The sequence below is a fragment of the Falco cherrug genome, chromosome 2, assembly GCF_023634085.1.
Source record: "Falco cherrug isolate bFalChe1 chromosome 2, bFalChe1.pri, whole genome shotgun sequence".
In the NCBI taxonomy this organism is placed as follows: Eukaryota; Metazoa; Chordata; class Aves; order Falconiformes; family Falconidae; genus Falco; species Falco cherrug.
Window position 1 is genome coordinate 62,480,779 of NC_073698.1, and position 576,716 is coordinate 63,057,494.

The 576,716-nt window shown below is 38.5% G+C and overlaps 1 protein-coding gene across 3 annotated transcripts; it reads left to right on the forward strand.

Moving 5' to 3' along the window:
* Positions 1 to 234: 234 nt before the first annotated feature.
* On the forward strand, positions 235 to 412,478 carry MYO16 (myosin XVI). Of its 3 annotated transcripts, XM_055702545.1 has the most exons (35): positions 235 to 402; positions 104,773 to 105,036; positions 130,227 to 130,297; positions 134,240 to 134,383; positions 171,947 to 172,055; positions 186,242 to 186,366; positions 190,175 to 190,300; positions 205,871 to 205,946; positions 207,293 to 207,446; positions 215,695 to 215,845; positions 224,747 to 224,857; positions 227,036 to 227,101; positions 230,470 to 230,597; positions 242,700 to 242,805; positions 246,396 to 246,513; positions 253,713 to 253,860; positions 281,974 to 282,085; positions 285,694 to 285,811; positions 286,585 to 286,656; positions 287,284 to 287,425; positions 295,924 to 295,996; positions 305,599 to 305,751; positions 306,377 to 306,577; positions 316,309 to 316,384; positions 319,046 to 319,221; positions 323,765 to 323,845; positions 324,093 to 324,298; positions 344,329 to 344,428; positions 355,163 to 355,259; positions 360,232 to 360,478; positions 362,325 to 362,632; positions 364,464 to 365,666; positions 386,284 to 386,442; positions 391,705 to 391,796; positions 407,560 to 412,478. In XM_055702545.1, exons 2-35 carry the CDS (start codon positions 104,811 to 104,813, stop codon positions 407,791 to 407,793), a joined length of 5,709 nt encoding a protein of 1,902 aa, XP_055558520.1. In that variant the 5' UTR covers positions 235 to 402; positions 104,773 to 104,810; the 3' UTR covers positions 407,794 to 412,478. The 3 variants fall into 3 exon arrangements, with proteins under 3 accessions (XP_055558520.1, XP_055558517.1, XP_055558519.1); XM_055702542.1 differs by lacking the exon at positions 306,377 to 306,577 and having other exon boundaries at positions 279 to 402; XM_055702544.1 differs by lacking the exon at positions 391,705 to 391,796 and having other exon boundaries at positions 279 to 402; positions 407,560 to 407,722.
* Positions 412,479 to 576,716: the final 164,238 nt, after the last annotated feature.

Genomic DNA, 576,716 nt, shown 5'->3' on the forward strand with positions numbered 1-576,716 from the left:
GCCGGGGGAGCCCCGAGCGCGGCGGGGGGCGGCGGGCAACGAGCGGGGCCCGGGGGGCTGCGGGGGGCGGCCGGGCGCTCGGGGCCGCGGAGCCCCCGCGGGCCCGCCCGGCAGGTACCGGGGCGGGGCGGTGCAGGGGGAGGCGCCCCCCGGCCGCCCCGGCACGGCCGGCAGCTGGGCACCGCACCGCGGGGAGGCGGCCGCGGGAGGAGGCGGGCAGGGCGGAGTGCCGGGGGAGGCAGGCAGGGGCGGCGCGGCGGGGCTGGGCCGGGCCGGGCGCACCGTGCCGCGAAGAAAGACCCCCGGAGAAAGTGGAAGTGCGGCGCGGCGCCGGGCCCCGCCGCCGCCCCCGCCCCGCGGCCGGCCGGCACGGCGGAGAGGCGGCTGCCCCGTCCCCCCGAGGTGAGTGCCGCCCGCGGGCCGGCTGCGCGGGGGGCTGCCCCGCCGCGCTCGGCGTCGGCAGCGTGCTGGTGAGGAGGCTCGTGTTGCGGAGGGGTTTCGTGGTTTCGGGGTGTGTGTGTTAAATTTTTAAATTATTATTTTTTTTGTTAATTTTTTTTCTCTTCTGTTTGTCCGTGCCCTGGTGAGGCGCTGCCCGTGCGGCAGCTGCCCGTGCTGCGGGTGGGGTGCAAACGGGGCAGGCAGGGAGGGAGGGAGATCCAGTGGGTCACTGAGGTGCTCGCCTCGGTCCGCTCTTATTGTGTGCGGAGGTGAGAAAACTAACTTAGGCTCTGCCAGATTTGCATTTTCCCTTAAAACAGCCTTTTCACGGGCATGCTATTGCCCTTCCCGAGCCCCCCGGTCGGGCGCAGAGGCTGATGCAAGCCTGCCACCCCACCGGTGTAAATCGGTGCTGACGAGCAACTGGAGGGGCATCTCTGATTGAACGTTTTCTTTCACCGGCGGCGTCAGTCGGTTCTATCCCGATGTCTAGGGGAAGCGTGCCTACGGAACGGATGCTAGAAGGGTGTCGCAGCCCGGCGCTGTGCCGTGCTGGCTACCAGCAGCCCTGCTCAGGTGGCCGCGGAGCCCGCGCCGGGCTGGGGGGCTCCCCGCGCCGTCCTTTCGCAACACCCCGTGGGGAGCTGGTCGGGTATGTGTGAGGCTGGGTGCCAGAAACCCTGGCTTGCGAGGGCTGGGGTTGCTGGCGTCGGGAGCCTGCTGGCCTTGCAATCTCTTTCTCCAGAAAGAATTACTTTTCCCTTCTTCCCTCCGGGAAGACACCGAGTAGCATGCCAGGATAATCCCGTTTGTTTCAGGAAGGGGGGGGGCACATTAATTTAGGTGTTTGCCCGGTGAGTTTATGAACTTTCTGGAGGAAACTTTTAAACTTGGAATTGTTGTTCCAACGGGAAGAGTGGGAACATTGGCCCTGCACAAGAGAAGTGCCAGCCCTGGAGCAGCGCGGGGGTCTTCTGACGTGGGTTGTTTCTGGGCACAGTCTCGGGCAGGTTGTGGTTCCTTGTCTGCTGTTCCCACATCTCTGTAAGAGAGCATTCTCCTGTCGAGCTGTGTGTTCTCCATGTATTCTGCTCATAGAGCCCTGGCTAGACTCGCTATTTTAAGTAGGTTATACCCAAAACAAGGAAGCAGTGCTGAAGTAGTAGCTTTTTAGGTGGTGTGTTGCTTTGGGGGTGATTTTTAGGTGGTGTGTTGCTTTGGGGGTGATTTTTAGGTGGTGTGTTGCTTTGGGGGTGATTTTTAGGTGGTGTGTTGCTTTGGGGGTGATTTTTAGGTGGTGTGTTGCTTTGGGGGTGATTTTGCAGGTGTAAAACCATTCCTGTTTGCTGAGACTAGAACACACTTAGACTTCATTGTCAGCATTGGAGATGTGACCTGAGGGGCGGGGGGGGGGGGGAAGCATGTTATGTACATATATATATGTGTGTGTACAGTACATTCAACATGAATGGACAAGTTCTCTTGACTGGACTATTGTTATGGAACAGCAGGGATGCCATTAAAAGTACCAGTAAAGACTGGGATTGGGCTGATTGGTAGAGCAGAGCTCTGAACCGTTGCAGTGATTTTATGTTGTAGCAGTATTCAGAAATCCCAGCTGTAAATCACATTATATAAAGAGAAAGCCAGTCCTTGGCCTCAAGGGGTGACACAGGTACAGCAGGCAATTTGTAAGAGGAAGGAACAGAGGGGAAGCCATTTGTCTAATGTTACATAGGTTAGGCCAGAACTGAAAGTTTCCAGACTGAAGCTGACTTTATATATTCTGTCTCTGTCATAATAGGCTTTCATTATGAACCGAATCTTTCCTGACTATTAATTTTGCAAGTACTAGTGAAAATGTTTGATGTATAGTATGCAGAATGTGTACTTAATGTGGAGAAAAGTAACTGTTGAAAATCTTCTAACTGGGAGGTCAAAATGCTTCCAACTGGAAGTGTGCAAAATTTTTTGAATAAATCTACCTACGGTATAATATATTCTGTAATTGTACAGTAGGAATTAAATGGACCTTGAGTTGCTCGGTATTTGTAGTGCTGGTTGAGGCAACTGACCATCACGAAACAGTGGTTTATTGCGCTGCTTTGGAATAGCTCTTACATTTTATGCTAGCATGAACTACTTTTAAGTATATCATTATTTCAAACCAGCATAATGAGGTGAAAGGCATTTAGTATGCAGTCCTGTGAAACAATGTTTTAGTGCTAAATTCAGATTGAATTTACCTTGCTTGAAAGTATCTAAAATACCATGCTTATGTAGGGTATCATACCAAGAAAAATAGCCATCTAGGTTAAAGCTGTCTTAAAACATTTTTGTCATGAAATGACAGTCAGAATGGCAGTTTCAACCACATTTTTCCTCTTTTGAAGGGGAGTGGTTTCTTAGCTTAGACATGGAAACTCTGACAAAGTGATCATGAGGTAAGTGGCCGTAATAAACGGGATGCTTTAATGAGATGAATTACAGATTTGAACATAAACCTCTTGTCTCACCTGATTGTCCTAACCAACAGGTTATTTCAGAGTGACTTCTGTGTGTTTGTTTCACAAAAGGATGTGCTCAAATATGCAGTTTGAATATGTGTACATACACAGAATGTGCTCTTCTTCAATTGTGAGATACAACAAAAAAATATTATTCCTATCTGAATAATGCTTTTATCCAGATTTTCATTAACATGATTTCTATTTTTTTTTTTTTTTGTCCAATTCTAAAAAAGTGACAAAATAGCCAATTTCTCACCTGCCTTAAAAAAAAAAACACTCAAAACCCCGAAGAGGCAGTATGGTCCAAAGCTGCTTTGTACAGCCAGTCAGTACTCTATCTCAAATTAAGCCTGCATATTGAATTGTTATTGTCTTTCTGATCGTAGCCCAGCAAACCTCACTTGCATACTCTGTGTTTTTGCCACTTCATCTTTTTTCTGCTACTGTTATTAAGATAATTGTAGCTAATGAACATAGGAAAACGTTGTAATCCTGTATAAAATCAGCAATAATTGGGGATGCAGCTGATGATGCCTGGGAATATCATGTTGTCACGTGTTGTCAGCAACAACAGCTGCTGGAAATACTTGCCATTTTGTGGGCCAGATCCACTGGCTTAAGGCTCTGCCAAGTTCATGTGAAATACAGTTTGTTGCATCTTTCTCAAAAAGACAACACATATTTTTTTGGCTCAATAAGATGTAAGAACCTTCCTGGCAAGTAGCTAACTCTAACCTTTGCACTTAGGTTTGTTAATTTTCCCTAAGGTGTGTGTTTCATGTGGTGCCAAGCCTAGCTATTAATTTATTTAGCTTCTCAAAGACATGGCACAGCAGTCAAATAAGCATCAGCGTGTGTGTATTTATGTATGTAGCTATTTGCACAGCCTTTTTGTGGACTAGTTGTTAATATACCGTGTTCTGATTGATGCCTGTAAGTGTTTATATTCCTGGACTGTCTTATTACGTATGCAAAGAGGAGGGTTGGATTATGGATATTGGTTTTTGTTCCTTCTTTCTACATGTTTCACTTTACCACTCTCCATAATTCTGGGAACTGTTATGCAAACATTACATCTGTTTGGTCAGATTTTTTTTTTTTCTTCCCTAAAATATCTGGGATCATGAAAGTAAGGTGTGCAACCTGAAGTGTGGGACCAGGTTTCAAATCTTGATTATGATGATGCTAGGTATTGGCTACTGGGTAATACAGCTGAGATCATAGGATCTTAGAATCACTTAGGTTGGAAAAGAGCTTTAAGATCATAAAGTCCAACCGTTAACCCAGACTGCCAAGTCCGCACTAAACCATGTCACTAAGCACCACATCTATGTGTTTTTTAAACTCCTCCAGGGATGGTGATTCCACCACCTCCCTGCACAGCCTGTTCCAATGCTTGACCACCCTTTCAGTGAAGACATTTTTCCTAATATCCAACCTAAACCTCCCCTGGTGTAACTTGAGGCTGTTTCCTCTCATGATGTTGTTTGTTATCTGGGAGACTGACCCCCACCTCACTACAACCTCCTTTCAGGTAGTTGTAGAGAGCGATAAGGTCCTCCCTAAATCTCCTCCTCTCCAGGCTAAACAACCCCAGTTCCCTCAGCCTGCGGTCATTGTGGTTTTCCCCAAAATTACGTCCTTGATTTGCAATACCATTTAGAGAAAGGCTTCTGTTTCAGCAAAACTTGCTCTTACTTGACAGAACACCCAACCTGGTTTTAGTCAGAACATCTCTGGTTATCTCCTGTATGAATGAATATTTGAATACAGAGGGTTGGGTGTATCCACTGGAAAAGAGTTGAGGTTATTGTAAGATGCAGTAGGAGAAAAACAGTATTAAAAAAATAGTTTGTTGGGTTGTGCTGTAGGAAGAGTATGACTGAAGCTTTTGTTTTTTTATGGATGTAGCAAATATGTATGTTATTGCTGGGCTAGGTGCTGTGGTATTACACAAAAAGGGTCATTAAAGGGTAGACTAAAAGTAAGTTAATCCCAACAATGAGGCTGTGCAGGTAAATGGCTTCAGGGCGGCTGAAATAACTGATTTTGGCATCATATGTAGAAAAGTAGCTGGTTATTTCCAGATGTGCTAAAAATAGCCTGTTCCTCTCTGGAATGAATGTGTGTTTGGGGTCAGGTATCAAATGTTAACTTCAGTGGCCTCAAAACGATGGAAGAGCGCAATGCATCCCCAGCAGTGCAAGGCTAACAACACCTGTGTTGACTCCAGAGATACAGCCACTATGGTAATGAAGATAATTTTTCTGGTGCTTTTAGGCATAAGTGCTTTCATCTGATCTGGTGGCAGAAGGAGTAAGTTCTAGAGAGATATGCGTTTGTCCAAAATGCAATGTTTCTTTTAGCAGCTGAATGGTATTTGAAGTTACCCTCTGAGTCACTTAAAGCTTTTTTTTTTATCCCCCTCCCTCAGTGAAAATGGCTAAGATGGCACAGCTGGGTTTGTCAAGTGAATAAGTCTGGCAACAAGGGGCTGCTGCTCAAAGATTTGTCTGAAGGTAACTGGACAATGTGATTTCAGTCCATAGTGAGATGCTGGCAGCTAGCTCTGTCCCAGAGGTGTGCATGTTAAGTATTCCTTGTAGGCATCTGAGGTACATTGCAACTGCTGCACAAGCATGTAACAGGACTGCTTCATGTAGTAAAATCCAGGTGACTGAGAGCTACTTATTGTGGTTCAGAAGGCATAATTAGTTTTTGTGATGGTTCGTGTCAAAGGGAGTGAAGTGCTCCATACAAATAGAAAGTCTTTTGTCACATGAAGCACTATTCAGTGGACTTGAAATAACTGATGAAAAGCTTTTTTTAAAAAAATTTTTTTTTTCATTTGATACCTAAAGATCTGTGCATCTGCTTTTCTGATATCATGGATGATTTTGAGATTAGAATAAGATACAAAATGTTTGGAAAGACTGTCTGCAGGATGCATGCAATGTCAATGTAGTTGTGGGGTTTTTTTTGAAGCAGTTAAGTACCTTTTGGGTAAGCAGGCCATAAAGGAATTGTAACTGTTGATGTTTGTATTGTAGCGGTTTACTGTGGATCAATTCTCAATTGAGATGACTTTGTGTCAGGTGCTGTTTTATTAGGTGTGATAAAACAAAAGCATCTATCCAGCTGCATTTATCTTAGAGTCTGAGGAAAACCATGTAGGAGGAGGGAAGACCTAACAAGACAGATAGTGTTGACAGTTTTATATTTTTACAGTATCAGCAGTTAAATCCAATCACAGAAGCATAATCTGAGCTAGTGCCTAGGCTCCCTATGTAATCAGAAGAGAGAGATGAATGACCTTCTGGTGGCAGGTATCTACATCTATGGCCATGGTTCTCTCTGCTATGCCTGTCCACTTTGAGGTCAAAGTGGATCGGCATAGGAGTCCTTGCCTGTAGCTGCACAAGGCAAACGAGGGCTCCTTCCTGACGAGAGAGAGTACTGTGGGTGCTTCACATTTCCTGGCGGTGTCCGGAATGTCAGCTAGAAAGGGAAAGCTTGGGCAGTTTGTCAGATCTAGCTTGTAGATAAATGTGCAGTGTGTCCTAATTAGGAGTTTTATTTAAGGAACATTAGTGATTTAACACCCTGATCTAATTACTCGTAAGCTTCTTGCTAATTTTGTAAATAACACTGGAGCAAGACTTTTTATGGAATATACACCCTTACGGAAGTCAGAACCACTAACTTCCAGTGCTTATAGAGAGCTTTATTTCTATGACAATGTTCTGTAGACAACGTCTGTAAGGTAATATTACTCTTTGTTCTATGTTTACATGATGGCAAAGATAGATAATGTGCCGAGTGTTTACAAAAACCTGTTGCAGTCAGTTGCCGCAACCCAAATGACTCTGGCTTTAGAACATGCATCTATAGGATCAGATTCTGCTCAGTTGTTACCTAGTGGAGAAGGCATGCTTGAATCAGTTTATACCACAGTTATCTTTGGCCTTCAGGGGGTGAGGAGGGGAACTCTGGGTGTAACCAGGGGGTACTGGCTGCATGCTTTTGCGGTTTATGAGCAGCCAAGGCAGCTTTGTATAAATATAGATGGTAAGGTGCAACTTGGAGCAGCCATAAGCCTGCTCGAAAATGTAACGTTACCTTGGATAAAGCTGTTCTGGTAGCTTGTTTTCAGGTAATCTATGTGGTATGTTTCAGTTGGACAGAGAACCTGGCCCATCAAGCAGGTGGTCATGGAGTTTTTGTTCTCAGAGAAGGTCTCCCAAGTGGTCTCTTAATTTTGATAGAGCAGGCTTGCTTTTTCCAAAGATTGATAAATTTGACTAAGCCTTAGTTCTGGAGGGAAGTTCATGCTTTGCAGAATTAAAACCTAATAATTTGCTCTCTTTAAATGCTAGTGTTTTAACGTTTTGGAAGGTGGGGAGCTTTGTAGCCAGACTAGAATAATATAATATAAAAAAGGTCTGTAGGGAGAGATCTGTTTATTAGTTTGATAGATCTAGCTGGGAAAGAAACAAACTAGCTGTTAGGCTCAGAGTACCTTATTGCCTTATTGGACTGATGAAGCAATTAAGCCTAAAAGCTTGTCACTTGTTATTATTGCGCAACAGTTGTAGTAAGCTTTTAAACTAATCTTTTGCTTGTTTGTCTTTGTAAAAGAAAATGGTTCACCTGTAGGCAGAGAGCTGCTGTGTGCATGGGGAGCACTGAGCATGGGCATGTGTGTTTAATGCAAAAATGGAGTGGCTTCAGCATGCAAGATCGTGCCCTGGGCTCACGATTCCTCAGTCCTGTCACATCTCTTCTTTTCCCAGCAGGACATGCTCGTCTACATCCCAGCGTGCCAACACAGCCATATAAAGGAAAGGCTACAAAAACACTGCAAGCTGCTCTGCTCTGCTTCCACTTCCTACCACAGATACTGTTTTTGATGTTAAGTGTCCCAGTACTTCCTTGACCCCTTTCACTGTTTTTCGCTGAATGTATTTTAGTGTCAAATAATTTGGCTCTCGATTTAGTCCCAGGTACAAGTCTCCTGATTTTTCACATTGCATATATGCTAATTAATTCAGTATCCCTAGCAGAGATAGAGAAGTAGTTCCTTCTGAAGAGGAGGGGGGTGGGGGTGGGGGGGTGGAAAAAGACATTGTTGGCTGGCTAATTTGCTTCAAGGTCTGCTCTGGACAAACAGTATGCGTACAGACCCTGCCAAGTTTGGCTTCCTCTGCCTGGGACGTTTCTCTAGCACTCTCCCAGGAGGTCTTCTGCCCTTAACTGCCCCCTCATGCCTGTGATAGAAAGAGCTTGGAAGCACTCCTGAGTGTCAGATCTAGCTGGGTTTTAATATGAGCACTGCCAGTGAGGAGACCTTAGCCCTGATGGTGGCTGTACCTTACTATGCAGAGGAGTAAGTGGATGGTGACAGCTTCATTGGTTTTACTCAAATTCCATATCCAGTGAAATTTTGGTATTTAATCATCTTTTCTATGCTTACAGACATATTCTTTATCCTCCTGTGAAAGGAAATGGAAATGTGGGCACAAACTACGCGCAGGAGCTGCAGGGTACTCTATTAGACAGCCAGTGTCTTGAGACCAAAACCATTCATCAGGGTGGGGAATCTTATTTCAGTGAGTAAAGGCAGAGAAAGCCAAGCTGTTTCATGGTAACTTTCACCAACAGAGACTTTATAGCTTCACAATCTAAGCAATTTTTATTTGTATGGTTTGTCTGTTGGTGTAAGTACTAGCCAGGCTTTTGGAATTTATGCTTGTGTTAATATGTCTTTGTTGCACCTATTGCCTTCCGGAATGCTAAGGAGCTTTTTTTTTGTTTCCTCCAAAAATGTGAAATTTTATTCCTTGGTATAGGATTGGTAGCTTTTGCACTGGTGGTTTTTCTCCCCCTCCCCTGTCATACTCCCTCAACTTTTAGTTGAACACAGGGTGTTTGAGGGTGATCCTATATGTCCCTTACAAAGCATTAATAAAAGGTGCTGAATTGGGGTAACTGTGCGGTTGTTAGAGAAAGAGGAATCCTGACATGCAGACGGAGAGCCTACAGCAACTGTGCAGTGTTGTGCTGGCTGCGGCGGCCGCTGCTGCGGAAGAAGTCCATGGGCTGCAGTCATGCCTGTGTTTCTCTCCATGATGGAAGTCATATTTCAGTAGACCTGAATGCCTGATCAGTAACTAATCTAGTTACCAACAACGTGAGGTGGTTCTACTAAGTTCTTTATATAGTTTTCTGAGAATGGAAAATACCACTTTCAAACTTTGTCCTCGTTATTAGTTTTAGATATAGCTACTGCAAGTCGTGTCTGCTAGGAAAAGCAGTCAAATGTCCTCATTATTTGATGAGGATGTTGAAATGCAGTAGCATTTTCAAAGCCTTCGGGCTTTGGTGGCCTAGGTCCTGTGCAGACATATAATGAATGACAGTCCTTGCTCCCAAAAATCTTTCTGTCTATCAGATGAGAGAAGAGCAAGGGGAAATTAGGTAGTGTCCACAGGGACAAATGAATTAGCAAATATAATTTAAGTCAGAGGAGTTTCATTAGGCAAGAATGCATTCCATTTCTGTTATTCTGCTGTATATAGTAAGCCATTATTAGACTAGCTAGATCTTAATATTTTAAGGACCATGTTTTAATACATAGGATTTTTAAAAAGTCAGTTCAGTGCCAGTGAGTAGGATGGAATTTCTCAGCCATCCAAGAGAAAGAGCCACAGAACATGCGTCCTGGGAGCAGAGGAGTGAGGGGTAATGTTGGTCTGCTTTTAAGGGACAAAGCTAATTATTCTGTTCAGGTTGTCTGCAGATCTGTCAAGTCATGCATGGCCATACCCTTTAAGGAAATAGTGACCTGCATGGCAGGTAAATTTTTCCTCCCTGGTTTATGATGCACAATGAGGGTGATGGGCTACAGTAGCGTGCTGTAGCTGTTTGCACCAGTTTGTCATGTCTAGAAATCAAGGAAATGTGCACACAGCCAAAGACAAGCACTGTGGACCTGTTTGTCACCTACCCTTGGCTCTTGATTCAATGCAGTGTCTTCAAATATGAGGATATTTGAGAGGCCAGTGTGAGGTGGTGGAGTGCTGTGGCTTTGAGAGGCTGGCTGTGCACATTCCAAAAGGGTTGTTTGTGCCGATAAAGAAGCTGGCATTTTGGAATGGCTAAGGGTGGACCTGGGTGTCTTTCTATATCCATGCCTGAATGTTAGCTGATCTTCTCAAAAAGGAAGGACAGCAGTGTTGCGGCTGCTGTTGCAGCACGTTTGCTGAACTCACAGTTGTGGAGGAAGCAGTTTATTTTTTTTTTTTTTCTTTTTTATCCTGCTTGTGGGCTGGGTCCAAGTATGTGAATTCCTTCTCAATTCAAACACACACATGGTTCTCACATGAAGCTTAGAAGTGGCAAACCTAGTTCACAGAAGAGACACAGTTTTGGATATAAAACTTGAAGTTGGACCCAAAGCCCCATGTTGATGTAGTTCTGCTGCTTTTGTACATCTTCCTTGTATGGTTTTTGCGTTTTTGGCTGTATTCATTGTTGTAAGACATTGACGATTCATGGATAACACTTGTAAGAGTAAGTAAGTGATGACTAGTATTAAGTCTCATTTTATTATGATGTCTACTTTCACAAAAACCTCACAATCAGAGAGAAAAAAGATGAGGGAATTGTAACAGGGAGTGGATCAAGCATAATACAGAATGCCCTTTTGCTTTGGTGTTTAAGAGCAGAACGTGAGTGGGAGTTCTGCTAACCCAGGAACAAGTGAGACTGAACAACTTGCAATACTTTATGTATAATAACAGACTTCAAAATGCTTTCAAACCCCTTAATTTGTTCTTGCTAGTTTTAAAAAAAAAAGCTACAGATTTGCAGATCATTTCATACTGGCACTTGTTAAATTTCAGCCAGCGTCTGACAGCTGAAAACTACAAGTGCTGTTTCCAGCTCACAGCTGGTGCTGCCACTGGCTACTGGTGACCTTTCCTCTTCTCTTCCACAGACACAATGGTTCAGGAGTGAGATAAGATGTATTAAAGAAAAACAGAAAGAAAACCAATCCCAGCCAATGTCACCCATTCTTCATTTTGCGACTCCACTGGCTGTTTTTGTGAAAATGTGGGGAGTGACGGATTGTGGTTCTTCTGTTTCAAAATGTATTTAAATTTCTTTTCAAAACTGTACTTTTAAAGTGCTATCATGACTACTGAAAATGACGACATGAATGAAGAACAAAGTGCCTATCAAGACATCAAAAATACATAATTGTAACTGAGATAAGTGGTTAAACTTATTCCACGTTAATTGTTATTTCTAGTTTCATTTTTATTCTTATCCCAGTAATTAACCTGGGATCAAAGATTTCCTTAGATGAGTATGTTATGACCTGTCTTTCCCCTTCCTCCCACCCCCTTAAATGGTGTGGCTTCTTCCTACAAGGTCTTGATGATAAGTCATCTAAAGTCAATTTGTTAGTGTCCTAAACAGTGCTGAGCAGACTATAGCTGTTCTCATTAGCTTTCTTATTACCGAAGTGTCAGCACAAAGCTCTTGAGGACCCGTTTGTAACATGAGTATGTCTTGATTTGTTTAATAAACATTTTTATCCAATTGTGGAGATAGTGTTTAACTGTGCTCTGGCTTTCAAATCCTTTGTGAATTAGTCTTAAGTGACCAAAATCAATTGAAAATGTCTAAAGGCTTTTGTGTGATTGATGGACACGGTCCTGTTTACAGAGTGACTAGTTTTGAAGAGTTCAAGGTTTGCTTAAACAGCAGGCTACAGGGTTATTTACTTCTAAGGAAAAAAATTCTGGTAGCTGTTCTCTATCAGCACATGTCTGCTTGTGAAGCGTACTCTTTTTTTATTTTTTATTTGTGGAGTTAAAGCTACTGTCACAGCAGTGCAGAGCACCTTATGTGATGCAATATTAATACTATATCATTCTCTGATGCAACTTTGGTAGCTGATTTTTTTTCTGGATTTTGTTTCAAAAGGGTTCACATGCTGACAGCTTATACTGAGATACTACCTGCTTGGAATGGTCATGCTGGAAGATGCTGGAAACTGCTTTGATTTTTTTTTTTTTTTTTTTTTTTTTAGTGTGTGTGTAGTCATGGGCATTGAAATTTGCTAGATATTTCTCGTAATTCTCAAAGAATCAGGACTTAAGCACACTAATTTCCTTGGACTAGGTATTCTTGGGGAAAAGGAACATAATTCAAGGAATGAGAATCCCTAAAAAGGACTGGCAGTCTTTGTTCAAAATACTACTTCTTTATCTGCTTTTTGTCCCTACAAGGGGGAATTAGGTTCTGTTGTTGAAAGTAAGTTTCAAGGAGTTAATAAAAAATCAAGGGGGTGAAAATTTGGATTAATATCCTGATGTTATCTAAGGTATTGTTTGAGCATGTAATAATCAAAGATTGCCTTAAATATTTCTGTCAAGGTAGCACTGGTAGTTTCACTGTGAATTGTGTATGTCGTGGGAAGATGAGAGGACTGTGTATTGATACATTCACTGAAACATGCTTAGTTAACGCACTGAGGCTCCATCGGAGTCAAAGATATGTTCAGACTATATTTTACTATATATATATTTTACTATAAATAGAAATATTTATAGTATTGATATGACTAATGTACTCTAGGATGCAGTTTGTAGTCTTCTCTCAATTATACATTATGGCATGGGAAGAGAGCAGGTGAAAAATATGTGTATGTGACTTTTGTTGTTTTGTTTAAATCATAACATAGACCAACGGCAGTTTGAGCCAGAAAATGAGAGCATAAGCAGTCTCCGTACCTGTGACATGACAAATGGGGCCATCATTTCAATCTTCCAGAGCATGCTAATAACACAGCTCAGTCAATGATGAAGTGCTCATACACCATGACAAAAGTTAAAATATTTACTGGTTTTGGATACAGCTTCCCCCAGTGCTGCCCAGCCTATTGCCAGTTGGTAATTGTGACAATGTGGTTATGTGTTTATCATCCTCAAACACTGAGAGGCCACAAAAGCCTGCATATAATTCTCAAATGTAGCAATATTTATTTTAATGTATGTATCTGTGTGTATAAATATATGTGTATGTATGTTTCTGCTTGGTATTTCCCAAGAAGCTGGAAGCCATCCTATTACACAAATAAGTTTTCTGCTTAATTTTAGGGAGCAGGTGGTTCTTAACCCTTAGCAAGAGTACCTTCTGCTGTTGAACTTTCTAAAGTCTGCATTTTCCGGCAAACTCACATTCTTTAGGTAAAAGTACTTGTTAATGCAGTCTAGAAGGTGAAGCGACCACTTTGCATAAACGTTATTAGCTTGTATCCAAAGCTGCAGCATAAAGTTAAACAAGTTGCTTTAAAAAACTAAAAAGAAAAAAATCCTGTGCATGTACTTTAGCAATTTGTCATTGCTTTTCAGGCTTATTAACTCATTAAGTAGCATTTAATGAGGATAACCACAAAGTAATTAATTTATACAGTATGTTTATTGCTTCCCTAATGAATTTATGTATTAAATTTAGAGTTCCTTGATGACTATGTTAATCTATTTTTATACTTTGTGTACATTTTGTTCTCTAAATAAATAAAAACGTTTCTTCAAGGTCTTTATTCCAGTCTATGGATTGCCTGTAAGAACACAACCTGGTTTAACCATGGTGCAGAGTTGTCTTAGAATGGGCCTCGCCAACATCAAAGCTTGTGAGGCTCTTTTTCTTGTTTTAAGTGTTTGGAAAGGGAAAAGCTGTCCTCAATTACACTGGAACTCAGTTTGTTTTTCCTAGTAAATGGTAGCTGTTTGACATTAAGCTCTTGCTCTGGGACTGAGGAATTGGATACTCTGGTATAGTATATAGAAACAACCTATTTGTTGGTAAATAATTGTATTGGGTGTAAGTATCTAGGTGATGGGGCTGCAGACATCACCTCTATGGGAAGAAACATGGGGCTGCCCCATGCTGAACGCAGCCAGTTCCAGCTGACTCCTGTGGACCTGCTGCACCCGCAGCCGAGCCCCTCAGCCAAGCTGGTAGCGCCTCTATGAAGATGTATTTAAGAAAGGGCAACAACGCTGCACAACAGAGTGAGGGGGGGAAAAAGTGTGAGAAACAACCCTGCCAACACCCAGGTTGGAGGAGGAGGAGAAGGAGGAGTGCAGTGCCAAAGCAGACATTTCCCTGCAGCCTGTGGGAGGGATGATGGTGAAGCAGGTGTTTCCCTGCAGCCCACGTAGAACCATGCCAGGGCAGATACCCACACTGCAGCTATGGAGGACCAGATGCCACATTGGAGCAGGTGGACACGGGCTCAAGGAACTGCAGCCCGTGGATGGCCCACACAGAGGCAGGTTTATCCTAAAGGACTTCAGCCTGTGAGAAGGACACGTGTTGGCACAGTTTGTGAAGGACCCACACTGGAGCGGGCAAAAAAATTAGGAGGAAGGAGCCACACGGAGGTATTGCTGTGGACCAGCCACAATAACAGAAGAGTCGTAATGAAGGAGTGAAATGGAGACTGGGAAGAAGGGATAGAGGGAGGTGTTTTAGGTTTTTTGTCTTTGTTTCTCACCATTCTACTCTAATGGACAAAGAATTAAATTAATTTTCCCTAAGTCAAATCTATTTTGCCCATGTTGGCAATTGGTAAGTGATGTCCCTGTCCTTATTGGGATCCGTGGCCTTTTCTATCTTATTTTTCTCCCCCTGACCTGTTGAGGGCAGAAGATGAGAGAGCAGCTGGGTGGGTTCCTGGCAGCTGGTTGACATCAACCTTCAACAATAATCTATACCATAATTTGCATATAAACTACCAAATCATAAATATAAAACCCAGTAATCTAAAACTGAACTGTCACATTTTGAATCATTATTAAATCCTATGGTTCATGATTTACAATATTTAAGAAAATAGTAAACTGAAATGAATACAGGTTTGTTCTTTTTCTCATTTTCACAGACTTTAATATTAAAGTACTGGACCAATGCCAGTATGTAATTATTCAGTGCTTGTACTTACCTTTTAAAGGATTAATTGTACTAATTTGTGATTATAAGTGACATGTTTAGTTCCAAAAGGAATAAATTTATTTTAAGAATGTAGAGTACAGTAAAACTAAATGCATTTGGCATATGATCATGTGACAAAAATGACTGTTTTAGTGCTTGAGAAGAAAAAAATGTATCAATTGGCAACAGAAACTGATTAATGTCTGTTTTTGCAATTAAGACAATCCTGAATCTTGCCTCCAATTTGCAACCTCTGCAGGCAAAGCAGAAGCTGTAGTCTCTAGTAGCAGAGATGGCACAGCTGAAATACTCTTGCATCTTCATGGACATATGTGTTTAATGCATGTTTTTCCCTTGAAGGAATGTGTTACTACATATACAAACTGTGTGCGAAATTGATGTGCAGCATTAAAACATTGTTCTGGAAAAAGATACATTTTGCTTGGTGTAGGCTGAGTTTTGGGGCATTATCTGTAATGGGTTCAGAATATATGGGAACCTCGGCTATGTGCTCAGCGAGAAATATTCTGCAACCCTGTGTTTTGGTACATATGGCAGCTAAGATTTAATTATTCATCCTTTGAGGGACATCATACTGATCTTGATTTAGTCTATTATGTTGTCTGTGAGTATCTGATATTGAGTCCATCTAAAGAGCACATTAACTAGTATAATTTATTCAGTATCTTCTTAACAAAGAAAATTGTATTTATTTAAAATCATTCAAAAGAATTAAAGACTTCCCTCATTAAATTAGATATCTGCAAAATCTTGGTTCTCTAAGCACACAGAAGAGTATAGTTTATCATTTAATACCTTATTTTGTAGCAGTGTGGAAATACTGCCTTTTTAATTGCAACCACTGTAACACAATAAATGCTGTTAATTTTTGCAAAAGGACTATATGAACTGTTTTATAAACTACTATAGGATAGAAAATAGCAAGCAAAATCCATTAACAGTAGGATCAGCTGCAGAATTAAATTCTGTGGCAAAACCTCTTCATTTGAGGGGAAAGTGTATCCCTTTTCATGTAGGTATTAATATTCTAGAATGCAGATATTAACATTTTAATCACCAAATCGCTCCCTCTTCCTGTTTTTCCTCCATGCAAAAAATTCCCCTCTATTGCATCATGTCTACTAAAACAAGCAGAGTTGACAAAAATTTAGGAGAACAGTTGCAAACACCATAGACGCAACCGGCTTTCACAACATTATGGCTTTGGCTCTTAGTGATGGCAGTCTCCATTTTGACTGGGTTTTGTGGCCAATACAGCAAGTTGTACAGGTTTATGTTCATGATTTTCTTTTTATGCTAGCGATGGGATTAAGCCATTCATTCTCATTTTGGATGCAAGGTAAATACAATTGGTATCAGCTCAGAATCTAGAGTGAATTTTGCTCTTCCTGGTGTAATTAGGTTTAGTTCCAGTGTAAATCAATGCTGTTGTACCAGTTCATAGAAGCAAAAGCATGATCTCAAAAGTGCATTTACTGTAATACTATTTATGTAATAAATAGTAATAATTATTAGTCATAAATGTAGTATAAATATAGTAATACTCTATAGTCAGAAATCTTGTGAGTGTACTATGTTTGACTAAATGTTTTCTTACTATAGACTTTCAAAGCTGGTGTTCGGTTTAAAAGTATAAAGATCCATTTATGAGCAGAAGAAGCTGTCTTATGCATGCAGAACAAAGATGGGTTTCTTCCTTCTGCATCCCAAGTAACTCACCATACTTTTACATAATTCACATTTAGAGCATTGAATGGGAAAATTATTAGTCAATGCATAGAGACCTGTCTCTTGTTTTTGTGATATGTTTTGGGGGGAAAAGAGGATAGACACCTTAACTTAAGATGGGTTTCGGGTAAGAGTGGCAAAGTACTCTTAGTACTGAAGCAGGAGGAATTGGATTTGTAGATATCTGATCACTACCAAAGCTGTCATACCAGAAGTCCTCAAAAACAGCAATTTGGTCATACTCTTTTTGTAGGTGAGAAATTTTATCCTCAGAAATAGGGGGAAAATAAATCTCTTAAAATACTCTAATGGGTTTGCGTGGCAAGATTCTGGTAGCGGGGAGGCTACAGGGGCGGCTTCTGTGAGAAGCCGCTAGAAGCTTCCCTGGTGTCTGACAAAGCCAGTGCCAGCCAGCTCCCAGATGGACCCACTGCTGGCCCAGGCTGAGCCCATCAGCGGGGATGGCACCAGCTCAGGGGCAATGTATTTAAGGTGGGGTGGGGGGAGCCTGCTGCAGAAGAGCAGCCAGGGAGGGGAGCGAGAACATGTGAGAGCAGCACCCTGCAGCCCCCCAGGCCGGGGCAGGAGGGGCAGGGGGGCTCCAGGCGCCCAGCAGAGATGCCCCGGCAGCCCCTGGTGAGGAAGGCTGTGTCCCCGGCCCACGGCGGTGAACGGGGGAGCAGTTTCGCCCCCACATAAACTCCACTGAGAGTGGATCAGTTGCACCTCCTTAAAAACAAAGTGTACGAAAGAAGAACCGTGTCTATTCATTTGGTCTCTGCTTTGTTTCATAAGTAACTATTTCTTCAAATTTCCTTCGTGTATACTTAAAATAGAAAATAGTGAAGTTACTAGGATTTGTATATTTGAGAATAAATAAATAAATACACTCCGTCAAAGTGTGGAAAAGATTTTGTATCTCTGGAACAGACCTCTTAACAATCACTTACCAGTCTTCTACATGCATGTATGCTCCAGTCATTGAATTAATTTGTTATTCACAGTTATTAGCAATAAGTATTTGAAGCCTGATGTAAGTACTAGCCAAAAAGACAACCTTGTACTTCCACCATGATGACTTTATCTGCCTAATGAAGGCAGGGTTGAATCTCAGCATGTATTTTAGCAGTATTGCTACCTCAGCATTTCAAAATGCTAGTCGTTTAATCATCATATGTTGAGTCTTGCAGTCAGTCCCTAAATTAATAATTTGAAATACTGAAGGACGCTTCTGTGTATATACATGTGATATACATATATATAAAAACATGTATGTGTATATATAACTGCTCAGTTTGATTGCAAAATACGTTTCACAGAAACTTTCAAAAAATAATTCCTTTTTAGCTACGAATTTTTTGAGGACTGCTTGAGTATTTTTCCCAGGGGTACTTGCCGTCTGTCTTTTGACAAAACACGTGTTGACCTTGGATTCCATACTGGAGGGAAGGTAGGGCTAGATTGTATTAATGTTACTGGTGTATCACATGGTAAATCAAAAATAACACGCCCACAGCTGTTGCACTATGTTGTACATGCTTGTGTTCATATTGTAATATGCAATAGATTCCTTGCCAAACATTTCTAGAAAAGTATTTTTTCCATTTTGCATGCACTGCAAGAGACTGAAAAAAATGGAAAAAAGGAAAAGGAGCATTCTTCAGCTAAGCGGTCATTTTTTGTAGTGCCAAATAATAAATTGCAAAGTCTATTGCAATTCTCTTGTTTATGGGCTTCTTTTGTGTACCCACTGGTTTATGAAAATGGTAATGGGAGATTTAAAGGTGGAGCTGTGCATTTTGAGCTTCTACATGGAAAGAGAGATAGCATTTGCAGGCTGATGAAATACATTTCTATGGACGGCCTAAGTGATGTGACCTGTCAAGGTAATGAATGAGGGATTGTACTTAGGCAGGAATATTACAATGGCTACTGTATGCAGAGATGATGTTTCCTAAATTGAAAAACAGGTTTATTAATGGTGTCCTTATACAGACAGGACTAATCTGGGATTCTGCTACCGTATTTAATTAACAAGTCAACCATTAACGATCCATGCAGTTCAGCTTGCGAAGTGAGTGATGATCAATTTTGCTGCGCTATGTTCATAGCTATGAAAAGGTGGTTGCAAACCTCAGAAAGTGAATTCAGAAACATAGATCAATATTTCATTCTGTCTTTTGCTAGTGTTAATTTAGTAGAAAGAAGTGTTCACATATTCCTAACCTTGTTTATGATTTTAAGTTTCCTGCTTATTTATTTCTTCAAGAATATTACTCTTTGACAAAAAGACAGTTTAATCTGATAGTTTTGTATCAGCGGGAATTTCTTGGGAGTAAACAGGCCATTCAAAATACAACATGTTTTGCCTCTCAAGTCTTGAAGTCTGTGATTCATAAATTACACAGTATGAACCAAAGGATGGGTCTCCCTCTTTCCTGAGGAGAAGGGCAGGGCATCCGTAGTGCTGGGAGCCAAGCTGCCTGCCCCCCATTTAGGTGACTGGAATCTGTCCCCGCAGCTGTATTCGTGAAGGCAGACAGAAGCATTGGGCTGTGACAATCACAGCAGCAGACGCAAGTGGCTGGAGTGTGGCGTGTGACCCGTGTGGTATTGTCTTGAGACATGTAGTACTGCAGCAGCCAGCACAGATGGCAGGAGCATGGAAGGGAAACCCAACGGGAAGTCTGATTTATCCGCAATTGCCTGCTCTCCTTTTGTTGTGTTGTTAGTGGTATACTGAGGAAACGGGACAATAAAGACACACTTTGGGAGGATATAATGGTTCAGCAGTGAAAAATGTTAATTAAGTGTTGAAAAAAAAGCTTTTGGAGTGGAGTGCTCGCATATCAATATGTTGCCTTTTTAATGGCAAATGTTCCCTAACATTAATGGGCCTGGACATGATTTAATGCAAAAGGTGCTGTTTTCTAGCTCTGAACAGGCAGAAAGTGGGAAGGGAAATGAGAAGAAAAACATGCAGTTCTCTTGTATTTAAAGTAAACATTAGGAGACTTTATGAGCTGTGAATGTAGTGGACAAAAGGAGGGTGCATGAAGTGATATAAAAACAGATCCTGAGAGATCAATTTAGTGTTTAAAGCCTAGGCAAAAAGCCCTTTAAACTTGCATAGATTGCAACATTTCCAGTCAAGTGACAGAGAGAAAATAGGAAGAAATGTTTGGAGGACTGCATGAAGCCTGGTTTGTGCTGGAGCTGTTGCACAAGGCTGGTGCCTGGCCAGCTTTAGTCAAAGCAGACTAAAAGCTCTGATATTTGGCCAGAGTTCATTGTTGGATATAGCTGAGATTATCTGAACTGCTTTATCACTCGTTAGCTGATCCAATGAGCTGCTTTAGCATCCTAAATATTGTCGTAGCCTCTCAAAGGTCATGCTTTCCACTAGGCTGGTTACCCATAGTAGTAGCTTAATATGGTAGACACAGTTTCTTCTGCAAGGAAGGTAAGAGAGACTTCAAGCCCGTTTGGTTAGCTGGTACCTTCTTCTGTTCTCCTGCATGTCTGTCTGCGCTGTCTTCCCCTACAAAACTAACCTTATATACAACATTGATATCTCACTTTACTGGACCATATACACAAGGACAATGTATGATGACACAGCAGAGATAAGTCACTACATGCCCTGAAGTTACATATTTTACTTCAGTCTCCCTGTTCATTTGTGATGGCATATGAGTAGAAATTAGTTAGAGGGATTTTCCACAATAGTGGCTGTTTCCCTTCAGTATACATTAAATTATTCTGGCAATCAGACACAGTTCTTATTTGGTTCCCTCATATATTAGTAGGAACTTTCTTTTTTATTTTAAGTGCTACATCATTGCGTGGTTATACCAATAGCTAAGAGCAAAACCATACAGTTTGCTTGGGGAAGGGATCTGTAGCTGCCTTGCATCTTTCTCTTTTCCATTATACACCATATTAAAGAGTTGGTACCATTCAGTCTCTATTCTCTTGGTGTACGGGGCAGTATGTGCAAATATCTGTGAATGGAGATGAGACTGTACCCCAGAGTAGATATCTCAGCCACATAAATCCTTATGCTGCACAGAGGTGTCTAATACTTCAGAACTCAGCTGATGGAGCAAGCAGGCTGTGTGTTGTTTATTGTAGGAGATAATGGGCTATAGCAGCAAAGGGGAAAATACTTGCTACATGGTGCATTCAAATGTAATCTTCTTTTTATTGTCATTCTGAGCATTGAATAGTTCAGCTAAGCATATGGAATTTGCAATGAAATGGCACCCAAAATAGTCTATAAATATTTTATGGTGCCTAGGCTGGTAAGGGGTAAGAAATCTTTAAAGCACAACATGCTGCCTTGTCTGTGCCTCCTGGCCAGCCGTCAGACAAACAGAGATGGGCGCAGCTGCAGCAGCCTATATTCTTATGGCTGTGAAGTGCTCAGATGCAAATTCAATCCAGAGTAAAGCTGTTCCAGAGCAAGGTGCCACATAGAGTAACACAGTGTATGTGTATTAATTAGGCTTCAGTCAAACCACAGCAGCTCTTCATGCTGGAAAATGGTATGACTAATAGTTTTAAAAGTCATTTTGCACAAGCTAATTGACCATCACTGACCTCAGCTCTAAATATCAACCTGTTTCTTAGGTTAGACCTGCCTTGTGAAAGGCAGTGTTTTGTTCGCTGACTGGTTGCTTCCTTCCAGGACTGATTATGAGTGACTGGGGAGAAGTACAAGGGTGCTGAGTCCTAACTTTCATTTCCGAATCTCTCAGACATGGAATAATAGAGAAATAAGGCTGGAAAACCCGGAGAACTTAAGTAGTTTATCCCAAAGGAAAAATCATCTCTTCCTATTTTTTGTCAGCCAATATTTATCCAATTGTGCAGAGGCTGTGAACCCCAGAGGCAGGACTTCTAGGAGCAGAAGTTCACTGAACCAAACTGCAAATGTAGGCGGATGTGACTACATGTGGTGCTTTGGAAAAATGGACCAAGGGAAACCAATGGGGCCACTAAGGGACCCCTGGGGGAGCTCAGTGTGCTGGTTTTGGCTGGGGTAGAGTTACTATACTTCATAATAGCTAGTGTGGGACTGTGTTCTGGATTGGTGCTGGTAACAATGTTGATAATGCCGAGATGTTTTTGTTATTGCTGAGCAGTGCTTACACAGAGCCAAGGCCTTTTCTGCTCCTCACCCCACCCCACCGGCGAGGAGGCTGGAGGGGCACAAGGAGCTGGCAGAGGACACAGCCAGGACAGCTGGCCCCAACTGACCCAAGGGATATTCCATACCATACAATGCCATGCTCAGCAATAAACTAGGTGGGAGATTGGCTTGGGGGGCCTGCTGCTCAGGGACTGGCTGGGCATCAGTTGGTTGTTGGTGGTGGTGAGAAACTGTTTTCATTTGCATTACTTGTCTTTCTTGGTTTTTTTTTCCCCCCCTCTCTTTGTTATTTTCCTTTTCCTTTTCATTATAATAATATAATAATCATCATCATCATCATCATCACCATCTGTTCTTATCCCAACCCATGAATTTTCTTACTTTTACTTTTCCAATTATCTTCCTACTGTCTCGCTATGTGGGGAGTGAGTGAGCAGCTGTGTGGTGCTTAGTTGCCAGCCGGGGTTAAACCACAGCACTCAAGGACTGAACTTTGGTCCTTGCCCTGCTCTCTGTCAGCATGATTAGGGGCCACCCGAGTTGTAGATCCAGCCAAAAGTCGTCCTATCATGAAAGCTTCACCTGCTTACACTGTTGATCTTTTGATAGCTAGTCTGAACCTTTTTGCTTATAGTTTAAGAAACAAAAAAATGCAGTAGACTTAGTTGTCTTGCATAATAGATAAGCCAGCAAGCTGCTGTGAAGAAGCTACGAAGGGAAGGATGTAGCTGTGAAGCTGTTAACTTCTTGTTAACGCTTGTTAAGTAAACAGCAGCAAGAATGGTGTAAAGTTAGCAGCAGGTCTAGTGCAGAAATGTGATAGATAATGCTGTGGATTAGTTTTCAAACTGGTGCTCTGACTCACTGTTAGCATTTGTTGTGTGGGAGGTTCCTGTGTAAAGTTTTCAGGTGTCTCTAGCAATGGGCTTAGAGTTAGCATCAACAGCAGTTGCCATCAGCTTGGTGTCAGACTGTATGTACATCTGTGACTGTCTCCATCCCTAGGTAAAAGTCTCCCACAGGATAAGTGATGCTATCCCTCTCTTGCCTCTTACCCCCAGCCTCCCTCAAATAGGGAAGGAGCCCATACATCTGCTTTGCCTCACCTTGCCTTACCTGTGGCCCCATGCCAGAACTGTGAGTTCTGCTTTGGTTGGGTTCATGCATGAGGTTCTGTGTGTGGGATGACCTCGAGAACCTGAAATTTTGGGGTTTGGGAATTACCAATGCAAAATCAGCACATCAGCTCATCATCAGTAGTTCTGAAGGCGTCTCTTCTGCTGCTTAGTTAAGTATCTCCATGTATTCAGAGGGAAAAGTTACTGTAGTTGCATGCTGTTTTTTGAGTGAATTAATTTCCTTCCAGTTCTGTGACTGCTACATCTCAGAATATGAAGAATTATATTAATTTAGGATATTTTTTTTGCTTTTCCAATCTCTTATGGTAGACAGTATTTGACTATGGGGTCCTGTGCCATTTGCATTTTAAAATTTATGCTCTCTTGGATCATCAAGAATTATTTATTGTTTGAATACCAAATCCTTTTTGTTGTTTCCGGTATATATGTTCACATAACTGAACTTACACATATTGGTGCCAAAGCAGGTGCTACTAATACACTAATATTATGGTTACATTTGTCTTCTTTTCCATTCCAAGATGCTTGTTTTTAACACTGAGAAATTTGCCTCCTGCCCTTTCAATGTGTTGCTCTTACCTTAAAGTTTCTGGATAAGGAGGAAAAGTGGAAAAATGAGTTTCAAGTGGTTCTGCCATAAAGAAATTTTGAAAAGCAGAAGAGCAAAAAGAACTCTTGTGTATTTTTTGGTCACTCCAGTGGTGCACAAAGGTGTACAAAGCCAGAAAAGAGGGCAGGAACAGACAGGAGACGCCCTCATGAGAATTGTAATATATAGTCCTGTTTCACTGTAGTGTCTGTATTACAAAGCTTTTTCTCATAGGGCTGTAAATCTTATGAGGTGATGAACTGAACTTAGTGCTAGGTAATCTTTTAAGGAAATGATGATGATGTTAAGCACCTTTCAGCATTCTTCCTCACAACACCTTTTACATGGTGTGGAGGCGGCAAGGTAGGACAGCTCATATTTCCTGGCATAATGCTTCTCTAATCTACCTACCACCATATTTACCATATGGGAACCTCCTGACCCCCGCCACCCTCCCCCAGATTTACCAACTTTGGCCATTCTTCTTTGCTTAATGACTGCTCTAGGTTTATACTTGAGCTCTGGTTTTAAGTATCTCACTGATCTCTTACAGGATCTTGATCTGATTTTATGCTATTATTTTAGAATAAGCTCTTTCTTCCATCTTCTTCACAGATCTCAAAACACCATACTGTCAGCTAGCTTCCTTTCTTAATGCATTGCAATGATACATTTGTTGCCAGAAACAGAGCAGCTTTGCGTTCTCACCTAACTGAACTAAAAAACATCTTTCCATGAAGATCTTACTGTGCTTTCAGAGTTATACAGAGCCTCGTGACAGGTCTAAGTTCATATGCTCTTAGCCTGAGGAAATCCTATAAAGTCAATGTTAAATCTCCTACTGGTTTCAGCACTACCAGGATAAACTGATGTGCTGAAAAATAAAGAATGAAAACGCACAAACATACTCACAGTGTTCTGTTTGATCAACTTAATAACCTACTAGTGAATGGTTTGCAGATTTGTCTTATTCCGAAAGGTCATATATCATAGCTGATTTACACTCAAAGCGATAAATGTTTATCAAAAACCTCACCATTGTCTGCCTTTTTCTTAAAAGCAGATTTATTCCACTTTTGCAAGTATTTTCAATTAAGTAAGTTTGCCTTCATGCAGATTTAAAATTGTAATAATCTTAGATGGACTTGGAACTGGCTTTTTCTTCGACTACTATGCAGCATTTACAGTAATGTTGTCATATTGGTGTGAGTTCTACACTAACTTCTTGACAAATACATTTGTCTTTTCTGTGCCGAATCTATCAACTGTACTTGTCTGTACTGCTATATTTTATAACCAAGAATAATGTGTTTACACATAATCAAAGTTTTTCTCTGTATTAAGATCCCTTGTTCAAGACATCCTTGGTAATAAAGTGCCTTGAACTTGGTTCACGTGTGCAGAAAGGACAGGTGAATGGAGATTAGGAAGGCTTACAGAGCAAGTATCCTACCTGGGCTGGTAGTGACCTTTTTCCTAGCTCAGTTCTGGAGCCTTTCACTTGGCACCTGGGCAGCAGAAAGGTCTGCAAGCAGCACTGTTAGCCCTCTCTTGAGGGCACTCTTCCCTTTGGTGGCCTGGATTTCTTCTGCACACCTTCTTTCTTCTTCAAAGGAAGCAAGCAGTCCTTGCTGTTGAGGTGTGTGGGCGCAGCTCTTGCACCGCTTGTACCCTGAAGTCAAGCACCTAGGAGAGCACTTTGCTTATCCTGCTTCCAGTGCCTCATGTTCTTTCCTTTTTCAGCCTTTTTAGTAATCTTGAACAACTGCTTCAGGTCCATTAGTATGAAGCATCAATATGCGGCTGTTGTACACTACAGCATTATACACATTGTTAATAGGAGTCTGCTGGGCGCTGCCTGCCTGCAGGGTCTCTGCCGGAGTCTTGAGCTATAGTATGTAGGGCCAGACTGAGCAAACTTCCCAGGTTTTTGTGTGGCCTGAGGCTGGCCAGGCTGTCTTTTCAGGTACTGGATGCTTTAGCAAGATAAAAGTTCAGCTACATAGTGCTTAAAGAAAAAGTGCAAACACTGGGATCAAAGTCTTCGCTTCAGCTAAGTTAATGAAAACCAGAAAGTATGACCGGAGATCAGCAGTACTAACAATTTATGAGGAGACTGGCAGAAAAGCTTGGGAACAAGCTGTAGAAGGTACAACAAGAGTCTAATGTGGACAAGTGTCTCTAGAATTAGCATTAACTTATACGCTGCATAACTAAACCAAATTTGATCTGTCAGGATAAAGTTATGGCAGCCTAGTGATTTGTGCTACATAGCCGTTATGCTGTTGATGCAGTGTTTGGACTGTAAAACCAGGAGTTGCTTTGCTGTGGTCTTCAGAGATCTGAGTTCAGCTTTGGTTGTATCCCAGGGGGTCTATTGACACTATCTGTAAGCTCTTGATTTTTCCCTTTATTCTTTGAATCAGTGATGTTACTGGCTTCAAGAAGGTAGGACCTGGGTAACAGAAAGCCATATATAGGTAGAACAGGGTTAAGGGAAACCCGGAAGACATGGAGCTGTTTCTGCAATTCATTCTACCTGCAATAGTCATATGCTTGGTCTTTAACTTAAAAGAAGGTGATCCTTCAGCACACCCTGTTACAAGATTCCTTGAAAGAACAGAGTAGCTTATTCATCCAAAATGAAATTTTAATAGTGAGATCTAGATAATGATGAGCTGCATGGGTTGCCTTGGTAACCTACTGCCTCAAAGGTGTTATGCATAGCTTTAAGACTTAAGGAACAACAACAAAAAAAAAAACCAAAAAAAAAAGAAATGGAAAAATAATCAGTATGCAGAGAACTGTCCATGCTTGTCAAAGGGACAGAACTTGCAGAGAACTTGTAGTATCATCAAATTCCAGGAGGGTTGTTTTTGTTTTTGTCACTGAAGTGTGTGATAAAAACTATGGTGATGCTGGATCTAGCTCATTTGGAGTGAGGTGCTTTTTTTTTTCTTTCAGACAAAAACAAAATCTGTCCCTAATTAGAACAAAAAAATACAGCAAAAATATGATCTCTTTTGTTACCGTATAAGGGCCAGATCAAGACTCAAGATCTAGTGTTTCTTCTCTGTAGATGAGGTGCAGAAAGGAGTATCAGTAGCTCTACTGTATCTTCTTTCTCTTATGAGGAGCCCTGTGTGTTTAAAGCACAAGAATCAGTGGTTCACCAATGGCAAAAAATCCTAGGATTTTGTAGGACATTAAATCACTAATTTGTGATGACCATCTGTATGCTCTAATTTAGCAGCATTCCATGGGCACTTTTCCTGGGAGAGTTTGTGTGCATGGATTCCTGAAAAAGCTTTTCATTGGTGATGGGTTGTTAGGAAGACAGATAGAAACACAAGGCTTTTATAGAGATTTCTCTGTCTTCTAGAGAAGCCTAGTAATTCAAAAAGTTAAGAAGCTGGCTTCAAAACTGGTATTTCTCCCCTTCCTTTCCTGTAAATAATTATGTATTAAGGATCTGCTTTTGTGTTAGGTTGTGGAGTGTAACATTAAAAACTTTTTTAAAAGGTTTATTCCTGTCATAAGGTTGGAATAGAAAGAGTTGGCTGGAGCTAACAGCAGGCTAGGGTTTCTGGATAAATGAAACTATACACAAAAAGGAAAGAAATGAATTAAATCCAAGTTTGCACTTTAAATTAGAGTTGTACAGTTGTGGCAGTATGAATTTTGTTTCTTTTTTCAACATTCCCTTCTTGGTATTAGAAGATAAGGAAACAATCGGAAAAATAAAAGTGTTCACTTATATGGAAAATAGAGGTAAGACAACAGAGGAAAATTTCTTCCTTAATTAATGCCATGTAAATAAGATACACCAGTTGACAACCACATCTCAGTGACTGTACAAATTGCAACCAATTCACTGTGTTGTGAATATGATATGCTGTTTAATGCTTCTACGCAGCACCTGGCATTTCAGTAAAAGCAGCCAGATTCTTTTGCTGGTCTTCAGGAAGGACTTGAATCAATCTACCTAATCAATTTTAGGTATTTTTAGGAATCAGTTAAAGAAGGCTGGTATCAGTGAGATGCTAAAAACTGTATGAGTGCAAGGAATCAGGCCTGGTAAGTCTTCCCGACTCCGGTGTTGGGGTCTTCCTGCTGTATGGAAAACAAAAAAAGCTGTGTATGTTAAATAAAGAGCTAAACAAGATTTAAGTCGCTCATGTGAGTTGCAATGGAGTCACAAAGTTACTGTTGGACCCTATTGTCAAAACCCCCTGCTGTCAAAATCAAACTGTAATGAAAACAGTGCATATGCAAATGTGTCCTATTGCTTTTGTTCTTTTTTCTCTGTTAGGAAAGAATTTGTATTGTACCATAGTAGAAGCCAATTATAGTGATATCTTATTTATTGACATCTCACTCAAACAGCTAGCAAAGCAGAGAATTGGTATATAACTGCTCATATATTACAATGTCTCTGTTTTTATTAATGGATCTATAGCTTCACTTCTGCAGAGAGGATAATAACTTTTGAGTCAGGAATTAATCTGATATAATTTGATTGCTTGGAACTCTTATCAGTCCCTCCAATTGCTCAGCTGCTACTGCATATATAACAATCGCTTCCTAGCCCATGTCCCTTATTCATCTTGTGGTTTCTCTGCCTGGCTTCAGTTGTCCTCTATCTTTCAGCTGTTTGCTGCCACAAGGGCTAAATAGGTCTGTTATGAAGTATGAATAAGAATTTGCTCATCTCCCTAAAGCAACTGCAAAGAATATCCGTTTTCAGTGGTGGTATAGCTATTTCCAAACCATGAGTATGTATTAGTAGAATCTTCTTTATGTGCTAAATTTGTCTGTGGAGTAAAGTTGAGTTCTACTCTTGCCCGTATTGGGTAGGCACTCTACAAATTCCTTATTTTTTACAGTAGTGCTCAGAGCAGATCTGTTGCTTGAAATCAGAGGCAGTGTGAGATGTGGTGATTTTTGCAAATTGATTTGAGTAATACTTTTAGCATATTTCATCTGTAGATATTAATTAAGCCCTGGGTGGGTTAAAGAGATGCTGGTCATACTCAGCATGTTATGAGATGCAATCAAAATCCTTACGTTTAGCATGGTGAATCGAATCATTAACTTTGCCATAGCAAAACTGGATGAGTTCATTTCAGTGTATTGGAATTGAGGTAACAACTTTACTACCTCAAGGTAACGACTTTGCTACATCAAAGCACAAATAAAAATGTATATTTGATAAGAGACACTACTAAATAGAGCCATTGACAGAAACACAAGGAATAAAGCTATAGAGAAAACCAGTAACAACACAAACCAGAGATACTATTACATTATCTGTTTCATTATCTTGTTGAATGCCATGTATTAAGGCTTCTGAAGAAGATTAAGCTTGATTGTGATAGCTTTTGGTTTTCATAAACATCTTCATAATTGTAGTAGCAGCTGATAACTGTGTTTAGTCAGCACTAGATGCAAAATGTACTCATATGATGATTCCTGTCACGTTCAAATATATGATGTGTATTTTCTCAGACTCATTTTACATTAATTTGGCATATAAATAAATTTTACAAATTTATTTTAGGAAAAAGTAGTCTATAATTTTAAAGGCCTATTTAATGTGAATTGCTAGACATAAATGTGAAACAGTACTTGCTTTTCTTTAGGTATTTTGTTAATAGCACTATCCTACTACCAGCATGCACAGGGAAGGGAATAAAGACATGAAAGTTTTGAAGGACCTAATCTGGCAAGGAATGATGAGCATGACTTTACATAGTAATATCTAAAACTAATATGATTGTAATTTGAAATACGGAAGTAAGCAGTGTGCACTCAAATTCAAATTTGTTAACCTGCTCATACAGATACATAACTATTTTGACTGTGTCCCACACAAGCTGTTCTTGATGATGACAATGATGATGTAACTGGCTAAATGTGTGTAATGTGCTCATTAACACTAACAATGTGATGAGTATAGGACCCTCCTAATCTGAAGAAGCTAAAGGTGCTAAAACCCTTGTAAGGGATGTTGGCATTTTGATTAATTGACCTTTATTAATAGTTGTCATTAGAAGTCTGTGTAAGGCTCAGTTCAGCAAAATGCTAACAACTCTTACAAAGGTAAGAATGCACCTTCTCTAATGGAAGTCTTTCTTCCCTCTGATTTAAGTTTGCATTAACAGACTACATTAAAAAACCAAAGTTATTAGATGTTAAAAAAAGACCACATTATGCAGTGATGGTAATCTTTGATGATATCATAAATACCTGTTTGCCATTAAAGAAAGTCCGTTGTATATCTGTGTTGGTTCATCTTGATGAACAGAGAAGGGTGCAATCAATCAAAAATAATATCATATCATCTCAAGACATGTCAAGACTAAAATAGCAACTCTGATAAAGATCTCTAAATACAAATAAAGATAGCACCAGCTGTTTTACTGGGTAGGGACTGACTTGCAGTCCCTTCATTTTCTGCTTGCACAGCTTGCCTGGTGTGACTTGGTGATTGCTTATGTTGGCATCAATTTATTTGCTGACAACTCAGTTTGTCTGTTGAAGCACCCATTTTAGCAAGTTAATTTTCTGTTGTTGCAATATTGTCTACTGATTAAAAAAAAACAAACAAAACTTTGCTCAAAATATGAGTGCTTTTCATCCAGGATGTTTTAAAAGTCTCCAGGTATATTTGCTGGTTATATATATATATGTTTGCTGGAGACTAAACTCCTGAGAGTTCAGCAAGTCAAAATTCTGTTTGTACAGAGCTGCACCTCTGCTGGGAGAATATGAAGGTGCCCATGGGTGTGTTTTAAAGGAATTCTATAATTCTATATAGGGATTGGAATCTTTATGTAAAGTCAGAGCTGTCAATCCTCTCATTTGTTCTAAATTAACAAATAACTGAAATTGAAACCAATTTCATGATCTTTTCTTTTAATTCAGAACAGTCTGATTGGCAGCCCATGTGGCAGATATGACTGGATATAAAATGCTTTTTGAGACATGGCCTTGCTCAGACGATGGAGATAAAGAAAAATGATTCCTGGCACTGCACGAAGCCCAAAGCTGTCAAACCATCCTTGTGTGACTGTGTAGGCCTTGACACAAAGGTCTCTGATACACACTGTATCTGTGGGTTTCTGGCCCTGGGGAATGCCAAGTCTGGAGAGGAGCCCATGATAGTTCTGCTAAGGTGACATCTCACCCGTAGCAAAAGCAAGGCTATGCTGCTGCAGTTCAGTAACTGTGTGTCTTGGCTCTGTGACTTGAAGTGTCACAGTCTGATAAGTAACTAAAATATTGCTTTTATTCTAGCAGTTGCATTGGTTTTGCATGGCAAGATTCTGGTAGCGGGGAGGCTACGGGGGCGGCTTCTGTGAGAAGCCGCTAGAAGCTTCCCTGGTGTCCGACAAAGCCAGTGCCAGCCAGCTCCCAGATGGACCCACTGCTGGCCCAGGCTGAGCCCATCAGCGGGGATGGCACCAGCTCAGGGGCAATGTATTTAAGGTGGGGTGGGGGGAGCCTGCTGCAGAAGAGCAGCCAGGGAGGGGAGCGAGAACATGTGAGAGCAGCACCCTGCAGCCCCCCCGGCCGGGGCAGGGGGGCTCCAGGCGCCCAGCAGAGATGCCCCTGCAGCCCCTGGTGAAGCCCCCACTGGGGCAGGCTGTGCCCCCAGCCCATGGGGGTGAATGTTTGAGCAGTTTCGCCCCCGCAGCCCGTGGGTGACCCCACGTCGGGGAGGGGGGCCCAGGCTGGAGCCAGCAGTGCCTGAAGGATTGCACCGTGTTGTCATGACTTAACCCCAGTCAGCAACCAAGTACTACGCAACTGCTCACTCACAAACCCCGAGTGATGCACAGTCCAACTGCTCACCACCCGCTGACCGATGCCCAGCCAGCCCACAAGCAGCAACCAGCGGCTCCCGGCCAGCTCCCCCCAGCTTATATATACTCAGCATGATGTTCTGTGGTGTGGAGTATCCCTTTGGCTGGTTCGGGTCAGCTCTGCTCCCTCCCAGCTCCCTGTGCCCCCACTCACGGGCAGAGCATGGGAATCCTGAAAAGTCCTTGACTTAGGGTAAGCACTACTTAGCAACAGCTAAAACATCGGTGTGTTATCAACATTATTCTCATACTAAATGCAAAACACAGCACTCTGCCAGCTACTAAGAAGGAGATTTAACTCTATCCTGCACTTATAGAAAGGACCCACACTGGAGCAGCTTGTGAAATACTGCAGCCCATGGGACGGACTCCAAGCTGGAGCAAGGGAAAAAGTGAAAGAAGGAAGAAGCGGCAGAGACAAAGTGTTAGGAACTGATCCCAACCCCTATTCCCCATCCCTCTGTACCGCTCAGGTAGAGGAGGTAGAGAAAACAGGAGTGAAAGTAATTTGCCCATGAGCCAGCAGTGTGCCCTTGTGGCCAAGAAGGCCAAGGGGATCCCGGGGTGCATCAGGGGGAGCATGGCCAGCAGGTGGAGGGAGGTGATCCTGCCTCTCTGCTCTGCCCTGGTGAGGCCCCACCTGGAGTGCTGGGTCCAGTTCTGGGCTCCCCAGTTGAAGAGAGGCAGGGGACTACTGGAGAAGGTGCAGCGGAGGGCTTGCGAAGGTATGAGGGAACTGGAGCATCTCCCTTGTGAGGAAAGGCTGAGAGAGCTGAGCCTGTTTAGCCTGGACAAGACTGAGAGGGGATCTTATCAAAGTCTACAAGTATCTCAAGGGTGAGCATCAAGAGGATGGGGCCAGGCTCTTTTCAGTGGTGCCCAGAGACAGGACAAGGGGCAATGGGCACCAACTGCAACACAAGAAGTTCCACCTGAATATGAGGAAGACCTTCTTTACCTTGAGGGTGACAGAGCCCTGGGACAGGCTGCGCGGAGAAGCTGTGGAGACTCCTTCTGTGGAGACATTCAGAACCCACCTGGATACATTCCTGTGTCTAGATGAACCTGCTCTAGCAGGGGGTTGGACTAGATGATCTCCAGAGGTCCCTTCCAACCCCAACAGTTCTGTGATTCTTTGAAGTTGAGCCTGGGAAGAAGGGAGGGGTGCAATTAAGGTATTTAAAGATTTGGGTTTATCTCTCATTACCCTGCTCTGATTTGAGTGGCAATAAATTGAACTAATTTCCCTGAGCTGAATCTGTTTTGCCCATGCTGGTAGTTGGTTAGTGATCTCCCCCTGTCCTTATCTCAATCCACAAGCCTTCCATTCCATTTTCTGTCCCTTGTCCAGCTGAGAAGGGGAGTGATAGATCAGCTTTGGTGGACACCTGGTGTCCGGCCAGGGTCAACCCACCACACAGTCTTACAATTTTTTTAAGACCTGCATAAGAAATCCGGGTGGTAGCAGAGGAGGAATGGAAAGCACATCTTCACAAAAGATAATACGAAGGCTGCAAATCTAAGGATGAAAGAGCTGGTGAGTGTCAAAGTTAGTGGGGCCTTATGCAAACTGAAGTTGGACCTTAGTTCATGTGACTGCAACTTTGATGGTTATCAAGATTTTTTTTTGTCCCAGTTTCTATCCTGCTGAAATGAGGACTGCTTTGAACCTGTAAGGAAATTATGGTATAATTCAGTTGCATTTTCCTTGTTTGACTTTCATAATAATACTTAGGAGTGAAATAATGCTTATGTTTGATTTGCTCAGGAATTCAGTTTGTGCAGTTGCTGAGATCTGATGAGCACAATGGAAATGCGGGTGGTATTTCAGTGTCCTTTCGGAACCTTCATGTAGATTTAGGTTAGGCTGCTAGTGATGTTTAGATTTGATTGTTGTTGAGTTGGATTTTATTTTGTTTGCAGATTCATAATTTTGGGATTATTTAAAGGTTAAGTATTCATGTGGAAACTGTACTACTACTGTGCTATTCCTTGTTTTCCAGAATGTGTCCATAGGACACATACCTATTGGAACAATTGCTCAGTATCTTCATGTATTCATTCTCCATTTTTGGCCATGAGTTCATAGCCTGTGTATGCACAGATAGCTCCCATCTGGCCCCTACTTGAAGTCCTTCAGATGAAAGCAGATAATTGCATTGGGGTTTGAAGATTCCAATCCTTTACTGAGCGGCTGAAGGGGATGGCAGACAGTGGAGCAGTTGCTACTGTCTAATTTTGCTCAGATGCCTTTGCAGTGTACTAACTGTAAGAGTTCCAGCAAATGTTACTATAAATTGAGTGTGAATTCAAGTGAAATAACCTCTTGCATTAGGCAGAATGTAATTTTTAACTTGCTTTTTAAAGCTCCTTATTTTTCAAAGAGAAAACTAAATATGTTAAGAGAATTAATATTGCAAATTTCCTAGAAGTATAGAGCCATCACGAATTTTGCTAAAAGAAGAGAACAATCATGTAGCTTTTTACACTACTGTAAGAGTTGTCAATAAGCAAAAAGGCATGATTCCCTAGTAGTGTGTGCAGAAGATAGGAATTGTTTTCTTCTTTGGTACTCCCCTACCCCCTGCCATCTGCCCTATTTCCCTTGCCCCCCACCCCCCAAAAGAAAACCCAAACAACAAGCTGGCCTCTTGGTGCACTGAGTGGAAACAACTATTGTAGGATCATTATTGAGTCTAGATTAGTTATATCTCCTGGAGTCTGCGATAACTTTTATTGATTGAGAACAAATCAAAGCCAAGTTATAGGAAAGTGTAATAGAAACCCCTTTGCCCATTCTGTACGGTTAATGCTGCTGTTGCTGTGCTGGAGCACAGTGGAATTTGCTTTTTAACAGTTTCATAACTCTTGTGCTTGCTTGTTGGAGAGCATAATCAGGAATTGAGACAAGTTTTACTCAAAAATACTTTCTCCATCTCCCCTCGGCTCCATAACTTTTCCATAAAATAATCTAAAGAAATCCCAGGCCCAAGTGCTGGTTTCAGCTCTGCTGGGGAAAGAAATGAAAACCCTTGCTTGCTAGTCCATGCAGAGATGTTTTTGTGGTACATCTCAGATCACAAACCTTAGTGTGTTACGGCAACGTGGCAGTAACTTGAATTTCGACTATGAAGCTCATACAGCCTCACAGATGTGTTTTACACTTAATCTAAGGCAAACAGTAGCATTTAACCTTTGAGCTTAAGCATAGTGTGGTCTAAAACAGTGGTGATGCTATTGAGTAGGTAAAAGAAGGTAATGAGTACGTTACCTCATTGAGAGATTGTTCAGTCCTAAAGCATCACTGGTCTCCATTCTGCTCTTCTGTATAACATGTGATCAGGTCCTCTGTGCTTTATGGGACTTTTCCAAGCGTGTCCGAGGGCAAATAAACTGCTTTTCTTAAAACCCGTTTGGGTTAAGCCCTGGTGCAACCTGGTTCAAAATTAAGGATGTTTCCACTGTGAGTAAGCACAGTTGTGAAACAGTTGCCAACTTGCGAACATAAGACTCAGTCAATGAGACAGTTTCAGCTCCCACTCATACTATTGCCCTGGATGATTGCCTAGTCTCCTTGCTCTGATCCAAATCTGTGTTTGGGGATGCCCTGATTTGCATAGAATTGATGTGATAGACTTTGTAGCTTTAAAAGCCTCTGTGCTTGCTGCAGCGGAGATCCTACTTTTGTTCTGACATGTTTTGTTTCAGGTTTCATTTTGTACAAACGGAGGAGATACTGCCTCCAGTTAGTAATTCAGAGAGTGCTGCCAGCCCCCACTGTTTGTGGGGAGGTTGTGGGAGCAAAAGCTGCTGGAGCATCCCTCCCTGCCATCCAATGGGCTGAGCCATCCCTGCATCCCTTCTGAGGACAAAGCATCATCCCTCTCTCTTACCGGCCCCCAGCCAGTTTGCTGGTGGGTTCCTGGGGAGGCATGCTGGGGGGTAGAGGGTCTCCACTTCCTCCAGGCCATATGCTCCGATGGGAAAGCATCTTAAATTGAGCATGTATGTGCTCCCATGCTAGTACACTCTGATCTTTGATTTGCATATGTTTGCTTGCATGGGGTAAAAATGCAAGAATGCTGGAGAAGCCCTGAATTTTTGGGGTGGGAGTAGTGCTGTTTGTTTTTCTGGTTCTTAAAAACATGTCCAAATGCATTAGTTGGAAGTTATAATCAAAATATATCCTGGTTTAAAATTTGAGGTAGTAGCAAATTTTTATAATAAAGCCAAGACCACTACAGATTAGATACTGTGAAGGTCATGATGGAAGATTGTTGAATAGAGTTAAAAACGGTGATGTTAAACTGGTAGCTTAATAGTAGGAAGCAGAGATCAATATACACAAAATATTATGCTATATGTACCAGGCAGCTATTCGCCCTATACTGGGAGGTGAGCAGCACTGCTTGGCTAACATGTTACCATGTTGCAGAGTTGCTATGGCAATATCAAACCAATGAATAAACCACATCACACAGACAGGGAGGTGAGTAAGTGTGAAATTGATTCAGTGGAACACAAGAATATGTGGGAGCCAAATTGGTCAAGATAAAATTTCTGGTAGGAAAATATATTTTTTTTCTCAACACTTTCAGTATTTTATTATAATTACTTTTTTAAAAATTGAAATCTTAAAATATTTTTTCACCATAAACTCTTATGTTTTTTTCATCTGCTGCTGTGTGTGTTTCAACATTTAAAGCATTTAAGAAATGTATCCATGCATAATATATATAACTAAATACAAAAAAGTACATTTTAAAAAAAATAATTGGTAGTCATATAAAATCTAGGTAAGATAAATTAACTTGAGTATAAGTTCTGTTATCAGCTGTAAGCTAATATTGTAGAAGTTGTATTTGAAAGCATGTTTTAAAATACATCAGGCTTAAACTTGTTGTTTATTTCTAAATTTGCAGTATAGTGATAGAATCCACAGAAATGTCCTAGAAACAGTGTATGTTTTGGATAGCACATTGATATAACAAAAGACAGATATCTGTGCTTATAAATGGATTGCACAAACATTGATCATGCTTCATTGCCCTATTTTGTGATTTATGTGACCAGTATTTAGAATGTCTTATTGCTTTTTTCCCCATTACTTTAAAACACTCTGTGAAAAGAAGAATTATACTAAAATTTGTTATCAACAGTATATTTCTGTTATCTAGGGAAAAGAAAATATATATCAGGCATGTTTTTAATTAGGATTTCTGTTCTACTGATTCATCTCAGTTCAGTAGATGATCTAATAATGATAAAGGTTTTTGTCCTGGGAAAGGTCCTGTTGCAGAGGACAAGAAGGTTATTTTGTTCTGTGTGAGTTATAAATGTTACAAATTTATATTTGTTTTTGTAAGACATAAAGAAATCTATTTTGAGAATATTTTTTAGGCTGTCTGCTAGTTTTGGGCAGGAGGTGTGCTTCTGTGAGGTCCGATGCTTGTAGTCTGTATGCAATTCATTTGATCTAAACTTGCTGTTCATTTATAGCTTAAAAAAAATGTCTTGCATATGCTTTTCTGTTTCACCTCCATCTCCCCCTGTGAGTGTGTTTTTATGTCCAAGCTCTTTTTATTTTATTTGTTTGTGAAGAAAAAAGTGGATAACAATGCTAAATTAAACAGCAATATGTTAAATTTTATTTTATTTTTTAACATGCCAGAATGGCCTTATCAAGTACAATCAGCAAAATGAAGAATGTAGTTTGTCTAAAGTACTACTGTCACATAAAAGCCACTATGCTGCTGCTTCAGTTTCTTTAGTTCAAAGCAGAACTGAATAGCTCAATTTATTTACAGAACAGAAACCAGTATTTGTTCGCATTGACCCTTTTGGCTTAGATTTTAGAGAACAGCATTTGCCAAATTATTGGCAAAGAAGTGGCTGACATTGTTTTTACGTTGGGATGGAACGATAGGGTGAAGACAAACATAGGGCGAGTGTTGGCTGAACACTGAAGCTTTTGTGATTTGGAGTTTTAAAGACAGGAATAAAGCTCTTCTGTGACCCAATAACATCTTGAAGTCCTTCAGTTACACATTTTCCTGCATTTCCCTGCAAGTGTTAAGCTTTGACTAAATCATGTTCCTTAAACTCAGTTCATGTGATGGTGAGCAGCTGCATCTCAAGAGGTTGTTCATTCCTGTTGTTTGCAGATGTAAACAGATTCCCCAAATTAACTGAGCCAACCTAGATAGGTCAAGCCTAAACGGATGCAAGAAAGAAATAATTTAGGCCAGGAGCTAGTTTGCGTTGTACACCATGTAAGTGTGAAGAGTCTCTCTTCATTTGCCGCTGACCATTGTAGCTGTACACAGCCTATGAGCCGGGCGGCACAGAGGCAAAGTTGTCAGCGTTGAAGCTTCTGCCCCCGGTGTGGGCCACCCCACCGGTGTGCCGTCCTTGTGCTACGCCGGCCATGGGGCTGGCCTGGATGAGATTGGGCGTGCACCTCAAGTAGTGGAAGTGTTCTCTCTGAGGGAAAGGCACGTTCAGAAGAGGCTTGGTTTTCCACCTACTGCTTTGACTTTCTCACTTTTTGTGCATCTGGTGCCGAATGTGCAGGTTTGGTGCTGGTTTGAAAGCAAAGGAACGTCTGTTCCGAGGGGTGTGTGTTTGAAAGCCTGCTTGCTAGCAGGGCTTGGTAAGTAGCCCAGTGTGTGTGCAGCTGCTGTGCCACTGGAGACAGTGGTTCACTTCCAAAATCCTTGGAAGCAGTTTTTAAAGTCCAAATTCTCAGCAGGACAGACATGGCTAAGAAACAAGTCTTTGGGGCAGGGGAGGAAGAAGTATCTCTTCAGCAGACCAGAAGCACCCCCCAAATCAAGTGGGCTTCTTTTCTCAGCAATGCACACTGCTTAACCTTCAGCTTTTTATTTCGGCTTTTATCTCCTGTAAAATGAAATTACTTAGGTTAGCTACCCTGACTGGGCAAGTTAAGATAGTTTTCTATCCCCACCCTTGAGTGGAAAAAACTGTATCAAACTTGTGGTACCTCCTTTTCCTGCCCTCTGAAGCAGCTGGTGGCAAGGGTTCATTTTGGCAGAAGTGTGTATCCAGTCTTGTATCCTCCTTGTAAGTGCTGCCTAAAGTGATGAGTGCTCTATGCAGCTCGCACCATCACAGCCCGGTGCTCAGAGGTGTGCCTGTAGCAGTACACACTGAAACAAAAGGATTAGGTTAAGAGAAATGCATACCGACATTCACTCTAGGTAGGCAGTGGAGCTACACATCATAAGGCACTGGGAATTTTCTTCTCTCTGGACCGCTTTCAGGTGTGTGATGCCCTGCACTGTGCAACTTCTCTTCATGCCAGGCCTCCCAATAAAACTCCCAGGTATGGACATAATGAATGTATGGAAGAAAATGCTGTCTTTACCTCAGTAGCTAACTAGTATACAATCCAGAAAATCCTGACCTGTACACCTTGCAAGATTGAACAGGATGGAAGTGGCATTTTGAGTAAATTTCTATTTACTTTGTTTTATACAGAATGCAGTACTGATGTAGTCTTGTCTTGGTCTCTTTTTCTTATCCACGCTGTGTTTGAGGATGGTCTCATCTTTCTCCACACAATCCCATGTGCCAGCAAGAGGGCCCTGGGACCAGCAGGGAGAGCCAGACGCTGCCGCAGCATCCATGGCTTCCCTCAGTCCAGGAATGATAAAAGGTGCAAGCACATTCAGTACAGGCAGAGTGTTACAGAGCTAATTCCACTGAATAATATGGCTGTAGAAGCCAAAATATTTTCAAAAAGTTGTGACCTCACTGCATATGTAGACCTGTGTAATACCAAAACACTTTATTCTATGTCATAGGGCAACATCACATTTGCTAGAAGTCCTTTCTTATGTACAAGTCATTGTTTCTTATACATTTAGTCCATGTATTTTCCATTTTATTTTTTGGTATACAAAGAAGGGAGGCAAAGACAGAGTCTGTCCATGAGATTTTTTTCTTAGGAGTACCATCTCAACCTTTGATTTCAGCCTGTTGATTTCTAGAATTGTAACAGTGTGCTGTCACTTTGTATTTATGCTGAGTTACCAACTTCTGTCATCATGTGGGTGTTTTTTTCATATTTCTTCTTCAGTTTTGGGTCAGCAGTTTCTTATTAAATTCTCAGACTTTGTTTCTCTCCCTTTTTTGTCTTTTTTGGTTTTTTTTTCCAGTCTGGTATACTGCTTCTGTGCATTTGATACATAGTTTCCTACAATAACTGCCAGTGCTCAGATATGCCAATATCCTTTGAATTAGTTTCGATGAGACACTGACTTGCTGCTGCTTGAGTTTCTGAAGTAAATTATCCTTGTTCTTTGGTTTCACTTCCTCCTTTCTTAGGAATGTGAATTAATCTCTTTAGGAATATTTTAATACAAATTATCTTATATGAGCATCTCAGCTAACTTGTTGGTGTTATAAAGTCTCAAGAGCAGATTTTGGGATTAAAGAAGACACTTAGGTGAAGGCAATTTTCAATTTACTCCTAAGCACAGGATGAGGCAGGCAGCTGGAACCATGGATAAGAACTGCACCTGTGTCACAGTCTCCATCATTCTTTTTCTTGGATCTGCCTAGTCACTCGTGATCTGGTCAGAGCTTTCTGGTGTGGGCAAGGGGCACAAAGGGAGTCGTCTGAGAAGCTTTTTGGCTTTACCTGGGGAATGCGTTTTCTGGTATCCATTGAGCAGTTCTGGGAGAGTCTTTAGTCACTAATGCCCTTTGTATCTTCTTTGGGGTTAGTGACAGTCTCTTCACAGCCCTTTTGGGACATATGGCTCTTCCTTAAGCATAGAAGTTGCCTTGGCAGCCTCTGTAGGTTTCAGGAACATAAGCTATCCATTTGGTAAATCACTCGTTGCAGCCCTAGGTGCCAGCCACCACTCTTTCCTGCACAATTGCCAGTGGTTTCTATGGTCTAGCGTCAGTCCGGTTTGAGACAGCTGGTTTCCTCCATCATTCTTCCATGCAACTGTTTGGTTAAGGCTATATTTTCATAAGTTTTTCAGACAAGCTGCGTTGCCTGCAGTTAATGCTTGTTTCTCAATGGATCACATCAGCAGTTGATTTAATTAATTGATATAACTGTATTCCGAAAGCTTTCGTGCCAATATGTGCCACAAATCTATTAGTCAAATACTGTCTTTTTGTACTGTACTGCTGTACAATGAATAAAGCAGAAGAGTGGCCCATGATAGATTAGGTGGTGGAGATGAAAGCGCAGATATAACAATGAATTTGCTCCTCCCTGGCAGTTTAAAGAGAGTCAAAGCACAGAATCACTGCTCTTGTGACTGAATCACAGTTGTGACACTACTTGGTCGTTCTCCCTACAGTCCCTGGTGCTCCATGTTGCATCCTGCAGTCCTGGTTCCCTACCTGTTGAGACCAGAGGGGACACAGGAGATATTTGCTCCTAGTTTCTGGTCTTGTCTTTTACGAATCAGGTGACCTGAAGATTGTCAGCTCACCTGCTGATAGTTTGTGAATTTATCTGTATTAGTAATGGCTCAAATGCATAAGTTCCCAAAGGGGCACCGATTTTCTGACCTTTGAGTACCTACATTTGTAGTACGCACCAGATTTTTTTTTTGTTTTCCTATGGAGGGAACATTGTGTATGGCAAACATGAAGGGGGATGGACTCCAGTGGATCAAAAAGCAGGAGATAAATGAATTGGTCCCTATGTTCAGTGTTACAATAACTTTGATTCTTTGATTTAAAAAAACTACAAACATTAAACCAACTTTTCTCCTTTAGGGGTATTTTCTTATGCATTTACAATGCCTATAGTTAGCAGTGAAGCTGAGGTTTTAACCTTTCCACTTTACATAAACAGTCAGCTCCTGGTTATCTGTGGGAGAGTCAGTTTCCTTTCAAGGCTGGTGAGAGTAGATGCCACAACACCTTTCCCAAGCGTGCACCAAGATCTGGGTGGAAAGGTCCTAGAGAGTGCTTCAGCAGAGCAGAAGCTAGTGTATGACCTGATTTTCCAGCTTTCCTGACTCTTCACTGAACTGAACATTACAGGATTCTGTGTTTCGGTGAATGGTGGGGTAGGTGTGACCTGGATTACTTGGCATTAGAAGAATTGCAGGACATGCTTTTGCCAAATCAGGACTCTTGACTCTAATCCTGTGTGAACTTCAACTGCTTTGAGTACCTGCTGATTACATTTTCCCTTTATTATTTCCATTAACTATAACAGAGTTCACTTCTTGTTTGTAAAGTGCTGTGAGATATTGTTGTTACTCTTAAAACCCTGCCGTGTTTCACATAATTGCTTGGCTGAATCTCTTGCACCCTCTAGTAAAAATCACACAGGACTCAAAGACTTACATGCAAATTAAGTGTTTGTATGTGGGCAAAGTTTTTCTAAGAGAGTCAGAGTGTCATATATAGGCCTTAATATTTACAAACATTACACACACCAGGCTGTGAACACAGCTGTGTCAGCTGAAATGTATTCTATTCAATAGAATTGCTTGTAGTGTAGGTCATTGGTGAGAAGTTGCTGTCACCACAGAATATGTATATACTTCTCAGAGGCATGTACTAATGAGTAAGTCAGAATTTCTTTTTATTTTGATTAGGTAGTTTTCTTTGTGATATTGAGCAGAATTGCTAGGGTTATTTCCCTCTAACAAAGGAACTTCTGGTTGCTTTCTGTCTACTATAACTTCTGAGCTTACAACTTATACATGAAGTCTTATCCAATTAAATATCTTTTAAGTGAGCTGTAAATCTCTGGAAGATAAAGCTTCACAGTAAACTTCTTCTATTGACTGTTTCACTGTAGCATCTAATATTGCAATTAAACCTTAGGTTAACTGAGATGTCCATAGATGTTCATTGTCATATGCACTTGACTGCAGGGACAGAATGTTGTGGCTGCTTTGAGCATTTTAATTCTGAGTATGCTGTAATACTTTCAGACGCAGCTGGGCAATATAGTCCCTTCCTTGCACACCTAAATAGGATTTGAAAACACACAATCATTTCATAGAGAAGTATTTATGGATTTTTTTTGTTGCTGCTGTTTCTAAAACTGCACAAACTTTTCCAAATTCTATGCATTCTTCCTACCATTTTGGACATGAGCCAGCAATGTGCACTTGCAGCCCAGATAGCCTGTTTTATCCTGGGCTGCATCAAAAGAAGTATGGCCAGCACACTGAGGGAGGTGATTCTCCCCCTCTACTCCTCTCTTGTGAGAGCCCCCTCGGAGCACTGCATCCAGCTGTGGGGTCCCCAGTACAAGGCAGACATGAACACATTTGAGTGGGTCTAGAGGAGGGCCACAAAAATGATCAGAGGAATGGAACACCTCTCCTATGAAGAAAGGCTGAGAGAGTTGGGATTGTTTAGCCTGGAGTAGAGAAGGCTCCAGCAGACTTTATTGTGGCCTTTCAATATATAAAGGGGGCTTATAAGCCAGATGGAGAGAGACTATTTACCAAGGCCTGTAGTGACAGGACAAGGGGCAATGGTTTCAAACTGAAACAGGATAGTTTTGGTTTGGATAGAAGAAGGGCATTTGTTATGACGACAGTGGTGAGATCCTAGAACAGATTGCTCAGAGAGGTTGTGGACATCCTATCCCTAGACCTGTTCAAGGCCAGGCTGGATGGGGCTTTGAACAACATGACCTAGCGAAAGATGCCCCTGCCCATGGCAGGGGGTTTGCTTTAGATGGTTTTTAAAGGTCCCTTCCAACCCAAACTGTTCCATAATTCTGTGATTCTGTGACCCTTGGTCCTGATTATTTTAACTATAGATAAAGCAAATAAGTTACTTCTGTCTATTGTGGAAGATATTCAGAGTGTAGTTCAGAAATTGGGACAGCTGAATCAGCTACCATGTAAATTGGTCAGTGCATCTGAGGGGGAAATGCCTCTCTGAGGAAGGGGCAATACCACATCAGGGCAGCTGCAGAGATCAACTACCTACTGAGTTTATTCATTAGTACTTTATGTTGATCTGTACGTATGAGAGAGATAAAGTTACTTTGTAAGATACCTTTTTGTCATTGCTGCTGCTGAAGAATAATACTAGTTTCTTCTGTAAAACACTCTTTTTATATGTGCATTTTTTACTTATCCCTTGTCCTTTTATTTTCTTAGGACGTTGAGTTTATTTTTTCTGCACAAACTATCTGTAGATACTGTGAAAAATCAAAGGATAGGTATTTATAAAGAAGATGGGCAATCTAGTTCTGAAGCTGAAATACTGTAGTAGAACACAACCTTTTTATTTTTATTTCAAAATAGACAATTCAATGCCAATTTTCCTCTCTCAAGATTGAATGGCAAAACATTCAGGAGACTTCTTCCTCCATCTTCCATCTCCCTCCACTAAAAAATGCTCCCTGTGAACCCCTCCAGATCTTATGTCCTGGGAGACCTAGTTCAAATAGGAAACTTCAATCAGAACTTAATAAAATTTAAGATCCTAATCACATTTCCCTACAGCCTTTCCTCTAACCCTGGGGACAGTAAGCTTGTGCCTTCTTAAAATGAGAGGATTAATATTCCTCTTTCACAGAGATGCTGTCATGAGAAATCTGTTGTGACTTAGAAGTATAGGCTGGCAGCCTGCCCTCTGAGAAAAGAAGGCATGGCACCATGCCCAGACTCTCTCAGGGCTTCAGCTTTCTTTCACATGGCTGTGCAAAACCAGTCAATACTTTCTCCTAACCTTGGTTCTCCTGCTGAAGACCCATCTGTACTATCTAGAGGTTTCTATTCTGTTCTTTTCAACTTAGAATTCACTCCTGCTCCTCATTGTCAGCTTTCTTCCTGTAGCCGATGCCCCTTAGCATCTTAACCTTCTTACACAGACCAACTTTCGTAATTTCAGCTTAGCTGTTGGATGGCTTTTCCAACCTCATAGTACTTTTTGGTGAGCCTCAAGAAGGGGGTAGCTAATCCTCCAATAATTGCTGGAACAATGATCTGACTCACCTTGTAATAAAATTCAGCACTATTCTGGAAAAAGTTAAATAGTTTGATGCTTTGGTAATACATGCTATATAAATACCTTGAATCAGATTTTTTAGATGGGTTCAGTTTGCTATTAAGTGCTTGGATTGTCAAAAGTTTTCTTTGTGCTATAAACAGTGACCTTTCAAAAACATGATTTTTTTTTTAATTTAATAAAAGGAATTAGGCTTTGTTGAGATTCTGTTCAAAATAATGAAAAAAGACTAACAGCAAGCAAGGAGGTAACACTAAATAGTGTGTAAGGAAGGGAGAATACTACGTTATTGGGATTTTATAATGGTCCAATGTGAGTATACTCAGTCAGCCTGACAGACAATCAGAAGACAGATCTTTTAAACATAACTGCTTAAGTTTTATTAATTTCATTTTCAAAATAAAACACTGAAAAGATTTTGCAATATTGAAATTTGAAATAGTATTATATCCTAAATCTCTACAGATCGTAGCTTTAAAACTAGTAAAATATATACTATGTGATATATTACTATATGAGTTGTGCTCAGTAATTCAAAAATGAAAATGTGCAGAAAGCTGATGCCAGTTAATGAAAGGTCTATCATAGATTCTTAAGCCTGCATCATCAAGACCTGCCAGTCCTGAAGTATTTTGTTTTATCTTTTTGTAATTTTTGTATCGTGCATCTTTCTAATTTTAGGCAGGACACAAAAGCAGGTGGCACTGCAGCAACTTCCATGATAACATTAATGCATCAGGTGTCTTATTTTCATTTGAATTTGTTCATCTGATGAGGGAAACTGGAGCCAAAGAGAATGCAATTCCATTTTCATACTACTACAGACACAAACTATCTGTTATGCATGTCACCCTGGGAGAGTTCAACATGAATTTTGCCATGGCTCCATTAGTACAGGTCTTGGAGTCACAGAATCATAGAACTATTTAGGTTGGAAAAGACCTTTAAGATCATTGAATCTAACTGTTAACCTAGCACTGTGAAGTCCACTGCTACGCCATGGCCTATCAGCAGCAGTTCCTGGATATCATCAGCTTAGTGTGTAGCAGCATCAGCAAAAAAAAAAAAAAAGGTCATCATCAGGAAGGGTACTGAGAACAAGACAGAGAATATCTGCTTTGTATTTTGCTGTGGTGTACAACTTTGGTGTGCCCAAATCTTGAAAGCTGTGTGCAGATCCTTTTTCCACACCCCAGTAAGAATAGCAGAGGAACAGAGAGGAGCTGCTGAATTGATGAAGGGGAAGCAGCTGCCTTTGAGGACCAGCATCACAGGGATTACTCATTTTGAGCAGAAGACTACTGGATGAGTAAAATTTTAACATCATAAGGGCAAAGCTGTTGTTCACCAAATCTTGTAGTACTGGAACTGTGTGACATTTGAACTCAGGAGAAGGCTGGATTAAAACTTTCTAACAGAGTTACAAATTTGGATTTTTTTGCTATAAAAGCTTGTGAACGGAGATACTATCAAACTTTAAAAAAAAAAAAACCAAAACCAAAAATAAAAAACAAACAACAGAGAAATTCACGGGCAATAGGCCCATTAGATACTAAAGGGAATAGACAAAAGCACACTCTGGCATCCCTGGTTCTGTGATGGTCAAATGCAGGGAATTATTCAGGGAATAAACTGAAGCAGGTGGGAGAAGGGGAGGCAGGAAGCATTGGCTCATGCTCTCTCCCTGAGTAGCTCCTCCAGTTGTCAGGGACAGAGACAAAATGTTGTGCTAGGCACTTTAGAGGTCTGAACCATTTTGAGTTGGGTTTTTTTAATTTTTTATTTTTATTTTTTTTTACGTTGGCTCACAGTGATCACAAGAGTTTTCTGATAAACTTATCTGGATGAAAAGAAAAGGCTTGAAATGTAAATGCCGCTGGGAGAATATTGTAAGACAAAGCGATCTCCTTTTGGCTGCCTAGGAAGATGCCAAGCCCAAGTCTAGGTGCTTCCTGTGCTGCTAACCTGCTTCAGTGGTTGATGAAGATGATGAAGAGACTTTGTAAATTCAGAACTTCCTAATTGCTGTAGAGGGCTAACATTCATTACAGGCATTTGGGAAGCTTTCACAGGCATCACGAGCATTTGACATTCCACTTATCCTTAGGGAATCTCAACCTAAAACCTTTCAGTTTGACTCACACTCTTTACTGATTCACACAACCAAATCATGAGCAACTGATACCACTCTTGGCCAAAACAGCCATTACCTTTTGTAGTGCAACATTGTGCTTTTGCTTGGAAATATACCGTATTGCAGACACTGAAGAAACTCACCTTAGATTCACAGCTGTAGCCTACATAACTACATAATATCAAACCTTCCATTCCAGAGCAAGTTCACAGGGAGCAAGTTAGACAAAGAAAAATGTATTTATCTTCTAGAAGTTAAGGGAGCATGTAGTCTGAAAAGATTGAATTGCTGTAGTATAAAAAGACACTATCAGCCAAAATAACTGTATGTGATTGTAGGCTCTCTAAAAGCAAGTCAAAATGCAGTGGAAGTCAGTGTGAAAGGGTAACACCTTGCACATACAGTTAACTGGGTGACAGGCATCAGGTTATAGTACTTTATTTAACTTTATTTAACAATTTTGATCACATGTTAATGCCAGAATATGCTAGGGTTCTTTGCCCTACCTGATATGACAGTCATTTGCTTGGTTGAATCAGTGTTATTGGCATCCTATTATTGATAAAAATATTTCATAAATGGAGGACAATTGTCTGAAACTAAATACACTGTTGTTTTGGGTGGGAGGAAAAAAAGGAGTTTTGCAGCATTTGCATTCATGGTATATTCCTTCATGTGGAAGATGTATCTCCAGAAATATGACTGAGTATGGATGGCTGAAGTATATGCCTTCATTACAATAAGCTGTTAGAAATGTCTCAGGCCAGCACCTACCCTCTCTGGTTCACAGAGACTTCTGCAACCATCTTAGGATATTCATACTAAGGTTGCTTTTTGTTTTGGTCTCAGGCCATCCAAGAGACTGAGCCTTTAGGGTGAAGATGATAGCTGTGGGTATCTACTGTATAACATAATGTGGTTCAATGAATTTGAAATCTGGTGTCAATAAAGCTTATCTGTATGGAAGACAAAGCTTGTTGGGTGATGTGAAGAACCCAGGGATCTGAGTCATCACAAACTGGGGATCATCTTTCTCCATCCATGTTTGTGAGCTTCTGTACAGCATAAAATGTGGAGTAAAGAACCAACCTCCTCTTCATTCACTTAAAAAGAAGCCGTTTTCTTTGTATCACTAAGGAAATTTCTTTATTACTGCCTCCTTTTTATGTTCTTCTTGCACACACAGAGTAAGTTCCATTATGACATCATAGTTGTATGCAATATCTGGATATTTTCCCAATGTGATCATTTGAGTCTAGTGAGATCTCATTTTTACTTCTGAATTTTTATGAAAGACAATAAATATACCTTTAAAAACCTAAATAAATACCAATTTTACTTGTGGGACACAGAACTGTAATTCTGTTCCTCACAATTTCATTTTGCTTGCTCTTTTGGGACCTGTTTCAAGATATTAACCATCCACCTGGGTTGCATACACAGTAAAAGAATATAATCTCTAGTATCCACTGAACAATGAGATTATAACTTTACCTACCTGCTTTAAACCATGTGAAAACAGAGCTAATTTTGATGCTGATGCCATTCACTTACTGCATTGATATCTCATTACAGAAAGACTAATGAGATGTAAGGGTCTCTGCTTGCTTTCGTGGAGATTTGTATAATATGATTGTTTTCTAACTTTCCCTTGTCTTTAAATATTCATGAATAAATTATTACTTTGCTGCTGTAGGCAGACAGAATCCCCATTTGTGATTTGAAAAGGACCATTTTAAAATCATGCTTCTTTCTGTATCTGTGTTGGTTTCTGTTTAACTTGTTTAAAATAAAAGAAAGTACAGGAGGAAAGCCATGAATTATGTAAGAACAAAACTGAAAGCATGCAATGTTCATGTGAAGAAAGAGCTGAAAACTAAACCAGATTGTCACTTAAGAAAAGGCTACTTTTGAACATTGCGGTTGCTGTGCCAAACAGCAGGGCGTAGTTAGTACATGGCAGTGGTCTGCGACTGCAGTTCTCATGGGAAACTGTGAAAAGGAGAGATGTGTAAAACTAGTAAGCTGCTGTTTTCAGTAAGGACTACATAAATGTAACTGAGGGGGAAATAAAGCTCATTTCAGTATAGCATGAGTAGTTTTCACCACCGTCGACTTCCAGTTATATTCCGATATCACCACTATGCATGTATCTCAGCTGGGAGAAGGAGGAGGTCCTAGTGTCCCATGTGCTTGAAAGGGGAGGATGGTTTTTTATGAGACTGTAGGGAAAAGCTGTGGACCAAGACTGACTTAGGGCTTATGGCTGTGTTTTTCTCCTGACTTTGCCCCTTCATGCTAAATGAACTTTACCACAAAGCAAGTTTTCCAAGGTCGGGGTCAAGCTGCTGGCCAAAGGAAGCGCTGGACGCTTGGCAGCCCCTGTCTCCGGGTCTCGGTCCCCCCCTGCCCCAGCTTGCCCAGGCTGCACGCAGCTGGTGGTGTTCCCTGCATATGTGCACCTTGCTGAAGCTCTGTGCCATTGTTCCTCCTTTTGCCTTTCACCTGCGTAAAATCTCTTTGCTGTGTGTCCTGGAGGTGGATTTTATCCTTCAGAATAGGGAAATGACTGCATGCGCTCCTGCCGTTCATACAGTTTGGGACATTGCTTTCCCAGCTGCACCAGCCAGTGCTCGCTGCCAAAGTGCCAGCCGACAGGCACGTAGCCAGTTTGCTGAAGTCTGTCAAGGTGATCTAGACCAGTTTTGTGACTTTTCCTCAAAATCTTTATAGAACTGCTTCACTCTGACAGACTTGGAATGAGGGGCAACGACCAGAGGGTGTAACAATGAACATCTGGGAGAGCAGCAGCCCCTTGAATCTGGGAAAGCATCAGTGGAAGCTGGGGGGGGGGAATGCTCACACTGTCCAGCAAGGGTACCAGCAGAATAAATTCCATGTTTTCTATGAGCAGATTGTCATACTATACTGATCATATAGTATCCCGCTGTTTCCCAACCACCTATTAACTTGTTTTATTTACTTTGTGCCGACAAAGAATGGCCAAATTCTTTTAGACAGCTGTGTGCATCTCTTGTGCTACGCAAGTAATGGAAGTCATAACTACCTCGCCGCAGAGCCTTCAGCTGAGCTATGCAATTTCGTATAAAGTTCGGGAGAATACTTGGTGTGTGTTAGGATTGGAATTTAAATATTTATCACCTGTTTTCTGCCTAACATGAAATCGCAAAAGCAGCCAATACTGTTTTGTAAATATTAGTTACAGACAAAGAGTTATCTTTCCTTTGTCTATCCTCTGTCTTTCTGAAGGAGGACCTGTATAAACGTATTTAGCATAAATGATGTAGGCTAAAAAGGAAAGGAATTTTTCAAAATCTGTGTGTTTATTGTTCTTCATCTCTTATCAACTTAGTGACTTTAAGTTAGAAACAACATGCAGCTGCAGCACTGTTACTGGGGGAGGGACAGTGAAGGTTTTGTGAATTATTTTTTTGTTTTGTTTTAGGCCTCTTCCTGCACTTCCAGAAATTGATATGAAATTTGTTGGTCATAGGTTTCGGTGCTTGCAAGGTGGCCACATCCTTGCACTGTGATTTAGCATAGCATAATCCTCGTCATAAGAAGATGAATCGAATTTCTTCATCAAGCAGGAGCCTTAAATTCATAGAATTACTAGAATTACAGTATAAAATTCCATGTAGGTCAAGTGATCTGACTTGCCTGTTATTCTGTTTCAAACCTCTGAATTCCTTGCTTCAGTTATATCAAAATGGAAATTTCTTAAACGAGATTTCTTTCATTCTTTTTTTTTATGTGGTTCATCTGAATTTCTAGTTTCTGTCTTGCAGAAATAACTGATATTTGGAGGAAAACATGGTTAAATGTGACATAGATTTACTGGAGAAAATTATCACTGTGACTCAAATGATCCAGAGTACCTCACCCTGCAAAAATCTTTCAATTCTGAACAATGCAATATACATATGTTTTTAAAGTAGGAGCTCAGCATGGCACTTAATTGCAAATCATATAGTCCTTGAGTTTATCATCTTTATTGAGATGAGAGTTTCAGTTGGTAACAGTTCCAAGGATTCATTAAATCTTTTTGATATGAATGTTGTTGTATCAAGTTATTTTGGAATTGAAAAGGTTATGAGATTATATTGAATAGCTGCATAGTTTCATGTTGTTCAATTTTTCAGGTGCACTGTAGGTTTCCTAGCTTTTTATTGGCCTGTGCTTACTCATGGTATTTAACACATACATGTAACTTTTCTGAAAAGAAAGCACCAATTTTGAAAATACTTATTTTTTATCAGGAAATTTTAATATACATATCCAACAGAGTTTGTGTGTGTGTCCACATGTGTGGAAGAACTGCCGTGTGGAATACAGAATAAGACTTTCTAAGCACTGCTCCTATCTCCAGCAGTGGTATGAAGCTGATGCTTAGGAAGGGAATAAAAACCAGGGCATGTGTACAGTGATTATTTTTCTTTTCTAGGGCTCCATCCAGGTCATAGTACCTAGATACCTAAAATTCATAGACTTATTTCTTTAATTCTATTTACTTTTAGCATGCACAAAATCATTCTGTCAAGAAGTACCAAAATTTAATGATGTTCCATGGAAACAATGCAGTTTTACTGTGAAATTCCTGCCTGATACTTAAGGTCACTCCTTTCTTCTTTTTATATATTATGATACACAATAAAAGATATTTTCCTATTTACTACTATTACCATATTCACTGTGTCTTTCTCAAAATAAGCATCTTATCCTATTTTATTGTCACTTGAAGTTGCATTGAGCTTGGACTCTACATACCTTTTCTTTACCATCTGTAGTAATGCTATGTTTTGTGGTTGAAGTGACCCAAACCGCATAGAGTATACAAGGTGTGAACATATTCTGGATTTGTGGAGTGTGTACTAATAAACCCCACAATTTTAACAGAATGACTTAAATGGAAGTACAGAATATTAAGTTAAAATATTAGCATAAAATATAATGACTTAGGTACAAGAGCCTAAACAGGTATGAGTAAAGCTGCAGTCTGTGATTATGCCCACACAGTCTCCCCAAGAAGGCCTTTGAGGTTCTCAATCAGTGGATGGCAGAAGCTGGACGCAATTACTCTAGCAAACAAAGTGAGTTATGGCTTTTGAATCTGTTTATATAGCTAAGTCTGGGCAAATCTAAGAGTAGGCTTACAGAGAAATATAGTAGTCTCGGATTTGATATGTTTGTGTGGGTCTATTTCAAAATGAACTAGCATATTGCATTAGGTGTATAATTCATGTTAGGTTGCTTATGCATTAGATTTTTTATAAGTATGCATTAGAAACCAGGTTTCCCAAGCAACTGTGGCCACCTTGTGGATTCTGCAAAAGTAAATTGTACTTCATAGTATAGAAAAGTAGCTAGGACAGTTTTGATATTTGATAGTTAAAAACAATTCTCATTGTGGTGTTGTTCCTGATTAATAACTTCCAACCAACACTTCTTTTTTGTTACAAAAGTATTATTGTTAGTAGCTGTAGTAGTACTACTACTGGTACTACTCCTACTACTAGAACTGTAAAATATCTGTTTTCCATTATAAAGTTACTATTTTTTCATCAAAAGAATCTTGAAATTGGTAAAGTTTTGCTGGGAAGGGGGAGGAAATAATCATTTCGGTGATGCTGTAGGTCTTTCTTGGCATTGCAATTCTTTAATATCTCCTTAAAAAATAGATTTCTGGGAAAGAACACAATGAAGGTGTGGTGAGTTGACCTTGTATGGCTGCCAGTTGCCCACCCAGCTGCTCTTTCTCTTGCCTTTTTCAACAGAAGAGGGAGAAAATGAGAAAATAAGACAAAAATCTTGTGCATCCAGATAAGGACAGGGAGATCACTTACCAATTACAATCATGGGCAAAACAGACCATGGTGCCACCCTGGCAGCCTACCCTGCTGCCAGCACCTTGCTGTGCAAAGCTAATAAAGAAGGCAGAAGGAGTCTTTAAAATAAGGCATAAAGCTGACATGAGAACAAATAGATGGCAATTACCCATTAACATATAAAGGCCTGAAATTAAAGATTTCCAGACTGAGGTCGTTGAAAGCTGATATTGTCAGCCTGTGAAAAAAACTCTAATTTTGCGAAAAACTGATTGTATTCTAGACAGACTATACAAAATAAATACACATTTCTGTCACCCCGGTTCTAATTTGGAAATGCTGGTATGCAGAGGTTTGGTTTATTTTGAAAGCACACACCCTACTGAGATTCCATGTGGTTGCAATCTTTTTTCCCATAGCCACTGCTCAGGATAAAAGCACCTCTGGAGGGGCTCTGCTCTGTGCCCCACTTCCGAGCCAAGGAGCATGGTGGGGCCCTAAGCAGAGACTCTCCCCTCAGAAACCAGAATGTGTGTCAGAAATGATATGGGTATTTTAGAAGAGCAGTTCTGTGGGAAAATGAAACACAAATGGTAGCTTTTAACAACTCATTTTAAAAAGCCTGGATGAAGTCCTGCCCTGGAAGTAGGGAGAAGAAAGTCCAGAAGACAGGCAGAGGGCAGATCCTGTAGCAGAGAACATAATTAACCTGAACGGGCAGGAGGGGACTGCTGTGTGCAAAGGAGGACAGAAGCTTTGTGTTGTTGCTGACCAGAGTGTTTCCCTGTTGAGTCCTGACATCTGCTTGACTGGATGTGGGAGGTTGCTTACTGAGTCAGTTCAACTCACCGAACTGACCGGGTCCTAGCCCCCTGCCCTCAAGACAAAACCACAACAGCTTTCTGTGGTATAAGGATAACGGATAACGTGTCAAATCAGTGAGAGGTCAGTAAGGATCTGAGCTGGTGCAAGAGGAGAGGTGATGTTACTTTACTGGGATAGGGCACAGGGAGTGTGAAAAGCAGGGGTAAATGAGGCAAAGCAGGATATCCCCCTTCCAGTATGAGCCACCTTGGCAGGACTGCTCTGTCGCAGCATTTAACCCTACACTGAGAATGGCACCAATGCCTGTGAAACCTGTTTGCCTGGTTAATGGAGCCTCAAGTGGCTCAGACTGTGCAGCCAGAACAGGTTCCTCTCCACCTGTGGGGCTCCCTGAGCTGTCAAGCCTCTGGACACCACAGTCAAGATAATTAAAAGCTTCAGGATCCATGGCACTGGTACAGGATGTGTAGCTGGGGTGTCCAAACTCCCTGCTCGTGGCTAGCTACCTGAACTTCAGAGATGTTGGTACTCCAGGCTTTTAGCCACCTACTGAGAAGTCAGGTAAAGTTTCACTTCAGTTCTTTGAAAGCTAAATCTGAGGTCGCTTGTTAAATCAGATTGGATTTAGCTGATGGTTGTTTCCAGTGTGACTCTTGCTTTGCCGGAGAATTTCTAAGTGGCTCCATTTCTAACCATAAAAAGTGAGTATTCATAGAGCCACTCTGAAATGGCTGTCAAACTGGAATTGTGGGAGCAAAAAATAGTTTGAAGATGTAATCTGAAATTATATAAAGCCCGTTATCCAACAGAAATTGGACAAGGTGATGCAGGTATCACATATCTTATTTCCCTGTCATGTATTTCTCTCAAGGTTGCACCATGGCAATGGGCTGTTACCCTATGACACTGTAGTAATGGACAGCTGTGTCTTGGTAAGGCCAGACAGATACAAAGCAGCTCATCAGCAACTCAAATACATTAGGCATATATCAGAAAAAGATATTCAGGATTTGGGTAGGGGTTTTTTCCTTTGTCCTTTTTTTTTCAAAAAAACCAAACCAAAACAAAACAAAACATGCAGTGTACTGTAAATTGAAAGTAAAACCCAACCCCAACCATTTTTTGTTCATATGCTCCTTTTAGCATTTTCTGCAGTCTTGTGTTGTGAACCCTGTATATTTTTGCTGTTTCTTCATTTTATTTCTGTATGTCCTACTCTTATTAATTTTCATGATTCCTAATTTCAAATTCACTTGTGATCTAGAGGCTTTTTAATATCTGCAAAGCTACTTTTTTTTTAAAACAGAAAAATATTTTTCCCCTACATTTCCCTCATGCGCTCATCAGCCATAGCTGCTTCACATTGTATTACAACTCTCCTATAAAGTGGTTTTAGTGGTTTTCAGATCTCTGAGATTCTTCACCTTAGCTGACATGTTAAAAAGAGTTCTTACTTGGTGATGCTTTAATAAGTTATTTTATTATGCATTATTATACTTGATAGACCTTTTTTTCCTCTTCCTAGGTTTTGCTTCCTGAATTCTGTTTGACTGAATAAAATGGCTTATTTTTCTTTATATTTCCATTAAATTAGTTCAATTATGAAATACAAATCAGACTTACATATTTTTCTTGAGTCCCATTTCCAAGGAAGAGCTCAAGATACAGTATGATGGCTCAGAGAGTGTATTTGTGTCGTTCTCACACTAGAAAGAGAACTCATATATCAAATCGACAACATAAAGAAAGCAGTTTTCCATGGAAATGCCTTTCTTAAGACTTCTTGAATTTCAGTAAGAAGTTTAAGAAATAAAAACAGAGCTGGGTAAGAAAACAGGTTGAAAAGTTAACCATACGGACAGACTGAGATACAGACCCTGCTGGATCCAGGATCATTTGCCTTAGGTTAACTGAGTTTAAATATATATATAATAAAAACAACATTATCAGTAGTAACTCATGTGGTGGATTGCTCTTAATTGGTACCTTCCTTCTGGTAGGTCAGAGGCGTATGTGAAGCATTTAACACATACACAAACTTCCATTAATACTGAGAAAGTTTTCTGGTACAATTTGACCTTTAAAAAAGTTTGTTATAAATGCAGCGGCAAGCAGCAAGCAGCATTAGGAAGATCATTTAAAGAATGGTGTGACATAGTAATTATAAATAATACTGCAATCGGCTTCACAAGCGATCTGTCATTTGTCTATATGTGTTTGTTCCCAGTGTTTAATGCTGTGGGCATTTTTTCTGTTGGTTGTTCATTTTACTTTAATATTATGCCAAATTTTCTTTCTTAGTAGTGGTGGTGTGTTTCTAATGACCTACCATGGTTTTAACTACAGCGTTATTGTCTTTTATTGAGGAGCTTTTGGGACCAAGACTGGGTACTTGTGGCTTGATTTTTATCTCTAGAGAACTACAGACAGGACCATAACATGTTGGCTATTACATGGAAGAGCTCTGAACAGTCTGCTGAGACAGGACGTGTGCTAGTACAATGCATTTGGAATCACTTTGGGGTGGGTAGGGGAGGTAAAGGGAGTATATATCCTTTCCATCTTTGCATTATGTGAGTTCAAAGGGAGACTGACCAAGTGCTCTGAAGAGGAATCCATTAGGTACTAACCAGTAGAGAGACCATATAAGGCTTGGGAAATGCTATGAAAATAGCTGAAGACTAGGTAAGTAACAAGGGGAAGAATAGATATTTAGCCAGATGAGGGGCTAAATAGCTCAGTGCAGTGACAGTGACATACCTGCATGTCCCCAAAAAAGGCAAGGACAATTACAAGAGGGTAGGGGATAATGATGCTTCTCTTCTCGTTCCATAAGGCACGCTTTGTCTTATGTGGGTTGTTCAAAATGCAGATTTTTGACGAAAATTATCCATCCATCTATCTAGTGAAGTTATTCTTCACTAGAACTTTCTCAGAAACATTATTAGAATAATCTCTGCAACTCTGTCTGCCTCTGAGCACTTCACTCTGAGCTTCCCCTGCATGTATAACTCATACATAACAGTCTTGTGTAATTATTTCAATTTTGTGAAAGACAACTGAGGCACAGTGAAAACACTTATCTGCACTCGTGCTGGAAGTCTGTAACAGAGTGAAAGAATTAGGGTATTTAGGAGTATATAAACTAGCTGGAAGTCACGTTGTGTGTGTGGTGTGTGCTTCTGCTGCACGTTGCTGGTAGATGCTGGCTAAAGCATACTTCTGGAAAGGAACCCTGATGAATAAAGCAAAGATGTCCAGTTTAGTCTCGGGCAAAACAGGAATTGCAAGTAACAGATTTAGACCTTTAGACGAGGTTTTCTGAAAAAGCAAGCAGTGTGGAAAATACACCCTGATCCTGAACTTACTTTAAAGAGGAGGTCTCAAACAAATAGGACTTCATTTAAAAGCACCAAGATGGCAATTCCTAAGAGACTGTCTAGAGTGACTGACCTTAAAGGATGCATTCAAATGTATAGGAGTGCAAAAACGTCCTTTTTATTTTTTCTTCTTATACTAATTTTGAGAGCTCCTTTGAGAAGTCTTTTGCTGAAAGATGTAAGTGTACGGTCCTTCCTCCAGAAATACATGCTTGTTGGGTATAAGACAAATATCAGCCTGGAAGCAAAGTAATGTTCTATAAAATTGTCAGTGGAGACGTAAAAGAATGTAATATTTTATACATAAACTACTTTAATTCCTGCCCACTGAAATGTGGCTTAAGATGAGACATGAAGCAGTTTGGAAGCTCAGGTGTACTTGTATCACTTCAGATTCTTACTCTTTGCAACAGAATCGTTCGGTGGAAAACAGCATGACAATAATAAGGGTCTCAGACTGTGGAGTCAAATGTTGATCCATATTTATCATTGTTAAATAACAGAATGGAAGCAGTGAAGCACAAATTCTCAGCTGATTACATCTTTTTTGACAGCTGAAGACAAAGATGCCTGTGCCATTAGAAATTGATGCTGCAGTCCCTAGAAAATTGGTGGGGGTTTTTTTGGTTGTTTTTTTTTTTTTTGTGAAAAGCAGAGAAAGGAAAAATAAAACGTGGCTGTGGCTTGGAATCCCAGACATTGACACCAGATAATCAAAATGATGCTATGCATAATTACAAAACTGGGACCGTTTTATGAGATGCCATTAAGTCATCTTGGTCTCAGTACTCTACCTTTGTCTCACCTGGATGCTCCTACATACCTTTGGACATAGCTATCTGCACAAACATTTTGGCAGTGAGGAAGGCTTGGGTGGAAGGGTACAGAGGTTTAATGAGGCATGGCTTGTCAAACTGTTGATATTTTGCTTGACAGAATAATCTTGTGTTGTGGCATTCCCACAGTCCTGCTCTCTTAATTGTTTAGGTTAGTGACCTGGCCAGAATGCACTGTCATTCCCTTGTAGGCAATGTCCTTGAGTTTATTCCTCAGGGGAAGGGTTATTGCACACTCAAGTTTTATTCCATTGCACAATAAGGATGTAGCAGAATTGCTTACCCAGACCAAAGTGCCTGGACATGCTCCTATATTCTGCAGTTCTGACATAATCTCTCTATTTACCTTAATAAATGAGTCACTAATTAATATATGAATCTTGTCTATTGGCTATGATTAAGAAAGGAACAGTAAATGGTAACTGTGGAACAGAGGCACAGACAGTAAGACACTTGTTCCTTCACTGGGTTCCTTCTCCAGAGCAGTTGTGAGAAAGTTTTTCTTTGGAGTTTTGGACAATTGCACAGTAGAAACTAATGGGGGGGCAAGGGGTGAGTTACACTGTGTACTGCTAAAACAAAGTGGAAACTCTCAGGCAGGAGGACCTTTAAGTTGCTCCCTCCAACTTTCTTTTTAGCGAGCCTGTCAAAGTGCTAGGCTGTTTCCTTGCTCATCGAGCTAGGTTATATTCCAGGTCATCAACTTTACATAAGCTTTTCTGTGTCGCCAACATTCATGTGCCTGTTCTTCTGGCTAGCTAAACATTTAATCAACTATGCTTAATCAGTTTAATGATACCTTGGTTTCACTATTACTGTTTTGCAATCATTTTATCAAAATGTCTGGGACTAAGTAATTTTGAAAGCCAGACCATGTGTCACCACCCAAAAAGCAGTCAAACTTTATACCCCATTTTCTAATTACACAAGGTCAACCTCTATTTTCCCAATTAAGACAAAGCTGGTTTATACTATTGGGATAGAAAGTAAATTATTTGTCTTGTAATTAATTTGTTTCAAGTGTTCATATTCTCTTCTGTTTGCCCAAAGGTCAAAAGAGGGCTATGAAGAGCTGTGCCTTTAAAGAGGCTTTTATTAGAGCTAATTAGGATATGCTATTGTATTGTACAGAGGCTTTTGAGTGCAGGTCAGTTGTAATCCAGGCACTGCATGAAGTTAAGCTCCATCAGGATTGCTGTCTTAGAACAACTATTGGCAAAGAAAAAATGATAGTAAATACTTTTTCTGTCACATGTAGTTTTAAGCACCTGTAGTAAATATTACAAAATGCAGGTTAAAGCTGTCCATGTATTATTTTCCTGCCGTTTTATATCTTTTTTAGCTAAGCAGGACTATATCCTTTCATTTTCCCTTTGCTTGTGACAAATGAATACCACTGTCATGAATTTTTCTCAAAGATATACTAGGATTCTTTCCATCTTTGCTTGGAGCCAACAGGGAGTGTTTCACTCCTAAATGTAGTGCTTAGGCTTATACTTTAGAAAGAGGAAAAACAGATTTAAAGATGCTTCCCATAAGCTTGCCTGCTGCCATTTTCCATGGCAATTCATTAGCTGCTAGGAAAATGTAAATGGGCCCTTTGGAGCTATTATTTTGACAGCCTTATGCTGGAATTTTGTCTTAAAAATGCTACACAATGCAAAGTTATCTTACATAGATGCAGTTTGACATATTTCAAGGTTTTGCATTTGCTTTCTGTGTCAATAGTACTTCTAGTGAAATAGCAAAGAAAATAGCCATTTGTCACATCTTTGGAAAACACTTCCTTCCCTTTTCTTTGCCTTAGCAAGCTAAAAAACTTCGTTTGTTACTTTGGCTTATGATGTTCACTCAGTCATTGCTATTTAATAAAGTTGCATCTAGATGATTATTTTTGTATATAACCAGATTTTTAAGCTCACAAAAGAGTATTCTTGGTATTTGTGAAACTGTGAACCAGTGATACAGTACATGTGATTTTTATGGGTATATAATCGGAAGAGCTTTGGAGAAATACTGTTTCTGCAGAAGTATTTGTAATGAGGGAGGGAATTTGGGGTCTTTTCCTAAATCAAAACTCTTTTTCCTGTTCTGTTGTTTTATCTTTCTGTGATGGCACTTCTCAAAGAAAATATGAGGGTTTATGTATTTCAGTTACCTTAGAGAGTCAGTTCATCTGGTTCAATGTGACTTAGTTATTTTTTGAGAAATACAGGTATAATTGCGTTAGCAGTATTATTTGTGCTAAAGCTCACTCTTTAGAACTCACAGCAGTGTTTTCAAAGCCAAAACTGCTTTTTCTTCTTTTGTCATGATTGAACAGAAAATAGTTTCTCTTTGTTAATGAGAAGTGTTAGAAATGTGCCACAGAGTGACTGTAGAATGCTATGAAACTGTCACTGGGGTAGTCTGTGGGTCAGGGTGGGTTTCTGTGCTTTGTTTTTGTTCCGTTTTAATTCTTTTTTCTTTTGAGTACTCTTTGACTTTGGCATATTGTATTTTTTTTAAACAAGATCCAGGCACGAGACTCTTCCAAGCCAAGCCAGGAAAGTGGTTCCCAATGGGAATATTTGTGTTCTGTTTAAACCTACTCACCCAGAACACAGTAAGTGGGTCACTTCTAGTCCAGTATTTCTTTCAGAATGCTGAGAAGTTCATAGTAGGCTCATACCAGTTCTTCAACATTGCCTTCAAAAAAAACAAAATAAAATTTTTAAAACCCACAAAACCATAATATATTTTTAAGGGCATGAGCATTTGTTAGAGAATGGGGAACTATTGAAGCTCGCCATGCTCAAACAGCCCCATTCTGATAAGAGTTGTACCTTGCTGCTGAAATTATATTTAAGAAGAAATCTCTTACCTTGGTTGCTTAGCTTAGGTGTTTTCTTCCTGCCAAGTACTTCTGCAACACTTGATTTATAAGCTGTTAATTCAGTATGGCCTTCCCTTTCACATTTGGTGTTGTCAGGATAGAATTTTGCTAATTTGGGGAGTATCCCATAGTGAGAAAAAAACAAAGCACTGATTATTATTTTTTTTCCTCACCTTTTCCACTCATTGCCCTTCACTGTTGCTAATTGCTGTCCATGATTGCAGGAAAATTTAGTAGGGTTGAAAGATATTCCTGGACTTTGAAGCACAGTGGATATTTTTTTTTCTACTTCATCTCCAGAGTAACCATTCAGACCTTTAGGACTGTTGGTCAGTCCCCAGGGTCTGCTTTCCCAGTGAGGGAAATGATGCGGCACGGGGTGAGGGAAGTGCTTCAGGGTTTTTTTTGAAGTGGGTGCTGGAAGAGCATGAGCTGTGCAAGGTTTGCTCCTGGGGGAGGGGTGGACAGCAGTGATAACACTGCAGGTGCCAAGGCAGCTGAAGATGTAGTGGGCAGCTAAAGCCCCCTTAGCAATCTTCTTGCACCCATACGTAGTCAGGCAGAAAACATTTGGATGAGTCTCACAAAAAATATGAGCCCTGAGAGGCCTGAAATTATTTTTACATGCATCTGGGTATTTCTGCCATCAAATTTGGAATTGGTTGGCATAAGTATGAACCCAATTCTTCCCTCTATTGGTTTGTGTCACTGTCATGTTTTCTGCTTGGTCCACCTGCGCAGGAGGCCAAGTCTTGGCATTTACACTGTTAAGGAATAAAAAGAGCGGAACAAATTCACTCTACCTTTTTATTTGTAAAAATCTAGACTAAGTGAAGCTAGAAGTATTTGGTGAAGTGAATTGAAGTTTACGGTTACATTACACCGTGATCCCCTGATGGTTGAGATAATTGGAGGACTTTTTCCCAAGAAGTGAGGATTGTAGGGTTTATTTCTGTGCTACTATAGTGTTCCCCAGGTGCCCTTGAGGCTAGTCACCTGTGTATGTAAACTGCCTCCTAGGAACTGAGCTTAAGGAAATTATTTACCAAGTCTCAGGGAAAATTTTCAGTGCACCTCTAATTTACAGCACCTTGCAGAGGACACTTGGCAGAGGAATTAACAGAGTTGGTGTTTCCTGCAGCATTCATTTATCTGATGTGTCGGGACAGGGATGGTGGTGATGATAGGGAAAAGAAACCACTTGCAGTCTTTTGTTTTGGGGTTGTTACTGTACAGGCTGTAATGCCTTTTGCGCCAGGGGATTAGGGGTTGGTAAGAGTGGCATAGTAAGAGTTGTATGATCACTGGGTACTAAGTGAACATATTATTACTAGACACTGCTGTGAAATAAGTAGTAGTCTCAAGAGCACTTTAGAAGTAAATATGAAGCACGGCATACTAGGAATATTTTCATAAGGTAATCCCATTGGGTTTTCTCCTGCTTGAGATATTTTGCAGAGGGGAACCAAAGGAGGCTGTTCCTAAGCATCCTAGATATGTTGAACAGAACTTACCTGCTGTGAAGGCAAATATTCAATATATGCCATAATGATCCTTAATTTGAGTGTGATGACTATAATACTGATGGCGGCTTAAGCAGGTAACCCAAGGGAACCTCTGGAAAGATTTCATCATGATTAACTCATTTGTCATTAACTGTGGTATAGTATTAATGTGGATTGAGAATTGCATTGCAATTTACCAAAATACAAGATGGAAAGCATCTGACAAGGAAGATCTATCACTGCATGAGAATTAAAATCAGCAAAGCAAATGACATGACTTGATATAGCTGCTGACCTAATGTTCCTTCAAGCATCTGAGAAGCATGATAATTCCACCGCAAACACAAGTGTATGTGTGTGTCTATGTTATGTATAGTTTTAAGTCACTCCTCCCACATTTTAAAAATGCTTGAATAGTTAACTCACTGGCAGCAGAGTTTTGAACACTGCCATGACAGCTGTTTGGAAACTGGCTGTGTGGCAGGGATGAAACAGCCGGCTTCTGGCAGGTTGGCAGCAGGTCCTGGCAGCGAAAATGAGCTAACAAGGCGGAATGACCATGTCAGCTTGGAGGATCCCGTGTGCTAAACTCTCATAGCTGTGTGGTCGTTAGCATTTGGTGCTGCATTGTCTGCTAGCTGAAGAATGTGGAAAATGCAGGTTAAATTTTAGGAACAGGCAAAGGCCCAAAGTTGATTGGATTTGGACACTTAGCAGTTGTAAGCAGCTGGTCTGCTGAGGTCGAAGCTTAGTATGTTCAGTTTAGTCATGCTGACATTGTGCCTTTTTTTGTTTGATTTCATTAGGATGTGCAGCCCACTGTCTGTCTTTGGACACTTAGACTCGCAGCACCCTGGGGCAAAGACTGCTCTCTCCTTGGTGCCTACAGTCCCCGACAGAGTGAGGCTTTGATCACCTCTTGAGGCCCTGTTTAAAATGGATACAATTAATGTTGTTTAATAATAACCAGCTTCTGCAGTGCTGAAGTATATGTGTCTCATTCGCCTGCCGCTTTGTGTTTGTCCTGTATGACTATTCTTTCACTGGAAGCAGTAGGATCTTTCTGTAACCTACAACGTACTGTTGGAGGCTCACAGGTATAAGGAAATAATTACCAGGCAAAAATCAAACTTTAATGGATATGCAAACAGACTGCAAGCTTAAGCATCTGGTGGGATACAGTGGGGGAAAAAAGCCTCAGGCAGCTTGCAAACAGGACATGTGCATGCTCCCGGGTTTCCATTAAACCCTACCTCCAATTTTGCAGATTTTCATTTGAATGTGTTATTTCACTTGACCCTGAAAGTGATATAAATCAGAAAATAAGCATGTCATCTTCCAGTTTGAACAGACTTTTATATTGTGTGAGAGAATGCCGTAGGCTTTCGCACCCCGATAATCCTGCTCAGGAAGTGAGGAAGAGCAGGAAAAATCAGCAGCCTGGAGAGAATTTGTAAGAGCAGAGACTACTGCAGCTTTTCATTTCCTTAATAAACATGAAAGCTAAAAAGCTGGGCCTGGGATGCTTTAGGAAAAACTATGACTAGATTAAAAAAAAAAAAAAAAAGAGAAACCCAAGCCACACTAATGTGGAAACTGTCCCTTCTGCAGCCATCCTGCAGAAACTGCTCCCAGGAAAAGAGCCTTTGACTGTAAAGAATGGTGGTAGCATTCATAGGCTGTAGTGAACTCCGGTGAAAACTAGGCACTTGTCTGGCAAACAGTTTTCTAAAATGTACTTTTTCTTGATCTTGGCATAATTTCCTATTGTTACATTGCATGAGGAGCAGAATATTCATGCAAATAAAATGTCCTTGGCTGTCTGTCATCATCCCCATTTTTTTCACAATGATACTGGAAGTGCTATAATAGAGATGGCTAACGTAATATTTACCTTGTTTCAGATCTAATTAAAAGAATCCATTGGGATTCCTATTTTGCAGGAAATTCTTCTAAAAAAGGTACATCTTTCAGAAGCAAGTACTCCACAGAACAGAGAAAATTATTTAGGAATAAAATATTTTTTTCAATTTCTGAAGAAAGCTGAAAACTCAAGACTAAGGTTCTTGGCTCAGCCCTTGTCTCCTGATTCTCCCAGGCCACTTGCTCACTGTCATCTCTAGCAGGAGTCAAGCAGTCTTGGGAGCCAGGACCTCCAGCACAGGGAACTTCTTGAGACAGTGACCTGCAAGATGCCTCTGTGGCAGGGCTTTCCTGGAACTGCAGTCCCTAGAGACCTCAGGATTCATGATGTGGAGGCAGTCCAGATGGCAGGACTGCCTGGAGACACTGCAAGCTTTGTTCCCTTTCAGGTCACCAGCCAAGCTGGCAGGAAACCTGGCAGGCTTTTGGTAGGACATGCTCCTCTTGCAGCCAAGTCATATATTGATCAGTGTGCTGTTGTCTGTTCTGTTGTTTTGCTGTATTTTGACCAGAAATTCTATTTTAGGACCTGAAAACCTTTCCAAAGAGAGGTTCACTTAAATATGGAAGTTTCCACAAAAATTTCTGATTTCAATGAATCATCGTTGTGCCCAAATCCCTACCCGTCTCCTTCCTATCCTATTCCTAGCATGGGCTGCTGACAGCTACAGTTCTCCACAGGGAAATGCCAGTTCCAAAAAATCACTTTTGATATATTTGGAAATTAATCAGGAGATAAAAGCTGGGTCTTATGCTCTCTGTACAGTCTTATATCTGTGTGACATCAAAATTCTGGCCCTTCACGGTAAGGCAGAGGCATGGCTTCTTTCTTACTCTACCTTAAGTTTTCATACAAAAACTAACCCTCAGTTTTCCTCATTTAACTTTCATATCTACTTTTCCCCCTCTTCTCTGTATTTATGGAGTTACCCTTCCCCTTTTCTTTTATTTTTAAAACATGAAACTACTTCCTTTTAAAGTTAGAGGTCAGACCTCTACTTGTATAATCAGGCTTCAAGGCACGGATTTCAGGAAACTCATGGATTTGTTTTTTTGTTTATTTTCATGAATGCTAATAAATTTTTAAAGGTGGTATAGTAGTCTAGCAACTTTGGGTTTTGTCCAAAGAAATATGAGGGTGCCAGCGAATGGTAGTTTCCTTTTGTGAAATTGTCTTTATAGAGGTGGCTTCTAGTCCAAAAGCAAACCATTTATGATGCTCTAGTGGTGCTGGGATGGTTTGCCAGAATGGATGTTGGAAACGGATTTTGTTGATTGATGGGTGGAAAAAATACCCAACTGACATTTGACTAAAACTTGTGCTGCAAAAAATGGTGATTGGCAACATGTTTTAAACAAACTTCAGAAAGATGACATCAGGGATGAATATTTGACAAAGAAAATGATTGTTTCTCTGAGTAAGTATGTGATTCTTTAGTCTTTGCTATGCCAGAGTGATTAATGTTAAGACATTTTAATTATCATTTGTTGTAGCAGCTATAAAATCTATTGTTACTTGCTTCTTAATCTTACCTTATATATACTTTGCAATGAGACATCGAGTATGTTTTGTTACTTTATTTAGAGAATATGGGATATACTAAGGGTATAAACACAGGTCTTGTTTCTGTCTTGACTTCTATATTCCCTTGAAATCATTGCTTGTTATCCTTTAAACCACACGCAGACCTTACCAGGATCAATAATCACTTTCTTGCCAACATGGCCAGGAAAAATTTGAATGTGCGGTTTTGTAAACTAGTTTATAAACTGTCTTGAAATTGGGCAGATGAACCTTATTGTTCCACCCTTATATACTTATATTTAATTTTTTTTTTTTTTCCAGTAGTTTGTTTGAGTGTGTTCTAAAATCTCTGTAGTGCTTCTTTAACTGTGACTGAACATGTTCCTCTTAGGTTTGGGTTTGGTTTTTTTTTTTCTTTAAATTGTACGCTTTCTGTGCAGTGCAGTAAGATAAAAAAGCTTTGCTGCAGCTTCTCCTGTCAGACTTAAGGAAACACATCTGACATGCTCCTTGGAAAAATGACCACATGGTGTAAGTTTCTTCCCATACTGTTTTTATTCATATCCTTCGTGCCCTGGGACTCAAGGGTGTGTGATCCCACCTGCCAGCAGCTTCAGTCTGCTAAGACAGTCTTGGGCTGCCTCAGGAATGCTGAAGTAACCTTCAGAGCACCCTGCGATGTGCCCAGAAATACTTAAACCTCCTGCAGCAGCTCTTTACTGATTTGGCAAGTCTCCTGCTTTGAAGAGAAGAGTCACATTCCTAGTCCCCGGTCCATCTTCCTTCCTGCGACGCCTACATTTCAGATTTCAGCAGCATCATAGTGTCCCTCCTGTCCTAGGAATGGGTTTCCTCTACCAGAGTTTGCTGATGCTGTTCGATTTACCAGATTTGCCTGGTGCACAGGATCCCAGAGCTGAGAAGAGGCTATGATTTAGGGCAGATGCCACCAGGTAGAACACATTAAGTGTGTCACTGCTACCTTAGCCCTTCCATGACTGATCTCCATGGGGTCCCAGGGCACATATCTTCATTTACTTGGAAAGATGAAGAGTTTGGTCTTCCCTCCAAGGTTACACCACCTTTAGCAACACATTTTGTGTCATTTAGCATGATCATTTCTATCTCCATCAATGAGCCAATGTTACTGGTCAAGAAAGGTGATAGTAGAAGGACTTGGAGGGAGGAGGAGGTACTAAATGCCACCAGAAGGTTCTGCAAAATAACATCCAGACCATAGCCAAGCCAGCTCCTCCTGATCTGTCTTGTGTTTCCATATTCTCAGACCAAGGCTAATAGGTTCTCCATCTCATAAACCTTATATTTACCTACTTTGACCCCAATTTCCCAATCCAAGGGATGTCGTTCCCCGTAATTTGTAGTCCTCCTATTCTGTGTTAGTTCTCAGCACCTTGGTCTTAACATAACTTTTTGTATATTCTTAATGACATTGTGCTTACTAGGTTTGAATAACATATTATGAATGGAACTATCTTCAATAAGCCTTTTGAGAAACCTTGCACTGGACCTACCGGTCAGTGTTCCCACTAGTCAGTGGAAACATTTTCATGGCACTTCAGCTGGCACTGAATTAGGCTTTTAGTAATTATTTTTTAAAATTAAATGTCTATTTGAAAATGCAAAAAGCCACAAGGTTATATTGTAGGAGTTGCTGTTTGTTTTACCACAAAGTTAAGTAACTTTCCCACTTCAACACCAATTATCTAATATAACTTGTACAAAGCATAGCTGGTGTCCTGATGGTATCTCTGCCCCTTTGGTTACGCAGCCTGACCTTGCTGTCCTCACACACAGATCTCCTATTATATCTGTGGGAATTTCACACAAGAGACCTCATAAAATAAGGGCATTCTTGAATATACATTTCATTCTAATACTTTGGTTATAAAAAAGCTTTGATTTAAAAAGCAATTTTATAAATATAAATCTGATTTTATAAGAGCAAACACTGAGGATTAATTTCATCTGTAAAAAAACTGCACAATATCTTATATATAATACAAGTTCTACCTAATCCCCTCAGTAGTACACGTTAGCATTCTTGACATGTTTGCTGATATGACTTACTGGGTTTAATGTTATCCTAACACTAGTCTACTGTATCTAATACTTCCAAGTATGCTTTCCAAGATAATATACTCTAATGAAATAATTGTCCATGTATTTTCAGTGTATTAGATTTCCCTTTCTTTAAAATTATGATCGTTATTATTATATGATCTAATGTCAAGGTTGTCTTACACAGAACAACCTAAAAATAACTTCTTCCATTTTACAAAAATGGCATCCTAAAGAGTCTGAATTTGATCACCTGAGGTACAAATTTTTTTCCCAGCACTCGTACACGCTGTAGACAGGATTACTCAAAAGCCTTTTACTTTCCTGAAGGTCTCTTTCTAGTCTTTGCTTTCTTTCTCTTTAATGGTCTGATCTTGCAATTCTGATGCAGTGTGTTGAAGACTACTTCTCTCTCATATGCTTTTTTCTCCTTTACTCTCATGTTTTTCCATGTCTCTCCTAATGTTTTCTGAGCATCACTGATGATGCTTATCAAAGACTGTGAATAATTTTCTAGTCAGGGAGAAAATTGTTTCTCTGAAATCATTGCCCTGTGCCTTAGGTTATGAAACTTTCCTTTGTTCATGTAGTAGTGACTTCTATCCCATCAGATAAAACATTCTTTCTTAACACTGTAAACAACAATAATTCATGAAAACTAATTAAATTATGCAGGTTTAAAGTTATCAGCATTGTCAGCCAGGAGGTGAAAAGACATGAAATGCAAATGTTATTGGTTTATATAGTGTTTTGTATTTTTCTCCCAGTCTTTGTGAGCTGAAGAGAGCTAAGCATCTGAGAGAGAAGCAGACAGTCCTGAATGGAAGAGCGGTGTTTCTTAAAATAGGTGGCTTCAGCTCTTAGTGTTAAGAGCATATGAAGCAGGCTGAGGACACTTGGAGGACGGAGCTGAAAGTGTCAAACTGAAAGCAAAATTGCTTCTGTTACAAATAGAAGTCACACCTAGTGCTTCCTCTATAGATAGAGCATGCCAAATAATGTGTATTCTGTACTTTTAACATTGTTTAATTTTTCCAGTAACAGAGAAAACATAACTAGTATTTTAGATGGGTAGCAAATAAGCGACTGTAGTAATCCACTGTCAGAGCTGTTCATATATTTTGTAGGACAGAACATAAGTTGGACTCATAAAATTACTTTGGAACAGGTAATGGTTTTTTTCTTCATTTGAAAAAAGAAGAAAAAATAAAGCTAGAAACTCAAGTTTTTAGTTGAAAAGAAACAATTTACAGGTGTTTTCTTTTGTTTTACACATAAGATTTTTTGCTTAAGAACCCTTGGATGTTAAAGCAGCCTGTAAGTTTTCAGGAAATTAAAACTTCTCCAGATCTGTTCAAGTTGTTCAGAGATTTAAAGATACTGTTGAAGCTGATCAGCACCCCATTTTCTTCAAATGTACAGGTAATGTCCTTGTGCTTATGATTTTCATGTTTTGTGCTAAGGTTACTGTGGAATCGGAGAGGTATATTCCCATTGATGACACTTCTCATTTTGCAGTAAGTGTTCACGGCTGCAGCAAGAGAAGCTATACCCAGTTCGCAGCAGTTTTCTCTATGCAGAAACTTATAATAATTAACTTTTAGGTCTGTATGCTTCCTTCATGGTCAAAGAAATGAAAGGACTGTAAAATGCATGCATCTGGTGCCTCATACTCATGCATAGATGGATGTATGTCTCAGGTAACTTTACATATGGCCTTTTCCAGCCTGAAATGTGTGGGACAAGTTGGGCTGGTTAGTGGGGTGGCTGCTTTGTTGACCTGTTGCAGTCATAGCACCTACGTGCAGAATCAAAGGGAAGGTTGTGGTGCTGTGTTTTAGGGCAGAAATGTGCTATCTGATGTGGCTCTGAATTTAGCAGGCTCTTGGGGCACCAGGATGGGACAGGTTGCAGCATTAAGTCATGCTTTAAAAAACAGCAGCTTGAGAGCTCTGCTAAAGCTCTGTCAACATGGCAGCATAACGCATTCTTCCTTGCTCTTCAGATGCTGCACGTACTCGACTGCACATGTACAACTGTATTGGTGTCAGGGCAAGGTAGAAGGATGTAGTGGGACAGTACCCACTACAGTCTCCCCAGGTGCTCAGTACAATTCCCCCAGCCATTTGCATTGTGTTTCTTAAGGGAAGAAAGGATAGAAATCCACAAATTTCATCATAAATTTCATGGAAGATGTGCACCCTCATAGAGAGGTGTATGCTTCAGAGCAAGAGCTAGGAAGATGATACTATCGAGTGTTTCAAGCCCAGTATGCTTTTCCTGTGGATCAGATCATGTCCATGAAATGGAAAATACCCATCATGGTAAAGCAGGCAAATAATAATTTACAATTCCACTTCAGTTCTGAATAGATTTATAATACCATTTTTTTCCCCAGTCACGTGCCTGCTTTAGGAGGGAAGTTCTTAGTTGATTAGCAGCATCACATTTTTTGCACGCTTTTCCATAATTATGATATATGTATTAATTTCTGTGATTATGTATACTAAGTCTGCCAGAAGTAGCTCCCTATTCATTTCTTGCTTTCAGCTTCTTGAAAATAATGTCATGTTGCTAGTATATGTTCTCTGTATAATGTGATGTTAACTCTTCAGTATTCTTCTTGACATCTCCATGTGAACATACACCTTCACACTATTTTCATGTGATACTTTGGTGTCATTTATTTGTCTAGTTTACTGCCAACCCTTGATATGTAAATCTGACTTGTGAAACATCTGTCCTTTGTCTCTCAGCAGCAGTTAAATAACATGAATCATCTGAAATAAGTAAGCTTTCCTTATCTAGTTTATCAGCAAAGAGCTGCAACACCATAGAGAGTTAGACAGTCTTTGTGCTGCCTTTCAAAACTTCAGCATTAACATTGTTAAATTGTCTTTCTTGATGGGTTATTATTCCTTTCAGATGTAGATCTGAACAGAAACTGGAAGGAATATAGTCTAGTTCTCACACTGATTTTTCTTCTTGAATACTTCATACTCTATAAAAACGAACACTGATGTTCTTTGTGGTGTTCCTACAAGGGGACAAGTACAATTGGGTCATCCAAGAGCAGTAGATGGACCATGACATTACCTATTCAAACAGTAGCCTCTGTCTGTTTGCCAGCAAATCCTCTCTGTGCACAACAAACCTACTGTTTTAGCAAGTTACACAAGAGATTTTGTTCTCAGATTTTGTTGAAAAGTTTCCTTGAGGAAATTAATTTATTTGTATGAATATTTATAAAAAGGCCCAGAGAGATACAGGAAATCATCTGTGGAGATGCTCATCGTTAGAAGAGTGTGTTATTAACTTAACGTACTAATCAGCAAGAATATTCCACAAGTGCCCTTCTTGGTACACAACCACTCAGTAAGAGGCCAAAATAACTAAGCAGAAGGGCTATGTTCCTTACCAAGAAGGAGCTGTCTCCTTCTCTTGACTAAGAGGTATAGTAGGTTGTGAATTAAAATACAACTCAGAGGCACCAAACCAGTAAAAGATCAGAGTGGAGCCATTGTGGTCAGGGATTCTGGAAGATTTTTAAGAGATGTGTTAGAAAATTAAGTGTGGACAAGAAAAAGCACATTTCCATGTGTAAAAGAGTATCATGCAAATAGTCAAAGTGGAGGCTTAGTCTCAGGCTAATGCATGCCAAGGCAGCATTACCTTCACCTCAGTGCTATCAAACCTCTGGTCTCCTCCCTGCCAGAATTTCACTGGAGAAAACAAAAAGTTTTTCAACCAGGATAGACACTGCTGCTGCAGCTCCCCGGCTGTAGCACTCTTGTCTTGCTCCGATCTCATTTCAGCCAGGCACAGCTCTCTGCCCCTCCTTACCCACCAAGATTTTTCATGGTCGCTCGGTCTTGCCTTCTATGCTCCAGCTTGCCATTGCCCTAGGAGGTGTCTGATAATGAGTAAGAGGATTGCATCTGTGTCTTACAGCAAGATTTCCATCAAACGTCATCGCAGGGACTGATAAGCCATCACCTGCCTACAATACACTGAGCAGGACTGTGAGCCCAGGGCTTGCAGATCTCTGCTTTACCTCTCTGCCTGCCCTTGTTACGCTGCTGCTGTGTTGAGAAACACTGCCTGTGGGCTGAATCAACACCTGGGGGCTGCTGTCCTCAGCTCTGCTCTCCCTGGAGCAGCTGCCCCAGTCTATGAGTTGCGGAGAGGTGACCAACTGGAGCTGGACTGATGGATGTGCTTGTGAGGGCCCTACAGCTGTCAACCAGCCATTCACCCTTCTCTCTGGCTTCTCTACCCTTGATATGTTTGGAGCAGCTGGTGAACAGCTGCAGATTTGCCTTTCTCTTCCATCGTGACCAGCTCAGGGTGTATTCATCAGAGCAGAACTGGAGCAGTACACCTTGAGTGCGCTCGCTGTTGCCTTCACTCCTCTGATACTGTCATCCTCACCGATGACAGTGTTCTTCTCCAGCACCGTTTCTTGTCATCCTGCTGATAAAACAGGGGAAAAAAAAAGTACCATGAAATCTCTAGGACAAGATCATATTGTGAAGGGGAGCCATAAGAGTACAATACAAATTGCCTCAGATCAGAGAGCAACTAAAACCCCAAACATTTGTTGTTTAAAACCTGGACTTTTAAAAGCTGCTTTTGAGGAGCAAGGCATTTCTTTGTCCACTGTGTACCTTGGCGAGTATGGGAAAGAATCAAGGGAAAGGAAAAGGTCTGTGAATAGGGTGGTAGCTTCCAACTGTTTATATCTGGCAGTGGGCTATTGATTATTTTTTACAGAAGAGTAGCTCGTAACTCTGCTTTTAATAGCTGAGATAATCTGAGTGCAACTTGCTCCCTTCACGTAACTGTTTCAAGGACAGTATTTTTTAACTATTCAGTCTGTTTTCCACTCAATGTCATTGTTTGCAGCATCTCAGAGAGCATCTTGGTGAGCTGCAGGGCTCCCAGTTTACAGGTGGAGGATCGCCGGGGAGCCAGAGGCTGCCAGCTCATCTGAAAAATAACGTGAGGTAGCTATCAGACAGCTATGGCTTGTAGTAGTATGTTCGCTTATGCTGGTAACCTAGATGCTCACTACAGAGTCCTTTTACCTCCTCTGTTAAGATCATAATTGTTTTTACTAATGTAAAATGCTTTGATGTTGGCTAACTACCTTGAAATCACTTGTAGTTTAAGATAATTGTAAACAAAAATATTTATTTACTACATACAAAATAGGTTACAGTTTAAAATATTTATGTAAAAGAAGGAAACAACAAGAAAGAACAACAGCACAAGCAAGAATAGCTATTCATCTGTTGCTAAAAAGCTGAAATCTGAAAAACATCCTTCGTCTATCCAGCTGACTTGCTACAGAAGATTTCCTGAGCTACATGGTCGAGGGCACTGCTTTTTGGCCTTATGTCTCAGATTGCATTCATTAGATTGCACCCTTCTTGGTGAGGAATACCACCATATGACCTTTTAGTACCCTTATATTTTTTCTTTCGTTCTTCCCCCCCCCCCTTTTTTTTTTTTTTTTTTAGGTCTGCAGGGGTCGCAGTCACATTTGTACCTCTTTGGAATATATTAATATGTCACTTATTCAGGATGTAGGTCTTGAACCCTCCAGAGACAGTGTCTCTTTGGCACATCAGGAGCTGTCCACTTTACTCCATAGGTCTATTATCAACAGCTTAACTCAGTGGGGAAAATCTTGCCAGCCTTGTCATCCCAAGTCTCACTGTGAAATGTCTGCATCTACTGAATCATATCTGTGACCTTTTAAATTGCTGAACACATTACATGCCAACATTTAAGTGGGATTTTTGCATGCAGCTGATTACCAGGTGTTGACTGAGACCAGGTACAAAGATGTTTAACCACTCAGAGAAGAGAATACCTACAGGTTAACCAGTCTCCTAAGCTAGCCTTTGAAGGACCCTGTTTACTCACTTACACACCCAGAAAACCACCTATAACTTGTCTTCTGTACTACCTATGGTACCCTGATCAAAATGAGAAAAAAGCGTGCGCGCACACACACACAGACACACAGACACAGACACAAATTCTTAATATCACAGTGTTTGGACCTTTCCATGTTATTATTATTGATATGTCTGTGTGCTAAGCCTTTATAGCTTTTTTCATACGTTTAAAATCCATATTTGAAATTCGCTTTTGGTGATTAAATGCATCCTAATATGAAACTGTCTTTAGCAAATGCTCGAAATATGTGTTAGTTTCAGGCACTATAATTAGGTTCAGCAAATGCCAACATTTTTTAGCAGATGTGATTATTTTTTTCCTTAAAACATAAGGAACTGAACTTAGTAAACCCATTTAACGCAACATTGATTTACATAGATGGAAGACCCAGAAGAACTGCTAATAAAATGTGCGGAGCCCCATTCACTCTTGACTTCAGCTAAGGCCATAAGATTAAGCCTAGAGTTGGTGAAAAAAACCCTCTAATTTCTCTAGTCAAATCAGCGTTAACTACTGCTATGTTGTCCTTGAATCTGACAAAAATGTGTTGGCAATGATAAGAAAAAAGTGCTTTTGAAATGACAAATACATTGAGAAATGAATAAATGCAGTCTCCAGTTAACACCAGTTTCAACAGGAGCATTTGAAAGATGTTATGCAGATTAGTCTTGGTGTGCTATACTTGCTAATGCTTTTTTCCAAGATAGCTCATTTATGTCATTTTTCGATAATCTTAGGTCATTCACGTTAAAGGGTTTAGCTTTGCTGCCTGTGAAGGAAATGAAAAAAAAACCCTACTGATTTTGAGGTTAAAATCTAAGAATTCTGAAATAATGGTTTATAGTCAGCACCAACTTGTGTGGCTTTCTCTTCTAAGAATTTACAATGTTGAGTGGCAAACCTTGGAGATTTCAACGTAATGTGTTTTGGCTGAATGGGGAAGGAAATAATTTCTCATACAGTTTGCCCTCTGCCAGGATGGTAAGGTGCTGAATACTTCCTTTCTTTCTCAAGGAAAACTCTGCTATAAATGAGAGCAAACAAAGCCTTATAAATTGGTTGGAGTGACGTGATTTACCCCACTGGATAATTCTTCTTTATAGACTTGTTTTACCCCATTATGTTTGTGCATTTCTTTTTTGTTACTGTCTCAGGTGTCCCTTGCTATTTGAAATAAAAGGTAATTACTATTGTATTTCAAAGGAAAGAATATTAGAATAGTAACTATGTTTATAATACAGTGTTTGATTGAAAGAAGTATTCATTTGAGAGCAAAGGAATGAATCTTCTATTTGTTACTAACAGCCAGCCATTCCAGTAAGAAAAGAAATGCATTATTCTGAAAGAATAGGTTCCACAGGTTTTCAGATCATTGGGGAATGAAATATAACATGAAGCATACTATTATAAAATAGAAAATCTGGGTTCCAGCTATCTGAAATTTCAACTAAATTTAGATAGTGTGCTGACATTTATTACTGCTCTAGTGGTATTGTGTAGTAACTGTACAAAGCTGCCTTACTCTTTGCTTGTTCATGTGTAAATCAGCTGCTCACTGAGTTGAGGAAATTTGTCTTTATTTTTGATGTTCTTACAAAACAGGAATCTGACCTGAATATTTAAGTTCTTTCTGTTTGGAGGAACTGACTATCGAGGCATCTTACATATATTGATTAATCCTCAGCACTCTCCACACCATTCTGTCTGTGTTTGGGGAATCCTGCCTTTTTCTGTTTTTACTGCCATCTCAGCTGTGACATGTCCACTGCCCACATGGGAGAAATTCTTTTCCATCATCTTTCTGACTGCCTTTGTTTATACCCTCACTGACTGCCCTTAATTTGACCTCAAATCATTTTATTAAAATCATATTGGTTTACTGCTTTCTCAGTGTTGCCTGGGCATTCCTATAAATTGGTGCCTTTATTAGCCATCTTACCATGCCTTTATTTCTTAGCTTCTCTCTCATTCCCCCTGTCCTTCCCCTAACAGCTGCCTAATTCTTGTCAGGTCCTAATTTATTCTCTGCTAATTTGAGAATGAGATGTAATTCTACCGTGTTCATGCGGAGGGCAGTAAATTGTGCATCTCACTCGATTGCTGGGTTTATCTACTTGTCCATATCATCTTCAAGTAGTATCGTAATATCTTATATAATTTCAAAAGTTCTTATCATCATAAACCTTGCTTTGATTATCATTCTCATCAATTCAGACTCTCACCTAGTCTCTGTGGTCAGAATGACAAATTCCTTAAGCGCTGATGCAAAGTGAAAATAGGAAATAAATAAATAAATATGACCATCAGAGACTAGAGAAGGTGCAAAGTCAGTGTGACCACCCCAGCTGCTGCACTGTGCACATCTGGCAGCATTGTAGATGTATTAAAAGTGACATTTATTTTTCCACCCCTTGTACCCCTCCCTAAGTCCCATTTCTGCTCTGTACTTCATTCATAAATAAAAACTGGGAGCCATGTGTGCATTAACAAGTTGTACTGAGTTACATGAAGAATGGAATGCAGAAAGGCTCTGAAAAAGAAGCAACACTGTATTTAGGATGAGATGAAAGGGACAGTAGAAACATCAGAAAATTAAATAGGTCTCACGTAGACCTTTATGCCTAACTTTAGGCTTTGCTTTTCAGATTGTCTTTTGTATAATTTGATAATATTCTATTTTGATTATAGTGTTTATATTGAAACTATTATGTATATCACAGTTGTCACTACAATAAAAGCTGTCCAGTATTCATTCTGTGTCTACAGAACTCCCCACAGTATCTTGTAATTTCAATTAAAACTTAGATCTAATATTTATTCTGTTCTTGGTCTATAGCGCTTCCATATGGTGCAAGTTTTTTGGTTTTGATTTTTTTTTTTTGGATGTCGTGATTGGCTAATTTAAAAAACTGTCACTTCACCACCTCTTACAAATCTTCAACATCAAATCTTTTTTTCTTTTTTTTTTCTTTGAATACCTAGTATTAGAGTTATCTCTGAGATTACCAATTGCCCCACCATCCTCTGTGCTGTTTTACAGTCCCACAAGTCAGATTCTGTCACTTCCTTCTTCAGCTTTTTCAGCTGTCCAAATTATTTTTTCATAAATTAAGAACACTTTCTATCTTAACTCCTTCTGCAGTCCTTTCAAGTTATCTCTACTTATACTTCAAGACTGATGTTGTAGTAACATTTGTCCTGATAAAGGATACACAGATTCCTCAGTTCTACTTTTGGCTTTTCTTCCATCCTTCACTGTGGTCATTATTTGTCTCCTGGTTTTAAAATGGTTAAACCAATTCAAAAAGAAAAAGAAGTGAAGTTACAATACAGTGAGTCATGGCATTTGGACTGAATTCTTATCTTTGTCTGTTTCTTTCCTGAATATTGTAAACTTTTTAAAAAATCTGTCTGAACCTATAACTCCTTACATGGAAATTCATAGGGTTTTTTTTCATTTTTTCTTGTGTCTGGTCATTCTGATGGCTGTCATGTTTTTCTGCTTATAATTTTAACATGTGTCTTGATAGCTTCTTTTCAGTCTCATAAGGGACTTTCTATATAAAAATTATGCAGCTCCTCTCTGTAACATCCTTACATCAAACCTTGTAAGAAATCTAGTTCTAAAAACTGTATACACAGATTGTAATGAAGAAATTCATTATCAAGCCACCACCAGTGCCAAAGATAGAACTAACTATATATGCCACTAATGGGATTTCTTTCTCGTATTTGGCTTTGTTATTACCCTGCTCTGGGCTGTACCACCACAAGTGATAGCTTCTTCATCTTGTCCAGTTAAGGATCTGCTAGAGAGGTCTACACACATCCTAAAAATGATAATTTTAGGTGTGGGCGGAAGCAAGCAGTACTCTCAAATGGCACATAACTTCTACTGGTAATTTTGCAAACCCCATCAGTACTGGGTAATAATGACCTGTGATTTTAATCTACTATTTCCAAGCCATTAAAAAATAATTATGGATTAGTCCACCCATGGTGCATTCAGTTATAACAGTAAATGGGGAAGAAGAAAAAGGATTTTTTTGTTTTTATTGTTCTGTAAGGGTTTGATCCAGTTGTAGAAGAATGGGAGGAAAATCATCTACTTCCTGAAAAATCAAGGTATTCTCAGTGAAGTGGGAAAGGAGGGAAGTGTGCAAAGGTTGGAGGAAGAAAAGAGGAAAAGTGAACTGGTTCTCCAGGGGTCAACCACACCTTCAGTGATTGACTGAGTTATGAGATTTGGGCTGTTGCTGCTAGCTATGGAGCAAACCTGGCATCCATCTCACAGGCCAGTTAATCTGAAAATTTGTTTGAAAAAACTGCTGTGTTTAGTTCTGTTGTGCTGCATATAGAGAAAATTAGTATAGAGTCCTTCATACTAAGCGTCCAGATCTGCTATGGCTCATTCCTAGCTTCTTGAGCATACAACTACCAGATGTTATCTGAAGAGTGGCTCATTGGCAGCTGGATAGCATGGCCAGGGATTGATTGCTAAGTATCACTTATCAAAATATATGAGCAATGTGAATGTTACTCTGCATTCCATTTTTTTGTGTCTGAAGGCTTAAACCTGTAAGTAATGCAATGAAATTGTAACATATGAAGGAATATAGCAAGTTTTGTTGCACTGAATGAAAATACCATAAAAAGGGAGCGTCTGTCATGTTTTTAAACCCAGTAGTTATGACGTTTTTCTCATTATTCAAATTGCTTTCAGATAGTGCATTCCTTTATCAAATCTTACAGTTATATATAAATTACAATATACTAAGAGGATGAAAATATTAATGTTCCGTTGTTTGTGATACCAGAAGACACTGGAAAAGTAACAAAATATTTACATGATATGAATACAATACAGCATATAATTTCTTGCCAGCAAGACCTTATTTTAAACAGTGTTTTTGTTTCCTAAGTTACTGTAGAAAACAATTCATAGGTGCTTTTTCTAAGACACACTTTGAGCCTTGGGAATTGAGATGCAGAAGCAGTGTCTACACTGAGATGACGATTTCTAATTGTGTGTTCATCTTAAAACAAAGAGCTATCCTAGTGATGGCAGACCAGTTCCAAAATTTATAAAAAATCTGTAATTTCATTGAATACTGGATTCATACATAGCATGAAAGTGGCTGTTTTCCTTTTATAGGGAGAGGTGGCAAGGAATTTTTCTAGAAGGGCTAAATCTATCTTGTTTTCTGACCTAGATTCTTTTTTACCTCTATTTCTGTTAAGCTGGACAAAATCAAATACATTAATGTTAAATGTTTTGTCACCAGGTTTAATACCAGCTCAGTCTTTAACCCCAGTCCAAGTACACTTGTGCCTCTTCTAAGACTTAAAGGCTGGCATAGTCTTCTTGGAATCAGTGGGGCTGTGAGTGAAAATGTACCTGTGTTCCCTAGTGTTCAGAGAAAGCAGTTTTACAATGCACTTAGAGCTTGCCCAGGTATACTTCCATAATTGACATGGTTGGATTTTAAATGCTGTTTATATATTTTGGGGTTTTTTTCTTCAGAATTCCTTTTTTATTGCTGGAGTTCAGTCAGGGGAAAAAACCTAACATGACTAATACCACTTTTCTTGTGAATAAGCAAATTGTACAATTTATTTTGTAAAAGCAGTGACAACAAAATATTCCCTCCTTTGGGCTCATCTGAGAAATCTAAGTCTATCATCTTGTTCTCACACTTAAAATCTTTGTTTATCACATGGATGTCTACTAGCATGGGCACTGCAATTTGTTCTCTCTTTGTTCTTTCTCTACTTTCCAGCTTGGCAAAAGGTTGCAGTAGAAATCATGTGTCTTCCCAACAGGTGGGCCAGATTTGTTCCCTTTCAGTATTCCTGTTCTGGCTTCCTTTTGCCTCAAGTTTAACTGCCACTTCTCCTAAAGGTTCATCCTGTCTCTGCACTCTGTTATCCCTTGTTCTCATTTCTCCTCATCCTCAATTTCATGCCACTTACTCTGGCTAATGTTTTCATGCTACCATTTCTCTAGGACCTTTCCTCCCTCCTCATTTTTGTGCTGCTTTAGTGCTGCCCTTCAGCATGTGTCACAGCTTCCTGCTGACAGCAATATACAACGCTGTTTTCTTTCCATTTAAATTTCCACTTCTTTTGCAAAGCTCACTAATGATAATTACCCATGTTATAAAACTAAAAAATTATTGTTATTATTTTTTTAAAAAGTACATGTGATATTCTAAAATGAAAGGCCTTTTGGAGTAGCCATCTGCCAGGTATCACTTCTTGAAAAGTTGGTGTCTTTCTTTAATTCACCTGCAGGCTGTCATTCCTGCTTGGGCAGCTGACCACACATTTTTTGGTACCCGGGCTCCTGGAGAAAGGGAGAGGGCACAGTGCCCTGCTGTATGTGCACATATGCCACCCCACGGACTTGCACAGTCCACATATCCAGCTGGAAGGCACGATCCCCAGCTACTGTGTAGCACTGCAGACCCTCAAAGAACCCCACATGTTTCCCTGCTTGTGTGAACTAGTGCATGTTAGAAGAGATCAGAGTCATGCTGGCCGTACAGACAGCAGCTATGTTCCCAGTTAGTCTGATGTAAATACAAAGTCAACAGATTGCAGCATTCAAGAGTCTGTCCTGTACCTTAATACTCTTTGTAACGGACCATAGATTCATGGGAGTAGTTTGGGTTGGAAGGGACCCATAAAGGTCATGTAGTCCAACTCCCCTACAGTGAGCAGGGACGTCTTCAACTAGATCAGGTTGCTCAGAGACCTGTCTAACCTGACTTCAAACGTTTCCATGGATAAGGCATCTACCAACTCACTGGGCAACCTGTTCCAGTGTCTCACCACCCTCGTAAAAAATTTCTTCCTTATACCTAGCCTAAATGTATCCTGTTTTAGTTTAAAACCATTAATTAGTTTAAAACCATTATAAGCCCACTTTAAGTATAGAAGGGCCTCAATAAGGTCTCCGCGGAGCCTTCTCTACTTCAAGCCAAACGACCCCAACTCTCTCAGCCTTTCCTCATAGGAGGGGTGTTCCAGCCTTCTCATCATCTTTCTGGCCCTCCTCTAGACCTGCTCCCACAGGTCCATGTCTTTCTTGAGGACTCCAGAGCTGAATGCAGTACTCCAGGTAAAGGTCTCACCGGAGTGGAGCAGAAGGCAGAATCACTTCCCTTGGCCTGCTGGTCACAGTTTTTTCATGCAGCCCAGGATCTGATTGCCTTTCTGGACTGAGAGTGCACATGGCCTGCTCATGTCCAGTTTTTCATCCACTGGTACCCCCAAGTCCTTCTCTGCAGGGCTGCTTTCAACCCCTTCGTCCCCCAGCCTGTATTGATACTGGGGGTTGTACTTGGACTTTTTAAATTCTCTTTCATTTTTGCAGGATGGATTATGCAGTCTAGCCTTTCATATAAATGCTACCAATTTCCATCATCCTAAAAATTCACTATATCAATTCAGTAGATAAACATATATTATGATCTGAAATGAGGCAGATCCAAATACTTTTTCTCCACATTTTGTTCAAGCCAAAATCAGAAATGCTTCCTCTTCCTTTTATCTCTGCCTTCAGCAAAGCATCCTTTGTCCATTGCTCCCATTCACCAGCGTTTACTGAGAGTCCTTCTGGTTTAAACCAGTGTGGGTTGGTGGAAGTGTGATGTTATTAGACACGGCAGTCTGTCTGCCTGACAGTACCACCAGAGATGAACCTGTCAGGTATGTCTCCACCAAAAAGTATTGCTCAAAGGGCTTTTTGTCAGATTACTTGACACTTGCTCATGAACTATGACTAACATTGCCTCCTAAAACACTCTCTATGTTTATTTTATAAGCCATATGGCCCAAAATGGCCTAGTGTTGTATAGGTGTGAAAGAAAGTCTGGATAGATTTAATTACTTTGGACTTCTGAGCTTTACAGCAGAAAGTTTCCATGGTAATGTAATTACTGTATTGTGTTTTATATAATTTATCCCTATTTCCCCTGTTTTTTTCTAAATATTTTTTTTTTCATTTTCTTTTGAAAAATCATGTTTTCAGGGGAAAAAAAAAACCCACCTAAATAATTAGTTCTGCAAAACTGTTGTTGTGCATATTATTCCTAAAACCAGATTTTAAATATGTGGCTGTTAGGAGCTGAGCGATTTCACCTAAGGGTTTTGTTAATGGATGACTGGAAGCCTGTGAATATATATCTTTCTGCTCTTGTGGGAACTTTGCAGAACAGTTAATAGAATCTGAATCAGTAATCCTCACTAATGAGTTAGACCCTTTTCCCTTTGTAGTCCCTTTAACACTTTGTAGCTGTTAAAAATGATGTGTATACAAAATAGTAGGTAAGAACCTTTCAGATGAATAAAAGATTTAAACATGGCTGGACTATCAGTTTCCCTTTACAACAGCTCTTATTCAGTGAAGTGATGACTGTGGTAAGCATGACACATGGTAAGCAAATAGACATCTTCTCTGAGCACAGTTTTCTTAAATTATTTTTTGATTTTATAAGAATACTTTATTATAGTTCTGCTGCAGGTTTCTCAAAGAAGTAGTAACCAAATTCCTGGGTTACTGTTCTTGGAAAAGTAATGCAGGAATTGTGCTCAGAGGATGATGCAGCCTGGGTGTTTAAAATACAATGCAGGTCTGCCTTTTGTGTGCCCTTAATCTGAAAGCGGGCAATGCGTCAGTATACATTGACTTGTTATTCTGCGGTCTGATAAATAATTGTATGGACTTGTTCTTAGTGATGCCTTTTCTTAGGCTTTTTGTCTCACCATCAATGATTAAAATACCATTAGATAAAATGCACATAATCATGATATAAACCATGCAGAGCTTGCAGGTTTTGTCTTCTGACATAATTATTCCATGTGTGGAAAAGATGCAGTGTAATACAAAGAAATGACAAAACAAGAACATATTGAGGAATGCACATATAAGCATGTTTCTTAGCTCAAATTAAATGAACCCATGCATAAACCAGGGAGTCTGAAGATGGCTGTGAGCTCTATCCTGATTTTTACCTTACAGCATACTGAAAAATGATCTGAGATGCTAAAAGGTGGTTATTTTTGGCAACCTATATCAATATCCTATTCACACAGCAACTGGTGGGAACTAAAAATAATCCTGTTTCAGTACTAGCTAAGAATCTGGTCACATTTGGCACACGAACAATGTGCACAAATAAAATTTAAGATCCCTTGTTCTGCTGTTTCATTCGAGCCCACTCATCAAGCTTAGTTTGCTGCCATTTGAAAGCTATTGAAAAGCCATTAACTGGCAGGACTGTGAGAGCCGCAGTGCAGCAGCACACCTCAGTGCTGGAAGAATGTGGCTGCAAGTGCACACCAATTAAATCTTTCTATTCCTGGGGATGTGGGATTAGGAGCGGTGTCAATCAATTGTGCTACAATAGCACGTGCAGTAGTCATGGTTCAAGACGCACAGAGGTTTATCGTAACTCCAGCAGTCGGGTGAGGATGACTCGGAAGCCTCTGCAAGATCCTGGAACAGAAACTACATTAAATAATGTATTCTGAGGTATACTGGATACCTGGGGAAGGGCTCTAAATAATGCATTTTCTGGGCATGACAGTTGTAGCAGAAGAGAATGCTGAAACCTGTAGCAAGAGTACAGCCTGAGATGAAAGAATGTCTCATTACCATTTTATCAAGTGCTGTAAGTAACAAAATGGTTATTTTGTTTTTAAAGCTGTATTTTTATTTTCAGAGGTGTGTCTTTTCAATGCATATGCAAAAAGTCGAAGGCAGATGCTGCATGATGTCAACGTGGTAGTCGGGAAGGGGAGTTGTTACTTTGCATGTGAATATGCAGGCAGAGCACAGTGTTCTTTTCCTCTGTTCAGAGGCAACTTCATTGTGTGTGTGATAAAGCTCTCATTCTGAAGTTCGTACTGATCAGCTTCTAAAACTTTTGTTTAAATTAATCAAGATAATAATATCCAAAAAGAAGTAACATGTCATTCACAGCATTATGTTAAAGACGCCTGTAAGGACAACCTCAGACATGGCTCTTAGACTTTACAAGGGTAATACATAAATGAGAATAGCTTCATAATTACAAACACATCTCATCATCTATTGTAGATCAAAGGCTTGTATCCCCTCCTTATCACAATATTTAGCTATTTGGTGTGACAGACTTGAAAAATACTAATGAACTTTTAACCTTGAATCATGCAGGGTACCTTCTTAAAGACTGAAATAAGGTTCTATGCTAAATGTATTGATTCAATGCAGAGCAAATTCCTAGCAGCATTTTTTTTTTTTTACTCTGCTTATCAAGGCTGCTTGTCTTCCTAGCTGCACATTTTTCGAGCTTTTTGGGTTTGCCTTTTAAAGCACCCAGGGTCTGAGTGGAAATTGCTGGTTTTACATCAGATAAATGAATTATTGTTTAAGTACTTGTTTTGGACAGGCAGTAGTAGTATGTTAGCCTTGGATATTTTTTACTGCAGGACTTGGAAAACTTCAGACTTCTCGTGATTATGTCACCGTTTTTACATGACAAATAGCAGATTGCTGTAAAAGGGTTTCTCTCCAGATTGTGGTCTTTGATGGCTTTAAGTGTACCAAGGACATTTCTGAAACTATTTTTAAAATACTGTATTACAGTTAAGAAACAAGTGGTGTGGTTCTTTGATGTTTTAATATGAAATACAAGTGCCCTGGAAGTATTTTAGTAATTCAAGGGAATATTATTTATGAGGATTTCCTCTTGTCTGGGTTCAATGGGACCTGTGTATGGAACTGCTTTTAACGCTGGTGGAAGTTACAAGCCTAAATTCCCTGCTCATGCAGAGAGGTACAGGTTAGTTTTACTGCATAGTTTTAAAAGTGCATTCCAAGAATAAGTCCTTGAGCTTGTCATGAGATTTGATAAATGCAGATGAGGAATTGTGGCATAATAACTATTTTGAAGATGTCAGAAAGGTATTGTTCAGTCTGTATTCACTTTGGAATTACTTTCTTAAAGTGAAACTATAGTGCATGTATATGGGCATATGTGTGTTCAATAGCATTATAAATATGTAACTCTACAATAAAAATACAGGTTTCTTAATTGGAAAGAGATGAGGATGACTGTGAGGTTCTCCCATTTAAAAGAAGCAAAGGATGACTACTTGGGGTGTTCATTGCATTGCGTAGAGGGCAGGCATGAAAGACTAAAACACAGCAGAGGGGAAGGTGAACGTACAGCATTAGTTTGGGCAATATTATTTGTTCCTTCTTTGCCAAATCTGAAATGTTGTAATTAGTGATTTCTCACTAAATCAGGGTATTTCACCACATAGCACTTTTCTTTCCAAATAGTGTGCTTCAGAAGGCAATGGGTGCTGGCTGGAGCCTGCCAGAAGGGCTTTTTACTGCCTGCGCTTGGAGAAGTGCAGGCAAAGTGCTTCCATCTCCACCTGTAATTTCTGAAGGAGAAACACTGTCTCTGTGATCTGATTATCTGAGGACGTTCCCCTGAGCGTTGCCATTTGACTGAACATGCCAATAGTGTTGCTGACGTTTGTGTTTGGCAGGCAGCTGGGATCAAATATGGGCCAGGCCTACGTGCAGGGTGGCGGCACCACCAGTGTTCTGAGATCTGCTGAGAGCAGCTGAACCTCACAGAGGTTGGGATGTGACTCTTCAGATCCCACTTCGGTTTTAATCCATTTCACTGATGGTTTCTGTATGGGAAAGAAAATACATTGAGCCAGAGGAAGCATGCTTGCAGAGCACTGTCTCTTAGTATGCTTTGGGGAGAGGGGAAGTATCTACAAGATGTAAATTAATGGCACTTTAAAGTGAGTATTTTATGAACTGTAGTGCTACGTGCCTGGCTATTGCATGTGTTTGCACTTTTTTTTTTTAATCTCTGCAGGGATTAAGTATGGCGATGTGAGCTGAGAAGGACTATAGCTGTTCTCCTATGGCATTAGTACAATTTTACTTATATTCTTTCATTTTCTCAGTGCACTGCTCCCATTAGGAGGCTGTGAAAATGAGACCTACCATCACTATCTTGTCATAGGATCTTTCAGGTTGGAAAAATCCAACCTTTGGAGGTCTCCAGTCCATCGTCCTGCTCTAAGCAGAGGCAGCTGCACGGTCAGACCAGGTTGTCTGGGGCTGTGCCCAGTGAGGTCTTTATCCTAGTAATACTCTGGAATAAGGACTTCTGCAGCCATCGTGTTGTCTTCAGCTGGCACCTGCAGCGTTTAAAACACAAGCTGTAGGCGTGTCTGCCTGTTTGAGCAGCTCATGTTGTCACAACTAGTGCCCATCTCCTTTTTGCAGCCAAGTACCTTGGCTGCCGAGAGCTGTCCCTGTCTTTGCTAGTAGCTTCTCCTTGGCCATCAGCTAGCATAAGCTGTTTAGAAGAGAGAACAGTGGTACATAGGAGAGTACCATGTTATTTGCCAGCTGCTGGGTACCATTTTGTCTCAGTGTTTGGTGTGATAGTCTGTACAAATGAATGTGATTTTGCAAATTATGCAGCACTTTGCTGCTATCTTCTTTCCCTTGTATATCTGGTTATGACATAAATAACATCATTTACATGTTATGACTGTGGTTTCGCACCTATGCTCTAGACCTCCTCTGAGGGATCTGCAAAGGTAACTAAGAAAAACAGTACTTTAGTAAGGGGGCTTAAATTCAGTACTCGAGAATCTGATTTCTGCTGCAAATTCTGTAGAGGTGCATAAATGCAGAATTAAAACCTTGCTAAGGAGTTGTAATCATGCCAGCTGAAAGCCTAAACCAAGTGAATTTATCCAAATATTAAGATCATCAAATCTGAATATCAGAGTCTACTTCCATTCTTTCTGGATTATCTGTTTCCTATTCCTTTATCTCCTTCGTATGAGTTATGAAACACTGAATTGTGCTTTGTTACAAACCAATGCTTACAGAGATCTGGGATGGACATACTAATTAGATGTTTATTGGTGAATTTGATTCATGATTTGAAACAAGATATAAAAGAAACATAATTCTCTGCAATAGCTAGGCCTTATTACCTTCAGCATCTGAATACATGGCACAGCTTGTCCACAATGAAAATTAATTAGAGTAGAAGATGCACTGAAGATTTGGCCTTTAAATTTTGCTACATCCTCTTCAGATATCTTGTAGTCTGTACTGATTTATTCCTTCTTTTTACTGCCTCCTAATCATTGTATTTCAAAAAAACATTTACTACAGGGGTTCTTCCTTACATTAAAAACATTTAGTCTTGACTTTAGTCTGCAATGCCAGAGACCTTAATCATATACATTGTCTTGAAAGGCCAAAGCCAGCAGTAATGTACTTAAAAATGTCATCTTGAGTATTTTTCACACTAATTCACAGATTTGATAACAGACTTACTGTCAGTTATGAATGAAAGAAAAGTAAATTTGGTGGGTTATTGTTATGATTTCCATTTTATTTAATTTTACCTCACTTTTCCATAGCTTGCCATTTCAATGAACTTTCTGTTTCAGTAATATTATTAACCGCTGCAACTCTCAACATACTTGGATGAGTGTTTCACCTGTGGTGGTGCCTGTCCCTTTTCACCAGGGTTATGGGACAGATTGCATTAGCACGTTCTAGGATACTTTGGAGGCAAGAAGCGTATCATCCCAGACTCTCATTTAGCACTTTAAATTCAGTCTGTGCACTTTTCCTAAGGGATTCAGCCATTCCCAGATCACCCAGAGTCTCCTGAGGCTCCAGACATGTGCCAAGCGACAGCTCCACCTGAACCTTATGCAGCTTGGAAGGGGTAGCAGAAGATGTTATATGATACATTAGTTTTAGTTTACAGAGGATGGGGACTTGAACTAGAATCTTCCATGGATGAAGAGGCAATACTGTGGGTGAAACATATGATACCTTTGTGTCAGCTTTCTTACTGTAACAGCCTGTGAAAATTTCATCTGTGTTTCAATAGGGTGAGTTGCTGTAGCTTAGACTGAATAAGAAGAGAAAAGGAGCCTGAAAAGAAAAATTGGAGACTCCTAGTTGGTCTGTGGTAGATGAACCTTTTACCTCTATAGTGGCTTGTGCAGGATGTGTGGTAACCCAAGTAACAGTGACACATAGGTGCTCTGTCATGCTGGGCAGTTAGTGATGTGAGAGAACTAGCAAAGTCTTCAGTGTGTTTTCTTCTTCCAATGAACAGGATTTCTTCTATTCCAGGGTTGGGCAGAAGGTGGTATTTATTTAGTCCATTTTATGGTGTCCCAGAGAATTCCCATGTCGTCCTGGACGTGTCCTCTGCTACCAATGAGCCAGAACTCAAGGCACAAAACCTGTAAAATTATGCAGGTGGTAGGAAGGAGAGCTGTCAACAGAAGAAGGACGTTTGTACCAGTCCTTATTCAACAGCCGTCCCTTTAGTTTAGGTTGATATTTCATGATGGTGTCAGCTAACTTGTGTGTCATGGTTTATTTCTGCAATAAGGAGAGCTAAGTACAACACGGCTGCAGGGGAAACTTCTTTTTCCTTGTACATGCTTATGACACTGTGACCTGTGGCATAAGGTTATTACTGAAATGAGATGCCTAGCATGACTGAGAGACCCTGCCTGCTGAAAATGGGGCTGGGAGGAAGAGGCAGGAGTCGTCTTTCCCAGTAGTCCTGATACAGCAAGAGGAGCAGCTCTGTGTGACGAGCCACTACTTGGGAGTGTTCTTCACATCTTGTGAAGATGCATAAAGCAATTCTGGGGGAATAAAGAGATTTTGATGAAAGGTATTTTTTTGAGAGATTTCTACCCTGAAATACAGAAAAGGAAATAAAATATACTGTGCTTCTTATTCCATTTTGACAGACTGAATCTGAATCTGATGCATCAGTGATATACAATGCAGACTTTCTTTAAAAAAGTTTAGTCAGTATGATAATTTGGATGTCAAGAAGGGTATCTGAAAAATTAGGTAAAACTGCTCTTTAATTCTGAAGTCAAGAACAAATGATTTTTAGCTTACAAACCTTGATATGAGTAGAGCCACAGGTAGAATATTTTTACTTCCGTTTTGTCTCTGTCTCTTTCAATGTAATAACAGGATCGGTGCAGGATAAGAGAAAAAAAAGGAAATTTTTTATAACCTATTAACACTAGCACTTCTGTCCCAGCTTATAGTACTAGATATATTTATTTATTTTTATTCTCCAGTTCCTGGGGTCATGTGACAATGAGAGAAACTCAATGTTTGGGGTTGGTTTTTTTTTTTCATTTGAACTAATTTTCTACCTTTCCTAAATATCAATAATCATTACATTGGATGCCAGGAAAGACGTAAAAACAACCTTTAATTTAATATCTGTATTTAGACATACAAAGCAATATTTAGAAAAATATATTTTGAGCTGGCAGTAACCCAATTATCTTTGCGCTTTTGTAATACTGATCATCTAATAATTTGTCGAGTGTGTCTCCAAGTAAATAGAACTTTCCTAATAGTAACAACAGATGACAACTTTCCTAACAATAGCAAGTGCTTATAATAGCATTTGGAAATTATATTAAGATGAGGATTTGTATTAAATTGGTATTTGGAAAAATACATTTTGACATAACAACAGGAGGAGCAATATTAACTTGGACAATTGAAGGCTATAAGATTTCCAACTTTGTATTCAACTAAAAATAGCTTCTATTCATAATGTTTTTGAGGGAAATTACAGTCATCCCAAAAATAATTTTTATGTCAACATTTTGTTTCCCACTGTGAAAAATCAGTCATGAGAAAGAAGGATCAACAGTTTCTGTGGAAAACTTTACTGTGAACTTTTAAGGAAATTATAAAGAAATTGCTTAAAATTTTGACATTTGAAGTGCTTTTTTCTTCTAATACAGTGATTCTGCCAACAGCAAAAAAATCTGGCCACCCTGTAAATAAGATAGAAGAAGATTGTGAAGGTCAAAATATCATATTTTCTCACCATATTGACACAGCATGAAGCTTCAGAATTCTGATATTACATTTTTTATAAGATTGTTGCAAGAACACAGAACATAAAACCCCCCCAAACCTCTGTATATCCACATGTGAAATTGTAGCAAAATAGTCACTTCTCACAAAGTTTGTGAAAATGTTGTGTCTAAGGGATATAATTTTACTCCTGAAATAACTTCTTTCTCCAAATAATCACAATTCCTTTTCTTTCTCATTTCAGACAAATTAATATATCATATCATGGTATATTTTGCACAGTTGGTAAGTCGTAAAGCCAAAGACAAAATATTTGTAGGTAATTTAAATTGATACCTGCATCAAAATTACCACAGTATAAACATGGTTATTTTAAAGGAAGTCAAATTTTGAATTGAAGTGATTCTAATTTGTTCTTAAACAAATGGAAATCAATTAAGTCAAGAGACATTTAGACCTGCATTAAAATTACCACAGTATAAACATGGTTATTTTAAAGGAAGTCAAATTTTGAATTGAAGTGATTCTAATTTGTTCTTAAACAAATGGAAATCAATTAAGTCAACAGACATTTAGTTTAATTGGGAACAAACAAGGAGTTGTCCTAATGCAAAATTTTAATATAACATAAAGGAGCACCAACAATTAAAAACAAAACAAAACAAACAACTGATGGTTTATTAAAAGATGTATTTTCCATTTGTGTGCTTTCAAGCAACTGCTTTCAGTGCAAACCGCAGCAAAATAAGACCTACTAAAAGGAATCTTCAAGTTCTAGTATTTTAACTACTGCACGTACCCTCAGGGAACAGATGACATGGTCAGTCTGTTGTAACCTGCAGAAACAGAAATGCAACTAGTTTTGCCAAATCTGTTTCCCTTGCCAGTGCCATTCTTTTACACTGAAAGACAGCTGTCCCTGACAAGTTCCTCCCCTCTGCATGGTGATTCAGAGAGCCAGGATGCAGTTATCTTCATGTCTTTTTGGCCAGTAAGAATGGGAACTGGCAAGGAGTGTGGACAGGAGGGCACCGCGCAGATGTGGAAGAGCATTTGGTCCTTTATTACTAGGTTTTTACCCAGCTAGAATAGAGACGTTCCTGTGAGGTTTCTACGTGGAAGTGTGCCTTGCTCTCTTTTACTTCATAGTTGATTTTAAAACAGAAAACGTTCTTCTTGGGAAGAAGGAAAACATGGAGGCTGATATCTTTGGCTGTAAATCCTATTATGAATGTCTCTCTATGCAGTATGACTTTTCAGAGATCAAAGTGGTATTCAGAGCACGTAGACAGGCAATAGATCTGGGCCATACTACCTATGGCTGGTGGAATCCTGCTGTGGTCTGATTCGGCACAAATCATGTTATGAAGTATGACATATACAATATATATGGGATGTTGTACAGACATTTCCAGAAAATGAAGTGTTTTACTAAGGTTATATTTTGAAAGCTAATTGATGGCTTTCAAGTGTAGTCCTTTTACTATATAAGGAATCAAAGCTTTCTCCTGTAAAAGTTTTGTAAATGTTGGTATCTAAGCTGAGGAGAAGGAAGGAGACAGGCAGGTATGTAGAAATTTCCCCTTCTTTTCAATCTTTGTGGAAAGGGTAGTATTGTTGTCTTTAGGTAGCTTATTGCAGAAGGCTCTAAGAAAACATGTGAAAACAGTATATCCCTTACTCGGCATTCAGTTTATGTGAAACAGGAGAAATCACAGGTTGCAGATGAAACAAATACCTTGCTTTTCAGATGCTTTACTTTGGACACAATTGCTTGATTTTGTTAACTGCAGAACTTAATAATGTTAGGTATAGTAGTGGCATGTGTAAATCATACAGACAGTTGTGAAAAGTAAAGTTCTTAAGGCAATTTAAATGGCATACTTAATTCCTCCTAATCAGCAATGAATATACAGATATGTTGTGTCCGAGAGACACTTTTTCTGTCATGTAAGAGCTAAAGTTGGAGCTGCAATAATAATTTGTTTGACTTCCTACTTCAGTTCCTTCAATGGCTTTGAAGCATTTTTTATGTTTGTCTAGTTACTACTTCCTCAGTGAAGGAACTTGGAAGTTTCCTGTAGACTGGGGGTATATCCATTGATGCTCTGCTTTCTTTTTTCAGTTTGTCAAATGAGATCAAGCTGTTCAGTTTCTTCTTCCTCCTCTTCTTTTTCTGCTTCTTCTTCCTCTTCTTCAGACAGATGATCAGGCGGATTTCCCCATTTTAACTTAACCCAGAAGTGATATTGCTAGGCATGTTCACAAGCAAGTGTGACAGTGATTCTCTCTGCACTTACATTATGTGTGCCATAGAGCTGTACTATGGTATTATGTGATCACAAGTATAATGCTAGATGGTAGATGTGGAAGGTGACATTAGCAGACTGTTGTAAACTCTGTTGTCAGGACAGCTGCTCAACCTGCTTTCATTTTCACTTACCCATGAAGAACCAGCTCAGACCAGCAATCATTCTTGCTATTCTAACCATAGTCCAGGCTCACCTAGGACATACCCAATAACTATCCTCCTAGCGCAAGGGGGACAAATCTTTCAGATGGCAATGGTGTAGCTCTACATACCAGAGATTGTCCAGGGCTGCTTCTCCACTTTTCTGGAGGACTGTCTTTACAGAACTTTGCAGGTCCATCTGGAGGTGCCAGAGCCAAGTGAGTGGGCTGTCCTGAGTGCCAGAAATGTTGGACTGCTGAGCCCACATTTGTGCTTTCATATGGCTGTACACCACTGGGTATATGTATATATAGTATGCCAAACAAGGAATATTGTGGGTTTACCTGTTAATCTCATCCATGTGTGTTATTTTTATCTTGGTATTCTGCCTAAATTTGCACTATATTAAATTCATTTTATTGTTCCAAATTTTCTTCTTTTTTATGCTGTATAACCTTTCTTTTTCCCTTTCACCCTTCAAATTTCTGTTAACTTGTGTCTCCTTAGTCACTGCTCAGCTAAACTATGCATATTTAATTCTTTTCATCTTTCCTCATAAATCAGTCCCTCAGGCCCTCAGGCCCCAGAAACATTTGTGGTAGTTTCTTTTGAACTTTCCAATTTGACTGTCTAGAATTGAATGCAATATTCCAGATAAGGTGCTTTTCTGCAGAAAGGAGGAGGGCCTGTTTTCAATCCTTTTGCTATTTGGAAACTGAGATGGCAGTCCCTTGATGTACACTGAACAGTGACCAAAGGCCTACATATTAGCTCTGCTGCGGAGTTTTTGTTACTGTAAACTAGTTTTCCATCTGCTTTTATTTTACAGTAATCTCTGTAAATGATTAGATTGCATGTAGAACCACAGTCCACTTGGCAGAGGATTTCCTTTCCTGTGTGCTTGCCAACCCTTATGGCTAGGTCTCTGAACCACTGTTTCCCTTTTGGCTTTTGACTGTCTGTGATGTATGAACTGAATATCCTGTTTCTCTTGATCCACATATAGCTTTTCCTTTCTTTCTCTCTTTCTTTCTCTCTTTCTCTCTTTCTCTCTTTTTCTCTTTCTCTCTTTTTCTCTCTCTTTCTCTCTTTCTCTCTTTCTTTCTTCTAAATTTTCTGCATGCAGGCTTTTGCAAAATTTGATTTATGTGTTTTTCTTCTGTGTTTTCTGTAATTCTCATATGCTGTTTGCCTCTTGGTCCCTGGCATATTTGCAGCCTAAATAGTGATATCTGAGAATGTCTGTAATGAAAGAACTGCCCCAGGTTTTGAAACAATTTGATTTTTTGTTTCTTTGTTCAGGCATTACAGTAAAATAGTTGATTGTTTCTGCTGCTGCTCAACTTTCTCAGCACATTTGACACATAGCAACTGCAATTTTTGGCTTCCTCTCACTGTGCACCTATGTGTTAATTCACGCTTCAAAGTTGCAGATTTAGAAGTAATTGACAACAGCCTTAGTGTTTTTCATCACTTACTGTGATCTGAGTGTCCTTGGTCTGCGTAACAAGCCCTTTATGTTATACTGTGATGGCAGGAAGAATTTTCCAGTGCATATATTCCCAGATGCAGGTCCTCCCCTCCTCTCTGTCTTATATCTGTAAGTGTGGACTAGAGATGAATGTATTATTACATCTCCATTTACTGGACTGTAAGGAAGTAACTCCTGTCTTCGCATCTTACCTGCAACTTCGTAAGTTTTGCATCACAAGCAAATAAAGACAGCCAGGTCTGTGCAAGGACTAAAAGGAGATATGTTTTTCTAGAGCACTTCTCATCTTTTCTTTCTTTTCTTTTCTTTTTTTTTTTTTTTAATTGTCATTTGGCAAGCCCAGATCTTCTTTGCCGTCATTGTGCCTTCTGTTTTGGAACTTCTTGAATTTTACTTAGTGTTGGTGTGATTTATAGCAATTTAGATTATTAAAATATGACCAAAGATGCTGCTGCTATTTGCTCAAAGGCTTTGTGAGTGACAAGCCTTATTAAGTGTTTAACATTAATCTAACAACTATACATTGGCTGCTTCTGGAAGTCCCAAATAATGAGTGACATAAATTCATAGTTTCAAAAGTGAGCAAAAGATTGTAGGGGTTAGCTCAAACAGCCAATTTAGTTTCTATTTTAACTTGTGTATATATATAGATATATCTTTAAAAAACGTGTTAGTGCAGTCAGTTTGAATGAGATGACTATTTCTTTCTGGTTACTTCTAACTCTCTCATGATCCTGACATGGGGATTTAACAATATTTCTTTAAGAAAATGTAAAATTGACTGCTTTAGCAATGGTATTGTTAATCTTTGGGAAACATATAAGCATATTTTGCTTCGATTTTACTAAGGAAAGAAAGTCTGTGTGATTATTTAACTTGTGTGTGTGTGTGTGCATCTTTTAATTTTTCTTCCCATTATAATTTCCAAACCTGTTACCCAGTTTCAAGAAAATGTTTCAAAAACAGGTTAATCATGACACAATTTATACAGACAAGGCAGCAGTGTTTGGTACTACATTGCCTAGGAATGTTGTAAAACTATTTCATTGTAGTTAGAAATTATAATGTTGCATTTCTGCTACATGGCTATCAGGGTTAGCTTAATAACCGTTGAAGCTTTTGTCACAGAAGGTACCAAGTAGTCTCAAGTATGTTGCAGGAAATTTAAGCCTGCTGCAAGTAAGTTACTTCTTCCCTGGGGGAAAGGCATTGCCATGCAGAATTGCCCTTTGCACCACTTACCTTGGTGCAAGCAGAAAGAAAGAAAAGGTGGCTAGACAACATTCACAGGGAAAACTTCAAAGGGTCTGTTTACACTATAAAAAAGAGGGAAAGGCATTGGACCTCCAGTAGTCTACAGGTTTGTTATTTATCTTGCTGGCTCAGTTTTGAACAGTTCCAACTAGTCCTTTCTGTGGCAAAGGCTATGGATGGTACCTAGAGACCACTCCCATAGACAGGGTGGATGAAACTCCCCCAGATTATGTGCTCTATGCCCTGACCAATCTGCTGTCTATTTCAAAAGGCTTTGTAGCCTCAAATATGGTTCCCTGCCTACACATACTCATCCACTACTTACTAGAACGTATACAAACACCTTTGCTTTTATGTTGTAAAATCCCTTTCTGATATGTTGCAATGCAGTTTCCACTTTAGACACTGTGAAATTAAGAAGCCACAAAAAAAGATAATTATGTCTTACAGCAGAACAACGCAGCATGATAATCACAGGAGAATCACGACCACGTGCTATGCATTCAAGATACATTTCATTTGTTCTACATGAACCTTCACCATGTGAACATGAGCCAGTAAATAACACTTACTTAACTGGCAAGCCAGAGATTACCCTCTCCCCTTCTTTTACGTATAGAGGTATCCAAAATCAACTTTTTTTTCTTCTTTTTGGTAAGGGGATACTGGATCCCAAGTTTCATGGACCAATTGCTCAAAACCCTTCCTTAATATCCAGAAGAGCTGTAGGTAGATTATATGAGAAGTGATGAACAGGTTAATGTGTTTTACTCATCTCTTAGAGTATGCAGTTTTTCAGTTGGAAACTCCAGTGCTCCAGGGCAGACAATGGTGGTTTGGTTTGTTTTACAAAAGGTTCTGATGTTTGCAGGTGAACCTGCTTCAGATATGCTGTGGTTCGTGGGAACCCAGACTGCACCTTTGTCTCAGTCTCCAAGGGACTACAGAAGAATGACAGCAGTAGAGAGGATATAGAGACAGCTGCTTTACCGAAAGAAACAGTATGAGCTGGAGCATATTGCATCTGTTCATTTTGCTTGCATTCATGTAGTTTGTGGATGTGATCCACAAATGAGGACGGGGACTACTGCTCTGGGATATACACAGTTTCTCTCAGACCATTGAGATCTGCAAGTTCGCTGTGCTTCAAGACAGGCAAAAGAAAATAATAATATTTTTTTCTGAAAAATGGGAAGAACCCTTTATGTATGTAGTTGAAACCTGTTTTTTATTACACTGAAGGCCAATGCATGGGCAGGCAGTTTGGCTGCATTTATTGAATAGGCTGGCAACACTTAATGACTTTCACCTAGAACATAAAATATTGGTATGTTACAGACTGCTACATGACATAAATCATAAATGACAATGCAGAGCATTGCTATATTTAATTCGTTATTATTCAGGATATCTTCTATCACTATGAAGGCAAGATCTCAAACTGGATGATTATTTGATTTAAATAAAGTAAATTTTTAGAGAATATCACTGTAACTTCACTGAGTTGCTGATACATAGATAATAGTTTGTTAGAAAGTCTGAAAAGTTGATTAATATTATCTGAGAAGTAACTTTTCCTTGGTATCAAGCTGGAAATTGATTGCAGTTCCTGCTTACCAGTCTAGTCACATCAAAAGGCTCTTGAAGAGCAGCATACAGGAGTAGGTTTTATAAGAGGATGGTTGCTTGAATGTGCTCAGGATTGCTCTTCAGCAAAGACAGAGTTGGGTGCTAAGCAGAAAACGAGGAAGCTTTGTATATCATGTTATTTAAGAGCCCTAACTTTGTAATTACACCCAAAAGAATCTCTGTGGAGCCAAGAACAGGAGCAGCACATCAGCTCCTTTACTGCGATGTAATTTATTCTCAGAAGACATGGCATTAATTGAATTTCTTGCATTCTTTACAAGGTAAATAGTTTACATTTATACTGCTCCCTCATGATTATCTGCTTGTGGGGTGGGGAGGGGAGAAAAGGAGTAAATCCATCACTACAGTAAGCAGAGCACCGCTGACCTGATGCAAACGCTTTAGCCATTAAAATCAGGCTGGGTGGTTACAAGCACCGTGCTGTGCTTCAGTTACAGCTTAATAAACGTAATGGAGAGGCTGTTCAAATGGTAAGTAATTTTCCCTGCACCGAACAAAGGATTTTCAAATCCAAGTATTTTGATACTGACCTTAACATTGCAATTTGGGATGGATTTAAACTAATCTAGCCTCTTCTGTGGGTAAGAAATATTTCTTTTTCAAACTGGAAGATCAGTAGATGATACATAGTAACTTTTGATTTCTGAAAAAAACACCTCTAAAAAATACATTGATCTGTTGTCCAGATACTTTAACTTCAGTTAGATGTATTTGTATCACTGATTTCATATGGAATTCAGTTCAGCTGCATAAATACTAATAAAGTATTATTTCTAATTTAATACATTTAAATAATATGCATTGTTGGTAGAAAATCATCATGTATAGTAAAGTCATGTATAAAGGCAAAGTGCATTACTCAAAGGGTCACTGCTCTAGTTTCTGGTCTCATTTCTGTTATCAAGCATGGGGTGTAAATTAATGCAGCATTTGCAACTGGATGAAGCGGCATTGATTTATACCATCCATGTGTCTGGGTCTGTAAGTGATAAAGCACTTGCCGCTCACTGCATACTTTTCCCACATATCTTTGTTAATGAATATGTTTAGTTAGACAATTTTAAAAGTGTCGTGTAATAGTACAGTTTTTATTTAAAAAATGACTTTTTTCTTTTGTTATTTAATGAACGCTATTCTATTTAACACTTCACTGAAGTTATTGAAATTTTCAAACATTTTGCCTTTCTGAAGCACAGGACAATTAAAATGTAGGGTTTAAACTGTAGTTATGACGAGGGCCTGATGTGGTACCTTTAGCAAGAACAGACCAATATTGGGCCTGAAGTGTCAGAGGACCCAAGCTAAACACAGTGTATGTTTCACAGGGGTTTTTATTTTTTACCATTTTTCCTTTAATGAGATCAAGATGTTTAAAGAATATTGTTTAGGTAGCAGTATCGAGTAGATACGTTCTCAGAATCTCAGATTGCCATTTTCCATGTTAATTTAAGCCTTCTACCTTTTGTTTCTATACTGTAAAGACCGTAGTCTCACAAACATCCAGAAGCTTAATTACTCATTGTTTAAAATATCATCAAAATCAACATGTTTACATAAATAAAAGTAAGCATGTGTCTTAGTATTCACAAATTTGTAGTTTTAAGCATTTTGCGCTGTAATTCTGTGTCGCCATATTTGAGATGCTCGCTGCATTAAGCAGCGTCAGCAGTTTGGTTGGTTGTATGCCTTTAATGAAGAGTCAAGTTTTGGGTTTTTTTTATGTTACCATACTTTTGAAAACACACAATCATCAGGGTCCAGGAGTACTTAGTTCTCTGAATCACAACTGCAAATATTTATATCATATGAAATGTCAAAATACAATACGTATGTGTACAGTGGCAAACTTTTTTGTAGTGCCTGTGTGAACTTGTATATAGGCATTCAGCTTCACATTCTGGAAATGCCTCCTGATGACATGTGATTCAGATTAGATAGGAACATAATTACCTCCAGGTGATGTGAATTACTATATAAGGTGCATTTTTTTTAGGATGACTAGACTCCCAATTTAAATGCCAGAGCAATTGACTAAAGTTAAGTGACATAAAGCCCTAAGAAATGGAGATATAAAGGAAAGCTGTATCCATATGGTTTCTGAAAAGATGTATGGCAAAAATGTTCCTGCAGACCATAAAGTTAGTTGGGCTCATATCACCTGCAGGCAATGGAAGAAAATGTCTGTAGCAATCACATTCTTCCTCTCTGTTTACGGTGTTCCTCTGATGTTACATTTCATCACCCTTCCCAAACAATTCAGGAGCTGGTGCCTGTAGTGCCACAAAATATTCCTTCTCTCACCTTCACAGTGAGAACCAGTGACAATTCAAAGCAAGCAGTTCCTCTTTCCTCAGAAATCCCTTGTTCATACAGGCAGGATCAAGCTTGTAATTTGTGTTGTAATGCAACTGGCACTCTGTCCAATTCTGAGTAAATTGCTACAATTTTATGAATGGGTTGTTTTGTAGCAATGGTTCTTCTCTTTCTAGTGGTTTTGGGTGGACCCAGTCAGTGAAAGCTCTACATAAGCAAGCATCCTTGAAACTTTTTTGGGTTTTTTTCCCCTGTTAGTTACAGTGGTAGTGACTTCCTTTGCCCTGTGCTAGTTAAGAACCAATGTGATATAATATTTCAGTGTTTCATAAAGGCTTTTATATTGTGTGCTGTTACAGAAGATGCAGAGCTTAAAACCAAAAACATATCAATAATCATGTATATTCTAGTTGTTTTGGTCCAGGGCATCTCATTAAATAAATAATACCCTGGTAAGCTTTTTCAGTGTTTTGATGGAGACACTGCTAATGAGTTATTCAGTGCAATATACCATGACAGTCACAGTGACCTTATCAAATCACTGTACATAACTTTAATTTGTCATACACGGAGGCAAGAACCACATGAATTAATCTTCAGATATGATATCTTATGTAATAAGATACAAATTCTTATGCAAATAGATTCAGAAGGCAACCTTTCTTCCTACCCACAAACCTTTCCTCATGTTACCACACTGCCTCCTGACAAGCTTACTCAAAGACAGCTCTGGTTGAAATATATCTTCTGATATTTGAATGGGTCCCATACAAAGTTCTTGTACCAGTTCAGTGTGACAGTTTGTGCTATTTTTCTCATATATGGAAAAAGATGGACAGACCTGATGCACATGTTACCCTTTAGGAGGCTCTAATAGCTTTGCTTTTGAGCCTGGCTGTAGCTGTCAGGTTTTAATTAGTAACAGTTCACATCCATCTAATAAAATTGTGGATTTTAGCAGCTATTTTTTCCTGGAGACTTTCTTCACAGCTGAAGCTGTTGCTGCTGTTGGCAATGCTCAATTAGGACAGACTGCTTGGCATACTTTGAATGGTAGAGCTTACCAGGATTATTCTGGAGAAACTGGCTGCTCATGGCTTGAATGGGTGTACTCTGTGCTGGGTAAAAAGCTAGCTGGACAGCCAAGCACAAAGAGTGGTAGTAAATGGAATTACATCCAGCTGGCAGCTGGGTGCAAGAGGTGTTCCACAGGGCTCAGTACTGGAGTCAGTGCTGTTTCGTATCTTTATTGATGATCTGGACGAGGCGATCAAGTGTACGCTCACTAAGTTTCCAGACGACACCAAGTTGAGGGGAGAGTGTTGATCTGCTTGACAGTAGGAAAGCCTTGCAGAAAGGTCTGGACAGGCTGGATTGATGGGCCAAGGCCAGCTGTATGAGGTTCAACAAGGCTCAGTGCTGGGCCCTGCACTTGGGTCACAGCAACCCCACGCAGCGCTACAGGCTTGGGGCAGAGCGGCTGGAAAGCTGCCTGGTGGGAAAGGGCCTGGGGGTGCTGGTCAGCAGCCAGCTGAAGATGAGCCAGCAGTGTGCCCAGGTGGCCAAGGCAGCCAAAGCATCCTGGCTTGTATCAGAAACAGTGTGGCAGCAGGACAAGGGAAGTGATTGTGATTGTCCCCCTGTACTTGGTGCTGGCGAGACGACAACGTGAATACTGTGTCCAGTTTTGGGCCCCTCACTGCAAGAGGGACATGGAGGTGCTGGAGCATGTCCAGAGAAGGGCAACAAAGCTGGTGAAGGGTCTGGAGTGCAAGTCTTAGGAGTACCGGCTGAGAGAATTGAGGTTGTTTAGTCTGGAGAAGAGACTCAGGGGGACCTTATTGCCCTCTACAACTACCTGAAAGGAGGTTGGAGTGAAGTGGGGGTAGGTCTTTTCTCCCAGATAATTAGCAACAGGACAAGAGGCAATAGCCTTAAGTTACACTACGAGAGGTTTAGATTGGATATTAGGAACAATTTCTTCACTGAAAGGACAGTCAAGTGTTGGAACAGGCTGCCTAAATGTTTAAAAGACGCACAGATGTGGTGCTTTTGGTCACGGTTTAGTGTGGACTTGGCAGTCCTGGGTTAACAGCTGGACTTGATGATCTCAAAGATCTTTTCCAACCCAAATGATTCTATGATTAATCCTGAGAATTGGGCTGAGAGAAACTTTGTGCAGTTCAGCAAGGGAAATGTGTATTTTCATGCATGAGATGGGCTAACCCTATGCGTTGATACAGGCTGGGAACTGACTGACTTGAGCTGCAGCCCTGCTAAAGAGGATGCAAGGATTTGCAGTGGACACAAAGTTGAATGGGAGCCAGCCCTGCATGCTGGGTGTAAATAAGGCAAACCACATAGCAAGTTATATTAGGAGGAGTACAGCCAGCAGACTAAGGGAAGCTGTTGTCTGCTTCTACTTGGGGCTAGTGAAGCTGCGCCTGCAAGTATATGTGTAGTCTTGGTCCCTCCAGTGTAAGATGGACATTAAGAAAGCGGAGTGAGGGCAGAAGAAGGCTACCAGGATGATTAAACAAGTTACAAAATGAACTCAATTCAGTAGTGACAGTAGTAACAAGGGATAGTGGCCACCATAAAAACCTAAGGCATTTTTGATAGAAGGCAGGTGCAGCACTGGAACAGGTTACCAAGAGAACTTGGAGAATCCATTAACAGAGATTTTCAAGACTTTGCTAGACAAGACAGTTACTTGATCTGATGTTGGTGATTAACCACCCACTGCTCAAAGTGGCACTAAGCAATCCAAAGGATTTCCTCCAGAAGCATGTCTATAACCCTCCTGGATTTGATTGAGTCCAGCTCTCTCAGGGTGATAGCCAGAAAGCTCTGTCTGCCTCTTGTGCTGTCAGCAGTTCCCCATGCTCAGTAGGCTACCAGAATCAGAGCAGAGATCTGCCTGGTTTTAAAACTGGGACTGTACATTGCACGCCTTGAAGATGACCTTCTGAAAGATTAATTTGGAGAGTTTGCCTTGTCTGCATCTTTACTATGTTGTTTAATCCAGGTTTAACCTAACAAGGCTGCTGACCTGCAGCTATTATATCCCATCAGATACTGATCTCATCTGGGATGTATCAGGTTCCAGATATGCTGAGAGAAAAAAATCCCATATGTGACTGATTACTTTTGAGCTGACACCAGCGCCCAAGTGGATTAAGAGCCCTCTTCTCAATGTGCCTGAATGTTTGACTCTGACCACACACTGGAAACCACTGTGAGGCCAGATCTGGCAGTGAAGCACTGTTCTTCATGGAGCAAGTAGACTGGCATTCATGCAGGCTGAAAGTCATCCCAGTGGAGGGGCAGAGGACACTAAGCCAGACATGCTCTTCTCAAAACTGGAATCTGGCAGTATGAGCTCATCTTTGCTGTGCTCAGCTTGACCAAGACATTAAGCTAATTTGTTTGATTTCTCACTCTGGAGAAGCAGAGCACTGTGACACCAGAGGTGTCCTAGAGCTTGCACCGGTCTCAGTTGTGATGTGGCAGTGAACGCTACCGGTTCTTCTTAAGAGCAGAGGCTGCACATGACCTAAGCTGAGGAAAAGCAAAGATACTGTTAAAGTCTGCTGTCAGCAGACAATGCTGATTTATAGCTAAAAGTAAAACAGCAGCAACATTATTTTCCTCACTGGAGTTTTCCAGATATTGACAGCAACTTCAGTAGTAGCCCAAGTGTGTGGCTGCTCCTTCTTCCTTTCATAAAAGAGAAGGAAGGAACAGAGCAAAGATAAAACTCTTGTACATCAGGACTCTTGGCTGCATGGTCAAACATGGTTTAACACAGCAGGCTGGTTTTCCCTCTGAGGCGAGAGCCTGGCTGGCAGGCTCTATACCCAGATTTAGAAGTGTTAGAGTATAAGCTTAGAGTCTTACAAGCCAAAAATACTGTGTAGACTTAAGGCATGGGTACTGAAATATTTTATACAAAGCAGAACAATTCTAATAGGGAAAATTTGAGGTTTGCTCATTCCCCAGTACTATCATGACAGAAAGGAGATGCAGTCACAAACTACCTCGGGCTGAGGGTGGAATGAGTGCAGATCTTCTATTTGATTGAATGCTCTGAACACTGGGACTGAAGCAGGGAATAAAGTTACATCTTCTGCAGCTTTATGGAGCTACCCTTTCATTTCCTTGTTTTTTCCGACATGTGCTCAGAAATGAAACATATCATTTAAGGTCAAATGGAAAAAATTGTTTTATACAGGAGGAGTTGCTGACTTTTGACATGCAATAAAAAAGGGTCTGTTTTGGCTTAATGCAAGCCAATACTTTTTTCCAGTTTTTAGTTTGACAACTCATTTTCTTCTAACTAGAAGGCCATGCTAAGAAAGGAACAAAAATTATAGGGAGGGAAAGGGTAGTCTGCGCTAAAAGAAGTTGACTGTACTTGACCTGTAGAATTGTATTCTGTGTCTGCTTCTGTTACGGAGTTTCTCAGCAAGACATTCTGGGAACTTTTTGTTTAAATGTATGCTCCCCAGTTTAGGCAAGTCTGGTTTAAGACCTTGGTTTCTAATACACAGTGAGTACACAGAATATATAATAAACAAAATAAATAACTTATAATATAATAATAGTATACAAATAAATATATAATGTAATAGATATAATTTATAGAGTGATTGGCATACAGACCTAGGACTATCACTTTGATAGTATTTTATTATGGTAGTATGATATGTAGTAGTTTACAGAATGCTATGCCTTTAAAGCAAAACACAAAACTTCAAGAAAAGAATATAGAATTCTTGACTTGGACACCCAAAATTAGTGACTTAAAAAGAAAATTATTGTCTTTCAGTTCTTCAGTAGAGAATATAGATAAGAATGCCCCCTTATCCCTCTTATTTCTAAATTAAAATAAATAAATATTTGTAAAGCGTTTATATGCTCTAATGATGTGAGCTTCACAAAAGCCTGTCAGCAAATTATTAATTATGCCTTCAGGGCACGGTTTGGATGGTATTCAGTAAATTAGACATATATCAAGCAACAAGGAGAAAACAAAGTTGTCATTTAGTCAGCACTACTCAACTATTGCCCTGCATGCGGTAGGGGTCCTTTGATGATGTAATTACAGATTTAGCAAAATGGGTAGACAAAAGCAGGCCTAATTAGAGTTGCACAGTAATGCTTAATTTTGGTAGTCTTAACTGCCCAAGGTGACTTGAGTCTACATCTCCTTTAAAAGCTCTTCCATAAAACTAAGGAGAGAAAATTTTCTCTCATCTGGGCTGCTGACAGTCCTTAGAAAACAAATTTGGGCAACTAGCTCCCATATGAAGAAAATCTGTATGTAAAGCAGAAAATGAGAATCAGAGTGATTGGGTGGTGTCCAGCCACCACATCAAAGGGTCTTAGGGTAGGTTAGTGGGTACATAGTTGATGAACATTAATTCACATCCAAGGGCTCAGGCAATAAAATAATCTGACGATCCACTAGTCTCCTTTTGCAACAGAGCTGTGCCCTGAAAAGCAACTAGCAGCAAGTAGCCTCTTGTGGTCTTCACTCTCAGTGGAAAAGAGAACATACTGAAAAAGAACATCACTGTTACTGCAATATCAGTAAAAGTACCAGATTTTACAGTAACAACAAAAGAGGAATCTGACTTAAAGGTAATGCTATGAACTTTAGGATTAACTGAATCAAAGACACATTTGTGATCAGTTTCCACGTGAAGATTTCATATCTGAGGGTGTCATTAAAAGATTACATGTGGATGCCAACGCCCCCCCCCCCCTCAGTCATACACATAGTTAGGAATCTGAAATGACTGATGTTTTTAATAGATAGTTGCCTGAGTACTGACTGCATGCTAATTAACTTATTATAATTATGATATGATGACTTTTGTTCTCACTGAATAACAGGAATTTGCTAACCTAAAGCAAGGCAAAAATGAATAAAAAAGAAGCATGGACATCAGACTGGCATTTCTCTGCATAACAGTCTCCTGTTTGTAAGCAAATGCAAGCCACTTGAATTATATTGAATTATTTAGATATTTTGCCCACCTCCCATTTGAACCTTTAGGCCTCTTTCTATTCACATTTGTTTACATGAAATGAGTTAACTTTTAAAAAAAGCATCAGTGATTTCATGGAATGAGTTATCTTTTGTTTCCAAAAAGTAAATGATAATCATATGTACTCTCTGTAGTCAGTGTTGGTCAAGTAGGAGGAGCTCAAGTGACAGATTTACGCACGGTTAGAAAGAACAACAAGAATATTGGTGGTGGTTTCATGGTATATTTGAAAACACAGTGTTGCATGCTCTAAATGTGTTTGTCTTTAATTTCTTACAGGCTGTTTCCAGCTATGTAATGTTTTTCGGTCCCATGAGATGGAAATTGAGCAGTGCTTGCTGGAGTCCCTCCCTCTCGGCCAGCGGCAGCGGCTGGTGAAGCGGATGCGCTGTGACCAAATAAAGGCATATTATGAACGAGAAAAAGCTTTCCAGAAACGGGAGGGCTACGTGAAAAAACTGAAACATGGAAAGAATCATCGAGTTCATTTTGATCTTGCTGATATGATACAAGATGCAATCATACGTCATGATGATAAAGAAGGTACTTATTAATGTAGAAAAAGCTACTTTTTTCTTTTTGTATAGCTAAAAGTTTCAGAGGAAAAGCTTCCCTGTTCTACTTACCTGTCATTAGGAAAAATACAATTTTGCATGACAGTAATCATAAAATGACTGTTGTAATAGAATACACAGACACGTATTGCATACAGCATATTATATACCTGGTTACTGAAATTAATAAGGTATAGATAATAAACCTTCAGAAACCAAATTAATTTATTCTGAGGTTAAGATATGTGTAAAATAATGTCCTTCAAAACCAGTAAAGACTATAATCATTATTATGTGTGGCCTTTTACTTACCTATATGAGCCATAGAATTTAACACAAGTTACTTTGAAAATTAATTTCTTGATTTTAGCCATAGTCTGGAGTAACGAATTGTGCTATTAATGACACTGGCCTGGCTAGAGCAATGAGATGGTGTTGGACCATACTCACAGCAGACAGTGGGTCATCTTTCTGGTTGTGAAATTATGTCTGTGTCCTTTTGCAGTACTTAAACACATTTTAGGTGTTCTGTTTTTAGTTTCCTGGTGTTGTTTGAAACCCTGGTCCCACCAGTAGTAATCTGAGAAATTTTGTGATTTACACCTCAAAAGGGAACCAAAGCTTGCAGTAAGGATCTCTCAAGTTTTAGAAGTCCCCATGAATCAAAGTCCCCAGGAAACCCCACATTATTGTGTGGGAGGCACAGAAGAAAAGAACCGATGCAATGCTTTTAACAACCCCTTTCAAACAGATTTTATGGCAGCTTTTGTAATCACATTAGCACAAAACTACCTGAATGTGGAAGGCTTTGAAATAGGGTCACATCACACAAACAAATTGGCAAGTGTCTCCTAATTTATATCAGTTTGATTAGGTATAGGTTTTTTACTCACTCCTGAATCTTCATTTTAATGGGCATTTGTAACTATCATTGCCTATCACTGAAGTATAGTCTTACACATTTAAATCTATACAGGAAAGTAATCAAAGAACTTTTCAAGTGAGTGCCCTGGGTATAATTTACAACTAAGTTACAAATAAAATTTACAACCTTTCATTCCGGTCTCCTAGTGTGTAAAAGTGCAGGGATTATAAGTGAAGATCTTCTTCCTCCATGTTTCCATAGCTCCCAGCTTCTCTAAAAAACAAAGCAGAATGCTAGATATGACTGTCAGCATTTTGTAAAAGCCAGATACTTGAAGCTATTTTTGACATTTATGCTGAAGTAATGTAGCTTGCTTATGGGAGTGTTGATGGGGCATCAACCGTCTGTTATGTTGCCCATACTTGGCCTTGAGCTGCACCTGAATCAGAATGGAAAGTTCAGCAAATGCTGAGACTGAATAGCATGAGCATAAAGGGAAGGTACTTAGGCAGAGGAAAGTAAGGTGAGGGAAGAAGAGGAATGGTATCCTACGCTTGAAACAGATGAAATAGATCCCCAGAAGGAAGGAGCTCAAATAGTCTTCAGATAACCCCAGTATAACTAACAACACTATGCTGAATTTGATGCCTGTGGACCTTTCCCAGGACTATGAAAAAATGTGATTTTTGTCTTTAAGAAGCTTGCGGACCTGCAAGTACCTGTCTTGTGATTTTAGCCAAATGTTTGCTTTGAGGTGAATAAGGCTATACTGAGAACTGTTATCATGTGAGCCAATTTAAAAAAATTATATTAACTCATATACATAAAAGCTGCTCTCCTACTGTTGTTGCTGAGTGGAACATCCAACCGTGACTCTTTAGGGAGTATATCTACATTAGGATTTCATTTCAAATTAGGCATATGCTTTTGTGGCAAATATCATATCCATTTACTGTGTTTGATCTTGTTTTATGGAACATGCAAACTAGATTCCATTCAGATAAAACTGAACTGGAAGGTGTGGTCTGGAAGCACACCTAGTGCCTCCAAAGAGTAATGGGTTTCCCATCCAAAAGGCCAGTCGAGACATAGGCTGAAGTAATTCCACTGAAACAGGGATAGCTGGGGAAGCTGTGCTTTTGGCACCACCTGCTTCTCTTGTCTGGTTATTCATATTTCAGTCAGTCATTCAACATTCATCATTCATATTGCCCATCACTGTTTACTAATGGTTATACATAGCCAGTAAGCTGGTTGTGTCGGGTCCTGTTAATAGTATGGAGTATCCTCCACCTCACTGCAGTTTCACATCAACTTTACCTGCACAGCTGGAGTAAATACAGCTCTGGTGTGAAAAGATCTCAACTCTCCCCTTCACTGGTCCTAAGGCAGAAATGACTGTAATATAAGACTGCAGAAGGGAACAAGCACACATTTCCTGGCTCTTCAAATGTCACGCCATGTCTTCAGCTCCTTGCTTTTGGTGAAATGGCCTGAGGGACTGAGAAAAAGGTTGTAATACTGAGTTAAGTAAACAAACACGGGAGACAGGTTTTAACAACCTGTCAGCTTTCTCTTCTTCCTATAAATTCATGTCTGGTCTCCAGGATCTGGCTTTTATTGCACATTGTGCTCAGTAACGAACAACATCCACAGTTACGTTCAATTCAAATATAGGGAAACAAATTCAGTAATAAGTATTTAAAAATTACTTCTCATTGGAAAAGGTGGGCATTGAACAAGCATTTTTTTAAAAAAGTAGCTCAATGCAAGTAAGTAGCAGAGAAATACCTTAACATGAATTAGTAATAATTTAATGACTTAAAATAAAACTCCTTCTGCTGTATGAATATAAGCTGTTATCCTGTGAAAAAATGGGATTCAGACTGATCCGAATATTATATATTTTGGGAATAAATGCTGAAAGTAATCAAGATAAGAGCTCAGCAAATCTTCAAAAATTTTGTTTTGTTTACTCAATATTAATCATTGGCAGCAGGGTATTTTAATGCAGTTTGAAGATCTTTTTCAGAGACAATTTTCAGACTAGACATTTTGTTTATAATGAGATATTTAATAACAAGTGTAAATGTGTGGTACAACATAACCAGTATTCAGCTTTAGTCAACTAAATTCTATCAGGCAACACCTTTCCTTATAGGAAATTAATTTTGTGAGCTTGAACTGCAGTGACTTTGAAGAGATTAATTCCACTCAAGGTATAACTTACCTGGCTGTAAATAAGCCTGATTCTGCCTTTCAGGATGTATGGGCAGACTGTGGTGGCCAAGAAGAGGACTGTGCAATTTGGATACTTTAAATAACTGGGTACACATAGATGGAATCAATTTTGTGATGAGACTGTAAACCAGGGGTCCTCAAACTTTTTAACCAGGGGGCCGGCGCGCGGATGAAGTGGCAGGCAGTCATCTGCGGCTGCTTGGTTTCCCCACCAACCCCTGGCGGGGTGGGGTGTGTGTGTCTGTAAATACCAGGGGCCGGATTGAGGACCCTGGGGGGCCGTATCCAGCCCGCGGGCCGTAGTTTGAGGACCCCTGCTGTAAATGGTTTGGTACTGGTTTTGTGATCCTTGGGTTCAAAGTGCTTATGAATCCTCAAGCTTCACAGGTTTCAGGGTATCGAGTTTTTGTAAAATGAAACTGAAAATCCAGAGGCTAAAATTCTGTGATTCATACAGTTTTCTTCCAGTTTACCTTTGCAAGAGAGTATACAACAACAGAATTACAAAAAAGTAGAATCATCCACACAGAATGGCAGCTAGGCCTATTTTCTTCAAATTTTAGATGTATTTAGGAATTGTTTGCAAATCTTGGGCTCTTAAATGCTTTACCCACATCTATGTGCTCCCACCATTCTTTAAATAGAAGCAATTCTGAAGTCAGCTTGACTGTTTTGCACTCCTCTGAGACTGTTAATCAAAATCCTATTTCTTGATGAATCCCAGAGTAGTTTAACTTGGTTTAGGGTCTGGGTGTGAAAAATCTATGTCACTTACACGTACGGATTAAGTAGAAAATGCAGCTACATTGCATGGAGACCATGGAAGGACAACAACCAGGAGGAATTGAAGAGAATGACTACAAAGGAGATGAAGACCTATGAGAGTGATAAAGCAATGCCCACATTTGGACGGGTTTGAATGCAACTAGTAGTAATTCAGCAAGAAAGAACACCCATTCTATAGATGTACGAGACAGCTAGAGAGGGTTGTTTTACAGTTCTATGAAAGGAATGCAGAAAGTGTAGTACAGAAAGTAGAAAGAGGACACAACAGTAGAATAGAAGTAGCTTCCCAATTGAAGTCCAGGGACTCATTTCTTATTTTCTATATCATTTATATCATAAATTATATAGACTGGACAGCGCATTATGAAATGGTGAGAAGTAGTCTGGTTTGGTAGGTGAGATAAATTGGATACTATGAATATATATAATGATTAATTATAATGTGACCAGTACAGAGACACTTAACACCTGAGTCTAATCAGAATTTCACTCTTAAGAATTCATTGGTTTTGTTATTCATGAAGAATGCAATATATCTTTTCCAAAATTACTGTAGCAGCTGCTACTGGACACAAAATGAATCTCTGATACTCCATGCTAATAGATATGATCATTAGTTTGCATTAAAATTACTTTTAATTGGGTTTTTAGAAATTCTTACCAGTGACCTGCTTCATCTCAAGTTTAGAAATTAAATATAGGCTTATTATATTTTTCTAAAAGTTAATAAATATCAAAATGGTGTATCTTTGTTCTGTTCGGAGGTATTTAAAATTATTAATTATATTTTTAAATTATTGGTTTTATTTAAATAATAAATAAAATATGTATTATTTTACATTTATATATATATTAAAAAAATAAAGTTATTGCTAACTGATATTTAGGCTTTTATCTGACCCTGGGAGATTGAAAGGAAATCCTTCTTTTCTTTCACCTTGCAGCTTCCTGCAATTTCTCTTTTTTAAAGTAATACGCTTTTTAGTGCTGTTGGTGGGCCACATTCACCCACACTACTAACAGTGAGCATTTTGAGAGATTCTGCATCTATCATTCTCAGTGAAGACGTGTAGAAGCAGAAGCTGGTGAATGAGTGAGTGCACTGTTTTCTAACACTGGTTCTTTCCATGTCTACTGCTGGCAAGGGAATACCTGTAGTTCATTCACCTTTAAATCCTATATAGCTTTGTTCTGTGAGATGTTAAACCTCTATTAATAATGGAAAGCAGGACTTTTGTCCTGCTGATATCAGTCATATAATTTTACTGCAAACTGGAAAATGTAGTAGCTAGAGCAGGCTTCTGCATCCCATTCCTTCTCACTGTGAAACAGTCATGCTTGTGCCTGCACTGAGCATTAGTGTACACTCAAATTTTCTTCTCTGATACACATACTCCAGTATTTGTTGAGCCCACACATCAGCTTAGACTCACGTACAGGTGATTAGGAAATGGACTGAACAGTCAGGAAATACTCTGAGTGAGTCAAAGCCTAAGTTTCTACTTCACATACAAGGTAGTCATTCTGAACATGTCTTAGTAATTTTGGCTTCTTGAGAATAAGGGATATACATCCTTCCTGAAGCAATGGTGGAGTTATTGCCACTGACCAAAATGGTAAACAGTGGCTGCTTTGAAAAAGGTGACTTTTTTGAGCATGAACTGGTAAACTTGCCATAATGAAAACAGTAGCTAAAAGTGAATGTGACAGCCCTGTACCCAAAATCTCACAAAGAGGGGAAACTAAAGCACTGGTTTAGTTTCGGTCATCTTTCGGTATATTCTGTAACCCAGCCTTTCAGACATTCTGCAACATTACCCAAATCATAGGGCTGTCACAAATTCTGTGTATGTCGTATCTTTTGTTATGAAAACTCTTAAGTTGTAATGTAGTCATGATATATGCCATAAGGTCTGCATGCTGGCAGGGCATGGAAGGTCAGGGTAGGAAGTCCAGAGAGCCATCAACTCAGTCTTGAGACAAAAGAGGTACTCCTGTGAAAATCAGCATTTCAAAAGGGAAATGCAATTCCCTAAACCTAATTAAATCCCATTTAATCCTTTTAATGGCCAATATGCTGATTCTGTAGCAGCCTTGGTTCTGAGTGGCCACAACACCAAAGAAAGCCAGTGTTAGCACTAGTGCTGCATCTGTAATAATGATTCTTGCTCCTTTCCATGGAGGTTGAGCCTGATACTGTGTTTTACTCAGACCTCAACTCCACCTGAGCTTCTTCCTGAACCTGCAGAGCTACCAGCGTGGCTCTTTGCCTTTAGCAGTAGGCTGCAGTGGCTGGGGACAGCCTTACTCTCCCTTCTCTCACCACAGGATGCCTGGAAAAGGTGGTCTAAAAAGCAGAAGACACTAATACCCTACTTTTTCTGTAGTGTCCACTGCTGGGGGAGACCTTCCAGGACTGGGTCCTCACCCCAGCAGGTTGGCTGCAGAGTAGTTGCTTAGTGCAGGGAAGAAAACAGGAATCCCATTTCACTTCCTCTCCTTAATGCCAGTATCTCTAGTAATTTGAAAGAGGTAATGCTATTGTGAGATTTGGTGGTATTGTGATATTTGAGAGGACTGGAACATCAATATAATGGAAGGTTTTAGTATTATTTGTTATTTTTCATAAGCACTGTATAATGTGCAATATTATGATAAATTTCAGTTGCATTCATTAAAAGTGTGTGTAAGGAAGCATAAAATGGGTACAGGTGCGGATGGTGCTGGAGTGTAATTTGTATCTTAACTACTTTAGGTTATAAAAAGGGCTCAGGGGAAGGGAAAGCAAAATCTGTTCAAAAGAAGAATGAATCTTTAATTTGTGGTGGCATATGAGCTGACCATTAGCCTTCAGCAGTTAGGAGAATGTGTCAAAGATGTTATAGTGACCGTTCCTAGACACAGAAAAAAGTATACAAATAATTTGAAACAGAAAACCGAGGCTGAAACTGAGCTGAACTAAAGTACATTTTTTATTACTTCTTGTATCGTTTCCAAATCTACTAACTGATTTCTTATTTTTGCATCTTATTACAGTAGGCTTGCTTATGCTTTACTGTTCTATCTGCGGTACAAACAGCTTGGTTGGTTACAGAGAAGTTGTTCTGGAAAACAGTGGGTTGCACTCCCTGTGTCTGGCAAACATATGTCGGCAAACTTACTGATCCTCAGAGATCAAGTTTAAGGGTTGCCAGCCAGCAGTCTTTTTAAAAAGCTGGAAGAGCCAGGACACGGGCAGTAATGACAGGTTTGTGAATGTAAGACTCCATTAGGTGAAGCCTGTTGTCAGGTAGCAGGAAGCTGGAGAAAGAGGCTGAGGAGTGAAGACCACTGAGAGTGTGTAACATTGACTATTTATCGCAAACATTTTTATAATTAAGAAGAGTGGGAATATATTCAGTTAACCTGTCTGCCCTTGGGATTCTGACTTTCAGCCTACATTTTTAGACATTTGAAGACACCTCTTCTCAAACTGATTGCAGGCAGCTTTTCTGTTTTTACCTGTTGCATGTGCTGGGATGAGTAGTTAGAAAGTGAGGCATGGCGATGCCTGGTCTTTAAAACTCACCAGAGCTTTGGATGAGGATTGATTTTCTCTGTGTCAGTAGTTCAGAGGCATCTTTGCTCTAGACCAGACCCAAAGATAAAAGAATATGTTTACTGAGGACAGAGTATTGCCATAATAGAACAGATTAACAGAAAGACAAAGCAATAAAGCACATTATTATGCTTAACATTTAGGAAAGAGGTGTAATAGGTGTAGCATTAAATCTGACAAATTGGGTTTTTATCACTAAGCCAGAGTTTCCCTAAACTAGGCACACCCCCCTCATCATGTTGAGTTAAAAATGTGACTCTTGAAAATAGGACCTCTGCGTGAAAGTGCAGATCAATCTATGCCATCACAAATTACAACAACCCATTTTTGTTTACTTCCACCTTTAAAAATCTTCCTGCCTTGTTTCTTATGATTAATATTTAATATCAGGTTTTTTCATTCCCTTCTCCTCCCCAAGGTACTTTAATTAGCATTTCTTTTGTATACTGTTTGTCTCAGCTACAACCTTCTGAAGAGGCAGGGGTAAAATTATAGAAGTGATATTATGGGAAATATTAAATGCATGCGATATTTTACTAAGTATATAAACCCCTGTTTATTACACCAAAAGCATAAAGGCCAGAAATACAAACATGATTGGTGAATTAGTATTAGGCTGTTTTTCCCAGTTTTCTGTGTGCTTTTGACTTTACACTCTCTTTTGGGAAACCTCACTTTCACCAATCATTCCAACCCTGAGCAGGATAAAATGGCAAACAGTTGTAGTGTGTTTAGTATGCACATGCCTTCATGAGAAAAGGAAGCCTCCAAAATAAAAAATTGAAATCTTGGCTCAAAACCTATATAATATCATCCTAAATTAGATGAATGACACTGATTAATAATTTGCTGTATGGTGATATCATGAAGAGGGAAAAAAATCAATTTAATCTAATCTTAGTTTGAGAAATTTAAAATATAGCATATTCAAGAACATTTGAAACAGAACTACCGGGCAGCTAAAATGTATTTGAGGGATTACATACTCAATTTCCTTTAGCATGATCAATCCTTTTGGAAATATAAAGCACAAATAGATTTCTCAGGTTTTATGGTGCTTTGTTTCAGGATTGTGCTATCATTTAATATATTTTAATTTTAGATTACTATTTGCTCTCACTCTAAATTTCATCTAGACTTCTTTCTTTTTCTTTTCTTTTTTTTTTTTTTTTTCCCCTACTGGGAAAGCATATGGAATTCACTATATATAAAATAACAGGGTGGTTTGCCCATACAGAGCTATTTTGGATTTTGCAGCTAGTTTCCTTTGAATCAGAGGAGAAATATGTACATTAGATGATAATCTAGAAGTGACTATTGCCAAATGTTGATTTAGTAGGAACTATTGTAGAAGAAATCACAATACATATGTATGGTAATTTATACAATTTAATATTTATTGTACAATCCTTAAGAGACATGAACACTAGACACTGAATAGTGAAGTCAAGAGACTATTCAGAGCATATAAAATTAATGAAGTACACAAAATTCTGCCCAATCAGGGCTCTTGCAAAGAAAGAAAAATGTATACTGGAAATGAATACATCCACAAGACAAACAAATGCATGCATTCTGTATTGGGAACTCGTTTTGTCTGTAACTTTGGAAGACACTAAGCTAGCTGATTTTCAGACATGCTAGTGATTTAATCAGTTCTGTGTATAGAAAAATGAAGCATCAAGCAACCATCTTAATCCACCTATTGATCAAGAAGCTGTTTCAAAGGCCCAGAAGGTAGAGGCACATTTCAAACCAGAGCAAGGCTTCAGTCCTATAGGTTCAGCATGGTTGTTAATCTTGTTTAGCATCATGTGCCCTGAATTCAGCAACACAAGGCATCTTTTTGTTATGACACAGGGAAACATAATGCCTTTAGTTATTGGGTAACAGATGTTAAGTAATTAAAGCAGCCCATTTGAAAAGCAATCATAAAATCACAGGGAGATGAAATTTGAATACATTTGAATTCCTACAGGATTCCATATGTGCTTTTTGGTTTTTTGTCCATGTGTTTACATTTTTAGTAATTTGGTAAAGCTGAGATAAAAACTGAATGTTAAACTATTTTTTGTTGATAAAAATATGCATGATTCCTAATATACAACACTTATTTAATTGGAAAAACTAAAACACAGAAGGTATAACGTACCAAAAAACTGAAGGATAGGTTTGATGGTGTGAATTTTATCTAGCCCTTTTTCTCCCTGTGGACCACCTAACCACAGGAGTGCTTCTGCTCCCTGGCTACTTTTCTTTTAGCCCTGAAATCTCCCTGGGTTCTTTCAGCTGCAGTTTTTGTTTCTGCATATGCCCAGAACTACTTTGATTTGAACAGCTATCCTCTGCCCATACCAAGTAGGGAACAAAAGACAAAGCATCTCTCCTTTTTGGGTCCCCCTCTAGTAGGGGGAATTCACACCAAATGTAATTAGTCTGCATTATCATCAAATGGAGTTATAGCTTCCTCCTTTTCTCCACAGAACTGAGGCTGGAGCTGTCACTCACCCATTTTTGCTAGCCTACAGGTTTTGCCTGTGGGTTGCTTCAAGAGCAACACCTTAAGTCTCTCAAGCAGTGTCCAGCCTGGCATGGCTTTCTCGTGGGGAATGGGCCTGAGAGGCAAATTGAATCAAGGTGGTCTTGCTTATAGTATAATAAACTGTAGGAAGTTGACCGCTTGTAAGCTGTTGTACAAAAACCTTGATGTTGTCATGATCTCTGCTACTAACTGTGTTTTGAAAACAGGGATATATACTGAACTATGTGCAGCCCCGTTTCACATATTTAAGCTCTGACTAAATCAAGACTGGCATATTAGCGATTCCCGTTTGATGTTTTTGAGTGTCTCTAAGGTCATCCTAAAGGATTCAATGATTGTGTCTCTGAAAAGTATGCCTTTTTCTTACTAATTTACAGAGTTTCTAGAACCTTAACTTTTGGATTTTTCTTTGAATAAGAGATTTCTAAAATATAGGCACTGAATTGCTTGCCTTGTATGTAGATAAACCCATTCTTGAACCTTAACCCTATAAATCCAAACAAAACCACACTTTGTTAACTAGAAAACATAGTTTTAAATGTTACCTCAATTACAAGTGTAAAACATAGTATTTATGAGGAAACCTTTGTAAAAATACACAATTTTTCCAAGAATTTTATTTATTTACCTTTGAACACATTTGCAAAATTATCAATTATTTATTTTGGTGGACTATGACATAAAGAATTTTTTCAGTGGGACAAGCCAGTATGTAAATTATTCATGACTTTGCATGATCAGGAGCTAATTCAAAAGGCTTTCACAAACTAAAATGTCAAGAAAAAATATTCAGAAGACCATTACCCCTACACATGAATCCAGCTTTTTAAGATCATAATCTGGTTTAACAGAAAACCTTTATAGACATATCATAGAATCATAAAATGGTTTGGGTTGGAAGGGACCTTAAAGATCATCTAGTTCCAACCTTAGAGATCATCTAGTTCCAACCCCCCTGCCATGGGCAGGGACCCTCCACTAGACCAGGTTGCTCAAAGCCCCATCCAGCCTGGCCTTGAGCACCGCCAGGGATGGGGCACCCACAGCTTCCTGGGCAACCTGTGCCAGTGTCTCAGCACCCTCACAGTGAAGAATTTCTTCCTAAGATCCAATCTAAATCTACCCTCTTTCAGTTTAAAATAACTAATTACCCCCGGACCTATCACTACATGCCCTACTAAATATATCTGTCCTTTTTTCATTTTAAGCCTATCAAGCTCATTTATAGTTCCATGTTGGTGTTTTTCTCTGTAAGATCTTTTTTTTCCCTGTAATAATAAAAAATTTTCCACTTCTGCATGCTCTGGCACCCAAAAGCGGCAAGAAACACAGAGAACTAATCACTCACAAATTCACTGTCATGCCAATAAAGGGTCGTTAAGCCATTAACAACCAACAAATTGGCACCTGGCATTCTTCCTGTTCATTTCAAGGGGGAGCCACAGTAGGATGCAAGGCTATAAATTGGCAGCATTCAGAAGCCTATTCTCTCAATGAAAGATGGTATCTGCTGGGTGACAGGTACTGCTGACAATCCCTGGATGTTGTCATAAGTCACACTGATTAAAAAAGAAAGATTGCAGTCATGGCAGAAGACCCTAGTCTATACTTGCAAAATAAAAAGATAATAAGAATAGAATTCTTTCTATGCAATTTGCAGTTGATTTCTTCTTCAATTTCTTTTATTGTGCTTCAGATTGATTTCCAATAAAGTTTTAGTACAAAGGGATGACTTTTCTATATTCATCCTTCAATATCACTTTAAAATATTTATGTTTTCATTTCAATCACAGATTATGATAGAAATTAAGCTGGGAAACTACAAAAATCAATAGAGAATAACCTTTTCTATTTCCTTTTTTTTTAAAAAAAAAAAAAAAAGCAAACCTTTAAAGCAATAATACAATTCTTTACAAAAAATCAACTGTGCTTTTAAGAATTCCTTTAAAATGTTTTTGATTTTTCAGTTCAATTTTAGAAGCCTTTTTCCAGAAGGGTATACATTTACATTGTTACGCTGGAGGAATGTTGACAAAATGGAATACTTAAGTCTGGGAAAAGACCTTATTTTGGGATCCTGCAACATACGGGCTTCAATTTATCACTGTCATATTAATTGCCAGATTGAGAAGAACATTTGTTCAGAGCTTTTGGAAAGTGGAGTTTGATTGGAGGTTTCATGAAGTGGAATAACTAAGTGGAGTAACTTCCCCTAGAAGCTTTGAAGGTAGAACTAAATTAGTATAGCCAGAGCTATTAAATGCAGCATTTTTTTTTTTTAATTGCTACATCCTGTGTCTTTAGGCTTCTTCTGTTACTCTGCTCTTTCCTTCTGCCTGAATTGTACTACCATTCCCAGTAAAAACACAAACATATCAGAGGCGGAGCCAGATTTATTTGTATAGTGCCTAGTGTTTTTTCTTCCTCAATAAATATTCTAAACACAAAGTATATATACTGCTTATTATTTCAGTCATCTTTCTAGTCTCAGATACATGAATTGGAGGAATATTTTTTCTCAGTACACTGAAGTATTGTTTTAACTCAATCTGCAAGGCTTTTTAGCTGTTAAAACCTTTTGCACCTCAGACTGACAGAGAACAAGCTCTATAGCTATGAGAGATAAATGAGTAAAAAGGTTATATGGCAAAATGAATAGACAGCTGCTTTTTCTTGATTATTTGTTATTTGCAGCCATCACGGTAACAGGTTATTACAGTGGAGGAACTGAAGCTTGTAAGAATACAATCAATGAATCTAAGGGAATGGATATTTTAGCTTATGTTTCTGTGTGAATTGCATCCAAGAATGGAGGTGGGAAGGTGAGCAGTTAAGGTGAATTTGGCAATATTTGTAAATGTCCAGCTTCAAACAAGGATTTTAAGCATATGTAAAAGGTTCAAGGTAGAAGTCAGACAGTCAGCCTGGGGCTGCGTACTGCTTTCTTACCATGTTTCTTTCTGATGACTCTCTATTACAATGTAGTCTATATGTGACCTTGAAGCAGTACATGCTGTCATTTCACAGGGCAATGAGATGGTTGCAGGAGGTAATCTCTCACACCATGCCCTGTTAAGTGTTTTGATTACATTCAGATTCCAAAGGCAAACATGACAGCTGCAGTATTAAATCATTGAGCTAGGGTCTGTGCTCCAGATTTTAGCAATCACAACTATTGTTGGCATGTAGTGGTAGTTTTTCCTAGACTTCCACATTTACCGATTGATAGTACAGAAAATATGACTTGAAATGTTCTTAAGGCTGGAAGCACCTCTGTGAAATTTGAACTGTAGCTTTGTTTCTTAGTCTGCTAAGGGGGCATCCTATAAGAGGACACCAGTTATCAAACTTTTTAATAATCAACATCTGAACTTCACTGGCTTCACCAGGTTCATATACAGGGTTTGTTTTTAAGCCTCTCCCTAAAAATCCTGTGGTACAAATATGTAGAATGATACAAGTTGGATAGAAAAGGACAGATGTAAAGTCCAAATGTATATAGCTCTACTGATGCTTACATGGCCATTCGTTTATTATCCCACTGTTTCCCTATATATGTAATTTTGATTATATACATGCAGATCCCCATGGATTAGTCCTCATTTCTTTCCCTATTAGTAATGCAGGCACTCCTAGTGCAGGGCTGTCCCTGGCTTCTCCCTGATTTATCAGCTTTATGTGCCAGATACATGTCAGGTGCATAGACTGAGCAAATGGGAAAGTGTGGCATTGCATATCACTTGGGAAGCTTCAGCTTCTGTTGTTGTAGTTTATCACTGCAGCCCAAACCCACCATTTGGCTCCATATGGACATGGACTCAGTGGTATGACTCAGAACTGAGAGGCACTCTTCTGTCAGGTGTTGTGATGTTGGTTGCTCCCTTCCCTTGTTCATATAAAGACTGATGAATTCATAGAGTTGTAAAATCAGTCAGGCTAGAAAGGACCTGAGGACGTGGGTAGTCTAACATTATGCTGAATTTGGGAAAGGATTGAGCTAACTAGGGCAGCTCTTATTACTGTAGTGCAACAGATTAAGCAAAGCAGAGAGATTCCTGTGGGGAACAACTGATTATTCTACTTCAAAGCCAAATTAAACCGTAAACTTGTATGTCAGAATTTTGCTTTCCATAAGCTATAAAAAAGACATGATTATACCAGGTGCTGTGTGAGTATAATTTTGTCCTCTCCATGCTGGCCTATAACTGCAGTCCATACTGTGACAATCTATACCTGTAAAAATTTAACTAAAGCATAAGTAAAGCAAAGTTTTCTTTGTGGTTTACTGGTACTCCAGCTTTGGCATGATCATTTGGCCATTCTAGAGCCTTACCAGTGTCAAAGAACAGTATTAAATAGGATGCAGAGGATCTGTTTCTCATTCTAGGTTCCCAAGATCCTCAAATGCTTCAATGGTAACCCAGTGTAGGTTCACCCTACATAAGATTGATGAGTATCTGTAACACATAAATACTAAATTTGGGAAGGAATTGGCTTGGATTTAGTAGACACAGCCAAGCAAGTGTAAATGAAATCAGCAGTGGATGCAGTGAGAGAGGTATAAATAAAATCAAATAGAGATGTAGGTTATATTTCAATGATGAAGAAAAACTTTTGGATAGTGATATGTGCTAAATGAAATATGCAGTATTCCTTATTTGGAACACTTAAAATTATGTGTTGGGTTTTTTTGGGGGTTTTTTTGGGTTTTTTGTTTTTTGTTTTTTTTGTTTTTTTTTAAAGTGCCAGTTCTATATCATTTGTTTATGTAGTTATAGTTCTCTGTATATTAGAGGTTTGGGGATCTTATATTGGTTGCACCCTGTAGTGGCTCTGTATGTGTCATGACTTGCCTTAAAAAAGAACTGTATCACTCCAGTCACACTGTTTTAATTGAAACTCCTCACTCTCACCAGGGGTGTATTTACACCAGTAGGGAGGTACTTCTGTGAGTTCAGTGCATTTCATATCAAAGAATCAAGCTATATCAGTAAAACGTTTGCTTACACTGGTATACCTCTATGCTCACTGGATGTTATGCCAATGCTGTATTTTCCAATTCAGAAATTTTCATTCATATTTTTATGATCCTTTTCCTACTTCTATTCTCACTGCATGTTCTTTGTATCAGATTTAGCAATTGTGTGGCTGCAGAGGAAATCAATTCAGCAAACTGATCCAAGAGAGAATGAATCACCCCCTAAAATCAATAGTTGAATTCTTTGTCAGCTCTCTGAACCAATTCACCTACCTGTTGCACAGCTGATGAGGCTGATGCAAAGAAAAGAAAGGGAATACACAGGCATCTTAGAGCCACTGACATGATTTTGACATTAGCCTAAGGATACATACAATGTTAACTGACAATTGAAATGTATGTTTCTAACAGTTTAAAACTAAGCTAAAATTGAGGTTGCCATTGGTTGCTCTCCTTTCTATGCTGCTCTGCCTTTGTCCTATCCTTCTGTCCTCCTATCTGTATGTTCATCTTGAAGTGAGCCAGGGAGCTAAACCAACTGGAAACTATCTTTCATAAGTTTAGCCTTCAGCTGGTTTAGCTCCCCATACCAGGTCATGGTAGAGTGACATATGGCACTGGTATGCAAGGTTGAGGGCAGGAGCGTGTGAATGGAAGCATGAACAAGAAGGAAGTAGCTCAGATTTTGACAATGTAACCTGTCACAGATTACACCTTGAGAAAGGTGTGCCTGAGCTGCATTTGTCAAGTGGTGAGATATTCCTGGAACCAGACATTTCCTTCATAGCTCTGCTCACTCATATGTCACATTCACGATTATTTTGGATTAATGCATATGTCCCTAGTTTGTTCAATACAGCTTGATGTAAGTTTGCTTCCTTGTGCACACTCTGGGAATTCCACTATACACACAGAATCTAACAGCCAGTGGTCTACAGCTGGTAATTAGTACCATTTAGCAGCTGCAAAGCAGGATAATAGCGTGTTATCCTCGCAGATCTCATAATGACTTGCTTATGCTTCTAAACCAGCTGGCATAAACTTGCTCTGCATGGTGTGAGAGTTAAAAGAGGGACTGAGTCTTGCTTCATATGGAATATAAGTCAGCAGTAATTTGATTTATGCCAATTAAGTAACGTTGGCATAGGATCAACATAAATGATGAGTGAAACAGAGGGAGTGTACAGTTTGTTCAGCAGAAAATTTCTGTTGTATGCAAATTCTTTAACTTTTATTGTTACACTAGGGAAAAGCATGGGATGGCAATGGTTTTCAAATTAAACTACTGACCACAGAACAAGTTATTTTGCTGATGTGTGTTTTAGTATTTATTCTTTAATGACTATAGGATTGGAAAGTTGCAAAGTCCAAAATAAATTTAACATATTTAGTAAAATATTGTAAAGATCTGAAACTTTACATCAATTCTACAAACATTTGAACATACAATCAGGTGTGTCTATAGTAGAAGAGTTAGCCTGAAAATTACACTGGTAATTTTAAGAGCTTTCAAATTGACACATGCTTCTAAGGTGAACCCAGTGGGGTCTGAGTTTTTGTAATAACTGACTGTAGCCTGCTAATGATGTTCTTGCTGTTTATAGTCACTTTGTCAGGACCTCCAGGAGAACCTACACATGGGAGACAGATAAAATATGTATACAGAATGCAATAGGTGACCTAAATGCTCAGATATTAGGTTCCTTTTGTTTTGGTCTTTTTAACCTTGAAATAAATAACTCGTTGGAAGTGAAAGCTTTGAGAAAAGCCATATTTAAGTTTGCTATATGATCAACTACTTTCCTGTAAGGTTAGTTTTAGAGTGTTCAACTTACAGTAAATTTTAAAAAGCTTTGTTTTTATTGTAATTTTATCTCACTAACAGAAATTCAGAATTCAGTCAGGTCTGTGCTACCGGTTTTTGATGACACAGCTATTTTGACCTGAGAATTGGCTATGCATGCAAAACCTCTGCTGTGCTATCAGCAATGATGATAGCAGCAATATTTTTAGCTAAGCATGTGCTATTTTGTGAGGTGGTGTTGAATCATTTTAGCAACAGCTCTGTAATATATAGAAGTCTTAGTTACAGTGAGGTAAAATCACAGCTCTATAAAGAAGGCAGACAGACCTTACCGCAACAGTTTTCTCCCTGTAACCTGGCCAAAGCTCTGGCTTTGGAAGAGTTAATTCAAAACGGAGGCAGAACAAGGGATGCCACCATTGCCTAGGGACCCTGGGTGTGTCCTCTGCAGCAATATCTTCAGGCCATAGAACTGAATGGCTACTTCTAGTCTTCTCTAAAGTACCGTGATTTACACCACTGTGTTTCCATATCACTCTAGATATAGCCAGTGCATGTATTTGCAAGTAAATGGTGTAAATTAGGGTCCTTCTGTTTGAAAGAGTAACTATAAAGCAGGAAGGAGTTGAATACTGTGAACTGAAAAATAAAAAAAAGGTGGCTTTAGGAAAATAAAGAAAAGAAGGCTTTAGGAATAAATATTCTACAAAACAAAGAAAGAGAAATCAGATGTAGGTACTAGGTAATGTGACCCACTTATTTTTAAATCTTGTTTCTCTGAAATTAATTCAGAGTCTACACTGCTTTTCCATATGAATATTGGTCTTTTCAGGGTCTTAAAAAACAGAAAATGCTTTGCCTGCCATATCACAACTTAACTCAGGCATGTCACATTTGACCGCGGCCCATTGTCACTTTGGTGTAAGGAGACATGTTAATTTGTATCACTGTGCTTGGGCACTGTAAGAGGCACACACTAGCACTTCTTAGACCATTAGATTTGTGGCCTTAATATTTTCCACTGGAGGCACAGGATGCATTAAATTTCATGTACATAATAAAATGAAAGGGGAGGAATTTGTCTGAAATAGAAGTTTTAAGTTTAGCAGTTACGAAATAATTGTAGTCCCTAAACTCATAAATTGTTCTGGCTACATCTACAATGACAGAAATATCTGCCCCACTGAGGGAACTGTGATCCACCTCAAGAATCTCATTGGAGTTTGACTTGGTGTCTGTGTGGCCCAGAGACATAAACATTATTTTTTTAGTGGTTTTCCAGTTCAGGGTACCCCAGATAACAGGAGCTTTGTGCCCTCGACATCCAGAGCCACAGTGCATTGGCAGGAAGCTGTCAGGGTTGCTGAATGCCTGGGAACGGACGTGTAATAGTGGAGGGTGCAAGGCCTGGCGGGCGAGTAGCAGAGACTAGGCAGAAAGGAAGGGACGCATATTGTCATGTGCCTACCTGTGCTGCTTGGAGTTCATTCACGAAGTGGAGTGATCGAGCCCCTCAGGTGCTGCCAAGCCTGGGGTCTGACTGATTTTTCCACAAAGAGGGCATGGGATAGAACCAATTGTATTTTGATCTGGGCCTAACATTAAAGCTGGGAGAGATGTCATCTGCAGCTGTAGGACTACCTCTCTCCATCTGTTTCATTGGTGGCTGGCTTTGTTTCTCTCAAAGGTAATGCTGTGTTGAATGGAGCTTAGGAATCAGCCTGGCAGTTCACATCATGCTTTTGAATGCAGCAGAGAATCAATAGCCCAGTTGCTTTAGGGTCATGGCAATCTGATTCCTGACTGCCTAAAAAAATTATAAACTACAGGAGCTCTGCCAGGGAGGATGGAAGGTTCATCCCTATCTTCATCAGTGCTTTCAGCCAGTATAGAAAAAGTAATTTTCCTCTCTTCATTTCTGCATTCTGTGAATGGCATAAGACTTAGCTGTACAAATGTTGTGCCATTTCTTTTGTGGTTTGTTGTCTTTAATCTTTATGCAGCATAGATGGGAATTTATTTCCAAGATTTCTTTAGAAAATGAGATGAGTTTTGAACAAGTTTGATAAATGTTGCCAGTGATTGCTGGAAATATTTCAGGGATGGTGAAAGCAGTAGGATTACAAATCAGTTGTTTGAAAAGCCCATTAAGGGCATGACTGCTCTGAATAACCCCTGTCAACCCATGGGTAGAGCTTGCTTTGAAAGAAATCATCAGCTATTGCACTAGTAATGGTGTGGTGACAGTATTGCTACTATAAATGTGGGTTTTAGGTAAGCAAGACAATTTCAAGGAATTAATAGATTACCAACAGTGGTACTTGGATTTTAAAATTTAATTTTAAAATAATCATAGCAAAGGTGTGAGGTAAATATTTTTCTAAGACTGCATTAACAAAAAATTTATGACATCTTGCTTGATTTTATTTGCTGTTCTGATTAAGAATAATTTATTGAAACTGGCATTCATCTGTCCTCATACACAGCTGAGTTGTATTGCGTATTCCTCACAAGCACCTTTGATACAAGCTGAAACTACAGAGTGACAACTGAGGAGTAAGAAGAGTACTAAAGAGGCATGAAGGTGGCAAGATTTCTAAGTGGTGCATCTATACAGACTTTAAGATGACAACATTAGACCCAAGGTCTGACTATAGAGGAAATAAAGGGCAAAATATGGCACTTCCTTAACTGGTGGAAGTATGCCATTTCTCCATCCTTCAGTATCACTTCTATTGCCCAGTGGTTCAATTTCATGGTCACTTTATGCCCAAACTGCTTTCAGCTGTTGCTGGAAGTGGTGGCTACCCCATTCTCCCTATTCATACTCTTTACCTAGTGCCATATTGCCAGATCGTTGATCTAGTTAAAAACTAATCTTTTGCCTTGTGCCAGTGAGAGGCAAGCAGCAGAAACATGCAGCCTGAGGCAGGAGGAGAACTGGATAATCCATTCCAGCAACAGCATGGTTTTAGCTAGGCTTCTGCAGTCACTCATGTTTTTGTGCCTAATGAGCAAGTAAAGCCTTCCAGCTAGAGATATTCCTGATAAACTGAAGAGTACAAAAATAGATGTTAGCAGGAACAAAGTTTTCACTAGCTAGCTGTACTTCTCAGAGAAACAATCAATAGAAACATATACTGGTACTTTATATCCAGCACAGCAGGTGGCCAATATTTTTTAAGTTTTATGTATGTTAGGCACTTCTTTTTGTTGTTTGTTTTTTGTTTTTTGGTGGGTTTTTTTTTTTTTTCTGTTACTATGAAAACTGGGTTTGCTGTGAATACCACTTTGTCCAGCTCCTAAGTTTGCATTACCATCAGTAGCTGATCACTGGTGAGTTATTGATAGCCCTGGACCCTCGTCATTCACCTTCCAGGCTTTGCTGTTGCTTCAGATCTGTACTCCTTTTGTTTGCAGCATATAAGGTCATAGATAGTTCTACGTGCCAGAGTAGCTGGATGTTATTCAACATAGCACAGTGTAAGTACTAGTTATTGCCATATATATCAAAATTCTTAACACATTACACAGCACAGTTATACAAAGCTAAACAAAACTAAAACAAGTTAGGTAATTGTCATCTTGTCGTTAGCCTGTTGCTGCAACAGCTAAAAAAGTTAAAACAAAGCTCCAAGCTAGCCAAGACAAGCCCAGACAAAGTAAGCCTTACAGCCCTAGTCCCACGAGGGAAGTTAGTGCAAGATCTGTGGCTGCTAACAGTCATGGCTATACTGTCTTTACTGGATTATAAAACTACATAATAAATTGTAATCTAGTCAATAGAGTCAATGGAGTGTGGAAATCTGTTCATTTTACTGGAATAATTTAGTTAAAATTGTAACATCAGGCATATGTGAAAAGCTACTTTTATTATCTTTCTTTACTGGTGATACCTTTCTTTACTTTTATACCTTCAATGCTTTTTAAAACACCTCATTTAGATATGAAATTACGTGTGAAATTCTGCTTTAAGTAGCTGATAATTTTGATAATCTAAAAGACATCATGGGATGGATGGACCTGTTTATATACACAAAGAAAGGCCTTGAGGGTTTACTGAAAATTTTACTTTCAGGGTTTTTTAAAGTAAATGTCAGTTTCCTCTCTTAAAGACTGTTTTCAGTCTCATCTTTCATCTTTTCCTTCTTTTCCATGCAAGATTATAAATAAAACAAGTTTTAAAACAAGGTCTTGTGAAAACTTCCTTAAAAACCACATTAATCAAGAGATGTATAGCATTTCTGGAATATAGTTATCCATAACTTTCTTTCCTCATTAGGTTAAGTCATTACAAATTGCTAGCAGTAACTGGAGTAGTTCTATCGAAAGGAAAAGATGAACATAAGGTGAAGGTTTTCCTACTGACTAGTAAAGTCTTAAGTGAATGACCTAAATTAGTTGTATAGGACAGAGGGGGATTTTGCTTCTGTGATCTTCTTTTCTTGATTTTCTTTTTTTATGGTGTTTTATTGTGTTCTCTTTTTTATTGTGGTTTTTTATTGTGTGGGGATGAATTCAAGGAAGGAGGAATGTTTTTTGCTTGTCTTTTATACAGAGGAATGTAGCATGTAATTCTGACTCAGAACAAAGACTCTTGCCCAGTTGAAAGGATAGTTTGCATATCTTGCCCTGGTAGTCTTTTTTAACGTGCATTTCCTGAGGCACTGATCAAGCTACCTACAATAATAAGGAAACATAAACCAGACAAAGAAAAGACCTACTGAGCTTTTATCCAGTACCGTATTTTTTTGTTTGTTATGATAATATTTTTATAGTTATAATTACTCAGTATTCTACTTTAAGATCACAGTTTATGTATTCTTTATGCTCTAATCTTGGTCTGTATTTCAGGTGGGGTGAAAAAAAGCAAGGCAAAACCATTCATTCATATGAATTTCAATCTCGGATATAGAAATGGTCTGTAATTTTTTGGTTTCTACAGCAAGGTGTTGCTAAATCGATCTGGAAAGGCATTACTTCATGTTGCATAGCTTCTCTATAATGAACCAAGTCTTTGAGGGTTTGATGGAAGGAAGAGATTCAATAAATTGCATGTATTTTCTTTACTCAAGTAGCCACAGGCTCTTTCTGTTACTTGGTTATTGTTTTAGGCTCCAGATTAAATTCTTGTGGAATGGTTTTAGAACTGCTGTTTCTCAACACTCTGACCTTCCCATGTGTCCTGCTCCTGCCAAAAAACATGTCTTCATCCTCTATCTGCTTAGAAGGACCTACCTAAAAGGCAGTTTTGGTGATCCCAAGACTCTTAATGATTGAGTTAATCTCAATGGCCCAACAAGAAACTCTGCATTTTATTTTTGCTGGTGTTATTTTGTCCAATTAGAGTCAGTTTCTGGATGAGAAGTATCCAGAGGTAAATGATGTGTAAATCCTTTTGTGAATGGGGGAAGACAACAGATCCTTTTGGCTGACTCCTTAATCATCTCATCTCATCTTGTAGAAACACAAACTGAGGATGTTATTCCATTATCAGCCTTACTCAATGTAAGACTTCTGCCACCAAAACACATTGTTCTTGCTCTGCTTCCACATGTGTGCATTTGTATCCTCTGTGCTGGTGCTTATGTAGCTATGCAGTCAACCACATTGATGCGGCTGAAAACTAATCCTGCCAGGAGAGAGAAAAAAGAAAAAAAACAAAACAAAAACCAAAACTGGTCCAACTGAATGTGCAACTTCATAGATGGGGAGAGCTGGCACAATGGAAGAGTGGGCCATGCAGTGGATAAATGCCTTCCCCCTTTTGGCAGCAGTGCAGTCTGTGAGAATGCACCATAAAGATGGCATCTTCAAGGAATTATATACTCTCACTGACATCATCAGTTAAAGCCTCCTTAGGAACAGAATTATGGCAGTTTAATTACTTTTGCAAATCACACTTTTAAGGACTATGTGCCTTAATTCCCATTTTCATAAATAAGACTATCATTGAAGGTGAACCAAGCCATGATTCAGATTTTTAACCTACATAGAGAGTTCATAAGAAAGAATGCTACATAAAACCACTATATTAAATGGCTGAGATATTGAAATGGGTGGATTTCCTGCCCCTCTCCCCAAAAAGCAGGGATGGATGAAGTGGGACAACTTGGACTGTTGATTTTTTCAAGGTGAAATCCTGATGGGCTTGACAGAATGGAGTTACTTTCAGAGCCTTAAAAAAGCTTCTGTGATACAGAATTAGTGTTTTCTGGCCTGCTAAAGAAAGGACGTAACATAAGAACATTGGAAATATTAACTTTTGAGGATGATGTAGTTGCACACATATTTAAGGAGGGAGGATTTACAATAAAGTCTTTACTTACTAAAACCTGAGGTACAGGAAGCATCTCCATATGTGGTCAGCAATTTAGGTATTAAAGGAAGGAACTTAGTTCTGAACCTTTATTTTTAATGGTCTCTCTCTAGATAAGGACAATTGTGTACTTTAGTATTGTATTTGTGGATCTGAGAGCAGAATGAAATACTTCGCTTTTTGTCATTCATCCATTTTTCCCAAGGTTATGAAAATCTGTAAATATTTCTCCACCCTCACACTGCTTCAGTGCTTTTCATCTTGCTTGGCAGTTGTTGTACAACCCATTTATTCCATGTTACTTAATGTTCCACTTCTACTTTTGGCAGATGTGCTGGGGACAACAGTGACTTCTGGTAGTAGTTAACTTTAAAGGTGGCATATGCCAGAACATAAAAGTCCTTTATAGTTAAGTGAATTAAATGAAGCAAAACCTTTGGTGAGGAGACATAGATACCGTGGAACTATTCATGAAGTATGAATTTATACAATGGTTTGGGTTGATGTTTGATTTTCAAAGTTTAAAAAAGAGCAAAATATTAAATGGATTTGTATAACTTATATAAATATTTGTCCAATATACCAGTGAGTTTACTCTGTGTGAGGTATTTAGTAATGATGGCAACAAGTCTTTCACATTAATTTTACAGTCTTGCAACCATTTAGCCAAATTCAGACTTTCTTAGGCTGAATTCTTCCAGGGTACCTGGTCAAAAGTCATTCAACACATTCAGAAAATTAAAAAAAAAAAAAAATCAGAAACTGACAATATTTGAAAAGGACACTGATGCCTTTCAAATAGGTCAACCGGATGTTTGACTGTTGTAGGAAGTTAAAATGTATAGTGAAAATGGAGTAGCAAGATATTCTAGAGAAAAAGAAAATACGTACAAAAAATGCATGGATAAAAGGGAGATCGTGTACATGGGTCTCTTGAGAGATTCACTGAAGTTAGAAGAGCCTTGAGACAAATTTATGGCCCTCCTATAGGACAGACACTGCAGTAGAACAGATTTCTGGGGTACTCAGAGCTTAAAATCCCTTTGCAGACCTTTGCACAACTCCTTCCTGGAATCTTAACTAGGATTTAAAACAGGAATTTCCAGATGAGGAAGGCAGAACCACCTGTGTTCCTTCCGACACAGGAAACATTATTGGCAGTTACTCTCCTGGAGGGAGGCCTTTTAAAAGGGTTCTACATACCAGTTTGGTGAAGACAGGGTTGCAATGCAGATGTGGATTCCCCTGATAAAGTCTGGCATTATCACTGTACAATTCTGTTCCAGGAATGAACACTGGCAGCATGAGTTAGTCAATGCTTTGATTCTGAGTAAAAAGGTTATAAAGGCAATCAAGATCATGGGGGGAAAGTGCTGAATTTTCACACTTGAGTGAGCACCAATATGAAGGCTTGTGGTTTTGCTTGTGTTTATAAGCCTACTTTCATTTCAGAGGGGTTTGATACATATAACAGGGAGTGGAGTTTGACTCCTAATACCACTTTAAGAATTGTGCTGCGTCAGTAATCTGACAATGCACTGGAAAGGTTAAATTGAGTGCAGATCCTTTAGCTTTAGTATGATGATTAATTTCAAGTGATATAAGTTATGAACACTAGTTTCAATTATTTACTGAAAAAGCCAACGAGTCTCATGGGAACTCTACAAAGTAAAATAAAACCAGTTGACTGTGATTTTGCTCACAAATGAACTAATCAGGTGACTGTGACCTTGAGACAGGGTCTTTCCTCCAGCTCTTCCCTCCCCGCTCCTAAGCACAGAACTGACATGCTCATTTCTTCGCTTGAGAAGTCCTTGGTACTGTTCATATTTAACATCATTAGCAAAGGTCCTTTGCTTCCAGGCTTAGCCATTAAAATAGATGAGATGGGAAACGCTGACATGATAGTTTTGCAAATGTTATCTGAGAGGTTTGCATATATTATTAAATCTCTTAATGAAGATGATGAAGAATCAGCCTGTTAACAGCTCAGAATTAGGTATATTGCTGCATTAATTCTTGTTCCTCTTTTCTTTGATATTTCAGTGCTACGTCTGTTGAAGGATGGTGCTGACCCTCATATGCTTGTTTCCTCAGGAGGCTCCTTGCTCCATCTGGTAAGAGTGATTGAAGATTAGTGTTAGTGACTGTGGATAAATATGGTGGGATACTGAGTAGCAGATTTGGCATATTAACAGAGAGAAAGGCTTAGCAATAATTTTTATCTACACTGCCCTCCACGGTGGTTGTGATTCCATCCAGCTATGCGTGTGTAATAAATGGTTGTTTTCAAATTGCTTATGGAAGGATGGATCGTGTCACAGGTATGGTAACTAACAAAGCAGAATGAAGTTTTATTTATAAATTGTCTGTGGAGTAAGAAAGAACAAAGGAAATATTGCTTGATTCCAAAGACAGAATTATATGGTTCAGAGATTCACAGGTCCTGTATGAAAAGCACTGTGATGTAGCATTTTTCCTTTTGTTTTTGTGCATATTTTCTTGCACCAGTTTCCTACATGGGGATATTTAACACATCATCTGCATTTAGTTTATCATTGTTTGCATAACAATTTCGATTAAGTAATGGGAATATAAAAGGAAAACAGTTTGTATACAATGACCGAAGGAGAAGCAAGATGTAAGGGCATGTGGAGGAAAGACTGAGGCAGATAGAAGGGAAATAATTCAGAGGTAAAATGTTGACTTTGCTGAAGCCAATGGCAAAACTCATCATAAATTCCTAAGTCTTATGCTTTATTTTGGTCTGCGATGCTTCAGTTGCAGACATGCTTTCTATTTAATGTGAAATGATTTTAAGATATTTGGATCCAACTTTGTTGCACAGCGCTGCTAAAATAAATGTGATGTCTCAAATGTAAGGGTATAACAGATCTACTTAAAAGTCTGTTGACAGAGTGTTTCATTTTAGAACAGTTGGATTAAGTTTCTCATAGTATGTACACAAAGCAGAACAATTTCTTGACGAAAAAGGGATCCTATAATAGTTCTGTACTCTAGCACCCCTGCAACTGTGCTTTTGCAGGATGTAGTGTTTCCCTTATGTAATTAATCTGAATTTTCCGTCTTCCATGGCCATGCTGCTTACCAAGGACTTTGGGAAATAAAGGTCTAGGTAAGGGGAGGGTGTATTAGTGAGTTGGAATAGAGAAGATTTAAGTTCTCTTTTCTCTCCTCCAACTATTTGCCTGCTGCAAAGGTGCTCAATCACTTTTAAAAGATGCATCCCTTATGAAATGTTACCTTTGGGATTCCCAAAATTGAGGCATCCCAAATCTTATCCTGTGCTGAAAGCCCTAGAAGACAATCTTTATCTTCAGTGTGGCTAACGTGACATCTATATCACTGGCATTTAAAAATATAAGAAAGAAAAAACCATTTTTAGGGATTTTATATTGCTTTGTCTATTTCAGCTGATGCAGACTTTTTAACTGCAGATAAAATCTGCGGTTGAACTGTGCCTTTTTAGGTTTTGTGATCTTCTGCATCACACCCTAATTCACTGTCACAATCATTCTCTCTCCACTGGTGCCTGCTGCTTCACAGGCACACATATGCCTCAAAAGGCGGGAAAGCTTGCTACCGTAAGAAATTTGCAATAGACAACTGTGTATAACCTACTGCTTCAGTTTAGTCAGGGTTACTTGTAAGTACTCATAATTCATTTACAGGAAAACATGAGATAGTTTTGATTCCAATGACAATTGGATTTGACCCTTATTTGGGATCAGTACAGACAGGAAAGGAGAGTCATGATACAGGGAAAGAGATAAGCCAAGTTTATTTTCTTGCAAGAGCTGAAAATAGTAATTGAGCATGCATCTTTATTGTATTTTTAAAGCCCACTCAGAGGCATTCTAAGTGCTAGTTTTACCACTATAATTCCATGTAAGCTGCTTTCTCCAAAAGGAGCCTAATCAGTGTTTATTCTTTCCAGTTGCAAAATAATTGGTTTTATTCCATAATGAATGAAATATATATATCTATCTTCACATTTTACTTAAAATCTGATTCATTATGTAATTAATTTTTCTTTCTCCATTTCTGTTAACTTCCAAAATATGTTTTTTCTAAAAAAAATTAAGATATCGAATGTGCCACTTCATAAATATTCTGTTGCTATCTCTCTAGACAGTATCACAATGTGGTTGAATCTCAGGGAAGCCGTGGGAGCTTCAAAGGTATTCAATGAACTCTCATTAGATTCCATGAGAGAAGTACAGAAGAAGAGTGCTTGCCTGAGTTCCCCATTCCGTGGGAAGCACATAGTGTCATATCAATTCATGCAGGCAGTCACCCAACCCACCCTAGTAACACAATATATGAGTGCCAGTTTTCTCCTGGAACTTTGACTGAGATTGCCCAATTGCTTCACAAAAACCATTAAACAAGAATCAAGGAGCAGTGGCAATTAAATTGCTGCTACAAATCTAAGCTGTTTTCAGGCTAGTAACTAATCACAAAAGGCTCTATATTATTAATACAAAAAATAGCTCAGTGGCATCTGTCATTTGTTTTGTATGGAAGCTCTCTAGAAAATTTTTTGCTTAACAATGCCTTGAAAGTGTGATCAGTATAAGATTATGTTGGTCTGCATTACGAAATGTCTTATATCTGATTTGTTAAAATTTGAACATTGAACAGCTCAGTGTAAGTTATACTATTGCTACAATGAATAATACTGATGCAACAAACCAAAACTTCTGTTTCTAGAGCTGTCAGATAAGTTACAAGCTAAAGGAAATACATCAGAACTTCCTTTCTGTTCTATAAGTTAATGGTCAGTATGCTTAGAAATCATTTAAAGCAGGACTGCTTTTTAGCCTGATAGAGTTTAATTTTCATCTTCTCAGTTATCTGTATTTATGATCACAGTAGTACATGCAACTCCTACATTCAATTGGATATTTCAGCTATGTCGTGACTTTACAGCGGAATCCAGTTAAGCTCTTTTCCTTCTTCCCCTTTTCCTCCAGTGTCCTGGCTTCCAGGTCAAATTAATACAGATCAGCAAACTGGATGACATCGTGTGGTTCCATATGCAATAAAGACATAACAACATAATTACTTAACCATCTCTTGCAAATTATCTGCAGTTTTCACTATATTTGTCCTCTCAGTGTATATGTGTGCTTTCTGGGAGAGGGAGATATTATACAACTTTAAATATTGGAAGAGGCACAGATATTAAGGATTGTATTCAAAGCATCTAAGTGTCTAATGCAGAAAATCAGGCTCCCTGTAACCTCTCTCCAATGGGGAAAGAGAGAGGATCCTTCTCTAAAGAGTTACTGAGATTGTCTGTTAGGCCAGAGTTATGGTCTTGACTTAGGTACCCTGACTGTCTTTCAAAGTATTATACATAAGTGCACCCATAAAAAGTCACAGATATGACAGGGGAGTAAGCTCAAAACAATAGCTAAGCCAGTTTCTTCTTCTATGCCAAAATTAATGACTTCCATCCTCAAAGTATAGAAACACACACAAGTGTGCAACACCCCCTGCCCCTACCCCCAACACACCCTTAATATGCAGAGTATTTATCTGTCAGAAAGACTTGAATAGGAATCAGTATAGTTAATGAATTGGAAGTAGGAGTGGGTATGGAGAGACATGATTATTGCTATGAACTGCATCAAAAGTGGAAGTTCATGTGTATGTGGACATATGTACATGTGGGTGTACATATACTTAGATGCCACTACTCATGATCATTATGCACTGATGCCTGTGTACTGATTTGGAATGACAATATTGCACAGAAAGTAAGCTTCATCTTTACTGTAGATTTCAGGAGATTTCATATAGTGCTTTTTTGCAGGGAATAAGGGATTCTGTGAGTCATGCACATGGAATTTGTAGTCTTCACAAAACTGTTTCTATAGATTCATCAGCAGTTGGTCCATACAAACACAGCGGTTTAACTACAGTGAGTCATCTGCTCAATTTAAATGTTAAATGGAGCAAAAATTGTATGTAATAAGTTTAGTTGTACACTGAGTAAAACACCATCCCTAATCTGCTTTTCTTTCTTCTAGTGTGCCCGTTATGATAATGCATTTGCTGCAGAAATTCTAATTGACAGAGGTGTAAATGTAAATCATCAAGATGAGGATTTTTGGACATCAATGCATGTAGCCTGTGCCTGTGATAATCCTGATATTGTCCTGCTACTGCTACTAGTAAGTAAAGCATTCCAATGCACTGCGTACTTGAAAAAGAAACAGAATGTAACACCGTAAGGTCTGAAACTACTGCATGAATGCAATATATTACTACTAATCATATCAGTGAAAACACATAGTATGTGTGTGTGTTTCTTGGCATTATTTTAATGCTCAGGATTTTTAGAAGGCATTTTTAGGCCTTCAGTGAGAATAGAATATAAATGTCAATGTCAACTATCTTTTACCTCTTCCCTGTGGTCAGGAGCTTGTATCTAAAAAGCACTCAGTCCCAAAAGGGATATGTGGAAAATTTCTTTTCTCTTCTTCTTGGCACTTTCTGTTTTAAAACTGTTTCAACTTTCTGGTTGAGTTTGCAGTCAATATTTTATATATATATATACATATATATATAGCAAGTATTCACTAAATTGCTCTGTATTCATTAAGAAGTGTTTTTGGACAAGGTTAAAATGAGACCAATTTAATATTTATCTAAACAACTTTGACTTTTTGGAATAGAGTTTACCTAATATAGTAATAGATATGGCATCCGGCCTTTGTAGAGAACAAAGCTTTTGTAGAGCTTTGTTCATGTTGTGCCTCCATTCTTAGGATCACAGCCTCTACTTTTACACCATTATATTAATGCAGTTCTTTCTCCCAGTTTGTTTTATATTGCTCTTTAGAACAGTAGTTCAGAAAGAGTTCCTAATCTGACTTGCGGTTTTCTAATACAGTTGTACAATTTTAAAATTTCTGGTTTAATATGTCATTGCAAGTAGATCAGCATTTCTTATAGCTGATATTATATTATGGCTTATATTTTTATAATATAGCTTATATTAAGTATAGCATAGTTATAATGGTATTTCAATGTTACAGGTAAAATAAGGTAAAATTTTTTTTAAAGACTGTATACTTGATGATTACTTTAATGAAATCACTTTCAGAGATTTTCTAGTCCAATCCCCCTGCTGAGATCAGAGCCAGTGTTGTGGTTTAACCTCATCTGGCAACCAAGCACCACACAGCCACTTGCTCACTGCCCCTCACCCAGAGGGATGGGGGAGAGAATCAGAACAGTAAAAGTGAGAAAACTTGTGGGTTGAGATAAATACAGTTTAATAAGTAAAGCAAAAACTGCACAGGCAAGCAAAGCAAAACACCACTTCCCACTGGCAGGCAGCTGTTCAGCCATCCCCATGAAAGCCGGACTCCATCACATGTAATGGCTACTTGGGAAGATAAACGCCATAATGTTGGATGTCCCCCCCTTCCTTCTTCTTCCCCCAGTTTATATACTCAGCATGATGTCATATGGTGTGGAATACCTCTTTTGCTAGCTCTGGGCAGCTGCCCTGGCTGTGACCCCTCCCAATGTCCCGTGCCCCTCCAGCCCTTCTGCTGGCAGGGCCCAAGGAACTGAAAAATCCTTGAGCTAGTATAAATATTACCCAGCAACAACTGAAAACATCAGTGTCCTATCAAACATTGTTCTCACATCAGAGCCGAGCCACAGCACTGTACTAGCTACTAAGAAAACTAATTCTATCCCAGCTGAAACCAGGACAGCTACAGCAGCTTATCCAGCACCATGAAAGTCCACAAACTTGCTGGGCAACCTGCCCAGAAAATAAAGTTTTCCTGTATTTCAGTTTATGGCTATTTTCTTTCGTACTTTCACTGAGCACCACTGAGAAGATTCTTGCTCCATCTTCTTTACTCCCCCTGTTGGGTATTTACACACATTGGTAAGATCCACCTAAGCCTTCCCTTCCTTCTCAAGGCTGAAGAGTCCCAGTTCACTCAACCTCTCCTTGTATGACAGATGTTCCAGTCCCTTCATCATCTTTGTATCCCCCTTGCAGAACTCACTCCATTATCACTCATGATCATCTGGTGGGGAAATATCTGTCTCTGCTTGAATGTAATAGCTGGGAACACTGTTCTGGATCTGTAGATCTACACTAGGTCAGTGATAGGGAGGCTTTTAACCAGTGTGATACTGATAAGAGCCCTCTTGGGCTTTTGAGAACTTGAGTCCAAATGTCTCCTCTTCTAGAGAAAAGTCAGATCAATGTCTGTCTTCTCCCGGAAGTGTGTTTCACTAGACTGTTAGATTTCACAATGAACTTACTTTCTTAGGAATGCTCTGGTGCCTAATTGCTAATGCTAAAGCATAATCAGCAGATTAAATAGCATCCACAGAGATTAATGTGGTAGTTTACACCTTAGAACTACTGTTTCAGGCATTCTTGGTTACATGTGAGCTTTTTCTGAAATACACAGATGTTCTTCCTTCTAGCACATATAGTTCATGTTATAGAAAACAGGATAAAAATATCTGATACTAAATTGGAAAATAAATTAAAAATAAAATTTATATTCAGTTCAGAATTAGCGATACCTTTCTTCTCTGCATCTCAGTTCTAAATTCCTAAGTTTCAACCTTTATTTGAAATCGGAACAGGTAACTGTTGAAGGTTTCCCTGTATAGACTTCAGTTCCATCACACCAAATAAGGAAGAATTTCTGAATGGAGAGATTCTTCCCCAAAAATGTTGTGTGCCTCATAAATGTGTGTTGTGCTTTTGAATTACTATGACAACTGTAATGAAACAAAGTTTTTCTCAGTTGTTTTGTGGGGGTTTTTTTTGTTTTGTTTTGTTTTTTAATTACTTAGGACTCATTGCATTTAGAATTTAACACATCAAAACTATCATGTTGACTTCATGGAATAGATGAGTGTGCTGTATTCAGTTAGAGTGGCACCACAAGCAAATAGTTTTCAGTAGTAGAGGGGATAATCTTATCTGCAGCATAGGGAGTTGCAGTAGTATGATTTTGAGTTAATGACTATGCTAGCTAGAATATAATGCCCTGTAGCTGAAAGTACTGTGGCTACTGTCTGACCTTCTGTAAATGGCATGGGCTTCACCAAAACCTGTGTTTGGGACCTGGAATTGCTTTCACTCTGTCCTGTGGTTACTTCTTCCAATCTGTAATTTTGGTTTTAACATTGATCTGTACCAGATCTTCTTTGGTAATCTCTTAGGATTCTGCTGGACTCTGAGGTTATGCCTGCTCTAGAAAACCAAAAAGAGGTGTGCAGGTGTCTTCCTGGGTGCTGGACAGCAATAATCTGTACTAGCAAACTGTTAGAATATCCTCTGGCTTGTTTTTGGCATGTGCCATCTAGATTCCTTCCAGACAATTCACCAGCATGGTTTTGAAGCTGGAAAGTCCCAGGCACCAGGTTTTGAGGCTGGCAAGTCCCAGGTACCAGTTTGTATTCAGCTGTTACATTGTACAGGCTAAGAGACTTTACTGGACTAAACAAGCTCTCTTCCATGCTAGCTGGCTTCAGCACCCAGATTTTTCCCAGCTCCATTTGATTTAGTAGTAGAGATACAGCCTTTGTCATGCTTGGAATGTTGTTTCCTCATCTTTTCTATTACAATTATAATTAGGTCCAGTAAATGTACAATGCAATGTGTATAAGTCTGAGTGACTGTTCTTAGTGCTTAAAATAATACTGCTTACCTAACCACCATCATCAGATACATTTGGTAGGAGTATTCCCTTCTAAACATTGTCACTACTCTTGGCAAACAAAGGATAAAATTTCCAGAAGGTGATAATTTATCTCTTGTATTACCTTGATCTGTTCAATCTATATACTTTTGAAGCCTGTGTATCCTTTAGATTCTGTGTGTACTCCTAAAATGATACACAAATTAGAACAGAGAAGCTTATCTATAAAGACCCTTGTATTGTGGGAAACTTATGTAGGGAATTTTCAGAAGTACTGAATGCTGTGCTGTTGTTGACATTAACAGGAGCAGCTGGGGTTATACAGGGCTCTTCTAAAATTTTCCCTGCCTGTTTTTGCAAGAAGCCCAATCTAATAAAAACTCATTAAGTATTTCTAGCCAGGGTTATATCCAAAATACTTTTTCAGCCCCCATCATTGAATGTTGTTTGATTTAGTCCCTTTTTATGACAAGCTGTCTTTTCTGAAGGTTCTAAGTATCTTCTGATAACTTGGGGTAAGTAGGTCATCTCATATATTAAAGTTTCAGTAAGCAGGGGTATATTCATGTGGATTTTTGCAGGTAGTATTTGAATTGTCTATACTATTTGCAATAAATTATGATAAATTTGCCCACATTTTAGGTGGTCAGCACTTTTAAAGACAGAATTTCCTTGACTACTTAAATAATCACTTCATGCTCTTTCTTCTGGAGTGGGAATAATAAATAAGTGTGTTGTGGCAGAGAAAAGGAAATGTTCTTAGGAAAGCAATAGTTTTTGAACCATGACATTAATGCTATCTTTAATAACATTTGACAAAGTGAAGATGGAAATTGAGTTTGTCGGGAAGTATTTTTTCACAACTCTGAACTGTCTTTGTGTGAGCATTTGATATTAGGAATTACTTTGCCTTGAGGTTAGAGTGTTTCATGGGCCATGTCTAATGTGTAGCATGAGCCTGGATAATGCTAATGTGAGCTGCAGGCAGCTTCTATTATGCTGCAGTTTTTGACTGGAAGAGAAAATAACACTTCATGTACTGTTATGAATTGCTTTTAGATAAATATTTCTTCTGGATTTCTTCTTTCAACATAGACAATGCTGTATTATCTGTTTTAAAGATGTGAGCTAAAAGGTAACAGCATTGTCCTTTAATTGAGACCTGTGCAAATTCTGATTCCTGGAAAACTCTCGTAGAGGCCAGTGGAGGTTTCCTCAGTGAGGACTTATTTAAAAATGTTTCCTGAAGGGAAAATTAAAAAAAAAAAAAAAAAAAAGAAAAGGAATGTAGGACTTTTAATGAAGACTTAATTAAGCATGCCCAGTTTCTGATGTTATCCCACTTTTGATGGCCTTCATGTTTCTCTGGCTGAAAGAAGATAGTGACTTGCCATTCATCAGTTTAGCTGTGGTAACTCATTATTTCTGTTCTCTGGTAGATAGCAAAGACCAAAGCTGAAATATTTTTCACTGAGAGCTAGCGGGGACTGTAGCTGTTTGTAAAGTGATAATCTGCTATTGTGTCCTGTTGGAAGACTATTGGAATTGTAGGCACTGTTTTTGGAACAAATGCAGAATGAAATGCTTGAAGCTATTTCTTTCCATCTCAGAATTTTACCCAAAGCGGTATAGCTTTCCAGGAACATAGATAAGTCTTCTCCAGTTTGTAGCCATCAGCAGGGGGTAGGGCATTGGGCAGTACAGCCAGGAAATACATCCTATGGCTGCTAAGCAGTCAGCCAATGAAGAACTTTCCCCCGAGGCAGCAGCTAGAACATGAAGAAATGTAGAGATCAAAAGTAATCCATACAGGTCTGGTTGCCATATATGCAAATGAGGTGGTAAAGGTCAGATTCATCAGTCATTACCTGACCGCATCAGTGTTGGGCACTTTCCCCTTGGGATAGGGTACAACATATGTAGATGTTGTGTGAAGGAGGCTCCTGTAGCAGGTTGAAGAGAGTGCTGAAGTGCCTTTCATTTAAGAGCAAAGATGCATAGGCTTGTATACACTTACGCCCAAATGAAATCCTCAATAGAGTATGAAAAGCAATCAGATTTATTAGAAATATCTGCTCTGTCTTGCCTCATCGCCTTTTGAAGGCTCAGGACCAGGGAGGCTGACAGCAAGTGCGGTCTGATTGGGGTGTGTTTCTTTTCCATCAGTCCTGGACACATTGCAACACTGTATTTTACATTAATTTCCTGTACTTATTTTTATATTGAATTGAAACACTAGCTAAGCTTCGTAACTTAATATCCAATGTGCTCTGTTCCATTGAAAATACTACCCCAGTTACGGAATGTCCGAGCACCTGTATGTGGATACTGCTCATGCTTTGGTAGCTGCAGAAGTGTTTAGTCCACTCTGTATCACTTTAAATGACTGTAGCTTTAAACTGGTACCCATTGCTTGCAGTCCAGTTTTTCCTCCACAGTAGACGCTTTATAGCTTCACATGCTTTTAATTGATACGTAAGAGTGGTTAACTTTCACTTGGGACGATTTCAAACCACCATCTGATTTAGCAACATTGATACTGTTGCAGTTGAGTAAATTAACCTTAGCTACTCAGACAGTAGGGTATATAGGTAAAAATACCGTTTTGTAGAACCTTGCTTTTTCTTTTTCTCTTCATTTTTCTTCAGTCTGACAGTATTATTTGTTATCATAAATTCTCTTCTCTAAAAATCAGTGCTAGTGCTAGACCATTAAAAAGGCAAAGGAGGTCAAGCTGTTTAGCTGCCCCACCTCTTCTCCTCTGTTCCTCCACACCAAAGCATTTGAAAATTAAATGGAGAAAATAGTTTTCTCTGTTTTTGAAACATGGTGTTTAGGTACTTATTAAAAGGTTCACAGTCATATTGAGCTCCTGTGTTTAGTTCCTTTTCTCAGAATAACTGTGAGTGTGTTATGAACTACAAGTTTCTTTATGACTTGCTGTTACACTTTAATTTCAGAGCATGTCACAGGTAATTCATCATTGAGCTGTACTGTTGGGCTCACACATAACAAGTTGATAGTTACAAGTTTTCTTTTTTAATTTATCATTGGTTTTGTTGTGGAGGATGGTTCTTTTGGCTCCTCCCCATTCTCAAATAGTTATGGAATGTTTTGCTGTTGACTGACCTAAGGTTGAGAGCAGCAGAGAAAAAGAAAGCAGGAGAGAATGCATTTTGATAGTGTAATTCACTTTATCATCTTCAGGAGGCACCTTTTACTGGGCAACATGAATGTAATGTTTTCACCATCTGCAATGTCGATCTTGTCAAATGAAACTACGAAGGCAGAGACAGTGTTCTAGTGTTTGTACAGCACTTTGCACGGTGGAGATTTATTCTTTCAACGACCTGAAGGCATTACTGTAATAAACATGGCAGTTAATTAACTGGAATGGCAGAGAGCAGTACTACATTCTCAGGATTTTTTTCATGTAGATAACGGAAAATTGGGGAGTAGAAAGACATTCTTAATACATTCTTTTTACTCACTAGGAAAACCAAATGTAACTACTGTCTGCCAACCAATTAAATGTGTTCCATCATGTGCTTTTTGGAACCTAGAACTGAAGCTTGAAATGCAATTCTGGCATAGAAGGCTAAAAGTACAATTGTTAAAAAAAAAATAGAGGCTGAATTTTTTCCCCTCTCTCTTCTTTTTAAGAACCTGTATCTGTGCTCAGCAGTGTGCAAAAGGGGACTTATGCTTGAATCTTTCATTAGATTTACAGTTACAAACAGTAGGTGAGTGGTGTTAGAGTATTTGAACAGTGTAACACTATCCACTGTATGTGTAATCCAAATTTGCTGATCCACCTCTGCAAAATTCTTTATGCCATGAGAATGAACCATATGACATGACACTCATGGAACGTTAAAAATCACATAGGAGGAATATAGAGAACACTGGATACTTTCCATAAGACTGAAATATTTGTCCTTCAAAGGGAAGACCTTAATATATTATTACTTAGTATTTCCTCAGTTCCAAGGATAACTTTTACAGAAATGATAACATCACAGTACAGATCTCTCTTCTATTTCATAGAGAGAGATGGGGACGGGGACGGGGTGGGAGGAGCTTAGTAAAGGAAATTTTTTTTGCCTAACATTAAAAGGCCACCTCTAATGTTTCTGTGATTTTTGAGTTAGTTTTAGAAGTGTTGGACCCAATTAATTTATTTGAATTCATGAGTGTCAACTTTTTGGACTGAAATTGAAAACAGTATTTCATTTATGCTGTATTTTGTAACTAAGTTGACTGGATGTAATTTTAGAACCTATCAAATAACTACATGGCCAACTTCTTACTGAGAACTAGACCACACTTACAAGAATTCTTGGTAGAAGACAGTGAAAAAGTATCACAAAACACTGCATAAACATTTTAGCCAAAATGTTCATGATGTTAAAATGTGAAGTGTGATCAAGTCCTGTGCTGACATTCCAGCTTGGGACTTGAATTCTGTTTTTTCTTATAAGCCACATAGCTATCTCTTTATCAGCTGTGTCTGTTCCTGTTCTGTCTTTTTGTAACCTGGCCTGTTGCTTAAAGTGTAGGTCTGTGATATACTCATTCAAGCTCTTGTGATTGCTAGGATGCCTGTGTTATCTAGAAACTTCTGTCTTCCTTTGCCCTAATTTTCTTGGGGTCTTAAATTGTTGCCAGAGACATTGAGAAGGATTTTGGTGCAAAGATGGTGTTCCTAGGAGGTGCTGGGTCTTCTAGGTCAGCATGACAAAACCAGAGTATGTGGAATGTGGAGCTTACTAGGGAAGAGATGGGATGAAAGGTGGATTTCACAGTCTCCACAAGAAGCCAAGGTACTAGAAAAGTACTGTTTAAGGTTCTGCAAGGGTATACAGTGGTTTCTGCTTCCTCAGCTTCTGCTTGATGCCTGTGCATTACAGGCCGTGTGGTGGAGAATCTGGTGAAGTTGTGCATTAGCTGTGTGGGTGGAGGCAGTTTTTATCACACTACTAACTGGTTGCTAAGCACAAATCTCATTTATATGGGAGCAGTACAGCTGTGTCTGTATTCTTGTGACCTCCAAAGGTATGTGAGGTTGTCTTGGAAGGACAGAGTTTCTTAATATTTGCCTGTGCTTGTCCTCATCTTAGTGTGATAAGAAATACATTACATTTGCAAATTGTCAATTTTATTTCTAAATCTTCTCATTCATCAGAGTACTGAAGAGCTGTTTAGATTTTCAGTGCAAATCAAACAATCAGTAGAATTGAGCTGTTATGGGAATTTAGCTTTCTTTGTATTGAAACAATGATTCTATGAAAATGCTGCATAAAGGAAAGAATACAGAAAAAATTGCAGAGAATATGCCATTAAATACAATATGATTTTGCAAGTTCAAATTTGGCCATCTCAACATTTCCACTCTCTTACAAAATACAGAGTAAAGGAAGTGCTATGTAACATTTCATAGCTCTCATCCAAAAGCTCAGCAACTTAAGTGTGGTGCTAGTCTGTTGGTGATGGCAGAACATTATCCTCAGATTTTTTTCTGAGTATGCTTGAAAGTCATCTGTCCTAGTGCCATGAAGTGCCCTAATGCCATTCAGGTCATGAAGTCTGGTAGGATTTTATTTTTGTGTGAGGTTTTTGGAAACATTTATTTAAAACCTTCCACCAGCACTGCTGTATTTTGTCTAACAGGATAAAACCTGAGTGTATTCAATGATCCAAATTTGATTTCGGTACTAGTATTAGTTGAATGTTTTAGATGTGACTGTTTTTTCACTTATGGAATCTGTTAGTTATTTCATCCTTTCCTGGTTGAGTCTCAACTTTTTGACAGATTTTTTTAATATTTTCTATGGGATGCCTACTTTTCCAGAATCAGGTATAGTTTTACTGGAAAAAATTATAGGAACAGGTTTACTGATGGGAGTGGAAAGGAAGTCTTATGGGGATGTAAGTCTCTTTTCCCCTTCCCCATATGCTTGGTGTGGCATGTATTTGAAGTCATGTAATCACACAGCAGTGGCATAGTTATTTTGCCCTTGTTCTTTGCAACTGCATCAACCTATATTAGCAAGCAGAGATGAATGATCAAAATGTCATTATCTTTAAAATTTAATCAAAGATCTTTATCTTTCATAGTTTCAGGAAAATTTAAAGCAGAATAAGCAATTGCTTCCTCAAATAAAGTAATTCTGCCCTCCTGCTCACTTTTGCTCAATATGACTTCTTCCTCTTTTGAGTTAATATAAGAGGAAACAGTAAAGGGGAAAGAATGAAGAGCAGTTAGAGGTCAGGAGGGGACAGCGGGTAATATTTTTAAAGTATAAAGGAACCTGTGGCCTAAAATAAAAATATTTCTTCTCTCCTTCTAGGGGCAGCTATCAATATCTGGTAGTTGTAAGAAACTTTAAATCAAAGCTTTTTCTGTGAAAGCTGTGGGTATCTATTTGAATTCACTCGCGGTTTGCAGAGGCTGGTGGATGTGCGATGAGTGTAAGAGGGACATTACAGAAAGTATGTACTACTGGCTTACAGCCTTTCATCATCGCTGACTAAGCTAAGATAGAACTAATCTAGGTGAAGGTTATTAATAAGTTGCCGAACACCAGATGGCAACACTCAGTGGAGAATTGAGAAATACTAGTCTTTTAACACTGGGGAAAAAGGATGACGCCAACTAGTGATGTAGCACCAAAGGTGGTCCAAGAAGAGTTAAGCCTAGCTGGGTACAGCAGCTTTGGAAAGCATTTTCTCTTTGAGAAGTATCATGAGAGTAATGAGGTAGCCTAGTAAAGAAATAAGGATAATATGAAGAGAAAAGAAAAAGCATCAGAAACTTCAATTGACAGATGAAATAACCAGTGAAATAGAGTCTGCAGGTCACAGCACAAAGAATGCTAAATCATGGAATGCATTAAAGTGTTTTTACACAGGAAGTAGTCACAGAAAGTAAAACCTGTCTTCAGACATAAGACTGATTTTGTCTGACGAGCCTGTAAATACTTACTGAATGGCTGGAAATCACTGAGAACTCTGTGGACAACCGTGAATCTTTCTGGCCAAAACCTTGCAAAGTACTGCTTGCTAGCAGAAACATCATGAACTGCAGGAACTGGCCAAGAGTAACACTACTCTATATTAATTTCAGATTATATAGAATATAGCATATTTACAAGAAGAAGATAGAACTTAAAAGATATACCTTATTAAAAAGGGGGAAAGAGAACATAAACAACAGTCAAGAGACTTAGTTGCCGGTAAAACTTAGTAAGTAAAAATAAGAGGTTGTTAGCCTAGACTATGAGCTGGGGCCCTGGCTATTCTTTAATATATTTCACAGGTGGGAACAAGGAATCAGTCTAAGAAGAGACAAGGTTTATAGCAAAAAAACCTGTGTACACACACACCTCCAGGTGGTGGCAGAAAGTACCTGGATTTTGATTTTGGAAAACATGGGGGGAGACTTATACCAGCGCTAGTAACCAGCAGATTTGTGTAATTTGAAGTCTTTAGTATCAGAACATTTCCAGAAAATTAAAATTCCTGGAGGTAAAAGAGAGTTAGACCTGCTGGGAAAAATAACACACCACTTTTGGCTGGAGCATATCAGGACAAGTATGCCAAGAGGTAAACTACAGGCACAAAGATGGGGAATTTTGGGTCAGCTTCACTGTAATTATCTTGATCCCCAGACAAAGAGGATGAAGGAATAACAAATCAATGGAAATCAACATCTGGCTTTTGATCTGAAGTAAACATAGTTCTGTGCTGTGAAGAAGATGGTTTGGGGATGTTCCACTACTGCAGGATATTTGTAGGTGAGACTCATTCTTTATGCTGGGTGGCCTCTGCTTGAATCAGTGACACAATTACCCTGTGAGTCACTCTTAGCGAGTAGCTAGGAAATACAAGGAAAAATGATAAAATAGAGAAGTGAAAAGCTGCCTGGTAGTCAAGAACTTGGTAACAAGAAGACAACAGCCTAGCTATTAAGAAAGAAACTATGGGCCTGGGAGTTACTGGGGTTTCTTTAGGATTGACCCTACAATGCTATTTTATTTAGAGTTTTCAGTGATAGCCTTGGGAAGAAAAATAGGACATGATAATGAAATATGCTGATGCAAAGCTGCAATGCCTTGTCAGTTTGGGTGAGGATGTTATGCAGAAAGAATAGGGTATCTTTGAAGACCTAAGTAATAAAAATGGGTTGAAATTTAAGTGTACAAAGTACAAGGTCATGTTCTGAGCTATGAATAACAGGCATTTCTGTGATACACTCAGGAATAATCAGTCGGAAACAAGGAAAAGGACCTCAGAGCTTTAGTCAATTGTAAGGTGATTATACGCTAAAACATGTAGCTGCCAGCAGGGAAAAGAAATTCTTGGATTTGTCAGAATTAAGATGTTTCCAGTAAAAGGGGAAAAGTGTTATTGCCACTGACAAGGAATGACAGCGTGCAATCAACTATACACAGCTGGGTTTGAGGATGGTAAATTGTACCAAAGAAAATTCCAAAGATAAACAGGAGAATAGAAAGCTTACCTTATGAGAAGGAGCTTAAAAGTGTATGTTTAACTTTAAAAAAAAAGGAAAACAAAGATCAAAACAGAGAGGGTATAAAAATTTTGTAAATATATCAGGATAGAGGAGGAGGTAAAAAGAGCTATAAAAGCCTGAAGTTACTACTGGCATGAAAACAGATGATTATAAAATGTCCAGGATTAAATTTAAGACAGAAGTTAAACTAGCTTTTCTGAATGTTAGGCGATATAGACATAGGTTGGAAAACAACGTTCCATGAAGGAGTAATAGAGGACAAAGAAAAAACCCTAACTGGCCTTAATATTGATCTTAAAGTTGTGAATGGGATTATATGTTATGTGTTTACCTGCATTATTAAAGTAATGTCTCAGGAGATCCATTCTAGTATTATATTCCTACACGACATCTGTTCAGAGGGCTGTGTAGATGTAATTATCCTGGTTGTGTGCTTAAAATAATAAAGTCACATACGGAGGATATTATACTTTTGTGAACAACAGCAAATACAGTTACGTGGTGCATATTTGATGCCTGTCAGATTATGGGTAAATTTCTACAATATGAAAAAAGGCAGGAGAAAAGTTCATGGAAGAAGATATTTCAGAAAGAGTAGTTAGACATATTAACTACACGGAAAACATTAGTGTTTTTAAAGTATTGAAATATTTTTGTAGTGTTTTAAAGTATTTGAATTTTTTTTAAACATACTATTTTCAGATCTTTGAAAAACAAATTGCATAACAGGCAAGTAGTGTGAAATCAATAGGAAAAAAATTAAGAAAAGGCTTTTATTCCTCAAGAAAAGAAGCCCCAAGGCCACAAAAAAAATCACATGTATGATCACTGGTACTAAATTCAAAATGGTATTTAGATCTGTAATTAATTGTGTGCCTCAGCAGTATTTGTAAGTGAAACTGCAGACTGGTTCATAAACCTGAATATTATCTTAATGAGGGATATGAAAAGGCTGATATACGAAAAATATGCCAGTGAAGAAGCTTGATTAATCAGGGAAATAGAAGAATTACAAAAAGAAAATAAAAGTGCTGTAAGACAATTTTTTGGAGACATTTGCTTGAACTTATTTAACAGTTCCTGTTGAGTTCGTCATTCTCTCTGTCTTCCAGGTTTTGCCAGGAGCTATATAAACAAGAAATGAGAAAATTTGAATTTGTGTGGTCTAGTGCAGTGGTCTTCAAAGTGGATGCACACCCTAGGAGGTGTGCAAGATGATTCATTGGGGGTATGAGAACTTCTATTTTTATTTATTTTTTGTCTTAAAAAAAATTGAAGCCTTACTAATATGTAACATACATATTGATGCTGGCACCGTCATTCTATCCATAGGTCAGAGGGTCCCATGTTACGAACAGTAGACGAGGTGTCCTGGGGAAAGAGTGGGTGCTCCACAATGCAGAGTTGTTGGTAGTGGTGCTCTCACTTGTTCATCTGCTTGCAGCGTATTGCAATGTATTGCAGTTTGTGTATGTCTGGTTACATGGATTTACAGGTTGTGTTATCTAGTTTTAACTAAACGAACCCTTACAAAATGGACAAGTAGCTTAAAAAGATTCCTGAAGAGAAAATGCAGATCCAAGATAATAAGGATGATAATGACAGCACAAAAGAACAGCAAAATGGCAGAGCAAACACTTCTCCTAGTCCTAGTATGAGCTTTCATCATTACCAGGCAAAATCACTGCCAATCTGTTCAGATCTAATTAGTGATGTTTGAAGTCATGCAATACTCAATATGGTATTTTACAAAATTTCACTAAACTTAACGATAAATCTTCAGAAGCCTCTTCTGAGGTTTAATAGTGAGACAAAAAGCCACATACTAGTGGGAACACACTTGTTCTTCCTGCTGCCATAAAAATGGCTGAAATAATAAATGAAAAATAGTACGTTGACAAAATGAAATGCAGTCCTTTGTTAGCAAATACAGTTGGAAGACACGTAGAAAACATCACTGAAAATTTGAAGAAACAAGTATTAGGATGAATTACACAATGTGGGTGGTTTGCTATGCACTTGGCTGGAAGTACAGGTGTTTCTAACAAGTCCATGTCTCCGCTTATGGTATTTGACCATGAGACAGTGGAGTTCAGGATTCTGTGTGGAGGAAGCAGGGCAACAAATAGGATTGCATCCCTGGACTTAAGGGTTCTAACTTTGGACTCTTCAAGGACCTACTTGGAGGAATCCCATGGGTTAGGGCTCTAGAGGGTAGGGGAGTCCAGGAGAGCTGGCTGATATTCAAGCATCACTTCCTCCAAACTGAAGATCGGTGCATCCCTATGATAAGAAATCAAGCAAAGGGGATAGGAGACCTGCGTGGATGAGCAAGGAGCTTCTGGCAAATCTCAATCGGAAGAAGGAAGTTTATGGGATGTGGAAAAAGGGGTAGGCTGCTTGGGAGGGATATAGGAATGTTGTCAGTGGGATCCTGGGGTGCATCAGGAGGAGCGTGACCGGCAGGTTGAGGTAGGTGATCCTGCCCCTCTTCTCTGCCCTGGTGAAGCTGCACCTGGAGTGCTGTGTCCAGTTCTGGGCTTCCCAGTTGAAGAGAGACAGGAAACTACTGGAGAGGGTGCAGTGGAGGGCTGTGAAAATGATTCGAGGTCTGGAGCATCTCCCTTATGAGGAAAGGCTGAGAGAGCTGAGCCTGGCTTGGAGAAGACTGAGAGGGGATTTTTTCAATACATATAAATATCTTCAGGGCAAGTGTCAAGAGGATGGTGCCAGGCTTTTTTCAGTGGTGCCCTGTGACAGGACAACGGGTAACGGGCACCAATGGCAACACAAAAAGTTCCACCTGAATATGAGGAAGACCTTCGTTACCTTGAGGGTGACAAAGCCCTGGAACAGGCTGCCCAGAGAGGCTTTGGAGTCTCCTGTGGAGACATTCAAAACCCACCTGGATGCAACTCTGCAACCTGCTCTAGAAGAACCTGCTGTAGCAAGGGGTTTAACTAGAAGATCTCCAGAGGTCCCTTCCAATCCCAACCATTCTGTCATTCTGTGATTTCCTATATTCTGTTTCGGTAACAAAATACATGAAAAAATACTTTCTTATGAGCCACTAAAAGAAATACGTGCCAAAGGAGATACAATCTCAACAGTCAAGGACTTTTTAATAGAAACGATGTTTTATGGAAAAACTGTGCTAGTGTAACCATTAATGGAGCAGCTGCTGTGACTGGAGTACAAATGAATTCTGGGGTAAAATTACAGAGCTTGCACTACACCTGAAATTCACTCGCTGCGTCATTCATAAGCAAGCTATTGCAGCCAGGCTATTGGACCCAGAAGTGCACAAAGTGCTACAGGATGTCATCAGTTTGGTTAATTTTATAAAAAACAAGACCTTTAAATAATTTATTCTTCACAATACTTTGTAATGAGATGGGGAATGACTGTGAAATTGCCTTGTACTGCACATTCACTGGATATCTTGTGGCAAAGCACTTAAAAGAGTTGTTGAACTTACAGATGAATTCTGAGTTTTGTTTTAAAAGACAAATTTTGCAAATTTGCTAACATTTTCTGTAGTGAAATGTCACTGTCACTAGTGTGCTATGTAGCAGATTTGGGGAAAAAAAAAGCAGCAACAATTAATCTGTCCTTTCAAAGTAAAGGTGATGGTTTAACAATGGGAAACCATTGGAAAGTATCTGCTTTTCAAGAGAAACTCATGTGATGGGGAGAGCATTTTGAAAAGAGATATTTGTAAGTATTTCCATTGTTATATGATTTTGTTGCCAAAAATGACACGTCACCTATAAAGTCTCTCATATCTGTACATTGAAAAAACTTGGAAACAGAATTTCCTAACCTGTTTTAAAAGGTTCGAGACAAAGAGTTTCGGTTGCTTTTGAACCCATTTGTTAAAAGTAAAAATGCAACAACTTCACATTAGTTTGTAAAAGCAAGTGATGGGCATCAGGAAAGATGGACATTTCCTAGCCAAATTTCAATAAAAAGCCTTTGTTTAATTATATAGATGGGGTTGAAAAATCAATAACATGGTTTAGTAAGCACTACCAGAGATGCACTTCTTCCATTTGGATCTATAAATATATTTGTGAGCTATGACAGACATAAAAACCAAGTACTGTAATGAACTGAGCTTAGAACCAGACCTTTGAATCACTGTATCACAAAGTGTTAAACCAAAAAAATGTAAAGGATAACAAAACATATTCAATCACATTGTTCTCGTTAAAAATATTAGTATTAATAATAATAAAGCAAATTATTTTTGTACTATTAATAAAAAAATATTTTAAACATGCCTTATTTCATCTTTATTTCATCATTGTTTAATTTCTTTTTGTGTGTATGTTTTATAATGTATGTATTATATTAGTACAGTGGTACATGTGTATAATTTACAAACAAATGTACATATATTGGGGGTGTATGCTCAAAATTTTTTTATGGATGAGGTGCTCAACAAGAACATTTTGGAGGTCAGTGTCTGATGGTTATAACAGTAACCTGGAAATGTGGAAGACTTAGAGTAGCATTGTGTAATGTTTGTACTTACTGGGGCACTACTATCAACCTATCATGAAGGTCAGCCAGCTGTAAATTGCTAGAGAATGCATATTGCTGTTTCTCTTGAAGTCTAGAAAAGGGAAGTCTGCAATGAAAGAAGTGGTTTTGGCAGCTTAGTGGGTTGAACAACTTGTTTGCAGTAATTTTCAGTGTGCCGTTGGTGTTAGATCTAATGGAGCAGGACATAAGTGTATACTCTGTTTCCTCTTACGGGGACATTTACCTACCCAGATCTATATCACCCCACTCTCCCAGTAGTAAGGAAAGGTTGTATTTGTCCTTTTATTTAGTCACTCCTGAAAACTATAAAATGTTCAACACAGATAAGACTATTTCAGTGTCTTCTTTCTCTAAACTTCTTTCCATAATTAATCATGTTATTCACAACAACCATATTAAGCCAGAAACATACAACTTTTGAGGTATCTTTTGAGATCTTTCACCATCACCCTTTTCTTGATCCTAAGGAAAATGAGTATGTCACAGAAACTGAACCTTGCAGCATCTTCAAATTTCTAGTAAACTATGACAAAGATGGTAGATGTGATTCCCAGACTTTAGAGTAATCTTGTCAGCTTCTGTCTTTGGAAAAATAAAACCAAAACCAAAACCAAACAACAAACAAATGAGAGATAGGAGTATTCTTTCAGGTAAGTTGATACCTTGTTATTTGTTTGGATAGAGCTGTCTTGCAATGCTAAAAAAAAAACCAAACAAGCAACCCCAAACCAACAGCCTCCCCCCTCAGTCTGTATGGCTTTTTGTGTGTTTTCATTTGGGAAACATTGGAATGAAATATCACTGTGGCATAGTTTCTAATGCATAATTTAGAAGGGTTTGGGAGCATGAACCTATGAAAAAAAGCATCATCAAATGAATCTTCATGAATTCTTGAATTTCTGAGAGAGCTAGTAGAGGATAATGCAGCACTGATACAATTTATAAAAAATTCAAGGGCAACTTATCTTGGTATGCCATCATAAAGACTGATGTGTAAAGTAATTGAAAAGAAAACTGCTGAAACCTAGCCTATATATTGAAAACCAATGGTTTAGGTAAATTATAGCAGTGCAGGGTTAGTGGAGGTAATAAATGAGGTGACATGAGGACCAGTAAAAGGCTCATGTTTGCAAATGGTTTGAAGACCCTTCAATTAAGGTAGGAAAAGTGGAGAAAAACATTGACTTCCCAAATCTAGGATAATTAGACTGTGCAAAAAGTTGTTAATTCTGTTTAGTGTGGAGCAATGTAATATAATGATACTGGGATGTGTAGTGAAGTGTAGGACTTAGATGTGAATTGAAAGATAGTGGGAAGTGGAATGTAGTTTTGGGGTTATTGTTTGCTTTTGGTAATGAGCTTGAGCAAGATGTGATTGCTGTCTGCAAGGACAAAAGGCTAGAAGGATGTTGAGAAAAGTGTGTAAAAGCTGGAATATGAAAGCACAGGAAAAAAGTGTCTTTTTATATGATTTCTGAATAACAGCTGCATCTTCAGCTATGTAAAAACCAGAGTTTATCAAATCACACTTGCCTTCATTTCAAATGACTCATTAGAAACCATGATATGTTGCAAACTTTTAAAGCACAGTAATTAACGTTTTTTGAAAATGTTAAAAGGTGGGAAGTAATTGTTGAATTAAAATAAATGTTGCAAGATTACTGATATTGCATTTCTTGGGAAGAAGGATGTTCATTAAAATTATGAGAATACAGGAAGTTGGGAAAAATTATTTTTTGGAATGAAGACCAGAGAATGATAAAGGAATGATTATGGACACATGTTGTTGGACAGGGTGATAGGAAGATGATAGGTGCCTATCACCTCATCTTTTGCTGCTAAGATTATGCTATATGAACATGAGTAAAAAAATCTGTCTGATAAAACACATAAATCCTTGATGGGTTACATAGCATTATGTCTTTAAAGTCTTTTTTTAGATTTTGTGTAAAATTCTGACACTTTTCCAAGTCATTGAGAGCATTTTGTGCAAATAAACCTGGAATTTTATATTTGATTCATATATAAATGTCAGCTGTGATTATGCCTGTACTGGTAGGATTTATAAGTGTATGATTCCTTTTTCATATAATCAATAAGAAAATTTGGGATGGGATGTGTATTTCCCTCATGGTTGTTGTAGGGAGTAACTTGCTGTAGTCCTACACAGCAAGTTACTACTTTTTATGGCTGGAAGTTTTTGGTATCTGCTGCACTTCATCCACTACCCACGCACAGGAAAATAATAGGGTAATCTGCTTGTCTAGTGAGTTCTTTAATTACACACTGGTGTTCTGAGAAGCCAGTTCTGTATTAAGATGACTGGCATACTAAACTTCCTAAATACCTTTGGTATTTCACACAATGACTTGTTTGTAGAGTGCACAGATTTAATTACTAACCAGCAGGATAGTATCAACCTGAGTGCAGATTAAGCTTCTATACAGTCCTTTCCCTGTACACTGGGAATATGTTGATGTTATCAATCAACACAATGAATCTGTCTCATAACAAAAAAGCAAATAAACTGAGTTAAATTAGCAGTTTTGTACCCTTAGTACCTTACATGAAATGAATGCGTTTATCTTTGCAAAACCTGTAGACTGTACACAGCTATCATTTATTATGTACTGTTTAATCTCTTGCTTTTTATACCAGACACATGTAGTACAGAATTTATTTTTACTGTACATGTATATACATTAATGTAGACCTTGATTTTTTCTCTCCATTAGAAAAATAGTAATATCTAATGTCATGCCTGCCTGCAGTAGTGCTATTTATTTCCATTTGCCATTTGAATCATACTTAATTTACATTATATATATATGTATGTATATATATATATTTATGTATGTATGTGTAATCTCAAGATAGACTGGAGAACAAAAATCAGAACATTCAGCATCTGTATTTCGCAAGCTGCATAAATACAGTCATGGATATGACAGTGTGCATAGATGGGAAGAAAAGACTAGCTTCCCACAGAGAGGGGCTGAAGAGAAGATGATCATGTAAAACAGGGTCTTCATTTTTGCTCCTAGTTAAGTTTTCCACCATTTGTGTTATTTACACTGAGCCTGGAAGCCACCAGCTTCTCAAAATCTGCTTCCAGTCATTGCTGAGCCATGAAAATCAGCTTCCTTTCTTTGCTGCTCCATGTGGTTGTTTTGTTTATTCTGCATTTCAGTATCGGTGTGTCAGGGTCAGAAACCCTTTGAGTGAAGCTACTAGGCAGAATTTTCCCCAGCTGTTTTGTTTGGGAGTGTGTGTGTGTGTTTGTGTATATGTATGTATGACTACTTCCCCATATATATACACACATATATATGCATGCATATATATATACACACACATATGGAACTTAGTAGGAAACACATTATAAAACATAAAACTTGCTGTCCTATTTTCCTATTTGTGCCTGTACTTATCAGTACTATAGTTCCTATTCAGAGGATGTTTCCTGTCCCCATTTTGCCTACAATAAGCTGTGCCTTACTAACTGTCCAATACTGTACACAAATGACAGTTCTTACTAACCCCAGGGACTGATCTTTCTATTTCCTAAACTATGAGATTTGGTTGACCTTTTGTAATTACAAGCTTTATTGATGATGTAAAGAAACTTTTAACTCAATCTGTAGTGTCAGATTTAAAGACTTTTTGACAGAGAATTCCAAAGGCTCATTCCTTACTGTGTGAAGGAGAATTTCCTTCTATTTGTTCTAAAAATAAAAGGCAATAATTTCATAAAGTGACCTTTTGTTGCAGTATTATGAAACAGGGAGCAATCATTTTTCTTTGTGCCTGTCATAATTTTTAATGATTACAATTAAAATAAAAATGAAAATATGCTCATATACTGTTATCAGAGACATTCAGTGCTTGAATAATTTCATTTTTTCCATAAGCTCTGCTACTGATGAGAAGCATGCAAGTCCCATGTGCACAAGCAGATGGGGAAATTTTAGTCTTTAGTCATCAATGCTCTTTGAAGGTTCCCTTCTAATTCCATTTTCTTGCCAAATAATTTGAGAGCTGGCAATTTCAAGACAAATACTCATCCTGTTCTTCAACCCTTTTTATTGACTTCATTCTGATCTTTTGCATTCTTGCTGCAGTGTTTTAAAAATAGAACTGAATGCTGTTCTAGGCAAAGAGAAGTTTTCTTTGTGATATAATATCACACAAATATATTTTGCTCAAATTTCTTTACTGTAACTTCTTTAATCTACCTCAGTTTCCAATATAAATATTAAATTACACAGAGAAAATATATTCTGAGATTTCTTCTCAATTTTTTCTTGCACTCAAAGAAAATGGTTTGATTAAAAGAGTTAAAAGTATGTCTCAGCTTATTTTTGTGACATTCAGACTGGTCCATCCAATTCATATAATTATCCCAATTAAACTTTTTCTTGCATACTAAGCAAAAAGAAGGAGCTTCTCCATGCTTTTAACACCCTCCTGATACCCTAATGACTTGTCTTTTTGTTTCTTTTCTGAGAAGCTCTCCCTAAAACTGCAACAGGTATTTTGACCTGACAAAGAAACAAACAAACAGACATGGATACTGTTTTCTTTTTGTCATGCTTGGCTTTGTAGGTGAGAATCATGGATATATAATTGTTCACTAGCTGCTCTTTAATACCACATTTACTTATTATTTTTTTTTAAAAAGGCAATTTTTTGGCAGGTAGAATATTGAAATATCGATTTACATTAAGACAAGCGCATATCTTGACAGCAAGATTGGTTATTCTAATTTCTATTTGAATAAAGTATGTGCAGAGACTGGAGAATAGGATGTTTAAACTTAGGGCTATGTAGGAGCCCTGGTACTGGACTTGAACATGTTCTTCCCATGGTCCAAGCTTGTTGATGGAAATCAGCTTCATTTGCCCTATACTGTGGCTAAGCTAAAGTGTCCCATCGCTGACCTCACATCTAGCCAACAAGAGCAAGAGAAAAGATATTCTTCTGGCCTCTTTTCCTCATAGATTTAAACCCAGGCAATTACATATGAAGAAGACATACCAAGGCTGATAAAATTAGTGTTCAAATTATATGGCAAAAATTGGTCATGCATTCAAGCTACAGATTTTGATTGTTAAGAATGATTAGTTGAAGTTGTTGGAAAAATACAGAATGAAGTATGGAAGTAAAGAAACAAATGGATATAACAAAAATAATTCTGTCCTTCCAATTTCTAGTCAAACAAGCTGAATCGTTCTGCATGTTCCCACATATTTAGGTGGGAGGAGAGAGGAAATAAAAACAATTACTTGAGGTAAAGCTAAGTCAAGGAAACCAGACTTTATTTAGCTTAGAAACTAAGATCTTAATTTCCAAAAAAACTTGGCAATGTATCCTAGTAGTTAGGACATGAAGAACAACCATGAAACCTGACTTGCCAACTAATTAAGATCCAAGTAAATATCTGTATGCATTTAGAATTAATAGAATCCCAAATCCTCATTAATGTTGTAGTACTAGGGCATGGAAATAGTGGTAACTTGAGAAATGTACATTATTTTTTGTTTGATAGCTTCTGGGTCAGTAGATTTTAACTTTTCATCTTCTAACTGTGTGATTATTTTTATTTTACTTTGAAAGATGTTATTGAAAACATACTATACATCTGCAGTGTTATCAGAAATGTTCAGTACTGGAACAGAGTGGGATTTTATTTGCCTTTTACATGCCTTCCAGCTGATGGGCAGAATTTAAGTCCCCACGGTGCACAAACAGATGGGAAAATGTTGGTCTTTAGTTTCCAGTCATCAATGCTAATTCTTTTATCTTCGGAATGCATTAGTCAAACACACTATGCCTGTCAAGGAATCCGTAATATGTGCCGTGACAGCCTTTTTTTTTTTAACTCTACTGAAAATCTTTTCTGTGACTTGATATTGCCCACATTCTCTTAGTTTAAGGAAAAAATGCCTTATTAATGAATTAAATGATTACTATTTTTATTATTTGTGTGAAGCAATTCAACAACCAAGAACTATTTTTCAAATTAAATTGGCTATTCCTGTAGGCATTGGTGATCTTATACATGTACATCTATATGATGTTTTTTATACATAGCCACTGTATCGGCACGTTTCTTTACCCATTCGTAACCAATGTGTCACAGAAGTTAAGATGCCTGGAATTTTTGGAGCACTGTAAAGTTCTTTATACACATTGACATACATCCATAAATCCTAATTTCTAGATTATAACAAAAAAGTCTGTTTTGACCAAGAGTTATGTTCCATATTCAGATTCAAGGGCTTTTTTCTGCAACATGGAACCCAGAAGTGCTGTGAATTAAAGAACTTCTATCCATGTGGCAGCTGAAATACTTTACTTACACAAGGATGAGTGAATTTTCAGCTGCATTTGTATGAAGCTTCCTTGCCTGGCCTAGCATGCAGCTATGAGGGGGAAAAAAGTCATAATGGCATAGCATAAATTTATATTAATACAAAGGTATATATTTCAGCAATTATATAACGGTGCTGGCATAAAATTTTTGACACTGACTTATCTCCTGATTTCCTTTAAAGTGTCTTTTTGGAAATATGCAATCACTCCTCTTCAGTTTATGTGCCCAGAGGGCACTAACAAGGCTCTGAATTCAACGTTGATTCTGTAGGCTACGTTGTCACAGACATAAGGGATTAATCTTTATGTTTGTGTTTTTATGATGTGGGATCAGGCATGCTGAAAATGAATTCAGACCTTTACTTATATCTCAAATTGAGCTTGCCCAGATGGCAGACAGTTCCTGCTTCTTGTGAAAGAATAGTTTTGGCAATGTGGCAGGCACGAGTTTGTAGACGGTAGCAACTCTCACAGAGTTTAAAGCCCTGAAATAGAACAAAGACTGCAAACAGCTGCAGACATCATTATCTTTCCTCTGTGAGAGGTGGGAACTCGTGCTTCGAATGAGCTGCAGGTAACCATTGAGTCAAGGTTATGGAAGAAGCCCTTTATCTGGTGCACTGGGCCAGCCCAGTTTACAGAGCTGTGCTCTCTGCAAGTCCATTTAAATGGACGTGAGAGGTTTTTTCCATTTATATTAATGGAGAATTTGTTCTCATGAATATGCCTTAACATGATGCCCTGCTATGGAGGATGTCAGCTGAGCAGGATAGTTTGCTCCCTGAATTTTTTCTGTAGCTACACAAGCCCATGTAAGGCATTTACAGAACATTTGTTAGTGTATCAGATTGCAAGCATGATAGATGAAGTCAGGTCTTTTCAGTTGTTATTTTGATTTTTGATCCACAGATTTTACTTCCGAATTGCTGTATGGTTTTGGGGTACTTGTTCAGATTATTTTGCTAAGAGACACTCTGAAAAGAAAGGAAGGAAATATTTTCATTTTGCAGACTCCTACATGAGGAGATTGCTGTTTGCATTTCTTCAATACTTTTAGAAGTTTGGGTTTCAATAAATACACTAAAAATTTACTGAGGTAAACCTATTATTTTTTTTAAATTATGCCTAGGTCTGGTATCCATTACAGTTGTGGGCGATGGTGTTTGGATGGGGAACTTAAATACCGACAAGTAACTTAACTGCCCGAGAGAAGTTATAGTTAATTATTTATAAAACATAGTACTTTCAAGCTAAAGTCATCAGTCTTGACTTCCTGAAATTTCTATTTAACCAAAGGTCAGGTGTGTCCCCTCAGGCTGCAGTGATGGAAATTGCTCTAAAAAGGATGAAGAACAGGCTTGTGAAAAGTTGCTTTTGTACAGATGAAGTTTTAATTTATAGTCGTTTTCCTTTAAGATGTATGAAAGAAAAGAGGCTGCTAGGATTAACTGTATAGCAGATACCCCTGTTTGGGGAATGGTTTTCTCAGTCCCACTCCTGTCTTCTGGACAGTATGTTGTCTTTTTTTCTTTTCTTTTCTTTTGGCAGGCTATGTTGAGGGCCATTAAAGCCAAAACAGAAGCTTGAGCAGCTTTGAGGTGATCATGCTGTTTGTCTTGGGTTATACAGGAACTTACATGTCTTTATAGATAGTATAAATATTTGCGATTCCTCTTTCATTCTCTGTCAAGCCTGGAGAGAGGAGGAATAAAACTAAAAATTTAAAAATAGGAAAGCTGCATTGTAGACTCCTAGTCCTGAATTTGCTCAGGGGACAGATGGCTTCCTCATGGGCTTCTTTTGACTTTTTGTTCTGGAACAGGAATCTTTGCTTTACTCTGGAGTTCATATAAAAAAATTAACTATAACCTAAATAACTTTAGAATCTGTGGTGTCTTGGAGAAGATTCTTCCTTAAAGATTTATGTGGAAAAAGTTAAAGTATTAAGACTGCAATCAGCATCCTGAGAAGCAATATGTAGATTCAGTAATATAGTCTCTAGATTGTTCTATACCCAAAAAGAGGGGGAAAAAAAAGAAGTGGTAAGTCAGCTCATTTGTGTCAGCTTTCATCTTAACAAGCAGGTAAACATGGCTTACAATAGGAAAAGGTATGGGAACTGATAACAGCAGATCTATAATTGTAAGCACTAAAAATGTAATTTCTCCCCCTCCCCAGCTCTTCTACTAACTAAATTGTTATTTCTGTGAAATAATTTACTGCCCACAGAAAATCTGTTGTTGAAATGAGTTGGAAGGAAAACATGCTTTTGAACTAAGAGCAGCTGCTCAGTCTCATTTAATCTTTTATTTTATTGTCTGTGGTTTACTAATGTGGATAAGTCTTTGACTTTTTTTGAGCCCTGCCTTGAGAACTGTTCCTGTTCTGCTTAGCATCATGAATTTGTGAAAAGTGAGATCCAGAGCTAATGACATAAAACACGGTACTGTGTAGAGCAACATTATCCCTTTTGCTTTTTTAATGAATGAGAGTCAAGCAAGTCCAACAGGAGCCACAAAAAGAGGAGCCAGCTAGATTTCTGGTATTTGGTATCTTGAATGAAAATTTATGCAAGCGTTTGAGGTCCCAGAGCTAGATCACATGGTACCATGGAGCCTGTGAGCATGTGGTTTTCCTGTATGTTTCCTAGTTCGCAAGGAAATAGAGCATTATTTCCTGATTACAATTGCTTTCTTTTTAACTGATAGGATACTAAGGGTTTTTAGAAGGATGTACCATTTGCACAGTAGCCATAGTATACATGACAGCATGCATATTTGTGCATGTAAACCTTCAATGAGCAAAACCTTTTAATGGAATTAATGTGAAGGTTTAGGTCAATAAAGGAGGGAAAACTTAATTACTCATGTTACAGGAAGTGAAAGGCCACAAACGTTTTGTGAAGAGCTACGTTTAGTCTTGGTCTGCTTACATGGTTAACATAATCTTATAAAAAGGAACTGGTTTTAAACCAGGTGGTTCTTTTTTAAAAAAAATGAGCATGAAGAGAAAGGGAATTGTCCAAGCTGTTACTGAAAAAATGCTACCCTTTCCCTTTTGGAAACAGTGGTTAACATAGAAGAGAGAAATACTAAATTTTGGTATGTTTACACATATAGATGTATATACATTTTTAGAGAGAGAGAGGACATGGTATGGAATAAAAATAAATCACTAATATAAATAAACATATAAATAGATAGCAAAAAGTCAGGTTTTGTGGGGAGGTTGACAGGTGACTGCACAAATTGCCTGTGGCTAGCGTACTGTGGAGCACTCGAATCATAGTAACAACTGTGCGGAAGCCTGTTACTAGGAGAAAACTTTTTGCATAGTAACAGGTACATTAACAAAACAGTTTTTTATATCCACACATATTCCTTTGGCTATATTTTATTGCTGATTGTCTTCATAAAGCCTCATGAAGCCAAAGCTGGTAATCCTAGGTAAAAGAGGCAGTGGCTGGGTCCTGATTTCTGTATTGAAAAATATTTTATACAACACCTCCAACTTTCTACTATACCAATAAAGCTAAATTGCTTACTTATTTCAAATCTTTAAATAACCTGCATGGAACACAAATTTGAAAGCATAATTTAAGGCATACAACAGAATGCAGGAATTTAAGCTTGAAATTCAGTGGATCATGCTCAGATTTTCTGGAGTTTACCTGGCTTCCACCTAAAATGGATGGATGCTGACCCTGGTTTGGAGAGCAGTTCAACCAGCTAACCCTTGTGATCACAGAGTTCCCTGGGTGCATAAGCTGTAGCATCCTAGCTGGGGAGCTAAGCAGAGACAGGCACAAATCCTTCCCAAGTCCCTGGGGAACCTCAGTAAGTCAGGCATCTTCTGTGAATGCCTAGACTGCAGTCCAAACAGTTGTGATGGTTTTATGCTTCTGGACTTACAACCTAGTGGCTAGAACTCTGTCCTTAAATATAGGAAACAGTTGGAGATGGCTCGAGAAGGTGTAAACCCACAGACCTTTTTCACACAAAACTGCATTTAATTATGTCCGTAAAGTGCTGTGAGAATGTGTTTTTCACCTATCCTGATGAAGTTAGGCTGCTGATACACAAAATATTGTGGAATTCAGAGAGACAGAAGGAAAGAAATAATTTTAAATCTGTAAAGAAGGATACGTTCCTCAGAATGGAGACTCCTGGGTCCTTGTTCTTTCTCAATTAATGGTAGGTAGATGTATTTCTTATTTAGGAATCATGAGATAAGATATGTAATAAACACCAGGAATAAGAAAGAGTCGCAAGGATGATTAGCTAGCTAGTAAATAGCGTTGAGAAACCTACATCTGTTGAATAGAAGAAGGAAGTTTGAAGACTTTTTTAAAAAAAGTCAAATATTTAATTAAAGGTCTGCCTCTGTGCATGTTAGATTGATTTTTCAATTTCAATTAATTATTAAAAAAAAGAGAGATTTATGGAGAAAATAAAAAATAGTTTGCTTATGAGTTAAAAATTTCACTAATTAGACTTCCCAAATGTACACTATGGACTAAACTCAAATCTTTTTTTACCACTGGGAATTTGGACATTGATCCACTGGCATATAGCTACAAGAACATAGTCTTAAGAGTTTGTGACTGCATTTATACTTTTGTGCTTGGGCTAAGTGGCAAAGGATAGTCCTTTAGAGTACTCTGGCTATGCTCACAATCTGTTCATGTGATTATGTGATGAAGTTACTATTTTTTGTAAGTTCTTGCAAATCAACATTTCCAATAGTGCTTGGACTTCAGAACCTGTTTGGTTCTTTCCCCACCTTCTGGAACACTATTTGGGAAGGAAGAATTCAGCTCCTGCTGCATCCTGGTGTGCAAAGTGGTGTTCTTCCCTGTACTATCCTAAATTAGCTACAAGTTTAGCTGTACAAAGATGTGATCATGAGATAAATTATAGTGGGAATGTACATTGTATCGTGTACTCCACAATGAACCTGAAGTTGTTCATCTTTTTTCCACTTAATGGGAAGTCATCTGAAACTACAGCTTGGCCAAAAATGGGGGTATGTGCGCATAGATAAGTACTGTGAAACTGTTCATATGTAACCTACCTCATGCTATATTGCTTCTGAGCTCAGTACCTTATCTTTAGGCCACCAGTTTTGCATATATGCAGAATAAAGCTATTCTACGCAGTTTGTCTGAAATGAAAATGTATCAGAGATTCTACAAGTAAGTAAATAGGCAGAAATTAAAAAAAGGAGTAAAAAGTGTACAGTAAAGTGATCCTAAGATAAATTGAAGTCTTTTGAATCATCATTTCTAGAACCAGAAGGGAAATTTATCTCCTTTCACGAGCCAAAGATATTTTCTCTTTGGCAGAGGTCTCTGATTTCTGGTCACATGGGGATAGTGTGCAAACCTGGCACCATCTACTCGGTTATTATTGATCACCAGAGTTCACTCGCATATTCTCTGTCTACATACAGATGTTGTTCTGCGTAGAAGAGCATGCACTTCAGTTGCATTTTGCATTCTGCATCTTGACTAGGTGTCTTTGGGAATATTTTTTAATAATATCTTTAAAGATGTCCTTCCTACAGTCTTTCTAAAGTAGAAGCAATTTATCGTTGCGGACAAATACTTCTCTCAAAAATACTTTTCATATTTATGGAATATATTGGATAAAGTTTTACAACACATTTATCTTTTTATTGAGAAATTACTTGAGAATGCAGATGTGTTGAGAATGGGTAACCTATTAATTTTTCATGTACATTGAGTGCTGCATGCAAAATTTAAGCAGGTGGATAAAACTTTGAACTGAAATGGAATAAATACAGAATTGCATTTTGAATATAAACAAGTTATGCATATAAATTTGGAAACTAATATCAGCAGGCTGGGGATGGTATCCCTCATGTTTTCTCCAAGCGCTATGTACAGAAACCTAAAAACAAAGTAGGACTATATTCAGATAATCTGAATTTCATCTGCATCTCTAGTCATATTGGGGTTTCTTATTGTTTAATCTACAAGGCCATATATGTAACAATAGCACTTAAGTTCTTTAGCACAATTTTGGCCATCTGAATTTGAACTAAAGGTACAGTATTTGTGACATTTGCTACCTGCAATGTTCCACATTTTTGTCATGTTCTGTCTGTAATTTTGCTTGAGCCTGTTGGTTTTTTGCTGCTTAGTTTGCCTCTCTCCTTCCTTTATTTCACTTTGACCCCTACCAGTTACCTGTGTGAGTTTCTGTTGTAACTTCTGCCACCTGTGGGTTTGCCATCTTGTCTTTACTTATACAAGTAGCTAAGTGGGAAGTTTGCATAATTAGAAAATGAGATTTCACATCAGCTTTTAAGACTGGCCATAACTATCTTAGAGATGCCAGGGAAAAAAAGAAATCCTGAGCAGCTGAAAAGTCTGTGTCACATTTAACAGTGAGTAATTTCCAATAGTATTGCAGGCAAATGTGTAGTCAGAGCAAACAGGAGGAAATGTCCATACTACAAGTACTTCAAAATATTGCTGTGTACAATTTGCGTTATACCAATAGTCTGCCACACATCTTTTTGCCAGGGTATCGTGCAATACACTAAGGAAGGGAAATACAGTGGAATTTCCTACCTTTCTATACCTAGAATGGCTTTCTTTCTAAAGTACACTGGAGTTTGGTACTGGGCATAACTTGCATGACGCTGACAGAGGGGGGCTGCAAGCAGGGCTGGAGTGAAAATATTGCCCAAGCAGGAGCCGAGCAGAGGACCTGTGGGAAGTTATGTCTCTGGCAGGACTGTGGCCACTGAAGGAGACCATGCCAAAGCAGTGGAGGAAGAAACAAGGAGCCACCAAAGGAAAGAAACCACAATGTGCTGACCCCAATCTCCTGCACTGCACTACTGCAGGTGTAGCATGCAGGTGGCAAGGGAATTGGAGATGGGAAGGGGCAGGAGTGGTGTCTGTAGAGGCGTCCAAATGTAGTTCTCTTAAGTGTTTGTCTGTTTGCCTGTTTCCATTTTTCAGTAGCAGAATCAGTAATTAAAAGTTTGCTAGTTGGCCAACAAATTAAGTAAAATTCCCCAAGTTGAAACTTGTTTTATAGCCAGTGACAGGCTTTACAAATTAGTGTTTACAGCTATTCTCAAAACTTTTGGTACAGTTCTTAAAATTAGATTTGCTCAAGTCAGATGGGTCAAACAGCCTTCTCCAACGATGTGGCTAACTTGGTGGGTGAAGGCTGAGCAGTAGATGTCATTTACTTTATTTTAGTAAGACTTTTTACACTGTCTCCCATAGCATCCTCATAGACAAAGTATGGGTTAGGTAAGCAGACAGTAAGGTGGACTGAAAACTGGCTGAGCAGCCTGGCCCAGAGGGTTGTGATCAGCATCGCAAAGTCCAGCTAGAGGCAATTCACTAGTGATATTCCCCATGGGCTAATGGTGGGCCCGGTCCTGTTCAAGGTCTTTATTAATGACCTAGACAGTGAGACAGAGCACACCCTCAGTAAGTTTACTGATGATACAAAACTGGGAGGCAGAGATGATACACCATACTAAAAATGCTTATTATTAAAAACTACTTTTTTTTCCCCCCACAAGCAATATACTACCTTTAAATGTGCACCATTGTCCAGAACTGCTGCTTCACCTGAGTTCTGAGAGCTTCTCCAACTTCTTCTGCCAAAGCTTTCACCAAACTTGACCTTCTTTTTGGGAGCATTATGAACATTCCTTAAGAAATTCATTCATATAGAACTACTCAATAAAAATTACTTGAAGCTGAGTAATTCTATGTTATACTCTTCTTTCAATGACTTTACATCTCAGAGAGGAAAGAATAGTGTGCTGCTAGCCAGGTTAATTTATCTGGCTTTTCCTGAATTTAATGTCAAAGGTCTTTCAGTTTCTTAACTCAATGAGGAAGAAAATATATGTTTGTTTTATTATTATCCTCTGACACCTCTTCTGACACTGCCTGGAGATTATTTACATGCAGGAAAGGATAGGTACCTTCAAACTGAATCCTGGGCTGTACCAAAAGAAGTATGGCTAGCAGGTCAAGGGAAGTTTCTTCCCCTCAACTCTGCTCTCATGAGACCCCACCTGGAGTAAATGGGTTCAGCTCTGGAGCCTCCAACATGGGCTTTTTGGGCTGCAAGCGTGCTTTGAGGGGCCATGTTGAGCTTCTCATCCTTTAGCACCCCCAAGTCCTTCTCCTCAGGGCTGCTCTCAATCCATTTTCAGTCCAACCTGTGTTTGTACTTGGGATTGCCCTTGACACACATGCAGGACCTTGCACTTGGCCTTGTTGAACTTCATGAGGTTCACACAGGCCCACCTCTCAACCTTGTCAAGGTCACTCTGGACAGCATCCCTTCCCTACAGCATGTCAACTGCACCACACAGTTTGGTGACATTGTTCTAGTAGGATATCTGAGGTGTTTGAGATAGCTGGAGGTTAGTCATTCTTTGATGATTGTCTGTTCCCTTGTCATTATGGTGGGAACCCAGAACACCTCAGACTAGCAGTCCAGCTTCAACACCTTATGTTTGATGACATGAAGCCTATATTAATTTGCTAGTTTTTCATGTCATATTTCACTCTGAGCCAGGAGTTGAGCCCGTTAGGAGTTTTTCTTTGATACAGTACTTACAGAGTAAGCTCCTGAAAGAAACAGTCATACCTTCTATTAATAATTCCTTATTACAGTTGACCTCTACTATTGTGGCTTTAAGCAAGGTTGTCCTTGGTACCCCTCATTTGTATTAGATAAACTTTTTATCATACAAGCTGGTAAGAAAAGTGATTAAATTTACCAGAGGTCACTCTTACTTCATAATTCCTTGACATTAAAAGCCATAGAGAGAAAACTTGAAATGAATTAAAATTATGACCTCTTAAAGAAGATACATGACATTTCACTGTTATGTAAACTTTTATGCCCACCAGATATTTATAATATTTTCAAGGATAAGAGATTTCTTATTTAAAAAAAAAAAAAATTAACATTGCCCTTTATAGTGCAAATTCTTTCACTAACAATATTTAATATAGAAAATATGAGTTTTCTTATGCTGGTGATTTCTTTTCAAGCTTCTCATGAATCTATTCCCATCCCTCCCCCCCCCAATGACTCTTTAGTTTGTCTGTCCTTTATATTGAATTTTAAATTAAAGTTATAGAAATGTCAGCCTGCTTCTTTAGGGACTACAGCTGAAATCATCGAGCTCACTTTCATTGTCTCCAGTTGGTGACAAATGGCAATTTTATTTAGCAAGGGATGGTTCTCTTTGAGATTGGATTGATGGATGAGACCATAAGAGGTTGGGCCAGCTGACAAGGTTACCCTTACCAGCTGTCTACCCCTCTCTACTGCATGGGTGTCTGTGCTGCTTGTCAGTCAGCTGTTGAACGACTGCTGTTTGCTGTGTAGTGTTTTAACACAGACTGTAATCAGTGACAGCTTACTTCACTTTAAAATGCTGTGCTGCCAATGGTGGTGGTTCCAAAACTCACTCATCAGCAGCTCAGACATCTGTGCAGTAAGGGCAGGCTGGACGGCTAGGGTGGCAACAGTGTCAGCTGTCCCAAACAAAGCCAGCTTTTTGACATTCAAGAGTCCTTTATTTTGTGGCGAATGAGGAGCCAGGACGCAGCTTGATGCAAGCAAATGTCGGTTTATTCTACAGGAGCACAACTTTATATACACTTTCAAAAGCTGCACCTTTTAAACTAATTGGTTCTTGAGGCTAAGCCTTGCACACTAAACCACCAATCAGGGATTGCCAGTTAACTACCAGCAATTAACACCTTTAACAGCAAGGTGTTACCTTTCCTTGGTGCCATCCATCTCCCACTCCCCTGTGCTCTGCAAACATGCCTCATCATGTTAATTGCTGTCTAGACAAGCTCGAGCACACTCCCCTCAGCTAACCGATTGCCATGCATGGTCCTAGTTTGCAGCCCGCTCCTGCATCTCCCCCTTCCTGTTGCACAAAAGAACCCCTGAAACCAAGCAAAAACAAGGCACAAGTAATAGAACAAATAAAAAACCAGCTAAGACATTATCAATGTCAAAATAACCCACTGTCTTTGTTCCGTACAGTTTTACAATTTCCCCTTTTTGCTTTTAGAACAGCTAGTACCAGGTTTGCCATGTTCTGCAGGGCCCTTGCAAACATTACAACAACCAAGGTAATAGCAAACAAACAATACTGCCAATTGAGTGAATGAATGCTAAAAAGGCTGAAATTTTCTCAGATTTTGGTAACATGTTGCTGCAGTGGGGCACCTAAAATCCACGCAGCACATACCATCAAAATCCTCACAGCCATGTCCCTGAACCAACAACAAAAGCAGTGGCAATTTTGACTCACATTCTTAACTGCTTATCAAACAAGGTGATTTAACTCTTTAATGCTTTCCCTGCTGTTACTCTGGGTAAGATAAGAACCGCTGCGACACGTTCCCATCATAGCCTCCTACTACATTAACATCTACAGAAAAACAATTATCGACAAAGTGCAAACAATATCATCTTCTTTTGGATTAATATTATACATAGGTGGAAGGGCACACCAACCAAGAACTGCACCAGTCAAAAAGTTCGAAACATAGCATGCCTTCTCTGAACATACCTCTGGGGTCATTCCCTTCATTCCCTCTTTTTCATGCAAAGGGAGACACTTTACCATAACAGAGAAGCCCCTATTTACATCTCTGAGCCCGGACACAAACCGCAGCTGTATGCGCCACCAGGCTCAGGGCAGAAACCATTCCTGTAGTTACATAACTATATATCTCTACAAGCGTGCAGACACCTATTAAACACTAAATAACCATGTTTATCTTTCCTATTCTCCTTCACAATACCTAGTTATTCTCTCATTATGAATCCTTCATTCCCCTTATCAGTGTCAATGGAATCATTGTCCGAGTTGTCCTGTCCCGTGCTTAGTCCAAACGTATTACCTTTGTTAAGTGGTTTGAGCCAGGGTGATAGTTTTCGTTCTAGGCGCTGTAAAAGGCAAAATCTATATTCTATGTCCTGATTTTGGGTATCTAACATTAATGCAAAACAGTAATCCTCACACAGTTTTTATTTCATTCTGTAGGGTCGGTGTCGGTATCAGTTGTCTGCAGTAAAGGTTCACGGAAAGGTCTTACATTCTTCGCTGGGACCCATATAGGTCCTTTTTCTGTAGAGACACAAGCATAACCTTTCCCCCATGTAACAAGAGGATATGGTCCCATAATTTTACCTGTTTCTGGATCTCGGACCAATACTGGGGCTTTAACCCGTGCCTCGAAGGAGGCATTTGCAGTGAAATGTCGAACTATCGGTGGGTTGTTATCTATTAAAGAACAATTCAAAAAATTAAAAACATACAATGCTTTCTGTAACCGTTCCTCCGGAATAGCCATTCCCATTCCCCCTTTTTGTTGTTGTAATAAACGCTTTAGAGACTGATGAGACCTTTCAATGAGAGATTGACCGGTGGGGGAATGAGGAATGCCAGTAATATGAGTTATACCCCATAGGGCAAGAAAGGTTTTTATAGTGGTTGAAACATAAGCTGGACCCATTATCTGTCTTTATCTTTAAGGGAATACCCAATGTAGCAAAAGCACGCATTAAATGTCTACGAACATCTCGTGCCTTTTCTCCTGTGTGACAAGAGGCAAACAAGGCACCTGAAAATGTATCAATGGAAGAGTGGATATATTTAAGGTTACCAAATTCAGAATAATGTGTGACATCTGTTTGCCATAATTGTAGGCTTTGTAATCCTCTAGGATTAACTCCTGTAGCAATTGATGGGAAAGAATGTTTTTGACAATCAGGACAGACAGCAATAATATTTGATGCTTGTTGAGAAGTAAGGTCAAACTGTCGCTTAAGAGCTCCAGCATTTTGATGGAAAAAAAGAGTGACTTAGTTTAGCTTGTGCAATACGGTCTGGCAGTACTTGAACTGGTAATGTCAATAGATCAGCTCGTCGATTGCCTTCTGCAAGAAAACCAGGTAATGAGGTATGAGACCTAATATGCATAACAAAATAAGGTGCAGATCGAGAGTCCAAAAGGAAAATAAGTTCCTGTAACAGGGTAAAAAGTTGTGAATGTGAAACATTCCGCAGCACAGAAGCTTCAGCTCGTGTAACAATACCTGCAACATAAGCAGAATCAGTAACAAGGTTGAGTGGTACATTCCATTTTCAGAAAACACGAACAACTGCATTCAGGTCTACTATTTGAGGTGAACCGGAGACTGTCTCTATATCCGAATCCCATTGTCTCCGTTGATCATCCCACCATAGAAGAACAGATTTATGTGATTTGCCTGATCCATCTGTAAAGACAGTAAGCGCTGTGTGTGAGGTTGCCAGGTCCAATCCTGCGCTGCCTGAGGTTGCTGGACAGAGACTTGAGGCGTCGGTACTTCTCTCCGAGCTTGTTGAAATGTCAGCTGTGGCATTTGTGTCTGCGTGCATCGCTGCCCCGCGCTCCGCGGTCGGTTTCCCTGTATCAGTTGTCCCTGGAAATCATACTTAGATCGACATTGATTAGCATAATGACGCCCTTTCCGACATGTCGGACAAACTCCAGGACCAGGAGGTTGTTGTTTATTCCCCGCAGCCCGCGCAAGACAATTTCTCTTTAGATGACCAGGCTTACCACAACCATAGCAATTCCCCACACCACTCATTGTTGCAAAAGCAGCAGCCATAGCTTCAAACTTATGGTCAACCGTACCGATTCGGTTACATGCTTCCACCATTTCCACCAGAGTGGGGTTTGGGTTGGGAAGAGACTTCAATAGCCTTTTACAATCAGCATTAGCATTTTCAACAGCTAGTTTTGTTAGCAATATATCCCGAGCTTCCGCATTATCTACTTGACGTTCCAAAGCCTGTTTTAGCCTATCAATAAACTGCATATAAGGTTCTCGAGACTCCTGAGTGATGTTAGTAAAAGCTTTTTGTGGCTTTTGTACACCAGGAACCTGGAAAAAAGCCTTTTTTGCCTCTTCTCTAATTGCCTCGAGAGCCGCACGGGGGCAGTGTTGAGCCTGTGTTACCGGATCAGCATGTGCCCCGGTGCCCGTAAGATGCTCTATTGTCAGTGCAGCTAATGCAGCATCATTATGATTAACATACGTGAGCAGGAGTGCTTGCAGTCCCCCTCTCCAATGCGACTCCCACAACGTATACTGAGTCGGGGTTAGTAACAATCGTGCTAAAGATTTCAAATCATGAGGAGTCATGATATAAGTATCAAACACAGAAGATAACAGGCTTATAAAATAGGGAGAAGAAATACCGTGTTCTGTAACTGTGCGGCGCAGTTCTTTAACAACCGAAAAAGAAAGAGCCTCGCATCGTGCTCCCCCTGCTCGACCCTGAGAATACAAGACCGGCGCAACTATAGTTTTAGCCATGTCCAAATCCCCCTCCTTTAAGGCTTGTTTCTTTATTTTTGTCCACACATCACGTAGATCAGGAGGGTATAAATCAGGTTCTTTTTCACGGTCCATCGGTCCTGGGTCAAAAGGATCTTCTTCTGGCGGATACCCCACTGCATTGACACCCAGGGGTCTAGAGCACTGTGACTTAGAGGCTGATGAGGAAAGAGCTATAGGAGCTTGCGATTCCTCCTCCTCTCCTTCCTCTGCTTTCATAGTCTCAAAAATAACTCTCCATGAAGAAAGCAGACGGTGGGACTCAATATTGCCTTTTGTCGCAGAATCCCATAATTTCACCCCTGTGTCGTCCCAAAGTTCCCGCGTAAAAATTGTAGATGCAGTCACTGCGGGCATATTTACTTGCACCCACTTGAGCATTGCTTTAAGGTCTTGTCCAGAGATATTTTTCTTATGTTTATTAAGAAGACCTTTCATAAGCTCATAAACGTCTCCTTCTGGGGACGAAGCCTGATTCCCCATTACGGATTTCCCACAGCTCACCTCCGGAGGGATTTCTGGCCGGCTCCTGCTTCCTTTCAGCAGATCATTCAAAGTTCTGTGGGATTCGCTGCATGTCACTCAGATAGGCGATTCGAAAGCCCTTCACGTTAGATCCTTAAACGGATCACGTCGGGGTCACCAATTTGCGGCGAATGAGGAGACGGAACGCAGCTTGATGCAAGCAAATATCGGTTTATTGTACAGGAGCACGCGTTTTTATACACTTTCAGAAGCTGCGCGTTTTAAACTAATTGGTTCTCGAGGCTAAGCCTTGCATACTAGGCAATCCCTGATTGGTGGTTAACTACCAGCAATTAACAGCAAGGTGTTACCTTTCCTTGGCGCCATCCATCTCCCACTCCCCTGTGCTCTGCAAACATGCCTCATCATGTTAATTGCTGTCTAGACAAGCTCGAGCACACTCCCCTCGGCTAACTGATTGCCATGCATGGTCCTAGTTTGCAGCCCGCTCCTGCAGTATTTGCTTTTTTGAGTGTTTTGATTTGTTTTGCTTCAGATTATAACCAGCCTGCTGTCTAAGAAACCTAGCTTTGAAATGTTTCTGAATGGGAATGTATAAAAACCCCAGTAGTGTTTTGAGATTTCACTACAAAATCCTAAAATGTTTTTAATTTTTGTCTGTAGGCTGGAGCAAACGTGCTTCTGCAAGATGTTAATGGAAACATTGCACTTGATTATGCCATAGAAGGGACTGAATCTAGCAGCATCCTTCTGATGTACTTGGAAGAAAATGGTAAGTCAGCCCTTCAGCTTCTGGAATGTTTTCAGTGAACATGACATAAACCCCAAAATTATGGATATTAATTTGACATAAGAGAACACTGAAGCCAGTGGAACGATACTAGTTTGGAGATGAAGGGGAGGAAGACTATTTGGAGTCACAAAAGTTTTCAGTATGTTTAAACTGGAACAACTAACAGAGCTTCGTGGCAGTGGTCATTGTCAGATCTACTTTTGCCCATTCATATGGAGGTGCTAGAATGCCAATTCAAAGCAGAAAAAACTACAGTAATGCAGAAGCTTTTAAAAAAACTAACAGTGTGAGGACCAGGTTTCACATTTTGTTTCATTTTGCATGTGAGTTGTGTATAGCCTCAAAGTGTATTTTTTCCAGTGACAGACTGTTAAATAAATAAATCTCTGCTAATCATCTGAATGATAATTTATATGAATTTTTATATTTTTTCAAAAATATTAGTATTGTTTCTGTTTTGTATTGAGAAAATACTGTAGTTGGATTTCTGTTGTGAAATATGCTTAATACATTATAGATGGCAGGACCTATATTGAAAAAAAAGGGTTTGTAAGGCTTCTGAAGTGAGTTTCTAGCATTGCTTATGGCTGTAATAGGTTTTATTAACATTGTATGTGGCTCATCATTAACACTGAGGAAAATGTACTAAGTGGAAATAATGGGCAGTAATATAAATACATGTAATTTCAACAATGACTTCAGATATAAAATCTGTTTTAACGTAACATAAAGTTAAGTTGTATCCTGTTAACGAACACTTCCAAGAGAAGTTAACAAAGATTGGCAAGGAAATCACACTCAGTGTTCAAGCCCAATACTGTTAGTCCATAGCACATCCAGTGTATTACACAGGTATATTCTATAATTTTGCTTCCTTAGTGCCTGGCAATGTCTTCACAGCTCATGAATTCTGGTTTTCTTTTTTTCTCCTGGCAAGACAGGTATTAGCTTCTAAAAACTTAATTGCCATGCAAAATGCAGGTATTTGCAGTCTAAGTGCTCATGTGGTATATAACAGGTAGCATACAACAAGATATAGTCTGCTTACTGGCAATTACTAATGCAGATCTATCAGAAAAAGCTTCCTCTTTCCTTGGTTTGTCTCTCTTTTTGTTTGGTTGCAAAATGAAATAGATCTGGAGAAAAAAAATATTTAAAAGATTCACTAGTTTCTTGGCAAACTGTCTACATTGAAGGAACGGTGGATTTTTCTTTTACAGTAGATAGGAGAGGCACCATTCCTCATTTAACAATGATTCTATGAATGTGGAAGTTTCCAAAGAAAAAAAAACCTTAAACATTATAAAGGTGAGATCTAACTCTACTAACTTGAGATAGCTAAGCCTGTGCTAATCATCCAGACCTTTTCTTTTGGTCAATGGAGAGAAATAGGAAATGCATGTATTGTTTCAGCTCTTCCTAACCTGGCTGGGTGAGGAGGACTGATTTCCAGAACTTTCTGTTTTTTTCCAGTTTCTTTCTCTTGACTAATAGGAACTTAAGCTGGCAAGTAGTAGTTTATCAGTCTTAGTTTTAGACTGTTAGGGTAGATCAATTCTATCCCTTAATTGCAGTACTGTCTGAAATCCTGGCCTTTGGGTGACCAATGACAAAATGCCCATCAACTTTGCTTGGTCTGCTACCATTCTCCTTGTAATAATAGACAATTCAAAGTACCCTTATTTTAAGTTTTAAAAATTTAATTTGTATCTTCTGAATTACTTATATGATCTACCCTGGCTAATAGTAATTGAGGAGGGAATCCTTGAAGGAAATAAAACTGTCTGGTTAAGTATGATTTACTTTGAATTGCCCAGACTAAATGATTCTCTATGGACTGTTCCCATGAAGCCCTCATCATTGCACCTGCATATGCATATCCCAACACAGAACAATGTCACAGCCAAAAATCTTGTTATACAGGAGCGTTAGCTGATCCTATGGTAAATACCAACTTCAGCCGGTAGTGCTGTGAAACACCCAGCTATAGCCTCACCCTTTAAATATGATGTATAAGGTACATTTCCCCATTCTCTGTACTTCCCTGCGTTCCTAAAAGCTTTCCTTAATAGTCTCCATTCAGTTGTGCAGCCTGGTTTACAATCTTAAGAAGAAATTGCTGCATAAAATAGACTATACTCTAATCATTATCTCTAATTGCAAAATTCACAGGGAAAAATAAAATCAAGTGCCGTATGGCTCAGCTAAAAAGAAAATAAGAAACTATCAGTGTACTTTGATGAAACAAATTAAGATTGGAACAAGTAGCTTTGATGCTACAGAAACTTTGTTAATTTGGGACATTAAAGTTCTTAGAAGTCTTGTGTGTTTATAATTTCTTACAGTTTTCATCACTGTGGTACTTTACTGTATCTGTTTAACTGTACTACAGATCGTAATGAGTGAACTCCCTGTTCACTGTCATGGATAACCTAATTTACTCTGTGGAAGGCCTGGAGCCATAGGTGATAACAATAGTCTTAGATGCATGTAATGATTTATATATTTTAAAATATTTTTTTTCATATTTACTGAGGTTAATTCTTTGAGTTCTGTTTGTAAATGATCTTATAGGGCACAGGAGTATCACAAGTGCAAAGTAAAGTTAATCGTCTAGGTACTGCCTGACAGGTTTCATAGGTACCTCGTTGTTGCAATGGAATATATCTCATCAGGACATTATATGGAGATTATATTACTGAAGTCTACATAAAATTCTGTGTATTTCATTAAAATATTCTCTTTTCTTGTACAGATATCACCTTTCTCTGACATTACATTGTTATGTAACCTATGTTACATTGTATACTGAAAATAATTACTGACTGAAGAAAGCAATAAGCAAATTTTACCTATACCTAAGTATACCTTACAATATGTTTTATATATTAAAAGCATCCTTTGTGTTGGAGAATAATTCTAGTATACTATGAGCTTAATTTAAGATCTCACTAATCAAGGATGGAATGGAAAATACAGCATCCAAATTCACATTTAGGAAAATGGTGGAAATAGCTTAACTGTATGATATTTGGTCATGTCCTAGGAGCACTCAGAAGCCTGGTGTTCTCCTGAATTCCAGGAATTTATTGGGGCTGATCTATCTAAATCAAGTGTCTGGTAATAACTCTCTAGCAAGCCCTCCTTAGAGCAAAAAAGGTGCTTCAAAGTTAGGTATTTGTAACGGGTCATCTGAATTATGATCTGAACAACATGCCTCTTTCCAAGTACCCTGAAGGGAGCCCAGATTGGCTAGTTGAGGCATAGAAGTCTGCTACATAGGATGGGATTTGGTTTAAGGTGATGGTATTTAGATTTAGAGGTCTGTATGTAGATACCTATACACTAGCTTTAGTATCTAAATTCCTATTACCTTTAGTGGAGTTCTAGGAAATACCGTCACTGGAGAGCAGAAGACTTACCATTTGACTGGCCACTAGGAGAACACTCTTAAACACTATTAAATTTGTTCTGCACCAAGATATCATTGGCTTTGCATGTTACTGGTCTTCTTGTTTTGCTATGAGAAGAAAGTCATGACACTTAATGACTTTGAAAAATAAGATGGGGATACCATCTGCTCCAACATCCTGCCAAGGCACGGCCAACTGAGAGTAGCCCAAATTACTCAGGGCCATGCTGGGCTGGAGATTCTATGACCTTTCTGGGCTCCCATTCCAGTGCTGAGCCATCATCATGTAATTTTTTTCCATATTATTTTCAGTTGAAATTTGCTTTCTTGCAACTTATACCTGTAGTCTCTTATCCTTTAATTGTTTATTTCCAGGAAGTGTCTCCCTCCAGAGGTGAAATGAAAATATTAGGAAGTGTAAAATGTTTTGTTTTCCCCCCGCTATTTACCCTGTTTTATTCTGAACCTGGTTGATTATTGGAATCATTGAGAAAGTCCACCTGGCACCTTCTGTAACCTTTATTTATATTAATATCAGCTTTATGTTTTAAGGCAAAGCTTTTGTTGTATTAATCCCATTTTTAAAATGTCAAAATTCAAGTAACAGCTAGCGTTTTCTCTTTGCTTTTAGAGGCAGAATGTTCTACTGTAGAAGTGTGTCAGTGAAACTCTGGTTATGACATATGACTCTTAACGTTGCGTCCTTTTCCGTTAGGCTGTTTTGAATCTAATGCTTTGAAGAATGCAACATTTTTGTTTTCTTTCTTGATATTTAGATGCATATTGTGTTTGATGACTCAGATATAAACTACAAACGAGTGACAGATATTTCTTGATTCCAGATTTGATAAGTGACAGGAGTTAATATGTTCACTGTGTAATTTGTTTCCAGAAATGAAGTGGCCCCTTTTGTCTTCCAAGATCCCAGGCTTCAGCTTTCAAAAGAATAACCATGCATTACAAGAACTTCAGCCTGGTTATTTAATCTGAGAAAACAGTCTCTGGGTATTTTACTTCTGGTTGTTGTTTTTTTTAAGAGCTGTCTAAGTATCCAACACATCTGAAAGCAAACCAGTATCTTTCTTGTCTATTGTATAGTGAAAGTTTATTCACTAGCAGATTATTACAAAACCAAAATAAAACCATCTATTGTGAACTTTTTTGTTCACAAGAATGAGAATACTTAAATAATATATCTACCTGAAGGTATAGATGGCTTTTCTTTTTCTACTAGGATACAGGTACAGAAAAAAATTGGTTATTCCTTTTCTACAAGGTATTATTCTTGGGTTTTAACAATTCATTTTCTGTGGGGTATTTAAAATAGCTGGTTAAAGCTTATTGACCTTTGATAGTAATAGAGATTTCACTTACTTAATCAAAATCTTTTATAGTATTCCAAACTGTGTGAATAATGGATCTGTTTTGTTTTAGAATATTAAGGGAATCATATTCAGGTGTATATAGAGCCAAAATCACGTGCAAGTCCTATCCATTTAGGTAGTCTTTTGTCATTGTAAATTAGTTACAATACTGTGCAGATTTCACAAAAATAAGCCATGGTTTATTAAATTCTTACTAGCAAATGGATTAACCCTTAATTTTCAGGTGCAAAGTAGAAGGAATAAATTTCTGTTTCTGCCTTGCAACAGTAGGTAGAACAAAATAAAAAAAATAGAAGCTGCAGGTTAGTACAAGATCCTTCACTGAAGACAGTGTTTAACATTAGCCAGAAACAGTCAAGTCATAAATTACTGCATAAGGACAATTTCCCTGAAGTCAGCTGTTTAACAACATAGAGGGAATAAGACGTTCAGGAAAAGCTGATTCAGAAAAGTAGTGGGCAAAAGGATCAAGGAAAAAAAGACTGACACTATACAGTAATCTAGGATGTGATAGAAAAATGCATTCAAAAATATTTTAATTTAAAATTTAAAGTACTTTGAAATTATTCATAAAATCTAGTGTGGTAGAGCTAAAAGCCAAACTGTCACCCAGCTGCTCACTCATTCCCCCTCCTGAGCTGGACAGAGGGAGAAAATAGGATGAGAAAGCTCATGGGTCAAGATAAAGATGGGGAGATTGCTTACCAGTTACTGTCACAGGCAAAACAGGCTTGGCTTGGGGAAAATTGTCAATTGGAATAGATTCAGGTAGTGAGAAACGGAAAGACAAACATTGAAACAACACCTTTCCAGCCCCTTTCCCAGGCTTGACTTCACTCCTGACTCCTCTACCCCCACAAGTGGTGCAAGGGGGTGGAGGAGCTACAGTCACTACACAGCAGTTTCTCTCTGCCACTTCTCTCTACACTTTTCCTCTGCTCCACTGCGGTTCAGGTATGCTGTTCTTTCAGGAATGTCCATCTGCTTCATTGTGGGTCCTCCATGGGCTACAGGGAATCTCTGCTTTGACACCTGAAGAGAGCACCTCCTCTCCCTACTTCTCTGACTTTGGTGTTCCCTCAACTGTTTCTCCCTTTGTCTTTCTGTCCACTGTTTATGCCATTCCTTAAATACATTTTCACAGAGGTGCCAGACTTGGTTGACAAGCTCAGCTGTGTCCTGCGGTGGGTCTGCTGTACCTGACTAGAGCTGTTCGTGGTCCACATGGAACAGCCCCACAGAAGCCACCCCAGCAGCCCCACAACTGTCAACACCTAAAGATCAGTGAAGTCAAGCTAAAACAATCCCCTGATATATTGTCTATTTTAGAACTATATGCAATGTCATCTAGATTTCTGGTTTCAAATTTTCTGTTAATAATATTGATGCAGTACGTTGACAGAAAAACAGGCAACCAAAACCAAACAGCCTTGGAGTGGTTCAAAGTCTTTTCACTCTGATTCTTGCTGATTGGGATCCACCTACCCATAACATCATCACACACAAAAATTTTCTGTGGTGAGCTTGATTAATTGATAGGAGTTAGGTGATAGTTTTGCAAGTGAGAACAGGGGACCAAATGAGATGTTTCAGTAGATCCCTTCAAGTCCTAAAAATGAAGCACACAGAAAACATGACACATTGAAAATGTCATAGTTGAGAATGCTCATCTGTCTTCCTTTGGCCTTTCTGTTTTCTAATATAAACTTGAACAAGCTACATTAATTTTTGTATTTTCTAACTCTTGAGGAGCTGACCTTAAAGTCTTAGACTCCTTTTAATGTTTGTGTGTTTCCAGCATGTTACCCATATGTTTCTATCAAAGGGAAAACCTTTAAACTCACTGTGCAGACTTTTGGCACTTGAATTAACGTTTTAAGTTACAGTGAGTAGTTTATGATCTACATTGTTACTGATGCTAGAAGGAAAACAGACATATCCTTGACTAATAAATAGGCTTTGCAAAGATTTGAAAAAAGATTGTGAAGAATATCAGAAACTGGGGATGCTCTTTTAGCTTCCTTTCAAACAATTTACTGATGAATAATCTGTTACCATCAGAAATAAATTATCATTTTTTATAGAATTCCTAAAACTATAACCTTTAGCAAGTTAGAAAAAAAAATATTCAGTGCCCTGAGTGCGCCCAGAGGTCCTGAAACCTGCCCCCCTTGTTTGCAGGGGCTTGGCTGCCTGTGCTCAAAGCCAACTCTGATAAGGTACAGCTGTGTAACCTGGGAGCAGTCAGCTGAGAAAAGAGTAAAATTGTGAGGCAGATCTGGGAGAAGCCTTATCATTATCTTTCACCCATGCTTTGTCTTGGGGGACACATTTAGGCTCAGGTTCTTGCCCTTGAGGCATTCTTGTGCCCAGCAATGAACCTTGCCTGATCCCAACCCTGAATCACTGACTTGACTTCCTGGCGTCACCTGATTTGTCTGGATTTGTTGCTAGGTCTTTCCTGGCAATCCCAAGACTATTGGTTGGCCCTGATTCCCATCACCAGACCTGCTCAATTTTCCTGTTTGAGTACTGTGGGGCAGTGCTCTAGTCAGCAAGACCACCACCCTGCCTGCCCTGTGTTCACCCTCAGCTCCTGGCTCCCTGACATGTGTGCCTGCTTTTACTGCTCTCTCACAAAAACATGTAACCATAACATATTAAGACATTACAGATAAATCCTGAGTATAGAAATACCATATGTGAAGAGCTCATTTCAGCCATGATACTTATTGCAAGTAACCAGAGACAATGATACACTTGTTTTGCTTCTGTGTTCTGGTATTAATATTGCAAATAAAATAGTAAATGTGCAAGACATTCACAGATGAATGCTTTAGTATTAAATCTTGAGATTGTGCCAGTCTGTTAAAATAAATTACAAGAAATAGTTTTGTTTTCATACAAGTTAAGAAGAGACAGTTCGTTTAACTTAATTTTAGCTGGAAGGGTCATCAACATCCATATTGTAGAAAAGAGAAGAAAAAAAGCATGTTTTGCTAGAGTGAGAGAATTGTCACTGGTGTCTACATGAGGAAGAGATGGGAATTTCATTTCTGATAGCATTTTCAGACTAGAAGGAAATAAATTAAACATCCTTCACTAAGCATATGTAATGATATTTTTAAAGGCAAAGAGGTAAAACCCACCTCCAGCAGTCAGTCAGTACTTCTGCAGTGAATTAGAGCTATAGGTCGCAGTAGTTTTGCAAATAAGCATACTTTTGCAGATACTGAAAATATTGGCTTCCCTTCTCACATAATTAATATTGCTAAAATGTATCTGTTCATATGCTGACCTTTGAAAATCAGATGCACATAATGCCAAACAATATGCACAAGAACTACTGAACAATGTCATTTAACAAAATAATGCTCTTTACAAAGCTATTTAGTAAGCAGCCAGAAAAGTCCTTCTAAACTTTAAGCAAATAAAGCTGGATAAAGTAACTGCTACACCTGAATATTTTCATGAATGAAAATAAACATTTCAAGAATGGTACCATGTCTTTTTTTTTTTTTTTCTTATAAATTTTTGTCAGCATGTCTATCCAATACTACGTTGTACAGGAGAAAAATAGACATTTTAAACCACAGTGTCCCCAGAATTATAGAAGAATACAGACAGGCTCATCACACCTGAGGTGAAAAGAGCCTTGCTGTGTTTACAGCTCTGTGCAGGAAGGGCAGATATAGATAGGGTGTCAGAAGACTGAAGTAAGAGGAAGGGAGAGACTGGCTTCTCAAATTTGTTGCGAGTTTTTAATATACATTTGTGTTTGCAAGACAAAATGATATTGACCTTGCTTCTGGACTATTAAGCCCATTGGAGAATGAGATGTGCAAATTGCAGAAAGAGTAGCTACAGTGGGTATTTCCCAGAGCCTGATTGTTTTGCTTTGTAGTCATCACAGGAATGGGTGTTCTCCTCACAGATGGAGAGACTTAGTACTGGACATTTATGAGGAAAATACTTTTTATAGCAATTTTCAGGTATGTTTGCCATGTATTTCTTTACCACTGCAACTTCCCAAAAGTTACTTTCCCTCTTTATCTGAGGCTTTTGCATTCCTTTGGGTTGTCAGTTCTATAACCCTATGCCAGAGAAGGTGAGACAGCCAAAGCACATGAAATGACCTTGTCAGGTGTTTTTTCTGAAGCAGTGAGAAGTAATACATTTTGTAGCTTCTAGGTTATGCTCCTGTCTGTCATCAGCACCGATAGCCATCCACAAATGCTGTGCCCTGCAGGGTCACTACTGTTTTAACCGTTTTGTGAGTGTGTAGCTCTTGTTCTGATTTTACAGGGTATTTGGAGAGTATTTTCCATCCTATGCCTTTCTTTTTGACTTTCCGTCTTTTGAAATGTGAATCCATTCCCATAGTACATGCCAGTTTGGTTTTCTTCCTCTATTTATTCATGCTGGCTGTTGTCCCATTTGAGCTGAATATCTAAACCACATTTCCCCTTTGAAAAGCAACATGAAGGTCATTCTTTGATTCAGGCAGCAAGAGTTACTTACTGTATGAGTAACATATTGTTGTTCTGTCTAAAGTCATGAAAAGTATCACGCCCTGGGGAGGGAGAGCGGACTCTCCAGAATTACAGACTTGATTAAGGGAAGGCAGTTACTGACCAGGTCTCCTTGTTTGAGACTCAGAGAATGATACATGTGCATGCTTGGTAAGTCTGCTTCCCAGCTCCCTGCCAGAGAAGCCTTCACTCTTAAGCCTAACAGTTCCCAAGGTCTTGGAATTCAAAAGCCTGCAATTCTAAGATTGCAATTTAGATTATTTTTTTTCATGTTTTCATTCTATTTTCTATAAAGGCAGAGGAAGGGCATCTCTGTTGCTTCTGTTGTTTCTTTAGCATTTTCAAGACTCCTTTGGATATTTAACAAATAAAGGCTATGGAACTAATGTCACTGTGATAGCTCACTTGCCAGGCTGTTTACTGCTATTTGTTTAATGAAATGTGTATCATTCATTTATACAACTGTTAGTTTGAAGCCAGTAAGGCTGTCTTGAGATTCACAGAGACTGTGCCTTTTGTTGCTATGTACCACTGTTTATGCTTTTTGTCTGAGCTGATGGGTCTAATTACATTTCTGATAGAATGTACATAGCAATTGATGCAGATGAACTCTTTTCTTCATTTCTCCTTCAGCATGAGCAAAGTTAATCTTTCAACAATCAGTTTTTTTGCAGCCCCTGACAGGACACACCAAGGTTCTGTAAAATGCAGTTTACAAGGTGTAAGAATCAATATTTAACTGTTAGTAAATATACTGATAAGTTAATTCTCTAATCATGCTGAGTGTAAGTCAGTAGTAAATTGCTGGAAAAGGCTGAGTGGACTCAGCTGGCCTCTGCCCTCAGCCTGTAATTTACATGAAACATGATGAACCAAACAACCTGATAATAATTGTTTCATTCTCAGGTTTGTTTTGTTTTTGTTTTTATTTTTGGTTTGTTTTTTTTTCTTCTACCTGGGGAAAGCTAGAAACTGGTACTCCCACTTTGGGGATTGTGAACTTATTTTTCATTAGTGAGTGTTTGAGATAATATCCATACAGAAAAGAGGGCAGTACATTAATTTCCTCCTGTTGCCTCTCTCCTTGAAAAACAAAACTTGTTCTAATTGTTTACTGGGAAGATCAAAAGGAATAAAAAATTAACGTCAGTTCTGTCAGTAGTACTTGTGTCAGTAGTACAGCAGAATGAATTCTCCATAGTCCAACTGGAGACAGTCAGTGACCTGCTGCTCCACTTGGACACATACAAGTCTATGGAGCCGGGTGGGATCCACCCGAGGGTACTGAGGGAGCTGGTGGAAGAACTTGCCAAGCCACTCTCCATCATTTATCAACAACCCTGGCTGACTGGGGAGGTCCCAGAAGACTGGAGGTTAGCCAGTGTGATGCCCATCTACAAGAAGGGCAGGAAGGAGAAACCAGGAATGTACAGGCCTATCAGTCTGACCTTGGTGCTGGGAAAAGTTATGGAGCAGGTCATCCTGAGCACCATCACATGACATGTGCAGGACAACCAGGGGATCAGGCCCAGCCAGCATGGGTTTATGAAAGTCGGGTCCTGCTTTACTGACCTGATCGCCTTTGTCACCTCCAAGACGACCCATGTAGTGGAGGAGGGAAAGGCTGTGGATGTTGTCTACCTGGACCTTAGTAAAGCCTTTAACACTGTCTCCCACAGCACTCTCCTGGAGGAACTGGCTGCTCATGCCTTGAATGGGTGTACTCTACATTGTGTAAATAGGTCTCAGGTTGGCTGGGCCCAAAGAGTGCTGGTAAAGAGTTACATCCAGTTGGCAGCTGGTCACAAGTGGTGTTCCACAGGGCTCAGTATTGGCACCAGTTCTCTTTAGTATCTTTACTGATGATCTGGACAAGGGGATTGATTGAGTGCACCCTCAGTAAGTTTGCAGATGACACCAAGCTGGAAGGGAGTGTTGATCTGCTTGAGGGCAGGAAGGCTCTGCAGAGGAATCTGGAAAGGCTGGATTGATGGGCTGAGGCCAATTGTGTGAAGTTCAACAGTGAGAATTGCCAGGTACTGCACTTGGATCACAACTACCCCATGCAGTGCTACTGGGCTTGGGGAAGAATGTCTGGAAAGCTGCCTGGTGGAAAGGATCTGGGGGTGCTGGTTGACAGTCAGCTGAAGATGAGCCAGCAGTGTGCCCAGGTGGCCAAGGCAGCCAACAGCATCCTGGCTTGTATCAGAAATGGTGGGGCCAGCAGGGCCAGGGCAGTGATTGTCCCCCTGCACTCAGCACTGGTGAGGCTGCACCTCGAATGCTGTGTTCAGGTTTGGGCCCCTCACTGCAAGAGGGACACTGAGGTGCTGGAGCGTGTCCAGAGAAGGGCAACGGAGCTGGTGAAGGGTCTGGGACACAAGTCCTGTGAGGAGCAGCTGAGGGAACTGGAGTTGTTTAGTCTGAGAAGAGGAGACTCCAGGGGGATCTTATTGCTCTCTAGAACTACCTGAAAGGAGGTTGTAGGCAGGTGGTGGTCGGTCTCTTCTCCCAGATAACAAATGGTAGGACAAGAGGAAATGTCCTCAAATTGTGCCAGGGAAGGTTTAGATTGGATATTAGGAGCAATTTCTTCACTGAAAGGGTTGTCAAGCATTGGAACAGGGTGCCCAAGGAAATGGTTGAGTCCCCATCCCTGGAACATATTTGAAAGACATGTAGATATGGTGCTTAGGGACATGGTTTAGTGATGGACTTGGCAGTCCTGGGTTAATGGTTGGAATTGATGATCTTAAATGTGTTTTCCAACCTAAATGGTTTGATGATTCTATGATTCTACTTAAAAATGGCTGCCTTCATCAGGTAAAAATAATACATATATTTTAAAACTTTTATCTTTCTTACTTGACAATATTATAAAGAACTTTATCATGACCAGTGAAGTTTCATTTCAGCTGCTCAGTCTGTCTGTGAAACGTTTAAAAAGTGAAGTCAGCGCTGCAAAAGCCAGATTTTAGGTGTATGTAGCCCTTCACACCACATAGTGTTTTGTGTGCATTTGAGAGAGTTCCATCTCTGGGACAAGAATGTTAAAACTACTAGTGTACAAAATCCTACTAGTGTACAAAAGCAGGAGATAGCCAGAAACAGAAAATAAAGGGGGGGGGGGGGGGGGGGGAAAGAGAGAGAGATTTAATTGATATCATGTGACATCAGTAATGTGTAAATGTCATCAGGTACTTTTAAATTATTACTGTGAAATGTGAGGTAGGCATGAGAACTTCAGTTCTGACAAAATGAATATGTTGATAGGAGATACAATGTCCGTTGTAGTCTAGCAACAGGATGCTAGCACATTTTGGTTTTGCATGGTTATCTACTTGAAGCTATCAGTATTCTGTGTGTGTATATATATATATATATGTATACATGTATTTGTTTGAATTACATTTATGTGAAAGATCACAGGTTTTAATCCAGATACAATAACATCTCATTTTCTCCAGCTTAGGTTTAGGTTTGTGTTTTACATTTGGCATCATTTAGTATCATGTAGGTGACAGGTGTGAAAATATGAGAATAAGTAAATGTGACCAGCAACTCAGTGCTCACACTGGATATTTTTCAAAGCGCTGCAGGCAAGTAAGATTCAGAACATAAAGCAGCATGTATAGTAGCAAAGAGAAAGAAAGTGATTCTTTTTTGCACTACATATGGTACATCAATTTATAGAAGATCCAGGGTAGATTAAAACTAAGAAACTTAAAATATGCTTTTACCCTCAAACATGCTTCAGTTTTTTTAGTAATGTAAAAATCGGCAAGAATTGTTGTATATAAAATGTTAAGTTAAATAAGTATGATTTAACTTAATGTATTATTTTGTTACTTTTCAGCTCACTGAGAAATGTGGAAGAGAATAGTTAAATCATTTATTCATGTGGGTTTTGTTATGTCATGGCCAGGGCAGAGAGGAAAGATTTTTATACTCAAATTACATTTTCTATATATGGATATAAGTGACAATGTGAGGCTAGGAGCAGAGGAAGCAACCCTGAATTCTGGTTAGATATTCCAATCAAGCCACAGCCAGTTGCTAATTTAACCACTTAGCAATTTTGTTGTATCCTGTGTTTCTAATTTTAAATCTCTTCAGACTGGAGGCCACTCTTCCTTTTGGTTATAGACTGCCTTGCTTATCTTCCTTTTAAAACTGCACTTTGACAACTGTTTCTTTCACTAGCAATGCTGACACAAGCACTCCCTTCTATTTGTTCTTGCTTCCATACTACGTTTTCTTGTGGCTTATGGAGCCTTGCAATGGTCTAGGCTCAGCTGGAGAACTAATCCCAGTTAAAAATAACTCAGGCAGATAAAAAAGTGTTGAGTTTTAATGTCACTTGCTTCACTTCACAATCTCTCAAGCAGCTGAGCTGACAGATTTGAGGGAACTGGTCTGGGCACTGTGATGTACACACAGGGTTAAAAGAATACAGCCAAAAATAATTTTCATTAAATAAGTCTCAAATGCTTGAGCGGTTTCCTTAGAGTGTTTAATCCTTTTCCCATTCACAGTCCCAGTGGATTTAATGATATTACAACTGCTTTACTTACAACTTCTCTTGCCAGTCAGTAGGAGAACAGGCCTGTTTATTTGATGTTTCTTACTGACATTAAATTAATCCATCAGTAATGACTGATAAACAAAGATATGAGTAAACTTGTTGATAAATATAAATAAACATGTTCTATAAATATATACTGAAGTCTGATTAAATGTTGATTAAGCTTTTACAAAGCCAGAACACAAAAGCATATACCAGTTCTTTATTAAAGAATGAAATAGCAGAAGGTTTTAACCTTTTCTTTTTTCCAGGCGTAGAGCTGAATTCATTGCGCCAAATGAAGATACAGAGACCTATGACAATGCTTACAGATGTCCGACAGCTCATATCAAGTGGAGGAACTGTGAATCAAAAGAATGATGAAGGAGTTACCCTGGTGAGTGGGAATATGTAATCATCACCCTGAGAATATGCGTGTACCGCAGCTCTATACTGGTGAGCACATTTGCAAGGCAGCTCTCTTAAGAAGCAAAATGATGTTATGCAAGATTTTCGTTCTCATCTGGCCTTTTGAAAATAGATAATATACCAGTGCCTTGCATCATACAGATTTTAAAATAGCCTAGTGCAACATCTGTGTCATAATGACAACTTTCATTCTCTGAGCCACTGAATATGCAATACAAAAATTACTAGCAAAAAATATTATTAGCGTTGTAGTTTAGAACTGCAGCAGATACTTGTGGTCTCTGACATTCTCTCTAAGAAAGGGCCTGAAACATCACTCAGTGAGTCCTGTTTTTTGCTCTTCTTTTCTGGCAGAGCCAGGCTAAAACACTGTTTCATGACGCTATCCCATCTTGATGCAATGTAAAGAAACATCCACAATATTAGTGGATAAGTATTCCTTCTCCCAAATTTGCATGTTATTTGTAGTCACCATGTTTCATTATACTTTTTTCTGCTAATAGATCTATCCATTTGTTTTTTCAGGATCACTACTTCTTCAGCTCTCAAATAATTTTAATATTAATGTAATTAAATAATCTTAAAAATAATGTATTTTTCCCTAGATAGCATGTCTGTGGAATGTTCCCTTTGCATATAAAATCTTCAATATCATTATCAATCAATAAATATTTACCAGCAACATTAAGATATGGAATTGTAGAATGATTCTATGATTCTGTGATTCTGTGAACGTTAAGCTATTGAATAACTTTTAAAAATTCTTCTGGTTTTTTTTCAAAAAATGTACTAAAATAATTAGAAACACACATGTTACTGAACATTAATCTTATTATTTTCTTATTATTATTTCAGCATTTATGCTGAATTAGATTGCCTGATACTGAATTAGTACACTGAATCATTAGTATTTAATTCCATATTTTAATACCTGTGGAGTGTTTAAACTATAACTGAAAAGGCGAGCAGCCTCATATTGCAGCTCATGTTGAGGTTGTTGAATCCAGCCACTGGCTCTGTCTATATAAAAGCTGTGACTTTTGTGGTGGCCACCCTAAGGTAGTTAACTGTATTTAAAAACAAGAAGGAAGCAGGGGAGGGGTGAGAAGAAACCACACAGCTTTTAGTTTGACATACAAAAGCATTAATTTAACTTCCAGTTTTCTGATACATTTAAGCTGAACTCCAGTTTTCTGATACATTAAGCTAAGCTGCTAAATCACAGTAAAATACAAAGTTGTTCCTATTGTCCTTTGCTCTTATGGCTACTTTAGTCTGAATTGGTTTAGTTAAACTGAGTTATGAACTTATCTATCCTGTATAAAACCTTTTCTGTAGTTAGCTGGAACACTTGAAATGCATGTCTGAAATATGTTTAACAGTACTGCAAAATACTAGGACAAAATCATTGTGGATAGTTATGTTTCTGTTATTTGCTTGATGGGATGTTGACAAAGGGGACATTTTTTGCATCAACAGTTTTTATGTTGAACTTTGATTTTTTGAACTTCTTTCATAGTCTTGCAACAAGTAGCTACAGAGTGGATTATTTTGCTTTTGTTTGAGATTTCTATTATGTGAAACTTTTGTCTGATGAACTGATGGGAAATCCAGAATTTGTTGAACTACTCTGTCTCTATTCATGGGTGTGGAGTCAGCCAGTCTGTGCTAGCTTTAAGTGTATCAGAGGGTTCTGGGAATAGTTTTTTGTTGCTCTACATCTATCTGTACAGAGAAAACAAGTATCTCAACTGTAACTAGCAAATGAAATTTGTTTTCTCTTGATAGAATATATCTAAGCCCATGTGTAAGTTAAGATGAATCAGGCAAAAAAATGATGCCTTAAATGTATCAATGCACACATTCTCGTAGATTCCTAACACCTACATATGTGCACATGCAACACAGACACAGGATGATATATGGTAAAATTAATTTTTCTGCTAAATTCTCTGGTAATAATTTTTGCTTTGAAACATTTCTGTCATAAAATATTTCCTTTGTCCTGTGAGCTTTTGAACTACTCTAAAATACATCTGAAATAGATGTCAAATTGATACCTGAATAGAAAAAGTATTTTCTGCTGTTAAAACAGAAGAAAACCTGAAGCTATGACAAATTATGGGGAAATTTTGAAGGTTTTGTACATTTGAAATGAGAGCATTTCTAGCATATAGAATTGGTGTTCTGCCCCCAGGGCAGGGGTGTTCTGGTCTCTTTGGCTAACATTACTTCCAGGGGAAAAAAATCATGTTGTAGTTAGGCTATGTGGTTTGGGGATACAGGTTGCCACCAATAATCTCAGTTCTCCATTTCTGCAATCTTCCTCAGCCCTGTTCTTACTGACTATTGACAATTGACTCCTCCTGACCAGGGATAAGCAATCATCTTGTGCCAATTTCCAAATGCAAATTTTGTCCTGCTTAGTCCCAAAAGTGGAGGGAATGGTTGAAACCATAGCTGAGAACCATGAGAAAATAAAGACCGCTAAACTGTAACCTGGCTCAATCTCATAATGTGAAGTATGTGCCTCAACAGAGTTACTCACCAAGCATAATAAACAATTTCCACCAAAACCTGTAAATGACAATTTTTTCCTGATGTAGGATTTCTTATTGCATTTTCCTCCTTTATTTGATTATTACCAGAGTAAATAATTTGTATTGCCCTACTATATCTTTCTCTGTGATCACTTTCTCTCCTTCTCTCCTCACAAGTCCCGCTTGGTATTATATTGCTTTTGTATTTATTTTACATACTTGCTATTTGTATTAATTAAATAAAAAATAAAATCTATCTTGTTTTTGTTTCATTCTATAAATACCATTTGTAGTGGAATTGATAGCTGATATAAACGCCAAACACAAATAGAGCCTTATAGTAATATATATAGTAATATATTGAAAAAGTTAATGTCTGTTTTCTCAAATCAGCCATTAACAAAGGTATTTTCAAGTTTTTTCTTTCCTCTTCTTCCCACTACAGTTTTCAGTACTTTATCACTCATACTGTATTTGCTACCCAGAATGACAAGCCATGAGCAAACACAGCTACATTTGAAGTTGTCCCTGCTTTAGCAGCAAGTTGTACTACTTGACATCCTGAGTTTTCTGCTGACCTGAATTTCTGTCATTCCGTTATTTCATTTTCCACCCACTCTCTGTTCCACTTTGACTCTGAAGTTTACCGATACGAAAAATCAACCAAAACCATTAAAACAAATGCACTTAAAATAATCAAGTATCTAGGGAAGTAATACAAGTAAAAGAAATAAAATCTCTGGTTCAAAACTGAGAAAGTATTTTTTGTGACTGATTTGGAGCTGCAAACTCAATGGGCATGGTTTGATTACGTATTAATGAATTTATTTTAGAGTAAAATAAAGTCAGCTTACATCTGGGATATTTGAACTGCCACAAAAGAAAGTTATGTCTAGGCCAAACTCTGTTGAAATGTATGAATCTACCTGGGCTCATGAAGTTTGTGCACGTGTTTGAAAGGATGTTTGCTTGAAATAGTATGAAAAGTATCTAGTGAGAATAGATTGTTTTAGTTCTCAATAAGTTAACATTCTTTTTTTGTTTTGGCAGATTCTTTTAATAAATGATTAAAAAGATTCTGCAGTGGTTTTCTAGTCTGTTGTTCTTGCACGTATATTTTGTATGTGTTGTTATGGTGATTTAGCCAGTTAGGTCTGTGGGGCAGCCAAGATACACAATAGCCCATCATGGGTTTTTCTGAGTTCTTTAAAATATTAAGAAACTTTCATATTGCAGCTGCACGTGGCCTGCGCTAATGGATACAAGAATGTTGCATCTCTGATAGTGGATCATGGGGCTGATCTCAATGTAGTGGATAATCAGTACTGGACACCCCTGCATTTAGCTGCAAAGTACGGACAGGTAAAGCATGATTTTTTTTACCTACTTCTCTCTTCTCTGTGGTAGTCTTCTGTAGCAATAGCAAATTTTGCAAGTCAGGAAGACTATTCTAGTTTTAGTATGGAAAGCTTACACTTTCCTGTACTATAGGTGGCATCTCAAATGACAGAGATCATTTGAGAATAAACATTGTAAAGCTATCAATCCATTACAGCTAATGAAAATCAATCTACCATCAACAGTAGTTTGTCTCCAGCAAAAATCAAATATGCACTGACATTTGAAAGGGAGACAAAAAAAGCACTTTTTTCAGTTATTTTCTTATATTCTGATGCCAAACTCTTATTTATAGCTAACTTTTTTGCTGTCTATATTTCTGTGGATGAATGTCCAGGATTCACTTATCACAGAAATTGTAGTCAAAGTTTTCTAGTCACTAAGCGGAAGGGTGCCCTGGGTTTGCAATTTGGAGGCCGTGCCTAAACATGACTTGTGCCTCTTAATAACCTACCTTTTCACTTTTCCTTCATCCTCACTTTCCCCAGACATGCTCAGTGAGCCTTTTTTACAGTCTGACCACTTTAGGAGAGCTCCCCACTGCTCCCACTGACTCACCTCATGGCTCACAAATCACCACTTACCCACAGGTACCTTCCAAAAACCTCTCTGATACATCCTAGCTCAGCCTTCTGTGGTCCTGGCCTTTCTCCTGTCAGGTCTCTGCTGCACCTCCTGGAAAACTCCTCCCTTCCTATCTTTGTCCTCCATCAGGAGGGGTTGGACCTGCTCTGCCATGGACACAAGACTGAGCTTCCCAATGTTGCTTTGAACTCTAAATACAAATTGCTTTCTTCTGTTCAGATTCCTACTGATGGCAGGGCTATCCTTCCTGATGCTGTGATTGTGGGTGTACTGAGTTAGTAAAAAAATGCTATGAATTGTAGCTGTCAAGCCATTCCCCTGTTTCTTTGGTATTTTCCCATCTTGAAGTGCCTATTTCTATCGCCATCAACCATGCTTTTAAACATAGCTCAGAATGGCGAAAAGTTGTTGATTCTAAACAGAAGTCTGTTTTTTTGGGTTTTATTTTTTTTGTGGGGTTTTTTGTTTGTTTGTCGGTGTGGGTTTTTTTTCTTTTTCTAAAAAATATAAATTAAAATCCTCACAGACTTCTGGAGTTTGAACTTCATAGACAGATAATTCTGATCTCAGTGGAGACAGTCCCTTTCATTTAGATGAAACTGTAGCCAACGATTAAAGGAGAATTGGGATTTTTGTTCATGTCTGTTTCTGGTATCTCAGTTACTTTTTGGTACTTATGTGAGTAAACCTGTGAGTTACAAGATGAAGGTGCTGAGGTACAAGAGGCTGGATGTAACTGATGTTACTACACCCTTAATGATCTGAATATGAAGTCAAGATGGCTTTTTTTGTGGGGTTTTATTTTTATCTTTTGAGTCTTTCACTGCAGGTGCTCCATGTGTTAAGATTCAAGGAGTAGATTCTAAGCAAGCCAAAATGTCTAATGAAAAGCAAAAAAGACATATATATTGGTAGACAGATGTAACTGAAATACTCATGCATATATATTATAATTCACCTGTTAAACTGTCTTCTTTAGAAAACTGATACATACATATTTTTAGATTTGTAAAACCATTTAAGGATACAATTCAATGCTTAACATTATATATTGATTCATGTCCCAAAATGGCTTATATGTATTTCCTTATCACATGTGTTCTTATTTTCATTGAATAATTAGCTTTCAACCTCTTTTCAGACTTCAGAAAATGAATAATACGCTTTATAGCAATAAGATAGTAAAAATGGAGTCAAAACAATAGTAAAAATAAAAGTCTTTGAAGCTAGTTAGTTCTGCTGGGATATAGATTTCTCCTACTGAGATACCCTGTATCTGCTCTTTTACAGTGTATGAAAGCTCAGTATATTTTCATAATAGAGTAAGTTATTGGTTTATGTATGTATGGCCTGAAGTATACCCTCAATAATTTCTGGAAGGTTAAATTTACAGAGAAATTTTTTTCAGCAAAAATATACTAAACTGAAGTTTTGTTAGCAAGTGAGGCATCAGTGACATTTTGCATGTGCTGTAGTTCTATTTTTCTCATCCCATCTTGTCCTGTGCTGTCCTGCAGTTCTACTGCCCTCACTGATCCCTCTGGATCCTCATGTGATACTGCAGGCTGGCACACATACACTCTACCTGTGTTCAGACTCCAGTAGGGCAAGAAAACTCTTATTCAGAAGTCAGGTTATTGCAGCGATGTAATCTTGAGCTGGAGCTACTATTTCTTGCATGTCAGGATGGCTTATGAGTTCAGGCTTTGTACTGTATTATTGTAGTTATACAATGGCTGTAAATCTTTTCCAGTGTGAAGCCACTGGTTTCATTGAAAATGACTTGGAAGAACTGACTTGAAAGGGCAGGGGAAGAACTTCTCTTTTGTTACGTATGTGTAACACATACATGATTGCAAAACTAACCCTGGATGACTTGAACTGCTTTCTTTGTCATGAAGTTAGGTATTTTTGTTTTTGAAACAGTCCTGTGCATGTAAAGTTTGTAATTGAAAGTGGCTAACAGAAAAAATGTCTTTCCTTTTGAAGTGTTCTGAGAGCTCAGATTGCTATTTTATGAGATGATCCTTTTTGCTGACTCTTTTGTGGACCTTTGTCTCCCTTTATAGTCCAGATGACGATGTCAGTGATTCTAACTATTCTAGGTGTTTTCAGCAAGAATAGTTGTGCTAGTCAATGTACAAGCACTATGGGTACATACATGTGGTGGAAGACAGAGGAATTAACATTGTGCTCTTCCTCACTAAAAATAAGAAAATATAGAGCGAATATCTTCCCTTTGTACTGTTAATGAATAATACAATTTGGAGATACTTCATTATCATTAAAGATGAATATGGAGATAAATATGGCTTTTATGTAGATTCTCTTTGTAAGAAACAAGTAAATAATTTGAATTCCTTCATAAGAGGGATTTATTGGATGTCAGGGAAAGTATTTCATCTGGAAGCTAAATCATCAGGTGTTTTAAAATTTTCCTTTCTTATGATGATAGTTTTGAAACACCTTTTAGCTTTAGTATGAATTCATGTGCATATCATATTTATAATTTCATTTTGAGTAATTAATTATAGATAAATGTAAGCATTACTACTACTTTGGGAAAAAGTAGCATGACAAATGGAAATAACCTTAGTCAAGATATGATTTGGATAGTCTGTTTTAAATGAAAATATATTTATGAGGGAATAGTTATTTTCTAGCCAAAAATAATGTTCCCTGAGAAAGTCTTTAATATAAATTCTGGACTGTATCCCTTATGGTTTCACCCTCTTGTAACACATAATTGTGGCAGGTTTTTTTAAAAATTCTCTCTTGAAAAACGCACTACAGTGATAAATCTGTACGTTCTACTAAAAGACTAAAAAAAATCTATTTCATTTTAGTTTGATGTTCTTTTCAGTTCTTTAAGAGGATTTCTTTCCTTCCAGGAATGTGTCTGAACAGAAAAATAGCCTTTTCTTGTCTTGTAGCTTTTCTAATAAACAATGGTTCTTTAACGACAAGTCACAGAAGTTTCAAAAACCCTGTTCTAAACCATTGTTGTTTAGTAGTTTACTAGCACTGCTGCTGCAATACCTGCAGCCAAACCCCATCCAATAGATAATTAATATTATATTCCATAAGGACTGGTAGTTTTCCTTGTTTATAAAATGCCTACAAAATTCATAGTAATTCAGATACATTTTTTGTTTGGAGAAGCTGATTACTTTAATAAAATGCAATTGGATTAGTTACACAAATTAAACGGTTTTTCAAATATTTTGGACCTTACATACATACATTTTGCATACTAACTTATGAAAAAAATTGAGTAGGGATATTCTAATGAAGAAATTGTTACATAGTTTTAAAGTGACATCCAGACTCAGTTGAAGGACCTGAGCTCTAAACATACAATTTTATGTTTGCAAATACACAAAATACAAAAAGTGAGAAAATTTGGCTATTTATAAGACCATAACAATAATAGATATGTTACTAATTTACTTTATCTGAAAAAAAAAAAGAGAAGAATCTAAGTTTTAAATTTATAATGAGAAAATTTAATTTTCATCTGTACAGGAGGAAACTTGAAAAGAATAAAGGTACTGCAAGCTTCTTATTACAAATCTCAATTTGTAAATTAATACACAATATAAGTGGATTGCAGAAACCTCATTGCTCCATCTTCCACATTAAATTATATGAGAAATTAGTAGAGCAAAGACACATTATCCTGAGTGAGCTAAGCATGTGAAAGACAAAACACCCACACCTTATAATGAAAACCTGGCTTGCAGAGACACCTGGGTAATGGCAAAACCAGTTTTATTTAGGATGGGTTCTTCTCAACCAAATTTAGCCAGCTACAACTTAAATACGAAGTCAAAGCTTTGTCTTGTGTAATGTGAAGGATCACATCTAGAGTGCAATTCAGACAAATCTAGGAGGTGCATTTAAAATAGGTGGGATGAATTATTACTTGGACATCTGACCCTCCAAGATTATAGAGGTCACAGGCAATTAATATATGTTAGAGGTGTAACCTGAACATTTTAAATATTTACAGGAGGAATCCAGACAGAAGCATGGGGCAAATGGGCCAAAGGATGGGTCAATTGCCCACTGGATGTGCGTAAAGCTGCACAGAGTGAATCCTACAGAGGGAGTGGAGCTAAATACTTCGAATAATGATCTTATCAAAAGCAAACCTATGAGTAGGTTGTTGCGTTATTTCCAAACAGGGATTGAGTAAGAGTTGTAAGTGTCACCGTGTATTAGCTGATGTTAAAAAATATAAATCTGTACCTATCTTCACATATATTTGTAAAGAAAAGCAGTCTCACAAATAAATTTACCATCTAAAATTTGCTGCAACAGTATTAGTGCAAATACTGAAAAAAAGCATGGGTGAATGATAAATGAATTGTCCTATTAGTGCCAGTCTGTAGATCCGGAGTAGAACATCCTTCTTGTATAGGAGTACAGGATATTACTAGCGAGTTTGAAGGATACGTACAGGATATGGCTACCAAGTATAGAATAAGGAAACTGAGGCTACTGCCTGGACCTCAGTCTCTCTGTTTGTAAGATGAGGATGTGCTTTGCAGGAACAGATTAGGTTACTAGTGAGTGCAACAGGCTACTAACTGAAATACTACCAGCTGCACACATTAGAAAATAATGGTAATAGCATTTAAAAATGGGCATATTTTTAAGAAAGGCTATTCTGAGTTTCTAAGACTGTTGTCATTTTTCTCCCTGTAACTATTAGGGCTAAAAGCAAGTTTTTATTTTTAATGCATGTTGAGATTCTAACATTTTACCAAAAAATTAAGGTCAGAGTTGCTTACCTTAATAGTTTTACCTTAATAAAATGATGGAATACAATCACCTGTTTGACACACATGCAAAACTCCATCAGTGACACACAAAAACGTCTTCAAAATAAACTGTGCAGGCAACAAAACTAGCCTCAAGAAATTAGAATATGCCAGGGTTGCCTGTGTAAATTTAACAGCCCCTTTTTAGACATATACATTCTTAGTGCTGTTATTGATGGCAGTTTGAACTCCCTTGTCTCATTCACATTCAGCATGGGGAGTACTGTTGTGTGTGTATATATATCTGTATCTATATGTGTGTGTGTGTGTCTGCTGCCTGTGCACAACAGATTGGGGCACGCCAGAGTGGGGCACACATTGTCACTTGGGTTCCACACCCCCCATGCTGGCACTGATACCAGCTATGGAAAGGTGACTTGTATTTCTCAGGCTGGCCCCCTAATTTGCATTTAGCACAGCAATCACTTTGTGAACAGCTAGTAATCTGGCACTGGTAGTGTTGTCCCTGCTGGACATCTTCCAGACTGCTGTGATCAGGAGAGCACACGCTCCCCCTCCCCATGGTGGGAATAGGCTGCAGCTCTGACATTTGCCTTGGGTACTTTGGCACAATTCCCAGGCACAAGCTGTTTCTTTGTTGTTTATCACAGAAATGTCACCTTTCAAACCAGCTATCAGAGGCATGCAGGTCAGAGCTGACTCCCCAGTAGCTTAAACACTACCTCTCACAAAATTTCGTCCTTAGGGGATGCTGCCTATGTCTAAACTGCTAAATTGCTAAATAAAAGAAGGCTAGGGATTAAACCAGTCAACAGTCTGGCTCACATTCATATTGTTTAGAGATAGTTTCCACTATAGAATATTAGTCTTTTTTATAGAGAGCTGGTTGAAGTGGTCCAAAGCAGAGTCAGGTACAGAGCAAACAGTTAAGCAGTGTGGATTATAAGAGACACTTAAGGTTGCTCCATTGCACTCTCTTACTTAGTGAGACAGATTTAGCCTCTGGCTTCGAGGTTTAGCAGTTTCATGATGTCAGAAAAAAGGATAAAAGAATTGTGGAACTGCTGACTGTACCTCTCCAAGAGTAACTCCTACTCTAGCAAGGTTTTCTTCCCATCAATAAATTTGAAATATGCCAAATAAATAAAAATTGTTTAGAGAGGTGAGATGCCTACCTCATGTTTCCTAGCATGTTATATACATCCTGTGTTACTTTCAAAATTTATGTGTGAAATTGCTATTCTGTAAGTATATTCTCAACAGATATTTGGTTGGCTTGTTTGCTCGGACTGAATCATGCACCTTTATCTAGGTAGTTCATCCAAACACAGCATTTCTTTCAGACCATAGAAGGGACTCTGTGCTACTCGCTGAAGTCTGAGAGAACACACCTTATTACTATGTGACCTAATTTGCTCATCATTACAAAAAACACATTAGTCATTTGACTCAGCTATGAACTGTAGATTCATTTTCTTTTCTTGTAAGTGCATGTAGACCTCAAAATAATAAAAAAAACCAACCTCACATCCATCATTACAATATGCTTCAATGCAGGTGGGATATCTCAACTCATTGTAGGAAATGATATTTAATCTCATTCAAGTTTAATCATTGCTGAAGCAGTTCCTTTGAATACAGTTTCTGGACTTCTGCAAACACATTCCACAAATGTTTTCAAATGAGCGGAGCCTAAAAAAGGGGGTGCTTGTTCAGTATTTTAAAATTTATTAAGTAAAAAAAAATTAAATTAAAAAAAAATTAAAAAATTAAAAAAATTAAAAAATAATTAATTTAAAATACTCAGGGAACATATATTTTCCCTGTCAAGCAGTTGGAATCTTTCATTTGTGGTCAGAAAATCCTCTAGAGAATGTTTTCTCCAGACATATCTCACCCTGTTTTCTTTAGTCTTTTTGTTCATCTTTGGCATGTGTAATTGTACTCAGGTAGAAGAGCAGCATTTCCCTTCAGACCAAATGACACTCATTTTCTTCAAACAGAGAGACCACTCTGGGATTTCTGCCTGTGATATTCTTCTTTCAATATATTCAGAAGGTTTCTAAAAATGATGCAAATGCTAATTGTGGGTGCAGAAGAGTAAGGCAATAAAAGCTAGACTCACACAATACCGAATAATAAGAAAATAGATTTACAAGTTTGAACTTCATATACAGACCGGGGCAACCTCAATTTACAAAATTGTGATAAAATTTGCAGTGTTTGCATGTATGTTTTTAAAGCTGAGATGTGCACAGACTATACTATATACTTATCTGATTATTGTGGGATCTTAGCAAGCAATATGAATTTCATTTTCCTTGAAATAGCAGCTATAGTGACTTTCTCTTATATATGAAAAAGAAGTCTAATAAGACTGTTCAGGCACAGACTTTGAGAAGTGCCTCAAAATGATCCTCTGTGTAGTATTAATATGCAACTAGTAGGAACATAACTTATAAGCATCTTTCATCACAAGATCACATGATATTTCTCCCCAATTTATTTTATTTTTTCTTGGTTTAGCTTCCTGGTGGATTAAAAAATAGAAAAGTAGCTTATCAGTCTTGAAGTCAAGATTGTTAAAGTCTTTACTTCAGCTGTACAAAAAACTTCTAAGTAACCTTTGTCACTTGCTTAGATAGCTGAAAATAGTATTCCGTTGTCCTTTATTTGAACAATATATTCCAGAGATTTAAAGGGCATACTCTTAGGCCATGTAGGTTAAACATGCTGACTGCAGAAAAGTAGTGGTGACTTGGGGAACCTGGGTTCCATTCCAGGCTCTGTGTATGAACAGACACAGTCTTTACAGTTCATTCCTCCCACACATAACCTTATTTGTTCCATTGACTCCGGTCTGTTCCATTCTTGTCTATTCTGTTGCCTTATTGTCCCATTCATTTGACTGGCTTCATGTCCTTTCCTTATGCGTCTTATTCCAATCCTAATTTCCTTGCACAGCCAGTTTCTGCCCCTCCTCCTCTCCCTGGTTCTCATCCAAGCTTTCTCTTTTCTTTGCTTTGGCTTCACGCCAACCTTCCTGCCCTTCTGTTGTACTTACCCTTTTTTCCTACTTGCTCACAGTCCCAATCTCTCTTGTTCAATCTCAGTGTTTTTTCCTCACCATGTCACTTTCTTCTTTCATTTTCTTTTTCTGCTTAGTCTGTCTCTACCTACATCCTGGCTCCTTGCATGTTTCCCTTTTTCCCTTTCATTCAATTTATTTCATGCTGTTAGTTCCAAAGTCCAGCGTTTTATCCATGCTCTGTTCTATTTTTTCACCTCCACTCTCCTACCCTGCTGCTAGTCTCATTCCCACAACCTACTTTTTCTAATCTGTTCCACTTTGCTAACCACAGGTGGTTATGGTGCCCATTTTTCTGCACTTAAATAGAAAAATATCTTCCTCATCTATATTGCATTAAGAAGGGAGATCTTTAATGAGTTTCAGGCATAATTTCCTGTGTCTACATCAGTACTGTGGTTCAGATTTGTAATCACAGAGAAAATGCTATTTAGCCTCTGAATGATACTGCTCTTATTTAGAGGTTTACATATGAGACTTTGGCTTTAAGGGAGACTCAGTCTTCTAAGGCGTGCTATTATTTAATCAAGAACAAATATATAATCTTCAAAACTCACTTCACAGTAAATCTAATAGTTTAATAATTACCTTGCTCCCTAATGTTGGGAGCTTCTCTCTTGGGGTTTGTTTTGTTTGTTTCACTCCCTAGTAGCTTAAGGTTCGTAACCTTCACTTCTTAATTCCCTTGATGCTTAGTAAAGTACCTATTATCACCCCATTCCATTAGTTAAATAGTCTTCAGTGTTATTTTAAGCAGTTTAATTATTCCATGATTTATCTGATCGGGTTTTTTTATTCTGTGACTTATCTGATCTTATTTTATTCCATCTGCTGAATATATGGCTAGCATGGCATTACAGCAATTCTATCAAAGAACCTTAGTAATGATAATAATAATAGTAATAATAAAAAGTGAAACTACTTCCCTGATTTACATTTTTTATTGCAAATCTTTTAAACATCCAAGTGGGTGTTTAAACAGAGACACTGATACTGATTAGACTAACATTTAGGCCTACAGTGGACCATGCTAGCAAAAGTGGGCTCTTTGATTTATCCATTATAATAAAAAAACTGTCTTGTAAGCATCTGGTGGCTGATTTTTTCAAAGGTTTGAAACTTGGCTAAGTTTTGACAATTTTCCAAACAGGTAACAGAAGCAATATTCTCAGCCCACAGAATTAATCTTCTGCTTAATACAAAGTCTTCAAATCGTACAAATGTTGGAGTTCGCAAGGGTTGAGCAATATATTTTGTAGCACCCTGCTCCCAGAAGAGCTTCATTTTTGGTTCATGTATCTTTCTGCCTAATTTAAAAAAAAGTAAAAAAAATAACAAGCTCTCATGGGCATCGGTCCTAGCAAACTGCCTAACAAAAATCATACAGTGAAGTAAACATGCACTGTTCCAACCCAGTGAAGTTTGGCCTTGTAAGCATTTGAAAACTGGTTCTTTTAAGTGCAGCTGTAGCCCATCTTACTCAGTGGTAAAGACTGCAGATTATAATAGTGTAACTAGTGGTATTTCATGTGTTCTGCCTAGAGGTTTCATAGTGTTTAGTGAATCAACACCTTAGGTGTTAATACTTGGGAATTTCACTGTGTTTCACACACTAGTGTGAGATTGATGGTCTGAAATAATACTGATTTTGATCTAAGGTTGTTGATCCACTAGTCTGCTATTATATGGCTTTGTCTCACTGTGGATGAGAGCATGCTGGGGACGGTATCCAGAGAAAATGGAGTGGGAACCTGAGAAGTGAAAGCAGGTGGAAGGAAATTGCAGAAAGAGAGTAGGAAGGCCTTAGTCAAAGAGACTGGATGTCAAGAAGGAAAAGTAACATTGTCCCAAGAAAAGGGTAAAACATCAATAAAAGAGCAGAAGAAAACAAGATGGGGAGATACATGTGAAAAGCTGTGAGTTTCATATACAGGGAACAGAGAAAAAGGGCCTGAGGAATAAAAAATGATGGGGAGGGGGATGAACAAACAGTTGATGGTGAAACAGGTAATTCAGGATGGTAGGAAATGTCCAATGTTGAAACACAAAGAGAGGAGTGGAGGAGTGGAGAGAAACGTTGGTTTTGACAGGGAAGAAAAGTGAAAGACTGAAGGAATTTACTGTTGGGGGTACATGGGAATTGGATGATGCATATTCATTGCTGTGCAAAATAGCACAGCAGGACATTTACATAAAACCTCCAGCTTTCTGAATTTACAACTTAAGCAGGTATCTCTCCAATGGTAAAGAAAAGGGAATACACAATCTGAGGTAGTGACACTGGGGCTTGGATAATAAGAGTTCAAAGCTCAGCCAGAGCCAGCAGCTTATCCTTTGCAGGGGCTGCACAGATCTAGCATCCTGTGCATAGCCGCAGAGGAAAATACCCGACCAGACAGGAGAGAAAGACGCCTTTCAGGAGAATTGATTCTGCTCTGCAGCTAATTTACTAACGGTAAAACTAACATGGCTTGAGAGCAGTTTGGAGCTTCCTTTGCAGCCTCAAGTGCGTAGGGAGATTCTTGAGTAATGTCTTTCACCCCTTCATGCCCCGCATTTCCTACCCGGTCACTACAGTCACTTATCTGTGGCAGCAGGCCTCACAGCCTGTCAGCTGGCCAACACTGGTGCTCCTAAGCCTGTGGTTTATGAAACTGAGCAATGGGCTTTCTTAGCTAACATTTAATGTGTGGTAAAACTTAGCTCCTTTTTTGGCATGGGGAAATTGTATTTGGTTTTATAATGTGCCTATTGCAGTAAATTTATTTATGCTGCCTTTTGGCCTCTTAGAGTTTTTTATTTTCAGTGTTGCACTTCATGTTTCACTAGGTTTAAAGAACTGTTCAAGTCCAACGCTTCCCTGTCCAGTCAGTGTTTTCCCTGTTCATCTGTGCATGTTTTTCTAGCTACTTAGATCATAAGTGTTTCTCCCATTAGTATGAGTTGCACTTTATTTCCTTGTAGTATTTCCTTTGAGGACTAAAGCTTAGGTTCACAGTAGGCAGGCTGCATTTTTTTCCCACTTGCTGTTTTGGAAAAAAAGCACATAGCTCTTTTGATGTAACTGTTGTGGCCTGCCTGCATATCTGATCGTGCATTCTGTTTTGTTTCTCAAGCTCAGTTTCTACATGTACAAACCTCCTTTTTATTTAATTTTGCCTATGTAAAGCTATAATTAGTATAATCTTTCTTTATATATTTTAATTAAGAATTTCCCTTGTCCATAAATATTCAAACTGTTATAAGTTTGCTAACAGATTGATTCTAATGGAAAAAAAAAATATTGGTATTTTCTGCAAAAGTCATAGATGACCTTTACCACATTATGCAGACTCACAGAATGTTTGAGATTGGAAGGGATCCATGGAGGTCATCTAGTCTGGTCAAGTAGGGACACCTACAGCAAGTTGGCCAGAACCATGTCTAGTCAGCTTTTGAATGTCTCCAGGGATGGAGACTTCACACCTCTCTGGACAACCTGTGCCAGTGCTAGGTCACCATCACAGTGAAACAGTGTTTCCTGATGTTCAGAGGGAATCTCCTGCATTTCGGTTTGTGCCCATTGTCTCTGGTCCTGTCACTGGGCACCACTGAAAAGAGCCTGGCTCTGTTTTCTTTGCATCCTCCCTTCAGGTATATACCCACATGGATGAGATTCCCCTGAGCCTTGTCTTCTCCAGGTTGGACAACTCCAGCTCTCGCAGCCTTTCCTCATATGTGAGGTACCCCGGTCTCCTAATCATCTTAATGGCCTTTTTCTAGACTCTCTCCATGTCTCTTTAGTGTTGAGGTGTCCAGAAGTGGACACAGCACTCCAGATGCAGACTCACCAGCGTTAAGTAGAGGAGAAGGATCACCTCCCTCCACCTACTGGCAACACTCCTCCTATATGCAGCTCGGGATACCATTTACTTTCTCTGTAGCCAAAGCACATTTTTTGCTCACATTCAACTTGGTATCTACTTGAACCTGCAGGTCCTTTCCTGCAAAGCTCCTTTCCAGCCAGGCAATCCCCAGCATGTGCTGGTGCCTGGGGTTGTTCCTCCTCAGGTGCAGGATTTCGCACTTCCCCTTGTGGAACTTCATGAGGTTCCTGTCAGCCCATTTCTCCAGCCTGTCAAAGACACTCTGGATGGCATGAGCCTTTGGCATATCAGCCACTCCTCCCACTTGGTGTCATCTGCAAAATTGCTGAGGGTACAATCCACCAGGTCATCCAGATCATTAGTGAAGATGTTTAACAGACTAGGACCCAGCACTGATCCCTGGGGTACACCACTAGTTACTGGCCTCCACCTAGACTTCTTGCTACTGGTCACCACCCTCTGGGCCCAGAGACTGAACCATTTTTCAATACACCTGAATGGTGGAATGGCAGTGCATTACCTGTTTCTCTGCTTGGCAAGCATTAGATCAGAACAGGCTTGAATGAAGGTTTACAGTGGAACTTTGCAGTTAATTTGAAGACTTCCTTACTACTATAGTATCTTAGAAAAAACACAGAAATAGCTATCTGAAAACATATTAGTGATGGCCAAAGTCACAGACTGATGTGAGGTGGGAACTGGAATCTGAATGCTGAATGAGTGGGAACAGGTAAAGCATGGAGTGTCTATGAAAACCTTTGAAAATGAAGGCAAGCAGTTTCTGGCTTGGTGGGAAAAGCAGCAGCCCCGGGGGGAATCCATATGTAGGACTTTCAGATTAAAGGGGTAAGATAGGAAAATATTTTTTTGCAGCAGCGTTGTCAACTGTCAAAGGGCAAGATATCCAGTAAGAGATGTCAGAGAGACGTAGACAAACTATAATTTGGACAAAACACCAAGAATAGAGAGAGCACTATTCTTTATTTGTACCAAAAAAAGGTAACTGTGTGTTTCATGAAGGAAGGTACTCAAAGATAAGTTCTCAAAGCAGAAAAGTAAGGTCTAAAGGGTTTCCTGGTGTCCTGTCAAAAGGCACTGAATAGATAATCAAGGGCATAAGAGGAGAAACAAGGCAAGTCATATTTTGCAAGCAGATGTTTTAAGTAATTGCCATTACTAGTAGTTTTGTGCACAGTGAGTCATCACATTGTTTTTTCTTTCCCATTTATATTAATTGGCAAAGACATCACTGGGAAATAAGAATATATATAGTCATTTTATTTTTAGGGTCTACAATATTTCATTAGGCATTGCAGTTTCTCTTAACATAGTCATATCTACTTTATTTGTAACTGAAATTTAAATACCTTTAGACTCTGGTAATTTGCTGAAATTATTCTACTTTCTGAAGTAGAATCTATTTTACTATTGTAAAAATATTTCTACTGTTAGGCACAGTTCTGAAGATACAGCAATGAACTTTAAAATACTCCTTCTAAAGCCTAAGTGAATGAGGTTAAAACTAACACAGACAATTTTGTGTATCCAAGAGCAGGTAATTGAAATTGCCAGTGACCTGAATACCTTAGTCTTGGTGATGTGTGTCAAGGATTCCCAGTTGGAGATATTTGATTGGCGGCAGGAAGCATTGATATAGGAGCATGGGATTTCTTGCGGCATAAATCCAAAACTTTGGGAACCCCAAAAAGCTGTGTATTATTACTAAACTGAAAGTGCATTTTAAACCCTCCTCCTTCTATACAAACACTACCACTTTTCAGAATGGCTGTTAACAAGATTATGCAACTGCTGCTGACTTAGTAAGCTCAGTGACTAAGCACGTTCCATTTTTTCATAATGAAAAAACACAGATATATGTGTGTTGAGAGGTCTCGGTTGAAAGCAGGGCTAATTGGATTTGGAAATAAACCTGTTACAGCTTCCTCCCTGCTTCCACAGTTTGCCGAATTTTCTGCTGTTACTGCCAGAATGGAAAGCCAGCATTAGAAAGCTGAGGAGAGAAAGATCTTTCAATTTTCATAGAAATTTGCAGCAATATTTTCCTGCTTTTCTGTGATTAGAAACATGGGTGGGGTTTTTTTGCATTTAAATGATTCCTCTTTTTCATCGTCTTTTGTAGTAAATTGCCCGCTGTGTACTGAAACCGTACTGAATTTTATTATTTTTATTGCAAAGATTTCTTTCCTGTTCAGCCTTTGTTTATTCATTTATTTATTTAGTGATGTTTTTATGCAAAATTACTATCCTTCCCCTTAGCTGCCTTCCAGTTCAGGTCTCATTTGTCTGTAACTCCCTTCTGCTCTGATGAATCCTTTCTGCACAGCTTATTTTCCCCTGTGCTCATCCTGGCCTCCCCTGTTGGTTAAATTTATATTATATTCTATTTGCTTTAGCAGATATCCAAAAGTGCAAACAGTTAGCTCATTTAGTTGAGCTCTATATTCACATTCTAAATGTATTTCTTGCTCCTTGTGCAGTTTCTTAGTCCTTTCTGACCAACTAATTTATCAGGATAGACATTACTACAGCCTTTGATGGAGAAATATCTCTAAAGACTTCAGTTCAGCGATAGAAGAGCTCACTAAAACAGTTGCTTGCAGCATTCTTGCAGGAATTTAAAATATATGTTTTAGACTCCTTCATTATATGATACTCTACCCTACTCGACTGTACTATAATTGTGACCATTACTAACACGTTAAATGGATTTGATAAATATTAGATAAATGTGCCAGTTTCTACTATTTACAGAGAACAGATTTACTTCTATGGTGGCTGTGAGTCAGACCCCTTTGGCAGTGATGGTACACAGTTGTTGAATTATTTAGGCATAAAGAAACATTTGTGATCTAAGTCATGACAGGTGGTGATGGAGGGTTAGTTTTTTTCCTTACTGATGTGGATTTGTTTACACGTTTAAGGATGGAGGGAGACCTTGGAGGGTGGAGTTATGCTGGGGGTACATTGAAATCATAGCAATTATGAAAGAAGTGTGTTTTATTCTGCCTCTTGTGATTTATATGAATGTGTGTAGTAGTTGCAAATGGTGGCATTTTGGAGATGTTGGCTATGGTTTTATCAATATGATTTCAGCTAGTGCAGGAAGGAATTAATAAACTGAATGATAGGCATTCTGCCCCTGTCCTGCTTCTGCCATTTCAAACACTTCTGTTTTTGCCCATTTTAGACTAGCCTTGTGAAGCTACTTTTGATGCACTGGGCAAATCCCAATCTTCTTAACTGCAATAATGAAAAGCCTTCAGGTAGGTGAAAATCCATGTATATTATGTACATACTAGTTACTGTGACACTGTTTTCTTTCCTTCTTGCTTTCTTAGTTATACACACAAAGGGACACATATGTGTGTATACATGTAGTTTATACAGTATGTAGAGTTATATACACATATGCCTGTGTGTATATATGTTTTTTCATGTATTGCTGAGAACTGCTAGTCATGATCATGCAGGATGTTGTATCTAATGATAGCATGTCCATCCACTTATTGCATTCCCTCTTTATTTTTCGCTATGTTTCTTCCTTGTAAGTTCTTCAGTGCCTTGGTGGTAGGTGCATTTACACTTCCTTGGTGATTTCTTACTAAGTTCCTTTCTGTGTCTCAACTGATGATAGTACGTAGCCTCGTGAACTGGAATCTTCATAGCTGTTGACTGAAAACAAATTCACCATCACGTTTTGAAGTGTAATACCTGTTGTTTCCCACACAAGAAGGCACCTTCTTAGACTAGATAGCAACAGGGAGCTGAAGCACTGGCTCTGAAGATAATAGAATCATAGACCATATTAGATTGGAAGGGACTTCAACTGGTCTAACACAGTGATCAAGGCAGAGCTAATGTCAGTAATGCTAGATAGTGTTGAAAAGAAACATATGGCGGTTCAGCCTTCTATGGTTAGGATAAAATGAAGAAGGAACCCAGTAATGCAGAAAATAGAACCTTTCCATCAGGTTATGAGGAGAAACTTCTATCGCAAAATAAAGCAATACACGTTATGCTTCAAGTAATGTACCACCTACAAATACATTCACTTGGAACTTCATGACACTTAACCTCAGAAAAGTTGTTTGTGGTTAGATACATGCCAGTTTGTATTTGTATAAAAGGCCAAATAGATCATCTAAAAATACAGCTAGCTAACCACATTTAGTATATATTTAAGACAGTTAACTGTATTTCTGGTCTGCAAACACAACTGATTTCAGCACTTCTGTATGTGCAAGATATATCAGTCTAGTTTGTGGAAATATAAAAGGTTTGAAAATTGTTTAAGGACATGTTTTCATTGAAATACAGAGTTGAAAATGGTTGCATTGTTTTTCCTGGAGTCCTGTGAATAATACTTCAATTTGCTACACAGTGAGAATGGTCTTGAAGTTTTGTAAATGACAGCTTAATTCCATACTGAATTTACTTTGCTTTTGTTTTCCCAGTAATTTCAAGTATTGTTTTATGATCAACATATGAGCAATTCTTTTCATTGTATCTATCCAGATGCTTAATCTTAACCTGATTTAGAGATTTGGACTTAAAGGAGCTGTTCTGCACTGTTTTCTTTGTCTGATATCTTGGTGTTCCAATTTCTTAGATGTTGCAGCTTCTGAGTTTATTGAGGAAATGCTTCTGAAGGCTGAAATTGTTTGGGAGGAAAAAATGAAAGACCCTTTAGCTGTTTCTGCTTTGTCTCAAGAAGAGCCATATGAAGAGATCATCCATGATCTGCCCGTAATTTCCAATAAACTGTAAGTGTTTCTGTTGTTAAAGAGTGGTGCACTGAGGCCAGATTATCACTTGAACTATATTAGTCAATCTGTGAATCCTGTCTGTGTGTATCTGAAGATATTCAAAACCCACCTGGACATGGTCCTAAGCAACCAGCTCTATGTGTCGCTGCTTGAGCAGAGGGGTTGGACCACATGCCTTCTAGAGGTCCTGTCCAACCTCAACCATTCTGTGATTCTATGCAATTTGATGGGCCAAGTAACTTTTTCATTTTGGAAATCTCTTGAATCATCTTTTGCATTTTTATCTCTCATTTCTTTTTGTAAACTTTAATTCTATAAATATAGACTATGAGTAGTAAAATACATTGTTATAATTGCCAGTAAAATGATCTGGGGTTACCTTAGCAGAATTATTAGGGGTTAATACTGTAGACCCAAACATATTTTCACTAACATAGATGGGAATAGTGTAGTAAAACTGCCATTGCCTGTGAGAGAAGCAGTGACAAGTCCTGAAAATGAAAATAGTATGTGCAATCGCAGATAAAATGATACAACTCCAGGTAGTTACAAATTTGTACTTATATTTGTACCACTTAAAATTAAAATGGAATTAACTAGAATTTAGCAGCGTGAACTTAAAATCTGGTATTGAGTTGAAGATTCAATTTGTGTCTTAAATTGTAAATATTGATCTTTTTTATTTTCTTGTGAAACTTAGAGAAGGCTGTCAGAGGTATGTGAAAAGAGGCATAAAACAGGTATGAAGCATAAATGGCAGGTTTATGGTAGTGCAAGACATTGATTTCTGAGATTCTCATTTCCAGATACTCTGATACATGAGAATGTTAAAAGGTACGGCTCACGTCTTATAAACAGTATGCAGTTGCTGTATATTTGAAGCATGTTGGTGGCATAAGCTCATGGAATTCCTTCATTAATTTTCTGTAACAATCACTTGAGAGTATGGAAGAAGAAAAAATAAATAAAGCCTCTTATAAAGAGACAGAGAAGATATATAAGCTTCCGTTTCATAATAGTTATAATTTATGATCTGCAGAGTGTATTTGGATACATTAAAATTTGGAAGAAATGAGCGATTGTCATGTAATGAACAATCTGTTAAATATAGAATTCTGTGGGATATATTTATATTTATTAAAGATTGTATATTTCATGGATATTAAACACAGTATATTGTTTCTACTTCATGATTTGTAGTTATTAATGTACATAGCTGGGTTTAGGACAGTAATGCTTGTGGAACTACTTATTTCTTATGCTTGTTAATTCCTTAAGAAATAAGCAGTCCACTAGTATAACCCACTGTTTCAATAACTTCAGTCATACTCCTGAAATCTATGTGGCCTTCAACTGACTTTTAAGTGAAAATAATTGAATTTTGCAGTAGGAAACTAAGGCTTTATATTCTCAAACATAAAGAAAACTTTTGTTTGTAATCATTGATAAAAGTTATAATACCAGGAGTGGAAGGTAGGTTAGCCCTGTAACTCTGTAGTGATGCTTAGCAAAAGAGTTATTCTTACAAGTTTTAGAGACTTTGAGAACTTTTTCATTGTTCTTGCATCTAGGTGATGCATTTCTATGTGCTTTATATTCTAGAAGTTTATGCTGTGGTGCATGTATTATACCGGATACTGTTCTTTGGTGGAAAAACCCATGAACCTCTGGAATACATGACTTGCACACAGTAGAAGTGGCCCGAAAAATCTTCTTTCTCTACTCTTTCCTTCCTGAAATAAATGGATGATGAGAGCTACTTTTTGAGAGTTTTCTATATAGTGACAGTTTATATGACAATAATACAAACCTGCCGTAGATGAAGAACTTCACTGGAAGTTTTGGAAAAACAAAGAAAATGCATTTACATGTGGAATTGGACTGAGCAACCTCTTTAGCTTCTATTGGCAGCTAAGTCCCAGTGTGTGACTGCAGCTAGTTTGGTGGTGCCTACATGAGAACACAGTACTTGGTCAAACCGAAGATCTGTTTAGCCCTGTTCACTGACTTTGACAGTGGTCCACTGCAAATACCTAGGGAACAATTATAGGGATATGGTAAGCTTTGGCCCATTCTTGAGACTTTCAGCAGTCTTAGGTTTAGAGACTTCTTAAGCCAGAGCTTTGCACTAATGCGCTATCAGGTCTGCTGTCAGTGCAGGACAGTATTGGCAAACTTGCTGGCCCACCAGCAATTCAGATGGGAGAGCTCTTGGAAGGCAAAAATACTGATCTATTTTGCCCATGCATGACTCTGCTATCACTACTGAAAATGTGGAAAATTCTGAATGAACCATACCACATTGTTTGCAGAGTTCCCTTTTGCTTAGAAATCCATTAATCTTAGTTTATATTCACCTGAAAATCAGGTGTAATTTCAAAGCTAGTTACCTCAGCTCTGTAGTAGCATGCTTGTTCAACAGTGAAAAACAAAACTTTACAGAGGGTTACTCTTCCAAATTATAGTAGACATATTCTTAAGATATACAGAATTATCCTCGAGGGTGCCTCCATGCCTATTAGAGAGCCAGCCTAGATGACTAATTTCAACCAAATTTTTACCTTTTCAATGGCTAATATTGAAAGCTAAGATTTTCATCCTTCGTGTTCTTTTAAAGGAGTCTATAGAGAAATACGTAATATTCTGGGATGGTGAATTTCTGTGCTATTCTTGTGTACCAAACCAAATGTTTTAGTGCTGCAAAGAGGAGTGCACAATAATAACCCACATTTACCATTGCTTTATTCTATATTGTGTCCATTCTCCGTCAACTCTCCTGACATAAGGGAGTATTTTTAAACTGAGGTGATAAGTCTTACAAGAATTCATATAACTCTATATTGTATCCATATTGTTTTGTGGCCATCTCTCAGAAGAGAACAATATTCAAAAGCAAACTCAAAACCAATGAACAATTATGAATAGCATGTGCTCTGTCAACAAATCTGGTTTGGCTGGTTCTAGATTATGCTATGTATTTCTGGAAGGACACTACGAAGATATGAATTGAAGGTCAGTATCTTTACTCAGGTAGAAAAAAGTTTAGCAGCCAGTATGTTTGCATTATGCTAGCTTACCAAGCAGATCTGGTTTCCTTTAGTCAAGCATTAGGTTATTCCACATGCATTCCTGTTATTGTAAAGCACTAATTGTATTGCAGTATTTTTTCCTAGTTCTTCTACCGAGCTACTGAGTACTTTTGTCTATCTGATTTAGGAGAAGTGGACTAAGAAGGCACCTGTGTTGGGCTGGCCTTAGCTGACACTCACTGAGTTCCCTTGCTTACTCTCAAACGCTGCTCCCCCCCACACCCAGCAGGATGAAAAAGAAAATAGAAAGAACAGGGCAAAACAGACTCAGCTTGGGAATTGAATTTAATTTATTGTCAGTTGGTATAAATATTTGAGTACCAACTTGGACATCAGGAAACAAAACCAAAAAAAGCAATAAAACATTTATATACTTAGGGAAAGCACCTTTCCTCCTCCTTTCTGAAGCTCACCTTCTGAGCATCTCTTCCTTTCTTCCTTGTTATTGCTGCAAGTTACACTTAATATCTTCAGTGAGGTATGGGTGGCACAAGGTAGTGTTGCAATTTCTGCCACTCCTTCCCTCTTGCTCTTTTCTGTGCTTCAGCATGGGTCCTCCACAAGCTGCAGTACCTTCGAGGATCTACCTGCTCCAGCATAACTCCTCCAGGGGCCACAGTTCCTTCAAGGAAATATTTGCTCTGGTGTGGCTCTATCCACAGGCTGCAGTCCTTCTTGGAGGACAGCTGCTCCAGCGTGGCTCCTCCAAATGCCACACAGGAAAAGAGCAAGAAGTAAGCAGCAGCAAAGAGAAGTAACTGAAGTCCCCCCAGGGGGTGGTGGTGCCTGCTTTGCCATGGAGCACCTCCTACTCCTCTGACCTGTGTGGCCACTCTTTTGTTTCTCGGCCTTTTTGTTCCTTCTTCCTCTCTCCCAGTGGTGTTTTCTGCCCTTTCTTAAAATGTTTTCACAGATGTGCCACCAGTTTCACCAATGGGCTCAGCTGTGTCCTGTGGTGGGTCCGTCGTGGAGCTGGTTGAAACTGGCTGTGTCCAGCATGGGGCAGTGTGTGGCTTCTTCCCACAGAGACCCCCCCCTGCAACCCATCTGCTACCAAAATCTTGGAACTTGTGCCCAGTATAGTAATTTGCTGGAAATGCACTTTGCTCATTGCATTATAAAAGTTTTAACAACATCTTATTGTAAGGATTTAAAAATGTGTTTGTGATGTACCGCTAATTGCCACCTTATGTGGGTGTTTCTTACTGTTCTGCAAAACTATTTGTGAATAAACTGGTGGAACTTGGCCTGTGAAAATGAGTGGAAGTAGAGGCCAACAAGTAGGAAGCTGGTTTCATATTGGAGACCACATCGTCATATAATCATTTGTCTTTCCTTGCTATTACCAGTATGAGTTTTTCTGAAGGTTGACCAAGTAGATTAGCTAAAGGACAAAATTTTACCAGTGTCATGAGTTTTTCTGAAGGTTGATCAGTGCAGCAGACCTAAGGGCTATGCTGGAAAGTTTTGCCAGTTTTAATTCTAATTAATTACAATTAATTATTTAATTCTAAGTACAATCAGAAGAAATTCTGTTACTCCACTGGCAAAAATACATGCACCAGAACATGTTAATTGACATAGCTTATAGTTCAGGAAATTAAATGGGCTATATCTGTTTAAGGGTGACCTTAGGCTCGTGATATGACTGCAATGATTACCACTGCACTTCTAGTTTAGTACATGTACTTGTAGAACATTTCATGGTGAAATAGTCCCTGAACACACAGATAGTACAATCATCTAGGTAGTATTAAATACTGAAAAATTAGGAGCTTATTCTGAAAGCAATGATAAGTTATTCACAGTATCATAGAATATATATTCTCTGATACATATTTAAGTAAGTAAATATTAATTATAGTAATGGATGTGTTTCAAAATGAGCCTAAGAATGTGAAATAAAATATGCATAAATGTGTTTGAGAAAGCAAAGCAGAAAGACATTATATTTTTCTTCTTACAGAGCATTTCCATTTCACCAATTACGTAGCAACTTGCATCTCAATCAATTATGTAGCAACTTGCATCTCAATTACTCATTTTTTCAAATGCTCTTCTAGTGTTTAATCCATCCTGAATTTTCTGTTATGTAATTTTAAGAAGTTTTTTAGACTGAAATTTCAGAGATGATGCAGTTTACGGACGTTAACTAGCTTAGAAACTGTTTGGAGGATCTCAGAATTGCCTGTGGAAGGATTACAGTAACAGAAGTTCTCTCCAACAAAAGCTATAGGCTTAAAGAGCCCATGAAAGTGTCATTGCAGAATCTGCCTTGATATGATTATTTTTATAACATCTTTCTATCAAGTTAGAAGCTGCAGCAGTGATTCAAATACTGATTACTTGATTGTCAGCTCCCAGTTTTTTGTATGATTTCCTTTTTCTTACAAAAACAAGGACATGTAAGGAGATGGCAGCTTAAAGAAAACCATCTCAGTTTATCTAAAGTAAAACCCTACACAAAACTTCAAATTAAGTCCATGTATGAGGGCTTACACACCTAAAAATTAAAATGACTATTCTTTCATACAGCAAGCAAGATTTTTTTCCTGGTTAGATATGCTAGTAGCAACAGTCCCATCTTGTTGAAATAAGATTACCCTAGGTAACTCTCCTTCTTGTTTATTACACAACATTATTTTGGCTTAAGTCTCCCTTTGTGGTTAATTATCTATTAATTATCCATTAATTTTCATAAAAGATGACAGTTCATGCTAATCTACTTTTCTACATTAACATAAAATCTTCCCTTGCGCTGCCCTATAGTTCAGTTTTCAATGGCATTGATTGACTTCATCTTGTCACTAATAGAAATACATGTGAATGTTAATGGAAATATTTTTCTAAAAAGACAGTTTTCTGGAAACCTTTTGTTTCAGTTTGTTTTATTTTTCACAGTGTCTTCTTGAACCTGAGTCATAATGAACTGTTGGAATAATTTTAATATGTTTTTCTTTCTTGTAATCATTCACATTTTTGTTATAATATGAATTATATGTCAGCATTTCCATCATGTAAAGTCCTATTAACATCTCACAAATGCGCATCATTTATAGACTATCCTTCTGTACATCAATACATGGAACACACCTGTTAAGTCATGTTATTATTGTCCTCTTGAGTTCAAAATGCACCTGTGGAAACAGTAGTCACCTTGTTTCCTCACTCTTTGCTATGATTTACAACCTACTTCTCTTTTGTGACACCTGAAAATTTCATTTGATTGCAAGGAGTCTACAGCTGAATTTTAAGAAGTGTTTACAATGTGTGTTGTATAGTTATCGCAAAAGTGGTAAGATTAAATGGGTAAGGTTCAACTTTATGGCAAAAAAGTCCTGCATCTTCACAATTTAAAAGAAACACAGCATGAATAATAAAAAGTTATAAGTGGTAGTGCTTTAGGTTTTAATATTGAAATGTATTTGGCTTATGCTTTTCTCTAAATTGTCTCTTTGTGATTAAATCTTACAAATAATTCAGACAAAAGGAATTTGAGCATTTTTAGACAATAGCAAAAGACTACTTGAAAACTTTGTATTTAATTATGTTTTGTTCAATTCCGAGTCTGGGTAAAATGTGATTTATTATTAGTCATTCCTGCTTGTGGGTGTCACAGCTATTTTATTTCTTGTACAGTCTAATCACTGAAATATCTTATTCTATGACATCTAATTGCAAAGTTCACAAAAATAGTTGGGTAATGGCTTTTCTGTTCTGCAGACCAAATCAGGAAAAAAGGCAAAACCAGTTAGCTCTTGGATCTTTTGTCCACATGACATTTGGTAAATAAATTTATGAGAAAATTATCTTAGGTCAATATAGAATTTTTTATTTTCACTCGTGTTCCTCTCGAAATTTTACAATAAAATATTTGAAGCAAAAAATCATTAGAAAGGAAATTATGTATATTTCTTTACAAAATGTTGAAACTAATTCTATCAGTGTTTGCAGTCTGAGAACTTCATCAAAAGAAAGGTTTTGTTCATGTATCTTTTGTTCAATAAGAAACTACTTTGACTTGTTTTTCAATGAATTCTGCTTAGAAGGTGCTTTGCCTCTGCCTAGAACTGTACCTTTCTAAAACTATGTCTGTGTTTCAGTTCTGTTTCCAAAAGCATATCTTATTCGGTATTGAAATTAGTGTTAGCTATTGGTCCTTCTGCATTTCATTTGAGTTAACCTTGTAAAATCCTGTGTTTGTTATAATCCGTGATCAAATCCAAGTAACTTAGAATAAAAATTAGATTTTTATTTGATAAGTTTGACATCTGAGCTTTATCCCATAGTGGAATGCACTATTCCTGCATTTCCACATTCAGTCCACATTTCCTTTTGAAGAAATTGCGCCCACATTCTGGCAAGGAGCTTGTCTCATTTGTATTGTCAGAGTCCAGATGATTAAGATGTTTGTCTTTTCAACTCCTGGGTCTGATTCCTCACTAATTCCTCTGGATATACAACACTGCCAAAATTATCCACAATTTTGGCTTTTTTGTTTTTGAGGAGTGTGATATGGTCTGGAGTGACAGTAGGGAAAACATCTCCATGTGTGTAAACAAGTTTAATTTATGTGAATGAGGATTAATGTGTAAAGTTGCAGTTATTTCAGGAGTCTGCTGTTTGCTTGGGCATTTCTTTAGCATATCCCAAATTCAGAGCAGCTTTTGGTCATAAAATATATCTTGGATATTGCCTGATTAAAAGTAAATTAAAAAGTAGTGGAATTTAACTTTATTAACCGCAATGGCAATATCTGTATTGAATTATTTTAAAACATTGTTTTTCAAAACAGTATTGTGTAGGTTAATTGGGTATTTTAAATTCCATTTCAAAATTGGCTATTGATTTGCTAGCCTAGTGCTGTTAAAAGCAGATTCATGCATATTCTTTTTGGCTTATGCAGTCATGCTTCACAAAAGATATGCATAAAGGTGAATTTTAAATCAAAGTGTTTTGCTCTGTGTCTTTGAGAACATACTAACCTGTGTGAACAGTTTATTTCTCACCATTTTCTTTTTTGTACTTGGACCAGGAACTTGTCTCAGCACTGAATTTTGTCTCAGTTCTGCGTTTGTGCCACCCACATTTGGCAATCTTTTGTTTGTCTGACATCTTCAGGAGAAGCCTAATTGTTTTATTGATTCTCTTTGTAGCAATCCCCTGGCTTTACCGATTGCCAAGCAAGACAGTTTGCTGGAGAAAGACGCCATGTTTAAAGATGCAGCTAAAGGCTTATGTAAGCAGCAATCTCAAGACAGTGTATCTGAAAATGTCACTGTGAATACTACAGCCAAACTTGAACAGGTAACAGCATGCAGTTTCTTGAAATGTTTGTTAGTGCCTAGGTCTGGAAATTGTAAACTTAATGAAGCCAAAGACACCCTAATTTCCCCCCCGTCACCACACAGTGGTATCTTTTGCACTGTGGAGCCTTGTCTCCTCAGTCAGTCCCTGCCATCCCTGCAAAGCCTTCCCTCCCTGCTAACGGAACAGCTGCTTCCAGCCAGCCACGGTGGCAGGTCAGGGCGGTGGTAGTCGAGGGGCTCAGAGCTCCTCACGATCCATGGTTCGCACGGCGGAGAGACAACTGTTAGCACTCCCCAAAGTGTCCTCCTCTCCAGCTTCCTTTTACAAAGGAAAGAAATACACTCTGGGAGACTGCAAAAACAAAGAGAATGTCTAAGGAATATTAAGTTGCAAAAGAAGTGACTGTAATTTAAAGATAGGAATTGCCAGGTTTACAGCTGCAGTGTTAACTCCCTTTCTTATGCTAATTCATTAGAATATAGGCACTGGTTATTTGGATACCATTTACAGTTTTCTCCACTGGATTATAGTCGCATTCAGTGTATAGGGTAACTGCAAAAGGAGGCAATTATCTATTGCTTGTAAATACAGCATGTCCTAACTTTGAATGTTTAAGATTCAAATATTGTTTGGGGTGGGGTGGGCTTTTTTTTATTTCTTCTGTACAAGTGGTTTTATTTTCTTTTACATGCATTTGGGAAACATGTTCCAGAAGCATTTAACCACTTAAAAAAAAAATACTTCAGAATTGGGGGGATAGGGCTGGGGTGGGTAGAAGGGAGAATTTCCGTTTAAAATAATTTACTGTGAATTTGAAGCGTAACAAAGAGCGAGATACTGAATATATTTAAACCACATTCAGTTCGATAAAACTGCATAAATGCCTTGGCAGAAGCATGCACACTCCACTGCTTGCTTTTAAAAAATGTGTTTCAGAGGAGTTGGTCATATGAGATCAATCAGTGAGCTCATATGTCAATCATATGAGTCTGTCTCTGAAAGTCCCCAACTTTGGAATCCCATAGAGCACTCAGTTCCCTACTCAGTCAGAAGATACCAAAAAATGTTTTGCACTTGGCTTACATCTTGTTTTCATGTCATAGAATTTCTGGCCTTGCTGACTGTGCAGTGGTGGGATGAAAACACAGTCAATCCAAAAGAGGAGCACTACTGGTCACAAAAGTAAATGCTTGCAACACTATTACAAGGAACCCTCCTATAATTGTAAGAAAAGAGAAGGAGGTGTTTAGCTTAGGATCTTGCTGAGGCTATCACTTGCTTCTAGATGTTCAAGGGGAATGTGGACAAGAACATATGTACTTCCTTCTGCCTGATTCTGTTTTGGTGCGGACCGAGCTAAAATTATTCTGGGTTGTCATTATCTCCAGGCTAAACTTCTGCTTTATAGTTTATGCAGTAAAACAGATACAGAAACTGGTTGGAAGAACAGCTAATATTCCAGGTGAGAAAGAGCAACTAGAGGTCTTCGTACTGTTAGTTTTGTCCTCCACCATGATCTAGAGTCACTTCAGGGTCCCAGGGCAGATTTTCGAATCTTTACTCCTGCTGTTTCAGTGGAACTTCCCACACTAGTTAAAATTCAGAGACAATACAGAAGAATTAAAGGTGAATCTCTTTTAGCTCCATTAGCTGAGAAATTTCTGCAGAAAACACTCTGTGAAATTCTGGTCTAAATGAGCTAGAAGGTATGTGTATTTTGTGGTCTTTTAGAAGCAGTAAAAACTACAAACCTTGCCCAGTATCTGCACTTGCTTAGTAAGTGATGCTCCCTTGGAAAGGAATAAGCAGGAACAGTCCTATCCAGGAAATCAGCACTAACAGGGGATAGATTAGAAACTGTGCTGTTTCAGTGTGTTTTTGAATGACTGATTACATTAAAAAAAAATCATAGATTAACAGAATTTTTCAGCTGGCAAGGGCTTAATAAGCTTTAGCTCTTATGGGCAAAAGAGAATAAAACAGTTTAATCACTTCAGGAAATAGTTTAATGTTAGTAAACAAAAGAATTCCCATATTTTGTTGAATGAATAGATGAGTGTTTTCTTTTTGAAGTGACATAATTGTGGTGCTGGAAATACAATGATTGTATACTGTACTACTTGCCATGCATTATGAACTGTAGGTACATGTATATCATATCCATATTTGTGTACATAATATGTAGATCTTCATTTTCAGAGATGATATTTCCAAGCAACACATTTTATTAACTTCTTTTATTATTCCACAACTTGGAAATTAATTTTTTTATTTAGTGCTGATACCAAAGGAAGCCTTTTAACCCCTTCCCACTATCCCTGCCTCTTGGGCAGGAATTGAAACAAAGTCTAATGAGTTTCACTATCTTTTATTCTTACCGGTTGCATTCCAAACTACACTCAGAGTAATCATGTTCTGTGTAATTTTTCAATAGAATACTTGGGGTTTATGTACATATATTATTGAAATAGATCAGCATGATATTTGGTGTGCTTTGTGTCAGAAATATCATGCGTTCTTAGGCAATATGGCATGCACATTAGGCCTTTACTGGGTGATCAGAGAGAAAGAAAATCATTTATTACATCTGAAACATGCATTTTTAATAGAGAAAGCTCGTAACTTTTTTGGCTTTCAGAAAACTAACAGCTCAAATTTATATGTAGCCTCCAGATTTTTTAATTGCAGAAATGATGAAAAAGAGCCTTACAAAAATATTATTTCTCATGAAGTAAGATTTTTATTACATGAAGCATAGGAGATAGGAATCAAATGACTACATTGATAAAGCATTTTGGGTCTCTCTTGTCTTGTATTAGTTTTTGCTTTTTCCTAGGTAAAAGATGTTCTTTGATCATCTGTAATGACAGAGTCTGTGCTGCCAAACAAAGCAAGCAGTATGAATAATTTCCAGAATTTTATTATAGCTGGCAATTTCTCTTCCTCTCAGCTGGGAAGGATATTTTTTCGATAGCAGACTGAAATTACTGGCCTGGAATTGAGTTACGTGCTTCATGCTATAAACAAATATAGATTAATTTTTTTCTGATTCTTAATTGGGTGTTTTTTAAAAAAAAATCTTTTGTCTTTGTCTTATAATTCTTGTTTACATATTGTTGGCCATATGAACTGTGTGATAGACTATCCCCTGATGCCCTTTTGATTGTTCTAGTATCACTACATACACAAGGGACAACTGTGTATATTGTAGTATTACACAAAGAGCTAGATTGCATACTTATTTCAGTGACCGAGTATGTAAAAAATTAAAAAACATTAGATGTTTTTATTTAAACAGATGTGAATGCTGTTAAGTGTACATAATTTACATGAATAAATAAGAACCTTCATTATTAGCATTACAAAAATCTCAAAAACTAGTAACTTCCAGAGGCATAGTTATATTGGAACTTATGCTGGTTTTACAGTTATTTTTCATTTATGTCTTGTAAAATATGCATCATGCAATGAGTATAATAGCCAGATACATGCATCAAGGTGAAAAAATAGAGAAAACTAATCTATGTGCTCATAAAAGTAGGTGAGAACAGAATTTGAAGGTGTCCACAAATAACTTATTAATAATGTAAATAGTTTAGTACCAACTAAAATCACTTGTGAGTTTAAGGCATTTGGTTTCCTATTTCTATGTGATTTATTTCCTCATTGACCTGCAAATTTTGATGGAAAGAGTCTGTTAGAAAATGTTGAATTACCACATCCTAAACTTTGTGGAAAAAAAGAAGTTGATGGAAAAAGATTTTTATTCCCTTACGTGGAATTTAACTGAGTACTTCACCTTTCTAACCATCTACCTATAGAGTCAGCATTTTTTATTATACTTACATTATGAAATAAAACCAAGCCAGGGCCTGTTCTATGGCCTAGGGCTATATGGGACATGTCAGTGTTCATCCGTAGGACAAAACTCTTTTCTCCCTCAAAAGATGGGGCTATGCCTTAACATCCTATGAGGAATGACCATTGATGTTTGACCTGAATGATATCTAGGCATTATCTGCCTGAGTGCTAGCTGACATGAACCAAGAACATACAAGGAAATGTGCTAACAGTTCAGAAAATATGGAGAATCCCACGGTAGTGCTTGAATCCAAACCCTTCTTTTATTTACAAATTAAGACATTTGCCTCTATCCTAGAATAAGTTTAATCTTTATAGAGATAGATTAAGAGAAGCTCACTCTCTGGCACAGGTGTTAGGAGTTTTGATAGCACATAAGGGAGTTTAGCAAAGACCCACACCTGCTTTGTTCCTGCAAGCCAAGTAAGCACACTAATAAGGAAGGGAGTCCACAGGCTTCTGACTTTCATCTGCTTTCCCTCTACAAGGCATTTTAAAAAGTTCTTGGAATTCTTTTGTTCGCTTTGTTCTATTCCAATGTGCATCATCAAAACCAAATGTCAAAATGTAATTTACTTTTTTTTGCCAAGTGGAATTCTTGTTTTCTAACCAGCCTTGCATCCAACTTCCATGATTAAAAATAAAAAGAGCAAGATATGTTATCTTCTGTGTGACAGAAAAATCCACATTCACTTCAGTGGGATGAGGAATAAACCTGTAGAATAGGTAGACAGAAAGACACAGATATAGCAGGCAACTTGTGTATGTTTGTCTTGTTCTGAAAATAGAAATATTTTAAGAGGAATGTGTTTTAAATAGACAGAAAAAAGGAGAATAGTCACAGTAGTATTTTGATAGACTCCACCATTTTAGAGTACATCTCTTCTGAAATAAATGAATTAGTGAGATGAAGACTGTGGGAAGATACGTTCTAAAATTTTCAGCTGGCCTATTTCACAGTTTACATGTTGGAGCAAGTAGATTTTACATGTACATTTAAAACATAATCACTAAATTAGCTAAGTCTAGTAAATAATCTTCTTAAGATACTCTTTTGCAGTTATACATTTATTGCTTTTTGGGCTTAATGGAATGAGAGGTGTTTTCCCACATTTTTTATGGGGAAATAAGGAAATAGAATGCATCATTAAAGTTTGATTGGACACTACTGCCTTCTTGCCCCTTTACATCTGTGCAGCTAGTACATCTAGAGCTACTGTTGTAAGGTATGCTTTCCTTACATTTTTTATGGGTTGCTACTTTATCAGTCCAGTTCAACGTGTGTTGCAGATTGAATGCATGTTAGTGCCCGCCTTTCCTGTTTTAGTGGGTGAGTGGAAAAACATTGAAAAATCTCTTGCTAGTTTTCATGCTGTTATATGCATATGGGGTTTACATATACCATTTTAGATGTCAACATTGTTGCCTGTAGAGCTGATAAAAAAATGAGGCAACTTTCTGTGAGGACTTTGCCTGTTTCCTCATATACTTGTTTTGAGCATCATTTTCTACTGAATGGATTTGTCCTTAGGCGAATAGTAAGGAAATTATGAAAGACTAAAGCAGGGGTCCCAACATTTTTCCAGTCACTGTGTCAGTCCCAAAATGGAAGTATTTTGAAGTTCCCAATATTATTATGAAAATTTCTTAAGCCAGAGCTATTATAAGAGACAACAATGCAGTACTAGCTACAGTGCTTGGAGTAGAGAAAAGAATAGAAGCATACCCTCCACAGATAAAAGGTATTGCAAGGCTTTGGGACTCAGTAGAACCTGGGACCTTGCAAGCCCTTCTTACGTGTATTTTTCCTCAGTGGGGAAGTATGGCTTCATACACAGAATCATAGAATCATTTAGATTGGAAAAGACCCGTAAGATCATCAAGTCCAACTGTTAACTAACTCTGCAAAATCTACCACTAAACCATGATGTGTACATGTCTTTTAAGTACTTCTGGGGACGGTGACTCCACCACTTCCCTGGGAAGCCTGTTCCAATGCTTGATAACCCTTTCCGTGAAGACATTTTTCCTAATATCCAATCTAAACCTCCGCTGGCAAAACTTGAGGCCGTTTCCTCTTGTCCTGTCACTAGTTATCTGGGAGAAGAGACCTACACCCACCTCGCTACAACCTCCTTCCAGGTAGTTGGAGAGAGCAGTAAGGTGTCCCCTCAGCCTCCTTTTCTCCAGGCTAAACAACTCCAGTTCCCTCAGCCATTCCTCATAAGGCTTGTTTTCTAGACCCTTTACCTCCTTAATTTAATTTATTACATTTTATGTAATACTTTCAAATTAATTTTGCTTTATTTTGCAGTTTCTTTAGTAATTAAGCTTGTATCTCATTATTCAGTACTGGACTTAGAGAAAGACAAGATTAGGTTGAGTTGGGCAAGTGACTGAAAACAAGTACAGTACTTGACTCTTTGGACTGTAAGCAGCTGCATAATGTTAGGATAGCTAAGGCTATAAAGAAACTTGGAATCTAAGATAAAATGTTCATAGTAGCATGGCATAAGTCAAACATGCAATAAGTACAGATAAAAAGGGTGTCTCTTGCGTTTTGTTTGTGCTGATGTGAAAGCAGTCCTCTTTTTGACAGACACCTTGATTCTGCAAGAATATTTAGTGTAAAATGAAGTGGGAAGTTGATATTCCAGAATTCGTATTTGTATTTCTCTATTTGTAGACTAGAGAAGGTTTGAAGTTTTTGTAACTTCATTTGTACCATGCCAGCATATGAGTCTGAGTAAAGCTGGTGAAATATTTCAACAGAAGAAGGAAGATTTTGGTTTATGTTATAAGGTCTAGTGGTTCTGTGATTGTGATGTCTGGTGTGCATCATTTCTTTCTTCTTGGTAGAATAGACGAATAAGAAATGCCATCTCTTTTATGACTGTTCATTGAATATTTTCATACTGGTATTCAGTACTTCTTTTTAGAAGAAAAATATTCATAGGGTCAAAGATCTAGGAATTAGAGAAGGTACAAAGTCAGATTGTCGTGGTTTAACCCTGTCCAGTAACAGAGTACCACAAAGTTACTTGCTCACTGCCCTTCACTCAGAGGGATGGGAAGGAGAATCAGAAAGGAATGTAGAACTCAAGGGTTGAGATAAGAACAGTTTAATAGGTAAAGCAAAAGCCATGCACACAAGCAAAGCAAAGCAAGGAATTCATTCACCACTTCCCACCGGCAGGCAGGTGTTCAGCCATCCCCAGGAAAGCCGGGCTCTGTCACACGTAACAGTTACTTGGGAAGACAAACGCCATAATGCCAAATGTCCCCACCTTCCTTCTTCTTCCCCCAGTTTATATACTTGGCATGACGTCATATGGTATGGAATACCTCTTTGGGTAACTTGGGTCTCCTGTCCTGGCTGTGTCCTCCCCCAGTTTCCTGTGCCCCTCCAGCCCTCCTGCTGGCGGGGCCCAAGGAACTGAAAAGTCCTTCATTTAGTATAAACATCACTCAGCAACAACTAAAAATCAACAGTGTCCTGTCAGCATTGTTCTCACATCAGAGCCAAAACACAGCACTGCACCAGATAATAAGAACAAAACTAACTCTATTCCAGCTGAAACCAGGACACAGATCTAATTCATCCTGATTGTTTATGACTGCAAACTTCCCAGTGTTTGCTCATGGTTGCCTAAAAATTGCACGTGAATGAGTGTGTTGTGTATATGTTTCAAGAATCGTGAAACACTGAGATAAAGAGCACTTGTTAGTCTTATTTCATTACGATAAGTTACTTAGCAGTATCATACCATACAGTTCTGGGAAATGTAGGAAGACAACCCCAGAGTGTTGTGATTTCTCACCTAGACCATGAAACCATGGAAACAATGGAAGTTCAGTAGTTCAGGATCAGATCCCCAGTATTAAACACCACTACCTGTAGCCTTTGGGGTCTTCTCCTTGCCAGAAGCACACACCATATCTCATCCAAAATCTCCCAGTCTGTTCTCTGCTTCTGTCACTGATTTCCTGCCACATGCCACTGCCAGAGGCTGAAGATGCTGAGTTGCTCTCCAAGAAAGGACAGCGTCTGCTTTTCTCCTGAGCCTTCATCTTAAGCAGAACAATAGAACAATGTAGAACAATGGAGTGTCTTCTTCATTGTCCATCGTCAAAATTGACACTGAGAGAATATTTTAGTAAACTCTGAACAATTTAAATAATTCCACCATTGTTCACATGAGAATTTTCTGTTTCTAGGTATTCTGCTGACATGCAAAAATGTTTTTCTTCAAGCTGACATAAAAAAGGAATCAACCTACATTTTAAGTGTAGATCATAATTTATAATCACACTGCTTAATGTATCAATGTTTATTTTGTCTGTAATCCAATTTCCATTATCACTGATTCTTTTTCCTTCTGTCCTATTCTACGTTTTGAATTTGCGGGGTTTTTTTTTCCTTAGCATGTGCTTTGCCTTGCAGAGCTTATATTATTCCTTCAAAGCGTCAAAAATATTAAGCTCATTTCATTCACCAATTTTGGCTAAAGTAGCTGCTTCTGAACCCCTTCTGATGTCCTTGACAACATGATTCCCACTTCTTATTAACTTTGTTCTAATGTGCAGGAAAAAATCTAATAGAATTTTAAATCCTGTATGATGAAAAGTAGTATGAGATCTTTGTTGAATACTGGGCAATAAATAGGTTACTAAACTTTTATAGTCTTGATTTCTTTTGCCATAAACATTTAATGAAGACCACAGAAGAACTGCGTTTCAGTTGAGAATCTGTATGGGTTCAGGGACAGCCAACTGCACTCTAATAGGGGTCTATGTTCTTAAGAGCCCGTCAGACTCCTGCAGTTTTACACCTTAACACTGATAATAATTTTTTATGTTCTTCTCTTGCTTAAGATAATTGATGTGTAATTGTCTGGGAGGAGTGACAGCTTTCCGATTTCCTAGTACATTTTTGTCCATAAATTCTGGTGATCCGGGTTTATACTTCAGGTCAGAATATTGCAGTACAAGATGAAAGAAATAAATTACTTTATTTCTCTAAATTGTGTTTTCTAGATCAAGCTAATGCCTCCAGCTCCAAATGATGACCTGGCTTCTTTGAGTGAGCTAACAGACAGCAGCCTGCTTTATGAGATTCAGAAGCGTTTCAATAATAATCAGATATATGTGAGTTGCTATTCATCTATCAACAGTGAGATTTCAAAAAAGAGCAAATGAGAGAATAGGAAAAATGGGATTACTATTATAATTATTGGACAGTACTTGTATTGGACAACTTGCCCCAGTCTCATGACTAATATTTAAATGGATCAGGACATATGCATGTGTAAGCCCTGCAATTTCTCAAGCTTTTATATATAAAAAAATAAATAAAAAATGGAATAACACCTCAGATAGGTTTGGATACAATTTATGTGTGTTTCTTTCACAGAGGAAATGTATTGGTAAAAATTTATGGGCACATGTAAACTTCCTTCTCAAACCACCAAAAGATCCTTCCATCTTTAACATTATGTTAATTTTAAGAGAGCACATGATTACTGGAAATTTAAACAAAATTTAAATTATCAAAGCTTAGAATTCAGTATGGGAGAATTAATTGATCATTATCTCTTTCTGTATTACAGAAATCATTCTCTATATTGTAATGTTAATCACCTAGATACCAAATGAAATAATTATAGCAAGATTTTTTTAAAGCAGGTTTTCCTGGTTATGCGATAATAAACTCAGGAGGTATCTGATTAGGCGTAGATTACTTCTGGAGAAAAATCTATACTTGAATTGTTTTTGTATCTTCATAACATTTCTAACTTACTGAACAGCCGAGTAGCATGTTAATGTGAAACGTTCAATTTGTTTTTAAATGTATAAGTTGATTGCACTGTTTAGACTAAAGGAACATGGGGAATTGGCATGTTGCTGTGAATACCTTTGAAATGATGAGAAAATCAGTTCTAAGTGTTATGGCATTCAATGATAAAAAGAATTCTGGTTTCTAGAATCACGGATCAAATCTTATTTAATGATGAATATTTCTTTTCCTTTATCTGATTTTCAAAGGTGCCAAACATAGTTAGCTAACTGAATTCAGGAGTATCCACAGATATTTAGTATTTATAAAAAGGAAGCCTTCTTTTATTTTAAAATACTGAAGATTTCACTTAAGAGGATCTTGTACCCTGCTCTGGCATGCTTCTTAGCATAATGGAAATTTATAGGCAGTGATCATTAATATTCTTCTCAACAGCAGCCGTTGTGCTTTGGTAGAGTGTCAGCATCAATGCTGAAAACCTTTGCATCTTTGGGTGATTTGCTTCTCAGACTTACAAGGAAAAGTCCTTGGACTCCAGTTTCAAATGAAAATCCTCCTTAGCACTGAATGCTTCCTGTTTCATGTTTTATGAAACTTAATGAAGTTCCATTCTGCAGGAAAACCCAACAGTGAAATCAGGATGAGTGAGAGAGAGGAAATAAATTACTGCATTTCAGAAGAAAAATAGTAAATTTACTATGAAAGGCAATATTTTCCACCTCTTCAAATCAATATACTTCATTTTGAAAAAGGCAGCATGACTGGGACTGTTCACATGATGGTTTTCTGTCTGACCTCTTCAGGGACAGAGGTCTGACATTTTTGCATTCTAAGAGCATAATACAGCAGCAGCTGCTCATGTGTGGTGAGAAGTATAGCAACAAGGGTGACCTATATAGTCTTATACATCTTTCACATCTGGGTGTTTAAATATGAAATAGTAAAATCCTGGCACATTTGCAATCAGTGGATGGTTTGCTATTTTTAATATAGACAGGATTTTTTTTCTATATGCATGTATGTATGTTCATATCCATATAACCATGCATAAATACTTATATGTATCAATTGCTCGGTCTTATCGCACAAGCAACATATTTTAATGTATCAGTTCTGGGTAAACAATATAGCATTTCTGAGTTATGTCATCTATTGCATTAAAAATTGCTTAAGGAACTTGTTTATGTGGTAGGCGTGTCACATTTTTGTAGTTTAACAAACAGTAAATTACAAATTAACTTTCAAATAGTCTACCAATAATATATGCAGTGCAATTCTTCTTTGCATAATTTTCCCTTATGAAGAACTCAGTTTTATTACAAAAAGAATAATTAATGCTGTCTGAATTGTAAATTTGGATCTCATTTTAAAGTTATGAAGTTAAAAGCTCTGAATTTGTGAATTGTGTTTGGTATGTTGATAGCTAGATTTAAGAGGGTTTGGCAAAAGTCCATTCTAGAAGAAAACCATTAGCATCCTAGAAGATTTAATGTATTACTTAATAAGGCAATTATATTTTCTTTTTTCAGACCTACATTGGTGATATACTGTTGCTTGTTAACCCATTTAAAGAACTTCCTATTTATTCTACCATGGTAAGCATTCTCTAAAACGTAACAGTGTGGATCTTTTTCAGTGGATTCATATAGTTGATTTGGCAGGCCAAACCCCTAGAATTAATTAACATATATGCCCTTTTTTAATGTTGGGAGCATCTTAGTTTAAACATTTTAGCTTTTTTATTATTATTATTTCATTCAAGATACTACAATTTTGGCTGTGTCTTATTTGTAAAATAGCTATCTAGCTAACATTTTGTATGAACAGTAGCACTTTTGATTCTTTAAATATAGTTTCTGTTGTATAACATGATGGTGGTCTCTGCCACAGCCAAACTTGCAAAAATAGATGCATACTTCATGCAGTGGTTGGTTGGGTTCACACCTCCCCTGTCCAAAACACAATTACAGAGATAATAACCTTGAATGGTGCAGAAAGGCTGCAAGTGGCTGTGCTCCACACAAAGGTGCTCAGTTCAGACACCATACAGGCAATGAGTGCAAAGTGCTCAGGCTTGTGTTGGGCACAGGCAGTGTATGGGCAAAGGGGACCTGAGCCCATGTGTCTACCGTCGTATGCACAAGGCCACTTAAAAAGCACTTCACATGTTTCTCTTTTGAATTGTAGTGCCCTTACCTTTCTAATATTTCATTTATGAGGCAGCCTAGTTATTTACAAGAGGCTTATTTTTTCAGTACCTAGACATCGATACTAACTGAAGTGGACTTTGTAGATCAGTGGGAGTAACAGAAATGCAAATTACTTGATCTTTGATCTTTCCTTCATCCTCACTCAGCCATTTTTGAGACATGGTGTTATTATAACTGTTAATTTATCCCCCCCCCCCCCCCCCCCCCCCCCCCCCCCCCCCCCCGATATTTTGTCGTTGATGCACTGGCATCACATTACTGCTCACTGGTCAGGCTCAATGTTATGTTAGGGAGTGTTCAAATATGTTTATTTAGCTTACAAGAACTATAAAGGATTTAAAATTCTGTAAGAAAATTGTAGTCTGTGGCTGTTTGCTATGTCATGTGGCTTTGTGTCTATCAGTAGTGAATTTGAGAGAAAGAAATGCTGTGACATTCAATGGCAGAAGCAGCAGATTCTAAGTTGGGAGTCTAAATTGAGCTTCTAGAAATGGAAATCATCCATCATCCCCCAGGTTTTAGATGGTGGTATTTTTTCCTGTCATTGTGTATTTTACATTAGATACGTGATTTTGTGCACCAAGAGAGAACTGTAAAGAAAATGAATTTACGTAGCAGGCTTACATATTAAAATGTTTCCTGGAGATCTGCTGCATGTTCTCTTGACCTCTCTGTGACAGATCTATTTTAGAAGTTACCATAAGACACTTTTTGTCCTTTAATTGTTTGGGTCACCTTGGATGATCATTGCTTTTACTCTGTCATTATTATCTGTTTGGTATTGTGGGTGGGTATTTCCCAGATGATCAAAAACCCAACCCATGGCTGTAATATAGATTTGTTTTCTCTGTGTTTGAAATGCTCATATATGCTGCAGCAGCTTAGCTGGTATTATATTGAAGTCTGTAAGCGTTAGACGGTCTATCCTCAGTAGACACTGACATGCTGTATAATGTGGTTCATTAGTTAGCATTTTTGTTTCAGGTGTGTGTTTTGTTAGCTGTCAAAAAAAGAGAATGCAAAGATGCATCAGGCATGATACTATTTTTAAAACCAGGATGAAGCAATGAAAAGATTATCATGTACATTCTACAACAGCAGCAACACTTTAGTTTTTCTTCTCTTTTTTAAAACCACTTCTCATAACTTCTCAGCAATCATTATTTTGTTAACCTACACTGACATCCCACACGTACTTCCAATGGAATACTACTAAAATAAATCTTTATATAAGCAATTATTCACTCTGAGATGACATGAAGAATCATACATCAATAGACACTGATACACATTGCTTTATATGCAGTGCAATGCAATGCAATTTGTAGATTATAATATCAATGCATTTTTACATGGAAATACACTGTACTATGACATTATGTATTATAGTAGAGCTATACTACTAGGAACATGCAGACACCACTTCAAAGGTATCGTAACTGTTTGTAGAAGTGCATGTGCTACGGTCATCCTGCTGTGTTACATTTGTGCAGAATTTACTTGTGTTGGATTAGGGGAAATATATTCTTGAAGTTCATGTGTTAGAAAAATATATAAAGTTACAAAGCACTTGCAACATTATGCAATGAGCATAAGTGTGTGAAGATTTTTCCTTCTGCTTTGTGACATGCTGAAATGATTTTTTTGAGTATCAGTATGGATTTAATCTTATTTAATCCGATAGATCAAAAGTCCTGAAAAAAAGTAGAGCTGTGTCATGGAGCCACATTCAGTGACAGCGTTGTAGATGCCCCAAAATTCAATAGTTTAATATCTAAATGTGTAAGACAGGCATGGGACAGGAAGGGTTGATAAGAACCTGATTGGTTTGGAGAAAGGAATAAATCCAAAATGGCACTGTGAGGGAGAGGCTGCTAGAGATAGTTGGAGAAAACAGGATATGATGCAAAGGAAGGGGTTTGGTTGTTGAAGTGATAGCATCCAGTATCATTCTCGATGCTCCACAGTGTTCCAGTTGTCCCCTAGCTGCTGTGAGTTTCTGTAGAGTCTGTGTTAATGTTCTAAAAAAACCATGAGAAGATCTGGCAAAAGCTATATAAAAAGTAGGTAAAATTGTTTCTTTAAGGATATTTGTTAAATGGCATGGTGTTTCACAGTCTTACCTAAAACTGAAAGAACAGAATTGTAGATATTAGCAGACTGTCTTAGTTTTTCTAAAATCTGCTTGATATTACCTGAAAGAACATCAGGATGTTCTCCAAAAAACATTGACCTTTCAGTAGCAGATAACTGGTTCTACTCGTATTTAAGCTTTAAGGATAGTACATGTTGCCAGCTATGTGTATCACAGAAGTTATTCTATGTTGCATAGAGCATATTTGTGGGAGACCGCTCTGTCATGTAATAAATGAATTAGGTTATAACTTTAGCCTTCAATTTCAATTTTAACTTTTCATGGGATGATAATATTTAATTTTCTAAGATTTTTAAGTCAAGACATTGAAGAACTATAAACATGAGGTATAAAAAAGTAAATTGCTAAGTTTTGTTTTACTCAGTGAACAAACCAGTATTATTGAGTCCGCTAGTTGTATTTGATTTTGTATCTTAATTAAATCTTCTATGCTTACAGCTCTTGTTTTCTTTAATTAAAATCTTCATAGATACTGTAATTGTACCGCTTATATACATACAGAGTTTCAGTTCATAATGGTTAGAGACTCAGGATTAGGAGGGTGAAACATAATTAGTTTGAAATGTATTGATCATATTAATTTTCTACAATTTTTCAGGTCACCCAGCTTTATTTAAGTAACTCTGGAAAACTGTGTTCCTCACTTCCCCCACATATATTTTCCTGTGCCGAAAGAGCTTACCACATGCTATTCCAGGAGCAGCATCCCCAGTGCTTTATCCTCAGGTGAAAATTAATTTTTCTATTAACTAATTTGTAACTCTTGCCTTTCAACTGTTTCCCCCAGGACTCAGCAGTTGGAATTTCCATTTTATTTTTTCCTCCAACTGATTTCTTTCTGTGTACTGATCTCTGTATCATACATGAGAGCAAGATAGAACTGAAAAAGGTTTAATTACATCTCAAGTTCCTAAATTCTCTTGGGGAATTACCACTCCATCTAGATGCATCTAATTAGGAACAAAGAGTTAATGGTAAAGAATTCAAAACTGCTCTGTGTGTTGCTAATATTATGTGGATCAGGATTAGGAATAGAATCTAATGACAATAAAAATGGGAATTCCTTGACTAAATTATAAACATCTGAGCTGGGGCACTTCTATTGGACCTTCCACCCTGCCTCACATGTTTGTGTGGCCATGAGCTTGTTATTTTGCTCTCCAGCTTCAAAACAAACTTTAACTGTTTCCTTTATTCACAGTGTTGTTTCAATAATAAATAACTTTCAAGATTATGAAAAAATGGGGAAAAAATTAAAAAGGTTGATTTTGATTTGGCCAGGAATAAAGGCTGATCCATTGGATAAATCCTGTAATTGCTCTTGAATTACCTCTTAATTATAAGAAAATTGAATATTATGAAATGGGGAGCATATGATACTCAAAAGCAGCTAATAATGCTGTTTAGATGTTATAAGAGCTAAAATGAACACATAAATACAATCATACATATCTATTTATGTTTCATTCTGTTTGTGTAAATACAGACTCCTGTGAGTGTTTGAAGTTCTGTATATTAAGTCTTCAAATGCATCTGAATATTGTAATTAAATGTTTCTTTTAAAAGCATAGTTTTTAAGTTTCTAAATCATAAATATATAAATTAACTATATGTGGAAGTGAGTGTTGATTGGTTGAAAGAAATGTTCACCTTTTTATAACCTAATCAGACTGGAATAGTTCTGTATTTATCCAGTGAGGAATGACATTTAAGCAGAGGTACAAGCAGTATTAGGAAATATTTAATGTATGTTCATATTATCTTCTCATAAATATTAACTCCTGTTTAGGTATAATAATTTTGATAACAAATAAGAAATATCCTAAGGCACAGTTTTCAGCATTTTTGTCAAAGTAGGAACTTGGGACACTGCTAATTTATTACTATCTTTGTGAAGTTGTCTGTAAATGTAGACAGAGAAGAAGCAGATAATAATATTTACTAAGCCTTAAAGAAAAAGGCTAACTGCCAAGTATTGTGTAGTAGTACACAAAATATATTTTACTTAATAATAAATGGCTTTGCTATCAAGGATGCTACTGATGATTTTGTATAAGGATGTCAAGGCACGTGTTAAGCCCCGCTATCTTGATCCCTGCCCAGCCCACCTTACCTTATTATAAATCAGTGACCTGATGGAGAATGTGACATGAGAGCGCTCTGTTGATAGCATCAGCATTTGGCAAGACATCTCCGTATCACACAAAGGCAACCTATAGATATGCCATCCTTAAGTTTCCTTTATGTGGATAAGAAATTGGACCTAAAGGTCACTTGTGAAAATGGAAGCTGAAAGGAAAGCATCTGGTAATTTGGAATAAGAGATAAGTATAGCTGCAACTTAACAGAAACAGCTAGAAACAGTTATTTGTAAATACCTTTCTCCGACCACTAAATGAGACAACAGAAGGGAACTGAGATCTTCTAGAAGTTCATAAAGAGGTATTAAAAATGGGATATTCTCATTATGTTGGTCTGTTGGTAGAATCTAAATAATTGATGTCTGGAAAGTAAAGGTAATATAGGAAATTTCCATTGGTTTTCTGAAAACAATAATAACAACAAGAACAACAACAACAACAATAATAATAATATGAATAATATTCATGATGGAACACAAGTTATTAATCTACCCCCTTGCTATCACCTGATCCTCTGTGTGTGCATGCACTTGTGTGTTGTCAAAATGGTTTTCTTCTTTCTTGCTATTTCAGCTGTAAAGCAACATTAGCTATCAGCAAGAGGAGGTTCTTTCATCACTGTGAGGGATGATTCCTTGTTACATTTATGCTAATGAACAGCATAGAGCAAGGCTTACTTTCTGGCCTTGAGGGCACATAGTAAAGCCTCCAGTCAGTTTTTCTTTAATTTTTCACTTCAAGAGGGGTTTGTGGAGAGGTTTTCAAGATCTCAGTTTCATTTCCTATTAGAACCAAATAACTGCAATTCTGCAGTTCTGAAATACTCCAAGCTTTTGTGTTTTATTTTGTTTTCTCCAGCCTCTCTTATCAAGCATGCTCTTCATTCCTGAGTAAGAAATTGTGTATGTTGGGCCTATGGTCTGTAATTTTGAAATACCTCCAGTTATAAAGCTGAATTGTGGTTACATTTCTATGCATGCACGTATAGTGTGATAAGTGCGCCTAGTAAATTTTTTAAGTAAAAAAAATATACTTTCTTCTAATGTGGAATCACAGGCTGAATGAAGATGGGGGAACTCAGAGAGGAGCCATTTCATATAAGTGCTCAGAAGGAAGGAGACAGTGGATGAACAAGTGAAAAGGACTCATAGATCCATGAGTGTTACACTGGAATAAGCTGGCTAGGAGTGCTTCTGCCCTTCTATCTTTGTCTGCTCATTTTCTCATTTCCACTCCATCGTTTGTGTCATCACAGATGTTCTGGTAGTGGTGTGGTGAACTGGACTGGAGAAATCCTCACAGGTCAAAATTGTACTTGGGAGAGTGGTGGTGATATTGAGGACCTATTTTAACCTGAATCCATTCCAAAGCCAAGTTCCCCTAAAATGGAATGAGTTGCTGGAGCAGGACTGGCAGGATCCACTGGTTTTGGTACTAGTTTTGGCTTAGACTACATAGTTACTAGAATCCTAGTACCATGTTTGCTGCTGCTGTAATATTGGAATGGTTGGCCTGAGACACTGTCCAAGTCAGAGCTCTTACAATGAGAAGTATTATTATGCCACATAGGAAAATAGCCACACCAAATTGGAAGGGTGTGAGTTTTGTTTGGTTTTATTAGTGCTAAATCCAGTGAAAGTAGATTATCTCTGTGAGTGTGCACTAATCTCAAGATTAAATTCCCTTGATATCTGCAAGATATGCCATTTTGGCATACAAGCACTCTTAGAATTGCACGTCAAGAGTACACTTCTGCCTTCTGTTGTCATCATTAGTAAGGAAACATGATGCAATTATAAAATAAAACTCTCAAATCTATGTTTATTTTTAGGTCTACTTTACTTTTACTGATAATAATATCTTATAGTAAAGTCATTTGTTAGTATAATTTATAAACATAGTTATGCTTTAGTTTTATAGTAAAGATTTTCCATGAGAAAAGGCTACTGTCTTGATATACATGTTATGATTTGATATGGAGCAGTAAGATTTAGTACCATACCAGTATTTTACTGTTCATGTGCAGTTTTTAAAATATTTCTAGTTTAACTATTATTTGCTAGAGAAGAACCAAGTGTTGGCGGTATACATAACTCTCATCTAAATTCTTCCTGAAAAGCTTGAGTTTGTTATATACAGTAATTTTTTACAGAAGACTTTTACTTCATTTTCAGTAAATTAGGCTGCCCACTATCTTTTCAAAAGGACTGGAAGGAAAAGGAGAAAGTGTACCTGTATGCATGTAAATATGTAACCTGTATGCATGTTAATCCTGTCATCTTCATCAAACCTTGTAGCTTGTTTAATTTGTGGAGATAAAGTGTATTTTCTATTAACAATGTTTTTCAATTCACTTTTTTGTCTGCCAAAGAGCTTAGTGGCCATTACTAATCATTCATTAATTACTCTTTTATTGGACACACTGTTGGCAGTGAATTTTGCATGCAACGTAATGTAATATTGTTTTTCTTAGTGTAGTTGGTTCTGCCTCCCATGTTTCCCCAGGAGATGATAGTGAAAAGAGTTGAAGGCACCTGAAGTTGTCTGAGCTGGAATTTAGCTCCCTAAGCCCACAGCTATTGTCTGAAAACCATTGCTAAACTACCAGACTCTATTTTCTGACCCTAAAGTGCTACTTCAATTTTCAGCCCATGTGTGTGCTCAGGAGAGGTTCATAGTTTCTGGCAGGGCAGAGGCTTAAAGCACTATTTATTTCATGCTTAAGCCTGACTGGAATCCAGAGATTTGACATTTCTGTACCCAAGCTCCTTACAACAAACTTTCTCAAAGCATTGCTGATTCACATCACCGAGATCAGAACCTTCATAAACTAGACATTCATCAATGAGCAGTTGTGTTAATTATATATGATGCTGCTCATAGATATTGCAATGTTCTTTCTCATACAACATCCATCTGATTTTTGTTTATTTTTACTGGGTTTCTTTAGCTGCTTGTCTCTAGGAATATGTTTGGAGTAAAAGCTCTTCAGGGCCAGACCATTTCTATATTGTATCCCTAGCCACATATGGTTGGAGTCTCCTGACTCCACACAAATGATGGTGATAACGATAGCTATTAAATATATGGAAGCAGAGATTGCACCCTTTTCTCTGGGAATAAACAACAGAGATTTGGCAGTGAGTGCCCCTGTGATCACAGGGAAAGGGTTTGCAGCTGCAGATCTACTGTGGCTTCCCCCTGAGCACCAAAATCAAGCTAATAAAAAGTCAGTACTTCTATCATGAGTATGGCTGTTCTCAGAGTGCCACACTACCTGATATTTCAGAAACAGCGTGAACTTGTTCAGATGAAGAAAAATTCTCCCTTCTGTAGTGTCATCATCTAATATTTACCTTGTCATTTTTCTGTGCATAGAGACACTATAGGAATGGAATTGTTCCCATCTCTCTGTAACGTAAGAAGCTGGTGTGTATCAGATCACCTTTAAGGCTGCGTAGCAGAAAGCAAGCTTTAAGACCAAGACCAATGATTTCTCAAATATGTAATATTCTTCCCTAGAAGTGAGATCATATTGTAAGGTGTTGCTCACACGGGAAACAGATTTAGCAAAAAATTAATTTTCCTCTTGGGGCTGCTTTGAAGAGTTGCTCAAAAAACAGAAGACACCAATTCACTGACAACAAATACCTATCTCCAAGGTATTTCCTTACAGATCTGGAAGAATACTTCTGTCCCTGTATATATCCTGGAGTTAACTTAGGACCAGACCAGTCCTTTGCAGGGAAAATGAAGTGTTAAAAGTATCCTTTTCAAGTTTATTCTTCAATCTAAAGAAATTCATTGTTTCACAATTTAAATTGTGTAGAGTGTTAAGGAATTCACTGCTCAGTTTAGTTTAGAATTCCTCTGTCCTCTGTTATGATTCAGTGAAAATGGGAGCCTAGCACTGCCAAACCTGCTTTGTAGTACATGAGGCTGAGTTTTGTCTCTTGTTGGTTGGACATCTCTGACACATCAACTCTCTGCTTTGTCTGGTCCCTTCACATCATGCAGGTTGACTGGCTCTCCCCAAGCAACAAAGCAGACAATGTAAAAAAACCCACCTTTTTTAGTCTTGTAAAATGAATCACCCATTACATAAAATATTATATGTAAATATCAATGGCAAAATGTTCCAGTAACTGTGCAACTGCAAGGAGATCATTCATTTTGCAGCGGTTGGGTATGCTGTATGAATGTACAGAAGGTAGAATAGGCAGTCAAACACTGAAGCACCCTCTGCAATGACAGAGGAGTAGACAGTGCCCTATAAAGTGTTAGGTGGACTAATCAGAGCTCCACTTATACTTCTGTCATTGCTACATTCTTTATACACTGCATGTAATCAGAAATATTTCTTGTAAAAATACTTACTAACTCCTAATTTATAGATTAAACAAGTTTGTCATTTTCTGGTTTGACCTCTGCATCGCATTAAAACCTTACACTTGGAGAATGCAGATTTAACACAGATTTGCGATAGGGTCTTTAGTATAACATTGTTACATACTGCTAGTGGAGAGGAACCCTCTGCAAACCCAGTGGCCACCCTTCTGTGTCCTGTGTCAAAACTCTGTGTTTTCATGGTAAAAACACATACATCATCGTGTTTTGAAATTTTAAAATTGTGCTTTACACTATCACAATTCCCAGAAAAGTTAAAGCACTTTATTTTGCAGAACTTTCATAAAGTCCCATTTAAACCATGTGAAGCTATGTTTTCATCTTCAAATTTAATAAAAAACTTGTTACTATTTCACTTTAAAGTTGCATGTTTCAATTTTCTTTGTGACTTTGGTCTTTTCCTGCTGCTATCCGTTCCGCTAGACATCCTGTTAACTCTTTGCTACTGAATTGCTTAAAAGAGGTAAAAATAAAACTAAAATCAATTTATTGCTCTCAGGTTGATCCAGATCAGTCTTTCCGTTTTCTCTGTCTTTCCATACTTCCTTTCTTGTTTTCTGAAGCTTCTGAAGCATGGGGTTACCGTGTAACAATTCCGCTCCCCCCCCCCCCCCAATCACTTTACATCTGATCATGTGTTCACTCGCAGAAATTATTGAAGATTTTACTACCAGTTATTCCCAGTTACTTTTAGTTTATAGCAAGCCACCATCACTCACATATGCTTAACACTGGCTTTGTATAAACTTTATATGGAAGTTACAAAATAAAATAACATGATGTTATGTTCTTAAATAGCCAATAGGTGGACTTTTTGTAGTTAACTTCCTTCTGACTGCATTTTGCTCGTGCTGTTCAGAATATGAAAATGCATTAAGCACTGACAAGATAAGTGAGAAACTGTCTAGGAAGCCTAAGTATAGTTTATGGGTTTGTTAAAAGCTCAGGATCCTTAGTCAATTAAGCCAATGTTTTATGGGATGCTGATAGCTAATTTGGTGAATCAAAAAATCGTAATGAATATATAAAATGAAATGTTATGATTTTGTATGCGTTAGCAGCCAAGAATGTCAATATCCAATAGATTTGTTGTGATATAAATCGCATTTTTAAGCCAAATAATCTGGAATGGAGAGAAATTCTTGTCTGTTAAAGTGAAATGCCTTGAAAGCTTTCGATTTCCTCAGTTTAACAACACCACAGGCATTCTGTTCAAGTTAATAATCTTTATTCTTGAAATTATAATTCAATGTATTATAAGTGCAATGGGCTACTGCAGTAGAGTTATGGATTTGCACATCCTATTTATAGTAAAAATTTTTTTAGAAATACACTTTCCGGTTTAGATTACTTTAGAAATAAAGTTTCCAGCTAACATGCAGGGTTGTTCAGTTAGAGATACCACTACTCATGGTAGAAAACACATTTTTCTAAATTTTTCTTTTTAAAAAATATATAATTAGCAGTCTTGCTTGCACATATTTATTTCAAATCTAGAATCCTCAGTCATGAAGCAAGACCCAGTTTTTCGCTTATGTTCTCTGCAAACTGAGAAGAAAGAAATTATTCTGACCCTCCAAAGTTTACTACTTCTTCACTGTATATATCTTACTGTCAGGATGGTACTTTGGAGTAGTAATGCTCACAGTTTAGCGTGCTACAGTAAGAGGTTGGTTTCACAAATTCATACAAAGCTGCATGCATATCTATGCTGATCTAAATCTTCCTTTAAAACTGGTGGAAATCTTATGTGAACAAATTCTGTCAGAAATTTTCCAGCATTTCTGACTGTAATTCAAGTACTGCAGGAGTAGGTTTTTTGTTTTTGTTAAGTATTCCTGCATTCCTGAATATTATACCTTTGTTCAGGATTTAAAATTGAATGCAGACAGTAAAACCCTGTCACTTATATGGTCTGAAATGGGAGGTACATTCCTCCTTACATGTTTTATATTTTGTCATATTTTTCCCTAAACAGAAGATTTATAGGATTTATTTATACTGGAATTGACACTTGCCAAACAATAATGATCCAGTTATCTGAATTCATAAAGATATAGACAAACCTGGCTAATGTGCAGAAATTGAGGGTAAGCAAGATGCACTTCTCAGTACTTACAGGAGTTAATGCTTAAAATTTTGCCTAGGGTTTGCTGTTTCCTGACTATTTATCTGGGCTGCCTTGGTTAACTACTTCTATGTAGATGGTTCTGTCTGTCTACCTCAAAGTCCCCCTCCACCCAATAGCTTTAGAACCTGTTGGCTGCTAACAGCTATGGTGCTCTCAGAGCCGTGGTGTTCACATAGGCTTGGTGAGTTTGGGGAGTTGTCACAAAGGTAGTTATAGCTCCAACCACAGCTGTTCTGAAAGGGAACAGCCAGGCAATTTATGTGAATATGTGAACATGCTTAGCACTGAGCCTGCCGGCGTGAGTGATGCCAGTGGCACAAGTTAGCAGAATAGCTGAATGATAATCCAAGTGCAGTGGATTTGCAGGGTGTAGCTCCTTTGGTCCCCCTGGTTGTAGAGCATCTTGCATTGCTTCACATGTCTTTGTATTTTCACAGTGTTTCCTAACAATTTTAGTTTTGGATGTTTTATTTCAAAATAGAGTTTATTTTTTCTTATTATTCATATTATTTTAAGATATGGACACTAGGGTTGTGATTAAAGTTGTATTAACAAAATATTAATAAAGAAATAGAAGGAACCGGGCCCTCCCTCAGGTAGTTATGTAGGAAAGCTAGAAAGCCAAAGGAGGAATAAGATGAGAAAGCTTAGTGGAACTTGCCTAAAGCCCATGGTGAGCATAAGATTTCAAATTCTCTGTCCATTTTCCTTTCCCTTGGAGTACACTGTCTCTAATTTAACTGTCTGTGAAATAAGCTTTCCTTGCTTTGCCTGTTTCATAATGCCTTCTAAGAATGTTTTACTGCAGAAGAATGTTTTTCTGCTGCAATGCTAACTTATCCTCCACCCTTATAAGGTATTCCAAGCAAAAGTTATAAGAAAGCAACATTTATATTGTAAATGACATTTTGAAAAATATAACGATGAAACAATTCAAAACCGAGAGGAGGAATTGTTCTCTAAGCAGAATTAAACTTTTAAAACAAAGGTATTGTGGACAAGGGGGACATTACAAAAATTTGTACTCAACCTCAAAGTAACTGGAATAAACAAGATCCCGTTCAAGGTGCCAAATTACTTTTTCATTGTTAAATGATTTTTTTGGCTCAAATGTTCCAAACAAGGACATCAACAATTAAAACTTTACCTAACATAACATTCCTTTATCAGTGCTTCAATATGTATTTCACAAAGAGTAAACATAACCCTTCGAAATGCAGAAAACAACCAAGTGACATTGTGACTCTCTTTTAGCAACTACGTTCTAGTGGATTCTGACCCCCAAACTGTACTTTAGCAACCGCTTTAGCCAACAAGCTCCTGTGACACTGCTTGGACAAAATGTCAATTACTGTAAAATTAACAGTTGAGCTGAAGTGTCAAATCTTCGTAGCTGTGTCACTGCAATGTTTAGGAAATGGCAGTCTTGAGAAGAAATACTCAAGATGGGACAGAAACTGTCCACTTTGTTCATGCTTGCACAGTCCTGTGTTGTCTGGGCCACAGCTGGATTGGAGTGAAAAAAACCCATAGCTTTATTTAAAAAGTGAAACACATTAATTGTTAAATGGTAAAACTGGTGAACACTCCACTTTCTTTGTTTAAGGCACTTTTCTGTTTTTGTTTTTATTTATAATTTGCATGTCTGCTTTGTAATACTTGAAAACAATCAAAGGCACACACATCAAATGTTGTTTTAGCATCCCTTCTACCCCCTCCCCCCCTGCAATTTCTTCAGGTGTGAGAAAGATTTTTTGAAAAATAACTCCACCCTGTTAATCCTGGAAAAGCCTTCTGTTAAAGAAGGTATTTTTAGCAGATGAGGCTGGGCCTAAGCAAACAAAATAATAAAATGCTACAATTTGTAAATATCAAGTCTTGTTCAGCCCTCGGAATGATACAACTATTTATCTGCTGGATATAAAGGTAGATGTTAGACAAGCTGTGAGTTGTTACAGACTATGAATTATTTCAGGTCTGGTTTTCAAACATACATGAACACTTCTGCTCAGTGTCATCATCCATAACTGTGACTGTACTAAAATTCAGAGATGTTTTAACTTCAGAGAAGCTCTTTAACAGCTGAAATAACCAAAGAGGTCCTGCCGCTAATCTTGTGTGTAACCTGCGGTATAGCGATAGCAGGTTGCAGCTGTGATTTGGGATTGAGTCTGTTGTGGAGGGACAAAAATATTTCATCATCATGACACACAGGTGCCAGTGGACTGGCCAATGTGAGTGGGTAGTAGGAGCGGCGATGCAAGAGAGATTTTTATCTGCCTGTAAGCTCACTGGCTTTCTGGGTAATACAGGCATAAGACCTGAAATTTGAAAGAATATAGAATGTCTCTAGGGGAAGAGTATCACAGGACTAATGCCCTGTTTCACTTTTTTCTGTTCCTGTTAGTGATAACAGGCAAAGGAACATGGAATTTGGATACCACTGTTATAAAGGCAGAAGACAAACACTGCTTCTTAAGACTTTAGGCAGCATAGTACAATTAGCATTTGGAGAGTGAAGTCATCATTAAGAGGGTAGAGATGTGTGCAGATTTCAGAGGGTGACACCAAGTATCATCTGACTTTTGAAACTCAGAAAGTCAGAAGCTGAAGATCTGAGCAAGGAATAGTGCACTTACAGAGCACCTTGTCAATTCTGTAGAGATACTAGTTTCATATTAGTTGTAACAGTGACCTTCTTGGCTTCACGTGATTTCTTTCATTCTAAGACCTGGTAAAAATACAGCTTTGTGACCTATTATTTGAGGTTTTTGCATAACACATATCCAGGTGCAAACCTTTGCAGTCTTGGACCACAAACCTCCTACTGATGCCCATAGGAGTTTGAAGTCCAGGGTCAGATTCCAGCTCATTTCAGAAACATGGACAACATAAGTAAAAGCAGTTTGACATATGACATATAGTAATGAGACATCTGTCTTACCTAATCCTACAGTTTACTAGGCAAGCAAATACGATATTCACCAGAGCTGCATGTATTTCCCTTAAGAGTTGAATGAGATGGTGTAGAGAACCCATCCCTGTCTGAGAATGAAGGTCTTTTTGTCCTTTCCTCTTTTGTTTTTTTTTTTATTTAATTGATTTCTCCTTTATTGAGAGACTTGAATATATAAAGAAATGTCCAGACAGATACAATATTTTCCTTCCCTCTTGTATTCAGAAACTAAACTATATAGATAACAGGCTGACCAGCCAGCATGACCATCATACTTGTGAAAAATCTAACTGGCTGTTGTAGAAACAACCTTTTAAATTTGATCGAGTAGGCAAATTAAGGAGGAGCATCAATTCACACTTTGATTCGGTTGTCTATAAAGAAAACAACTTCTTATAACTCAAGTAAGAAATTCTTACATGAATTCTTTAATCAGGCTTCACTGACTTTATCCTTTCCATCTCTTGTTTCTTTTCCTTCCTTCTCCAAGCTGAAAGTGCACCATTGAGTTTGCTCCCCACCTCCATCCATCCACTTTTCTGTTTCTTCCCACTTTTGTTGTTCATTATGCCTTTTACCTTGTTTTCTTTGCTCATTTTCCCCCTCAGAGATTCTCATTCTTTGGAATATTTATTCCACATCATGAACAAGAAATTAAGTGAAACAGGATCACTGAAGTCAGTGTATTGCACTGCAGAAACTCGCAGTTGTAAAATCAATCATCTTTTTATTTTCCTTCCTGTTCTTTTCCTGTTTCCTTTTCCTTCTTTCTGTTCTATTCTACACTTTCCTTTCCTTCTGATTCCCATTATTACCAAAGTAGTATTTCCCCATCTGCAAAGAGAACCAGGCAGCGTAAGCAGATTCCTTTGCTGGACAGAAGATAAAGGAGGAGATAAAATCTTTGCTATAAATACTTTCAGAATGGCTTGAAAGCTTTAGATTTGATTGGCTTGGCTTGTGGTACAAGGCAATATAGCTTGACAACTCTGACAGCCCTCATGAACATAGTCAGCCAGTCTCTCCTACATGCTGTTCTTTATTATTTGCCATCCGTAAACCTTCTGTTATTTGCAATGAAAGTTTGACTGAGATATCTTAAATCCATTCAAACAGAGCAAGCAGAGAATATAAATATCAAATGTGAAAATAACAATGAATCCACCTTCTCTTTCTTGCCTGTCGTCTTCCAGTGGAGAAAGTGGTTCTGGGAAGACTGAAGCCTGCAAGCACATAGTGAAGCACCTCACTTGCAGAGCCAGCTCCAGCAGAAACACCTTTGATACAAAGATAAAACACGTAAGTTGCATTCTGACCACTGAGTAGCACAAAGCAAAAATCTGGCCTCTTGGATAGGCAAAGACATTTGAACTGTAAGGAAAAGGCATCTGCTATGCAGAAGTTCATAAAGCGTTTGTTTTCACCTTTGAAGTCAAAGGAGTTTTCTTTTCCTAAAGTGACCTGAATGGGAAGAGGATTGAGTTTACATTGATGTGATGAGAGGAATCTTGAAAAGTGGAGGCCAGTTTTGTTTCTTTATGTTTTGGTGACTTTGCAAAGCAGTGTTTCAGTCAATAGGAAACACTTGTGTGATAAGCTCCTGTCTCCTAAATGTAAGTCTCCTTCAGGAAGTAAATAAATTTATCTCTTTTGTTGTGGTGGTGCTTCTCTGGACAGCGTAAGAAGTGCTGAGGTATCTGAAGTAATAGTATGGAAGACAGAAACTGGGAAGTTGCAGGGAAGCCCCAAGGACTGAACAAAGCTATATGGCCCAGTATCTGTATACTAACTATATTTATGAAATAGGCAAGAGTTATGAATATTTGCTCAGTCACATTTGATTCCCACAGCAGAACTAAATCCTGCCCAGTCCGTATCATGAAATAAGAATCTGCTTCACATATCAGATGAATTTACCTCCTTGCTAGTACATTGTAAATGTGAAGTTTTCATGTGACTGAACATTGCAACTCGTGTTTCATTGTTACAGCTGTAACAGGTTCATACTGATGTTTTAAATTATGTTGAACCCTAGGTTGCCAATTAAAATTCTTTTTTAAGATTGCCTTTCCTGATGAAACTTCTCATCTGACATCCCAGCTCAGACATGTACTTACATAGAATGTTTTAGCACAGTCTGCATTGTCATAGCTCAGTTCTGAGTTTCATGCCTTAAAAAAAGTTTACTCTTTCACCTTTCACCCACTTTCATCCACTCCAGTGACCTTGTTCTACAGCACTTACAGTCAACCCAAGATACCTTTTTTTTTTAGCTTTCACCTGCCACATGCATGATATTCAGCAGAATCCTAGAATTGCTGACTGTGGGGGGTTTTCATAGCATCACATGCATCATTGAAAACACACTCCTTTCATCCTGAATTATGCATGATTCAGTCCAGAAAGATAACATAGTGTCAGAAGTGCAGCTGACACTAACAGACAACATACAAATCAGGATTATTTGGATGTGGGGAAGGCTACAGATACACTGGTTCATATTTTGTACATTCCAGCTGATAAGGTAATTAAACTCCCATGGATCTTGGTTGGATTTAGAAAAAAGTGTTGCATTTGTGTTTTTTGAAGACATTTAAAAACCCTGATGACACTGAATAAGCTGTAGCTTTGCTTTACTTTATGTAGCCATACAATTGCCATGTTAAAGAGTTTTTCACACTGTTATCTGATTGATTGATGATGCTCCTAAACTGACATATTTAGTCTAGGTTTCACACGACAATGTTAAGAATACCCATGTTATTATTTTTTCACTTTCTGATTTAAATTTTAAAGTCCAGTGTTGCAATGATACCTTTATAATAGGGACAGTACACTTTTACTTTATTTTGAACCCAGGAACCAGATCTACAAGTCTTATCTATTTCCATTGTGTATTTTTTTTATTTACAACCTACACAGGTTTACTTACAGTTTTGAACTGATCAGTTCATTGATCATAGATATTATTTTGATCATAGTTATTATTAAAGTAGAACTGCAAAATTCAAGGAGATCCTCCAAGTCCTTTTCTCTCCTAAAGTTCAGATTAAGTAATGAGTAGAAGAATTAAGTAAATAAGTAACTTTTTTGAATAAGCAACTGAAAACTGTGCTTTGGATACAAATATGGCAGCAGTGGGAATCAGGAGATGTGGGAAGTAGTATCACCTCTGCTGCAACTTATCTCCTGGAAAATTCCTAGGGACAGCCATCATGATCCAGTGGAAACGAAATAAGATGTCCTCAGTTAAAAAGAGGAATTGAGGAGCAAAGGGGAGCTGACAAGGCCTAACTTTGTCCACCTAAAAATTAGTACACTTTGTGGACTGCTTTAACCTACTCTATATCTGTGCGGTAAACTGAACAACAATCCCTAACATGCAGTTACGCTGCTCTCTGACACAGTTTAAATCCCCAGCGGGTCCTCTGGCCACAGTTCAGAGGACATGTGCCAGGGACACTTCACAACAGTATGTCCACCCCGGTCTGCAAAAGAAGAGATATTAGCTGTCTGAATGTGAACCTTATCATGCCGCTTGCCGTCGAGGTTAGAGAGTTCTGCTCCTGGTCTTGTTTAGTTTAATAACATAGATGTGGCCATATGTGTCAATGAGTCTTAGTCAATGCAGGCAGAAGAGAATCATCGTGTATTAAGAAATAAGGGTTGCCTTTTGGTTATAGAAAGATCCCTTGTAACTAGCTTAGACAGGACATCTGACTTTATGCAGTGAAGGCAGATGTAGCAGATCCCACCCATGGGGAATCAGCTAGAGATTCTGGTTTAGTTGCCTTTTAAAGTGCTTTTATGAACACGATAACCTGGATTAATTCCTGCAGCAGTTATGCATAGCACCAAGTTAATAAAGCTGCACGGGGTTTATTTAAGCTAATTCTGCATCAAGTGCTGAATTAGCCTAATGAGCAAATACATCCTAAACAACACTGATAGAGTGGAACCAAGACTAGGCTGAATAGTTTTCTGCTGCCACCTACTGCACAAATAGCTGGTTTAATTAATAATTCTGAGGGGTCTGATTTTTAGAGCTTCTGTTTTTGTGCTTGGAACCACATGTCATCTGTGCCACTCCACAGCCCTCATCCCTCCCCAGCTAGGTCATCCAGCTTCAGCAAAACACTGTCATATCAGAACAACGCTGTATTTGGGCCACATTGCAATCGATTTCATGGGATGCAAGGGGGAAGTGCTGAAGGGAATCTTTCAGGGTGTAAGAAACCAATTATACACAAAAAAACTAAATACAGAGAAAATATGGAATAAATATGGCTTATTTAATGATTTTTTTAAACAAATGATCTTTTAAAAGTAATTGCTGTGACCATGAAGATTTAACATGGAATTGCATTAGTGAGACGTGCCATAAAAAAAATCTGAAACTATATTTTCCTCAGTTTTATCACTAGTATGATGCTGAAGTAATTCTATTTTAAATCAATCAGTTATGCCATTTCTGGCATCATATAAGGCTTGTAAATTCCTTTGGTTGGTTATTAGTATCAACTGACTGTAACTTTACAAGCATAGCTGCCTTCAAAGATTTAATCTTTTTGCCATAGCGCGCCAGTTCTGGGCATATGGCTCCAGTCACTTGTATTCAAACTACCAGCAAAAAGACAGCTCACGTGTGAACCATTTTCTTCCCCCTTCCATTTACAACTTTTTTTTTTTTTCTTTTGAGCTATCTTACTGTAATTTCTGTTTAGAAAGAAAAAAGGTGCAAGGAATTTGTTAAATTCCAAGCTGAAAAATGGACTTCTGCCACACCACACACACCCCCCTTACTGATCACAAGCCAACCTCACTGATGTTTATTGAAATAACTTCCTGTTTATTTCCTCTCTTGTTAATTCTTTACCATTGTCTTGCAGGTAAACTGTATCTTGGAGGCCTTTGGACATGCTAAGACACCTTTGAATGATTTTTCCAGCTGTTTTATAAAATATTTTGAGCTACAGTTTTGTGAGAAGAAAAAAACATTAATTGCAGGTAGGTATAATTTAATCTATTTATTTTTATATCACCCACAGACTAGTAAATCAGGGGTCCCAGCTTTCCATACACGGTTAGGCATCAATGGCCTGCAAGTATGTGAAAAAGGCAGGGAGGTGTTAGGGTATATCAGAACATGTTTATAGCATGGGAATTCTCAGCTCGCCCGTAGTGCCCAGTACCGAGAGGGAGAGACTTGTTGTGTGCAACCACCGGGTGGCAGAGGCGGACCAGAAACAAGATGAACACCACCGAGTCCTCTCCTGTGTCCCGGGAAATGGCATTTCCCTTTTATGCCCGAGATTAAGACACTGTGGCAGATTTTTATCACTTTACTGTGAAATGAAAGTAACAAAGAGATTAATTTTTGCATTCGTGTCTAATATTGTATTGGATATTTTAAGTATCCCTTACATAAGTGATACATTTATCTGTTTAGGGCAAACAAAACATAAGTGCACTCTGTAATACTGAAAAGAGAAGTAATTTATTACAGCTTTGAGCTTCTTCTAAAGGAAGTAGGAGTTATACTGACATTTATTCTGTTACAGGTAAGAATGTGGAATTTGTTCCAGCTTTCAGAGTTAAGTGGGAGTCTGCTAATCCCCAGTAAGCATTCATTAGTGAAAAAAAAAAAAAATACTGGGCAAAACTTCAGTTTGATTCTGAAGACTGTGGTCTTCGGAGGCAGTCAGGGAGAGGTTTCATTTTGGCTTTGCATAGGTCATCATAAAGTTACTCTGTGCTAAAGCGAGAGGTGTGTGCAGAAATAACTGTGCACGGACAGTTTCCTACTTGCACTAATTAACTGGATGGAAAAACTGTGTGATGAGACACACTTTCTATCCAAATAAATTAGATTCCATTGGATAAACATTTCCAAAGCTAATTACTTTCTATCATTTTAAATGTGTTTATGCTTTCAGAAGACTTTCCTAGAAATTTTCTTTAGAAATATTTCATATTGGGAACTACATTTCATTTTCTTGAGAGAGTTTACTGTACCCTAGCAAATACAACAGTTTCTTCAGTGAAAATGTCACTGCATGGGAAATTACTATCACTTTTTTCTGGCTTGTTTTACAATAAATATAGAATATTTGTAAAGAAAGTGTAAAACTGAAAAGTGTGATTTTTTTTTTCCTTTATGAGCTGTTGTATGAGTAATATGAAGAAAGTGATGTAAACATTAGAATGGCCTAAACAGCATCTGAATTGGCCTTGTAAAAATAAAGTTCAATCCCTAAAATTAACATTTTACAAATCCCTTGTATTGTACCTATTTAATTTCAGTATATTTAGTTATCACAATTACATTGTGTGCATACTTTTTCTCTTTTTGTTCCACACACAGAGCACAAATGCAAATAGATGAAAATTACACTAATTTGAAAAGTCAAGTATATGAACATTAGGGAACACCAGAACTGAAGTTGCCTGAGATACTCTTGGGTTGCCTTGTACATACAAGTTTAATGCTGTTGATTTTCCACCCCACACCAGCTGCATTCAGTGCAGAGAATGGGCTATATTTCTTCAGCGATCTGCTACTAAATAGTTTGTTTTCCCTTAATTGATTCATGTATGACTTGTGTTATTTTATTCTGCTCTAAAAAGAGAATGCTAGTCTTTCTGTCGACTTTCTATGTTGTTCATCAACATTTTCCACTGTATGAGCATTTCAGAAACATAAATGGATTCATTTTCACAGTACTTCTGACCTGAGGTTGTATCATTCAGTTCCTTAGGTGAGGAATAGAAGCCTTGAGGCCATGTGTTCCCACAGTTTCTGGGTGACTTGCTTGAGATTGCAGGGACTTGAGTTTTGAAGCAGCTTTACCTAGACTTGCCAGTTTAATTCACAGCCCTTGTCTGTGAATAATATAAATATGGAATCAATTAACCAGGCTCTCATGTCAGTTTTCTGGTGCACTAATGCTCTGGTTTTATCACCTTCAAACCATAGGCACTAAATGAGAATATCTGGCAGTAGGGAATATCTAGGAATTGAATCAATTACTCTTCCCAAATTGAAGGTAGACAAAAGTTCTCTAATTTACAGTCAAGAGTGAGAAGCCCTAGTACAACAGTAAAAGTGTTTTCTTTATATTTTTGAAAGCTGCAGTTGTTTGTGCTGTTTGATTTGCATTGTAAATGTTGCCTTTTCTAGGCTATTGCTAAGCTTCACCTCTGAGTGAAATTGCTCAGATTTACACAACCATAAATGAGAAAAGAAGCAGGCATGTTGTCTTTGGCTGATTCAAATCCCACCCAGTGATTTTCTGTATTTATTTGCAAGATCTATTTGCAGCAGTATTTACTGTCTTGCACTGTTTAAACACGAGTGAAAAATGTAAATATTCAGAGCACCTGATTCTGCTGAGACATGACTTTATAACTCATTGAGACAAACTGGGCTAAATATGTCTGGTTTGTAAACAAAAATCCAAGTGACACTAGACTGCCTTCATCAAAGGGTTAGGTTGTTTGAACTCTGTAATGGATAGTTCTTAAGGGTGGAGATCCAGAACAATTTACTAAGGAAGAGGTGTGCAAAGTACATGTGAACATTTTTATTACAGAAGGTAAGCTCAGGGTAGCATTCCTTGCAGTCTGAGTGGACATTAGTGGAGTTTGTGACAGCTTTCTACCCATGCTGAAGTTCTTTTATGCTAGACCCTGGAAATGCTCTGACTTTTGTCACATAAGGTTTATTCTTATAGCAGAAAGTCCAATACACCTGAAGAACAGAAACATTCGCCATAATTTTCATCTGCAAGCTTGGTTCGGTCTTTCTTATAAACTGCATCTTTGTCATGAAGTTTTGAAAACAAGGATGGAGCTATTGTGTGTGGTTCTGCTTAAAGCCAGTACAGATATCTGTAGAAGTTTTCTGTGTCTTCTCTGACTGTTGTTTCTGATTAAGTGTGCTGCAATGTTGGGTTCAAATGGGAGCTTTTCTGTGCCAAGTGCCTTTGTGGTCAGGTACCTTTCATTGCTTTAGTCCAATCAAACAAGTGGAGAAGGTATAACCCAGACTACATCATTGTTCTTTGTAACTGGATATAAGGCAGTGAGAACTGCCAAAAAGTCTTACATCAGAACAAACAGAATAAACTATAGGCCAGTGATTTCATTAGGTTTCTAAAATAAGTTAATACCTAACAGAACTCAAAGACTGATCTGCCAAAATATCATGATCATTCATAGATGATGATTCACACCCACTGCATAGTAGTAAGAGACTGATTATTTATTTATTTCCAGAAGTAAAATTTATTTTTATTTGGAAAGGGAGAAAGTAAAAGGTCTTTCAGGTAAGTGACACAATTCCTAAAATGAAAGGTAATGTTTCTGTCAGTTTTCTTAAATTACTAAAAAAGAAGCTTAGGAAGAGAAAATCAAGCCTGAAAAACGTATTCTCCAGATATTCCTGCCTTGCTTTTCAGGCCTTGCTTTTCTCAGTCTTCACTTTTTGAAAAGCACAGCCTGATTTTTTAGATTGCACTTTAATGGAAGGACCTAATTTGATTTGTAAAAAGAAGAATGCATATTTGCTCATGTGTGTTACAAACTTTTTTTGTCAATTAAGAAGTTTCAGACATTAATTTCCTTTTTTGGAGTAAGACAGACTGCAGTCAGCTAAGCTCTCTGGTGTGTTTTTGTACTGTGTTTCAGCTCTGAACTTGCAAATGTTATTATGTCTTTAGCAATAACTGTGTTTGGGACAGCATGGTTTTTGAAAAAAAAACAATGTAGTTTCAAAGAATGCGTTGCTGGAAGAAAGATTTCACTGGCCACACTTTCAATACAGAGTCCTCTTGCTAACTTTGTAGCTGCTCAGTAGGTCAAGTGACCTGTTAGAGAAGTACAAATTCCCTTATGCCTGTAGGCACAGTTAACATTGCATAAAAATGGCAGGATTTGCTCTAGAACCCTATTATTCTCTCTTATTTCACATGTAGATTAAATTCTTAGATTCTTCACTTTGTAGAAGAGCATATTATTATGATAGTTTTCTTTATGAGTTATTTAGCTCCATTAAGATGGTGCTGCATTTGATTCTTGCTGACCAGAAGCTCTGCTTTGCTTAACAGCTCTTCCCGTTGCTGGAGATGCTTACTGAGATGAACTGTATTTATCCTTATTAAAGTGGGTGACTTGAAGTACCTGAAAAGGGCTGAATTAATTTGTGTCATCTAAATAAGTGGTGTTACTTGTCATTAAAGTTAAATGTATTAATTAATCAGATAGATGACCTCCTGTAACATTTTCCTTGCTTTTATTAATCAATGAATGTTAAAAACGTCTGAGTGATAGTTATGAAAGCCTTAGTGAAGATCATTGCACACAAAAAAATGTGATTAAAGATTAGTAATAGCCTCTTTTTGAATTAATTGATGGTAGGGTTAGTTTTACTGAGAAATAGGTTACAGGCACAGTAAAAGATGGAAATCATCCTCTAGGATTGTCTATTCTGTTTTATCCTGCAGGAGTGGCAGCCAGGTGATGATTGATTCTGATGAAAACATGTGTCTGGGCCAGTCCTGCCATGATAGATTAAGACTGCCTTGCTCCAATGTATAGTGCGCTGCAAAGTTTCTGGAGCCAGAAACATATCCTGCTACCAATTTAATGATTTCCCAAGCATGCTCTTCTATATCCAGCACAGTTCCTTTTTCCTGTGGTGTACCAACAGAGGGCTAAATGGCTGATACATAATTTCTCATAATATAGTTTCCATAAAAGCAGGAATTCACTTCCACTTTTTGTTGGATGATTAAGTGGGCTAGATCACGTCTCCTTGGTTCAGCAAGTCAGCCGTACAACTCTTCTCTGTCAGTCCTACTGTCTCTTCTGTAGCTGGAATCCCAGGCACAGTTTTGGTTGGCAGCACTTGTCAGGCCATGCCTGTGCTGTTAAATAAAAGAAAGGGTGGCAGATGACCCTGGGTGGTGTACCAGTGACCTTCCGTACTGCTTAACTGGTATGTGCCTGGGATAGTTTGGCCTGTGCAGAGTACTGCTTTTGGAGATCGTGCATAGTTATACTTAGATCAGGGACAGCACTTAACTGCTGAGAACTTTCTTAAAACTGTATGTTCAAGATTCACTGGTTTTGTTTCCCTCTACTCTACACCGTCTTTCAAACAACATTTGCACAGGCTGCATTCCTTCATGCATGCACACAACTTCAATTAACTTCTGGTTTGCTTTTTTTAACAGTATAGACAGAAACTTAGAGCTCTATGAAAGGTAAGAAGATACTTAGGTGAAATTTGAAATATAATTACCAGACAAATACAGATGGTATAGCAATAACCAAGCTATCTCCAAATGAGCTGCTGTGGATATTAGCAGCTGCAGGGTGACAGGAGCATGACATTCTGGCTTTTAGCCTAGCCGTTAGGCTAATGCAACTACCGTACTTCTGATACCGGCTGTCACACCCCAGGATTTAACCTGCATCACTTTGCTCAGCATTGCATTGGGCAATATCTTCGAGCCCAAAACTGATTCTGAAAATACTGTTTCAACTATCTGCATCTTTAGAAGTCTTCAAACTCCCACTCTGTCTTAAAACTTCAGATGTCTCAGGCATCTGAAGTTTTGGTTCTAAATATGCCTAGAAATGCAACAGTTTTGACTTCACTTAATAACTCAGAGCTATTTTATGCTTAATCCCAGCTTGCTTCAAAAAAGTAAAAATAGAAATATCTAAAAAACCGTGTGGCTCAAAAATGGTATGTGTTTAGAGAATACTTACTGTGCTACAGAATGCATGTACTAGTATTTTTTTATCACTGTATGTTCAAGAACTACTTCCAGTTCATAAAGAAATGAGTCTTAGATGAGTTGGTTGTCATTCAGGCTATGGGAAGCCATGGTTTAATATTCTCTGCTTACAAGGTTTCAGAAATATAGCTCCCCCATTGCCAAGAAGCACACTTTCTCCTCTAAACTCAAGTCTTTTCCAGGGTAAGGAAGCTCACTAAGATCCTGTGAAAGCTCTGCCATATTGCAAAGATTGAAAAACATAAAGCTGCAACAGAATGTACTGCATCCTAGTGGTGGGGGTGCTCAGTTGTGTGTGAACGGACACGCTTCTGGTCTTTGCACCACAGCTAGTAATTAAGCAATAATGAGATAAAGTATACGAACAGTGGGGTAAGTGGGAACTGGAATCAGGTCCCCGCTCACAAGGGGGGCCCTGATCTCTGACTGCAGTTAGGCATTCCCATGTTCCCTTTAGCCTGCTGCATGTGGAACTGCACGGTGATGTACACTTAGCGGAAGGCTGAAGAATAATCTGCCCAAAACGATGAATCTCCTTCTGCCTCTTCACATATGCTCTAAAATGCCTGTAGTCTGGTGGAGCAGGTGAATGGATCTAAGGATCGAATATTTCCTTTGCTTCTGTGCTTTGCCTCTTCCAGAATCCTAGTGGGCCTGAGATTATGTATGATCCTGTAATCAGCATTTCTGTAGGCAAATGGCAGTCAGGTTCATCCTCCTTCACCTTCTTCCCAGATGTGCTGACCCACACGTTTTCTCCTTTGACCAACTAAACATAGCCCTCCTGAGATGCCCATTTTCCCCAGGCACAGGCTAGTGAGCTGGCTGATGACTGGCTCTGCAGGTTTGTCTCTGTAGCCATCTAGAAGAGGCCATCTAGAAGTTAGGTAGTTAATCTAAACTATTACTTTAAGTGTTCTCAACAGAGAAACAGGAAATGGTTCCAAGGGCAGTTTTTCCAAGATGTCTTGAATCTCTTGCGTCTTCCTTTTTCCATTAAGAAGGTGTTAACAATAGATGCCAGTGCTCAGATGGCTACACTTTGGTGAGTTGACTAATAACTTGCCTTTTAGAAAGTCTTGCCAAATACGACAACTTGTTCCTCAAATGAGTAAAACAGAGTACAAATCAACATCATTATCTTTAAAATTAAGTGAGTAATTTTTAAAGATAATGTAAGACAGTAAGGGAGATTTTGCTCCACTCATTCTAATGGAATTAGGGCTTTACATGTCATTTATGTAGAAAACCATGATAGAATGTATGGTAATATTTTTCACATGCTCACTGTAGACGGTTTTATGAGAAACACTGTTTATTCTTCACTGTTGCAATGGTGAATGGTTTAAAATATGTTTAGAGTGATCAATATAATGATGAATTTGTTTGTTTCTCAATCAGCTAGGATTTATACATACATGTTGGAGAAGTCTCGTGTCATTATGCAGCCACTCAAGCAGAATAATTTTCATGTTTTTTACTTGATGATGGATGGGCTGTCTGCTGAAGAAAAATACACCCTGTACCTCAGTAATTTGTCTGCACACAGGTAGGATAACAACTTTATATTTAGTATTAATATTTTGATTATTTTTATTTGAGGTACTTCCATCAATAGTTAACATTTGTGTCCTAAGTTTTCAATGACTCTGAAATTATTTATTATTGTGTACCTTTTCTTGAGGATTTAATTCTTGAGTACAAGTACACCTTTTAAGAAAATCAGAGTATTAGATCCATTAGGATTATTGCCTTAAAGGACAAAAAGGAAGGAAACTTCTTCGTTATTTTTCCATTTTCTGTGGACTGTAAGTCTGTTCTTCCCCGCTCTCCCCTCATGAAATGTTTTGTCTTCAAGAAAAACTGTTTCATTAAAATTAGAGCTTTCTTATGGAATATGTCAATTTTGATGAAATGTCACTATATGTAACTGATATTTCTATTTTTATTTTGATACTTACTTTACTTCATATTATTACGAAAAACAGAAACAAAGCTTTCACTGCTTTGAAACCAAGGATAGGATTCAACATCCAACACCTAAAATTAGGTCTTTGTGTGTGTGTCCACATAAGCTGGTTGTCTTGACTCCCATTTGCAATCAAAGGAGCTTGAGTCTCTTCTCAACTCTGTACAGTTACATGTAGATGTGTGCTTTGGGGTGAACTGAACCACGTTTGTGCCTTCATAAACTGTGCTAACTACATCCCCTTTAACAGTAAGGGCTTAAACATGAAGAGCTGTATATAAACATCTAAATGTGGTATGTCTAAGGCTAAATACACTCCAAATGTTTAATATAACTGTAAGTATTGGGTTTTTGTTTGTTTGTTTGTTTGTTTTCAGGAAATGTTGGGGCTATCTCAAAAATTAGTAATTTGGATTATTTTGGAATTAAAACATATTATTGTTTTAGATCATTTGGCTTGCTTTCTTCAGCCTTTCCTAAGAAATGTCACTGAAATGAGAGAAGCCTGTTTGGCATTAATGATCTCTTAAATGGGCTAAATTTATAATGAGTATAGTGAGTAATTGTAAAAAGATGAATAGTAATTAAAATAATGCAAAATGAGTGGTTTGAGTTTTTAATTTCTAAGTCTTTTTCCCATGGATTTTTCTCTCAACTTTTCTATTGTCCATTCTGGCTAGTACTTGAATAAAGTAGTAGTCCTACGTTTGGGACCTGTGAATAGAAAGATACCACATTAATTTTTGCAGAAAAAAACTTACTTGATTCTGATTTTTTCTTAAACACAAGTGTTCAGACTACTGTTGTTTGGTAATGTTTTAAGCTGTTAGCACTTCTGTTATTATACAGAATAGTGTAATGCACTAGCTCTGAAGAAACCTGAGGTTGAGTTGCTTTACTAAAAATGTCCAAGGTGGGGATGGGAAGAGTTAAGTTCTATTTTTTAAATCCTTTGAAGTCTTTGAAGACCGAAAGGTTTCTGAGCTACCAATAATTAATTTATTCCTCTTCTAGCAAAAGTTGTTTGGTATCACTCAGTTTATTCAGAAAATGAAACAGTTTGAAGTCACTTTGCAAGAAGCTCCAACAGGAAAGAACTTAGCAAAAGCCTGAATAATTAGATTCACATGAACAAAGCTTTATCTGATAAGATATCTGATAAGCATCCAAAAAGAACAAAATGCTATTCCTAAATAGATGTCTGAACATTGCAGTGCCAAAGCTTTAGAAGTAATTTACAGCGAAATATTTGCATAAAGCTGCTTTTATCAATAAAGCTTTGCTTTGGCTACATAGAGTAGATTGTATCTTGCATAACTGAGAGAGAGTTTGGGCCAAATATTTATTACCTTAAACTCCTGAATATAGTAGTTCAGTGGGCTAGATCTTTCTTGGTTGAGAGTTAAACTAGAGGTGAATTTCTACCGCATCAAACTCATACATGAATCAGGAAGGCAAGATTTGTCCTATGTTTTAAATTCATGATTTCTGGCTTAGTCAAATTTTGATGAGATCATACATTCTGGTAACATCAATAAGTGAATTTTTCATGTTTTCTTTAAGCAAGTGTAATAGTAAAATTAATTAGATAGCAGCCCTTTTGAAACTATATGTAGTTTATGCCCGCCTGGGTTTTTTGATAAGTTTTCCATTCCTCTTTGTGTTAATATTGCACCTTTATGTAGAAGATTGAACAACCTTAGTGAATTATGGCTGTTAAGATCACACGATAACCCTATTTTTGCACTGTTTGCTTAAATCATTGCAATAGGAGAAATGAGGCATGGAATTGTCCTTTTATTCTCATTTTAGAACAAAGTGCCTTAAAGAATCAAAGTAGTATTGTCAATAGTGGTTATTGTTAGACCTGGTGCTGTAAAAGGTGAGAGGCAGTCCAGGTATTAAGCAGTATATAATCCTGGATTAAGAGTTAATGTAAATAACTAAAAGGGGAAATCCCTCCCCTTTGGAGTCACTGAGTTTCAGTAAGGCTGGGGTTTCACCCCAATGTGTGGGGGGAGTTGTTAGGTTGTAAATCTGTGGTGTTTGGTGTAGTCCTGAGAGGGAGCTTGAGCTCAGAAACTGAAATGTATGTTCTGGCAACCATTATGACTGCTAGGGCAACGTGTGAAGACAGATAGCTGGCCACTTTCTGTTGAACCTATACACAACTAGGATCTTAAAGTAGCAAGTGATCTAAATCTGTGTAGGGAGGGATGTGAATGAATACATGTCCCACCGTATCTGCGTATGGATCATGATGGATAAAGACAGAAGCAATTCCTGAAAGGTAAGATCATTTTTCAAGATTGAGCAGGGGAGGCATGTCAGAAATAAGAGTCTTGAAAGGGCAAGTCGAGGCTTTTTGATTGACAACAGCTACTCCCATGTGTTCATTACATTCAGAAGCTGATTTTTATTAGCAGAACCTTGACTGAAATTTCCAAAATTTCTATTAACTTGGTGTGTTTCAAAAGAACTGGAGAACTTTGTTTATCTTAATGTTGATGTGTAATACAGAGAAGTTAGAGATTTGAAGTTATGGTCTCAATTTGGTCTTGATGCTCTTGACATTTTGGGTTTGTTTTGTTTTGTTTTGCTTTGCTTTATTTTGTTTTGTTTTTCTGAGTGCAGATACAGTCCATTAATGTAAGCATCACTTTTCTGGCATCTGAAATTTAGCCTCATAATAAAGGATGTACTAGCTTTTCTACTACATTAAGTTTAGCCGCATAGTTACAGTAGGTACTACCTTAGTGATAAATCTTGCAAACAAAGTGAAACAGAGAGTAAAGAGAGGTGACAATGGTGATAGATCAGCTTGTAAATGGTCTTCAACTCTGGTGAATATCAGAAAGACAGGAAAGAAAAAATGTGGGAAAAACTTTTACAGAAAAAATTGGAAAGACCTGCTTTTATTATTTTGGGCCAATCACTTCATATTAGCATTGATATTCTAAAGCTGCAGTATATCTATAACAATATAAGAATGTGTAATATATGTATGTAAGATACTCAAACATACTATCATTAAAAGTCATGTCATTACAGCTAGGTATGTATATTAGAAATATAGCTTAAGGCTACTTAACTGTAGAAAATGGTTTCAGAAATGGTGGTGGGTTTGGCATCTGTTAAACTTGATGTCACCGTTTTGAGTTTAAACAAGGTTGCTAGTTCTCTTAATTGATTGTATTGTTGCGACTTTTGGTAGCGTAGGCAAACTGATACAGTGCTTTCAGTACTGCAAGGTGATTCTGACAGATGTTTTTTAGTCCTCCCTTGTAATGTCAGATCTCTGTCACCCAGCATTTATAGGTTAAAATATAGTGCTTGTAAATAACCTGTATAAGTAAAACTAAACAGCTTCAAGCTGGGGAAAATGTTAGTGTACACACTCATGCAGGAGCTGGGCTGTGGTCAGAGAGTACATTTTGTGTTTGCATTGTCAGACTGCTGTTCTCAGATGTGTAAAACTTTCCTTTCTCCCATAGAACGATGATGTGCACTGCAGTATGTGCTCTCTCTCTCTGCCTGTGCTGTTTCTGCCACCCCTTAAAAAGCATTGAAACTCTTCTGCAACAATAGCTGTAGATCAGATGTTCACAGAACTGCTGGATCTTCTTTTACAGTTTTTCAGAGCAGATGCCCTCTTCACTGTCAATAAGAAAACTTTCCATTAATTTCATGTACAAAGTAGTAATTTTAGTGAAGTGATTGAATTTCTCATTGAAGTCTAAACTCTTCAGAACCCCTTTGCTTGATCACTGAGGAAATCATTCCCCACTGTAAATTATAAGGTCAGTCTTCAAAATGGGCTTAAAAATTACAGTACAGGAAAGTGAATGGCATAGAAAAGATCCCAGTAGACAATTTTGAGAGGCATTAAGTGCAAAGCCTTATGTCTGACTTTTTATGTGTTTCCAGTCATCATTTTTTTCTAACAAGCACTATGACAATATATGGGAAATGGTGATTATTCTAGTATCATCCATTTTGATTCCCACTCTTCCTTTCCTTCACAAAGAGCTCAGGATGAGAATTTTCAAGACTGTGTGAGTGGCGAGTTACCACAACTCTCCCCAATTCAACCAATTTAAGAGGCAGCCTTTTTGTTTTCTGTTACAGGTATAAAGCCAGGAAGATGTTGCATGTTTCCATGCCCTCTCTTTTTCTTTCCTTTCACATTTGGATGCCATTTTTCTTTCCAAACATTTGATTATTTTCTCATTTAAAATGCAACAGAAAGAAATATAAATCTTGAAAGTAATCTAACAGTTTTCTATACCTGTGCCATTTGTCTACAAATACAGCTGTAGCAGTCTAATGATACAAGGTAAATTCATAGAGAAAAGTTGGTGGGGGGTTAATTAGTCCCACATAATTTGAAAAATAGACATTTTAGGGATGTTCCAGTCCTCTCACATTCCATGCTCTTTCCTTGTATATACAAGCTTAATAGATCACTCTTTTCCTCATGCACATTCACTTTGATTTAAACTTTCAGTACCCCCATAAAGCCCAGATGCATCTGTGAAAGTTCACAGAGGTGGTTACAGACTACTCTTTTGATCCCTTTACTTCACAAATCGCCTGTTGCTGATACCTGTGTCTGATGACTAGAGGAAAATCCAAAGAAGTGTTAGACTTGTCTTAAAAAAAATGATTCAATCTAAATACTGTGAATGAAATAACTAGATCTGGAAGACTTATATCAGATCTTCCCACAGGTGGTAGTCCTGCTGTAATAACAGTTTCTATATGACGTGCCAAGTTACATCACTTTATCAAACTGCCCTTAGACTTTGTGTGCTGAAACTCAGCATAAATTAGTTGTACCAAAATTCTCAGTGTCAACCCAATAAAGTCTAGTATTGAGGCTCCATGAACTTCACTGTTGAGGATCAACTTTGTTTTAAAATCCTGTTGCCAGACTAAAGCTCCAGGCAACCAGGGAAGTGTCATTCATTGTATCTAAATTTAGGAGGAAGGTAACGATCAGACCCAGAGATTCCTCAGCTGTGTTTCACTTTTCTGTTGTGGGAGGTGTAGGCACAGGAGGAGAGAAAGGCTGTGACAGGAGATGTTAGGCTTACCATCCCTGTAGCTGAAAGGCCATGAGGGCCAAGTCCTCCTAACACTTCTTGGCTGAAACCCGTTCCCTGTTTGCACAGAACTAGGTGAAATCATACTGGGTGAGACTTTCAAACCTCGAAATCATTCTCGAATGCTAGCGACAGTTTTGCTAGGTCTGCTTAGAACTCTGAGTTTCCAGTACCATTTCCAGAATTTAGGCAATTTTGAGTAATGGCGAGAGAACGTGGAGCAGGTGCTGCCCCATGCGGGCAGGAGAGTCGGGAAGCAGGAGATGGAGGCTGGAGGAGGGAGGCATGCAGCATCCTCACCCTCCTCCTGGCACATCCCTGCAGCATCCAGCAGGTCTAGGGATGTCCAGGGATGGTCACTGGGGTCAGACACAGCCCTGGAGGGCTGGGAAGGGCCATGGGAACCGGGGCAGGCTGAGGCCAGGCTGGCATGCTGGCCCATGCCACGGGAGACAGGAGCTCGGTGGCTGGGCACAGGCATGACTGGCCCCACCTCGGCCAGCACCAGGGCCCAGCGCCTGAGCTCAAAAGCTGCTCCTGGGTGAAGCAGTGCCCAGCAGAGCTTCTTGCACAGCCCAGGCAGCTAAACTCTTGAGAGGTGCAGAGGACATTCAAGGAACCTGCAGAAACATAGAAGATCCTCATTAATTTTTTATGAGAATTAAGGAATATCTAATATTGTCCCATGTTATCAATAAACAGCTAAATATTCAAGGTTCTCCATTAATTTCTCTCCTTTGCATATGTATATTCTCTACAATATGTATGTTTCTTTAGCATACTGCCTGTAAACTTGTACTTGATTAACACTTTTAATAGATGGTAGCCCTGGGGGAAAGTTTTAAGCTAATGTTTTGTGGCTTATCTGTCACCCCTACGTTTTTTTGCCATGGATCTTTTGGCATTTAGTTCTTAGTAAAGATGTGAGTGAAGAAGAGGAAAAATATGAACCAGTCTCCCACTTATTTTTCCTTTCCCAACATAATTTTTACTTTGCATTAAATCGTACAGATACCTTACCACTCTTTTCTACTTTCTTTATGTTCATTTTCCTGTACTTGGCATTGAGCACCTTACTAAGCCATGAACTGAGACCTTCAAAAATTAGAAGTGCACTTGATATTTTACAGAGGATAAGGAACTTTAAAGTCTGGATGACTATGTTTGTGTGATTCTCAAAGGGAGTGTCTGAAATTTATCAGCTTGCTGTTATCCTATTCCCACATATGTTTTTTGTAATGAATACTGAGTAAGAAGTTAATTTTCAAGTTATTGTATTGAATTATTTAGAAAAATATTTACTTTGCCAAAAGTAATGCTGGTGCGCTCTAAGAAAAGTTGTTTATCTTTGGGTATCCAAGCTGAATTCAATTTCATATCTAATAAAATAGAATTATCTTCCCGCCCCGCCCCCCTCCCCCCCCCCGAAAAAATATTTTGCATAACAGTTGAGGGGTTTAGAGGTAAAGCTTAGATCATTGTGAAATAAGGTTTTGTGATACATTGTCTGGACTAATTTTGAAATTTAAAAAATATCTTAGAGGTTCAAAGACAACATGTATTTTCTTTACTTTCTTATATTTCAGGTGCCTCAAAGTAATATACCTTGAATTTGTGTGTGCATGAACATATATAGACATACCGAATTTATCTATACTCAACTTTTTTTCCCCATTTCTCTGCTTCTTTCATGTCTTCTCTTCTCTTCCAAAGGTCTCTTAAATTGGAAACAAACATTCAAGTTCTGGTTGAACAAGTAAATACGTGGTTTTTTGGTACTGTGCAGATTTTCCTCTCCTAACCTGACTTCATGCAGCACATTGCTTTTCTCCAAAAAGCTTGCATTTTAAATACTTTAACACTTAAAGGATAATGCAGTAATACATGTAGTGCAAACTATGTATATTAGCATGCCTAGACAGCAAAGGACCATTGGGATATAAAGACTTTTCAAGCACGCTGTAAAAAACTTTCTAAATGAGGTAATATGAAGATGCAATTTCAAACACAGATTTCAAAAACTGAGGGAATTAATTCTCAGTTAATTTTGCTGGAAATTGTTTCAGTACAATAAGGGAATACAGATAGGTGAAGCTCTAAGTAAAAGTGAAGGTAGTTTAGATTTGGTTTTGTTTTTTTTTAAAACTACATAGTAGCAAACAAACAAACAAAAAAATTATACACTTCCATCAGTTTACGTCTTCCTGACATGATTTACTTATATTTCAGCTGTTTAGTGAAAAGCTTCAACTGTGAACGTTTGTTTCTTGGTTATCCTCAAACAATACTACTATGAAAATCTGATTCACAACCAATAGTACTATTTTAAGGACAAGATCTGTAGATTCCACATGGAATGAGGTAATTCCATTTACTTAAATTCCAGTGAGGTCTGACAGCTAAATTACACCAGCTAGTTATTAGGAAGGTAATGGAGAGAGGAGAAGCAGATATATTTGAGATTCTGGAGCAGGTTTGAACTTGCTTCAGTGAGTTCTGTATCTATGTAACCTGAAATAATTTCAACATCAAAAGAATTGTCTAAATTTTGTCTGTTGTCTTTCACTTTTTTTTCTGTTTTGATTTGCTTTGTTTACTTTTGCTGCACACCATCTATTCTTTTCCTGTTTACCCTGCATTTACTGATATCTGAATTTTTTTACTGAGTTTCTTTTTAAGTTGAACCTTCTTTACTGCATGTGTATCATATGCATATTCCAGCAAAATGCGCTTTCACATTGTTCTCTTTCATGTGTTTTTCCCTGCCTTCTTACAACTTCAGCCTCCACTTACCTTTTATTTCAACTGGTAACACTTTTACTCCAGTAATCCTACTTTCTTCAATTTTCATTTATCTTCCTCTTTCATGCAGGTTTTCTGAGTAAATAGGGTTCATGAGATTATTCAACTTGTTTTGTTCTTTTTCCTGCCCAGAAATGAACAGGAATTGAACCAAAAGGAACTTTTTTTCCCCCCTTTAGCTCTCTTTTTCTTGTCCTATTCTTTCTTTGAAATTCAGGCTTCATTAATCTCTTGGACCACAATCTTCAAACATCAGTGTTGTTCTTTACACTTCAAAGAAGAAAGAGTTGAGATGCAACACCAGTACATGGCTGATGTGTCTGATTTGTTATGCTGGATAGTAATAATGATGACTAATGCAGCTTTGTTGAGTAAGGACACCAGAAAATATATTATATATTGCATTGAGATACATCTTCATGGTTTAAAGTTATATTGATTAATAACAACTGATTTTATCTCATTCTAATGTAACATTTTACAATACATGTTTTCAGATATATCTGAGAGAGAAAAAGACAAAAAAAGTATAACTAGGTTTGAGGTTCTTTTTGCATCCAATATTGACTTTTTAAAGTGTTACCCTGTGGTCTAATTAATCTCATTTTTCTTACCCATGTATTTCACTTTGTTCAGCTAAGCTTTTAAGGCTTAGACTTTAGGCTTAGACTCTTATATTTTAATGAAAATATGATGGAACCCTGAGTAGTCTATTAGTGTACAGAAGCTAAGAAATTTTTCATTGTTTTTTAACAGGGCAGGTATGTTGAACAGACCATGTAAGCTAAAACTTCCTCCCTAAGACTATCACTGTGCACCTTAATATTCTAGAAAATAGCTAATAGTGTCAGTGTTAAAGTTAATATTATACAGTATCTTTCTGAAAATTGACTACATTTTGTCTTCCTTAAAACTCCTCCTTCTGTGAAATACTTGTGGATAGTTGTGTCCTACAAGATACATTACTAGGAGGTTAGCATTGTAATTGCAGAAGATATAATCAGGATCACAGCTTAGGTTTTCAAAACAAAACTGAAATTCTCTTCTGTGTCATCTGCTTTATTTTGCAAATTAAATGGCTGGGTTTATATTTGCAGATACCTACACCTCATGCACAAGGTATACCTCTATGTTAATTTTATTTCATAAAAAGTTTTGAGTATCTGACCATGCAGTTCTTGTAAATTCTAGGTTAGTTACATACCCGCCTGCACACTTGCATTCTAATTACATGTCAAGGTATCCAAAACAGTATTTTTCTACTTGAAAACAGAGGTACCTTAGCTTTGGATTTTGATGTTTAATTTATTTATTCCAGTTTTGACATTAGCTGCTTTTGACATTGCTGCTTTATACCCAAAGGATGCTTTAAGAATGTATAGCTCCAATGATGCTTAATAATCATTAATTTACATGAAATCCAAGAATAATTTTTATTTAACAAAGTAAAGGTAGTAAAATAAGTCTGAGATGTAGCTCAGTGTCTTTGTCTTAGGTCCCAAGTGGACTTGTTATTTGGCTGGCTTTCAGAATAAATGCTTTAGAAATTCTGCTTTGTTTGAGAGTGTAAATTTGAAACTCATATTCCTCTGGGTATTTTTTTTATGTGATGTTAACAATCCCCTCTTCATTGTATTATTCTTCATACATATTGATTGAATAGCAGCAGAGGCTGTACAGCACTCCATTGGCAGACTCTCAGAGGTAAAGAAATAATTCATTACAATTACCTCTCTTTTCAACAACTGTTTTTCTCTCCATCATAATTCTAAAAGCCAAAGGTGTAGAACTAAATACATGTAAATGAACAAATTAGATGTTTTTTTCAGGGATAAATTGTATGTTTAGTGTGGTACAGTAGAGCCAGGGCACTCCTCCTTGTATTTCTGTATTGTCCTAAAGGAACTCACGCACGTCTGTGGTATTTTACATTTTCTTGATGCCAGTGAGCAGTCCAGAACAGAAAAAATAACATCAGACCATATAAAACCACTATGACTTTTGCCTTTTTATAGCTCTAGTCAGCTTACTTCTGCATGTTTAGTTTTAATTCACAAACTTGCATTTACTTCATTTGACTTGGCATAATACCATTTGCTATTTCTTTGATTGAGAGAGGCTTTGTCTTTCTTGTCTCCTTTGGGGTAAGCATGATATGGAAATACATGCAAAAAACACAAGGAGAATGATCTGTCTGTGGCATGAAAGATAAAGAGTAGGAGGCAGGAAAAAAGTGAAATGAAATCTGTTTAATCCAAAAGAAGGAAATAAACCTGGAAATTAAAAGCACTGGGATCTACAGAGTCTGTTGAAGACAGAACATAAATCTGCCTTCATTTTAATGGAAAACTAAACATACAATAAAACATTGTTTGGAAAAAAGTTGCTCAAAATAGTGAAAGAAAATGGAAAAAAACCCACCCCAAAACCATGACCCAGATTACTTCCCAATTTTTAATGAATTCTGTTGATGAGTGTCTTACAACACCTTAAAGTTTCTGGGCCAAGTTCAACCTTTTGTTAGAAAAAAGAAATCTCCAGAGATCCATGAAACTTAAATATATATTGAGGTTAAATTTGGTTGTCCTCTGTTGAAGAAATTAAGTGCTGACTGTTTAGACAGCCCACCAGTATTTCACGTCAGACTGAAAATGGATGTAGCTCCAAGGGATAAAATTGCCGTAGAAACCCTAGCTTAAAAGTAGATGTGATTACTCTCTTATAAAAATGGTAGAGGAGCTCATTTGGCTTTTAGTTTAAGTACAAAATATGTCTCTGCACTTTACTAGGATGCTAATCGTCTCGTATGTGGGGGGAGATTCAGTGGATTCAGCTCCTGAAACCACTTAGCTATTGCGTTGCATGAATCTAGAGTGATAATACAGTTCTGCAATTTATATTTCAGAAGTCACTCTTAGAATCCTCCTGATACAAATACTGTAGATGAATTTCCAGTCAGGAACGGGTCATTTAGGAAACTGTTACTGGCATACAGAATCCCCAGTCATTGAACCCAGCTCATCTCAACTTAACGTTAGATCTGAGAGACGATACCTGTCACAGTTGTTTGAACTCCCTGAGCTGGCTTGAATTTTTCACTGCACTGGAGTAACTTTGCAGTTACTGCAGCCAGCTCTCTCTGGGAAAGTCAGGCAAGGTCAACCCAAAGTGTAGCACAGTTTTTTCCCCATAATTCTGTCATTAATCATAACCCAAAATGACCTCTTCACTGAGTTAACTTGATTGTGCCAGGTTAGTAGCATTCACAGGTTCCTTTGATGCCTGCTGGATTTGCACACAGAATTTTTTTAGTTAAAATATAACTGCCCAAACTGAGTTTTGTCTAAAGGCTACAAGTAAGCAACCAAAGCGTTCTGAATATGTTAATTGAGTGCTAATGACCAGAACATGTTAGCATCTCAATTTTATACAGCTCCTAAAATTGGCAACTCCATCACTCTGGCTTCTAAAATTAATGTATGCATTATAATGCAGGACAGAATGGTGCAGGAATATCTTGAACCGAATCACCCATTACCCAGATGATCTTTGGAACTTCTTTATCCTATGTATAGGTCTTGTTTATCTTCAGTTAGTTTATGACACCTCTTGGAATCACGGCACAAAGTGTTATTGCTGCAGCTTAGTACAGTACAACATAAATCATATGAAACTTGATGTACTCAGTGGTTGATATCAAAAGTAAACAAAAATAGGTTCAAGTATAGTTTCAAAAGTTTCAAGTCACCTTTGATTGGCAGCCAACAGATGTAAAGTAGAACAGGGGGGTTGGGGATGTGTAATGATTTTCACACATATATTAGCTTATCTAACCAGGAAAAGCTGTATTTTTATCAGATCTGTGGAAACAGCACTCTGGATAAGACAAAGAGACACACTGGGGAGAGCTGAATGGGAGTAGTTCAGAGTGTTTCAAGGAAGAAACATCTATGAGGTTCTGTGCTTCCTAACATGCCATTTTGGACTCGATGATCTTAAAGGTCTTTTCCAACCTAAATGATTTTATGATTCTAAGATTTTCGTCTGTGACCCATCTATGCTAATATGGCTTCTTCTTATCTGATTTGAAGTTTTAAGATTTCTTGAATAGTAGTAATATGCATGAAAAAAAATTGTTAGAACAAATCCACTTTGCACAAAGAACTATGAATATCAAGAAAGTCCTCTTAAATAAAAAAAAAACTTAGTAGATTTTTTTTGCTGACTAAAATGATGAAAAAATGCACTGCAACAATGTAGAAATACCATTTGATAAACAAACCGCATTTGTAACCATAATTACAGATAAGTGTATTTTATGGCTTATTACAAATACTGGCACCTTCTAATTTCTGCTTTAATCTTCGTGCAATTTTAACATAACCAAATCATTAAATGAGTAGAAATCAGTTTACCAAGCTGGTATTGCAGCTTATTATTAAACATACGCAGTAACTGTAATATTTATTTTGACACTGGCACGTTGATGTCAGTTTTGTGATCTGTTTTTTCACTCAAGATGAGGATTACAAAGACTAAGAACAGTGCTAATCACTTGTAAAATACAATCTGTGGCTATTAAATAGGAAAATAATTTATTTAGTGGAATAATTCATTGGAAAACAATTGGAGACTGTCCCATGTTATTAAAACTTTCCAGTAATGAATAAAACAAAGAAAAAGTCTATATGACCCTTCTTTGAATATGTTTTCCTCTTGAAATCATTGTTCTCTTGGACTTCATTTTCTGTCACTTTCTTGTCCCAAATCCAGATGGGTTAAAACTGCTACTGCTAGAGATTGTATATTGTTATCCTAGGATTTCTGAGTTTTTCTTTGTGTTTGCTTCTGTATGTCATGTCTTTGGTTTCAGGTGCAGCTAGATATATCAGATTCACTAATAGAGATGCATCTACTTCCTTGTGCCTGCTGTCCTTTCCCCATTTCCGTCATACTCTCAGTGATTGCTTTCCAGTATATTTTCACCTCCATTATGTATATTTGCCATATGTCCAGACCTAGCCCCCTGTTTAAACAGGACTCCTCAATCAGGTAGTAATTAAGAGGAATGGAGCAGCATCTGATAAAATATGTGCCATGCTGAATTTAACTTCAGTGACTATGTTATGGAGTTAGGTTGGTCCTTAAGTCAAACTGGAACAAATGGGAATATCTTATTAAGTTCTATGGTTCTGTAGTTTATTCTAGAGCCTGTGTTTTAAACATGTAATTCAAATCCTCTCTAATGTCTTCCCATTCCAGCGTCCCATGTCTCTTAGGGGGAAAAAATGGGCTACTCTGAGGCATAATTTATTCTGCTATCAACTTTCTTGTGTGTTCATTTTATTTTATTTTATTTTATTTTAATTTTATTTTATTTTATTTCATTTCATTTAGAAAACAATGTATTTGGATACAGGCCTAGCTTGCCTACAGAACTAACTTGCACAAACTGCAAATCCTTGTGTGTAAACACAGCATGGACTTTAGAAATAAGACTCAACAGGGAGTCTCTTTGTCCTATTTGGATGCACTAACCGTGAAAGAGCTGAAGTAAATCTGCAAGTTCTCTTGCTTTAGGAAGGCAAGTTCCTTTTATACAGTGGAAAGTCAGTGTAACTTCAGCACATAAGCAACCTACTTAAATGCAGCCCTTCAATCAAGTTCTCAATGTACAACCTGTAAAGTTTATTTCAGGTTTGCTGAGGATACAGCTTATGGGTCTAGTACTTTCTGTTTTATGAGAGGTAATGGAAGACTCCATGGGAGATTTAATAGCAGAAGTAGTTTATTTGTGAATTTGTGAGCTTTCATCTGGCATGATTTTACTGGGAGGGCTGAGAAGATGTGAGAGGAACACACACACACACATCCATCCTGTTGCCATTTTTGGCAGTCCTGGATCACACCTGGGACAGAAATGGGTCCTGGGGCAGGGGGAAGCAAGGCAGGTCTTGCTGAGCGTGGGAGAGCAGCCACGAATTCTCCGTAGCTGAACCCTGTGTTCAGCGCTGCATGGCTTGCTGGCTGTGCAAAAAGTAGAACCCTCTGCTTATGTTAAGGTGGTGATGATTGTGGACAGTTGATTGCTAAATAGATAACATACATAAATGCATACATATTTACTCCATTTAACATCCAGAGGAGAATATTCTTGCTTTGTAGAACAAGTGGGTAAAGTTAGATACTGCGCTAACTCATATTCATGTATTGTCTGAGACTTTCCTAGCCCATGATAGGCAAATAATTTTTATTGATTAATTAAACAACAATATTAATCCTTCTTCCAAATGTCTCATTCTTGTGCAAATAATGTATATTTCCCAGTATTTCAAAAGTCAGTAGAGTGACTAGTGACTTGAGGGGCCTTAACCTAAAGTGCTTTAAAGGGATCTTACTGTTCAGAATTACTTGTATTGTATACATATCAGAATACATATGGTCATACCTGTGTATTTGGGGAGAGGAGGAATTCTTGTAAGTCAGCTGATCTGAAACTGATCCATGAACTACAATCAGCAGTTATATGAAATAATTTTGAAGTATATTGTCAACATTTTAAAAGGATACTTGTGAAAGTTATAAGCAGGTACTCAATGCACTTTTTAAAGTTTACATCTGATACTGTGGCTCTTAACTAGGTAAGCTGTATTTAATGAATCAGCATTTTAAAGTAGCAAATGCTGGTGGAGAAATGCCTTGAGGCTCATAAACTTAATGACATCTACCTGGTAACTAATGCCAAAGTAAGTCTGAACACAGGAATACAAAATTACTCTTGGTTGTAGGAGCAAAGTTCAAACACAATTTCAGAAGCGTTTCAGGACATGGGTTGGACCGGTTTGGACTTGCACAGACTGACTGTTTTCTTTTACATGTTCAGCAATGCTCAGTATTTTCTACTTTTTAATAGTCATCTTCATCATCATTATGCTCCTTATTTAATGTATGTGCAACATCAAAATTATGCTTGTGAAGTGATAATTCACAGAATTATGATCTCCTGAGTAATTCTATCCTATAAAATACTAAATTATATTAGTCAGAGAAGCGCTACTGCAAGGCATACTGCCTTTATTATTTCTTTTAATGTCACCAGAGGTGTAAAAACTTCTTTTTTAAGTTACTCCTGTTGTGCATTCAATTTTTTTTCTTTAATGGAATTATTCTAGATTTACATTTTTCTGTAATTTTAGGAACAAAGGGCTTGAGCTTCTGATTTAAACCTGTTCCACAGGAATATCAATGTTATTAAAACAAAAACCACAAAAAAAACCCCAACCCACAAAAAAAAAAAAAAAAAGAAAGAAAATGTATCTGAGTGTAGCCTAAAGACATTTGGTATTTTGAGAATAAAGACCAAACTGTATTTCTTCATTGTCCTTTTGAGTATATCCACTGTCTTTAAAAATTTATGTAATTCATAGTACAGGTACACTTACGGAATTATTTGAAATACTTTTCTTTTGAAACTGTCAAGGCAAAACTATTTACTGAGCAACACACAGGCTAATATAAACTTTTGGTGCTGAAACCGGTTTACAAAAGGCATATTTTAACATGTGACATTCTTAGTTTAGAAAAATAAAAATAAGAGCTGTCTTCTGGCTATCACCAAATCTGTTTGCAGTGCTTAGTTTATTAATATTATGCCGATACTTTACCTCTTGACATTAACAAAGTTGTTCCTATTTTTGAAATGCCGATTTTGGTGCTTTATTATACTAGTTATGAGCAGAAGTCTGCGCACTGAAATGGTTAGCAGTAATTCCAGCTCAGTGCTACTGTGCAACATGGTTCAAAGGATGTAAAATTTGTTCAGATTAGAATAGTCTTAAAAGCTGGAGACAAAAGAAAAAAGGCATTAAAATATGCCCATTTTCCTTCAGAGACAAAAGCCAGAAGTTATTATCATGTTCTGTAAGTGCCATTTACTTCACTGATGTCAACTGTTTTGCTTTGTCTTTATCTTATTCCTGTTTACATATCAAACAGTGCTAAGTACGAGGCAGCTTTTCCTCACCTTATAAGCAGAATACATTGTCCTTTCATTCACATGAGATCTAAAGAAACAAAAATATTTGTTGTAATTTTTTTATTCTGTGACTTTGTAAATATAGTAGAGTTTAGTGGAATTTATTTTTGAAAGCTAATATCTTGGTTTTATACACTCAATACCATTCATTCCAGCAGTTTTGAAAACATTTTAAAAAACATGTAAAGCTATCAATTAATTCATTCTCAGTCTGGCAAAGTAGTCCTTAAGTTTGATGTTTATGTCTAAATTAAGTCTTGGAATTTAGGAATTAGTCACAGAAATAGCTAATCTTTTAGAAAAATTTGATTTATTTCAGAGAAAGACTTCACAAATATTTAATGTGAGGGCAGTAAACTAACTTAATTGTAAGAAAAACGGTTTATAAATGGTTATATTTTGTCTGGAACTAAAACGTATGTGAGATGTTTGATACTATAATTTCCACCTTTAACATAAAAATTAAATGATCTGGTAATACTGAATTTTCAGTGATGACCGTTGTGCTTAATCAGGGTTACTACTCTGAGCTGGATGGGAAGGAGGGATGGGTACTGCAAAGACAAAAGCCACACACTTTTCACATGATTGTGCAGGCACATGGTTCATTGGGCAGCACTAACAAGGGGAAGGAAGGGATTTAGCTTGTTAATCCATGCTTCTTAATACAATGTCACATTAAATGACACCCACAACATGCATATTGATTGTGTTAGAGCTGGAACCTGATTATGAAATACTGCTTCATCCTTCTGTGACGTTGGCTCTCTTGAGAATTTTCCAGCAACAAAGCATTAATTAATTAAAGTCTTGTAATATGAAAAGTTCAATTAAAACTGGCTTTGGTTTAGACTTTATATAAAAACAGGTAGAGGCAAAAGATAAGTCTGTGTGGCTCGTTGTGGAGTGTAGCAGAGACACCTCAGGTGGTGCCCTGCAAAAAGGACCATAGCTGTGTTGGGGCAGTGGACTGTCTGAGGTAATTAGCCTCACTTACTGTGTTTTCTGTACTACACCTGTGTCATATAGGTGTAGTTCAGGAGTCTTTGTATAATACTGCACTGCACTGTATAGAAGTAAATGTATGATAAGGTGATATGCCTAGAAATTGTGTAAGTAATGGTTAGGGCAGCTTGATATCTAGGTCTCCAGTACTACTTATCTCCTGCTGTCTCGTTTAAACACCTCATCTGCCTGCCTTTCTTTCATGTAGAGTGTCAACCCATAACTTCCAATTGTACTTCATATTAACATTTATTACAATACTAAGATTCAGCTGAAATCAGTGGGATGAAGCGTGGGTTTGAAGTTAGTTACACATAGATGTTTTGCTGAATTAGGACGATCTACAGGGATGAAATAAATCATTAGTTTTTCTTCACAGTACATGTAAACCTAGCAAGAAAAAAAAATATAAAATCTTTCTTTCTTTCTTGTTGTTCCAGTGGCCTGAAATCACTAAATGACTAATATGATGTCATGACACACATGGTCTGTGTTTGTTTTTAGAATAGTTGATGCAACATTTTATAGAAGCTAGCACTGAGAGAATATTTGTGTCTGTTTTTTAATAACACATTTTAATTAAGATCAAACTGTAATAAAAGCCTTTACAACACTAGAAGTATATGAGTGGTTTTGATAGGCATATCTGCATCCATTCAGTCTAAGTGACATGCTGTCCTGTAGGATATAAACACATATATAAAGCTGACTTATCAACCAGCTTATGCAAAGCAAGTGACAAGTCAGTTCTACTTCCTGCCTGTCACCACAATTACAAAGAATTTGGATACCTCTGTGTGAGGGGAGAGGTATGGAGAAAATCATATCTAGGATGAAGATGTTGTTTTGAAACAGCCTGATTTCATTTCTTTATCCTGAATTTCTTTAACTGGACAGCATGTAATAGTTTTGGAGAATTACTGCATGACAGGTTCACACATGCATACAGCATGATAAGTGTGGCTTTTTGTCCTTTAAGTGAGAAAAAAGAAGTTCTGGCTTGTATAAATAAATATGAAGAATCAGGATCTCAGTCTTAATAGCTATTTTGAATTATTGAATGAATATTAAGAGTTTTATTTGTACATCACTTTTATAAAAGAAACAAGGGGTTTATAGACAAACCTCAGAATTTCTGATTCATAACATGATCTGCAGTAGCTTGGATTGCATGATTAAGTATTGCTACAGAGCTCTGTATTTAGTTATTTATGTTAAATATTTATCCTTTGCTGCTTCCATGTGAATTCTTTACCTGCTAATCTTGAACTCCTTTTAGCAAAATAAATGTACTAGATAGTGTGGTCAATTGTGCTAGAATAGGAGTTGATACTATTCTGTTTCTGTAGGGATTAGCTAAAAGAAATCCTAGCAGTAGCAGAGAAATGGCATGTGAGCAAGTGGATCAGAAGAAGAAAGCACACAACAAAAGTTTTAATTCCTCACAGGAACCAGTTACCCAAGTATCTCAGAAAAGATCAGATTATGACATTCAGAACTTCTCGTGTGGTTTTTTTTTTTTTTTTTCCCTTTCTTTTTCTTTCACCAACTAAAGGAATATAAACAGAGAAAAATAATATTTTCCTTTGCCCTTGGTTTGAAAGGGGCCTCCAGAGATCTGGTCCAACTCTTTGTATCAAGACAGGATCTACTGTGCAAACAGACAGGTTCTTTGAAAATCTATTGCAACAGCTACACAAAAGAAAGACAAAACTTAACTGATTTGATTTGTAAGCTAATGCCAGGACTGTTTTAGCTGTGTTCACATTCACATCCCAGTTCTTAACAGGAAGATGATTCTATCATTCCTGAATCTTTAAACATGTAATTTGCTGCCTTGTTATATTTGGAATAAGCAAAGTTTCTGTTAGTCCTGTATTTTTTCCCCTTGATACAGCATAAGAACTAAGATCTAAATAAAGTAATATTGAACTCATTTAATGTATGCCTTTACCTGGAAGCCCAGCAGAATAAAAATCTTACCCTCCTTGAGTGTTTTTGTGCAAGAAAGGGTTGTTTTTCAGTCATTCTGCTAGACTTATGAATCAATAATTTCATGTGAAAGCTACAAACCATTTATTGTCTAGGTACAAAATCAAGACAAGCTGAATTGTCTTGGAGATGGTGGTGGTGGTCACAGCATGTATCCTGACAATTAGTTTGGTAAAGCTCATGTGGGTTATCTTCCTAAATTTCAGGATTCAGCCCTATGCCCCAGCTCTTTCTAAAACAGCTGATGGAAATCTTCTGACTTACCAATAATGCTATTTCTCCAGATATTTTGAGGACATAAAAAAATCCTAAAAGGGAATTTCCTTGGTTTCTAGTTCATAGAAGGTGATCAAAGTGTCTGGAAATTTTGTGTTTTTCTTAAAATTTAAAATTAATTTCTTTAAGTTTTCTAAATTTTTTAAAAAGAAAGACTATTTAGAAGTTGACCTCCAAGTATTTATTTCCAAGGTGAGAAGACATTTTCCTCCTCATAAAATAATAACACTCTGCTATTTTAACTACTAGATAAACTAGTGAAAAGGGTTGCTAACCAAAGCAGAGGAGTTGCAGTGCACAAATGTTCTTTCCCTATTTTGACTCACCCTTTGGTAGGTCTCTGATGTTTAAGATTGTTCTGATTTTAAAACACTTTCATCACTTCAGATTTTAAACATTGTAAATTTCTAAATAAAACTTACTTGCCCTCAGATATCTTATGGCTCTTAAAGCCATGATCAATTTTTGTGTTTTAGAGACTGTTCAAATGTCAAGGTAATGTCCCCAACAACTTGAGACCTACCTTCTCTTGGTCTCCCACTTTTCTGGGGCCGAAATTACTGGGGTTTTGTGAAGTTATAACCCCCACACACTCCCCAACATTTCTGAGAAATAAGTTTAATGTTTTTCGTAGGATCATAGGATGATACAGTTTGTTAGGGACTTCAGGAGGTCCCTAGTGCACCACCTGCTCCAAGAAGGGCCAGCTGTAAGATCATATCAGGTTGTTCAGAGATTTGTCCAGTCAAATCTTGAAAACCTCCAAGGATGTTTGCCTCTGGAGCTTTCCCTTCCCTGGACTGAAGAAACCTTGCTCACTGGACAAGCCTCCCACATCATGTCTCCAGCCCTGGCCATTGAGGTGGCCCTCCACTGATCTCACCCCACTTCAGCAATGTCTTCTGTCTATTGTGTGTATATGTGCACACAGAAAGCTGGATGCAATATGTAAATGTGACCTAATGGTGAGTGCTGGGCAGGGGGAAACAGCCCCCAGTCTTCTGGCAATGCTGCTGGTGATGCAGCCCTGGATGCTGCTGCCCAGGCTCATTGCCAGCTCCTGCCCCGCTCAGTGCCCCTGGGGCCCCAGGGCCTTTTCCTCAGAGACTCTGCAGCTCATCAGCACGTATCATTGCAAGGGTTTATTCCTTCCCAGCTGTAGGGAATTTCATTGAATTTCATGAAGTTTCTGTTGTACCATTCCTTCAGCCTGTAAAGGGCAGCCCTACCCTCCAGCATATTGACTGTTTCCCTCAGTTTAATGTCCTCTACAAACTTGGTAGGAATGCAGTATCAAAATCCAGAAGAAGCAAGTGTTGCAAATTCTCTTCATATGTTAGTTCTAGTACAGTACCATCACATTTTGCATCTCCTTGAAATTGGATTATTTCTGTAAGACCTGTTTCATGCTCTACCATGCTATTCTGTGTTCCTCAGGTCAGCTGTGCAGACTAGTGGTATGTCTATGGTTTTGGGCCCAAAGGACTGTAGGACTTTTCCTCTGTGCAATATCTTTCTCAATCTTCTGTACCCTACATTTAATGAACTCTTTTGCTCCAAGTCATTTTTCTGATACATTTTTCTATTGCTTTCTTCTGGATTTGCTCTACCTCATCCTGACTTCCCTGAAATGGAATGCCCAAAATCACACAGAATACTCCAATTGAAGCTTTACCATGCTAAGTATTTCAGGCCTTTTATACTGGCATATGTAAATAAGAATGTTATGTATGATGATTAATATTTTACAATATCAAGGCATACTTGACTCTCATTTAGTTTATGATAAATGCTTTTCTGATGATCCATGGCCTAATTTTTACCTGTCTTGAATCTGTAGTCCTTTGTCTTATTTTATAATTGTTCTTAGTTGAGTTGTATCTTTATAGTACCCACTCATGTTTGACTTAATTCCTTGACAAAATGTGCTTTCATCTGGTCTCTGACACCTTCTCTAACCAACAAACCAGCATAAATAACCTTATTGCTTCTGTATTTTTGTATTATAGATATGTCCTCAGTTTCTAGCCTGAGCACAGAATCTTTAGAATACTAAGACCTCAAATGCATAAATTGTTCTGAGTATAAGTAATTAGAAAATGAAGCTTTTTGCCTATAACCAGAGCTTTTTTTTCTCAAGAGGTTAACTGTGACTGGTAAAATCCTTATTATCATAAGCAAAATTTATTTAGGAGTTTCAGCTATAGTAAGCTTTTAAGACTAACAACTAATTTTGTATTTTGTTTCCCTTATATCAAACCTGCTATAGCTCAGAAAGCTCTACAACAAAATGAAGATGCATCAGCACCCATCCTCTAATAGGAAGGGAGTCAAGTAGCAAGCAGCTAGATGCTAACTTAAAATAAATAAATTATTTTCTTTCATCATAGGGCTTTATCCTAAATTTTTATAGTGACTTAGAACCACTTAATGATATAATCCCACCAAGAACTCTCTTCATTATTCATGATATTTACTTCAGGAAAGCCCTCTGAAAAGATGTGTCCATCTGATAAAACCATGCTTCCTCTTCTCCTCTAATCAAAACTCAAATTTAACTGTCTTGACAAAAGGGAATTTCTGATGGAGTGGATGTGACCTACTAATCTCTTTCAGAAAGCTTCACTGTCAGATATAAGATGAACCACTGTAATGAACCAGATATTTATATATGATAAACAGCAATAATATACATAGTTATGTGGCATAAAGAATATTTGAATATTTCAAGTGTCACATGTTACAAATGTGAAGTGGTTAAGTGTTCAGATAGTTTTTTGGTATATGCCTTATTTACTCTGTTAGTGAAATATTGGTTTATAACAATCCTTAGGAAGGCTTGCTACTACAGGGTCCCATCTCTCTGCCAAGCCTTGGAATTTCTGTGGCCACCGTTGTGTACCAAGGTCTTCCTTTCTCACTTAACAACTACAACAAAACATCTTGAAGTACTTTATGATTGTAGTTGTCTGGAGAATTTATTAGTGCAAAACATCATTTATTTGTCAGCCTTTACTTGCTAGGGATCAGAAAACTTCCGTGTGACATACTTCAACAGTTCAGATCTCCCTTCAAGTGCTGATAGCCACAGTCTGTAGACTATAGCCAGCCAAGATAGATATATTGAATTCTAATCAGAGTGTGAGCCAGCTTTTCAAGACTGGGAAGTAAATCCAAGGCCAAATGGTGATTGTTTTCTAGCTTGGCTTTGACTATGCTTCAAAACACCAAGGAAACTTATTTTTGAAAGCCTGCAATGTTCTTGAGCTTCCCACTGAAAGAAGGTGAGACTCCCTGAGTGGACTGTGCTAAGCTTTTCTGCCTTGGTATGAGCTAACTGGGACATTGCAGCCCTTGCTTACCTGGGGTGTGAAACATGAAGGTTCAACATCCCCTCATGCTCTAGATGCTTTGAACTCACTTTGAAATGGACTGCCTGACACAGTGAGTGGGGAAGCTCCAGATCTTTCCTGTGGGTTATGCTGACTATGAGACTATAACCAGAAAGGGGTACCCTCTTCTCGGTTAAATCCCCTAATTATCAAATTTGGAACCTTTATTTTTCTCTCTTCACAGTTTTTATAGAAATGTAACAGTTCTAATAGGAAAAACAGAATTAAAAGACTCTTTAACCTTCTGTAGTAATTTTGTGAGTCCTGTTTTTTATTTCCTTTGCTTTTCTTGTAAGGAAATGAAATGACATGTTTTGTTTATGCAGAATGAGGCAGATACTGAATGCTATTGGGTTACAGTTCAAAAGAAAATAAATGAACCTAAATTCAATCCAAATCAAATATTGTGTTGCTGAGGTTTTGGCAGAATAGCAAACTGATAGTCAAAATTTTTCTTTTTAGTCTTAGCTTCTGTTATTTGCTCAATCATCTAAACAGACAATATTATTTTAAAGAAAGTTTTTAACCAGTATGGTTATGTAAGAATTTTTGAAATATCCATATGCCACAGAAACTCAGTGTTGTTCAGGTAAGCTGACATTTGTTCCTATGTATTTCTTCTTCATATTTGAGATATATGTACCAAATTATGAACTTTACTGCAGGTATAAATTGAATAATACAAATCATGATGATGTGTAACATTTACAATGTGAATAAGGTAAATGGGTAAGGTAATTGTTGACTTATATAGGTAGTTAACACGTAAAGAATTTGATGTCATTAAGCACTGGTTTGTATTCTTGGAAACACCAGTAACACCCCTACCTGAAAATTTGATCTATCATGTCATTTGATTGATGGTTGAAAAATTGTAATTATGGTAAGCAACATGCTGAAAAATTACCACTATTCATTTTTTTCTTCTAAATAGTAATTTGTTTTTCCTTTGAGAGACAGAAGATACAAGATTGCTACAATGCTGCAAATTAGAACTCAGAAAAAAAATCAGAAAGAAAAAACTGTGTAGATAATATTTTTTATATTTGTCAAGAAATTGTCTAATGTGGCATTGTGTTTTCCTGAAAGTGACTACAGTCTACTACAATTACTGGTTTGTTTATCTTCTTAAAAAAACATTTTGTGGATCAGTAAGTTTCCTCTTTGTTGAAATAAACAGTCACCGACCACATGTGCTTAACTTTTTTGTATGCTGATAAGCACCTTCAAGAATCCTAGTCTGATACAAATGTCAACATGGTAGCATTTAAACAAATGGTTAGACAGTCAGTAGAAAGGAGTTAATTATTAGAAGTGCATACACCGTTTAGTTCATGGCATTTACCAGAGATATATCATTTGTATCAGCAGCTACCTTCAACTAAAAGGCTCAACTTCAGCCAAAATCTGAGAATCTTTTTCTAAAGGTACAGTAAGATAATGTGAACGTGCATTTGCAGAATGAATTAGCATGTAGAGATATGCAAGTAAAGCTAATAAAACTATGATAAGTAAGTCCACAAGTGGTCTGCATCATCAGATATTATGGAACATCATCTCTGGCTTGCATAGCAGTAGTACCTCTTTACTAAAATTTTCAGTGAAAAGAATTCAGAAGTCATCAGGTCTGATGTGCATTTGAGCACAGACTACCTTGCTGGAAACTCTGGTAACAGCATAGGTTTTCATAAATATGATGGCTATAACACTATAATTTCAATAACAAAAATCTAAGTAAAAATAATATCTAAAAGCTCTATGGTAGATTCCCAATGGAAATTTTAAGCAATTTAATCCCTCTACACCATTAGCAATGCAGTTTTATCCAGGCCACTTGAATGTCAAAAAAAACCACCACCAAAAAACCCACTATATATATAAGGAAAGCTACATGTCATGAAAAAGCTTTACATTTTATGGGTTAATGATGTATCTACAGTGAAAGAACGTTTCATTATTATTAGGACTTTTGCACTGTGACACATCCCTTTCCCCTTTATTTTTGTAGGAAAGGCAACAATTTAAAATTTGTTCTGGACTCTGGTTCTTAAATATAGATAAGTGATCGTAATATTAATACAAAAGCTGTCTCAAACCCTTTTCATCCTCAGAGCCTTTAAGATGGAAAGAAGGAGGTGCCAGGGAACTGTTTTATAAGCAAAAAAATGTTTATATTTTTATGGAAATGTCACTGTTTCTGAGGTAGAATGAACTTAACAATAAGAAAAATGTGATTCCTTGTATAGCTAGTACATATTATACCCCTGCTCTGCTATACTGTATATTTTCTGCATTTTCAGGGAGTTGTATGGCCTCCATCAACAGTTCCAAGTACTCTATACAATTAATCCATCCCTAATATGCATATATTTTATATTATAAACATATAACAGTTGAATGTGCGTATCTTCAAAGCAATTTTCATATTTCATTAGTCCTTAAATAGTTTGGAAAATTAGTGGGCCTCATGACATATTATAAAAGAATTTAATTGCTTTTAGACTAGGGAAACTGATTCTAATTTGAAATGCACCTTAGAAGATGTCCAACTGCAGCCCTTTCCAAGGGCACTAGCACATCTGTTGATTAAATCTTTGGGAGATTTATACTGGGAAAGTCAGATTCTCTTCCAGCAGGCATGTCCCAGCAGATGCTGCAGTTTATGGACGGGTGGTTGGAGCCACAGGCACCTGGTTTGGCGGGCACCCAGTTTGCCCCCTGCTGTATCAGCAAGAAGTGCTTGTGCTGAAGGCAAGAACTGATGCATGTTGGTTCATATCACGGCTCAGCTCTTTCCTCCAAGGGAGTGAGCATTCTGGGTCACTTTGCTATGCTCTGGCCTGCTTTGATACATGTTGGTAGTGTTCACACACCTTTTTGCTGCAACTATACCCACTAGCACTTTAGCTATGCTAAGAAGAGCTGGTTAAGTGGGGTTGCTTAAATAAAAGTAGTATGCAATATTCTCTTCACAGGACAGGAAAGAGTATTCCCTGCTTGGTACACAGGGAGAGAGATGGGAGAACACCAGTGAGGAGGCTTTTTTTTGCAGGAATGTATGTAAGGTTCCAACTCATCCAACCGTTCAACAATAGGATATTTTGACAGCAGAGTAGCTGCTGCTGCAAATCTCTTAATTACAGATCAAAAATGCCACCAACACATGATGCATAACACTAAACTGGTATAAGCTCATGCAGCAGTTCGGAATAGTGGAAAATTTTCTGCTGGATTAACCTTTATACCAGTAGGTTCTATGCCAGGTTCAGTATCAGATGCGTTCTAGCCTCCTTTTGACACCTACAGGCAATGTAAAAAATGCCAGAACAGAAATATAAAGCTGGCATATACTTCGTATCATCTGCTCTAGCTAATTTGACAGCTGTGCTATCATTTATATCTACTTGATTTCGACAAAATTAATGTTGTTATTAACCTCAAGGAAACAGTACAGAGCTCTGGCAGCGGTGCTCTTACAAACCCATGTTCTCAAAGACTGTTAATTCACCAGCTTTAGCCACTGATGTGAGACTTGTTTGTACTTGAGATATCTGCTGACTGAGATCTCCTGTGGGTGCAAAAAGTGATTATGCACCCAGGCACATGGGGTTTTTCCCCATTATTCTTCCTCTGCCCACCTGCTGTGGTAGCTATGCCATTATCACTCCAAGGGAAATCCACACTGGTAAAGCTGATATCAATCCACTAAAATGTTCTCTGCATTTCATTGTGTGTGCCTCGTAAACCTCATTATCAGTTAGAAAAGTGCAAATACTAAGTCATCCTTCCACATTTCTATAAAGCTACGCACATTCATATAAAAGGCCACATTTACAAGAGCTACCACCCTTACTACAGCATTGCCAGACTTCTTGTAATAAAAGGAGTTTTATTTTGAAACCGTGTCTCTTCTATAGTGCAATTAAAATAGGATTGTGAACAAAATTGGCAGAAATTAAGCCAGTGTTATTTCCCATCTTTATGTGACAGATCATAGACCAAACATTAGTAGAAAGCAGAATAACTCTGGGGAATTTTTGTTGGTGTAATTGTGGTGAAGGGATGAGGGGTGGAGTGTGTGTAAATTGTTCACCTTTGTTAGTGTTGCGATGATATTTTGATTTAGGTGTGGGGAATTCTTTTGTTGATGTAAAGTGACATTTGTGAAGATTTTAGATTGTGTGATGAATGTGTGTTTTAATAATAATGATAATTTGATGATAATTATAAAAGAAAACATCTTTTCATGCTCTCAGCATGATGTAATTAAAAATCAGATCCCGCAAGATATTCAGTAGCCTCATGACTAGTGATTTCAGCTGTATGAAAATACCTGAATACTTTTTAATATCTGGCCCATAGACACATTTCAAGAGGGTCAAAATACATGGTTCTAAAAGGTTGATTGCTGCGTTTTTCAATAGTCTGTTGTACTATAGTTTTTGATTATTCTGATTTGTGTTACTACCCTTTACATTGATTCTGTTTTTTTCTTTCCTGAGTTAGCTGCTGCACTAGGCGTCTCTCTTTCTCTCTCCTAATCATTATTTTTGGGAAGGTTTGTAGAATTTCCTTTTGCTTCACAGTGTGCAAAGCAGTACAGCTTAAGGGCTGTACACTTACTACTCTATGTACTTCGTTACTACTTTGTTCTGAGATTCTGAGTATACCTGTCACCCATTCAGCTGCTAAGGGAGCAAATTATCATCATGGGATCAGGCAGATAAGAGCCGATCTATGCCCTCGCCAGCAGGAGGGGAATTTTAACAGTCAGAGTTATCAGATCTCTTCAAATCTTGCTTCTGAAGGAGAATCTCTGGTAGTGCAAGAATGGCAAAACTGTCAGTGGTATAAATTAAATCTGAAGTTTTAGCTTACCTGTAGGGCTAAAGTTGGCAGGGGGGAACCTTAAGCAAAAGCAACAAAAGAAAATAGAAGCATTTTGTGACTGGTACTATTCCCTCCAGAGGCTGAGAAAAATTTGTAATACACCTCTGGTTAGAAGGGCAGAGCTGGCTTTTAACCTCAAAGTTTGATTGTGCACCAGCCTTGTAAATACTACATATGCTGTTTTTCCTCTGTGCAGGTATCTAAGCCAGACTGTACTCGAAGAGACGATGTCAGCAGCCAACCCTCAAAACAAGGAGAAATTAGCCATACTAAAACAAGCTCTAGGTGCTATGGGATTCAATAGCCTGGTAAGTTCCACAAGCTTATGTTACTTGCAGCTAAAGTTACCATATTACTTAGTTAAAAGCAGGCCTTTTGTGGGGAAAAGAAGTACCTTTCTGTCTTTCTTTTTTTCTGTTGGTTAAGACCTTGAAACAATATGCAGTACTAGTTCACTCCAGGGAAATTACTGTAATCACTTTTAAATAGACACAGCACCAACAATGTAAATCTTTTTCATTCTTAAAGATTCACAAAACAGCTTCAAGGTATAATACTCTGAACAATTAAGTTACATAGATAAAAAGAAACAATCAAATCCCATATGACAGAAAACTCATAAAACCCACAGGATTTTTTTTCTCTTCCTGATTATCTTTCTGTCCCTTTCAATTTTGTGAGGCACACATTCCAAATGCCTTTGCTAGCAGCACCTGAAAAGAAGTAAATACATATCTAGACAAACTAAATTAGAGCTGGGTAACTTGAAAGAGCTGACTTAACCCCCAAAAAGCAACAAGAAGATAGGTCTGATGTTTGTCTTTAATCTTATAAAGCTAATGAAGAAGATAATTTGGATAATTAATCAAGAAATGGTTCTGGAGGACAGAGGGGTGACAGGAATCAGAAGAAATAAAGGGCTGAGCATAAGAACTCATGCAAGATACTTAAATCCCTTCAGGATACTAGAATATTTAACAAAATCCTCGTATTTCTTACATATGTATATGCTACCTAGCACACTTTAGCTGGGACACTTCTGCAAAATAAATGCATAATCAACAGTAGTTCTAGAAGGAGGTAAAAGAAGGTTGTAGCAAGGTGGGCATCGATCTCTTCTCCCAGGAAACAAATGATAGGACAAGAAGAAATGTCCTCAAGTTGTGCCAGGAGAGGTTTAGATTGGATAGTACGAAAGATTTGTTCACTGAAAGGATTGTCAAGCATTGGGACAGGCTGCCCAGGGAAGTGGTTGCATGATCATCCCTGGAAGTATTTAGAAGATGTGTAGATGTGGCATTTAGGAACATGGTTTAGTGATGGACTTGGCAGTGCTGGGTTAACGGTTAGACTTGACATTCTTGAGCACATTTTCCAACCTAAACTATTCTATGATTCTGTGATATTTAGCATCATAAGAAAAAAGTGGAGGAAAAGTTTAAGTATGCTAGTTTATCATAAGAGATGACAGATGGGAAAGGGATCAAGTGCTATCAGCAAAAAAAATTGTGAGTCTGCTGAAGCTGTTATTTAGGTGTGAGGTAGACTTCTGTGGTGATGGTACATCATGTAGTTGTTTGGCATTCCCTTGTTAAGGTAGTAAGAAATGTTCTTTGGTAACATGCCACCTTTTAATATAAAGAAGAGTGGGTTTTTCATGAATATTCATGTGGCCATGTACAAATTTGAACACATATGGCTGGCTATATTTGAAAGAATTATTCCTTAGCCTTAGTGGATCTAGCTCTGCACCTGTAGACACTTCTGCATTTAGCCCAGTGTTCACAAATGGGTGGATCTCTCTAGCTCTTTCATTAACCTTTCTGTTCTGTTGAGGAAGGGGTTCAGTCTATAAATAAATAGTTGAATGCCTAATGAATCAAGTTTTAGAAGACTACAGAAACTGTCTGAGAACACTTTACATACAGTATCCTTTTGGATCCCGCACTTCACTTTGCTCAGAGTTCTTGAAAAGAAGCAATTTGACTCAGAAAAGTGTAAACCATCTTCAAGGCTCCTCTATACCCAGGCAGCAATAGAATAATCATTTAGGAGGCTGGAAATCTGTGGAGCTCCAGAGTACTGCAGGCTGATTTCCTGTGCTGGAGGTTAGAGGGGAATATGTAGGTAAAACACATCTATAATTTCTACCCATTACTTCTGAGGTACATGGAAAGGTCTGTATGTACTATTCCTTGACCACCTAGCCACGTTTAATGATAGAGTAGATTATCTTTTTGAAGAACTACATAAAAATTCCTTAGCAGTCTTTAACGGTATCTTGCTGTGTTAATGTTTATTTAAAAAAATGTTTTAAAGTTGAGGAATATGCATCTTGGAAAAAAATGGGAAAGTGTTTGAGGATCTGGAACGCTAATCAAACCTTACCAAAATCACCGAAATAAATGGCTATCCCAGCCTGCTGCAAGTCAGTGCTTACAGTCATCCCCAAACCAATTCTTAAGCTAACAAGCAAGAAGTGTCCTGTACTACTGTGCCAACCCGCCTTGTGTAAGAGGCCTTCCCAAGAAGTAGGGTATAGCACCCTAGTCTGAGTGCCATATTAGTATGACAGTTCTTCTGTTGTAATAGCTATCGTATTCAGCATTCATCTGTATATATTGCTTTTTTTGATCTTCAGCCTTGGTACTGTGTAATAGAAAAATATACTGTTGCCCTATTTACATCTATCTCATAGAGTAAGAGATTGAAGTTCTTCTCTTAGAGAATCAAACTTGCTTAAACAGCATTGGAGGTGCTGGAGTCTGTATCCCAGAAAGACTGTAAGCTTTTTTTAATGTCCTCTGATGATGGGCATGCTTACTAGAGAAAGGAACAAGAAAAAGAAGAATGCATTTTTTTATTTTTTTTTTACCTGTTGCTTTTGAAAACTGATGAAAAGTCATCCAGGCTTGGTTTCAGCGTGTTCTGAATTCATTGTTGTTACTTGAGAATAAAGAGGATAGATTGGCTAAGTATTTAATTTGTAGTGTACTTTTTAATTTTCTGCAAATTCCAGTAAGTGAGACTTCTCACTGATACTTCTCCTGTTTCAGTAGAATCAGATTCCAAATATTATTTTTCAAAAAAATTTCAAGAATTATCAACTAACTTTGCTGTGCATAATGCCATGTAATGCTCTAGTGGATAGCAGTTTTCCTGTTTTATAATTTTAAAGGAGCACCATTGTTATATAACTGACCTTAAAAAAAAACCTTCCAAAACCCGCTATGTTTTCCATGTTTTAGCATTTTGGTTCATATTTCATGGGTCACTTTTTGTTTGAATTTAAAAACATTTAAAAAACCCAAGAAAATTAGTTCTTTTCTTGCTGTGGTAAAAAAATTAGGCCAGGAAAAATCTAGCCCTAAAGATAAGTGCTTCTCAGCCTTAGAGGCATCAGAACGTTGTATGTAATCATGGGGGGAAAGTGTGTGGATAAGGGAGGTTGCTTTTGTTTCTTTCAGACCTTAATGGTGGCTTTTACTACCAGGAACCTGTTATAATTTAAACACTTTGTGAATGCAGTTGGCTGAGTAAAAAACAAACCTTGCTATTTCCAGATACAGAAATTGTCATGATGGAAAAAGTCTATGGACAAGATACATTTATTTATTGCAGAAATAATTCATCCATTAAAGATATTTCAGTATTTTTTACCACATTGGAACTCAGTAGTTAGTGTGATTCACATTAAAACAAAAGAAAAAAAGGTAATCGTGTTGGTTTATGTCCTAGATAGGTCCCAGTTTGATTTCTAAATCCAAATTTCCTGTCAATAGTTCACACATGAATACTTTTTAACTTTGCAAATGCCAATGATACACAATAATAGAATTTGTATTTTTATAAAACATTGCCTTTCACTGGTGTGTGCAACAGATCTTTTCTTTAATTCTGTATAAAATATGTGCAGGAGGTGGAGAACCTGTTTGTAATTCTCTCAGCAATTCTGCATCTTGGAGACATTCGGTTTACGGCTCTGACAGACGCTGAGACAGCATTGGTGTCAGACCTGCAGCTACTGGAACAAGGTCAGTGGGATGTGACCTTGAAGCATCACATGCTTGGTCCCACAGCAGGACAGTTGCGCTGATCCACCGACAGATGGAAACACAATTCCAGGGAGACAGAGAAATTGCTTCTGAAAATTCATAAATTACTGTGAGAAGACAGTATCCAATTGACTTGGATGTTTTATAAGTTACAGATTTTTGTGAGATGAAATAAAATGCTAGTATTGCAAATCATCTATTTCAGTGTCGTATTTAATGCTGTCATTCACCGAAAGAAATTGTACACTGCACTTTGTGCAGTCTTCTTTTTAAAGGCTCTTGCGCTGCTTGTCAACAGCTGAACAATTTGCATTGAACTGAACTCCATACGTTCAAAATCTATATCTTAAAAGGGTCTCTTGTTTCCATGCTTTGAAGTTTGCCCTCCTGGGTCACTAACAAATCTCCTCAAAGCGGCCTATGGCTACAGAATGTCAATAAGTAGCATGCCTTAACTCTAATACAAGAGAAAGTCTGCCAAGTCCTGGGGAAAGTCCTGAGTAATCTTTAAAGGGGAAAGAAAGCTGTAATGTAATATACAGATATGTTCAAACTTCACAAAGTGCTGATTATAGTAATCCGATTTTATGTGTTCATTAATTTTGATTTCTCCTATGGCGGCACTCTTTTCTTTAATGTGTGGGTTCTTTCAGTGTTCAAAAATAGCATCTACATAAGAAAATCTGTTATAAAAAATAAAATATGCAGTAGAGCACAAATCAGGCTTTCTTTAAATTCTCTTTTCATTTCAGTGGCAGGCATGCTGCAGGTTTCACCAGATGAATTTGCTTCAGCCTTAACAACTGATGTTCAGTATTTTAAAGGTAATCTTTTCCAAGCTGACATTCTCATAGATCAGACCTGGTGGCATTTTGATCCTTCTGATTTAAGAATTTGAAAAGCATATAATATTTTTTTCTTATTTCTTGGATGGTCTTGTAAATTTTCCCTCTGAAGAATATGTAGTATTATCTGCCATGCAATAAATCAGACTGGGCCACTGAATTAGAAATGACTTTGTAAAATGGAGCAAGCAGTTTTACAGTCTGACACTGATGGGCTCCTAACTTGATTAATCTTACACAAGCGTGTCAAGGTAACAGATTAGATATTAATACTAAGAACTAAAGTCAACAGGAGTGTCATGGGGGGGGGGGGTTGGTGGTGGTGCAGGAAGTTTTGAAAGAGTTCTTTTGAGTAAAATGCTAGTTCTGTGTGGTACTCATACCCTTTGCTATTGAAAAAAGTGCAAAGGTACATGTTTCCAAACGGAACATCTTGCAAGTGTTGGCAGTATACTCATCTTTCTCTGGACACTTCAGCAAAAAAACTAATACCATGTATAGGTTTGGCAAGGGTGAAATAACTGTAACTAAATTTACTGTAACTGAAATTATTTAAGACGAGAGTTACAACATGCTTTCATCTCCATTTTCTGTTTTCTGTCTTAGGAGACATGATTGTACGGAGGCATACTATAGAGATTGCAGAATTTTACCGGGATCTCTTGGCAAAATCTCTATATGGTCGTTTATTCAGCTTTTTAGTCAACACAATCAACTGCTACCTTCAAAATCAAGATGAGACTGACAGGTAGGAGTGCCATTACAAACTATTAGGTGTGCCATTATCTGTTCAAACCCAGATCTATAAAAGAAACATCATTCCATCATTTAAAGCATTTTATGATAGCATTACAGTGATGCCTGGATCTTTAAATCACTGGCCATTCCTTCAAGTAATTTCCTTAAACATACTTGTTTATTTATTTGCTTGTGAACATGGTACTTTATATGGTACGCCAGATCAGCGGTTGGAACTAGTAGCCTTTTAAGAGCTGACAATACAGCATGAGCTAAGTCTTTCAACAAGCAAAAAGCTGCTTGATGTTCTTTTAGTGCAGAAGACACTTGTTCTTTCTCTCCAAAACTATGACCTTAGCACAGGATATTAAAAACACAATTTTGTTCAAAGGCCTTCAAATGAATATTTAAACTTCACTGAATCAAGTGTTCTAAGAATGTTCTGGATCTCTGTAGGTTGTCATTTGCTAAACTCAATGCTGTGGCTATCTAGTATGGTTTCTTAGAAAAAATGAATGTTAATTAATGTATGTCAGTGGAGCAGTCAAGAAACAAACAAAAAATAAAACCAAAACCAACTCTCAGTATAATCAAAGTAGCAAACTAAGACAGAAGACCTAATTAGGTGATCGTAACGTGATTTAACCAAGGTTCAAAATCTCACATGCTCAGATAAGCTTTCTTACAAACACTAAGTACAAGATTTCTTGGCATTATTGGTAAATGGAAGTCCACAAAGATAGGAAACTTTCAAACAAGAGTAAGTATTTTTCCCTTATATCATATCTGCATTGGCTTCATAGGACAAATATTTATTATGTGCCTTTTTTAAAAATTTGATAACTTCACAATCTTATTTTTATTCCTATCCAGTTTGTAAACCAATTAGTAATAAATCACATTTCTTTTCTATAGGCATAGCTAACAGGAAAAGCTACATGCCTCAGTAACTCAGAACTTTCTGCACATAAAACCTTTCTGTCATATATACACCACCAGAGTGTTTAGCTTCCTGCTGGAGGCAAAGGGAAGGTTTGCCAGTAACACAGAATTGTTTTACTTGTCTGTTTCTGATCAGACAGCCCCTTAAAATTACAGGCACCTGGACAACCAAGCTACAGCAACTTTCCAATCCATGTCCTAATTTGAAACTCTGTGTTTGTAACAAGGGAGGACAGTGGCATGTGGTCACATTCCAATCATCCCCATCTATTCCTGGGTCTTACGGTACATGGGCTTAGCCCAGTGCATGTCTGTGACAGCAATCCAGCTCAGGTATTCCTAGTTACACTGAGCTCATTTGTAGTGGTCATTGAGGAAGGAATCCAGAATCAGTATATTAAAAATCTATTAAAATTATTTGAAATAATTTTTTAATGTATCATTTTGTAGTTTTGAAATTTGGTATCTCACAGTCTTTCAGAATAGGGTGTTGTGTATCTCTGTTGTTTAGTAATGTGAACCTATAATTTCTAGGTATTATCAGATCTTCAAATATTGAAAGTCAAAGCTGTTTGTATATTGTTTATCTTCTAGTCTCCTTTATGCAATCATATGTGCCTGAGGAGACTTCTACCTTGTGGAAATACTTCTCAGTGAAACTATTTCTACCTGTGTGGTACCTTGAAAACTATGTGATGTTCTAAGTCCTAGCTAACACAGGACAACTGTTTGATGTTGTCAGAAATGAGGAATTTGCAATAGTTTTGTATTATACCTTTGTTTGAAAGAGAGGAGTTTTTCATTTAGGCTGGCTGAAGGAAGCTAACCAACTCAGGACTTACTGGCAGTGCTGACAAGGCATATTAAATTTTAGCAGGCCAAATTCAGCCTCTGGTCCCCTTCCAAACTTGAAGGAAAATAGCTTATTTTGGGTGACAATTAAGTTGACCGTCTTTGATATTTCAACCTCAACTGAGTTAACCAGCTTAAGATAAGAAAATACTTCCCCCATCCCCAGCTTTTTTTTGGTTCAGCCCAATCACACTGTGCAACCTGTAGTAGGAAATCAAAGCACAGTACAGTTCAAGATGCAAGCTGGATTAATGAAGTCATTTCATCAATCTGTGATTTGTGGTTCAGATTTACTTCATATACATCTGAGCAATTCTCTCAATTAGCAGCATTATATCTCCAGTTTGGTGCAGTTTTAATAAACCTCTGCATAAATATCCACCAAAGACATTATCTAATATGACTAAATAAGGGTGATACATTTCAGGTCACACTTCACTCCCCATTCGGAAACATACACAGTTACTATCCATCAGATGAGAGGAAGCTTTCATCAGAAATCTGGAATAAGGTTTCTAACTCAGTTCTTTTTTGTTGTGAGGTAGCTTAACTGTACTTCCATTCCACTTCAGTAAGAATTTATGAAGCAATAAAATTAGATTTATTGGCTTAGTAACTCTAAAAGAAACATTTGATCTTGGCATTTTTGATGAAACTAGGTACCTGAGTTTAACTTTTATGGTGAAGCTCTTCAATTTTGGTCATTAATACTGATTTATATTTACCACGAAATAGCTTGTGACTGGTTTCAGGCAAAATAAAAGTGATGATTACCATTAGATCTAAGGGAAGGGGAGATGATTCTATGTACAGCTGCAAAGACCAAGCTCTAGCGATATAAAGTATAAGGGGTAAAAGTGTTGCCAGAGTCCAATAAATTCATTACTTTATAATACCATCCAATAAATATAAAGCAAAAGTTTTAATGGCAGTGTTTAGTGAGATACCTTCTGTAATGTTCTCCTTCGTAAAAAGTTACTTATGATTTTCTCTAGTTAGAAGTAAATCTTTAGCATGGATGCTAGTTTGGACTGGTTGCAAGGTACTTTGAGGTTTATTACTTTATTCATCTTGATGTGTTTCAAAGAAATTCACTGGGGAGAAACTGCTTTTCTGTAATTGGCCTCTAGAATGGGATTAGAAGCAAGGTATTACAACTTCTCACAGGCGCTTATAATTCTTTTTTAAAAAATTATTAATATTTATATTCACTCATTTCTATAATGATTTCCTATTCTACTGATTTTTTTATTATAAAAATCGTCTAGGTGAACTTCTTCCCAAGACTCTTAACTCTTCAAAGTTTACTACTGTTTAACTCCCATTCAAAGACGTATGCTCATTTTCAGTTTTGTAGATAAAAGAGACTTGAGCGTTTATTTTGCCTAAATGTGGCGTTTCAAGGTACGATTCCACATGGCCAACGTTGGCTCTCATGATTCAAATGTTGGTAATAAAATGTCTTAAGATGATGTTTTATGAACTCCTCACTCATTCTGCAAGAGGACTTTATATTTATGGAGATTGAAGAATGCCTGTGAAATCTTGTTTGCCTTTTCTGATGGAAAACAAGCTAATTAGGTATATGTGCTTGAAAAAATCTCGATATTGCTTTCCCTACTTGCTAGTAAGTAGAAGGCATGATGGTTTATCAGCTAGTTAGCAACGTCTTTCTCATACGTGGCCTGATGATGGGGCTCATGCCAATATGCCTGCTGTATTGCAGAAAATCAAAGAAAGCTAGCATTCAGTTATACCTTCTGCTATCACCACGTCAACCATAGATTTCTGTTTCAAACTAAGCATGTAGAATATTTCTAAAAAGGTATTTTCTGAAAGCCTGTGTATTCTGACTGTGTAATCTTATTTCCAGCAAATTTCAAATATTGCCAGAAAGTATCAGTGGCAACACTTATTTGAGCAAAAGAAAGATCTCCAGAGTCTCATTTACAGACTTCTTAATACACATCATCCAGTTTACAGAATGAGATATTCTAAAACAGAAATGTTCCTAGCCTAGGAAAAAAATCAGAGATGAACTAAAACAGTTATTTATCTATTCTTGAATGCAGTAGAAGGGTGTTGAGATGGCAAGAAAGACAAAAAGAGAGTTCCTGTTCAGAACATGAACCCACAGCATAATGAGAATTGTTTCTGTATGTGAAGATAGGGATATCTGTAAAACAGACAAACAATACAAAGCATCCAATACAATATGGTGCATAATATCATATTTTGAGTTCTGCTTCAGTCTACATCATTTCCAATGTTTTATTAAACAAACAATACAATTTTTTAAAGCATAGAACATTTTTTTCTTCAAAGAGCTGGAGAAGATATGTGCTACTGATGAGAGGGCTCAGAGTTTGAGTCTATTAGCAAACATATTTCTCCCTTCTTACCATACCTCTCAAGTCACTCAAAGAAATGTTTGTCAGATACAGAGCTAATGTTTCTTTCCACTGTGACCAGCCACTGTCTCTATCTGTACCACTCACACTTGGGTAAGGTAATATTAAAAGGAAAATTACAGTCGTTGAGCAAGCTGACTGATAGATGTGGCAGTAACACTAAGTCTCAGCAAAAATCTCAGAAACTTAAAAAAAATCTCAGAAAAAATTCGGAAAAATTATCATAAATTGGTTTGTTTTAGTAATTGTTTGAGATGAAAACCATTTCCAACTGGTAGCATTCAGCCTGTTCGCATCAAGAACCATTATTTATGACAACAGGTGTAATCTGTCCCCTGGGAGAACTGAGGGAGTCTTAATTAGGATTCTGAGGGTCCTCATTTGAAGGCTAGGTTATATACTTCATCTAATCCTAGAAATATTTCCTCATTATACAGTATCACTTCTAGTTTATCCAGATCAGACATAAGCCTACTGGCTTCCTTCCTGGTTACTGGCAGAAGTTGGAGGAAGAGCAAGAAACGTTTTATCTGGGATAGATGAAAAGGCATGTTAGATCATCCTGCCTCAACAGGTTCATTTCACGGCTTTATGTAGGCAGACTACAAAAAATGTCTATGGACCCTATGGATTTTGGAGCTGAAAACCATCTGGGATGGGAAAAAAAAAAAAAAAAAAAAGATCAAATAACATCCTTTCTGAAGAATGGGACACAAGTATTGTAAAGAGAATTCTGTTCACCTTGCCAGGAATGGCTAATGGATGGAGCATCTCTTGATGAATGGCAGGATGTCAGCCAAGACAGTAGATCATCAGACAGGATGTCTTCTATATGTGTATTGTTTTTAGGAGTTGCCAAGAATTTTTATGTCGTTTCTTTATAACACACTTGTTTAGTCTACAAGATCAAGAAGTATTTCTAGTCTATAAGGACCTCCTTACAGAGATGTCATTCTGAGAAAAAGGCAAAACTGGAGACATTGTAAAATATTACCAGTTGAAATGCTAAATGCTGTTTTGTAAATCACAGAAATCAATGAGTTGTGGTTAACATCTGTGCCTGGTTTTAACTATTCACAGCTATGTACTGGTCTAAGAGATAAAAATGTTTTTTGAACATTGGCAAATCATTGTTTTTCTAATTCTATGCTAGGAATTGTCAAACTTGAAATCAAAGTCTCAGTCACCACTAAAACTATAGCTGAAACTAAAAGATATTGAGTATCGGAAACATCATGAGAAAAAGTGTCAGTGATGTTTAGTAACCATGAAAGAATAAAGTAAAATAAGGGGATTTTTCAGAACAAGAAGTACTCTTTTCTAATGTTTTTTCCTTTAGACACTGGTAACATGCCCTTTCATTGGTAAACATGGGATCATTCATGCTATATTTTGCCTTGGGATTCTCTGCTATGATTAAGGAAAGTAATTTTGCTGGAATTAATATGATTGACAGCTGGCCAACACAAATATATATGGACCCTTCCTCTGAGAAGAAAAGTGAAATAAAACAGAGGAAGACAAGAAGAAAGCAAAAACCAACGCAAAATAATCTGTAGTCGTATATAAAACAACGCTTGTAATTTTGATGTGCTGTCAGTTCCTATTTAATTTTCAAAACTGAAGCAATAGTTTAATACAGAAAGTTACGATTGTGGTGGGTGAGATTTTGCAAATAAATGCCACAATGTAGTAATAAATTGTCACTATTGTAGAGGATACAGAGCCTTGTTCTGTTATACTTGCCCTGTAGGTGAGATACTAATTATGTAAAATCTTCAACTCTTTTCATGTAGTGTGTGCATCATCTAATAGTACAAGACTAAGATTATCAAGTGGAATTCATAAAAAAGTTTGGGGTGACATGTTTTCCTCTCAAGAAGTGAATCTCCAGTAAATCAAGATATTTCTTCGAAATACCACAGTTTTGATAAGGAATGTTATTTGGTGTAGTCAATAGGCTGGCTGCTAAGGCTTTTACCTGGAGTTTTAGAAACTAGGGCCATGTTCCTGTTTTGCCTATTTGTAATAATTCATTACATTAGTTTGGTTTGGTCCTTTCCTTATACAAATATTTATATATTCCTTGAAAAAGTAAGAGACACCAATTTGACAAAATAAGTCATGGCACTCAACTGGAATGTAAGCAATACAGCCTCAAATCTATTAATTGAATCTGATAAGCTGTTCAGTCCATGTTAAGTTGCTCTCAATAACTGTGAAATATAATGTAATATTTCAGATGCTATGCAATATTACGTAGCGGTTCATGTTTTGCCTTCCTATAAGGAAGGCTCTAGATAAGTGACAAAAAATAAGAATGAAAATTTATTAAGTATTCTGAACTTTCAAACTATTTTTTTCCAAAATTTAAGTTAAATAACATAATAATTCTGACTTTTCAGTATTATTCTGAGGTAGTTTATTTTTAAAATGTCTAATTCTTCTTTATAGAAATGGACCGGTTTTGTTGAAAACACATTGTGACAAGCAATGTGCACCCATGTCTAATCAGGAACACTTGGGAATGAGGCTTACATTTTAAAACACAACTTAAATTGCACTCATTGCTAGTGATGGAGGTGGTGATACATCTTTATGCTTCTTGTAGAAATTCCCTTGGAGGCTAATCAACCTCATGATAACCTCCTCTGCCCAGCGAAGTCATTTTAGACTAGATTTATTATGCAACTTTCTATGTCTGACATTTACACACACAGCCAGTCTTGTGACAATCAGTAGTGCATTGAACTAGTATGCCTTAGAAATGAAGACAAACTTCTTGGGTATCACTTCTGAAGAAGGCTGTGCTTTTCCCTGAGGATTTTGGTTTTTCTAGCTTGTTTTGCAGTACCCAATTATTTTATGTTTTTACTTTTTCTTTTGTTTATTATAATAGGAATTTATTTTCAGGGCTGGAGCATCCCCTAATTAAATGGTAGTGTTTACAATGACTGTAATAGAACTATACTAAAGTACTTCAACAGTGGATCACATTTTTCCCCTTTATGTCTATATCTGGATATGCACACAGATTTAGACATAGAAGAAACAAGGGACATGGAAGAAAATTGTGGAAGGAAAAGTAGATTTTAGAAACAGGAGGCTGTGTTATTATTTTTAATGCATATAAACCCATACATTTACAAATTATGTTAGCAAAGGGAAAGGAAAAATCATCTGCTTTAGAAAGTGTCCATCTCTTTTCTCAGAAAGCTGCATGATATTACCTTTGGTGATTTTTCCTGTTCCAGAGAGCTGTTGGCTGTAGTGCAGTCTCTCATTCTGCTGGCAGATCATTTCACTCTGGAGAAAGTCTCACTGCATTCACATAGGCAAACTACAACAAATTTTTGACCGCAATCCTCTTTTCATGTTCTCTGTCTAATAATACCATGAAGAAAATAAAGAAAAACTCAGCCTCAGTGAGCCCAGACCCTTCCTATTTCATATTTCTCAAATCTTTCCAAAGCAGGCAGCAGGGTATCCCAGGACATTAATTTTTCTCCTGGTATTGAGCTTAGTTTCTTCTCCAGACCAGGGTTACAACAACAGTCCCAAGTAAGTACAGCATAAAAACACCTCTGTCCCTTTCCAATTTCTGCTGTCCAAATCCTAGGTGACTGCCCTGCCCTAATCCCTCCACTGGGTCAAAATAAAAGCCCTTCCCTGAATGCAGACAGTGGCACATGACAAAATAGATGCACTGGCAACAAGTATTCTTTTGTGTATACAGAGAAGAAATATCAGTCTTCTTCATGGCCAAATCCTGACTGTTCTTTCCCCTGAGAGATGTAACCTCTTGTGCAGCCTGAGCTCATGGCCTCTGCTTCATGCTGGCACAGAGAGGACTTTGGCTTAACACATTTCCCTTGAAGTACATTTAGTAGGAGCAGTTCTGGCTGTCAAACAAATGTAAACTGGAGGGGGTAACTGGGGTCAGCTAAGCAATTTTGATGCCTCCCCTAAATGGCTATCCCTCATCTGAGTGAATAGACACCTACCTTTACCTTTAGAAACTGGACTTTAAAGAAGCTAAGATCGTTTCCTTCTCTTACAAATTTCGTTTTTAAAGTGGCTGCTAAAACAGTCTTGAAGCCTGCTTTTTTATTTATGTTTGATATAACCGGGTTGGTGGGTAGAATTTTGCTTTTGTTGTATACATGGTCTGCTTGTGTATTTCATGCCATGTTTTTGAAATACAGCCTGCTTTTGTCCTTGAACAGAATTATTTTGTCAGAAACAAGTTAGATTATTCACTTGCTTGAATTTTTATTAACTGTAAAATCTTTTTTTTCCCCAGTGACCACGTATTTGAAATTGGAGTACTGGATATTTTTGGATTTGAAGAATTTCAAAAGAATACTTTTGAACAGGTAAGTGGCTAAGTTTTTCTGAATTTACTGTTAATGATAATTCTTCTATTAAGGTTTTAGACAAAAGTGTTTTGCTCAGAATATAAATATACATGGAGGTGAAAATTTGCTCTTATTTCTTTTTCCCCATTCTGCCTATATGGGTGTGAATTAAAGACACAGGCTGTGTAGTTATTAATCATTATGAAAGAATCTAGTAAACACCTACCATAATAATTTGGAAGAGGGGTAGTCTCAGCACTGAAAGACAATCTGAGGAAAATACTTTGTGTTGTCTGTTTTTATGTTTGTGGAAGTGATACTTCAACTAGGTCGGTGAGTAGGAGGACAATACACTGGATTGGAAGAAAGATCAAAAGGTCTTCGGATGCCTTGGAGAAAAAATACAACAAAAATCCTACATTATGCTAAGTGTCATTACTGGCAGATTCACCTCTGTGTGACTTTATAACATGTGACTTTTAAAAAAAATTCAATTACATCTGTGGAAAATAATTTAAACTTTAGCTCTCTGAATGCTTAAAAGTCCATTTAAGTATCAAACATTTTTTGAAAATTACGGAACTCTTTGCCCGCCTCCAACATTAGTCTCTGAACACCAAAGCTCTTGTGAATTATGTGTTTCAGAAAGCATTAGCAACTCTACACAATGTGCTGAAAGAGATGTCTAAGTTATTGTTCAGTTGTTCATTCAATCTGTAATGCAGCAGAAGAAAATCAAAGCATAGAACAGAAAATCAAAGCATAGAAAAGAATAGAGATGGCATCAGCAACAACAAAGAACATGTTATTGTTTGAATCAAAATTGGCCCCTTCATCCCAGTCAACCCATTGTTTTATGGCTCAGCTTTCTAGTGAAATAGAAGTCATAGAGCCACATTAGTTCACTTTGTGTAGCATGTTTACATCACTACCCAATTTGCAAATGTTTGAAAGCACAAACAGGATGAGCTTACCTCTTACTTCAAAAGAGCACATAAGAATGCAATAAACCACAATCCATTTCCCCTCACAAAACCTTGTGCTGTTACAGTTCTACCTTGCTCAAACTTTTGCTGGATTAAGGACTATTAATGTGTGCCAGTATTCACATTTACTCAGTGTGAATGTCTACTTTGGGGAGGAAATATCAAGTGAAAAAGAAAAAACATGTTAACAGACTGAATCTATGCAAAAAAAATCTATAAAACCTACTGATTAATAAGGATAAAATATTCTATGCATTTTAAATGCCTCTCAAAAGAGCGGGGTGTATCTTGTGCCTTACTGGTTATTTTCCTTTGATTCTGTTCTGCATTGTTTTTTGTCATAAAACTCATATAAGTTCTGCAACTGACATAATTAAATACCACAAATTCCAGTTTCTGGAGTAAGTAATTTTCAGCTCAGCGACTGCAGAGAATGCATGAAGAGAAAATATGAGACTTCAAGAAAAAGGAGTAAAAAGTAGCTTATTTTATGATTTCTGCACAGCAAACATGATAATTTCAAAGTGTATTTTGCATTTTTATTTTATTTTTTCTAAATAAATATATTTCAAGATATACTTAATGTCCCTCCACCTGGACTGCATGCATTTTGTTGACTAATATTGAGTAATACCCTGAGTCATTACCTCAGAAAATACTAAACTGCATTCCTGAAAAGGCAGAATAAAGGTGAAGGAATTACAAATAAAAATAATCATTTTTATATGAACTCTGTAATGTGATAAACACATCTGATTCCTGAAGTGATGGGTTGCAGTATCAATAAACAGAAGCGGTTTGTTTCTCCACATGGCACAGTGTAATCACGCAGACACACACAAAACAGCCTGCACTCAAAAGCTCAAGCTGTCTAGTAGTCTAGCCTAGCTCAGTATTCTGCCTGGGCTCATTAACCCTGATGATAAACAGGCTTGTTAGCCCAGATAGGGTCCTTGTGCAAAACATTGCATCATGTCTGCAAACATGCCCAGTGTCAAGCCCTGTGACTGCGGAACATTAACATTAAATGTTACAGCCAAACAGTGGAGAAGCCATAAAAATTACTTTTTCTTCACATTTATTTAAGATGGCATCACAAAAGTAATGTGGGGAAAATTAACCTTTTGCTTCAAATCAGTGTAAGACAAGGTGTTCTTTCTGATATCTGTTTGCTTGCTTTCTTGAAAAAAAAAATTACAACTGTTTTCAAGAAAGATTAAAACCTGATTGCCCAAATCTGGGGACATTCCAAGCTTCTGTGTGAATCTTTCTGGTACTTCAAATCAGATCAGTGGATAGACAGTTTAATACCATAATTAAGAAAGCAATATGATACTAAATCACATGTCAATTTAAGCAATTCAGTTTAATAGACTGTGTTTGAGGATGGTTCAGGAAGAGAGAGCTGGATAAACTAGGTAGAATAACTTGCTCAGTGCAGTCTGTTGGAATGACAAGGCATTAGGGAATTGAAATGTCAACAGCAAACCAAGAACTGGTCTAGGAATGGTTCACGAACAATGCATAGGACAATAGATGTCAAAGAACTAGAAAAGTAAGGTTAATTGTGTCTACACCAAAAATATGGTAACTTCTGCAGGCAGCGTGATGTGACTGACAGCTTCTAAGGAGAAAATTTTTATAGCCAATTACAAAGAAGGCGGCATTAGAAGTTAAAAGCAGCCTTAAGTAAGTGTATGGTTTTCCTTGTACTTGGTGAGCGTTGGTAAGCCTTCATTTTATAGAATGTGTGTAATACATTCAATTTATATTAGAAAAAATAGGACATGTAAATCGAAAATAACAGTAAATAAGTACATGGGATAAGTGGCAGTGAGTGGAGTTGTGGTTTCTGGTGTGAAGTTTAAGAGCTGAAAGACAGGGGACAGTGTTTTTAGAAGCCACAGTCTGAGGGAGCCTTGCTCAATGAAGAGTGGAAGGTTCTGAATTACCAGGACTCAATGAGTTAGTACTCATCAGCTAAGTCATGGTAAATGACTACAGTACACTGCTAGCTCACCCCAATTACAATTTACAGTCACTTCCTAGTAGTGGTCATTAGCTCGGAAACAGCATTTTCCTAGAGTAGCTCCATACCTGCTGTGTGCCAGAACAGCTTTGTGTACTGCCACACTGGAACATGGTCAGAAGTGAGCACAGATTTCTCTGTCCTAGTCTGTACAGAAATAGCCTTTGTTTTGTGATTATTTCAGGAAATGTGAATGCTCTACCAAAAATAGCAATGGCGGTTTTCAGTGTTAGTTTTCAATGTTTCCTCAGGTTTTCTTGTTTGTGAGGGACTATATTTGTTTACAGTTTAATCTGCACTCCTTTGAAAGTAGAAAACTTCTGCTTCTCTTCCAGTAGAGTTTAAAACTTGGTTAGGTCTTATTCATGGTTCCTTCACAGCACAACTAAAAATACTGCAATCAAGGAATGCTGCTATCTTCGTTATACCTTTATGCTAGTATATTCTTTGACCACAAGAGCATGCCACACAAACAGAAAGAACTCATAGCCAAGGAACATAACGAGTGACATAGGCAGGAAGGAAGGTTGTTAAAGCTGTTTTTAGGAAAACTGTTACAGCAGAAGTACCAAACCTTAGAGTAGCAAAAGTAGCTTTTCTTCAGTCAGGTCTTTCAGCAGAAGTGGAGGTCTGTAATTGTGAAAGTATCACAAAGAGCAAGAATGCAGCTAAATAAAATGGACTCTAGTAGTGTTTTCTCTCTGATGTCAAATTCAGGTGGCAAGCTGAAAAAATATTTAGCTCTTGCTAAACAACTTGTTTAGCTCTTGCATGGCACATTGCTCCTGTAGACCTCTTAAGTTTTGCAGGAGAAAGTATATATATAATCTCCTCCTTTTTTATAGGAAATACCAGTGGTTTATCTGAATTAGGACTGTGGGTCACTGAAACAGTCAAGTGTCTCTTGAGTCCCGTTCAGCTCTATACCCATTAAAGTATGTGCACACTATCTGTGTGATGCAGTAGAGCGCTGGGAGAGGCATGGCTCCTGCAGCAGCTCTGTGCAGCACATCTCTTCTGACAGGAGCCAGCTGGCTCCGAGAGCACAGAGCATTGCCTGCCCCACTCAGCACTTCAGAGTCACCATGGTGAAGCAGAAGAGCCTGTAAAACCCAGCTGTGTTCACAGGAATTTTCACCTAAGTTTATTGTTAGGTGTGGTAGGTTTTAACTTTTCAACATGTTATTTCTTTAGTTAACCCTGCTGAGACTTCATTTACTTTTGTCATGTGACCTTTCCTAGCCAAAAGAGTGTAACAGATTATTTTCTATTAAATTGCATTGCCTCAGCCATTAGACCGCTCCTTGCTATCCAGATGTAAGCTCATGTTGCCCATTCTGTAGACGGATGAATATGACTGGATAGAAGTTACATGATTTAACTTTTCTGTGGTCATTGCAGTCTCAGTGTTAGCAGACGGTCATGCACTCCAGTTTTTACATTCGGACAGTCTGAAGGAGTAATCCAATATTTTATTTTGTGCAGAAGAAATCAGCCTTCTTTGGTTTTGGCTGTCCAGAGGATAGAATGATGGTCCTGCTTGCCTCTGCACTAGCCTGTGGAGCAGGCAGCTGCTGGTGCATGCTGAGCTCTGATACTACATAGGGACTTGAATGCAGAACCTCCCACTGCAGTTCCTAGTGCTGGGGCATTCGTTATTCCCCATAGGATGAGGGACAGTGCTTCACTATCTTAATTCAGCCTTTAACAAGTTAAAATAACATTGTATTTTTAAGTCAGAGTTTTGCTAGCCTCCATGCACGGGAAGGTTTTAATATCCTTCTTGCAGAGCAGCGACAGCCAGCTGATCCCTGGCATCAGGGAGCTGGGCATGAGGAGGATCCCAAAGCTGGCCATGCCCTCCCTGATGGGCACCATCCAGCAGGGCCTGAGCACGGTGGGCAGAGCCAGGGCCGGTAACGGCGTCCATCAGCAGCCCTGACATGGCAAGCAGCAAGCTGGGGCTGGGGTCCTGTCAGGAGCAGCGGGAGACAGGGCTGGAAACTGGCACCGCCATGGTGTTGCCTGGGGCAAAGTGGGGGTGGGGGTCCCAGGAAAGGCTGAGTGGAGCTGCGAAAGCCTATTCCTGTCCTCAGGGGCTTGGTGATACTGTGTTTTAATTTGTTCCTCAACACAGTTCCTATGGATTTTATGCTCTGTCTGCCTTTTGTCATGGTGTACCCCTGTTCCCTCTCAGTTTCTTTGGTTTTTTTTTCCAGTCTGCACACATTTTTTTCCAGTTGTGCAGGACACTGTTGTCTGTCCAGTGTTCCAGTCAGCCACTGGAAAACCAATGTTACTCACTTTTAAAGTTGGTTAATTGTGTACCTGACATTAAATGTTTATTTTTTCTTTATTTTTTATGATGGTCACTTTGTGGCCAAAGATGAAGTAATTTCCCTAAAACTGAGATTCCCAGCTAGATTCAGTTTGTGATTGATTGGTGAAATGCTGTGCAAGGATCTTTATTAATTGATATTTTACTTCTCCACAGCAGCACCCTTTTTTGTCCTACAGTACTTGCGGGCCAGTAGTATGAGAGAAAAAATAATTCAGAACTATTTCAGTGTCTTTAATTCCAAATTCTTTTAAGGAGAGATTGCCTTACCATGTTTGTTTGCTTGTTTGTTTAATACTTCTATATGTACAAATTCAGGTGGGGGACTATGCCATTACTGAAATTGTGTCCCTTTTGGAGAAGTTTTTCAGACCTTTCTTTGCGAAAGGATTTTCAGGTGGCAGCTACCCATACTGTTTTCCTTTATTCGAGGAACACAGATCAGCTAATGGCAACTGACCTCAGAGATGACATGAATTCCCAGTGAAATAAAGTTCTTCTGATGGAAAGGCAGAAGGACTATGTTTGAGTTTGTGTTGGAGCTGCAAGGAGAACAAGAAATCTGTATTAGATCATATTGTCCTTAAATGGCTAAGGAAGAAATAGAATTCCTTATTAAATACATTAAATTATTGTAATGAATGCATTAAATATATTCATTAAAATATTCTGATTGCTACTCTACATTAAGAAAAGGATGTGGAAATGTTAGGATACCAGATACAAGGGGGAACAGTCATCAAGACACTTCTGAAAAATAACTGATTATCAGGCTTAGGTTTAAAAATACTTTCTGAGTCCAACTTCAGTAAATAGAAGATGATTCTGCCTTCCGTTATCTTAGAATTACAAGTCTGAGAAATGCACATCCTTGCAAATTAAACTTGGTATTGTAGCTTCATCATCCTGGCTCATACACATACAGTCTGATAGATGTGTTGATATGACAGCTGCAAGCTTTACTCCATGCTCTGAACACACATCCCTTGAGAGAGCTAATGCTTCTGCATGACCAAAGGATGTAAATGAGGTTTACAAAGGGTGTTTGCATCCATCGTTCCCTCACTGATTGACTGTCACCAAGTTTTCTTTTCATAAATCCCCCCCCCCTTTTTTTTTTTTGGCTATGCCTTTTCAAGCAGTTATTTATATAAAGTGAGGAGCAAGAAAATTTCATTAGTCATAGATGCTTTTCTGTCTTTGGAGTATGCCACAATATTGGTCTTCTCCCTAAATTTGGATTTGAAGTGTACTTAATAGTACTAACTGGTCAAATGCAGTAAAAGAAAGAGAGTTCAAGCTAACACTATTTAATGTGATGAATACTTATTGCTTTTACTGAATGCCACTATATTATTTTTCAAATTCTACAATTTAGATAATACTGCAAGTTCTTTGCTTAAATACTTGAACAAGAATTTTTTTTTAAATAATAATAATCTGGAAGTACTTTTTAATGAAGACTTGGAGAAATGGTGTATTTGTTTTCACTGAGACATGGTAGTAAGCTAGGATTAGAAAGAAAGACAGGTAAAAAGGAGGATTTCTTAAAAAGAGGCATACAGTGGAGTCAATAAGAGGCATGTAAAGAACAGTTTAACAAGTACCATAGGTAATGTTGAGTAATGCTGCCAGATAAAGCAAACATACCACATTCAAAGGTTCTCCCACAACATTTGTTTTAGGTAGAAAAATAATTGTGTTGTCTTTTGCTGTTAGTACTATATTTCCATCTAATTTTCATGGGTGCAATGAAATATGTGTTTAAAACATGTAGTTTTCTGAACTTTTCGTATCTTTGGAAGAAAATGTCATTGTTTTATATAATACTTCATATAACATGGAGCAAAAGAAGTTTAGTTAGCAAAGCTAGTTTACTTCATTTTCATCTGATTTCTACATTTCAGCTGTTTTAATTATTACGTCAACCTGTGTCGAACTTTTAATTTCAAACATTCATTTTATTAGCTTTTTCCAGCAGGTTCTATAAAACACTGAAATGGAGAAAGATATGATCAGAATGTCTTGCTTTTCAGCAGTCTCTGGCTGGTCTCCTGGTTCTCATTCTGCAAGGCTGTTACAATCATTGCTAGAGACAGCAGCTTTGGTCAAGCTTGCAGTTTGTATAAGCACTTGAGCTTACTTTTTGGTCTGGTTTGCAGAACCTTACTGTCACTATGACAAGTCTGCCAATCTGAATGACAGTATTGTTTATGTTACTAAAAAGCACACCAATGTATGCCGTAATATACTGATCACTAGAATTTATGTGTGTGGGTTTTTTTCTGTACTCATCCAGCATGTTATGTATGAATATTTTAACAAAATACTATGCCTTTTACTTCTGGCAGTTAAAACCAATGGTATTTGTCAGATCTTTTCAAGATATGGCTAAGACAGTCTTGCCCTTTGGCTCAAATTGTGTAGTTTAATAATTTTGCTGCGCAGTCAGGTCCTCAAGTACATTTATTGGTTTTATGTATTTTAGGAGATTGGCACAGGATAAAAAGTAAGCTTGAGTTGATAGTGATTTTGTCAACATTTCTTATGGTAAAATATACCTATGTAAAGTGAAAGGACATGGTTCTCTAAATAACTCATTTGCAAATAAAGATATATGCAGCATGCATCATTTTAAAGCTTTACATATCCTATGAAGTATAAGCTTGTAAGGGTATGTTGCCTTCTAAAATAATGTTATGAAAATAACATTCTGAAAAGATTTTGTAATTAGAATTAGAATTTGAAAAGTGATCAGTGAAGAATATTTTGCCTGCCACAAAATTTAAAAAGCTGTCTTTTTCCATAAAATAAGTAGGTAGTGTAAGTCAATTTTATAGTTTCATTGTAAATAAAATGAGATAAAAATCTGAATCTTTAGAAATCCCACTTTAAAAAAACTAGTGGGTTTATTAGAGGCTGTCTTTTGTCTGCATTATCATACATTGGTAAAGGCAGTTAATAACAGACATTTGGTTATAAAATGTGGTTTTGTTTTGTTTCTTCTTACTGTTATTCACACTAGACTATTTCATTGTGTAGCAACTGCAAGTTGACTGTAGTAGCATGAGGCATTAATGGAAAATTCAGGCAACTATTACACATCACGTGGGTTCTTTTCCCTCATCTGGATGTTAAGCCATGTAATTATAGGATTGCTCTAAATATTTCATATTTTTTAATGTGGCTTACAGGTGGAATTGCTTTTACACACTTTATTCATTGAAGATATACTTTATGCCAAAAAAAATATGTGACTAGTTTAGCCTGAAAAGAGACTGCATGCAAGCATACTTTGCATCATTCCTTATATAAAGGGTTCTTCCACCCTTTTAGGAGTTTCTGCTTTGTTAATTTGTTAGTGACAGTACCGTTTTGAGGACGTTTTAGAATTTTCCATTAGAATTTCCACTTTTAACATAAATAAAACACTAAAAACATGTTTTCCACAAAGTTATTAAATATTTATTTTTTTGCAGATTGTGAGCTTTGAATAAAATGCAAAAGGTCCCAAAAGAAGCTGATACAACTCCCACCTGTTTTTAATTGAAAATCAGATTCCTATTAAACTATTTATTTTGCAAAAGTGGCACTACACCTCTTATAAGACAATCAAAGAAAATATTTGAGAGGCTTTTATATTATTTATCTTTTCAAACTTTGAACTTGCCAGCCTTCCCTTACAATATCAATAAAATGGAGAGAATCAACTAATAAAATGTCCCTAGATGTTTTATAACATATATTTGGGCAAAACACAGTGAGTTATTCAGACACTGCTTTAGACTTCAGTGACATTGTATGTGGAAGCAGAGTTTTAATGTCCTTGTAAATTTTGAACTAACTACAGTCAGAATCTTAACCAAATATGTAGTTATTTTTTCTGAAAGCACATTGCATCTGTGTAGTTTCCCTGAATATAAATGGCAGAAGAATATTAAGTGTACCAATTTATACTTAGAGCTACCTCACTTCAATCAGTGGAATTAGTGTAAATTTGCACTATATTTGATAATGCTGGTGTTTGATAATTCTTATGTGGAATTCACAATAAACTGTGCAGACAGAAAACTGTTTATTCCTAATTTAATACTAATAGCTGTTAAAATGTAAATTTCCCTAGGGTCTTGCTAATCTATGATCTGCCGAGAGGAGCATATTGTGGATTGACATTTCTTCAAATTCAATATTAGACGTGCAGTAAAACCTACACCGATGAATTATCCAGTGAGCTTCTAATACTAATTTTTTCTTCGTTTTACAATAGCTATGTGTCAACATGACCAATGAGAAGATACACCAGTACATCAGTGAAGTGCTTTTCCTGCAAGAGCAAGCCGAATGTGTACGAGAGGGAGTTGCCATGGAAACAGTGTATTCTCCTGGTAACCACACTGCAGCCTTGGATTTTTTCTTTCAGGTAGTTTTCAGATCTATTTTACACCATGTGTATTTTTACACAGTCTCTGCATGTTAGACTGATACAAACTTTTGCCTGCAATTTCTGATTTATGAATCAATCTGTAGAGAAGATTATGGGTCCAAAGAGACCATAGAGAGGGCTGTCATAACTGCCCTCATAGGCTGAGGGCTGACCGAGCTTTCTAACAGTCCAGGGTTGGAGAAGATGTCACAGAAACTCCTTGCCTGTACTGATTAATGTGTAATATCTGTGTATCACGCCGTGTCATTAATGCAGCTGTGGGACAGATAAGTCTGTGTTGTAAGCCTGACAGCTTCTTTTGTGCCTGAAGCTGGTTTCTGGACTATAACTTCTAAGAAGGAAGTAGCCCAAGCAGTATCCTGAAAGATCATCAATAGTTACAATTTTTGGCAACTGAAATATTATTCCCTACATTTCTTGCAGAATTATCTGATGTGCATAGCCTTGGAGACTTACCAGAATATTTTAACCATTTTTTTTCCTTTTCTTTGTGGTGATATATGTTGCTGTTTACTAAATGACAAGCTGTGTTACTCTACAAGGAAAAACTGACATTCTAGTCCTCCTGTATAGAACGAGAAAAATCTGGTTTTCATTTCAGAAACCATCAGGCTTTTTGTCAATGCTGGATGAAGAAAGCCAATCTATTTGGTCAGTGGAACAGAGTCTTTCTAAACGCATTCAGGCTTACCTGGATACATCAGACACAAATACAGTATATTCCTCCACAAAAGATGGAAATGGTAACCTAGCCCCAAAGGATCAGGGCTCCACCTTCACTGTTATGCATTATGCTGGGAGGGTAAGTTGTCTCAATGATTGGTTTCACACAGCTAATGTAAAAGAGTAAACAAAACAAAATTCTGCATGGCTTCTCCAACTCCTGGCTATAAAACACAACTCACTTTCTAGTGATTAATTTTCAGAGGACAACTTAGAATTTCAATGCAATATCTAGTCTATAAAATCTGTAGTTTGTATCACATTGTGCAGAATTCAGGCTACCTAATTCTGGCTCCTAAATTGGATCTTCATTGTAAGCATTTCATGTAGAGGGGGGTGATTCAGATACCTCAGTATAAATTTTTAATGCCATTTTAGTTGGCTGTCACTTTGCTTTCAGATGTTGTTCCAGAACAGTACAGATTCCCTGTAGATCCTCTGCCATATATGTAGATACCTGGGATACCAGCATGCATCTGGTAAAAAAAGTAAATAAGTTTTTTGTTAATAGTCATAATGAAAATATACATTTTTTCCTTTTTTCTTCAAAATCTCAGAACATGCTATGGGTGTCTAAATATATCTGTAAAACAAGAGGAATATTTCACATTTCCCCTCCTGCAATGTTCATGGAAAAGCATAATGGATTCTGTTAAATAGGCCTCTTACCTTTTTCTTTCCAATGCTCCCTCATTTTCCCATTTTCTCCACAACCATACGCAACTCAAAGCTAGCAAAACTGGTATGTGTTTAAAGGGATAATTTATATATATATAATTATATATATATATATAAACTGACAGATTAGCTACTCTGATTAATCTGACATGCTGCCATTTCTCTGTGCTGAAAGCATGGTATTTAAAATGAGCTAATGAATGTAGATTGTATGGGCACAATACAATGGGGGCTTTCAGTTATCACTTTTCCAAAATTTCCACTGAAATCAGGTGAGAACATAGACTGAAGGCTGCAGGGATCAGTCTTTACACCTGAACAATTTATTCCGTGTCTGTTCACACTTTCTAAGTCACACGTAGCTGATCCCACGAGCTATCTATCCACTGATGGACTCCCATAAAAGTATTGTGCACAGCACATTTAGAAACTGTTTAGCTACTGTGCTGGGGAACGACCACAGCATGATCATATGCACTGCACTGTTTATAACTGTAAGTGTTATTAGTTGATAACTTTACCTAGCAGGTTACTTTAAGCCTGAGACCTCAGTAAAGCCCGCTGTCAGGCAGAACCTGGCTTTTTCAGGATTTAGTGGTAGCACATGATACATACCTAATCACTTCAGAATTGTCTGTGGAAGACACGTGGAAACTGCAGGTGCTTCGGTATAACCAGACAACTGACACCTGGACGCTCCTCCCTTTACCTAAGCAACCGACAGAAGAGATGAGTTCGATGAACAAGAAATTGGGCAGCTATGGTAAAGTCTTTTGATTAGAATGCATATTGCAGTTCTAAAACAAATGTAACAACTTTGCTGCTGCTTATTGTGAGAGATAATTAGAGCAACCTTCCCTCACATGATTTTCTGAATAGCAAACGTAGGGGGTTTATCTGGTATGCTGCTAAAAAAAATCAATTTCAATTCAGAATGGAGATCTACATGTTTGCTAGGGTAAGAACACCAGAAAAATAACTCTGCTCCATGCTGCTAAAGGTACTAGATGACACACTTTCTGCTATGATGAATATTTTAGGTGGGACAGATCTATGCTGTTGAACATCCAGTTAGTTGACTATTGGTAGTGGGTACTCATATGAGGTGTGTTCAAGGCTCGTCTCCAAGTCACCAAAAAAAGGCTTGCTGGCTCTGTCATATCTCAAGGTAACATTCTATGCACTGAGCTCTCCAGAACAGATGAGAATGTGCATGGTTAGGCTTCCTTGACTAGATAAGATCCATTACAGCAATATAAATGGGAAAAGGTCTATTTTGTGGCTTCTCATTTGGACATGAAGTCGATGGAGGTGTTGAATGGTGTTCTGATGCAGACAAATTTTTTCTTTCCCAACAAGAGAAATATGGTCATTATGGAAAGGATTAAAACTGTTTGAGCAGTGCTTGAATTCCTAACCTAAATACTTTGAATAATTCCCTGGAGGCTCTTCTTTCATCATAAGGCCTTCTACTTAGACTCAAATTATTTGCCAAAGTTAAATGGTTTGAATACCTCCACTACTGGGACTTTTCAGTAGGAATGCGGGCACACAGTGGTTAGATAACAGCACAATGAAGATTTTGTGAAACCTATTAGCACTTAAAAGTGATAGAGTTAAGAACTGACTGTGGACTCCAGATGTCTAATTTAATTTATAAATCTGTTCTATACTTGTTAGGTAAATATTTTTTCATGGAGTTCTGTTATGATTATACAAATTTATCACAGTAGTTCTAAAAGGTTCCACACACCAAAAAACTGACATGGAAGCAGCAGCAAGGCAGCTGCATTAAAATCACAAGCAGAATAATAAGAACATTTCTTCAAAATAAAAAAAAAAATAAAAAAAATCCTTATTCTCTGAAGAAGCAGTCAGTAGGAAGATTTCTTAAGATCAAAGTTTCAGGTGCCTAGTTCTGAAAGTCAAACTGTGAGTGGCAAGGAGTACACTTTTCATTAATGTGTGTTTTAGCCTTGCATAGTTGTTTAGATTATTTTTATATATATATAACAAAGACATGTGGTTTGACCTTTTCCTAATAATAGTAATGCCATTTAATTTAAAAGTATGAACAAACAGACAGCTCTCTATGTAAATTCACACATTCTTTTGAAGTCAATGGAGATCCTTTGATTTACATTGGCCAAGGAACTATTCCAGACAGTCGGGTTGTTCTTTGCATCCTTATGACAGTAAAATGCTCGGCCCTGCCAAAACAGAAAAGTTCCTGTGCAAGTTCTTAAGTCTTCTTACTTTAATAATGATTGAGCAAAATCCTCAAAGACACCTGCATTTTTGATATCTCATGGGACTGTTATCTGACTATCACAGATTGAAATTTCCAGTGATTTATGATATGTATTTACATCAAATCTGATGATAGCATTACTGTATTAAATAATGACACAAACTGAGTTTATTCTGAGACTAGTATGTCTTCGTAAGTTGATAAACTGAATATGAAAAACTAGGATTTTAAAAATGCTGATGCTGTTCTTTAGATTGTGCTATTACTGCATTTAGTAGACTTTAGAAGTCATTTGTGATTTATGTTTTATGAATATTATTAAAGGATCAGGCTTTTAAATATATCAAGTTTTATGGGCACTCAAAAATAAGAATTTCATATATAAAGTAACAGTAGATTTTGGCAGGTTTTGAGAGCCTTTTTTATACTCCAATATCAATTAAATGAGTCTAAAGTAAGTGAAGTATAAAACAATCTTTCTCTGTGTCATTACCTTCAGAGATCCTCAAATTTAAAACAAGGGGCCTTGATTTTATTTTCACAACAATTTTTCACTCATCTTAACTTCTTTGACTTCATAGAGCTTCTCATTATTTACATGAGTATAATTGAAAGACAAATCAGACCCAGAGGGTAGAAAAAGAATTACCAATAAAATGTGACAGGTAATTGAACATTACATATTTCACTTCTAGGCTTAATCATTTATATTCAGATGTCGTGTCTGGGTTGGTGTTTGTGAAGGAAGTCACAGTGAATGCAGGCTCTGTGTTAGAAGGTCAAGGCAGACATCCTGATTTCTCTAGGTAACAAAAGTTGTAACTGCAATGTAGGTCACAGCCAACATGAAACAGCTGCTACTCCGAGTCATCTAGAGCAAAAGAAAAAGCTATTATTCTGTGTTGGCCCTGGCATGAATCTTATTGCAATTTGGGCTTCTTTTCATCAGTAGTTTATGTATGTAGCTCAAAGTCCATAAAGAATTGAATTTGTACCTTTATCCAGACATCTACAGTAGCTACTTTAGCAACTCATAAGTGCAGTTGTACTGGAAAACGCAGCTATTAAAAATACTGCCTTGCTGAAGAGACCTACTTTTGTATATTTAATTGAGATTGAAAGGCAACCATTTGTGGACAAAATTGATATCTCTAACATTATATCATGAGAGAACTACAGCTGATACAGATGTGTCCATGCAGTTTTCAAGACCTCTAACATGTTCATACCTTAACATTTTGTGTCAGGATACTTGCAGGAAAATTATCTTTTTTTCCACTATCAAGTCTTCGGGATTGATTGTAGCCCTGCATTGTCAGGTATCACCCATTCCCTTATGTTTTATGGTCAGTAGCTTTTCTTAGGACTACATATGCCATATTATTAATCCAAGCCTAATAAACCTCAGGCTATTCCAGAAAAAGCAGTACTAAGAGAAAAAGAGAAGAGATGACGTGTCAGAAATGAAAAAAGGAAAGCATGAGGTTGAAATGAGAGGAAGAAGGCACATGAGCCTCAGAGTAATGTGTAAGGGAAAAAACCCCAAAGAACTTGGAATCCATACTTCATTTTCTGACAGATGCAAAACTTTAAGAAATCTGTATGTATAATATCATTCTTGGAGACCATTGATTTCTTCTTATTTTCTTTACTATTTTGGAATCAAGAAAGTAGAATAAAAGAGGAAAATAATATGCACAAGTAAGCTTCTGCACACAGAAGAAATCAACACGGCGGGAGATTTCTCAGTGGAAGCTGAGAAAGAATACTGTATTACACAAATGTGACAGAATGATCCTGTGGAAGAAAGAAAACAACTTTTTCTTCATTTGTCTTGAATTTTACTATCATGCCTGCACAACACCAAGTCTGTCTTTTTCTGCATGAGCAATATGATACATTGCTCATGAACATACATGAACACATGCTTGGCAAAGGCCACGGTGAACATTACTACTTTATCATATCAAGTATTTTATTTTAATTATGCAGCTGAACAGAATCCTACAGTGCCTTGACACATTATGAGTCTCTTCTAAGAGCTATTTAATGTCTTGCTATCTGAATGCTCTAAGACAAAAAGCTTATCTGTTCTGTTCAGGCAGAAGGTAGAAAAGAATGATTTAGATTTTGTATGACTAAAAAAATTCTAGTGGAAGGCTTTATCTGAAGGTTGTTTGACACATTTCCCTGAATACTGGCAGTCTGATCTCTTCTGGAAAAATGCTGCTCATCTGGGGCATTGCTTTGTTTCTGATGCCTGCCTAACATGAATGTCTCAGCTGCTTCTCACAGAGCCTGCATGCCTGGCAGCACCATGAGAGGAGGGGCCTGCAGGTTCCATGCTGCATGCCGCAAGCTTGCCTTGGGGAAGCAAAGTGTTTTACGGGTGCAGTTGATCAATGCATCTGACCATCGGCTGAAACTATACTAAGAATGTGTAGTACTGAATTTCTAGGTACTTTTATTGATAACATTAATATTTTAACAAAGGGCTTCACATGAATTATATTTCTGAAGTGTGAGGAGTACTGATGGCTGTGATTTTTGAAGAATAACATTCCATCACCAAACTTTCTCGAGGACTCAAAGTTCTTTTTTGAAAGTTTATTGAAAAATTAACGTATCAATAAGTAAATCAGAAACATATTATCTTAGCACAGTGCCAAGAGACACAGCTTTACCTAATAGTGGTATTTAATATACTGGTGTTCAAGACAATGAGCTATTTACGCCGTTTTTCATGAAATCTGAATAATAGGTTGTCATAATTTAATCTTTCTGCAGTTTAACTTTATACTTGAATTTACAAATCAGATAAGTCCCTTGTCACTGTTTGTCTTGTCACTGTTTTGATTTATAGGACTGTAATAAACCGATCAGACTTAAAGACCAACTTCTTTGCTCTATAAACCAGTGCACATAATGTCCTTTAAGTGCAGATCAATGTCTGTTCCATTTCTCAGCTATGTGCATTTCAGAAATACCCCTCAGCTGTCAGCTCACCTTCACCAAGGCAGTCTTCACTGAAATGCCTTATATATCCCAGGCAGACTCTGAAACTGAACCTCTAAATCAAAAGACAAAAGGAGATGGATTAATCAATAAGGATGCTTTCATTTTCTCTATTTTTTCCCCAGGCTGAATCCCCAGACATAACAATCAAATCAGTCTAGTCTAAGCTAAACCAAGGCCTATAAAGGTTACTTGACAAAGATTCTCTTTTTCACACAGACAAGATAGTTGTGCTTTTCCTCCCTTTCTCTCTCTCTTTCTTTAAGTAAACTTTATATTTGGACTTTCACTTACAGGAGAAAATAACAGAGCACTTTCTTCCACCCTCCTACTTTATTTCTAAATATCTGCTGCTTTCAATATGCTACTATTTCTATCACAGTGTTAAAATGAGACTTTACAGACTATATAAAATTATTTACCTCACTCATTGTTAAGACTTGTTTTGGGAGGGTGATAAGCCCAGTGATCCTAATAAATAATGGCACATTCAAGCATTTAAATGATATCGTTCACATTTAACTACTGGCAGAAAATTAACGACTGCAAGTGACCCTCTGTGCACTGAAATTGTCCTTGGACGTTTTCAAAAATTTCTCTTTGAAGTATCTGAACTGATTATTTTCTTATTAGCTAAACAACACATGCAAAACTGACCTTCTGAGTTACATTTTGTTATTAAATAGTAAAATTTTCCCTTTTAACTGTGAATGCAGTCAGATCAACCTTAACATTCCAGGTGGTATTTTCCTAGCTTGTTTTAGGGTTCCTACTGGATCTGCCATTAACCATGACTGCATTTGGCCTATTGCAAGATATGAGAACAAAAAGGAGTATTTGATGTAATTGATGAAAATTATGTGTAAAGGTGGCCCTGTCCATAAAGTATGTTGGGAAACCCAACAAACTTAGATAAAAACCTTTACCGAAGTCCGATGTTATGAGGTGAGATACTTCAGAAGAGAAGATGTGCAATGGAGTGGCTTGAGGATAATTAATGAGGAGGCAAGAGTATGTAAGAAGAGAGGAATGTGCAGTTCCCAAAGGTAGTTCTGTGCACATTTGATGGGTGAGCCTCCTGTTTTCTGGGTGTTGTTTTTTTTTACCTCTTACTTGTATCTACTAGTTCTCATGATAATAAAACCAGTTATACCAACTTAAATGACCAGAAAACAAAGGTTCAAAACAAATACAATTAAGTATATATTTTTTTTGCATAGCTGGTAACTAGTGAAACTCCTTGCTACAGAGTGTTACAGGTGCTGAAAATGGTAATGATTCTGGAAACTCGAGGAGGAAACATCAGGCAACAGATATATTTAACACAAAGATGAGATACAGCCTACAGATCAAGAACTCCCTCATGGTCAGATCCCCGGAAGCTGAGAGGGGAACTGGTAGGAGGCACAGTGGAAATATTCCTCAATATTTGTCACTAAATATCTAGGACTTGGCCTTCCCAGTTATCACTGTTACGCTCTCTTCCTTTCTGAACTTAAATCAAGAAGAAAAGCAAATTAAATCCCTTTCTTGTTTTAGTGAAATAAAATGCAGTGTGGAACTGCATACGATTTTCTTTTCTAGTAATAGTTCAACTAGTTCAGGTAGTATCTAAAGATCTTGTTGACAGAGACACATAGGATTACATACTGTCTACCCCAAAGAGTTCATCACATGAAGTAAGATAGAACAAACAGCTGCAATAAATAAAGTGAGAATAAGGAGTACGTTTTATTAAACAGGAACTACATCTAAGCAAGTGCACATTTCCTCTCTGAATCATGTAATATTTGTTTGGGTTTTGTCTCCTCAGAATAACTATCCACTGTGCCTGAGTTCCAATCAGTGCAGAGTTTTGGACAGGTTTACTTTAGAAACCCAGTGGAAGAGGACTGAGGAAAATATATGTACTTTAGGCAAAGTGCTATGTAGGTTGGCATCTTGGATAAGGGCAGGATTAAATGAACAAAATTGACAGCTAGAAGAGGACTTCTTTCTTTTTCTCTTTTGTGGGACTGGCAGTGGATATGGAACCCTAGAATGCCGTTTCATTGGGTCAGTTTTCATGTGTTTAGGCAGTGAATTGATTTACCAAGACTATGGGAAAACTGCTAGAGAGTTACGAATTTCTTCAGAAAAGGGAGTCCTGCTAACTTTCATGCATTTTATGTGATATGATAGGTGTCTTGTGAATATAGTTATAGAAGTTGGTGATGTATTATACCAGCAGCAGGACTGAAACTTCTCTCTGTTGCAATCTAGGCACTTAATCATAATATAGTATCTCCCACTGCTATACTTACCTACTCTTCCCACCAATGCTAACTCTCTTCTTCTAATTTAGTCAAAGCCTGAAACACTCAATTAGGAACTGGCATTGTGGATTTGTCAAATAGGTTCTGTTAATTATCTTTTATGGACCAGTATGGTAGAACATTTACTTTAAGTACACTAAAAGCATTTAATAGTATACTTAAATTATTCTAATAGTTTGCTAACTATGTTGTATGTTCTTAGGAGATGCAATTAGAAAATTATATAACGTTGCATCTGTCATGGAAAAGAACGTAATTCTATTGTTATACCTTTTCTATGTCAGATGCCATACTAATTACATCATTTGACAATTACTAACTATAACAGATTATACACATCCAAGTCATGTAATCTCTTTTGTGAGTATGATAACATTACATAATTGTCAAATGACCCAATGGAAAACAAAATTAATGCTCTGATTAGTATTACTAATCTTAATTATATATTTACAGCTTTATTAAATATACAAGGAGAAAATTTCACCAAATATCTAAGGGGCTTAGTATAAAGATCCAATAAAAAACTTTAAAAGGCTTTAGATGGAAACATGGTCCCAAGATAAATAAAACCAAACTGTATTCTAAGTTCCTATTAAGTGTCTGCCTAATCCTGGAGGTAATACAATCTTTTTCTTCCTTTTTAACTTACAAATTCCTTTTGGAATTTATACTACCATGCAAGACAGAGCTGTTCATATCTAAAGCCTTTAACTGACTAGCTGCTTGTCATCCATCCCCATAAAAAACCCCACAAAAACAACAACCAAAACCTGAGCTTAGTGACTGCGTTTTTGGTCTTAGTGTCGCTTTTCTATACAGCATCTTCTGGGATGGGCTTAGTGTTAAAATGACCACTTGGTTGTATTTCTTCATTTCAGATATACCCTTGGGAACTCTGGCTAAAGCCTTGGGTCTGGCTTACTCTTCAGAGTGCCCACCACATGTGTTAGAGTTTATCTGCAGTCAGATGACAGATGGAATGATAATCCAGCTGTCTGTTCTTGAGATTATGACATCAGGCAAATAAATTTATTCAAAATCCTTATTTGCATAGTTGTTAGAAAGGTAAATGGGATTTGTACATAACCTATAGACTGAACTTGCCTCCAAAGAATGTATAAATGTCTGGAACTTGTCTTGACTGTGAGCTGGGACTCAGATTGTTCCGCGAGTGTTTTGTTGTGGTCAGCATAGACAGGTTCCCATTAACAAGGAGATCTGTGATCTGGAAGTAACTTGCTCATCCTACAGCGAAAGTGATGTTTAAGTCACTGCCTTCTACTCTGCACTACATTTTTGACTCAGTCTTACATTGTTGAACTGTTTCAGAATTGGTCTGATGAAATTTCAGTATACTTGCAGAGACACACTATTCAACAACTAGTTCTTCTGGTTAGTATTGTTGGCATTAAGAAAGGAGCAAAAGACCCTACCTGGTGCCAGCCTTTAACTGTTGAGTGGAAAAAACCATAGATTCATCTCTGCTGCTGTAGGATTTTTAAAAGATGCATTGATCATTACTAATGATGTCACAATATTTTATTATAGGTTACTTACGAGTTTGCTGGTGCCATAGAAAAAAATAAAGATTCCCTTTCACAAAATCTCCTATTTGTAATGAAAAGTAAGTAAATGGTTTTGTGGCTGCTGTTGTTGCTAGAAATCAAGATATTATGATTTGAATTTAATTTTAATTTTAATTTTCAGAGGAATGTATATGCATTTTATTTCCAGTAAAAGTCACCCTCATCTTTTTAGAGTATGTACTCATTGTTTGAAATTTGCTGTAATTTAGAAAGCTTTTAAAATTCATGAACATCAAGCTGCTTCATCATGTGATGTGATGTAAAGAACAAGAAAGTATAGTTTGATAGATGAGTATGACTTAAAAAAAACATTGGGGATGAATTAAAAAAAAAAAAATCCCAGAAAATAGAGAGCTTCCAAAATCATAGAGTCTGCAGTGGGATGCACTTCACTGCTTGAGGACCTTTCTAAAAGCAGGAACTTGTGGGCGTTCTTATGTTTTTCAGTGAACAGTGAATGCAAAATTAAATATCTTTCCATATGCATATTGTATAATTATGCCTAATAATGATGCATCCCAGTTTATTAATTAATGATTCATAATTAGATAATTAGAAACCTCTATCATTTACATTTTCTGTGAAGAAAATTAAAACATTTTCCTCGGGGAAATGTCAGTGTACCCCAAGATGTAATTTGTTTTTTCTCAAGCCACTGCAGAGTCTTTCACTTAATATATTATCTACTTACATTTCTGTCCATAGAAACAGAGGTCTTCTGAACCTTATATTTGGCTTCTAAATCATCCCCACTGTTACAATATTTTGGGTTTTTAGCAATTTTACCATTAAATTAGGTAAACTCCCTAGCAAAATAATTGATGCATTTTAAAGGCAAAGAACGTACATTAAGGAGAAGAAAGAGATGGAAGAATTGATCTTGAATATAATCTTACTGATTATAGTTTTAGAGACATTCCAGTTCTTACTACTTGGAATTTACATGATAATCTCCCAAAGAGTGTAAGAATGTATGGCAACTTCCATTATGTTCTACAAGAGGAAGTATTCTTCCATTCTCTCCCATAGTCTCCTTTTGTGCTTTCATTGCTGTTTTGTGTAATCAGCTTTGCAACTGTTAAAAGCGAAGAATGGAGGACTGGTCTGTATATAAAATGTTTTATATGCTAAAAGTGAGTGTATATACAATTAACAAGTCATAATAATAACAACGATTATAAATAATGGAAAAAATCTGAAGGTAGGATATTTACAAGCATGTAAGTCAAATTTAAGGGCTACAGTCCTGTTTTAAGTGACATAGGCTTAAAACCTATTGATTGTCAGTGACATATTTCCTTTAAGGTCAATTTCATAAGTTATGTAGGCATATACCTTAAGTGCATGCCTTCTTTGATTTTTATTGATTTTAATTTCCTTAATCAAAAAATTTGAATATGCTAACAACATGTATTTGCATATACATGTAAGAACGTGGAATGTACCTGTCCAACAAATAAATCAGGAGTATCTATTGACGTAGATTTTATCTGTTTTAATTTGAAGAACATAATTTTAATGCCTTTCCTAATGCTGCTTATAACATTTATCCATAATTTAAAAATATGGAGGTTTACTATGTCCACTGATTGTGCTGAAATTGTTTCAAATATCAGCTTTAGTGTCTTCCTCATAATTTTATATTTCCTTTTAAGTAAGGAATAGTAATCTGCACATAAAAAGGGAAACAAATCTATTGCATTTAAGCATCTAGTAATATACCTTTAGACAGCTAATAAAGAGCAAACAGAGGATTTCTACCTGCTGTGCTAAACTTAATGATGTTATTTATGATGTTTATCCCATTCATCTTTCTGGGGTTTTGTTTGTTTTATGCATGAGGAGTATGATCATAATGCCAGTTTGCTAGTTCTTAAAATACAGTAGTACAAATTAAGAATGGTTAAGGATATATCACACAACAGGTTTTTAATGGTTATTGGTGCTGTGGAAGTACAAGCAGCATGTAATTACCATGTTCGTCTTAAAAAGCCCATGACCATTATCTCATAAGGGAAAATTTAACTGAAATTAATATAAAGTATCCTATCTGTCTTAAATTTTAAAAACACCTCTTGGAAGTGTATTTCTTTTGTACTAATTATCACCACTGCATCAAACGTATGTATGGCATTTTTTTCTGTAAATGTTTGTAAGTGTGGTTTTGATGTAGAGAAATGTGAACCCAGCTTGCTACACTTCTGTCCTTCGCTTTGCCTTTTGTTTTTTCTTATCCCTTCCCATATTGTGTTTTATAGAACTCTTTTTTTGGTGCAGTGAGTGTCTGTAATTTATTTCTGTCAAGTGCGTGATCATTTGTAAATGCTACATGTTAGGTAAATGTTGTGCAATATGCATTTCTTGTATTGCTTCGATAGATGGATAAATTTGGAATCTGTAATGGAATAAAAATCAGAGGTGATTATCACATAAGCAATTAAGTTTAGACAGATCACAGTCCAAAAGGTTATGTTTTCTGCCCTGTTTTGTTCATCACAGGACCTGAATATGTTTGAAAACAGATCCTTAGCTATTGAATGCTCTTTAATAACTAACTTAATAGTTTATTGGTTTGTCCACTTGCTTTCAGTTTACTTATTTAATTCGATCTCCTATTGTATGTATTTTTACTTCCAAATACATTTAATTTTCTAACTTGTATTTCATCTTCATGAATTAGTTTCTTCTTTTTTTCCCAGCCAGTGAAAATGTAGTTGTCAATCAGTTATTCCAGTCCAAGCTGACACAAACTGGATCACTTGTTCCTCCATATCATGCCCTTAAAATTAAAGGCTGCAAAGCATCTTTTCTCAGTAAAAAATCATCAGTAGCCTGTGCAAGTGGAGAAGCAAAGAAATGTGTTGAGCTCAGCAAGGTAAGAATTTAGGACTCTTTCTGCTCTTTGCTCCTTTAAGATTTTTCTCAGTCACTTTGTCATTTCTGAAAGCTCCTTGTAGAGCTTGTACATTCCCTGTAGTCATTAAACTATTAAAATAATTTAGTACTGAATTTAAACACTAAAGCAATAATGAGAGCTAACAGGTTATAATTTACTAACATTAATAATACTGGCTCAGGAATCTCTTTCTTGGACTCTCTGAGAAGAAGGTTGGGCAAGATGATGAGGTCCCTTCAAGCCAGATTCAGTCCATGATTTTTTGGTTCCAGGGCTTAGCAGTGGATGGAATATTATTGACTTTTTGCTCTATAGGAACATTTCTTTATTTTGTCTCCTTGGCTGAGTTTATGATGAATAGTTAAGTAAATTAAGACATAGGAAGCACAAAAATTAAACCCCAATGTCTTTATTGTGTTAACCCGAGAAGATTTCTGGTTTGCAAAAGATAGTTTGTGTGGTTTGGTGTGAAGATCAGCCTCGTACATTTTGGCAAACATTGTTATTTTAAATGGTCACATGCATGTAAATTTTCCCAGTTAATTTGAAATCAAATCAAACTCTCCCCATTTCTGAACCTGTCTCTTTTTCTGCTAGCTATGTCAGCCAAAGAAGTTAAAAAACAAAACAAAACAAAACAAAAACAAAAAAAAAAGAAAAGAAAAGAAAAGAAAAGAAAAAAACCACTAAAAACAAAAGAAGGAGAGAAACTTGGGACGCTATCAGAAAATTAATTGTTCATGTCACACAGAACATCTCTCTTTTGAGGAGAAGTAACATGATTTCCTGAGTCCATTCTTGTCAGAGTGTTGGAATTCCTCCTTCTTCTGGAAAAGAAGCAACCAGTTCTCACAATACATCAGCTGCCTCACCAGGCTTCTTGAATCTTACAACTCTATTTTTGGCTTACAGCTGCATAAAATTGATTCTGTCATGGGATTAAGGAGCCCGCTCTCATGTGTCATTGTGGGAGGCTTTATGCAAGTACATCCACAGAACAGCAATGGGACTTTCCCTATAGCCCCCCTGCTGATAGCAGCATAATTCCTGTCTACTGTTCTTGTCAGTAATCTCAGTGGAAAAAATTAAGTTGAAATGAATAGTGTTGGTTTAAGGCTATATTTAGCAAACAGCTGAGGCATCACAAGGTGCCTTTAGGTGCCTTTCCACTATAGTAACAGCTTCCTAGAGGAAGCTTCCTAAGGCTGTGAAAAAGATCCTAGTCCCATACATGGAAGGAAGTATGAAAAGCACATCTAAGTTAGAAGCCTAATCAAGCCAGGGGGAAACACCACACAGCTGGGATCTCTGGAACGATGAGGTTTTTGACAAGTCTAGAATAGCTTTTAACCTGAAGTTACTCTTTTGAGAGATAGAAAACATATTCAAATTACTTTGGGAAGTGTGATAAATTAAGTCAGAAATTCCAGATTCAGTGAGAATGCTCTAAACTTTTAGGTATTAGGTGGAGGGTGGGAAGAACTTCATCCTTCATCTGGCCATAGAGACAAGGATGGCTTGGCTTCTCAAAGGTAGGCTTTGAGAAGAGCGGTGCAGGTGAGACAGAACTTAGTCTGTAGATACTAAGCTGGCCTAATTTGAGGAAGGTACTGTGCTTCCCTGTGGGATGGAAGCAGAACTTTAGGTATCTAAGTTGTTCCAGTGGCAAAAAAGAGGCACTTGCTATTTTGGACTAGGTACCTGATGCAGGAACTGGAAGTGGGTAAGTACTCTAGATTCTTTCATGGATCAAGCTCACATCTATAACTTTAGTGTCCCAAGTAATTTCTTCCTATTTCCAGTATAGCCTTGAAAATCCACTGTCATGGGCTGGAATAATGTTGGGTTTGTTATTTTGATGTTATTGTAATTGGAAATGCAATGTAAGGGACATTTTCTTTTCAGCTTAGAATCAAAATGACTGCATGCTGGAAAATCATAATCACTGAATATTTCTTGAAGTTTATCCTGAGGGTAAAGGCAATAAAAAGGAAAAGAGAAAAAAAAAAAAAAAAAGGAATGGGGAGGGGGAGAAAGAGGGATATTAAGACAAGAATTATTCACCAGAGACTAGCATTCCTTTTATATCTGAAATTTGAGTTGTAACATGCATCATACTGTAAGCAGTGAGAAATGCAAAATGGATGGTTGCTGTGTATGGGTAGTCATCTGGACTCCACCATATCCAGGAAAGACAAGTAGACACTTTTAGAGGTCAGATAAGAGTTTCTTGTGACTCCCCTCCCTTTTCAGCTTGTCATCTGCAGTTCTAGCTGTTTGCTAGGTTGTATAATTATAGATTTCTCTGTGTATGGCCATGTATCTACCAGTTTACCTTTCCATAAATGACTTTTTCCTTATTTTGAGCATTCTGTCACAGGTAAGTATGGTCTACCTCTGTGAACTCACAACTCTACTTGTAGTAGGGTCCAAGAGAGGTGTGCATCCATCCTAGGAGAGACATGAACAGATCTAATAGCTGACTAGTATTTTAGAGCATATAAGGGGTCATAGGAATTTGGGAATGTCAGCTCAGGTCTCTGTGACTTACGAAGACTGTGTCCCCTTTTCAAGTAAAGTAGACTATATCTTCACTGATACTTTCACAACTCTCTCTCTTGCTCCCTTGTTTTTCTGTAATCTTTTCTAAGTAAATAGTTTGGTCCTGTTGCCTTCCTCTTGCTTCCTTTGGAAGAATCAGTGGGTTTCAGGGTTCATACAGCAGAAGTCTAGTCACGTGAACGCACGTCATTAACGGAAGGCTTTTCTTTCCATTGACTTTACATTGTTTCTTTTTATGAACACATTGCTTTATTGTCTTAGTTGAAGAACTCATCTATTGCAAAGCTTTTGGTATGTCTTCTAGATATAGAAGCTTTAAAATATTCTGCTGGGAAAGAGATTTTTTAGGCGGAGGTTTTACCTTCCTAACAGAGATTACAAAGTTATATATGTGTATTTTTTTCTGTGAATTAGAGGTACAAGATTTTTCAACATAAAGCTGTATATTAGAGGTTAGTAGAGAAGTGCAGCTTCAGTGATATAGTCGTGTTCCGTAGCCCATAGCTGAAGATGTACAAGTTTGGAGAGTTTGAATTAAATTCATACTTTGCCTTTGCCTTGTTTCCTTTCTTCTCTTTCCCTCATTGTGAACCAAACACTTCTTTCCCATGGGAGGAAGTATTTAACACAGGAGAGCAGGCAGGAACTTGAGCATCCAAAGCGTTGTTCCTGGCTCTTGCACTAACTCAGGAAATGGTCTTGAACTAGTGACTTAATCTGTTGAGAGGAAAGGACTGAGAGCATTATCTGTTAAGGGGAGGAAACTCTATTTTGGTTATATTCCTCAATCATTTTGTAGACTGGAACTGAGAAGTGTCAATAGGCATGCTAGTGGTTCTTTTTATGAGAACACCTGAAGCAAGCCGATCTCTTTTACTTTACTGTTTTGAATTTGGGGATGAATTTGCCCTTAAAAGCTTATTGCATCCTAGTAAGTAAGATTTGAAATAATAAAGAGCTCCAAAGTTTAGTATAGTGAGTAGAGAATTGCTTGCACTGCAATGTGTTTAATGGAGTTTGGCTTGAGGGGGCCAAGCTGAGGAAGTGTACACTTTTCTGATGCAACTGGAAAAAGACACAAGTAGGCCAGAACATGCTGACTTGATAGCAAGGGAGTTTTATGGGGTAAGTGGACTGGAGAACGGCAATGGAAAAATCAGAGGTAAAAAAGCTGTCATTGATACAGAGGTTTGAATCTAAGAGTTTGACCAAATAATGGAATTCAATAATTTTGCCAGCCTTCCTGCAGAAAGTTTAACAAAACCACCTAATTTCTGGGACCACTTTTAGGATGAGGCCATTTTAATCTCAAAGATAGGAAGAACATTAAAAAATAGATTTGTTTCCCACTCCTAACTAACTCTGATGTAAAGGATGACATCGGTTCTAATGAGATACAAAGTTATTGACAATTTATGTCTATAATGCATGAAAATGGGCTAAAAAAGAAAAGAAAAAAAGGTTAACTGCATTCCTGTGTGCAGGAAGAAAAAGGAAGGTGTTTTTAATATTAAAATTCATATTGTTGTTTTGCCTTCAAGATTTTTTAAAATTATCTGTGCTTAGATTTACTCAGTTAAACATCTGCCAAAAACATAAGAAACCTTTTCAGAGAGTTACAGAATTATGCTACTTATAGGCAGACTGTATGGGATACTTAACTTCACGAGTCCTGCTTCTGCTATAGAGTTCCAGATCACATTGCTTTGCCCAGTTATTTGGAAAAGGTCTTTTAACTTCCCAATGGTATACATCTGCTTTTGAAATTAAAACTTTCTTGCTAGTCATGGCTCTGATATTTACCCACTTTCCCAATTCTTTCTGAAACTCAAAACATTGTCTATGACATACTGTTTGTATAAATGTTTGCCTTTTTTAGTAAATTGTGTAACAGTGAAAATGAAGATTTACTGCCCATCTTGAGCTAAAGGTATTGTGTTTGTGCTTTTCTTCCCCACAGCTTTTGAAAAAGAAAGGAACATCCTCATTTCTTCAAAGACTGGACCGAGGGGGCCCAACCACTGTGGCAATACAGCTCAGGGTTAGTGAACATCTTCTGGACAGAAATTTACAATAACAGCAACAGCAAAAAAAAAAAAAAAAATTAAAGGCAGGATTAGTCTTTACAGATTGCAATGGAAGAAAGAAAAATTGTGTGCTTGAGAAAGCCACTTGCATGGCCACGTCAAGCTTTTTGAGAAAAAGTTAAAAAGTTAGGAAGAACATACTTGTTGAGCAATTGACCTTGCTTCACAATAATAATTGATAACTGATTTTTTCCCCCACAGAAATCACTCACAGATATTATTGGAAAACTGCAGAACTGCACGCCACATTCTGTTCATTGTATAAAGCCTAATAACTCCAAGTTGCCAGATACTTTTGACAATTTTTACGTGTCTGCTCAACTGCAGTATATTGGCGTTCTAGACATGGTCAAAATCATACGACATGGATATCCAATACGTCTCTCTTTCACAGACTTCTTGTCAAGGTAAATTCTTTTAAGTTGCATAAAAACTTTTTATTACATACAGTACAAAGCCACATCATGTTCTGTAGTTCTTGCAGTGTTTTGCTGATGAGTCTTTCAGACTTTCTTCAGAGAAAAATCGTGTCTGCCAGGAAGGGGTGTAGGCTTATTATTTTTTAATTGGAGAAACCATGAACTTTGTGGAAATATATTTAACAAGATCATCAGCAAAATGTATCAATTTAAAAAATATAACTTCATAAAATAGTTAAGTTTTTATAATTTATCCTATTTATACAATTTATAAAATACAAAATATTGCATGTTGTCTCCAGGTAATTAAATAGCAGAAGGAGAAATAGTGTAATTTTTCAAATTTATCAGTGTAGGTGACATGGGTTCAGTATTTGTGTTTCATATGCTAGGGTTTGTTTCTGCATGGTGATGATGAGTTGTTAATGCTCATACCACAACTCCATTTTTATTGTTGTTAGAAATGAGTGAAATTTTGAATTAATGTGAAAAGACAAAAAGATGTGTGTCACTGCTTCTGGCTGAAGGCCAACTCTTTTCCCCCATCACCGGTTCAGTTTTGGGGTTTTGGCTCACTCATCTTCTCAAATACTTCAGCAAAGAGAGAGTGCCGTCTTGTACAAGAGATGTTCGGTTAGCAGTCTCATGCACTCAACACACTTTCTTCCTCTCTGCATGTTCTACTCCTTGACTGATACATTGAGTAGTCATGATCTGACCTATGTATTATTTTACTTCTGTAAACCAACATGGGATTGTCAGCTGCTTACACACATCTGAACTGCCTTCTTGAAAAAGTTGTGGATGTTAAATTACTGCTTGGGCAGAATAATATTCTCTAGCAATTCTGTAAATATTTCAAAAGTGCAGGAGTATAGGAGTTTATAATTCCACATGGTTCAAAAGTAAGCCCTCTGTGTCATCCCACATTGCCTGCAGCATGAATCCAGAGGTGCAGGCTGGTTGAGGAGAAGTTGCATATAATGGGAGATTCGAAAAAGTAGGTTGCTTTCATATTCAGAAGTGGCAGAGGCAATCTTTATATGGGCATTTCTATATTACTGAATTGAACACTTCAAGGGACTATTACACGAGCACAAAACCACAATCTTTTCTACTGTTAAATCCTTACAATGGTTCCTGGCAGGGATTTGGTTCTTGCCACCCAGGTTTTCTCACTTTCCTAGATACAGGCTTAAAGTTAGCACAGGCCTGGGACCATTTGTGGTGGTCAGGGTAAAGGTAGCTGCTCTCTTTTGAAGGATAAAGGAGAGTAACCATATCTCAAAGGTCATTTTATTCCCTTGGCTTCAGTGCCAGAGGATGACACCATGCATGTTCACTCTAACATATAGGCATGTTGTCTTTTTTTGAGAAACTTTACTTAAAAATATAATTAAAAAAATGTCTGAAGATTCAAATGTAATTTCAGTCTTTTTCCTCCACTCCTTCAAGTAAGTCCCAAAGACAAATTTTTACCTAAAAGTCTAGAAGACATCTGGTGTCTCACAATAAATATTTATTTGGAGTAACGATAGTAAAACAAGAATAGCAACAAAATTTAACAATATGATGCCAGCAACATTTATGGTATTATTTTAAAATGTTCTAGTTCTGATACTGTCCAGCTTTATCCCTTTTCCTCCACAATAAATTTTCTTTATAGGTACTTTGCAGCTGAGCCCCTGTCTTTTTACCTGTTTGGTCCAGGTCCTAATAATTGTATTATTATACATAAAATGAAACAATGGTGGGGCTAGCATGGTGGCACTGAAAATGAAATTCATTTTATAATATTCTCTGTGCATATATTGTGAACCTACTCAGAAGTTATCAATAACCACTCTGCGTACCTCTCTTGACACTACTGATTTTTAGATTTCTGTACAAATAGGAACACAGAGCTCTTGGCCTAGCGATACTGAAAGAAACCATCAGCATTGCAAAGCTGTTTACAGTAGCCATTCCTGTCACAGAGGCCAAAGTTTATCTTTGAACAGTAAATTCTTCACTTTACTCACCATGACAAATTAACCTTCATATTCACATTCAGTGTATTTGGATAATTCTTTTCATTTCAAATAGTGTAAGCGTGTGGCTATTTGTTCTGTTATTGGCTAAAAAGTACAAAGTTTTTAGCAGAAATGGTAGTATTAGATTGCAGTTCAAAAGTACTATCATTTCTTAATACTGTACTTTTTAGCCAATAAACTATAGGTAAAAAAGCGTAACGAATTACTGAATTCCGAGATTATATACTACCTTTTCAAAAAGTCTTCTAAAAAACTGTCACTTTTACTACATTTCTATATTTCCTCAGTGACTGGACAGAATGGGTTTGGAAACTGGATAATTAGTTTTGGTGATATCCTTGTAAACTGGCTTTGCTTTGTTGGCTGTTCAGCCTACCTCTGGTTTTGTCCTGCTATTCATTGACTGGAATGAGAAGTGATTTTGTCATATTTCCATATATGCTTATAGGGCTGAAGTTAGTAGACTTTCTCACATTTCAGTTTTTTGTTTCCTTTGGTGTCAAACTGGTATTTCTAGTGTTCTAGTGGGAAAAATGGTATCTTCTCTATTTCTGCAATTGTTTTTCTTGCATCATGGCTCTTTTACTTCTTTTGCATGGTTCAGAATGGTTTGTGGTTTCCAGCCCCTATGTGGGCAGCAATGGTTGCATTGGTATGCATTCAGGAAGACTGAGCATAGGCACCGAGCTGGAGTGCAATGGCTTTGCAAGAGCTGCTTCTTGCAAAACAGTCAGGACGCTGCACAAGAGTATAAACCTATCTCCCTGAGGTACTGGTTATTATTCTTCAAGTTGCTGAAGGGAGAAAAAATGGCATCACCTTAGATTGTACTTAGGGTCCTTCAGTCCCAGACCAATACAAATACCATACAAACAGGTAAAATGTAACATGTAACATGTCAATTATTACAAGCAGTGGTCACAACAGGCCACAATGATACTGGTGTGTGTGTGAACAGACTCCATTCTGAGCTGTCCTGGAATCAAAAAGAAAGGAAGAAAACAAACAAACAGGAAAGTATTGCTCTAGATAGAGATGGAAAGTTAGAAGCTTAGTTAAAACCTCGTAATCAAGGCAGGATCATGAGCAGAAGTAGGATCTGAAAGGTGATGAAGACTTGCTGATTACCTTCGAGTACAGAAATATATACCAACTGACAGGACCTCTACTTTTTGTGGTATTTTCACATCTGGAAGGAGCCTTTATATTCAGAAGTCCAGGGATACAATACAGCTCTATTGCAGTGAATGAAGATGATACTCTTTTATTGTCTTTTTTCTTTTTTTTTTTTTTTAATTTTAGTAGGTAATAAGTGTATTTGTTTAATATTATACTGATTACACTGAGGCGGGAGAGGGGGAGAAAAATCAAGGAACAAAATATAAGGGAAGATGAAGGAAATCTTCTTTATTCACTGTAGGAAGCTGTAAACAAGTGAATGGTCTTACTAAGTGCTCTTAGTGGGCTGAAAAAGTTTAGTCTTTCTATGGCTTGCCCCAAGGGGCAAAGGAATTAATCCCTATTACTCTGGGGAGAAAAACCTTTGTAGCTGACAACAGTGAAACACAGAGGAAGAAAGAAAAAGTGGAGGATTTCCATCTCTTAATGAGAATAATTAAATTTGCCTGTAGCTTAATTTTTTCTTGAATGTTTTTTAAGGAATAGAAATACAAGTAATTTTTGCTTTATTCTTTCATGCTCTGCTGTGTCATTGTTTGCAAATCCTAGATGCTAGTGAGGACTCTTGATTTTCGTGCAGTTTTCTCTTTTGAAGAAAAGAGTTTCCTCCCCATTGGAGTCATGTTAACTACCAATTTGACAGCGTGGCCCCAAAGAGAGGAAAATAGGCCTACAGATGTAAAACAAAAGATATCCTGCTATCCTGATATAGTTGATGTGTGACACTGTGAACTATCAGTCCAGGAACGATAAGACCTATGTAGAAAAATGTGTCTCCAGATGGATGTCTTTAAGTTTTACACATAACTGTAAGCTTTTCACCTTCAGTTTGTGTCTTGGAGTCCTGATGGGCTGTTTCAGTCAATGGAGCCGTGTAGTTTGCACCTTGGCTCGGCTCAGCTGCAAAGTGTTTTATAGTAGTGATGCAAGGAAATCTTGTTTTTCTACAGCTGAATGTACTATGCAGTTCTCCAGGGCTCACCTGGCTTGAGAAGTAAGGGTATTAATGGTAGGTCTGAAAGCACTGTGCAAAATCAAAGAGAATTTGTGGCCTGGATCCCAACTTGGATTCCCAAAAGACAGTGAATTGCTACCCTCCTCTGCCTTCCCTGTAGTTTTCATTTATTTACTTTTAGGGTCTTCCTTATCATATAGGTAATGTGGTCCAAGGTTAAAAAAAAAAAAAAAAAAAAAGCTGGGTTTTTTGCTAGCTAATAAAAAGATAGAATGTTTGAATTAGGGGCCTTTGTGGTGAAGATATAGAATATCAGAAAACCTGGATGTTTTATCAGTAATACAGACAGTATCTTAATTAGATGAATTTGAATAGATTTCTATTAATATCTAATTAGAGATTAATATAACTGGTCTTTAGCATATGAGTCACATTTGAACTCTTACGATGGCTAGAGAAAGATAGCAGCTAAGAAAAGGTCATGTTTTGCAGGAGCACTTCTTCCTGGGCTACAAAGTTTTATCATTATTTCTACTGCTGTCCCTTTTGGATTTACTGGTTCTGCTTCTGTATTATCAAAGTGAAAGCTGACAGCTGTAGGTGAACCTTTCAATCACCAAAGTTCATCGATCAGAAGAGAAATCTTGTAGAAATTCTGGTTCTTAAGTGGGAGCTGTGACAGTTACTGTCAAAGTATACATAATAAAAATTGGAATTAATAAGGTCAGATGCTATTAAATGCTGTAAAAACAGGCAGCACCAATATAATTATTAAATGATATATGGGATTTCAATGGATTTGCCAACTCCAGCTGCAGTGTTTCTGCTGAATATCCCTGCAGTGTTGGCTCAATTTCTAAAGCTCTTCGAGTAGAGAGACAGAAATCAGTTTTTACTTTATCTTTAAAATAGAAAGGCTTGAGTAACATGCATCTTAGACTCCTAGAAAATTTTGCCCATATATTTTGCATTAACATCTTCAGAATCGTTCTTAGTGGGCTAGATTTTTTAATTCTAGCTTTGCTTTTAAGTCAAAGCAACAGCAGGAACAATTTTGTGAAGAGTTCAAAGTTTTCATTTTGCATCCCAAATTATACGTATAGGTAAAGTATCCTCAGATATCCAGAAAAACTGGAATAAAGAAAACAGTAAAATAACCATGGAATTAGGAATTGTCTCCAGATAGCTGTTTATTTCCAGCATTTAACATTTTGACATTTTGTTTAAAATGAGAATAGGATAATTTCACAAAAAATACCAAAAAGAACTTTAGTAGCAACATAGTGAATTGTTATGTTTTTGCTATTCAGTGCAACAGCAAAAAAGTAAATATCAGTGTGTGCTCTATTACTAGTGTAGAATAATAGGGCTCAGAAACTCCCTGGGGCAGAGACAGAGCCTGGTTGTACAAGCTTAATATCTAGAACCTAATCTCTTTGCATCAATTAATAAAATGGATCCTGGCTGACTTTTGTGTCATTCACCTCACTTGGTGCTCAAGGAAGACATGTAAAAGCCATTTGGAATATAAATTTTTAAAAATAATGATAGTGATCAAGGACCCATCTAGAGTAATGAGGTGAGCTTATATTTCTTGCTCAGTGAATACAAGAATACAGCTGTTCAGGCATGTTCAGGTGAAAATGAGGCAGTAAGATGCTCTGTTTCACTCATACTGAACAATTTTATTTTGGTACCATCCTCCTCTACAAACTATCCTCCTCTACAAACACTCCTCTACCATTAGTGTTTTGTAAATTAGATTAGAAATTAAAATTAATTTTTCCTCTCTCTTCTTTAATGTGGTTCACCAAATTGCTGAGCTGTACCCAGTGCTTTGCTCTGCTTGTGTTTTAGTTTCCTTGGCCAAGGAAGAATTTATGAACTACTGCATTAGAGACTGAAGTTCATACATCACACATATTTCTTGTGTCTGGGATACTGCTTAGCAGTGGAGACTGCAAGGTCCAGTTGCACAGGTCCTGAAATAAGAAAACTGTGTTAGCCTTCCCTGCCAATTTGCGGCAAACCTTCAGGGCTGCTGGACCTCAGGACAACCTCTGTGGATTATGTGAGCTGATAAGCAAATTGAGCCTTCCACTTAGCTGATGAGAATTGCAGGATTTTGATGAGAAAAAAAAATGTTGTTCAGAAAGCCCAAACAATTATCTGCTAGTGTGCTATTCCCTATCTTTATTTCTGCACTTATTGAGTGTTTCTTGGAATTTCGTTACTGTCTCTCAGGTTTCTAGGCTGTCTTTTCTGGGTTTAACTCTTTCAACCCAGTCTTGTGTTTTCCATCATGGAGCTCCCATTCTGTCTTGTGTTGTACTCAAGGAACAGCAGAGAAAATTTCATATTGTGAGGGAGAACACAAAAGCTGTACGTAGAGACATCTCTTACAGTGTTGTTGCAAGAAGCAATAAGTCACTAGAATGTTATGATTTGCCATTTCCAGTTCTCTTTAAAAATGGCTTAAATAGCATCAATCTAACCTTTAGTTTTAGCTATTCATATGCAGACACAATTTTTAAGATTATAAGTAGTTTTTTTGTGTTAACTGGTTAGACAATGTCAAGTGCAAGTTTGGAGGCACAGTATCAGACCGCAACTCTCACCTTTCTCTTCCTTCTTCTTTCTTCTTCTTCTTTTGTCTTCTTCTTTCTTCTTCCTCTTCCCCTTCTTCCCCTCTTCTCTTTCTTCTCCCTCTTTTTCATTGGCTAACCTTATTCTCCTATATGAACAGACTATGTTAAAATATCTAAATTACAACACTTAAGCTGTATGGAGTCAGTTAAAAATAAAGAATCTCTGGGTTTTTAATGTTTTAATGAATTTTTGTTTTAAAGTAACTTGAAAAGATGGGAAAACATCCCTTTTTGGATGAAATACTGGGAAGAAAGATATGGAACAGTGATAATGGATTCTTGTGGTAATCACAGCAGTGAGTATATTTGAAGCCTGTTCTAATTACAGGTTTCCCTCTGATTTCAGTATGAAGTTCTTCTTAGATTAAATTCTTAGAGGTTACACTTAACTGTACATTCTGAAATCTGCAGTTCTACTTAGGGCAGTGTGTATTGATACTGAAATGCTCTAGTAGTGGACTTTAAATCAGAAACAGCTTCAGAGCACTGAATTGTTCCTAACTCGTCCAGACAATTGACTTTGTTTAGAGATCATTCAGAAGAGATACCTTTTTTCTCAGGAAAGTTTATGTTCATGCTATTATCATTGCTTGGTCAAATAAGATCTGTCCTTCTGCAACTGGCATAAAGCCGTTATTAATAACTATTGTTATCTTTAGATCAGTACTATTAGCTGATGCTGTGTTGCACTGCTGTGTTGTTTGTGTTTGTGAATCTTGTACGGGACTCACCATTGCATATCTGAACAACCTTTGTCCAGAAACTTTTTGGTGTTCATTTTTTTTCTCTCTGTTTTTCCTTTCTCCCTTTTTTCCTCTTGCAAGCAGGGAAGTTACAATATTTTATAACATATAATTTGTGAATTAAGAAAGTGCAGCAATACATTTCAGAGCTTCATGAGCAGGTTAGGGCATTAGTGAGAATGATGTACTAAGTAGATTGCAAAGTGATAGGTCATCACACTGGCCCTTTTAGCTTTATTGTCTGCTATGCAATAATATCATCAGCCTTCTGATAGAGTACTGCATTGATAAGCGCCATGATACCTGAAATCCTTGCAAGGAGAGCAAGTTGTAATCTGACTGGTATTAAAAAGCAATATTCCATTAAAGTAGATGTAATGATATCAATTTATACCAAAAGGCAATCTCGCCATTGTGTTGGTTCAGACCTAGAGCTGGAAGTGATATTTCTGATTGAGGGTAATCACTTTTGCTTGTTTTTCTTTTAGAATGCAAGAAAAAGTGACTAAATGAAATATTTTGAAGTCCTCAGTTTTGAGGGCACCTTAAACCCAAATTCATAAACGTGATAATGAATAATATCCTGTGAAGAATGAAGGTCATCCACAAAGTTTAAAACCACTATGTCTTTGGCAGCCATCACATTCTATAAAGAAGTGTCATGGGTTAACCCCAGTGGGTAGCTCAGCCCCACACAATCACTTGCTTATTCCTCCCAAGTGTCATGGTGGAGAGAATTGGAAGGACAAAAGTTAGAAAGCCTGTGGGTTGAGATAAGGACAGTTTAATAGGGAAAGCAAAAGATGTGCATGCAAGGAGTGAAAAATAAAGAATTCATTCGCTACTTCCGATAAGCAGGCGAGTGTTTACCCATCTCCAGGAAAGCAGGGCTCCTTCACATGTAATGGTTACTTGGGAAGACAAACACCATCACTTCCAAGCATCCCTTCTTCCTTCTGCCTCCAGTTTTTTGTATTTTTTTCCCTCTGTCATCCTTTCTGATAGCGGGGCCCAGTTTGGGTTAATTCACAGCAGTCTCAGAATTATTCTAAATTATTAATCTCTTGTGAAAGCTTGCTAATAGGGGATTGATTATACTATAAGAGGTGACCAGAACCCAGAGTGCACTGGCATTCTCCCTGGCGAGCCACGTGTATTGTTGTATGTACATCACCCGGGGAGTTGCCTAGATGTAAGTAGGAGTTTGGGACTGGTTTAGAGGCTATAGGCCATGTGAAATGTATTTGTACAATGTGATAGTGGAGTGATAATATCTGACCTATTCATATTATGAATAAACTAAATAGCTCTATATGTTACACGTACTCTTAAGTGTAAGCAGACTATTCTGTTTTACTCCCTTTGGAGTTGTTTCTTTAGAGCTGTTTGGTTTGTTTTCTCCATTTTCCCCATTAGTTTCTCTTTAATACTTGAAAGACCAGAAATGTACTAGATAACTTCAGATGTCTATGGTGACTCACCTAATTAGCCTTGACTTAATTTATAGTGTATAGAGAAAAATGGTCACTTTTAGGATATGATTCAACTGACTTTTTTTACAATTATCCATTTTTGAAGGTGTTTCACAGTCTCACTCTAGCTCCCATCTATGGCAAAGGACAGAATTAATGGTTTGTAACCAAAAAACTTAAGAGAGCAACATACTGGAGTTGAAACAGAAGCAGCTTTTGAAGATATACCATGGTGTCATCGGTTCTCTAGCTCACAGAATAAGTAGTATGCAAAATATCGATCTTTATGTTACATGCCATGGAGTTGGACTGTGAGAATGATAAAGTTGCTGGTGTTTCTGGGACTTACTGACAGTGCACAAATGCATATAAGAGAAAATAAAGTTTCTGTTTTGACTGGACTTTTCAGTGGTAGGTCAGACATCTAGCTTTATTCTATATTTAGAAGGCAAAGACAAGTATCAGCATAGTTTGCTGGGCATCTTCTGAGTTTTATAATACAACTATAATTTGCTGAAGCAATTACAAATTGGTGTAAACTATTGTATTATTCCACAGAATTCAGTTAATTATTCATGTCTGTAATGTACTTAAGAGTTCTGCAGGATCAACATGCAAAGGGGTCCTCCCTTGAGTTGGGGTTTGTATGTAGATAATAAAGTAGACAGATACAGGGAAATAAAAGTGGCATGATCGGTTTTAAGTCTGGCACTTCCTAAATTCCCAATGTTTGGTGTGCAATCTAAATAATCTTCCAGCATTATTTATATTACATTTAGTATTGTATGTATAAAACTTAGTGGGGCTTCTTACAAGGGAGTTTATTGTTCTCTGCCATAGAGAATGTCCTGGCTTTTAAGCTGTTTCAAAGAGAGTCTCAAGGTACTGGTATGCAAGGTATTTTTCTGTCTCTTTTTTGCTTCTGCCTTTTTTTTTCCCTAGCTATGTTCATTTTCTTAGACAATGATAAATCTATTGGGCACACTCAAACATAATGCTGGCTAAGCTGTTTCAGCAGTTCCAGTGGTTTTCTTTATTTTAACTTAAGGAAGGACCTGTGAAATTTTAAAAATTTTATTTCATTTCCAGAGTTAAGTGCGACCCTTGATACCTCTGAAGTGACATTCAGTTTCCACTAGCATCTGACATTTCTTATCCCTCAGGGTTAAAATTTATTAAATTACTAAACAAGCCTGTTACTCTATGATATCCTTACAATATCTATGCATATTTCACATTCACAAATTTAAAAGCTTATACTGTTTCTAAACATGGAGAAATGTTCCCACAGAGTATTAAAAAACCTACCACACTACTGGATTCCATCTAAAAACCTGGACTGTAAAAATAAATAAAATTATATTTGTGTGCAAATAAGAATATTGAAAGTTCTTGGCCTGTATCTCACAAGCTGACTGAGTTCTGTGTGCCTATAACCAACGGCTAAGCTAGTAACACTAAATTATTTCAGAACCTTGATGTTTCAATGAAAATAGTTATTGAGTACTTCAAAATTTGTTGGCATCACATAATGACAAAGATAATGGATGTAGATTTATATATGGTAATAAGAAGTTCAGTCAACTGCCTGCCATAGAAATAAACCTGTTAGAAGAAAATATTATCAATCACTAATATCTTCACTAATCCTTATACATTGAAACCCTTCTAAGGCAATGCCTGTTAAAATAATATACCTCTTAAGTTGATACAAACAGCATATCTTTAAAATAAACATATTAAAGAAGTAAGTATGCAACACATTAGCTTATGCTAATGGTACTATGCAGGAACTCTGAATTATCTAATTAAGGTGCAAATTGTCACATGGATTAATTTTACTGTATAGTTTTAAAATAATTCCTTTGTATTCATTGATTAATTAAATATAACTATGTGCTTTCAGTGCCTAGAAAAATTTTAGTTGCTCTTGACTGCTTTTTTTCCCCTGCTCATAAGACTTGTATAAATGCAGTCCAGCTGCCCAACACTCAAAAGCAACTGTGACACTCCTGCTGTTTTTTCTTTCTGTGGCTCTGCAGCTGTTAAATTCTTTCCACTCAACTCATACATTCATGGCACCCTTTTTCTCCTTATCCACATCTTGATACTCTTTACAATGATTTAATCTCCAGCAGAAGAACCTGGAATGAGACTTTCTAAAGCTAGATTTCCTAGTCAGACTGAATAATGGTAGGCAGTTAATACTGGTGACATCTGAGAGCAAACACAAAATCCTATGCAAGCGTGCATGTAAAATCCTTTTATGTATCTTAATCACTGGATCTTACTTTGCTTTTTTGCTTAGACCCATGTGGCATTAATTTAACATCATTAGTTTTAGCAGAATTACTCCTACTGTACTGCACAGTAAATGAGAGCAGAATCTGGTCCAGTATTGATGCTGTATGCCAAGGCAACAGCCTTAGCCTATCTTTAAAAGTGTTGCTTGTGTACAGTTTGTCTAACCATTATACAGTTCAGAGCAGGAGAATCCCTGTTACCCAGACTGATACTACTCACAGGGTTCAGAGAACAAAAGGGAAGCTCCCACAGAAGAAAGCAGAGGTAGAGATGGTCTTCCAGAGAAGCTATTTTGCCTGTATGGTTTAAGAAGGTCCTAAAAACCTTCCCCATAATCCCAATGCACCTTGTCTGAACTACCAGTGAGCGTTGCGGGAAGGATTTTGTGCATTTCCATTGTTCTTTGGCTGAGTCAGTCAAGATTGTGCAGAAGAGGAGAAACAAAAGCAAGGAAGAAATAAAGCATCATGTAGGTGGAACATCAAATTCATTCCTATTTCCCTCTAATGTAAAACTTTTTGTTTGACTATGGTTTTGCTTTCTGCTTCTGCAATATGTGTCTATCGCAGTACATTTCCAAATGATCTGGGAACAGATTTCTTGGCAAACAATGAGCCATTGAAGTAGCAATCTCACCAGGACAGCAAATGGGAAAGTGTGTGTAAGTCCACTTTGGTGTTTCAACTCAGTATCACATCCCTGAAAAGGCCTTGTGTATTTTTCAGGAAAAGTCATAAGTCACTTTGCTTTACACAACTTGTTTACAGTTATTTCAACCATGTGATCCCAGCTTCCAAACACTGGGACAAGAGCTGGAGCCTAAGCACAGCCTTCTCTGAATACCGTTTCAAAGTCTTCTCATAATTCTACCCCCTTGTAATATCATGCCCATCACTGTGCCAGCAGATCTGTAGACCAGCAGTCACAACCTCGTCCTATGCCCCTCGAGGGGTGACTTAGTACCTAGACCTACTCAAAGCTGACCTGCTGGTATGCTTTAATTTTCTGTCATTTCAGACCTTCTGGTTTTGCAGGAGGACTTTTAATTTTGACACCCTATTTTATAGTTATGTTTGTGGAGAAGGGAAACTAGCTTCATTACACAGCAGTCCTGCATCACCTCTGTATTATACAGATTCAAATTGGCAGGTTGATAAAGAAAGTCAAATTTGTTCTACAGTCCATATATTCTGCTTACTTTGAAGCATTTTACTGCTCTGTGTGTATGTTTGTGGAGTGCCCAAGCATGAAGGGGCAGTTAGGTGTGGAGAAGACCTACCTATAGAGACATAAATGTAAACATTTACAGAGTTGGAGGCAAGTGTTCATGTAATAGGGTGGCTTATCTGTTTGATGCTAGCATATTTCTGAGTTAATGTGTCATTTTTACCAATTTCTTGAATAAATATTTTTTTATACTGCTTTATCAAGATGGAATGGGAATGTCAACTTTAAGTAAGATGATGCAAAAGTATTGTAATGCAAATCATTAGCAGATGTTGTGAATTCATTTTTTATTTGCATAGCTGAATCCACTAATCCCAAGAGCTGAACTATAATTTATATTCCATTTATTATTCTGCTGACACATTGTCTGAGATGAGGAAGCCCCTGCTTAATTACATGAAGTATATGAATAAATATTCTAGGATTAAGTCATACATATCTTTGTTATTCCTACTCTCCAGAAACTGAAATTCAGATGTCTAGAAAAGATTAAGGATAACAAAACCTAATGCAAAACCATAAAATTTAGTAAAGAAAAAAATCAATACTTCCAAGTAATTTATCTATCACCCATTACAAATTGATATCTTTATCTGAGAAATTTATTTTGCTTTTTATGCAGTCTAAATTAAAATATCTCAAATGGCCACTTCTTATGCAAGGGTATTCTGATCCAGTGGATTTCATGGCCCTGATTCTCCTTCAAAAGTTGTACTGAGCTCTACATGGGGCCAGTGGCTGACCCACATGTGCATCACTATAAATTTTTTCTGTTTTTTTTCTGAGTCTTTTCCACTTTTATTTCTTAGTTCTTAGTTTTGCTCTTTTATCCCTGTTACATACCTTTTATGTCACTATGTCATGCATTTTCCTTTTTCCATAGACATGTTAAAGCATGCTATACATGCCCCCATACCTTTTTGTACAGGAAGTGAATTTTTAATTATTGAAGTAGAAAATCAGAATGTTTCACCAGCAGAAAAGTTTCTGGCTTTCATTGGCATATATAAAAATATTGTTATAAAACTATGATGCCTGGTCAGTTTGCTGTAAGGTCACTTTCAGTGTTACCGCTTTCCAGGATTCTTTCTGACAGCAAATGTGCCATATTAACCCAGAGAGATTAAAAGTGCTTGCAGTTCTTCCAAAATTACTGATTTTATTTTCTCCCTTAACTTACTGTGTGCAGGTATAGGCATTTAATGCTATGTTGCTTGATACCAATTAGGATATTTAAGAAACTGACACTAGTATCATGGGCAGGTACTCTAAAGTTTTGGTTCACTGCCATATATACTTATTCATTGTTTCAAATCTGTCAAGCACACTGCACCTCATGCTCATCTCTACACCAATCTGAATTAATTCTGTATGTCCCTATGAAGCAGCCTCAGTGCAAAGTGTGTTTCATATAAAGGTGAACCTTATAGACTTATACTATATTTTTGAACTCCTGTAAAAGAAACGCAAAATGCAGTCTGTTTCTTTGCTATATTATGTTATTTATAAAGGCATCTTTTTCTTCTCCACATCCAAAGATTTATTCTCTCCAAATTTTTTAATAATTGCTTTGGTTGTTAATATTTATACTGTATAATGAGATATTTATGTCAGATATATTGTACAGAGATTGGCAGAATCACTTTTCTTTTCTTTTCTTGGAAACTATAATAATCTATTTCTCCTTTTCTAATTATCTGGAATTTCCCATGTTCCTCATATTTCAAAAATAATTAGGTTATCCCTTCAAGAAAAAAACCCCCACGTTATAACACTGGGAAGTGGAATGAGTATATATCCTTTATATACACATAACATTAATCAAAATTCCATCCTATTCTTTACTCCTGACTGCTTTTATAAGGTTTCTATTACTTGAAAATTTTCTAGACATCCTTTTTTCCCCTACAAGTTATTAAGTTTCTCTCTTCAGTAGATAGTTCCTCTAGATATTTCAGCTCTCACTTGATAGATTTTTCAAATACAAACCATGCCTAACACTCTCCCCATCCTACCCAAATCCAAACAAACAAAACTAAAAGTCTTGAGTTATGAACACATAATGACAAGTTTTTCAAACAAAGTCCATCTCTTTCACATACTTTGCAGACATGATAATACATCAGTTTGTTACTGGTTGTCAAAGAAAGAAAAGGGGAAGTTTATAAAGGGAAAAAAGAGAATTTTAGCAATGCAGCACAACCTGGGTTTATTCCTTTGTGATGACAATTTTTACATTTCTTCTGGCAGAAATATAGGATGCAAGTTAATTTTGATTGCCACCTTTTATTTACTACCTATTCAATGGATCTTAACTAAATCATGCCATTTTACCTTGGCAAAGAGAATACATTGTGGTAAACAAAAGAAAGAGAAAATGAAACTGGAACACAATGAATTACACTGGCAGGACTGATTATTTTCCCTTGCATAAGCTGTGTTTGGATATTTAAAACTTAAAACTGCATTACCTAGCACTCTTATAAAACAGATACATGCCAGCCATAAATGACTTTTATTTTTTAAATAACAATACAAAGACATGGAGAGAAGGAGTTGCTTTCAGGAAAGATAGGAGTTCCGGCGTTAGAAGCTGTTCTCTTGCTGAGGACATTGGGTTGCAGTCAGAAGCTGCCTCTGACTTTGTCAATTTTATCTTTCTTTCCTAGCTAGGCAAGAGAGAGTTCTGAGAAAAGAATAGCAAAAAAGCCCCAGACAAACAAAACCCCTAGTTTTGAGACTTCAGCTCAAAGACATCTATGTGGTTTGTTTAAGCTGTTGATTTGGAGCTGCTTGTTTTTGTGCACTTTGTACTTGCCACGTTCTTTCCATTAGTATCTTTTTATCATGTTGATGTGCTGTTGAACTTGAATGCTGTGGTGTTTATTCCAATGCTTAAAGATTTGCCCTGCATACAGAACTGGTAGTACAGACCTACAGCCTATTTGTGCACACTCTGTGTAAATCAAATAGTGTGTTGAGCCTTAGAATATTACTGTGGGTTACTGTGCCATAACCTGAACTAGAGAATATTCTGTCTCAGGGAAAAACAGCCTGCTGGATCTTGTCAGCTGTGCACTTAGGGAAGTGAGGGAGAAAATGATCAGATAACATCCTTATCTGTGAAGACCCAAGAGAACTGAGTTTTCCATATTCACAAGCTATCTGAAGGTATTGGCAGCAAACAAACAAAAAGTCTCCCTGACAAAGAGCATCCTTCAGAAGCAAAGGAAGAGAGGTCAGAGCACAGCTTCTGCAACACCAGAGAATCCCAGCCACTCTGTACATGCTTACAGTGCTAGCTTGTCTAGCCAAAGGTCTTTCTTCTGTTTAGGTGTGTAAAAATTACAAGTTAGGACAAGGAGGGTGCTAAGAACAAAGCAATGGAAAATGGAGCTTCTCTTACACTGATTTCCTGTGGAGGGGCATTAGGGAGAGCCCCCCGGATGGTAGTTTTCCCTGTCTCAGCTTGTAACTGGAGAAGGTCTTGCCTTTATTTCCTAATCAACACTACATTAGTCTTGGCATCGTGGTGGAGGGGGGTTGATTCAACTTAATTCTTTAAATCTCCCTGTTTTGTATTTTGTTTTGGATCCCTTAGTGAATAAGTTGCTCTGGCTAGGCCGTGAAATACTGTTTTTCATCAGTTTACTGACTTGGCTAGGAGGAAGATTCACTTTGTTTAATATTAGATTTCTATGTTGGAGTCAAGAGCATAGACTATCTTTTCTACTCAATGGAAAGAAACTGAAGACTTACAGTGCACAATTCATCTGACCTGTTTAAAGCACCAATATTACAGTAGGGTATATGACACCTGAATAGTGTCTTCTACTGCTCTTAAAGAAGTCTAGACAACTCATCAATCCAAGTTTAGCTGAAGTGTATTACACCTGATTACAGACTGCTTTTAGCAAGGTAGCACTGAGTGTGCTCACTGGATTCCTCGGGATCCTCTCTAAAGCCTTACAAATACACTCTGCATTATTTACTTGGGGCAAAATGTATGACCTTCTTCAGTGAGAAGAAGCCTGATATTTAACCGGGTTTGTTCATTCACTTCAGAGTGAACTAAGGCTGCAGTGGCAGGGGAAGAATTCTCTGGTAAGGGAAGGTTTCAGACTCTCCAGATTACATTTCTCCAGAATCAAGCCCTGTTGTTTGCAATTAACTCAAGTTTATCTATACAAGCCTGCATCATAAATTCAGTATTTTTAATTACTGTTTTCTGTGATATAGTAAATTTGAAAAATAACAGGTTCTTTTGCTATTCTTGAGACCATGAAAGGGTCTCAAGAAATTTATAAAACTCATGACATTTAAAAGAACACTAAATTATTGTGTCTACATGGTAACACCAGTTCAGTTCACAATAGAAAGTATCTGATACACTAAAGATATGTCAATTTGCATTTTAATAATAATGTCTCATTTGTAACTTTTTATTCCTTCTTTATATCTTCATTCATTTTCAATTTTGTTTTGCTTTCTTTTTAACATAATTTTTTACTAAGGGTAATAGCAAGTTTAAAATACAAATCCCTAAGCCAAAGCTATAGTGTTTGGCTATCTCCCCAAAAGGAAAAAGAAATAATTATGAAAGTTTAAATATTTTAATTCATTTAGAATTAAGTAAAAAAAATAAATTAACTTATGATTAGACCACCACTTTTGTTCAGGAAAAATCTGGGCTGCTACCAACAGGTGTGGTCTGCTCATTCCCACTTACCCATTCCCTTTATTTCCCTGAGGTTAACACTGGTATTTGCACAACTAGGCTGAGAATTAAATCAGGGAACCATTCTGGCTGCAAAAAACCTACAAATTTTGTGTTGTTTTTGTTTAAGCAGCCTTATACAAGATAAAAATTATTGATCTGAGATGGCAGATGATGACACCGTGTCTAAAGGTGCTTTTTTATCCTAGGTGCTTACATAGGCAGTGTGCTTGAACAAGATAGATAGTAAAAATAAGAAAGTTCTGTTAGTCCTTCTGTTAGTACCCTGCAGATGAGTAAGTCAGACAAGTAGACCTGAAGGTGAGATTACTCTCAGCCATCCAGAATGCAAGCACCCAGCCTGGACTTCTCTGCCGAGTCGTCTATGGTCAGTAGAGAAAGGCACCTCCAGAGGGCAATCTTTTCTCATTTTAACCGAGATATCTAGAATGCATAGAACAAGTCACCCTATGAAAGTACCTATCTTCACAGACTGCCTTGAGAACAAGATTACTTACTCAGGCGAGGAGTGTAGCTTTTCAGTGTCTAACTTAAGGGAAAGTAGATCATCTTCCAAACGACTTGCTATGTTCACAGGGGAAGTTTGTGGCAGAATTAAATTTCCATAGTTAGCTCTTTCTTTGCTATCACAACCATTAACCTGTCCTCTTTTTCTAAGAAAGAGCTTGTTTTAATCTATAGAAGGGAATTGTGAATTCCGATTAGACTTCCAGGATAGTGCAATGAAATTTCAGAGACTTTTAAAGCTGGGGAGAAAAGTGGATCATTTTCATCTGGCTTCATGTATAATACAGATTATATTATCCTTGGTTTGGTTATCCTTGTTTTGATTTGCATGTGATTTGCATGGATCTAAAGTAAATATTTAGATCCAAACATAGAATATCAACCTTTTAGATTTTAAGTTGACTCTGTTTCAGGAATGAGGTACATTTATTTGGGTTTCTGCTGTGAGTTTCAGGGTGACCACTGTCACAGTTACTTCTTCATGCCTTGTGAGTCAATGCTGAATTGTCTTTGCTTCTGTCAGCAGTTGCTAAGCTTTCCAGCGGTTGTCTCTTTAACATCTCTGATTCTCCATGATTTCTAAGAAAATACAGCTGGAAATGAAGTGACCCCAGCCTTAATAGCAGTCCATGAAACAAATGTCTTTGTGACTGTACAGCTAGTTGAGCTATTGGGAAAGTAGGATCCAGAGCTTTGTACTGCTCATCTGGAGCGTTAGACTAACTAAAAGGGTCTCTGGTGTAGGTTTGGCCCCTTCCAACCAGCATTGGTCCATACAGTTCCTGGGCACAATTTGTGAATTAAGACGGGCTAGTCTCTCCAGTCCCAGAAAACAGCTGAAGTATGGCTACACTTTGTTGGAAGGTGACGAAAGTTTAATAGAACATAGCAGAGTACTTAATAGACAGGCTAGGTTTTTTGCCAGATGGTTTCTATGCCAGAGAAATAATCCCTCTCACATTTCATTTACTACTGTAGACTTAGCCATGGAGTCCTCAACAGGACTGCTACCAGACCAGAGAACATTTCCACAATGCGGAAGGTGAGGAAATACCCAAGGGTCTGTGCAGCTCCAGAGCACTAGAACTGTAGGTGAAATTTTGCCTTAGGACAGTTTGTCTGCAGCTGTAGCTCCAGAGTCGCCGCAGCTCCTGGGATCACTGATGTCCTTGGAGTCATTCCAGCCCTGCAGCTTTGCCTGCGCGGTCTATGTGAGTGGTCCCAGGACAGCACGGTTTTGGGTTGCACCAGAGCTATAGGTGAATTCAGCTGTTAAGGAACCAAATAAACAAAATGTCAGGAAATGTAGTTAGCACACAGACTTCAAAACTTACCACTGTTTTATTGGGAGTTTAATCAAAAGTTACACATTTTCAAAATCTTTCCTTTTCAAAAACTGGCTTTTTAATAATGAAAAAGCATTCCAGCTCTATACATGCAGTCATACCTAGGCTGAGGAATATCTTCAAGAAAGTATATTAATAATATGAAGCATCAAGATGTACAAAATTAATCAGTTTCTTTAGTAATATGTTGTAATAAGTCCACAGTTAAAATTTGAATTTTATACTTTATTTGACTTCGTATGATTTAAGTTTCCTACATTAGTTCTTTTATCTGGTACATCAAAGACCCCTTAATATCTAGCATTTTCTGTCTTTGAAGGTACTGGATGCTGTAATCAAATTTCCTCTTGATCTTCTTTCCAATAGTATAAACTGATCAAGTTCCTTAAAGTCTCTTTGCTGTAAGACTTTTTGTTCAAAGTGAAGAAAAAAATATTTCGGGCTGATGGAACAAATTCTTATCAATGTCACTCTTAAAAATTACTCTTTAATAGGTATATGTCATATGACACATACTGAAAAAATATTTTCCTCCTTTCAGTGACCCAATTCAGTACTGATGAAATCAGTTTGGTGAGGCTTTGCATTCCTTCTGCATTGATTTTCAGTGAGGCATCCAAAGAACAGGCAGGAAGCAAATCTTTGGTTTAGACATCACTTTTCCCACACCCTTATTAACCAAGGTCATGCCTAATAATGTACAAGATTTAAAGTGATTTGCCTTCTTGTTTTCTTCACCCTTAGCAGAATCCTAAGCTTCAAGTTTGGATATCAAAGGTTTGAGAGGCAAAGGAAAACTGACAGTTTCTGCAAAGATGTGAGCCAGACCAACATGAGAGTAACTCTACTTGTGCTGATTTTTCTAGGTATAAAGATCTGGCTGATACAGCAGCAGGAGAGAAGAAGTTGTCTGCCAAGGAGAGATGTCGTCTTGTTCTTCAGCAGTGTAAATTACAAGGCTGGCAGGTTTGTGATCTACAAAGCAATTAAAATATCATTCTTTAAACAAGCTGGCTGAGTCATTTCCATTGTGGCAAGCCACCAGATCCTTTGCAGTAGTATATTCTTTTGACATTTAATAAATGCTTTGGGATAGAATCAAATTGATTTTCTGAGTTTTCTAGCATATGAGTAGCTGTGATCATTGTGTCAAAAAATTAGTGTATTCTTGTGGGAAGGAAAAGATTTCAATTAAGCATGTATACTGCAAATTTGCATCCAGGTTTTTAAAGGTATCTGGTGTACACATTTTAGTGGTTCAATGGTTTCTGAATTGCAAAAAGCCCTGCACATTTTCTTTACATGAAATCCTATCCTAAATGCTATACTGTCATAATAGGGGGACCCAAACCAACTACTTAGGACTTCTCAGCTAGACAATGCCTTTATAGGTGTCAGCATGGTGATTCAGAGGTAGACCAAAGCCAAACACTGAACAGGAAGTTCTCAACTTCCTATCCCATCTCCTTACCCTATTTATATACTAATTAATTCTCACCAGCATGAGGTGAATTCTGTTCCACAAGAGAGCATCCAGACCAGTTTCAGGGACAGCTATGAAGTTTAGGGACTGGGCAGTGGTTAGGGTCCTCCTATAGGCTTCTTTGGGAATATTTGTTTAAAGTATGGGGTGAACATAGGTCTTCTAATTCATGTCTGACCTGTAAGCATTAAGATGCCCAGAAAAAGTTCCTGCAGCTCTTTGAAGGATAAGAATTGTTTTGGACTTTCTGCTATGAGTGTTTGACAGTGGCCCATTTTCCTTACGTATAAGAGGAAAAAAAGTAGGCCCTCCCACTAGGTTAGGAGCACACATGCATGATCACTTGCACTTGGACATAGAAGAAGATTTTTCTTCGGTGAAAATACGGTTTGAGTCTCCTTTTAGTCACTAAAGTAAGTAGTGGGCCTGTATAGCCCCTCTTAATAGCAAAAACCAAAAGGATGAACCCTGGAAAAGATAATATTACAATAGACTTGCTTTCTGTAGTCAGGTTTCTTAAGTCAGCTCCGGGGCATATTCTGCATCCTTGCCACAAGTTTCCCTATAAAAAATATCCCATAATATCTAGAAGCTGTACCTTCACTTACAAGCACCTGTAGCCACAAGTACCACTAACCTTCAGAACTTGTGTGGGGCTACAAACTTGACACTGGGCAAAAGCTGTGTTACAGTTATTGTGTACTGTGCTCCAGTCACGAAACACAGAGCAGGATGCCTGTAGAGTTTATTTCCCCAGGAGCCAGTAACAACACTACAGCACAAAAAAAAATGGCCATCAGTGAAAGCCTACAACTCAAGACTAGTGACTCTGTAGTGACTAGCGTTTGAGAACAAGCCTGAAACCTGGAAAGACAAAAATCTAAAAAGGAAATTGCAAAACAGAATCCCTCCATCATGCAAAGGACTGAAGCTTGTGATCTCAAACAGGTTTTAGAGCTTCTGACTCCAGAATCTCATTAACACCAGAAGTCAGGTCTTCAAAACTACAGCAGCGCAGAATGCATTTTCCTTAAAACCAGAAACAAACAAAAGTCTTAAGTGATGCTGATAAGTTAATGGAATAGGAGAGTTTGGGAGTGAGAGTTATACTAAGTGACTAAGAAGCACATGGCAACCAACTAAGCTGCAAGGTCTGAAAAAATGAGTGACCTTCTCCTTACACCTTTTTCAAGCAACAGAGAGCTATGACAAACAGATGGAAAAATGCTAATCACAGAAGAAAAACCTAGAAGAAAATTCACTTTAAGTCCAATTTCTTGATGATGAATGCCCAGTGAATACAAGCTTGACACCAAGTTTTGTATAGGTGATACAGAACCATATACCCAACTATCAGCAGTAGTGACTAATATCTGTGTCACATAATCTCTCTTTCTCAATTATCTTTTTGATTCATTTGACTAATCATGAAAGTTGAACTTTAAATAACAATCTAAATGAGGAAGCTTATACAATCTGCAGTTGTCATGGGTGCTCTCCTCTATCCTTTTACAGTAAGGGACCCTGAAAAAAGAAGAAAAAAATTTAAAAGGGAGAAAGAGGGGGAACAAAGGGAAGGAAAAAAGGAATTAGGAACCCAGGATGATGTCAGCTGGCAAAACCAGAGGAAAGGAGTCATCTGTAGTGCATCACTAAAAATCATCCAAGAAGTAGGGGGTTACACATATAACCAGTTTATTCAGCCACTGTTGCCAGCAGTAACTACTTCAAATGAGTCACTGCTGGAACTGAAAATCTGTTTGATGCAGGAGTTCATGAATAAGTCAAAAAATGTCTTCCCCAACACTGTTACCTCTACTTCCCAGAAAAGCTGTTGCAGAGTCAGGTAGATAAATTGACCGAAAAAATAGATAACTGAAATATCCTCATCAAAGATGACGAAGTCTGGGAGGAAGCAACACACATCTGAAATCAACCTCTTGTTTATGTGTCATCACCAGAGGATGAGGTTGCCAATAAACTCCCCAGCAGAGGGGGGGGGGAAGGAAGACCTGGACTTTATAGCTGAGTGAATCGGGATGATACTTTATTTAACTTGCTTCTGATAATGTACCTCACCATCCCATTTTGTGAAAGGTGATACCAACTTGGAGGAGGGGAAAGTAAATCTGTGTTCTGAAGTGAGATCCCCAAAAGGAGTAGAAAAATGGTTTCATTGTATTTATTTCCCACTTGACAATTAATCTTTTCCTTCTCATGTAAGTTGTGTTTGGAGAGTGTTTTATTAACCAACAAAACATCAAACCCCAGAGCCTATCACTGAAAAAGTTCTTTCTCCTCTTGTAAATACTACAGTCTATTTAAAAATGGAGGACAAGTGCAGAAGATCCAATCCAGAATCCAATTTTGGTTTATTTTCTACTGTTTAGTAAGCATAAGAGTAAACATTATCAGCTAGCCAAAGTCTGATGCTTGATTCAGCAACTTCTGTGTTAAAGCAAAGTATTCATTAGGGAAGCGTTGATAGGTTTATGAAATGTTGTTGTTCCTTGGGTAAGCTGAGCTGGAGATAACTAAACTAGGACAATAAAATAGCTGTTTCATGAAGCTGGCATACCATGCAGTTTCAGTCATGCACATAGCTTAACTACTAGAATTATAAAAGTGCAGAGCTACTAATGAAAGGCAATTTATGCATCCTGACTCTGTGTGCAGCCTAGATAAGGTGTTCTTTCTGCTTTAGTATATACTTGATCATGACAAGCTTAGCTACTTGCTACGATTTTTAAGCACCCGATGTAAGAGAAAATCAGATTTCTATATCAAAACAAACCATTTTTACTCCAGACAGAGTGAAAGTAATAGACTTGTTTAACCCCTGGAGAAGTCAGTGAGAGTTTTGCTATTAATGTTAGAAGGAGCAAGATGATAGGTTGTAACTTTAGAGTTAAATTGAATGGAAGTACTGGCTGCTCCATGTAAAGCGGAAGAATCTCCTGCCCTCCAGAACATCAAAAGGCCTTTACATTAGGAAACCCACATTTTCAGTGCTGTGTTCGTTTATTGTCATGCAGTGATGTATTAGCTAAGCAAAGCCTACAATCCCAATAGTATGACTAGCTTGCAAACATTATCGTGCTTTGGGAGAAGTACAGGACACAGATAGTTCATGGCTCTTTTTACTGACATAAGGAAACTTTCATTTGTTTGGATTATTATTCCTCACACTGTTAAGCATGCAAATATAAATTCAGTAGAGTTAGCTCATAGCTTACTGAGTTTTCTCATCAAAACTTGGAGCTCTACATTTTATTTAACTAAGGTCAGTGGTCTGCAATTAACACTTGTCAGTTACTTCAGATGGAGCTTGCTGAAATGCAAACAATTGGTATTATACCAGAAGTACAACAAAAAAATCAATTTAATTTGCTTTTGCTATACAGTGCAGCTATTAAATACAAGCACTGCAAAGGCCAGACCACTAAAAGTGAATCTATCAGCCTTTGACTGCTAGAAACACTTGTCTGGTTAAAAGATAGCAGTCTTTAAAAATGTCTAATAAAAGTTTTGTCTTACTTTGCCTTTTCAATTTTTAGCCTGCTTCTTCTAATCCGCAACGATTCCTTCTTATCAGTAGCCTTGAATTCTGAACACAAAAGGTCACTCATTTCGGAAAGAGTAAGACATGTCTTTAAGTTTGAATGGGATGATCCAAAGACTCATCAGGTGAGGAATAAGCAGTACAGGAAAGTCAGTCAGGATGTTTTTATGGAGCTCCAAGTCAGCATCAGGTAATCGCACGAGGCAGATAATTTGATAGTGCTGGTTCTCTTTTTCACAACTACATACACTGCTAAAGTTTTTTCAGGAACCTGCAGTGTTTCTGGAGAAATGATCCTTGCTAGTGTGGAGCTGTATTTTTAAACTTCCACTCAAAAAGAATGCTAAAGCAGAGAACAAGTCCTCAATAAAGAGAACTCCCAGAAGTCCATCTAGAGATTTTAGATTCTGCTGGCATTTCTAGAACTGAAGAAGGAAAATGAAGTCTGATCCACAGTTCTTACCAGTGACAAAAACCCCCACATATTTCCTTACGGATCTACAGGTGTGTCATTTATAGGCATTGATACAGCTGTATTTAAGTATTTTTTTTTATTTATTTAAATATATTTATACACAACATTAGCTTACCAGAGTCCTTTTTGGGAAAAGCACATTTATGAATAAATAGAAGAGTATAGAACATAAGTGGCATATGATTAGGTCAGAGAAATGAGCGTAAGTATATGAAATCATACATATGTAAATTTTGTGCTTAGTTCAGAGAGACTTTTAAGGTTTTTTTTAAAACAGAAGTGATTATTTTGGCTTAAAATTAATGTGGTAATGCTATATTGAAATATGAATGCTTTTTTTTTTTTTCTCCTCAAGTAGGAAAACCTTGAATGCAATTTTGGGCAGTTTAAAATTAAGTAAATTATGAAAATCACATTTAAAAAAAAAAACAAAAACAGAAGGAGTTTCTAGACTAATGGTAAATGATTAAAACACCAGTGTCTATGTTTCCCTCATACTTCGAATTATGTCAGCAAAATTGCATTGTCCCATTATATCATCCCATTATATTTTGAAAATAATTTGTTAGTAGCAGAAATCACCACAGAGTGAGTTTGGACCTCACCAGTGCTACCAAAAGGCTGGCCTGTGCCAGCCACCAACTCCAAGCTTTCTCAACAGCTATTTTGTGCCACACAATACAAATCCACCTTATCCCTTGGCCAGAGAATAGTATGGGTCATTCACTTTGACCTCAGAATGCTCACAAGCTCTCTGTCTTTCAACACAGACCTCTATTTTTGGTTCCTATTTCTTTTTTTCCCTCTATAATATATACCTCCCTCTCTCTGTCCACTTTTTTCAGGGTTTGCTTATGATTACTAGTATTGCAAATTCTTTTTTTTCCTCTCTGATATCTTTTACATCCAGATCTCTCAAATCTGGATTCCATCTCTATTTGTCTCTCTCTCTTCACCTCCTTGTATCTCTCTTGACACTTTTCTATTTTTTTCTTCTCTTTTTCTCTTTTCTAGTGACCTTGTTTCATATTTGGTACCAGTGTACATCACTTATTTGTCTGGGTTTAGTTTTCCAGTCTCCTACCTCAGGATTAACCTTCTTTGCCGTTGTTGTCCCTGTTGCCTATATTTTATGCAACATTTTATTGCCTATAGTTCATGGAGACACTTTCATATTGTCTCTTTTGGTGCTATGTCTATTTCTAGAATTTTGAAAGACTAGAATGATATGTCCAGTAAGTACAGAGATCCCATGGGGTAGGGTTTCCTCCATGGAGTATTTTTTACATGCATCTTATATTTCCTGATCACTTCTTTTCCTGTAAAACAGTCCTTTCTGTCACCTAACAAGTGCAAAGAGCTATGAGGTTTGTACAGTTTTTTGGAAAAGGAACATCCATTTTTCTGCCCTTTCCCAGAGATCTGAATGACAGATTTTGTCTCTAATGTCCAACTCCTGACAAGGGCTTACATAAATGCTCAATGTCACTTGCGTGAATACTGGACTACTCACATACTTTATATTAAGGCCATATATACTCTATGCTAAACTGTAGGTTTATTCAGTATGTACCATAGTGCAAGGTCACTAGTGTGCCAGAGATGAAGGAAGACTTAAAATGTGTGCAGAAAAGGTAACAAAGAGAAAGTAAGCTTTTTAAAATAACGTTTCAGCCCTTGTGAAAGATCAGTACCCTGTAAGTGTGTTTGTCGTTATATTTTTGCAGACATGTACACTGCAAAAAGACACATTTTACAATAGTTTTAAGGCTTTCTTCTACATTTCATTAATGCACTGTGAAAATGTGTGTCATTGTGTAAAATATCATTAGATTATAGTTCTCTGTCTTTTGTAGGTAGCTATTTTGAAAGTACTGCCAGAAACACACAGCACTCCCACAAATTGCCTTTTTTAAACTAAAGAACAGCTTTACAGATTCCCTTGACACCTATTAAGTATGAGCTAATACTGCCTCCATGCCACCTACTCACCATCTCAGCATCCATTCCATAGTTTTGAATGTCTGTACTTCTACATCCTACACCTTTTCTGTAAAATTAAAAAAAGAAAAAAGAAAAAAAGAGAAGAAGAAAGAGAGAAAGAACAGCTCCCTCCCATCCTTTCTTCTTCCTTCCAGGAAAAAAAAGGGAGGCCTGTAGCAGTAATGGAAGCTTTGGTAGTCATCAATGACAATTTTACTTAATCTTTTAAAAATGTGTCATTTTGAAAAATAACATTTTAAACCCTAATGCTTTTCTAATTAAAATAACTATGACTGTAATTCACAGATGGTTTACTTTTACAGGAGTCTGAATGACATTAAAATTTCAGACTCGGATGAGAGCACTTTGTAGTCCAGAAAGTACTGAAAAGTGAGTGCTTTACTGGAAGAACATTTTAACCTTTTTTTCCCCTAAGAAAGCAGGAAATATTTTGTAATTAGAGAAAAAAGCAGAATGAAGACAGGTGGCAGCCTCAAAAACTGTTTTGATATCTGACATATGGAATTCCATCATTTTTCAACATTATTGCTTTCACTGAACACCAGAACTGTACAGAGGGCAGTGAGACTAGCTTGTTCTTGGTCAGCTTCAGAGGGTGTCAGATTTAGCTCCAAGACAGCAACACAGATATCCAGCCATACTAATGTAATCAAATGTCTTATAGCAGTTTCTTCTATACATGCTTCTGTCTAGAGCTGTGCTCTCAGTAGACCAGGCATATGATGTAAAAACTATAAATAGCTTTTATTCAAATGTAAAAATGTATTTGTATTGACATTTTGTATTTCTTCATTCACTTAAAAATGATAGCAGGCTTCTACTAATGAAGTACATAGCATAAGTGATGCCATAACAACTCCATTTATATTGTTCCTAGGATGTAGGACAGGCGAAAGTAGTGCTAATGCTTAACATGTTCCCTAGCTAGCTCTGTGACTCTGCAATGCCAGAAACTTGTAGCTAAACTGACCATAAGCTTGAGCAATTGTCTGGACACTGATTTTGTGACTGCACACCGCAAAATGAATTGCAGCTGAATGATTAGTTAAGTTACGCATTTGAAATATAGCCTAGATGTGAGCAGTGTGTTGATTTTGAGACTAATTGAGAATGGGGTTGTTAGTTTTGCCATGGGCATTGCTAGTAATCAGGGCTTTTTTAAGGTTTCAGAGTGTAACTTTTCATCCCCTTTTCTGTCAGAGTACCATAGTATTGCCCTAGTAGAGCGGAGTGTTTTAGAGACTTCTAATGAGGAGGTAAAGGGAGAAACAAGGATTTTGAGGAATGGAGGAAAAGAGGCAGGAATGAAGAAAAAGTAGATGATTTGGCATAGGCCTGAGACAGAGAGGGGAAAAAAGGCTCCAATGTGATTTAGAGGGTTTTTGGAAAGGCAAATTGGAGTCTAAAGAGAAATGTAATCAGAGTAAAAGAATATGATTTTAGTAAGTATTTGTATCCAGGCTTTGGTTGTCTGAGAGCTACTCAGATATAAATGGTAATTATAATAACTACATGATAATTTAATTAAAGTTAACCATATGAATAATAATTCAGTTATTCTTATAGAAGAATTCTGGATTTAAGGTGATGTGAGCAAGAAGATAGAGAGTTTAGTAGCCAAAGCTGTTAATACGGAAAGTTCAATAGGTGTTTCAACAAGATGGATGGAAAAAATAGTTGTTTGATGAGCAGTTATTACAGAATTTGCAGGGTTTAGTGACAGAGTAGATGTGGTAGGAGGGACTCAAGGTGGAGTCCTAGTGTCCTGGAAGAAAGTTGAATGAATGAATGAAAATAAAATACTTTTTGAGAAGAGAGGAGAAAATTGACATGGTTTGCTGGGAGAACAGTAAAAAGTTTGCTTGTTCATGATACAGGATTAGATGTCTAAAAGAGAAGCAAATTTAAACTGAAGAAGAAAGGGGTTGACCTCTTTTTATTAGAACCTTTTAATGAAATGAGGAAAAGAAGTGGGGACAAAAGGAAAGATTCCTGAGGAAATTTAGCAAGCCCTGGGAAAGAAGAAGATTCCAGAACAGATGATGGATGAAGAAGGAAGTCAGAGTGCTAAGATAGCCAGGCAAAGAGAAAGTTTGGAAAGCACAGGAAGAGAAGTGAAAACTTTTGTTGGAAGTCACTGGTCGAGAAAACGAGGATGAGAGTATGTCCCTAAGAGCAGAGTATGATAGCACAACGAGAGCTCAGTCAGATTGCCTCAGGTGAACATGAAGTTAAAAACTGGAAGGAATCACTCAAGATAATCTATTAAGTAAATATGAAGACATCATTTTTCCAAGGTAGCTACCGTTGTGGAAACATGATCTAGGAAAAGGTAGTATCATTCTGGAATAATAATTGATCTGTAAGAAGAAGGTTTATTCCAGAATAGATGGTCTGAATCGAGGAGCTACTCTGGAGTAGCTGTTATCCTAGTATATTTATGTAACTGCACAGTTTTCTAAAATAGCTGTTCCAGGCATTTTCCACCATGCAAAGAAAGCCGATTCCCTATTTATGAGTTTCTACAATGGCAAGACAAGTAAAATGTGTTTTTTATCACCTTGCCTTCACACACTTCGCAATAACACAAAAGGCCCATTTTATTGGGAAAAGACATACTAACGGGGAAAAAAATAATCAGAAAGCATTCTATTTTTTCCATTTCTGTGCAAGTGATTTTAAATAAAAGACTAACAGTTGCACCATCATTGTCTGTCAGCTCAAACTTCAGAATCTGAGACTTTTAAAACATTTGATTCTACTCTGTAGGGTAGAGAGAAGGGATGCCAAGGGACAAAAATGTGCCCCAGTAATTTCTGAATTTTGTTGGTGGAGTTTAGACATGATATATACATGTCCTGGCTTTCTGCAGTTCATCACTACTAGTGATGTACATCTGACAGTAGTATTTGGATTAAAAACAATTCATCGCAAAGGTGTGCAAATATGCCTGCTGATACCTGTCTCCCAGATCTATAATAAAAAAACCCAACAAACCAACAGTGGAGAAGGGTGGTAGGATAAAAGAATGAGCTTGTGAGCTGCAGACAAACAAGAGTTGGAATGAATTTCTGCCATTTCAGCCAGCCTTATATTAATTAATCAGTATGTCTATCAGCCATACAAAATTAATAGCTAGGCACAAGCTATAATCTTCACTGGATAGCACAGTTCTCTGATACCGGTCCTTTTATTTCCAGGAAATTAAGGGAGGTTTCTTCTACAGAATTCCTGAGAAGAATATGGTCTAAGAAAAGTTATTATTTGTCCAGTTTTCTCTTTTTAGAGTAGCTAGGTTGTGTGTGGTTTGGATTTTTTAACGGCTATTTGAAAGGAATGCTTTTGAAAATTGTACAGAAAATAATTTTTAAGGATTGGTTCACCATGTTCAGAAGGTATCAAATGGAACGCGATTTCTTTTGGTTTAACTAGCCAAATTTTCCTGGGAAGGGGGAAGAGCATCTAAGACCCTCAAGAAGTACATGAGTTAAACTAAGCAACTAATCAGTACAAGAATAAGTTCATACATTCAATCAATACTTAGGAGATTATTTTTCATACATTACTCCCTCTGTCTCTGACTTCTAGTCTTGATTCTAAAATGAGACCTGCAGCACAGCTTTAGCAAGCAAGGCCGGGAACTATGATTAATAATTTTATTGGACATTAGGAATCCTTCTCACTGATGGTAGTTTCTCCTATTCTCTAACTTGGGCTAAATTATTCCTCTTCCACAGATGGCAGCTATCTGTGACCATGTTCTGCTCCACGTGGGTTTATGGCTTGTCACCTTTCTCGTTGCCCACATCCCCCTGTTTTATAAAAGTCAAAGCGTATTTTCTATTACATTGTCTTTCATATTAATGTAATCACATTCAGAATGCTTTTTTCTTCCCCTAACCTGTATTTAACTTGAAGATTGTAGTATTTCTTCTGGATGCTTTTGGGACTGAAGGGGGACTATGTGTCTGGCAGCTTGCTTATCCTTTCCAAATACATTTTTTATTCAACCAGGTGATACTACCTCTCTGTACAAGTATTGGCATTGCACTGTTCTTAAATTGCAGATCTTATCTCAACCCTTAGCTGGATTGCATGCATACTATCATTATTTACCTGTCATCGTTTTGGCCTTTTTTATTGATGGTGAATATTTCCCTGCTGTTTGTATTCTAGATAGGAGTCCGAAAAGTGTTTCTTAAGTACTGGCAAGCTGACCATCTCAATGACTTGTGCCTTCAGCTTCAGAAGAAAATTATAACCTGCCAAAAAGGTAACAATTGCAGAACAAGTATTCCTGAGCTGTCACTTTGTACACTGAGCAGAATACTGCATAACAAAAAATTTTTCTCCTCCTTGAATAGTTGCTGTATATTATACATTTCCCTACAGACATATTTCCAGGTAACTGCTTAAACAGATTTTTTAAAATGATATTAACATTGGCGATGCTTGCACTTTCTGTCTGTCAAAACAGAATTTTATGACAAACTGTTGACTGTAATTAAAACTTAGGAGATCCTGAATATTTCCTTTTCAAAGTGTGTTCAGTGATTTTTCAAGGCACTAATATCCCCTTTATCTTCGTGTTGCAAATCAAATAGCATAACAATTATACAAAATTGCAACGTGTTCAAATTTATCGACAGCAAATACAAAGCCATAACTTAATATGTTTAGTTGTCTTTACTTTCCCCCTTTTCTTACAGCTTTCATATTTGACTGCTACTTTTTATGTTTAGGCATTTTTCTCCCCCTTTTTTGCCTGCATTTTTACTAAGGTCACACTGACATTTTTTGGCACATTTTAAAAAGGAGGCCTCCTAATTCCCTGTTACTTCTGTTCCGTTTCCTATCAAAATCTCAAATAACTGCTGCAAATGTGAATAATGCTTTGTTTGAAGAAGCTTCCTTCACACAATACATCATTTATCTAATTGGCTGATGTCTGCAACAATTCCCATTACCACCTTTTTAAAGGAAATTAAAAAGACAAAGACTTATCTTGGGTTGTTTTTTTAGTCAGATACATAATATTGCAGATTTAAGATTATATAAAGCCCTTCCATTTTTACTACCTGTTTTTCACTGTGAGCATATAGTGAAAAAGAGGAAACCGGGAGAGAACTTGAAGCAAGTGAAATCAAAAGAGCAGCAATTCAGGAACGGGTGTGGAGAGTGACAGTTTTCAGCTGAGCATATGACTTGGGCCTGATGTCTTGTGCAAATCACCCTGTGGCTCTCACAGGTTCAGAAGAGCAACAGTGATTTATCCACTTTCACTTTTCATGCTGGCTTATCAAAGAAAGGAAATATTTACCTTTCAGAGTCCAATTTGCAAACAGAGTGCTTTAACATAACCCTACACTGAAATGTAAAATGTCTTCAGGAATGTCCATAATTTGCAGAGGAAGAGAAGACATCTTCCAAACCCTGCCTGAAGAATTAAGATGATAAGTCTTCTTGGCTCCTTACAAGAATATTTCTTTGGTTTTCTTCTAGCCCTCCTTAATTAGGCTAACTTGAAAAGTCATTTTCACCAAAACTATGTGTTCAACGCTTTTTTCAGAGCTATGGCTCATCTGCATGTTTCTTTACAGTCTTGGAAATCTGAGAAAAATTAGGAACTTGCATGAGTAAGGAGTAGCTAGACAGCCATTTCACAAAGCTAGCTCATAAAATAAGCTGCCCTTTGCAAACAGGTACAATTGCAAACCTGCACAATTAGCATGCCAAAGAGCTCTGGCAGGTTGGGAATAGGGTAGGTACTTGTCCATTGTTCTTATGTAATCCTAAAAATGGCATCCATAGACTTTCACAGTGGGATAGTGATGCTTAGCGAGTAATGGTATTGTCCTGCTGCATATCCACATTTTTCTCCCCTCACTCTTTGCCTCCAGGTGACTTTGGAAGTTAAATCTCTCTTGATAGCATATTGACAAATAGCTAAACTAGTCAATAATTTCTGTATCAGGCTTAAAATGTAATATCATATATATCCATATGAGGACTTAAAGGGAAAAGAGGTCTTGCCCCAAATTTTAATCAACTCTTTACCTCAGTCTTACCAGCAATCCCTTCAGCATTCCCATAAATTTAGGGGGAAAAACCCCAAACAAAACACACCAGATATGTCCTTTTCTGTTATCCTAAAAGTTAACTTACACAGGCAAATAAAGAGGTCAAGCTAAAGAGAAAGAATGTGTAGAAACACTTTTTATTTAAAAACAGATTTGTGATTTTAGGGACTGTCATATTTTTTTACAGATATGAGAACTACATCTGGGAAGTTTTGACCTTATTGAATTACCAAGAAAATTGTTTGTATCTCTAGGAGAGTCCATCATGCTGAAGTTCTTCCATCAGAGTTCATGTAGATTAGGAAATAACCTTAATACATTGTATACACAATAGTTAATAAATTTCTCACATAACCCAGATCCATGATCTACTTGAATTTTGATTATTCTGATCCTTATCCTTAGATTAACTGTAACAAAGTAGATATTTTTCTGCCCTATGAGGGCTAACCTCAATTATTTTAATTTGCATAAGTGAGAATTATTTTAGATGTACATAAATGAGGAGCAAGTTCAGAAGACAATCTTACTACCCATACAGGAGTAGATGAAACTGAGCACTAAAGGTATAGGAGATGACATTTCATTTTACAGCCCTTTTTGAGGTTATTAAATATTTTTTTTGGTCTGTGTTTTACTGAAGACAAATTATTGCAAATGTTCTCAATGAGAAGGAAATGTGATGAAATGTCCATGAAAATCTGAGCTACTCAGTTCATGAAAATGTGTGCAAAAGAAAAGAAGAGGGTCTGTCTGCCAACCGCTCTGACAAAACTTTCTGAACATTTCTTCAAAACATCTCAGTTTTGATAAAATTGCATAGTTCAGAGTAGCTGTACAGTCTCTGGATAGGTAGCTGTGCTGGATATCATTTTACTGGGCCATCCTAGCAGGGTACTCTCCATCATTCATGCCTGCTGACAGTCCTACCAAAAGATTGACTTCTGTCCTTTTCCTAACCAATCTCAGTGGTGTTACAGACTTTTTCTTTTTTTTTTTTTTTTAGGTAAAAGTACATACATAGACACACATGTGCTTGTAAAAATGTTACTTTAAAATACAGGCTATTTTACAAAATCAACCAGGATTTGGTGCTTAACCATTTGTGAAATACCTTATCTGCTCTGCACCAGATAATTTTACAGAAAATACTAGAAGTGAAGGAACAACTTTTTATTATTAAGCTCTTTTGAATTTTTCATATTTGTGAGCAGTGAACTCTGATAATGTTCTATGCATGTATTCATTACCTTTGCAATAGCAACATTATGGATTCAGACTCAGTAACATGTATATCCAGTGTGAGTACTCTCCTAAAATTGTCAATAACTGTACTATTAATTTCATTTTCAACTAAATTGCGTAAGTGCATTAATGCTTCAAAGCTTAAAGAAGTCAGATTTTACAGAATACAACTAGAGGGAATGAAAATGTCATGGCTGGCTGTGATTATAGAAATGTAAACCTTCAAAGTTGTCCATTATGAATAATCTTAAAGTACCTGAACTTGAATATTTCCAAACCCAGTGAATTTTGGATAGGAGCAGTATTAATATGTTAACATGAGCCTTGCCTATATTTCATCTGCTGGGCACTGAGCATCTCTAAAAAAAATTCTCATTTTAAATATCTAAACACGGACATAGAAGGTGATAGAAAATACTTCACATTGCCTTCAGGTTTAGCTGTTTATTTTATTCAATAACAATTAGATAACTAATTGCATCTTTCACTTCGCTGTTTACATTTTTCTGTTAGATTAATTCAGCTTGACTCTTTGTCATTTAATGCTGTACTGCAGTGTTCCTAAGACTGAAACTTAATTCCATTGTTAAAAAGGCATACTGCATTTTAGCATTTTTTGTTGTTGTTGTTATTTTACAGTCTTTTAATATTAGCATTTTCAGTATTTTCCCCAAAACTCAAGCAAACATCTTGTACAGGGTATTGACTGCTGACTTCACTTATGAAAAACTTTCAGTTGACCAGAATGAGAGCAACCATAATAAGCAATGATGAAGTTTGACCTGTTTTTAATACATGTAAGTTGATGTACTGAAAATCAACAATATTTCAGGCAACAGGCGAATAATTCTAAAACAGGTTCTACCCTCTGAGATACAGAGCAGTGATTCTAGATCATAAAAGGATCAGGATTTTGTGGAACTTAAAAACCCACACACAAATAAAGCAGCTTTAGATAGTATATTTCTTCCTTCTAAGCCAAAACATATGCTCAGAGAATATTCATATCCCTGTTGCAGTTGGAGTGATTAAATTGGTGCCAAATTCGTCGTGGCCACAGAGGTCAGCTCCCTCTGCCTTGTGTTTCTGCTCAGCTGGGTATTTCTGAAAATTCAGGGGACTAGGTGGCTTTTAGGTTGGGTAGAATTTGTTGTAATGAATATACATACTTAGGAAAGTAGTACAGAAAGCTGTTATAGAAGATACACCAAAATCTTCTCCCAACATAAGGCTGACAAAGAGTGTGAAAAATAGTCCTAATAGATACATAAAGCTGACGCAATGCAGATGAAAATTTTAAACTGGAAAATGCAGACATGATGTGACAGATACAGTTGAGGAATTTGCATTAAATTAATTCTTTTTGCTGAAAGGAAATGAGCAACAAAAAGTCTTTAAGTCAAACTAAAAAATCTTCTGTCTGTTTTTTGATTTTGATTTTCTGTAGGTACACTGAAATATTAAAAGCATTTTTTAAAGTTGACCAAAAGGAATTGATCATTTAATTACTACTGCATTCGATGCAACAATAACTTATTCAGGGTTTTATTATGAAACAAACGATCTTTTGATCTTTATGGTGTAAATGTGTGCTTTCACAGTCTGTAGCATACATCTAAGTTTCCAGTTGTAATGTAGTAAAAAATAATGTTCAATGAAAGGAAACATTTTGAGTTGTGATAGCTCAAATGTGTGAATTAATTTACTGTCAATTCTTTTAAGCATTGGCAGTAGAAAACAGAAAGAGTTCCATTTTAGTATGTTATTTACATGCCATCACATTTCTTTCATTCTTTTTATAAGATGTTGACTGAACTTGATTTGCTTGTGTTTACAGCAGAACACACAGTAATATTAAGATATTCATCAATTAATTTGTTGTCTTTCATTGGTCCATATTTTCTCCTTCTGTTATGGTAGTTGTAAGAGGATTTCTAGCTCGCCAGCGCTTGTTACAGAAGATGAGCATCAAACAGCAAGAGGTCACCTCAATCAAAAACTTCTTGCAGAATGCTGAGGACATAGGACTGAAAACATATGATGCCTTGGTCATTCAGAATGCTTCTGACATTGCTCGGGAAAATGACCGGCTCCGCAATGAGATGAACACTGCTTACCACAGAGAAAAGCTAGAGGCTAGAAACAGACCAGAAGAAGGCCACAAAAGGTAAAATGAGAAAACTACTGTGAAGAATTAAAGTGTTTCTTCCATTTTAGTGATTTCCTTCCATACTTAGAAAATCATAGAAATGAGTGAGGAATTGCAAGAGAATTCTCAACTATATATTCAACCCAAATCAACGTTAGGCTCTATTTTTTCCTGTATATCAGGAAATTAAGACTAGAACTTTAAGGACACCCCTAATATCCACTCAGGGGACACTGAGCTTGATAGGAATTTATTCAAGTCTCTGAGGCATTTTTTTTACAGCAATATTTTTTAATTCTACATTAAATAGATTATAGCTGAACTTTCATCAAACCAAACCAAAAAAAAAAAATCACCTATTTTTTTCACAAAATTCCAATGTTAGGAAATTGCCAAGAGAATGAAAAACAGCTAGGAAGGCACTGAAACACAACGAGGTCCTGACCAAGAAATCCTAATTATGCATTGAACTAGGTAGATTGATTGTGAGGAGAATTCTTCCATCTTATTTAGAAACTGGCAAATGTTTTTTGTTTATATTCCATCAGAGTTTTCAGGAGTACCTATTTTCCAAATCCAGCAAATGCTGGAGGTCCTTTCTCTAGGAACTGAGTCCCTGATCTCTTTTCTCTCAGACAGCTGAATGAGCAGAGGTAGCATTTACAGGTAGTAGGTGTGTCTTTATAGCAGGAATGTGTCTATAACTTGCTGGACATATAAATGTTTATTTTTCCATAGGAATTTAATTTTCATCCAGAACAACTCCCTTTGCTTTCATTGCTTTTGTCAGTGACTTTTATTAAAGTGAAAATGGCAGTGCATCTGCTTAATTAGCTTCAAATATCCCAGTGATTACATACTGGAGGAAATGCCTTTGTAGGAAAGACTGTAATTAAACATTACAGTGAAAACAAATTATCCACTGAGCACCATGCTTTCATCTTTAGCTATTTCATTTACTACATGGGCAGCTGGCTGTATCCTGTGCATGAATTCCAGCTCTGCTAGTGATTTGCCATGCAGAAATGCAATTTTAAAAAAACCCAAATGCTCGGGGATTTCTCTGTAAAATGATGGTGTAGACATATTCTACCTAATACATTACCACTCTAAGTTAAAAGGTTTTCAATATTTTGGTTTTTGGAGGAATTAAATGTTAGAAGATTTTTTAAAAAAAATCAATCTGTTGGAAGCAGCTGATAAACATGATTTCTCAATAAGTATGGCTATAATAAAAAAAGGAGAAGATTGAAATAAGTAAAACTCAAAAACTGTGATTGAAATAGCTAAACATAATGTCATAATTAATATTATTAAAATACTAACAAATAATCTTAAACAGTAAGATATATAGATATCTGGGTGGAATTATTCAAGCAGCCAATGGAGACAGTTAAAAAGGTCATCTAATATTTTAAAGATTTGCATTACCTAAATAGAATTTATAGTTGTCTTTTTAGAAAATAATGATAAAGGCTCAGCATTTGCTGCCTCAGTAACTTTCTATTAAAATGGATTTCCCAGAAATTATCATTCAGATTGAAAACCCAGCTTTTGATTGTGTGCAACAATCAAAGTGTGAACAATTCATTCAGTGAATGTCTGACCAACAATATGAAACTGCTTAAGGAAGGCTGCATTTGCGTGAAAAAGGGCCGGTGTCCTGATTTATCATGAAACAGGAAATGGAAGAATGCTAGCAGCTTGATCTGGGTTTGTTTGTCACAAGATTACTACACACATCCTCTTGACACAGCAGGGGAGTTGCGAGATTGTTTACCAAAAAGCTGTTGTTATGTTTGCATGAACAGGTTCATTGTTATTGCTTGAATAATGCATCTGGGCCTCTTTTCTGTGTTTTCAGAGCTGAAGACAAGGGTGGGAAGGTCTCTGAGGACAGCTTCACCGGCTGTCGAACGCCTAAGCACTTTCACTCCAGCTCTGTCCCTGTCCCCACGGCAGTGGACAGCTTGGTACATTCTGTGGCTGGGTCATCCATCAGATCCCCCTCCCTGCACTCTGTGTTTAGCATGGACGATAGCAATAGCCTGCCATCACCAAGGAAACAGCCTCCTCCCAAACCAAAGAGGGACCCCAACACACGACTCAGTGCTTCATACGAGGCTGTTAGTGCTTGCTTGTCGGCAGCTTCTAAGGAAACCGCTAATGAAGGTTAGGCATAAAGAGAGAAACAGTCGCGAATGCTACTCTAGGCTATTGATTTATTCTTTTCACTCTGATCCTTTTAAATCCAGTCAAGCGCCTTTGAAAAGTCCTGCTTCCCTGAAATATTTCAGTGGCAGTAAATAAAATTAGCCAATTTGTCATTTCTTTCCAAATCAGCAAATAATACTCATGTGTTCTTATTGCCTAGTTTGTCAACAACCAACACCTATTTGCAGAACTCCTCTAGAGACAAATGATCTGTCAGCTCAAGCTATTCTACCCCAGTGACCATTTTATTTCACTATTTAAACTGTATGTTAGAGTATCTTGCATCACTAAAAAAGAATGCTAGACTCTTGAATTTCACCAAGTTAAACATTAAGCTTTCTCCTACTTTTTCTCTATGTTCACATGAAAAACATGCATTCAGTGGTTTATGTTTGTGCCATAACTTGTTTACAGTGGAAGGAAAGCGCTATGAAAGTCCCAAAGTGTCTCAATGCATTATAGTGTCTATAGCATGGTTTTGAGTTCAGTTGTTCTATTCTCCTTCACCCTTGAAATGAATGAGTAGAAGGTGAAATGAAGGAATGCATTCTGCTTTTCCTTGATAAGTCTGACTTGTCATGCTTTGTGTAAAGGATCCTCTCGGCTTATCAGGAAAGATCCTTCAGGTTGGGTTTATATCTATGTGTAAAGATTCTGTAATCCTGCATACAATGGGTGGGAACCTTTGCAGCTCCTTCTTGCAAAATAATTACTGTTTTCATGTCCAGTACATTAGATGCAATTCCATTTTTCTTAACCTCTTCTTTGCTCATTCAGGCTCTGTTTAAGATGAGATGAACTGCATACAATATATTTTTAAACCAGTATGGTTTAAGGAGCTCTGTAAGAAGGTCTGTAGTGCTTTTGGCTTTCTTTGCCCAGCTCTGCAAGAGATGATTGGGTTAACCAAGAAGGTCTAGAAGAGGTTTTTAGAAAAATGACAATTTATATATGTATGTGTGGTTTCAATACTAATGCTTGTATACACTCACAAAACAACTTTGGAGTTCTTCTCATATGTATGAAACAATAGGGCCAGTTTCCCTGATGAATACTCATTTTCCAAGAATTGTGTCAGTTTCCTGAGTCCTTGTCCCAAACCACCTCTGATCTACACCATCTAATTTTGATCTTTAAAGACCTGTCACCTAGGTGTCTGGTATCTCCACTCCCTGCATGCCTGGAGGCTATGAAAAGACATCTAGTTTAGTTAACTGTATACTCAGTTGGGGAATTGCCCTTAGGCTATGGGATTCCCTAACTTTATAAATTATTTCCACACCTGCAGTAAAAAAGAAGAGGAGATAGGCATAATGTCCACCAATAATTAGAGTTTTATAGCTATTACATAAAAGGGGGATACTTAAATTGCTGTCAATAACATGTGTGTGTCAAAGTAGCACCATGTTGAAACTCCTAGTTAAAAGCATGCCTCTCTCCCTTGGGGCAAAAGGACTAATAAACACATATTTCCATGTGTTACAGATCTTGCAGTGAACATTTGGATTCAAAAGATATCTCCTCAGGTCTTAGTTCTCATCTTCTGGTGGCAGTAGAGATTACCAAAACAGATTATATGCCCAGGTAGCAAAGGTTTGTGGTTTGGGAGCTGAAAGTTCTGCTTTTTGTTCCTTGGAATATATATACTTTTGACTGAATCCCTGTGTTTGTGACTGCTTCTTGTTGTAAAACTAGATGGGGAACATTTGAAGGCTTAAAGTACTTAGACCTGTGTAAGAAAAAAATGACCTTGTTCTGTTAATAACACACACCTTTTTCACTTTCCTAGTACTGACCCGTCCAAGACCACACAGTGATGACTATAGTACCATGAAAAAAATACCTCCCAGAAAACCAAAACGGAGTCCCAATACGAAACTTAGTGGCTCTTATGAAGAAATACCTGGCCAAAAGCCTGGGGATGTAAAACAGGCAAGCACAGCAGCTAAACCAGGTGCCTATGACACTGTGACAGTACAGAGAGCAGCTTCTGCTGATGTGGCACAACATGGCGTGTTGAGTCTCTATATGTCACAAGAAGAGGAGGAAAATGAACCTGTCTATATTGAAATGGTAGGGAATGCAATGAAAAGCAGTTCTGCTGAGGCAGAAAGTCCAGAACAAGGAGAATCTGTATATGAAGAAATGAAGTATTTTCTACCAGAAGAAGGAAGCAATGGTAATGGAATAATTACAGTAGTGACTGGATCTCCTCCTCTGTTGTTTGAAAGCAAAAAAAATGTTAACATTGAGGATGGAACATTGGATGGAAACAGTCAAGCAGTTTTGATCTATAAAGACTCATGTGACATTCCAGCCCCTTTCCCTAACTTACTCCCACACAGACCACCACTTCTTGTGTTTCCTCCAACCCCTGTCACATGTTCACCTGCTTCTGATGAATCCCCTCTAACACCACTAGAAGTCAAAAAGCTTCCTGTCTTGGAAACTAATCTAAAATACCCTGTGCAGTCAGAAGGCTCAAGTCCATTATCACCACAGTATTCCAAAAACCAGAAAGGGGAGAGTGAAAGACCAGCGTCTCCAGGCTTGGTTGTGTTCAATGTTTCCAGCAAAGTGACTCCTCCTTCCACACCGCCTCCGCCTCTCCCACCACCCCCTCCTCCTGTACCACCTCCTATTTCCTACCGGGCTTCCACACATTTTGCATTTCCTCCAGAGACCTGTGCTAGTTTTCTGATTAATCCAGGGAAAATAGGTACAAACTCAGATCTGTCAAAAGTACCTCAGAGACCAAATCCTGCTCAGCTTGGATGCTCATCTTCTCCATTCTCCAAACTGCCTTACTCCCCAAAGGTGGCAAGAGCAGATCACAGGAGACTGAACTCAAATTCTTCATCTTCATTTCCATACAGCCCTACAAACTCAAGGTCATTGACCAGTCCTCTTGATGAGTTAACTAGCTTGTTCAACTCAGGACGGAGTGTGCTACGAAAGTCTGCAGCAGGACGTAAGATCAGGGAGCCAGAAGGTAAGACAGATCTCTCTGCTTCTGTATGGACTATTTCTTCTGTGCCAAAACTTTCTTACATTGGAAGCTAATAGAGTAGGTAAAAATATAAAATGAAACCATTGTTAGTTTGTGATTTTTAAAGAAAGGTCTGTTGTAGTCATAAGAAACACATACAAAAAATTCATTGAATATAAAGATTACAGGTCTTCAGGTTTTCTCTGAGATGTCAATTTTTCTTTTAGCAAAATGTTTGTATGACACAAATTTAAATGGATGTTTTTTAGCATTCCAGCAGTCTCACTAAAATAAACACAGGTGTTACATCATGTGAAAATGAGTTTATGGTATCAGTCTATAGAAATACTTTGAAATATATATGGCTAGGTGTCTGGTAGATAGCATATACTTCAACTTGAAGACTTTCTTTTAAGGTTTCATTATTTCATCTCCATAAAATTATGAATTTGGTGATACAGCCATTATTATTCTCCTAAGTAAAGCTAAGATGGAGAGTCATGCAGCAAAGTATATTTTTTCCCCTTTTCTATCCTTTTATTCCTACCTTTCCTGTCATTTACATACACCTTTGTACATACCTAGAGATTACTTGATACCTAGGATTCCAGCATCTGGAGAACATCTTTTGTATCTAGGGCAAAAGCCAACTATAAAAAGAAGCAAAGCTTACCATTTTGCTGAAGGTTTTTGAGATCACAGTCCTCAGACATTATCACCTAATTATTTGCCTTTTCCAGGTAATAAAGGTTTTAATGTTATTACTGGAACAAGTCTATGGATCTTATGAATACTGAAATTCATCCTCATGTTAGCAGATTCAATAGGCTCATCTGTAAGGGTGAGATGCTTCTGACCTAATTGCGTCCCTCTAAAGCAGGGGTCCTCACACTTTTTAACCAGGGGGCTGGCGCGTGGATAAAGTGGCAGGCAGTCATCTGTGGCTGCTTGGTTTCCCCCCCCAACTCCCAGCTAGGGGGGTGGGTGGGGTGGGGGGGTTCTGTAAATACCAGGGGCCGGATTGAGGACCCTGGGGGGCCGTATCCAGCCCGTGGGCCGTAGTTTGAGGACCCCTGCTCTAAAAGCTTGGTGTGTAGGCATCAAATCCTTAACCTATGAAGAGACTGTAATTTTGAGAGTTTAATTCCTACCATATATCTTCATCCATTGCATATGGGGAAAGCCTAGATGATTAAACTAGTGGAGTTGTAACTTCTAAGTAAGAGACTACAGTTGAAGCAAATCCTAGTTCTGCATATCAATTACAACACTGACTCCAGTCTTTACATTACTTTTCTGATTTAAAGAGAGTCTCCTATTGAAAATAGTCAGTGTACTGTATACAGAAATTTCTCTCCCTAGTAGCATCTCCCAAACACAAAATTTTGTGAATTTAAAATTCAGAGTGAAAAACCTGTAGAGCCACTTCTCTGCTTCTTCACTTCTGTCTGTAGAAACAGGTTGTCTTAATCAAGAGCTGTGTGCAGCATATTCAAAATGGGCTATATAGAATCACAGAATCCTTTCAGTTGGAAAAGACCTTTGAGATCAAGTCCAACTACTAACCTAACACTGCTGAGTCCGTCACTAAATCGTGTCCCTAAGTGCCACATCTACATGTCTTCCAAATACTTTTCAGGGACGGGGACTCAACCACTTCCCCGGGCAGCCCGTTCCCATGCTTGACAACACTTTCAGTGAAGAAATCGTTCCTAATATCCAATCTAAACCTCCCCTGGTACAATTTGAGGCCATTTCATCTTGTCCTACCATTTGTTATCTGGGAGAAGAGGCCAAACCCCACCTGCCTACAACCTCCTTTCAGGTAGTTGTAGAGAGTGATAAGGTCTCCCCTGAGCCTTCCTTTCTCCAGACTAAATAACCACAGTTCCCTCAGCTGTTTCTCATAAAATTTCATCTGCTGACCCTTCACCAGCTTCTCTGGACACACTCCAGCACCTCAGTGTCTTTTTCTTGCAGTGAGGGGCCCAAACCTGAACACAGGATTCAAGGTGCGGCCTCACCAGTGCCAAGTCCATGGGAATGATCGCTTCCCTGGTCCTGCTGGCCACACTGTTTCTGATACAAGCCAGGATGCTGTTGGCCTTCTTGGCCACCTGGGCACACTGCTGGGTCATCTTCAGAAGTGTGCCCAGGTGGTGTTAACCAGGACCCCCAGGTCCTTTCCCACCAGGCAGCTTTCCAGCCACTCTTCCCCCAGGCTGCAGCGCTGCGTGGGGCTGTTATGACCCAGCTGCGGGACCCCACACTGAGCCTTGTTGAACCTCATACAGCTGGCCTTGGCCCATCGATCCAGCCTGTCCAGATCCCTCTGCAGAGCCTTCCTGCCCTCCAGAAGATCAACACTCCCCGCCAACTTGGTGTTATCTGCAAATTTACAGAGGGTGCATTTGATCCCCTCATCCAGATAATTTATAAAGATATTATACAGGACTGGCCCTAATATGGAGCCCTGGAAAACACCACTTGTGACTGGCTGCCAAATGGATGTCACTCCACAACCACACTTTGGGCTCGGCCAGCCAGCCAGATTTTTTTCCCAGTGAGCAGTACACTCATCCAAGCCGTGAACAGCCAGTTTCTCCAGGAGAATGCTGTGAGAAACCGTCTCAAAGGCTTTACTAATACCTAGGTAAACAGCATCCACGGCCTTTGCCTCATCCACTACATGGGCCACCTTGTCACAGAAGGAGATCAGGTCAGTCAAGCAGGACCTGCCTATCATAAACCCATGCTGTCTGGGCCTGATCCCTTGATCATCCTACAGGTGCCATGTGATGGTGCTCAGGATGACCCTCCATAACCTTTCTCAGCACCAAGGTCAGACGGACAGGCCTGTACTTTCCTGGATCCTCCTACCTGCCTTTCTTGTAGATGGGCATCACACCGGCTAGCCCCCAGTTTTCTGGGACCTCCCCAGTTAGCAAGGATTGTTGATAAATGATTAAAAGTGGCTCAGTGAGCATTTCTTCCAGGTCCCTCAGTTAAAATTAGGTGGATCCCATCCATCCCTGTAGACTTGTGTTTGTCCAAGTGGTGTAGCAGGTCACTAAACCTTTCCTCTTGGATTATGGGAGCTTCATTCTGCCCCCTGTCCCTGTCTTCCAGTTCAGGGGGCTGGGTACCCAAAGAATAACTGGTCTTTACTATTAAAGACTGAGGCAAACAAGGCATTGAATAAATTAGCCTTTTGCTCATCCTTTGTCACTATGTTTCCCCCCACATCCAATAAATGATGGAGGTTCTCCTTAGCACTCCTGTAGCTGTTGATGTATTTATAGAAACTTTGTTATTGTCTGTTGTGGCAGTAGTCAGATTAAGTTCTAGTTGTGCTTTGGCCCTTCTCTTTTTCTCCCTGTATAACCTCACGACATCCCTGTAGCCCTTCTGAGTTGCCTGTCCCTTCTTCCACAGGCCATAAGCTTTCCTATTGTTTCCTGAGTTCCAGCCAAAGCTCTCTGTTCAGCCATGCTGGTCTTCTTCCCTGCTGGCTCGTCTTTCAGGACATGGGGACAACCTGCTCCTGCACCTCCTGAAGCATGTCCAGCCTTCCTGGACCCGCTGTCCTTCAGGACTGGCCCCCAAGGGAAACTGTCAACCTGTCTCCTGAACAGGCCAAAGTCTTCCCCCTGGAAATCCACAGCAGCTGAACTCCTCCTTATATCTCCAAGAATGAAAAGCTTTTTATCGTTTCATGATCACTGTGCCCAAGATGACCTCCAACCATCACATCACCCACCGGTTCTTCTCTGTTCACAAACAGCAGGTCCAGCGGGGCGCCTTCCCTAGCTGGCTCCCTCACCAGCTGTGTCAGGAGGTTAACTTCTACACACTCCAGGAACCTCCTAGACTGTTTCCTCTCCACTGTATCATATTTCCAGCAGACATCTGGTAATTTGAAGTTCCCCATGAGAACAAGGACCAGCAATTGTAAGACTTCTCCCAGCTGCTTACAAATTAGTTCATCTGCTTCTTCCTAGTTGGGTGGTCTGTAACAGACTCCCACAATGATGTCTGCCTTGTGGGCCATCCCTCTGGTTCTGACTCAGAAACACTCAGCCCTTTCACCACAATTGTCAAGCTGTAGACAGTCAAAACACTCCCTAACATACAGGGCTACTCCACCTCCTCTCCTTATTTGCCTATCCCTTCTGAACCTTATAGCCATCCATTGCAATACTCCAGCTGTGTCAGTCACCCCATCATGTTTCCGTGATTGCAGCTATATCATAATTTTCTGTCTGCACAATGGCTTCCAGCTCCTGTTTGTTGTCCATGCCTCATGCATTGGTGTAGATACACTACAATTGGGCTGTTGGTCCCACCACCTTTTCTGGGGGGGAAGCTCAAATCCTATTTTTGAAATATGGAACAAAAAAGTAAAAGATGGGATAGATTATCTTCTTATTCGTTGTATATTTTCTTAAAAATATATTTACCACTCCATTGATTTTAGTATCGTATCCTGATTTAAGACAGCTATAATATAACAGAAGTAGGTGTTTGTGCCTACTCTGGATATATGTGTGCCTATCTGCCGCCCTACCTCTCTGTCCCTAAGAACCTTGACAACCTTCAGCCAAAACCCCTTTCAACCAAATACAACAAGGAGATAAAAGTCTCAAAACTAATTGAGTTTTTACAGGTTTAATGAAAGTCAGTGGCTGGGTGGAGACGAGAGACTTATACTGGGAGAAAAACTCCTATCGGCTATCAGAGAAACTGTGGTGGACAGAACGCTTGTGAGTCCTCCGGACCTTGAAAAGCTTTAGCTGGACTTTGCATGTTCCTAGATGCTGAGTTCAGTGAGCCATGAGCTATGAACTGAGACTTCATCAGTTCTCATTCTCAAAAGAACAATGTGTTTGTTATTGTGAGTATATGAATTGATGAAATTGGTAAAGGAGATACTGCAGTAGTTTTGTTTGCTTTGGGAAAATTACTTGATAACATTCAATGCCTATAAATATATGTAGAAAGTTTTTTGTTTGGTTTGGTTTGTTTTCTTTTTAAATTGGGGTCTTGTTTTGTTGTATAGATAATATGTTTTTATCAGCTGCAAAGAAACTATTAAAGTCAGGTCTTTGGATGTATCTTCTCAAGGCTTTCTCAATGGACCTGGTGAGGAAGTGTGGTAAGCCTACTCCAGCCAAGTCACAAAACTGACTTTTACCTTAAAAAAAAAAAAAAGTTGCTTTGGGATGAATGATTTTTGCAAACACAATTTTCAACTATAATGTGACCAAGACAGAATTCAGTGCGTGTCTCCTGTGGGTTGAAGCTAGTGCATTAGCAGAGGCTACCATAATAAAACCTCTAAATTTACCTTTTGCATGGAAAATGTACTTCTAAATATTTCATCAAGGCAGCACTAAGTATGAAAGATCAAAGTTCAAGAAAGATACACGATAAAAAACCTGAATAAATATTTTATGAGCTAGGAAGTTACTGTATACTAAGTGTGGTTACATGTGAATAGTTCAATGATAAGTAGATGGATTGAAAGTAATGAAGAAATACAGGTGAATGTATGTGCACGTTTTTACAATTTTCCTTTTTTCATGTACTTCATGTGTTCAGTTAATTTCTAAGCTAACAGCTGGAAAAAAAAATTAATTTAACCTCTGGTGCAAAGTAATAAGATGGCAATCAGCAGAGTGGACTCTCTTATGTAAAACTAGAAGTTGTCCATCTCTTACCTTCTGACTTTTTATCACTTATTGCCTAATGCATATTAAGTTCCTAGAAGGGTCCTCCCTTCCTTTGTCATTTGTAGTATTTTATATATAGGAAATGTTATGCTAAGAAAAAGTTAAATTAATTTTAACAGGCATTCATTAAAATTGAAGACATGGCCTAGAGCAGCACTCTGTAATGTGCAATTCCATTTATTTCCGTAAGTTATAACCTAACAACTGCCTTAACTAAAAAGAGAAAGTAAAATTGTGGGCCATTTTTAAGTCAAGGAGAGTTACCTATGGGAATCAATACGTTTCTGTATTGGATTATCAGCCTTGGAGATAAAAGCCTCCTTGCCAATAAAAGTGCAATACAGACAGATCCCCCAATACGCCTCCCTCTTGCCTGGAGGAGCAATTTTAAGGACTGAGAACACTGATGTCCTTTTGGCTCCTCACCTCTTTGTGGAAAATGGTCGTCCAGAATTGCAGTAGAACAGATTTGTGGTTTTCTGATGGGCTGTGGACTTATTGTGAACGGAACTGAGGGCAAATTTCTTTCACAAAGGCAACAAATAAAATCATCAAATGGCAACAGCTTTCGTTACCAGATGTCCTGGTCTGCCCATTTTTTTTAAACAACAGTAATATCTACTGGTTCAAGCAATGACCAGAATCATAGAGTATGCAATTACTTGCAAAATACTTTACATGTGATAATAGAAGTTTTCTGCTCTGTAGAGCTTATAGTTTAAATAAGCAAAACTGTAACAGGTGAGAACTGAGATAAAGTGATTTCTCCAAGGTTGAAAAGAGTAGTCATTGAAGCTATAGCTGTATTGTTAGACAGGGATTTCCTTTTACTCCATACAAAATGAGACTTGAGTGCAGATAAGCAAAAATACACACAGATTTTTCTTTGATTTTGCCTAATTTCTAGAAGTAGAAACTTTAGTTTGCAAGACAGAAACTGCATGGTCATGTGCAGAGCCCTTGCTCAGATATTTCTAGACAGGACCTTAGATTTTGAGACTAGATGTCGTGAAACCAAATTCAGTTCTTTAATCACAAAACCACACTCTCTAGCAGAATGTACAGGTGTTTTTATCTATTCAACATGGAAGACATTTCTTATATAAGGAAGAGACAATTACATGTTTATGCATTTCATAGTAAATATTTGTGGAGCAAGGACAGAATTTTCTTTTCCTCATCGTGGATGAATGATACTCAGAATGCTAGGTCGTGGTATTATTTCTCTTGATTGGTACCGTTGATATTGAATTACTCCATACAAAGAAGAATCATTTCAGCTTCAGAACAAAAGATGGAATAATTCCTAGCCCATCATCCATGCTCAGACTGGCAAAGTCAGTGTTCATGTGGATTCTAAAGGGAAAGGAGCAAAGGAAATATGATTTTTGCTTAACCTGGATGATTACCTTCAGGCTATTGAGATAAAGACCTGATACCTTCTCTCCTTCCTGATTGCTGAGAAAAGGTTGGCATGGATGCTTGACTTCTGTGTCTATGCAAAAGAAAATGTGCAAGCTTACAACCCCATATTTAAGCATCGAAGAAGTAAAATTTGGAAGACCTTTCATTTACATAGTTCACCAATGTATAGGCTTCCAAGTTTCATGAATTATTGTTGGCGTTTCAATACAAGTGGAACAGTATATGTGAGTTTATGCATGCTTCAGTGACCTATTCCTTTCCAAAACAGTTCAGTGACTTATATAACAGGAAAAGCATGCAAACATTAGATTGTTAAGAAAACACTGATAGTGTTCAAATGTTTGACCAATATCTTTGGCATCCATTAACTATAAGAATCCCTTCTTTGCCTGCTTCCTAAGTGAGGTATTTCCAAGGCAGGTAGCTTCACATGTCAGTGAATTATTCCACATTCTCCCATTTAAGCATTGGAAGTCACTGGAAGATACTTACAACTGTCAAATGATACAGAAATTTAGACATACCTAGTTGGGACTAAAGCTTTCTAGATACTCTTTGCTGAAATTGGCTCAAACTCGGAAAATAACGGGTTTTAATGTGTATGTATGGGGAGTACCGTCCTGTCAAAGGCAGGTATCCCTTTGATAGCTAGTAAATAATTTCCCTCTATCAGCAGATTAGAGCAAGCTATTGTGTAACTAATGTCTCAACAGTAGATTGCAAATTAAATCCCCACTGGGTTTTCTGAGATGAAATCCCAGTCCCTTATGCTCTAAACCACTCAGCTTTTCCTCCTAAGCAACTTAATAAAGATAATATTCATATCTGCATCTCATTATTCCTACATTTTATTGATACAATGTAATAGTTTTACTTTCTTTGTGGCAAAAACCAACAATTTACAAAACATGAGTAATACAGAAAACTGTTTTCCTCTTTTATCTTTTACCAAAGTATGCTGGAGAAATGATTACATGAGACATAGGACTTCTATAACACCTTTCAAGTAAAATTCTCAAAGCATTAAAACTTTAATGAATGAAGCTTCATAACATTTATTAGAAAAAGATTAGTATCTGTTTATATCATTGCCTTAATTATCAGGGAGTGAGGGTGACTTTCTGTGACTAATTTTCAGATTAGATATCTAAACACAGGACAGTCATCACTCTCTGATTCACTGTGGACTACTTGCAGCTCTCAATCTGAATCTCTTGCAGTAGGTACAGAAAAGTGGGAGGAAGCCAAAGCACTGCTAGTAGGAGTTTAATGAGACTCATAAGAAAAGGCCCATACTTGGCTAGCCAAAGATGCCCTATGCAGAAAATTACAAAGGAGGAGACAGAGCTGCTGGCAATACAGTTGCCATCCAGCCCATGCTGGGTGATTTGTCTCAGGAAATAATTGTGATTTGCATTACTGCAGTAGAAAAGGGGATTAGAAGAGTTTAGAGAAAGTACCCTCTATTCCTGTTTGCAGAATAAACTTTTTTATAGCCTGAAAGAAGCCACCTTAAACCACAGCCTTTTTATCTATGTGCCTGCCATTATCTGGATAATTTCTCACAAAAAAGATCTGCTGTTTTAGGACAAACACAATATACCATGAATAATTTTCCATTTCAGAATCTCTGAAAACTAGTATATTTTACTGCTGAAGAGGTTTTTTGGGGTTTCTGTTATGACCATTTTTTTTCACTGTAGCATTTCTCTTCCTGGTTTGCTCTTACAGCCTAAAATCATGTAATGTGTAATTTGCTTTAGTTTTCAGTTCTGACATGGAAAAGAGGCTTTGTGTGTGATTACCATAAACAATGTTAACCTGAATATTATTAGAAGAACAAATCAAGGCACATTTTTAGGTGAAAAAAGAATGGATATTGTCATAAACCTTCTTTTTTTTTTTTTTTTTGCTTTTTAAATGCTTGTATTGAAAATAAAATCAGATCCTTAGCACTCCTCTAAACGTTTCCAAATCCTATAGTAAAATAAAGTAAAATAGAGGCTGCAGGAGACTGTGCAGCCCCAGGATCACACAGAAAATATCACTGTATTTTTGACATAATCGCATAGTGTAAGTATCTACAGATGTCAGAAAAGGATCCTGGAGCAGACAGACCCTTGGTCTGACCTGGTGCAAGATCTCTTATGTTCATACCTAGTCAGTGCTGAACAGGAAGGAAGCTGAGGAGAAGTAATTGCACTAACTTTTCTGTTCTTTTTTCATGTTCCATTTCTGCAGGCATTCCTTTTAAATCGCTAATTATTGTTTGCTTTCTTTCCATTGATTTGGATTTAATTTGTGTCCCCTTCATCTTGGCTGATACTGGAGTAAATTAAACACACCATACTGGTTCGGCTTAGTGCATTTCAAGCCCACAGTTTTTAATAATATCCCACCTTTAATAGTGACTGATCGTTCAGGTAGACATTTACAGGAATTTTTTTTATTACAATGTCTTTTCTTCACCACTTGATGGAACATCATTGTTTGAAATTCAGCAGTGGTTTAGGAAGTTGTCTCATTACTGACAGTGTTGTGTGCTTCTTTGAATAGTAAACAGTCTTCAGTATTCTTTATTTATGATCCAAGATGCAGAACCATGAAGGACTTTGTTTAGGAATGACTACATCAGTCATTGTAAACCAAAGATACATTAATGTGAGAAATCAGCCATATCTGAGAGAGCAAGGAAGTTGAATCATAGTACACTTCCATTCCTGATGCCAACCATGTATGTGGCTATTTGGCAGTAAACGTCCTGTCACTTGATTCTACAGTTCTACAGGCATTTGGGACATAGTGGAGAGGGAAATTTGAACACAGATTTTAGTGAAAGTCTCTAATTAAATTCTCAACCGAGTAAGAAATCTGTTCAGATGCTCTTAACTTATTTACATCCACCTCAGCATTAAGTCATCTTTTGCATAGAGCCTCAGTAGAGAATAGTTCCATTTCACAGAAAATGTCAAGATTGTGATGTTTATTTTTGTTTTGCCCTGGAATGAAAATCAAGCTATCTGAAATTCTGTGCAGAAATAAATATTCTTTCATGTCCAGTCTTTCAAAACTGTTTGGAAAGCATTGAAATGGATGGCCTCAAACATAGTAATTTTTTCTTACTGGTAATGTTAATTAAATGTTTTGACTTTTTATTTTGGACCTAGGTAAGTTCAAGACTGGCCATTTCAACACTGGTCAGGTTGTCATATAGAAGTATGTCTTCACAGCAACCAAAGATGCGTTATAAATAAACCAGGCTACTTCTAAACTCACTGGCTGAGGTATCCCAGAGCAATGCATTTGTGACTGCGCAAACTCCAGCCCCTCAGTGATGACCCAAAGTTCTTGACAGGACTCATGCCATTCACCACGAAACTCTATCGACCCACATGTGTGGATTGTGTTCCAGTTCCAGCACCAGCATTTTGTGGGGCTGGATGGAGAAGCAAGAGAAGATAGCTGGAAAGAGACTGGGAAAAAGAGTTGGTCATAAACATGAGGGTGCCCTGACCCTCATGCTCTCTCCACACCGCTGCACTCTGCTGTTGAGAGGGTTCGAGAGTGTTTGGAAGTGGAGCACTGGAAGTAGGAGTAGCAATATGGGGCATCTTTGTTCTCCCTGGGCCCACTAGTGAGTGGGAAAATAAAGAGACCTTCAAGTTCAGTGCCCTTTTGGCTTGAGGTTTTCTATTTTAAAATGAAAATCAGGAAAATTATTTGTGTGGTGCATTTTTTACAAGAAAAAAACCATGAAAAAATTAGACCTGAAGTTCCACATGTCATTTTTTCTTTTAGCTCATCCCTTAAGGGCTGGTTGCAGTATGATGCTGACATACTAGTAGCATGTAGTGACAGTTTTTAGCCACAGGTTGGCTATATTTGTGCACAGTATGGGTGCTTATCACACTGCATCCATGACAGCCATATGTTTATGCTTTGAGGTTTACGGAGGTGTCATTGTCCATCACTGTATCCCTTCAAAATTAACTTAAAAAGAATCTAAAGAATATCTAAATTCAATTTTTATTTCAGAAGATCACTTTGAACAAATCGGTAATGTTGTTAAAGAGGTTTTCCAGTATAGCTGTCCCTGTTTGGTGGGCAGGATTACAGTACAGATGATCCAAATATATTCCTTGGATCGTCCCTCAGGATCCGCTCAAACAATTTTTCTGCTGAACACAGTCACTTATGCTGACTTCTGCATTGCAGTCAATGCCAGAGCTGGTATGAGAGAGATCCCGAAAAATCTCTGCAGAAGTATTCTGTGGGAAAAGTAAATAGAACTGATGTGATGCTGTTGGCAGTAGCAAATCCCTGTCTGTTTGTTTGTTTGGGGTTTTTTTGTTTGTTTATTTTTACAATATTTGCAACTGTGTTTGAGGGGGAGGAAGGTTGAGACAGTGTCTCATCACATAATTCCTTCCCACAGCAGCTAAAGCCCAGCAGTAATGGCTGTTCTGTTACTGAGATACCACACACAAATGTAAACAAACATAAACGTTTGGCTTCAAAAAGAACTGCTGCATCCACATTAGTTAAAAGAAAACAGTTTAAAAAGAGTGGCTGCATTTCTTACCGAGTTGCCGCCTCCTTTTCCAGCACACGAGCAGTTTTTTAACCAAACAAACACAAGAAATAGACTTTGGTCAGCCAGTCAACACACCTAACAGTAAACATAAGTATTACAGAGTAAAATCAGCTACTTTTTTCCGTATTAGACATGAAAAGGTGGGGAACATAGGAATATGGAGGGAAGAAATGCTTCTCCTAAGGCAGGAAATTGTCCCAAGCAGTGCTGCCCTCTTTATTGCCCTCTGTGGTTAGTAATGGAGCTCAGGAAGGTCTGCAGAGATAGTTTCTAGAGAAGACTGGTGAATGAAATCCCCAGTCTCTGAAACACGTGCACTGGCTGGACTCTAGCACACTTGCTGCATTAAAAAGGTGTTCCAAGTTCTTGCCCAAATACTATCAAGCAGCCTGTCCACATATCCATTACCACTATTTAAGAAGGCTGTTTCCTCCACTTCAGCAGAGCTGTCTTTGTTCTCCTGTTGGGAACAAGCCTAATTCGAACAATCCAGAGTCCTCTAGACAGGGAATGAAGGCGCTTGCGTTGTCCCTCCCACCAACTCTGAAAGTTTACCTGACCCAGAGATGTCCCTAACATTACTTCCAGGAGAGAGGGAAAGGTTTGTAGCTTGTAGTGATTGTCACTGAAGTAAATGTAAAATAAGACCACTATCTTCCCACGAGCACAAGTCCATCAGAGAAGCAAGCAGAAAAAACCTTTCTGTTCTAGGTCCATACTCTCCATAGCTGTGAAGCGATTTACAAAAAAGTGATTGAGATGATGGTTCTTAAAGGCCGAACCAGACCCAGGAGTTCCTGCAGCTGCTTCAACAACTTCCTTCTCACTACCAGCCTTATCTTCCAAACTCTGGCAGATTGGGGTTGAGGTCACACTAACACAATATTCTTCAGAGGAGGTCTTTACCTCTAGCAGAGTGAGTTTTGTCACTTCTGATGTTCTTCATGGCATCTGTCTCCTCTCTTTGCTTTCCAGTCTTCATACAAAGCTTCCACAAATGCAGCTTCCCAGAGCAAAGAAGTAGTTTACGTTTCCATATTTGCCTGCTCCGTTGAAGAATGTGGCTTCTGGAGTGGCTTGTAGCACTCTCTGATAACTCCACTTACACAGCTCAGAGATAAAGGGTGCTGGACGTGGCAGTACAAATTCATTGCTGCCTATCCTAGGAGCATTGTTGCAGGGGGAAATCCTGGACAATTGCCGCTATAAGGGCAGGCTTTGTGAGGTGAAATAAATCAATGGATAATTATTGCCTCTGATGGCAGCAGCAGCCGGCAGCACAGCCATGAGAGTGAGACACGCAGTACAGGCTAATAGGCTGGGGGAATCCTGTCTTGACAGTTTTCATCCTGCTCCATTTCTTTCAGCAAATAAGATGCATTTGCTTGCCTCCATCTCTCAGTAGACAAAGTAAACAGTCATGCTACAGCAGGTCACAGTGTGACTTCGTGTGGGTAAACTGAACTACTCTGAAGCAATATGCATTTATCCGGTGAAAGGACACCCAAGACAACATGTGCTGAGGGTAGCTAGAAAATGCCATGGACAAGGATGTCTCGACAGTAAGTCAGAGCAAAACAGAAAATGCCAAGTGCAATTGTCAAGGTGCAACAAAATGCAGTGGTAAACACTCATGCCAAAATGAAATGGCCTGTTCTTATTTAACCTTCCTCTCCCTTTCCTTCATCCAAAAAATATCTGCATGATTTCTGCAGTTGCCATCTTCTTTTTTTTTTTTTTTTTCCCATCACTTCACCATATCCACTTACCACAGTAAATGTAACAAGTATTCAGGGTTGGCCACTAGGATTCAGTGTATTCCTGACTCTCCCAAGAGTGAGAGCACAGATCAGGATTTCCTTCTGTCTGCAACAACTTGTCTTTCATATGCTGGTTAATAGGATCGATCAGTTCTCTCTTATTCACATGTATAATGACAAGCTGCTTGATTTGAAATTTCCATTTTGCTGGATGCCAGCCATGGGTTTCAAGGAGATCAGGCTATTTAGCTTTTAGATTCCATAGCAGCCCAGGTACAGAAAGCTTCTCCTCCTGTAAGACATTAATTTATCTGCCACAATGTTTGTGTTTTCCAGATTTCATAGTTGTTAATGAAGTATGAACACCTGTGGATCTTGTTAACTAAAACCATGTATTGATTATTAGTTACAGAAATTAATGTTTTCCATGAACGAAGAAATAATATTTTACATTATTGTGGGATTTATTTAAGACATTAAATGATAAGAAGGGGAACTATTTCCCCCTTTTTTCATATTTCTTTGCATAATTATATGTGTTACATATTTTTGTAGGTTTTGTTCCTTTGTGGAAAAGCTTTTAAGTTTTTTCTATAATATTTGTGGTTTCTGTTTCACGGGGCTGATGTTTTTTGTTGATCAGGACAGAGATTGTTTCTATTTTAGGACCTAGATACATCCTGCCTAGCTTGTGGCACTGAAATTCCTCAGCTGAGAACTCAGCCTTAACTCTCTGTTTAACTGATGAAAAGGAGCATGCACCTTGAAAGAATGGTCCAGGTACAAGCCAGATCAGATTGGGGTGTGTGTGTGTGTGTATGATTTCCATTTACACTACAGCAAAACTAAGAAGCTGCTTTCCCCTTACTGTCAGGATGAAACTTTTGAATGCAGCTTAGCAGAAACTGTACAACAGTTCAGTGCCCCACTAGCCCCATCTGGTTTGAGGTTGTTTTTCTTCCATATTTTTCCTTTTTTTACCTGAGATGGACTTAATATTGACCAGTGATTGCTGACTGTGCTAACAGGTGCTGTCAAGGTGAAAGGCTATGTCTGTTTTAGTAGAGAGCCAGTGCTGGGGAGTGTCCTGGGAATGGCAGCTCAATCCTCTGCGCGGTCACAGTGCTAGAGCAGTCCCTGGCATGGTTTGGGACCTGGCAGGCTGGCTGCCCTGCAGATAGATCTGGGCATGGTTCAGGAATCGGCACAGGCCAGGGACTATTCCCAGTAGACAACTTGGATGCAGCCTCTCTGCTGTGAAGGGCAAGAAAGTGTAACAGTATAGACAAGGTCTCTATCATTTGCCTCAGGGCCAGAGAACAGGTACAATCACATCTGAGTTACCAGGATAGACAAAGCAAGAGGCCCTCTGTATTTACCCTGTGTGATGAATCCCTCGGTGCTTTGGCAGTGCTGCACAAAGCATCCAAGGTAAGCATGAATCTGATCCAAACCCCACTGAAAGCAGTGGAGCCCTTCTGTTGTCATTAATGAGTTTTCAGTCAGACTGTAAATGAGCACTAAATGTTAAAAGGAGTATTTGAAAAAAGATCATATGGGGACAGATATAGGCTATGGATATACCTACTTGTAAAGAAAGGAGAGCAAAAACAAGGACGGGAAAAAATACAAACCAACCAGGTGAGTTACTGTCAGGCTTTTAATAATATACTGGTTTTCCATGTCTTGCTGCACAAAAAGTCTGTGGTGATTCCACCTAAATGCTGATATCAGTCATTGATTTATACTTCGCTTTAGGCTTTATTAAATAGACTAAATGCGTATTTTCCTTACAAAATTAATAGTTTCTCAAAATGTTTCAGTATTGCACTTTAATCTGTCATCTGAATAGAGCCTATACTGGCCCATCTTCTAATTTGGTGATAACAGCATTAATTCAGGCTAAATACAGCTTATGAAATAACTATGATGTTTGGGATCCCTCATTTTATGTTTCAGAAAGAAGAGTTTTATAATAGGATATTTGGAAGCCATAGCTCAATTAAAAGAGTTTAAGTTATTCTTTTGAAAAAAAAAAAAAAAATCTGTCATCTAGACTCTCAGTGCACTGGGTTTCTTTTAAGAGTGAGATAATGACTCAAAAAGGGAAATGAAAAGCAGATATATTAAATCATTTCCATGATTGCCATACTCTCACTTTTATTTCCAAAATAAGTGAAATTTCAGTCTATCCTGTGCCTTAGGACTTTGCCATGAGTTTTAAACTCAATCTCTTCCAGGAACACTGAGGATAACTAGCAAATGTGGATTCTGTGAGCTGCCTCTTTTGCATACCTTTCCTCTTACACTTTTCAAGTAATGTTGATGTAATTAATTATGGATCTGTTGGAATACAAAGCTTGCTTGTAAGGAAATTATTGTTACACTTTGATTTGTCATACTCTGATTAAAAGTACTGTACATGCTATTCCAGTTATTAACTATGCTGCAATTGAGAGGCAAATTATGTCCCCAATCCAGACATCCGTACATCCTTGTGGTCCATACATCCTCACTAACTGCAAGATTAGTCAGAGCAGAATTTGACTGTCACAGGTATCTTTTTGGCAAAGTCATTTTGCCAAAATAGTAATCCAAATGCTCTTCACTGTTGCGAAGTCTGTGGGTTTTCACTTAAAGCTTGTATTCCTTTTATAAACACGAACTCCCACCATGCTCTTACAGCTGATACCTCTCTGTAGGTAGTGTCTCAAAAGTAGGTATGGATGACTTTTGAAATAACATTTATTACTAGCTGGAAATTGTTAAGATGATGTTACTTAAAAAAAAAAAAAAAAAAGAACATGGTAAATAATGCATCCATCTGGTGAGAACAGCAGAGCACAAATCTGAACAAAAAGCTAACATTCAGCACGTTGGTGAAGATGTTCAGCTGTAGGAACCATAGTTTTTTCTTTTTCTGTATCCTAAATTATTTCTGATAGTTTCAGAATGTTGATGAGTAATGGGAGAGCAGTGCATACTTGTATCTGCAGAGATTCATGGCAGCAGGAGGAGGCTGACATTAATGTGGATAAAAGTCCAAACTTCTATATTAGGTGACTGGGAAAACATGAAAGTGAAGTGAATTTCAGACCGATACTTGATGGATAAAATAGGAATCAGTGGGGGTTTTCTAAGTCTTTAGTATTAATAGAGGGCTTCCCTATATCTTTTGTAATTGTCCACAGTATGTCCATCTAAGATACCACTGCACAATTATAAATTGTGTGGAATAATAATATTGTGATACAAAGTCATGAGACATCTTTGTTATGCTCAGGGATATTTTGAGTAGTGGGGAGATGGGATGGAGAGACATAATCCAGCACAGAAGATAAAGTCAATGCCTTCTGGCATGTTAAAACTTATTGGGGAAAAAAACCGCAATGTCCTGCACCTGGCACGGAATTACCTTTTATAATGATATAGGCTGGGGACAGACAGTCTGGGGAAAGAATGCTGGGGGCTCTGGGAGCTGGGCAGGAGCTGGCAGCGAGCCCTGGCTGCAGAGATGGCCAGCAACATCCAGGGCTGCAACATCAGGAGCACCGCTGGGAGCTCCGGCCAGGGGGTGTCTCCTCTGGCCAGGACCTGTTAGACCACATCTGGGTACTGTGGCGTACCTTTCTGGTACTGGGTACCTTTCAACACAGAAAGATGCTGACAACCTGGGGTGAGTTCACCCCCATGATGCTCAGGGCTGGAGGGTGTCCCTGTGAGCAGCGGCTGGGGCAGTGGGGCTTGTCCAGCCTGGGGCAGAGATGGCTTCAGGGGCACCTCACAGCCACCCCAGTGCCTACTGGGAGGGGAGGGGGAGGGGGCAGCAGGGCAACAAGGTACAGCAGGCGTGAACTGAAACGAGAGGGGTTCAGGCTGGGTGTGAAACCTCTCCCCCATGAGGGCAGGCAGGCCGGGGGGTGGGCAGAGGGACCGGCTGCCCGGGGGGGTGGGCAGGCTCCATCCTTGGGGGGTTTCAAGACCCACCTGGGCAAAGCCCTGAGCAACCTGGTCTGATCCCACAGCTGGCCCTGCTTGGAGCAGGGGTGCATGAGGGACCTCCTGAGGTGTCTTCCAACATGAATTGCCCAATGATCCCAGATAAGTTTTGCAGCACTGGGACAGTTTGCTAATTACACCTTGTTATCCTCTTGTTATCCTATTTATAGAAAATATTTTCTTATGAAATGAAACTCAGCCATTTTACACAAAGTCCAAAATAAATAAGCAGTATTTGTTTGCTAGGGACACAGTCTGGCTACACCAGGAGTCTTTTAGACGTCAGCCAACATATGCAGCTACACTTTTTCTGTGGACTCACATGAAACTGCTCCAATGGTGATTGGAAGATGCCTATATATAGGAAATTAGTACAAGTATCTTTATATAATCCAGATTATTTTGAAACAAAATATAGGCTTTTTTCCCACCCTCAGGATTAATTAAATAAGGCACTATGACATATATTTTCTTTATATAGTCTTCTGTTTAGAAACTAAAGGGTGCATTTCTTACAATGACTGAATAAAGCAAATGGGATAACAGATCTGTAGATAGCTGTCCCAAAAGATATGTTGCATCTCTGTCCACTACTTGTTTCTGCCAATCTAGCATGATATTTTAGCTCAATAGTAGCTATCCACAATTCTTTGTAGTATTTCATTTTAGAGATACAAAGGAGAAAATATAACCTTTTATTTTCCGAGAACCCTTCATGAATGCCATGAAAAGATATCAATGTACCTGTGAAACAAAGGCTTCTGCAAACAGGAATGCAAGAAAAAGTCTTTCCACTTGCACATTCTCAAATGAATTGCAGATGTCAGGCAAATCAATAAATCTTTCGGATATCAAGAAAGATAAGGATCCCAGCCACTTCCCCCGAGACTCTTTATGTAAAAGGTGGCACAATAATTATGTAGGTGGATTATGATCTATAGGCAACTGCACTGACTATTAACATCTGAAAGTGACATTTCCTTTTCAGACAAATTTAATATGAGCTGCAAAGATGCATTTTGCAGTCAACTTGCTTGTACAAAAGCTAAATCAGGCATGCTCTCATAATTGTACTGTATGCATTTTTCAGCTCAGACTCTGATTCTACTGCCTTTCCCAAGTCAGATACTGTGCGTAGAGCTGGCCTAATTTTTTCAATGCGTAGCACTTTTGCCTAAATATGCAGTTTATGAAACAGTGCCACTAAAACACTCCAGTCAGATCGGGCAAAAATGATCAGGGAATGAGGGCAAGGGATGGAGCAAAAGAACCATTGGAATGTTTTATTCTGACAGCTTGGAAACAAACTTCTTGACTTTTCAAGAAAGCTTTTTTTGTTAGAAGAGGAAATGTTAGGAAAGATTCAGAGTTAGATAACTAAAAGCTAAGCAAAAATAACAAAGACCTTTTCAATGAAACAAAACATTTCAAGTTAAACAGAATGGATATATAGTTTTCATTTAATGAATTCACTTTTTAAATGTTGGTACTTTATAAACCAGGTGGGTTTTCTTCAGTTCAGGCATAAAAATGAAAAATCAGCTGTGCAGTCAACATCAAGTTTGAAAATCTGCAGGTGAGGTATCTGTTACCTGGTGAGAAAATGTTTTTTCTTTCCCCTTGAAAAATGTTCATGTGCTCAAGACTCGTAAGAATGTATTCTATCTTTGGGAGAGCTGAGGATGTCATTGGCAGTATGCGTGAACGCTGTAATGTTGGGTTTAATAGCTAGTCTTTTGACCTCCATTGGTTGTTACTGTCATTATGACAAAGCTTAGACAGACACACCCAAAAACAAGGATTACCTCTTTGAGAGCTGTCCTAGAGGAAAAATTTCCATTTTAGAGTGCTAAATAGGACCTCTGCACCCAGGTCAGCCATAATATGTCAGCCCCGCAGCTAAGGCCAGCTCTCAGAGCAGGTGGAAGCAGTTAGGAAATCTGAAATGGATCCAAACAGAGAACTGAATTCAGCTTTGTCTTCTGTGAAACAAACCCGACTACAGCAAGCAAAGAGTATGCATATATTTTCACTGCAAAATTAAGAGAAACACAGTAAAGAGAGAAAAATCCATTTAAAATGTCCATAGCCTTGCCAGTGCAGCATTTCATGCAGCCTCAACAGCCCTGCCACACGGGGGTGGAGTGGGGATAGCCTGGCATGCCAGAACTGCAGTGTGGGTCTCTCCTACCATCCCCATGCATTCACAGTCTTGACTCTGGGATACAAACCTGGCTTCAGCCCCTCAACTCCAGTGGGGAGCACCACTCGGGCACAGCTGATGGCTGAGCCCTGTTTCTTGGGGCTGACAAAGCCAGGCAAGCTCAGAGCCAGCTCCAGGCACTTTGATGTGAGCTGAGCTGTTCTGCTTTGCATGGATGTGCTGTCAGTCAGAGAGGAAAGAAAGAGAAGGGTTTTGCCCTTCTCTTTGAAGAAATGCCTGTGCATTGTACATAGCTTGGGAACTCCTACAGGATCAGACCTCCTCTTGATGTCTTGAAGAAATGTAACTAAAAGGCTATGACAGAAAAACCTGGAACTTTATAGAAAATTATGATTGATGGATGCAGAGCCCTGAGGCAGGGTAAATAATGCCCACGGGGAGGCTCTGCTGGGAGGAACGCTGCTACATACAGTTTCGTATGAAAAGCCATTTTGTTTCTTGTGGTAGGAGACAGAAAAACTAAACCTCTGTTATAGCTGTTGCTAGTACCACCTAATGCAATGGTGAAAGCATTGCAGTGATGGCAGTGGTATATGAACGCATGCAAAATAGAACGTAATCTAAAATAGAGGAAATACAAACATTTGCTGAGCTTTATCATCTGATTTTTGTGTGAAAAGAAACAGTACAAATGGCATTTTATAATGCCTTTCACTTCCATAAACTTTAGATGGCTGCAAGTGGAACATTAACAATGAAAAAAGAAAAACCCTGCAAAAATCACTGGCTTAAACCTTCCACATTTATCACTGGACTCATGAATTTAGTGATTAATTCAATTAATGTGATAAAGTAATTTGGTTTCTCTGTGTTAGTTTATTTCTACTTATATGTGAAAGCCACTAGTTAATAGGAAGCTGACAAGCTTTTTCTCTGTTTGCATCAGGTGCTGAAACTAATCTGAATTTAAGGAGCAGGGAAGATCCAAATACATCAGGTATTGGATCAGAAACCCAGGATAAGAATGCAAATAACCATGGAACTCAGTCATCTAATCCACTGTCCAGTTCTGTGACTGCTGAAAATGGGAATTCAGTATCAAATGGTAAGCAATTTTTAATCCCAAAGCTCTTCTAACATGAAATTACTGAAGTGTTTCCTTGAATGAACTTTGTAAGATATAGTCGAGCTGGAATCTTCTGAGATGTGAAATATCTATGTTTCTGGAACTGGCTTAACTTTATATGTGTGAACTATAAACCCCTCTCCAATAAAAGCTGAATGTGAAGAAAATAAAACAGCCTCTGTTGAGGAATTTGTAGTTAGCTCAGCTCCCAGTCTATAAGCATCCTGAGTCATGGAGGACTGAAATTTGAGATTTTTGATGCTATAATCAACACAAGTGGGACCAAAAATGGGAAATCAGGATCTCCCTTTGCTACAGGTGCCTTACTAGTGAATGACAAATTGTTTATCATTGCAACAAGATGATCAAAATTGTGCAAGAGTAATGACAGAAAGAATAAATCCTAAGGATATAATGGCTGTATTGCATCACACAATACAAATACACAAGTATGAACAGGCACAAGACAAATAGAAAGTATTTATTTTGATCAAATACGCAGAAACAGATGTCTAAATACTTGCATGGCACTGGGTAAAGTTATTTTCATCCTGAAAACTTAAGGCTAAATATGGTTTGTGTAAGCAGAACAGTTGTATAGCCTTTACCATTAAGGGTAGAACTAGGCATAATACACTTGGTAGTTTGAAAGCTATGCTGGAAAAATCAAAGGGAAAAAATATTAGGTCAAGGGAAATTCATTCACAGATTAATGCTGTGTTGCTTTCAGAAGCTGAGTTTAGTTTCTGGTACTGCTGTTAGTTCAGAATTTCAATAGAAGTTGCTTTTTCATTTTATATAATGTAATCCTCTTCTTTAGTTGATTTTTAATATTAGGAGTCATATCTTTCTACAGGTCTGTGCTATCAAATGTGACTTTTCTGACACAAATCTTCCACGCTCACCAAGAGTTTTTAGTCTGAAAGAGCAAGCTTTTGTGCTGTTTCTTGTCCAAACAGAAAGAGTAATCAGAAAGCCTATAATAACCTTTTACGTTACAATGCTGAAAGTTGTGATCCTAAATCACCCAAAACAACAGATCTTCTGGTGGGAGACACTCAGACACGGCAGATAAAAGTTTACAGAAATTAGTTATCATTAGTACCAAACAGGATACAAAGGAGTGTGTAATCATTAAGTGGAATGTTGAAATATGACAACTGTAGTAAGTGACTGAGGTGACCTAGCCTTCGGTTAGTGAAAGGGAGAAATTCCCCAGATATCTGACAGTTCTTTACCCCCAGTGGAGTGTGTTGTAGAGGTACTTACTCTCTGTAACCCAAGTGAAAATTAGAGTAGATAGAGACAGCCCATGGGGCCGAAGGAGCATTGTGCTGCATTGTGCCTAATGGTCATACAGGCACCTGTTCATCCAGCTTCGTTGGCACACTGCTGTCCCTCAAAGGATGCCTCTCTGGTTATTCCTTTTCATTTATAACTGAGGTCCGCTGCTTGTGTATGGAGATCCATGTGACTGGACTCACTATATAGTTTATGCAGATTGGCATAAGAGTAACTGTAAGAACCTGCCTGTTTCACCAGAAGCCTTATGCATTATTCAGGTAAGGAGATTAGTCTTGTCTAGCTTTAGCTGTCAAGAAGGTAGCCATTCTAAGGAGGTCACCTGTGGGCTACACTCTGCTATATAGCCTCTTGAAACTTACCACCAGGTCTAAGCACATCAGGCAACAAGTCACAGAATGGGAGAGGTGTCACAGCAGATAACCTGACAGAAAAGGGGCATGTCACCATGACACAGGCTACATACCGTTCAGCATACAGCCTTACGTCTTGCCTTTCCTGGTGATGCCTCTTTCACACTCCAGCAGCCCATGTATCAAGTGGAGTTGATCAGTAGATCCAGCCTGTGTGTGAATGCAGAATCATGGAGGCAGGTAGAAGGTTTGGGGGATTATATGTGGCCACAGCTGTGAAGACGCAGAGACTCTGTGGTGTTGCTGTTGTTTTGCCAATACGGATGTTGGAGTTCAGGAGATGCAGGGTCTCCAGTTTGGGGGTAGCAAAGCCTATGAGGCCAGAGGTTGTCTGGAACCACAGGACTGCTTCTAGATGTCCTGTGAACTAGATTTCAATATTTGAGATGCAAGCTATTTATCTGAAGGATCCCAAGAGGAGGATCTGAGAACAGGGCAGAAGTGGGAAATAGCAAGTATAGGAAGAAGATCAGGGACTGAGTGTGGGATCTTCCTTTGAAGCAATATAGAAAAGGCATTACAGGGAGCAAGTGGGTAAAGGATTGGGTTTCTAGTTTGAATACACATATTGCTTGGGACAAGGCCATATTCTTGATTATGTGAAAAAAATCGAATGCATTTCTTTCATTTAACTTCTGCAGTTAGAGATTTTTGATTGAATCGTATTCCCTGGTATCATTTTCACCACCACATATAATTTCAGTAATAATATTAGGAAGCATAACCCTGCCAAAGAATTGCCAAATTAGACTGACTTTTGGTAACTTGAGAATAGTTGCAAGAAAGCCCAGTCCAGATGGTGTAATTTGTGCTCCAGCCTGAACCCCTGATTAACTTATGTTCCTGTAGTTCTGCCCCTGACCCATGCTAAACTGATGCTTCCAACCTTGTGCTGAATTAAGCAAGGTCTTATTCAATGCACAGCTGTGGTATCCTAATATTTATTTAGGTGTACGTAAAGGAAAACTCTCAGAATGTAATCAACTACTCCATTTATCTTTCCAAAATGCACCAAGCCTCTGCTTGCCATGTCTGTGACAACGTGCTGTTGCTGTACATGGAAACTTTACTTATTTGATAAGACCTTTATCATAGCTTTTCATAGAAATAAACAGAAAATCATTGATAACCTTATTCTTAGCTCAAGGCTGTCAGGGACAGTAGATACTGAAGTGTATGAATATAGTGCAAAAGCAGTAGCTTTTCAAAATGTGCTGCTGGCCTAGGAAAGTATTTTCATTCACTTATGATGGTTTAGAATCATGAAAATATTTTACATTATATCTTTTATTTGAATGAAATAAATAACACCTACTTTTAAAAGGCAATTGGCATTGAAATTTAGATAATTTTTTATTGTTTTGTTTGAGTTGTATCCAAACTGGATCCGTGAAAATAAATTATTACTTCAGGAAATTATTTGGAAAAAAAAAAAAAAAAAAGGATTTGTTTTGTGTGGACAAAACCTGGATTTTTGGAGGGAAATTTGTTTCAAATATTTCATTTGACCAAAAAATATGTAATTTTGCTGAGGGAAAATTTTAAGTTGCAGGACAGGGTATTTAATATCGGTAAGAAAGGAATAGTGGTAACTTACATGTATTTTACAAGCCTGGTAACTGGAGACCTTGAACATCAGACCTTACCCCAGTACATACCTAATATATCATGCACCAGCTTCAAAAAGTGACAGCTCCACCTCGAAAACAGCACATAGTCCAAGTCACTGTGAGAACAGGGTCAGACTCCCTCACTCTCTGCACCAGGCAAGAAAGGACTGAAATGCTGGATTCTGACAAGATTTGACCTTACTCCTGAGCTGCAAGCAGGGGTTCCACCTTCTTCACTGCTTGTGTGTGTCCAAAGGAATTCCACATGATTTGAAGCTGCAGAAGAAAATCCATATTTATGAATACTTTACACAGGCTTTATTCAAAAGAACAAATAACAAAAAAAACCCAGCTGTCCCTAGTTACAAAGCTGTGGAGTTGCACCATTATAAGAGGAATGCTAAAAGCAGGGTAGAGGACAAAAAGGAATAAGGATCATTCCTTCTCTTTAAAATTCATGTTCGATTTCTCTCACAAAATCAGGTTATTTTATGGCATTATTTGTACAATTTACATTTTCATGAGTTAATCATATATCAGTAACTATGTAAGCGTTCATGCTGAATTATCAAAAAAAAATAAAAAGCATTTTTGGTACTGAAAATAGCAAGTTGTAAGACAGGAATATTTCACATTGTTTCTATGCCAGTTTTGTGATTGAACAAGTGAACATGAACACGAAACAGAACTATGTCTAGTGTAGTACATAATCCCATAAGTAGTTTATGATTCATTGCATCTGAATTTTCAATTGTTTCCATTATGATTCTGTGTATTTTGTGCATAATATACAACGAGTGGGACTCACCTCATATTTCCTTATCTAAGAGTTACATATCTAGGCCCAGAAGCACTTTACCCAGTTTTAGCCACACAAAAGGTAGATGCCTAGACAAATCAAATACTTCAGATTAGATGTTATCAATTTCTAGTTAGCAAATCTCAGGTGATCTAACTGAAAACAATTCAACTTGCATATCTCTCACCAGGATGAATCCTTTTCTTGTGGTGGATAGCTGTGTTCTGTTGACTGAAGAAGGGGTAGCGATATGCTGTTTGTGGATGCCATAGTAGCATGAAAATTTGGAATATGTGCTATACAAAGCAATACCAAAATTGCTGGATACCAGACCTACCACAGTGTCTGTGATTCTAGTTTGTGAGGGGCTCAATAACACCTATCATAGACTCATTGTGTTTCTGCTTCTGCCTTTGCTTCCCCTCATCCCACCTTTCAGATCCTCTGTAGTGCTATGTGACTGGTCTTCCCACTCCGGCAGAAGTGATGGGGAAGCGCCGGCAGTGAGCCTCGCTCTAGGATCACTGTGCAGAGGTGTTTCTCTTGACTCCAGAGGGAGACCACCTGCCTCTTTTACACTGGATGACTGGTTTTTACACAGCTAAATTTTGGGCAGCTAATTCCCACATGGAGATTGCACAATAAGTACAAGAATTACAAACAAAACTCTATACTGAGGAGATGAAGTTGTAAGTCCTGGACCTACTATCGACTTCCTGTGTGACCTAGAGACATTAATTTGAGAGCAAACCGCAGGCCTGTTGTCCATTCCCTTTGTATTGCTTCTGTGATGAAAAGGAGCCAGGGGAAGAGGAGCCAGGGATTTCCGCATTGCAGGAGGAATCCCTGGCCAGTACATAGGTAATGTGCTATTTGCAGGCTCTTTCAGTACAATTGCCTCTTCTTTAAACCAGCATGCATACCTATGATGCTATTCATACTTCGTAAACCATAATTGTTCCAGTTTCAGTAAGCATGGAAATAGTAAATATCCAGGCAAATGTGTGATTTTTTTCCCATTCTTGTTTAGTAAAACATGTCAAGGTCTTTTGAACCTCATGCTGAAATCAGTCAATGCGTAAGTGTCAGATTATAAATTAGTGTTGTTCTGCTTTAGGTTTACCAGAGGAAAATGAATATTCAAGACTGTCAGCCAGCACTACGGCAGGCTCATCGACTCAAAGACATAGGGAAAGCCACACTAGCCAGGTAAATATTTCATTGACAGTCTATGAGAACCAGTAAAAGAGAAAAAAAATCATAGTAGCTGCATGCTGAAAGGTATCTTTATTCAAATTTGTGCATTGCCATTGAAAAATGCAGGTTTCTTTTACAGGTTTGTGTTGAGCTAAGGACAATAATGAACCTACTCTTTAACTTCTTTTGTTGGGAGGATAATCATCCTGAAAGGTTCTCAGAGTTCACAGTTTATGAAACTTACTGTTGCTGGTTGTGGGGACGCTGTTTTCAGGCATGAAATATATTTCTTCACCCTGAAAGGACCAAGATGTTATCTCTAACAAGATATTCATTCATACCAGAAAGAGTTGCACGATAATGAAACTCATAGGAATAAATACATAATTTTATCATCCTTTTGTATATAAAAGCAGTGAAGACTTTAAAAGCAATTTTCACTGGTCTTATACAAATATCAATAAGTAAAAATTAAAATCAAAATATCTATCAATTAAAACAGCAATAGATTCAGATGGAGTATGAATCTTGCACTTTGGTTCTTTTAAATTTCTGTGTAGTTAATGTCACTTTAACACAGAATTAAGTTTGGCATGCATTAAGTGAACAAAAAGGAATAAAATTGGTCATAATATGTTTTCTTCATTCTTTTCCTCAACATTTTATATACAATATGGAACACTTCACTTTTCTAAAAGTGTAGTTCCAAGTAATTTTTTTTATTATTATTTGAGATAACTGTAAGAATTTTACAGTAATGCCAAATATTGTACAAAGAGAAAATATGTTGGAGTTGAGAGGAATCTCCTCAACAGAAACCTCCCATTAACCAGTGGGACAGTTTCTGGACTGTTTTATCAGAAGGTAAGGAAAGTACTTTATCACATTTAAAAGCTACTTGTTGTCTGCAGGGAGCAGCTGACATGTCATTACAACAAAATACTGGCCTAAACCAAACAAATGGATGTTTGACCATTGACTCCAGCAGGAGTGGGATTCAGCCTTCAACATCCTATTTGGCTTTAACATAGCTTTGAAAAACAATAGGTTTTATCTGAGTAAATATGTGAGCAAACTAGTACAAAAATCTTCATTTTTTAATTTTCTATCCCAATATCCAAAGCACAGGCATAACTACAGTGCCTATTCTGAGTTGAAAAATTGTGCCGAGACAGCACTTGGCACTGCACTAATCTCTTCAGCTCTATAAATGAGATTGGCCAGAGCTGCCCTGGCACACATAAGCATATTGTCTTGCACACAATAACAAATTTTTGTCATCACCATACCTCTCAGACTCCCAAAATGTACTTTAGCCACATTGTGAAGAAGTACAGGTCTACTTACAGTAAACCTTAGAGTTCTGCTATCTCCAGTATACTGTATATATAGTATATATACACTCTCTCTCTATATATATATATACACATGCAGTATACTACATGGGGATATGTGATTATGAAGATGACCGGAGGCAATGTTTTCAGTTGTCTCCTTATTTTAATGATCAACCAAATACTTACTAGGCATGAGTGGACAAAGAGCCCTCTCTAGTGAATGAAAAATTTGAGTCCCAGACACTGCTCCAGTTATAAAAAACACAGTAAGACACTTTTGCCTTGGAGCACTTTACACCTTTGTTGCTAAAAAGATTGCCTGGCATCAAGGAGGATCACATTTAAATTGCTACAGTGGTGCAATACACAGAGAGTTAAATGAACTGGGTATAGGGGAGCCATTATAATCTTATTATCTTTGCAAATGGAAGCTGTATCCTTATGTGAAATTAGTTTGCATCATATAAATGCTTTATTTTAGAAGCAAGTCTTTAACCATTTACAAACTTGTATTTTTTGATTTTTCCAAAACTACTTGCCAAAAGCTGAACATAATTCAATTCAGTACTTTTAAATGTCACTTTTCAGTAAAAAGATGCTTTGCCAAAGTGTTTCACAAATCTTTAAAATAGATTCCATGCCATGTACTCAGAATTACATGCAGGGACAATTCCTAAATGCAAGCTCTATAAGAACTGTGACAAGTTTAGAGAAGAAACCTGCAGTTCTGTGATTTTTGATACAATTGCCTTAATGAATAAACATCTTCAAAATGGTGTTGCCAAAAGAAAAAGAAAAAAATCTTCCTCCCACAAAAAGAAAAAAGAATCTTAAAAAACTCTGTGCTCGCAGGGCTAAGATTTCTTACTGTAAAAACATTCCTCACCATTTCCAAATCATGGCATATATTTGAAAATGATTGGTTTTAATTACAGTTGACATTTCTTAGCTGCTGGTGACTACAACCCTGTTGTAAAAGTCTTTGCCAGGCTTCACTGCAGTAACCTTATCACTTTAAAGTAATACTTGCACAGATGTATGAAATAGGACAGATTGTTTCACAGATCTGTGAAGGTACCAATTGACTAATTGCTTTAGGGAGAGAAACATAGACTGGGTCCTTGGATCTCTTGGTAGATGCTCTGTCATTTCAGCTATAGAAAACTGGTTCATTAGCTTTCAGGGACTTCTAATATTTATGGGGGGGGGTTTTAGTACCTCCCTGCGAGTTCCTTACTGAAGTGACAGGAGTTAGTTAATTTCATTTTTGTTACAGGATCTCAAGGCTCATATACATCCAACTAAAGTTTAGGCATTGTGGCTTACAGTACCCATCATGTTGTCACATCAGGTGATAATTACCTGCATCACTGCCTAATGCTTCCTGCACACTGCAAACCTACACACTTCAGAGAGCAAATTCTTCAGCTCAATATCTGTCGACATGCATCATAATGATCAATCTTTTAACAAACACTTTTGGAAGCAATTACCAAGATATAAAATATCATGTAGATGTGAACTCAGCAACTTAATTGATCATGCTGAAAATAAACAAAGAAAAGTTGGCTGTTGGCCATAAATGCTACTTTTATAGGGCAATGGTTACTTAAAGGTCAATTCTTATCAGAATGAAAAAGGACAAAAATAGAAAAAAAAATGTTAAAATACTAACAAAATACTTCTCATTTGAAAGTTATCAATAAAATTTTTCTTTCTTTTGCTAGAAAAAGAAGTGTATTAAAAGTAAAGTTTGATTTTTGTCTCATCAAAAATGAAAGAACTTACATCAAAAGAAACGAAAGCCTTGCATGTTAAAAGATGAACAAAGTATAGGTTTTTTTTAAACTAGTACCTTTTCCTTCATATTGTTCTGTGGCTGTACAGTTGGAAATCTACAATGTCCAAGTGATTATATCTATAGGTTGTAAGTAAGTACCACGTAAAACCATAAATAACCTAACATCTGATATAACGCTGTAGCTTCATCTTCATCCTCAATGAAGGTGAAAATGGAACCATGAATTTGGGGGTCAAACCAGTTATCAGGAAGTTTCATGCACTTTAATTTGTTCAGATAGTAAATCTTTAAGAAACTATTTGTTAAAGAAGAGCTACGCGTATTTTTTTCACCAATCCGGCACACCACTTTCCATGCATTTTGTTCTTTCCTTGTAAATCAAAGCATTCTAGCCAAGGAAATCTTCAAAAAATAAAATAGAAAATAGTATTGCAAGAAACAATATCCTAATCTACCCTTACAAGAAAACCTACTTTTCTCTTAGCAACTAAGCCCACATATATCAGCTGCAAGAACTGCAATTAACTTAGCTTCTACAGAAAACCTTTGGTAGCTGTGCCTCTTGCTCCCTTAACAGCATAAAACTTCCTTTTCCAAACTTGATTTAAAATTACTGATTTAAAATTTATTTAGATGCTTATTGTTTCAAATTACTTCAGTGATTTGTTTAAACAATTTGGACGTTCCAAGTGTGCTTCGATCTGTCGTCTTGAATTCTTATCCCATAATTTCCTTCCAGAGGCAAAGAACCCACCAAAATGGAAGAGATGTTTCTTCTGGTTGTCTGTGCCAAAATCTTGCTTAGGTAGAAAATTTTGTTATGACTAAGAGTCATTTCTATTCCGTCACACTCCAGGAAGTGATTCCAAAGTGCACTGGAGACTCTACAGATGTTGAAATTGTTTAGCAGGGTCTAAAACACCAAACCTCCTCTAAAATAAAAAAGCTGTATAAAATATTACTTCTGTGCTCTTTGGGTTTTACACGAAGCATTTCTCAGTTCTTCAGCCAGTTTGATGGGTTCTCTTCTCCAGACTGTGTTTATTGCTTCCTCTGTTCTCGATGTCTCCTATGAGTGTGTATGTTTGAAAAATAGAGCATAAAGACTGACGAAACATTTAAGTTCTTTGGAATATCAGAAACAGCAGCAAGATAAAACAGAGTCAACAAAAGCAAGACTGTATCTTTGGCACCTCACACAAAAGCTAAGTGACCCTGTCGTCTTCTTTTTCATAGATCCAGGACTGGGGTTTGTTGGTTGGGTTTTTTTGGGTTTGGTTTTTTTGGGGTTTTTTTGTAAAAAATATTTTAAAGTTGTTCTTAACATTCACTACCAAGTGGGATGTGGTGTGAGAAAGATACAGTGGAATCAAGAAAAGCAAGCCAGCTGAAAGACTCCTTGTTTCTTATGTGGGCAGCAAGAAGCAACATGGTCTGTCTGTAACAGGATGAGATGGACAACCTGGAGATAATGAACAGATGGGAAATGAGGGACACATTAAAGATGAGAGTGATAATAATTGGGGGTGGGCAGTAAAACAGGCACCATATAAAAGGTGATTCAGAGAAGTAAGGTGGGGGGGGGGGAGGGGAGGAAGAGAAGAGAAGAGAAGAGAGAAGAGAAGAGAAGAGAGAAGAGAAGAGAGAAGAGAAGAGAAGAGAAGAGAAGAGAAGAGAAGAGAAGAGAAGAGAAGAGAAGAGAAGAGAAGAGAAGAGAAGAGAAGAGAAGAGAAGAGAAGAGAAGAGAAGAGAAGAGAAGAGAAGAGAAGAGAAGAGTAAAATGACTGAGAGACAAAGTAAATAATAAAATGGAATAGGGGTTTTAGAACAGAGGAAAGAAGGAAAAGCCAGAGAGAAGAAAAAAGAAAACAGAGAAGTGAGAAAAACAACTAAAAGGAAAGTAAGAAAAACAGGGGGAAAGAACGAAGTACAGAGCAGAGGGTGGTGGAGTATAATGTGAGAAGGACTAAGGAGTAAAAAAGTAGAAAGTCTATGTGATGTTCCAGATATGATATTCATCTTCATGCACATATCAATGTGATATTTTATGGAACAAAAATAAAAACAACTGTAATAATCCACCTACATTTATAGGGTTGCTTTCTATGCAAGTTAGTTTGCAACCATAGTCTCCTGAAGATTCAGCCATCCAAAAAGAAAGGTAGATTTTCATCAAAAGTTGCAGAGCTTCTTTGTGCAGTTTAGCTTTCTAATGGTTGAATGTTGGCTTATTTGTAATCAGATGATGTCACATGCGTTCAACATCCTATGGAAATACTCCCAGAAGAAGACACAAATAAGCAGTTTGCCATCCTAGTAGGTTAAGTAATACAATACACTCTGGCATAAGATTTTGGTTACCCACTTCTGAAACATGTTTTATCTGTCATGTGTTGAAAAAGGTAAGATAAAAAATGATGGTTATTTTTCTGCATATTGTTATATTAAAAAATCTTCAGTCTTATCTCTTCTATTTTGTTTAAACCCCATAGTGCAGGTTGGGAGATTGCATTAATATAGGAGCCAACATCTGACAATGAAAAAAGGGAAATGTCTTTCCATATTTGTGAAGAATGTATTTATTGTTTCATTATAGTTTAAGCCATAGCTCTTATTTCATGAAATCTCATTGCTTTCAGCAGTCTCTTCCCTCAGAAAGAGCTGCATATTCATTATAGTTTCAAGGGCCGCCTTTGTTCCTACTTGATTTAATATTTGTTGCCAATCACTTATTTTCTTGACTGTTCAGAAGTTTAAAGAATGTATAGTCAAGAATGCAGTGTGTTGCTATCCCTTACCCATTGTCACAGTTCTAAACACTGGGCTCTGACATTAGTCATTAATGTCTGTTGTGCTTGCCTATTAGCTGGAAGTAATCTTTGATCATCTTTGAAGTAAAATGTAGCAACCAAACAAGTCTGGTGTAATAAAAAAATCACTAATGCCTTTGTAAACACATAACATCCAAGAGACAACATAGAACGTTACATATTTATCATTGATCTGAATCAGTATATCCCCCTGAATTGTGTTTGTTTATTGTTTTGACAGTAATGTCAAAGAGTTCTCTTTGTAATGTCACATACAGACAAAAATCAAGTCTTATAACGGAGTGTGGCTTTATTTTTAGAAGACTTACAGTCAAAAACATGTGACTTATAGATTAAATGGTATGAGGTAATGCATAGTATAAATTCATCAACAGGTACAAATACCCTGTGTTTCTGTATCAAGGGCTTTTGGAGGGCTGATGCCCCTCTCCTCAGCATGTCCTAGATCTGACTGACCTCCAAAAGGGAAAACACAGGTTCTCCTCTTTCAACCAGTAGGTGCCACAGTCAGTTCCCTGCACATTTGATGCTCCTTTTTTGTCTCCACTGCTTCATCCTCATCACATTTTCTCCTGGTAGAAGGCTGTGATTGTTGAGGAGAAGGGAACAAAACTTCCTGAGCAGTCCTGTGCTCTCCCTAAGCTCAGGTGTTTGGCTGAAGTGTGTCGTTATTCCCTTGGGCTGCTGCTTCAAATTTTAATTCAATGGAGCATGGTCCACTAGCCCACTGCTGGCACCTGTGGAGAGTGACTTCATGTCTGACTTAGTCATAAGTGCCTGGTGTGAGAGAGAATAATTTGGTCTTTCTGCCCTTCATTTTATTGCTGTCACACACTGCCACATACGTGTAGATCAGCAGAGATTTAGACTGCTAACAAACCATAAATTAAGTGGTGTTTGCCTCTGATGTTGTTTGACCATAAGTGTAGTGTTTTTATACAAGAAGGGATGATACATGACATTAGCAAATACGAGTCGATGTTTGTTTTTGTAATTGCTTCAAAAGCATTGTGGCAATCCTAGTCTCTAACTGGTCAAGTAAAGTATCTCCATTAATACCAAAGCAGCAGTCATCGGTTAAGTAGCAACATGATTCAGTTTTTCAAATATTTCTTGTTAGATTATGTACAAAGTGGTATCACCATTGTTAGGTCAGCTGTTCTGAAGACCTCTATGATAATGGTTTGTTTTCAGAACTCATCTTGAGAAAGGAACAATTGCTGTCCTGAACATGATATTTTTCTCAAACATCAGAGGTGAATTAGGAGGATGGTCTGAAGGTTTAAAAGATCATTCCAGTTTATCTGGAAAGAGAAGTATTACCTTAGAGAAAAAAAACCAACCAGACAAACCAAACCAAAACAACAACAACAACAACAACAAACCAAAACCAAAATCACCTGTATATTTCAATATTCATTGATCTTTCAGTCATTCTGGGAAGGTGTAGCTGGTATCAGAAGTCTAGAGTTGAAAGAAGCTCAGCCAAAATAAATAATAATAAATAGATTAATAATAGAAACCCACAAGATCCAAATAAGCAAATGAAATACACCCCTGTTTTGAATGTATAGGCTTGTCCAACTGTATTCTCAGCTCAGGTAATCAGAGTGCCTGACATATGCTGTCAAGTATTACTGAACATCACCTACCTTGTTCTAATACTGTCGGCCAGGTCACACATTACAGCTACACATAGGATTTGTGTACTGATTTTATATCTTTGCAAAATAGTATCTTTATTTAATTGCTGAAATACCTCCAAGCTGTATGGAAGGCAATTAAGCTAATTAATTGAGAATATTGTGGTCCCAGCCTTCACTGAGAGAAAGGTACACACATACAGAAGACCAAGCCCTGCTTTTGCAACTAAAATATATTCCTGAAAAAAAAAAAAAAAAAAAAAAATCACCTAAAACTAAGCACACACCACACCCTCCCCCCAGAAAACAAACAAACAGAGAAAACCCAAAGAGCATGGAAGAAAATCAGACAACTTATACCAGAAATAGAATTGTAGTCAGATGAAGAACATAAAATCTTCTGTCTCAGGCACACCAAAGGTATTTGTAGCCCATGAATCTCTTCTCTTTCTGACAAAAATGAGAAGATGCTGATGCCTAGGGAAAACAGAGAGATGTGGGGTGCCTTTTTTGCCAGAGTGATCTCTCTGTTTCCAGTTATCTGTGGGGAAAGGCCTTCTGGAGGCAGAGTTATTGTGTAGCTAGTAATCCTTAGTGGACTTTTCTTTCATGGATTTTTTTAGAAAATCCTTTCAGAAAGCCAAACGAAGGCAAACAAGCAATATTTTTAGAATGAAGCTTGAGAGTTTTCCAAATATTGTGTGCTAGGAGAGGGCTGGACTGGGCAATCAAAGATGCCTGTACCTGCATGGTCTCTGACACCAGAATATCCTCCTTCCAGCATCACCCCATGACTGATATTTGGAAGAAAATTAAATCTGGCCTTCAAAAAATCTGGATAGCTGAAAAATGCTTGTCAGAAGGGAAAGCATTTCTTCCTGACTCTTGTGGTGATCTGATTTTGTTCAGAATTGTAATCCCTTTTCAGTTTTATATTAAATACAGTTACTTTTGAGATTCCCCCAAGTTTTAAATTTCAGCAAATTTATAACTTCTTTTGATTTCATCTATATGACACCTGTTCTAAAAGTAGTTTATTCTTTTGATGTAATAAGAAATTTTCACTGAGAGAGAAAAAAGATTTTCTTGTTTAGAAAAAAGCAAACATAATATATGTATCAGTTATGGATCATCATGTTTAACTCTATTTAAGCTGGCATATCTCCACCAGAGCAATTCCAGATTTGCACCAGACAAAACAGTTGTCATCTTTGCCATTTTCTCCTTTCCCATAAACCCATTTGCCATCTATTTGGAGAGCTTTGTTTTGGAAGATTGTAAAGTTGCTCCAACACAAAGAAAAATCATCAGCAGTTTAAAAGAACTATTAACTAAAATCACTTTATTGTTGCATATCACATATCAAGTTACGACATCCAGTGGGTCTGCATTCGGAAAAAAAATGCCTGTCCCAGCATTCACAAGACAATCACATGAATCAGCTTGGATCCCAGTGGTACATTTGTATTTGACGATTTTTAATTGGAATTTAGAAGCATGTAAACTCATTTATCATAGCTGCTCTCTACTCCCTGCTGGGGTCTTACATGGGCAATGCAGATTTCCCAATCAAACACGAATTTACATATTGATTTGATTTATGTTGAATGCTTGCCTAGGCTTCTCAACACACCCTTGGTTTACTGTATGCTTTCCCCTTTTATCTTTAAATGAGTATTGTATTGTTAAATAACATGTAGGCTGACAGATTTTTTTTCTTTTTTTTCTTAATTCAAGAATTGGTGGAAAAGCAAACCTTTCCTAATTTATGCTTTTTTTGTAAAGCAGATAAAACCAAAGTATGTGTTTGAACCTGAAGGGTCAGGAGTTTTTGAGAGGTTGCAATGTGACTGTCCTGTAGTTTGGAAAAAAGATGTGACATGCATGTTTGGAAGCAGTCAGTGTAGGGGCTTATCAGATGCAAAAAGAAAACAGAGAAAGATGAAGCCATTAGAAGGAGTTATAAACATTTCTGTGAGGGAGATGCATGCCATAATTCCAGAATTAATGAATTAAATTGCATCTTTTATTTTGAAATGATAGGTAAGAACATCCTGATCACTTCTGTCTTTAAAACTGATGATCTGCAGGAGACCCGCTGGGGTTTGTGAACTGCTTTTGAGGGCTTCAATAAAGATAACTGTGACTCACCTATTGGCTGAAAGTTGTTCTGCTTACAGTTTTAGGCAGCCTACAAATTGGAAAAAATTAAAAGCGTGGGGTTTGTCAAGGCAGTTCCATTTCTAAGATAATTATGATAATTTATTATCAACATTTTACATATGTTACATAATTAATTTTAGATCCTGATCAAATTTTAGAAAGGCACAATCATTGCTTTTCTAGACTCAATCTCCCCATGGATTCCATGATGGTACCTCAACTTTACTAACAATTTAGAGCAATAATGGAAGAGAAATATAATGCTGTAATAATTAATTGTGAACATCTACTGACAGTTACTTTAAGGCACCAACATTGACAAATTATTAAAGAAAATAATTGCAATATTTCTCTAAAGGGAAAATATGGACTAGCTACCTCATGCAAATGTCTCAGGAACACATGCTAATATACTGTACATGTCCTTAAACTGTTTTGTGATTTAAAAGTCTGTTTTATGTTGTGCTTGTAAGTCTATATTCAGGGATTTTACTAAAACTTACAGAAGGAACTAAAAACAGAACTGTAATAAAGCATGCAGAACTACATTTTGTGAAAAAAAAATAAAAATAATTGTATGTTCTAACATCCAAGAATGTAATTAAATGGAATAATAGAATCATTTAGGCTGGGAAAGACTTTTAAGATCATCAAATCCAACTGTTAACCCACCACTAAAGCATCTTCCTAAGCACCACATTTATGCATGTTTTAAATGCTTCCAGTGATGGTGATGCCACCACCTCCCCAGGCAGCCTGTTCCAATGCTTGACCATCCTTTCAGTGAAGAAATTGTTCCTAATATCCAATCTAAACCTACTACAGCACAACTTGAGGCCATTTCTTCTTGTTGCTTGTTATCTGGGAGAAGAGACCGACCCTCACCTGTCTGCAACCTTCTTTCAAATAGTTGTAGAGAGCAATTAAGTCCCCCTGAGTCTTCTCTTCTCCAGGCTAAACAACCCCCGTTCCCTCAGCCACCTCTCATAATGCTTCTCCAGACCCTTCACCAGCTCCATTGTCCTTCTCTGGACACGCTCCAGCACCTCAGTGTCCCTCTTGCAGTGAGGGGCCCAAACCTGAACACACGATTCGAGGTGCAGCCTCACCAGTGCTGAGTGCAGGGGGACAATCACTGCCCTGGCCCTGCTGGCCACACTGTTCCTGATACAAGCCAGGATGCTGTTGGCTGCCTTGGCCACCTGGGCACACTGCTGGGTGATGTTCAGCTGGCTGTTAACCAGGACCCCCAGGCCCTTTCCCACCAGGCAGCTTTCCAGCCGCTCTGCCCCAGGTCTGTAGTGCTGCGTGGGGTTGCTGTGACCTAAGTGCAGGACCTGGCACTGAGCCTTGTTGAACCTCATACAGCTGGCCTTGGCCCATCGATCCAGCCTGTTCAGACCCCTCTGCAGAGCCTGCCTGCCCTCAAGCAGATCAACACTCCCCGCCAACTTGGTGTCATCTGCAAATTTGCTAAGGGCACACTTTGTTCCAATTTCTTGTCAGTAGTAGTAGAAATACCAATTATAGAAATACCAAGTAACTGCAAATAACCAAAAAAACCCCAAACTACTAGAGTACAATACACATTTTTTTTTAAATTAAACTCTACATTTGGTCAGGGAGAGAGCAAAGTGAGGTGAAACACTCAAAAGAATCTACTAATGAAAATTAATGAATCTCTGGCAGACAGTTTAATGAGTCCTTTGGCAATAGCTTGATGATAAGACTGTTGCATTTGATACACAAATAGACAATATAAGCTCTTTGTTACTTCTGTATGTTACAAAATATCCTCTGTAAAGTTACAGCATTTGATTTTTTAATGCAGAATGAATTTCCTGAGATTCTAGATTCAAATGTCTAAATAACTCAAACTAATGTTAATTTTAAATGGACCTGTTAACGTGAAACCTTCAACTTTCCAGAGTTAAAAACTTGCTGGAGTTTTTAACTAGCCTAAGAAATAAGACTATAATTAAAATTAATTATTGACTTACCTTGCAGCATTTCATCTTGATTGTAAGACAAAGTTGAAATCCAGTATGTCTGCTTTAGGCCACGAAGTGAAATTTAGGCAGAATTCAGAAGCCTAAATCCACAAGGCGATTCAGGATCTTGGCTCATTCTCCAATGACTGCAATACTTAAATGCATAAAACTCAGTAGGCAAAATTGTGCTCTGACATTTTCATGGTTGCCAGCATACAACCAAAGTGCTCTGTCTCCACGAGCTCTTGTGTGCTAAAACGACATTGCAGTTTCCAGTGAATAGCTTTGGTAATTCCACATATTCTTCTCTTGTGCGTCACTGTCTTTGATATTTCAGCTTTTCTTTTTTGTTCAGTAAGGACTCCAGATACCAAACACAGGGATGGTGTTTCCACCAGATGGCAGGGCTGTTAAATGCTATGTATTCAAATGCTATATGTTTTTGTGGGTCTAGCCCAAATGCTATGTTGCCCATGTCTGAGTGACCATTGAATTTGAGTAGGAAAATCCTGGTTTACAGTTGGTATCATCTCTACCTTTTAATGGTTGAAGTTGTTTTTTCATTGTTCATTGAAGAGATCAGTAGTCTTCACGAAATACATGTTTGGGATATGGAGCTGTAATGAAGAAACATAGCTTGCTGTTTTACATTCTGCTTCATGTAAAATTATTATATGTATAACAAATCTTTAGCTTGTCACAGGTCTAATCATGAATGGAAAACAGAAAAGATAGCATGTTATCCCAATAGATCTAATTACATTCATTGATTCGTTTAAAGCCCTGACATTTCTTGTGTGTTTTCCTCCATTTCATTTCCACTGCATTTCTATCACGTCCTTCATCAAAGTTCAAATATAAACTTTTCCTGGCTTACTTACCAGATCAATCTCATAATAAGTAAAGATTTTATAACTTTTTCCATCCTTTTTAAAAAAATACAGTCAAAGATGTACACTGATTTGTGGACTGCACCAACATTTGTCCACTGTATACTGGAAAATGAGCTCTATAGTGAAACTGCTGACCCAACATTCATTTACAGCTTACATAAGCAGGGTCAGGATAATAAAGCTTCTTCAGTGCCTATAAGCTATAAATAGGATGCATTTGTCAATTGCCTTGCCCAGGCAAAATGTATTGGCTTTTCACCCTGCACCTGTGTGCCTTTATGTTTCTTAGAATAGCAGTGGCACTGTCTCTATTCAAATACTTTGTCCATCTTTCAAAATCAAAAATTCCTCCATACTTCATTAGTCATGCTATCGAACTTTTGTCATTTGAGCACATCCAACAACACAGCGTTTCAAAATATCTATTTTCTTATAAGTATACTTATCTACCAGTATTCAGGCACGTCTTTCATTATTGAACTCTGAAACTCGTATGAAACTCTTGCGACAGCAATATAACGTAGCTTGCTTTTTGTATGTTCTAACACCTCTCTGAGAAGCACGCCTAATACAGGTTCATGAAATGCCTAAAATTTAGATGCAAATAAAGTTTCTAAATTGGGAAGATTGGATTCTAGTCTGCCTGTTTTGTAAACTGGGTTATGCCCACAATTTAAAGCCATGGAAATCTATAGAAATTGGCCAGAGTAAGTCCCAAACTATACATCTGTTCTATAAGATAAAACTACCTCTCCTGTCTTTCTTGATAAATTGTTTCTAATTACAAAGTTTTTATTTGTCATCTAATCTTTCCTACTCACACTGGAGAGGAAAAAAAAAAGAAAGGAAAAAAAAAAGCTAATGTGTTTTGGTACACAAGAAATCTCTGATACCCCTCTAACAATATCTGTGGAAAATTTAATTTTCCTTTGAGTCTCTGAGATGCCCTGTTACATTTTGTGTAAACATAAAAGCAAAGAGGTTTTTGATTTCATAGTGTTATGCAATTGGGATGGCACCAAAATACACTTTAATGAAGTCTTTCAAACACTTTCCATTTTTCTTCTTTTTTCTTAAAAATGCAGAATTTACAATTGTACTCAACATTATAATACCTTTTATTAAGACATGCATTAATAAATGTTATTAAGACATGGTTAATGCGTTTCTTTTTGAAATTTCAACCAACCAGAAGTTAAGCAGATTCCCCATTGATCTTCAGGCACCTCCATGTAAGGGCCCATTCCTTCCCTGACAGCACGTGTGAAAGGTTTGACTTGCACAGGACACATTTGAAGCAGCAATGTAGAACCTGTGTCAGCTTCCGTGGCCAGGTACCTGCTGTTCCACGAAGGAACATCAGGAGCCACAGGCAATAGCAGTCTTCTACCCCAGGGACCCTCATTGCTCATCAGTGACAAAAATGCCCTTCATGTTGCTCAGCCCGCCTTGCAACTGGAACCGACCACATGCGTAGTGTCTCATGAGCATTTAAGGGCACTGCACATCAATTCCTTTTTCATGGTAACTAATATGCAGCCATCCCTCATTAAGATAAGGTTTATAAATGCAACATTGACAAGAATAGCCATACTTCTCACATGAGCCCGTTGTGTGAAGTATGAGCATTTTCAGAATGTGATAGGTACCTCTTATAGGTGCCCCTGGTGGAGTCCTTAAGAAGGAAGGTACCAGGGTAAGGGCCATGGGCCATTAGCTGTTGTGTTGGGTTTGGTTCATATCCCTTAGATAGTCCTCCTCTGCTACAGAACACCCGCAAGTGAATAGCTCTCAGTACCTCCTCTAGGTGCTGCTGTGCTGCATAGGTGCTGAGTAGGTCTTAAAGGTTGGTAAGATGGACTTCATAGCTTCGTGGACTTGTCACAGGGGCTTCAAACTGACTTGAAAAAAGTAGACAATCATAGGAACAGAAAAATAAAATGGGAGGGAACAGTTTCTTCTAAGTGGTTAATGGATCTATTACCGAACTGTTTGGCTACTTCAAGATAGATCTAGAGATAGTTTCAGGCCAACTGAAACTACATTTTAAGTTGTTAATGTATTCTCTGGGGCAAGGCAAGGGCCAGCCCCTGGTTCTAATGATAACACCTGTCTGTGACTACCTGGTTCTGGCTGTGATTTCTGGTTCTGACTGTTTGGGTATTTACATTTAGGGGCAAAACCCTCCTACCTCTGCAGCTGCTATTTGCTCTGTATAAAGGAGTATTTTGTGAGTATAAAAATATTATATGACAACAGTTTTAAGACCAAGGTGCTCGAAACATGGACTACTATAGGCAGTGCATTTTGTGTTTTTCAGAGGACTGTGTTCATATACCTTTTGTTGATATAGGGGAGTTTTTTCCATTTGTTTCATTTTTAGCATCTGTTTCATAAACTTCGCTTCTATGACTTTTAGACATGAGACTGAAATAAGGCAATTCTGAATAATTCATTTTCTTTATTTTCAGTGTAAAGAATGGTAAATGGGTAGAGGGGTCAGTGAGCTAAGCACACAGTTTAACCCTTTTGGAATTTCAAATTATTAACAGGGTTCTTTGATCTGTTTTCTTTCAGCTGTAGTACATATGACAGCAGCTTTCCCTCAGCAAGGGTAGGACTTGAGTGCTTACCCACACACATCTATTTATTTCTTTAATTGTAAATGTTAGAATGGCAGCGTTCACAGCCACTCACCATCTAACATGGCTAAGCCAGGGCACGCTGTAGCAGTTGCAGGATTTCTGTTCATCATCCTACTAGAATGTGTGGGTAAGCTTATAATGCTCCGTGGTGCCCTTTGCAAATTATGGATGGAGAGCAGAAGCTGGTTCACTCCTCTCATGGGGCTTGGCAGTGTAGAACACCTCTCATGAGGTCAAGGGAAAGTTCTTTTGCTGAAAGTCATTATTGTTTACACATCATTATGAATGTCACTGAGCTCCTTACAATGGAGATAGGAAAACAGGACCTGAATCTGCCCTGCCCACAGGTTTACATCCATGACAAAAGGGGCAGAGGATCCTGTGTGAAGTTTCAACATGGATGTTGCAGTTTTACACTGCCAGGAGAATTTACTTCATCCATTTTTTTTATTATTTCCTTCTCACTAACAGGTTATTCACCAGCTTAGACTTTCAGAGAATGAGAGTGTGGCTCTGCAAGAGCTTCTAGATTGGAGGAGAAAGCTGTGTGAAGAGAGAGAAGACTGGCAGCAAATCTTGCACAACACGGAGCAAAGAATCACAGCCCCACCTCCACCCCCGTGTAAGAAGCCAACGCTGCTGAAGAAGGTCGAAGATACCTCCTGCAACAGACTGTCTTCAGGCATATGGGATACCACCATGTGATTCAGATGTGTGTGTTTGCAGACTGTTAGGAATGAAACCGTCTAATGACTTCAATCTGCACAATCAGCAAGTTTTCTTCCCTTCATAAAGCATGCAGGGATTTTTTACAGGCACTCGCTCAAGAGCACAGGATGGAGGAGCTATTTAGATCTGTCGTGTGTGCGTGTACATGTGTGCATTTGTTCTTTTTATATATATATATACACATATACATACATGTGCATCTGTAAGTATATATATGTGTGTGTGTATATATATATGGAGACAAACTGCACTATAAGTAGTTTAAAAGTATGAGACGGTCACTTGGAGCTCTCCTATGGACAATGAAGAAACTATGTCAAGCAAATGATGATGGCGAGAAGTGGCTGACAGGCATTTTAGAGAGATCAGGAAAGTCTGTGTGCACACTGTACAGCTGTTTTATATAGTACAAAAATATGATGTTTCTTGTTCCCTAATGAATGGTTTTATTATATTACATGTAAACATATATATATTTCTTTGTAGATGTCTGTGTTCTATTGGTGTTGCAAACCCGAAGATTATTTACATGTTTATTACTGGTGTTTTATAACTTTATGCAATTGGTGCTGTTGTTCTTTCTTCAAAATACAGGTAATAAATTCAGTACTCACATTTTTCTTTCATATTTTATCTTTAACAACATACCAAACAGTTTCAACACTGTGTTCTTTCTTCAGAACTGGCAATATCCTTTCTAAAATCCAATCCTGAAATTCTTGCAAAGCTCCTATATACAGGTGTGATTTGATGTTGTTCACAGTCACAAATTGGAGAGCATGACTTCTTTTCAGTGGACTTGTGTTTCTGAATGTGTAAACTGTGAATTCTGCAGTTACATTTCAAATCTTATTTTCATTCTGGGTTATGTAAAATAATGAGGCACTCATTTAGATTAGGTATGGTTTGAAATTCATACCTGATTATGCTTAAGGTCAGGTGTCAGTGGAAAGATACATAATGGTAATGAGTTATGAAAATAGGGCTGTGATTTACTGTTACAAGCCAGAAGGCTTTATGGAGATGGGTATATCAAAGGATTTTGTCCTTACGGTCGTACAGTGATGCATTTATACCTCAACTTTCATGTAACAAAATGGTTTCAGAAATTGGAGCATTCTAGCTGGCAAACATGAGTTCTGAGTAATATTAATTTATGAAAAACATACTGCTGGCAACTTGTTAGCTACTGCTCAGCAGTCTTTGAAATACAGCTTTGCCACTAAAAAGTGTAATTTATATATATATACACAGGTATTTTGTCAGGAGCCGCTTATTTGAAGTTTTTGGAGTACGCAGAGCCACTGAGAAAAACTTTTCTTGGCTGTTTGCCCCATTCCTATTGGGATCCAGGAAAAAGTACTTGTAGTTTTGCAAGGGGATGTAGGACTAATATTTTCAAATGTAAGCTAGGTTTAAAAAACCAAGCTCACCCTTGGTTGGAAGTTGTTGAGAAAGAAAAAAAAAAAAAAAGAAACAAAAAAATGACAAAAACAAAGAAAAACCTGCTTAGAGACATACCTTTTCCCATCATGTATGATAGAAGCTTCAAGCAGGATGAATGGTAAAAAACAGTCACATGCTTGTTTGTTTTTACAGGGAAGCAGCAAAATTCAAATCGTTCCCATGAGTCTCATCAAGCTGTAGACAGAATTAAGCACCTTCTCTTGCTAGACATTAAAATAAACATTTCAAGTGGGCAAGGAAAGGAAGACACCAGGTTAGCTCAGAATTTTACCAGTTAACTTCACAGAAGTCCTCTCTGTGAGATTACCCATTCCTGTTTCATGGAGGAGCAGGCACTCTAGGCTCTGAATCTTACCTTCAGCTGATGTAAGTGGCCATAGAGCATTACTTGACCCAGGAGGAGCAGCTAACCACTGTGAGGTTATGCAGAAAACAATTCTCACCCACTAAACAATTATGTCAGAGCAAGGCTTTGCCTGGAAGAATTGAAGTTTCTTGTCTTTTCGCTCAGGTAACCAGGGATACAGAGAAATCCCTGTGTGAGAGTGAAATGAGATGGCTCCAGAGCTGGATGCAAGGATGCTGATTAGTCTGACCTTGCAACTACATTGCTTCCAGGATGCAAATTATTATGCCTACACGGCGCAGCATCACTACACAGAGCCATAACAACATCTACCCATCTACCCAGCTAGCTTAGCAATCCTGAACACCTTACTGCACTGAGACATGCAGACATGCCCTCAGGCTTATTGCTCCTCAGACGGGTCTGGCAAATAGCCCTCTCCTAAGCTCTGTCATATTGCTAACTCTAATGCCCACTAGCTGGCTTGGTGACTGATCGCAATCAATCCACAGCAGCCTGAGGGTTTAGGGCAAGCTGTAAAAACTGACTAAGAAGCCAGTTTAGATCATGCCAAGATCTCTGCTGCGGCAGTGAGCTTGCTACCAGTCACCAGGCTAGTTATTTGTGAGGTGAGCTTGTGTATCTCCAGATGACACTGTTGTCATTGCTGCACTTGTAATGCAGGAGTATCCAGAGGGGAGAGAATACATTTGTCAAGTTTAAAATATATTAAAATGTAATTAAAATGGAGTTTACAATGGGAAATAGTACAAATGCACATTATACGATTTGCAATCTTTACTAAAAGTTGTGTTACAGCCGTGATCAGCCTTAGCTGCAGGAGCTCAAATGGGGTCTAACAAACCTTTTTGCTACTCTTTCAAAGTCTGTATTGTGCCCTGTTACAGCAGTATGAACCAAGTGTGGAAAAAAGGTATGTAGATTTACTAGCAGCTTCATCAATGCACTTAAAAGGAGAAGCCAGTGCAAGCCTGATTCAGGCAATCTGATTCACCAGACAATGAGAAAGCAGATTATTCCCTGCTGTGTAGAAGGCCTTTGTTCTATTTTTTGGCAAACTTGGTTAAGACATATATTTTCTGGGGCTCTTCCTTCAAGCATGTTACCACAGTGCAATCCAACAAACTAAACAGCAGAAGATATGAGAACTTTTTTTCGATTTTGTTATTAATTCCGAGTTATGTAATGGCTAACTTTTTACTGGGGAAGATTTTTCAGGATATTCCATTAAAATATAGTACTATACGAATAAAGAATTTGTGTTAAAAAAATGTTTTAAATATTTCTGTAATGGCAGTAAGACACTCCAGAGTGTGACTTATGATGTCATAATTCACACCTAGTGTGCTCATTGGTCCCCTGGCCTTTGGCCTCGTGCCTAACAATGCAGTTGGTAGGAAATTATTATACCATAATTCACACCCTACTGTGTCTTATTGCTTAAATAACCATACCCCCAGAGGTGTCTTAAAACTACCATTAAAGTTTATATTCTGTATCAAAATGTGTTTACAGGGCTGGGAAAATATACTATTGACATTTTAAAATGTTGAAAAGTAGTTTTAGCAGAACTGTACAATGCTTGTAAATTAATCTCCCCAGTGGAGTACGCACCAGCCAATTACAGTATTCCTTGAGTATATGAAGTCCTCTCTTGCACATTAAAAAAAAGCTTAGACAAAAAAAAAAAGCCTTATGAATTTAAAATTCTAAAGAGAAAGATTAAACTCTATGAGCATGCTAATGCCCTTAATATCCAATGAACAATCTAAAATATATTTATATTTGCAATAAAGCAATTTCAGGAAGCTGGGGTTACCATCAGATAATCCCTCCTCCACATTGTGCCTTATTGCTTAATTTGTAATATGTGAAACAAACAAAACTTCTAACAAATCAGCCTGTCTTTCAGTATAAGGTAAGAAGAATCAGATATGTTTTGCGCTTTAAAAAGTCATTGGTCTTAAAGCCAAGGGAATTCTGAAACCGTATTAAACCACAATAAAAGAAAACAACAGCTGCTGGCATGAGAAATTTTTAAAGCTTGTAAACCTTACTTGTTACTCCTGCAAGAGCACTTGGAATATTTTAGTTGCTGTAGTTACATCCCTATTGCAGAATATAAGCAAAACTTTGCTTTTAAAAACTAATTTAGATGTCCAGAGAAATACTTTCACCAATATTTTACAGAAGACCTGTGTACAACATGAAGTGATACGCCTTTTAAAAATTTGTATTGTTTACAAAACAATAGTATAATTGTTGAATAAGTGGGTTACATTTGCCTTTTTGCCAGTGATCCTTTTCTATTCCTTCTAAAAGGTTGACTTATTTTCGTTTATAACTTTATTATACTGCAGATCCTTTGTGTGTGGAACAAAGAATTTAATTAACTTACTAAGAAAGAGTAATAGATTGTAGCATAGTTCTAAAGTGATAGTAATAGCCATATTCATTGTAGTTTTTAATTCTGTTCTATAGTATTGACTTCCCTAGTAATCCTGTTATTCTTATCTCTATAAAGCCTGCTAATATCTGAAATGCTCTGAGGAACTTAAAATAAGTTTTGCCATTCGCTTGTTAAATAATAAATGTGATTAAACTCTGTACAAGTCAGTTTTCCAGAATGGTATTAAAAGTTTCATGGCTTTGTGTTCTAAATATATAGGTTTTAAAAGGAAAACACCATGTGAGCTTAACTATTTGACAGTATCTGAACAAAAGAGATGGATGTATAAGGAAATGCTTTTCTTCCAGTTTCGCTGTTCTCTGTACCTTCAGGATTTTCATTTTGAGAAGAAATAAATAAATCCCAGTGCTGGCTTATACTGTGGCTGTGAGAACTAGATCATTAGCAAAGACTGTCTGTCCTCCCACCTGTGGTCTGGCCCTTTCCCCAACCACATGGATGTATGCTGGATCTGGCTGAATCACGCATTATTCTGTGAAGTGTCTTAGGTAAACAAGTTGTCAAGCCACGATTTGACTTTTTAAGGATTTTTGATCTATTACAGTAAACAAAAAAAAAAATCTTGAATTAGCCAGAAGTAATTACTTCAACCTTAAGTAGCTTGCTTTGGTTCTCATATATGTGAATAAAATCCCCTCTTAGCCATTTCTTATTTCCTTTTCTGTCAATTTAGGTTAATTTTCAAAGAGACTTTTATGATGAAAAAAAGAAGTGGGTAAATGAAATCTGGCATAACCTTTAGATTTAATTTTTGAAATTAAACATTTTCCTTTAAAAATATTGAAATAGAATATTTCAATATTTTTAACGTGTTTCACCCTTTGTTTTCCAGCAGAAATTGTTTGTTGCATGCTGTCTGAATTTACACATAATTTCAACTCTTCACAGACATACTTTTTCATAAATCCACTCTTCTCTGAAAAGACCATGCTAATGAATATTTAGTTTGAGATGCCAGGGAACTGCTGAGGTTCTTAGAAACATCAACAGGGAAAATTTGACAAGCACAGGTATATTGCCATCACAGCAATGTTCATGTGACAGCTATTAGCTAATGCTTGTACCCCCACTGTTTTTTATTTGGGCTTTAGTCCCCTCTCAGTCTACACAGATATGTAGCCACCTGTTTCCCAATATTCATTAGATTACAGAAAGAAAAGTGCTGAATCTGTCATGCACTCCCAAAGAAAGGGGAGAAATGTGCTCCAGGCTCTTTCTAATTACTGCTTAATATAAATTACTTAAATATTTCTGAAAATGGGAATTGGAATGTGACTTTCTCACGGTCCAGATGTGAACAAACCACTAGGCTAGAAAGCTGAGGCAATGAAATAACCACAGCTATTAAATGAACAGTTATGAAGGTACGGCTCCTCTCTCTCACAACACAGTATAACTTGGCAGTCAGGAAAATATTCCAAAAACTAGGGGAGCTGATTTCACATTCTTTCAGGAGGACATCTCCATGTGGATCATTTGAATTAAACCATCCTTAGCTATTTTTAGTGCAGGTCCTCCCTAACAGAGTGGTCTGAGCCTCACAAATCAGATAGGCAAGGGGATGTCTATTGTTTAAGTGTGAGAGAACTGGGATATGAGAACGGTTGTCTGTGGATGGGTAAGTTTGGGGAAGTGCTTTGGAAATCTCCAGATGTTGTGACATTCCTCATGGTTCTGAAGACAGCCTGAAGCTAGATTTTGTCTAAAACGTTATTTTATGAATCTAGTCATAATCAGTTTGTGCAGTTAAGAATACCTTAAATAGAAATAACTCCTTTAATAATCTTCTTTTATTATATTTTAGTAACCTGATTACTAAAAGTATTTATTCAAGTCTAACATTTACTGATATAGCTCCCATGCCTGTAATATGAACTTAGCATATCTTCTGGGTCCATGCTGAGTTCTGGGCTCCCTGAGCTTTAGAGATACTGTAAGTAACATGCTAGATCCCATATCATCAAAGATCAAGACAGCAACCCAAAAGTAGCTGTTAAAGTTCAAAGGCTTTCTTCTGCCTTGATTTTTTGTCCTATATAATCCTCGAGTCCTCATCAGACATCATGCAGCTTGAAAAACATGCTGTTGGCCTTTTGACCACCTGGGCACACTGCTGGCTCACCTTCAGCTGGCTGTCAACCAGCACCCCCAGGTTCTTTTCCAGCTGCTCCTCCCCAAGCCTGTAGTGCTGCGTGGCTGCTGTGACCTAAGTGCAGGACCTGGCACTGAGCCTTGTTGAACCTCATACAGTTGGCCTTGGCCCATCGATCCAGCCTGTCCAGATCCCCTCATCCAGATCATTGACAAAGATATTAAACAGAACTGGTCCTAATACTGAGCCTGTGGAACACCACTTGTGACCAGCCGCCAGCTGGATGTCACTCCATCACCACTCTTTGGGCTCAGCCAGCCAGCCAGGTTTTTTTCCCAGTGAGCAGTACACTCATCCAAGCCATGAACAGCCAGTTTCTCCAGGAGAATGCTGTGAGAAACCGTCTCAAAGGCTTTACTAATATCAGTAATCAGCATCCATGGCCTTTGCCTCATCCACTACATGGGTCACCTTGTCACAGAAGGAGATCAGGTCAGTCAAGCAGGACCTGCCTATCATAAACCCATGCTGTCTGGGCCTGATCCCTTGACCATCCTGCAGGTGCCATGTGATGGTGCTCAGGGTGACCAGCACCAAGGTCAGACGGACAGGCCTGTAGTTGCATGAGTCTTCCTTCCAGCCCTTCTCATGAATGGGCATCACAGTTAACTGGAACATCCCCAGTTAGCCAGGATTGCTGATAAATGATTAAAAGTGGCTCAGTGAGGCTTGGGGCCACCATCTCCCTCAGCAGCCTCAGGTGGATCCCATCCATCCCTGTAGACTTGTGTTTGTCCAAGTGGTGTAGCAGGTCACTAAACCTTTCCTCTTGGATTATGGGAGCTTCATTCTGCCCCCTGTCCCTGTCTTCCAGTTCAGGGGGCTGGGTACCCAAAGAATAACTGGTCTTTACTATTAAAGACTGAGGCAAACAAGGCATTGAATAAATTAGCCTTTTGCTCATCCTTTGTCACTATGTTTCCCCCCGCATCCAATAAATGATGGAGGTTCTCCTTAGCACTCCTGTAGCTGTTGATGTATTTATAGAAACTTTGTTATTGTCTGTTGTGGCAGTAGTCAGATGAAGTTCTAGTTGTGCTTTGGCCCTTCTCTTTTTCTCCCTGTATAACCTCACGACATCCCTGTAGCCCTTCTGAGTTGCCTGTCCCTTCTTCCACAGGCCATAAGCTTTCCTATTGTTTCCTGAGTTCCAGCCAAAGCTCTCTGTTCAGCCATGCTGGTCTTCTTCCCTGCTGGCTCGTCTTTCAGGACATGGGGACAACCTGCTCCTGCACCTCCTGAAGCATGTCCAGCCTTCCTGGACCCGCTGTCCTTCAGGACTGGCCCTCAAGGGAATCTGTCAACCTGTCTCCTGAACAGGCCAAAGTCTTCCCCCTGGAAATCCACAGCAGCTGAACTCCTCCTTATATCTCCAAGAATGAAAAGCTTTTTATCGTTTCATGATCACTGTGCCCAAGCTGACCTCCAACCATCACATCACCCACCGGTTCTTCTCTGTTCACAAACAGCAGGTCCAGCGGGGCGCCTTCCCTAGCTGGCTCCCTCACCAGCTGTGTCAGGAGGTTAACTTCTACACACTCCAGGAACCTCCTAGACTGTTTCCTCTCTGCTGGTCCTCTGACAGGACCTCAGCAGCCTGGAACCACTGTTGCATTATAATGGGCACATCTCTGCACACAGGAGGATGTGGAGGGAATGGAGACTCCACCTGCCCAGAAAGTTCAAGAATTTCTGAGCCAGTACAGTAAATTTTCCTGAAGTTCCCAGATCCCCATGCTCCTTACCTGCTAAATCACTGGGACATTGTGTTTAAGAGAAATGATGCATGACTTTTATATGACTTTTATATAAGAGTATAGTCATGTATCCAGGTCAATGTTCTTGAAAATGCTCCCAGATAAATGTAAAGGCCTAAGCAAGGACAAAAAGAACCCTTGAGCTGAACAAACAGCTGCCCAGGATTACACTGAGTTAGCAATTGTTATCCAGAACTTGTGGATTATGTGGAAGAATATAAAGGCTATAGATAAAAAACACTGGGGGCAGGGATGGGGTGGGGGGTGGGGGTGGGGAGAAACCAGACTTCTAGTAAGCTGGGCAGCTTTATTTTATTTGTTTTGTTTTGTTTTATCCCATTCAAGTATTAGGACAAAATGTGTAACAAGTACCTGGAAGATGAGAATATTAACAAACAGCTCATACGGGGTTCCCAGAAACAATATGTATCATCCACCACATTTTCTTCTTTAATAAGGTAACTGAACTGGCAGAGAGCATATAAAGCCTTATTAATGTTAAAAAAGACCTCAGCTACTGGGTTGGGGTTTTCTTCTGTGTTCTGTCACATCTTTTAAACAAGCTGAGAACATAAAAGCTGTCATGGAGAAATGTAGGTTGGAAAGGACATCTGGAGGATCAGTTCTCTAAGTTTCTGTGTGGCTGCATTTCTGTTAACAGAGGCCAATATGGGACTTGGTTTCTTTGCCACAGAGACATGCTGTTGAATCATATTCAGCTTCTTACCCCCATGGACCCTCATGTCCTTTCAGCAAAGCTGCTTCCTATCCAGTCAGCCCTCAGCCTGATCTGGGGCTTTCCGGTGAGGATGTAAAACTTAAATTTGTTTTTGAGCAATGTTAAATTTCTGCTGGCCCATTCCTTCAGGCTGCCAGCATCCACTGAACATCAGCCCCATACTTCAGAGCTGCACTGAAGTTGTGACTCCTCTTCATCCCAGCACATACAGAGAATTTGCTGTCCATTATCCATGAATATAATTATTTTTCAGCCATTAGTAAAGGCAGAATTTTCCCCAGTATTAATCCTGGAGGAATGCTACTATTTGGCTGACAATTGGATTTTGTGCTGTCACACGCTTTGAGCCCAATGATCGAGCCAATTTTTTACCCACCTTGAAGCCCACCTACCCAAATCATACTTCATCAGTTTGGCTGTGGGATGCTATAGTAGACAACGACCTTGGTTCACAATATAGATAAATAGATGGTTGAAAATAAATTCTTAGGAAGTGATCACTGGCAAACTGGCAGGAAAGGGAGATTCCACATAGGATCTCTTCTTAGAAGGCATATGAGGCACACTTCTTTTCCAAATATTTGTTATCTGAGTGGATGGCTGAGCAGGAATAACATATATAAAATTAAGGATGGCACCAAGCTCAAACAAGCCTGTAAGAATGCTGGGGCAGCATTCAGAGTGATGATACAAAACTGCAAAAGTTCTCCCATAGTGTAGGAAAATGAGAAATGCCATTTCTCCTTCAGTGGGGAAAAGCATGCCCGCAGTCTAAGAGACAACAGGGCTTCCAAACTCAGCTCTCCAGAAAGGCACAGGAAAGAGCAGGTTTGAAAGACCATGTTTAGAACTGAGTAGACTGGTGGAGTCTGTGTGTAATATGCTGAGTTGGTGAGCTGTGGCACACGACACTCAACATAAGAACAATTGTATTGTCATAATTGTGGCTCACACGGAGATATACTTCATGAATGTGTGTGTGCACACGGGTCTCTTTTGCTGTGTGTGTAAATTTAATATGTGCTCCTTAGTAGGTGTGACTACAAATAAATCCCCTATAGGAACACTGGGATTCTCAATTCAACCTTGACAAAGAGTGTGCAGATGCTATTCCATTGTATGTGTTCATGGTGCTAGAAATGTCCTCTTTTCCCTGTACAACCCATGCATGATAGATCTGAAACCTCTTATTTGGCAGAATAATGCTTCCCATGCCCCCCTCTGCTTTTTGTACAAGGAAATAAAAAGTGGGTGTGAGTTCTGTGAGGAGATAAAGCAAGATTTAGCTGTGTTTGGGTACAGCCAAAGAACATATCAAAGGTACCACTGGACAAGGAATTAGCTTCACAAGACCATGAGAGCTGAAAAGGAGGAAAAAAATTGTCTCTCCTTTTCAGCGTTCCTTTCTTAAGAGGAGCAAGACTTTGTTTTCATATATCTAAGTTACAAACGACATACTTAAATTCATGATGACAATGAAAGAGGTCTTGAAACTGCCAAGAGCCAAGACTCATCTTTTTACTCCAGATACTGCTGTTACAAGATCTGTTTTATTTTGTTGCAGCCTTGAAACGAAGATACTGCCTTTAAAATACGATAAGGCAAACCTCTGTAATCATTCAGCTTTCAAGGTCTCTGAGATTGCTAGATAAGGGTGAGCTGTGATAGCTCTCTAGCAGGTGATGAAGCCATGCACTCATTTCCCCACAGGATTTCAAACTACCAACAAGTTGTAGCAAAAGTGCTCACTTAGTTTAAGCATTGAATGTTGTCCCATATCTAGAAGACAAAAGACACACCGCTGCTTTCGTAAATGTTCTTCTGAATTATAAACGGTTACTTAATAGGTATGAGAATGTCTCTCACCTTTACTGAGATTAGTTGGTCTTGAAGAGGCTACTTCACTATCAGAAACAAGTGGGAACCGCCATAGAAAATTTTTCCCACAGCTTGTCAGGGTCAAGTGACTAGCCCTGAGAACTCATTATGGCCTCTAATAAAAGCACAGCTCTTGCTTCTAATCGCAGAACCTAGTTCAGCACAATTCCTAATTTAAACAGATGTAACTACATACAGGGATTAAAAACCCACAAGTTACAACCCAAGAGCACTTGCAGCTGGAGGGGGTCACTCAGACACATGGAAGTTTCTGATTTCAATCTGATCATTGACCTCCATAGTAGTGAACTTTGTGCAAAGTGTGTCCTGAAAACTTTTGTAGATTAAGATGTTTGTGGTTTCAGAAGTTTTGCTTTTTCCTCTGATTACAAAATAAGAGTCAGTAAAATAATCCAGTTTAAGACATCAAACATTAAAATGTAGTGAAATGCAAATGAGTCATGGTTCAGGTTCAGCACAGATAAAAGTTCAGTGGAAGTCATGAGTGTTTTTGCTGTAGGTTGTGCAAGTTGGGGCTGAAAATTGCTACTTGAAGAATACTTTGGTTTTGAGAGCTGACAGAACTATTTTTATTTGATAGATCTGTTCATTCCATGTATTTAGCTTTACCTGCTCTTTTTAATGACAAGAAAACAGTTTTTGCTACTTTTTGTACTCCTGAACAGTCAGCATATAAACGAAGAGCTGTGTATTAATTTTTGCAGTTGTGCTTTATCATTTCACTTCAACTTAGTTGGATCGTTGAGACTTTTTGCAGTGGGAATCAAGACAGTTACTGATCAACAATTTATTCTTCAAAAAATTAGTTCTGCACGTGTTCAGTAAGGTGACTTAGTTGTTTCTGTGCTTGTGAAAACCACTCCTTTTATTTGTCAATAATCTGACACAAGACAACTTGTTTCCGCCATTTGACTCTGACCTCCTAGCTAAGTAGTAGTATGCCTACTGTGCTGTCCCTGGTGTACAATAAGGCATCAGTATACTAACAACATTTTTGAGACATCTATTGAACACACTTGGTGCTTCAGATTCTTTGTCAGTATAACAGATATAATTTCTGTACCAACATTAGTAACATTAGTAAATTCACAGCTCTGTTATATTTTAATGTAATAAACCGTTAGTAGACGTTACGGTCCTAAGCATTGTGGTTAGAATGAGATCCCAGCCACACAGACCACCGTGCACTTAAACTCATCATGTTAGGAGAAAGCAGAGTTTTAGCCCTGTCATCTTGTAACTATTAAATCGTATCCTTGCCTTCGGTTTATTTGTGGTCTTTTAAAAGAAGCTCCATTAGCACCCTAAGGGAACTGTACACTATGATATAAGGATAGAAGAACATTAACCACAAAGTCCTGTTGGTTTATTATATTAAAACAAATAGGCAAACAAGTAAATAAAAGCAACTTAGAACCTTTCTGCTTTCATATTCTTATCACTTTTCATTCAAATGGAAGTTTTGGCCTTTCAGTGTCAGTATAAAATGGAGTCGAAGACACATTTCTACTTCATTATGTGCAGCAAAAAAGGATTGTACAATAGAGAACTATTTTCCATCTCTCATGTGGATATGGTCATTATTTACTGGAGGCTGTTTTGTAACACAATGACCATCTGTCAGCAAGCACTGAAAACACTCAACCATGCTGGCTGTTATTGTTAAAATGCCACAATCAGTGACTGTGAAGGATTAATAGATTTTTTTTGCGCTAAGAACAATTATATATTTAGAAGGCCAAATTAGCTCTCATTGGAGATGGTATAAATCCAGAGCTACTCCACTGGAATCCAGGTATCATCACTAGATTTATAGCAGTGTAGCAGATGTCAGACTTTGACCCAGACCTTCAATCAAAAGATATCAGGGAAAGAGCTCCTTTTGAATTTTTTTTTAAACATTTGTGACTGAAAACAATATATTTACATTAAGTTGCATAATAAAAATAACTGAGATCATGTTTTCTTCCCACTTGAAGGGAGAGCTCAGAACTATGTTCTGCTGTTCTGCAGAAAGGTACATATAGCTGTTGTTAAAGAGGTTCAGTTTGCATTTATGTTCATTAAGCTTTTCTTTTGAATGTTGCTTCACATTTTTTTGTGCAACACACTTGGTCAGGAGCATAGATGCTCAAATGAACCACCAGCTACACTAGCAGATCCCAGGATTACAACTGGGTGTAATTCTGCACAAACCTGTATAATTAAACCCTTCAGGGAAAGTCTTGAATGAGATTTGTTCAAATGCAGCCATGTGATTACAAGTGCATCATTAACTTTTTTATATATATATATAAAAGGAAGTGGTGCCCTCAGGGTGGCAGACTGAATGAGAAATACGGCCTATACATTGAAGGTCATATGCTCTACAGGGGTGGAAAAATATTTCTTAATCAAAAAATCCCCTCTCCATATCATTTATTATGACCATGGGCTATAATTACTTAGCCTATTAAAATGCTTAACTCAGTTAATGATTTAGTTAGTAAGTATTAGACATTTCAAGTGAAGGAGGAACAGGAAGGCAAAAGAAGGGAGTGATAGGAGGCTCATCTTGGAAGAAGCTGAGTATCTCTAAGAACTCTTTGGAAACCCTCAAATCCTTTTGGTTTCATGGGCCACTGAGGAGCTTGCAGATGCTCAGCATTTCACACAGAAGGCTCTGACATGTGCTGGAGCTGGTCCTTGTTGCTGCCTCACAGCCTCTTTCCCTTGTTAAATCCCATGTCGCTCATTTCTTACTTCTCTTTCGTGCCTTGCTGTCAATGCCACATGGCACCCAGACTTTCAAAACAGGTGAGCTGCATGCAAGAAGTCTAATGCTTCCCACTGTTTCATAAGCCCCTACCACCTTATCACATGTGTGAGACAGTAGGCAAGGTGTGAGTGTATCAGCGACAAGGGAAGGGAACATCCCAGCATGCAGGCTGGCAGGAAAGGCACAGCTCTGCATGTTCCTTGCTCCCTCCTTTGCCCAGCATGAAGCGGGTGGAGGAGAAGGGAAGCAAATTAGGAGGTTTCTGTCATGTGGCCTGACATAACCATGATCATTGGAATGGCACCTGCATGTGCTCACAAAACAGGACAAAAATATGTAGCTAGATGAATGACCAGAAACATTTATTTTAAAACCTCTCACTTCCAGGTCTACACAACTTCTAGATGTCCAGCAGCAAATACCTTCTGAAAGGAAGTGCACCTGCCCATCCCGCCACCTTGCCTCAAGAAAGCATGGCAGCCTCCTTCCCAAGGATAGCTCCTCTCCCAAAGGGACACCAGGTGTCATTTTGCAGCTGCATGCAACTTACCTGTCCTTAGAATACTAAACCTTTACTTTTTCGATTGCATGCAAGTCTTATCAAAGACTAGCATTTTGTGGGCTCAGTAGGATAAAAGTATCCTTTGTGTGCCTTCTTTTCCAGTCTGTGAGCTTCCCGTGGACTGATGATAATTTATCCAAACCTGTGTATCACTCACAGTTGTTTGTTAGCCATTTATCTAAACAAATTCCATCCTGTGGCAGTCAAGCTCCGTGGTCAGTCATTTTTGGCTGCATGTGACTGGTCCCATAAGTCACAAGGGATTGCTTCAGTTTCCCACTCAGATGACATAAGTTTATAAACAGACACAAGCTTGATTAAATTGCTAGGCTTTGACTCACAGGCTGGTAGAAAGCTAGGAACATAGTAAGCAGGGCAATCCTACAACCATGCAGAAGGCAAGGACAATTTTTTTGGCCAGTTGCCCCTCACATGCCATGCTCTTTCACCTCAAACATGGTAATAATTCAGGGAGCCTTAAGCAGCAGATTTCCAAGGGGTTGTCATTCTGAGTATGGAAAAGAATTGTTCAAAAGATTTGTTAACACACAGCAAAATGATTTATGGAAATAATACTAATTAAATAAGCCCCAGAGAGGTTCTAAATAAATTATGCTATATCTGTTCATTTTCATGAATATCACCTTCAACTTATGTGACTGCTAACTGCTAAAATAACTTCTGAGATGATATATTTACTGTGCTCTTGTTACATGGTACCTAACCTGAAAAAACTGGGGCTGATGAGCAATCTTAGGTTAAGATGTGACGCTGTACGACATTTAGCTTTTGTGATATGATGAGGTAATGTGACATGACATGAGCATATGCCATGAACCAAAGGTCAGAATGGATTCAAACAGATACACCTGCTTTCAGCCTGGCCAGTCACTGTCAATTTGTAAAAAAGGCTTCCAGACCAGCACAGATTTCTGACAACAATCGACGGTCATGAAGTAGGTGTATTAATTCATTGGCAGTAAAGCTTACCACCTGCTTATCCATAGCATCTTTCTGTCTAATGGAAATTGATTAGATTTCTTCTTCTCAGAAGCTTTACTTATTTGAATGTTTAATTTTGAGCAGCTGCCTGGGCCACGTTCAGAGAGATCATGTCTATACTGAAGGGCAGAATACCACTCACTTGATATCCACTACTAGCTTGCGCAGGAAGAATGATTATGTTGTCTCTACTCATATGACCTAAGGGATCACTTATTCTACACTGCATGTCCTTGACGGCACCCTACTTCACCCAGTCCTGACATTCCCTCTCCCCATTCATTTAGGGGACTTGTTGAAACTTGCTGTCAATGTCCTCTTGCTTGCATGCCTGAATATTCTTTGGCTGAAGACTATAGCCTGGGGAGGAAAGGCAGATGGTATGTGGCTAGATTCAGTTTCAGGGATGCAGAAGCTGGCAGGCACTTTCACATCCCACAACATCCACAGAGCCAAAGGGACTTACCAAAATTGGGACTTGTACAGAACACACAGACACCCAAGTCCAAAGCTGTGATCCTGCTCAGCTGCTCAAATTTTGCTAAATTCCATTTCAATATTTCAGTTTAAAGTTTTCCAAATACGTTGAGTAACACCTCAGTTCAGGCACAGCCCTGCTCAAGTCTTGGCAGATGGGAACTAGACAGTGTCTATTCTGCAGCACTGATAGGGAATTATAAAAGAGGGCTGGACCTTAACATGTGCATCTTGTGTGAGCTCAGAGATACTTCAAATGCAAAGTTTAAGGCTTTTCACAATGTTCTAATACATGAGGTTGGAGGTCAGCAAACCAAATCATCCTTTCATGTACTGAGCCAGAACCAGTAGGATCTACTATCTGCAGATCATCACTGACAGGTGAGGTGTCCTGCTTTTACACACTGACAATATGTTACATACTGCTATACCTCTGGTTTCCTTTTCCATTGTTACACCTTTCTAACAAGTTAGGACGCGTTCCTGGTGTCCAAAATAATTAATTTGTATTGAAATTTCCTCCTGCCTTCCCCTGTGACTACACAGGTTCGTTGCTTATTTTCACCCTTATAATGTATTTTGTATAGCATGCTACCATACTGGAATCTTACTTCACCAAGATTACTTGAGTAAGATTACAGTCATTTCAGCCATGAACACCATCACAGAAAAGCCTTTAATGAACACTTCGTTTATATGAAAAAAGAAACACCTTGTAAGCTGAGGTGTCTCTTGACTAAACAGTATCTTTAAGTACCCAGTACTAGAGTCTCCAGGAAACCGGAGTAATGTGCAGGTACGAGATTACAGATTCACTCTTCATGCGGCTGAACATCTAAGGCATGGTCTTCTGTACAGATTGTGCATGCTTTGAAATCTCTTAAGAGTTGTATTGAGTGTAAGTCATATAGTGTATTGGTGCTCTCCTGCTGTCTTGACCACTTGCTGCCCACCTGCCAGCTGCCTTGTATGGGTTTGCTTGCTGCCTTGTTCCATGGTTTAGAATTTACATTCCAGGCACAGGGAGGACTGGGAACAAGAGAAGAGGAGGAAACATAGCAAGGATAACCTCTCCTGTTGTTATGCAAACCCTGATTCCTCTGATACTCCGGTGAAAGCTTCTGGCTACTGGGGTCTGCACATTATTAGAATATTTCACATAAGCCTAAATGACAGATAAGCACTCCAGGAAAGTGAGTTAGTTCATCCTATTTCCTTATCAGTTCTCTAGATTAACACTTGCTGCAGCTGCTGTTCCACAAGTAACTTCCTGATGAGCTCACTGTGTGAGGCTGAGACGTTGTGTCTTTATTTGCTGGAAGGTACCATGGCAAAATCTTTATCACAGAGCAATGAGATATTAGTATAAAAATGTATTGGGAGTTCATCACTTCATTTAAAACAAAACCAAAAAGCTTCCAAAATCCGAAATGAACAAACTGAAAATTCATATATGCCATTAAGAGGCTTTACAGTCCTGCGTACAGGCTTCCTTATTTTCATTGTGGTGTTCAGACAACGTGTGAAGTGGAAGAAAGCAAAAAAAAAAAAAAAAAGCAAGCAATGGGGCTTATTTCACAATGCTGTGGACAAAACTAAATCTTGTAGCAGCATTTCACAAACCTCCTTGGTGTTTGGGTATCTGGTTTATGAGGATATTATGTTCCTTTCATATCTATCAAGAAAGTATGGCCTTTTGGGGTTAATCTTCTCAGTGGGCACCTTTGTCAGCCTGTTTTGGAAAGCTTCAGAGCCAGGGAAGTCTCTGCTGCCATTCTCTGTGCTGCACACTAGCTCTGTAGCCCCTGACGCTCTGAGACAGATCTAATATGGTGTTAAACCTGCACATCACTTGCCATTTTCAAAACTGTCCTGTGGTACCAGGCATCTGAATCGCTTCATCAGCAATGCAAAACTCAAATCCTGGTCTCTGACATGCCTCTGCAAAGCAATCTGAAGCAGGATCCCAAACAGAAACTTCATCAGAGAATTCAGATCTGATTGTATAGCTGGGTCCAACTTTCATTCCAAAAGAAAAATAATGTATTGCTAGTGGAACAATCTTACAGGGAACACAGAAGTGCTGTTTCATCAAATAAATCGTAAACAGGACTTTCAGGGTGGTTTCACATTGGAAGAAAATTAGATAATAATAAAAAACCTCAACTGGTTTCAGAAAACAGAAATTTAGCATTTGTGGTACTTTCTGCTATGCACAAAAAATTAGTATCTTCTCTTTCTAAATCAAAATATAAAAGCATTTTAGACCATATAAGACTAAGTTAGGCCCTTAAATCTAGAATGATGAGGAAAGGTCAGAAGGAAGAAAGGGCAGGAGGTGGGCCACTATGAACAAATAAAAACCTCCAGTCCCTACACAGAACCTATAGACAGGTAAGAACCTCTGAAGATCTGTAAAGGACACAGAGATGACTACCCAGGTTATACACTTATCTCTTTACATTGACTAACCCAGTAAGAAAGGTTGGGAAGTTTTGTGTACGTGTATCACAAAACCAGGGAATACACAGTTTTCAAACACTTAAGCTCACTCCTTACCTTAAAAAGCCCCCAAAACATTGAAATGCCTGTAGCACCTGTACTATCAGGCAATTCAAATTTCCTGGTTCACAAACCCTGACTACTCACATAGAATAAATACTGTTCACTCCTCTGGAGCAAACCATCTCATTCTCTCTGAAACAAACCCCAGCTGTTGCTCAAGGGTTAAGTTAAGCAAAGCACCACCTCCAATAAGCAAAGTGAACACAGCTGCATCAGGTTTGGTGCCTTAGACTTTCTGCTAGGTGGGCTATACTTCTATCTAAAGCAAAATCCCTCTATGGGAAACTTTCTGTCAAATGAAGCCTTATCTTGTACTGTCTGTCCCATGGGGAACAGTCCACACAGTCTTCAGAGAACAGGAGCTGCTAGTTCTTTCCTTTCTACATCAGAGAGAAATGAAATGCTACAAAACTTTGCATCCTCCCTCTCCCCCACCATTCCATTCTGATTTATGGTGAGAGAGCATCTGCCCTTCAGAGTTACTGTGTTCTAACTAACAGATAATGCATGGAAAACTGAAAGATATTATGTAAATTATTGAATCCCTGACCCCTGAAATGCAACATTGCTTCAACATTTAATAGGCTTCATTGTCTTAATCTGCAGATTCTCCTTCTTAACTGGAGAACAAGAGAGGCAATCCTCAAGTCTGGGGTAAAAATTCAGATTTATTAGCTATTACCATATATCTACAATTTCTCAACGTCCTTTAACCCTTCCCTGTTGCCTCTAGTTTAAAACAGTTTTACTTTAGCTTTACCACTTCCTTCAAGCTTACACTGGCTGCTGTCCACAGAGACTATACATACGCCACTGTCTTGAGACACAGGGATGTTTTTCCCAAACCTGCATAGTCTAGGGACATTAACTGGTAAAATCCTGCTTCTCCAGAAAAAAAAAAACCAAACACCACCAACTCTGCTAAGAAATGCAAACTTGACAGCATCTTAGCACATAATTACAAAAATACTTTACACCACATAAAGCAGCAGTACCGATGGTGGAGCCAGTTCTGCCCACCTCCCTCCCCCTCCCTCCCCTCCCTTGCCCTCCTCACTTCCACCCTGCACTGCTCATCACGCCGTGTCTGCACCAGTGTCAGCTGGTATGGCTGCATGGTGAACAGCAGGGGAAAACAGGCCTGACCTCGTAAAACAGCTAGGTTCAAACCAGATCGATTCCCTGACCTGCTTTTCTATGCCACTGCATGAACAGTTGCTTTGGCATAATTGCCAGCGTGATGCAGAGGGCAGGAACACACAGGAGAGGGAAGGAGGTGTAGAAATAAGGGAGCTGCAGCTTTCAGCAGCACCGTTAGCTTCATCCTCACCAGGGTGCTGGGGAAACTGCTGATTTAAAACCCAGTCCTGGAAAATGTAGCTAGACTCAGTCCAGACTAAGGCAGTTTAAGAGACACTTGGGTTCCCCTTTAGCAATTATACGGCAGTTTTTCAGAAAGCGACCAGCCCTTGCTCTAAGAGGAATGAAAAACTGAATCACTGTTTTCTGCCCAGCTTCTTGGGCCTGTCCCTTTGCAGTATTTGGCCTGCTCTTACCTGAGTCCTAGATCAAACTTGTGGAAGACACAGTGCTGTTGATTAGTTTAATGAGACTGACAATGAAATGTAGGACGTTTCTCTGTACAAATAAGATGAAAAGTAATGGGGCTTATTGAAGTTTATGCCTATTGACAAGTATTGATCACTGTCGTAACTCAAGAGGGAAGTAAATTTAAGATCTTGCCTTTGTCTAACACTTTATTGACTATTCAGGTCTGTTCTGTTTCCGACAGATAGAGACAGAAGCCTGGATTAATGTCCATAATCTGATCCAGAGTGGAAATTCCAGCGTTCGTCTTCCTGGGCAAGAAGTGAATCCCTTTTAAAGTGATTGCAAAAGCCCCAAAGTCAGAAGGATCTTAGAAGGAGTAAATAAAGTAGAAGAGGGCAGCCAACTCACATAGTTTCCATGTCATATTCTCACAGTCTAACATTCTGTTCTCTCCAAGGAGGAAATAACAATATAATGTACAGCCCTGCCACTACTGCTATTAATACCTTGGAATGTGTCCAGAAGCACATGGGTGCAGGAGAATATGCTGTTCCTAGTAATCACATAAATGTTTAGATGTTTTTCTTTACGAGGCTGAGCCTGGATCTCTTTTGTATGCTACACTGCATAGGTCCTTATTTTCCAGCTCCTTGAAAGCTGGGCCAGTCAAGCTTCCCTTTTTAAAATCAAGTTGCAGCGTAACAGAAGTACTACAAGTTCCAAAACAATGTATGAGCTATTTTAGTTATTTTAGTGCACTACAGGAAAAAAAAAAAAAAAAAAAAAAAAAAAGGAGCAGGGGGAAGGATGGAAAGTAAAACAGAAAAGTGAACTGGGACATAGTGAAAACAATTCTTCCTAATGTTTAGCAGAATACACATATGCAGTTACCCTAGGAAAAGTCTTGATGATTTAAGATTACCTTGACAAGATAAAATTTCTTCTTGATAAACATCTACATATCCTTTTGGTGCCTCTGACATTCTCGCTTTAGAGGTTTTGTACAGTGAACTTCCCCAGTGCAGCCTGTGTGGTGAACACTTTAATGGCCAGCCAGGGACCTTCACTCCAGGCTGCACTTGCCTACCATTAGGTACACCTAAGATGTGGAAGGACAAGGGAAAAGACTCACTTCTTCATGGTAGAGGTGAAAAGTGACTTCCAAGCACATGCTATAGTTAGGAGGTGCTGCTTTACCCTTACTGTTTGAAATTTTCCTCTTCCACTACTTTAAAACTGAAACTAAAATTGGAGAAACATAAAAGGGAACCAGGGTGACAAAATGTTACATCCAGTCCCTAAATGGCATCCAGACCACTAGCTGGGGTACTTGGGCATGTTCTACAGCACCTAAATGGCAGGTACCCTTCAATGATGATTCAAAATTGACAGCTTTCTCCATGTGCAACTGCCAAGGGAGAGACAAAGAATTGCAAAGAGTAGAAGGAAATCTTAAAATCCTTACTTTGCAAGCATCAGTAATGTGTCGCTGTTCACGTAAGACATATGGGTCAGAGCACTCTTCTTGTAAAGTTGTAAAAAAGGTTGTGCACTCTCTCCTACACAACTCTTTATAGGGCTGAGTGATTCAGAACATGGGGAGAGACTTTCTCCATCCTTTTCTCCGTTTGAAGTGATACAGACCCACATTTACTCTTGCTTTCCTATACAGCATCCTGTATCCAAGTACAACCAACTGTCAGTGTATAATCGGGTACAGCTTGTGAGGCTTGCCTGGCCTCCCAGAGCACCCACATAAGTGATCTACCTGCTCAGCCTGGCCATGCATCAGCTGTGTCACAGATGGGGCCAGTTTTGCTCCAGCAGGAACTGATTGTCTCAGATACAGCTTCACACAAATATTGCTTTGGGTCCCAAAGCAGCATAGCTGTGTATGAGGGTAGTATCTGAGTCTTTAGCCCTGCCAAAGCTGTGCTGGGAGGAGGTAGTGCAGTGCCTCCTGCACTTGCATCCACAGCCATACGGCACTGGTATGGGGTCATAGGGACATGCTGTGTGGCACCCCTCCCTGGGGAGGTCTCTGGGGACCTGGAGTACTGGGAACTGCAGAGCAGGTAGCCCAGTGCCAAAAGATTGCCTCAATGAATCTGAACTCATCCTGGAAGACAAGGTGTCTGAGAGCCTGTACTAGATCCATTCCACTACCTGAGTGAACTGTTCTGAAGCTTCCTTAGGCATTTTTAGAGAAGTGCAGACACGCTATTCAGAATAGCCTCCACTTACTCAACTGGATAACCCCAGGGGTACAGTGTCTTTTTCCTTAAACTGTAGAAATGTATGGAAAAGATACGGAAAAATACCAATATTATTGCGATATCAAAATACCTGAAAACACAAAGAAGACTTTTATGTTCATATATGAGTTTTCTCTGAGATCTCTAGCTACATAGATATTAACCATTTTGACACTTTGAGCTAAATTTTTCATAAAATCATTTCCAGACAATTTTCAGAAAGCTCATAGTACAGTCCCATGCAGACTGCCTTAAGCATTAATGGGCTGACAAGATGCTCAAAGATGTTTTTTTCTGAAACAGAGAAGCATATCTGGCGCTGGAGGGGAGTCCATAAAAGAAAGGGTACTGCATTCCTGGTGCCTAACACAGGCAGGTAGCAGGGGGCTGAATTAAATATTTTGCCAGTTGTCAAGGATACTATTGGCATGTTCATTTTGACTTACGGTTTAGTTTTCTTAGATCAGTGTGCTGATTTGTTTATGGTCTAGTTTAATTTGCAGTGACTGGACCACTCAGTAAATGCAAGTCAAATATTCAACACATTCAAATGAGATGCAAATATATGAATAGATCCATGATCGGTTCACTGTATTTCTCAGGGAAAGAAAGACAGGGAGAAAGCATCGCTTCCAGGACTGTGTAAAGTGACCTTTTGGATTTTCCAGTCCTGACATCACAATGATTAGGAAGGAATCTGAAAGCAATGCTGCTCAAATAATTTGGCTATGAAACTCTCTATGCAGTTTCCTGACCTCCATAAGAAAAAATACTTTGCTCCATCTTAGGAAAAATTCGTGCTACTAAAATAAATTAATCTTCTTACTTGTGACCATTTTTAAGCAGAACAAAAAAGTCACAGATTCTGTTATCACTCTGTTTCTTTTCATGTGAAGGTAAAGGGTCACCACGGACCTGGCCAGACACAGATGCATGAGGGCAGCACAAGGTCAGCATCCTTGACAGAACTTACGCAGATCACACGGAGGTGACAGTCTGTGAAAGAATTATGTAGACTCCTAGTGCTAACAATAACAGACACGTCAAAAAAAAACCCATGCAATTAAGCCTGAAAAGCACAGTCCAAGGTATCAAAAATTTTGCTTCCATTTAATAAGAATATTTCAGATTCACAGGAAGTTGTGAATCACAGGAGGTTAAATCTGCTAGGTTATAGGCACAAACATAAATGGAAGGAGAAAAACATAGTCTTGTTCATAAATACTACCTCACTTCAACAGTTTCCCCTCTACCAAGAGCAAAAGAGAGCTCAGAATACTGCCAAGGGCAGAACAGAAGAAACTGAAATAGTAATCCCTCCCAAGCTGGCCTGATGAAGGAAAAAAAAAAAAAAAAAAAAGACAAAACAAAATGAAAGAAACATTCAAGCACCAAAGCACTCTTCACAGAAAACCACAAGAACTTGTGCCTGTTTTGACACTCTGCCATGTTGTGCAGGTGGATAAAGACATGAGCAATTAAATGAAAGCAGCAAATACTTGTGCCTTATTCAGCATACAATTATCTGTCGCAAACACCCTCAAGTGGCTAGAGCCCTTAGGACCATCTGTTGTTGCTGCTGAAAGCCTGTGGGCAATATTTTTGCCGACAAAGTAACAATGCACACTCAGAGCAAGTCTGTGGTCATTGGTAAAGAGCGTAAATCATTCTGTTCACCCAGTTTTGAGTCTGTCTGGGCAGAAGATAAGAAGCTTTTACATTGGTTGCTGTTGCTAGGACCCTGTACATAGTTAGCTCAGCAAGCTGGACCAAAAAATATGGAAACACAGTAAGCCAGAACTCCAGCCACCGTGAACGTAGCTAGGCAGAGGCAAGGAAAGCACTCTGTATCAGGAGTAGTCACTGCATTATCCACAACATCCAGCAGATTATACGTGGACCTAAGGGGAGTCCCTTTCAGTTCTGTGACTCTCAATGACTGAAATTATCACTGGAAAGAGAAAGCAATATGAGCAGTACTTTTTACAGTGTCCTAAGGGTCTCCTTAAGGTGACTAAACCTCTAATATGAAGCGGCCAGGGTCACTGTGGATAGGAGCTGGAATGAAGATGATCTATTTCTATTACATATTTTCACTCTGCTAGAAGTGACCTTCTGTTATAGAAGCACCCGCTTCAGAAGAGGAGCTATACTAGTCATGAGCTGCTCATTTGTCTCCTCAGTGTTATGAACGGGTCACTGCGGACCCACTGTATAAAGCTTAATGCACATCTGTGGTACGGCCATTCCTGTCAATGAAACACAGCATCAAGAAGTTGGAGTTACATTTAAAATAACTACTCATGGTAGAAATGTTCTGGTGAGAGCAATGCAAGGTTCATCAAAAGCTACAGAAAAGAAGGGTGCATATTGAGGCCCAGTATGCTCTTAGTGTTGCAGCTATAGCATTCATAATAACTACTTACAACTATCAAGCATCTCTGATTTTTTTTCCAGTTTAGACACATCTTTACATACACTTCACTCCCAACTTTCGGAGATCCTGAAGTTATCATTACAGTGTGCTTGAGAGTTGCACATACAAGACATAAATATGAACCTTACAAGTGTCATTTAAAGGAAAGATAGACCAATTAGGTATGAAGTTCTTGTTTCTAATTCCAAACACTGAACTACAATGGCTTATCTGTCAGGTTTTGCTTAGGATAGTCTGAACAATTTGGAGGCAGCAAAACCTTATTAACTAAAAATGAATTGTAATGAAAGTGTTAATGGTTGTTTTACCCAACTTGGAAGCAGCTGGGAGAAGGAGGCTCTTTGAGGGGACTTTGCTCTTTCCCAGGCATGGACTGAGAGAATTTGCAGGACAAATGGGAGTTCTGTTTTTGCCCATGACACTGTAAGCAAATATCTGTTCATGCACCAGAAGTGTTCACAGACACGGGCGCTCCTATAAGTTAATGCTGTCCTAAATTAAGTCATCCTGTGTGGAAAAATTCAATATACTTTGCCTCAAACTAGTTAACAGAAACTGACCACAAGATTCCATTTACCCAAAAAACCGGATCCTTTTTACAGTGGCTCTAGCTCTGCTTACAGAAACTTGTGGGCAAGTTAACAGCAACTTCTAGTTAAATGTATCCAGGTTAATAGGCTTATCTAAACTATTCCCCATTGACAGCTGATCATACAGCAGACACCATCAGACAAAAATCTTGGTGCCATGCTGATATCTAGGCACCAACAACTGAAAACTCCATGTTATGGTGAAGAAGCTTTCATGGTTAGTTGCTTCAGAGTAGATTGTGGTTAGTTATATGATCCTCTATGGAACAGCAGCAGGAAATAGCTATGTTAAATATATATATATATATATATATATAAACATTGTGCAGAAGGAAGCAGAAGAAGAATTTAAGATCTGAACTTTGACAGAAGTAATCTAGCAGCAGCTCAGTAGAACTACAGTGATTTATGTCAGTATCACAGATCTTATCTTTGATACTAGTACTAAATGTCCATTTGGTTCACAAAAGATGAAAAGAACCTCCAGATGAATAGCGGTTACTGTGCCAGATGAAATACAATTCAAATAAACTTATGCATGAAAACCAGTTCAGATACCTGTGTTGAAAGGTAAAGAACAGTCTGTGCTTTCTAAATGATCTCAGGGTTCTGGACCAGCATAACAACCTGTAAAAACAGACTTATGGCTCCCTTTGTACCTATAGAAGAAAAAATTAACTTAATTTTTCAGAGCCCCATGGATCCCATTACTTAGCAAATAACAATAAATGAAGAGTCAATTCTCTCAGTATTGCCATCAGGTTCAGAGAAGGAATGAGACGATACATCCCAGAGCCCCTCACCACTCAATGCTATTTGACACTTTTTTGGCAGGCTGAGGAATCCTAGGCAAACTGTCAGGTTAGTTAAACATGGATTTCATTATCAGAGCCAAAGAGCCTTACGAAAAAGTTACAAAGAGGGAAACACATCTGCTTTTTGCTCAAGAAACAAACTTTAGCTATGAGTTTTGGAATCTGAGAGAAGGTATCCCCACACCTACATCTAAAAAGGTAAATTTGCACATCTCTAATTCCCCTCTCCTGACAGTATAATTCATTCACACAAAGAATGCACAGGCATACTACTTACTGCACAGGCAATAAGTAAGAACCTTTGGCAAGACTGAAACAACCAGTAGTGAATCATGAAGAGACTCAATGGTGCTGAGTTCTGATTGAGCTCAAGTTCAGGGCCTCTCCAAACCTTTTTTACCATCTTCTGTAAGAAAAGGGCCTTCTGACTGTGCATCATTACAGAGCAAAATTCACTCTTGCTTATGTGATGGCTTCCACCTTCTTTGTTGTGACTCAGTGGTCAATGATTAACTATGAGTATACACATTGTTAACACTAAGTCTGTCAATATGCCATTACGTTTTAGAACAAAGGGAAAATTCCATTATCTCTGCTGGAATCTAAATACACCATTTTGTTCTGGTGAGAAACACTTTGAGCATGCCTACTTTGTGTCAATATTGTTATTATTTTTTAATTCTTATTTTATCACTGGCATACTTAGTGCTCAATAAGGAATGTCTGTGCATAAGTATTGCAAAACTTTTAACCTAAGTAGCTGAGGTACAGGATCAGCCAAACGATGCTGATGAGAACCTCAGGGCAGGATGCCAGCTCTGTCCATGAACCCAGGGGTGTCAATGAACCAGTTGGGAGGTTAGCCTGTCCTCATCTACCCCTGATTCAGACTGCAACCGTGTATGCACACTGCCAACTTTAAAGCCAACTTTGATATGCCACACTCACAGTAGTCATAAACCCTGGCTCAGTTTTGGATCAGTTGTGAAAAACAATTTTGAAAAGACCAATATAACCAAACATATTTCTAATGAAAGGTGTGTCAGAAAAAAAAAAAAAAAGATTTTAATGTAAGTCTCTTGTATTTTCATATAATAAAATGCCATAGAAATGTGACTTAAGAAAATACATACTTTTTATTTAGCTCAGATCAAAATATGTCTTAAAGGATAGCCATGTTTTGCCAGCTAAATCAGAAGGTCATTCAAGTACTTGTTCTGTAATTCTACTCCCTGTAGAATTAGATTAGATAGATAGATAGATGAAGAGAGAGAGAGAGAGATTGATTGATTGATTGATTGATTGATTCTGTATAAAGACCTGGAAATAGTGTTGTGGTGGGTTTACCCCAGCTAGCAGCCAAACACCCACCCAGCCGTTTGCTCACTCCCCTCTCCCACAGGACAGCAAGAAAAAAGAAGGAAGCCAAGGAGACTCATGGATTGAGATACTAACAGTTCAATAGGGAGAGCAAAAGCTGTGCGCATAAACCAAGATAAGGAATTCATCGACTACATCCCATCAGCTGCCAGGTGTCTCGACACTTCCTGGCAAGCTGGGCATCAGCGTATGTAATGCTTGCTTGGGAAGACAAACACCATCACCACGAATGTCCCCCCTTCCTCCTCCTTGCCCTTAGCTTTTCTTACTGAGTATGACACTATATGGTATACAATACCATTTGGTCAGTGTGGGTCTGCTCTCTAGGCGGTGTCCCCTTTTAGCATATTGCCCACCCCTCAGCCTACTTGCTTTTGAAGGTGTGGGAAAAGGGAAGAAACCTTGATGTTGGGTAATCACTGTTCAGCAGTAGCCAAAACACTGGAGTGTTACCAACAACGGTTTAACCCCTGCTATGAAGTAAATTAATTCTATCCCAGCCAGATCCAGTACAGCTGTTGAAGTTGGTAGCACTTTGTTCAGAGATTAAATGAACACAGATGACAAAAACAAGTGTCCTAAAGCATTTCCAGCATGTGTGTACTCTTGATACTATAGAATCATTGAGCATTCATCCATGTGATGAATTTCACACGTTTTGCATACTTTCATTAGCTTATTTTTTTATTATTACATTGCCCTTAATGTTACTGATATTTCCAGAAGTCTGCAATTCTATTTTATCTGAATTACTAAGCTGGACTTTGCAAGCAACTGCTTGAATTGCATGAAGCAAAGGGGTCATTTTGGGGAAACAGTCGCAGTAGACACTGTTCTTTGCTAATATAATAGATTGGTGGGTTTTTAATCGATTCTTTTGGTTGCTAATGATAAATGTCATCCTGACAGATGATAAAGCAGCTTTTATTTTGATAAGAAATACTTTCGTTTTCTTTATTTGCTATTTTAACCATGTCAGCAGAAGTTACCATGTCAGTAGAAGTTGCAGACAGGCTTGTATGTGGCAAACTACTCTGACTTTCTGCTGTAAGATACTTTATGAGCTTGTTTGCATAAACACAGGAATATATGACATTTCTGTGTAGATTCCTTGGGTTTCTTCTTCACCAGTTCTCCCCAAGTGTTTCTTCCTTTCTTGGAAAACACCACCAAACAAAAAGGACTGAAACAGGAGACACGGGGAAACACTGGTGTTCAGTGTCTGCAATACTAATACAAATATAACCTGCAACAAGTGAGACATACATCAGGAAGCAGTATTCATCTGCTTCACTGCCACTGTGCAGCAATTGGAGAATGCAAGATTGCTTCAGGTGACATCTTTTGCAAGTATCTGTAATTTACTTCCCTTTGCTTGCAGGTTTTTTGGTGTGTCTTAAAAAAGATGCATAGCTAGAAGAGCTAATAAATAAAATATTCCCAGACTCAGGAGTTCCATTCCAGAAATGTAAATATCTTCTCCTTAAGATGCTTGTCTAAATCATGTTTCTGCGATTCATGAAGACTCTATCAAAAGAGATTTCAAATATAGGTGAGTGTGGAAAAATAAGCATGCCTTTACTGTGTATGTAAATGAGGTATCTTCCAGAATACCGTGCAGTTAATCTGAAGGTAATATAAAGATAGACCGAAACACCAGAAAATAAATTTTAAAAAAACCAAACAAATAACCTTGCTAAACCAAAGTGCAAGTGAACAAAACCATGAAGATTTATGAATAATGAAAAAAAATTACCTAGAATCCAGCTTTTAAGAACATGATAAATCTGTAGAAACTCTGCTATTGTAATAAATGTTTTCTGTCAATTAAATAGATTGGACTAAATCAGCTTACCAATGTATCAGGTTTGTGGGACACTTTTCATATTAATTGTATAGGAACCATCTCTCTACCTGCAGAAGATGTAGCTTATAACTAATACTCGCCTCCTCATAATCTGTTACCACTGAAGATCTAGTAGCTGTAGCATTGTCCAACTTAACACATACATAGTCTCAATCATATGGCATTGTCCATCCAGCAAACCATTGGGTTTTGGCTCAGCTCAGGTGTCAACTGTAACCTGGAAAGCAGTCAGAAAAGTGCCAGCTCTATTTTACAGTAAAAAAAAAAAGCAACAAACAAACCAACCAACAACAAAAAAAGAGCTGGCATGAAGTCATTGCCAACCAGCCTCTTAGCACACAAAAGAATTCTGTGCTGCAATATTATGCTATAATCAATAAGTGTCCTAGAGAACTTTCATAGACATTCAGCAAATGGAAAATAGTGGGTCTAAGGGATTTTAAGAATTCAAATGAACCCCTAAAGTTACTTATACATGTGGAAAGTAATTGGAACTCAAACCATTTTAAAGCAGCAGTTTAAAATGAAGTTTCTGTATTGACTGAACAACTCATTATTATCAGCTTATATCCAATGGTGAAAATGTTTTTGTACTATGAAACCAAGACCTTCTTCTTCCCTTCCCTTCCCTTCCCTTCCCTTCCCTTCCCTTCCCTTCCCTTCCCTTCCCTTCCCTTCCCTTCCCTTCCCTTCCCTTCCCTTCCCTTCCCTTCCCTTCCCTTCCCTTCCCTTCCCTTCCCTTCCCTTCCCTTCCCTTCCCTTCCCTTCCCTTCCCTTCCCTTCCCTTCCCTTCCCTTTTTCAGAAAGCAAAGGCTGCAGCCATTTCATTACCCTGAAACCTGATGTTATAAAATATTGCTGTAATATTAGCAGTTCGTTCATTCTGAGAAATCCCTTGGGAGAGAGTTGTTTGTTTAATTGTGGGAATCAAGCCAGCTGGATTAAAATATTAAATAAAAGCAAGACAATAATCTATAACTCTTTTCTCCTTATGGCCTGTTTTGGTAGGTGAATACTTTGAGGTATAATTTTCTAATTTGTGTTCATGGAAGATTTATTTGCCTAACTACCATTCCATTAATAGATATCATGCTGAATTTTTAAACACATTGCACAGCTATGTTTGGACATTTGCTTTAGTAAAAATCTATCCCCAGACATCACAGAATATAAAAACATAAATATAGTACTAATAAACAAAAAAGCAGGGTGATGGGAAAGCAATAGGTTTTCACAGGAGGAAAAAATTTAAGCCTAGGTAGAGTGGTGGAAAGATCTGTCACACCAAGTTGAGAAGTCATCGTCTTTTCTTCTCTGTTTATTCACATTTAAATCACAGACTGAAATGCCTCACTAACATTTTACCTTTACCAGTTCTGAGCCTAAAAGACTTGGGAGGCTGTTTCAGCATCCAGCATTACCCTCACTGTTTCCCCAAGCATTCCCTGGAGCACTGGATCAGACCCTGCATTTGGTAACCAACATCCTTTTTTGTCTCCTTAGAGGCTGCATGTTGCATGCACACCTGCAGTGTTAACACTCGTTTTAATGTCATAAAACAGCGGGAAAGAAACAGGTACTAGAGTGAAATAGGTCTCACTTGTCATTTGCTCAGTGTTGTAAATCCCAAGTGGATTTGCACGGGATAAGAGTAAATGAGGCTTATTTCTGTTATTGTTTAAAGTGCTTGCATCAAGATTGGAATACAGATTTTGGAAAACCATAACTAAGCAGTAGTTGAGATGCATAACACGAGTACAATGACCTAATGTTATTTCTTTCAGAATGTACATAATTGAATAGATTTATTCTCTTCGAGATGAACCCACTTTCCAGTAGGTAACTGTCACCCCCTATCTTACCCTCTATAAATAATTTCTTCTTTTGGCTTAATGAATCCAAATGTTTATACACAAGAGCCTGAGCTAGAAAACTTCCAGTGTGACTGTGTAAGAAAGATGAATGTACAAAAAAAGCCCCCGATATCGCTGCAAAAAGAATGCCATCTACAACAGTCACTGGCAAAAACACCCCAAAGCAAACATTGCCTCTCACAGCCTAGCAAAAGAACAGATCATGAGGCCTAAAGAAAACTTTTACAAAGTTCGTCCTTACAGCTGGTCAAAATTTAAATACATATATATGCGTTTACATGTATGCAAACACTTTAATGAGAAGTCCAAATTAGGGGTGTCAGTGGAAAGGAAAGAGCACATCTACTGACTTCCCACACAAGACTGTTGCACAGCCTGATGCCTAGAGCAATTTTGTGGGTCTTTAAGTTGAAAGCTGATAAGTCAGCCTAAATAAGGGAAGTGATTTGTGCCTTCATCTCAGTGTGAGTGCTCTCTGAGGTGGCATGTTGTTTGCTAAATGAGAATTGTCAAAAGGTCATAGCTTTTATCCTGGTGTGGAATAGAAAATATTTTGAAATTTCAAAGATTTCATGGGAGAGACAATTTGCTTTGCTGTTCTGTGCAGTTTTCCTATCTAATTAAACTGTGAATCACATAGCTCAGCTAATAACACATAAAGAAAGCTTTAATATTAATAACAAGTACTATAAAGTTACTAGTGTTTGTCAAGTTTAGCTTCCTGGGGATTTTGTTTGTTTATCCTGCTATGGAACTTGAATTCATCTCCATGTTATTACTTCAGCTATTTTCAGCGAATGATTCTATAACAATTTCCATTTTCATTATTCCATTCTAGAATGGAAAAGAAAAAAGACATTCAAGAACTATTCAAAGTAAAAAGATATTCTTTTTCATGGAGTGGTGATATCCTAGCTAAGACCTAGCTTAACTAAAGAATTATTTTTTTGCAGAGAGTCATGTTCTCTATGTTCATACACGCAGCATATTAATACTGCCCTAGGCTTGCTACAGTTCAAACCAACAAATTAAGTTAAATACATATCGGACTATTGGCACTAACAAGTAGTTAGAAGATATGCCGTGAGAATATCAAGATAAAGGCATATAATTATACTAAAGAGGAGGGGAAAGATGAAGACATAACAATACAGCAACTTCCATACATCAAGTAAGCCAGTTTTACCATATGTAGACAGTTACAGGACAAAATCTTTGTTCAGGAGCAGAAAAAATGTGTAGGGAGCTTCTGCACCCTACGAACCATCCATAGAGAGGAGCTCCTTTCTGGCTGACAGAGAGGGTGGTATCCTGCCCCCTGCCAGGATCTGAAGAGACTTTATGAAGGTTGAAAGAGGAAGGGGGCTGAGACCAGCACCCACAAAGGAATTGGTATACCTAACTCCAGGTATAAGCTAGCCATTTCTGGATATATGAAAACTCAGTGCTATTAATCTGTAGGGAGATGTAAGGCCTGAAGCTGGGTGTCTACCAAATCAGACACATCTATAGTTATAATGGCAGTTAACCAGTTTTTTTTTCAAAATTTTCACTTTGGACTTAATTAGATTGCAATATCAGAGGGCTGCTTTCTGGGCATTGTCTTGCAGGCAATGCTGATTAGGCCCACATAAATGTCAGCGCTATCTAGATGGTCAGGAATGTGGATGGCTGAGCAAAAAAGGTATGGAGGGAATGATAAGAGCTGAATGCACCAATCATGCAGAAAGACAGAAAGAAGCAATTGAAATGAAAGAGGAAAAAGAGCTTGAGAGAAAAGGGGAATTGTCTTTCTGGCTTTTTTGCCAAAGCCCTACTTTGTCAAATGCCTATTTGACCAAGTTATGACTAACAACTCTTGCTACTACCTAAAATGGAGTTCAAAGCCTTTCTCCTGTTCTGAAACCTAAACACACACTCCTCAGTGTTGTCAAGGAAATTGGTCCTGGGCAATCCTGTGAGGATTTTACATGCTTCCACTGATCTCTGGCCATTAGAAACCCCAGTCTTTGTTTTACAGTGTCTGCAGTGTAATGCAGGGAAGAGGCTTACTAATGTGTTTTTGTAGGTCTAGGTGTGGTTTACAAGTGCATGTTGGCTTTCAGTGATAATAATGCTTTCTTTTATCATGAAGTGCAAAACTGTGTAGTGCATGAAGGAAAAAAAATTACTGCTGCGGAAATGTGTATTAGTGATGGAGTTGGGTAGCATCGGAAGCTTCTCTTTCCCGCTGCTTTCTGTAACACTTGCTTTTTTTAACCCAAGATGCTTTTGTGTGCACAACTAAGTTCTCTGAAATAATGGACTAAATCCATTGCAGGAAAAGTCAGCAAATATTTTTTACATTTAAATTTAAATGGATACATTATAGTTATGTTTGGGTTTTGCTTGTTTTCTGAAGATAAGTGAACACAGTTTCAACCAACAACTTTCTATAAGTGACACATATGTAGTAATGTTAATAGCCCATTTCAAAATGTATTCAAGTAAACAGATTTTTGGTAAACAAGCACTTAGTAATTATCTCTAGAACTAGTTGTTACACGTTACAAATAAGTGTATTGTGGTGCCATTTATTTGCTCATATTTTTCAAAAATAGAATGCCTACTCATTGTTCTTTAGATGGATGTCTTTCAATGCACAGTATGTTCTGTGATTCAAGCTTGCATTTCAAAGATGTTGTGAATGCTTTCTTTAAAGCTGCTGGAGTGTGGTTCGGCTCTGAACCGTGAGTATGCAAAAATAGCACCTCCTTGTATGTCTGATCTTCTCACTATGTTTACCTCAGGTCATTGGTAGTACAATATTAACATTGACCTTGGTTTTTTTCCCTTTCTACTCTTTAAAGATTGTAGAGCCAGGTCAGGCAGGGAGAATAAAGTCATTTCAATTTACTCCTTGGTATCTTCACCAAACATACTACCAACAAAATTGTTTATCAACTTGAAACCAATTCAGCTTGTGCAAAACCATACAAATGGAAGAAGTGTGTGAAAGTGTCAGCAGGAATACATTTTGCAGTCAGTGTGATCATAAGCTTAATCTTTTTCTATGTAAGTTATTCAAAAAGTATTCATCTAACACCAGAGACAAGTGAAACTGCAAATATCTTGAACCAGCTCTGACAAAGGAAATGTAAATCAATATACAAAACTCAGAAAAAGATGGATTATTTTTTGTATACCGATTCATACTAGAAACAAATCTCCTTTTTTAAGTTCAAGAAAGCTTAAATAGTTATCTCAAAATTAAATGTTTTACTTTCAAATGAGGGTTTGATACCTTTTTTAGAATATAATGCTTCAATATCAGATGTGTGATTAAAACATATTTTGTTTTACAGAACTCATTTAAAATAAGCCAAATATATGTTGTACTGACTTAACCAAAATTGTCTGAGTTTAAACACTTTATGTAAGTTGCAAGAAGATATTTCAAGAAGAAAACAGATAGCATAGCAATTTTCAAGATAAATTTGTCTAAGTTTATGATTTTTTTTAAAGTTACATCAATTAGTAGATCCAGATATGTGAGTGTCAATATAATAGTAGGCCTTTAGTTTCACACCTAACTGAAGGTTATGAAGGCTTCCTGGTCTCTACCAGGTCACCTCATGACCTTTATGGTTTTAGCTGCATATGATCAGTGCTCTGTGGCTTGGCGATTATTGCAAACAGGAAGCACAGGTATTAGTTTTCTCTGTCCAAAGTTTTCTATCGATAAGTGTTCTAATTAGTTTTTTTATTAAAAATGTGGGCAGTGAACACTCCTGCTTTCAAAGCAAAGCACCTGTTTCTTATTAGTTGTGTTAGAGTTAGGGACAATCTGAGCTTGTCTATTGTACTAGGCACACGAGGAAATGCATACACAGGAATATCTAGATTTTGAATCCCAAGAGATCACATAGGGAAAGTTAGTCAAGATGGTGACATTTGTAGCAGCCTTGTAAATGCCATACACTTAAGTGAGTTCCATGTGGAAAATTTAGGTGTCTAGGTTTATATGCTCACATGAGGTGATGGACAGAAGTGCTGGCAAACAAGCTCTTTCATATTGGTTCCTGTCTACTGACTTTTTGGTCCTCATGAGTTGGTTATCAGCTTCATTCATCTGTTGGAGGCACCCAGAAACCTGAGTTATTTGCTTCTGGAAAGACGTAATCGTCTTCTCCTGAAAAATAGGACATTGCAACTTGTCCAGCTGGATTTGAGTGTATAAAGAAGTAGAATCTGAGAAATGTGCTGCTGAAGGTGAAATTCAGCATCCTGTTGCTGACAAGTCATATTAAATTGTTTAATGATAATGGGCTACTGACAGCTTCCTGGACTACAAGCGGCTCTGAGTCAGCAATTATGCCTCTCTTGTATGTGTAGAAAGCAACAGCCACTTGACTTCTTGTCTTGGTATTTTCTCCCTGTCTTGGAAGATAGTCAGGAGCACTGTAAAAATACCTCACATGGACCTTGAGGAAAGGTGAAAATAACAAGTGCCTCTCTTTACTGAACAGTGAGCACTACAGCTGCAAAGCCCTCAGAGGGAGATTGTCCCCAGACCTTCCAAGCATCTACCCCTGTTCCTTTCAAATGTGTAAACCTGCTAAGAACAGTAGATTATTCTTCATCTTTAACAGAGATGAGTAATCTCTCTCATTTCATGTGTGGTCCTCAGTTCCTAAACCACAGGCGATATACGTCTAGTTCAAAAGGGAAGAGACCTCAAGAAAAGGGCAATTTTATTCTGAAATTAATATTCAGTTCAGAAGAGTTAGGTTTAGGCTTCCTTTAGTAGAAAAATACATGACTGAATACCATTTTCTAATAGATTTCCCCAACAGAGCAAGTGATGCCAAGCATGAGGTAAATATTCAACAAGTGAGACCATTTTAGGAACAATCAGTATAGCACTGTAATCTCCATACAGAAAATCAAAGCAAAGGTAAGGAAAGAGCAGAAAATCTGCAATGCATTAAAACAGTTGTGTTTCCCTACCTTGTTGCTCTTTTTCGCATGTTCTTGTCGTTGGTTTTCTACCCCTACTTTTCACTGTCTCCAGAAGGAAGACTTGAGGAAGCATGTGGATTTTAGAGTACTTGGGAGAAGCCACTTTCTCCAAAAGGGAACTCCCTGTGTGGACTGTAGCGGAGCTGAGGCTCTACTATATTTTTGACCATCACACCAAGACTAGTATACTGACTCACAGTTGCTGTGTACACACAGGTATATGAAAAAAATCAGAACTTGAGGAAAGTAAGGACTAGATTTAGGGCTAGGTGATCTTCAATCCAAGGAACATTGGATTTAAGCAAAATGAAATGGAAAGCTTGGTATGAAGCTTATTTTAGAATTGTTATTTTGCTAATGTAGCAGACTTCAGGAAGGAGGCAATTTTCCTTTCAGTGTACATGGTCACAATCACAGAAAATAGAAAGAAAGTAATGCTGTTTCTTACCAGCCTAAAATTCTTTCTTCCTTATGCTTATGATCAATCCATGAGCAGATCGTAAGTGCTTGTTATGCAACAGAAATGCTGAGACTGCTTGTGAACCATTTTCTGTATTTATGCGATGCCTGATATTTGTTTTTCTAGTTGTGTTGATTAGTTGTGACTGGTCAGACAAGTCATATGGTGCTGTTTCTGTTCTCAGATTAGAAGAGCACACAAATAATTTCTCATGTGTCAAGTAGTTTTGCTAATACTTACTCTGGCAGCTTCAAGCACAAGATACACAGTAACAAACCATCCTTTTTTGAAAATGAATACAAAAGGAGAAAATCACAGCTGAAAAGAAAACAAAGCCTAAGCAAACAATCACATAAAACTGCTTGCCATGCTTGCCTGTGGAGCTATACACATGCACGTTCTTTTGTTTCTTGTTAAACATGTGCATGTGCTGGGAATCCAGGTCATTACTTTTGTTCTTGAAAAAGTATTTCAAAGGGATCTTTTGTGTTTGCTTTACTTTACATGGTTTGTTGGTGGGTTTTGGTTTTTTTATTATTATTATTTTTATTTTAATGATTATAAATCTATACCAGGTTTTGAGACCCAAAGCCTTACAGCAGGATTCTGGCCACTTCTCTCTGAAGTGCTGAAAGCTTCTATTGCACAGGGAGACAGCATTCACTCCAGAAAGATTTGAACCGTAGACAAAGATGGGCTTAATTTCTCATCACATTTGAATATTGAAATCTTTACATCTTAGCTCATATAAAGAGTGCTGGCTTCCCAATAAATATTGGTTTGTCACAAATCCTCCATAATTTCAAACATTTTTTGAAAAACTGACATTTTCTTTTTTACTTGTATGAAGGTTAGATTTTTCCCTGAGCCACAACATCTGTAACAATAAAAAGATATTTTGCAGGATCTCACCAAAGATGAAAATACTTTCCTCAGAAGGACCAATGAGGTATTCACTGCTAGATCAAGGCAATGAAGTTTTGGTTCTAATTTTAATTCAACGGTTACTCTCTATGGCAGATGTTTTGACTAAGGGCAGTACTACCTTAACCTTTATAGAAACTTACTGTTTGCATTCTGTTGTCCAGATGGCTGATGGTTTCAGGACAAAGCTGCACCATACATTTGTATGTAAGCTTCAAATAGCCTGCATGGGAGGATATAGAGAGGCTAGAGGATGGATGACTGTAGCTAACATTGAACTGGTTAGCGAAAAAGAAAGACAGGAAAGTGATCCATGCCATAGAAATTCATGGCAGCTGTACAATAAATCCTCCTCACATCAGCAGTGGAGAATAATGTAACATGACACACCAGGGGGAGCATGCTGAAGGAAAACGTGAGGATCTGCTTTCTCCCTTCTCCATCAATGCTTCCCCCAGGCTGGGATAACAACAGGGATCATTCTCAGAGTCTATACCCAGGTTTTGGTGCTTCCATGAGTGCAACACTTCTCTGAGCAAGGTGTAGAGAAGATCAGGCAGAGCAGTTTCCAAGTGGGGAAGCGATTACATGGTAAAGACCAGAAAAAGTTAAAAATAAAGCACTTCACAAAACACATTAAAAGAGACATGAGAGTTGGACTAGATAATCTGGGTTGAATCAGATGATCTTTAAAGATCCCTTCCAACCCAAACGATTCTACGATTCTATGATATAAACTCATATTTTTTTTCCTCTATGCTACACAGCTCCTTTAAACCTAAAAAACAGGAACTAGGGGGGAAAAACATTGTACTGTGACAATTACCGCCCAGAAACAAGAAGACATTTGAACATACTTCTATAGTCACATCCTATTTGAAAGCAACAAAGATTTTTAAGTATTTTGTGTGCACCTATATCAACATTTTCTTGGAAATTCCATCAAATAGTTTTTCTTATCCTAATAAATCCATACCGAAAAGAAAAGAAAGTTAATATCTTTAGACCACAGAAAATCTAATTAAATGTTTGCACTCCTATTTTTGTCATCACAGCGATCTTGGTACTAAGAAGAATTAAAAAAAAAAAAAAAAAGACAAACTGCAGAACACTTTGGGGATTTTTCTTTTACTTTTTGTAATTTGAAAAATTTGATAGTTAATGCTTACAGGGCTACTTTTCAGAGGGCATTCTTATATTTGAACTGTGACCATGGAGTATGTGATCCATTCCAATCCCTTCTGGTTGCGCTTCCATCAGTGGTGTTGGACATTCGGCTACCATGAGTTTCATGCATTGAAAATTGTTGTGTTACTGATACTGTTACTGATATTGATGTCCAAAATACTTGCCTGAATTATACACAGTTTCTATGCTGGATATATCATGAAGCCATAGCATTCTAGCACTATAGAAATTCTAGGTGGAAAGGACTTATAGAGACTCCACTCCAAAGCCACAGTCAAAGTGGATTGCCACTGGGTCAGGTCAGCCATGTCTTTGTTCAGCCAAGTTATAAAAGTCTCTCATAATGGGTATTGCACAAACAGTTTGGGTAACCTGCTTCAGTGGTGTAATACATTCTTGGTGAAAAAGTTTTTCCTGCTGTCCAGTCTGAACCCCCCATGTCACTCCTTCTGGGTGTTGCTCCTTCTGTATCATCTACCACTACAGAACAGTTCATCTTCCACCTTTGTAGTTACCCTTCAGTTATTTATAATCACTTCCTTTAGATTATCTTTAGTTCATTTTAACCAGGTTAAAGAAACCAAGCTCCATCATCCTCTTCTATGTCATGTCCTACTTACCAGCCTTCAGTGAGACACTCTTCAGTTTCACTTCACCTCAAAAAGGTCCCAAAACTAGTCCTTTGGAAAGGCCTAAAACTAGAAAAAATATTCTAGATGCAATCACACCACCAGCCAGCAGAGTACAAGAGTGCAAGATCTACAGAGTAGACCAACATTCCTTGACCATGCACTAGCTCTGCAAACAATTGGCCTTTACTCATGGCAAGAGTGACCTGTTGGTTCACACTCAGTTCAGGTTCCCTTTCAGCATGACTGTTTCTCAGTCACCTCCCTGTCAGCTTGTAACACTGCACACAGCTTGTGCACCTGCCATGCAAAACTTGATGCTTCTCCTTACTGAATTTCATAAAGTTTTTGCTGGTCCAGTCCTCCTCGGGGCCTGCTCTTTGTTATGGTAATCATACCCTCTGATTTAGATTTGCTGAGGGTACGCTCCAAAATCATTCAGGTCTTTGATTGACTATGCTAAATTTAAAGGGTCCCAGTAACAACTTCTGGGGTACTCTGCTAGCTGCTGACCATCAACCAAACATCAAACCATTGATTATTGCCCTCTGAACCTGACATATCTGCCATTTTCAACTCACCTAACAGTCTGTATTATTTCCTGCATTATTCAGAGCCTTAAAGGCAAGTTTATTTTACTCTCAGATAAAGTAAGCCAATGGGGGAAGAAATTACATGTGGGTGCTTTTTTGCCATGGCTACTCTGAGTAGGACCCTTTTAACATAAGACTGGCAGAACCAGGCCCTTCTTTGTTGACGTTAATAGAAAATGTGTAAGAAAATAGTCCTAGAATGGAAGCAATCATGTTATTGTGGCTAAACAAGCAACTGCTTCTCTGCCAAGCTGTGATAAGTGAAACACATTAGATCAAACCACCAGTTAAACCACAGCTCCTTAATGGTGATTTTCTTATGCACAGTTTCATAGTGGTTTAAGCTAATGGATTTTACTTACCAAATGGATTGTACTAGGGTGTGCACTTTGCCAGTTACCACAGCTCAGCTGTTGAGTAGTAATTCAATGAGGCAAAGTAATTAAATAATTTTTGACCTTGCAAGTATACCATATATAAGGATAGATGTTGACCTCATCAATAAAAACTTTATCCAGATCATATAGAATTGTTTTTGCTGATGCCTTGGCATGCTGAATCAGGCTTAGAAGGGCCTGAAAGTAGAGAACGTTATTTTTGGAGGGTTTTAATAACAAACTTAAGTATTAGAGGTGCCATTCCATAAATTTAAATTAGAGACATAATCAGTGCATGGCAGAATTAGTGTATGGCAGAACTCGCATACAAGTATCTAAAAATTAAATAGTGTTACCTTTACTCCTTTTATTTGCTACATACTTAGGGATATAGCTATTGTGATACATGTCTTCTGCAAAAAAACCCACACATTTTCTATTCTCATGTTTGACTTAATTATCAGGTGATTATTTTTTTTAATGTTAGTGTATAGCTTTGTGGGTTTTTTCTGATTTTGTGTTATCTATACTTTACATCCTGTAATGTTTGTTGTACATTTAATGAGGTATATTCCTCATTCTCTTTCACAAGTAAAGTGTTCCAATAACATTTCTCTAATATTAACACTTAGTGTTGTTGTTTGCCTTTTCTGGCAAACAGAATAATTTTAAGGAGAGCAAACAATACCTTTTTAATATGACCTAAGATGCACAGTGAAAACATGTTCTAGCTTTGTACAACTGCTGGCTATAAAAGCTCTCAGGCAGCAGTACTGTAATTATGTCTTGGGAGTGTAACACTTTCTAGATATTTTGATATTTCCATTCAGCCGTGAATGACATGATTGACTTGCTTACTAGAGATGAAGGCTTGGAGAGGAAATGTAACTCCAAGACATAATTGCTGGATAGACTTGGCCAAAAGAATTAAGCTGTAGTTATCACAGCACACTTGTCTTGCTTTTAGGGATCCATTAATCTAATTAAACAGTCAGTAAAATCACACACTTGTCCTCCCACCCGCTCGCTTAGGACCCAAAGATGGAAAGGAAGGTAGGAAAGTATCACATGCATGCTGTGTTTTTGTTCCTGAGCAGACTTTTGATCTTTTGCTGAAACAATTCTTCCTTGCTAGTTTAAAAGGATATTTTTTTTGGCTCTTATATAAGTATCTTTTTTATTTCTTCTATTTTTTAAAGACCTACCACTCTATTTTTAAAAAAATAGCCTTAAAATGTTCTTGAGCTAACTTCTGTCTTTGTATGACTGTTATTGATATTTTGATGCCTTAGAAGTTTTGCCAGTAGAGTTCAGAGAGTTCAAGTTAAACTGATTCTTATGCAAAGGGTAGTTTCAGGCAAGTTGGAATGAACATCATAACGCAAATATTTTGACTCTGTAAATTAATTTGGAAATCTCTTGAACAGGCCTCTACATGCACTCTGTAGGAATTGCTATTGAGACAAAATGATCTCAAGAGTTGAGTCCATTAGCTATTTTGCAGCACTTTAGCAAAACTAAAAAAAAAAAAAATCACTCATCACATTCATTTGTTATTATATTAGAAAAAAGATCACTGCCTGCTAGTCTTACTGGTTGTACTGTGCCATCTGTGCTTGTAAAAGTAATAATAAGCAATGAATTGCATATGCCATCTGTAGTCAGATCTTTAATAACAATTAGGTAATAATAATCCACAAAAAATCACTTGTTAACTGTGATAATTGATTAAATGTAATTATTTTGTATAATAAACTCTAATCAATGATTTACAGTGCTGGTAATGTCTTTTTCCCCCCTTTTTATCCATAGTAAATGCCCCAGCATGTTTGAGCAGCTGTGCAGGAAAATTACTGATTTTCCTGGGTTAATGACCGATTTTCTACCCAATCAAAATCCAAGACATGGTCTGTTAGGTTTATAATCAGTTTTTACCTTTTTTTTCTTGAACAAGGTACAATGTAAGTATAAAGGAACACTTAGCAAAATTAATTACTTCAGAGTAACTCTATAAATTTAAGGATGAACAAAGATGTATTGTTCAAATTAAAAGTGCATTGCAGTGCACTGCAGTATCAATAGATTGTTCTGCAGCAAAGGTGCATCCCCACAGAACTGGTTATAAGAAATAACCTCAAGACATAGAAGGTGGTCTGTTGATTTGTTTGCAACCCCGATCCTAAGGTCCTAAATCAGATGAAGCAGTTCATCATTTGATTAATGCCAGTATGTGCCTGAATTCCAGCTTAAAGTTATGTACGAATTTCAATGCTCTAGTGACCTGAATCTTTACACTCATACTTAATTCTGCACAGATGAGCAGAGTCTTGTGTTCCTACAGCTTATTCATTTGCTTGAAGCTAAGTTCAAGCAACAGCATTTGTGAGATGAGGAACTACATCTGAACAGCAAACTGTAGAAAGTATGTCCCAACAAAAAATATCCTAAGTGTTCAGACACGCCTTTCCAAGAGCAAGATGAAATATCATATTTATGTAATAGACTATGGCAGTATAAGAGGGAAAAAATCTTGGTTTAGTTGCTATGACAATATGAATCTCTTCTGTATGACTAATGTAATTAAATCACATGCACAGCTGTAAAAAAATCTCTTGGATTTTTTTCATTTTAATTATTAGAGATGCATTACAGAAGGAAATGCAAGACTCAAAATCCATCTTACAATAGTCACCAGACTTTCATTAGACAGGAGCAACCCTGATTCCCTACAATGAGTTACTGGCAGTCCAAAAGTAAACCTATAATCCAGAAGCATGCAGTGCTATAAAATTATAGAGGATAAACTAGAGATCTGCATGCAATTGCAGAGCTACAGTCTCATAATAGACATAATGGGAGAGCTCCCATGGCTGGAGGCTGCAATCACAGAAATGTTTAGGTTGGGAGGGACTTCTCTAGATCATCTAGTCCAGCCCCACTGCTCAAGCAAGTGTCAGATAGATCCCATTGACCAGGATGGTGTCCAGACAGCTTTGAAATATCTCCACAGATAAAGGCTCTACAGCCTCTCTGGGCAACCTGTTCCTGTGTTTGACTATCCTCACACTAGAAGATTTTTTTTGTGTTCCTACTAGATTTTATGGGGTTTTATTTGTGCCCATTGCCTCTTATACTGTCACTGGGTGTCACTGAAAAGAGCCTGGCTCTCTCACCTTCATTTGCTCCATTAGGTACTTATACACTTTGACAGATCCCCTTGAGCCCTTTGTTCTCCAGACTGAACAGTCCCAGACTGTCCTTGCAAACCCAGAGACAGACAGACAGAACAATTTGTAGACCAATAGTGATCACAACTGAAATAAAATATTTTAATTATGTTTCTCTAGAAAAACAATATTTATGAAGAGTTCTGATGTTTATTTTAAAATTTTGTAGATGAAAATACATCAGAAATCAGGCCAAAAGAAATATCTCAAAATCAAAGCATTGCATTTCTTTTGCAGACATTTGTTTACAGTTTCTATTTGGTCTGCAAGATGAGTTTATAGTCTTGCAACTGGTCTTCCTGATTTATACCAATTGGTCCTTACACCTGGGCCAAGAACTAGGTGGAGTAGGAGGAAGATATTACTCTTAATAATAGCTAGAACTCAGGCTGGCCACTGCTGTAAAAGATAACAAAAAATGTTTTTACAAATACATTAGAAACAAAAGGAGGGCCAAGGATAATCTCCATCCTTTGTCGGATGCAGTGGGGAACATTGCCACAAAGGATGAGGTACTTAATGCCTTCTTTGTCTTTGTCTTTAATAGCAAGACCAGTTACTCACAAGGTACTCAGCACCCTGAGATGGAAGACAGGGACAGGGAGCAGAATGAAGTGCCCACAGTCCAGGAAAATTGTCAGTGACCTGCTGCTCCACTTGGACACACACAAGTCTACAGGGATGGATGGGATCCCCCTAAGGGTACTGAGGGAGCTGGTGAAAGAGCTCACCAAGCCATTCTCTATCATTTATCAACAGTCCTGGCTAACTGGGGAGGTCCTAGAAGACTGCAGGTTAGCCAGTGTGACTCCCATCTACAAGAAGGGCAGTAAGGAGGATCCATGAAACTACAGGCCTGTCTGTCTGACCTTGGTGCTGGGGAAGGTTATGGAACAGATCATCCTGAGTGTCTATGCAGGACAACCAGGGCATGTTGTAGATGTTGTCTACCTAGACCTTAGTAAAGCCTTTGACACTGTCTCCCACAGCACTCTCCTAGAGGAACTGGCTGCTCATGCCTCGAATGGGTGTACTCTACATTGTGTAAATAGCTCTCAGGTTGGCTGGGCCCAAAGAATGGTGGTAAACAGAGTTACATCCAGTTGGCAGCAGGTCACAAGTGGTGTTCCACAGGGCTCAGTATTGAAGCCAGTTCTGTTTAATATCTCTATTGACACTCTGGATCAAGTGTACCCACAATAGGTTTGCAAAGGACAACAAGTTCAGCAGAAGTGTTGATCTGCTTAAGAATATGAAGGCTCTGCAAAGGGATCTGGACAAGCTGGATTTATGAGCTGAGGCCGACTGTATGAGGTTCAACAAGGCTCAGTGCTGGGCCCTGCACTTGGGTCACACCAGCCCCACGCAGCACTACAGACCTGGGGCAGAGCGGCTGGAAAGCTGCCTGGTGGGAAAGGGCCTGGGGGTGCTGGTCAAAAGCCAGCTGAACATGAGCCAGCAGTGTGCCCAGGTGGCCAAGAAGGCCAACAGCATCCTGGCTTGTATCAGAAACAGTGTGGCCAGCAGGACCAGGGCAGTGATTGTCCCCCTGCACTCAGCACTGGTGAGGCCGCACCTCGAATCCTGTGTTCAGGTTTGGGCCCCTCACTGCAAGAGGGACACTGAGGTGCTGGAGCGTGTCCAGAGAAGGGCAATGGAGCTGGTGAAGGGTCTGGGACACAAGTCCTGTGAGGAACTGCTGAGGGAATTCTGGTGGTTTAGCCTGAAGAGGAGGAGGATCAGGGGGGACCTTATTACTCTCTACAACTACCTGAAAGTTCTAGGCAGGCGGAGGTCGGTCTCTTCTCCCAGTTAACAAGTGATAGGACAAAAGAAAACATCTTCAAGTTACCCCAGGGGAGGTTTATATTGGTTAATAGGAAAAATTTCTTGACTGCAAGGATGGTCAAGCGCTTTTGCAGGCTGCCCAGGGAGGTGGTAGCACCACCTTCCCTGGAAGTGTTTAAAAAATGCATAGATGTGGTGCTTAGGGACATAATTTAGTGGTGGACTCAGCAGTGCTAGGTTAATGGTTGGACTTGTTGATCTTAAAGGTCTTTTCCAACCTAAATGTTTCTATGATTCTATCATTAATATGCTTAGAATAAGAAGATTTATTCAACTTTTTTTCAGAAACAGATCTATACAGAAAAGCTTATTCTAGCTTGCTACCCTGTGGAGTCCCAGAAGAATTTGTGGACCAGGATATTTCATGTTTTCACAATGTAAAATGCATGTATCTTAAACAGTAAATATTGATCTTGTCATTCAGGGCAAATTATTGCTAAATATGTAATACAATGCAATGGAAATCACATTTTCTTTTAAGTCACCACTTGATCCTAAATTTCATTTTTGTTTGTAGTTGCATTTTGAGTCCATTTCAGGATGACTTTTGACTTCAGAAATGAATAAAAGTTTTGCTGGAAAAACTTGTTCCATATACATTTTAAAGTGAGGAGACCTGACATTCTTTGGACTTACAGCCCATATGTTTTGCGTTTTCCTTGTGTGTCCCATGAGTTTTTTAAACTCATAGGGCTTCCAGTATTACTCTGCATATGCTAACTGTTTTCAAGCAAATACTTTGGGTATACACATGTCATATAAATGCTAATAAAATTATATCATTTCCTTTGCTTTTCAATTCACTGCAAATATTTCCTACACTGTGCTTAATACTCTTAATATTCAATACTATTTATTTCTTATACTTTCATGCATGTGCAAAATAAAGGGAAGAGAGAGAAAATGCATATCAAATGTTGTAAGCTTCCATTTTTCTCAAAACACTTTTTTTTTTTAATACACTTAAAGATTATTGCTTGTGGCTTGAAGTCAAACTCAAAAATTAACTACATAAATGGTTTATTATCTTAAGATAAATCTAATAGTCAAAAAATAAAACACTCAGAAATAATCATAACACAAAATAAAGAAAAGATTGCAGACCCGTGATCTGTGTAATTTTGTTCCTTTCTAGATAATACACAGAGTATTGCATTGCAAAAAGATGGAGGTAGACACAGAAATATTTTAAGAAGCATGAAATGCTTTTTGAGAAAGTTTTCCAATTCAGCTGAAAGTAAGGTAGCAGAACACAGCATAGTTTTTATACCAACGTATTTAAAACAGTGTGCCTATTTTCTCATTGTAGCTACAGTGAGATGCCTTATATATGCTTCAATAAATGAAAGGGAACAATGGATGATTTTCTGTATTGTAAAATCTGCTGTTTCAGCAAGCTGACATAAGAATGTATGAGCCCGTTTGCAAACAGCATAAGCCAGGATAATTAGTAGCATACCTGACAGGACTAGGGGAGGATTAAAACAATTTACCTACATTTTCATAAAGCGTTGCCAGTATTATAAATGATAATACAGACAGCTTGTTACCTTGTTGCAGACTTGCAGTTCCATCAGCAACTGTACAGTGCTGAAAGTTTAATAGATAGAAAGGAGCCAATTTACATCATTTTCAGAATAGCCCTTTCCCTATCACAGTGACAGCCGATCATTTTACACAGAGAATCAGCTATGTGATTGTCTTGGCCTGTAATTGCAATGTGAGGCATGCATTTTCCCAGGTAGATCCACAGCTTAGAACAGTATGTGCTGCAAATTATTGCTTTGCTTTGAAAGATGGGTAATTTCAGAAGGACTAAACCAGTTTCCAGCAAATATATTTCATCTGGATATTTTCTTACGGTATGATTTATATAGTCCAGAGCACGGACTAGCTATTATGGATGTTTTCGAGAGGTGGTTCTCTATTTTGATAGCTTTATTGGGTTTTTTTACATTAACATAGATAATATAAATATTGAAAGACTGATAACATTTTTAGACTATGAGAAGTGTTACAAAGAAGTGGTTAATAGTACTGTGGCTACCTATCTGTTTTTAATTTTGGAGGCTTCAATCTTTACTCCATTAATATGGTGGATTGGAAGACATTACAGTTTGCATTTCCTCATTCTTTTCCCTTTAAGTCATTATGAATGTGTTGGAATGAGTCTTAAACATCTTTCTGTGGGCTGCACAGGCAAGCAGGTTTCGAGCTGAGAGATGACAACAGATGAATTGTTCTTCAGCACAGAGGGAAGGAGGGCTGAGTAGACCGACCCAGACAGGCTTAGCAGAATAAACTGGAATAAACTAGGCAGCGGGTGCCACTGGATAATACCCAGTCAAGTAAGAAACCTCCAGCCAGCAACGGGACGCTACAGGGGAGGTTTTCCACCTTATCCCTGCTTTCCATTATGGAAAAGAAAACAGTGAGACGAGTTTTCTGTAGTAGTGCTGAGAGCTCATTTGACATTGTCAAGCAGGTTAACACATGCATAAAATCTCTGACCCACTCTTTTGGGTGCCAGGGCACCAGCTTAGGCTCTTGGGAAGGGACAATAGCTGGTGCCCTGTGCTGTTAGAGTGCACAGATGCTAATATGGGTCCATGTCAGCTGGAAAGGCTTTTCCACAACCTTTCCCAAAAGATGAAGAGAGATGGTAGGGGAGACAAGCTGCTGAGAGGAAGTAAGACTTCAGACAGAAGAATCTCTAAAAGATTCAAAAGAAGGATGCCTTCCTTAAAGTAAGCGTAAGATGAGTGATGCCATAATTCCTCAGAATTAGAATAAGGGAGAAGTAAAAAGTTAATTTTGAGGCTAATTTTTCAGAGCTGTTTTCCTTTTTCTATTCAGTTTTCAAAACTAGCTTTGAAAATCAAGCAGTGATGGTGAAAATCTTCCACAAAATCACAGTGCTAAAATTACAGCTTTGATCTGCCTCAGTGGACAAACTCACAATCCTTGTAGAGAAATGATAAAACACCAAAGTCAAGATGGCAATGACAGTTACAGCTGCCAGGGGTCTGTCCCAAATTTCCCCATCAATGTTTACAACAGAGGGTACTGGGTCACTCAGGTGTGGCCACAGGCCCACAGAGCAGCTGGCAGAGTAGGAGAGAAAACCCTTGCCTTACCCTTCAATGCTCAGCTGCAATTTGCATGCAATGCAGTTCTTGGTCGATGGCTTAGGTCACAGGGTCAAAGGGATGAATCGAAGAACTGACACACTTGGCAGAAAATTTGTGCAAGAGATGACTATGAAGGGAAGGCAAACACCAGAAAGTCTCCAGGCTAAATCATATACTAAATTAACAACCAGTGGAACATCAGTTGAAACCACTTATTTATGAAATAATCGTTAGTCAAAGTATTTTTCTGCATATATTCATGTATAACATGTCACATATTCCCTGCCTGAAGATTCTCACAAAGAATGAAGTGATCTTTAGGGCTCAATCATACTACACACCTATCATGAAATAGTCTGGTGAAGCTTTAAAAGAGAAACACTTCTGCAAAACTCTAAAGGTATGGAAGGCTCTTTTCCTTTATTCCATCCCTTTTCACAAAGTCCGACCCTCAGATGGTACGTATCTACTACAAATCCACAGAAAAAAAATGTTTGTTCATATAGCTTTGGATTTCCACTCCTTCCCTAGCAGATTTACCTTGTTCCTCCACCCTTCCTCCCCACAAAAATAACATTCATTTTCTTTTTACACATCTATTGGAAAAGTAAAGTTTGAGAATAATTTGTAGGGGTTGTGCATAGTAACTTATACACCAGATCTGGGAGAGTTTTTAAGGCAAGTAGTACATTGCAAAAAACACAGATGTTTTGATTCAGATACTTGAGGAAGATGAAAATCCCAAAGGCATTTATGAAATTAAGAGCTAAAGCTTCAGTGGAAGCTATGCTTTGAAATGCTTTATGAATTTGAATGATGCCAAATCTGAGCCGTTCCCTCAAAGGAGAGAGTGGCCTGAGAGACAGAGCTTAACCTCTGCAAACAGTGGTGACTTACAGGGCAACCTGAGAACATTTGCATACAGAAATGTCTATCTGTCCCCAGCAGTTAGCCAGTGTTTCAGGGCTCCCTGTGTTAGGAGAAACCAATGGTGGAGTCAGATACTTGTTTTATGCAATACTTTGCATAGGCAGAAAACGTTCATATGGCCCAATCCCTCTAAACTCTGTAGCAAAATCAGTAGGAGTGTATTGAACTGCTTTTGCACTGTTTCTGCACTCTGTGCTGACTCTCTCACCAGCACCCAGTATTCCTTCTTGCTTTCCTCCTAGCATGCTGTTATTTCTCTGTCTGCACTCAACTTATTTCTGCTGTTTATATTTCACATTCACGTCCAACCAATACCTCTTACTTCAGAACACCAAAGGTTATTTGTTGAACTGCATTAGCTAGTCCCTGCCCACCCTTAAGCAGTAGCTTCTTTTGTTTCAGCTATTCTTAACCTAAGGGGAACGTAATTGTCCTCTCATTTAGCCTGGAAGTATGAAATGGAAGTATAACCACACAAAATGAGTGCACTGGCAGATTTGGCATAAATAAATTTGGCATAAAAGCTGATTATCACAGAAGCAAATTACCTAGCCGCAGGGACAGAGAGGAAGGGTTGAGTTTCAGATTGAACAGACTGAAAATGTATTAAAATCTACTGGATTTGCAAACATCAGTGGAAATATGGGGTTGTAACTACACATGAAGAAAGGCATGGGTTTATCTCAGACACAGACTCTGTGTGGTTTATGACAAAATGCTGAACACAATTCAACACTTTGGGGAGAAAAATGTTGTGGAAAAAGATGTGTCAACTGCTCTGTTCTATGAAAAGAACATACATGAATTTCTTGTTAATTCAGTCCTGCTAGACAACTTCACGAAACATGGTGCTTTCTTCCACTGTATTCAAGGTTTATGTGGCAGAGCTAGTATGAAGTCTGTTGATCTAGTCTTTCCCCATGGCCTCCAAAAAAGTCACACTTGCAGATAAATACTTCTTTGTCTCTACACAGGTTGTAAAGAACCCTCACAATAGTATTATAGCAAGGAAAAACAGCTCTTACAGCATGATGGTTGTCAGAAAGACATCACAGCTCACAGTCGGAGCATTAATTTCACTGACTTGGCAATTTAGGCCAAATTCCCTCCTCCACATCAGTGCTTCGATTTGAAGCAACAATGCAGTTTTGAAGGACCACATCCTTCATTGTTCTTTTCTATCAGTTTGATTTGCAAAGCAGTTTTGTTACAGCAGTGAGATTCCCTTCAGAAGAATTAAAGCTTGCATCTCTGTTCTAGATGCATGTCTTCATATTAAAAACATGACAGAACAATGCAGTCCTCACCGAGAATGGTCCAGAGTGATAGCAGCAGATGGAGAAGCCTGGAGACTGTCTAGCAACACACCTACAGAATCTGACTTCTCTCTGGAGAGCCCATGCTTCCAGGTAGGCACCATCACCATTCTCTCCTGCATAGCTGTTTCACAGATTCATCCTTTGAACCCTGTCCGGTACCTTTGAGGCCAAGCAAAGAGGATTTCACTACTGGGTTTTATATGGTGGTTTTCTTCCCTCTCGTCATTTGTGTTTTAATGTTCTGATTTTTGAAACTGCACATTTCCTTATCCTCTGGATGCGATAAAATCTGATGTGAAATTCAAACAAGATTGATTACAAGACTCATCAAGTCTAGGACATTTGGGCCAAGCTGCAAAATAAAATCAATGCCAGTTGCTGCCTTTCATAATCTGTTTACTTCCTGACTGTGTGATGCTATTAAAATGCTTCATCTCCAAGTAATCTTATTGGCCTTCACATTTATGCTATGGCTGACAGGATTAGCTCTGAAAAGCACTTACACATTACCTGTGATATAAACAAGTAGATTAGTGGATGGTGCTTTGGGCTGAAGTTATTATTTTCTTTATAATTTAAGTACTGGATTCCAGGAGCAGAAAATATCCTCTTGTACAGGTAAAACGCTTGTCACACAAGCAGATGTTCTGGAAAGAGCCTACTTCTCAAAAGCCATTTTGAACCCTTTCTGTGAGAAAAATCTCTTCTCCCCTGAATTTTCAGCAACAGGCTATTTGAACACCTGGTGCTAATATAGCGTGTTCAGCAGCATGCTCCAGAAAGTGCAGGGAAACAGGCAGGCAACAAGCTGACATGGTTTTCACCCACTCTGTTTGTCTAGCTGGAATGTGGGACCACTTCCACAGTCTGAATTTTACCCATCTGGTAGGTAAATTTTGCAAGAAACCCTAACTTTCTATGAAGAAAACAAAGCAGCATTTCTGGGAAACTACTGTTTTGTTAAAGATCACAATGAATACTTGCTAAACTTGGGAGATACGACACATTATATATGTGGTATATGATACGTCATACATGATACTGCTAATGTATACACACAGTAAGCCACATCTCCCAAGCTACACGTTCATGTCAATAGATAGATCAATCTATATAGACAAATATATATGTATATGTGTGTGTGTATATATAAATGTAAACTAGAAAGAGGACTCAGCTAAGGGCCTTGATTCTGTTAGGCCTTCTCAGCTAGTCTTTCTCTGTAACATAATATGTAAATTGATACCCTTGACATTGTCATAATCATTATTCATCAGTCTGACAACAAAAAGGATGTGCCTTTCACTCCAGTAATTTTGGTCATACTATTATAGCAAAGGTTCATTAGAGGTTTTCTCTTACTGTTTTCTTTGTGTTTACCAGCAGGCACATATTCTTCAGCTTAAGATACTAGGTGATACATGAGCGTTCAGTTCTTGTGACAAGGTCTGTTTTCTAAAACAGGATATTTATTTATTTTTTGCCATGCTAAGCATTCCTCCTTTTGTCACTTCCCTGGCTTAGATTGCTGAGGTTATTTTGAGATCAATTTGCATCTCCTATTTAAATCATATGGCTGCTGGTTCAAATCCAGTTTGGGTCAGTAATTCTCCCGTATACCTGAAACAGGTTCTTGGCCCAAGCCAATTATTCCTGTTGAAGAGTTTGTCATGCTGCAGGGAAACAACAGCAGTTCCTTTGGCATCCTTCCTACCAGCCTCACTGGAGACACCACTGAAGAGGTGTATGAGATGATCTCTCCATGCCAGGACTGAGAATTGTGATGCCTTTATAAAAGCACTGTGGAAGAAAATAAATATGCCTTTGACTGCAAAATTGAAGGAGTTAATCTATGTACTAATAATGAATCAAAATTCTTGTTTGTTTATAGATGCAATCTATTTTAAAATTAAATTTTATAAATAGAAATGGTGACTTGTCAGCCGTGACAAATCGTTAAGGAAAATAAGAATTACTGGAACTGAAAAAGAGGCACTTACAAACCTCTAAGATTAGCAATGACGCTCTCTATTTTAATGTTTTCTTCCTTGCTTTGAAAAACATCTTTGTTCTGCACTGATATTTTGATTTCAACCAGGTACAGCGGCAAGCAAGCTCTGACTGATTTCTGTCATGTAGGTGATCAGGTTAGTATAATGCTGACAAGCTTTATTGTGTGACTGTTTTTAACCTAGAGGGGTCTCTACTCTTAGAGAAAATTCTAATCTTGATAGCACCTGCCGAGGCAGCAGGAAGCCCTTTTTGTCAGATTTATGCCTCAAATTAAACCTGGAGACTTTGTTTCTTTTATAACAAGTATTTCCAGTGCATATTTTAACTTCCTGCCCGGATGCATTGTTTTGCCATCTTGACACCTGGTAGCAGGAACAGAAAGTTGCTAGCCTCTTCCTAAAGGTGAGGCCAATGTCAGGCTGCAATTGCAGCAGTGCAGGGCAAAGGGACAGCTGACACTTGCCACCTGCCCCTCAACCCCTCAGGAGCCTGGATATCCTTGTGGCAATATGCCAAGCCTCTGCAGAGCTGGGACCAATCCTGCACCTGGTTCTCACAGCTGCCAGTTCGACGTGCCTGGGCTTTGCACCACCTGCCACCTAAAAGCCACCCCAGGGAACTAACGGCAAGCACTCTCAATGTGAACACCATGTCTTGGTCTGGAGGAAAGATTTCCTTCCCAGAAAACGCGCTCCTGTGTCGTCATCCTCCATGGCGCAGGGAGGTGGGTGCAGTCTGCTCAAGATCTGGGAGCCACAGTCATGCTGGGGGTGGGAAAGGACCAAGATTTCCCTGCAGCCATTCACACAACCCCCTGGCTCTCTCTGCATCACAAGCTGAAGCAGCCTCAGGACCACCCAAAGCTGCCCACATGAGCTGGATCTGCTGTTCTGCCTTATTCCCCCTCCCCTCACCAACACAGATAACCGGAGCTGTGTCCAGTACAAAGGCACAGAGGCAAGTTTTACAGCATCAAGGGTTTCCTGCCAGCAGCCAGGCAGCAGCCACACACCCAAGAGGGGCTTTGATGCATTTCAGAGAAAATGAGATGGCTAAGTGGGGCTGATCATCTGCCCTTTTGCGTGACACTCCAGAAGTTACCTGGAAACTCACTAACTTGAAAAACAACATGGGATCTTCATAAATAAATAACGAAATAAGCCTTGTACCATTTATAAGTAATGAAAATGGAATGTGCCCAATAACGTGAACCCATCAGTAAACAATAATGTTTTAAAAGGACACTGCCAGAGTCAATAGGCCACAAATTTGAACTTTTATTCTTGTCTGCCTTTGTAAGAGCACAAAGATCTCATAATATCAACTTACATGGCTGGACCAACCTTATCTTTCTGCAGCAAATAAAGCAGCATTGGTTTTGCAAGGAAAAAAAGAGAAAAAAATAAGTCAGTATTAGCATTCCTGCAAAAATAATAAATAAGGCATAAATCAGCAAATTACATTAAAAAAATCATATCCACATTTTTAATAGAATATTGTAAAATGTACAAATAAATTAGCTTTGTATGTTTTGAAAATGGACTACAGGTTACTCACTGAAACTGTAATTTCATACTTTAAACCATGTATACGCATGCCCATTCTGATTCTAATTCCTGAAAGAAGCAGTGGGGTTTTGTTTCTTCATGAAAAACAGACCCTTCATTAGCTGTCTTCTGAATGTGATTGCACTGTGTGCAGTGGAGTTGATATTCTGACAGTTTGTAAGGGCAGCAGAATCTGCAGATTAACTATAGAGACCAAAAATATAAATTAAATTAGGAGAGTTTTGGGAGTATGTCATTAATTGCAAGGCAGCTGAAATAAATAACACAAATTTATATTTCTGCTACCTAGTAGATTGAACTTTGAGACAGAAAATTACACAAATTTGGATGCAAATCTTTGTTGAAAAAGAATAGCTAGATTTGTCTTTGGGAGGGGTCATCATTTTGGAAGAAGTAGGAAGCATTTTATAACATTTTATCTAACTTCCAGAGGTCTACTTGAAAACAGAGTTTCTTTTCATATGTCAAACTTCATAATAGAAGTCCTCAGGAACAAATAGAATGTTTATTTTACTTCTTACTTCTAAAAATAACTTTAAAGTAGCAATTCAAAGAACTAATCAAATTCAGCTATTGTAGAGTGGTAAGTAAACATACTGTCAGATATGGGTTTCAGGATGCATTTTCCCTGGTTTTACACCTAGGGAGTAAAAAAAGACCGATTCTCCCCTCACACAATTTCTTTCTCGAAGATAATATGAACATTTTGTATGCAAGGAATCATTCTTTCAGTCATTCTGCTGAGAAGCAGGTGGTTTTAATGGGTGTGGTTTGTTGGCTGTAGTGATAGCAGAGGTATTGTTCTGTTAAAACAGGAAACAAAAATTATCACTGTTCAATAAAGTTTTAAACAAGATCACTAATGACAAAGTACGTCAAATAGCCATTAAATTTCTGGAAATTAAAACCATCTGTCCATTATCCTTTCAGTGAATCTAGCTCAACGTGTCATTTCAAAGTGTTCTGTCAATTTACATCAGTCACTTTTCATTGCACTACTCCCACAACATCCAGAGACACGGCAGGCACTGCCTGGAATTGTGCATGCCCCGGCTCAGCCTTTCTACAGCTTTTTGAATGACCAACTTTCCATCAACATTTTTAGTTCACGCTAAATTAGACGCCTGATCCTGCAAATCTTATAAATATATTTCAGTTTTAAGGGCCTTAATAAACTTCTACTCTGCCATTTCCCAGAGAAACTTCCATCGACTTTCCAGGAGGCTTGCCTGACTGACAACTGGTGAAGCACGGAGTATGTCTTCAGGGTTTAGTCCACTATTTTCCATGTGACTAATAAGAACTATTTACCTGAATAAGGGAAGGTAATATATGACATCAGGTCATGATTCTGTAGGTATTTGTCAACACACCTACAGCTTACAGCTTTGAATATTTCCAGTGACAAGAGCCTCATATCGTTCTAGTTTGAAACATTTTTTTCACCTTAAAATCAGTCTTATTTTTAAAAATGTTAAGGAAGATACATAGTTTTCTGTTTTCTTTTCAAGAAGAAAAGGGGATATTGATGTCAAAAGGCCTGAAATGTTCTGTGAGGCAAAAGAGAAGCAAGCTCCAATGAAAAAGGTCTTGTTAGAAAGGTCTAATTGCTACGCAAGAAGTATCCTGGTTGCAATATTTTGGTGTTTCTGCAATGTTTCTCTGTTTTAAGCAAACAAAGAGGTGTTCTCCTTGCTTGCATACAGCAAACAAGTTTCCTTGCTTCTGATGGACTTTGAATGGATGAATGAATTAAGGAAAAACAAAAATTTTAAATATGTGTGTATTAGAATGAAGATTGGTTTGATTACAGCTATGTCATATATACCTCCCAGTATTCCATATGAATTTAAAAAATATGTATGTTGTTTCGGCAAAGTTGTTGCAGATTTTTGGCTAGCAAACTCACATGTTTCTGCTATACTTTTCCTGGTAAGAGAAACCCTACAATGAATATAAAAGATAAATAACCCAAATGTTATTTATTTGTCCAAAGTTTGTAATTTTAAGTTAGATAGTGGTGAGAACAGAATTGTTTTAACAGAATATAGGAATAACTACTCTTAAATTGAATGCCAGGTTGTTCTGTCAACTTTACTAATCTCTCATGAAATTAATTAAAACTCAGGTTGCTGGATTTTTCACTGCCAGTTTGAGCAAAATTGACGAGCCTTCGTTAGCCCAGAACACATTGGATCATTCTGGGTAGTGGTATAATGTAGAAACTTTCAAGTTTTAAAAGTGTAATATTCTTCTGTGTGAATAATTTTAAAGTAGAAAGTACTTGGAAGATCAAATACCAGCTCCAGATAAGATGTCATTGTGGTCTTTCCAGCATAAAAGAAAAAAACTCAAGTAGTGTATCTGGTAATCTATGTAGATTGGAAACTGTCTTCCATATGTCAAGTTTACAAAGGGAACTGTAGGAATTTAGAGATAATTAAAATATGTTAGGAACAGTGATTGGTACACATTATAATGTCAGTTATCTGGGGAAAAAAAAAAAAAAAAAAAAAAAAAAAAGCTGACAATTTACAGGAAAAACCTTCCAGTTCTAAGGCTGGAGGCACTGAAATGTCTCTCGTGTTACCATTTTTCTCTTTTCATTATTTTGCTAATATATTTCAAGTCCTTGAATAAAAACAAGTTACTTCTGTTATTGCTTCTTGCTATGTGTAAGACTCTGCCAGTTCAAACACTATGAATTTAATAAAAATAATGTTAGACAATGAAACCCATTGATGGATATTTTAGACATAGGTTTTTTTAATTCTTTTACCTGTCCTTTTTGCATGGAGTAGTATTAAGCTTTATTTTCAATATAAATTAAATCATTATCATGTTATGTTATCAAAGATAGTTAACCAAGATAAAGATTGGGAAAGCAGTATTTTACATTTACAAGACTCAGTCTGCACAGTGCAACAAAGTAATAAGAGTTTAGTCACAGACCTGCAGGCAGTAGTATTTGAGAAGCCATCAAAAAAATCTTACAAACTATCTATTGATTGTCTTTTAAGTATTTCAACATTACAACCATTTGTTGAGAATATCTTATTATTCGTGGAATGTGCAGAGGATATATTTTTATAATGAAGTGTAGCTCAGTAGTGAAAATGTGAGACATTTTTAGTCTCCCCTTCACGTTTTCCGATTTCTGGTAGGCTCACCTATTGAACAAGAAACAACTGTCTTTTAAACATAATGGGAAAAAACATCCAAAAATAGTTCTCCAGACTGCAAAAATCATTATGATAATTTAGTCTGGCCATCCACATAAAACAGATTGCATGATCCATAATTACCTCAATCATAAATTCTGATTTGAACTATAGGATTTATTTCTCAAAAAAAAAGGTCTGTGGCCAGTTTGAGAACAAGCAGTGATGGACAAGTAGGTATATCCACAGTCAAGTTGTCCTCATGATTGATTATCCACACTGTCACAACCCACGTATTAACTCTCATTTGAATTTGCATAATTTCAGCTTCTAAATACAAATCTCAAGACATTATAAACGGTCATAGTATTACCTTTGATTTCCCATCTAGACACTTCAGATCGCAGCTGGCCAGACTAATTTTTCTGAAGTCATCAGGTATGACTCTTTTTATGGTTTATAGGTGAACTTTGATCATGATTTTTATGGATTTGTAGTAATTGCTTAACAAATGAGAACCCTGGACTTATTTGAGCTGGATGTTATTGTGCAAATGCAGGTCTCAGAGCATTTTTCCTCACTTCACCATTCAGCTGCAGCATCCCCGTGTCTTGCTGTGTGATTGGTCACATCATTAGCTACTTTAACAAAGATGTGACATGCATAAATGTTGTAATTCCTGCCGATGGGAATATAACTGTGGAGCTTGACAAAACAATACACCAGAAGAAACACCAGTAAGATACAGGACACTACAAGATAGGTCATTTTTGTAGGTAAATTGAGGACATGAGGCTGTTTCAGGATTTTACATACTGATGGGTAGGGTTTGCAAGAATGAAAACTAGGGAGTCTGGTTAGCACAGAGAAAGCACTATGATTTGGCAGGTGTGGAAGAAAGGGTAGAATTTTCAAACCAGCCAAAAAGAGACAGTACGAGAGCTGACATCTTCAGTGGGGACTGTGCAAGGGTGAGATGAAAAGAGGCTGTCTATCAAAAACACCACACAATATACAGCAAAGAAAGCTATGTATGCCAATTGCCTACTAACAGTGTCTGTATCTCTTAGAGAGGCTCACAGAGGGAGTGTGAAGTGGCTCCATTCCTAATTTAGGCATCCTTGATAATCCCAGGATTACACAAGATGAATTCAGAACCTTGTGCCTTTTAATAATGCAGGGCTAGCCGCAATTTCACCCCGCAGGCAGAGAGACACAGAAGTGTGAAGATCAGTTAAGACCTCAGCACACCATGTCCCCTTCAGCTGTGCTCTGAGACTGATCCCTCTCCTCAGGTTTTGTCCCACACTACGGGCAGGGCAGATCGTGCTGCCTTTTGAGGCTGAAACACACTAAACGTGTCACTGGGACAGGGAGTTTGCTACTATACCAGCATTGTTCTTACGTTACACCACCTGTCTTTGCCACTCCTGCCTGTGCTGGGTGATGTATCTGAGGTTCTTTGAAAGCCACTGGCGTTTTTTCTCATCTCAGAATATCCACATCCTTAGTTCACACAGCTGAGCAGTACACGGTGTCTAGGTGAACAGTCTGAGTGCAGCTTTCCATTGTTTGCTCAGAAATATCATATTCAAACATGAATTTCCATCTTTCTTCCAATAAAAGTACTTTTCCAGGTGAATTAAAAGTGATTGCATGAATATTCATAGGCAAAGAAAAAACAGTAGTCTATATGGAACAGGATCGCACATATTTGTTTTCAAATAGATTTTCGTAAGTATTAACCCAGTTCCTCTTGAGAAGATAAAATCATCACTCTCTTTTTTCTCTCGTATAATACAAATCTGCTTACCTTACACTCCCTTTATGCACTTCCATTGACATGTCCCCCATCACCATGGTCATCACTGTGTTATGCCATGCAATACTGGCAGTATGGCAGACATAAACTTGTTTCTATGCTCATATTTCATACAGGAAACTGATGTTATATGACTTGTTGAAGGATGTTCTGAATGTCTGGAGCAGAACAAGGAATTAAACTCAAATCTCCCACTCCCCCTATCAGGGACAACTCCATTAATTTTAATTGTATCCAGTTTCTTTAATAAGACCTCAGCTTTCTCCCTACCATTTTATTCTGCCAAGGGAAAACAAATAAAGCACACTTGTAGCTTGCTAGCCTACCAAAACCAAATTTATCAATTCTAGAGTTTTCTGCTGAGCAGTCTTTTTCCAGAGACAGCAAGTCAGAGTTATTGTACTGGGATGCACAAGGAACAAGTGTTCAGATATTGTGGTGTGCATAGGAAATACCAGAAGATGTTGCATATATTGCAAGGAAGGCAAGACGTCCTGAAAATTAAGTGCTGGAGGTTGTATGGAAGCAGCCAGGCATAATGAAACTGAGAGGGAAGGGGATGTAGAACTGCGCTGAAAGTTCAGCCTTTGTACAAGAAACTAAAATATCCGTTTACTACAAGCAGGAATCACTGAAAATCAGGCTTCACCCCTTGCAGTGTACACAGAACTATTTGTTAGAAAGTGAGGTGCTTGCACACTCTTCTGAGACACTGATTAACTGGGGGTGCTGATCTGGTGCTGATGCATTATTTCTGTGAAGAGGAAAGAGAGCTGATGGTACATATTCTAAATGCAAATAAATGTGTGGCTTTGTTGTTGGTTTTTTTTTTTCTTTCTTTCCCCAGAGTCACTGCTGCTCAGGTAAGGAAGAGCTTGCCCTTAACCTGTAAACCACTGCATTTTCCTTTTCTTTATTAGACCATTGGATTATAGTTAGGTCTGATAACTATCACTAATTTATTTCTGCTACTTTACTAGTCCTTCCTGTGACTGAAAAAAAGGAAGTTTTTTTTAAAGGATAAGGTGTTCTCCAATACCCACTGCTTGGTCACACTATAGAAGCAGATTAGGGAAAAAAAGTCAGAAATATGTTTCTCCATCACTTTGAAGCCACATGTATGCAAGGCAATACTGGCAACCTGTACTGTCAATAATGACACACTCAGAACCGTATAAAAGAACTGTAATAAAGTCACAAAATAACTATGTGTGTAAAAAGTTGCAATATCATATTACACTATTTTTGATCGCATTTTTTCATAAAATTGCAGAAAGAGGATTTATCATTTTAAATAAATTAGTCACTGAATCCCTGGTTATTTTGAAATGAATCCATCAAATATCCCAAGAATCATAGAATGGTTTGGGTTGGAAAGGACCTTAAAGATCATCTAGTTCCAATCCCCCTGCCATGGACAGGGACACCCTGCACTAGACCAGGTTGCTCAAAGCCCCATCCAGCCTGGCCTTAAACACTGCCAGGGATGGGGCATCCACAACTGCTCTGGACAACCTGCTCCAGGGCCTCACTGCTTTCATAGTGAAGAATTTCTTCCTTATCTCTAATCTAAATCTACCCCCTTTCAGTTTAAAGCCACCCCCCTTGTCCTATCACTACATGCCCTTGTAAAAACTCCCTCTCCAGCTTTCTTGTAGGCCCCCTGTAGGTACTGGAAGGCCACTATAAGGTCCTCCCAGAGCCTTCTTTTCTCCAGGCTGAACAACCCCAACTCTCTCAGCCTGTCTTCACAGGAGAGGTGCTCCAGCCCTCTGATCATCTTCATGGCCCTCCTCTGGACTCACTTGAACAGGTCTGTGTCCTTCTTGTGTTGGGGGACCCAGATGAGCACAGTACTCCAGGTAGGGTCTCAGGAGAGCAGAGATAAGAGGGAGAATCACCTCCCTTGACCTGCTGGCCACACTTCTTTTGATGCAACCCAGAATTCGTTTGGCCTTCTGGACTGCAAATGCACATTGCCAGCTCATGTTGATCTTCTCATCCACCCCAAGTCCTTCTCCTTAGGGCTGCTCTCAACCTGTTCTCTGCCCATCCTGTATTTGTGCTTGGGATTGACATGATGTAAATGCAGGACCTTGCACTTGGCCTTGTTGGACTTCACGAGGTTCACACAGGCCCACCTCTCAAGCCTGTTAAGATCCCTCTGGATGGTGCGTCTTCCCTCCAGTGTGTCAACTGCACCACTGAGCTTGGCATTGTTGGCAAACTTGCTGAGGGTGCACTCAATCCCAGTGTCCATGTCACCAACAAAGATGTTGAATAGTGCCAGTTCCAGTACGGACCCCCGAGGAACACCACTTGTCATTTGCTATCATAACATTTGCCATTGACCCCAACCCTTTAAGTGCAATCATCCAGCCAATTCCTTATCCACTGGGTGGCCCACCTGTCAAATTCATGTCAGAAAATAGAGACAAAGATATCATGTGAGACAGCGTCAAATGCTTTGCACAAGTCCAGGCTTTCTTGCCCCAAACAGTGCACTCCGTAGGACCTCTGACAAATGACAGGAATTTACAGAATGATACCTGACAGCTTTTATTTGCAGCAGAATCCATTTTTCCTATGAGTAGTTCCAGATAAGCAGTTCCAAGAATAGTTTGTAGGACAGAAACATCTTACACAAATGGCAACGTTTAATCTAAAATAGTAAAACAGCAGGATTATATTTTGGTTTTTACTCACCTATAAACTCTCAAAATTAGAAAGAGTCATTTAAATTAAGCCAAAAGAAGGAAGGGATCAATATTATGACAGGTATATATTCAGGAAAATATTTTGGAATTTAATAAACACAAAATCTAAACCATATGAAAACTTCCTTCCTATAGCTCTTATCTTCTTTGATCACTGACTGATTTATTTTTAATATAATGGGCTTAATAGTACAGAGATTGTTTATACAAGTTAATACAACTACATGGGCTCCAATGAACAGATGTTTTTTACTCTGCAATGTTAATGAGAATGCTCATCAATAAATGGATAGATCTATTCCTGAAAACTGCATTCTGAAATTTGTTTTATTTAAAATAATTAAAGCAAGACATTTCTTTTAATTTTGGGATTTGTTGGTTTGTTTGTTGGTTTGTGTGGTTTAGATCCCATGTAAAAGTCCGGTTCCCTTTTTCTTGTACTAAATGAAATTGTTTCAAACATGCCTGTCACACAATGACAGACTATTGCAATATGCTTCTAATGAAGAAGCTAAATACATTAAATAACTTTCTGACGGATTTGTTGTTGGACAGGTATTTGTTATTGTTTCTCACTTTTTTTACCTATTCAGTTCAAATTGTCAAAACAAACAAACCAACACAAACCCTGAACCTATAAAATACTAAACCCATGTGAAAAAAACAAAACATAATATATTGGAAGGGAAATTCAAACAGTGTTTTTAAAGATTATTTTACGAGCATCCACCTTGATATTTCTTCCTTACTTGACTGAAATAGTCCGTTTAGAATGTATTATGGAAAATGCCTGACCTGTGAACTAAACCAAACATGCTGTAAAAATAGTGGGATCTTTATTAATGTAAATTAAGCAAGCCCAAATATTTTGTGGCACAGGGGTCAGTTGGAGATACTGTAATCTAATTACTCTTCAGTTTCATTTATGTGCATAGACATTTGCTCCTGTAACAGGGAAGACTGTTTCTTTTGGCAGCAGCCACGATGTGGAAGCCTCCAGTATTTGCAGGCTGATAATAGGACTAATGTGCTGGCGCCCTGACAGAGGGCACAGGAGGGCATGCTATTAGATAAGTGTTTCTGCTACATTACCCAGACAGCATTGCCCTTCACAGAATGTTCCAGCCATTGTGCAGTTTGATATCACACAGCTATAGAATTTTAATGCCAATGTAATTATGTATTTTGGCTTCCTTTTTGGCAATAGTCTGTACTTAAGCAAAATTTAGTACTATCTTATATGCTCCTACAGCTGGATAATTAAAGGGCATTTCAGTTTTCAGAACAGGGAACTAATGATATGAAGATCAGTGGCTATTTAAAGAGTTATTTGCCGTGCTTAGGGAGTGCTGACAATTAGGTCTGTTTTCAGGCACAAAATATATTTGGTAACAAAAGAATGACAGTTTGGTGCAATTTAGCCAGATTTATTTCTCTCGGGTTAATGTGTGTGTCACATAGGCTTCCTTGTACTTTCCCTTGGTAAAGAAAACTCTTGATTTTAAGTAGAGCTTGCAGGTGCATAGCTTTAGCCCTAATGTGTGACAAACATTATGTGATAGAGCTCAGGAAAACTCAGATTTAACACTACATTTTCATGAAATGACACAGACCGGTAGTGAAGGAATGATGAGACACTTGCTGTCGTCCCAAAGGAATATGATGTTCTCGCTGATCAATTTAAGGAAGTCTTTGTACAGTACAGGGTATCTTAAAATGAGATAAATCTGCAAAGAAGGTGAAAGTATTAACTTGATTTATGGACCAGTTTTCTGACTTGTCCTCATGGGCACTCAGCTAGAAAGTTATTTTCAGTTCTTATCTGTTGGAGAATATGAGGATAGAGGTGTCCACAGAACATCGCTGGGAACGACGGGTATATTAATGTGCTCTGAGAAAAACGTGGTCACCAGAAACCAACTCAATCCTTATGGCTGACTTGGGGATGAATGTGTAAATGAAAGCCTAGGTTGGGTTCTTGTGTCAAATTAAGCTGGTAACTCATGGACTTGAGTTACCACCACGCACTTATAACGGTTTTAAGATTGATTTAAAAACATTAAATTAGCATGAGTTTAGCAGCACATGGTGCTTCTGCATGTGAATTGCTGCATTCTGAAGGAGGAACAGAGGCCATATGTGTTTGGAGTCTGCTTTTCCCCACACGAGGACAAGCGTGAGATGTGTCGGCATCGTGTTACTTGCAAGCATGTGGCACACATGGCTGCTTCCAGCATCGAGGAGGCAGCTCCCCTCAAGCCTCGCGCCTCTCCGTAGCCTTAGAAGGTTCCCTGGCTTCAAAATGAGCTAAGTAAGCTCTGGATGACAGCCCGTCACACAAAGCAGCTGCTCCTTCCTGCTCCCCTTGGAGGCTGGCTCCCAACCCCAAATTCCTGTGGCATTCCGACCCCATGGTGTTTACACGGAGGGAGGGCCAGGAGCATGGGGGCCAGGGCACAGCCATGCCCAGCTCTGCCTCTTTGCCACTATGGGCACTGAGACGGGCAGCTCAGAGTGGGCTGGGAGAGAGACAGGTTTTGTTTCAAAGTTGTTTGTCTGATTGCAAAAGGAGTCATTATGCTCAGCTTCCCAGTAGCTCAGTATCTATTTAGAATGTAAAGAGATAACATATTCCCACCCCCAAACTGGCTCTGTAGCATACAGAGGTTCAAGTGACAAAGCATTCCACGCAGCAGGGTTTGTATATCCTGGATTTGGATGAGTGTATTCACAGCTATATTCCACATGGAAGCTCGGTTGCAATGATTCTTAAAGTAGCTCTTTCTCATACAGATCTATTAGAATTAGTATGTTATAGCTGGTGTCCTCAGCTGTTCAGTCTTGCAGAGAAGCATCTGAAATGATTGCACTTCTGCCTTTCTCTTTATTCTTATGCTATATGACTTTTGATACATGGCTTATCAGAAACTGTAAGGTATAACTCATCAAACAAGGTGTACCTAACCAAAAATTCTTTAATTCTGATACCTAAAGGCTATCAGCACTATGCAGCTTATTTGGCACTGATAGATGGGGTAAAATTATGTAGTCAGCTCTAAGAATCAACAATAAAATATTTTATAATTAGATATTTATAACATGTAGCCATGCTCACCAATACCCTTTGAAAGGGGGAATTCGTGAGTGATTTACCCATTCCATGATGGGTAAAAAATACTAGCAAAACAGAGCAGAAATGGAAACAAAGTCACCAGCCAGTAAAGTCTAATGAAATAGTGCTTTGGAATATTGTTATATCAATGATTAATTTGCACCATGATTAATAGCGGTCATCGTTAAAAATGGAAATGTGTGGATTATTGTATATAAACATTTACTCACCTATGCTTCTGAGAACATTAAAAAAATGAAGGATAATTAATTAGGGACCACACAGTATCTCATTTTTAAAGTTTTGTCTTGTGATCTTGAAAAGGAGCCATGCTCCCATGCATCTGCAGCCTGAAGAGGGAAAGGAGCTCCGCACAGTGACAGGGGTTGCTGCATCCTAGCAGCCACAGGACCGTCTCCTGTTTCCTTCCAACACTTCTCCCACTCCTGTTCTTCCCTGCTCCTCTCCCCCAGTAAATCTGGTAGCAAGTACAAGCCTCTGAGCAGATGGGTAGTAAATACAGAGCCGGAGATTATGTCTGACAATTAAAAGCGTCTGACTTGTAATTATGAGTTACATTATCTAAAGACCTCGGACCAGGCTTCTATTCTAAATGCCTACGTTTTCTAAGCATCCACATCTTTTTCTGACTAACCTTTTAAGAAAGTGCAGTGTTTAGAGATACCTACACCTCAGAGTGCAAACTTGATGCCATATAAGGGTCTGTTTTACGGACAGAGCCAAGAGCTCTCCCTCTCAAGGCAGGCCCCTCGAGGCATCCCCGGGCTGGGCACCGGCTCCCCGGTCCCCCACCAGCATTCCAGCCCCCAGCGCGCGCTTTTTCTGCTCCAGCAACTGGGTGCACACAAGTGTTAGGCAGTACACCTGCAAAACCAGTTGGTCCCTATAAATTTTACAAGTGCAAATTCTAACACTTGCATGTGCCGCTGCTGCTGCTGCTGCTGCACTGCCAGCAGCGTTTACCCTCAGGAACCACAGGGAGGTTCAAGTGTAAAAATGTGCTGTGGCACATTTATGAGCAAATGCTCAACACGGTGCCAAAAATTCTGCCATAATACTGTTATTAGAGTTCCACACCTTGCACCGTTCTACACCGATGCTAATAGTGCTCATGCTGAATAGGCCTTAAGCCAGGGAGGCTTGCAAGCTTTTTTCCAGATCTCATGAGGTGGAAGGTATATCACCACTGACAGAGATTTTGTATTTGTTTTGTGTTTACTGAAAACAAGAAGTCTGTTAACCTTGGAAAAAATCAATAAGATTTATCCCCAAAACCAATGAAATGTGACACACGCAACTCCCAAAAACTCTTGGCAGCGTTTCATAACAAAGTATGTCACCACGTTTTAGGTTTCTGAGCTTGTTTTCTTTACTGACTTGATGCTATTTGCAGATGACAACACTAGATAAATTCAATGGCTATGACTTAAAAGTTACATGATATAGTTTTCTTGGCCTGATAGCCATAAATAGAGTTGAGAACAGGAATAAGACTTTTATGAAAGCAGAATTCATACCTGCCAGCCAGCTGAAACCAGGAACAGTTTGTTCCCAGATTTATTTTTTTAATTGGATACAGTTTGAGCAGATGCCTGTAAAAAGCCATTACATAGTAGCTACTTAGAAGGACCATGTGAGGCATTGGAGTGCTGCTACAAACAGAAATTTAAAGGGCTATAGTCACACTTTCAATAGACATAGTGGCTGAAAAAGATATAAATACATTTCTCTGTACCATTCTTTCATTTTTTTAAGTGAAAGTGAAATCCAGAACAAAACCAACAATAAATATCAGTGATATTCAATTTCCTCCTCTGCCAATTCTGAGCCACTGGGAAAAGTCTGGGGAAAGTTCAGCACCAGAGCTTCCTCTGTAGAAGTGCCTTTGTGCTTCCTTTTCTGCTGTACCAATGCTGTTTGGCCATTTAATCTACAACAGTAGTAGCTAACCCCCGTTACCTTGTCCCAGTCTCTGTAGGTTTCTTTGCCTTCCTCAGCCTTCTAATTCTTAGCTCTCTTTCTGGTTGGACCTTAGTAATTTCTCATTAAGAAGTTCAGCATAGACCTGCTGTCACTGCTTTCCCTCTCTTCAACTCTTTTTTCTCTCTTCTTGCTCTGCATGCTCTGGTGTCCTGGCTTCTCCTTGCTGTTCACAGTTCTTGCTTTGGTCTTCTGCTCTTCACCTCCTAATAGGGTTCAGGCTACCCTGGCTTCTGTCTTCTACCTGCAGCAGCGGCCTCGATATCTGTGTGTCCCAAGATGCCTCCAGCTGAAGGAATCACCTGCATATTCAAACACCTTACTGCTTTCAGTAGTTGCTTCATTATAGTATTCTTGACTTCTGGACCCCCATGCTATCTTCTTCTGGTTCTCTTTGATCATTTCAAATGTTGTTGCTTCCCTCCCATCTTCTCTTGGTACTTCATAGGGCTTACACTATGAACTATCATTAAGATTTAGTCTCTTGGGTACTGTTCCTTACCTAATTGTAAAGATGTTTAATTCATAGTCTATCCCCATAGTAAAATATGCTCAATCATCAGGTTATTGCAAACCTGATTAGATTTTTTAAAGAGTTATTTTGTTTCAGAACTGCAAAACTCACCACACAAATAAACACTCTAACGTGCTACCTATACCATATATGTACCATTGCTCTCTTAGAATAAATCAGAAATGTTCTGCTGCCTGTCACAGGTACTATAGCATTGAATTGCAAACAACAAAAGGTGTTCACCTTATCTCAAATGGCAGAGGTGTGCAATTCGCAATCTATTCATGCTCTTTCCTCAAAACACCTTCCTCTGCTGATGATACAGGTTTAAAAACCCTTGTACAAATAAATAAATGAATGAATAAATAAATAAATAAATAGATAGATAGATAAATAGATAAATAAATAAATAAATTGCAGGCTCTTCTCTTGATGGCTTTTGCACATCATTTGGATTTCATGTTTGGCCCAGTCTTATCAAAATTAGGACACAGTCAGGCACTGTCTCAGCTGGGAGATAGAAACCAATAGCTGAGAGCTGATAAGCAGCAACTTCTTAAAACTACCTCCTACCTGTTCCTGAGCCTGTAAGCCCTATTTCTGTATTCCGTTTTGAAGTCTAACAGCTCTAAAGAGCCAATTATTTAAGGTAATCTGTTTGCCTTCCCACTGGATCAGAAGGGATAGAAGGAAAGACTCATATCTACACTTAGCAAACCCATGCTCCATGGGGGTGAATGAGTGCCATGGGGAATGTGCCACCATCCCTGGCCAGCCCTCACCTGCAAGGTTTCTTTTCCATGGGCACACAGGAGCAGGCTGGAGAACACTGGTGTGCAGACCAGGTTTGGGTGCAGAATTAGGAGTTAGGATATGGCCGGAGCACATACCCTGGCTTAGAAACATGGAAATGCTGTCAGATCTGGGAATGCATGTATAACCACGGCCATGAAATTGTCTCAGCTGAGGTGCAAGGAGTCTTGACAATCCCAGGATTTCAACTGTTATTTTCCATGTTCCCTCCAATTTTCTTTCACCAGTTCAAGGGGGTTCCAGCTACGCTGCACATTGGAGAGTGTTCCCTCTTGGTGGGGTTGGCTGGCTCCCTTCTGATCGCCAAGCTCCCAGTTGAAGAGTTAAGAGAACAAATGGTCAGCAGGGCAGGATACACACTGAAGGTCATCCTGGATATACCTGATTATCTAAGCACCCAGGGAATGGTTTGGGTCACTTGATGAACATCAGTTATTACAACATTTAAACAAGGTCAGAGAAGCCCTGGAATATCTGCTTCACAGGCTGAAACACATGTTAACAGTCTGAAACCCAACATCGTGAGAGGGAGGTCAGGACTTGTTTGACTTTCACAGTTGAACCCTGCCAAAGTGAACCAGACAGCAGTTTAAATAAAAAGAAGAGGAAGGAGAAATTCAAACATAATCTTTCTGGGAAACAATAAGCTTGCTTTATTACATTTTGTGCAAGTGACCTTGTAGAACACCTCCGTATTGCAGAGAATAAGATTTTATGTCATAAAAACAGTCAGAAGAGGAACAAAGGAAAAGGGACTAAGTTTTGCCTGGGGTCAACAGTTACTACAGAAGCTGTGCCAGTTCATACTATGACTTTGCTCAAGGCTTCTCATGATGGAAAAAAAACCAGCACCAAAACTTGGGCTGAAAAAGAGCCATCTACATTAGACAGGGAGTCTAATACATCAGTATAAAGCCGATCTACAGGGCACTTGGATTTATTCTGTAGGGAGCAACCTTTGCTGGCCAGGCCATGCGTTGCATGACCTAAAATGCCTTTTCCATCTATTTCAGTGATGCACGGTTATTTTAGCAGCTTCGTTTCTTTTCTCCTCTGCCAGGTAATAGTATTAGCGGTGGATCTGCCAGAGGAAACCAGGGCTGTCAGACAGCTGTAAAAATAGACCGATGCATTCATTCGGAGCACGTGAGCGAGCACGTCGCAGCCTCAGCTTGGAGCAAGCGGGAAGGAGGAATTCAGGGCAGGCTGCGCCCCCGGTGAGGCAGCGGGGCTGGGGGCTGCAGCCCCGGCCCGCCGTGCGCGGCGTGTGCGCTTGTTTACTACCGACAGCGGGCTGCTGCCCGGCTTTGTTGCCTTGCTGCTTCGCTCTCATTCGTTATTTCCCGTGTTTGTTTATTCTGCAGCATTTATAGAGATCCCTCCGGGGATCCCAGGAAACGAATTAAGGACCCCTCTCTCTTACCGCGGGAGCGCGGCCCCGCTTCCCCCCGGCTCTGGCCGCGGGTCCCCGGCGGGGCGGGAGGCGCTGCCGGCCTCAGCTCCGCTCCCTTTAACTCTTTCCTTGCGGGGGACTCCTCGGCCGGAGACGAAGCAACAGCCCTCCTTCCCACCCCAGTTACCGGCTGTAGCCGTCTGGGAAAACCAAGCGGGACTGATTTAAAGGCAGGTGGATGAAGACGGTCTTAAAAAGCAGTGGAGGAGCGGTTCAGCTGTTGGAGGAGAGGAGCCCATGTCTCAGACCCTGCTGCCACCCTGAGTCTCCCTCACCTTGGAAGGAGACAGTCCTTCATGCTCTGATCGCTGGTACAAACCCGAAGGGACTGTAAACCTGCAAACCTCTCTCGGTCTGATGCCACTCCCCAGCCCAGAATAAAATCAAGGCTGGACCTTCTCCTGCTGTAAGGCTGCTTATCTCTCTTCAAGCACCTGACTTAAACTTAAAAGAAATGTGTATAAAGGCCAGCGTTCAGACTGCACCATTTCGTCCTTATGCACTGTTTTTATCAGGATATGTAATATTATGTGAGCAGTTTACACACACAAACACACAGCGATGCAATTACAAGCCAGAGTGTGTAATGCAAGCAGATGAGCCACCAGCAGAACTGGCAGAAGGCAAATATCTGTTTTAGCTGTTGGCTGTTTTCTGAAGTACCAATAGCACAGCAGTCACCAAGCTGAAGCAACGGAAAGAAATGTGTGATTCACCTCCGTGCATTTCTCATGTGTCACAGATTCTTCCCTATCTGAAAACAGAGGGGCCAAAGTACCCCAGAAATCCTGCTGGAGGGGCTGTCCTTGCATAACAAAAGCATCTCTGTTTGGGCTATGAAATAAGCTCCCTCCTACCTGTGGATTTCAAAATCCCAGGCCTGAAAACTACTGAATTACCTGCAACAGCTTGCAATGGTTTTAAAGGCACAAGAGAAAAAGATCCTTCAAAAACATCTTAACCTACCAGCTGTTTAAATAAAAAGGGGGGTGGGGGTGCTAAAATATCAGGAGAGAGATTTTCCACATAAAAACAGAGTTCATCTCTCAGTCTATAATTTGCACAAAGCTAAAATGGATTGCTTGTTTACAAATGTATTTTATTTGACAACACACATGACAAGAAACAAAAAGCCAATCGCAAAAATGAGCAGTGTCAAGTAGTGGTAGTGGGACCCCCACAGCTCTAACGTTAGTGCAGGGAGGACACTTGCCTATGTGCAGAATGTCCCCACTCCCCCAGCCCTGCTTGGAACAAGAGCCCTGGAGATGTTTTGCTTTGTTCCTGAATTGCAGACAGTATAAAACGTGGTACAGTAAGGCAAGCTTACTCCAGTTTCAGCGGTGTTGAAGGGCAGGCTGATTCCCAAGCTGAGCGAACAGATACCTTCTACAACTACAAGAGATCAGGAAGATTGCTGATTTGCAGCCCTTTCCCACTGCAACCTTAAGCAAACAGAGTTTAATTAGATCAATAATGATCAAAGTTACTTTGGGCAGAGAGGACTTTCAGTTCCTTTAATGGTGATGAATCCACTGCCTCAGAAAGGAAAAACAAAATCAAAACAGAGAAGAGAGTCAGGGGATTTATGCCAGCCCTAATCATTTAAAATAGTTTTGTTGTTCTTCTGAGTTCAAAACGCTGGGTACCGTCACAATAGCTCTTTGATATTGGACACTGATATTGATCTGGGTGCATCTGTCTCGCTCAGCAGCTGATAATGACAGCACACGTGATTTCCTGTTATTGAAGCCCCACAGACATTTCTGGAGCCAGAGCTTGGCAGCTCCAGGGATTCTTTCCCATCAGCAGCCCAGTGTCCAATGCTCTCATTGCCTTTCAGCCGATGTAGGGAGGATACGCTGCAGCCCTGCTGAGTTGTAAACAACTTGTTTACCTCCTCCTCAGTGTAATCTGTCCCTGCTTCTATCAGCTCCTGTGGCATCAACAGAGCATTAAAACACCCCGAGCTCATAGGCTGATGCGGAGAAAACAACCCAAGGAGCCTTTCCAGGCTCTTGCTTTGTAGGGCACAGGAGGTTATTTATACCTGTTGTTTCCAGCCAGCCGAAGCAGCCCTGCTTTTGCATGTGGTTAGCTTGGAAGAAAACTGGGTTTTGACGTTCGTTCTGCTGGCATGAAAATGTAAGCCGTGCGGGCCTGATGCTGCTCTTCTGAAGCTCCATTTGGGTCAGGCAAAAATACACGCCGTCTTTTTCACATGCTTGTTACATTTTAATAGAAAAAGTGAAAGATGTGTGTGATTTATAGATCCCCCAAATGCCAGGGGAGCACCCATCAATACTGCAGCAGAAGGCTGGGTTGAGGGGTAAAACTGCTAGATTTCAACCAGCATGCAAAAGGTGGGGAATTGGAAAACAGTTGGAAAGTCTTGAGTCTGTCCCTTCCGTAATCCTGACCAGGACTTTGGAACAACTGCACAAGACACTGACCCAGAAACAACTTCCCTGGGGTTTAGTGCAGCGGGCAGTGAATAGGAGTGACAGGGCTCCCAGTATGAATGTGCTGGCTTTGTACAGGAGGTGCAGAGCAGCTCTCAGGCGCCCTCAGAGAGCATGATCCTGCTCCTGTTGAAATCGAGGGCAAATCGCCGAGCAGATTTGGGGATTTTAAGAAGCGATGGGTATTCATGCAGCACAGATTCAAAGCTGGCTGTAGTTCACATTGCTCTGCGCCCATGCATCTGAGACCCCATCATACCCACACAGGGGGACACTTTCCCTGTCAGCCTCCCATCTGCAGAGCACTGAGGATCGATAACAGGCAACTATTTTTGGACATGCCCTTTACTAGTGATTTTGAATTTCCTTCTGAAAACTTGTTCTGGGAAGTAGTTGCTCTTCAGGCAAAAGTATCTTGTGTTTTACACTACCTGCTTGTTCAGTTTGGTGAAAAAATTGAAATGCTATAGAATAAAACCCAAGCAGTTACGTTTAGTGCTCATGCTTGAAAATAGAAACTTGGGTTTGATAAATACCAGCTTCTGTCACCCTCAGGCACAATAGTGTCAAGACTTTTTCATATTCAAATTGAACTGGAGCTGTTGTAAGATCATGACAGTGTATTTAGCAGAATAACCTGAACAGGCTGATAATCCAGGCAACCTCATTTAGTCATTGCCTCATCTCAGGCAGGTGCCCCTGGGAGAGGGTGGGTATTGGAGGGGAGGGTGAGGAAGCATCTAATCTGCCTGAACAGAATTGCCTAGATTCTCTGGTCTGTCAAAAGGGAGAGGTGGAAACCAGCAGAGCGACAGTGTGGACACCTCAGCATATCCCTGGTACCATCTGCACAGGCAACTCAGGGAGCTCAAGGGGGTGGTCCAGCCCATTGTCAGGCATCTGCTTTTTCTGTTGGTGAAGAGCTTGTACTGGATGAAAAATATTTTTAGCTCTTCTCTTGAAGCTTGGCCACTGTTCTGGCAGGTTTGCAACTAAAAAGAAAAATCACCAAGGGCCTTTTCCCAGTGGCTATGGAAGTCTGGCTGTGAATAAGAATAGGTTTAAATCGTTGCCTCCTCTTGGTTTTTGTCCTGTGTTCTAGTAACACTTGAAAAAGGTGGTACCTCCTGATGACTTCAGTCACCTGGAGGGTTCCTCATTAAAAAAAGGGTACATTGCTGGGTAAATCTGGCCCACAATAATGTCACTGACAAGACAGGACTCACCAGCCCAAAATGGGCAAATTAAGGTAGATCCTCAGGAAAAGAGGCACTCAAAGGGCTAAATCAGCCCTAGAAAGGAAAGCAATGGACTACTGCCTGGGCATTAGATGAGTTTTAGACAGCATAGGAAAGGTTTGCCTGGAAGTATGAGAAACAGTGCAAGCCCCATGAATTTCAACAAGGCCAAGTGCAAGGTCCTGCACTTGGGTCAGGGCAATCCCAAGTATGGATACGAGCTACATGATGAGTGGATTGAAAGCAGCCCTGTGAGAAGGACTTGAGGGTATTGGTGGATGAAAAACTGAATATGAGCCGGCGATATATGCTCGCAGCCCAGAAAACCAACCACATCCTGGGCTACATCAAAAGAAGCATTGCAGCAAGTCGAGGGAGGTGATTCTCCCCCTCTTGTCTGCTCTCATGAGACCCCACTTTGAGCACTGCATTCAGCTCTGGGACCTCCATCATAAGAAAGACATGGACCTGTTCGAGTGAGTCCAGAGGAGGGCTACGAAGATGATCAGAGGGCTGGAGCACCTCTCCTATGAGGACAGTCTGAGAGAGCTGGGATTGTTTAGCTTAGACAAGGGAAGTCTCTGGGGACACCTTATAGGTCTTACAGTACCTGAAGAGGGCCTACAAGAAAGTTGGGGGGGACTCTTTATCAGGGAGGGTAGTGATAGAACTAGTGGTAATGGTTTTAAACTGAAAGAGGGTAGGCTTAGACTGGACAGATGGAAGACATGTTTTATGATAAGGGTGATGAGACACTGGAGTAGGTCGCCCAGAGCAGCTGTGGATGCCCCGTCCCTGGCAGTGTTCAAGGCCAGGCTGGAAGGGGCTTTGAGCAGCCTGGTTTAGTGGAAGGTGTCCCTGCCCATGGTGGGGGGTTGAAACTTTAAGATCCTTTCCAACCCAAACCATTTTATGATTCTATAAAACAGAACTTCCCAGTTTTTATCTCATACGTTCATTCAAAGCCTCCTCATTATAAATGGCACTGAAGCAATGAGGTCTACTTCAAAACTCAACTGACTGCCCACTGTATAGCCTGAATTGCACAGTTAACTTTTGTGTCTTACCTGGCCAAGATAAGAGGAAGTTATTATCTTCCTCTGATTGCAGTTTATACAATAAACTGATCTACAACTGATAATGTAGGTATTTAGTTCTTTTAGAAGAGCTAAATGTGGTTGGAAAACTGTTTTCACATTGTCTTTTTCCTGTTTTCATTATGATTATATACTCATGAAAATATCGCAGAAAGCAGTGTGAGGCTAGAAGTAGAAAAGTACAGACAGCAATAACATTTCACAAAGTTCAGAGTGATATGATTCTTAAATGTATTCTGCAGCTAGCTTCTAGATAATAAATCATTTTTTAGTCAGACTGTAATAGTAAAAAAATATATTCCCCCCTTTGCTGTAAACAATAACTTAAGTTCTTTTACTCCATGCTAAGTCTGCTTCTTCAAAAGAAAGGAAACACATCCAGCTCTTAAGTTTTGTTTTTCATTGTGGTTTGTAGTGATATGCTTAGGAGAGATACATAATAAATTAATGTAGGAAATTGCAGAATAGGTCAAGGTCACTTTCTGCATAAATTGGAGGTCTAGGAGTTATACATTTCATGCTATCTGTCTTATACCACTTTATTGATTTTTCACTTGAAGGAAAAAAGAGAGAGGTCTTTAATAGATTTTTATATCCTCAGTCTATTCCAAATCCGCCTTTGTTCTGATCTTCCTGATGCTCCCACACTTTCATGGCAATTGCAAATTCCTGCTAAATTGCAGTGCTGTTGTAACACAACGACTCAAAAACCAATGGCAGTTTTAATCTCATAAAATCATTTACCAGAAAAATCAGAGACTTGTAGCCCACACAGCCATGATAGGATAGACAGGGAAATCTCCAACCTTTCATTGGACTCAGAAGCCCAGTATCACCTGCTTTCTCAACCTTTTAGTATCCTTACAAAAAGAATTGCAGTGCCGTATAGATGTTTAATTACCACACCCACAGGTAAACTTAGCAATAATGCTATGTGGTGAACTGTTTTAGATACAATTGAAAATAAATTCACAATGAGGTCAAGGTATAAACAGATCCCCATGTGTTAGTTACAGTTTCTGAAGGGTCAGAAAACAACCTTGTCACTGGCTGTTGCTGGATAGAAGTAAACCTTTATACCTCTGCAGTAGGTCTCGGACTCTTGGAGGGAACAGCTAGCATCAGGGACCTGATGCAGAATGAATGCCAGCAAGGATGCTTGGTTACATGGGCAACAGAAGAGACCACCTAATGAAAATCACTAGGCAGATTCCTCAAGGATCCAACCCCTAAAGGATGAATTGCTCTATATTTAAATAATAGATATATTTGAAAAGATTTGGGAGGATGTTAGTGTGAACACTTGTCTGAAAGGATGGTGTCAAACCCTAGTCTATCCGTATGCCAATGTTCAAATACCTTTTTTACTTAGCTCTCATAAACAAACAAAAGGCTCTATTGGTCTGCAGGAAACTAATGACAGCAGCCAAATGGAAAACTACATGTTCATAGATTGGAAATCTTTTTTCTATTCTTCTTACCCCTTTTAGAGGAATGGAAGTAAAGTACATAGATAGCCTGTTCTGATTTCAGGAAGCTTTCAAGCATTAGCTTTTCATTTTTATTTCTGCCTGTTTTCTGTAATATAAGCTTAATTTCTCTGACTGTTCTTAAATACTTTTCTTCAAGCTTGTTAAACAGTATAATTAAATGCTTCTTGAGCTGAAGGGAAAGGCAGCATGTGAGACTACTTTCTAACACTATTAGCAGTGCGCCAGAATCATCATAGCGCTGAGAGCCAAAAAGCACATGTTCCAATACTGGAGCTCTGGAAATAGTTGAGCATAGGAGATAGCACCAGCCCCTCAACTATCCCATTGGCACAGCAAAGGCTGAAGGCTGAAGGACGGGGACTGGAGATGAGCTGGGTCACACAGTAGCTTAGCAGCATCAGTGCTAGCTGCCACTGCTGCCACTGTTCCTCCCAGGAGTGGGGAATAGGAGTTACTTAGCACAGCAGCCTGCTGTTTGTTACTTGCAATACATGGTATCAATAAAGGAGCAAGAACCTGTCCGTGGTCAGACAGGCAAAGTTTTTCCCAGACTCTCTGGGAAGGAAGTTCATCCACATAAAAGACTGGGTTGCAGTGTGCATTTTGGTATGATAAATTGCTTTGAGAGAAAGCCAGGATTTCCATCTCCTGTCAGGCACATAAATTCCTGTTATGTTTCCAATGAATTTTTTGTTCACTTTCTTTGACCAAGTGGCTCTTTGTCTGTGGCTACACTGCTACGTAAAAGGTGCCTAATGTAGATCTACCTCTTGAGTAATTTGTGTTCATTCTCCTGCCACCAGCTACCTCGAAGTACATTTCCCAGACCCCCAATAAGTATCTCTTTTCGGCCACTTCCCATGTTTTTCCAACAGTGATTATCATCAGAATACAGTCTTTGTTAGATAATGATGAAACACTGCAGTCCACCAATCTGCTGCAGTAGCAAGGACGTATTTCCTCTCTCCCAAACAGACCCTCTCAGGTGGAGGAGGTTTAATACACATCGCTCCAGGGGGGGTTTGTAGCCATCCACAGTACAGTGGCATTTCTGTGAGAAATAGCTGTCAGAGGTACTAAGCATGGAAAGGTGGCTCTGAGCTGACCAGTGGTCAGAGGTGCCTCAGGCCCAGATATCAGACATCATAACCGCTTGCAGAGTAGCGCTTCCTGGTAGTTCGGTTCCACCTCAGATGGTACTGAAACCGGAGATCAAGGAAAGGAACCAAATGAGAAAACACAGCTGGTGAGGTCTGGCAGTGATAATAAAGCAGTATGTAAATAGTAGACTGTGATAATAATGAAACCCTGCTGGTTTGGGAAAATCTGAGATTTAAAGCAGATAAGTAGCTACTAAGAACATTTAAACAATACAGGTCACAATTCCTGAATGTTAATGTGAAACAGTAGAGTGTATTCAGTTCATATGAAATAGGTGATTCAGAATAATTAAAAATAGTATCAATATTTTTATAAAAGAATTTTGTATTAAAATAGGAGGGGTTTGTATTTTTCATTCACTGCATTTACAGGCTTCCCTGTCAAGATCAGCAAATACTACAAGAAAAATCTTGTAAATCTGACTAAGACAAAAGAATTATAAGGATTTGAGAGGAATTATTGTATTGGCATTTATTGCTTTATTCACATTAAGTAATCAATTAATGTAGGAACACATGGCATATGAAGCTGACAGAATTGTTAGTACTTCGTCTAACATTGGCTATTATTTGGAAAAAAATAATTTGAAATTACTTAGAAGTTCTGGCATGTGGGTTTTAGATATGTTGAAATGCTGTAAGCACAGGTTAAACTAATAATAAATGACTAATATATCAAGAGAGAACGAAGTGTCCTTTTGTAGTTTCTGGATTAGTAGGAGGTGAGGCAGTTAACAGGTGGGTGGTGAGGGAACATTCATATATATTTAGTTGATGTCATACAGGGGACAAAGCCTGACAGGAGCCTTGAAGTTCAGCCTGCAAAGCTCGACAACGGAGGTGTGCCAACGTTCGGGTTTGTTGTTGATTTGACTTCGATGAATTCAGAATGAAGGGATGGAACACAAAAGCTGTCATACCTGAGGAGAGACTTACCTCGCACACCACCAGTCCCCCAATAGCAGATACCTAAGGGCATGCATAGCTGGTTTCACTTTATCGCACAATTTTCTCCTTCCATCCAGCAACTTCAAAATACCACAAAGTGGGCACAATGGAGAAAGTGGTCAGTGGAGGAAAGCCATACAGTACCATCCAGAGGCATCTGCATCATTTCCAAAAGCTGTGCAGATATATTGGCAGAGTAGTATGTTTAAGCTAAGCAGACTGTCCCTCAGTTCCACTGGGGATAGCTGAAGGATGCCCATACAGAACTGGATTGCATGATCTAAACTGTGAATGCAGTAGGGTAAATACAGGATCATGCTAACTGATTAATTGGGGGGTTATAGGTTATGCTGACTTCCTTAGATAAAACAAAACCAAACTTTTCCAGTCCCTGGAGCCAAATACAAACTTAAACTTAGCAACATCTTTGGCTAATGGTTCACCATCCTACACAATACTATTCTTTCAGTGTCTTTCAATGTCTTTACTAGTGAGGAAACAACTGTCCATCCCCTTCTGCACACAAGTTTTCTCCTACACAAAATGCCTCCAAAGCTGTTTATTCTCTGTTTGTGCTCTAAGCCTTGTCCTCAAGTCTGCTTATGTGTTTTGCATTATACAGCCCACTGCTAAAATATATTATGTCAGGCTCTGTTAAATGCATGTCTTGAGATCTAACCATGCTGCTTCTGGCTTGCTGTGTCCCTGTCTCAGGGACATGATGGACACACCCTCCGTAACAGCGGTGGAGCATTTATGCACCTACACCTTGTTCACTGCTTCATGGTTAGGGCATCTGCATAAGAAACCAAAGGCATAAAATTCCTTTCTTCTACTCTAAATCCTCTGGCTACAGAGCTATGAGAGACAGGCACAACCAGTTAATTTCCCAATGAGAGCAGCTGCTGTTCTTTCTGCCAAAGCCATTTCATGTGGCATAGTTCTATGATTTGGGCGTCTCTGGTGATGCAGGCAGGGGCCTGTGAATTTCAGCCAGGCTTGAGCAGGATCTGGGCAAAAGATACTGCATTCAGCTGAGCTGGTACCTTGGGATAGTCACAACAGCCAAACTTCAGATACAACTACTGGCAAAAGGAGCAGGTGCAGGTGCTAAGGTAGCAGTCTGCATAAGTCTTCTAGCCCTGAGAGAGTAAATTCTGACTAATCAACAGCTTAAATCTACACTGTTAAATGCATCTGCCCCAGCAAATGATTGTATCTCTAAAACAAGGGCTGCAAAGAAACATGTATTCTAGAAACTAGAGCAACCGTGTCCTTCTGTAGAGCAGACTGCTGCATTCTCACTGCCTAGCGTTTGCCCTGGACGTGCAACGCTCTTGTTCCTAGTGCCCAGTGGTAGGAGCCTGAGGAGAACACAAACCCAGCCTGGACTTTATTTGTGAGGGAACTAAGTTGGGTCTTTCCAAGACAGAGACCATAGTGGGAATGACATTTGTGCAGTGTTATGATCAAGCACCAGGGGATGAAATGAGCAGCTAAATCATCTGATAACATAGACATAACCTCACTTTAGGACTTCTTTTTCTTCGCTATGTAGGGTGATAAGCATTAGTGTTTAAAACCCTCAGTATATATATCCTCAATGCCTATTTACATGGGTCACATTCCAACAGAAAGTACCATAAACTTGTCTGGATTAAATTTTATTAAGGTTATCCAAGTGAGATGTTACCTACATGCCTTCCAGTTTCTCTCTTCAGCTGGGAAGGGTCAAAGTATTCAAGATTACTTTGAGAGCAACATTGTCTCAACCACTTCTCTTTGCCTGATAAACAGAATGAGTGCAAAAAACCTCACAGAGGAAAAACATCTTTGATACCAAATTGGGTTTAAGACTGATGTAACTACTTTATTAGTATTCTACTAATAAAGGACATATTGCTTTCGGATTTTTCCCTTTTTTAAAAAATACCCTTTAGACAGCAGAGGTTTTTAAGGTTAGCAAGTGTCTGGCAAACCACTGTATCTATCTACACATTGCTTAGACATAGCTATGCTGCACATTGTAATTCTGGTGCAAAACTACCACAAGACAAAGCAGTCAGGTTGTGGCGTAGGTACTCTCCTATACAGTTAAAGGATATCACCAAAGCTAGTTTAGGGTGGGGAGATCAAACAGCTCTAGTATGCTTTCATGTGGAACGCAGTGAAGGTGTAGCTCTGGACTGAAATATAGCAGTTTTGCTCAGTTTATCAGTAAAAAATGGTGTTTACACCTTCTGATTTTCCAGATGAGATCTAGGGCGACTAAGTCAGATCTTGACATTTTACTTTTCCTATGTAATCACTCATAAAATTCCTATAGTGAAAATTTTAGTGAAACCCTTATACTGGAGTCTTTATTTGAGTAAAAGACATTAGCTCCTGTAATACCAGATGTAGAGGAAAATAGGTCCACTGAGTACAAAGGACTGTTCTAAAGCTTTAATTCAAAACAGAGCCAACAGTAAAATGGTTTTTAACTACAAGTTTTTAACTTTCATGTACAAGTAAAAAAATACAAGCACTAGAAATATGAAAGCTTGTTTGTTCTGCATTCTTCATCTACTCTCTCACATTACCAGACTATTTTTGCAATAGATATTGTAACTATAGCAACATTCTTTAATGGATAAATAGCATATTAGCAACTGGGCTGAGATGGCTTTTGCAGAAATATGCTGAAGTCGAATAGTTTGTCAATTTACCTTCTCCTTACATAAATATATATGCATGTGTCATAGTGGCAGAATTCAGGACTTGAAGGCATTATGTGTCATTCTATCTCCATAATAAGTACATTTTATTTGTTTTCAGAGTTCACAGCAATATTTCTGTGACATTATTAAAGAGTATATGCTCTTCTATGGGAGAGGAAAAGAGGGAAAAATTTGCTTTATTTATTGAGTCTTCATTTACAGAATGTTTTCGTCCTATATTTTGTCCTATTTGAAAGTCACTTTTTTACCAGCTTAAATAAATATGAACCAGTGTTAGATGCACATTTTTATTAGCTACTTAAATATCACAGATAAGAAATGTTAAAATACTTACTTTCTGCAGATTATGCAAACTAAGTGGCTGCTTTTGTTGCCATTGAAGTTAATGGGAGTTTTGCCACAGACACCAGTGGGAACAGGATCTGGCCTTCAGGAACTGGAAAATGTAATCAAAGTAAATATGTGTTCTTCTTTTTCAAATAAAACGATGATTAAGCTACAGTTGTTTCTGTGCTGATAGGAGTCTTCAAAGGAAGTCAGAAGAACAGTTTTTCAAGTGATTGGTGTTACTTGACTCTAAAAGCATCCAGGGTGCTAATTCTGCAGCAATTTTCAAATGCTGGATGGACTGAGACCACAACAGCAAGGGATTTCACTAAACAGCCGTAAGAGAGGAGTCTTAGATCAACCTGCTGCAAAATCTGAAAGAGGAAAAAGAGTATGACTTTTCAGGAATCACGGACATCACATTGCCTCTAACTGTAGTTAGATCCAAGACAATTAGCACAGAATAGTCTGCTATAGTACTAAATAACTATTTCCCCGGGGAGGCATCCAAGTTGCTAGGGGTTTAGTCTTTGTCATATCACCCATAATTAGCTTTCTGAAGTTGTCTTACTAGGAAATGGTGCCTCTGGCAATCAGTGGTACAGTGATGAATAAAATAAAGAGTGAACCCATCCCTGATGTCCTGTGCTGGACAGTGGGAAATGCATAAATAATATTTTGTCAAAACTTTAAGAAAGGTATTTTTATTTACACTTATGTTCACCATTAGTGAAAATGGCATCTCAGATACTGAATCTAACCCACACTGCCATTTTCCAATAGAGCTATTTCCAGATAGTACATAGGAAAACATGCCTGTGGACTTTTGACTGTTACAAGATGTAAATTTTTGTTTTCAGCTAAAGGGATATTATTTGGTTACAAGAGAAAGCTTTCTCAATATATATTGTATCCCACAGTAGTCGATGTGTTTTATGACCATCAAGTCTTCATGGAAGATGGATGAGGCTGCCTTGAAAGTGCCCGTGTTTAAGCAGGCTGGCTATGACAAATTGTCTCTCAGATTCTTTTGCAGATATGTTACATATAGCACGAGTAAATACGAGCCAATTTCTGTCACTGTAGGCTGTGCCACAAAACCTCTAATTAGGAAATGCAGTGCTAACGGCTTCTAACTCAGTCCAGGAGGGAAGGAGTGGAGGAGTGTCTAGATGAGGATCATAGGCCAGGAAAGAAGTGAGAAGTGGCATGAGGTTGTGCTGAGTCAGTATATTCCCACAGCAAATTAAAACAGACATTTTCCCTTTTCTCTTAGGGAGGTTCTGAGTCACAAAGAACCTACTCATCTATTTCATCTATTGCATATCACATTGCTTGGAGGAGGATGAAAAGAAAAGAGGAAGATGAGAGGTAATTTGGAAGAGGGGAGCCATATCAAAATATTTCCTCCACAAGCTTAACATCTAACCCATCTCTTTCTGCTACTCTAATTGACTTAATTTCTTGCAAGATGTTGAGATGGAAGAAAATGTTCTTGTGCAGAAATACTTACTGGGAGTAGAGGTGGCAGGAGGCTGGTGTGGCAATCTTGTAGCTAAAGAGATTCCATTTAGATCCTGAGTTGAGCTACCCATCCATCAGCTTTACAGAGAGGGATTTGGCTTCAAGTATCCAGAGTAGATATTGTGAAGAAGGAAAAAATCTGTTCTTTGTGGGTGTGTATGTTTGGGGGAAAAGGTGTAGTCTAAAATTGAAAGTCCAATTTAGTATAAGTGGTATTCATCACCACATGATACGCCTGTTATCAACAAGGTATTATTCATTGACAGTTTAGCTGGTACGGGTGACTGAATGGGTATAATATAATTTCTCTAGTTTCTTGGGAGTCTGATTTAGACTTAGTATTACACAATACTCTGATTTAAAATTAGCACTTCATAAAATATATATGTATGAAATGAATTAAAAACCAGCTGAGACATCACAGAACATAGGGGAAAATATTAATGAGCAGAATTTCTTATCTTTTGCTGGTCAATTTTCAGCCTAGTTTCTCTTTTAAAAATTTTATGAATGACTTGGAATCAGACATTAAATTGTAACCTGTGAAAAAAAAATATGCAGGTGGACTACTAGTTGATTAAATACTAATTTATAATTACTAATCAGGTTACAGTTACAGAACAGCCTGTTTTGCTTATGAGATGGAGACAAACAAACAGTGAGGACTTCAACAGTCTTCAAAGACTACAGAACAGAGGGGCTAAGATCTTCCTTCTTCGTACCTACATTCATAAAGTGAAAAAGAACTCCAGGGAAGCATCCAGTCATTATTCCCTGTCCCTTGGTAAGAAGACTGATAAATGTAGGTACCTGGTAGGTGTAGTGGAGTAATGGGATCTTTCCTAGGCTCCTACCCAGCTTCCAGGGCCCATGGGGCCCTTTTCCCAGAGTTGCTCCTGAGGTAGTCTCTTCCCCAACCTTTATCATTTCATGAGACTCTTCCTTGCCAAGTGCACAACCCGTCCTTGCACAAGGTTCCTGTTGGTCCCTCCCTCCAGTCTGTCTAGGTCTCTCTGGATGGCAGCCCTACCCCCTGCTACTGGCCATATTGAATGCTTCCCTCAATTTCATGTGATCTGCAGACTTAACAAGGGTGTCCTTTGTCACCTCCTTCAGGTCACTGATAATGAAGTAAAGCAGCACAAGTCCAAGGACAGACCCCTGCAGTACCTACCTAGTTGCACCACCCAGGCAGAGCATGACCCATTGGCCATGACCCTCTGAGCCAGACCATTACATCTGGGGATTTTCCTGCCAGCAGAGTGATCTCAGTGCAGCATCAAACAAGCTGCAGAGCCAATGTGAGTGAAGGGACATCAGCGTGTACCTGGGATGGAGGAGAAGAGGAGCCCAGGTTCAGTGAGTCAGCCAGTCCTGTCAGCTTAACCATGTGAACCTGCCCTTATGCAGCATAATGCCATGTTACACCAAGACATTTGGCTTCTGAGTATCAGTCTGATGGATTTTTCAAAAAAACTTCCCCTTTTGCCTCCCCACTGAAGGTGATGGATGCCAAGCCTTAGCTGGGGTAAATACTAAGTTAATCAGATCAGTTGGAGCAACTCACTCCACATGGAGCAAAGAGACCAAGGACAGCAGGAGACGCGTTCTGAAATGTCATGACTGGCCATATTCAGAGAGCTGCCAGGTATCGTTGGATATCAAGGAGACCAACAGCGGTTTAAGGTATCAATCACAAAAAATGAAAAGCCTTTATATAGAAATGTCTATATAAATTTCTATATATGCATGTATAGATGCATCTCTATATGAATGCATATAAATCTGTATGCATGTATTTAGCACATATAAAGTTTAGTAGGATTATTTTCTTAAGTTGGTTCGGTTTGCCAAGCATTTTGGCACTCTTCTTTCTGCAAAGCTTTTACTGTGATTGTATATGTAGGGTAATAATGGTTAGTGAGGCTTAAAGATTATAAAAGGTGAAAGCTTTTAAAGACTAAGAAACCCATCATAAGGATATTTTAAACTATTGTTGGTCACAGGAAATTTAAGCTGATTTCTTTGTTTACATTAACCAAAAGTGAAAATACAGTGCTCTATAAAACGTGGAATAAAATAATAAAGGAGAGAACACAGCTGGGATGTCTGCATGACAGGAAAATCATGAATAGCAGAGTGTGAGGGGGTGGGGAGAAACAGGGGAATGATTACTGCTTTGCAGACTGGAATACCACTAAAATAATCCAAATTAGAATTAAGGACCCACTTCTTATATACATGATTTTTCATGATCTTTCCCTTGTCGGAAAAATTATGTGCTTTTTCAGGGAAGATGATAAAAAGATGGTTACTAGTCATTCCTATTCTCCTTCAGCATGCAGATATATACATTGATTATTCCTACTGGTTTTACTAGCAGTGATGTGCATAAACCCCCATACATCACTCTGCAATGTTACCCTGAAAAACGTTTTTATTATTGACATACTGGAGAATATTCAGTGAATTCACGTATACCTGCTTTCTTTGGTGGTGTCCTCATTTATAGGGATTTTTAATGAAAACATTAAAATGAATCCTTTTGTCAAAGTAGCACAGGTGCAATTGCGGTCTTCATAAACAGTATGGAGAAACAGTCACAAAAGGCCTGAAAAAAGAAAAAAGCACTCAGAGACAGTCAGGCAGGAAACCTTGCATATGCTCAGCGAATTGATTCACAAGTTTATTTAAAAATTATTTTGAATATTCTATAAAACAAAATAACGAACAACATTTTTATTACTTCACAAAATAACTTGGGATAAAGACTGATATGCTGCCTCGTCTTTTTTAATTGTGATTAATTTTCAAGTCTTGAAATATTGCCTTACGTAGTCCTAATTCTTCTTTCTTTTTTCCCTATTCTTTCTTTGCCTTTCTCTCTTTTTCTTCTTTCTCTTTCCTCCCTTTCTCTTTCTCTTCTTTCTTCCCTCCTTTCTCCCTTTCTTCCTTCAGGACCAGTAAGCAAAGCCAATCTGTATCATGCTAATTGTCATGCGGGCACTGCAGTTGTTTCCCTGGTTTTGCTCCCCGTCCCTGCCATAGCTTGGTACTTCCAGCAGCCTGGTGCTACATGAATAGCTTGGCCTATGGGGACCTTTCTGTCTGGGACAGTACCATTCTGCCCAGACAGGGAGAGACGGGTTTTTTTGTTCTTTAGAAAAAAAATGGAAGAAAAAAAAAAAAAGACAGACCTTGCTGCAGCCCTTCAGTTAGGATTCCTGCTCAGGAATTCTAATTCCAGCTGCACGCTCCAAAGGGGCTCATGGCAGTGATTATTCCAGGCATAAATCATCATTCAATAGCTTTGTGTTCACACAGCAGTTATGTAGGATTTTTTTCTTTTCTTTACACTTTCATATATTGTACTGTATTATTTGCTTGCAAATCATAACCTAACACAGAAATTGTGAGGGTAGATCACAATTAGTAAACACTTTGGTTTAAAATAATTGCTGATTTGAGAAGTACCTTTGAGAAATTATGAACAGCACAGCTGTCAGTAATAGAAATTATTTATATATTGAAAGAATGCATATGCATTTTACCTGTATGGAAGGGTGTTTTGCTCATCCACTATTCTCTTTCTCCACAAACATTCCCATCTGCAGTTTTACAGCTATGTTGTGACTATTTCTGTGAGAACAATTTTGTTTTCCGAAAAGATTTTTTCTTAAAAATAATTGTCAAAATATGTTCCATAATTTTTGAAAAGCAAGACTCAAAGGTGGGCTAGAACTCATTGGTTTGCCCGATAAGAGGTTAATACAGAGCATGCCCTAAAGTCTTTGCTTTGTTGCAGGGCTGGATCTGATGTTTCAGCTCAAAGTCTTCAAAATTACTGTTTCTTAAGTACCTACATATACTTTGTTCCATCTATATGAAATGGACACCAAAAGCTTCATCACACAGATGTTTTGCCTGATCAGAATGTTAAAAATGCAATTTTTTTATAACAGGAGATTATTTTCTTGAATTAAAATCTTTCATCCCCGTAATTATAATACATACATCCTTGATGTGCATGGTCTTCATTTGCCTATAATCAAATATCCATAAAACTGAAAATAAAATCCTGTGCTAAGCACTTCTGCCAACTGCATTTCACAGATTAAAACCAAAAGGGCAGATAATTCTTGTGTTGCTATTTATTAAACTGAAAAAGTTCATTGCACATCGAGGAGCCCACTGACGTGTATATATATATATTGTAATAGAAGTAATAGGTCTTTCTGAATAGCAATACAATGTACCACACATCCGATAGAAAAATGTGACCAATGAACATAGTTAGCTCACTATAAACTAAGAGCACACTAGTGGAGGCAAATATATTTCTCATCCTCATGTGGACAATATTTTAAAGTCTATTAAACTGAGTTAGGCATTCTTGGAGAAGGAAGCAGATGTACTCCTTCCCTTTCCCTCTCTCCTCCCCATTACCACTGCCCACTTTGGGGTCTGCAGTGCTAGGGGAAGGAGCAGTGGAGCTGCCCCACAGTCCATCCCCACCCATCCCTCCTCTTCAAGGCTGCATCCCGCTCTGCATTAAAGTGCTGCCTCTTTAGCCAGTGACAGACATCTTTTGCTTCCCTATTGACTGGCCAAGTTCTTTTATTAGAGCTAAGGCCACACATGCGAGCTGCCAGACTTCTAAAATATCAACTCTGTTTACCTGATGGGCCAGCCAGAACTGGAGTTCAGCGAAGGTAAAGTATAAAAAAACTTGGAGGGTTTTGGCCTTAAATGACACACGAGAGGTCACAGAGGTGGTCTGTGACAGAACAAGTACACAAGAACACGTAGTTCTCCAGAGTGTGGGGCTCCCTAATTACTGGAGCATCCTGCTTCCTACAGGGATAGTTAGTTTATTTTACCCAAAAGTCTGATGGCTCTTTGCACCAAAGAGAATTGTCTGTACTGCCATCCTTTCTTCACTCTTTGTCACTACAGATACCATTATGCCTTTGACTTGTTTTTACAACTTGTATACAGGAAACCATGAGCCTTGGGAGCCCGACTTTGGGAGACAGTCCGCAAGCACAAGGTATTCCCTGGGGAATCCTCTGGTTAGTCTACAGTCATTTACCTGGCTTACACATTGCTTTGTCTATGCAGCAGAAGAAAAGCTTCACAGACCACAGAAACCTGCAGTCTAGTTTTATTTCTAGTACAATGTGTGTGTGAAAATAAAATATTGCTTAGGAGAAGACAGCATTGGGAAAACAACCAAAGATCTGGGTGTACAGTACCTGACACCTGCTGCTGACAATGCAAGCATTCACTGGTTGATATTAATTTATATCATTATTTATTTTTCCATTTGGCAGAAAATTATAATGACTTTTTCAGGTAGTAGCTACCCTTTCTAGGAGAGCACTTATGTCTCCAGGTGCCTGTTACAGTTCCTTAAAGATTTGTGTGCTAACAATAGCATTCCAGATTCCAAAGCAAGATATCACAGTATAGTAATCCTATGCAGACATATATTTTTTTAGCTGGTTTTCAATCTACAGAAATGCCGGGTGGGTGGGAGGGGAATGAATCCAAGAATGCCCTTCCAACACTCCAATCCATTCCCCATACTCTGCCTAGATCTTTATTTGCACTTCAAACCTGGGCATGAGCCCAACTGGGCATGCAGTGGTGCTGTTTGGTGGCAAACCCAACCAGGTCTTAAGGCAACATTCAGATCATCCAGCTAAGGACATCTCAGGACTTTTGACATCATGTTTTCTGGGAATGTACACTTTGAGAAAATTTTCAGGAGTGTAGTTAACAAGGAAGGTATGTAAAGAATAGAAGAGACACGGCTTCTTAAGGGTTTGTGCATTGTAATGAGACCATGGTGTGTTTGTTGCTTAATGCTTAAGACAACAGTCTTTAAGCATGAACCTACTTGGCACATGGAGCAGCAGGACCTTCCAGTGCTTTCCGAGTATTCTTCCGTGCTCCTACTTTTGGGAGCTGTCACAATTTCAGAGTCTGTTGGGCAATGCTGGTCTCCGGCACTGCACCTGGGAGCATGCTGAACTCAAATTGGTTTTCTAGCACTGCTGCCTATTAGCTATAAGAGGAAATGACACGGTAAGTGTCTCTGATATTTCTGGATTCTGTATTATATATAAAGGCAAAACATGAGAAGAAGGGAGGTGATTGCTGCTGTCCTTGACTGCCTCTTCCCACCAAGTGCAGGCTCCATGCACACTCACTACAGTCTGCAATAGACTGTGTCACACATCGGTGCCAGCTGTGAGGTAGAGTTCTCACCCACACTATGCCACAGATCTATTAACGACATTACCAGTAAACAGATTGGCTCATTTTTTCCATGTCTGCATTCAAAGAGAGTGATATGGTGTGCACAGAGTTACATTTAGGACAGACAGGCAGCATTGCAGTCCAGCAGCTCCCCATGGGAAGAGAGTGGAAAACTAAGGCAGAGCTTAGAAAAGAAAGCATGTGCACTACTACATACACAAACAATATTTCAGAAATATAAAGCTGATAATAGCATCAGAAAAAGCATACTGTTACCCACCTCTATGCCCTCTTCCCCAAATAAATCTAGACTTTGAGTAATTTTTGTAACTTCTGAGTATCATGAAAACAGTCAGTGGCAGGATGCTGACAATGATCCCCATAGGCACAAAGAAAACCAGCTGAAGCAGCTGAGTTAGGAAGAGCTCCTGGCTGATTCAGTAAAAGAATCACAGAATCACAGAAGGGTTGAGGCTGGAAGGGACCTCTGGAGGACATCTTACCCAACCACTGTGCTCAAGCAGGGCCACCTTGAGCCCGTTGCCCAGGGCCATGTCCAGACAGGTTTTTATTATCTCCAAGCACACCACAACCTCTTTGGGCAACCTGTGCAGTGCTTGGTCACCTTCACAGTGAAAAAGTGTTTCTTGACTTTCAGAGGGAATGCCCTGAGTTTCAGGTGGTACCATTGCTTCTGGTCCTGTTACTGGGCACCACTGAAAAACGCCTGTCTCCATCCTCTTTGTACCCTCTGAAAAAGGGTACCTCTTTATACCTCCGAAAAGGTATTTGTATAACTTGATAAGATTCCCTCAAAGCCTTCTCTTCTCCAGGCTGAACAGTCCCAGCCCTCTCAGCCTTTCATAGAATCATAGAATCATTTAGGTTGGAAAAGATCTTTGAGATCATCAAGCCCAACCATTAACCCAGGACTGCCAATTCCACCACTAAACCATGTCGCTAAGCACCACATCTACGCGGTTTTTAAATACTTCCAGGGATGGTGATTCCACCGTTTTCCTGGGCAGCCTGCTCCAATGCTTGACCGTCCTTTCAGCGAAGAAATTTTTTCCTAATAACCATTCTAAATCTCCCCTGGTGCAACTTGAGGCCATTTCCTCTTGTCCTGCTGCTTGTTATCTGGGAGAAAAGACCTATCCCACTGGCCTACAACCTCCTTTCAGGTAGCTGTAGCCCCCAATAAGGTCCTCACTGAGTCTCCTCCTCTTCAGGCTAATCAAGCCCAGTTCCCTCAGCTGCTCCTCATAAGACTTGTTCTTCAGACTTTCACCAACCTTCCTCATAAGAAAGAAGCTTCAATCCCATAATCATCTTCATGGCACTTCACTGGACTGTCCCCAGCATGTCCATGTCTCTCTTGCACTGTGAAGCCCGGAACTGGACACAGTACTCCAGCTGTGGCCTCACCAATGCTGAGCAGAGGGGAAGGATCACTGCTCTCCACCTGCTGACAGTACTTTTTCTAATGCAACCCACAATATCGTTTGTCTTCTTTGCAGCAAGGAAGGGCACACTGCTGGCTCACATTCAACTAGCTGTCCCCCAGGACTCCCAGGGCCTTTTCTGCAGAGCTGCTTTGCAGCTGGGTGGTGCCTGGGCTTGTTCCTCCCCAGGTGCAGGACTTTGCACTTCCCCTTGTTGAACTTCATGAGGTTCCTGTCAGCCCATTTCTCCAGCCTGTCAAGATCCCTCTGGATGGCGGCACCACCCTCTCAGGTATGAGCCACTCCTTTCACATTTGTACAATCTGCAAACTTGCTGAGGGTACACTGTGCCCCATCATCCAGAATTAATGGAGATATTAAACAAGACTAGACCCAGTATTGACCCCTGGGGTACATGACTAGTTACCAGTCTCCAGATATCACTGTTGTGAGTGCACTGTTGGCTCCTGACCTATACACTGGGCAACGGTTGTGCAAATTCCCATGTGAACAGAGTCTGCCTGAGTTTTGAAGTACTCTGCACATATCATAGCGGTGTATAAACAGTTGTGAGGGTGAGGTGCCAAATGGACCCAAAGTTCACTATCCTCCACACCCCTCCCGTTCCCTTATGCCTCTTTCTACAAGCCCAGGCACGAACATTTTATGTTGGGAGCTGGCTATGATGAATTCCAGCTGCCCGCTTTCTCCTTGTGCCTCTGGCACTGTAAAACCTTCCCCTCCCCTTTCCTTCTCTAATAGGAAGTCTTGCACCCAATCTTGCAAAGCAGCTAGCCTTTTTTTCTGTTGTTTCCTGCCTTATCCTCTTCTTCCTGAAGAAAACAGCGCAAAGCTAACTCAAAAAGGTTGGTGTCAAACCAGTATCCCGTAGATCTTTGCAAGTAGTTGAAAGGGAATCACAAACTCTGAGGAAATGGCCTGGATGCTGGTTCGTCTGTTTTTTATCTTTTCCTTCTACTGGGTCAGAAGAAATGCACCTATAAAGATGACAATAACAATAACAGCAACAATAAGAAGGATAACCTTCCTTTTACCTAAAAGAAAGTTTTTATATATATATTTGTCAAATTATTATCTTTAATCCTTTCTCCAGCTGAGTCTACTATTTCTTGTGCTGTCCACGGTTACAGTAACATTCTGCTGGTACAAATGCAAAGTTGGTTTTCAGAAATAGCCAGAAAGAACAATAAATTTGATGGCCAGCTTCAGGAACTTCTTATTCTCAGGCTGCTAAATCTGTCTGAATCATATTTTTCCTATGCAAGCTGCTAGAAATTCTAAACAAGGAAAGTTCAGCACATTGTTCTAATTGCATATTGAATAACTGTCCTAGGTCTAATAACTGCAAGTTTCTTTCAAGATCCTGAAAATTTGTTTATCTTCTGCCTTTTAAAAGGGAGAGTAAATAACCATGATCTGTGTGGAATGTGTGAGTTCAAAGCAAATTCTGGCCAACTCTTTTGAAATCAACATGTCTTGTGTCAATTTTCCTTTAAATGACGAACTTCAAAACTCATTTTGCAGCAGCTACAAATGGATATTTTGCTGCGAGTCTGTTTGTAAACTAGCCCTGAGCCATGAATTCTCATGGAGAACTGAAGTGCAGACCTGGTAACTGTTTTGCATTCAAAAGTCCTGTCCAGTGGAGTACAGGTATTCATGCCTATAAGCTTTGCTGTCAACTGCAGCACCTCTTCACAATATCTGTTGAAAATAACCAATAACACGAGAGGTTACTGACTAGTCCTACTGCATTCTGCAAAGTATTTTTTGATGGCTACAGGCCAGTTTCAGTGCAAGACATGCAGACATTCCTTCTTCACTGCAATGTGCTCACCCAATCCTGCTACACGGTAGTCTGAAGACTCCTAGGTTTTGAATTTTGTTTGGCCACCATTTGCTGACATACCCCCATCCACTGGAGTTACATAGTGTCGCAACAGTGTTTTCTTTCAGCAAGTAAAAATGCCTGTTACATGCCTGCTTCCAGCTGAAGTTATCCACTATTCAACAATGAATTATGGAACCATACTTAAGAGCTCAAGTGGCATTCCAATCACGTGTTCACAAAGGACAATCCACCTTTGTACTTATTGCTGCAACATAAACTCCCAAATCTAGACATTTCAACAGCAAGTGTCAAAATACTTGCAATAAGTAATGGAGGAAACAGCAAATTGTAACAAAACACAGAGCAACACCCCTAGTACCCTGTAATTCCATAAAAGTGTTGCTAATCACATTTATTACTGTAACCTTCTTGCTAGAAATTAGAGCTTAATCACTACAGCTATGTAAATTTTTATTTTATTTTGATAAACACAACACTGGGCTGGTACAGTATAGGAAATTATCATTCTTGGGTTTTATTTTGATACAGGGAGAGAATTTAATATCACTGCTTTGTTTTTTCCTGTGGGAAGCAAAATGTTAAAGCTAAAGAAGCCATGGACATGATGGACTGCTTTAAGACCAGGGCAGTTTTGTTTTTAATTAAAAAAGGAAATCTCTATTTTCCCCTACCCCAAGGAAATTTGCATATTAAAAAGCTACAGAAATGAGGGTTTTATTTATTCTTTATGGCTATGAGGTGGAGGAGAGGGCAGTTATTGTTCAGCATTGACATCAACTTTAAAACTGCAGACTGCAGACCTTTACAATAGAATTAGACTTTCATGTTGCATAATGAGATTCATTATAATTGACATGCATAATTCCAATCATGTTCTGTGTTGATTCAGCCTTTTGTTGTCAAGACAGCCTGTTATTACATACTGAACTAACCTTACTCACATAAAACAATTAAAACAAAGCATGTTCAAAGGTTGTTGGTTTGGGGGGTTTTCTTAGATGAATGCAAGGTACCCCTTCTCTCCCTACACCCACCTCCCCTGCAGCATTTTCTCAGTGAAGCCATAAAGTCCAATGTGTAGCACAGAACAGTGTTTCCTCAGTGAGAAAAACTATTCTTAAAAGCCGATCCCACAGGACAGTTTCAGGAATGTTCTCACTACATTATAGTGTAGGAAACAACACCATAATAAATATATAAATTAATAAAGGCGGATAAGGGTCTCCAGTATTCCCAGAGTTGAGAAGCATGGCAATTAGTAAGGACTATCAAGGCTGTTAATGTTCATAAAGTGCCAATCAAGGTCACTCAGGGGTACTAATTCACTAAAATATGGAAAAATCAGAAGGCTTGACCTTTTCAGCTGCTCTGTCTTTTTTGTCTTTTTTTTCATATTTTTTTTTTTAGGGGAAGTTATAAAAAGTTGGCCACACAATAACACATAATTTTGCTATTAATTTATTTGAAACAATATTGGTGGGTTTACACTAGATTTTCTTGGACACTTTCTCCCCAGTAGAACTAAAAACCATTGAAATTAGATTTACAAAGGGGACTGAGATGTCTAAACAGACAGTTCACAGAATCACAGAATCACAGAATGGTTGCAGTTGGAAGGGATCTCTTGAGGTCATTTTGTCCAACACCCTGCTCCAGGAGGGCCACCTAGACCCATTGCCCAGGACAATGTCGAGGCAGCTTTTGATTATTTCCAAGGATGGATACTCCACAACCTCACTGGGCAACTTCTGCCAGTGCTTGGTCACCCTCACAGTGAAAAAGTATTTCCTGATGTTCTCCTTTTGTGCTGTCCCATATTTCAGTACCCACCAGGACACTCACAAAAAACTCATTCACCTCACCTGTAAAAACAATGGAGGGGGCATTCATCTGGACAAAGACATCTGTGATGGAGACATTAACATCTGGGTTGGTCAGCACCCTCCATAGTTAACAGAGAAAACACATATTTCTAGAAGGACATTAATCTCATTTTTTAAAAAAAAAATTAAAATAAGTCAGATGAATCACATCTGCAAAATGCCCATTAGCTCCGCTAACTTTCAGAGAAGTCAAACTATCTTCTTGTAGCAGTAGGCGTGTATGGGAGCACTGTTTGGTGTTCTTTCAAGACCATATGTATACTGGCAAGGTCACATGAGGTCATGTGAATAACCAGGGATGTTCAAATATCACCAGAAACGCAACCTATTTTTCCCTAGTTTTTGGCAGGATTCATGTATTAGATGTTCCCTCATTTGTCCCATGTCCCACATATGCAGCCTGCTCTGATCACAGCACAGCACACACCTTGGAATTACAGTCTGTCTCAAAAGCATAAGTGTCCACATAATTGTCGTGGTGCCTGTCACTTAGGAGACACTAATGAAGGGAAATCAGGCTGGAAGCAGAAGGGTCGTGTGCCAGTGCCTACTTTTCCCACAAAACTGTTGAAACAATTGAAAGTAGTTGAAAGCTACAAATGAAAATTGGCTGGAAGGGAACAGTAGCATGGCATGAAATTCAATCAACAGCTCTGGCAGCTCTGGCGAGGCACACTAGAGAGATTTCAAAGAGACCCGTATTTGCCATTACTATGAAATGAAAATGTAGCTTCCAGTAAAGCAGGCTGTCTGATTGCCATGTAAGCAAAGTGATCACCGACCACCTCCCCTCGCCACGGGTGTGCTATCAAGAAATAACACCCAGGTCTGAGGGAATGGCAGTGAGGAGGCAGATCAGGAGCAGGGCTTTCAGCTCGAAGCCCTGGTGAGACTCAGGCCTGGAGAGGAGGACAAAGGTGAAGTGAAGACAGGCAGGAGGGGGCTGGTACTTGCTAGAGGCAAGTCTTCATAATACTTTTGCAAAAGGCAAACGATAGTTAGATAGAACTTGTTAGCAGCCAGTTCAGCTTCATTGAGGCAGCCAGCCTCACGCACAGCTCTGGTGCTTGCTGCAGTGACTTCCCAATAGCTGCTAAAAGAGCAAGCCCTTAGCTGTTGGCTAGGGGCTGGGGACACACTCTGAAGGGTAAATTCAAACAGAAAGTCCAAGCCCAGAAGAATGTCATTGCCCCTCACATGTTGATTGTTCTGACTGAACAGTCTGAATGTGCAGTTTATCCAGTGAGTTGGGGGGGAAATTCAAAACTAAGGCTCAAATAAATAAAGCTTGAAGACAGGGTGACAGCCAAACCTATAAAGAAAAGTCTGCTCTTGCTGACTAACCACGAATGTACTCCTTGTCTTCTTATTTTACACCTAATTTTTTTTTAAAAAGGACTCATTTGGGGGGGATGCAGTGGCTTCCTGCAGTGCCTTTGCTCTGTCTCCAGAACCTCAGCTTTCATGAGAAAAGCTGCTTGGTGAGCTCTGGGATCAGCAAATCCCAGCACCCTCTGCATGGGAGCCCCCCTGGTGGCTGAAAACTTCTATCGGTACTTTCTTCAGAGTTGAAACATTTATAATTCTTCTTTTAGTCATGGATTTCAAAGCCTATGAAATTACATTGCAGCTTTCCTTCAGTAAAGAAGCCAAATGAAAGGGAACAGGACCAGTACACAGGATTTATAGGACCTAAACCCTTCCAGAGCCGCTAGGAGCAGTGAGGAGACAATGTCTACAACGGCACTGACACGAGGCAACTGCATTCCTCGCTTGACCTGGGATTTAGTACAAATTCAGACTGTCAGGCTGAGCCATCAGAGTCCCCCCTATAGTCAGTGGAGAATCAGAGCTTGATTTAGTTGCCCTTCATAATTTGTAAGGTATTTGAACCATCCTCATGGTATGATAAAGGCCTACTGCATGGTCTTCTGAAGTGGCAGCTGGAGGCTAGGAGAAATGCATTAGGGCATCTCATGTGGCACTAGTTGCCTATATCTAGACAGGTGACTACTACTTCAGATTGTCATTGCCTGCAGTCTGAGGTGGTGACTGGCAGACAAACACACAATATATATTGCAAGCTCCCAAATGAGGGTGTCTGCAATTAAGCTAAACTGGCATGTAAGGCATCAATCTTCAAATTGTCTTTTCTTGTTTTTTAATGATGCCTCTAGAAAAACATTTGTCTTTGAGATCTTTATCTCTGTGCCAAATCTGATAAATCCAGGCACTGGGTGCTAAATATAATACAGTGTGAGTAAGGTATTTCCTCACTGTTACAGTAACTCCTACGGAGAGCACACAGACTGTCATTACCTGGGTTTTTTTTCAATCTTTCCACAAAGTTCAAGATGTCCTGCCCCTTTCTGACTATGTCAGACTGTTCAAGAAGTCTGGAAACCTATGTAACTTGTGATCATCTCTGAGTAATGCCACAGGTACAAATTACTTCCTCAGGAACACAGCTACTGCTGCCACAAAGATGTCTGGAAACCTGGAATAAATTAAATAGCAGGATAAATAATAAAACTAACTGTAAATTCATGATTGGCAGCAAAAAAAGGAAGGAACATTTTAATGAGATTGACAATACATTGGCAATTAAACAATGTCATCCAACTGATACCACAGGCAACCATAGTAATTTGTGGAGCTGTAGGACTACTGAAGGTTGTGTTACTACCAAGGTGCTCCTTCTTCTAGTTTTGTCTGATAGAAGATTTCCTATGTAGCAAACAAGGTAGTCCAGATAGTCACTTCACAAACAGCACCACTCATTTCTGCATGAGACTAGATAGAACTTCTTGGTTGCCATTTAAGATATATAAAAATGTTTCCCTTCAAGTTTTCTCATATATACATGTGTGTGTGAAATGAGACACATAAGTACAATTTTTCATTGTCACTTACTTTAAAAAAAGGGAAAACTTTTTTTTAAAAAAAATACAATTTAAAAGATGACGTGCGTAAGAAACATTAAAGGGGTTAAATTGCTGAGATAAATTCATCTTCAGGAAACTAGCCATACTTCATAGACACACAGATTTGTAATATGAAGTGCTTCATACATAAAATTCATATGCCTCTGAGGGTTTATAGAAAAAGAAGTTAGTAAAGAGAGAGTCTTATTTAGAATAAAGCCATCAAAAAATTCACTATCATTAGGTAAGTTTTGTAAGACTACAGAAATCTGTTTGGGATAAAAATGAGATAGGCAAGGGGGAGAAAAAAAGAAATTATTCACACTTTTCGCTATAACTAGCTGAGGTACTGTAGCACTCTAAGGTGAATATTCTATCATACCTATTTATAAAACTATTATCTTTGCCAACCAATATTACCTAAAGTCTGTATTAGCAAATAGCTGCAAGTATTTACATTTATATTTTTATCTATTAGATTAACAAATCAAGGTTTTAGGCACCTTTGTTGATCCACTATTTTTCAGTTTCAACTCTGAGTAAAACAATTTTAAACCTTCAAGTTCAGGTTGTTATCACAAACTCATCTCTGTGTTTATATTTTTCTGCGTTAATACAGATCTTGAAATTCACAGTTTGCTTACTTATTCTAATTAAATCTTCTCAAAAGCTAGAGAAGAGTTTGAACTAACGTGAAAACCTGCTAGCAAATTAATAGTAGAAAAGTGTGAACAAATGCCTTGACTGATGAATGTCATCTTCTTCTGCTATGATATATATCTGTGTATGTGTGAGTAACGTTCTCTATTGACAATGCTTTCTCCTTTGCTTCCAGGGCTGCTCCTGTCAATCAATGGCAGTTCTTCAGCAAAAGTCTAAGTTAGACTCATCAGCTGAAATATACATATAATCATGCATATGCAATAAAGCTTTTTAAGTAATTCTCATAAGCTTACATTTCCAGTGTGCTGGTGAAGTCTTATGCTAAGGAGTCTCCTGTTACGGTAAGGCAAATGCTATGAGACATATTGAAATAAGCAAGAGTGACTTCCACCATGAAATATTGAAAAAATATTGTGGAGTTGGTGGGGGTTTTTGTTTGGTTTTGAGTAAACATCAGAGCTTTGCACAGGGACAGCTTAAATTAATAAATGAGTCCTGCAACATCTTTTTTATTTGAGGACTTCTTTACACCATCTTGCCAGTGCAATGAAATCTTCCAGTGGAAGTAAAGTACAGGTACATTCACTTTAAAAACGCTTCGTACTCCTGGAGGGGACAATTCAGAATCTGGCTTTCAGTGAATGAACACCTCAGTTCTGCAAGGTTATGAATACCCTTAAAAGTTGCTAATGGAAACTGAGGCCATGTAGTACCTTATAGGTTTTGTCTTCATTTAAATGCATACCATTTATGAAGATGTAGTTTAGGAACCAAATAAATTTTCTCTGACTGGCAAGGAGCTTTCTGTAAGAGGTAGTTCAAAGAAGGCTTTGAATCTTCAAACCAAAAATGTCTGTCTACGAACACATAAAACCATATATACACAAGAAAAATACTATACTTTCCTGCTGAACGCACAAATGGGTTTTAAGGCCTTAGGACTGCCCTTTCCCTAATGACTCTCTAAAATATGAACAGCATTCATCGCTGCTTGATGATAATAGTGACCTTATAATAGTTTCCATGGAAAGAATTCTTAGATCATAAACAGTGACAAAGTGAGTTTGTTAGTTACCAAACATACACATTCCAAAGGTACATGACATTCAATTCTAATCTATTTTTAGAAATCGTAGGAAAATGAGGACAAATTACTTTTTCCAGCAGAAGCACTTATATTGCATTTCCAAATACAATTACAGAGGAGAAGTTCTAATTGACTATTATTAGAAATCAAGTCATTTCTATTACACACTCCAAGTTCTTCTCCAAAACAGGGTGTTTAAAAGGCAGCATTTATGATGGACTCAGTGATCTAAATTGATGGAGTCAGATGACCTAAATTCCTTTAAGCCCCTGTGCCTAATATTTCGTGTTAGATGACACCAGGCTGATACTCATTCAGCACCTTACTTAGGCTTTCTGAACTCCACTTCATATTACAGTGCAATGTCTCCTTACGTACAGAGGCCAGAAAGCACAGCACTGCAGCTGGGACTCTCATCTTTGACATAAAAGGATATTTACCATTTATTGTAGGGTCTCTGATTCCTATATTGTAACCTTGTAGAGCAGTCTGCTCTGCTCCACAGAGAGTACCTGGAGCAAAAGAACTACTTCAATTTAAGATGAAACCTTGGCACAAGCCAGAGCAATTATTTTCATGCACCTGTCCTTATAGGTGGTGGGAACTTATTGACTAGAAGTGTGATTCTCCCCTTTCCCTTCACTGTGGAGTTCTCCAGCTATTTCTCCAAGAAATTCTCACGTTCCCAAGCTCCTGTTAGTAGCATCTGATAAAGGCTGACAGCAACAACTGAGCTGATCCACTGCTTTGCTTTAGAACACAAAGAAAACATGTTTTGTACCCAGAGAAACAGTCCTCTGTTTTGGCATGCCCTGTGTTTACATCCAGGGACAAATCTCTCTGACTTTGTTGTTTGTACACTTAGAAGTTTTGCCAGTTTAATTCTACTGATTAGAAGCATGGGGTGGAAAAAAAAAAAAAAGTCCTTTACTGACATGGCTCTAGGGTAAAATACTCATATAGAAGCAATTACACCAGTAAAAATTCCTTTAGCAAAGATAGGTTCTTCCATTGAGAGGGGACTGTTAAAGCTCCCTCTGCAGAAGAATCCTCTTGCCTCTGTGAACAGCTTCCTCCAGGAGTGGGAGAGGAAGGTAATGGTTAGGAGAGTTATGCCATGAAAATCTTAGGAAGTACTGACAAGGCCTCCATGGCTTCTCTGCTTGATGGAAGGTAATCATTTTTAGCCTGATAGACTATTCTAAGTCTAAATAAAAATAAGGGGAACATTTTAGTTAATGAGACACTCATAAACCGTAGTGAACAGGGCCATATAGGTATCTAAAAAGCAGGTTCTATCGAAGAGAGGAATGCTTAGTGGGTAAAAGCTGAAATTAGCTTTTATGGAGACAAAACTGTATGGGATATGCATGTATTTTAATAACTATATAATCTGGCAGCCACTATACAACACACAAAAGCACTGACAATCCAGCAAAACCATTACTAGTTCTGTACCATGAAGAATAAGTTTAAGAGGGAAGGCACATCCTTCCTAGTACTGTGCACCGCTAGGGAAACTAGCAAAAGTTACATTATGATATAGCAGCGGAGAATCGAGAGCTGCCAAGTAAGGCCAGAACAGCGGTACAGAAAAAGAAAGACGTGGTGTTTGAACCTCACCTGAGTGAAAGCTGACTTCTGCCACCTTTCCTTTGCTTCCACCTGTATGCGGGATATGGAAACTCCTCCTGTATCCTCCCAGTGGTGCCCAGGTATGCCACGGATGTTTCCCTAACACACTGAGAAAAGCCCACCTATGCTACTAAATCCAGGCACTGCTTCTTTCAGGTTCACGTCCTACTTCACACGATGTTTAGTGGCAGAGACTTCAAAGGCAAGCCCTAACACTCCATTTTTGGAAAGACAGGGATAAAGCGCTTCCTCCTAGTTTTTGCCAGCGAGAGGCTGGTTTCTGTAGATTAGTGTTTTGGTGTAGTCATATTTGTATAAGGGATAATGAAGACAGATTTCTTTGTGTTTCAGAGAGTATTCAGCTCACACAATGATAGCTATTATAGTGCAACCTAAAATGCTTTACAGTAGGATGACACGCTATGATTGCAGAATGCTTTGTTGCTAGTATTAATAAACCCATTGTATTTAATTTCCAAAACACACACTGTAAATCAGCTGCTTGAATTAACTGCTGGATTTTTCCAAGGGTGGGATTATTTCTCATCTGTGAATGCCTCTTTTCCTACAATGATGTTCTTGATACATTCAAATGAGCTTAAAGTGCACAGCAGAAGAGCTCATAAAAGGAAGGAAAGTTGTTGCTTTTGAAGCGATAGAAGCCCTACAACATTTGGCTGTTAGCTTGTGTTATAAATAGTGCAGTAAACCCTGATGCTCACTCTTCTCTGAAACATCTATAATTAAAGGGTGATGGGCCAGACCGTGAATGCCTTATTCAAAGTGAGACTGCTCGTGGTACAAAGTACTCTCCAGAGTGAGTAAGTGCATCATAATTTGGGCTGTTGTTGTCAGAGTTTAGTAATAGACTGCTATAAAAATAGGTCCTTGGAAAGTACCAAAGTGTTCAAGCCATTGTAATTGCATTAATATAGCTAACAATAATCAGTGGGGAATATTCTGGCATCTTCCGGTAAATTCTGATTACATCTACACAAAGGTAACTCGATTACATCTACACAAAGGTAACTGTTGTAAGGTTGTGTTGGCATTGAGGAGTGTGTGCAGTTTGCATTAGACACAAAATGCCCTTTGTATTGCTCACAAGTCTGAGAATCCAAAGTCTTAATTTATTGACATCCTTCTGCTGAAGGTGAGAGACAGTGACTTTCAGAGCCTCTTGCTTCTGTTGGACTCCCTTGTTGCATGTATGCTTACTAGGCACCACATGGTTGAGGTATTTATATTGGTAAGGATGCAGAGAGATGCCTTACAAGATTTTCAACAGATACTTTATTTCTATTGAATCTGTGGGATTTGATCTACACAGAAACTGTAAATTATCTCTTTCCATGCAAATCTTGAGAATTTGACTCTACAAAGCTCTTTATCTCAAATTGTTTTATCTCCTCTAGTTTCATTTCCTCTTTAAACAAAAAAAAAAAAAAGACTATTGATACTTTTGTTGCACGTTGCAAATATTTGCATTTATTCGAGGTTATTGCAATAAATAATAGAACTTCATAATAAACACAGCTTTCAAGAGCTAATGATTAATACTCTTTTTAAAAATCCTAAAAAAGAACAGTTCATTTGATACATTCATGCTAATTGTCTGTCCTCGGCTTTTGAAGTATGTGCTCTGAAGCCTCCTTTGGCTGCACCTCTCTCTGAACCATTGGTCTCTCTGGCACATATTCTGGTACTCTTTCTTTTTTTCTCAGCCTTTCACATAAATGGGATGCCACAGCACAGTTGCCCTAGACCATCACAATAGTTTTGAGTGGCTGATTTACAAATACTTTAAGCCCACCCACTCCCAGACCTGTGGGATCAAGGATCATGTGGCAGCAGATGCATACAGTCACTAAACATGCAAAGATCCAGAAAATCTACATTTTGCTAAGCTACTACAAGAAATATGTTGATCTACACAATGCAGTAAAATGTGTTTGCTTATCCCAGTTTCCTCAGTCTTCTTAAAAATAATTTACACAAATCCTGTGATCAGTCAGGAATTTATAAACCCTCTTCCTTTCCATGACTCCTTTCCTTAATTATGGCGTGTATCTGCCTCCACTTTGCAATCTGTTTCCTTTCTCCTGAGCTAATGTAAAAAGTTTCCCTCTGCTATAAACATATAATTTCCATTTTTATGAATCTCTTCTTCACTTCTTTACCCTTGATCCCTCTTGCTCTCAGTTTGTCAGGTGCCATGTTTTGTGTGTCCCAGTGCTAGTATCTTGAATGTTTATTCTTCTGGCTGAACTGTCCACATCACTAAGTTACAGAGGTTTATCAAATGGACAGGCTCAGTTCTCTATGAATTAGGATTATCTCATCCAGCGACAGCAGCCACATCTTCAACATATGGCTTATCCCTTGGTCTTCTTTTGCCCCTCTGGCCTGCGAGACAATTGTTATCTTTTACAATTGAGGGGAAGGAGGTTCTGTTCAAACTCATTAAAATAGTGCAAGGGTTATACTGTAGACCACTGGAACGGTGTTTTTATAGCATGAAACCAAAAGTATGTGTTCCGTCTTTGGGATGTGTGAGAGCACATGAGAATACAAAAAGCCCAACATTGTTAGAAGATGTTGTAAGGCAAGGAAGACAAACCCGTGACTGTCTTGTCCACACTTGTTTCCAGGAGCAGTCTTGGAAGTCAACAGTGCTGAAGACCATGTCCAGGCGTTGTTGTGAGCAGCTGGTTGGAGCCACTGGGAGCAGAACAGAGCAAGGGGAAAAGCCAACAAATAAATCAACAGTGTGAAAGATCAGTGGTCCAATACTTGCAGTCACCTTCAGGCAGTTTGTTTAGCAACATAAAGGTACCCGAACAACTTAGATCCTCACATCCTGCTTTCACAGTTGTGTAACTTCGTTAGCTTCTAATGAGGCACTCCTCATTTAAATTCACATAAAAGAGATCAAGACATAGGAGGTTTCAGTCATCAAAGTAATTTTAACGTTTACGTATTATTTTAACAGTAATAGTTGTCAAATTACCATCACTCTGTAGCCAAAATAAAAAAATAATCCTTTGTAGATACTGTATTAGATGGATAAACTCAATTGTTCTTAATAAAGTTTTGGATGCTGAAGTGTAACCAATAGCTGAATTTTACTTCTGTTAGTAGCAGTGGCTATTTTTGGTTTTATCTTTTAAGAAATGTTTTCTGAGATCCCACCTCTGATTTCGTAATACTCTACAGCAGAGCATCCCCATGGCTTACACTTCTACTAGTATATTTAGCACACCTAAGAACAACCAAACTGCCTCCTGGTAATTGTTTCAGGCCCATACAAACACTCAGTTGTTCCCAGAAACTTTTTGGAAGAATATTAGTTGGCTTAGACAAAAACAACGCCAAGGGCTGTTCAAACAATTTAACAGTATAGAGGACTGCATTTCAGTGCCTGGAAAAATTCACTGATACTGTTTAATTTCTTGGTATAAATGTAGTTCCGGTGAACTTGGATGAGTGAGATGCAGTTGTATTACATTTATGCATTTTTAAAAAACAGACTTACAAGTGTAAAAAAGACTTTTAGAATTCATAAGGCTTCTATATTATACACATAGTGGATGAACAATGCTATCTGTGGACTCTGAATACCTGATTGAACAGTGTCTCTTGGCCCCCCATTAGTTCATGTACATAATTAATGCAAAGGAGCTACCTGCCACCTAACTAGCTTATCTTCCATAATGAAAAAAAACCAAACCATCCAAGCTGCATGCATTTGGGTTTTCATAATTACTTCCATTCTAATCCCCTATTATAAACCATTTATATCACTCCAGAAGTCATGTCTTTTGGAAGCTGTATCTTCCGGGCCTGTTGTCTCCTTGAAGATCATTTGACATTTATCTTTCAAGAAAGAAAAATGTTGTGTGTTGTGCAGGTAAGAAAGAAACATAGACTTTTCTAATTAAACAAATAAAATCAAGCAGATCTACACAATAAAAGGCTGTGGACCATTGTGAGTTCAACTTTTTCATACTGAAGACTTGAAGAATAAGTCTCTTAAACGTGGTAAGACATTGATGAAGCAGGTTCTGAAAATAGCATACACATACTGGCATCCACAGTAGGCTTTCCTTTTTGTTTCACTTACATTTGTATCAGGTGCCTTTTTTTTGGCATTTGCTGACTTTTCACTGCTCAAAAGTGTAGTCCTCCCATCCACATAATAGAGCTTTCTTGAGATTCTAGGAAGGTCTAATGGGTTGCGTAACTGATCAGCATCTTCAGTGTGTTAATTATGTGCTCTGCTATGAGTATGGATATATATTTAGCATACAACATATATTAATGATGTACAACTACATCATTTGGTAAATGGGAATCGTTCAACATGATCCATTTCAAAGTGTAACACTGGAATTTGTGTCAGTTCTTGTATAAAATAGTGCTGGATGGCTTGTGAAATGAAAAACATCCAAGCAAAAAGGACTAAACGTTCCTCTAGAGAGTTATAGTTTTCTTCCTTTCCTTCCTTCCTCCCTCCCTTCCTTCCTTCCTTCCTCCCTCCCTCCCTTCCTTCCTTTCCTCCTTCCCTTTTTTTGTTCTTTCCAATTTTTACTTGAAAGCTGTGAAGATGACACTTAAAATAACCAATAGCAGAGAGCTGATGAATCATCAGTGTAAAAAGTCCATATTTGATTTTCTTCCAAACACAGCTTCTCAGCTAGCCATGTAAGACTGTGCAAACATAAAATAAAATTGGACAATTTTTATGTGGATTACATGTTAATTACCATCTCCACTAACAAAAGCTCTTTTTATGTCTGTTTTCAAAGACGAGTTGATATTGGACTTCTACTTAAAATATCCCACATCCAGTGAGGCAAATCTATTCCAAAACAGAAATATCTTGGAGAAAATCTTGCCCTCTTTTGAGGCTTGCTAAAATTGCAATAAGCTTGGTTCATGCTTTGACTAGCTGGCAAACACAGGTTATGAAATAGTAGGAGGACATGTGTATGCGCTGTTCAATGATCATGAGAACAGCTGAGAAACACTTTCTCTGTGAATCTATGAATGAATGTAGAAATTCAAAGACCCAGCAGTAGCTCTCTCAGTTATTCTGGTCATCAAGATATTATAAAGTTTTAGCAAGTGAGATTCTACCCTTATATCACTTTTCTTCTATTACTTCTTTGCATTATATGAAACAAGTCAGAGATGCAAGAAAGAAAAGAAAAACAGCTTACTGGAGAAACTGTAAAAAAACATAGGTACAGATTTCTCTGAGAAAAAAGTCTCTGTTCTTACAGGTGGGTTTTCTGTTGAGGCAAAGACTGAATTAGCACAGAAATGAACTCCTCTTATAAGTCACAAATAGATCCCTACTGTCTGCAGATCAGAAGCAAACTGGAACAGTGAGGAAGTCAAAACCATTGCTACAAATAACAACTTTCCCACCAGGGTTTTGGTTGGGTATTTTTTTCAGATTTTCAGGAGGAGTGATAAATTTGTCAACCTGTTCATTATGCTGCAGTAATCAGAAACAAACAAAAAGCCAAGAAAACCTTTAAACTGCTTTTTTTTTAGCATCTAGGTCTCAGTCCTTATTCTTTTTTTTTTTTTTTTCCAGGACCTAATTTCATGGGCCACCTTTACATCTCAGTGTGATTATATATGAATGAAGTCCCTATCACATAGAAAAGACAAGGTCAATACAGATGAAAAATAGACACAACAATAATCTTTTTAGAAAGGAATAATAGCATTCATATTCATAATGGTAAATTTTAATCAAATGATACAAAAAGGCCCAGGAACACAAAGGCTAGATAGCTAGTGGAGAACTCCTTACTCAGTTATTCTTGGTAATAATGAGAGCATTCATCATTTGATTTTAAATGTCAGAATGAAGCAAATTCACACAACCATCTTTGGAGGGGTCGGGGGGAGAAAAAGAAATGGACTGAGGCCCTTAAAAAACTAGAGGGGGGGAAAAGGAAGGGGACAAAGACCTTTGGAAAGAGACAAGTCAGAGAACAGGAACACATTGCCATGCAAAGCATTCTTAGGGACATTCAGAGTGAAAGTCTGACGTCCCCTGAAACAGGCTGCAAGTTTTGCAATAGTGACTGCCTGCTACATCCACGTGGTGTCACTGGGTTTTCAGGTGGCTGCATGGTGAAAATTGGAAGCAGATTTTAACCATTATATAGCAGACTGCATTTTTTAACATTTGTTTCTTGCTGGGGCTAGTGTTCTTTCCCATAGTATTTATAGTGACCAGAAAAGAGTTTCAGTGTGAGCTGAGCTTTTACTATTGTTTTGGTTTTAGCTGCCAGGAAAAAACTGACCTCTTACAGCCTTCAGCAAGTCTGGCTTATGTTTGGATGGATGATCAACTACATTTCAATTTAAATGAAAATAGCTTTATGCAGAGGTAGGTTGAGGGCCAGCATCCTGGACATGCAGGGAAGGAAGAACTAAACAGTCCCTTCATCCTATTACACGGTTGGCATAAAAGAGGATAATGAGAACAGTCCTTGCCTTCAAGAAAGGAAAGATTGTTTCCCCTGTGGAGTGCCTCACCAGAAAAATAGTGTGGGGAGGGAGTGCAATAGGAAAAGTGATTGCTCTTTTGCTTCTACCTTTCAGCAGGCACTGTGCCTGCTTTGCTGAGGAAGGGAGGGTATCCCACGTTCATTAGGAGACTCTAGGAAAGAAACTCCCAACACATATGGGAAATCTGAAGGGGCATTGTGCTTCCCTCATGAGCAATATCTCCTGATGATCCCTCAGGGACAGTGTCCATTCTGTACCTCTTAACCTGCTGGCATTCTCCTGAAAGGAGAATGTTGTTGTGAAGTGCTAAATACCTAAAATAGTATATAAAGCCATACATAAACCCAAGATAATTTTATATAAGCCTGGGCAGAAGACTTGATTTGCCTTTCTTTATGCATGTTGCCTATTAATTTACTATAAGACACAAGCCTCTGTGCAAGAAACAAACCAAAAATGACAAAATCTTTCACAGAGGACCTCAAAAAGAGAAATAAATATACCCTGTCAATATGTTACCTCAGACTGAGATATAAGCAAATATTAAGAGACAAAGGAATGAAGCATATTCTCAAAAATGAAAAGGAATATTAAACCAATACACCGACAGGTTGCTATTAGTGTTCCAGAGTGTCTAATCAGTGCACATGCTCAGGGCGTAACTATACAGTCCCAGCCACAGCTGAAACATCTTTGGCACAGTCTGTTAGCTCATGAGCACATTTTTGTGGACAACAAGGTAAACTGAATGTTAAGAGTGCAGTGGCTATATTTATGCGCGCAAACACATAAGCAGTGTTGAGAACTCAGGGAAATTATTTCCATAACTGCAGGTCAACTAATCTCACAAACTCTTTTATGAGGAACCAAAATGGTTTCTTCAGGCAAGCACATTTTCTTGCAAATCATGATCTCATTTCTGTTAAAACATTTGAAAGTAAAATGGTGCTACAAGTCTGCAGGGTTAAAAACTAAGAAAACATCTTGGTTCAAATTCAAACAAAGGAGAAAATGGAAAAATAAAAGAACTCACCAACACCCACTGTTTATTTTGTTGCAGCTTTAAATTTAACAAATAGTCACACCTAAATATTTTTTATTTCGCAAAAAATCTTTTCTAAAACAAAAAAAAAAAAGAAAAACTGAATGCTTACAAAGGCCATATGCTTTGTTGCCAAGTTTTACAGTCCAGTCAAGCTTTATGGCAAATTTATAAGCTATGTAATATGTTAGGTTTTAGCAGGTCTGCTGACATAGCCTTTTGCTATGGTGCTCACAACAGCAGTAAATAAGCCTTGCACTTTTGATTTATGGTTGCATGAGAGCTTGATCTACATTCCATCAAACTCAATGGGAGATTCTCTATTGGCTTCAATGGTAGCTGAATCAGGCATATAAATGATATGGGAGATGGTCTTGGAGAGTTTAATTCAGAGCTGAGACCAACGAGGATCCAAATATATGGGAAGGTGTTTTACTTGCTCTTTCCCCTTCTCATCCTCCAACAGGTCATCTGTAAAGTGAACATGAAAATTCGACATATGTTTGAGGCTCACATTTGCATGCATGGTGCATGAATCAGCTCTGGCCTCTGCCTTGGCTCAGAAGCCCTTACTGGGATTTTGTAGGCAGGAAGCCATTTCGTTGTAAAAACTGGCACTGAAGGATTCCTACCATCCTCTAAGGCACACAGGGACCATGAAGGAAGAGTAGAATTGTGGCAGTTTAGGTCATGAAGAAATCACAATTGCCAACACAGTCCTTCAGCAACTCAACTTCTCTGTGAAATCCTGGTCGAGGCCAAGAAGGATGTCAAGATAATTGATGCCACTGTCATCACAGGATGCAGAGGAAAATAAGTAGAAACTGTGTCATCAAACAGCACACTTCTCTTGTCATGTTAGATGCTAAAACCCAACTGCCTGATGTGAAAGAGACCTGCCCTCACAGAAGTGATGAAGAGGCCAAGAGCTACAAGTAGGTTGACCAGTTACTTAGGATGCAACCAAATTCCAGTTGGGAATTTGTAAAGTTAAGGTTGCCTGTCACTGAAACTTCAGAACTGAGTTGACTGGTAAAAATCACTGAGTAAATTACATCCTCCTCCTTCTAATTTTTACATCCCAAGCTAGGCAAGCACAGTGGTTGTACAACTGATGCCCTAGGGTAAAAGTATCACCCCTCTGTTAAGCTGACCAGAAACTTCAAAACAGTTTATAAAGCCTATAAATTCCGTACAATCTCCATGCCAAATATTACAATGGAATACATTTATTACCTGTTGCAGTTAGGCTCGTACAGCTAGGCTTGATCTCATATATATTCTGTGTCATCAAATACAAGTTTCCTTGCTGTTATTCAACTATATTTTTGTCAGAGCACTCTGACATTCTGTTGCTGCATATGATTTTAAAATTATTATGGTTGTTCAGGCTTTGTGGTTTGAAAGCCACTTGGGCTAAAATTAGTACCATAAAGCTGCAGCCACTTAAAAGGTCATACATTGACTGTGACAGCACGGATATCTTTATTTTCTGACAAACAGGTTTCCCACCAAATTCACACCAACTGCAGATGATGCTGTCCAAATGAAAGGTAATGGAATGTATGTGATGAGAGATTAAGATGGACACAATGAAAGCCAATCTTGTATTTCATACCTAACGTCATAGAATTACAGAAGGGTTTGGGTTGGAACGGACCTTCAAAGATCATCTAGTTTAACAAGCCAGCCAGGGATGGGGGCACCTTTCACCAAAATACATTGCTTAAAGCCCTGTCCATTTCAGCACAGCAAATGCTATGCAAAATTAGATCAGAATGGATCTAACTCTTACAGGGAAAAAAAAAAAAAAAAAAAGAAAAAAAAAGAGAAAAAAACCAACAAAAAACAGGCGCATTTCCAACTCTAAAAGCCTAAGTAGGTTGCTGTTTGTCTAGTTGAAGAAATTCACCTAAAACTACAATTGGGTGGAAGTCTGTCACAGAAGACTCCATATGATATCTGAAAACCAAGAAAAGCCATGTTAAGAAAATAGCTGTTTAAAATTTTTACAGAAATGTAATATTTTTTGCAATGAAAACATGCACTTCAGTTTGCTAATTGCGTAATTTTTTTTTAATGTGCATTTGGAGGGTATGATTTTAACACCTTTCCACTAATTTACCTTTTTTATGACCAGAGGAAAGGTATGTCTTTCTGTTCTACGAAATGAGCACCCAGTCGCTGGCAAAAAGCTACATGTCTATTAAATTTAGCTAATAACAGCATGTGCTTTGGTAGATAGAGTATCCTGGGAATAACTCCAGGAATGCAGAGCTTCACTCTCACCTTTTTTTTCTTTCCTTTTGAAGCAACTTTATTTACATGTAAGATTCTCATAGGAATGCAAATGGTTCCATCACTTTGCCTCCACCATTACTTTTCTTCAATCTGATGAGTACCTAATAAAATATTAACTTAGTTTGTGCCTAGGGTAAAATATACAATAGGGACATGACACTGATCTGTGTAATCATCCTAAGGTTCCTGTTCTTATGCCAGGAAGAGTGCAGACATAGCAACTCTTTAGGCTTTTCTTCAGATGACTAGTGAAGAATCATCTTTCCCTTTAATTCAGCCATTAATTTTGTCCACTACTATTGGTATTGGACTGTTTTCAAATACAAAGAGCAAAAAAGTACATGTCATTTCAATCCAGTAAAAACTAAATGATCATGTTTATTATTTAATTAGATTATAATTAGATATCCATATTTTCATTATTCCCATTTCCAAGCTATCTCTTTATATGCTTGACTGATTTCCAGTTGTGTTCAACAACCAAATCTCCTGCTGGAGAGAACAGAAGCTGAGAGGTCTCTGCACCTCTGGAAATACCAAGCCATTTTTGCTCAAGAGTCTCAAGGTGCCTGGATTTCACTACCTGCTTGCAAAAATGTGAACACTGTGCTTAGCAACTACAAGAAGCTGTCCAGTTGCAAAGCACCTATGTATTCTTACTATTCAATACTTTTGATTACGCTTTCCCACACTCATTACCTTGTGGCAAAACCAAGATGCTTTCAGGTATTTGGTAGATACCATAGGTGGCAAAAAACCCACTAGAATTTGAGCATTCTGATTTCTGGCCCTGCACTCAGACTAGTAGGAAATGTCTTTTTAGAGAAGAATAAGATCAATGGCAGACTTCAGAACTGAGAAGATTATTTTGAATTAAGATACAGATGTCTTCATTTCTTGATCAAATTCTGCAGGTAGGCATCCACTCAGAGCTATCTCAGAATTTGCTGTTATTGTTGGTTTCACTCCTATCCATACACAAAATTAACTCAATTTCCAAGATACTTTTATTCCAATTTTCATTGTGTGTTCAGTATGTGAATCAAAACTGGAGTACGGTTTTCACTCAGCCTGATCACTCCCTGTAGTTCCCTATAGCTCCATGCACATGCTTAGGGAGACACTGAGATCCACTGGCAAAAGGCCACAGGGATGGTGAGCATATGCCCAAAAGGACAGATGAATGTGACCTTCGCTATTCCAGGGGACCACTACATCAATGAGACCGCAACAACTTTAAGTTGTACAACAAGTAAGTGCCACCCTGCAGTTGCTTTTGTAGGACATGGTGCTGCCCAGGGGCCTGAACCTTGTTCCTTCCTTCCTTCTGATTCTACCAGAGCCTTCAAGAACTGACTCACTCTCTCCTCCCCCAGGTTTTCACTTCATGCTGAGATGACACTTTCTATCAGCTAGGGTTTTATGTGGACTATTGGAGAAAGGAGGGAATTTTCATTTACCCGTACAAGACAAGATGGCACATAACTTTGAACCTATCTGTATATATTATGTGAGAAGAAACATAAGGCTGCAAAACAGCCTTGGAATTTGGCCATATGTTCATCCATACAATTTTTGGCCCAGACTCAAATTCATCTCTTGCAGCGATGAAAACCAGTAACTGCAGAGCAGCACCCAGGAACTCACTCCAACAGTTCAGTCCAAGAAGTGTAGAAAAGTATATCAATTTATAACTGCAGAGGACATTTCAAGTAGCAATATACAGTAATCCATTTGAATAGCTCCAAACTGTATTTTGGCCATGATCAACAAGTCCTAATTCTGCAAAAGTATGAGTGGACCATGCAGCCAAGCCCTCAACTTTACATCAACTATCAAATATTGTTATTAGTGCTTTTTATCACATTTGGATTCTAATCATACAAACCCACCACCACTCTATTCTGAATCTCTAGTAAGGCAATAAGCAGAGTAGATTTCTTCAGCTGCAAAGAAACCTTGTTAATATAAGCAAATACTTTCTTATTAATGAAGACAGACATGTTAATTTCCAATGACATGACTGTGTCATGGAACAAATTAAGTAAATGACTGCATTTAAATTTGCCCCCAAAAGAAGATGTCAGCTTTTGTTTAGTCAGAGGACTGTGCCAATCAGTCCCTCCAGGCCAGTAGTGAACTCTTTACTGTAATCACTGAGTAATTGTTCACCTTAGTAATCCTATTACTATATAATAGTCCACCCACATTTGGACAACAGCAGTGGTCTTAGGCAAAAAATTGTTGATGAGTGTGAGCAGAATTTTCATGCTCTGGTCCTTTGACATCCATATTTCATGTATGGGAAAGGAATCTTTCCAGCTAAGCAGCCACACACACACAGCCCATGGGTGAGTCAATCGCAACTGCCACTAAAGTACAGTCATCATCTATTTTATGTAATTACCTTTCTTGATTGTAAGACATCAAATATTTAGTTTTAGACACTACAGCACAGTAAAAACCCTCCATATTTCTTACCAGCCATATTTTTAGATTTCTGGATTACTGTCAGAAGTCTTATGGACAGAATATACCCTGAGTGTATGTTTAAATAGCCAACAACAAAATCGACTGATCCCGTTCAGACCTCCAACGCATTGCTAATATGTGTGCTACTGCAAAGATGCATAGAGTAATGACCAAGGATGGGGTGGGGAGCGAGCCTGATATAGTTTTGTGTGAATCATCTGCACCTGAAAATGTTTCCCATCTGTAAATATTACAACTATTATTTTATTTATGAAACTTTCTGCCTACACAGTTCTGTTTTATACATGCATATACATGTGTTTATATGCAGAGCTGTAAGGAGACGTTATTGTGTCGGATCTGTGCCCACTGCCCCGTTTTTTGATTTGGCCGGCTCAGATGCTTTCCTCCTCCAGTCTTAGTATGGGGGTCCCCTCTGCCGGGCTCATTTCAGCTACTTCTCCACTATTTCCAGCTTATTTTGATACTGTGTCCCTTCCCACAATCTTGCGTGATACCAGCTGATCATTGTCACAATGGTGCATGTGCACAGACAGACATGAAGCTGCATACACCGACAGTAAGAGGGTTACTTGGCTGGTGGTCGGGACCTGTGCTAGCCCTCTGCAAAGGAGTGGTCTTTTTCCACACAGATGTGCTGGGTTTGGTAACACTCCAGTTTTACCCAGGGAGTACTCCCAGCATGGATAAAAATGTTTATAGTTGTCCTTGGAAACAATCCCTTGTAAAATAATGTTTGCATTGGTTTTCACACTATCATTTCAGAAATTTTAAGTTCTTGAAGAAACAGGAAACAAAGAAACCACGATAAAAATAATAGACACATGAAGGACTGATTTTGAAAATATACTGGTACATAATGGTGCTCAGCAGCACTATTATTATTACAAGTTGCTCAAAGTTTCCACTCACAATCACTTTTTACAGAATGCAATGTCCTGGACATATCAAAACATACTTTGGTCAGACTTGATATACAAGGCACCTATAATCTCAGTGAGGTACTTTTAATATATCTTATCTGTTTACACCCAAAACTTTCTTGACTCCAAGATCCTTTGTAAAGCAAAATACTCTTCTCACTGAAGAGAGACCTGACATAAACAGGTACAGAGAAAATGAAGGCTTGGGGGTTTTTTTCAGCTTTTACATTGATAGGTTGTCTTACAAGCAATGAAGAGAAATTCACAGGGAGTTGCAGAAAAGTCAGTGAAAGGTTTGGGATCCGAAAGGCACTACTCACTATAATCAAATGGTTACTGTGTTGGAGGAGCTGCTCCCTCCTACAAAGAAATAAGCAGCACCAGATCATTAGTCTGCCTAAAGGAGGTGTGTGGAAAGAATTAAGTAAAGCTGTTTGATTTTTGGCTGGTGGGAGGTTTGGGGTGGATTGCAGAATGAAGTAGATAAGACATGAAGCTTTAGAAACCCACTCCATAGATGGAGATCGCAAGCCACATACTAATTGCCTGCCCACACGCCACTGGTGGCAAAGCAGAAACGTGGGTGCTGCAAGTGGAGGTGGCTGTGAATGCTGAAGGATGAGAGATCTTCCCCAGGCTCTGCACACTGGCAAGAAGTGGTCAAAGCTGAGATGGTTTTGGAGACAGGTGACAAGAATAGACTGCACTTAACATATTCTTTAATCCTGAAGACATCCCATGAAAGAGGCTCTGTGGCTTAATACACCAGTGCTAAAAAGGATTTCCATGGATTTAACCAAACAACACGTGGTGAGTGATAGTAAACTGGATGTCTAAGAACAAGACATCCTTCATCTTTGCTCTATATACTGTGGATGATGCAGAAGCACTCTGTAATTCTACAATCCTTTGCCATGAAATTTGTACTCAAAACACATCAACATCTCAGCATGAGGTACAGGAACTGAGGAACCATAATAGGATCTCAGGATTTTAATCTGTTAATGTTTATTTTCAAGTGGCGTAAGATAAAAGAACAAGTTGAAGGAAACAATGCTGCAATCAGTGGTCCTTGAACCCTTACATTAAGTTTTGAACTGATGGCCAAGATCCAGACAAGTTTCAAGGTTTCATTTAAAACACCATCTGGGCTTTCTGCTTCTCTAAGGTTATACAATTGCTTGTATTCTGCATCTTATCACTTTGCTATCTTCAAAGAATCAGCATTATAAAGGAGTAGATTTTTTTTTCCCTGCAGCATTATTCTCAAGGTGGCAGAAGGGCAACTCGTGAGTGTACTGTTTTATCCACCACTGTCATCATTACTGTTGTTTAGAATTGGTGCACTGATGTGTCTAAAGTCCTTATTTTTTTGTAGTTTTAATTTTAGGTATCAGCAAAAAATCTGACCTATTTTTGACATGATCTTGTGAACCTTGAGTATTCTTCACTATCGCAGAACTGAAGCAGTTCATAATCATTCCTAATTTTCATCCTCAAAAATTCTATGTCATGGTAGTATACATATTTGCATATAGGGAATGGAGATGCAACAAGTTGAAACGTAACATAATATCATATAGAAAGATAACAATTTAATCCACCTCTTTGACTAATACCCTGGGACACTCCCCCAGTTACACAGTAAAGTTCTCCAGAATTCTCCTTTTCAGGACACATATATATTGAAACAAGCAATTATTTTTATCCTGCTTTAACTTTGAGGCGCACAACTGGTCTACTTAGCCATGCAAGAACACTTCAACAAAATGGATCACAGGCAAAATTTAGCAGTGATCTGAGCTGCTTTTCCATATCTTGACCATTATTTCTTCAGTGTGACAACTAGGGCTGTAGGCACCATCAGATGCCCTTGGTATCTTATATTTACTAAAGAAAATACTTTCTGGAAAGCTGATCCTCCTTGTATTCAATGTTATTTCACTAATGGTATTAGAATTCCCCCATTTTGCTGAAGGCTGTTTTGAGCATTCGATGCCCTTGAGGGCTGGAGGAAAATTCTCATGTTTTTTCCTGCAGATATTTGGGGCCTCATCCAAGTCCATTGGATCACACCCCAATCCACACTTTTGTGTATTCTCATAGAAAGCTTTTATCTGTTAATTGCTGCCACATCTGTCTCTCTTTAAAATTTATAGTTAATAGTTGTTGAGTTCCTAATAAAATAAAGCACATATTGTATTTGTTTGGGTTTTTTTTATTATTCAGCTCTAATGACTTACATATTGACAATTTTTTTGTTTTCTTTTGGGAATTCTGTTGGTTTGGGTATTTGATTATTTTTTTTTAATTTCTACAGGAAACCCATCTTTCTGGAAAGGCACAGAAAAAATCATCCTAGCATTGAGTTTCCTAGCACTGAGTTATTTGATTCTTTACAGCCACTTATATATCTTAAATATTAAAATCTTCATCCATAATGATCTCCTCCAGCTTTTAGCCAGCTTGACAGTGTCTGCTCCCCTTGGCTCTGTGGTAGACTGTTTCCTTGGGGTTTAGTTTTAATTTTTTTATAACATTGACCTAATGGATTAGCCTGAGGGCTTTGCTTTTGGGCACTTAAAAATGTCATGGGGAAGGGAGTTCAATACTTTCTTCTTTTTAACTAGCCCAAAATAGAACATGTTCTACTAGGTGCAGAGGTATTCTCACTTCTTTCACTACCAGAGAGAGGCTCTTTAAAAGTCTTGTTCACTATTTACAATCTATGGTCGTAACTTCACTCAAGAAGATGAAGACTCTTCTGTACAGTCAAATCTTCTTGGCACATGAAGCTGAATCAATTTGTTTTTAGACTCTTGTCTTTTGACAGACACTTATTCCTGTGGCATTCTTCTTATGAACTCTCTTGGAAATGTGCCCAGGATTATTTTTGTTTATTCCTTCCAAATTCCATTCCACCCGCACTAACACAGCATTTTAATCCTTCCCTGCTGGCAGTGAGGGGGTTTGTTACAATACTGGAGAAATATGCTAAAGAAACCTTTTTTTTTTTCTTTTTTTCATCCCACCCTCCAAATTCTTGGTCTGTGCTGATATTCTGAAGGGACACTCTTCACAACTCACTCCAAGCTGACCAGGACAGACATCATTCTGCCTCCCTTGAAGCTCAAGTCCAGAGATAGTAGAAAAGTGTAGGTGTCCCCTTTCCTTGACATGCACCAGCTCTGAAGCACAAGGAGGAGTCAAGATGTGCAGTGCCCACCTGTTTGTTAGCATGCAGGCATGGCTGGGATGTTCTAACTCTGCAATCAAAGCTTAGTGGTTTAGCTAGTCTAGTTCACTTGGCATTCATAACAGTTTCTTCAAGATGGGTTCTCAACACCACATGTAAGAACTCTGGCATTCTCTGCCTTCCACTCCCTCATTTGTTTATACCAGTTTATGCCTTGGATTACCTCTGGGCAAAGTAGTGCCAAGCCCTCCTATAAACAAACACAGCTATTACAAGGCGCTTGCACAAAGATGTGAACCTGACATTTTGTGTGAATGGTGGCAAACTGCAAATTTGCCTTGAGCTCTGTGATTAAGCTGTGCCACAGATAAGGGTGCTGTGCCATGTGTGGCAGAGAGCTTGCCCTGGGGGCTCCTTCAGCTGCAGCATCCCCATTAATCCCAGCTGCCTTGAGGGGCACAGGAAAGGATTCCTTAAAGTTTTATGGAATGCTTTCAATGTCTTGAAGCAGTTTTGAGCTACCAGCAGGAGCCAGGGAAAGGAGCAGAGCTTTGGTGTGAAGTTCTGTCTACCATCTAATCCTCTTAGGAGGCAAGTTGCTGCAGGCTGAACCAGTTGCTGCTTTCATGTGGCTTTCCACTTCATCTCCCATAAAAGCCAGTTATATTGGGGTTTGATTCTTCACCTGGCCTTACCTGGCACCTCTGTTGCATCTACCCTTTTTGATGATGAAACATCTGTTACTCAGATGCTTCGCTGCATTATTATTACTAGTTAGAGGTATCCCCCTCCCCCAGCCCAAATAATGGTAAAAGAACAAGACACTAAGGTCATCAGATGAAAAACCTGGTCCTTATTGCTAATTTTCCTTAGCTCTTCATGATGTATGACACACATAAATATATTAGACTTCCATACAGTTCTTTGGCAGTGCTGCCCATCTGCTAGTCTAAGTGGTAGCAAGAAAGGTCCCCATCTGTAGTGGAATGAAGCTGGGTTAGTTAGCATTGATAATATAAAACTGTGGGTTGGCTTCAGGGGCAGCGGGTTGGCCAGTGTAGGTAAGGTGCAGGTGTGGCTGGTTCTGTTAAGTGGTTGAGAGTCAATGAAGAGAGAGCAGCTGAGGAAGAGATGGTGAGAGAGGAAGAAGCAGGGAGGAAAGAGAATATATGCCCTGAATGAAGTGAAGGCAGTAGAGGGATTGTATGAAGAGTGTGCTGGTATGAGGTGGTGAGAGACCTTGTTGCAGCTTGATAGTTTGGAGAGGGCTGTGACATCTGTCAGTACTCAGAGAGGTTCAGAAGGGGTCTAGGTGTTACAGTTTGCCCCACATAGGTTTTTGATTTGCTGGTTTAACTAAGGTGATGATGATACTTGGTGGTGATCTTTCTATTTACAGAGATTTATTGAATGTCTTTATCATTATCAGTCTTGCCTTCTGTCTCTAGGATGGACTTACACCTACTTCTTTGTGTGTTATTGATCTAAAGAGAAGTGTAGGCACTTTCTCACTAGTGATATTGAATTCTGGCCCTTCTCCTAATGTATTCCAGGAAGCATGCATTCCTCACCATCAGAAATGTTCAATGAACATGATTCCTGCCACCTTCACTCACAGAGGAAGCATTGGGTAGAAATGTTTGCCTTTTATAACAAAGTGTTTTATTTTTCCATCAACAAGCTCAGCTTGCACTCCTGGAAACTTCAGCACATCAAGTAAACTCACCTCTTTTAAGGATCTGGACTATGCATAATATTCTTAGTCTGCTACAGAATGGGCTTGGATAACAATATTAGCATTTCCATCCGCTAAGTAGAAGGAAAGATAGAAACTGAGTTTACCTGTGTCTTGATTTAGTATAAATATGATAAAGGAAAAATAGTGTTTGTCTTTACAGTAACTGTTTATCTGATCACTTTCTTGTTCTTTTCACTTTAGTGCTGAAAGAATGCAATCTGCCTTGAAGAGCCATACAAAAGCCATGGCATTTACATAACCTCTTAGCAATACCGCCTAAAAACTCAGAAGGGGGGGGGGGGGGGGGGGGGGGGGCGGGAGGTTATTCAGTATCTTGGTTCACCACCTGTATGCCTCAGGTCAGACTCATTAGCTACTAAAATCAAGTGTCTGGAGAACCTGTATCCTTATTACTCAATGTTTAATGCACAGATTCCTTGCAATGGCAGTCTTAGAGAAGCTTGAAGATGTATTTTGTATATTCTTGAAATCAGATTCTACCTAAAAATGATGTAGAATTTAATAAATTATGTGTAAAGATAAAACGGTGCAATTGTGTTCTGAGATCAACTGCTTTTTGATTTCAGTGTGTATTTACTTTTCTTACTCCTGGTTTATTGCTTCTGTTTTTTGACTTAAAAATAATTATTTGGTTAGTGCTGTGGAATGGTTAACCATGATCCTGAACTATTTCACTTCTTGTCTGTGGATTTTTTTGTAGTTAGTTTGTTGCTTGATTAATGGATGTGATTTTTTTTAAAATGGAATTAGCCCTAATTTTTTGAGTCTGTAAGTCTGCTTGCTACTGTTATGAAATATCAATGTCCTTTTTGAGCAATAGTTTTGTTTAATATAGCTATATAGTGCTGTTGGGTTTGTTTTGGTTTTTGTTTTTTTTTTCAGGCAATCCTGCCAAACTAGCTCACTATCGATCTATTGCTCTGCTTGTACTGGACTTTGTACTCTACTTACAATGCAGATGCAGTTTCCATCTGTAAAGACTGATACAAGATGTCTTTAGTGAAAACAGGATTTTTCAAGGGATGAGATAGGTCAGACAGTGAGCAGCAGTGCGGATCATGCTTACCTTTTTTTTTTGACCATTTCTGACTGTCTCCCATAAGCCTGGAGTAAAGGATATGTACATGAAAAAATATTATAATTCTAGTATCACTTCTCATGAAAAGGTGCATAACTGTGCCATGCATAAAGAAGGACATGCAGCTCCCCTGACTGAGATGGTTCACTCTCATCTTCTTTTTAAGTGCCTTACAACACATACCTTAACAAGGAAGTGTCAGTTTATTTCAATGGTGGTAACTTCAACTGCATCCAGAAGGACATCTTCTTCAGCTAATGCGAGTGTGTATCTAACCATGAGTAAATATCTTTCTCTAACTCTCACCTTTGAGTTTTGGTTTTAATTAACTGGTTAAATGAGGGCACCTTTATCTCTTTGCTAACAGCATTGTGAACTTACACACAGTTTCACCAGATGGCTAAGCTAAGCACATCTGGATCTGGTCCTCCACAGAAGGACTCCTATAGAACTAGGATTTCTTTACATTTAGTTTAAGTTTTTAGCGAACAAGCTTCTTGAAAAAATAAAACCGATTTATTTCTGTGAAAACATAAATCATTCATTTGGTCATCACCAAGAGCATAAAGTACTATCCAGGATATAAAAAAAAAAATCCCTCTTAATTTGCTTATAATTAACACAGGCAGGCAAATAACTTCCACAGGTTTTCCAGTTTTATTCAGAGATTAATGTCTTGTTCTTCTCTCTTTTTTTTTTTTTTTTTCTGTTTCATTTTAACAATATGCTAATTATTGACTACAGGCTGTATCAAGTTTTAAAGGAATGAATAGAAGATAGCAGCACAGTATGTTAAGGTAAGTGGTGTGGGGGAAAGGCTATGGCAGAAGACACATAAAGGAGTCTAATGAAAGAAAAGAAACAGAAAGGTAGACTGAAAGAGATAAGGGAAGAGTGGCTAGAAGTGAAGAAATAACACATTTGCCTCTGAAAAAAAAACAGAACCCTACAACAGTGTTTGACCATTCAGACCGAAACTTACTACCTTTGAACTATGACTTTCTTTCCAGTGAGATCTTACTATGAAATGTGTGACCACAGAGGCTTTCCACTATTCCTCTAAGATGTACTTTAAAGACAGTAATCACAATTAATTAATCACAAGTAATTAATTATAAAATTACCGAATCAAATCTTTCCTCTATCTTATAACAAGCTAAAGAGGAATAAAAAATGCAGGCATATTAGATTAATTGTACTGCGTTCTTTATTTAGCTGTCAAAAGGAAAAATACACTATTGATTTATTTAAAGATGACTTTGAATAGAATTTTATTTCTGAGGTATGTTCTTCCACAGAAATGCAGGAAAAATTAATGTTGTTAAATGACTAATTCAAATAGTCCCAAATAGAAAGTAAGGTATTTTCTTAGCTTGGTTTGAAAATCATCACAGTGACTCTTAATATCAGATTTGTTATGATATTACATTATTATCACAAGAAGGATTTCAGGCTTAGCTGATCTTCAGATTACTTAGCGAAGAGCCACATCACCCTCACTTTTTAAAAATATTTTTTCCCTAGTAGGAATACTTGCTCCCTGATCCACCCTGACTTTTATTATCTCTCTAAAAATACAACAGGCAGACCTATCAGCCCCCAAATTCCCTTGATTAACCTGTTGCAGGTAAAGAAGAGCCATGAATTGAAAGGGAGAGAATTTAGGGGGAGGAGTGGTGATGGTGCATCTATGCACACGTGTCCTCACTCCTGCAAGAGCACACTCATTCCACCAGCAATTTAACAGCTTACACAACCAGCCCACAGCCTGAAAGTCTATGCTTTCTCATTGAAATAAGTGCATATTTAGAAAGATACTTGAATACTGTATGAGAAAGGGTATTCTATCCTGGTAGAGATGGTGTAGTACAGAGGGAGAGGCAATAGGTTCCTTGGAAAATATCTCTAAAACAAACCAACATGAAGCGAAGACAACAAATATGGCTGACTAAAAACCTGTCTCTCTAATACCAAGCGACTTCTCCTACAGTTAGTGACACCTCTTACGGAAACACAGGTTTTGGAGTATTTAAAAATATAGACATCTGGCTTTATCTCGTGACATACTAGACACACAGAATTGATCCAGCAAAGCACTCGCGTGCATTCCTAGGCTTCACTGGGTTCTCTTTTGTACTTAAGTTACACTCTTTGACACTTGTTTGACTCGTTCCAGAGCTTTCAGCACCCACAACAGCAAACCTTGGGTGAACTTAAAATGGCTCCTCCCACAGCCATTAGAACACAGAACAATAGCTGGTTTTGAAATCTTCAAAGTGATTTGGCTGTATTTCAAGTAATGGCTTCACAATAGACATGCCATCTACCATTTGGAAACACAGAATTGATGGCTGGCAGATCTTTCCCTCCTGGCTACCCCCCCTGTCCATTTTGTGATACTCTAAGTGGGAGATGTAGATGAAAACTTGGCCTTCTCTGTCGTCTCTTAACAGTAGAGCAGTCCCCTTCCATCCAGATCACTGACCCCTTCCAGTTCTGATGTTTGGCTTTGCTCCCAGTGAAAGCAACGGCAAAGAAAGGATGAGGATAGTGCACTAGGCATTATTGTCAGGATATACCAAGAAGATATACAAGAGTCCACAACTATAAAGGACTCTTGGTTTCCGTATTTTAACAATAGACATGAAGTCAATGTAATTTTTGTCATTGACTTGATAAAAGACAAGATTTCACTCAGTTTCATTTATATGTAACTAAACAGGGAATGGTTACAGTTAACTCTGAAAATTGCAGAGCTGAAGTAAATTTGGTTTGCCCTGTTATGAAAGCTGAAATAGTTAGTAGGCTCAGAGTGGTAATGATACCTTAAAAAAACTTGAATGAAAACATCCCACTAGACTAGTAGGATAGGGAAGAGGGGAGAAGCAGGCAAAGTCTCAAATGCTAAAAAGCTATTTAGGGCTATAGCAGGAAGTGTGGTGGCAGGGCTGGACTTGGAAACTCAGGGAAGATACCTAGCCAAGGATCGACCATAGAAGGAAGGTGGAAGACAGGACAGTCAGAAGACATCCATCCAACTCAGGCTGCGGGGGGGGACTCCCCAGTGGGTAGAAAGGTCTCCTCCACTTTCTCCTGCACCACCTCATGAGCCCCAGGACTTCCCCAGCTCTGTGGACAGTTCCCGCTCAGGCCCAAGGGGCAATGAGCACTTGTGAATGGGAAGGAGAATGTGGCACAATGCCACCATTCTGGGCCCAGCTCAAGGACGGGGCACACTGAGAGCTGCAGTTCCCTGAAGGAATGTGACTGTGAAGTCCACAGCCAGGTGGAACTATCTGTAATTTTCACACTGACTTGAAGTGACAAAGAAGCACGATGGAAGCACTGTGAAAGATGTGTACTGTTTTTTAACAAAACCTTACAAACAGTTTCAGCATAACGCTTGGAATATTTTGCAGTGACTCCACAGTTAATCCAGAGTATCTCTGATGAAGTTAATGTATTCACGCTGATGTAACTAATAGCAAAATTTTGTTCCCTGTGGACACATCTCCCATCCATTCACCCTGTTTGCTACTGCTCCGCCCCATCTCCTCTGAAATGATGGATTTTCATTAAATTGAAAACATCTCCTCTCCTCATGGTGTCATCACAAGCACCATAATGTGCGTGTGTTGTATTGCCAAGCCTTGCTTAGCAACGGGACCCTGTGTTCTGCCAACTTTCTTTTCACGCTGTCAATCTGAATTTAACTGAACTTGCTGTGTTGTGTTTGAGAGGACTGACTACATGTCAGTAACGTGACTGATGAATGCTCCAAATATACAAACAAAAACTGGCGCTGACCCCCTCTATTTATTAGTGTGTGAATTTCAGGAAGTCACTTTATATTCACGTTATTCAAAGACAAATTGTTTACAATCATGATAATTAATCTTGATAAACCCTCATAAGCCACTAACCAATTGGAAAGTGTAATTAGACACTTTCAGTTTTGAAAGTACATTCAATAGGACTCTATGGCCTAGCCCTCTATCGCATCTACTAGTGTAGCATCACTGTTGTACTAAAAATTACCAGTCATTTATCACTTATTAAAATAACTGTTGAAACTTCTGCAGGTTTGCATTTGCAAAATTACCTAATTGCTGACAATATTGTCCATTAGATAAGCTATACAGATGTTGACTGAATGGCTCTGGACAACCTGATAATGGCTTCTTATGCCACCATGAGCAGAAGACTTCTCCTGGCAATACTCAAAACAGTGTAAAATTGGATGGAGAGGCAGATATCCTGGTGGTTAGGACACCAGCTTCTCAAAATGTAGTCCACTGGTCATTGCTGCGGTTTGGTTGAACAGCTCCAGTTCTAGCCCACTACCTCTCAAGTTCAACAGATTTGAGTAACCAAAGTTTTTCTTAGTTTATAATCATATAGTTGGATCCCTTGCTGGCAAATTGACCTGGTTCAACCTATTCTCAGACAAATTTAATTAGCTGGAGATCTGAATATTTGATTGTGAAAGGTTTTATCAAACATAATGAATTACCATTTATATATGTTAATTTTTACACCAGTTAGATTTTTCAACTGATCCAATGGAGAATAACTCCTAATTCTTTTTTATGAGGAAAAAAGAAAATACAAGATATGTGAGACATGAGTCATTGCATTTTGGGGCACACAAAAAATGGATGTATTAATAGCATTGCTTCTGCGCTATTAAATGTTTCTGGATTTTTATTTCATATACCATTGAAAAAAGACACATTACAAAAGGAGAAGGGCATTCAGTACAAAGATAACTAGCAGCATACTCATATTTAGGTGTCATCTCTCAATTCATTCAGCTAAACATTGAGGCTGTGTCATCAGAAATGCACTACAGTGCGCAAAACATCCATATGGAGCTGCAAGTGTGACAAAAGACCCAGATGAGTCTTGTGCCTTTCTGAAGAAACCACTGGAGCCCAGACAGGGTTCCAGAAAGCAGCTGGTTAAGCTGAAATGAAGGTTCCTTAGGTAGCTACAGCGTAGGTATCTACAACAGACCTACGCAGTTAAGATTCAGCACTATATTCAGACTGTACACATTTACCAGTACGTGCCATCCAGAACCTTCCTATAGTACTAAAGGAACATCTGGAATGAAGCTTAATTGCCCAGAAGTAAGTGCCTATAGGTAGATATGTCACTTCTAAAAGATGTGAATCTTCCTCATATCCTGGATCATCCAGCTCCATGAAACTGTCTTGAATATCCTCAGATGTCACAAACGACACCATGTACCTGCACTTTGGCAACTGAATCAATCCTACCTTCTGCATCTCAGATGTGTTAGTTAGTCCATAATGTTTGCCTGCCTGAAGGCTTTTCTGTCAGTCATCAAGTATACCCTATTAGACACACATCTGTTTGAGGTAACAGCTTTTTGTGCCACTTACACACCTCCTTAGAAAGTGAAAAAGAAAGCAATGTTGATGTTTTGTTAGGTTTTGGAAAGATTGGACCAAAGGTTTGGGTAAATTATGAATGGGAATGGTTCTGACATGTTTTGGAAAACCCCTGTGCTGCTGTTCATTTCCTGTAATGAGGCTCCTCAGAGACAATTATTCAACTATTTAATTCACGAATCTACTGTAACGTTGATATTACTGAGAACTCCAGAGGAGACAGTTCTAGAAACCAAATATTGCTGCTGGTGCTGCTTCCAAAATCAGATCTGTCTGAAAGGATTAATAGAGAAATCCTTCAGAGAATCATGAGCTTGATGAGAAAGCTTTTGAGTGTATAAGAAGGTTGTTCTTGCCAGGTAGAAAATTTCTCCCAAAATATGTTCCTCAGGCCTGTACTACCTAAGATGTATGACCACTGTAACATGCCAAGCTAACTTGTTCTTTCCTGGGAAAGTATCTAGATACAGATAAGGAATATGGATAAAGAACTTCTGAGAAAGAATATCTATAAACCATCTACTATTCCTAACCTATCCCTCCCAATAACTGCACAGCTACTTAGAGGCTGGATAAGTTGTTTGGGCAGCCAGAAGCTGTCTGCAAGGCCAGTAACCTGTGCTATAGACTATGAGAATTAAGATGGAGCTTTAGTAAAGTCAGTGGTATGCTAAAATATTCCTATATCACCTATTGTTTCAAAATGTGGTAATTTGTTATTTTGATAAGTAGATCTTTGTCCCTGAACATGCCTTGCTCACTGTTACCTTCCTGGAGCTTCTTCTGCAAATATTACTACTGATAGGACTTTCTCCTTTCCCATTTATCTTGTATTTCTCCAGGAGTAATATATTTGTGGGTTTTCTGTCACTGGAACAAGTTACAGTGCTCTCAGGTGTAATAATGGTAATGGCGTAACTGAAGAAAGTCTGTCTGTACATGCAACGTATGAGTTACAATACTTACGTGCTGAGGGTACAGGCTGATCAGAGGCAGAAACGATGATCTCATTGAATTCCTGAGTTCTTGTCCAGGCTCACAGCTTCTGGGAATCCAGTATGAGACAAACTCATACCTGTATATCTTCAAAGACCTATATTCAACTCTGAACATATGTAACTTTGCACAAGCCAACTAGTGGTAATGTAGAAATTGTTTCCTTTTCCGTAAGAAGCAGTTGACTGGACTGTTTTGGGGGTTTTTTTTAATCCTTAGCTGCAAACCTTTGGACTATATCCACTGAATGTACATCAGATTTCCACCTGAGAGCAACTTGTGTTCAGAACTTACTTTTAGCTCCTCCTGTGCTGCCTCCTCACTCTAGTTGTGCTCACACTTCTAATCATGTAGGGGTTTAGTAGAAAAATTATCTAGGTGCCTCAATACCCTAAATTGCTTAATGTATGTAGCTAGACATCCAGGACTCTTGGCACTTTAAGCAAGGAAAGATACCTATTTCACACAGAATGTAGGAAATGTTCTACGAAGAATCCAGCATTCTCAATGCTTGTAGATTATAAACTTATTTCTGAGATGTCTACCACTCTTTCCAGATTGATTGCCATCGGCCAATTCATTCAAAATGTATTATGTAGGCACTGTACAGGTAGTTTAACCACATAAGATCTGTTTCCTTAGGAAACCAGATTAGATATTTAATAATTCTAGATATGAACCTGAACAGAACACCCGCATCTTGGGGTTGAACATTCCTGGAACTTGATAAAATTTGGATCCACATCTGAGATTCACAGCCAGCTCACAGCTTTATAACAAGCTGAACAAAAACTCAGAGTTTGAATATTTCCTAATTTGGGGAACATTTTTGCTTATGCCAAATGTGTGACTCAGAGCCATTTCTAGTTAATTTTGGGAGTGGAGACTGTTATCATTTCTTTCATGCAGTCATGTGATGTCCAGATAAAAGCACAGAGCCTCTGCTTTTCCTGTAATTGATACATAAAGAAATACTTTATTTTCAAAGCCCAAAAGTAATATAAATGGAATCTAAAGAATAGATAAATCTAGATCACTATTCTTAAATGTTGCTTACTACTGCTGACCTAAGCATATGCTAGTAGGATAACAAACCACTTGCTAATCCGTCAAAAGCTGAATTAAAGAAACATTTTGATTGCATGGCAAAGACCCAAAAAATTAAGAAACAAGAAAAAACAGATATTCTGTGAAAATTGCACACTTTCTTTTGGTATGAATGTGTCACGCAGTAAAGGGTGTCTTATTTCAACAGTCCCTTACACACATAGATGCAAACACCCCTTGTTCACTCTAGTAACGTCTTATTAACTCTAATTTAAAGTGACACCTCAAAACACACCTTCACTGCAGCCACTGCAGTGACTGAAGCACTGTCTCAGCTAGCTCAGACAAACTAGCTTGCATACCTATATCTATTTTCTTGCAGTACCATTGAGCTTTGAACAAGTTAATCTGGTGTTTTTTAACAACAAAGACAGAAGCTTAGGCTCCAGAAGTGAGACTGGTTGGAATTTAAAACCACTGTCGAGAACTTGGGAGCCCAGGCTGGAGCTGGGGGCTGCAGTGCTACAACTTCTCTCACCTCCCTTGAGGGCATAGACTCAGCAGATGTCTTGGAGCAGGCCTGCTACAACTGTACACGGATCAGACCTTCTCCCTGCGTGGCCCTGGCAAATACTCTCTCTTGCAACTTCTGCCTGATCCCACAGTTACCAAGGTATGCATTTTTTGTATCACTGCTGCCTCATGAGGTGTGTTCTGACAGAAGAGAAAGACCTTAGCTTGAGTGTTGAAGACCTTAGCTTGAGTGTTGGAAGAAGCTCCATGGCTAGGGTCCTCTGTTCTCAGCTACACAGGTAGAGACCATTGGAGAAGCAAGATTTAATACTCATTTCTCACTTACTGGAAGGTGCTTCCAGAGCTTTCTAAGAATAAGATGCCCTTAGCTCCTCAGTTACTCACAAATTTTCTCTGAAATATTCTCCAAGGCTTAGACAACACTTCTTTTATGCCAAACCCTGAAGGTCTTTAAACCTTTATTACATCTTTCCCTAAAATTCTTTTTCTAGCCTGAAAAGTTATTGTCTTCATAAGAAGCTTTTTGGACCCTTGGTGCATCTCTGTGTGTGACAAATTGGAGTGAATCGTTTTGCTTTTAAAGCACAAGCTAATTGGTACCAAAGCTTCCTTTACCCTCCTGATTGTATTAGCTGAGTCTTTAGGACGGTAGTGGCAGAAGCTAGGGGGATGGCTGTATTTGAATAGGAATAGACTAAATATTTTCTGTGTAAAAACACAATTCATATTTTGTGCTGTTCATCCTCCCATAAATGGCATTCAGATACATGCATGTAATAGCTTACTGGCAAGCCAACAGCATCAAGGATCCCTAAACAGATGAACACTGGGTGAACTGAACAAACAGCTCAAACAGTCATCATACACACCCTTGACTGGGTCAGCTTATAAGGAAAAACCACATAATGTGATCATATAAGAACATTTTTACTTGACTGGGTTTATACAATCCATTGGAGAGGCACTGCTTAAACTTTTCTTTTTCACACATAAATATTTTACCAAGTGTTTAAAATAAAGTTGTTGGGGGGGCGGTGGGGAAGGCTACTACTTGAGAACATCCATATAAGCTGATTTGATGTTTGTAGACTTTGCCACACAGCTATAATAAAGCATAAATTTACCTGAAACATGGAATATAGCCAACCCTTTAAGGGAGTACATAGTTAAATAACTGGTTTTGACTGTAAATGGACTCAGAGGACTGGAATAGCTTCTTTTGCAACTCTTACAGAGTAGTAGCTTTGCAAACATTTCTTCAGTGGTTAGACTGCTTCAGCAATTTATATCTTGTTCATGTGATAAATTTTTCTAAGTCCTACTTTATCCGATCCTAAACTCTATCACTGGTTATACTGACAGCCGAAGGATTTATGTTTTTTCCATGCCTTTTCACATTATCATGATTTTTAACTTCTGATGGAAGCATAGTGTTCACTTTAAGCAGTTACTATTCAAAGCATTTTTATTTTTTTTTAATTTCCATTCTGAAATGCCCAAACCTCCCTGGGTAACCATAGGCGTCTTGCAGAAACCCCTCATTCAGAGCATAGCTCTCTTGCCATGCAGAAGAAAGAGGCACCTGTCTCGGATGAGACAGACAATAAAAGTCTATTGACTTAATCAGAAGAAATATGGTCTTATTATGCCAGTGGCTCTTTCTGTTTTCTTTCTCGTGGACAAGAGGTGCAATTTTTGTTAGTGCAAGGTCAACTGAAGTTATATCAAAATGAAGATAAAATGTACAAATCTTTCCTACTGGAGATTTCAAAATAAAAATAGGATATAAGATTTCAGCAAGCACTTGTAGTATCCCTATGGAAAGCATCACATGGATGCTGTTCTGTAGCTTTTTATAGCATGGAGTGTAGGAGTTATGGAATATGTATGCTTTTAGTAGCCCGTTCCCAGGAAGAAATACTGTACCACAGAGCTAGGAATCAACCAGAATAAAACTGCTTCAAGAAGTCATGCTTTAAAAAATATTTATGTCATTCGTCTCTCCAAGATGCTCATGCACTGACTCCTAGTACAAATACAATTAGCTACATGCACATATAAGTGTAGCATAAAAAATAGGGGTGCAAGTTTACCATTTTACTAACTGGTCTCTTTTGCACTGGTGTCATAAACTAGACCTCACAGAAATGTGGCTATTTTCAGTTAATATTTCTGAAAAAAGTGAGCTGTTGGGTTTTTGTTGTTTTGTTTTGGGGTTTTTGTTGGTTTGTTTTGTTGGGTTTTTTTTGAAAGCAAGAGTGATTTTACCTAGCGGAATGAAATGTAAAGGAAGCATTTGATACACACAAGGACCATTCTAGTGCTGAGATATTGAGACTGTTCCATACACAAGGTATTAACTAAATTAAAGGTATCTGAAGTTCTTGAAATCAGTGTAGCAAAAATCCACCCTATTTTTTAAATAACTCCAAACATGTCATAGCCACAATAGGTCATGCTAGATCCACTGGATCAGTTCCACCTTTTCATTGCTTTCTCCCAGTCTCGTCTTTTAACTGCTTGTCTCTTTTTGTACAAGCTTGGATCATTTCTCTTTAAGGCAAAGACCAGTGGTTATTCCTGACCTCACTGACATTGGAATAGCTCACTTTTCTTCTGCAAGTTACTTTTGATTCACAGAGCTTTGAGCTCAGCCTTTTATATGTTCTAGAAAGCACTCACAAAACTACACTGACTGAATGAATGCTTTTATAACCACACTAGGTTTTTTTAAGGTAAGTTGTTGTTTTTTTAACCTATGTTCTCCTATACTAAACTTCAGCACAGATCACGTTTAGTGCCATTTTACGATCCTCTGATCAGTGACCATATTGCTGTTGGCACATGTCGACACTGTCTGAAAAGGATCTGGTAGCAGATGCTCCGACACTGCTTCTGAGTTCTGCTCATGGTCAGGAGCTCAGCATTGCTCTGAGCACTACCACACCTCAGCCAGGAACGAGCCCTCCACAAACATGGAGATCAAACAAGAAGCACGAGCCTTGTTTCAGGAAGAGGGCTTTTTTTTCTCTGTGTAAGCAGCACTAGCAACACTGAAGAACAAAATTAAATCAGAAGGATGAAGCACTGGGTGATTATGTCACAGGAAGAAGAGTCAGGAGCGCTGCGTCAGCTTCGCTGTGTAGGTGTCGTAGGAGTTGTTACAGAGAGAGAAGTGAGGTCAGAGATGGCTGTGTGTTGTAATAGAGGATGACTAAGGTGAGGAGGGGAGGAGCTCCCTGTTGCAGATGGCTCAGCAGGGAATGAGGACAGCAAGTTTTGACGGTTCTGTGGGGTGTTGCATCTTCTGCGAAAGAAAAAGCCTAGCAACTCCTCACAGGAGTCTATAGGAAATGAATGGAGGGAGGTGTGTTTGGTGCGTGGGAGGTTATGTGAGGAGCTGTGGGGGAACAAGGAGAAAGGAGTCTGAGGCAAGCAACATGAGTCACAGCACCCACCATGAAGAATGTGAAAAGGCAGTAAGCAAGCCTAAAACTACACATGAATATTCACAGGGAGGAGGTGGGAGAAAGAAGCTGAGCAACTAAACTACAAGTGTTTAAGATTTGCCAAATACAGCATGCTGTGCCTCAGCCCAAGGATTTTATTTTTTCTCATGCATTTCAACACCCAATATCTTAATCTGCTAGCAATTTGCACAGCTGCATGGTATTCGCATAGGGCTGTCTAGAGCATACCCATGGAAGCATTTCCCCATTTTATTCCATGCACAGCTCCTTTTGAGTGTTCTCCAGCATTATTCCCATCTGGTGTGTCTGGAAACAGGCTGACTTAAAACAGACATGCAGCGGTTGGATGGCAGAGTGATCATGTGAGAAAATGCGTCTCTCTTTGTAAAATGGTAAGTGGGCTGTGCCTGCCGGGGGTGTCCTCGCTCACCCAGCAAGAGGCCCTTAGTGGGGCAAACAGCCTTGAGGGTCAAAAGTGGTTCTTGAAGTTTTGGGGACTTTTACCTTCCCGGTTGCTTATTCATCATCTCAACCAGATGGATAGAAGGTGAAAGCTGTTACAGTCTGAATGTTACTGTTCAAGAGGGTTTTGTGAAATGAGCTGGGGCATTCAGCCAAGCTCCAAGTGAAAATGTGTCAGCAGTGCAATTGACACCTGAGCTGTTAATCTTAGTTGCCAGTGACTGCAGTGGATTTTGCTTCATGGTGTTCTTCTTGCTGTAAAAAAACTGCTGCAGCACAAAAGATCTGTCTGCAGAAATCTACAGTTCTCACTGACTCTCGATTCTCTATTCAAAATCAGAATTTAAATAATGAACACCTCTATAGGAATTGTATTTGTTGCAATATGTAAAACAGAAACTCAATGTACCATTTGTTTTTACCAGCAAATAAAGAGAACCATGCCTCCACATCAAGTGACTTTACTGAAGTATGTAACCATTATTCTTAAATCATTTATTTAAAGCCTGGCACTCTTATTTTTCACAGAACTGGTGTAATGCTACGGTCCCTGCTGGAATCTGGAAGGAAGTTGGATGCTTTTCTTTGTACAAGACTTAGATGTACTCAAGTTTGCTATGTGGAATGTTACTTAGAATAGGAACATGTCACAAGCAATTTTGACAGGTACCATCCAGCACCAAAACTATGATGTAATGAAGAAACAGGTCAAATATTTCCTAACAGACCAATTTTGGGTAATTATTTTGAAATCTTCAGAAAGACAAAGAAAATGTTTGGGGCCAAAAACTGATGGAAGTGAATGCAAGAGATGTTAGAATACCCAATTCCGTTCACTAAGCTTACACACATCGGTGAGATTATGTATCACATGTTCTGTGTTGACATAATTTTGGCCATTTTTTAAGTATATTACCCTGTCCAGTCATAATTTAAGGATTATCTCAAAGCTATAAGCTGTCCATATTTACTTCATCTTATTTTCCAATCAATATATAAAAATCACCTATCTGTAACAAATGTCATTCGTATACAAGGCAAATGTTGTAATCAAGCCCACCAGCAATAGATCACACCCTTTATTGATAGCTTGCTATTAATAACTTCGTTAACAAGTCCAGCTGACAGAGAGATTGAGGTTTTCATGAAGTGAATCAGAAACTTAGTGGCACGTATCTCAAATGCCATTGAATTGGACTGAAGCAGCAGAGCAGTGGGCCCACACCTCCGTTCTCCTTTTCTTTCCGACCGTGCTTTGTGTCTCCTTTGCTGCCTGCATCCCAGGGCTTGCCTGACATGGAAGCCAGGGTGCTGGGGGGGACTGACATGCACTCAAATCTTACCATGACAAGAACTGAGGATGCAGCCAAGAGATGACCTTGGAGCTGGGGTTCATTCCCAGGTCCCTCAGTACAGGCATAGTCCCTGTTAGCTCTCACTGAGATACTTTGGTTTCATCTTATTTTTCTCATTCTTCCACATGCTTTGCTGGTTCATTAAGACATTTCCCCAAACTGTTTTTGGCATATTCATTGTCCCTTGTGGTAATTGCTCTAACACTTTATTTGTTCAGCAGTTCAGACTTGACTGCACGTTGCCATTTGATACAAGAGGGGATATAGATGGGTTATTTCTCCTGTGTGCATGAGCCTAATAGCTGTTCTTTCATGTGGATTCCTCTGAGATTCGCTCTGCTTTTTCAAGAGTAAATCTTACTCTCTGCATAATGATCATGGGCTGTCTATTTGGAGTACTTCAGCACAATTGCAAAATATGCATGTTGTATGTTGTTGAGTTCTCAGTCTTGCCATTGAGCTCCTTACCCTTTTTTCTCTAACTCCAAGTGTCCCTCCCCTCCTGGAGCCATCCCATTTGTTCACTTGCACATTGCAGGAGTTTTTAAACCCTTATCGGAGGGGGACATTTGTGAGCTGAGAATCTCTGACTCTGTACGATGTACAAAACACACACTGTGGTTTGTTCACCAAGGGAATTAATTCAGAAAGTCAGTGTGAGCTTGCTACCAGGATGGATCTTACAATAGTATTTTCTTTTCAGTAGAAATCCTGTCAAAGCATATTTCAGTAGTCTTAGCTGATCTGCTTATATTTACCATAAATCTTAGTTAGGTTCTTTTTTATTACCAGTAAAACTTATATCAATATGGTTTTCACATTCTCTAAAAAAAATATTGCAGAATATGCAAAGTAGAAGTTAGGCAATATATTGCCTAGCGCAATTTGCAGGGCACAAACATTGTAATTACACACACACCCATACAGACGTACACACACACAGAGGCACACTGCCTAAAACTAATTACAAAGCAGTATTATTGACTCCACTGTCAATAACTCTGGGCTGAGAATAGTTGATACAGAAAGGAATGACACATAGAAAGCTCTCTGGTAGGACTTCGGTATTGCAAACAGAGCTACCGCAGTCTCCTCTCTGATTCCCAAAAAGGTGGCTGCATTCTTCCAGATTATTTTAATCCATAGCAACAGCACACATCTTGTTGGATTGGTTTTAGGCATTAGCTTGCTATATTGTCACATTGAGAGGTTACTCTCAAACATCAGGGCTCCTTGAGGAAGTTTATTGCCTGGTTTCATCAGAACTCCCTCTACAGCTTCACCTCTTTAAGGAAGATGCTATTTGTAGACATATGGTCACAAGGCCTCAGACCCCACTGAAAGAAATGAGATGCAGCAGCAAATCACTAGTAACTTGGATATTCTGATAGCAAACTCAGATTGCAATGGAAAGACATAAGGAATACAAGATGAATGACCCATCTCCAGAGTCTTCCAAGACTAGGAGACTCTGAAGACATGCTGAACTGTCAAATGAAGATGTGTTTGCTAACATGAAAACAGTACAAATAAGAATAAATTTCTGTTGATTTTCCTGTGTTATGTGGTCTTTGCTTAAAATGTTCAGTCCATTCAAAACACCAGAGTCAGCCTTTGTCGAATACCTGCAACATGAGAGTTTAAAAAAAAAAAAAAAAAAAGAAACATTTGTGGTGTTTCTAAAGACTTCTGTAAAACATGACTAGGTGGCTCAGGGGTAAAAAACTTCCTGACCCAAGAATTAACAGAATGAGATTTTCAATGAAAAAGAGGTCAAATAAAAAGAAATATGAAAATGAACAGCCAGTATTTGAAGAAAAAGAAAATGAAAACAGACAGCAAGTACTTTCTTGGATTTGTCATTCCTTTCTTGCTTCCTTCAATACCATTTTAAATCTGCTTCAACAGACACAAGATTCACCAGCTCTATCTTATACATGGTGGAGAAATCACCTGGCTAGAGCAAAATGTTTTCCAATTAGATTCTTGGGAGAGCCCTTAGGACCCTGCAGACCTCAGTGCCACACTGTGTTTTACCATCCTAGTTTTCAAGTAGCCTACCAGGAGAAAATATGTTGTTCACTGCAGCTCTGAACCATTTTTTGGCTACGAGCTATTGAGTTAAATCTCCCCCGTCCTTTAATTTAAAGTCCTATTGTTTGCAGTTCTCAGTGTTCTAAATGTTCTCAGTGTTTGCAGTTTTGGCACTCTTTGTACTGATTTCACTTTAAGGACAATAAAGTCATGTTTTGTGAAATTACAGAACATTTTAATTTTTCCCTATCAGCTAAAGCCCTGCTGCGGTACCCACAAACCATACACAGCAAATACTTACCCGATGGCAGGCAAACCATTCACTCCTACAGTTGCAGGTGCTGAAATTGTCTGTGCTTTTCAGTCTAAAGATCCACTACCTCTAGAATTTGTGAGAGCACACAGACTATGTATAATGCCTCCTATAGACTGATACCCTGTTCTGCAGCCAAAAATATCCTCAGAGCACAGCAAAAAACAAAAATCCCCATCTTCTTTAAAGCAGGTAAAAAAGATGTCCTTCACACTGTGTCATGGCAACCAAAACAGAGCTTAGGATGTCTTGATAGCTTCTATCTCCCTGCTTGCAAATCTTTGGCAGCTTTTCCTTCCCTTATTCTCACAGATGTTGTGTAGAAAACAAACAGTAATCATTTGAAGCTGGTGTTGTTCAGCTATCTCAAAGGTAATGTCTGCCATCTACTTCTGAATTTCTCAAAGGCACACTCCAGTCTCATGCCACCTCTGCCTAGACTGCAGATGGAAGCAATTCTTTCCTAAGAAAAACATTCTCAGTAAGAAGTTCTGCACATAAAGTTGTAGATGGTAAAGAGGGTGTCTTAGATAAAGAAAGAAAAGAATGATGATGTCAGTTATGTTCACCTCTTTAACCACACAAGGCAAATCATCCTGTTCTCATTGGATTCCTAGAAAGTCCACTATCGTACTGTTAGGAAGCTTTCCTGTGTATCATGTCTTCACATTGATAAGTCTACTAAGGTACCTGGTCTTACAGAACAACAGGGAAGAAATCCTTTTTTCTGCACTCTGTGGAAAGCCAAAGTTAAGTCCTTGCATTTCATTTCACATAGTGAGAAACACTAGTCTTGTAAAGCCACCAAGGATTCCCTGGGGATTTGTAAACTTTAAAGCCTTTTTAATAATGCTGCACATGCTCATCTGAACCAGTCCTTGATTAGTATCTAGGGCTGCAAGATTCCACATGGAGAATTAATGTCTCAATAGTGAGTGGAGATGCTGCAGTTACTGAACATACCTCGTGACAAAGTTGAGAACGCAGACGGTTTACACGTGAATTGTTCAGAGATACTAAAATACAGTTTCCAGAAAAAAGTGGATTATGAGAGTATGAGAGAAGAATCATAGTTTCCAGAAAGTACCCACAGTGGACCTGATTTTGCACTTCTTTGTACCTTGTGTAGACTGCTAGAGCTTGATTCGGTGATCTAATCACAAGCATCTAGTGGCACTTGGGATGTTCAGGGCAGTCCTGCCTACCTTCCTGCATGGTCTGCCAGATCAGATTGAGATGGGACTTCCATAGGTCTTGTGTCTTCCAGCCCCATGCAGATACCTTACATCAAAGAGCACTATGTCCTATGTTTAGGCAACTGAGTAAGACTCCTAGGTTTAGAAAAAGAAGGTATATAACACAAAATTCAGATCTTTTTATTTAGTCTGCTATTCATAATTTCAACATAAATAGCTACATAAGGAAATAGGGTAGAGAAGAAACATGGTCAGAATGTGTATTGTATTTAATTTTTCAGGAAAGCACTACTATCCACCTTGCTTACCATTAAATAAAGAGCCAATAACAGCAGAAATGATGCTGCCAATAGAGTGTCATTAAGCCTGAAGACTATTTCTGATGCTACTAAAGTCAGTTTCAAGAACCACCTTTGCCCTGAAAGGCCACCTGCTTTCAGTTTTCAATTGTTTTAATCATTCTAGAACATGCCAGAGTAATGCTCCCAGAGAATGAAACATTTGCTTCACTTCAGCCTAAAGGTGAGGTTGAAACCATTTGTTTTTAAACCTCATACTGTCATCTATAATTAATGGTATGACCCTGACTACAGAGCTTGAAAGGAGTATATGCATTTTCAGCTGCAGTTCTGGGTTTTTCTTTGGCAACTAGCCAGTTCCTTAAGCTTTTATCTTTGAATACAAAAGGTTATTTCTAGAGATTGAGTGCCTGGTTTATTTTGAGTATTTTTATTATTTTCATCTGCTAGGATCAGCAGTGAATGGACTTTCGCTGTTTCAAGCTGTTTGTTAAGCCAACGTCTCCCAAATCAGAACAGGAAGATTAATTTTCCTTCAACAAGAATATATGCCAGTAGCTCCTCTGCCATCTTACAATTTCTCTTTTAAATTGCTGGTCTGGCAAAGCATTGCCATTTTGCCAGAAATGCAAAGGGACGTTTCTCTCATGTACCAGCACACCAAAACAATAGCCTTGTCACTCTGAAAGTCACCGATCTAAAATAAATTAAGGCCTTGTAGCATACAGTAAATATGAGCTATGCGATTAAAGTAACACTTGGTGGCTGGAAGGAATTACACTGCAATTAGGTTAGTGTAATATGTGTTTGAACATGCTGAACTGAGCTGAAAAAAAGCACATGGGGCACAAGCCCATGCTCAGGGAAGTCACTGGAAGCTTTGCTATCCGCTTCCCTGGAAGAAGGGATTGATCCTGATTTTATAAGTCTTATGTACAAATATTAGCTTGTCCATGCAATATTGCATGTATTTCTCTATGTCAGCATTCTCACAGAGTGGACCAGGACTCCTCAGCACTCCCAGATGGTAAGCGATTAACTCAAGAAACTATTTTTCATGTACGGCTCATTCTTCTCCCTCCATATACCTATGTGTCATGAAGATGAAAGCCATGGACTTGTGCTTTTAAGAACTGCATGTGTTGTTATTCTCCGTGCCCAGCTAGCAGACAAGTGATTTAAAAGGGCAGGAACAAGTTCAAACCACAGTTACCTGACTGAAGCAACAGCACACACAGTCAGGATCACATTGCCCCGAGCACACTTTTTTCCCCCAGCTCCAAGACAATAGCACCACTGGCTACAGCTGCTTGGGAAACCAGATAAAAGTTATGGGCAAAATGAATTCGTTGTGTTCATTTTCATCTGGAAAACTCCATTAAAATTTTGAGGTGCAGTTCATCATTTTCTAAGGAATATAAATTTACTTAGGACACCAGAAAGGACCTTGTTTTTCCATGAGGAAGGGCACATGGGAGATGTGTGGTTTGAACTAGACACCTGTAGCAACACCCTAGAATTGTAATTCCAGACAAAATGCTGAGGCCTTAGTGAAAGACCTGCTTGGTTTGAGACTCATCTTGCATCTTGCGTGTAATAAGATTAATCAGACTGCAGAGAGGAAGAAACCGTTTCGGGTTTTTTCATCTCTCCACATGCCAGTCCTTGCATTTGTACAAGAAATCACCACACAGACCACGGGAAGATCACAGAAGCACCTTCACAGACCCCCTGACTGGCTATGCTGGCTTTTCCTCCAACGGTCCTTCCACAGCAGCAATTTCTCTTTTCCTTCTGGAAACAGAGAGCAATGGGCCAACCATTTCCTTCCATAAGCAAGCTGAATGTGATTGCTTCCCTGTCTTCACCTACCAGTAAGGAAAGCCTTGTCCCTGTTACAACAAAAACTCAGTTGAGAATCATGAGCTTTCACAGCTATATCTCAGGAGATATATGACACTAGTATAAACTTTTTTAATGTATTTGATGAGGGAGGACAAATTAAGGCCTCATTTATTAAAACAAAGATACAGTGAGGGTGATCTTAAATGTCATGCTTGGGTCTTTTCAAATGCTCTTAATTTGACAGAAATAGATTAATGTAATTCTCTAATTTTCATGTAGCCCAAGGGCCTTTCAACTCTCAACAAAGCCTGAAAAAAAATATCTAAAAATTGCTATTATTATCTCAGTTGCCCTAGGGAAAAGAAATTAAAGGGGAGGTAATTAGTTATTATACTTATGTGCATGTAAATAGATATTTAGTGTGATATGTAAACTATGTCTGCTAATTCTATTGGAAAACAAAACAGTATTCAATGATGAACATTTAAGTCCAGAAGTTACACACATTTTCTTTCTTACTTAGAGATCAAAGTTCTGATGTGTTTTGAAAATAAAGACTCAATATATTTTCCTAGTGTTCTGTGCAAGATTACTCCAAAATACTAAATATCAACACAGTCATACTTTCACAGGTTTATTAGGGAGTTGCTCATGGAATCACTGTCATAATTAGTAAGACAATAAGATAGAGATGAAATGTTTTGGCCTATGAAAGAGAAAAATTATGTGAAATTTATTTTTCTCTCTTACGTGGAAAAAGCTTCCTACTCTGAACACCAACACCTACATGGTGAAGGTCAAGCATGAAGCATGATCCAAACAATAGCATTGTTCAGTTACTTATAAAGTCATTTAAATCCAAAAGTTCAGCTAGGGCTCTTTACAACTGTATACTGGGGACAAAAAAATCATGTAAGGTTGAAACTCATGTCTGAAGAAAAAGATAGAAAGAAAATTAAATGTTACCGACACCTATTTTGTATTTCAAAACATCAGGATCTAGATGTCTGTTCATTAAATTGCTGTCACAGGTTCATTTCTAGATGTTCTTACAACACATTCATTATTTGTACTTGCAGAAAACAGACTTAATGATTTCACAGGTCTGTACAAATTGTTTTAGAGAGGAATATCTAGTCAATTAAACCAGTGTACTTTGCCAAGTATTTGGTAGCCAACTTTGAAAATAAAATGTTTAGTTTGAGCTCAGTAAATGATGCTCAGCTTTGTACGAGAGCATTGTTTGCTGGACTTACTCTCAAACCAGGGCATGCTTTGGTGGCAAAATCTTCAGGTTAAGTTTCCTGTCCTCTTCAATGCATTAGATTTGCCAGTCACTAGTGTTCATTAAATCCTTAATTTTTTAGAACAGAGAAGAGAGTAATAGACAGTCTGATGGAAACAGGCCCTGTCTGCCTTTCCAAGGGCTGGTGTTTCTGCTTTCTAAGCCAATGGGAATATCTTGCAGTCCTAAACAGCACAGGTTCAAGCTCAGGGTCATTCTATTCAGAAAATCCCTAACCTGCTCGTGCTTTTCCTGGGATATTCTCTTGCTTTTTCTACAGAAGCTGTGAAGGGGGAGCAAATGGGCAAGAGAGAAAGCTGTGCATGAAAGAGAAGAGTTGTCACAGGAGAATGAGGAAAAACAAAAAGATAGGGAGGAGGGTTGGAGAAACAAATTAAAAAATAGCATAAAGTACTAAGTGTGATTTTCATTTGACTAATTGTACATTGACTTATTGCTGTCATCTAAATAAGCAATTGGCAGAATATATATATATATTTTTTTTCATTCTTAAACATTTAAAACTCTTTTGAAATTGTTTCTGACACACCCTAGCTGGATTTCATCTTTTTTTTTTCCCTAATCAGGCTGAAAGTGCTTAGATGGGGAAGGGGGTTTAAGTAAGCAGATTGTAATTACTCCACTAGATTAATTTCCTTATAGCTCAAGCCTTTTCTCAGCAGAATGAAATATAGTCATGATATCTCATCCCAGTCTCTATCCATATCACAATGAATAATCTCATTATACTCTGTACCCAATTTCCTTTCATGACAGATCCTCAGCTTATGCCAGTTCGTACAATTCTGTTGAAGGATCAGACCTATGTCTGTATTAGATTTGTAAATGTCCTATAGAAGAACTAGGTATAGATTTATAGCATCTTGAAATAGGTATTATATATTTAAAACATTGAAAAATATATCACATTTAATTGTAATCTCACATATATCGCAGCACTGTAACTTCTGTGACTCAAATAGTTTTTGATTAACACCAATACAAATTAAATAAAAATCAGACCAACACATGTTCAGTGCATGCAGATATATGGGACTTAATCTGTACTAGTCATTTTTCTGCAGACTTATGTTTTGCACACATAGCATGTAGTACTTTTAAATTTGAGGATCTCAATGCACTTTATGAAGACTAATGGATGATACTTTGCAAGAAGTCTATTTAGTAAGGATTACTGCTACTGTTATTTGTCATCTATTGAAGGTTACAGCGGATTTGGGTTTATTGATTGATGTGATATATTGCTTTCTCTCTCAAGCTCAGAAATGGAATGGGTGTCTTTGTTGCCAGTTGGTGTGGTTTAAGGAGCAGTAAAAAGGCATTCTGGATTCTCATATTTAGCTTTTCTATCTTTAAACAACAAACATTGGTGATGTGCTCCCTTACTGTGCACATGAGAATACGACACATAAATAGATGAGAAGCAGCCCCAAAGAAATACAGTCTAGGACTTTTTTTTAATGTCTTTCTTTTAGGCCTAACTCCTATCATCCCTATCTATGCCATTTGCATTCTTCCCTTATTTTTCTGTTACCTCCCAGACAGTATCCACAACATCTGAAGATGTGATCTCTCTCTGGCTAACAACAGCGTCATTCACATAAGAATCATGGTCCTTGTCAACCTAAAGACATGAAGACAGAGTAATTCTCTAACCATGCTCACCTATATTAAATGAACACTGACAGACATGCAGGACCAAAGCTTGCACTAATGCTAGTTGTGGAAACATTGTCTGTCAGCTGTGAGCACAGTCCCCAGTTTCCCCTTAAGCACGATGATTTCACCTGACCTGGTGTCAAAGCCAGCAGCTTTTGAAAATGCAACACTATTTCCTTCACAGCTCTTTCCTTCGTAAATGAATAGACTCACCATGTCATAAAAAGATACTGCTTCAACAAGAGAAAGGATGACAGGTCAGTTCAGCTTGTATCATCACTATAGCACAAGAATTAACCTGCTTAGAGCCATCTTAAGGCATCAGCTAACACCCAAGCCCATCCACTGTGACTGATGATGCGAAATGTGCATGGCACGATCAGACTCCACATGGCAATTTCTTGTGATGGAGAATCACTCCTCATATAGGTATGGAGCTTGTAACAAACCTAGCACCCTAGTGTTTGCAAATGTAAAATTGTCACAAAAATAAGTAGGAGATTTCTTTCTGTGCAAGATCAAGGTTATTTTTCAAACCTGTGGTGAGTTGACCACAGCCAGCAGCTAAGCCCCACACAGCCACTTGTTCACTCCTCCTTTTCCCTGGTGGGATGAGGGAGAGAACAGGAAGAACAAAAGCAAGAAAGCTTGTTGGTCAAGAAGAAGATATAATCAAAGAAAGAGGGGAAAAAAATAAAAGTGGTGTAAAGGCAATCACTCACTGCCTTCCCAAGTAGATAAATGCTCAGCCAGTCTCTGAGCGATGGCTATATCCTACACCAACCACCCTCCCCTCGATGCTGTGTAAGTACTGCTCAGGAACAGCATAAACGCTGATGTATTATCCAAACTTTTTAGTCACAAATCGAAAACACAGCACCATATGGGCTACTGTGAGGAAAATTAACATCATCCCAGCCAGACACAGCAAACTATGCTGTTTAAAAATAACAATAATAATCATGTGTGCAAAAAATTACCAATAACAGAGGAAGAAGATAGTCTGAAATTTGTTTCTTCACCCAAGGTAGCAGGCCATCCACCTAATCACCACCTGCACTAGGTCTCAAAATAGGTTTTTTACGTAATAATTCTTCCACCCACCTAGACTGTTGATCCTCTCTCAATTTTCTACTGTGTCTCCCTCCACACTTCGACTTTTCATTCTCTTTTGAGTAGCAACCTGAAAAGCTCTTCATCCTTGTTTTGGTGGAGATCTCAGTCCCACTGTTGCTAATTATGCTGGAATAAATCGAATGAGATGAAGACCTGACAGTAAGCCAAACCCCATTTACTTCAGTAGAATTATCCCCACTGTAATGCACTGCTGCTGGTCAGACGTGACTCTGGCCCTACATCATTAGCTCTTCTGGAATTTTAAACTTTAGGAAATCATTCACTGGTAATCAGGAATTCTCATTAACTTGTCTTTGACTGCAGAAAACAGAAATATTGACTTTTATGCCTGATTACCAAATAGTATAATGCATTGTGTGTGTGGTGCTTCAGATAAACTTTTTTGTAGAGTAGCTTATTTTCCTTAAGTCCTTTCCAAATGCTTCTTTTTAATTTATTACATGAGTGTACACAAATGTTAGGGAAAGAAATTTAGTATTTTAAACCGATGTATTCTTTTATAGGACAAATTTATTTTCAGTTTCTAGACAAGTCAGTTTCAACTGATTCCCTATTTCCAGATGTGTTTATACTATGTATACTATATTCTGCCAGTAAGAAGTAGCATTTCTTTCTCTTTTTTTGTTTCTTTTTTTGTTTCTTTTTTTTTTTTTTTTTTTTTTTTTTTTTGAGAGAGAGAGGGGAATAGATGTATTATTTCTGGTAATAAACACATGGTTTAAAAAGTCAGCACTCAGTGAATCCATGAAAAGGGCTCAGACTCAGTATTTCAAGACATCATGGCAAGGGTGTTGCATTTGCAGGGAGTGCGAAAGAATCAAATATGACAACTGAAGGAGCTGCGAGCATGACTTCAGCGTTGGATCTGATGATAAAAACTGCAGAACTGTAGTTCTGAAATTCCACCTCCTTTAACTCACTTTCTGCTTTGTTCATGGCAATTCAGCACATACACCACAGACTGCAAACAAAAGGTGTATATTAAATCTTTAATGGTGGCCTACTGAGAGAGAAATAACTTTGGGAAAGAAAGCTCCTTCCTCAAAGTGTTGAAATGAGGATGTTTAAAAGATCCACTGAGCTAGACAAAAACTAAATAAAAGTTCAAAACTGGACAGAAAAGGAAAAGTGGTAGGCAGGTTTTTGTAACAAAAACAATGGGATTTAATTGAAGTATCATTTAAGGTCACAGAAGGCAAGATAGTCCACAAGGAATTCATAGGCAAACAGTCAAAATCAAGGGGTGTTAAGGAACCATGGCCATATTTTTATGGCAAATATCTTTGCAGCAGAGACTTGTGCCAAGAGCTGAGTGGTGAGAACATGTGTTTAAAACACTGTAATAGTGGCACTATTTGAACCATATGCCTGGTTGTCACAGGTACCCCCCCAGCCACCCAGTACGTGGGGCCAGCAGTTAGTTTCTATAGTTTCACCACAGATTTTAAAGTCATCTCCCAGTTTGGAGAATGCAACTAGTGGTCTGAGGAACACGCAAGATGGGGAATACAATGAAGGTACTTGCTTCTTTGAATGAAGTTTAATTTGGTAAGCGTATCATAAAAACACCATCTGCCTCATGTCCTAGAAGCAACACAAGAAGGAGAATGAATAATTTGGCAATCTATCTATGGCTCAAGTGTCAGGCAGGTTTCCAAACTCTTGTAGAGCTCCCTTCATACACAGAGGAGCCACTGAGTACTTCTTCCCAGAGGATTCCTTTGTAATTTAGATAGAAAATTTCAAGGAAAAATTGTCTAAATTTTCCTCAAAAAATCCTGAGTTCAAACATAACAACACAGGTGTATTTGGCAGTCCTGGGTTAACTGCACTTGATGATCTTAAAGGTCTTTTCCAACCTAAATGATTCTATGATTCTATAACATACACACCAGTCCCTTGGTGCCCTGTTTACTATTTCTTAGCTTGTATATGAAAAGAAAGTAGCACCTGAATCCAGGCCACACGCACACTGAGCAATTAAAATCACTTATTCCAGTTATGAAATGTAAAAAGTGGCCCATTCTCTGGAAGCACTTGCAAGCATCACATAACTCTGATGCTACCAAAATCCTTCAGACACATTACCACCCCCTAAACGCTGGAAAAGCTGATGACAGTAAAACTACATTAATGCAGTTAATGGCATTTCCATTCTATAATTTACTATTAGCATTTGTTCAATTATTTGGATGTGAATGAGGGATGCCTTTAAAAATTTTGACCATATTATAGATATTCATTAGCTTCTGCATATGGTGGTTTGGGACATAGTACCAGATGTAACTTACCAGATGGTCCAGCCAAGTTACCCACCACATCGAAGTATTTGATCTTTACTATCCCAAATGTGTATTTCCCAGGAGAAGGGAAGAAAGAGGCCTGTGGTCCTCCATGAACACTGTCTCATGTTACACACATGCTCTAAAATCACTTGATTTGCTTGCTAGTCATGCTTCTCTCCTACAGAACAGCTTCAGATTGCCTTGGGACCAAAGCTGTGCCTACCCTTAGCCTCTCATTGACTTGCAGAACAAATGGCATCAATTGTTTTTCTGTTGTTGTAGGCATCCCTGGTATACACAAACCAGACATAAACAAGGAAAAAAGCCAGCACACTAATCAGTAAAAATTGTTTCTGTGTGTCATTGCCAACATCTGGACTTTTTAGATTAAGGACTTCTTGAATATGGTAACTCACATTCTCTCTCCCATCTCCTACTGATTATACTTGCTAGTCCAGCTTGACACATGATAAGATAGAAGCACTGAAAATTTGACTTATTTCTCCAGAGTATTAGCTTGTCTTCAGATAAATAAGAAATTAAATTCCACAGAGCTGTCAAGTTGGTAAATTCTACCAATAAAATAACTGAATATTTCCTGAATCCACTTAAGTTTGAATATGATCGATTAACTCTCTTTCTGAACCCATTTGCCATTTCCTTAGTTTTGTGGGAGTTTGAGGAGAAAAAAAGTGCTGCTCTTGCAGTTCTATTAACCTTTTCTATATGTTCCCTCAAAAGGGATGCCCTTTGTGAATTCACCAGAGGCTTCATGACACCATGGAAGGAGGCATAGCATCTGATTTATGAAAGTCTAGAGGATTCATGTCTGTGGGATTTTGCACATTAGTCAGTGCCATTTTCTTGAATTCTGACTCAAATGCTCCTTTTTACAACATGAGGAATTCAGAGGACTGCCCAGCAGCAGAAGACTTCTAAAAGGTTATGTTCTCAAGCCCAAGAGACAATCTCAGGGACCAGGCACAAGCGTAGTTCTTTGTGCCAGGAACGCCTATGTCCACACACTCAGTGGCAATGGAAAGATGTGAGGTTTGAGGCAAGGAACTGCCTGTTCAAAAGTGGAAGCTGGCGTTTGGATTGTTATCACTGTCCTCAGAATAGTGGATGTGACATTCCAGGCAAGGGGGTTTATTAGTGCTTCCCATACCTAAACAACATATCTTTGACAGTGACCTTTGTTTAAATGTACATCTATTTCTATTACCTTGATTCAATCCTTTATAAGCTATTAGACTGGTTTCTTCTCAACAGTTCCAGGTTATATTATGTTATAATTTAATTTGTACAATGGAGTTACAGTCCAACCAATGGATCTCTGGAGATGTAGCTTAATTCTGGGAATGTCATTAAAAAGTTTGGTATTTTGACTTCCAGACCATTTGCAAGGCTAAAGTGATTCTTGTGTTTAAATATGGGTGAGGACCCATGTTTGAATCATTTGAGTGAGATTCTTATACTACCAAGTGGTCTAGTGTACTTTCTAACTTTCCTATTTACTATTACGGGATTTTTATGACCATAAACAATTCAGTTTAGGAATCCACGTGGAAAGAACTTTTTCTTGCTTTTTTAGGGACACAGTTTCATCACAGTTTTCAGAATATGTAAGGAATCTAGGCTGGGCCACTTAGAGAAGAGGCATGGGTTTTGGATGGAATTTTCCAGGAAGGCTAACCCCGAGAATATTTTATTGCAAGGGTCACAGCAAATGACATTTTTTTTTCCAACATCCCAGCTGCTGGAATTAAGAACTATAGGAATGCACAAGAATTTCACCTTTCATTTTAAATAAGTGACTTCCTAGCAATCATGATTACAGAAAAATTGTGAAACTGGGACCATGTTAAAAAAACAGAAGGAAATGCAAAGAATGAGGCATTCATTTGTTTAAATCTTAAGATATTCAATCCTCCCTATTACTTTTGCAAGAGCGACTTATGATTTTTAACTTACACAATTAGTAACATTTATTTTCAAAACCAGAGTTTTGAATATCAGAAGTTACTTAGGCACTGCACTTATACACATTCAGTCTCAACTGGTTTTTTGTCTCTGGGTTACCTTGGCAAAATTCCTGCTTTTGCTATTAATTTACATGTGAGATTTGTATCTAGATTTTCCAGACTAGTCTGAAAACACTGAAGCCTTAGGACACTCCTGTGCTGTTCTGTCACTTTATTCACTTTTAACCCCTCCATCCTCCATCCAAGTAGTTACCTATGGGAAGAGTCACAGATCAAAGGGTCATTGTACTCCGAGAAAATTGACACCCTTTGATCACTTGAGAGCTGTTTTTCTCAGGCAGCGCTGGCCATCCTCCCCCTCTCCCACATCACCTCTCCCACACATGCAGTTTATTCCAAGCAGATGTTAGCTAGCGCATCTGCCACTTTCCTTCTCAAGTGACTTGCAGAACCACATCTGCGCAGTATGAGCTAGCCACCTTTGAGGCTCTCTGTCTGTCCACTTCTTCCTACTGTATGTTTTCATCCTTGTGCACTTCCCATATCCCATACATGCCCCTGTCTCTTCCTTTTATTTCCCTTCTTCATCTTTCTGGCTTCTGTATCTGTTCTAAGCTGCCATCTTTTTTTCCGATCCATATTTATTTCCATTTTAAAAAATGCTGAGCAAGAAGAGGACTTAACATTTGGTAATGGTAGATAAGGACAGAAAAATTAGGTAATTCGCCCAAGGCCATGCAGAAATTCTGTGGCAGAAAGGTGAATTGATTTTAGGTCTCCATGACTCAACAGACTCATAAAATAAGTCTTCTTTGAAGACTATATTTTAAACATCAAATCAAAGTTTGAGTCCAAATGAAAACAGCTCCGATTACAGGGCTGCTTTTATCTGTTAGCTGCATCTTAGCACCATCAGGCACATGGGCTGAGTCTAGACTTCCCAGGTGGGGCATGCTGAAATGCCTGTCTGATTCATATGCCTGCCTTTTCTTTCCTTGGGTCTCATTTACAACATGGTTGAGGCACACACCCAGGCCAAGGAGCTGAAGAGTGTAATACAGATGTAAACATATAGGGATGAGCACCAAAGCTCAAGTTGTCCAAGAACTGTCCCTGAAAAGTAAAAACTTCTCAAGGACCTGGTCTGTGTGAAATTGAAATACAACCAAAACTTTTTTCTTTTTTTTTTTTTTTAACAAAGAAATTATTCTTTGAAACATAATAGCTCATATGTGTTAAGACAAACCACTAGTTTACCTGAGGTTTAATTGGTGTCGCTTTCCGGTAGCATGTAGGTGTTTGCGCATATCAAATTTCTTAATATAGCGATAAATAAAGCTGTTTACTTATGCCCCTCAAAACAGTCTAATATTGCTTTCTGTTATACTCCAAGCCATAATGTCATTACCCTTGGCACAGAAATACTAGAAAATTTTGTCAGCCTGTCCACAAAAATTAGCTCTGCAATACCATTGAATTCTAGGGGCTAAGCCAGTACCTTGGCCTGACACAGGGTATCTCTGTTCTTGCAGCCACCAGAGAAAGTTCTCTTAGAAAAACAACAACAACACCAGTTTATGATTCACTTTCAGACTTTGTTCACCTAAATGACGTGTTTGTGCACTATGGAAGGAAAACAAGAGATTCCAGAAACTTGCACACACAGCATGTCATTGTTTATGTCTTTTAACTATATAATAAATGCACACATAAATATGTAAGGGAAGGGCTGGGCGATCATTCTGTGAGGCTTTTCAAGTTAACCATCTCCTACGCTGAAGAAGCACAGTCTGCTATAAATGAAGGTTTAGTATCTGAATTTAATATTAAATTGTGCAACAGAAGGAAAGTGTTATGCATGTTTTTTTAGTTTTGTTTTTATTTTTAAATCCTGAAACCTGATTTGAACTGAAAGCATGACTACAGCTTTGAGCTGGTTCAGTAAAAAAGAGTAAGAAGGGCCAGAAATACAGGACATTATTTTTTTCCTCAGAGGTTTCTAGTTTAAAGAGACAGTACAGCTTACCAAAGTTTCAAAAGAAGGTTAAAAATCTGTTTATCTCCAATTTCCTACTTACTATGTAAAAAAAAAGCCTCAAGTTTGCATCAAGGTGTCCTGCAAATCGGTATACCCTTCTTTAATTCAGATTAGACCTTTGTTGCATTCCTTCTCCCTCCACCATGTCTCTGGGGCTATGTTCTCTTCCCTGCCATATAACATTTTAATGAGCAATATCCACTCACTCCAAAAGACTGGGTACAGGAAAAGATAGGTGTGGATGTAGAAAAGATTAAAATCCAAAGTAGGAAATCAGAGAAGTTGAACCCTGTCAAACTGCAAATTCCTTATGATACTTCGAGTGAAGTCGAAGGAATCGCTATTGGAAAAAAACTAATTGATTTCTCATGGCAAAGATTCAGGTAAAGATGGTTAAATTTCACAAGGTTGTTGTTTATATTATGGTAACATCCAGAAATTCTGAATCACAAAGGGAAGAGTTTCCCATCGTAGAAGACTGATACTCTGAGATGAAGTCAAGTCATATAACATGCTGTTAGGGATTCACTAAGTGCTCTTCAAGGACTTTTACAGACATTAAATACAAATATAAGCGAAAAAGAGGATCAGTATAAAGGAATAATAGAGGTATAAATAGTCTTCACAGAAACCCTTACTAAAGCTGAGGGCACAACAAGCAGCAGTAAATATGAGGCAAGGCAAAAACTTCAGTTAGGCTCTTGAGAAGACAAAGGAACACATCACTGTTAATGGACCAAATAGCAGCTGAATTTATCCCTTATCACAAAAAAGAGGAGATAGTAAACAAATAATAAAAATATTTAATTTTAATGAAGGGATAGGAGCAGAGGCTGGAACAGAGAAATAACAAGTTAGCAAATGCACTGGCTGTATCCGTGTTGAGTCTGACCCAAGAATGTTGAATAAACTAGGAAAAGCCATCTCCGAACTGTTAGCAAAGTCCTCAAGAACTCACAGAGAGCAGAAGGCACTTTAGACAGACAGAACACATAGAAGTCAAATTATTTGTAAGGATTGAAAAATAATCAAGTGATAAACCAACAGGGGTTTGTCAGTACAAACTGTAACACACTAGTCTAATTTTCTTCTTTATCAGGAAAACCAGCCTGTTGGATAAGTAATTAATTCAGAATTAATTAGAGAACATGTTATATGTGATTTATCTTGTCTGTAATTTCAGACTACCCTACATGAAGAAAACTGGGAAATACGGCTTTGATTAAACCCATGTCTTAAGACTGATGCACACCACCTGAGGAGAAAACAGACTTTCAAGTAGTTATGAATTGCTTCCTAGTTCAAACAGTTGTCTGGAGGACACTGAAGTAGTGTCCTCCCTCTATATGTTCTGAGCCTATTCAGAAAAATTCAGTATTTTAATGTACTGCTTTGGGCAGGTGCCCGAGTTTCTTGTGTCATCATTTTTACTGTGTATAAAGTAGTACCAACATATATGCTGTCTCACCAGAAAAAAAAAAAAAAAGGAAAAAAAGAGGTCAGCTGCTTGAAAGGTCTCAAGAACAAGACTCTGGCCAGTTCACTACAGAGGATCGTCTTCCAGATATTTTCAAAGGCAGCTGTTTTTCATCATTGACTAGTGGAAATATAGGCACTTATTTTAAGGACAACTTCACTAAGCATCTAAACTGCAGAATCAAGATAGCTGGATTCAATCCCTTGATAATGAAAATGAGTACACTTCTAGATTTCTTAGATATTTTTAAAACTGAGAGTTACAAAGCAGTTGGAGGAATAGAATTTGAATGATCTAAATTAATTACAGAAATTACTTCAAATCACATTCAATAGATATAAGTTCACAGACTGCTCTGAGGAAACATAACTCTGTTCTACAAATACAAAGTAAGATATATGTTTAATTGCCATGTTGCAAAAAGGAAGAAAAAAAATGATTCATAAATCAAATTTATGACACTTGTAGAAAAGACAGCTCTTACTCTTGAGTTTAATGACTAGTTACACAAACATCTTTCAGGGAGTGTTTGGGTATTTGCTGCTCCAAAGGAAGATGCTAAAATACTTGTTGAGATCATTTTGACTTCTGTACTCCTTTGATACAGTAAATACACTAGGAGAAATAAAGAGTATGAATCAAAAGCTTTATTATTCACATTTGAAAAATGGGAAATCAAGCTATATAAATGGAAAGTAACTTACATGGGGCCATGTAGAAAGTCTATGGCAATGAGCCAGGGGTGGGATTCAAATCTATGGTCATAGTCTGGAATTTAACTACAAAACTATCTTCTCTCTGGTCTTTATGTGCAATTTGGGTATGTATTCAAACAGCTGGACATCTCTCTGAAGCCTACCAAGAGTGATATTCCCCTTCAAACTACATCCCTTCGCACAACATACCTGGCTCCCCTTCCTGAGAGAGAAGCTAACAAGTCCTGTCTCCTCTCATAGCCCTGACCTCCTTTTAGATATTCAGCCAAGAGTCTGGCTGCCCCCTTTTAAAGCTGCCAGGTCTGACTGTCTCACAGGTTCCTGCATGATAGTGGAGAAATCACTTTGCATTTTGGATTATGCTGGCCCCAGGGTGCATTTCAGGTTAGTTGGGAGGGTCAAAGAGGCAGATCAGGGCACTGGCAAGGGCAGGCGCAGACCCCAGTGTCCAGGACATGCTCTGCTTGTGTTACAAGAAGGCTCTGTGAGATTTAAAAATCTGTGTGTGTGTTAGAAACTTCCTGTTCAGACAAAAGCTAATCCAGTTATGTAAGAAGGTGTTAAATGTACACGGAAAAAATATGCTTTTCCAAGAAGCCAGGCAGTGATTACATTTGCTAAATCTGCAGTCATTTTCCAGTAACAAATAAATAATCAAAGACAGCACATTCTGTGAAAAAATAATAATGTTGAACTGAAGGAAGTAATTGCCATTTCAAATCAATAAAATGTAGTTCCCTGTATTTTCATGTTAAATAAAAACAAAGACTTCCCCAAAGAAAGCAACAGCTAAGCTGTTTGTTTTTATATTCACTTGGATCCTCAGATCTCTTCCAGACAGACTTGTGGATAAACAGGTTTGTTTATGAAAAATATGCTCATTACTGCATCAGTTATATCTACGGCATTTTGGTTTCAGATGAAGTTGCTTTTCAGACATTTGTTTGTTTAAAATTAGGGGGTACACAGCCTAATGGATAAAAGCAGGGGGCTAAAGTGACATAAGTGGGCTTCCTAAGTAATTCTTTCAAATCTGTAGGTTCATCTTGAAGCAATTCATCTTAAAACCAACTCAACAAAAAAAATCAATAGACATTAAATATGTAAATCCATTTTGTCTTTCTGCTTCCTGTTGTGTTTGACACTATTCCAAATGAAGGTTGCTAATACTGTTTACACAGGCTTCCTGAGAACTGGTGAAGGCTACCTCTAAATAACACCCTACTTCGCACCTGTTTTCAAAAAGTTCATGTGTTTGGGGGCACACAATTCCTCTGTAACGCTGGTCTTCCTCTGTGTCATGTTTGTGTGAGGCAGTGCATCTTAGTTTCTAGGACTGCACCCGTCTTTGAGAACGTCCTGCCCCTATACTTCCAGGTAAATACTAAAACATGTTTTGCATGATTCTGTATTTTTATTTCCGTCTTCTCAATAAGGAAGCTAATTGGGCAGGAGGGGGGAGGCTTGGCAGACAATAGTACGCAGCCATCGACACCCAACTGACAACTGTGTTAATAGGCTTTTTAAAAAATGTGTTACACATCACTGACTTGACACAGAACAGCTGTGTCCAGACAGAGAACACAGAAAAATACCACCTGGCAAGTGATATATTCTTTATGGATAACAACTAGTCTTTGGAAGACCAGAGATGTCACTTTTTCTGCTTTGTCGAAGATTGATGTCCACCTATTGAATGAGAGTGTACTTTTAAATTGGAAAGCATCTTATTCAACTAATGAATACCCTTGTCCTCATGTACAGCATTGGTAGAACTAAAAGTCAGACAATGTTTTCCAGTTACAGTTCTCTGCATAACCGGTAGAGTTTGGAGGCATTGTTTGGGGTTTTTTTTCCTCAGTGGGCTTTTTACCTCACTTGATAATCTAAAATTTCCTGCTTGCAAATGGATTAATGCAAATTAACCTTTTTCCATGATGTATTTCTCATCAGTTATAGTGACAAGGGAGAAAATGATGAAAATATTGCTGAAAAGGAATGTAAGGTTGGCCTGAGAAACAAGGGGCCTGATGATTTCCAGTGAATATCCCCTCCTCATGCCAGGAGGCCTACAGGTTTTAATTCAGGACAGTTGTTTTTGCAGACTGCAGTGAACAACCTCAATGGAAAAAGAGGTTAAGCTGAAATCCTGTCTTACGAAACCTGCAGTCATGTGCTGACACTGAGCAGGACCTAATCACCACCACCAAATGTCCTTAGGTTGTGCAGCCTACGTAAAATCCTCTTTTCTTACGCATAATAAAGATCCTATTATTATTTCCCCCCTTCCTCTTGCATTCATCTTCCCCTAGGCTAAGGGAGCACTATTATTATTTCCCCTTTTGCCATTGTCTTTACAGTTTCTATTGTACTGACTGCCTGGAGTGTCTTTCTTCTTCCTTTCCTTCAACATGGGCTACAAAGCAGCACATTGCTTTGACTTTCTTTTCACTATTCATTCATATCTTTCTATGTTTCATAGTGCAAACTTTAATTAGAAAGCACTGTCCTCTTTTTAAATAGCAAGGGTGAAAGATAATCCATTTTCAGTGCACCAGCTCACCCCATTTTAGAACAGCAAGTGTTTATCTAGTGACACAGCATAGTCCATTAAGCAGCACGTAAATGTTCTTCCATTTTACTTCACATTTTCAGAAAGGAGCAATGAAAGAGTACTCAGAGGAATAATTCCTTTTCCTAGAACTCCCAAGATTTTCCAGTTCCCCTAGGGCTACTTTTTTTCTCTTAGGAATAAATGCATTAAATGTCATAGGGCCCAGATCCTTAATAACTATAATTAACAATTCTTTTCATTAATTTGAAAGTAAAATCATATTTATAAATATCTACCTTCTATAGGACAAAGCTGATGCTGAATTCACACTAGAGTCATACCATTAACTACTAAAACGTTATAATGAGGTCACCACAGGCCTTGAGAGCATATTTTTATGTTTGCATGTGAACAGAGCATCCAAACAGAACTCCTGCAAGATTTAAGATTGCAAAAACAGCCATTCCAGCAATTATACTAACCTTGTTTTACTAGTAAAATAAGGTGGCCTTCTCTTAGGATGCACTGCATTTTCTGGTCTACATTAAAAGGAGCTTTTTGTACATTTGTTGATTAAAAGAACTGTACTGTAAACTGTGGGGCTTATATTTTGTATGTTATATTTCTCAATAATGTAAAATAATTATAGATCGGTGTTGCCACTGCAGTTCAACTACAAAAAACCAAACAACAACAACAAACTCACCATATAAACAGATTTTAATTAGAACAGTATAAATAGAAGACTTGAAAACACCGTTTTGGTTAAGAAAAAATACTTTTGACAATTAAATTAAATATGGAATTCTTACTGTTTTTTCATTTAGAAGACTGGGAGGCTTAGACCAAAACACAGGTATTATGTTCAAACTTCTGCATGCTGAGTTTTCTATTCACACATGCATGTACTGCAAATGTGCACACAGTAAGACTGAAGGAAACATTCTGATGTGCAACCTCTACATAAAGCCTCCAGCTAGCAAACACAGCCTTGCTTTTCAAGGCAGTCAGATTGGTTTAGGCCTAATAAAGACCAGTCCAAGAGTGACTAGGCTTTACAACTTACCTATGTTTTGCTTTAAAACTATAAGAATAGTGTGGAAAATGTGGTTTTAAATGGGAAAAGTGGGTATACCAATAGATAATGTGATAATTCTCCATCTGGAGACAAAAGCTTTCTTTTGTTATAAATTAAGAACAAAGAAAGCAAAACATTCTTGTTACCATATATTGATGAGGTTAACTACAATGACCACCTTTATTGCGACAAGCATGATCAAGTTGTCATCATATGTTAATCTTTGTAAATTATTTCCATTGACCTGTAGAAACTAGGGAGTCAGAATTAGAAAAAACAAGGTGGCAGAGCAGGGTGAGGGTACTGGCTCTTGGCTCTCGTGTCCTAACTGAAGGATATACAAGAACAAAGATCACTCATTAAAAATTAGTATTGATCTTTCATATTTGTTTAGTGATCTTAATCAACATGTTTACTAAAAGAGAAATTCATAATATGTGTAAGAGATATCAAATAAAGAATATAGTGGGGAGTAATATGTTGGCAAAAGAAAATAATTGTACTACTCCCTATATTTCAGTGATAGCAATTTTTGTGTGGTATTGGTGTGTCTGGGTTATAATGCAGGCAGGAGAGGTGTTGTTCTGGTGGACATTTATACCTTTAACAGGCTCTCAAGTACAGAGTTCATTGTGCTCTTCAAGGATGCATGAGAAGCCCTGAGCAGCTTGAATTTAGCTACTAAAACAAGCCAGTCTCATGCTGACACCATTTCTTTGAGCGGTCAACAAACAGCAACAACAAACAACAAAAAAAGTCAGTCTGTGTCTGAGACCTGCATTAAGCAGGAGGCCAGAACACATGAGTTTGCTGACTTCTTTAAGCCTTGACTAATGTGGATGTGAATGTAGTAGGAACATTTTGACCAAGGGCATTAGAGCAAACCACTAGTTCAAACATACTTGGCTGAATGCATACTACAGAAGTAAGCAGTGTCAGCTGTCATTTCTGCATGGGGGGGAGCTGCTCGGAGACCTGAGTCTGGAAACTTTTGGTGCCAGATATGCAGATATGCGCATGGGACCTCACCTGTACCAAGGTGAGCCCCTCTATATCTGGATGGTATGGGTCTGGAGAAGCTGCAATAGCAATGTCTTCTTGATGAATACAGTTGAGGTCTGCTCCTGTGTTTGCTCCCCAGTGTGTGCTCAAGCCAAGGCCACACCAGGCTCTGGCATCATCTCAGCAATCAAAAATAGAGCAAAAGAGGGAAAGGGGTGAAGTACTGGGGGATAAAGGAGCTTATTAGATAGCTGAATAAATGGTGCTAAGGTGCTAGTTCTTAGAAGCAGTATGGAGTTCCTCACTAGGAGGCTGAGGACATAGTTGTAGAGATGGGCAGGTACTGAGGTGGCAGGTGACCCAAGGCCAGAGATCTGGTTGTGGGTTAGACTCTATGAAATAAGGGATCGTGATTAGAGAATTAGTGGGAGTCTAGGTGTGCACACAGCCTGCACAAAAAGATGAGGCTGCTACAGTGATCACACACCTTCCCCAGGGCCACTACCCCCGGCAGCAGCACATTCCAGCAGCTATTCCCGACAGCAGCACCTGCCCCACCACCACCGCTCATGGTGGTAGCTGGCCCTGCCAGCATGCCAGTCATAAGGCTTGCCCAGACCATGGCTGCCAGGACTGCATCATGCGACGTCTGGAGGTTTCTCTTCTAGTTTCTCAGCAGTCATCCGGGATCTCTGATGTCTACTCTAGTCCACCAATACATGTGTGTGTAACAGTTGTACATCATCTTTCATCTATAGCTATTTCCCTTTCAAAACTTAAAAAATCGTGTTCTTTTGTGACTCAGACCTCACCACAGCTCCAGCACTGACAGTTTCCAACTGGCATTGCTGCAGTCGCCTGCTATGGTTTGCCACGGTTCTGTTTCCCACTCAGCTCCACTCCCTAGTGAGAGGGCTCGGTACAATACGGGCTGCCTGCCAGCCATGGGCCGCACCTCTGGACTCTGCCATGTTTCGTTCACCTGTATGGGGAGGGTGGGTGAGCCAGGCATACTCGGAAGCATAGATTGTTCTTTCTGTGCAAACAAACCTGCAGGACTAAACACTATATCCTTGGCTCATGGTGCTTGTGAGTCACTTTTTGTTGGTGGGTGGTGGTTTCAAGTGTGGGATTGTAGCAAGGAAACTGCTTTGTTTCTGCTTTGCTTTCATTCCATGAAAAGAATATAACTACCATACTTAGCATTCCTAAAGCTCCGTACAGCTAATCCTTGCAACATTCCCATGAGGTAGGCAAGTATAATTAACCCTATTTCAAAAGATGTGGAAGTCAGGACATAAAAGGATAAGTCATTTCCCCAGGTCCTAAAGGTAGGTCAGGATCTGAATCCAGAAGAGGTACCTTATGCCAGACAAATTGGTAATGGAGTAGAGAAGCTTCTTCCTAAGCCCTGTCTCAATTACCCGGTTAAAAACAAGTAGGACAGTTAAAATAGCAGTAGTAGTACAGGCTATGGGTCCGATCGAAGCTCCAAATTCAAAAGCTATGCTTGCCCCTCACGTTAGGGGCTGTTTGGCTCCAGAGCACAGAGCTCAGTACAGCTCAGCTTTATACCTTGTTCTGATTTTAGGGTAAGATGCTGTTAGAATTCAGAGAGGACCTAATGTAAGAAAAACTGCATCAAACAGCTTACAGCTTTTTTCATTCTGCCCCTGCAGCAGTTGTCACCCCAGTTCCCACCCACCACCACTGTCCTTCACTTCTTTCCTCAGGTCTCCTATATCCTCCTTCCCTGTTATTCACTCTACCCTTCAAATCTCTCTCAGCTAGTTACCTTTTCCTTTCCCCTAGAAACTCTTTCTCAACACCACCCACCTCCTTTAAGCCACTTCACTGACCTCACAGGCGCCTATTTCCTTCTCTCACCCTCTCCCCACTCAGGAAACATCCAGCTTCTTCCCTGCATGTGAGGCATCACAGACCTCTCACCCCCTTGCTGCTCACTCTGCAAGCACTTGACAGTACATAGGCAGGCTCTGCTGGCCCCAGGGCATGGGTGGTCCTTCTGCTCATTTGTCTGCCTGCTTGTCAGCATGTCATTCCACTTGTATTCCTACAAATAGGGTCAGATTATCTGCAGAAAGAAGGGGAAAGGGATGGGGATCGTTAATTTTGTCTGAAATTGTTACAAGTTGTTACAAACACATAAGAGGTAGTTGGGAAATGCAAAGCAGACCATACTGCATCCTAGAAAAAACTGAAGTGGCTTTGATTTTGCCAAGGAAAAGGTAAATGAGGTCAACCCAGAAAAAAACTTGGCCATCCTGACCCATTTTTAATTAAAACTGATAATATCTTCCTCTGCAGCATGACTCTGCATACGCATGTCATTCTGTTTTGGAACCAGAGGAGATAATTTTGTTCTTACAACTACTTTGTACAAGTTTTTTCATATATTTCATACCAAAGCAGATTCATTTAAATTTGCTATTTACCTGCACACACATCTTGGCAAACTGTAACACACAGAAGGCATAAGAAAACACAAGCAAAGGTTAAAAGCCATGTTAATATTAAACAGAATTTCACTGATATTTTTTTTTTTTAGTTTTTCCCTTTTGTTACTCACTTAAGTATGAACACTTCATTTTTCAGAAGGACAAAGTAGTTAATATATATCTTTACACAGACACATATATATGTGTGTGCATGCATGATTGTGCACCTGCATCTATATGTGTGCACTTCTCCATGTGTGTAAAGAGATTTAGATAGGCATGACCTTTGTGGAAATTATCCCATTTTCAAAGTCTACATTGTTAGTATTGAGTAATTCATTCTAGAAAATTCTCTTTCACAAAAGGTGAAGTAATTTATCTTTCAGTAGAGTCTTTTCAGCTTTCTTATTTAATTATGAAACTGAAACCTCTCTCTTTCCAGATATTATCCTGTCAAGGAATATCTGTTCACTAGTTCCCAGGCAAACACCCTACGCCTGAATCAACAAACAGGTTTGGAAGGGATGATTGCTAAGGAAAGGTTGATGTATCCTTTGACAGCTGGGTTACTGGTTTATAACTAGCTGAGTTTGTTAGCCCCTGAATGACATACTGTATTGCCAAAGCAGCGGTTTTCATTGGCACTAAATTTAGTTTTTTTGAAACATTGTTAAGAAAAACCAAGATTCTGAACTCTGTCATGTCTTGTCCTATTGCAAGGAAACAGTTCTCATGATCTCAGCTTTTATTTTTTTCCGTGTTTTCTCTCTCTTCCCGTAACACCTTAATTAATGGTTTGTTTAGCCTAGTTTTGCAAGGCCTTTGCAAACAGAAAACCAAACAGCTAATGAAAATCCTTCTGAGACGTCAAAGTTCAGCAGAAGCTAACTTCACAACTCCATCTGTGAACTGCTTCTCAGGAAAGAAACAAGCTGACATCCTGAACATGAAAAATCCCAAACTTCAGGTATTTGCACCTGAACCTAAATTAATAACTGCTCTAGGAAGAGATTGAGGCACAGCTGTGAGTAGGTCACTGGGAACCTCTTTAACACATCAATCAAAAAAAAAGCAAACACAACTGAGCTGCAGAATCCCTTTCACTGGAAGAATTATAAACACCACATTATACACTGGGGGGATGTCCAAGCCTAGGGTTCCTGTGGCAACAGGAACAGACACCACTGAGACAGAAGATAGTTAGATGCAGACAGGCCACAGGGCTGCTGCCATGTTAAGTGACCCAGATACATCCCACTGGTGCTCCAGTAACCTGAGGAGCAAGAGCAGCTCCCCTTTGAAGGGACCAGCCTGGAGAGAGAAAGAAAGGGAAGAAAGAAAGGGGGAGATAAAATATGCAACAAAGAAAAGCAGAAAGATCAGGGGACTATGGAGATGAGCCAGCTATGAGAGCACAGAAGGGAGCTGGGAGTAAGGGCGACTGCTTTTATTTAAGTAATTGAAGCTGGAAAAGGTTAAAAAAAAAAGAGAAAGAAGGGGAAAAAAGTGACTGACCAAGTTTCAAGGAATTATTTTAAGTCCGCTGTCAGATTTAGGTGATTCAAACAATTCAAAATTTCTTGCTCTGCTTCGCAGCTTGCTCCCTGGAACTGCAGGCTGATCCATTCAGAGGGCTGGGGTTTGTTCTCCAGATATCAAATCTGTAGTAAACATAAAACCTTTTGCATAGTAAGGACTATTTAATTGCAACATATCAGTAAACAAATAAGCGCCTACACAGAGATTATCATGCTCAAAACACTGTGTATGCCTTAAGTAATTGTGTTAAGTATTATTACCTCCATTTTGCACATGAGGACATTGGGCAGGAAAAGGAAATACCACACCCAAGATGACAAAGTTCAAAGGGTTCGTAAGCCTTTTGACCCTACTACCTCTGCATTTTACAGATCTGTTTACTAAAAATATGGAACATTTTTGTTTATGAAAGATGAGGATTAATAATTTACCTAGGACATTAGGCCCTTTGTACCTGGTGTACAGCAGCATGTGTTGGAAGTTTTACAGAGAACTGACAAAGTTTAAATTGGCACACAACGCCTGGGGCCACGCCAGAGTCATGCATGACCTCCAGCTGCTAAACCCACTTACCGCTGAGGGTACTTGCAGGGGGATGTTAAAGACAGAGAGAAAACTTCAGCTGGAGTGTTTTCTGTCCCGTGCACTAATGGTGGTTGCAGGCTAAGTCACTCGCTGACCTCCGCTACATGAGTTTTAACTGTGCCTGTCTTGTGGGCAATGAGGATTATGAGTTTCAACATGCAGCATCCTTCTGCTTTATTCTTTTTACTGAAATACATGCAGATACCAATAACAATATGTATTTCTAGTTATCTGTGTTAAAAGTACACTTGCATTGTGCATCAACTCTATTGAAACAAACTGCTTTATTTCATTACCACAGGCTTTTCTGTCAATAAATTGTAACTTAGATCAAAAGAACAGGGTTGCCTTATGTTTTCTAATTCATTTACTTTGTTTAAGTGTTTGCTTTTCTGAAATCTTAAAGGACTTCAATAGAGTAAATGATTTGTATATTATCCACTCTTCAAAATGCCAATATATTTTAGTCAAACAAGGACTTTATATGTGTGTGTGTATATTTTTTTAATTATTTTTTTTTTTGTGAGTATATGTTCCAAATAATATTCTTTTAGTGAGTGTATAACAAGTGATTCCGCAGAGAACATTTTTATTGCGGAAATTAAAACTCAAGTATTTTCTTCATCATCTGCTTTTCCCATCTCATCATCAACAGCCGCTGCTGTTCAGAAATTCCAGTTTCCTACAACCTGGAATTTGCCACCTCACCTGAACTCAGCTGCTCCAAATCTGTCTGTTTGAAGTCACTCTTAAGTCCTAGGTGCTTTCCAAAATCAATAGCTTTTAATAGACCTTCTTGCATATCATGTTCCTTGACCTCTAAAACCCAGAGAGCAGATGCTACAGACATCTATTATATTGTGTGGGGGCGTTTTCATCAGGCTCATTCTTTCTTTATCCTCTATGTGAGTTAGAAACTCACAAAAAATAGAGATGAGTGCTGACCTCCTGTATTCTAGCTGTTAGTAAACCAGCACTAGCAACTTGGTGGATCTGTTTTGTCATGAGTCCAACAGTATGATGGTGATATTTTATCAGCAGTAATCATTTACATCATTTATGCACCACAAAATGCTATTCTGAGGCCTTTCTTAACATCATAGACCTTAGCTGTATAACTCAGGTAATGAAATTTCTGAAAACAATCCCATGTTTAATCTCTAAAGAAGGAGCAACTCCACATGAATCATGGCATCTTGACCACCATCTCATGTTCTGTACACACGCATGTGCATGCACACACGCATATCCATGTAGGTGTACGTATAACATAGCTTCTTCGTATCACATGTTCTTGAAGCCTAAACTCCTGAAATCAAAGGACTAAACAGGCATTTCAGCTTTCATTTCTGACACAAAGTTGCAAAGGCAGGTACAATGATGGAAACATTTCCCATGACTTTTAGAATCCCTAATCCAACACAAAATAAAATTAAAAGACATCTCTGAGTTCTTTCCTTTCTTCGTCACCCAGTGCATGAGCCAGTCACATGATTTAGAGACCTAACTTAAGGCTATGGCCTGTTTAGGGCCAGGTATACAATGGTGGAATTATGGCTACGCCTGAAGTTAGGTGTATGGTTTAGTATTTTTTAGGTTTATGTCTCTACACATATCTGTACTTGGAAATGAGCAGCTGCACTGCGCTCTGCCTTTCCTCAGGGAAATAACTTCATTTTTCATTCTATGTCTATTTTTCACATATAGACAGCCTGCTCCAATGTGCCTGTATACTGGAGGGAAAGCTTGGGTTTTCTTGCTGTCACAGGGACAAAGAGCCAGAGGAAATCCTTGAAAAGCAAAGCTTTTTTCCACTAATCACGTTGGGAAGAGGGGAGGAGGCAATGAGTGCTAGTGATGCTGCTGACAGCCACCCCATACAGCAGCAGCTACTGTGCTGCACGTCTTGTTCTCAGTCTCAGCAGCAACAAAAGGAGAAGACTTTCAGACAGGCAGAGGAGGGGGATGAGTAGTCAAGAGTAAAACAAACGTTTCTTGTCTCCATCAGAGTAGGCAGGCTTGAATACACAGAATTTGCTTTCCTGAGCAAGCATATGCCTCTGGCAGAAGCACAGATGGGGAACGAGGAAATTTTTTTATTACCTGCTATTCTGTACAGGGACAACCCAGATGCGACTGGCTAAGACACAGTCAGAGGAGTATGTTATGCATTAATGTTGATACTAAGGGCGTTAGAGGAAAGCAAGACATCTCAGCTTAAGGGATTTCCTCAGTAAATATGAGCTTGTGATTTCACTCCTCTGTTAATGGTTGCATCAAGTGGGGAACTTTAGACATCTGCATTGTCAACATCTGTACCTGAGATAGACAACCTAGGCTCCCCTTCTATGCAAAGAAATGCAGTGAATTCTGCAGGCATCCCTAAAGCCACAGTCCCTCTCACCAGATGCTGATACCTACCTCTGGTCAGATGAGTTGCACCCAGAATGCACTTTTACTGTCCAGTACTTATTTAGAGAAGGTGCCTCAAAGCTGAGAGGCAACTTATAGGCACAGAAGCTCAAGACACATGGCAGGTGGAATGAAAAGGGTGTCTGACCGGAGGGGGAACAAAATCAAAAGGTGATGTTGGTGTCCCATCCCACTCTCCTGTTAGTCACCTGTGCATAAACTATAAAGTCACCTGACAGAAGTCCTAGTGTGTGGTGTAAGAAAATGGGTAGGAAGAAAAGCCAGCATCTCCCAGGCTCTAAAATGTCTCAGCTATGACCTTGAAGATGCTCATGAGATCATACCTAACCTTTAGTAACAGCCTATCTGCAGCAGTACTTGTCTGACGGGTCTCAATATTTTATTCTACAGAGTAAATAGTGTGTTTGTGACTACAACCTACAGGCATGTTGTAACCTGCAGCAGGATGCTGGAGCTCAGAGCAGACCAGCCTCAGATGCAAGTGAAGTTCATGCTGTGCATTAGGAAGTGATAGGTGCCGGCTGGTAGGAAAAAGGTTAGGAGTCTGGTCCCCACGGCAGGGTTTTGATCCTTGCATGCTGGCACATCCACACCAAGGGCCCCTCTCACTATAAAATCAGACTATTACTGATTACAAACCAGGGACTCACAAGTACAGCTGGCTGAATACTGAAGTAAATGTTTGTTCACAGTTCATGATCACATGAAAAAGAGTACAAAGTTGCTACCTGAATCTTGACAAAAAAGTCAAAAAAATTCTACACTAATACAGCTGTGGTACATGACTGTCCCTGATGATAAACTGGTGCAGTTGCCCCAAATTCTTAGTTTTAATTAATTTTTTAATAATTTCAGTGGAAATAATGGAAGTGTATTCATGTTCATAATGCTTTTCTGCTATACTTGATTTTTTAAATTTAAATCTAATTCACAGTGTCAGGAAATACACCTAATGAAAAATAAAAGTATCTAATTAATCTCTCACTTATTATAAAGTGAAAGTCACTAAAGTAATGCTGTTTTTTCCATCAGATACCCCTAATTACTTAATGCTCTGTATTACACAAATGATACCCAACCCCTTTACCAGGTTTCTGCTCATGATATGCCAGTAAACCTAAAAATAAGTAAACCTCAACTGTTCAGTGTGTATGAGAAGTGAGCAGACACTGTAATACCCAAACTTAGAAGTCACTCACTTTTTAACGAGCTGTGTACATGATAGAAGGATGATATCTCAAAACAATGACATTCTTAAGCCTTGGCAACAGCACATTGATATTCTGTACTAGCTACATGTGCTGGTTGTTGTAAATGACAGCCTCTTCTCACCCTGGAAGCAAGTGGTCCTGAATCCAGGGGATTTATATGGAAAAGAGAAAATGTGATAGCTTTTAGTCTTTCCATTTACATATGAAGATATTTTAACGGACTTGCATTGATCTTTGTGCAATGTTTGCCTTCCACAAGCAGCCGTAGACCAAGTAATCTTTGCTCAAGGAGCTGATCTTGAGCTGAGTGTAATAAAGGGAAATAGGATGTTACAGAAGTGCATTAATGGAGCTGTATCAAAAGTAAGCAAGTCAATGCCAAAAGAACACTTGGGTCCTGATTTTGAGTTTTCAGCTCAAGCAGATAGGATGAAAGTTCATTTAGGTCTTTCCAAAAATACTCCGTATTTTCTGGAAATACTTAAAACATACTATAATTTCTGTTCCACGTCTCAGCAAACCATTTCTTAAACAAAATATTTTCTGTTCCCAAGTAAGGTGGTTCAGGAGGAGACATGAAAACAGAAATGAATCAAGATTTAGATTTTTCGTGAATACCAATGTCCTTGCACATGAACATAAAAATGGAGAAACACAATGAATAAACCATATTTTGAGTCTCTCTGAATGGTGCACAGACTGCAATTACAGCTAGATTTTTTTCACCTGAATTATTAATGTAATTTCACTCATTTGAATTAGTCAATTTTCATGCAAAGATTATCAATGTTAAATGTCCTTTTCATTTCAGTCAGGTTTGACCCAGACAAGTCTTCCCAAATATCAAATCATGTTTCCAACACTAAGACATCCATTACTGAATTGGCCATTTTTTTAGAGAATGAGTTCTATTTCAGGACTTAAACAGGTTTAAAACATGAACCCTTCCTTCAAGACCTTTCAATGTATATTTCAGCAATCTGGCTGAAGGTTCCCAACCTCTTGTGTAACAGAGGATCTCAAGTGAGGAAAAGCCTGGAAATAAATGCAATTTTCATTTGCTGTTCAGAGGGAAGTGTGGTTAAGTGAATGCAGCTTGTGGATGCTGAATTCCTGAGGAGCAGCAGAGAGAGCACAGGCCTCTCTGAGACCACAGAAAGAAATTTATTCATCTGCTTCTTTTGAGGATACTTGCAAATGAGAGAAAAAAATTCCACACAGCAGGCCAGCATAGCCCAGCAAAACAAGATATACTAAATATAGTACAAGGGTCCAGATAAATACCAGCCCTAAGAAATGGAGTATTACTGAAAAATATGCAAGACATATTATTTTGCTGCAGGTATTCTCCTGTTCCCACATGTCTGCTGCATACCATAGCTACAAAATATGTGTCTCTATTTCCATGAACCCACTCGTAAAGGGTTTTGCTTGGCTGATTTTTCAAGTTAATGATAGTCAAGGCACTTGGGAGAAAGATTTATGTCAGTGATACACAGGTTCAGCAAATTGTCAAAGAGTTCTGCTGTGCAATTAATCATCTTTTCTCCATTACAATTTGTAAGTGCCAAGCATATACACAGAACCATTTTTATAATATAGATATCACAGGTATGTAAGTACTATATGAATCAGCTATAGAAAAACCACACAAAGAATGCTTGCTACCACACAGACTTGTAAATCTTTCTCTGGATAAGACACCCCTCCAAAAATTGTGGAGGCTGTCACATTTAACTGTCATCATTTTTATGACAGTACTTTAAGCAGATCTGCATCTCAGTTGTATCTGTGCTCTCCAAGCTGCTTCATCTAGGATTATATACATTAAGGGTTTGGTTTTTTCCAGAGGGAAGCCATTCCTAGTGAGGAAAAAAAGAAAAGAAAAAAAAAGCACACCAAAACCCAAGAAAGCAGATCACCTAAGAGTACTGGCTTGTTACTGTCCTTTTCCTTTTTTTTAAATGCAATTAGGACTGAGGAAAGAATCTACAGGGATTGAGAGATTGCTGCTGCCTATTGGGTTATCAACAGCGGCTCCACTCAATCTGCTCCACTTCGCCCAGCCAATGTGCTGTCTCCCCGAATCAGGCAAGAAGGCAAGAGGTTTTCTTCTTTTACCTGTGCTAGAGCTGCTGCACTACCAGCAGCAGCCCTGAAAAATGCCTTGATTCGGAAGGAGCTGAGGGTTACCTTTTCCAGTGGTTTTTATGAGATAGTTTGGCAACTCAGATTTGTGCTTTGAGAACCAAAAGAAGCTTTCTTCCTTTTCAGAGAGAGGTAGTCTTACGATCCAAGCCCCAAAACTAGACTTCTGAGTGATGTAGATGTTGGCTCCTAGGTCAGCCTAAGCCACTTGCGTGCCTTTGTTTCCTCCCCTTTTAAACACCCCCAAAATCAAGCTCTGTATTGCTCTGCATCATTACAGCCTCAACATGTAACTTCTTATGAAGTGTATTAAAAAGTAAGGCTGCAGACTGGATGTCTTGACAGTCACAGAGGAATTCGAGGGAAAGCGGGCTCATCTCCAAATGTGTCAGTGCTGTGAGTGCTCATGTCTTCTTCCCTCCAACCACTTTGTCTCTTCAGGGGTTTCTGTGAGAATTACGTTGATTTTAAAAGTCACACCCTTAATAACCTATTGCAACTCTTATGCACAATTTCTTTTTGGAACTCAGGAATACAAAATATCCAGATTATTAGTGTTTATTACCCCAATAACTTTTGGAAGTCAGTTTTACAACGTGTATACTACAGCATTCCACACAGATCAAAGCAAACAAACTGCTCTAATTGGGTTTTGAGATCAAATACACCAAGCTTTACATTCACTGAGCTACATGTGGCTTAGATTATCTATATTGTACAATCCAGGACTGCATATTTTGTGCTGTACAGTAAATAGAGCACATGTGGTTTGGAATGTGTCTACTGTATGCGTTAGCCCTTATACTAACCAACTGGATCACCTAAATGCACTGTCAAAAGCCTAATAAAAGTTGATTGTGATATCCAGATTCAGACCTCATGTGGACAGGCAGCAATACATTGATTTCAGTGGGGTCTGTGGGTGCTAAAAGTGATGCTGAGCTTTTCATGTGAAGCTTCAAACACAGGTAGACAAAGAATCAACACAGCACAGAGCAAATTCTTGCCTCTCATTAATATGTTGAATTACTCTGGCATTACACGAACAGAACAGGTATCAGAATATGCGCATGCATGGATATTTAGACTGCAGAACTCCACCCCTTTTTGCTTTAGCCTTTTCTTGTACAAGAAATACATTGTTCACACCTGGATATGAGTGAGTTTTTTGTATTAATGCCCATAAAATAAATATATTCAAACCCCACTTCCAAAGACTATGAATTTTTTTGTTGATTTCAATAAACAAATGGAGACACCAACAATTATTTTATCACATTTCACTGACATTTTTAAAAAATATTTCAAGAAGATACAAAGAGATCACCTTGAGGGAACTTGGGTACCAGAAGATGTTTGAACTACCTAACTAAATTAACATTCCTTTTTTGATATTTTTTGGTACATATTTTTGCCTTTCCAGAAACACATCCATTTGCCCACAAAGTTGCAAAGTCATATTCAAATACTCAAAATGAGTAGTATTTCAAATATTACAGGAAATTGTTGATTACTAAAGTGCAGTAGAATGTAAAGCCTGGCATAGCCAGAATATATGAGTGCATTTAACCAGTTTTCTCACTTTCCAGCACTTTTGGCACACTTGCTAGAGAGCTGTCACTAACTTTTCTCACAGTAACAACCTTCACAGCTGACTATAGTGAAATCTTTGTCAGAGCTTCTACTGACACATGTTTCTTGATGCTGCTCTGTTTGGAGAGAAGTGTAACAGCAACAGAAAGACTTGGGGTGTTTTTAAAGAGGGAATGCAGAGGGGATACACAGCTGTAACTGGACACCTGCTAGTGCAGCAGGGTAACATGAATGCAAGAGATTAATTCCTCATTTTATCATGGTGCAGGAATCAACCATACAACCAGCAATGCTAAAGAACAACAAAACATTCTGGGACAAGATGTAATACATTCCGCTATCATTAAAATGTAAAAAAAAAAAAAAAAAAAAAGAGCCAGAAAAATGGTGACATCTTTCCTGGAAAGAGCATATTTTTCATGTGTTCTTATTTCTGAGCTAGGAAAAAAAATGGCAAATACCAATTTTCCAGTACTTTATGCAATTTGAGATGGAGGAGGATATTATGTAGGAGGTTGGTGTGTTTGAAAGAAGTGCAGATATACTCACCAGCAAGCAGGCTTGATTTTTCAGTCAGGGTGATCTCTTCTAATATCTACTGATTTCAGTAGAGATGGAGGTGAAATATCTGAATATCCTACAAACAGCTGAACCTTTTTGTGCCATTGGACCTGAACTGAGGAAGCAATTCAGCATTCCAGCAGAGCCTAAGAAATTTGCCTGGAGTGAACGGATTTAAAACCTGACCAAAGCAAGTACTCAACCACTGTCATGAATTAGGGCTGTGCTACCTGGCTGCGGTGCTGGCTTCACTTAATATAACCTGCTGATTGCTTCTCCCCTCTTCTGACAAGACTCAGACAAATCATCCT

Coding starts and splice junctions, on each gene's coding strand:
- MYO16 (XM_055702545.1), top strand. CDS start 104,811: ATGGAAATTGAGCAGTGCTTGCTGGAGTCCCTCCCTCTCGGCCAGCGG. Junction 246,514..253,712: donor GAAAAAAACATTAATTGCAG/GTAGGTATAATT, acceptor TTTCTCAATCAG/CTAGGATTTATACATACATG. Junction 285,812..286,584: donor CCTGCAGCTACTGGAACAAG/GTCAGTGGGATG, acceptor TTTTCATTTCAG/TGGCAGGCATGCTGCAGGTT.